The sequence below is a fragment of the Martes martes genome, assembly GCF_963455335.1.
Source record: "Martes martes genome assembly, chromosome: 4".
NCBI classification, from domain to species: domain Eukaryota; kingdom Metazoa; phylum Chordata; class Mammalia; order Carnivora; family Mustelidae; genus Martes; species Martes martes.
In genome coordinates, this window is record NC_137891.1 from 65,024,164 (window position 1) to 65,507,614 (window position 483,451).

The 483,451-nt window shown below is 38.4% G+C and overlaps 1 protein-coding gene across 1 annotated transcript; it reads left to right on the plus strand.

Moving 5' to 3' along the window:
* Nucleotides 1-73,468: 73,468 nt before the first annotated feature.
* On the plus strand, nucleotides 73,469-421,161 carry CPA6 (carboxypeptidase A6; the record flags this gene model as incomplete). The annotated part of the gene is made up of 11 exons (XM_080801136.1): nucleotides 73,469-73,587; nucleotides 246,997-247,072; nucleotides 340,214-340,338; nucleotides 346,626-346,740; nucleotides 348,720-348,821; nucleotides 351,403-351,507; nucleotides 369,300-369,410; nucleotides 369,898-369,988; nucleotides 410,261-410,463; nucleotides 414,640-414,724; nucleotides 420,974-421,161. The coding sequence occupies exons 1-11, from the start codon at nucleotides 73,472-73,474 to the stop codon at nucleotides 421,159-421,161; spliced, it is 1,317 nt and encodes a 438-aa protein (XP_080657262.1). The 5' UTR covers nucleotides 73,469-73,471.
* Nucleotides 421,162-483,451: the final 62,290 nt, after the last annotated feature.

A 483,451-nucleotide genomic window follows, 5' to 3' on the forward strand; every position in this document is an offset into this window, starting at 1 on the left:
TCAAAAAAGCTATTCATGAGGTGCAATCAAAAATGGAAGCTCTCACTGCCAGGATAAATGAGGCAGAAGAAAGAATTAGTGACATAGAAGACCAAATGACAGAGAATAAAGAAGCTGAGCAAAAGAGAGACAAACAACTACTGGAACACGAGGAGAGGATTCGAGAGATAAGTGACACCATAAGACGACACAACATTAGAATAATTGGGATTCCAGAAGAAGAAGAAAGAGAGAGGGGAGCAGAAGGTATATTGGAGACAATTATTGGAGAGAATTTCCCTAATATGGCAAAGGGAACAAACATCAAAATCCAGGAGATGCTAAGAACGCCCCTCAAAATCAATAAAAATAGGTCCACACCTCGTCACCTGATAGTAAAATTTACAAGTCTTAGCGACAAAGAGAAAATCCTGAAAGCAGCCCGGGAAAAGAAGTCTGTAACATACAAGGGTAAAAACATTAGATTGGCAGCGGACCTATCCACAGAGACCTGGCAGGCCAGAAAGAACTGGCATGACATATTCAGAGCACTAAACGAGAAAAACATGCAGCCAAGAATACTATATCCGGCTAGGCTATCATTGAAAATAGAAGGAGAGATAAAGAGCTTCCAGGACAAACAAAAGCTGAAAGAATTTGCAAACACCAAACCAGCTCTACAGGAAATATTGAAAGGGGTCCTCTAAGCAAAGAGAGACCCTAAAAGTAGTAGATCAGAAAGAAGCAGAAACAATATACAGTAACAATCACCTTACAGGCAATACAATGGCACTAAATTCATATCTCTCAATAGTTACCCTGAATGTTAATGGGCTAAATGCCCCAATCAAAAGACACAGGGTATCAGAATGGATAAAAAAACAAAACCCATCAATATGCTGCCTACAAGAAACTCATTTTAGATCCGAAGACACCTCCAGATTTAAAGTGAGGGGGTGGAAAACAATCTACCATGCTAATGGACATCAGAAGAAAGCTGGGGTGGCAATCCTTATATCAGATCAATTAGATTTTAAGCCAAAGACTATAATAAGAGATGAGGAAGGACACTATATCATACTCAAAGGGTCTGTCCAACAAGAAGATCTAACAATCTTAAATATCTATGCCCCTAACATGGGAGCAGCCAACTATATAAACCAATTAATAACAAAATCAAAGAAATACATCGACAGTAATACAATAATAGCATGGGACTTTAACACTCCCCTCACTGAAATGGACAGATCATCTAAGCAAAAGATCAACAAGGAAATAAAGGCCTTAAATGACACACTGGACCAGATGGACATCACAGATATATTCAGAACATTCCATCCCAAAGCAACAGAATATACATTCTTCTCTAGTGCACATGGAACATTCTCCAGAATAGACCACATCCTGGGTCATACATCAGGTCTCAATCGGTACCAAAAGATCGAGATCATTCCCTGCATATTTTCAGACCACAATGCTCTGAAGCTCGAACTCAATCACAAGAGGAAATTTGGAAAGAACGCAAATACATGGAGACTAAACAGCATCCTTCTAAAAAATGAATGGGTCAACCAGGAAATTAAAGAAGAATTGAAAAAATTCATGGAAACAAATGATAATGAAAACACAACAGTTCAAAATCTGTGGGATACAACAAAGGCAGTCCTGAGAGGAAAATATATAGCAGTGCAAGCCTTTCTCAAGAAACAAGAAAGGTCTCAAATACACAACCTAACCCTACACCTAAAGGAGCTGGAGAGAGAACAACAAAGAAAGCCTAAACCCAGCAGGAGAAGAGAAATCATAAAGATCAGAGCAGAAATCAATGAAATAGAAACTAAAAAAACAATAGAACAAATCAACAAAACTAGGAGCTGGTTCTTTGAAAGAATTAATAAGATTGATAAGCCCCTGGCCAGACTTATCAAAAAGAAAAGAGAAAGGACGCAAATAAATAAAATCATGAATGAAAGAGGAGAGATCACAACCAACTCCAAAGAAATACAAACAATTATAAGAACATACTACGAGCAACTCTATGGCAACAAATTTGACAACCTGGAAGAAATGGATACATTTCTAGAGATGTATAAACTACCACAACTGAACCAGGAAGAAATAGATAACCTGAACAGACCCATAACCAGTAAGGAGATTGAAACAGTCATCAAAAATCTCCAAACAAACAAAGTCCAGGACCAGACGGCTTCCCAGGGGAATTCTACCAAACATTTAAAGAAGAATTAATTCCTATTCTCCTGAAACTGTTCCAAAAAATAGAAATGGAAGGAAAACTTCCAAACTCATTCTATGAGGCCAGCATCACCTTGATCCCAAAACCAGACAAGGATCCCACCAAAAAAGAGAATTACAGACCAATATCCTTGATGAACACAGATGCGAAAATTCTCACCAAAATACTGGCCAATAGGATCCAACAGTACATTAAAAGGATTATTCACCACGACCAAGTGGGATTTATTCCAGGGCTGCAAGGTTGGTTCAACATCCGCAAATCCATCAATGTGATACAATACATTAATAAAAGAAAGAGTAAGAACCATATGATACTCTCAATAGATGCTGAAAAAGCGTTTGACAAAGTGCAGCATCCCTTCCTGATTAAAACTCTTCAAAGTGTAGGGATAGAAGGCACATACCTCAATATTATCAAAGCCATCTATGAAAAACCCACCGCAAATATCATTCTCAATGGAGAAAAACTGAAAGCTTTTCTGCTAAGGTCAGGAACACGGCAGGGATGTCCGTTATCACCACTGCTGTTCAATATAGTACTAGAAGTCCTAGCCTCAGCAATCAGACAACAAAAAGAAATTAAAGGCATCCAAATCGGCAAAGAAGAAGTCAAACTATCACTCTTTGCAGATGATATGATACTATATGTGGAAAACCCAAAAGGTTCCACTCCAAAACTGCTAGAACTTATACAGGAATTCAGTAAAGTGTCAGGATATAAAGTCAATGCACAGAAATCAGTCGCATTTCTTTACACTAACAACAAGACAGAAGAAAGAGAAATTGAGGAGTCAGTCCCATTTACAATCGTACCCAAAACCATAAGATACCTAGGAATAAATCTAACCAAAGAGGCAAAGAATCTATACTCAGAAAACTATAAAGTACTCATAAAAGAAATTGAGGAAGACACAAAGAAATGGAAAAATATTCCATGCTCATGGATTGGAAGAACAAATATTGTGAAAATGTCTATTCTACCTAAAGCAATCTACACATTTAATGCAATCCCTATCAAAATCCCATCCATTTTTTTGAAAGAAATAGAACAAATAATCCTAAAATTTATATGGAACCAGAAAAGACCTCGAATAGCCAAAGGAATATTGAAAAAGAAAGCCAAAGTCGGTGGCATCACAATTCCAGACTTCAAGCTCTATTACAAAGCTGTCATCATCAAGACAGTATGGTACTGGCACAAAAACAGACATATAGATCAATGGAACAGAATAGAGAGCCCAGAAATAGACCCTCAACTCTATGGTCAACTAATCTTCGACAAAGTAGGAAAGAATATCCAATGGAAAAAAGACAGCCTCTTCAACAAATGGTGCTGGGAAAATTGGACAGCCACATGCAGAAAAATGAAATTGGACTATTTCCTTACACCACACACGAAAATAGACTCAAAGTGGATGAAGGACCTCAATGTGCGAAAGGAATCTATCAAAATCCTTGAGGACAATGCAGGCAGCAACCTCTTTGACCTCAACCGCAGCAACTTCTTCCTAGGAACATCGCCAAAGGCAACAGAAGCAAGGGCAAAAATGAACTATTGGGATTTCATCAAGATTAAAAGCTTTTGCACAGCAAAGGAAACAGTAAACAAAACCAAAAGACAACTGACAGAATGGGAGAAGATATTTGCAAACGACATATCAGATAAAGGGCTCGTATCCAAAATCTATAAAGAGCTTATCAAACTCAATACCCAAAGAACAAATAATCCAGTCAAGAAATGGGCAGAGGACATGAACAGACATTTCTGCAAGGAAGACATCCAGATGGCCAACAGACACATGAAAAAATGCTCCACATCACTCGGCATCAGGGAAATACAAATCAAAACCACAATGAGATACCACCTCACACCAGTCAGAATGGCTAAAATTAACAAGTTAAGAAATGACAGATGCTGGCGAGGATGCGGAGAGAGGGGAACCCTCCTACACTGTTGGTGGGAATGCAAGCTGGTGCAACCACTCTGGAAAACAGTGTGGAGGTTCCTCAAAAAACTGAAAATAGAGCTACCCTACGACCCAGCAATTGCACTCCTGGGTATATATCCTAAAGATACAAACGTGGTGCTCCGAAGGGGCACGTGCACCCGAATGTTTATAGCAGCAATGTCCACAATAGCCAAACTGTGGAAAGAGCCTAGATGTCCATCAACAGATGAATGGATAAAGAAGATGTGGTATATATACACAATGGAATACTATGCAGCCATCAAAAGACATGAAATCTTGCCATTTGCGACGACGTGGATGGAACTAGAGGGTATCATGCTTAGCGAAATAAGTCAATCGGAGAAATATAACTATCATATGATCTCTTTGATATGAGGAAGGGGAGATGCAAGGTGGGGGGGTTTGGGGGGAGGTAGGAAAAGAAAAAATGAAAAGATGGGATTGGGAGGGAGACAAACCATAAAAGACTCAATCTCAAGAAACAGACTGAGGGTTGCGGGGGGGAAGGGGGACGGGAGAGGGTGGTGGGGAAATGGACATTGGGGAGGGTATGGGCTATGATGAGTGCTGTGAAATGTGTAAACCAGATGATTCACAGACCTGTACCCCTGGGGATAAAAATACATTATATGTTTATTAAAATAAAAAATTAAAAAAAAATATTAAAAAAAAAAAATGAAACCTCACTTTACCGTTAAACAGAAGGCTCTACCTACCCCTTCCTCTTCCCCTTTTTTCTGTTTATGGTATGCTTCTTCCCACTAAAACCACCTTACAAAAGTCGACTGTTAAACATAAACATTCAAGATTCTAGCAAGCCAGTTATTAAACTGTTGGTAATTTAATATCAGCCATGAGAGAAGTGTTTACGACATGGAAATCCATAAATCCAATCAGAGCCAATGTCCCCCAGCTGGGGACCTTTTTTTTTTTTTTTTTTTATACAGAATAAGTTTACCAGTACCGTTTTCCTTGCTCTCTTAGAATCAGGATACTTGAGTAAGATCTGTGGGCCTGTATGATGAGGGTAGGTCCCAGAGATGACAAAACAAGGAGAAGTCTGAGGTCCTAATGCGGAACAAAGCCATTGTGCCAGCTTAGGCTCTCTGGGTGAGTCACACATTTATGTCTAGCTCAGTGATCCTCAGTAGGGGACAATTTGGCCCCCCTGGCCCCCAGAGGACGTTTAGGAGACATTTTTGGTTGTCATTAACTGGGACAGTGTGGGTATTTCTGGCATCTGTGGGTAGAACCTAGTGATGTGTCTAAACATCCTACAATACACAAGAAAGCTCCCATTTCCAAGAATTATATAGTCTAAAATGTCAACAGTGCCAAAGTTGAGAAATCCTGACCTAGTGTAAGCCACTATTTTGTTGGATTTCTATTATAGCCAGAAAACCTGTAGCCTAGCTAATAATACAAATATACAACTAAAAGCCCCAATATCCTTTTGTATAAATACAAATGCATATATACACTCATATATAAATATATATGTACATGCCCTTATGTAAGAAACACTTTTTAAAATAAAATTTGAAGGAAACCACTTATATAAATGGGTTTCTTAGCATTTTTCTACTTTTGAAGCATTCAGTCCTTGAAATCTCTGAGCACTGTTCTGGACAGCAGAAGAGGTAATTTTCAAAGTGACTGGAGAGGTCTAAAAGAGTTAATCCTTCTTCAGAAAATGAGTAACTCACTCCTACTCAGAATCTTATATGGGGAGCAAGAGGTGAGGGTGTTAATATTTCCCTTCCAAGAAAGTGGTAAACCTGAGGTGCTCTCTGGAATTTCCTCCTGAAATTACACCAAGGATGTTATTGAATTTGACCAATAGAGTTCCTGGGATCCCATAGAAGTAAAAATGGATTCTGCAGAAATGTCCACTGGGGAAATAAAAATGTTGACAAAGATAAAGAAATAGAAATTTAAGCTATCCATAGATGTTCTGTTGAAATGAAACTGAAAATGTATATTCCATAAGACCAGAATGAACCTGAGGAAGAAAAAGCAGTAAGTACTTTTCAGTCTTTATGTAAGGGGAAAGGGGACAGAGTTCTGATTTCTCCAAAGCAAATAGATTCTTTTGGGGATTAAGTATTAACAAAAGTTATATCATTTATATCATGTGAATTGTATATCTATAATGTAAATTATATAGGTGTGTATGTATGTGTATATGTGCATGTAAACTAAACTGATGAGTTCTAAAATTTCAAACATAATTATAATAAAAATCAGTTTAACCTGATTTTATCACTCATATTTTACCTAATCAAGGAATCATACTTCTTCAAATAACAGTAACCTTTTTTCCTGTCATTCCAGACCCACCCTCTGATTTCTACTCCTTAACCCCAGCTGACTTTTTTTCTTTCTGACTTTCTTTGTCTAAAATTCATCCCAGTCTGTCATTTCATCTATCCCTCACCTTCTTGAGTAAAATTAACTGGTGCTCAAAGTTGTCATGTATACTGTCTCCCAACAATGTCTAATATTCACCATCATTATCATTTATAATCAAGGCACTTCCTTCCCAGCCCCTCAATTCAAATCTTTTACTGATTTATCAAGTTTTAAGGTTTTTATTAATCTCATCACCACCAGAAATATGCTTATTGAATAGCTTCTATGTGTTAATGTTCTGGAGGAAACAAAAATGAATCAGACAGGCCCTTCTCTACAGAAACTTACAGTCTATTATGGGAGTTCAGACATTTTAAAGAAATTATACTTCATTACATTGTGTTTGAAGAGGACGTTGTTATGGCTTAATGAATCAGCATTATATTAAAGTGACCCATAGTGCTTTATGTTCATATATTCTTGAGTTTTTATGCTAAATACTTAACTCTCTTTAGGATGCTTGCTTCTTCAAAGAAAGGTAAATATTTAATTTTAAAGAATCTCTAATTCCTCTTCATAATGTTCTATACAGTAATTATGACTATTGGTTTCCCCCATGTGTGTACAAATTCAGCCTTATAAATGTTAACATATATGTGTAAAGAGCAAACAAAACTGCAGCCTGCATTCCACTTCTGACTCAGAGATTGCAAACTGGCACCCGAGTCACTTCTAAGCCCATATATGGTTGAGCACACATTATCGTGTTTTTAAAAAAGTATTATTTTCCATGCTATAGGCAATTTATCATTCACATTATTAGTTCTGTACCTTTTCTTCTGTTGTTCCTCTGATCTTCAGGTTTGGGCCATTATCTCTGCTTGGCCCTTTCAGATATGCGGATTCTTCCCATTCTTCAAAACCTGGAGACCCAAGAGCTGCTATAAAGCTTTTCTCAGTTGTACCAGTTCTCCATGATCTGACTCTACTCCCTTTCTGTTATTATATAATTTATTTATACATCCTCTTTTTATATGTGAGGTCATTTGTTGAAAGATTCATTCATTCTTCATCTCTAGAAGTTGCTTCTCCTGCAGAGACAAACTGACCAAACTCATAAAACCATATACACACATATGGTACCTGAAATAGCAACAGGTACGATATCTGGGTGACACGCCCGTCACGTATTAGTATAGGAAATTTACAAGACAAATGGAGCACTAAGACATTTTTTCTGTCATGCATAATTTTAACTATTAACATTATTTATGGTGCAGTTTGTTGATTCTTTATACACAATGTATCACTATTATTCCTAAATAATTCTAGAGGTCTTGCTCCATTTGTATTCTTAATTTTCTGAACTAATATGTGATTTGGATATCACCCAGATATCATATCTGTTGTTAATTCAGGTACTATATATGTGTATATGGTTTTGTGAATAAAAAAAGATCATGATCAGAGACAAGATGGCGGGGAAGTAGGAGGAGGCGGCTTTTCAACCTGTACCCTAAAGTGAGCTGATTACCTACCAAAGAACTCCGATCACCCATGAAATCAGCCTGAGATCAGAATTATACACATCTGGATCTCTACGGGGGCAGAAGACGCCAGTGGGCAGGTAAAGTGGAGTGGGAATGTCGGACTGATATCCGAAGATAAACAAAAGGGGGAGGGAGCCACCAGAGGCGACCGATTGGAAAATAATACCCCAATACGAGAGTGCCCTGCATCTGGGGACCAGCATTAACTTGGAGTCTGGTTGAAAGCACTCAAAAGAGCAAAGGATCACGGGGAGAAATTGTGGGAATCGGGGGCGGCTAGGGACAGGGGCTTAAGGCCCCGGACCCAGGACAGCCTCCCCTGGCGCTGAGCCAGAGAGAGTGCGGCAGAGAAACCTGGTCTTTGTCCCTGAGCCGCCAGTGCGCCCAAGAACGGGTGGAGTCCGGCTCTCGTGAGGGGCTGGGAGCCACACCAGACGGCAGAACGCGCACCTTGCTGGAGATGCCCGTGTGCCTCACCCTCCCCTGAGAGAGGTGCACGAACGCCCAGCCTGGTGTTCTCGGACCCACGCCGCGATAGAGCCGATAGAGCCCATAGAGCCGGAGACGCCACGCCCCAAACCCTCCCCTGGGAGAGGTGCACGCAAGCCCGGCGCTCTTAGCCCCGGCCAGTGGGAAAATCTCAGTGTGCGATCATTGCTTGGAACCTCTCTGGCGGTCTGGAGCTGCCCAGACAGTCACCGCTGCCTTGGTTTTGTGTACAAGCACGAGATCCTGCGTCCCCAGGGACCGCGATTCAGAACCTGCTCTGCCAGTGGCCCAGCGGCTGCAGCACCTGCAGGGGAGAGAAAAGAAGTGAACAAACATAAAAACCTCCAGAGAACTAAAGCCTGAAAAAACTATTTTTCTCAGAACCCACCCCCTTGAGGGGGGCAGAAGGACTTAACTCAGGGAACATCACTGACTGAAAACCCACGTGGCAGCCCCCTCCCCCAGAAAACAGATCAGGAAAGAAAAAAAAAAAAAAGACTACAAGAGAACAACCACCACTACTTCATAGATACAACTTTTATTTTTAAATCATTCCCACTATTCTGGCTCATTTTTTTTCTTTTTTTATATAGATAATTTTTTAACCTATTTAACATCACAGTGAGATGTCCAGTACATCAAATTCCATAATAAACTTCTAACCTGAATTTTTTGATACATACATTTGTGTTTTTCTTTTGCTTTTCTATTTTTTTTAATTTTTTAAAAAATTTTAGTTTAGTTTAGTCCAGTTTATTCCTTTTTTATTTTATTTTCTAATATTCATATAGAGTTAAACTTCAAGGTAACCCCCTTTCTCCAATCAATGCTACCCCTATAGGTGAACCAATTTTTAATCCCCCTTTTTCTTAGGAAAGTTGAGTCCTTTAACCAAGATATCAAGATACATCCAGGAAGAATCAAAATAACCTTCCTCGCCCACACTGAGAATCTATAACCATGCTCCCATCTTTTTCTTCTGCCAGTGTCTCTGTGTATTTATGTTTGTCCTGATAGTATATAAATCTTATACTTGGGGTTCTTCTTGATGAGGCTCCTCCTTTTTTTGCTTTTATATATATATATATATATATATATATATATATATATATATATATTCTCTCGTCATATACTTTTATCAGTCTTTTTGTTTGTCTGTTTTTGTTTGTATACGTCATAAATCTTACCCTGGGGTCCATTTGGGCTGAACCTTCTCTTTTATCTTCCCTTTTTTTCCTGTCTCTCTCTCTCTCTCTCTCTTTTTTCTTTTTCTTTTCTTTTTTCTCTCGTTTGGGTGGGGAATCCTGAGTGCTCAGAAGCATTCCAGGGTGCACCTTGACGGCACCACAGTCGATACATCCAGCTACACCTGTCCAGTCATCTCTCACCAAAATGACTAGGAGGAGGAATCCCCAACAGAAGAAAAATACAGAGGATGGGCCTTCTGCAACAGAGCTAACGGCTATCAACATAGACAATATGTCAGAAAGAGAATTCAGGCTAACAATTATCCAGGCAATAGCTAGGTTGGAGAAAGTCATGGATGACCAAACGGAATTGATTAGGGCAGAATTGAAAGTGACCAGGGATGATGTTCATAATGTTAGGGCAGAGCTGAAGGTCACCAGGGGTAAGGTTCACAATGCTCTCAATGAGTTCCAATCTAATCTAAATTCTCTAAAAGCTAGGGTAACTGAGACAGAAGATAGAATTAGTGATCTGGAGGACAAACAGATAGAGAGAAAGGATCAGGAGGAAGCCTGGAACAAACAGCTTAGAAGCCATGAAAACAGAATCAGGGAAATAAATGATGCCATGAAACGTTCCAACATCAGAATTATTGGAATCCCTGAAGGGGAGGAGAAAGAAAGAAGTCTAGAAGATATAGTGGAACAAGTTCTTCATGAAAATTTTCCCAATCTTGCGAATGGAACAAGTGTTCATGTACTAGAGGCAGAACGGTCTCCCCCCAAGATTATAAATTCCAAAAAAACATCCAGGCACCTCATAGTAAAATTGAGGAATCATAATTGTAGATACAATCTCTTGAAAGCCGCTAGGACAAAGAAGCTCCTTATGTACAGAGGAAAGCCCATCAGAATAACGTCAGACCTGTCCACAGAGACCTGGCAAGCCAGAAAGGGCTGGCAAGATATATTCAGGGCACTAAATGAGAAGAACATGCAGCCAAGAATACTTTATCCAGCAAGACTGACATTCAAAATGGATGGAGAGATAAAGAGTTTCCAAGACCGGCACGGCTTAAAAGACTATGCAACCACCAAGCCGACACTGCAGGAAATATTAAGGGGGGTTCTATAAAAGAGGAAAAATCCTAAGAATAGCATTGAACAGAACTATAGAGACAATTGACAGAAAGAAAGACTTCAAAGATAACACAATGTCAATAAAAATGTATCTCTCAATAATCACTCTCAATGTGAATGGCCTAAATGCGCCCATAAAATGACACAGGGTTGCAGATTGGATAAAACGACAGGACCCATCCATATGTTGTCTACAAGAGACCCATTTTGAACCTAAAGATACACCCAGACTGAAAGTGAAGGGATGGAGAAGCATCTTTCATGCCAATGGGCCTCAAAAGAAGGCCGGGGTAGCGATTCTCATATCAGATAAATTAGATTTTAAACTAAAGACGGTAGTCAGAGATACAGAAGGACACTACATAATTCTTAAAGGGACTATCCACCAAGATGATCTAACAATTGTAAATATCTATGCCCCCAATATGGGAGCAGCCAATTACATAAGAAAACTATTAATCAAGATAAAGAGTCATATTGATATGAATACATTAATAGTAGGAGATCTTAAATGCCTCTCTCAGAAATAGACAGATCACCGAAGCAGAAAATCAATAAAGAAATAAGAGCATTGAATGACACATTGGACCTGATGGACCTCATAGATATATAGAGAACATTCCACCCTAAAACAACAGAATACTCATTCTTCTCAAGTGCACATGGAACCTTCTCCAGAATAGACCACATACTGGGTCACAAATCAGGGCTCAACCGATACCAAAAGACTGGGATTAGTCCCTGCATATTCTCAGATCACAGTGCTTTGAAACTGGAGCTCAATCACAAGGAAAAGTTCAAAAGGAACTCAAACACCTGGAAGCAAAAGACCACCTTGCTTAAGAATGCTTGGATCAACCAGGAGATCAAAGAAGAACTTAAACAATTTATGGAAACCAATGAGAATGAAGACACTTCACTCCAAAACCTATGGGATACAGCAAAGGCAGTCCTAAGGGGGAAATTCATAGCCATCCAAGCCTCCCTCAAAAAAATTGAAAAATCCAGAATACACCAGCTGTCTCTACACCTTAAAGAACTAGAGAATCAACAACAAATCAAGCCAACTCCACACGTAAGAAGGGAAATAATCAAGATTAGAGCAGAGATCAATGAGGTAGAAACCAGAGATAGAGTAGAACGTATCAATGAAACTAGAAGCTGGTTTTTTGAAAGAATCAATAAGATCGATAAACCATTGGCCACACTAATCCAAAAGAAAAGAGAGAAAGCCCAAATTAATAAAATTATGAATGAAAAGGGAGAGATCACAACTAACACCAAGGAAGTAGAAACAATCATCAGAAGTTATTATCAACAGTTATATACCAATAAGCTAAGCAACCTAGATGAAATGGATGAATTCCTGGAAAACTATAAACTCCCAAAATTGAACCAGGAAGAAATTGACAACCTGAATAGACCAATATCTAGTAACGACATTGAAGCAGTGATCAAAAACCTCCCAAAAAACAAGAGCCCAGGACCTGACGGATTCCCTGGGGAATTCTATCAAACTTTCAAAGAAGAAATAATACCTATTCTCCTGAAGCTGTTTCAAAAAATTGAAACAGAAGGAAAACTTCCAGACTCTTTTTATGAAGCCAGCATTACCCTGATCCCCAAACCAGGCAAAGGCCCTACCAATAAGGAGAATTTCAGACCAATATCACTGATGAATATGGAAGCTAAGATTCTCAACAAGATCCTAGCAAACAGGATCCAACAGCACATTAAAAAGATTATCCATCATGACCAGGTGGGATTCATCCCTGGGTTACAAGGATGGTTCAACATTCGCAAATCAATGTGATAGAACAAATCAATAAGAGAAGAGAGAAAAACCACATGATCCTCTCAATTGATGCAGAAAAAGCATTTGACAAAATCCAGCATCCGATCCTGATTAAAACGCTTCAAAGTATAGGGATAGAGGGAACATTCCTGAACTTCATCAAATCTATCTATGAAAGACCCACAGCAAATATCATCCTCAATGGGAAAAAGCTTGCAGCCTTCCCGTTGAGATCAGGAAAACGACAAGGATGCCCACTCTCACCACTCTTGTTCAACATTGTATTAGAAGTCCTAGCAACAGCAATCAGACAACAAAGAGAAATAAAAGGTATCCAAATTGGCGAGGAAGAAGTCAAGCTCTCTCTCTTTGCAGATGACATGATTCTTTATATGGAAAACCCGAAAGACTCCACCCCCAAACTTCTAGAACTCATACAGCAACTCAGTAACGTGGCAGGATACAAAGTCAATGTCCAGAAATCAGTGGCTTTCTTATACACTAACAATGAAAATACAGAAAGGCAAATTAGAGAATCAATTCCATTTACTATAGCACCAAGAACCATAAGATACCTCGGAATAAACCTAACCAGAGAGGTTAAGGATCTGTACTCGAGGAACTACAGAACACTCCTAAAAGAAATTGAAGAAGACACAAAAAGATGGAAGAAAATTCCATGCTCTTGGATCAGAAGAATAAACATTGTTAAAATGTCTATACTGCCTAGAGCAATCTATACTTTTAATGCCATTCTGATCAATATTCCACCGGTATTTTTCAAAGAGCTGGAGCAAATAATCCTAAAATTTTTACGGAATCAGAAGAGACCCCGAATTGCTAAGGAAATGTTGAAAAACAAAAATAAAACTGGTGGCATCACGTTACCTGATTTCAAGCTTTACTACAAAGCTGTGATCACCAAGACAGCATGGTACTGGCATAAAAACAGACACATGGACCAGTGGAACAGAGCAGAGAGCCCAGATATGGACCCTCAACTCTATGGTCAAATAATCTTCGACAAAACAGGAAAAAATATCCAGTGGAAAAAAGACAGTCTCTTCAATAAATGGTGCTGGGAAAACTGGACAGCTATATGTAGAAGAATGAAACTTGACCATTCTCTTACACCGTACACAAAGATAAACTAGAAATGGATAAAAGACCTCAACGTGAGACAGGAATCCATCAGAATCCTCGAGGAGAACATAGGCAGTAAACTCTTTGATATCAGCCACAGCAACTTCTTTCAAGATATGTCTCCAAAGGTGAAGGAAACAAAGGCAAAGATGAACTTTTGGGACGTCATCAAGATCAAAAGCTTCTGCACAGCAAAAGAAACAGTCAACAAAACAAAGCGGCAACCCATGGAATGGGAGAAGATATTTGCAAATGACAGTACAGACAAAAGGTTGATATCCAGGATCTATAAAGAACTCCTCAAACTCAACACACACAAAACAGACAATCATATTAAAAAATGGGCAGAAGATATGAACAGACACTTCTCCAATGAAGACATACAAATGGCTACCAGACACATGAAAAAATGTTCATCATCACTAGCCATCAGGGAGATTCAAATCAAAACCACATTGAGATACCACCTTACACCAGTTAGAATGGTCAAAATTAGCAAGACAGGAAACAACGTGTGTTGGAGAGGATGTGGAGAAAGGGGAACCCTCTTACACTGTTGGTGGGAATGCAAACTAGTGCAGCCACTTTGGAGAACAATGTGGAGATTCCTCAAGAAATTAAAAATAGAGCTTCCCTATGACCCTGCAATTGCACTACTGGGTATTTACCCCAAAGATACAGATGTAGTGAAAAGAAGGGCCATCTGTACCCCAATGTTTATAGCAGCAATGGCCACAGTCGCCAAACTGTGGAAAGAACCAAGATGCCCTTCAACGGATGAATGGATAAGGAAGATGTGGTCCATATACACTATGGAGTATTATGCCTCCATCAGAAAGGACGAATACCCAACTTTTGTAGCAACATGGACAGGACTGGAAGAGATTATGCTGAGTGAAATAAGTCAAACAGAGAGAGTCAAGTATCATATGATTTCACTTATTTGTGGAGCATAGCAAATAATATAGAGGACAAGGGTAGATGGAGAGGAGAAGGGAGTTGAGGGAAATTGGAAGGGGAGGTGAACCATGAGAGACTATGGACTCTGAAAAACAACCTGAGGGTTTTGAAGGGGTGGGGGGTGGGAGGGTGGGGGAACCAGGTGGTGGGTATTGGGGAGGGCACAGATTGCATGGAGCACTGGGTGTGGCGAAAAAACAATGAATACTGTTACACTGAAAATAAATAAAAAATTTACTTTAAAAAAAAAGATCATGATCAGAATAATTTTTCTTGACATAAAAAATGATAATATTTGTTTCATTTAAGCTTTCCTATAAGAAATTAAACTAAATGATCCCCAGTTGATGACATTACCAAAAATATTCTTTCTTAAAAAGATTTATTTCTTTATTTAAGAAAGAGGGGGAGAGAGAGATTGCCCTCAAGTGGGGTAGGAGCAGAGGGAAAGAAAGAGGGAAGCCTGACATAGGGTTCCACCTCCAGACCCTGAGATCATGACCTGAGCCAAAATCAGGAGTCTGACGTTTAACCAACTGAGCCACTCAGGCACCTAACAAAAATATTCTTAACATTCTTTCACATATCCCTTCAGTGCTCAGATAAAGGAAAAACTTACCTGAATGAAAGAATAAGAATGACCATCCTTATGCTGTGTTTACTTAGGTATGTGGAGAAAAAACAAATCCATTTAGGTTAGACAAAATAGCAAATGAACTTTCCTGTTCCATACAAGTGATGGAATTCCCACTGATGTATTTAAAATTTCTAACAGCTCTCAAGACCTAGGGATCACTTTGCTACAATTATAGAACAACCATAGGTATTCCCATAGTTCATTGCCTTTTCCCTCAACTATTTTGCAACTAAAAGAGGAAAATGGAAGCAAAATACAATTTCCCTACTTTCATGTCAATCTCTTGGCATTCTTATTGTGGGAGCTGATTTCAAAAGAGGGTTACCTAACCCATGGCATGCAGGAGCCCATTACCAAACTTCTTGTGAATGTAAATATCACATTGCCAGAAGAAGTTGAAATTTACTGTTTTGAAAAATACATGCTAGACTATTACTAATATGCCTATAAATGGCTATGAAACAACATAAATCATTTTTTCAGTCATATGCCCAACACACAGGAAAACTGTAATAAACTAATTACACATGCACAATTTTAATTATTAGCATTATTTATGGTGAAATTTGCTAATTCTTTACATAAAATACATCATTATTATTCCTAAATAATTCCTTAATATAAATGCAATATTTATGATGGATATATATAATAATATATATTATTATATATAATATATAGGATATATAATGGATCGATATATATAATATTATATATATACATATACATATATATATAATATTAACATTCGGTGTAGAACCAAGAAAAAAAGAATGAAACAAAACAACCTCACCTCCTCAAAAGTAAAATGAAACCTAATCCCTAGTCACATTTTAGATTGGAATTTTTATTGAAGGATTTTCATTTTGTTTTTATTGTTTTTAATTAAGCTTATTTCTTCCTAAGCAATATATTTGTAATATATGTTTGTAAATCTTTCTTAGGAAGACAATCACTCATATTGACAAAGTGCATTATGCTAACTACAGCATGAAAGGTATGCTCTATAACAAATGCTCCGATTTAACATTGATAAACCAGCTAGGTCAAGCAGCAACAGAGAGACCAGATTCCATAGGCATTTAGGCTCTCTTTTTTAAAGTAAAGAGTTGAGGTGGAGAGGCAGGTGTGCAGAAGACTCTGTAGATATACACAGAGTAGGTGTGACTTTGTGGTAAGATCTTATCCATGAATGCACACCAGTACCAACCAGGGGTGGTTCTATACTGCCTGTTCCTTCTCCAGCAGCCAGAGGAAGACTGAAGACCATGTGGGATGTTGGGACCTCAAAATTGGAAGAGCTTCAGTGTCTGAATCATCACCTGGAAAAAGCTGCTTCCTGACTATGAACACAAACCCTCACTTTTACAGGAGCAAAAACATTCATTTTGCTCAGCCACTAGATTTTGGTTTTGTTGTTGTTGTTTCGATATAGAAAATATAGTTAACTAAACTGTAGAACCCCCCCCTTTTAGACAGCAACTGGTCAACTATAATAATAATAATGTTCATACTATTGGATTATGTTATAAAGTCATGACTTTCAGTGAGCCTGGGTGGCTCAGTTGGTTGAACATCTGACTCTTGGTTTCAGCTCAGGTCATGATCTCATGGGTGTGAGATCAAGTTCTGTCTCAGGCTTCCTGGTGAATGGGGAGTCTGCTTAAAGTTTCTCTCCCTCTGTACCTCCCCACAACTTGCTCTCTCTCAAACAAATAACTAAATCTTTAGAAATAAATAAACTCATGACTTCCAATGAACATTACTATTATTCATGATATTGGTCAGTTACAACAGAAGTTTTTATTAAAATGGAAGTGATTTACCCTTGTAAAAACTCACCATTCTCTAGTTATTTAGTATATAATTTAGATATGCACAAATGAATGTTTTAGTATCTCTGATGTGAAGGGTTCTGTTTTCTTCCTATGTCTTCTCATTTGAAATATATTGAGCATATAATTCAAAGAATCAATTTTTTTAAGATTTTATATCTTAGATTATATATTTTTATATATATGTAATCTTACATACAAGATTATATATAAATAAAATAAAGATTTTATTTATTTATTTGAGAGAGAGAGAGTGAGAGAGAGCATGAGAGGGGAGAAGGTCAGAGGGAGAAGCAGACTCCTCATGGAGCTGGGAGCCCAATGCGGGACTCGATTCTGGGACTCTGGGATCGTGACCTGACCTGAAGGCAGTGGCTTAACCAACTGAGCCACCCAGGTGCCCAAAGAATAAAATGTTTTAAAGAGGTTCTTCACAAGTATGGCTGTGATGGTTAATTTTATATGTCAACCTGACTGACCATGGGGTATCCAGATTAAACATTTCTGGGTCTATCTGTGAGGATGTTTCCAGACAAGATTAGCACAATCTCAGGAAAGCAGATTGCCCTTCCCAATGTAGGTGTGCATCACCCAACCTATTGGCAACTGAGATAGAACAACAGTCAGAGAAAGGAACAATTCACCCCTTTTTCCTGCCTCACAGCTTGAGCCAAGGCATCTCATCTTGTCCTCTCCCGCCCTTGGACTGGGAGTTACATCACTGCCTCCCCAGTTCCTCAGGCCTTTGGGCTTAGGACTTTGGCTGAATTATACCACAAGCTTTCCTGGTTCTCCAGCCTGCAGATAGCCACCTTGTGGGACTCCTCAGCTTGCGTAGCTGTGTAAACCAGTACGTCATAATCAATAAACAAACAAACAAATAAATGCACACTTCTGATCTGCTTCTCCAAAGAACCCTAACAGAATGATTTTTCTTTCTTACATTTGTTCAAATGAATTGAAAACATAATATCATCAGATGTTTTAGAAATACATTTCACTAAATAATATATTTTTAAAACTGAATGTAATGCTTAACTAGTTTTTTATATCACGGGGGAAAAATAATGTCAATAATCATATCAAAGATACCCTTAAAACAGTCATTTTTTAAAGTTTTAAGTTACCAAATTATAGGGAATATATTTTTCCTTAAGTACTATATAATTCTTATTTTTTATTCCAACATAATATTCATTTTTGGTAAAAGACTCATAGTTTTACTCAATAGTTCAATTTTTAAGTTTCCAAACACAAATGAATTAGGAACAAATTTTAACAGATTAAATAAATTACAGAATAAGATAACATTTAAATTAAGGTTGTCTGAATATTCCTATGTTTTAACAAGTGATACTAGTGATCAATGACTTACTAAAAGTTTATCTTCCTCAGTCACTTCTCTAATCCTTGCTATGGATTTAATCAGTCTCCTTGAGTGTCCTGAAAACATTTCTTTGACATTGCTTCCAGAAGTCTCTGAAATGGTTCAAGATATTATTTGAGTGATATTTACTCCAAGGCCACACCAAGCAAAAGCTCATGTTTCCTAAACCTGGATGTGCATCGGAATCATCTAAAGTATTTATAAATGGTTTTATCCTCATATGTTCTGGCTTAGTAGATTCAGGAAAGTATCCACTATTTTGTCAACCTCAAACAAGTAATGCTGAGACACAAAGAATAGGGTCTAGAATCACAGTTCCCAATATATACTCAGATGGTACAATGAGGAGAATATCAGTGTGGGGTTCATTATGCCAGTAGGTGGTTCAAACCACTCACATGCAAATAGTGCACAATGAAGGACTGCCTACCAGTGGGATGAGTCATCTAAATGGTGTATCACTGTACTTGCTGAAGAGGCTACCTTCTTTACTTCTAGAATCACTCCCATTCTATTTCCCAATTTAAATGAGGAATCATGTCTTCATCCCAAATTAGGCATACCCCCTTACAATGGGCTAAACCTTTGTGTCTCCCCAAAATGCCATGTTGAAACCTTAACTCCCAATGTGATGGCATTTGGAGGTCAGCTTTTGGGGAGTAGTTAGGTTTGGGTGAAGTCATGAGCGTGGAGATCTGGCTTACAAGAAGGGATATGGCTAATTTACTCTTCTCTGCCATGTGAGGATATACAAAGGCAAAGCTGTTTGTAAGTCAGGAAGAGGATTCTCACCAGAACCCAACAACCCTCTCACCCTGATCTGCTCCTGCTAACATTCCAAACTCCATTGTTTTGCTCTATTTTTTTCTGTAACATTCATTGCCCTCTACCATATTTCAGAATTCACTTACTTTTACATGTATTAGTCTCACAAATTTAACTTCATAAAAGCAGAAATATTTGTCTCTTTTTAATTTAAATCCAATTTAATTAACATACACTGTATTATTAGTTTCAGAGGTTGAATTCAGTGATTCATCAGTTGTATATAACAGCCAGTGCTCATTACTTCAAGTGCCCTTCTTAATGCCCATCACCCAGTTACTGCATCTTCACACCTATCTCCCCTCCAGCAGCTCCCAGTTTGTTTCCTACAGTTAAAAGGCTCTTATGGTTTACTTCCTTCTTTGTTTTCTTCTTATTTTATTTTTCCTTCCCTTCCCCTAAGTTCATCTGTTTTGTTTCTTAAATTCCACATATGTGTGAGAGCATATGGTATTTGTCTTTCTCTGACTGACTTATTTCACTTAGCATACTCTCTAGTTCTATCCACATAATTGTAAGTGGCAAGATTCCATTCTTTGGGATGGCTGAGTAATATTCCAATGTGTGTGTGCATGTGTGTGTGTGTACCACAACCTCCTTATCCATTCATCTGTTGATAGACATCTGGTCTCTTTTTCGTATTTTAGCAATTGTGGACATTGCTATCCCCTATAAGCACTGGGGGGCATGTGCCCCTTCAAATCACTATGTTTGTATCCTTTGACTAAATACCTAGTAGTGCAACTACTGTTGTAGTGTGGATCTATTTTCAACTTTTGAGGAGTCTCCATCCTGTTTTCTGGAGTGCCTGCACTGGCTTGCATTCCCACCAACAGTGTAAGGAGGGTTCCCCTTTCTCCACATCCTCACCAACATCTGTTGTTTAGTGAGTTGTTAATTTTAGCCATTCTGACAATCCGAGCCCATTATGACCTCCTCCTCAAAGCCAGAAGACTTTTTGGACTAGAATCTCTATCATTAATTTAACTGTTTGATACCTGTTTAAAAAGTTATCTCCCTGCCTTACCATATATAACTATCACCAAAATAAAATACTATAATTTTCTCATCGACTAAAGTAAGGTCTCTGAATTGCCTTATAAGCTCAGCTTTTCATGTTTTGAAAATCGGTGGCATCAAAATATTCTGGGCCATAGGCACAACTGTTATGGGGTCTTGGATGCCCACCCCACGCCATTCTCAGATGTTTCCCAGCCTTGACTCTCTGTAAAGATAACAACGCATTGCAAGACTCCTTGGAAATGTCCCAACCTATAATTAGGACATCACCTTGTACTTGGGAAGCTTTCATATGACCCTTCCTATCTAAGAGTGACATGTGGGGAATAGGTAGCGTAGGAAAGTGACATCATTCGTACCACTAGGACCTGCCTCATCTGAGCAAATCTGTCATGACATTCCAGGTGCCAAATTCACCTAAAGACTACAATGGCTTTAAGGTCCAAAGCCTCAAAGAAAAATAAAATGTTTCCCTACGCATATCCTCTGTCCAAGGACGTTCTCCTGGTCCTGACCATTAATGTATGGGTGTCCTCTCTCCCTTTTGAATCTACTAGCACACTGAGTAGCCAGGGGAAATGCAGGGTGTTCAGCATATTGGCTATTTCACTCTTCCTGCACACCTATCTTTACCTTGGAGTTGTGACTAACACTTATTACTGCACAGCTTACAAGAGTTGAATTAAATGAAGGTGAGAATAGGAAATATTAGCTAAAGTGGAATGTGAGATTATCTTTAAATTCCAGTGATATGTGCTTTTCCTCTCCTGTTTGCTTTGGTTTGGTTTTTACTCTGTTTGATTACTACTGGTGCAAAATTGTATACAACTGGTAAGAAGAAAAAAAAACTTAACCACTAAGATACTCATAATATTGCTGCCAAGACAACACCAAAACCTTATTTCAGTTTTGAAATAACAAACAGATCTCTTGTCTTCCCTGGTCACGATCTCTCTGCTGTGAATGTCAGTTAGCACACCATCTTGTTCTGGGGTAAAGCTTCAGTGACGCTTGTGCTCATCCCCAATGCCCTTTCACCTCTTGCCCTTATCATGCTCTTCACCAGCCCCCAGAAATATGTAACCTAGAGGCCACTGAATTTCTATTTTCTAATTTCCCTGCAGTCAAAAATAAGCCAAAGCCATTGCCCAAAGATAATGATCTGAAACTGAGTCCTATGCCCTCTGCTAGGGATAGATCCAGGGCATTCTAAACAATCCAAATGGTTTCATGCAATATCAGTGCATAAAAATTGCATAACCAAAGCTTAAAGAAATATGAGGGGCCTCCTGGCATTTAAAAAAACAAAAAAAAAAAAACAAAAAAACAAAAACCTGTTCCCTGGTATTAAAAACACCAAAGAACTCCCAAACCACTTTTCAACGTATGTTTCATAAGAGACATTTCCAGTGTGTGTCTCACGCTATAATGCTCAACAGCTGTGACTGTAGCCCTCAATGTGTTCCATATGAGGCTGTGGTTATAATCGGCTCTTTCTGTGAAAGGCTCTCTTGGACTTCTCCTGTAATTAGGATTAAAATGTGCTGAGGGCACACAGGAGATGCGAAAGAGGCCTTTTATTTCAGTCATTATCATTTCTCTCAGGCAAGACCACCTTTCAGAAAAAAGCTGTGTAGAATCTGCCTCTAACCTTCACCAAAAGAGGTCCAGCCTGTTAAACTAAATTCCTTCCTCTTCTTCTTCTTCTGTTCTTTGTTTTGTTTTGATCTGAAAAGGACTTTGAGGCAGCAAGCTTTAGCAGAGTAACAATTGTTCATTGCTCCTCAAAATGATGCTGCTAGGACAATAGGGAGTTGAGGAATTTTAAGAAAATTAATCAATGTGAGCCTCATTGAGAAGAACAGACAGAGGAACCTTAGAAAGAAAACTGACAGGACATGAGGCTGGATCCCAGGATCCAGGGATCATGACCTGAGCTGAAGACAAACGCTTAACTGACCAAGCCACCCAGGCAGCCCAAAACATTTTTTTTTTTTAAAGAAGCACTTCTGAGGAATTTTCTTCAAAAGACGTGCTTTGAGGAACTAAAAAAAAAAGAAGTACTTCCAATGCAATAAGAATGTCAGGAAGAAAGATTAGAAGGAAAGCAAATTGTTAAGAAATTTTTGAAGGAAAATTTGACAATATTTTAAAAAGTTAAAATTTTACCTACCTCCTTATTGAAGGAACATGACTGCTGACTGAACTATGAGCTGGACCCAAGCAACTGGAGGCCCCTCACCATCTCCTATGTCCTTGCAGTGTACATCTGCCCACCGTTTCCATTGTACAAGCCAGTTTCAAGGATGCAAACTCAAGAGAGCAATGTGGTGTTGAGACCATCTGGACTAAAATAAATGACTGAACCTAGGTAAGGTCTTTATATAAAGTTTTAAGATCTGGCAGGTGGGTGTGGAGATCTACTTATCTTATGGCACCCAAGATGAGCCCCAGATGTAAGTTCCCTTGCTTATCGAAACTGCCAGCTACCAATCTGGTTTCTTCAGTCTCTCTTTGCGCTCCATGTGCTGGGTCAGTTTCAGATTTCATTCGGGAAATTCACACATTCACAAACCAACATTCTTTGACCCAGCAATTCCACAGCTAGGAATCATTTGCCTTTTAATTTGAAGTTTAATACTGAAATTTACATAGCTGATATTTAAATCTTTTTATGTTTATAACTCAATGCATTATTTGCATTTTAACAAATAACATTCATGTTCATTTAAATGGATTCAAAACACCTAGACTGTCAATTTCTTAATACAGTGTCCATATTTTCTTGAAAATAATATGAAAAAGGAAAAAAAAAAACCTCATAATCTTTCTCCACCTGATCCTGTTCTCATTGTCAGATACTTTCCATTTCTTCCCTGCTAAGGACTCTGCTTTGTTATCATCAAGGCAAGGAAAGACAGCATGATAGTGGCCCAAATATTAGGTGATTTGAGTTAGCACCTGACACTGCCTCTTACTACCTGTGCATCTGGGGCAGTTGTGCTACCCAAAGTTGACCAACTTTGGTTTCCTTATCTGGCCACTTGGGAATAATTATCAAATCTATGTGCTAGGACAGGTACAAGGATTACATGAGATACCATCCTGATCACTTAGCACAGAACCTGCCTTAGACTGGACACCTAATGAAGGGTAGTTCCTATATGAAATATGTATAAGTAAATATTATGCATTTTATATGTTGCTGACATTGATGCCTTAAATGTGGCATACTAAAATACCATTGCTAATATAATATTGACATTCCGGTCCATCACAAATAAAAATTGCACTGTCTCATTTCTCTAATGAATAGTAATATGCAAAATTGCCCATAACAGTGAAATTTTGAAGAAAAAAAAAGTTCCTACAAGATAGAATTCATTAAATAAACTATTATATCTATATATGTGATCAACACTATGCACCTATTAAAATTATGCTACAGACAAGTCTTAAATGTATTTAATGGATGTTTCTAGGCACTTGTTTTCTCATCTGTGAAACCAGACAAGTGAGAGATGATTCTTCATCACTTTGAACTATTTTCTTCCATTTTTCCTATAAATTTTGTCATTTAATTTTTAGTGTGCTACCAGAGTGGATTTGAAGATCTTTTACTCACACTGAAAGACAAGAGGTGAGAGTGAATAGGCGAGGTCATAACAATAACTAGATTTTCAGGAAATAGTGAAGAACGTTCCACGTGGAGTACAGAAGCAATGTGGATGACGCCTCGGAGTTGTGCAGTATGGCAGCCCTATGGTGACTCCCCTTGCTTTAGGTAGGAGAGGCTCTTCCACAGTACGTGCAGCTAATGCTGGGACAGATGGGTCCAGTCAAAACGGCATCAACAATCTGAAGCCTGTTCCAGCAACCAGCAGCAGAAACTCTATAGCATTTCCCTATCTAGCAGAAGAGAAAATAATTGTTTTAGAAATATGTATTGAATCTTGCCAGTGTCTGGAAAATCATGTAGAAAAAACAATACAGAAAAAAAACCCCACATGCTCTTGTAACAACCACCTCAAAATTCAGAAAATGAAGCCAAACAAATCAAATAAATACTATATAGTTAACATTGGTTTTGTCTTCAACTGTAGAAAGTGCATCCCGAGTAGGTATCCAGTCCCTTCTCCCTGGATCTCTCTCCCTCTTTTAGCTCTCTTCTTTTATCTGGTCCCTAGGCCCCAGACTCATCCTCCCACAGCCCCCTGTGGTGAAGGCAGAGGAAAGTCCTAGCTCTGGGGAGAGAAAGCAACATCTGCAAAGCCAGGCAGTTCAGAGCAGTCAAACCTTTCTAGAGAAAAGTCTGAATTAAAAATTTAAGATCATAAATTCTGGGATGGGTCCTGGAATATGTGTTTCCACAGGCCCTCCGTGTGATTTTTTGCCCTTAAAATTTGAGAACTACCGATCTATTCCATTCTGTTTCTTTGCTACATCTTTGGCGCAGTCAAAACAGGTACCTTCACAAGGATGTCATCTCAAGAGCATCCTTTGAGAGTCTCCCTACTCAAAAGGAAAAAAAAAAGAAAGAAAAGAAAAGAAAAAAGAAAGTCTCCCTACTCGTTTTTCTCTCTTATCTCTGCTTATGAGAGGCTATCCTCACCTGAATAATTTAAGATATTAAATTAGACAGTGACATTTATTCTCCCATTGTTGTGTGTGTGTATGTGTGTTTCTGTTTTACTCAGACAGAGGGAGTGAACTAAAAACCTGAAGATTGACACTTTAAATATGCCTTCTTTTTGAGTGTGTTGAGTGTCTGATTAAGAGATAGAGTACTTACTTGGCATTAACATGTTCTGTTTCCTTCCTAAAGCTCATTCCGGCAGTTCACCCCTCATTCCCGTGTTGGAGTTCCTACAATAATTAATTCAGCATCTATTTCATTATACCTCATTCCAAGAGTACATTAAATGCATTCTCATAATTCGGTGTTGATCTCTCCCTTCTTTACCTGGTTAGTGCCAGTGAAACTCAGGTGTGATCTCCTAACAATGAAGGACCCCAAGGTGTGCTTTATTTTTAAGAACCTAGTAACTAAAAGTCAGAGAGGGAAATAATCCTTGGGTTTTTGACCCACTGTTGTGGCATTTGCTAACAGGTCCCATTATCACATTTGTGTATGCCATCATCTTAGATGTCCTGGTCACACTTTAAGGTACTTTGTTTGCTCAGGGATAGGAAGAGCAACATTTAATACTTTAGTGATAGCCTTAGTGAGAGTTGACACATTTACCACAGGAGCTAACATCAGACTGATACAATGGAGTACTGAAGCCTGCTTTTATTAAGTGAATGCCATACAGTGTTTGCAATTAGGTTCACAGAAAGAATTTATCCATAAGGGATTTGCTTCACTTCTGATGACATTCTGTCTAGAAAGCAATCTCCAGTTAAGTCCCATGGCAGGTTGCAAGGAATGACATAATACACACTCTGCCCTCAATGAAGTACACACTGCTTCTTCACCCTGGGAATCATTTTCCATTTCAATCTAGGAGCAAAACATATGGCTCTGCGTGCTTTTCTTTCTGGATCACTAAAACCTAGAAGCACAGGGCCGCTTTCTGGCTTTTGCATCAAGAACTAATATATTGGGCTTAAACAACTCTCCACGGAAATATATGCTTTATAGGTTGCTCATAATTATGATTAGGAGGCTGAATAGCCTGACTCAATTTCACAAATGTCTAAGGCGAGGGAGCAGCTTCCAGGCCCGCCAACAGGACGGTGGTTCAGCGAATTTCACTGCTACCTGGCATCACTTATCGGTTAAACTAATATGCCCCGTGGATTAGAATTTAGGGCTTTTGCTCTCTATCTCCAGAGTCAACTACTTCCCCTCACCCCAGTTTTCTGCTACCATCTCCCTAAGCCTCATGGTAGAATTTCACAGATCAGAAGATCAATGGAGAGGGAGCATAGACATCAGAAGCTTGTTCTCTGCCCCGTTTAAGGACAGCTGGCAATTTTCAATGTGCTCTATCATGCAGCCTTTCCACCCTACCTTTGCCAACCACATAGTCACATAGCAAACACATGGATTTGACCCCAGGACTTCAAATTCACAAAAAAAAAGATGGTAAGAATATCCATGCTGGTGTATGACCCAAGTTTAGCATTTTCTTATACTTGAAGTAAGTGGACTTCAGAGGTGACAGTTTTATGTAGTATCATTTTATCTCTGCTTTCAATGTATATTAAAGTACCCTCCATGACTTTCTTCATACCTTTTTCACCCCAGGAGAAATAGGAGGTGGAGGAGAGCAGCCCAGCCCACCTCCTCAAAGCCATCCAAGGGCCGGCCATCTGTCCTACCATCTTGCCTGCCACCTTAGTCACTTTATTTGAATACATACAAGCACAGACACCAGTTGTCATCATCTTCTATGCCTTTCTGACCAACTATACCCTAAAACAAAACTTGGCAAAAACAAAACCAAGAGAAGATAAAACTGTGAAGCTGATAAAGTCTTCCTTGGTTGCCTTTTCCCACTTTGCATTTCAGTGGGAAATTCTGCATTTCCTGCATTTCCTCCTTCCATCCAGGTCACACACACCCTGCCAACCCACTCTGCCCTCACGTTATTTCCAATAGCTGAAGGTGGCCACTGGGGGATCCCATCTGGACTGTCCTTCCTGAAGGACAGGTAATATGAATAACCTTCCGAGTTATATGAATAATAAAGGTTATCTCTTCTCACATGTGCAATCAAATAGTATATATTATATTTCATTTGTATCTCTTAGAACCCTGATATCTTCTTGTTTCTCTGACAAAAACAGTAATCCAATTAATTGGACAAATGCATTAATATTACCTTTCTCGGAAAATAGCATCTTTTATTTTTCTTACTTAACTTACACATTAAGTAGTTACTGTGATACAGTTCCATGCTACAAAAAGGAATAAAATGTGTTTTTTGCATTTAAGAAGCTTGCATTCTAGCTAAGAGGAAGAGTACATACCTAAACACTATTTACACAAAAAAACACAAAACACAGTGTCATTAAGTACAATGATAGAAATGTGCAAAAACTCTTATGGAGACATTGGACAGAAAAAGGAATTGAGCACAAGAATGGACAAGAACATCTGGAAGTGAAGCTAAAAATAATGGCTGAAGGCCAGTGATGAAAAACTCTGTGTTGTCCTAACAAGTTAGGGCCTTCTTTCTGACTGTAAGGGAAAATCTGAAAATTACTTTCTGAATATAACCTGACCCAGTGAAGCAACTGTAAATGGAAGGCTTCAGGTACACCCCCATGGATGATATGCTTTAGGTCCTGTAAGTCTTTCAGAGTTACCACTGCCTAGCATAGCCTTGACCCTCCACTGTCCTGACACTGTATTTGGGAAGTAGTTTTTAAGGTATCATTTTAAAACATCTTCCTCTCTATATAACCCTGTCTTCTCGGAAGATTTTGGGAAAAAAAAAGACATTTATACTTCCGATAGAATGAAGTACAATGTTATCTAAATGAAAAGGTTTAGGAGAACAATATTCTTACTTGTTTGGAAACAGCAAAATCCATCAAAGATAGCACTAAAAGAAAGAATATGATTTAAATTTAATTGACAACAGATTATCAACAGAAGTCAGATGAAATAGAGTAAAAGTGCATGGAATAAAAGGTATATGATAGGGGTGCCTGGGTGGCTCAGTGGGTTAAAGCCTCTGCCTTCAGCTCCGGTCAGGATCCCAGGGTCCTGGGATTGAGCCCCACATCAGACTCTCTGCTCAGCAGGGACCCTGCTTCCTCCTCTCTCTTTGCCTACTTGTGATCTTTGTCTGTCAAATAAATAAATAAAATCTTAAAATATATATATATATATATATATATATATGATAAAAACTATGGTTTAGAAATCAGCAACGAGTCTTTTGTTTCTTTAATATAATGCTTGGAAAACTAGCATGTAAATGTGACAAAACATAGCATTTAACATTATCCATCTCCTTGTGAATTTTTAAAACCACAACACATGATTTTGACAACCACAGCTATGTACTATGGGAAAGTTGAAGCCAAAAAACACAGGAATTGGAGCCAGTGAGTGAAAGGAGGAAGCATGAGATTGATGTATGGTAAGCTTACAAAGAAAAAAATTCAGGACTTTCCAAAAGCACAGAACTAAAGTCAGTCCCATAGCTACATAAAGAAACTCTTAACTAAAATAGATATGCTATTCAGTGTTCTGAAATTATAATTGGCCTTCTAGCATTATTTTGCATGGAATTAGTCTCCTCTATTAATCCAGAAATACCAGCCCCAACCAGTGCATCTCCCCGTACCCCTAAAATTTGAGAAAGATCATTACTTTCTTTAGTATACATGAATTTCTCATTTCTGCTGAAAGATTTCTTAAACTACATCCTAAACAGGATTACAGGCATTGACACAGAGGAATGCTAATGAGGAGCTACAGGCATTTCCCAATTTAAAACTTGATTGCATTCCAAAAATGTATCAGAAAGTTTGACTAATTGGAACTCAGAATGTATCTTCTTGTGGAAATAAATGGTGGATAAATTCCTGAACTGACCCAAGCCAGGCCATGAGATACCTAAGCCATCATTTCCAACAGCACAACCTAAATTCTGGGTCCAGACAACAGGATCTTTTGGGGAGAGTAGGAGGAAAGGCAATACAGTGAGGTTTGCCCCTCTTTTACTTAGCATTACTATTATTATACCCTAAATAGGTTAAAAGTTTCTTGGCTATTCTCTCTCCTCCCCCTTTAATACCACTTCAGCCCTCCTATCCCTGCTAGTGAAATGCTCCAAGCTCCAAAGGTAACTTCCCTACCTCTGCCCCAACCCTACCCCACAGTCTTCATGTCACGAGTTCAACAGAATGGGAGGCAGTGATAGAAAAACACATTTGTCACTCTTGAGATCTGCCACTTACAAGCTTCCTCACTGGCCAGAATTACATTGGTAGCAGCAGTTCCTCTAATTGCTTGTTCTGGCTTTTGGGAGCTCAAATTGTCATTAAGAAAAAAAAATCAATAACTTTTCAGATGTTCTATTCTTGGCAGGAAAAGAGCCTTGGGAAATGTCCATATAGCAGAAGTCCCTGCTGCCGTCAGTTCCTGCTCCTGTGCCACTTTTGAATCGATTTAAGAAAAGCTGTCTATGGCTTATGTCTCTCCTTTTCTCTTTCCTTGAATCTTCTTCAGCACAGTTTCTCTAAACATTCAGTGCTCCCTTCAAGGGAGATCTTTGTCTTTTGGAGCAGGTACATTTTCCACTGCCCTATTCTGGTCACGAATATCCTTACTCAAGACCACGTGTCTTTGCATCCTGTGTGAACTTGGATCATGAGGCAGCAGGTGAGGAAAGGCATGGCAGGGAAGGCTTGGTTCAATGCAAATTCTAATGATCAATGAGGGCTGCCTGGAAAGTGGTGAATGGGGGATGGCAGAAAGAGAAGGATTCCAGGGAGATCCCAGCTCCAGAGCAAGAGGGTTATAGTTGATTGTTGACTCTGGCAAGAGTACTGGCCAGAGGACAGTGAGGGAACCCACATACTTACACTCTCAATCCTTGGCAGTATGGAGTCAGGATGATTTGGATTCATATCTGGTTTTTCCATTTGGTAGCTATGTGGCACTGGGCAATTTACTTTTAGTTTCTTCTTTTGAAAACTTGACATAAAAATCTACATCAAAGAATCCTTGTGATAAAGTTAACATTTGTAAAGATACAAAAAATTCAAAATATTAATTCTTATCCCCTTCACTAACACTGTCTGCCATTCTTTTAATCGGCTGAATTAATAGATATTGGTCTTGGCCCTCTTTAGACATTTTCTCTTAAATTATTGAGGATTTTTGTTATTGAAAAATCTTTTTTAAAGATTTATTTATTTATTTATTTATTTGACAGAGAGAGAGAGAGAGAGAGAGAGAGATCACTAGTAGACAGAGAGGCAGGCAGAGAGAGAGGGGGAAGCAGGATCCTTGCTGAGCAGAGAGCCCGATGCGGGGCCCGATCCCAGGACTCTGAGATCATGACCTGAGCTGAAGACAGAAGCTTAACCCACTGAACCAGGCACCCCTTGTTATTGAAAAAAAATTTTTTTACCACAATGATTACTTGGACCAGGTCATATGTCTTTCTTCCACATAATCCCTCACTTCTAACATGGCATTAATTGTACAATGTCTTGCATCAGGTTTATAAAATAGCTTTTTGATGGGGATGGGGTGTTACACATTCAGATTAAATGCACATTTAATCTGTTAAGTCAAAAATTCCTAATTTTTCAAAGGTCAAAAGTAAGATTTCTAAACATTGAGTAAATAAGGTAGATTCCTCTCTATTTTGTTATCTATCAAAAAACGAGTCATTTAAAGTAGTGCAATGTTGGCTAAGGTCTATTTTCTTCAAGGTGGTTAGGTATAGCTGGCACAAATTCCCTTGAATTTATGCAAATACCCAAGTGGTCACTTTCTCGTAGTGCTGTCTACAGCCCGGGCACCAACATGCTTGAGCTGTGTCTGCTCTATACCTCTTTGACTCCAATGTGAACATAACGGGGCAGGTAGACCCAAAGGGCTCCATACCCTAAAGCATGCAGAAGCACCCTGGACACACCACAGCTTTCCTAGGGGAGTCATAAATGGAGTCAATAGGCACCCCAGATCTCACTGCTCTTCAAACATTGGTTGGTCATCCACTACGGTGGAGTTTCATCATCCCTTCCGTCCATCCTAGACTTTGTCTTAACAGCTCCACACCCTTACTCTTATTCTTTCTGTCTCTTTATCCTTTCCAAGAGCAACACAGAAGAATTCCTGCCCAGTCTCAGAAAAGCTACATCCACTCTTCTGTGAACTATTGTTCCTGCCATTACTGGGAAATCCTCTGTCCCCTGCATTTACCAAGACCTCCAACAAAAACAATTGTTTCTTATGAAGAATCCTCCTCTTCCCATCACCTTCTAAAAAGAGGGAGTGGCTAACAAGGACTACATTTTAGAGGAAGCCCCAAATAACTGGAGAGGTGAACAGAACAACTACTTCTACAAGTCTTTCAACCAGAAGGCATGTCCTACTAAGATATTTCCCCATCTTTGAAATACAGTTATGGAAATTGTTCAGAGAGAGAGGAAAATCAGGTCAAAAATTTCTAAAACAAAACAAAACAAAAAACAAACTTACAATTTTTAGTTTTTTAAAAATTGTACTAAAAATTATTTCATTTCTTCATATATCCTAGAAATTAGGAAGCTATGCCTACATTGCTATTTAAGATAAAATACATGTGGTGTAGTAGAAATGATGTAGATACAGCCAAACCTATGTTGGGCCCTCGTTTTGCCATTTAACAAGTGATTCTGAGCCCATACTTTTTACTATCTCCCTTTCAAAAATTATTCTGAGCCTCGGTTTCTTTATCTCTTAAATGGATATAATAAATCTTGCTTCAAATGGGTTTTTTTCCTAGTTTTTTTTAAATACTTTTTTCTAGTATTTTTTTAGTTGGAGAATGTTAATTCTCTTCTTTGTCTTTCTTCTTAAGTTGTGCATTGTGTTTTCCTCTATGCACTGCATATAATACCATTGGCAATTTCTGTCTCTAAGGCCTAAAATGAAGCAATTACTATTTTCTGTTTTTAAAAAAGTAACAAAATCAGTATTAAGTGAAAGTTGACAGGTTTAGAAGCTCAATAGACATGAGATCCAAAAGTAACCTCCAAAAGTTCATCTTTCCATCAGTTAGCTCCTCTGCACATGGGGGGATAACACCCATCTGACAAGGCTGTTGTAAGGAAGAGAGAGGCTGATGCAGAGTCAGTCATATAGGTAATGTACAGTGAGTGAGAGCTCGGCATGGGGTGTACTGGTCCCAAACTCATATCCTAACGCCTCACATAGGATGCCATCCCACTCAACCCTGTTCTCCACACAGGGACAGTCACATGGAAGTTGGTGGACAGCTCATACCCTTTCGAGGGACATTCTGGCTTTGCCTGGTAAAGCACCACTGTAATGGCCTCAGGGGGTGGCCTCAGAAATAGCTGGCCCTGCGGTACCCACTTCCACCTAAGACCTCCATCCCCGCGAAAACGAGTTCCTGTCTGCAGCCCTAAACATATGTCCTATGAAGTAGGGTAATGGGTTTTAAAGAACCTCTACAGATGCAAAGCATTGAACCAGTTTGTATGACATCAGAACATAGTGTCACCCTTTCTGGATGCAAGAACCCAGAGCTCCAACAAGACCTCAGAGTATGGTGTGATGACCAAGCTCTTTCACTTTGAATTTAGTCACCAGACACCAAAGATGGAGTTAACACAGACACTCAGTAAATTTGTTGGTGATAAATTCATGGCACAAATGCCACATACATTCCTGGGCCCAGGAATGCCAAAATGTTCAGGCAGTGAAGCAACGGTGCAGTCAGTAATTAGAATACCAAAAAATGTTAACATCATACTTAATCAAATCCACAAGTTCTACTTTATTTAGTCCTATTATAGCAATCAACTATTTGATTATTTTTATCTCCGGCTTAAACTCCCAGACAAGTTATCCAGCTTACTACTGCCTAGACTTAAGATTCAAATGAATATAGTATTGGCAGTCACTTTTAGGGTTAGTAAATTTTTTTCACTTCTGATACTTAAGATTAAAGTTATTAAATTACTGATTTCCTGGTTGTTACCAGGTCCTATAGTACATACCCTGTAATTATAGATACAGGTCAAAGATAGCCAAGTGAGAGCTAGCAGCAGCATGTCGACTTTTACTTAATAATTTTAATGTCATGCACCAAACTAATAAAATCAAATACCAAACTGGCATTTGCTACACTAAAGTTTAACACATTAATGACAGTCAGAATTTCTCATATTGCCTGTCCCCAAATTCTCTAATATAATTTTATTTCCTGATACTAAAGCATGCACTTTGTTCAGTGTAAAGGCATGAGTGTGTTATTTTTGTCACTAGAGGGCAGGAAATTAAAGTACATTATTTCCAAAACCCTGTAAAGATACATGTCATATTTAAGGAATCTTAATGATTTTCTGAAAAGAGAAAATAATCTGCTAAATACATATTTTCCTAGCAAATAATTCATAAACACTAATAAATATAACAAATAATAAGCTCGATTATTTTTGTTTTAATCACTTTTTTTAAAGATTTTATTTATTTATTTGGCAGACAGAGATCAGAAGTAGGCAGAGAGGCAGGCAGAGAGAGAGGAGGAAGCAGGCTCCCTGCAGAGCAGAGAGCCCGATGTGGGGCTCGATCCCAGGACCCTGGGATCATGACCTGAGCTGAAGGCAGAGGCTTTAACCCACTGAGCCACCCTGGCATCCCATGTTTTAATCATTTTTATAGGAAAGAAATAAGTATTTCTATTGGATAATAATCTTAAGAATGAACATTTCCCCTAACATAATATGTCTTCTGTTTAATAGTTTTCATTTGATGTAAAAAAAAAAAAAAAAAAAAAAAAAAAAAACCTTCCTTTCTGCTGTGACTATTCATATATTCAATGTGTTTCTTTTCTCGGAAGTTTATTTAATCTTGTTAAATGCTCATGATTTGTCTCCCCCTCCGATTTCCTCCAACTCACTTCTGAAAGACTGTAGACTCTGAGAAACAAACTGAGGGTTTTGGAGGGGAGCGGAGTAGGGGGTTGGGTGAGCCTGGTGGTGGGTATTATGGAGGGCATGTATTGCACTGAGCACTGGGTGTGGTGCATAAACAATGAATTTTGGAACACACACACACGCACACACACTCACAAAATTTAATTTAATTTAATTTTAAAAAAGAATATATACACATAGATGTAGCATCAGCTAATTCAAATTCTTTTGAAAATTTGGCCTGAAGCCAATAAGAGTTTAATTCATATGAAAGAACAGGCCCATTAAGAATATTTATGTTAGAGGGAGGAGTCAAGATGGCGGAGAAGTAGCAGGCTGAGACGACATCGGGTAGCAGGAGATCAGCTAGACAGCTTATCTAACCATTGTGAACACCTACAAATCCAACGGGAAATCGAAGAGAAGAAGAGCAACAATTCCAGAAACAAAATCGATCACTTTCTGAAAGGTAGGACCTGCGGAGAAGTGAATCCAAAGCGACGGGAAGATAGAACCCGGGGGTAGGGGCCGGCACCTGGCAAGCGGCGGAGCGACGGAGCACAAAACCGGGACTTTTAAAAGTCGGCTCCACTGGGAGACATCGCTCCAGAGGCTAAACTGGGGGGAAACCCAGGCGGGGTCAGCATAACCCCAGGTCCCGCGGGGTCACAGAAGGACTGGGGGTGTCTGAGTGCCACAGAGCTCGCAGGTATTAGAGCGGGGAAGCCGGCTACAGCGACAAAGCCAAGGAGTGAGCTCTAAGCCCGGGGTTGCCTTGTGCCGGTCGCAGGCTGGGTGGGCTCAGAACGCGGCCAGAGGCCACAGAGACGAAAGTGACCCGGCGCTTTTCTCCAGCTCCAGCAATTGACTGCTTTCCTCCAGGCGTGACCGCAAGCCAGGGAGGCAGGGCAGTTGGGCGCTTTGATCTGAGAGCGCACTGAGGAGCGGAGCCCCAAGCTCTCAGCTCCTCCGGGCCGAGACATTGGGAGGCCGCCATCTTCATCCCCATCCTCCGGAACTCTACGGAAAGCGCTCAGGGAACAAAAGCTCCCGAAAGCAAACCCGAGCGGATTCCTTAGCCCGGCCCCTGGCAAGGGTGGTGCAATTCCGCCTGCGGCAAAGACACTTGAGAATCACTACAACGGGCCCCTCCCCCAGAAGATCAACAAGAAAGCCATCCAAAACCAACGTCAGTCACCAAGAACAGCAGAATTCCACAGCAGAAGAAAGCAAATCTTATCTGGACAAAATGACAAGGTGGAAAAACTCACCTCAAAAAAAAGAACAAGAGGCCGTACCGAAGGCTGGAGACCTAATCAATACGGACATAGGTAACATGACAGATCTAGAGTTCAGAATGACAATTCTCAAGGTTCTAGCCAGGCTCGAAAAAGGCATAGAAGATATTAGAGAAACCCTCTCCGGAGAGATAAAAGCCCTTTCTGGAGAAATAAAAGAACTAAAATCTAACCAAGTTGAAATAAAAAAAGCTATTAATGAGGTGCAATCAAAAATGGAAGCTCTCACTGCTAGGATAAATGAGGCAGAAGAAAGAATTAGTGACATAGAAGACCAAATGACAGAGAATAAAGAATCTGAGCAAAAGAGAGACAAACAAATACTGGACCACGAGGAGAGAATTCGAGAGATAAGTGACACCATAAGACGACACAACATTAGAATAATTGGGATTCCAGAAGAAGAAGAAAGAGAGAGGGGAGCAGAAGGTATATTGGAGACAATTATTGGAGAGAATTTCCCTAATATGGCAAAGGGAACAAACATCAAAATCCAGGAAATGCTAAGAACGCCCCTCAAAATCAATAAAAATAGGTCCACACCTCGTCACCTGATAGTAAAATTTACAAGTCTTAGCAACAAAGAGAAAATCCTGAAAGCAGCCCGGGAAAAGAAGTCTGTAACATACAAGGGTAAAAACATTAGATTGGCAGCAGACCTATCCACAGAGACCTGGCAGGCCAGAAAGAACTGGCATGATATATTCAGAGCACTAAACTAGAAAAACATGCAGCCAAGAATACTATATCCGGCTAGGCTATCATTAAAAATAGAAGGAGAGATAAAGAGCTTCCAGGACAAACAAAAGCTGAAAGAATTTGCAAACACCAAACCAGCTCTACAGGAAATATTGAAAGGGGTCCTCTAAGCAAAGAGAGACCCTAAAAGTAGTAGATCAGAAAGAAACAGAGACAATATACAGTAACAGTCACCTTACAGGCAATACAATGGCACTAAATTCATATCTCTCAATAGTTACCCTGAATGTTAATGGGCTAAATGCCCCAATCAAAAGACACAGGGTATCAGAATGGATAAAAAAAACAAAACCCATCAATATGCTGCTTACAAGAAACTCATTTTAGACCCGAAAACACCTCCAGATTTAAAGTGAGGGGGTGGAAAACAATGTACCATGCTAATGGACATCAGAAGAAAGCTGGGGTGGCAATCCTTATATCAGATCAATTAGATTTTAAACCAAAGACTATAATAAGAGATGAGGAAGGACACTATATCATACTCAAAGGGTCTGTCCAACAAGAAGATCTAACAATCTTAAATATCTATGCCCCTACCATGGGAGCAGCCAACTATATAAACCAATTAATTAAATCAAAGAAATACATCGACACTAATACAATAATAGCAGGGGACTTTAACACTCCCCTCACTGAAATGGACAGATCATCTAAGCAAAAGATCAACAAGGAAATAAAGGCCTTCAGTGACACACTGGACCAGATGGACATCACAGATATATTCAGAACATTCCATCCCAAAGCAACAGAATATACATTCTTCTCCAGTGCACATGGAACATTCTCCAGAATAGACCACATCCTGGGTCATACATCAGGTCTCAATCGGTACCAAAAGATTGAGATCATTCCCTGCATATTTTCAGACCACAATGCTCTGAAGCCAGAACTCAATCACAAGAGGAAATTTGGAAAGAACGCAAATACATGGAGACTAAACAGCATCCTTCTAAAAAATGAATGGGTCAACCAGGAAATTAAAGAAGAATTGAAAAAATTCATGGAAACAAATGATAATGAAAACACAACAGTTCAAAATCTGTGGGACACAACAAAGGCAGTCCTGAGAGGAAAATATATAGCAGTGCAAGCCTTTCTCAAGAAACAAGAAAGGTCTCAAATACACAACCTAACCCTACACCTAAAGGAGCTGGAGAGGGAACAACAAAGAAAGCCTAAACCCAGCAGGAGAAGAGAAATCATAAATATCAGAGCAGAAATCAATGAAATAGAAACTAAAAAAACAATAGAACAAATCAATGAAACTAGGAGCTGGTTCTTTGAAAGAATTAATAAGATTGATAAGCCCCTGGCCAGACTTATCAAAAAGAAAAGAGAAAGGATGCAAATAAATAAAATCATGAATGAAAGAGGAGAGATCACAACCAACTCCAAAGAAATACAAACAATTATAAGAACATACTATGAGCAACTCTACGCCAACAAATTTGACAATCTGGAAGAAATGGATACATTTCTAGAGACGTATAAACTACCACAATTGAACCAGGAAGAAATAGATAACCTGAACAGACCCATAACCAGTAAGGAGATTGAAACAGTCATCAAAAATCTCCAAACAAACAAAAGTCCAGGACCAGATGCCCAGGGGAAATTCTACCAAACATTTAAAGAAGAATTAATTCCTATTCTCCTGAAACTGTTCCAAAAAATAGAAATGGAAGGAAAACTTCCAAACTCATTCTATGAGGCCAGCATCACCTTGATCCCAAAACCAGACAAGGATCCCACCAAAAAAGAGAATTACAGACCCATATCTTTGATGAACACAGATGCGAAAATTCTCACCAAAATACTGGCCAATAGGATCCAACAGTACATTAAAAGGATTATTCACCACAACCAAGTGGGATTTATTCCAGGGCTGCAAGGTTGGTTCAACATCCGCAAATCCATCAATGTGATACAATACATTAATAAAAGAAAGAATAAGAACCATATGATACTCTCAATAGATGCTGAAAAAGCATTTGACAAAGTGCAGCATCCCTTCCTGATTAAAACTCTTCAAAGTGTAGGGATAGAAGGCACATACCTCAATATTATCAAAGCCATCTATGAAAAACCCACCGCAAATATCATTCTCAATGGAGAAAAACTGAAAGCTTTTCCATTAAGGTCAGGAACACGGCAGGGATGTCCGTTATCACCGCTGCTGTTCAACATAGTACTAGAAGTCCTAGCCTCAGCAATCAGACAACAAAAAGAAATTAAAGGCATCCAAATCGGCGAAGAAGAAGTCAAACTATCACTCTTTGCAGATGATATGATACTATATGTGGAAAACCCAAAAGACTCCACTCCAAAACTGCTAGAACTTATACAGGAATTCAGTAAAGTGTCAGGATATAAAGTCAATGCACAGAAATCAGTTGCATTTCTTTACACTAACAACAAGACAGAAGAAAGAGAAATTGAGGAGTCAGTCCCATTTACAATCGCACCCAAAACCATAAGATACCTAGGAATAAATCTAACCAAAGAGGCAAAGAATCTATACTCAGAAAACTATAAAGTACTCATGAAAGAAATTGAGGAAGACACAGAGAAATGGAAAAATATTCCATGCTCATGGATTGGAAGAACAAATATTGTGAAAATGTCTATTCTACCTAAAGCAATCTACACATTTAATGCAATCCCTATCAAAATCCCACCCATTTTTTTAAAGAAATAGAACAAATAATCCTAAAATTTATATGGAACCAGAAAAGACCTCGAATAGCCAAAGGAATATTGAAAAAGAAAGCCAAAGTCGGTGGCATCACAATTCCAGACTTCAAGCTCTATTACAAAGCTGTCATCATCAAGACAGTATGGTACTGGCACAAAAACAGACATATAGACCAATGGAACAGAATAGAGAGCCCAGAAATAGACCCTCAACTCTATGGTCAACTAATCTTCGACAAAGCAGGAAAGAATATCCAATGGAAAAAAGACAGCCTCTTCAACAAATGGTGCTGGGAAAATTGGACAGCCACATGCAGAAAAATGAAATCGGATCATTTCCTTACACCGCACACGAAAATAGACTCAAAATGGATAAAGGACCTCAATGTGCGAAAGGAATCCATCAAAATCCTTGAGGAGAACGTAGGCAGCAACCTCTTTGACCTCAACCGCAGCAACTTCTTCCTAGGAACATCGCCAAAGGCAACAGAAGCAAGGGCAAAAATGAACTATTGGGATTTCATCAAGATCAAAAGCTTTTGCACAGCAAAGGAAACAGTTAACAAAACCAAAAGACAACTGACAGAATGGGAGAAGATATTTGCAAATGACATATCAGATAAAGGGCTCGTATCCAAAATCTATAAAGAGCTTATCAAACTCAATACCCAAAGAACAAATAATCCAGTCAAGAAATGGGCAGAGGACATGAACAGACATTTCTGCAAGGAAGACATCCAGATGGCCAACAGACACATGAAAAAATGCTCCATATCACTCGGCATCAGGGAAATACAAATCAAAACCACAATGAGATACCACCTCACACCAGTCAGAATGGCTAAAATTAACAAGTCAAGAAATGACAGATGCTGGCGAGGATGCGGAGAGAGGGGAACCCTCCTACACTGTTGGTGGGAATGCAAGCTGGTGCAACCGCTCTGGAAAACAGTGTGGAGGTTCCTCAAAAAACTGAAAATAGAGCTACCCTACGACCCAGCAATTGCACTCCTGGGTATATATCCTAAAGATACAAACGTGGTGCTCCGAAGGGGCACGTGCACCCGAATGTTTATAGCAGCAATGTCCACAATAGCCAAACTGTGGAAAGCGCCTAGATGTCCATCAACAGATGAATGGATAAAGAAGATGTGGTATATATACACAATGGAATACTATGCAGCCATCAAAAGACATGAAATCTTGCCATTTGCGACGACGTGGATGGAACTAGAGGGTATCATGCTTAGCGAAATAAGTCAATCGAAGAAATATAACTATCATATGATCTCTTTGATATGAGGAAGTGGAGATGCAAGGTGGGGGGGTTTGGGGGGAGGTAGGAAAAGAAAAAATGAAAAGATGGGATTGGGAGGGAGACAAACCATAAAAGACTCAATCTCAAGAAACAGACTGAGGGTTGCGGGGGGGAAGGGGGATGGGAGAGGGTGGTGGGGAAATGGACATTGGGGAGGGTATGTGCTATGATGAGTGCTGTGAAATGTGTAAACCAGACGATTCACAGACCTGTACCCCTGGGGATAAAAATACATTATATGTTTATTAAAATAAAAAAAAAAAAAAAAAAAAAAGCTTTTGCACAGCAAAGGAAACAGTGAACAAAACCAAAAGACAACTGACAGAATGGGAGAAGATATTTGCAAATGACATATCAGATAAAGGGCTAGTATCCAAAATCTATAAAGAGCTTATCAAACTCAATACCCAAAGAACAAATAATCCAGTCAAGAAATGGGCAGAGGACATGAACAGACATTTCTGCAAAGAAGACATCCAGATGGCCAACAGACACATGAAAAAATGCTCCACATCACTCGGCATCAGGGAAATACAGATCAAAACCACAATGAGATGCCACCTCACACCAGTCAGAATGGCTAAAATTAACAAGTCAAGAAATGACAGATGCTGGCGAGGATGCGGAGAGAGGGGAACCCTCCTACACTGCTGGTGGGAATGCAAGCTGGTGCAACCGCTCTGGAAAACAGTGTGGAGGTTCCTCAAAAAACTGAAAATAGAGCTACCCTACGACCCAGCAATTGCACTCCTGGGTATATATCCTAAAGATACAAACGTGGTGCTCCGAAGGGGCACGTGCACCCGAATGTTTATAGCAGCAATGTCCACAATAGCCAAACTGTGGAAAGAACCTAGATGTCCATCAACAGATGAATGGATAAAGAAGATGTAGTATATATACACAATGGAATACTATGCAGCCATCAAAAGACATGAAATCTTGCCATTTGCGACGACGTGGATGGAACTAGAGGGTATCATGCTTAGCGAAATAAGTCAATCGGAGAAAGACAACTATCATATGATCTCTTTGATATGAGGAAGTGGAGATGCAAGGCGGGGGGGGTTGGGGGGAGGTAGGAAAAGAAAAAATGAAAAGATGGGATTGGGAGGGAGACAAACCATAAAAGACTCAATCTCAAGAAACAGACTGAAGGTTGCGGGGGAGAGGGGGGACGGGAGAGGGTGGTGGGGAAATGGACATTGGGGAGGGTATGGGCTATGATGAGTGCTGTGGAATGTGTAAACCTGACGATTCACAGACCTGTACCCCTGGGGATAAAAATACATTATATGTTTATTAAAATAAAAAATTGAAAAAAAGAATATTTATGTTATAATCAAACATAATTGTAAACAAATATTTAACCTAATTAAAATAAAACTCAATTGTTTTAGCTTAATAATTTTATTTGCAACTAGAATGTTAATAATGAAAAAAAATATTTTTCATAATGGCCCTTTCCATGAAATTACTTGATTGTTTATTACTTTAAATGACTGGGGCGGGCTCCTGGGTGGCTCAGTGGGTTAAGCCGCTGCCTTCGGCTCAGGTCATGATCTCAGGGTCCTGGGATCGAGTCCCGCATCGGGCTCTCTGCTCAGCAGGGAGCCTGCTTGCCTCTCACTCTCTCTGCCTGCCTCTGTCTACTGTGATCTCTCTCTCTCTCTCTCTGTGTCAAATAAATAAATAAATAAATCTTTAAAAAAAAAAACATTAAATGACTGGGGGTTTTTTTGTAATGGATAATCCTAGGTTTATTTTATAATAATTTAAAATTTTAATTTCCAGCTAGTTCAATTTAATAAAATAGAGAAAATTTGGGAAAAAAATCTTGTTAAATGTTCAGTTTATGACTTAAATTTCAAATGATGGAACTCTGTTCATTGATTTCCAGTCATCTTCTGAACAGCCTTCTGGGTGCTGTACCATTACTAGCACACCTGTCAATGCCTTTTTGCACGAGACCTCTACCTAAGTACCCAGAGAGATGTTTGTACACCTAACATTTCTGGAAGTACCCACAAAATGAGCCAGACAGAGCTCAGTCCTTTCCTATATCCCTTGGATTCAAAACACAAAGCTAAAGTTAGAAATTCAAATAGCAAAACAAAACAAAGGAAAATGATCAAATCATGAGTCCTGTGGACAGAGAACTCAAATCAGGTGATCTAAGGCTTTTACTGATCATTTGTCTCAAACCTAGTGTGGTAGGCCGAAAAATTGTCTCTCAGAACCTATGAGTATATTACTTCCATTGTAAAGAGACTAGCAGAGATTATTAAGATTAAAAATCTTAAAATGGAGAACTGTTTTGGATTATCCAGGTGGACCAGTCTAGTCCCAAGAACTCAAATTCAGAAGAGGGAGGCAGAGGGAGGGGGCCCCAAAACATGAGATGGAAGGCAGAGGGGAGATAAGAAGTGTGAGAGGGGACTGACCATTGCTGGCTTTGTAGAAGAGACAGGGCCACAGGCCAGCAGAACCTCAGTGCTCCTCAGTTGAGAGCTATAAGAAAATAAAGACCATGGAACAGACCAACCACCTGAAATGAACAGGGAAATAGATTCTTCCTTAGAGCCTCCAGAAAGGAACACAGCCTTAAGAAACCTTTTGTTTAGCTCTGTGAAAGCTGTTTTGGGCTTCTGATCTACAGAACTGTAAGGTGATTTCTTTGTGTCATTTAGCTGCTACATTTGTGGGAATTTGTTAGGACAGCCCTAGGATGCATCAGGCCACTGCTGATGGGTTGGGAGAGTTGTCTCTTCCAGGTCCCATTCAATGCCTTCCTTAGTTTTGCATGGTGCTCTCAGATTCTAGAACATACTCCAAGTTTTTCAGCTCACCCACAACTCGGCTAAGTCTTTCTGCAGGAGACGGTGCCTGAGTCTTGCAGGAAAAGTTAGCCAAAAGAAAAGGGAGTTGATCCAGGTGGGAGCCATTCATAAACTGTTAGGTAGAGTTTTAGACAAAGTTTAAGTTTATGCTTCATTGGGGACTATTCTTACAGCTACTGGGAAAAAAGATGCATGGGAAATGAAATATTAGAATATTCATACAGAAGCCCAGGTAAGAAACGGTCATGACATAAGACATTGGTAGGAAGGATGGCTGTTTGAAAATGACTCCAACAGGTACTTAGCTCATGAAATCAGCAAAACTTAGTAACTGATTAGATATGGGCTTTGAATGAGAGGTAGGGCCATGCCTAACTCCCAGAGTCTGAGTAAATGGTAGTGTCTCCAACAGAGATGAAAATATACAAAAGGAGGGGGTGTTTAGTGGAAAAGAAGTAATGTACTATTTTTGGCAAATGTTATGGAATTGGAGATGTCTTTGGTATATCAAGGATAAGCTATCTAGCACTCAGCTGGACTTTTGAGTCTGAAATTCAAGGGAGATGTCTATTTTAAAAGTATGAATATGGAAGTTATCAATATATGGCAGCTAGGGAGTTGTAAAAATCATGAGTGGCAATGATTCCCAGAAAGATTATGTAGAATAAAAAGAAATAAGAATCTCAGGTTAAACTTTGAGCACACAGTATTAGAGCCATGGAGAGAAAAAAGAACCCGCAAAGAGACCAGAAAAGGAAAAGTCAGGGGTAGAGTGTGGAGTAACCAAAGCAAAGAGAGAAGAGAGATTCCAGAAAAAGGAAATGGCTAGCAGTAAGGTGAGACCTACAACATGTCCTCGAATCCAGCATTTAGGAAGCCATTGGTGATGGCACTCGCCGTAGCACAGGCAAAGTTGAAGCAAGTTACAGAGAAATGAGGAATATAGCACATGATGAAATAAAGAGAGTGATATTTCTTCCTTCAGAGGAAGATAACATTTTCATGTCTTACCAGGAAATGGTGTCTTGCCTGTTTCATTAAAACTAAAGTTTACTGAGCACCTGCTTAATGCAATACTGTGGTAAAGGGAACAATGGAGAAGACAAAGATACATGAAGATGTAGGGTTTCTCTTAAAGAACTTATAATTAAAATACAAAATAATGCATAATAAAAACAATAATTGGTCTTTATTGAACATTTTCAATGTGCTAGGCATTAATTTCATAAACTTTTTTAATCTTTATAACCATTAATGGGTCATGATTATGACCCTTGGTTTTTGTTTTGTTTTGTTTTGTTTTTCAGGTGAAGAAACTGAAGCACAGAAAAATTTTGTAACTTGCCCAAGGTCACTCACTTAGTGAATATTCACATAAGAATTCAATTCTGGGAGATAGGGCTTCAGAATGTGTGTACTTAACTATTATGGATCGCAACTATGAGGAAATGTTGAACAAAATAAGTCAGGAAGAGAGGAAGCAGGAAGCACGTCAGGGGTTCAGAAGAGAGTAATTTCTGCTTGGAACCAGGAAGAAGTCCATGAGGATGTGGGCATTTGGGTAAGCCTTAATGGACACGTGAGGCATGGTGTGATGACAAGGACAACTAAGCTAAAGAAGCTAGATGATCAATGGTCCGGAGGTGGAGATGGGTTGCATGTGGGATGCACAGTACAGAGGTGTGCCTGGTTTGGTGTAAAAAGACAAAAAGGAGCAGTACGGCTAAAAAGGAAGTGTGGCCAGAATGTAGAGGAAGCTCATTAGGTTTTTTAAAAATCATCCCTCCACCAAAAATCATCATCATCATCATCATCATCATCATCTACAGATGATTTTGAAAAAGGTTAGGAATATGATTGGTATTATATTTTTAGAGGGATTAATTCAGTAGCAGTGCTTAGGGAAAGCTAAAATATCTCTTTTTAACCCCATGAACCTCCCTGAATTATCTTAGAAGCTATTCAAGAATTTGTATTATTCTTCCATGGCTGTGATAACAAAGTATGAAACTTGGTTTAAACAACATACATCTATTCTTTTATAGTTCTGGAGGCCATAAATCCAAAATGGGTTCCACTGGCCTGAAAGTGTTAACAAGGCCATGCTCCCTCTAGAAACCCTAGGGGAGAATCTGTTTCCTTGCTTTTTCCAGTTTCTAGTGCTGTATTTCTCACATCCTTTGGCTTGTGGCCACTGCCATCTTCAAAGCCAATAGTGTAGCATCTTGCTTCAGTGGTCACATTGCCCTCCTTCTGGGTGTTATATCTCCCTAAGATGTTATGCCTCCTTCTTGTAAGAATACTTTCGATTGGCCCCATTTAGGGCCCACCTGGATAATCCAGGATCATCTTCTCCTAGAACACTTTGTTTAATCACATCTGTGATATCCTTTTTTGCCTTAAGAAGTAACACTCACAGGTTCTAGAGATTAAGACTTGGATATCTTTGGAGGCCATTATCCAGCCTAGAACAACATCGTTTAGAAAAACAATTCCAAATCCTTTGGCCTCTTTTTCATTCTTGTCCTCGAGTGACTGAATGGTGACAAAAACATAATCATTCAATTGGAAGATTGGTCTGGAATTGGCAGTGGGATATGGAGAATATGCCAATTCCTCTATCCACCCCTGTGGTGTTGAAGGAAAGAAGGAAGGATGGAAGGAAGGAAGGAGAGAGATACTAAAACACCATTTGACCAAGAGATTAGTGAGATGCCCACTACAGTTCATGTGGGCAAAGTGTGTGATTTATTTACAAAAGATGTATTCTTTTCATGGAATGGTGGATGAGACCAGCATACAGGTATACTGGAGTAGACACTGCCATCACTTAGGATCAACCTGGCTGAAGACACGGAGTATGAGAGGAAAAATCAGTGAGGAAGAGCTAATACTAGGGCATGAGTCAGTTATAAGGACCAAGTGTCGAGCCCCTAGTTGCAGCTGAGGTACATGGAAAGGAGAGGAGCCCTAAACTGAAGGAAGTCCTGAAAACTTGGATGCAATGAAGAATGGATTTACAAAGGAGAGGTTGGTTCAGCCTCTGTCATAATGATCAGAAATTCTGATTGTAAAATAACTAGTTCCTGAAATTTTACAACATCATTGGCTCATCTTTTGCTCTATTATAGTTTTCTGCAAAATTTGGATTTTTATCTTTTTATATTGTTCTATGCAACATAAGTACACAATGTGTAATAATCAAATAGGCAATTAATTTGTATTAAGGAATGTTTATTAGTGAAAAAGTATTGCTAAAGGAGATCAAACCTTTGGGGATTGAATTACAATGATCTTCCATAAGGCATTCATTTCATCTGGGCCAGAATAAAAACTGGAAATAAAATAGTGGCTTTTTATAAATACACGATTAAAAATCTAAAGAAATTATTTTAAGCTGATAAGCATAAGATGTTACCATATTGATAAATCTCCAGAATGGAAATGGGAGTTATCTACTTTGGAAACCTGTGGTAAGATATTACTATGAAGATGTTTGCATACTACATATTTCCATCAAGGTCCTGGAATTGGACAGACCACACCATCAGTTGGTATGTTTGTGGAAGCCTTTTTGGTGAGGAATTGTTTGCAGTGGTGTAGACAGGGTTAAGGAAACCAACAGGAGGTGTTGAAGCATGCTTGAGGACTAGCAGCAGCTAAAAACCATTACCACCCACGAGCGTGAAGGGGAAGAAGAGGAAGGCTTTCCTAGAACCAGACCTGGCCAAGGCCTTGGGAGACAAAGAATAATCATCATACCAGACAATAGCATATACTTTGGTAAGACTGGGAAACTTCAAGAACTAAAGTGTAAGCAACTCTACCCCTTCTCCCGCCAGTCACAGCATGTAAGATTTTTTTTTTTTTAAGATTTTTATTTATTCATTTGACAGATAGAGATCACTAGTAGGCAAAGAGGCAGGCAGAGAGAGGGGGAAGCAGGCTCCCTGCCGAGCAGAGAGCCCGATGTGGGGCTCGATCCCAGGACCCTGGGATCATGACCTGAGCTGAAGGCAGAGGCTTTAACCCACTGAGCCACCCAGGTGCCCCAGCATGTAAGATCTTGCCCTGAGGTGTAAGAGTTGGCCACAATCCAGAATAAAGATAACTTTTTTTGGAGATCGCTTTTGAAAGATTGAGTGTATCCTCAATTTCAGGCAAGCACAGGAACTAAGGTGCCTCTTAGCAGTCTTCCATTTCTCAGAGCTCTGATTGGTTTGACACAGACTGGAGAAGATTAGAATAGCCTGAAGCATGGACTGTTCCATCTTGCCATCAACACTGTACGAAATACAGAGCCTTACTCAGGCCCTAAGCCACAGTTTTAACTTCACCTAAGAGAGGAAGAGAATGGACCTTATTTCTCATTTGCATAGCCCCGTGTAGGGGAAACTCAATACTGAGTGTGGCTTAAAATGAGCCTTGAATACAGAAGCTGGGAGGAGCATGCTCTTCCTCAGGGCAGGAAATGATTCCTGTAGGACTTGACCCCCAAAGAGATACCCCTAGAAGGTGATATAAAAGCTTTGAACAGGAAACACTCTTGCTAAAGGATTCCATACTTTCTAAATGAGAAATGTCAAGACTGGAATATTATTTCGAGTGTCATTATTATCATTTTTGCTGGAACAAACAAATCATCGCATATGGACTTTACAGCTGAACAGTATTTTCCAGCTTTTTAGTTCCTCTGTCAGTCCCGAAATAGGTAATTACAGAAGCAAATGAAACCCTTCATACAATCCAAAGGTTTGGAGGGAGCCATCACCACCTACGCACTGGGCAGCAGGTCCTATGGGAAACATTCATCGTGAGCCACATGTGAATCAAAGTGGAAACCAACAGCTTTAGTTCTGGCTTTGGAACATATGGTGCGGTAAATTATCAGCAGGCAGTCTATAATTAAGGACACAGTTTCTCAATAATAACGCCTAAATGTGCGTGTACTCAGCTGCACATTACCTTCTGGAATGGAGTCAGATATAGTCAAGCTTTGGTCTGAGGAAACACTGATGCTTTGGGGAGAGCAATGATCAGTCCCTGAATTATAAATGCCTTCCTCACCAACCCTCCCCCATCCCAGCCTCCAAGCAGCCAGCAGAACTTTCTCACCCACATGTTTCATATCTTGTATTGTGTGGCCCATCATCTTGGCCACAAGCAAATGGGATCAGGGCCTGGGGTCTGAGCCAACACCCGTGATCAGCAGCCAATGGTCCAGTTTAGCCTGAGAACCCCACAGAGGCATGCTGCACTCAAGAGTGTCAACGCAGTCCAATAACATATTCTCTCTAGAAGTCTCAATGGAAGCAGAAGCCAGGCAGCAGAAGCATCCAGGAGCAGACACAAACTGTGCTATAGAATGCAAGAGAACAGTGAAGAAGGCAGTAGGAGGTGACAGAGAAGCTGTAGTTTGGCATAAAGCAGAGCAATAGAAACTGAGGGTCCAGAATAGCGGTGTAATTAAGAGAGCGGGGAGGGGTGGGGATGGAGGCCTGGTGCTGGTACAGCTGCTGCAGTGGCCCGAACAGCCAGGAGTGACACTTCACTTCCTTAGGTGTCTGGCTGTGAAATTGCAGGTGTCATTTCCCTATGTATCCTTACAAAAATTCCTATCCCTGATGATGTTTTTGTGAGATCACTGAGCAGGTGCTGTCTCTGAGTGTGTCTCTGTGCCTTGCAACTTGAAAACAAGACAAAACAAAACACAGGTTCTGTGTTGAAACCGCATTGGTACAACGGGAGGTCATCCCCATCAGGGACATTCTTTTTGCACATATAGGATAATGACAGGGATATAGTGCCTGGAGAAAATTCAAACACCAAAGCAGCATTCCATTTCAGCTCTGCCAAACCAACTGAATATGGACCATGTGTCAGAATTGTGCTAAGACAAAGTTGGTCAAAATTTGGGAAAATCATTGCAAGTAACTTTTAAGAAACAGGAATGCTTATAGATTTTAATTCCTGCTGAGCATAGCACTACAATATTTGCATCAACACAACCTTGAGCACCAGAAAGGCATTAGTGATCTTTGTACTTATATAGGGCCTTACAGGCTTATTGGACTCTGTGACACTGATCACCACTTCTTAAGTCTAGGTTGTCAAGGTGCCTGGTCTGACCTGTATGTAGATGCACACTTGGAACTGCATTGTCTTAGATTTATGGTTTTGTGTGATTTCCCCACCTGTAAATCAGTGAACTAAACAAAAGTAATCTCTTTTGACTATAATTGTTAACAAATACCTCATTATGGAGAACCAGCAAAAGATAACCCTACCAATTCCTAGGTAGAAACACCCTGTAGTTTGCAATGGAAGCAATTCTCACTTCCTAGGAGAAGGCCAGCTAGTCGAGCAGTCACTCACAAAATGGCAGCGAGTGGTGAATTCCCCAACAGGGCAAGGTTGGGCCTCAGATTTGCAGACTCACATAGATGAACGTCTGGAATAGAATGCTGGCTTCTAATAATTTACATTAACAATGTCACCACCAGGTGGCAGGCCATTCACATCTGTTTGAGTGAGGTCTCCCAAAAGGCAGGGTGCATGAAAGGCCATATTCCAAGGGGTTCTTCATTTGAACAGATCAAAGGAAAAGGGGTAAAGTGTCCATTTTTAAATTCGTGGCATAAGGCTGTGTTACCTCACGACATCCATCTCTAGCATGGGCAGGTTTCTGCCTGGATATGGTCCCTTTCACTGGCCTGACAGGACACACTCTCTTCTAAACAGGGTTAGGATGAGCACCGTCACCTAGTTCTGGCCTTCCGCGTCCCTTTTTTATGTTACTGGTCTGAAATTATTAACTTTGTTGGCCACCAACTCCTTTGGCCATCTGACAAAGCCCATGAATCCCTTCTTAGAATAGTAATTTTAAATGCCTATAACAACACATAGGATTATTATAAATGAAACCATTGTAATGAAACATAGTTCAGTCCACTCGGGTTAAGATCCCCTGCAACCTGACCAATTCATAGTCTGTCTCCAAATTTGGTATAATAAATTTGACTAGATTTCCCCTTGCTAAAGTAAATTCCTATTTCTGCCTGGCTTCTTAATTATTGCTTCGATTGCCTTAGTTAGAGTTTGGTAAATTTCCAACTCTTTTGTTCTCTTGCTGCACAATCACACACCATTTCCAGGTCGTGTCAGCACATGGCTCAACACATGGCTGACAAAATCCACTGTTTCTTCCATCTCCAAGTCCTTGAGATTTAGAGTGATAATGAGGAAGCCTCAGTATCCTCCTGAGTAATAATACAAAGGTGAGAACTAGTAAGAAGCAATGCAGTATAGTGACAGCATAGAGATGGAATCCCCCAATTGTAGCTTGCTTTATATATACCAAGCACTTACTATGTTTCAAATTCTACACAAAGACCCACTCCCTGCTCTACTATAAGTCTGGAGTCAGAAAACTTGTTTTGCAATTCAGTTTCATCTCCCAAGCAACTCTGGGCAAATCACCTAACCTTCTGGGGTTCAATTTCCTCATATGTAAAATATGTAAATAACAGCGATAGATTTTTTTTTTCTAACAGGTTTCTGGGTGTTTTGTTTTGTTTCGTTTTTTACAGATTTCTGTTTTGGTTTTACAGATTTCCTTATCAGAACTTCTGGAACAATCTATCTGCACTTGCTCTATAGGGCTGGTGTTAGGGTTTTCCTTCCTAGTCATCCTTTCAAATTGCCTCCCTACTTCATCTCCAGGTCATGGATAGGTTATAAGCTACACTCACATGTAAAAGGAAAGACACAATGACCCAGGACTTCTTCTTCCTCTAAACCTGCCAAACACATACCAACTAGGTAGAACTTTGTCACTGAAGTCTAAACCCTGCTAATATTAGAAAGGACCTCCAGCTCTTTTTCCTGTGCTCACCATATCAAAATTCTTTTGAGGAGTGAAGAGGGAGCACAAGGAAAAAAAAATGTTTTTCTTTTTCTTTCTCTCTCTGAAATACAAGAGAAGCCCTGTTATTAGCCCTCATAGACATATGACAACCTTTCTACAGTCATCACCACTGTCTTATTCAGAGTGAGGAAAATTCTTTCCTATTTGACATCAGTTCACAGGAAATAAATTCTGCTAGCTACATCCGACTCCCAGAAACTACACATTTCCTAGAAATGTCGTTTAAAGTCAGAAAATGTTCTTGTCTCAAAACTTGGAATACACCAGAGCAACTTTTATGTCATGGAGCAGAAACACCTGTTCCCACATCAGCATTTCCACCATAGTTTATCATTGGACTCCTATCCCCCAGTGTCACAGTGTTTACCTCTGCAGCAGGTGTGTTTGAAGTTAAAGCAGGCCATATGAGGTTGAGTGAGACAACGTCCTTGCCCTCTAAGAATTTACTATCTTGGTACGGGTTTTAATACTGGCATCATCACACATCAGTTATAAAGTAATTTCTTACCATCAATGGTACCATTACTGCATACTAAAGAGAGTGGATAATTTCCTTTCTTCTTTATAAATTAGATCACATTTAAAGTCATCCCTATAGTTGTATGTGGATTATTCCGATTTGCTTTCTTGAGTGAAATAGAAATGGGTAGAATTACAGTGACACTCAGATTTTACACAAGGGATATGCAAACATCCCATTTCACAGAGAGAAAGAGGGCACTGAGAACATCTGCCCTGGTGATAATTACAAGAAAGTTAAGACATGGCTCCTGGCCTTAAGGAGCTTATAATTAGCAGTATCTATCAAATAACCATATGGATAAGATATAATTAAGAGCTAAATTATGGACTTTAGACAATGGACCTGGGGGAGAGCAGGACCCAGGGAGGAATGACTTCATATCAGTCTTGGAACATTTTGTAGAAGTGGGGCAGTTCAGTGTTCAGGAGGTTTTGACAGGTGAAAGTCATCGAGACAAGCATATCAGAGAGAGGAGGCTTCTCCAAAGTGAGACTGACTGATTGCTGCTCCTGGTGTCTTCAAGAGTCTTCCTACATCCCTGCGAATGTACTCAGAGCTATAGCTCTCATCAGAAGGAACTTCAAATCCACCCACTTCTCTGCATCCCTACCCACCTCCACCTTAACTCAGAACCTCATCAGGGCTCACCCCTATTTCTGCTACAGCCAGCAAATCACTCTTCCAGCCTCCACTATTGCCTTTCTTGAATCCATCCTCCACAGAATGACCCTCTCCATATTAAATTGACCAGATACTAACTCTTCTGCTTAAAATCATTCAGTGACTCACCTGCTACCTCCAGGAAGAAGCCCAACCATGGGATACAAGACCTTTTATAGTATAGTTGTCACTTAGTCTTCAGCCTTATCTCTTGCCTTTTCCCCACTTCCATCCTTCTCCCCAGCTATTAAATTACTTGTATCAGTTGAGTCAGGTTGCCACAACAAAATACCATAGGCTGGGTGGCTGGAACAACAGAAATACACTCCTAGGGACTGGAAATCCGAGATCAAGGTGCTAACAGGACCAGTGTCTGGTGAGAGCTCTCCTTGGGTTGTAGGTGGTGGACTTCTTACTATGACTTCACATGGCCTTTCCTTGGCACACATGCATAGAGAGTGAGAAAGAGATGAGTAAGCTTTCTTATGTCTCTTCTTGTAAGGACAGTAATCCTATTGCATCTGGGCTCTACCCTTATGACTTAATCTATCCTTAATTACCTCCCAAAGGCCCTATCTCCAGGTACTACAATCTTGTATCTGGAGATAGATACTACAACATTGTAGTATCTGGAGATAGGGCCTTATTCAATATGTGAATAAGGGAAGGAACACTACTTTGAATCCATATGGTTGCTATTCCCTGAGCACGCCATATTTTCCCACATAACCCAATGCCTTTGGACCCAAAGCTGTTCCCTCTACCTGGTTTGCCCTTCTCTGAGCCACTCCCTAATACCCTCATCTTCCACCCCCCCACCTCTTATCTTTGTTTTGATAATTCCTTTTTCCTCTTGAGGCTCAGTTCAGGCTGGGCCATGTTTTCTAGGATAGGCTCCAATGGGGGTCTCTGTGCCTCCACTGGAAATGAAATATAGTTAACTAATGCAGGACTGTGAATTCCTTCAGGGAGAAACTATGTCTTATCCTTATCCATCATCGTATCCCTAATGCTTAGGATAGTGGCTGGCACATGCTTGTTGCACGCAGGCATGTGTGAATAAATGAATTAATGAATGAATGATGAATGCTAAGTAAGGCAAGGCTATGTTATGTGAAAAAATGAGGCAAAAAATTTAGGCTAGATTAAATAAGTAGTGTGAAGGCCTTATATGTCTTTCATCATAAAAATATGATTCAAGTGGTTTTGGAAGGATAATTGGGAAGGTTTATTCAAGAAGCCTAGAGGATGGGTAAGGAAACCACCTAGGAGAGTATCATAATAATCCTATAGTAATGTAATGATACTAGACATAGTAATGGTAACAATTATATCTAACATTTATTCAATCCTATATGCCAGGCCATGGTTTTTTTGTTTTGTTTTGTTTTCAGTTTTTTTGGTTTTTTTAATTGAAGGATAGTTGACACACAATGTTACCTTAAGCTTAAAGTGTACAACATAGTGATTCCACAAGTTTATACATTATGCTATGCTCACCACAAGTACAGCTACCATCTGTCACCATACACCACTTTGACTATATTCCCTATGCTATATCTTTTATCTCCATGACTTTTTCATTCCATAACCAAAAGTGCCAGGCACTGTTTTAAGTGTTTCAAATATATTAACTTATGCTCACAAGAACCCCAGACTAAGGGATTAAAAAGGATATATGTAAAACACACATTATTTTTATCCCATTTCACACATAAGGAAGCTGAAATAGAGAGAGATTGGGTAACTTATCCAAGGTCATAAAGCTAGGAAGTGACAGAGATTAAAGGAAAACTATGAGATATTTCAAAGGGAAAAAGAAACACAGCTTGATAAAAGTCAAGATATAATGGGATGGGAGAGGCAAAGGCCTTTAGGTTTCTCACCCAGGAAAAGAGAAAACTGAAGAAGTCAGGGTAAGAAGTTAGTTTGTTAAGAGATGTTATGGTTGTTGGGGACAAATAAGCCTTGATGTCGTGACTGGACATCTCCATAAATATTCATAGCAATCCTGCATAGACCTACTGAAAGTCTACTATAACCGACTTGTCTAGGTCTAAGGAGTTGCAAACATGGATTTTATAGGACATTTTTAAAGGTATTGACTTTATATTCTGTTGGCAAAGGGGAGTCAGTGAAGCATCGTAAACAGCAGGTAAATGTGGTTTTAGTTCATTTGAGCAACCAAGTGAAAGCTGGAATTGAGAAGAACTTAGTGAAGTCAGGGACACGGGTTAAGAGTTAAAGGGTTTCTACACTTAAAAATGATTGAAGTGGTAAATTTAATATTACATATATATTTCCACAATAAAAAAGTTAAGAAGCTGTTTTAGGACTCCAGGTAAGAGATGATAAAGGCATGATCTGGGGAAGGGTCAGGGGAAATGTAATAAGGAAGATTTACTGAGTCATCCATCCCCCCAGTTATTCTATCTAGACTCATAGGAGTTATTTATTATTTAACATTTATTGACCTGGTACTAAATGCCAGGCACTGTGCTGGGGCACAAAGATGAATAACAATCGCTATCTTCAACTGCATAACGCACTCAGTTGTCTAGTGAGATAAATAGGTACATATGCAATATTCATAATACAACATATCATGGCAGCATTGGAGACAAGTCAAAGGCATTATGGAAGCACAGAGCAGGGCAACCTATTGGTTGTGGCAAACAGGGAGGAGTTCTGAGACATGGTGGCTCCTGAGTTGGGTCTTAAGACAATAAAGAAGATTTTGTCAGGTGAAGGAAAATTGGAGGGAGGAAGGGCATTCTGAGTAGAAAAGAACACATGAGGTGTTGTTGAAATATTTGCTGGGATGCATAGAGGCACAAAGGAAGGGACTGAGAGGCCCTGGCACTCAAGGGACCCATGTTACTCCAGCACACCCACTCCTACCTTGACAGGACCCATTCCCTTTGCCCATAAATGGTGGTGGAGCCCAGAATCCCAACCACCCCAGGTGGGAAGAGCAGCCCTATCAGGCAAGGCAGACAGCCTAATGCCTTTGGAGGCAGTGAGAGACAGACCCTATGAAGTTCCTGGGTCCCACTCCAGAAGGCAAAGCAGTGGAGAGGGTCTTTCAGAAGATTTGGAGGACAGCGTAAACCTCAGGAATGGTGTAGTTATCACCAAGAGAAGTTTATGAGTGGGGAAATGGAAGATTCCTCGGGTTAACTTTAGAATTTTTAATTATTTTTAATTATTATTAATTTTTAATTATTAATGAGTGCTCATGGGACACAGCTTAGAGATTCCCAGAATAACTAACTATAGTAGTCACCTGAGGGGAAACGAACTTCCAGGGGTATCTCTAACAGTGGCTAAAGGCAGAAAAATGCATTGTGTACTGGATAAAAGCAGCCCTCTAAGTCAAGCATACTTGCTTTAAAATTTGCTCTACCAGCTAATAACTATCTGAACTTTTGTTAGGCTTTCTGAGCCTCTACTACTTTTTCTATAAAATGAAGATTATAATAATATCTGCTACATGATGCTTCCATGACAACTAATAATAAGAACACCCCTGTTCTTTGCATAGTCCCTAATACACGGTAAGTAAGGTTAGTCACTACAACCATTAATACAGTCAGAAGAACGAGACATACAGAAATGGGGAGATCAGTGGTAACATTTTTATATTTATAAGATAAATCAGTTATCTTTTTAAAAGAGTTAGTTTTCTAGATGTTTCCCTCCCATGGAGTGAAGGATACCTATATAATTAGTCTTTTTAATGACTAAATATCTATTTATGAAGCAAAAAATGGGGGAAGTTATATTGAGAAATTGCTTTCAATTTACTGGAAATACAAAATAAAATATGCCAACTATGTCTCAACATTAACTTTGGAGTGAATTAATTGACAATAATTTTCTATTTCTGTTCTTATTTTCATAGTTTCCTTGTTTAGTAAAAACCAAGTGGCCCAGTTAATGAAGTTAGTTCCATAAATGAAGCTGATGTCCTCAGAGATTCTTGCAGGGGAAGGGCTGATGTTTCACAAACAGGGTAAAGGAGCACACAGCAGCTATTTCTGGAGCTGAAAAAGGGAACATCAACACATTTCAGTTTTTCCCCTTGGGAAATTGTGCCAGGTACACATTTTACATTTTCACATATTAGGAAGCTAAATATCTTAAAATATAGGAACTAATTCAGTTCCAGTGCTATATATTAACAATCCTAAATCACTCATACTGTAAACCCAAAAGTTAAGTGAAATGAAGCTTTCTATTTTTTTTTTATAAAAAGAAAAATAAAGCCAAGGAGGGAAATGATGCCTACCTTCTTCAGAAGTAGAATTCTAAAGAATAAAAATATAATTTATAGGGAAAAACATAAAATTCATCTATGTGAAACTTAATCTTGTATTCATTTTGGAAAACAATACTCCCAGTACTGTAATGAAACTGACACCTTAAAAAAAATTGAGAGTACATGGGGTGGCTCAGTTGGTTGATCGTCCAACTCTTAATCTCAGCTCAGGTCTTGATCTCAGGGTTGTGACTTCAAGCTCTGCATTGGGCTCCATTCCCAGCCTGGAAGCTACTTGAAAATTAAATACATACATACATACATACATACATACATACTGGGGATACAAAATTATCTGACAATGTTAACAATTTCTGCCTTGTCCATTGAGACAAAAGATCTCCAAAGCATGCAAACAAGTCAAATATAGTTAAGAGGGAACTGAATTCCAAGATATGGAGAAGAGTGAAAGACCACTGTTTATCAGTCACAATAAATATTACCATACTTTCAGACCAATATATATCAAAGGATACAAAAGGAATGTGCAGGTGCAGTCAAGGACCCAAACAGATTATTAGTGAGAAATCATAGAGAAATAAAGAATCTTAAGACTTGAGAAAAAAGACACCTCTTTCTTCCAAAAAGGTTAGCCCAAGAAACTACGAACAAATGAACTTTGTATCGATACCTAACAAAATCCTATGATTATCTATGACTTGCCAATACTTTGGACAAAAAAGTGGTCACAATGACTGACAGAGACCAGATGGGTTCACTAAAGGAAAGAATTGCTCAACTAAGCAGCAGTTAAGGAATTTCACAGATACCAAATACCAGGATTTTAGCAATGCAGTTTAAAAGCTTCTCAAAACCCTTCATGAACCAAGGACATATTCACATGCTTAATGTAGGTGAATTCATAGGTGGTTGAATAATGTTAAAGATGAATGGGAATCTACTTAGAGGCTTAAGGAGTTTTGATCTGGTCTAGTTCTTTTCTGTAATGATGGTGAAAGGACACCAAGAAGGCACATAAATCTCAATTGCATGATTATTTCATCGAATTAGAGAATAAAAAGACTTTTTAAAATTATAGAATAAATACTTCTATGGAGGCAAATATCTTTGCCTTTTTTCCAAGACTGGTGAAAAATTGGGTCCAAAATAAGTAAGGTGAAATTTATGAAATATAAATAAAGAATTTTACCTACCAATTCAGAAGACAAATATGTAAAGCGTTTCTAACTTTATATTTAGAATGACCCTGTGAGGTAGGTATTATATTTGTCATGTTGTAGATGATAAAACCAAGGTTTGCTGAATTAGTAATTTTCCCAAGGCATATTACAATTTCTTCCATTGTCACATCTCCATTTATTCAGTCTGACTTCCTCTTACCAGGAATCTTGTGATTACATTGGGCCTACCCAGGTAATCCAGGATGATCTCCTCATCTCAAAATCTCTAATTGAATCCTATCTGCAGAGTCTCTTTACATATGTATAAAGGAACATTTCCAGAGATCCAGACATGGACACATTTGAGGACTATCATTCAGCCTAACCAAACTGTGCATAGTGAGCAAGGTGAGGAGAGGTTGGAAGTGACTCAGAACTAAATTACATGGGCCTTGAAAGCCATCATAAGAATCTTGGGTTTTACCATATATTAAATGGAGAGCTATGCAGAGCAGTGACACAGCTGAACTTGTGTCTTTAGAGGATCACTGCAGTGGCTGTATTGAGAAGAGATACAGGGACACATGATGCAAGAACAGTGAGAAGGTGCTTGCGGTGGTCTAGGAGACAGAGGTGGCAGCTCATACCAGGCTGGTAACACTGAAAGTGGTCAAAAGTGGTTGGATTCTGGAGATAACTTTGAAGAATAGATCCAACATGACAGATTCAATGTGCTCAGAGAAAGAGTCGTCCAAGGATTATTTCATTTCAGTCTGAGCAACTTGAATTGCCATCAACTCAAATGGAAACTTCTGTAAACGGACTAGTTTTGGAGGGGTGGTTAGAATAGAACCACACATTCTGCTTTTTAGTCAGTATTATTATGACTATTAGACGTCTAAGTCGAGATATTGAACGGAGAATTATGTTTAGGAATCTGGAAGTTAGAAGAAAATTCAGAGTTACAAATATCAATATGGGCATATAGGAATTGTCAGCTCATAGATAATGTTTTCAGCCATAAGACTAGATGAGATCATCAAGGGGGTAAGTGTAAGATAAATAAGAAATGATCAAGGATAAATTCTGGAGCACATCCTCATAAGGAGGATGAGAAGAAGGGAAGCCATAAACAGGAGCTAAGAGAAAATGACAGTGCAAATGCAGTTTCCTGGAAGACAAGTAAAAGAATATGTATTTTAAGGATATTGAATTATTAAATGTGACCTGTGAGATGACCAGTGAGTACTGGATTGACCAACCCACATGATCTGGGATAATCTGATAACTCAGAGAGGTAATGGCCAAGACTCTGAACAGATATAGATAAATCACTTAGAACAATCGCTTCCAAACTTTGCTGCATTTTTGGAATCAGTCACCTGAGAATCTATTTAAAATAGTGATACCTAGGCACCCTCCCAAAAAAAAAAACCCACACCACTCTGATTAGCATTTTGTAAGCTCTCCAGCTGAATCTAATGGACAGCAAAGTTGGATACACACTAGTTTAGAACAATGCCAGCATCTAGAAAACTTTTTTGGTATGATTAAGTTGAGGACGCTTGGTGGGAAGGGACAGGGTTTGTGGGGGAAAGAGAGTGGAAATTATTGTGCAATTGACAAATTGTAAATTTATTGCTCATTATCCAAGGGTTACCTTGGCAAGTATAATTACATCATATTTTCCTCATTCGGCGCACCAAAACTTTTGGTTCTTATACCAAAATTAAGTAGATACTTAGCTCTGCTCAGCAAATGTTGGACAAAGGCAAAGAAAATGTGTCTAAGAGTGAGACTATACCTTCAAATAGTGGGCAAAGCCAGAATGCAAAGACTAAATAAGAGCCAATGAAGAGTCACCTTCAGCCCCAGTGACAATTTGTAGTGACACTTTCTAAGCAGCTCTGAGAACAGTTTATACCACCACTTCAGACTGCCTGAAGAATTAAGATCACAGGTTTTATTTCTTCTGTAGCTGATGTAACCCTATCCAAACTATTTTTTCTCCCTCCTAGAAATCTTGCAGCTGTGAGTTTTATGCCAAGTCGCATGTATCAAATAAAGTTCAATAAAGAAGGCCTAATTCAGATAACAAGAGACTCTCTGAGATTCTTTATATACCAGCTGTTAACTTTTGTGTTGAAATGCTGGTTGGATATTTGATGCTTTCCTTTAATTCAGAAAAGCACTTAAAGCACTTAGGGAAGCGCTGGATTGATTTTCAATTTGGGAATCCCATGTCTGCAGAGCAACTCAGAAATAGTTCAATAAAATTTTCTAAGTAAGTTCTCTGCTCTAGCAAGCAGGTAAAATGCATTCTGGAAAGACAAAAGTTTGCTTATGATGCAGTAAGAAGTTCACACAGAAAGAAACGTGCATGCAATCAGGAGGGAAATCGGATGCAAGCCCCCTGGAAGGAGGATTCCAAGGTTACTCAAGGAAGTCAAAGATTAAAAGTTGGGGTGGCAATTTAAAAGAAAAAGGAAAAAGGAATGAGAGAGATCCCTGATCAGACAGAACGGGTAGATAAAAGAATAAAGAACTAAGGATTAGGAATAGGAGAGATAAGAAATGAAAGAAACAGGCAAAAAGGAGAGTCCCCAAACAAGAGAGAAGAGGCATAAGAAGGTCAATTAATATGGCAAACTTCGGGGCAGGGAAAGGAAAAGGGAGAGTGCCTGGAACTAAAAGGGACAGTGGTTATGCCAGCAGCTGGGAGAAAGCTGCTCATATCCTGTTTTGAAGGAGGAAAGAAGGTCAAACTCCCTATTTTCTGTCATTGCTGATGACTTCAAACATCCCTACAGTAAAAAAGCATCAGAGTAAAACAAAACTATCTGCAGATGACAGAAATTAAAACAGTTGTGGCTGACTTATTGCTGATCATTTTCAAATGTGAAAGGTCTGGTGAAAGTTCATAACAAGAGTGGTGTAACTGACAAGCAAATTTGACTTATATGTGGCATGAAAAACAAGATAATAACGTCCTTTCAAGACGCTTCAGTAAATGTCTATAAGGACCACGTGTAAGCCTATTTGCAAAGAAGTCGGTGGATGTTGTATCTGATTTGTAAAATTAAATGACGATATGGAAGAAATACTTTTGAGATAGAATAATCCTGAGACATAACACACATACCAACAGTATGCAAATAGTATGTTAAGAATATCCTAAGACTATTGAGTAAAGAGATCTAGTAAGTCTGGGGTACATCATAAAACTTAAAGCATGAATCTGATGCACATCCTCAACTGAGAGTCACTGGCCTAGAAGATATTAGATCCAAATGAAGCGTGCTTATAGCCAATAAGAATTTTAAATGATAACTGAAATCTATGAGTAATAACACTTTAGCATTTAGTTTCATGTCTAATATCATCAGACAAAATAACACCAAGCAGAAACATGTCATGGATAGCAAGAGCATTGACAAATCCCTAGGAACTTCATATACAGGATGCAGTTTCTGAATTATTTATATTAACAATATTTTGTTCATAAAAAATTTTACCTTGGGGAGAATAAACATATCTTTTGATTTAACAACTCTTCTCATGTAACACATTGATAGGAATACAGATTTCTTTTTAAACTTAATTATTTCTAGTATTTTTTACAAGGTGAATGAACAAGTCTTTGTGATTTTGCAGGGACCCCCCTGGGAAATCACAAATAAAGTTTTAGGTGCAAAAGATATCCTGTAAGTTTTACTCTTTTTTTTTTTTCTGATACTGAGAGCTTGGTTTGGGGAAGACAAAAATAAATATTATTGGAGGAGATTCGGACTTGATTAAGATAAGATCACAGGTGCCTGTGAATAATACTAGCTACCTATTTAACTGAAGTGACAAAAGAATTTTGAAATACACATAGAATGTAACATAATTGTAAAAATATTAACTTTCAAAAGTGAAGCTTCTTTGTTCTTCTCTTTTTTTTCATTGTTTTTAAAAATAATACCGGATGTAATAAAGTCAACATAAAGCACAGAAAGTTACTCTGATAAGACAATCTTTGTTATGTAAGCAAATAACACAGAAAGATTAACCCTTCATATCATAAGGAAAGCAATAAACAGTAAACCAAGGAATCAATCCCACCAACACTGAGCAAACTTTGCCAAGCTATTAAGGCATTCCATAGCTTTTCAGACTCAGTTACTTTGCCTTTCATTGTGTGTTTTAGTATTCTACAACACACTGGGACTTTAGGACAAATCTTGCAAGACTATGAGAACTAATTTTATAAGAAACAGAATATAAGGCTTTCACCATTACTACCTTCAAATGAACCAATAAATAAGCATTTTTTAAAGTTCTCCATTTTAATTGCCAATACAGTTAAAAATCAGTAGACATAACCCACATGAAAAAACTCTTTGGTGTCCTTGATAAATCTTCAGGGTGTAAATGGGTCTGAAGAACCAAAAAAAAAAAAAAAAAAAAAAAAAAGAGGAAAAGGAACAAAGAAGTACTGTGTTAGGGAAAAAATTATTATTTCCCTTGAAAATAGAAGTACTTATATTTTTATATTTTCTCTGTTACTATTGCTCCTAGTAGTCTCAATCAACAATACTAATGATAATTTTTTTCAGTGTCCCAAGATTCATTGTTTATGCACCACACCCAGTCTTCCATGCAATATGTGCCCTCCTTAATACCCACCACCAGGCTCACCCATCCCCCATCCCTCTCTCCTCCAAAACCCTCAGTTTGTTTCTCAGAGTCCACAGTCTCTCATGGTTTGTCTCCCCCTCTGATTTCCCCCAACTCACTTCTTCTCTCCATCTCCCAGTGTCCTCCGTGTTATTCCTTATGCTCCACAAGTAAGTGAAACCATATGACAATTGACTCTCTCTCTCTGCTTGACTTATTTCACTCAGCATAATATCTTCCAGTCCCGTCCATGTTGATACAAAACTTGGGTATTCAACCTTTCTGATGGCTGCATAATATTCCATTGTATATATGCACCATATCTTCTTTATCATTTGTCTGTTGAAGGGCATCTTTGGAGAAAGGGAAACCATCTTACACTGTTGGTGGGAATGCAAGTGGGTGCAGCCATTTTGGAAAACAGTGTGGAGAGTCCTCAAAAAATTAAAAATAGAGCTATCCTATGACCCTGCAATTACACTACTGGGTATTTACCCCAAAGATACAGATGTAGTGAGAAGAAGGACCATCTGTACCCCAATATTCATAGCAGCAATGACCACAATTGCCAAACTGTGGAAAGAACTAATGATATTTTTTTTAAATGAAGCCTTTAATTTAATTTTTTTTCAGTGTTTGAAAATTCATTGTTTATGCCCCACACCCAGTGCTCTGTGCAATACATGCCCTCCATAATACCCACCACCAGGCTCACCCAACCTCCCACACCCTCCCTTCCAAAACCCTCAGTTTTTTTTTTTTTTCTCAGAGTCCACAGTCTCTCATGGTTTGTCTCCCCCTCCAATTTCCTCCAGCTCACCTCTCCTCTCCATGTCCCAATGCCCTCCGTGTTATTCCTTATGCTCCACAAGTAAGTGAAACCATATGGTACTTGACTCTCTGCTTGACTTATTTCACTCAGCATAATCTCTTCTAGTCCTGTCCATGTTGATACAAAAGTTGGGTATTCATCCTTTCTGATGGAGGCATAATATCCCGTGGTATATATGGACCATAACTTCTTTATCCATTCTTCTGTTGAAGGGCATCTTGGTTCTTTCCAGTTTGGCAACTGTGGCCATTGCTGCTATGAACATTGAGGTACGGATGGCCCTTCCTTTCACCACATCAGTATCTTTGGGATAAATACCCAGTAGTGCAATTGCAGGGTCATAGGGAAGCTCTATGTTTAATTTCTTAAGGAATCTCCACACTGTTTTTCAAAGGGGCTGCACCCACTTGCATTCCCACCAACAGTGTAAGTGAGTTCCCCTTTCTCCACATCCTCTCCAACACTTGTTGTTTACTGTCTTGTTGATTTTGGCCATTCTAACTGGTGTAAGGTGGTGTATCTCAATGTGGTTTTGATTTGAATCTCCCTGATAGCCAATGATGATGAACATTTTTTCATGTGTCTGTTAGCCATTTGTATGTCTTCTTTGGAGAATTGTCTGTTCATGTCTTCTGCCCATTTTTTGACGTGATTATCTGTTTTGTGTGTGTTGAGTTTGAGGAGTTCTTTACAGATCTTGGATATCAGCCCTTTGTCTGTAGTGTCATTTGTGGTTCTCTTCTCCAATTCCGTGGGTTGCCTCTTTGTTTTGTTGACTGTTTCCTTTGCTGCGCAGAAGCTTTTGATTTTGATGAAGTCCCAAAGTTCACTTTCGCTTCTGTTTCCTTTGCCTTTGGGGACATGTCTTGAAAGAAGTTGCTGTGGCCGATAATGATAACTTTTAATCTAAGTAACTGACTTCTATTTCACAGAGAAAACTTGGTCGTGGATAATGGAGAACAGTCTGCCACAAATCAGCATTTTAGCCACAAGCAGAACTCATAAGTATACATAACACAACTTTCTATAGACACATACTTGCTACAGCCTAATACACATTCTAAAAGTGGCAGAACTTAACCAAAGATAAAGCCTATCTGTAGCATATTAAAAGCAAAAGCATATAAACATAAAAGTGTGCTCAGTCATCAGTGTTTCTGTGTTCTTACTTAGAAATGATTTAGGTATCCAGGATTATTCACTGATTAGCTCATTTTAATTAATCTAAGGTTTCAAGTTCCCAAGATCTTTTTTTTTAAATAATTGAGATGTAATTTATATACCATAGAATTCCCCATTTAACATGTACAATTCAGTCGGTTTTGGTATATTTGCAAGATTGTACAACCATCACCATTAACCAATTCCAGAATATTTTCATCACTCCTAAAGAAAACCCCATCCCCTTTCCCCCACTCTCAGCAATTGCTAATATACTTATTGTATGCCTATATGTTTTACCTATCCTGTACATTTCATATAAATGGAATCCTACAACATATGACCTTTTGTTTCTGGCTCCTTTCAGTCAGCATGATATTTTCAAGGTTCATCCATGGTGCCATATATATCAGTATCTCCTTCCTTTATATGGCCAAATAATATTCCATTGTATGAATATGCCACATTATGTATACCTCCATCAGTTGATGGATATATGGGTTTTTTTCTACTTTGGGCTACTAATAACACTACTATGAATATATGTGTACAAGTCTTGATATGAACATATGATTGGATTTTCTGGAATGGAACATAGGAGTTGGAGTTTCTAGATCATATGATAACTCTACATTTAATTGTTGAAGAAAAACAAAACTATTTTCCACAGCAGCTGCATTATTTTGCATTCGTATTAGCAATGTCTGAGAGTTCCTATTTTTCTACATTCTCACAAATGGTCATTATTATCTGCCTTTGATTATAGCCACCTCAATGTTTGTGCAGTGGTATTTCATTGTGGTTTTTAATTGCAATCCCCTAGTGACTAATGATGTTAAGCATCTTTTTCATGTACTTACTGGTCATTTGTATATATTTATTAAATGTCTATTCACATCCATTGCCCATTTTTCAATTCATTATTTGTCTTTTTATTGTTAAGTTCCCTAAAGATCTTAGAAATTCAAGCTGGCATACTAGAAAACACAATTCCTATGGAAATAAGGTGTTTTCTAGTATGCCAGGTGTTTCAAGATAGTGTGTTGAATGTTAATGAATTTTAAATACACAAAATCACATTTTTATAACCAATCTGTGTAAGTTTACAGAAAGCATACCCAAATAGAATTTAAAAAGCACTTTTATATTATATTTAACATTGGTAAATTAAATATCGCTGTTGTTTATCATACCAAAATTACTCAGTCATATTTGCCAAAATTTTACCTTAATTATATGAACTTGGATTCTTAAAATGTTTCTTAGTTTCTGTGTGAGCATCTTAAAAAATCATAGCACACTGGAAGTATTATTCAAATTCTGTATATTCTTGGAATTTGGGGGATATCCAAAGTACACATTTCTCTCTATAAGTTCATTGGAATAGAGCTCCTTTATTTTTCTATTTACTCTTTCTCTCTGTCTTTTAGCATCAGGAGCACATTCTCCTCCTTCTGCCTTTATGAGTAGTCTGACCATGAAACATTGCTGCCTGCCTGACTTCCCTCATTCCTCACAGCTTTTCTTTCTTAGGACAGGTTCCATCCCCTATTTTCCTGATCTTTGTTGTATCAGAAACTCCCCCTCTACCTAGTCTTTTTTTTTTTTTTTAAGTGTTGTTTATATCTGAGCCTTTTCTGTCATTACTTTGTTTCCATGCTTACTTGTTTTTGTCTTTTTTCACCTCCCACTGCCATAGGTAAATGGATGGAATGGTAGTTCTTCAGTCATTTGCTTAAATATTGCTTTAGACTTTATTCTACTTTTTTTTTTTAAGATTTTATTTGTTTATTTGACAGGCAGAGATCACAAGTAGGCAGAGAGGCAGGCAGAGAGAAAGGAAGGGAAGCAGGCTCCCCGCTGAGCAGAGAACCCGATGCGGGGCTCGATCCCAGGACCCCAGGATCATGAACTGAGCCGAAAGCAGAGGCTTTAACCCACTGAGCCACCCAGGCACCCCTAGACTTTATTCTAATCAAACTTTCTTAATCTCACTTTCATGCTCCATCTGTCTCAAATTTCTCTTAATTTTCATTAAAACACTTAATGTTACAAATGGTATAACACAAACATCCATTCTCTGTCATTTGAAATAATGTTAAAAGTATTTTTTACTTACTATTTTTCCCTACCTTCTTTCTTCATGAGAGCCTTGGAGACCGGTATCAAGAAGGAAGGGGAGCCAGGAGGGAGAAGAGAAGGGAAGGAGGGAGAGAAAAGAACAAAAAGACAAAGAGAAGGAAAAAGAAGGGAAGTCTCTTCTGCTGTTTGGAATCAGCAGACCAAACTCCTTGTTCCCACCTTCCTGCATTAGAATATTTTGACTTTGCTCCATAAATTTTGTAAAATATCTTTGTGACATAATTACAAGAGTTTAAAAATGTAATAATAGGTTTGTCCATCAATAAAGCTTGGTCCTCAAATTGTTCTTTCATCTGAGTGAGCAAGATTCTCTTTGTGAGAGACCTAGCCAAGGACAAGGGTGAAGTCTGGAGTTCTAGAAAAGGGCTCCCCTGACAGCTGAAAGGTCCCATGAGTACTGGGCTGAAAGGCAAGCCAACAGCTTTGTTGTTAATGGATGTTAATTGTGGACCCAACAGAACTCTAGGCACTATGGACCATGAAGATGTACACAATAGAGTGCCTGCCCTTGAGCAGTTTATAGTAAATGGTGTTACTGAATTAAGTGTCAATACACACTAGAACATAAGGGTATACAAGAATGAATGTATCAGTGCCGGGAAGGTGAGGACTGTGGACAGAAGTGGGATTGGAACAGTTTCATAAATGAGACTGACTTGAACTGTGTCTGGAAGGGATGGAAGGATTGGCTGGATTGAGGACATGAAGGCTGGAGAGAGGTGGTCATTATTACCAAAGAAATATAAACCAACCCAGAGGAAGGAAAAGATAATACAGAGTATTAAGGAAATATTGAAGAAGATAAAAGTAGAAACGTTCTCAAGGGCCTTGAATGCCAAACTGAGGATGCTGAATGTCCCTCTCTTTATCCTGTCTCGACATAAAGAAGGACAGTAATTTCTGAACAGGACTTCTTTGTCTAAGCTACAGCCTGAGCTACAATGGTCTTGTTCCTACCCATACTCCCACCACCACCCTTTTCTTGCTACAGCTGTTTCCTTCTCATATTTGCTTTAAATGTCCACTTCCTCATAACACCCTGTACATGTAATCTACTCCTCTTTAATGTTCTATCATAGCATCTCTGACTTGTTTGCATATAATTAATTCAACCACCAAGTGCAACTCTATGTTTATTTATCTGCCCAGCCCCTCTGGCAGTAGTACCAAGTGTCACAAACTGAAGGTCCACATCCTCTATTTGCTTACAATGTTTTCTTGATAATAATGTCCACCTTTCTCCAACCCTTCTTATCTCAGTCCAGCCAAATCTTTCCTTCCCTTCCAGACCCAGCTCAAGCCAGTTCATCCACAAAATTGTTCCAGCCCATTTCTGTCCACAGTACATCAAGAAGAGGAGAAGGCCAACACTGCCATGAAACATCAACTTTGTAAGCAGTCAAAAAATAGGAAGTAACCCTAGGAAAGAAAGGAATAGGAGAAACAATGTCCCCAGTCACAGAAAGAAGAGTTTCAAACAGGGGGTGATAAATAGCCTTAGAAAACATACAAATACAGAGTGACAACAAAGGGCTTCTCACTTGGAAATAACCATGGATCTTTAAGAGACAGTTTCATTGGGGTGGTAGGGATGGAAAACATATTGTCAGGGTTAAGAGTGTGCTTTTGAGAAGCCTGGAAAAAGAAAGGTGTCAGCTTGCATTTAAGGAAGGGAGAAATATGGAGAGTTAACAAGAGAAAGATTAAAAATATAGGGTCAAGTAGAGATGGCTGATGGTGCTGAAAAAGACTGTTGCAAGGGAATCATTAGCAATGCATTGTTAAAGGAAGCTTCAGAACATTCCTCACAGAATTGCCAAGACTGCATACGGCAGCAACCTAACATCACATTTGCTAATTCCTCACATGTTGGAACAATAGCAAAAGGCCATAAAAGAGACCTGACAAGCAATAGGTCTATGTTAATAAGACACTGAAGAATGAGCATGAAACTGCAATGGGAGGGTTTTCTGTATTACAAAGCCCAGCCATATCCATTTATCTTCTCTTACAGATATCTTTACAGAAATAAATCTACATGGCTCTCATTCACATACATAAGAAAAGGTTTTGCACAATCTTTCCCTACAACATCATATAATTTCAGATATGGAAGGTACATTAAAAATATCTAATCTACAATTCAATAACAAAAACCCCAAAGAATCCAATTTAAAAATGGGCAGAACATCTGAATAGACATTTCTTCAAAGAAGACATAAAGATGACCAACAGACACATGAAAAGATGCTCACCATCATTAACCACGAGGAAAATGCACATCCAAACCACAATGAGATGTCACCTTACACCAGTCAGAATGGCTATTATCAAAAACACAAGAAATAACAAGTGTTGGCAAGCATGTGGCAAAAAGGGAATGCTCATAGTGTTGGTCGGAATGTAAATTGATACAGCCACTATGGAAAAGAGTATGGAGGTTCTTCAAAAAGTTAAAAATAGAACTACTCTATGACCCAGTAATTGCACTGCTAGGTATATACCCCCCAAATACAAAAACACAAATTCAGAAGGATAGATGCACCACTATGTTTATTGCAGCATTATTTACAACAGCCAAACCAAGGAAGCTCTCCAAGGGCCCATCAATAGATGAATGGATAAAGAATATGTAAGCCATAAAAGAAATGAAATCTTGCCATTTGCAACAACATGGATGGAGCTAGAGAGCATTATGCTAAGTGAAATAAGTCAGTCAGAGAAAGACATATACCGTATGATCTCATTCATATGTGGAATCTAAGAAACAAAACAAACAAGCAAAGGAAAAAGAGAGACAGACCAAGAAACAGAGGGGAGGTGGACTGGGGGACAAGGGAAGTAGGGGACGGGGATTAAAGCGTGTACTTTGATGAGCACTGAATAATTTGTGTAGAATTATTGAATCACTATTTGTAGATCTGAAACTAACATAACACTGTATGTTAGCTATACTGGAATTAAAATAAAAAACATAATATAAGAAAAGAAAATGAAAACACTAAGTCGAAAAGGTATGTATACCCCTATGTTCATTGTAGCATTATTTACAATAGCCGTGATATGGAAGCAACCAAGGTGTCCATTGATAGATGAATGAAGAAAGAATATGTGTATATATATCCAACAGTAATAACTTGAGCATAAAAAATAATAAAATCTGGGCACCTGGGTGGCTCAGTTGGTTAAACAACTGCCTTCCGCTCAGGTCATGATCCCGGAATCCCAGGATCCAGTTCCACATCTGGCTCCCAGCTCCCTGGGGAGTCTGCTTCTCCCTCTGACCTTCTCCCCTCTCATGCTCTCTCTCAAATGGATAAATACAATCTTTTTAAAAGATGAAATCTTGCCATTTGTGACATTAATGAACCTAGAGGGTATTATGCTCAGTGAAATAAGTCAGACAGAGAAAGATAAATGCTGTATGACTTCACTTATATGTCGATTCTAAAAAACAAAACAAAACAAACAAACAAAACCAGACTCAGATAAACAGAACAGACTGATGGTTTCCAGAGGAGAGGAGGATTTGGTGGTAGAGGGAGGGGGAGTGAAATAGGTGAAGGAGATCAAGAGGTACAATCTTGTAGTTATAAAATAAATAAGCCATGGGGATATAAGGTACAACAGAAGGAATATAGTCAATAATATCATATTAGCTTTGTATGGTGACAGATGGTAACTAGACTAACTAGACTAATTGTGGTGATCATTTCATAACATATATGAATGTTGAATCACTATATTATACATAGGAAACTAATACAATATTGTATGTCAACTATACTTTAATAAAAATTTATCTATTCATGGACAACAATGGACCCAAATCAAGATGACATTTTCCTTTCCCAATTGTAGTTTCCTTTTGTTTCTCTGCAGGGTAATAATAATTTCTTTTTAAAAAGTTCACTCTTCAACTAAAATATGACAAAGGCATAGTTGATAAGTAGAAATTCTCATCTTTCCATCTCTAGATCTTCCACTGGTTTAATAATTCACTCCTTCTCAGTGCCTCAAAAATGGGACTTTTATCTTCGAATCCATCTGTAAAGCCATTCTCTTCTCCTCCCACTTACTAAATGGACTCCATTTATCACTCATTTTATGGGAACTTATCTACTCCAGGAGAAGTTTGATCAGATAACCTGGTCCTTAGAAAACCAGAGGAAGATTGTTAGGAATGACTTCTATTGCTGAGAACTTCTCTTTGATCTGAAATATTGAGGGAAGCTATAGGATGTCCCCTGGGTCTCTCGTGGTTTTGATAGTCCAGGAAATGATTACCCTGGTCTCAGAGTCTGGAGAGCCTTTGCTGAACATGCTCACTGGGTCCCATTCTTCAGAATGATTTGAGGATGAGCTTAATCCCCAGCCAGAGACTGAACATTCCTAGTTTAACGTTGTGATAGAATATGACAGATTTATACATTATTCTGACATAATAAAATGCAAAGAGATGAAGTGTTTTATTTACACAGTAACCTCTTATTTCAGCAATTCAGTCATGGTTACATAGGCTTTCTTGGCCTTGTCAGAAATGGCCTCAGGATGCATGGCCATGCCTCGCAGAGCAGCCTCACCCCTTCAAAGACAGGAGATCCAGGCCATAAAGTCATGAAGGAAAAAAATGACAACACAAACAAACAAGAAACAAAACCAGGAGACCTGGGACCGTCCACTGCTCTAGGGCCTCCATCTTCCTCTGTTTGGATACAGAAGTCACAGAATAAATGTTGAATGAACCCCTTTTCAGGTTCGTCATTCACTCAACAGACGTGGCTGATCATTGCTTCAGCAAACATTGTGTTCCCTCTAGGAGATATAAGGAAGTGACATAAAGGTGAAAGGGGGTGCTGTTCTGCACTCAAGGAGAAGGCAGCCTTGGGAGGGAACCACACAAATACTTAAATTCAATGTGCTATGCCCTTCAATAGACAACACACTGGTTATTAGAGAGGGGGACACAGAGAAGAGATTAAACTAATCCTGGGGTAGTCAAGAAAGCTTTAGAGAATCATTCTAACTGAAAATCATTACGGCTCTCTTACACCAAACTTAGGACTTCAGTAGAGAAGATAAGGAAAGATATGGTACTTTCTTTTCTAACCAGTGTTCTGGACATAATATTGGAGGGCACAGAAACCTTGGCTATGAATCTTTGGGAAATTTGAAAAGTGTGCGAGCATATAGAGAGATGCTGGCTCCCACCCTCTTCCAGAATAGGACCAGGCCTTGGCATGGGGCGAAAAGGGAGTCAACCTAATTAACGCTATTCTTATTTATTAGAGCAAAGTATATCCTTCCAGATGGGTTTTCTGGTATAACCGGATAGGAGCACAAAGATGAAAAAAACACCTTCTTCATCACCAACATGGAGAAAATGAGGAGATGGTTTGCTTCAAGGTTTTTTACCCCCCCCCCTCCAGTTTTGAGAGAAAGGAGAAAAAGCAGACCTCATTCTAAAGTAAAACCTCGCTACTCAAACTGTGATTGATGCATGAGCATCACCTGGAAGCTCGTTAGAAATGCAGAATCTTGGGGCGCCCCGGTGGCTCAGTGGGTTAAAGCCTCTGCCTTCGGCTCCGGTCGTGATCCCGGGGTCCTGGGATCGAGCCCTGCATCGGGCTCTCTGCTCCGTGGAGAGCCTGCTTTCTCCTCTCTGCCTACTTTTGATCTCTGTCAAATAAATAAATTAAAAAATCTTTAAAAAAAAAAGAAATACAGAATCTTGGGACATTTGGGTGGCTCAGTTGTTAAACGTCTGCCTTCATCTCAGGTCATGATCCCAGGGTCCTGGGATCCAGCACCACATCAGGCTCCCTGCTAGGCAGGAAGCCTGCTTCTACCCTCTGCCCCTGCTTGTGTTCCCTCTCTCGCTGTGTCTCTCTCTGTCAAATAAATAAAATCTTTAAAAAAGAAAGGAAGAAAGGAAGGAAGGAGGGAGGGAGGGAGGGAAGGAAGGAAGGAAGGAAGGAAGGAAGGAAGGAAGGAAGGAAGGAAGGAAGGAAGGAAGGAAAAGAAAAGAAGAAAAAAATTGCAGAATCTTGGGCCCCAGCCCCAAATGACTTCATCAGAAGGGGCAGCTTAACAGGATGCACAGGTGATTAGATTTGTACGCATGTTAAAGTTTGAGAAGCCCCACTCTAGACCAGCATGGTGGCTGAACATTGGAATCACCTGAATATCCTTTTAAAGCACCGATCCCACCCCCAGGAATTCTGATTTAAGTGGTCTGGCTTCCTAAATGATTCCAAATGTGAGTGAAGGTAGTAAATCACACGGGAGCCTCTTGTTCCCTATAAGAACCTCTGAAATCGCAGCGGGTCTGGGTGTTGCTGACATGGAATGGATACGGAGAGCTCCCAGAAATCCGGCGAACCCACTGCCCCTTCTCCATACAGGTAGGAGCTGGGACTAAGCCTGGCTCTTCAGATTCAGGGGCCTGACCTTATTCTTGCGCCTATACTCATGAAGGCTACTCACCATGCATCTCAGTGTGTGGAATCCATGTAGAAATTCGTTATGGTAGCTCAGAACCTTAAGCCCAGAATATTCTATGTATGCCTAAGTGTTTTGCTCATCCTCAAGCAAATCATTTGTGTTCAGGATAGGGTCCTGTGCTGTAGAACGTAATAAAAGGAGAAAGGTTGTCCAAGAAAGTTAGGGGCCTAAAGTCGTAAAGCAAGAAACAAACAAAAAAACTCAAAAGAAGTTATCCAAAGGAAGCAGCACCCAGTGAACCCCAGCCATGAGTCAGCACAGGGGAGGCCCAGCCCCTTCTAGGGGAGCCTGATTAAGGATCAGGCTCAGCTGCTGGGCTGGGCTGTGTGTGCTGCTGCTTCTCGTCCCAAGACCAAGTTTTAATAGCAACTTCCCTTCTTGGGCTGCTTAAACTTTTTTTCCCCCTGTGGCTGGAAAGAAGTGTCACATTTTACTCGCTCCCCAGCCTTTGTCCCCACCCCCTGCCAGAGAAGGTTTGCGCATGTGGAGGGGGCCCTGTGAGCCACCTCCAGCCTCGGGTGACTGCTGAAGGGAACTTTCAGCTCCTCTCCTTGCAACACTATGAAGTGCCTCGGGAAGCCCAGGACTCAAACAGCTGCTTTTCTGCCTCTTTGCCTGCTTTTTTTGAAGATTCTGCAAGCAGGGCATGGCCACCTTTATAACAACAGCTATGCTGGGTGAGTAGAGCGACTTTCGTTTCCTGTGTGACTTTTAGTTGGATAAGGAGGTTGGTTTGCTCCTGAGTCTGCCTCGGATTTTTTTTTTTCCTCATCTGTGATTTTTGTGTGAATCTGTACACTTCGCCCTCACCTAAAGTAAAGCGTGTGTGCGGTTCCCAGCTCTTGGGTCGAGCTCACTGAGAGAACGCGGTGGTCGCAAGTCTAGCTTTTCACACTTTTTATAGTGTGCCATCCTCCACTGCAGACCAGTGTTGAATGAGATTCTGTCCTTGGTTTGGCCAGTATTTATAGTATCTGCGTAAGAAGGATGCTGTTGTACCATGTGAATTATGACCTGAAAACTAGAGCTTCTCCTTCAGGATTGTAGGCAGAAAGGGATGAAATTCACCAGTGATTAAGATCAGAGTGTGGGGTGTGTGTGTGTGTGTGTGTGTGTGTGCTTGTGCTTGTTAGCCTGCATAGTGGTTATTAGAAAGATTTTTAAATCTGAGCCATGCAAATGAGCCAGCTCAAAATAAGCCGAATAAAAGTAGCCAAAAGTAAAACTGGGTGTTTTTTTCGGAAGGGAAGAATGTAGAAGGGGAAAAAACAATTAGTTCCCCCTCGCCCCGTGTCTGTAGCTTAGGGTACCTTGTGTTTGCCTTTCTTAAGGAAGCACAGGACTGCGTACGAAGCAGTGTGCAACTCTGCACCTCTTCTCCCAAAGGCTTGCTGTGGACTCTACAGCATTTGTTTTACTCAGATTTGCAGGGGGTTGTTCTTTGAATCTGGAAGTTATGGCATTATTGCATTTTAAATCGGGAAGAACCTTAAATAGCTCCTCTAATTCAATTGCTTTTTATAGAGGAGGAAAACCAGGGTCTTAAATCTTTATCTTTCTGTAATTATCAATTGAGGAAAAAACTTTCCCCTAGGTGTGTCCAGTGTGTTAAGGCACAGTTGTTCCTACTAGGAATAATGTAAAGAAGAACTTATAAGTATGACCCTGGAAAGAGAAATACTTCCCTTTTGTCTCCTAAAGAATCTAGTGCTGGATCGCCTGGGTGGCTCAGTGGGTTGGGCCTCTGCCTTCGGCTCAGGTCATGATCTCAGGGTCATGCTTCCCCCACCCCCTTTGCCTGCCTCTCTGCCTACTTGTGATCTCTCTCTGTCAAATAAAATTTTAAAAAATAATAAAGAATCTAGGCCCTGCCTTTACTGTTTCTCCTGAATATGGTGCTTACAGAGAAAACTTAAAACAATACAAAAAACCTGTCCTCAGTTTTGGGGACAATGAGATGGGGGAGGAAGCATTGGTGGAGATAAGGGCTATAGATGGTAATACAATCCTGATTTTTCCACCCCTGTGTTCAAAGGAGAAAGAGAAAAGGGCGGACATCAGAAGGGTTGCTTTTCAGTCCCCTAAACACACAGGGTTCAGGCTTCACATCCTGTCGTTTGTCATGCCTTTGGAGATCTGGACAAGGGAACCATGTTTCATGACTGGTATTGGCCCCACTGTGGACTTTACGGACTCTCCTGTCTGGTGTCAGGCCATGTGATAATCATAGATCACAGGTTTAGACACACCCGCATGACCTAGGACCACACTGCTCCACTCAGCTGGGGCCCTGTTCTTAATTATTTCAGTGTGTGGTGCTTGATGATGACCAATTTAGCAGATCTGCTTCAGCAGAGCAGGTGCAGGCACTGAGCTAAGCACCACGTAGAGGAAACGCAGCCAACGGCAGTAAACTTCTCCTTCTAGAATTTGCTGCAACTGGAACTTTTCTGGAGGAAGCTGCACTATTTTTCTGTTTTGCAATGAAAGCATTAATTGTTGTTTTCCCTTTGGCTGTGACATAATAAGTAAGTCCCAAATGTATAAATTACCGGATGTCTGAAAGTTGGAGAAAAAAGCTGAAACATTTGAGAAACTGAAGATCACCTTACCTGTCCATCACTGTAGAAGCCTAGAGCTTCTTTAAAACCGGAAGTGTCTGAGCACATTCCCACCAGAAATGGGGGATTTTAACTTCATCTTACTGAATAGGCCATTCTCTCATCACGAAAGACAGAAATGCTGCTTATGTTTGGGATTCCTTTGCTTCCCTCAGGAATTACTTTCTGCATGTCTCATTCTTGAGTGAATAAGAACCTGATGGCATGACATGGTGGTATAGTTATTTCGTGTGATCTTTGTTGCCAATTCAAGGTTAAAATTCTAAACCACCTCACTTTTTCTCCTTTAATAGGTTAAGGCTTTGTTAATTATGGAGCAGCCCCATTTCTTGCATTTTGGTAAAAACAAATTTGTAGGTCTTTATCAACAATATAATGCAGTTTTGGGTATCCCCATTTTACAGTTAAGCTAAATGAGGTACAACTGGGTAATCCAACTTCAGAGCTAACTAACCCAAGGTCATTGTAAGGGCACAGTTGGGATTCTAACCTGGCTCTGCTTGACTGGACAAACTACTTCCTATTCTGTCACTCGTTTAAGATACAGAAGATAATTGGTCTTAAGGAAAACTGAAGGTTTAATCTTGTTTGGGGAACTGATAGTTTCAGGGTAATAAAGTGGATTATGTAGCTAAAACTGGAAGTCTAATTGTGGTTCCCTTCTAGGTGATGAGTCACTGATGGTGAATCCTCATGAGAAAAGCAGGCAGACAACACAAGGGATGGAAAGTGGAAGATGAGTAAAAACAAAGTAGCACAGAAACTGGCCATGGGTGTGTGCCTTCATTCATTCAACAAGTAATATTACTCTGTGCCAGGAACATTAACCAACAGAGTCCATGCCCTCTGATAGCTTGGTTTAGTATATAACCCCACACATAACATTAGTAGACAATGTATAAATGTTGGGTGGAATGAAGAGAGCATGAGGATTGATTAGTGAGCTCTGAACCAAGAAGGGAGGAGTGGAAATCTATTGCAGGCCTCGCCTGTTCTGATCACTCAGCCCTGCTATAGCTCAGTTGGGGAGGAGCGTGAACATGCTTCCTGACACTAGGGTTCCTTGTTGGACTTGAGCCCAGTGCTATTGGATGTGCCCGCTGAGGACTGGAACACTCCTTCCTCACTCAGCCCTGCACATGCTGAAGACTCCTTTTCTGTCACGGTGGGGTCATTTCTCCTTTCAGGGGAGCAACTCTAAGGACTGTCTTTGTCCCATGATCATAGGTATGTATGTGCAAGGCTGGTTATGGCCCACTAGACAGCTGGTGCATGCTGAATAGCCAGTGTCCATGCAGTATCCACACCCCCATCTTTAACCCTGTTGCCCTCAACACCCCATACCCCACCTTGGTTTACTAGTCCTTCTTGGAAAAGGGATATGGAGAATTAGGAATGGAAGGAAACAGGGTTTGTTTTTTAAGAAGGCAGTTTGGTCCTTGAAACCTTTAAGCAAAGAGACCTCAAATCAGGATGTGACCTATTGAAAAGCAGACAACTATGAGAAATACAGTGACTCAGAACAGCTTGAACTTCAGGGATATCATATTTGTTTTCCAACTTACCACTCTGGCTCTTCCTCTGTCTCTCAACAGCAGCTTTTGTATTTTCATCCTCCAATGGTGGCTTCCTTTTAATGTCTAACTTTTAGAAACCCAGAGCTAGAGTTCAAGAGCACAGGGTGGTCATTGGAATCTGAGTGGTCTTCTATGGTGGTAGTTAAAACTCCTTTCAGGTAAGATGGCTCGAAATCCCTGTTTGCCTGAGACTGGTGCTATTCTCACCTGCTCTTCTGCCTAGTAATTGGCAATACCCCATTTCAGTCTGAGCAGAGTCCTGATTTAGAGGGTAAATCATGGATTCAGACTTATTCACTGTGTTTCCTTCTTTAATAAGCATTGTTTCAAGTTTTCAGCTACCTTCTTATTTCAAGACTGCAAATTTAGTTCCTTACTATCTTCCTATAGAAAGTCTCCTCCTTGTCCTCTCTCTCTTCTCCCTTGCCATAGCCACCAGTCATATTCAGTATTTCCTTATCATAGCCCAAATTTAGGTGGCCTTCTCCTAACTGCTCTACCTCTCTACTCCATTCTCATTCTAATGATCTTACTAAAATAAGCCTTTGCATGTGTTACTCCCTTGCTCAAAAATCTACTTTGGCTTCCTATTGCTAACCACATCAAATCCAGAATCCTTTGCCTGGGTTTCAAGGCCTCTATAATCAGACTCTCTGGTTCTCCTTTCTCTATTTTACTCTTCAGCCTTGAGACTCCTCTGTAGTCCAGAGAAAGGGAGCGCTTCAGCCTTGATCCATCTTTAACAAAAGAAGGCAGGCCCCATTCATCATAAGGGCCTAAAGCGAGAATGAGCCATCTCAGATCATGAATGATAGATTGGAATGTGTGAGCTATAGGGGCATTAGGGAATTATGAAAGATGTACAGTAGGTTTGAAGTTTGGTTTTTGAACCTATTCTTCACAAGTCAGTGTGGTTTATAGAATAGTTCTTCAGTGTTCTCTGGAAAGTTCCTTTGAGCTCTTGGCCCTTATTAATGGGAGAATAACTTAAGTTTTCCTTATGCCCTAGCTCAAAGGGCAACTCCTAAGTGCTGATTATCAGGTGTTTATTCCAAAAGCTTAATTCCCCACAGTCTGTTCTGTGTGTTGAGGCCTTCTGCTTTGCTTGGTAAAAGCATAAAATGCTGTAGGTCTCTATTTCCTCTGACCTGATCTCCCAGGCAGGCATAGGGATCAGCATTCCCTCTGCCACTGAGCTAGTAGAAAGAGGAGTGTTTTATGTGCTTCTGGGCCACTTCTTGGAACCCAATCTGATAATGAAGACTTTATTTTATGGCACCAGGATACATTCTGGGTAATACTGTTAAGCATGATCACTTCCACTTCCTGAAAGGTAGTGAAGGATGTTACTATTCTATAATTTTATATTGTGAAAGCTACAAAAGCATAAGTCTTTTAGTCTGTGTAAATGGAACTGCTGATAAGAAAATGAAGTTGTCTTGTGAACTGTTCTAGTCTTCACTACGATCCCTCAGTAGATAACTGGTTTGTAGGATTAGAATTTGCTTTGCCAAACAAATACCTTTTCCAGTCTGCCTCTGGGCATTAGTTTCTTCATAATAAAGTGGAATGTAGAATATGAAGTTTTCAAGTAGCTTCTTCTGGGTAGTATAATGAATTTCATAAATTATTTTATTAAAGGTTCAAGCAAACTTTAAAATGGCTTCAGCAAAATTACCATCTTCCCAGTGTACTTTGAAAATAATAAAATATTAGTATTTTTTACTAAGACTACTGTTGGGTTGTGGGTTTGTTGGTTTGTTTTTCTTTGTTCTAACAACCCCAAATCTCAATGGTTTGAACAAGAAATTTCTTTCTCATGTAGAAATACAAGCAGGTATAGTTGGTAGTGCCAGAGAAATGGACTCTGTCCTGTGTCTCTGCCATGCTCAACACTCAACTCCCAAATGTGGTTCAGTGAGTCTAGCTCTTGAGGTCCAGCCAGCAGGACCATGGAAAGTGTTGGTCACTCTCCTTTAAGAGAACAATCCTTCACCATCACTCCCTACTGGCCAGAGTTAGATAGATTTAGCTGCATGGGATGCTATGAAATAATGGCTGGGAATGGTGAGTATGGCTTGGGGGAAACATACTAGGAAATAACTAGCAGCTTCTCTCAGTGGTCACTCTGATATTTAATGATTACCAATCCACTTTCCCTTCTATTTCATTCTCCTATAGAGGCAATCCATCCAAATGGGCTTTTAGAATTGTGTACTTCACACAGATTCAAAATGTGCATTTTTATTCTGTAAATGGTATTTAAGTCATAGAATCAGAAAAGAAAGACCACAAAATTAGAGCTCAGTCCCTTTAATACACGAGGAAGCAGAACTCAAAAAAAAAAAAAAAAGATTTGCAGAGCTGGTAGAGTGGGACTAAAACCCAGGTCAGCTGAGTTTGAAGTAGTCCTTATAGTTAACAACACTGCTTGGTGAATCCAGAAATCTTATTCTTTCTTATTCCTTAGGGTTATTGGGGATGAAGTAAAATGACTTCTCAGCCATGGCAAGGCTGAGAAGTGTTTAATGAGGGAGGATTTAATTTCATTTCTATAAATATTTGTAGCATATCTGGCCCTCTGCTAGTCTGGGACTACAGATAAAAGAGCAGTCCATGTGCATAGTGTAATGAGTAACTTGGGTAAGTAAACAATTTCAACTCTGGATCACTGTGCCCACAGAGAAAACTCTTGGTGCCGAGTGAGTGCAAGAGAATGGATCACTTAATCTAGACCTCTGAAAGGTCAAAAAAGGCTTTTTCATTGTGAGAAGAAGCTTTAAAAGACAGAAATCTGAGTGAATTATTAAATATGCAAAGTATTTTACATTTTTCTTCTGAATGTTTGGGGCTCCAAGAACATGGTCTTCATCTCAGGCATAAAGAACAAATAGAAATTAAGTGAAGGCTTTCCAGACACAGGGAATATATTGCCTGTGCAAAGAACTACAGGTGACAACTTGGTCAAATCTAGAAAATGAGAGCAATCAAGTATGAACAAAATAAAGGGTGTTTCTCTTGGTAGGAGAGGTGAAGTAAGCCTTCAAGGTCATGAACTACTTTATGTCCCATAATATGAAGTTCTGGTTTCTCCCAAGGGTGATTAGATGCTAGTCAAGAATTTTACAAAAAAAAAAAAAATCTAGGTTACTTTCTTTCCCTGCCCCCCCAAGGAAAATTCCCTTTCCCATTATTAAGAAGGGAAGACTTGAATGCTAATAATTGGGACAAAAGACTGGGATATTATAGTGCTCATGGTAATAACATGGTAGAGCCTGGTTTCTGGCAGTAACAATCAAAGGGAAAGGACGGAACCAATTAAAGAAATACTTAACAGGTAGAATTTTCACAATTGGGTAACTGAAGAGGAGACTAAGGAGGAAATAGTGTAAAATGATTCTTAGGATTAATAGAACTGAGCTCTTTGCAGAGAGGGTAAGTACTATTTCAGCTCTGTGTAGTTTGAGGGATTTATAAAGTACCCAACTGGATAGATGGCTCTGAAGCTCAAGATATCTAGACTGTGGAATAGATTCCAGGAACTGATGTATGCCTTCTTAAAACCATCGAGTGTAGGATGGGGCATCTAGGAAGCACTCATTACATTAAAAATAAAGAACTCAAATGGTGCTGGGAAAACCGGACAGCCATATGTAGAAGAATGAAACTCGACTATTCTCTTACACCATACACAAAGATAAACTCGAAATGGATAAAAGACCTCAACGTGAGACAGGAATCCATCAGAATCCTCGAGGAGAACATAGGCAGTAGCCTCTTTGATATCAGCCACAGCAACTTCTTTCAAGATATGTCTCCAAAGACGAAGGAAACAAAAGCGAAAATGAACTTTTGGGACTTCATCAAGATCAAAAGCTTCTGCACAGCAAAAGAAACAGTCAACAAAACAAAGAGGCAACCCACGGAATGGGAGAAGATATTTGCAAATGACAGTACAGACAAAAGGTTGATATCCAGGATCTATAAAGAACTCCTCAAACTCAACACACACAAAACAGACAATCATATTAAAAAATGGGCAGAAGATATGAACAGACACTTCTCCAATGAAGACATACAAATGGCAAACCAAGATAGAACAATGGGGGGAAGGGAGAGCCAGAGAAACTAGTAGAAAGTACTAGAGAAAAACCCAGGAGAGTAAGATCCAAGAAAGGTGAGGCCAGTCACATTAAATATGACAAAGTGATATCCATTGGCTTGGCCATTCAAGATCTCAGTTGTATTATCATCAGAGGTACTTTTAGTGAAATGGTGAGGGAAATCCAGAGCACAGTCAGTTGAAGAACAAATGGGATGTGAGGACATTAGCAGTGAGTGTAGACCATAATTTAAAGAAGCTTATCCATGAAGTCGGAGTGGAGAGTTGATAAATAGGTGAAAGGGTTTTGTTCTTGTTTTTACTACTTAAGATAGGGGAGTATGACCATGTTTTATGCCAGGTGGTAGGAATAAGAGTAAGACTATAGGTAAGAAATGGAGTTAGGTGTCCGAAGAGATAGGAAGCTAGCTGGCCTCTTTCCTAAAAAACAAACAAACAAAAAACAAACAAAAAAAAACTAGCCCTATGAAGACATAGTAGCTAGAGGACCTGATAAAAGATGATTTTTCAGGGTTTTTTTAAAGATTTTATTTATTTATTTGGCAGACAGAGATCACAAGTAGGCAGAGAGGCAGGCAGAGAGAAAGGAAGGGAAGCAGGCTCCCTGCTGAGCAGAGAGCCCGATGCGGGGTTCAATCCCAGGACTCTGGGATCATGACCTGAGCAGAAGGCAGAAGCTTTAACCCACTGAGCCATCCAGACATTCCTCAGTTTTGTTTTCTTAAACTTAAATTTTAGATTTACTGTACAGAGGATTCCTACACCTTGCTTCCTCTAATGTTAACAAATTTCTTACAAAATTTATAAATTGGAATATAATATAGGTGTTAAGTATATTATTATGTCTAATATTAGTTGGAAAGTCTCTCATGTAGATAACCTATTACCTTTCATCTTCCTGGAAATTAAAAGTTCTGTTAAAATGTCTTCGTGTTGTCTCAGCCAAATGAATGGGCTTCCCTTTTCCCTCCTCCTGTCAGTTCCCTCAGGACTGGAGGTACACCATCCTCTCCATCTTTCCAGTCCCGTCTTCCCTCATCGTACCACACTTACCAAGTACCAGCAGTACTAACGTATGCCTTACCACCAATCCTATGTTCCAGGCAGGGTTAGGAATCTCCAAAGCAGAGAGCAGAAGAGTCTCTGCCTCTTGAGGGGTTAATTTTTTTTTAATCTTTAAAATTCAATTTAATTAACATACTATATTAGTTTCAGGGATAGAATCTTATGATTCATCAATTGCATTTAACACCCAGTGCTCTTTACATCAAGGGCTCTGTTTAATACCCATCATCCAATTATCCTTTCCCTCCAGCAACCTTGAGGGCTTTGATCTTAATCCAGTGATCTAAAACTGGGGCAGGGGAAAAGGGGGGAGAATGAAAATGCAACTACATTAGATCAACAACCCTCTTCTACTCTTGACTTTAAACACACACTGTGTATTTGCATAGCATTTCAGTTTTAGATTGAGCGTTGCTAAATGTTACAACTAGGGTATCACATTTTATCACCAGATGAGCTTATTTTTGCACTTAAAGAATCTGTGACCACCTATACAGGTGACCTCATTTGCCGTATTTTCACGTCCCTCCTCTATCTTTTAGATTTCCCTCTTAATGGGACTAATTTATGAATCCTCTAAATGTCTAAGTTCCTATTGTGTGATTTTGTGAATATAATGAAGACACAAGGCTTATACTAAGAGACTCTAATAGGACTGACCATATCAATCATGTTTCCATGGCAGGTATATCATGTGTGTATGATGTAGTAGCAATACATTTGGCATCAAAATTGCTAAACATATGGAAGGTTAGAGGGATTTGGGAGAACCCTGTATAGCAGGCTGTTTGGAGTAAAAATTTGCTGCTGGAAACTGTTTCTATGCCCTTGACTTACAGGGCAGAAAAGGAGGACACAGGAAGAACTGGGCTCCCCCATAGGCGTTTTCAGGCCTCTGTGTGTCAGGAAAAGGGAATGACTGCAAGTGACAAGTAGGAAATCCTCTTAATATAATACCAGATAGAAAGACTACTTCAGCATTTCAGAGAGAATTATAGTCTGACTGGTTTTTCCTCTGCCCTAAATGAGGGTGTTTATTCCCTTAGAATATAGTTGGCCTTCACAGCAGCTGTTCTGAAACTCTACAGTTACTTAAAGCTCTTACTCTACCTCACTTTTCCTCCCTACTACCCCTGACCCCAAACTTTTTACTAATAAAACCAAAGATGTGTGTCTTTAAGATGGAGCCAATGTGGTGTATGGCCTGAGTTATCTTGTCTTCCATCCTCTCTGACTCAATCTATACGAGTCCCAAGCTCACCTCTCTTTCCAAGACAACATTTCCTTTATCAAGCCAACACTAATTTTTTCCCCAAAGTATAGTTGATGGTTACATTAGTTTCAGGTGCACAACATAGAGATTTGACAAGTTTATACCTTATGCTAAGTTCACCACAAGTGTAGCTGCCATCCATCATCATAGAATCTATTACAATATCATTGACTATTACCCTATGCTGTTCCTGTCATCCCCGTGACTTACTCATTCCATAACCAGAAGTCCATATCTCCCACTCCCTTTCACTCCTTACACCCCTCTCCCTACCTGTCTCTGCTCTGGCCACCATCTGTGTGTTGTCTGTATTTGAGTCTGTTTCTGTTGGTTTTATTTTTTAGATTCCATATATAAATGAAATCATATGGTCTTTCTCTAACTTAATTCACTTAGCATAATAACCTTTAGGTCTATCCAAGTTATTGTAAATGGCAGGATCTCCTCCCTTTTTTTTACAATTGAATAATATCCGTGTGTGTGTGTGTGTACAACATCTTTATTCATCTATTGGTAGACACTTGGGTTGTTTCGATATTTTGCCTATTGTAAATAATGCTGTAATAACATAGGGATGCCTATATATTTTCAAATTAGTGTGTTTGTTTTCTTTGAGTAGGTCTCTAGCAGAATTAATGGATCTTATGGTTAATTAAGTTAATTAAGTTAATTTTTATTAACTTTTTGAGAAACCTCGATTGTGGCTGCACCAGTCTACATTCCCACCAACAGTGCAAGAGGGTTCCCTTTTCTCCACATTCTCACCAACACTTGTTTTACCTTTTTGATTTTAGACAATGTGACACATGTTAGGGGGTATCTCATTGTGCTTTTGATTTGCATTTCCCTAATTAGTGATGTTGAACATCTTTTCATGTGTCTATTGGCCACCTGCTGTCATCTTTGGAAAATGTATATTCGGGTTCTCTGCCTATTTCTAATCAGATTATTGGATTGGGGGGTGTTGTTTGTTTTGATAAGTTGTATTCTTAGTGGGTTACTATTTAAACTATGTAATCGGAGTTATCCTGTACAAGTTTCTCCTCCCATTCAGTAGGTTGCCTTCTCATTTTGTGTTTCCTTTGCTGTTCTAAGCGCTTTATTTTGGTGTAGTCCTGATAGCTTATTTTGCTTTTGTTTCCCTTGCCTTAGGAGACCTATCTAGAAAAATATTGCTAAGGCTGATATCAAAGAAATTACTGCCTATATTTTCTCCTAGGATTATTATGGCTGCAGGTTTCACATTTAGGTCTTCAATCCATTTAAGTTTATTTCTGTGTATAAGAAGGTGGCCCATTTCATTCTTTCACACGTAGAGGACCAGTTTTTCCAGTACTTCTTGAAGACATTGTCTGTTTCCCATTGCATATGCTTTTCTCCTTTGTCCTAGACTAATTGACCACATAAGTGTGGGTTTATTTCTGTGTTCTGTTTTGTTCCATTGATCTTGTGTCTGTTTTTATGCCACTGCCATACTGTTTTGATCACTATAGTTCTGTATCATATCTTGAAAACTGAGGTTGTAGTATCTCTAGTTTTGTTCAAGATTGCATTGGCTTTTGGGGGTCTTCGTGGTTCTACAAACTTGAGTATGCAAGTTCTGTGAAAAATGCTGTTGGCATGTTGACAGGGATTGCACTGAATCTGTAGATTGCTTTGGGTAATATAGACACTTTAACATTATTTTTCCAATTCATGAGCGTGGAGTATCTTTCCATTTATTCATGTTGTCTTTGGTTTCTTCAGTGTCTTACAGTTTTCAGAGTATAGGTCTTTCACGTCAATTAAACTTATTCCTAGGCATTTTATTCTTTGGTGCAAGTCAACACTATTTGAGTGCCTACCATGTGCCCAATGGTATTTTAAAGTCTAGAAACACAGAAATTTAGGTGCTAGGAATTACAGCACTGCTTTAGGCAACAAAACTGTCCCTAATGGGATTTATATCTTAATGGGTGATTTAAAAAAAATCACCATAGTGTTACGATATGATAGAGGTTATACCATTCCAATCAAAATTCCACTGGTATTTTTCAAAGAGCTGGAGCAAATAATCCTAAAATTTGTATGGAATCAGAAGAGACCCCGAATTGCTAAGGAAATGTTGAAAAACAAAAATAAAACTGGCGGCATCACGTTACCTGATTTCAAGCTTTACTACAAAGCTGTAATCACCAAGACAGCGTGGTACTGGCATAAAAACAGACACATAGACCAGTGGAACAGAGTAGAGAGCCCAGATATGGACCCTCAACTCTATGGTCAAATAATCTTCGACAAAACAGGAAAAAATATCCAGTGGAAAAAAGACAGTCTCTTCAATAAATGGTGTTGGGAAAACTGGACAGCTATATGTAGAAGAATGAAACTCGACCATTCTCTTACATCATACACCAAGATAAACTCGAAATGGAGAAAAGACCTCAACATGAGACAGGAATCCATCAGAATCCTCGAGGAGAACATAGGCAGTAACCTCTTTGATATCAGCCACAGCAACTTCTTGCAAGATAAGTCTCGAAAGGCGATGGAAACAAAAGCGAAATGAACTTTTGGGACTTCATCAAGATCAAAAGCTTCTGCACAGCAAAAGAAACAGTCAACAAAACAAAGAGGCAACCCACGGAATGGGAGAAGATATTTGCAAATGACAGTACAGACAAAAGGTTGATATCCAGGATCTATAAAGAATTCCTCAAACTCAACACACACAAAACAGAAAATCGTATTAAAAAATAGGCAGAAGATATGAACAGACATTTCTCCAATGAAGACATACAAATGGCTATCAGACACATGAAAAAATGTTCATCATCACTAGCCATCAGGGAGATTCAAATTAAAACCACATTGAAATACCACTTTACGCCAGTTAGAATGGCCAAAATTAGCAAGACAGGAAACAACGTGTGTTGGAGAGGATGTGGAGAAAGGGGAACCCTCTTACACTGTTGGTGGGAATGCAAGGTGATGCAGCCACTTTGGAGAACAGTATGGAGATTCCTCAAGAAATTAAAAATAGAGCTTCCCTATGACCCTGCAATTGCACTACTGGGTATTTACCCGAAAGATACAGATGTAGTGAAAAGAAGGGCCATCTGTACCCCAATGTTTATAGCAGCAATGGCCACGGTCGCCAAACTGTGGAAAGAACCAAGATGCCCTTCAATGGATGAATGGATAAGGAAGATGTGGTCCATATACACTATGGAGCATTATGCCTCCATCAGAAAGGATGAATACCCAACTTTTGTAGCAACATGGATGGGACTGGAAGAAAATATGCTGAGTGAAAAAAGTCAAGCAGAGAGAGTCAAGTATCATATAGTTTCACTTATTTGTGGAGCATAACAAATAATATGGAGGACAAGGGGAGATGGAGAGGAGAAGGGAGTTGAGGGAAATTGGAAGGGGAGGTGAACCATGAGAGACTATGGACTCTGAAAAACAACCTGAGGGTTTTGAAGGGGTGGGGGGTGAGAGGTTGTGGGAGCCAGGTGGTGGGTATGAAGGAGGGCACGGATTGCATGGAGCACTGGGTGTGGTGAAAAAACAATGAATACTGTTATGCTGAAAAGAAATAAAAAATTTTAAAATAAAAAAAAAAGATATGATAGGGGTTATGAAGGTACAGCATAGACCAGGAATAAAGAGTGTCAGGAGAAAAAATGAGAAGAATAAATGAGGCCAGGAGCCATGTTACTATCTGGGGGTAGAAATTTCCAGGCAGAAGAAATAGCAAGTGGGATGGGAGCTTGTTGGCCATATCTCTGGACAGGGGTTCTCAGACCAGAAGCACCAGCATCACCTGGGAACGTCACAGAAATGCAGACTCTCAGGCTACACATGTTCCTCCCCATAACCCCCTCTGCATAGGAACTCCAGGGGTGGACCTAGCAATATAGGCTTTAACAAGCCTTTCAGGTAATGTGAGCTTAAAGTTTGAGAACCCTGTGGTTCTCATGACATGGCTGGAGCTGAGCCATTGAAGGGAATACTCTTTTTCTGCTCCTCCCCTGCAAAAAAAAAAAAGAAAGAAAGAAAAAAAATCCTTTATTTCCTTTTTCTTTACAGTGCAAAACATCCCCCAAATCCCCTCCACCTCCTCCTCCAGGCCTTTGTCTCTGTGGCGTGCATTTCTGGGGAATCCCTCCTTCTCCCTCTCTGGAGCCTGCCTGCCTTTCATGAGCTAGTTCAAACATTACTCCTCAGGCGGGAGTTCCCTGATCCCACCAACAGCTGTGATTGCTCCCCACTCTGTGATCCCATAGTACTCTATCCTTTTTTACAATCACCACCGACTGCTGGGTATTAATAGCTTTTTGTGGCTGTCCTATCTTTGCTTTTCCAGGAAGAAAGTTGTTTTACAAGCAAGTTGAGAGTAAGGTGCTAGATCTTACTCTTCTTTTATATCCTCCCAGTGCCCAGAGAGTATTTGGGAAATTTGGTAAAAGTTTAGAAGGATGTGAGGGAAGGGCGGGGGAAGGCAGGCAAGGGTGGAAACTAATACATTAGGAATCAAACTTCTGACATTTGCAGGCAGTTTTGCCAGACTAGATTTCATAAAAATAAAGATGGTAGTGAGAACTAGAAGCCATTTGCCCCTCAGGCCTGCAGGGAGGATGTGGGGAATATTGAAAGCTACCACCTGCATGTACCTATGTGCGATCTGTCCCACCCTCGTGTCACTTTCTCCCTGCTCAATGCATTTCATGTATCACTCCAATGATTACCCAATTTTGGTCTCAAATACTTTCCTTCTCAGGCTCTTAGGACTGCTTTGAACATTATGGGCCCAACAACTGGTAGGTCAGTTCTTTCTAAAAAAAGGAACCTTGTAAGAAAAAGATGGATGGTAAAGTGGAATTATTACCAATCCAACCATCTCCCCCCCAAATTAAGTATTTCTAAACCAACTACTGTAAAGATGCAAAATCTGCATAGCAATCTCATTTCTAGAACAGCAAGATACCTAAAAGGACTTGAGAATGGAAAATATTTAACCAAGGTTTTTATATTTACACATACTGCTTGCTTATAGGTTACTCACAGCTTCTGTTTAAAAAAAAAAAGTGCATCTTTAAATATTACTCCTTAGATTGTTCTCTTCGTTCATACTGTAATGGAAGCCAGTTCTTCACTTCACCCAACCTGAAACTGTTAACGTCAAAAAAAGAGAAATGGCCAAAGTGGAGCCCATGAAAATAGTACACCCTAAATGGTGAGACCTGTAAACTCTCATTATCTAGTATGACCATTAAAGGACAACATCGTCCTTAGTTTTCTTAGTTCAAGTGGCAAGTCGTAGCTCCCAAACTTTGTGGAGCACCTTATATGCTTAACCAATTGGTTTAAATCCGATTCTGCGAAGCTTCTGAGGAGCCCATATAATACCTTGACTAAGGCTTGTATGCCTGCCTTTTTTGCCACTAACAGTAGCAAATGATTTTCCATGTTTATTTTCCAGAACATCACTTACCTTTTTCCAAAGCTCTCAGAATGCTGTCCGGTAGCACTTACCACTTTGCAATGTAGTTGTTTAATTGCGTTTTCTTCCTGACTAACATGTATATTCACTGGGGTTAAAGAACCTCTTCCACTTCAAGTCCAATCTCTACTCAAACTAATACCTGTTTTATTATTGTTATCCTCCCACCCACAGAAGTTGAGCCACACTAAGTTGCCAATATTGAACATTTTCTCTAAAATAACAGCAGTTTCATATGCTTCAACCTCATAAAAGCTTTAACTAACTGAAAAATGACTTTTTTTTTTCATGCTGTGGAAATACTAGCTGTTTACATGCAGATTTTCCATTGAAGTACCAAGATCTATCAAGTTTACAGTGTATTGCCAGAGCTTCTGGAGCCTTAATGTACAAAGGAATCACCAGGGGATCTTGTTAACATGCAGATTCTGCTTCAGGAGGGTTGGGGTAGGACCTGACATTCTGCATTTCTAACAAGCTCCCAGGTGGGGCTGATGCTGTGGTTCATGGGTCACCCTTGGAATAACAAGTGTTTGGACTGCAGGATGAGGAGTCAAGATGCAAAACCTAGATCTGCTACCAGCAATTTGACTTTGTCGCTTACTCTTTCTAGGCCTTACTTTCTGTAACATCCAGGGGTTCAAGTAGGTGGTCTATTACTTCCAAGTCTAATGTGGATGACCTGCCAAGGTCATGTTTACCTGAGTGATTAAAGAGTCCATACAGCACAAGGGTCAGGAGCACCAGCTCCAGCCTCAAATCGCCTGGGGTAGCATCCCAGCTTTTCCACTTACCCTATGACCTTAGAGAGTTAATCTCTCTGTGCTTCAGTTTCCCCCCTCTGTAAAATTGAACTAATACTAAATGCATATACATAAAGTGCTGAGGATAGACCCGACCACACATAAACTCCAACATGAGCTATTTTCAACACTAATATTCTCGGCAGCTTAATTTCTAAGAAGCGTTCCTAAGGGAATTATCTGAAGTGTGGGCGAAGACTTAAAGTAGATGGAAAGATGTTTATCACCAATTTTATAAAAATGTGGAACACTGCATCTATGTTCAACAAGAAGGGTTACTTATATATTATGAAATCTGTGCCCATTATAAATGCCTAATATATTAGTGCTCAAGATACAATATGAAATGTTAAGAAAACCAGACACAAAACTGTATTAACAGCTTATGTTCATGATTCCTTACAAATGATATGGTTAGCTATCTGGTGGGGGGAAATGTTCTAAAATATTAAGTGATTATTATGACCAAGAGATAGCATTAGGGGGTCCTGTTTTCTTCCTACATTATTTACTAATTCTACATGAGGGATGAACAACTTTCGTATTCAGAGAAATTTTTAACCTGAAAACTCCATGGTATCCACCCCCCTCCAAAAGTCAACACTATCGCAAGGATTTCAGCTTCTGTTATGCCAAAAGTGTTCCAGAAGCATTGAAAATACGAATCAGAAGCCGGTAAATTTAATAATACAGCACTCAATACCAAACTAATGACTGAAAAGAAAAACAAACGTGCTCATTTTTTTAGTTCTGAGCAAAATTTGAGATTGAGTATTCTAACGAAGCATTAAATGGCCAAAACGGCTGCCTTGCTGTGTGTTCCATAGATACCAAGGAAACTAGAAAACACAGGAGCAGGGTTTATGACTTTGCAGGTTGGAAAAATACCAGGCACAACCAGCATCATGCTGTTGTGTTGTTTAAGTAGATTTTCAAATAGAAATTCTGTGGTTGCCATACCACACTACAAATAAATTTGTTTTTCAATCTTTTTTCATTCGAAAGTTAATACAATGAGTCAGGACATGCATTTGAAATGACTAGAGGGAGATTCCATTATGCTTTTAGTCTGTTCCTCTATCACATATATTTTTCCGAGACTGAGCTAACCCATTATACCTTGAAGAAATTCCAGAAAAATATTTGCTAGCAGTTTCCTACACCATCAATTTCCTTTTAAAGCTGCCATAATAGTGATAATCAGAACCTAGTCCAGGTTGAACATTAAGGGTTATTTCATCTTGTCTCTGTGGGGCATGGGTTGAAAGGAAAGTTTGTCTGCATAAATCTGCTGCTGCTACTCCACTGTCTGATAAAATTCCACATCCCTAATTTTTATTTGACTTCTCAGTACTTTGAACTTCTCACTGATCTATGAATGCTTGATTATCTCCCTCACCAGTAACTTCAACCTGGAAACTAGAAAAAAGAATGTCTGAATAAAACCACTTTTCAATCACCTGCAAATCATTTTTCTTTGCCCCTCTCTCATACATTCTGGAACCTTGACTAAAAAGACCTCTGCCTTTAAACACAAGCTTTTGCTTAAAGAATATTGGGAAAGATTAGCTTTGCAGCTAACTTTGTGGCTGATTGTCCTGTAACTCTGCATAACTCTGTCACCCAGAAAAAAAAATGGTATAACAGATCTCAAACATTTTCTCATCCTTTAATTTTTGTGTATGTTTTGTAATATAATATAGTGATATTAAATAGAACTGTAGATAACTCAAATGCTGGAGTCCACCTTACCTTTTGGGGTATGTTCCAAGGCCCCTAGTAGAGGCCTGAAACTACAGATAGCACTGAATCCATTATATATATGCATACTGTGATAAATTTGGATATATGTTAGGCACAATAAGAGGTGAACAATAACAAAGAACAATTATATATAGTATATTATGACAAGTTAGGTGAGTGTGGTTTCTCAAAATGTTGTGTACTGTACTCCCTCTTCTTGTGATGTGAGATAACATCCCTACATGATACCTTGAAGTGAGGTCAATGACCTAGGCATTGTGAAGGCAGCATTAGAATATTACTGACTTACCTGATGATTTGGTGGGAGGATTATCTGCTTCAAGACCAGTTGACTGCAGGTAACTGGAATCATGGAGAAGGGTCGGGGCAGGGCGGAGGGGTTGGGGGAGCGCTACTGCATGTAGAAACCAGGAGTGCTCACAGCAGTCAGTCATGGAGCCTTGAAAATGGAAGGTGGCAATCTCAAAGTTCCATTAAGTCAGCCAACAACAGTCTATACAGAGACAAATATTCATTTATCAAATTCTCATTGAGCACCGATATGTCCCAAGTTCCAGATGTTAAGAATATAAAGGACTAGAAATAAGGCAAAGCACCTATTCTTATGAAGCCCATATTTTCATAAGGGAGATAAATAATATATAAGTGAACAAACAGTAACAATTAGATTCTTACAGTGGGTATGATGTAAAATGCTGTGACTTTCATTTCAAATGTTTGTCTATGTACCTAGCATAGTGCTAAGTATCCCACAAGAAATGTGGTTCGTGCTTTCGGTGAGTTTGTGCTGAAGTCCAGCACAAACTGGACTTAATTAGAACTGTAATTGTTATAAAGGAGAAGTAGCACAGAGTGCTACCTACTCAGGAAAAACTATTAAGGCAGAGAGGTCTTTCTGAGGATGTTGTTCAAGGCAGGGCTTTGAATGATGCTGATTTCCTAGAAGCAGCTATTCTAGCAAATAGCAGCTGGTGAGAAACGTGCTGTCTCCAAGTAGGGGGTAAGAAGCAAGAGGTATGTGATGCTCCCGATGATCACAGATTATTTTTAACCACAGTTTTAAAGGAAAATCTAGCCTGATAGGTTACTATCGAGTACCTGAGACTCTACAAAGTACTTTCTCATGAACTCTCTCGGGTGTTCCTCACCTACAGTAACTTACAAGGAAGTGCTTTAAATTCTGCTGTAAATAAAGCAAGACATGTGCCTTTCCTAAACTTGGTTTCTAAACTATAGAACTGGATGTGATTCTCCCATTACAGGGTACACCTGAGATTGTGAATGGTACTCAGTAGAGCTCTTTGCCTGGTACACAGAATTTTCTGAATATTAGCTATTGACTTTAAAAGGCAGTTGAGGGCGCCTGGGTGGCTCAGTGGGTTAAAGCCTCTGCCTTCGGCTCAGGTCATGATCCCGGGGTCCTGGGATCGAGTCCCGCATCGGGCTCTCTGTTTGGCGGGGAGCCTGCTTCCTCCTCTCTCTCTGCCTGCCTCTCTGCCTACTTGTGATCTCTGTCTGTCAAATAAATAGATAAAATCTTTAAAAAAAAAAAAAAGAAAAAAAAAGGCAGTTGAACTGCTGTGAGTTTGCTACAGCGCTGCAGAGGGAAGGCTGGAAGGAAGACAAAAGGAAACAAGGTGTGATCAGCATGTGAGGCTTATCAAAGGCAACACTCCCACCTGAGGAAATCAGACCCAAATGCCAAGAGATTCTATAGGCAAAGAACAGATGGCTATGGGAGAACCTTGTATAGGAGGAAATACACCTCCTATTCAATAATCTGATGTAAACATGTATTTTGTCTATGCTTCAAACACAAGAATCTTCAAAACGGGGTGGAAAAAATATCACTGCTTTTTTTTCCCCCTTTTTGTCTATTTTGTATCCATTTTTTGAGAGAGCCATATTCAGGGATATTAATCCTTTGCTAAAGTCTGTCATGTATATGATATAATTTGTCTTTTGACTTTTTCTTTCAGGCAAAAGACAATGTAAACAATTTTTAATGGTTATAAATTCAACTTTACCTTAATTCTTCTTTGTTGCAGTTTTAGATTTATCTTGTTTAAAATGTCAAGTAGCTCTTCCACTCAGTGAGACAATGTTCTTTTTTCTTTTTTTTTTCCCCCTTCTGGCTTTGCTCTCTTTGGACCTTACATGGAATTTTCTTTGTACATGGTGTGAGGAAGAACATTATTTTATCCTAGAGGGCCATTTACAGAAAAGGGCATACAAAGAGCCAACATACACAAAAAGGTATAGTTCACTCCCAGAGAAATGCAAATTAAAGCAACAAAAAGCCATTTTTCAAACAGAAGATTGAACATTTTCAATTTTTTGGAGTTTCACTAATGTTGATGAGGCTGTGGAAAAAACCAACTCACAGTGCTGATGGAAATGTGAAATTGCTACTAACTCCTCAGAAAATAATCCAGCAGAATCTAGTAAGAGTTCTGATTCTTGCACCTTTGCACAAATCAATCTTATTCATAGAAATCATCTGTCCAAAAAGTTAGCATGTGTAAAGGCCTGGTTAGCCAGAGGGAGCCATTTCATTGTAAGCTTGGATTGACCCTGCCCCTCCCGGAGGAACTTACTTGCAAACCCCAGATATAGGTGTGGGCCAGGCCGGATGGAGACATCCAATCAGCAGGACACGCATATATTTGTTATGGTGAATTGGAATTCAATTGGCCACCCCTAGTGCTAACCGAGCTTGACTGTGCAGTTTTCCCTGTGTGTTGCAATCTCATTGGCCACCTGTGTGTGGGCCGGGCTCAACCACTTCTATAAAGGTTAGTCTGTGAGGCGGCTGGGGTGTTAGTAGTCATTGGAGTAGTCGTCGGGAGTGGACTCGTGGTCGTCGGGGTCGGGGTCCTGATATTCGTCGCCTCTTTGTAAGAGACAGCCCCGACTGGTCAGTTTGATTTTTGATGCTTGGTGCGAAATAAAGCTTTGCTCAATTTTCGCTTTGCATCAGTCTCGTTCCTTTGATCATAGACCCTAACAGCGTGCATTAGAATATTTATTGCAGCATTGACGTAGGGATTTAAAAAAACTGAGAACTGGAAGTCCATCAGTAAATCCATTGGAAAAATCAAGATCTAAATCAAGAGAAGTCTCTAGTATGGAATATTATGAAGCTATTACAAAGAATGAGTTATGGACACATACTGACCTAGAGGAATGTGTATGATAGGTTAAATGAAAATAGAAAGCTTTAGAGTCATATGCATGATTTTTTTAAGTTAACTATTGCACTGTAGGGCTGTTTCTCTGAGATGTTAATTCTTAGGAGGTAGGGAGGAGATGATGGCATTTTGAGAGAGTAGATTATCTTCTTCCTATCCCACTAAAATGATACCAACATGGGAGATTTAATTTGACCACCTAATTATGTATTTCATAGTAACTGGACTAGGAAAGAAGAAATCCAGGTTCTGTTTTGACTTACATGCCACGGATATATTATTGGATTCCTAATCTCTTCTAACACCTGTTGAGGAAATTGGGAACTATCAAATGCTCTAAGGTCCTCCTAGGACAAGATAATGTTTCCTCTGAACTTCTTACATTTTGCTGTAGTTATATACCAAGATTTAGAAGATCATACATTAGTATGTCAGCTATGGCCCCCTAAAAAAGGGCCATCAATCTTCACTTGAGAAGGTTCAGTGCATTTATGCCCATACTTAGCATATGGAAAATGTACACTCAGTCTGGAACACAGCCTACTTTTCATGGAATCTCCCAGTCATAGAACAATACATCTAGGAAGAAATGAGAAGACTTTAAACATGATTGCTCATCAGAATTACCTGCAAATCGAATAAATGCAGATATACCCTATGCATACCCTCGAATGTACAGAATCAGAATATCCAGAAACTAAGCCCAGGAATCTTTTAAAAAATGACAACCAAGGGATTCTGAGCCATCTCCTCTGTACACTAGTGTTTGTGGACTACAGATGAAGTTCATCATATAAGGTCGAGCTGCCTGTCAACAGGCAGGGAAGACAACAAACATTTGTAACGTCCCTACGTAGGAAATACTTCTTAGTGCTAAGCCCTCCTGCACAGCTAGCAAGATGTATGAAATTCAAACATGTTTGTAGAGTTTCAGTTTTCACAGACTAGGATCCTTGATAAGGAATTTTTGCTAAAGTAACATACAAGCCTTGCCATAAAGGGTTACCCTGAGCCACTTTAATTTGCAACTGATTCTCTGTGTCCTGATAGGCTGTGTCTTAATCTTTAGTCAAAGGGCATATACTTTGTGCAAAAACTCCATCATCGGGTGGATCCCTCTCTTTAAAACTTTGTTAAAGCTAATGGTCAAATTGTAGTTGTATAGTCCCTCTTAAAATAAAAAAAAAAAAAGTCTATTAACACCAGACCTTCAATGTCTGAAATCCTTGAAGAATATTACCACTAACAGAAAGACCAAGTGGAAAGGGAACCATTTAGAAACACTGAAACAAAGCAAATGGCACGCATGGTATTTCTTTTTAGCTCTAAGGCAGTAAAGTACCAGATGTCATGCAACAAAGTCTGAGGGGACGGTGGAACCTAATGGGCATAGCCAGAGTGCTAGCTTTAAAAAGCTCTTGTGCTTATAAAAACAAGCAACTTGGCACCATTAACTCCATATGTTAGATTTAAGAGTTTTTCCAGCCTGCATTTGATTTACTTAAACACTTGTAATGCTTACCTTTTGCATTAAAAGGGAGAATCTCAGTGAATAAGGAGTTTGTCCAGCCCCTATTATGGGTCTTTCACATAGTAGGTTGCTTAGTAAATATCTGGTGGCTCTATTAGCTACTACCTTCTAATTGTGCTGATGGAAAAGGAAAGGTCAACTGAAGTTCTCTCTCAAATTGAAATAAGCTACACAACATAAACACTGACTTCATTATCTAATGGGGATGGCAGGAAATGGTGAGTTTGAAAATCCACAGCAGAACCGTTGAGTACAAAGTCTCTAATTCCACAATCTTAAAATGAGCCTTGGTTAAATTCAGGGTACACAATGCATAGATCTAGTTACAAAATTACCAATGACCAGTCCTTCAAATTCTATTTCCTAGAAGTCTATGGAATTATCCAAATACGATGTTGCTCACACCTGTCTGACCACTGCTCCTTTGTCTCCATTGACGGACCCTTTCCTACACCGACCCCATTTGCTGCTCACATTATTGCTCAGAACGGTCTCTGCAAGCTCTGTATTCTCTGCACCAAACATGCTGGTTGTTTTTCAGGGCACTAGTTTTATTATCTGTGTTCTGATGAGTTTCAGGCCTTTATTTCCTGCCCTAGCTTCATGTTTCCAGTCCCATATGTTCATGATGGCTGGGGGACATTTCTATGTAGATGTCAACTTCTTTGAAACTGTTTATCCTTTAACACTCGTCCTCTTCCTATCCTCATTCAGGTTGGAGAAATCTGACCACCCAAGGTCAAAACTGCTCATTTTTTTCTTCCCCACTATCATTACTCACTGAATCTTAGCACTCCTTTTTCCCAGCAGCAATGTCTTCCCTCCATTTCATTTCTCTCAATCTGCTTTCATTATATCATTCTCATGTAGCCATAATAACCTCCTAACTTCCAGTTCACTGCCTCCGTCAGTTCTATGCCTTAGTACCAAATTAATCCTCCTCAAGTACATTTATGTCACGTAGCTCTGCTGATCCAGAACACTTCGGTAGGCCATGACTTCTCAAGAATGCTGTCCAAACTCATTTGTCTCACATCCAAAACCCTCTGCAACTCTTTCCCTTTCCCCTCTGTTCTGGTCCGAGGAGTCTGCCATTTCACCAGACATGACCACAGCTCGCTCCTACTCCATCCACTCCATTCTTAGCACCTAGGATGCTGTCCTATGCTCTGTCCCCCCATGTGAGAGGTCCCTTCCCTTCCACCTCTAGATTTATGTTTCATCTCTAGCGGGACCAAACAAACCCACAGAGACTACCTCTAACAGGTTTTTTGTTAGCCCTAGGCACCTTTAGTACAGAGCCTGTATCTTCAACTACTTCATATGCTTCCCCTAGTATTTCATAAATAATAAATGCTCAAAAGATTTATTTTGATTAGATTTAGAAACTGGCCTATTGCCTTGTTTATGATTCTCCATCCAACTTGCCCAAAACAATGAAAGAAAAAAGAACCCAAAGAAAATACTGGCAGCTTGGCTAAGTACCCCTTCTCCAAGGTTCAAACAAAGTTCTGTGAATAGAATTCAGGCTCTTCTGTCTCTGTTCAAATAATGCATGTCTCCTAAGACTGGGAAATCTGTACTTGGGGAAAGGTACCAGCTCAGATGGAGATGTGGAGGAATGATTCTTGCCATAGGAAATTTTCTAACTTCCAGTTTGAAAAAATTCCTTTAGGGGGTTTTATGAATTACATGTATGTCCCTCACCATAACCAGCAACTGGTCCTTGTTTATGTGGGAGAGGCAATTAGCATAGACCTGGATGGTTTCCCTAAGATTTTACAAATTCTGTGTTTCTGACCCTTAGAAGAATAAGTCATGATTTTACCTAGCTGAATTTTCTTTAGCCAAACTACCTTTTAAAAAATACTAAAAACACAATTCTTCTTTCCAGCCACAAATTTTTATTTTTTCAAATATTCATAGTACAAAAACATAATTCTTAAAACCCTGGTATGAGTTTCCAGATAGATTTATTTTTCTAAGATCTTACTCATTTTAGAGCAAGCGAGCACACAAGTGGGGAGGGGTGAAGAGAGAGGGAAACAGAATCTGAAGCAGATTCTGCTGAGTGGGGGCTTGATCCCACAACTGTGAGATCATGACTTGAGCTGAAACCAAGAGATGCTCAACTGACTGAGCCACCCAGGCACCCCAGATACATTACTTTCTTAATTATGCTAACTGGGATTGATTAAGTCTTAATATATTTTGCTGTGAAGAATTGGCTAATCCTAAGAATAGATTAAATATTCTAGAAAATGATGGACCCAGGGACTGAACCAAAGTATGCTAGCTTGGAGGGTATAAATGTAAGTCTTCAGGAAAGGAAAAAAAAAAAAGTTAGACGCACACCCATCTCTTTGTCTTCTAGTGTGAGAGATTCGATCCCAAAGCCTGCTTCTAATAGTATGCCAATGAGGCTGAAACCAAAATGTCAACAGGGCAACATTTCCTCTGACAGCTAGAGGGGAGAATCTGTCCATTCCTTCTAGCTTCTGGTGACTGTGGCTACCTCATTCCAAACTTTCTCCGTGGTCACACTGCCTTGTCAAATGTCTTGCTTCTCTAAGGACATGTGTGATTGCATTTTTAGGCTCTTCCAGATAACCCAATGCAATCTCTTGTCTTGATATTCTTAATAAATTTGCAGTGCTCTCTTTTCTTTTTTGTCATACAAGGGAATACACATTCTAGGGATTAGGACAGTGATGTATTTTGCGAGCCATTATTCAGCCTATCAGAATGATGACGATTATTCTGCATATACAAAAAACTTAAAGTTTTAAACTATAAAACAGCAAAAATATTAGTGTCTATACCATATGGTCAACAATGATTATCCTTGGGAGAGGGTCAACCAAGAATTTTCACTTTCACTACCACACATGCTTCTTTTTTCCCCCCTAATATTACCTTGCTTTTGAGACCATTCACTCTTCTATAAAGAACATGTAACTGATATGTTTGTATTGAGGGATAAAATGATAAGGATTAAAATGCAAAATTCCAGCCATATTAAAGCAAAATGATGCCCTAATTGGGTATCTTTCTCCTTCATTTCATGGCACTTCTTTCCAGCACGCCCCTCCCTCGTCCTTGTGCAGCTGCTCTTTCACTCATCTGTGCAACTTGGATTGAAAACACACTTGAGGCAATTAAATCCAAACTCGGATTTGCTTGGCTTCAAAGTCCCTGCTGTTCCCTCTGTTGCAGGCTGTTTCTCTAAATTTTTCCCTTCAAAGACCAAAGAAAGAACTTTCCAGAAGAAAGGGGACAAGGAGAAGAATTGGAAGGAATAGGGAATATATATATATATATATATATATATATATATATATATATATTTTTTTTTTTTTTTTTTGTCCTGTGCTCTGAGATGTCTTTGGTTTTGTGTGTGTTTGTTTTCCTCTCCTCAACGAAGGCTGCAGTGTCCTGTGTGGGGATAAATCAAGCCTTACCCTTCACGTCCCAAACTCTACCATTTGTGGAAGGTTTCTTTGCTATGCTGCTGACTTAGTATCATTTGTCCACTTTCTCAATTTGGATTCTTGGAGCAGTTGCTATCTTTTGGGCAAGGATAGTAGGAGAATGCCCTAAGAAGTCCAATTTCCCTTCAATCTGCTGCCAGAGCCCAGTGCCACAGATTTAAGATACATAGATCTCATTGGTGACTAATAACTTCCCCCATCGCTCTCCTCTAACACCCAGTTTCTTTACAAATCCCTCAGAAAGATCAGAGTGTCCACTGGTCTGAGCAAACTAAGCATTTGGAATTACACAGCAATGTCCTTTCCCTAGAAATGAGACTTCATCATGTTAAAGGACAAATCTGGAAACCCATCTTTTCTATAGATATCTTAAAGAATTAGTCACTGTTGCATTGTATCTACTTGGCCCTACTTTGCATTTTTTACATGACAGAAGACATTTTCCATTGTTTTGGTGAAATAACCAACTGTTTTAACATGTATATGCAATCAGGCATTTAATTAAATCAACTTAGTTTATCACTAGGTGCATTTATTGTACTGTCTAATCACGGAGGTAAACACAGCTGCTATGGGCATGTGGTGAGAATACTCTGGAAAAAGGGGGCGTGGTGGGAAATCTGTTTAAAAGCTGCCAATTTATCTTTCCTTTACTTGCTTGAAATTTTACAGAGAGGGGCTAGTTTTCACTGACAACAAAGGCAGCAGTCAAGTATATACTTTTTAAAGAGATGAAGAAATCTAGATTTCATAGAAATGAATCATGGGAAATGTGTATAACCAAGCTTCTCAAAACTGATGTGCATAGAAATCACCTGGAATCTTGTGAAAATGCAGATTCCAATTTAGTGGGGCTGGGCTGGGGCCCGAGATTTTTGAACAGGCATTTCTGGTATGTCCCCCACCCCCACCCCCACCCCCATGGTGCTGATGCTGCTGGGGTTGGTCCAAGAGACGAGCAAGATTGAGAGGAGTGCGTCAAATGATTCAAGGTCACCATCTTCTTGAAATCAAGAAAACATCCACATCTTTTGTTTTTAGGGACCAAAATGTAGTGTCCTTTTTTGATGAATTAAAGAAGCTCTAATCCAGAGGAGTGACTTTCTGATATTTCGAGCCTGCAATAATAGCTCCTTGGTTCTTTCAGTGGCTTGGTTTACTCTGGGCTTTAAAAATGTATGTATTTTTAAATTTCCAAATGCTACCATACTCATTGAGAGTAGAAACAGGATCCTGATAATGCTGGATGCATATTAAATATTTAACATATGTGTCACTAATTGAGTAAGACTCTTCTGTTTCTATAAGGTATTTCCAGTAACCCTTGTCAGTGAATTGCCCCTTTTGCCAATTAAACAATTGAGAGAGCTTAGGAAGACACTGGGTCTAAGCTTTCAATGTGAACGGGGATTAAAGGTAGGTTTTAGGTTAAGGCTTACTATTAGATTTCAAAGAAATACTCTGAGATCTCTGGGAAGCTGTCACCACCTGTCTGCACTGTCCTTCCCATCAGGATTGCTATGCCAACGCCCTTGACATTGCACCTCATTCAAAGTGAGCCTTCTTTTTCAATCATTTTCCCTTCTGTTTTTGTATGAACATAACACTTTGTCAGTGGGATAATCCTGTGTATCTTCGAGAGGTTGGAGGTGGTTAAAGAGATCATGGACAATATGTATGTCCCAGCACCTATCATGACACATCTCATTTATGTATAATTAGGTGTACTTATGATCAGAATTCAAACTTAGGGATATTGCAAATATGACCATTTCCTAAACCATTTCTAGACAAAAACTTTAGCTATAAAATTTTGAAAATACTTTTGAAATGTGTTACTTTAATTTAGGGTTTGTATAAAATCAGGAATAAAAGTCATTTGTGGGTCACATCTAACAATTATTAGAGCATTTGAACTTCAGCCTTGTTTTGTGCTAGGAGAGAGAAGCGGGCAGTAAATAGCAACCGAACGCAGCTATAGATTGGAAATGCATACAGAAGTTAATTTAATATAGAAGACTAAAGTAGCCTTCCACTAGCTGGAATACTGTAAAATCAGTCTTCTCTCAGAAATAAAGAAAAACTGAATGAAGCCAATAGGAGAGTAGGAAGCACTTTCAAAATGCTCATTGTGTCAAATGCTTATGATGGAAACTGCAATTATAAATCTGGGTGACTTAGAAATAGTAGATAAAATACTCTCAAGCTGCCTATAAACTTCCCAGAGCCCTTACTGTCTATATATTGTTACACACAATATATTATTTGCCAAGTTCCACAAACCTAGTTGCTAGAGCAGAGGCTCCCGGCCACCCCCTCCCCCCTTTTTTTTGAATTGCTAGAGCAGAGGCTCCCGGCCACCCCCTCCCCCCTTTTTTTTGAAGCAGAGTCATGAACTGATTACATGGAGAAAATGACTCATTAGGGTCACCCATACATACTTGAAATAAGAAAATATGGCTAAGTGTCCTCTGCAGGCAGGCTACTTAACCAGTTTTCTCTATTCAGACTTTATTCACTTACTAAACCAAATTTCTATTTGTTTGTCTATTAAAATCCTCAACATCCTACTGGAAAGTGAATTGTGCCTAGTGAAGGAACTAATCTTTAAAACGAGCTTACTTTTTTGGGAGAAGGCTTTGAACATCCTAACTTTTCCTTTCAGTGCCCACAAGGGCTGAAACCTCTCTCTGGCCTTCTAGAAGAAATTTTCATAGCCTTGTGAGGGTTTGTACTCCCCAGTTTGTTTCCCAAAACAGATCTTAACGGACGGATCTTTATCTTGCTTCTTGTAGTTAAGATACTGTCCTACACTGGCACATCAGATGATCTGTTCTGTGTGTTTCTTTGTGCTTTGCGACGTGGAAAGCTGTGTTGATTTACATGCTGATTTTAGTCTCTGACAAAATTCTCCCTGCTACCGCGGCGTCAGGGCTGGCAGTCAGCTGTGGGTAGAAATGTATGTCTCCTAAATCAAACTGATCACTCTTCCAAGGCTGCCAGACCCTGTAGGACATGAAACTGCAGCCCAGTTGTTAAACCGTGCTATTTGTCTCTACAAGCTGCTCCAAAGCCTGGGTGGGGGAGCTTGGTTCCTACTGCATCCTTGTTTCTGCCCTGGAATGATGCAGTTTTTTGTGGCTGAGCCATCTTCAGAAGGGCGGAGCTAGGATTATCACCCACTTACACCGCCTCCAGGTGCTAGCCCAAGCCTGGGTATCAGAGTGGGATGCTGTAGACTCATCAGGCCTAAGGGACTCAGATGAGATTGAGATTTGGAATCCCTCCCAGTACAAGTCAGCTTAGAGTGCAAGTACTGCACAGCTCTGTGACTCTGTCCACTGTTGCCTCTCCATGGGATAACCATGCCACAGGGCTGTTGAGTGGGGTGTCACCAGATGGTCTTATTCCTCAACCACCCCTTCCCATCTGATATTCAGGACTTGGCACTGCGTGACTCCGATGTCCTCTCCCCTTCTCTTGAGTTCTCTCCAGAGTCTCTGACATCCTTCGCTGAGAAATGGCTTATGTAAGATATGCCATACCCCCATCTTTCAGACAAGTATGGTGTGTGTGCGTGTGTGTGTGTGTGTACATACTCCTACTGGGGACGGGGTTCAGATACCACTCCACCCCAAACTGGAAGCCTTCTCCGGCTTGTGTGAAAGAGTTGATAGATACTTAAGAGAAGTGGTACCCAGTTCCACCCACTGGATTTATCAGAGTCTGATCACCAGCCCAAAGAGAGCCCCTGCTCCTACAACCTGGAGCCCTGGAAATGAGAGCTGTCACAAGTTTCTTTCAAATTCTCCATAGAAACCCTGATCAATCTGATATTTTTCAAACTATCATAATCTGGATTTTCTAACCAATTAGCATTTCAGCTGTTGTGTATTTAAGTGTCTATTGTTTGTAAGTAATAGAAACCAATTTGAGATACTTTAGACTAAAAAGGGGAATTTATTGCGAGGACTCAGACTGGGCTCTGGGGACTTGAAGGTGAAATTATGGACCTTTCTCAAAAGCCCTGGTCTTACCAGACCTCCTACAGTCTCTCAGTATCACAGTACCCAAATTCTGAAGAGAAAGAAGTGGTTATCCATGTTTCAATTAATAAAGGCCAGGGACAAAATTTTAGGTAACTCAAACCAAAAACCTGGTGCCAAGCCCTATAGACAAGGTACAGAGCTGGGGATCTCTGTGGCCCAGGCTCCAAAAAGTACCCACTAGAGGAAGTATTCATTTTTTAAAAAATATTAAATAATAGTAGTGATCAAATTTTTACATCTCCTTAATCTGTACTTCTTACAAGCCTACTTAAAATGTTCTCAGAAGGGTTGAAGATAAACCCAGTAGTTCTGAGCTTGGGTTTCCTGGACCTATAAAGAGCCACGCTAGAATTCTGAGCGTTCTTCAGCCACTCCAGTGTTCTGAGAAGCCTTCACTTACTTACCAGGATAAAGCTGCACAGGATCACTAGCCCCTTGAGTTTCTTGGATTTTTAGCTAAAATGTTATTAAGTTGATGTGGTAATGTTCTGTGTCCTCATGGTAGAGGTTCATTATATATATCTTTATTTAATCATGGAGAAATTAAACTCAGAAGCAGACACAGTACTAATAGCAAATACTCACGCAGTGTCTTCCGTGTGTCTGCGCTCTTCCGATACTGCAGACGTGATCTTTCCAAAGGTGCAGTTCATTGACAAGGAGGGTAGAAAGAGATATTTAAGTGCCAAAGAAGACTGGGAGCCACCCAACCAAGACTTCAGTTAGAGTTCAGCGTCAGCAGTGATCCTCATGCAGAGGTACAAACATCTCGCTCTTAACAGGGAGTTAGTTATTCCCAGAACAAACTTCATAACTCAGTCTTCTTTTGCTTGTCACCCCTGAGTTTGATTCTAGCCACAGTTTCACACATTCCTAAGTTGTAGTTTTGGTCTGTGTTCAAAGTAACCCTTCAGCGCTCTTGCATTTGTTACTGTGCTGGACATCTGGGGTTAGACTGTTTAGCAAGATAAAATATCCTCATTAGACTATAGAACACTTTGAAACCACATAGGGCTGTTGTACTCTTTCAAGAATTTGAAATGTGTTCTCTAATCTGCCACATGGCTTGTCTATCACTTCAAAACCACAAAGTAGCTATTTAATAACAATCCAGATCTAAGTGCTACTTTGTTAGATAATGAACCAGATACCTTTTCATAAGTATTCATGACAACACTCAGAGATGAATGATATCCCCTCCTTTACAGATAAGGCAACTGAGGCTTGGCAAATAGTTTGATAAAAAGTACTCCAAAGCACCCCAGGAGTGGAAGCTATAACGTTCTAGGCAGCAGAGACTGTACCTATTTCCTGTTGTGTCAGTCCCCAGCACAAAATGGGTCCATAATAAATACACAAGTAAGAAATGAACGACTCTCACTTCGAAGTCCATGCTCCTTTCTGCTATATTGTTTCCTTTAAGATTACCCTGGCATACATTTTGTGCCTAAGTGAAGAAACAATTTATCAGCACTAATAGGAGTAAAATATTCTATTGTCATAGAATAAATGTATACTTCCACCCATCGGCTTGTCTTTTTGTGTTGTTGGCATGAAGGTCAGTTGCAGTATACAGAAATAAATCACCATAAGAAAACCAATCACCATAAATCCATGCTTGAGGAAAGGGGCAGTCATAATTTTGTTTGAATGCCGGTACAAAATGAGAGCTACCAAAATTCACCTAATTCTGGGATTTTTTTCCCCCAGATAACAATATATAAAAGGTAATTCCATTGAAATAATCTTGTCAGTATGTTTAGTTGATGTTTTATAAGCAGTAAAAATGTATTTAACTGCAAACCTCAAACAAAGTTACTGGAAGGAAAGAAATACACAGGTGATCTGTGTTATGAAAATCATAAGGCAAAATTGCTCTAACTTTACTCTTACATCTGTTGATCATACCACATTGCTTTAAACATTCGAATTCCAGCTCTAAGTATTCATTGGTCTGAAAGAAATACTGTATGAATTATAACATTTACTTGTAGTCCTTAAAAAAATAAGGAGGGGGTATGCAGAAGACTTTCTTTGTCTAGGGAAATGCTGCCCAATGTTTGCTGGAGAAAATGGCTATATTGATTCAGGACAATGGTTTATATTATCTTAGCAAATATAGTTTAAGGTCAATTACCAGAAATGCTAGTTTTTCACTGAGTTTATAAACTTCCTGGTATTTATAAAACTGAAAGAATGTGTGCTGTTCAACTTGTAACCATGATTATTCAGTGGGCCACTTTAAGTAAATATATAAACATCTGGTTCCAAGGGACCAGCAAAGACCTCACAGCTTCAGATCTGTAAATAGTGCCTCTCTATTAAAGCTCCTATATTAGTACTTAGAAAAAACTAAATGTTGTTCAGGGGAATATATAAGGCCAGTCTTAGTTTTGTAAGCTTCATGATTATATGACCCAAAATAGATTATTTAGACCAGAGAGGGATAAATTCCTTTTTGGTTGTGGATCCTTTTGTGAAGCTGATGAATATTGGATACCTAGCCTCACCCCACCCCCAAATGGACAGAATATTACATACAGCTTTAGAAGATTCTCTGATCTGAAGTTCATCAATCTACATTAAGAATATAAATATCACTTCAATTTTTAGGCACAGGTGTACATGAATTTAAAACTACATATTAGCCTATTTTTCTCTTTAAACTCTTCATTATATTCATGTGGCTCTAAGTGCCCAAAATCATAATGATACAAATGTGAGAAAAGTTATTCTAGCAAAGTAGTATTTGATACTGTGCTGTTTATCCAGGCCTTCCCCTTTCTCTTGTCCACGATGCAGTAGCTTATATTCCTTAACCTTATGTGGAGTGGCCTGCTCTGAGTTTCTGGTTGTTCAAGTGTAGGATTTTCTCTGGAAACTTTTTAGAAGTCATATTCAGGAAATGGGAGAAAACTGAACCTGGAACATAATGAAACTTCTGAGCATCATGCTTCCCTTTTCCAGCTAATTCCATGGTGGTGTTACTCAGCTAAAATCTGTTATATCAATATCTTTGCCTTTCTTAAGTATCAGTTATGAAGTTTCTGTCTGAAACAGACATCTGTCTCTAGGATCTTACAAATCCAATTGGAGAGAAGAGGCTATACATGGAACAAGAAAATAGTGAATTATTCAGTATTGATACAGAATTGTAAATATTGATAGGGGATAATGGATGCTAAGAGCAAGTCTAAAATTAGATCATTATAAACATAATGAGTATTAGTGTGTTCCCAAGCTTATTCGAGCCTAAATCCTATTTTATAACACTGATTAGCATCCAAAACAAACTAAGGAACTATTATCTAGAATTATCATAAAAAATTTTCCTGAGGCTGGGGGAAGCCCTTGAGAAATAGACAGGATGTGAGTTTGGTTTGGTCCAGAATCAACAGGGATTATTTGTTTAAAAGAAAAAATTCATTACTGGGCACTACTTCTGTCCTATGAAATCATAATTTTTGATGTGGTGGCCTTGGATCTCCACATTTTAATACCATCTCCGCTTGCCTTTATGAACAGTCAGGCATGAGAACCCCCTTATGGACATGTGTGATGAAGAGGAAAGGTGTCCATATCATGTAGACAAATAATGTTCAACAGTAAAATGCTTTGAGCTTTTTGAGTCTAACCTCAAAACTTGAGAACTTAAAAGATTTTATAAATAGTGACCTCTTGCAGGCTATCATTTGCTGGACCTAATAAAACGAACATCTCCTACTGCTAAAACAGTCTTTTCGGATTTCCATTTCAGCACATAGTTTCAAACATTTACTTCCTGCCAAAAAATTCAAATAATGCAAGTTTGTGTACCTATAAGTCACAAACACATCTACATAATTTCTCTTGATTTTTTTTATGGGAGCATGTGGAGACACTGATAGCCTTATATGTCAAACTTCATAGAAGTGAAGCAAAGGAAGAAAATAATTACAGAGTAAAAGGAGTTTCATGCACTTTTTTTCTTCATGACTGTGAGATCCTGGGTAAAATTTGAGTGTCCGCTAAGTCTGATGCCCAGAAGGGCTTCTGATGAAAAATTCCTATTTTTCCTCAGTGAGAAACACTTCAAAAAAAAAAAAAAAAGTCTGAATCCTTATGAAATGGTGGGACTGGATGTTTTTCTCTTAGGAACTAAAAAGGAAGGGAATTTAAAAGTATTTTACTTTTTAAAAAAGAATTTACTTTTACTGAGGCTCTACTAAGGATCAGGTCCTTTATTTCACTTACTGCCCCTTCAACATCCAACGCAACTCCGTAAAGGAGGTGGTATGTCTTTAAGTCCTTTTCATGGATTAAGAAACTGAAGCTGTAAGAAGTTGCATGGCCTGCTTAAGGTCTTAAGGACTGTTGAGTGCCAAAACCAGAGTTTTAATTCTCTTCTATGTGCTGTCCTTGTTTTCCTGTAGCACATTTCCTGAGAGCAGCAGGATCTCTAAACATTGTGCCTCTAGCCCGGGACACCCCTTACTTCCTGGTGGCAGACCATTTCTGTAGAGGGGAGCAGCCCACACCGGTTTCAGCTTGGGTGGGATCTGCTGATTCTGGAAACTTCCACCAGCATCACAAGCTCCCCAGTGTCTCCTCCGCTCCAACAAGCAGAGTAGAGCAGTAATTACCAATGTGGACTTGGGTTTGATAATGACTAGCTGTTTAGTGTTAAGTGAGTTACCCAGCCTCTGAGACTCTTCCCTCAGTTGCACAATGGGAGTGATGTCTACCTCACAGAGCTGTATGAGTTTAACAGCTTTAGTGAGGTGTCATTTACATGCTATAAAATCAATTTAAGTATAAATTTCATTGAATTTGGTAAGCATCTTTAGTGGGGAACTGCCACCACAACCTAGTTTTAGGACTTTTGCATCATCCCATAAAGTAAAGGGCCTTTTTCAATCCCTAATACCTACTCTTCCTTGGTCTCAGAAACCATTTGACTGCTTTCCATTCCAACAGTTTTGCTTTTTCCAGAATATCACGTGGATGGAAACACTATGTAGTCTTCTGTCTTAGTGTTTTTCACTTAGCATGTTGTTTTGTGGTGCATGCATTTTGTTTGTACCTTGTATCACTAGTTCATCCCTTTTATTGCTGAAAAGTATTCCATTGTATAACCTACCACATCTTATTTATGTTTGGGTGGTATCTATTTGGGGTTACTATGGACAATGCTGCTACAAATAATCATATAAATATTTCTGTGGCCATAGGTGTTTTCTTGGGTAGATACCTAGAAATAGAATTGCTGTGCCAAGTAAGTGTATATTTAATATTATAAGATGCTGTCAAACTTTTCAAAGTGACTCTACCATTTTGCATTCCCACCTACCGTACATAGTGTTTCGGTTCCTCCACAACCTTGACAACACTTGGTATTGTCCACCTTTCTAACATGAATTATTCCAGTGGGCATGGAATGGTGTCTCAATGTGGGCTTAATTTAATTTCCTTAATCAATGATTTTGAGCTTCTTTGTGTCTTGTGGACCATTTGTATATCTTCTGTGGAGTATCTGTTCAACTTATATACCTTCTTTTGTGTAGTGTTTATTCGTAAAGAAAACTATGTATCTTTTGTGTAAGGTGTGTTCAAATATTTTGCCCAATTTAAAATTAAGTTGTGTGGTTACTAACATTACATAAAAAATTTTTCTTACTATGTATTTTAAGCGCTTTCTATATTTTTTGGAAACAAATTTTTCATTAGATATTTCTGCAAATATTTTCTCAGTCTTTAACTTTTCATTTCCTTGCTGGTATACCTCAAAGACCAAAGTACTTCTAATAAAAGCTGACTTACTAATTTTTTTCTTCCATGACACAATAAACATAAGCCAGAAAAGAAGATACTTTGGATATCACATCTCAGAAATCTTGCTTAGCCCAAAGTCATGGATTTTTTTCCTAGGTTTTCTTCTAGAATTTTTAGTTTTAAAGTAAGTTCTCATTTAGATTTATGATCTGTTTTGAGTTACCTTTTGAGCATGGTATAAGAATCAAGGTTCATTTTTTGCATGTGGATGGCCAAGTATCCTAGCACTGTTTATTGAAAGGATTTTCTTTTCACTATTGGTTTACTTCACCCCTTTGTTTAAAAAAATCAATTAACCATTTAAATATCTTTCCAAATTCTCTGTTCTCTTTCATTGATCTGTATTTCTATTCTTATGCCAATACTATACTATTTGATTATTTTTATATTGTTTTGAAATCAGGTAGTATATAAGTCCTCTAACTTTGCTGTTCTTCTTTAAAAAAATGTTTGGTATTGAGGAGAGCACAGGCAGCAACCTCTTTGACCTCAGCCACAGCAACTTCTTCCTAGAAACATTGCCAAAGGCAAGGGAAGCAAGAACAAAAATGAACTATTGGGACTTCATCAAGATCAAAAGCTTTCGCACAACAAAGGAAACAGTCAACAAAACCAAAGACAACTGACAGAATGGGAGAAGATATTTGCAAACATGTCAGATAAAGGGCTAGTATCCCAAATCTATAAAGAACTTACCAAACTCAATGCCCAAAGAACAAATAATCCAATCAAGAAATAGGTAGAGGAAATGAACAGACATTTCTGCAAAGAAGACATTCAAATGGCCGAGAGACACATGAAAAAGTGCTCCACATCACTTGGTATCAGGGAAATACAAATCAAAACCGCAATGAGATACCACCTCACACCAGTCAGAATGGCTAAAATTAACAAGTCAGGAAATGACAGATGCTGGCCAGGATGCAGAGAAAGGGGAACCCTCTTACACCTTTGGTGGGAATGCAAGCTGGTGTAGCCACTCTGGAAAACAACATAGAGGTTCTTCAAAAAGTTGACCAAGCAATCGTACTACTGGGTATTTACCCTAAAGATACAAATGTAGTGATCCAAGGAGCATGTGCACCTGAATGTTTATAACAGCATTGTCCACAATAGCCAAACTATAGAAAGAACCTAGATGTCCATCAACTGTTGATAAATGGATAAAGAAGAGGTGGTATATATATACACAATGGAATATTATGCAGCCATCAAAAGAAATGAAATCTTGCCATTTGCAACATGGATGGAACTAGAGGGTATTATGCTGAGTGAAATAAGTCAATCAGAGAAAGATAATTATATGATCTCCTTAATATGAGGAATTTGAGAGGCAAAGTGGGGGACTTGAGGGTGAGGAAGGAAAAAATGAAACAAGATGGGATCAGGAGGGAGACCATAAGAGACTCTTAATGTCACAAAACAAACTGAGGGTTGCTGGGGGAAGGGGATATGGAGAGCGTGGTTGGGTTATGGACTTTGGGGAGGGTATGTGCTATGGTGAGTGCTGTGAAGTTCGTAAGCCTGATGATTCACAGACCTGTACCCCTGGGGCAAAAATACATTATATGTTAATAAAAAAGTGTTTTAAAAATGTTTGGTATTCTAGACATTCTTACCAATTTCTCATAAAAACACACTAGGATTTTGTTTGAAATTGCATTGATTGAAACCTACATTTCAATTTGGGGAGAGTTAATAAGTTTCTATGAACCCAGTATAGATTTCCTTTTTTTTTTTTTTTTTAGGTCCTGTTTAATTTCTCTCTGTGATATTCTAGTCTTGTAAATTTTGCCTATGCATATTTTGTTACATTTATTCCTGAAACCATTTTTGATGTTGTTATGAATGGAATTGTTTCACGTTTGGAATTTTCACTGTCGGTGTATAGAAATAAAACTTTCGTATTGATCTTTGTATCACTTTCCTATTCCATTGTAACAAATCGCCATAAGCTTAGTGGTTTAACACAACACAAATCTATTCTTTTACAGTCCTGGAGATCAGAAACCAGTTTCACTGGGATAAGTTCAAGATGTTGGCAAGGTTGGCTTCTTTTGGAGGCTCTGAAGAAGAGAAGCCCATTCTTTGCCTTTTTCACCTTTGGTAACCACTTGTCTTCCTTGACTTATGGCCCTTTCCTTCATCTTCAAAACCGGTATTTATCATATCACCTTCTCTCCTATCGTCAAATATCTCTAAGCTTTCCTCTTATTAAGAACATTTGTGACTTAAGACCTACCAGATATCCCAAGATAATCTTGCTATTTCAAGATCCTTAATTTAATCACACTTGCAAAGTCTCTTCTTCCTTACCAGTAAAATTCACAGGTTCCAGATTCTACAACCTGGATACCCTTGGTAGTCATTACTTAGCCAACCCTTATAACCTTATGAAATTCACTTATTCTAGTCAGTTTTATGTATAGTCTTTAGGATTTTAATTCGAACAATTGTAGGTCAGGAAAGAAGGTTTACTTCCTTTCCAATTTTTATGCTTCTTATATATATTTTGAATATACCATTCTAATATCTGTGGTCTTCATTGTTTCTAATGAGAAGCTAGCCATTACTCCTGTCCTTATTCCCCTGAATGTGATGAGTCATTTTTCTCTTGTTGGTGTCAAGATTTTATCATTGCTTTTTAAAAATTTCACTTCCATATGTTCAGGTTGTTTCCTTTGTTTTATCCTACTTTGGAATTGAGTTTCTTGGTTTGTAAGTTTATGTTTTTCATTACGTTTGGGTAGATTTGAGCCATTTTTCCTCCATTTTTTTCCTGATCTTTTCCTTTCCTGGTATTTTATTACTTAACATTTTGCAATAGTTTTTAAGTTTTTATTTTAATCCCAGTTAACTTAGTGTCATTTTAGTTTCAGGTGTACAATATAGTAATTCAACAATTCCATAGATCATGAAGTGCTCATATGACAAGTTCACTCCTTAATCCTCATCACCTGTTTGACCCATTCCTCCATCACCTCCGTGCAGGTAACCATCAGTTCTTTAAAATTTGTTTCTTAATTTCTTTTTCTTCCCTTTGCTGATCCTTCTTAAATTCCACATGAGTGAAATCATATGGTATTTGTCTTTGTCTTATTTCACTTACATTATACTCCCTAGCTCTGTCCATGTCATTACAAATGGCAAGATTTCATTCTTATTGCTGAGAAATATTCCATTGTGTGTATGTATATATTATATATATATATTTATATATATTTATATATATTTATATATATTTATATATATTATATTTTATCTATTCATCAATCAGTGGACACTTGGGCTGCTTCCATATCTGGGCTATTGTAAATAATGCTGTTAAACCATACAGGTACATGTGTCACTTTGAATTGCATTTTTGTATTTTTTGTTTAAATGCCCAATAATGTGATTGCTGGATCATAGAATAGTTCTATTAACTTTTTGAGGCACCTCCTTACTGTTTTCTAGAGCGACAGTACCAGTTTGCATTCCCACTGACAGTGCAAGAAGGTTCCTTTTTCTCCACATCCTTGCCAACACCTGTTTCTTGTATTGTTGATTTTAGGCATTCTGACAGGTGTGAGATGATGTTTTCTTGTAGCTTTGACCTGGATTTCCTTGATGGTGATGATGGGTACTTTTCATGTTTGTTGGATATGTAGAGGCTTTCTTTGGGGAAACATCTGTTCATGGCTTCTGCTCATTTTTTAATGGGATTATTTGTTTTTGGGGGGATGCTGAGTTTTAGAAGTTCTTCATAGGTTTTGAATACTAACCCTTTATCAGATATGTCATCTGCCAATATCTTCTCCCATCCCATAGGTTGCCTTTTAGCTTTGTTGATTGTTTCCTTTGCTGGGCAGAAGCTTTTCATTTTGATGCAGTCCCAACTCTGCCGATGTCAGGGAAATTACTGCCTGTGCTCTCTTCTAGGATTGTATGGTATCAGGTGTCACATTTAGGTATTCAATTTTTTGAGGTTTTGGTGTATAGTATAAGAAAGTGGTCCACTTTCATTCTCTTATATGTGGCTGTCCAGTTTTCTCAACACCATTTATTGAAGAGACTGTTCTTTCCCATTAGATATTCTTTACTTCTGTGTAGAAGATTGACCATATAATTGTGTGTTTATTTCTGGGTTTTCTATTCAGTTCTGTTGATTTATGTGTCTATTTTTGTGCCAGTACCATAGTTGTTTGATTACTACAGCTAATATAACTTAAAGCCTAGAACTGTGATGTCTCCAGATATGCTTCCCCCCCCCCCCCACAAGATTGCTTTGGCTATTTGAGGTCTTCTGTGGTTCCATACAAATTTTAGGGTCATTTGTTCTAGTTCTGTGAAAAATGCTATTAATATTTTGATAGGGATTTCATTAAATGCGTAGATGTCTTTGGGTAGTATAGATGTTTTGACAATAATCTTGATCATGTAATGTCTTTCCATTTCTTTGTGTCATCTTCAGTTTCTTTCATCAGTGTTTTATGGTTTTCAGAGTACAGGTCCTTCCCCTCTTTGATTAGGTTTATTCCTAGGTATCTTACTGTTTTGGTGCAGTTGTAAATGAGATTGATAATTTCTCTTTCTACTACTTCATTATTGGTATATAGAAATGTAACAGATTTCTATACATTGGTTTTTGTATCTTATGATTTACTGAATTTGAGAATCAGTTCTAGCACTCTCTTGGAGTCTTTTAGGTTTTCTATATATACTATCATGTCATTAGCAAATAGTGAAAGTTTTTCCTTCTCCCTTACTGAATTTGGATGCCTTTTATTTTTTGTTGTCTGATTGCCATGGCTAAGACTTTTACTACTATGGTGAGTAAAAGTGGTGACAGTGGACATCCTTGTTTTGTTCCTGACCTTAGGGGAAAAGATCTGTTTTTCCTCACTAAGGATGATGCTTGCTGTGGATTTTTCACATATGGACTTTATTATGTTGAGGTATGTTCCTTATAAACCTATTTTGTTGATGGCTTTTTTTGTTGTTGTTTAAAGATTTTATTTATTTATTTATTTGACAGAGAGATCACAAGTAGGTAGAGAGGCAAGCAGAGAAAGAGAGAGAGAGAAGCAGGCTCCTCGCTGAGCAGAGAGCCTGATGCGGAGTTTGATCCCCAGACCTTGGGATCATGACCTGAGCAGAAGACAGAGGCTTTAACACTCTGAGCCACCCAGGCGTCCCTTGTGGATGGCTTTTATCATAAATGATTGTTGTACTTTGTCAGATGCTTTTTTGCATCTATTGAAATGATCATATGATTCATATCCCTTCTCTTATTGATGTGCTGTATCTTGTTTGTGAATAGTGAACCATCCTTGTAACCCAGGAATAAATCCCACTTGATCATGGTGAATGATTTTTTTAAAATATATTGTTGAATTTGGTTTGCTAGTATTGAGGATTTTTTTACCTAGGCTCATCAGGCATATTGGCCTGTAGTGGCCTGAAGTTGTTTTTTGTTTTTTTGGTTTTTTGGGGGGTTTTTTGTGGTATCTTTATCTGGTCTTGGTATCAAGTAATGGTGGCCTCATAGAATTTGGAAGCTTTCCTTCCTTTTCTATTTTGTGGAATGGTTTGAGAAGAAGAGGTATTAGCTCTTCTTTAAATGTTTGGTAGAATTCATCTGTGAAGCCATTTTGTCCTGGATTTTTGTTTGTTGGAAGATTTTTGATTACTGATTCAATTTCTTTGCTGGTTATCAGTCCATTCTAATTTTCTATTTCTGCCTATATCCGTTTTGGTAGTTGATATGTTTCTAGGAATTTACCCATTTAAGGTTGCCCAATTTGTTGGCATATGGGTTTTAATAATTTTCTCTTAGAATTGCTTATATTTCTGTGGCGTTGGTTGTTGTTTCTCCTCACTTGTGATTTTGAGCTCCTTCTCTTTTTTCTTAATAAGTCTATCTAGAGGTTTATCAATTTTATTAATTTTTTTCAAAGAACCATTTCTTGGTTTCATTGATATATTTAATTTTTAAAATTTCTATTTTATTTCTGCTCTACTCCTTATTTCTTTCCTTCTGCTGCCTTTAGGCTTTGTTTGTTGTCCCTTTTCTATACATGTAAGGTGAGGTTGTTTGAGATTTTTCTTGCTTCTTGAAATAGGCCTGTATTGCTATATAGTTGCCTCTTAGAATTGTTTTTACTGCATCCAAAGATTTTTGACCATTGTGTTTTCATTTTCGTTTGTTTCCATGTACTTTATTTCTGTTTTTATTTCCCGGTTGACCTAATCATTGTTCAGTAAAGCATGTTAAACTCCATGTATTTGTGTTCTTTGCAGATTTTTTTCTTGTGGTTAACTTCTAGCTTCATAGCATTGTGGTCAGTAAAAGATGCATGGTAGGACATTGATCTTCCTGAATTTGTTGAAGCTTGTTTTGTGAACCAGCATGTAATCTGTTCTGGAGAATGTTCTGTGTGGTACACTTGAAAAGAATGTGTTTTCTTTTAAGATAGATCTATTTAACAGATATATTCAAAATATCCTATTCCAGTGTGTCATTCAAAGCCATTGTTTCCTTGATTTTCCATTTATATGATCTGACCATTGCTGTAAATGGTGTGTTTAAAGCCCCCTATTATTATTAGCTCCTTTGTTACTGTTTTATATATTTGAGTGTTCCCACGTTTGGTGCATAAATATTTATAACTTATATCTTCTTGTTGGAATGTCCCTTTTATGATTATATAGTGTTCTTCTTTATCTCCTTCTTAGAGAGAGAGCAAGCACATGCAGAGGCAGAGGGAGCAGCAGGCTCCCTGCCGAGCAAGGAGCCTGATATGGGACTCGATCCCGGGACACTAGAATCATGACCCAGGCCGAAGGCAGCGGCTTAACCAACTGAGCCACCCAGGCATCCTGTTCTTCTTTATCTCTTACTATAGTCATTGATTTAAGGTTTTTTTATCTGGTGGCATCTGGGTGGCTTAGTTGGTGGAGCATCTGAATCTTGATTTCAATTCAGGTCATGATCTTGCAGTGGTGGGATTGAGCCCCACATCAGGCTCTGCACTCAGTGGGGAGACCACTTGAGATCCTCTCCCTCTACCCTTTCCCCTGCTCACACATGCTCTCTCTCTAAAATAAAACTTTAAGGTCTATTTGATCTGAAATAAGTATTGCTACTCCAACTTCCTTTGACATCCATTTGCATGATAAATGTTTCTCCATACCCTTTCAATCTGCAGGTGTCTAGGCCTAAAACAAGTCTCCTATTAGGCAGTATATAGATGGGTCTTTTTTTCTTTTTTCCCCAGCCCATCCTTTTTTTTTTTTTTTTTCAATCCTCTATGTCTTTTGATTGGAGCATTCAGTCCACTTACATTCAAGATAATTATTGATATGTATTTATTGCCATCTTATTACTTGTTATATTTTTTGAAGTTTTTCTCTAACCCTTCTCTTTTTCATGATTTTTGGCTTTTTTTCAGTGATATTATATCCTCTTCTACATATAGCTTTCTATATTAAGTTGGTTGTCATTTAACTTTGCGACCATTCTTTGCTCCTTACCTCCCCACATTTTAGGTGTATGTTTATATTTTATAGCCTTTTATTCTGTGAGTTCTTTGACTCTGTGGTTTTTTGTTTTGTTTTTGTTTTTTTAAGAGGAAAGAATCATTTTTACTACTTTTGTGTTTCCTACCTCTGTATTGTCACTTTTGGGGTCTCCTTTCCACTCAACGAATCCCCTTTAATATTTCTTGCAGGACTGGTTTAGTGGTCAGGAACTCCTAGTTTTTGTTGGGGAAATTCCTTATCCCTCCTTCTATTCCGAATGGTAGTCCTGCTGGATAGAGTGTTCTTGGCTGCAGATTTTCCCCATTCAGCATTTTGGATATATCATGCCACTCTACTCTGGCTTGCAAAATTTGTTGAAAAATCTCCTGCTAGCTTTATGAGTTTTTGTTTGTAAGTGACTGACTTCTTTTGTCTTATTGCTTTTAAAATATTGTCTTTATCATTATATTTTGCCAGTTTAATATATGTTCTGGTGTAGGTCTGCTTTTGTTGATTTGATGGGAGTTTTTTGTGCCCCCTGGATCTAGATACATTTCCCTCCCCAGATTAGGGAAATTTTCAGCTATTATTTCTTCAAATAAATTCTTCTGCTCCCTACTCTCTTTTTTCTGGAACTCTTATAATACAAATGTCATGTTTGAAGTCACTGAGTTCCTTAAATGTATTGTTTTGTGTAATTCCTATTTCTTTTCTTCAGTTTACTTCCCATTCTGTCTTCTAGGTCACTAAATTTTTCTGCTGCTTTTATCCTGGTGTTCATTCCATCAAGCACATTTCTCATTTTGTTTATTGAGCCCTTTATCTCTTCTATGTCATGCCTTATCTCTGTGCTAAGGGTTTCATTCATGTCCTCCAGTCTTGTCTCAAGTCCAGTGAGTACCTTCCTGATCATTGCCTTAAATTCTCTATCAGGTATATTACTTATATCTGTTTCACTTAGATCTCTAGCCATGGCCTTGTCCTGTTCTTTCTTACATTTGGGATAAATTTCTCTGTCTCCTCATTTTGTCTGCATTTCTGTGTCTATTTCTGTGTGTTGAGAAAATCAGCTATGTCTTCTGCTCTTGACAAGAGTTACTTTATAAAAAAGAGGTCTTGGAGTGCCCTGCAATATAGTGTCCCCTGTTCACAGAATCTGGCATTTCAAAAGAGTATCCTGTGTGTGATGCCTATACTCTGCTGTTGTGTCTGAGTCACTTTTCCTTTCAGTGCACTTGTCTGCACTGACATTCTGCCTATTGTGGGCTGTGCTTATTCTCTGTAGTGTTAGTGGGACCCAGGCACACCAGCTCTGAGGGAGCATGCCCACCAGGGAACTTGGGAGTGGGGAGCAGTATTAGCAAAATTTCCACTGGGCCGCAAATCCTATGCCAGATCTCTTGAAATGCTATAGTGGCTGGGGGCTATGCATCAGCAGTTGGAGGCACAAGGTGTGGGGCACAGTATGCAGCAATGGCTGGGCAGGGTACATGTGCAGCTTTAACAAAATTTACCTTCAGGTCATGGCTGAGCTATATTTTGCAATGCTTGATATTGACCCACAGATCTTCAAGTTTGTTTATTTTTAATTTTTTTGTTCTGTTTTTAGATTGTGATCTACTGATTTTTCATTCATTGTTTTTTTCTTCACCATTTCAAATCTGTTTGAGTATATACAATATATTTTTCATTTCCATTAATATGCTTTTCTTCTCTATAATAGCCATTGGATTCTTTTAGTTTCCTTCTCTTAGTATTTACTATTTGTTCATTATTTGAATATTCCTTGAACAGGATTTCCTTTAATTTTTTAATGTACTTATAATAGCTATTTGAAGTCTTTGTCTTAAATCCAACCTCTTAGCCCACTCAACGTCAAATTCTAATGGCTGCCTTTTTCCTTAGATATGGGTCATTCCTGTTCCTTTTCACATTTCATATTTTTTGGTCAAAAATTAGGAAAAAGTATTTGTAGTTGTACTCACAGTGAATTTGAAATCGGTTTTGTTCTTTGGAGGGATTTAGACTTTAACATGCCTGGAGTTAAACTGAAATCTCCAACTACAGATTTTTTTTCTTTTGCCCAGTTCTCTAAGGAGTCCCTCTGCACCTGCATAGTCCAGAGGCCAAATTGTAATGGGCAGAGATTGTATTCAGAGACCTTGAGTTAGTAAGGCTTTCATCCTCTTGTGTTATGTATAGATTTCGCTGTGCATTCAGATGTGTGGCAAATTCACATGCTTGCTTTTAATTTTTGTTAGGTTCCCTGGCGTATCCAATAAGCATGCATGGTTTAGCAGTTAGCCAGATATATATGGAAAGCTTATTGTATCAGCTGCTCTATAGTTTTCTCACATCCAAAATCTCCCTCTGAAATTTCTAACTGCTTTGCTGCCTGCTCCTGAGTCTGTCACCTCCAGCTGATAAAGCTGGATTTTCACTGCCCATGTTAGGTAGTTGGTGGAGCTTGGGAATGCTCCCAGACAGACCCCCACCTCCCCTCCAAAAGTTAATTCTTAGTTATTACTCAATGCAGTAGCAGTTTCACATGAGTTAGTATATCCCAAGTTGTTGCCTACCTTTGGTTATTTTCCAGTGTCCTGAAATGATTGTCATAAATGGTTTTGTCCAGTGTATAGTCATTTTCTATGGAGCAGTCATCTGACATTCTCATGCTATCATTACCAAAAGTAGAGTCCCTAGATTACTTTAAGGATAAAAAGCAATAGGGTGCATTAAGTGTTGGGTATAGTTGCTGGCATATGGTAAGTACTCAGTGGGTGATAGAATCTGTTAAATAATATCAGCAATAGCTAGATCCCTCAATGGACTCTCAGTATTATTCATCTTTTCTGGAACATATCTTCCAAACTATATGCTGGAGGATCCATCTCATCAGCCCTCAGGTTTCCTGTCACCTCCGCCTTAAGCAGGATTCCAAAATCCTCCATTTAACCATTGTTTCATACAAATACTATCATTTTCTGTGTGTGTCATGATGTAGAAAGGCTTAGGAAGCATTACTCTTAGAGGACAGCCCAAGCAGGATCCCTATTGGGTCTTCTAGATCGGCTTTCAAACAAGTTCATGGGAATAAGTCTTTTAAGGTACTTTTCAAACTTCTCTGAAATAGGAACTCCCTTACATATAAGACTATCCATTCAACAAGTAATTTTGATGACTTGCAATGTGCCAGGCCCCTTTTCCCACCTTCTCTTAATTCCAGGAGTAAACCAGAGGTCCTGACTCCAGTGTGGCCCATGGTATTCTCTACACTACCCTAAGGGATTGAAAGGCCCTAATTAGATGTGTTGGCTTGGCAAAGACATCTGGGTATGTGCATGCATGCATACATGACAGGAGATAGCTCTAGTAATAGCTCTGAGTATCCTGTCATTTGTCTTCTAAGATAGTGCTGCAGAATAAGGTAATGGTGATCTTGGGTCACGCAGTTTACAGTGCTGCATGGGAAATAGGCAGAACTTCATTTCAGTTATTTTCTTGTTTGGGGCCAGTCTTTCCAGTCACCAACACACTGTTACTGTTGCAGCCATCAACCTTACTAGCTAGAGATGGACAATAATGTTGGTGCTCTAAGTCATTGTTGGAATTTTCAAGTTTCTATTCCTGTTTGTGTGAACTAACCCTCACTAGAGTTCTTTGTGCCCTAGGCTTATGGGTTAGTGCTAATTGGTATAACTTAGTGAATATATATCTACTTTCACAACTCTAGCATATTAACTAATAAAGATTACATTTGAACTACCTTGGGTATTACTTTGTACTGATTATCTGTGCCCCAGTTTGATTCAAAGAGGTTTACACTTTTATAGAGACCTATGATTTAATGGCAAAGTACACCAACTTCCCACTAATAGATCATGTTTTGCTGTTGCCACTTAATAAACCTATTATGTAACTGTCAGCATTTCTGTGTGATACTAGCTTCAGTAAAAATAGCCTATGATGTGCACTTTTGAAGTAATATAGATAAGGAAGACATGATTTACACATAATAAATTATGGCAAGAAAAATAAGCTTCACTGTTAAAAACAAACAAAAAACAAAAAACACCTTCCCAGGGAAAGGTTTACTGTTGGTCATGCTTTGCAGAAATGTTTCACTAAAAATAGTACAATGGTGAAATATATTATTAGACTTACAAATCAAAACCCCAATGAGATACCACCTCACACCAGTCAGAATGGCTAAAATTAACAACAAATGTTGGCAAGGATGTGGAGGCAGTGGAACCCACTTACACTCTGGGTGGGAATGCAAGCTGGTACAGCCACTCTGGAGAGTGGTATGGAGAGTATGGAGGCGCCTCAAGATGTTAAAAATAGAGCTACCCTATGACCTAGCAATTGCACTACTAGGTATTTACCCCAGAGGTATGAATGTAGTGATCCAAAGGGGCACCTGTGCCCCAATACTCATAGCAGCAATGTCCACAATAGCCAAACTGTGGTAAGAGTCTAGATGTCCATTGACAGATGAATGGATAAAGATGTAGTACATATATACAATGTAATATATACAATATTATTTAGCCATTAGAAAGGATAAATACCATTTACACTGATGTGGATAGAATTGGAGGGTATTATGCTGATGGAAATAAGTCAATCAGAAGGACAATTATATGGTTTCACTTTTATGTGGAATAAAACAGCATAGAAGGATCATAAGGGAAGGGAGGGAAAACAGAATGGGAAGTCATCAGAGAGGGAGAAAAAACTAAGAGATTCTTAGCTATGGGAAACAGGGTTGCTGGAGGGGAGGTGGGCAGGGGGGTGGGGTAATTGGGTGATGGGCATTAAGAAAGACTCATGATGTGATGAGCAATGGGTGTTATATGCAACTGAGAAGTTATTGAACACTACATCTAAAACTAATGATGTACTGTAAGTTGGCTAATTGAATTTAAATAAAGAATAAAATAAATATTTTTCAAGCATCTGCCAGCGCACATTTCACACTGTAACAAGGGAAACATGCCTTCATCACATTCAAGTTGCAACAACCTCTTGTCCTTTAAATCTGTTTTTCATCCCTGCACAAGCAACTGCTAGTACAGAAAGATGTGTTAATTAACTCCAGCATAGTTCATAAGGGAATTATTCACTATCAACAAGAGAAGTTTTGAAGTTGGTGCCAAAGGTTTATCTGAGGTTTGTTTTAATTTAATCAGTTCATGTTTGGGCCCCTGCAATTAATATTCTTCTTCTAAAATGATCTTGTATTTTATAATACTTGGTTATTTTCACTAGAAGCCAGTATCCTGAAATCTATTTACCATTTCAAAGTTCTGTAGGTAAAATATTAGATAAACTTAAAAATAATAAGTCTGTGAGGTAACTTGGTAAAATATTGAACCAAGATATTTAAATCTTGAAATTAAATATCACAGCTGTAGTTGCAGAAGTATATAGGAAACATAAAAGATTGGTTGCTCATGACGCAACTGGTAGGCTAACGATGCTGTATTCCACAGTCATTGAGGGATCCAAGCTCTTTTAATCTCTTCTCAGTCTTGCAGTGGGTTCTCTGCACCCCTCATCACATGAGGAAAGTGAAGGCGAAGATGATTTCAAGTGGAGTTTCAGGGGCCAGGTTTGAAAGAGGTACATATTACTTCTTCCCCCATGCCTTTGACCAGACTAGTCTCTCAGGGCCACCTAGATGTAAATGAGCTGAAAAAAATAGACTGTGATATGCTAAATAAAAAGGTAAAAATAAAGATATTGATGAGCACCACTAATCTTGATCACAAGCATAGAGCTATACACTTACATAAATACATAACATGAACTCTGAATAGATGTATGAGGCCAATAAGCCTTACTTCTAAAAACTTAAATATTTGGTTATTATGTGAACTTCCCCTCATTTCGTTTTTATAAGATTCCCTTTTATATTGAGAGAAAAGTGAACAAATATAGTTCTCAGAATTTTCAAGTTCATGTACAAAGTTTCATTCAGGGAATACCATGTGCTTAGACATTAGTCACTCGCTGTTAAATGTTTTATTAATTTGTACAGTAAGCCTATTGTAGATAAACTTGTACTATACCAACTATGTAATACAATTATATTTTCCATCTCATTTGTATTCATAAGCATTTTATTTTCTCTTGAAATATCTTTTGTAGATAAAACATTCAAAATATAATATGTAACTGACATATTCCCTGCAACATATCCAAAAGTTAAATATATACTGAAGAAAATTTTTTTAAAAATCTGTTGCTTTGCTATGGTATTTTCTGACTTATATTTTTAACTCCTAAGTACAGAAGGCAATTTTTAACCTCTTCTAAAGTACTTCTTCAATACTAATATTGTTTCACATGCACTTTTAGTTTAAAATAACATAACTTTGAATAAACACTGATGTGCTTCTTTGGATGTATGACTATAAGGATCAATGCCTCCAGAAGATTATTAGAACCAAATTTCTTGGCTTAAGCTTATCTGACATAATTACAAGTATTTTAAACTTCTAATTTTTGGTAGTAGTTAATAATTATGTTACTCTAAATCTGTCACCATTGAAAACTTCAAATATATTAACCTCTAATATATTAACAATTAATAACATGAGACTGTTCTACCAAGATCAGTCCCGTCTTTCCCAAATGAAATGTTAGGAAATGTAATCAGCATTGAGTATCAATAAGCTATGAAGATGAGTAAAAATAATTCCTATACTTAAGCTTGCATTCAAGTTCTGAGTGGGCATGAGAGCTATTATGTGAATATGTGCGTGTCTATAACTAGAGACCCAGACATGAGAGTACCTTCCCAAAATTGACAAATGGAAAAGTGTCACTGAGTCTTTGGTGATTTTTAGTGGATGACATTTTAGTGGATTTTTAGTGGATGACATTTTTGGAACATTTCAGAAGATATTAAGTACAAGATCTTTTTAAAAAAATGAGTTGGATTACAACAAATGATGGGATGTTATATTTAAATCTGAGGAATCTGTAGTAGCATGTAGGGGCTTACTTAATCACTATATTTTATATATCTATAATGTTCAGCACAATGCAAGGATCATAAGAGTTCAAAATGGATTAGTGGATGTGTAGATAGATCAATGGATGGTCAAACAAATGAATGTTAGAATCATTTATTTTTATTCATCCAAACAAAAACCAAAAGTAGTCCAAAACTATATAATATCATAGAAGAAAAGATAGGCAAGAATTTCAAGAATGGGTCATACTCCAAAGATCATATCACAAATGTTTTCTTCCACACAGACCTCAGAGTTAGGGATATAGCCTGTAATTAACACATGCATAACAAGTTCATAGTAAGGTAGCTAGAACTTTATGAGGTAGTTCATTTCTAGGCTTTAAATCTTGGGTTAATGAGCCTGTGAGTTGATGGCTCTTAAGGAATAAAGAGTACCAATGTGTATTGGCCCTAAAATCTTTCTTTCAAGAAGCATGGCGTATTCTCTTTGTGGGGACCTGGCAAAAAAAAATCTAGAGTTAACTTTCTCAAGTCATTATTTCTTAGAATTGAGTCATTGTCTGGTTATCCTACATCTTTTCTGTCCCCTTGGCTGTTAGATTGCCCTTCTCTAGATCCTCTTCAAATTTGTTTTGTCTTTCTTTTTCTTTTTTTTTTTTTTTGTATTTTTGGGATACTTTAAGGCTCATTTTTTTGTTTTATTTATTGAAGTATAGCTGGTCACATAAAGTTACGCTAGTTTCATTTGTACAACATAGTGATTCAAATCTATACCTTATGTTATTCTCACAAGTGTAATCACCATGTGTCACCAACCAATGCTATTACAGTATCATTGACTATATTCTCTATATCCTACCTTTTATCCCTATCACTCTTTCCATAACACCTGCACCTCCCTTCCCCCTTCACTAATTTTACCCATTCCACAGCCTCCTGTCCTCTAGCAACCACAAGTTTGTTCTCTGTATTTATGGGGAATTTATTTATTCATTTGAGACAGAGAGCATGAGGAGAGGGAGAGGGAGAAGCAGCCTCCTACTGATCCAGGAGACCAACATGGGGCTTGGTCTCAGGACCCCGAGATCATGACCTGAGAAGAAGGCAGATGCTTACCTGACTGAGCCACCCAAGCGCCCCTGCATCTGCTTCTGATTTGTTTTTTAGATTTCATGCACAAGTGAAATCCTACAACATTTGTCCTTCATTGTCTTATTCCACTGAGCATAATACTCCTTAGGTCCATCCATGTTGTTGTAAATGGCAAGAGCTCATTATTTATGGATGAGTATTATTTTATTTTGTGTGTGTGTATACACACACACCTAAACATATTTTCATCTATTCATAGATCAGTGAATTCTTGAGTTGTTCCATGTCTTGGCTATTATAAATGATAATGCAATGAACATTGGGATGCAAATATCTTTTCAAACTAGTGTTCTCAATTTTGAGGGTGAATACTCAACAATAGGATTACTAAATCAATGGTATTTCTATTTTTAATTTTTTGAGGAAACTCCATACTGTTTACCATAGTGGTTGCACCAATTTATATTCCCACCACCTATGCATGAGGGTTCTTTTTTTCTCCATAGCCTTACCAACACTTGTTATTTTTTGTTGATAGTAGCCATTCTGACAGTTAAAAGGAGATCTCATTGTGGTTTTGATGTGTATTTCCCTGGTTAGTGATAAAGAGCACTTTTTCATGTGTCTGTTGGTCACCTGTAGGTCATTTTTGGAAAAATGTATATTCGGTTCCCTGCCCATTTAGTCAGATTTTTTTGTGTGTTTGTTGAGTAGTTTAAGTTCTTTATGTATTACTTATCCAAATTAATATTTTGGATATTAACCCCTTATCAAATACATCATTTGCAAATATCTTCTCCCATTCAATAGATTGCCTTTTCATTTTGTTTATCATTTCCTTTGCTGTGCTAAATATTTTTATTTTGGTGTAGCCCAGATAGTTTATTTTTGCTTTTGTGTCCCTTGCCTCAGGAGACCTCTCTAGAAAAAATGTTGCTATGGCCACCCTCAAACAGATTAGTGCTTATGTTTTCCTCTAGGAGTTTTATGGTTTCAAGTCTGACATTTAGGTTCACTAATCCATTTCGAGTTTATTTTATGTGTGGTGTAAGAAAGTGGTCCAGTTTCATTCTTTTGCATGTAGCTGTCTAGTTTTCCCAGCACCATTTATTGAAGAGACTGTCTTTTCCTATTGTATATTCTTGCCTCCCTGTAATAGATTGATTGACCATACAAGCATGAATTTATTTTTGGGCTCTCCTATTGTGTGCCATTGATCTGTGTGTTGATTTATGTGCTGTTACCATAATTTTTTGATTACTGCAGCTTTGCAATATAATCTTGAAATATCTGATATTTTGATAGCTCAGTCTTTGCTCTTTCTCAAGATTGTGTTAGCTATTCAGGATTTTTGTAGTTCCATACAAATTTTAGGACTATTCCAGTTTTGTGAAAAATGCTGTTGGTATTTTCACAGGAATTGGTTTGAATCTGTAGATTGCTCTGGGTGGAGTGAACATTTTGCCAATAGTATTCTAATCCATGGACATAGTATCTTCCATTTGTTCATGTACTTTTCCATTTCATCAATGTTTTACAGTTTTCAGGTACATCTTTTTCTTAAGTTTATTCCCAAGTATTTTATTCTTTTTTGTGTAACTTTAAATGGAGTCTTTTAAAATTCTGTTTTCTGCTACTTTTTTTGGTGGAGTCTTCAGGGCTTTTTTTTTTTTTTTAATTTATTTATTTGTTAGACAGACATTACAAGTAGGCAAAGAGGCAGGCAGAGAGAGAGAGGAGGAGGAGGCAGGCTCCCCACTGAGCAGTGAGCCCAATGCGGGGCTCGATCCCAGGACCCTGGGACCATAACCTCAGCTGAAGGCAGAGGCTTTAATCCACTGAGCCACCCAGGTGCCCCTTCAGGGCTTTTTATGTATGGTATCATGTCATCTGTAAATAGTGATAGTTTTACTTCTTCTTTACCAATTTGGATGGCTTTTATTTCTTGTTTGATTGCTGTAGTTAGGACTTCACGTTATGCTGAATAAAAGTGGTGAGAGTGGAATCCTTGTCTTGCTCTTGCTCTTAGAGGAAAAGCTGTTTTTAACCCTTAAGTGTTCTATTACCTGTGGGTTTTTCCATAAGTGGCCTTTATTATGTTTGAGGTGTGTGTTCCATGTAATCCCACTTTTTTTTTCTTTTTAATTTTTAAATTTTTTTATAAACGTATAATGTATTTTTATCCCCAGGGGTACAGGTCTGTGAATCTCCAGGTTTATACACTTCACAGCACTCACCATAGCACATACCCTCCCCAATGTCCATAAACCCATCCCCCTTTCCCGACCCCCCTACCCCCAGCAACCCTCAATTTGTTTTGTGAGATTAAGAATCACTTATGGTTTGTCTCCCTCCAGATCCCATCTTGTTTCATTTACTCTACTCCTACCCCCCTAACCCCCCATGTTGCATCTCCACTTCCTCATATTAAAGAGATCATATGATAATTGTCTTTCTCTGACTGACTTATTTCACTAAGCATCATACCCTCTAGTTTCATCCACGTTGTCACAAATGGCAAGATTTCATTTCTTTTGATGGCTGCATAGTATTCCATTGTGTATATATACCACTTCTTCTTTATCCATTCATCTGTTTATGGACATCTAGGTTCTTTCCATAGTTTGGCTATTGTAGACATTGCTGCTATAAACATTCGGGTGCACGTGCCCCTTCAGATCACTACCTTTGTATCTTTAGGGTAAATACCCAGTAGTGCAATTGCTGGGTCATAGGGTAGCTCTATTTTCAACTTTTTGAGGAAACTCCACGCTGTTTTCCAGAGTGGTTGCACCAGCTTGCATTCCCACCAACAGTGTAGGAGGGTTCCCCTCTCTCCGCATCCTCGCCAGCATCTGTCCTTTCCTGACTTGTTAATTTTAGCCATTCTGACTGGTGTGAGGTGGTATCTCACTGTGGTTTTGATTTGTATTTCCCTGATGCTGAGTGATGTGGAGCACTTTTTCATGTGTCTGTTGGCCATCTGGATGTCTTCTTTGCAGAAATGTCTGTTCATGTCTTCTGCCCATTTCTTGATTGGATTCTTTGCTCTTTGGGTGTTGAGTTTGATAAGTTCGTTATAGATTTTGGACACTAGCCCTTTATCTGATATGTCGTTTGCAAATATTTCTCCCATTCTGTCAGTTGTCTTTTGGTTTTGTTAACTGTTTCCTTTGCTGTGCAAAAGCTTTTGATCTTGATGAAATCCCAGTAGTTCATTTTTGCCCTTGCTTCCCTTGCCTTTGGCAATGTTCCCCGGAAGAAGTTGCTGCAGCTGAGGTTGAAGAGGTTGCTGCCTGTGTTCTCCTCAAGGATTTTGATGGATTCTTTTCTCACGTTGAGGTCCTTCATCCATTTCGAGTCTATTTTCGTTGTGGTGTAAGGAAATGGTCCAATTTCATTTTTCTGCATGTGGCTGTCCAATTTTCCCAGCACCATTTATTGAAGAGGCTGTCTTTTTTCCATTGGACATTCCTTCCTGCTTTGTCAAAGATTACTTGACCATAGAGTTGAGGGTCTATTTCTGGGCTCTCTATTCTGTTCCATTGATCTGTATGTCTGTTTTTGTGCCAGGACAATGCTGTCTTGATGATGACAGCTTTGTAATAGAGCTTGAAGTCTGGAATTGTGATGCCACCAACTTTGGCTTTCTTTTTCAGTGTTCCTTTGGCTATTCGAGGTCTTTTCTGGTTCCATATAAATTTTAGGATTATTTGTTCCATTCCTTTGAAAAAAATGGATGGGATTTTGGTAGGGATTGCATTAAATGTGTAGATTGCTTTAGGTAACATAGACATTTTCACAATATTTGTTCTTCCAATCCAGGATCATGGAACATTTTTCCATTTCTTTGTGTCTTCCTCAATTTCTTTCATGAGGACTTTATAGTTTTCTGAGTACAGATTCTTTGCCTCTTTGGTTAGGTTTATTCCTAGGTGTCTTATAGTTTTGGGTGCAATTGTAAATGGGATTGACTCCTTAATTTCTCTTTCTTCTGTCTTGTTGTTGGTGTAGAGAAATGCAACTGGTTTCTGTGCGTTGATTTTATATCCTGATACTTTACTAAATTCCTGTACAAGTTCTAGCAGTTTTGGAGTGGAGTCTTTTGGGTTTTCCACATATAGTATCATATCATCTGCAAAGAGTGGTAGTTTGATTTCTTCTTTGCCAATTTGGATGCCTTTAATTTCTTTTTGTTGTCTGATTGCTGAGGCTAGGACTTCAAGTACTATGTTGAACAGCAGTGGTGATAACGGATATCCCTGCCGTGTTCCTAACCTTAGTGGAAAAGCTTTCAGTTTTTCTCCATTGAGAATGATATTTGCGGTGGGTTTTTCATAGATGGCTTTGATAATATTGAGGTATGTGCCTTCTATCCCTACACTTTGAAGAGTTTTGATCAGGAAGGGATGCTGTACTTTGTCAACTGCTTATTCAGCATCTATTGAGAGTATCATATGGTTCTTGTTCTTTCTTTTATTAATGTGTTGTAACACATTGATTGATTTGTGGATGTTGAACCAACCTTGCAGCCCTGGAATAAATCCCACTTGGTCGTGGTGAATAATCCTTTCAGTGTACTGTTAGATACTATTGGCCAGGATTTTGGTGAGAATTTTCACATCTGTGTTCATCAAGGATATTGGTCTGTAATTCTCTTTTTTGGTGGGATCCTTGTCTGGTTTTGGGATCAAGGTGATGCTGGCCTCATAGAATGAGTTTGGAAGTTTTCCTTCCATTTCTATTTTTTGGAACAGTTTCAGGAGAATAGGAATTAATTCTTCTTTAAATGTTTGGTAGAATTCCCCTGGAAAGCCGTCTGGCCCTGGGCTTTTGTTTGGAGATTTTTGATGCCTGTTTCAATCTCCTTACTGGTTATGGGTCTGTTCAGGCTTTCTATTTCTTCCTGGTTCAGTTGTGGTAGTTTATATGTCTCTAGGAATGCATTCATTTCTTCCAGATTGTCAAATTTGTTGGCATAGAGTTGCTCATAGTATGTTCTTATTATTTGTATTTCTTTGGTGTTGGTTGTGATCTCTCCTCTTTCATTCATAATTTTATTTATTTGGGTCCTTTCTCTTTTCTTTTTGATAAGTCTGGCCAGGGGTTTATCAATCTTATTCTTTCAAAGAACCAGCTCCTAGTTTCGTTGATTTGTTCTATTGTGGTTTTTTTTTTGGTTTCTATTTCATTGATTTCTGCTCTGATCTTTATGATTTCTCTTCTCCTGCTGGGTTTAGGTTTTTTTTCTTTGTTGTTCTTTCTCGAGCTCCTTTAGGTGTAGGGTTAGGTTGTGTATTTGAGACCTTTCTTGTTTCTTGAGAAAGGCCTGTACTGCTATATATTTTCCTCTCAGGACTGCCTTTTCTGTGCCCCACAGATTTTTTTTTTAAGATTTTATTTATTTGTTTGACAGATCACAAGTAGTCAGAGAGGCAGGCAGAGAGAGAGAGAGGAGGATGCAGGCTGTCGCCAAGCAGAGAGCCTGATGTGTGTCCCACAGATTTTGAACCGTTGTGTTTTCATTATCATTTGTTTCCATGAATTTTTCCAATTCTTCTTTAATTTCCTGGTTGACCCATTCATTCTTTAAAAGGATGCTGTTTAGTCTCCATGTATTTGTGTTCTTTCCAAATTTCCTCTTGTGATTGAGTTCTCGCTTCAGAGCATTGTGGTCTGAAAATATGCAGGGAATGATCTCAATCTTTTGATACCAGTTGAGACCTGATTTATGACCCAGGATGTGATCTATTCTGGAGAATGTTCCATGTGCACTAGAGAAGAATGTGTATTCTGTTGCTTTGGGATGAAATGTTCTGAATGTATCTGTGATGTCCATCTGGTCCAGTGTGTCATTGAAGGCCTTTATTTCCTTGTTGATCTTTTGCTTGGATGATCTGTCCATTTCAGTGAGGGGAGTGTTAAAGTCCCCTACTATTATTGTATTATCGTTGATGTGTTTCTTTGATTTTGTTATTAATTGGTTTATATAGTTGGCTGCTCCCACGTTAGGGGCATAGATATTTAAGATTGTTAGATCTTCTTGTTGGACCGACCCTTTGAGTATGATATAGTGTCCTTCCTCATCTCTTATTATAGTCTTTGGCTTAAAATCTAATTGATCTGATACAAGGATTGCCACCCCAGCTTTCTTCTGATGTCCATTAGCATGGTACATTGTTTTCCACCCCCTCACTTTAAATCTGGAGGTGTCTTCGGGTCTAAAATGAGTTTCTTGTAGGCAGCATATTGAGGGGTTTTGTTTTTTTATCCATTCTGATACCCTGTGTCTTTTGATTGGGGCATTTAGCCCATTAACATTCAGGGTAACTATTGAGAGATATGAATTTAGTGCCATTGCATTGCCTGTAAGGTGACTGTTACTGTATATTGTCTCTGTTCCTTTCTGATCTATTACTTTTTGGGTCTCTCTTTGCTTGGAGGACCCCTTTCAATATTTCCTGTAGAGTTGGTTTGGTATTTGCAAATTCTTTCAGTTTTTGTTTGTCCTGGAAGCTTTTTATCTCTACTATTTTCAATGATAGCCTAGCTGGATATAGTATTCTTGGCTGCATGTTTTTCTCATGCTCTGAATATATCATGCCAGTTCTTTCTGGCCTGCCAGGTCTCTGTGGATAAGTCTGCTGCCAATCTAATATTTTTACCATTGTGTGTTACAGACTCCTTTTCCTGGGCTGCTTTCAGGATTTTCTCTTTGTCACTAAGACTTGTAAATTTTACTATTAGGTGACGGGGTGTGGACCTATTCTTGTTGATTTTGAGGGAGGTTCTCTGCACCTCCTGGATTTTGATGCTTGTTCCCTTTGCCATATTAGGGAAATTCTCTCCAATAATTGTCTCCAATATACCTTCTGCTCCCCTCTCTCTTTCTTCTTCTGGAATCCCAATTATTCTAATGTTGTGTCATCTTATGGTGTCACTTATCTCTCGAATTCTTGCCTCGTGGTCCAGTATTTGTTTGTCCCTCTTTTGCTCAGCTTCTTTATTCTCTGTCATTTGGTCTTCTATATCACTGATTCTTTCTTCTGCCTCATTTATCGTAGCAGTAAGAGCCTCCATTTTTTATTGCACCTCATTAATAGCTTTTTGATTGCAACTTGGTTAGATTTTAGTTCTTTTATTTCTTCAGAAAGGGCTTTTATCTCTCCAGAGAGGGTTTCTCTAATATCTTCTATGCCTTTTTCGAGCCTGGCTAGAACCTTGAGAATTGTCATTCTGAACTCTAGACCTGACATATTACCAATGTCTGTATTGATTAGATCCCTAGCCTTCAGTACTGCCTCTTGTTCTTTTTTTTTGTGGTGAGTTTTTCTGCCTTGTCATTTTGTCCAGATAAGAGTATATGAAGGAGCGAATAAAATACTGAAAGGGTGGCAAAGACCCCAGGGAAGTGCACTTTAACCAAATCAGAAGAGACCCCAAATTGTGTGGGGGTGGGGGGAGAAAGGGGATAAAAAGAAGTTCAGAAAAAAAAAGAAAACAAATAAAGAAAATATATAAAGGGGAGAGACAAGATGGCGGGGAAGTAGGAGGAGGCGCCTTTTCAACCTGCACCCTAAAGTGAGCTGATTACCTACCAAAGAACTCCGATCACCCATGAAATCAGCCTGAGATCAGAATTATACACGTCTGGATCTCTACGGGGGCCAGAAGACGCCAGTGGGCAGGTAAAGTGGAGTGGGAACGTCGGACTGATATCGGAAGATAAACAAAAGGGGGAGGGAACCACCAGAGGCGACCGACTGGAAAATAATACCCCAATACGAGAGTGCCCGGCATCTGGGGACCAGCATTAACTTGGAGTCTTGTTGAAAGCACTCAAAAGAGCAAAGACTCGAGCGGGGAAATTGTGGGAATCGGGGCGGATAGGGATAGGGGCTTAAGTCCCCAGACCCAGGGCAGCATCTCCTGGCGCTGAGCCGGAGAGTGCGGCGGAGAAACCTGGTCTTTGTCCTGGAGCCGCCAGTGCGCCCGAGAATGGGTGGAGTCCGGCTCCCGTGAGGGGCTGGGAGCCACACCAGACGGCAGAACGCGCACCTTACTGGAGATGCGCGCGTGCCTCAACCTCCCCTGAGAGAGGTGCACGCCCAGCCTGGTGTTCTGGGACCCACGCGGCAATAGACCCACGCGGCGATAGAGCCGATAGAGCTGGAGGCGCCGCGCCCCAAATCATCCCCTGGGAGAGGTGCGCGCAAGACCTGAGCTCTTAGCCCCAGCCAGCGGGAAAATCTCAGTGTGCGATTGCTGCTTGGAACCTCTCTGGCGGTCTGGAGCTGCCCAGACAGCCACAGCTGCCTTGGTTTTGCGTACAAGCAGGAGATCCTGCGTCCCCAGGGACCGTGACTCAGAACCTGCTCTGCCAGCGGCCCAGTGGCTGCAGCACCTGCAGGGGAGCAGACTGAGGCTTCTCTCTGAGAGGGAGGTTGGGGTGCAGTTTTCTTTCCTCTAAACCTCCAAAAACCATCAAAAGCTGTCAAGGCGAGAGAAAAGAAGTGAACAAACATAAAAACCTCCAGAGAACAAAAACCTGAAAAAAAACGTTTTTCTCAGAGCCCACCCCCTTAAGGGGGTCGGGAGGACTTAACTCAGGGAACATCATTGACTGAAAACCCACGTGGCAGCCCCCTCCCCCAGAAAACAAATCAGGAAAAAAAAAAAAACTACAAGAGAACAACCACCACTACTTCATAGATACAACTTTTATTTTTAATTCTTTCCCACTATTCTGGTTCATTTTTTTTCTTTTTTTATATAGATAATTTTTTAACCTATTTACCATCACAGTGAGATGTCCAGTACATCAAATTCCATGATAAACTTCTAACCTGAATTTTTTGATACATACATTTGTGTTTTTCTTTTGCTTTTCTATTTTCTTAATTTTTAAAAAAATTTTTAATTTAGTTTAGTCCAGTTTATTCCTTTTTTATTTTTATTTTCTAATATTCATATAGAGTTAAACTTCAAGGTAATCCCCTTTCTCCAAGCAATGCTACCCCTATAGGTGAACCAATTTTTAATCCCCCTTTTTCTTAGGAAAGTTGAGTCCTTTAACAAAGATATCAAGATACATCCAGGAAGAATCAAAATAACCTTCCTCGCCCACACCGAGAATCTATAACCATGCTCCCATCTTTTTCTTCTGCCAGTGTCTGTGTATTTATGTTTCTCCGGATAGTATATAAATCTTATACTTGGGGTTCTTCTTGACGAGGCTCCTCCTTTTTTTTGCTTATATATATATATATTTTCTCTCGTCATATACTTTTATCAGTCTTTTTGTTTGTCTGTTTTTGTTTGTATACGTCATAAACCTTACCCTGGGGCCCATTTGGGCTGAACCTTCACTTTTATCTTCCCTTTTTTTTCCTGTCTCTCTCTCTCCCTCTTTTTTCTTTTTCTTTTCTTTTTTCTCTCATTTGGGTGGGGAATCCTGAGTGCTCAGAAGCGTTCCAGGGTGCACCTTGACTGCACCACGGTCAATACATCCAGCTACATCTGTCCAGTCATCTCTCACCAAAATGACTAGGAGGAGGAATCCCCAACAGAAAAAAATACAGAGGATGGGCCTTCTGCAACAGAGCTAACGGCTATCAACATAGACAATATGTCAGAAAGAGAATTCAGGCTAACAATTATCCAGGCAATAGCTAGGTTGGAGAAAGCCATGGATGACCAAACAGAATTGATTAGGGCAGAATTGAAAGCGACCAGAGAGGAGGTTCATAATGTTAGGGCAGAGCTGAAGGCCACCAGGGATGAGGTTCACAACGCTCTCAATGAGTTCCAATCTAATCTAAATTCTCTAAAAGCTAGGGTAACTGAGACAGAAGATAGAATTAGTGATCTGGAGGACAAACAAATAGAAAGGATCAGGAGGAAGCCTGGAACAAACAGCTTAGAAGCCACGAAAACAGAATCAGGGAAATAAATGATGCCATGAAACGTTCCAACGTCAGAATTATTGGAATCCCTGAAGGGGAGGAGAAAGAAAGAAATCTAGAAGATATAGTGGAACAAGTTTTTCATGAAAATTTTCCCAATCTTGCGAATGGAACAAGTGTTCATGTACTAGAAGTAGAAAGGTCCCCCCCCAAGATTATAAATTCAAAAAAAACATCCAGGCACCTCATAGTAAAATTGAGGAATCATAATTGTAGATACAATCTCTTGAAAGCCGCTAGGACAAAGAAGCTCCTTACATACAGAGGAAAGCCCATCAGAATAACGTCAGACCTGTCCACAGAGACCTGGCAAGCCAGAAAGGGCTGGCAAGATATATTCAGGGCACTAAATGAGAAGAACATGCAGCCAAGAATACTTTATCCAGCAAGACTGACATTCAAAATGGATGGAGAGATAAAGAGTTTCCAAGACCAGCAAGGCTTGAAAGACTGTGCAACCACCAAGCCGACACTGCAGGAAATATTAAGGGGGGTTCTATAAAAGAGGAAAAATCCTAAGAATAGCATTGAACAGAAATATAGAGACAATTGACAGAAAGAAAGACTTCAAAGATAACACAATGTCAATAAAAACGTATCTCTCAATAATCACTCTCAATGTGAATGGCCTAAATGCACCCATAAAATGACACAGGGTTGCAGATTGGATAAAACGACAGGACCCATCCATATGTTGTCTACAAGAGACCCATTTTGAACCTAAAGATACACCCAGACTGAAAGTGAAGGGATGGAGAAGCATCTTTCACGCCAATGGGCCTCAAAAGAAGGCCGGGGTAGCGATTCTCATATCAGATAAATTAGATTTTAAACTAAAGATGGTAGTCAGGGATACAGAAGGACACTACATCATTCTTAAAGGGACTATCCACCAAGATGATCTAACAATTGTAAATATCTATGCCCCCAATATGGGAGCAGCCAATTACATAAGAAAACTATTAATCAAGATAAAGAGTCATATTGATATGAATACATTAATAGTAGGAGATCTTAACACGCCTCTCTCAGAAATAGACAGATCATCGAAGCAGAAAATCAATAAAGAAATAAGAGCATTGAATGATACATTGGACCAGATGGACCTCATAGATATATACAGAACATTCCACCCTAAAACAACAGAATACTCATTCTTCTCAAGTGCACATGGAACCTTCTCCAGAATAGACCACATACTGGGTCACAAATCAGGGCTCAACCGATACCAAAAGACTGAGATTATTCCCTGCATATTCTCAGATCACAATGCTTTGAAACTGGAGCTCAATCACAAGGAAAAGTTCAGAAGGAACTCAAATACCTGGAAGCTAAAGACCACCTTGCTTAAGAATGCTTGGATCAACCAGGAGATCAATGAAGAACTTAAACAATTTATGGAATCCAATGAGAACGAAGACACTTCACTCCAAAACCTATGGGATACAGCAAAGGCGGTCCTAAGGGGGAAATTCATAGCCATCCAAGCCTCCCTCAAAAAAATTGAAAAATCCAGAATACACCAGCTGTCTCTACACCTTAAAGAACTGGAGAATCAACAACAAATCAAACCAACTCCACACGTAAGAAGGGAAATAATCAAGATTAGAGCAGAGATCAACGAGGTAGAAACCAGAGATACAGTAGAACGTATCAACGAAACTAGAAGCTGGTTTTTTGAAAGAATCAATAAGATCGATAAACCATTGGCCACACTAATCCAAAAGAAAAGAGAGAAAGCCCAAATTAATAAAATTATGAATGAAAAGGGAGAGATCACAACTAACACCAAGGAAGTAGAAACAACCATCAGAAGCTATTATCAACAGTTATATGCCAATAAGCTAAGCAACCTAGATGAAATGGATGCATTCCTGGAAAACTATAAACTCCCAAAATTGAACCAGGAAGAAATTGACAACCTGAATAGACCGATATCTAGTAACGAGATTGAAGCAGTGATCAAAAACCTCCCAAAAAACAAGAGCCCAGGACCTGACGGATTCCCTGGGGAATTCTATCAAACTTTCAAAGAAGAAATAATACCTATTCTCCTGAAGCTGTTTCAAAAAATTGAAACAGAAGGAAAACTTCCAGACTCTTTTTATGAAGCCAGCATTACCCTGATCCCCAAACCAGGCAAAGACCCTACCAAAAAGGAGAATTTCAGACCGATATCACTGATGAATATGGAAGCTAAGATTCTCAACAAGATCCTAGCAAACAGGATCCAACAGCACATTAAAAAGATTATCCACCATGACCAGGTAGGATTCATCCCTGGGTTACAAGGATGGTTCAACATTCGCAAATCAATCAATGTGATAGAACAAATCAATAAGAGAAGAGAGAAGAACCACATGATCCTCTCCATTGATGCAGAAAAAGCTTTTGACAAAATCCAGCATCCGTTCCTGATTAAAACGCTTCAAAGTATAGGGATAGAGGGAACATTCCTGAACTTCATCAAATCTATCTATGAAAAACCCACAGCAAATATCATCCTCAATGGGAAAAAGCTTGCAGCCTTCCCATTGAGATCAGGAACACGACAAGGATGCCCACTCTCACCACTCTTGTTCAACATAGTATTAGAAGTCCTAGCAACAGCAATCAGACAACAAAGAGAAATAAAAGGTATCCAGATTGGCAAGGAAGAAGTCAAACTCTCTCTCTTCGCAGATGACATGATTCTTTATATGGAAAACCCGAAAGACTCCACCTCCAAACTACTAGAACTCATACAGCAATTCAGTAATGTAGCAGGATACAAAGTCAATGTCCAGAAATCAGTGGCTTTCTTATACACTAACAATGAAAATACAGAAAGGCAAATTAGAGAATCGATTCCATTTACTATAGCACCAAAAACCATAAGATACCTCGGAATAAACCTAACCAAAGAGGTTAAAGATCTGTACTCGAGGAACTACAGAACACTCCTAAAAGAAATTGAAGAAGACACAAAAAGATGGAAGACCATTCCATGCTCTTGGATGGGAAGAATAAACATCGTTAAAATGTCTATACTGCCCAGAGCAATCTATACTTTTAATGCCATTCCAATCAAAATTCCACCAGTATTTTTCAAAGAGCTGGAGCAAATAATACTAAAATTTGTATGGAATCAGAAGAGACCCCGAATTGCTAAGGAAATGTTGAAAAACAAAAATAAAACTGGTGGCATCACGTTACCTGATTTCAAGCTTTACTACAAAGCTGTGATCACCAAGACAGCATGGTACTGGCATAAAAACAGACACATGGACCAGTGGAACAGAGTAGAGAGCCCAGATATGGACCCTCAACTCTATGGTCAAATAATCTTTGACAAAACAGGAAAAAATATCCAGTGGAAAAAAGACAGTCTCTTCAATAAATGGTGCTGGGAAAACTGGACAGCTATATGTAGAAGAATGAAACTTGACCATTCTCTTACACCGTACACAAAGATAAACTCGAAATGGATAAAAGACCTCAACGTGAGACAGGAATCCATCAGAATCCTCGAGGAGAACATAGGGAGTAACCTCTTTGATATCAGCCACAGCAACTTCTTTCAAGATATGTCTCCAAAGGCGAAGGAAACAAAGGCAAAGATGAACTTCTGGGACTTCATCAAGATAAAAAGCTTCTGCACAGCAAAAGAAACAGTCATCAAAACAAAGAGGCAACCCACGGAATGGGAGAAGATATTTGCAAATGACAGTACAGATAAAAGGTTGATATCCAGGATCTATAAAGAACTCCTCAAACTCAACACACACAAAACAGATAATCATATTAAAAAATGGGCAGAAGATATGAACAGACACTTCTCCAAGGAAGACATACAAATGGCTACCAGACACATGAAAAAATGTTCATCATCACTAGCCATCAGGGAGATTCAAATCAAAACCACATTGAGATACCACCTTACACCAGTTAGAATGGCCAAAATTAGCAAGACAGGAAACAACGTGTGTTGGAGAGGATGTGGAGAAAGGGGAACCCTCTTACACTGTTGGTGGGAATGCAAACTGGTGCAGCCACTTTGGAGAACAGTGTGGAGATTCCTCAGGAAATTAAAAATAGATCTTCCCTATGACCCTGCAATTGCACTGCTGGGTATTTACCCCAAAGATACAGATGTAGTGAAAAGAAGGGCCATCTGTACCCCAATGTTTATAGCAGCAATGGCCACGGTCGCCAAACTGTGGAAAGAACCAAGATGCCCTTCAACGGATGAATGGATAAGGAAGATGTGGTCCATATACACTATGGAGTATTATGCCTCCATCAGAAAGGATGAATACCCAACTTTTGTAGCAACATGGACAGGACTGGAAGAGATTATGCTGAGTGAAATAAGTCAAACAGAGAAAGTCAAGTATCATATGGTTTCACTTATTGGTGGAGCATAACAAATAATATAGAGGACAAGGGTAGATGGAGAGGAGAAGGGAGTTGAGGGAAATTGGAAGGGGAGGTGAACCATGAGAGACTATGGACTCTGAAAAACAACCTGAGGGTTTTGAAGGGGCGGGGTGGGAGGGTGGGGGAACCAGGTGGTGGGTATTAGGGAGGGCACAGATTGCATGGAGCACTGGGTGTGGTGAAAAAACAATGAATACTGTTACGCTGAAAATAAATAAAAAATTAAAAAAAAAAAAGAAAGAAAATATATAAAAAAGAAAATATATACATATATATATTAGATAAACTAATTAAAAAACGTTAAAAAAGAAAAGGGTAAAAGTTAAAATAAATTTAACAGAAGAAAAAAAATTTAAAAAAATTAAGTTAACCGCAAAACTAAGGCATCATGGGGAGAAAGCCATGAGTTCCGTGCTTTGCTTTCTCCTCCTCTGGAATTCTGCTGCTGTCCTTGGTAGGTGAACTTGGTCTTGACTGGATTTCTTGTTGATCTTCTGTGGGAGGGGCCTGTTGTAGTGATTCTCAAGTGTCTTTGCCCGAGGCGGAATTGCACCGCCATTACCAGGGGCCGGACTAAATAATCTGTTTGGATTCGCTTTTGGGAGCTTTTGTCCCCTGAGCGCTTTGAGTAAAGTTCCGGAGGACGGGAATGAAAATGGCGGCCTCCCAGTCTCTAGCCCAGAGGAGCTGAGAGCTCAGGGTCCCACTCCTCAGTGCACCCTCAGAGAAAGGAGCCCAATCACTCCCATCTCCCTGGCCTCTGGCCGCGCTCTGAGCTCACCCAGCCTGCGACCGGTTCAAGGTAACCCCGAGCTGAGAGCTCACTCCTCAGCTCTGTCTCTGTAGCTGGCTTCCCCTGTCTAATACCTGTGAGCTCTGTGACACTCAGACACCCTCAATCCTTCTGTGACCCTGCGTGACCTAGGGCCATGCTGGACCCACGTGGGCTTCCCCCCGCTTTAGCCTCTGGAGCGATGTCCCTCAGTGGAGCAGACTTTTAAAAGTCCTGATTTAGAGCTCCATTGCTCCGCCACTTGCCGGGAGCCGGCCCCTCCCCCCGCGGTCTATCTTCCTGTTGCTTTGGATTCACTTCTCCGCAGGTCCTACCTTTCAGAAAGTGGTCGATTTCCTGTGTCTAGAATTGCTGTTCTTCTTCTCTTCGATCTCCTGTTGGATTTGTAGGTGTTCGCAATGGATTGGTAAGCTATCTAGCTGATCTCCTGCTACCTGATGTAGTCTCAGCCTGCTACTTCTCCGCCATCTTGACTCCTCCCCTGTAATCCCACTTTTAAGTTTGTATCATGAACAGATGTTGAGTTTTGTTATGACGTTTCCACATCAATTAAGATACCATTTTTATCCTTCATTTGTTGATGTAGTATCAATTGATTTTGTAAATATTGAACCATTCTTATACTTCCAGATTAAGTCTCGCTTGATTGTGGTGAATGATTGTTTTACCGTATTGTTAAATGTGGTTTGCTAACTTTTTTCAAGAATTCTGGCATCTGTATTCTTTACTGATATTGTCCTGTAATCTCTTCTTCCTCCCGCTCCTCTTTGTAGTGTTTCAGTCTCATTTTGGTATCAGGGTAATGCTAGCCTCATAGAATGAATTTAGAAGCTTTCCTTCCTCTTCTATTTTTTGAAATAGTTTGAGAATAGATATTATCTCTTCTTTTAAATATTCTAGAATTTGTGAATATGTCTAGTCTTGGACTTTTGTTTCTTGAGTTTCTTGATGACCAATTCTATTTTATTACCAATCATCTGTTTATTATTTTCTATTTCTATTTACTTTTGGAAGATTGTATGCCTCTAGAAATTTATCCATTTCTTCTAAATTGTCTAGTTAGTTAGCATATAATTTTTGATAATTCTAATCTGTATTTCTGTGGTGTTGACTGTTATTTCTCCTCTTCCTGATTTCAGTTGGGTACTCTTTATTTTTCTTCATGAGTCTTGATACATGTTTATCATTTTGTTTATATTTTCAAAGCTCTTGATTTTACTGATATTTTCTATTTTGGTAATTTTTTAGTGCCTGTTTCATCTGTTTTTGCTCTGATCTTTATTTCCTTTCTTGTACTAACTTTTGGCTTTGGGTTTTGTTTGTTCTTCTTTATCTAGTTCCTTTAGATGTAAGGATAAATTGTTTACTTTAGATTTCTATTGTTTCTTGAGGTAGATTTTTCTCATTATAAATTTCTCTTAGGATGGTATTTGTGTGTCAAAGGTTTTGGGCCACTATGTCTTCATATTTGTCTCCATGTATTTTATTTTTCTTTAATTTTTTTCACTGACTCATTGGTAGTTTAGTAGCATGTTGTTTAGCCTACATGTCTTCTTTTTCCAGTTTTTTTTCTTTTGTAATTGATTTCTAGTTTCATACCATTGTGGCCAGAAAAAAAAAATGCTTGATATGATCTGCATTTCAAATTTATTGAAAGTTGTTTTGCGGTCTACCATATGATCTATGCTGGGGAATGTTCCATGTGCACTTGAAAAAAAATGTATATTCTATTTTGGGTGTTCTGTTTATATAAGTGATTCTGATTTAATGTGTTATTCAAAAACATTGTTTTCTTACTGCTTTTTCCCCCCGCCTGGATGACCTATCCACTGATGTAAATGGGGTGTCAAAGTCCCCTACTATTACTGTATTACTGTCACTTTCCTCCTTTATGTCAGTATTTGCTTTGTGTTTAGGTACTCCAATGTTGGGTGCATAGATATTTACAAGTGTTATATCTTTTTGTTGGATTAATCCCTTTATCATTATGCAGTGCCCTTTGTCTCTTATTATAATCCTTGTTTAAAGTTTATTGTGACTAAGTATTGCTACTCAGTTTTTTTCTTTTTCATTTCAATTTGCATGGATTAACTTATTTTATCCTTCACTGTTAGTCTGTATGTGTCTTTAAGTCTGTAGTGTCTTGTATGCAGCATATAGATGGGTATTAGGTGTTTTGTTTACCATTCAGTCACCCTATGTTTTTTAGAGTATTTAGGCCATTTGCACTTAAAATAATTGATTTGTATTTGCCATTTTGTTAATTGCTTTCTGATTATTTTTGTAATTCTCTTGCTCTTATCGATGAGTTTTAGTACTATGCTTGATTTCATTTCTCTTCACTTTTTGTGCATCTGTTGTAAGTTTTTGGTTTGTGATTACCATAAGATTCATATATAACATCCTAAGTCAATCTATATTAAGTTATCTTCATGTAAGTTTGAATACATGCTAAGGAAGTTTCATTCTTCCCACTTCCATGTTTTTTATGTATACTGTCCTATTTTATATCTTTATTTTGCCAGTCCCTGCAACTAGTAATATCTTATTACTTTTGTCTCTTAATCTTTATACTAGCTTTATAAGTGGTTGTTCTACTACCTTTAGTGTATGGTTGCATTACTGGTGAAATTTTTTCTTTCATAATTTTCTTATAATTGTGGTCTTTCTTCTTAAAGTATGTTTAACATTTTTTATAAGGCCAGGTTAGTAGGGATAAACTCTTAACTTTTGTCCATCTATGAAACTTTCTCCTTCAATTCTGAATGATAATCCTGCCAGGTAGAGTATTCTCAGTTGTAGGTTTTTGTTTTGTTTTGTTTTGTTTTACCTTCCAGCACTTTGTAGGCCAGAAGGGAGTGGCATGATATAGTCAGTTTCTGACAAAAGTCATCTGATGTTGTTATTAGGAGGTTTCCCTTGTATGTAACTAGTTGTTTCTTGTTACTATTAAAATTCTCTTGATGTTTAATATTTGCCATCTTATTTTTTTAAAGATTTATTTTAGAGAGTGAGCATGCAGTTGGGGAGGGCCTGAGGGAGAGGTAGAGAGAAACTGTAAGCAGACCTGTGTTTAGTGTGGGTCCCCATGTGGGGCTAGATCTGACTCTGAGATCATGACCTGAGCCTAAACCAAGAAGTGGACACTCAACTGACTGTACCACCCAGGTGCCCCTAATCTTTACCATTTTAATTATCATGTGTCTTGATGTGGACCTCAGTGGCTTTTTCTTGTTTGGTACTTTCTGTCCTTCCTGAACTCAATGTCTATTTCTATCCCCAGTTTAGGTAAGTTTTCTGCTATCATTTCTTCAAGTAAGTTTGCTGCCCCACCTCTCTTCTCCTCCTGGGACTACTATAATACAAATGTTTGTTTGATATTATCAAAATACCACTTACCTTAACCTCATTTAATATTTTTTTCTTTTTGCTGTTGAGCTTAGGTACTTTCCATTATCCAGTATTCCAGATCACCTATCCATTCTTCTGTATCCTCTGATTTCCCAAAGCTTAACTTTCATTTCAGTTATTTTCAATTCTGGTAATTTATATTTATTTTCTAGATCTTTGTTGAAGCACTCATTAAGTTCATCCACTCTTCTCTCCAGTCCAGTGAGCACTTTTATGATCAGTACTTTGAACTCTTTATCAGATATATTACTTATCTGTTTTGTTTTTTTTCTGAGGTTTTGTTTCTTTTAGAGCATAGTCCTCTTAATTTTCTGGGCATATTTTTATGAATTAGGTGTAAAAGCTACTTCTCCTAAACTTAGAGTAATAGTCTTGTGTGTGGTCATCACCAGTGTACACTTGTGTGCCTGGTGACTTTGGGTGGCTGACTAGAGCTGTGGCTTGTGGGGGTATCCTGTGTCATTCTTCACTGGGGCCACCCTGGTGGGATTGTTGGAGCTAAAGTGTGCACAGACTGGTATGGTCCTGGGGATTTCTTTATAGACAGTACCTTGGCAGGGTTGCTGAAACTGAAGTGGGTACAAGCTGGAAGGTCCCAGGGCTTTCTATGTAGAGGACATGCTTTTTCAGGACAACTGAAGCTGAGGTAGATGACAGCTGTGGTGTCATGGGGCACTCTGTATAGAGGGTACACTGCCAGGGTGGCTGGAGCTGAGGCAATGTGGGCTGCAGGATCCCAGAACACTCCACATTAGGGGGTGTCCTGGTTGGGCAGCTGGGGCTGAGCTGGCACCAAACTGGGGGGGGGTGGGTGGAGGTCCCTATGTGTTTTGCTTAGGGGTGTTCTGTGAGTTGTCTGAATCTAAAGCAGTTATAGGCTGAGAGGTCCTGAGGTGCTCTGCACTGGGGGTGTTCCTAAAATTCTGGTGCTGGAGTGGTGTAGTGATTTCTGCCTGTGCCATTTTAGCAAAATGGCTGGAGCTAAGAGAGCACTGCCAAGGGGTATCCCAGTATGCACTGTAAAGGCTACCTTGGTGGGACAGCTAGAGATGGTGTGCAGTAGAACCCCAGTTCTCCCTGAAGCAGCAGGCCAACTATGGTGCCCAGATCCTCCCCCATCTGTACTCTCAAAGTGGAGGGGTAGCATAAAGTATTGTGCTTACCAGCTCCTTAGATCCAGGGAGCATTCTAGCAGCTCTCCTGACATTTGGCAGGGCTTCAGGGCTAGTTCCTTTGAAAGGGCAACTAGAATTTAAAATGGTAGCTTCTCCCTCCCCACCACCATGTTTCCCAGGGCAGAAAAATCTGTTCCTGGTCCTTCAGTACTGTCCTTTCCTATAGCAGTGTGCAACATCAGGGTTGGGGTCTCCTTAATTACTGTATCTCCATCTCTCTTGCCATTCTTCATTGTGCAGAAGCTGTTCAATCAGACCTCAGTTCTTCAGAAGGAATTGCTCTATAAGAAGGTATAGATTTGGTTTGTTTGTGGAGGAGTCAAGTTCACGATTTTCCTACATTGCCATCTTGGACTCTCCCTGCTTGTTTTGTCTTTCTTGAGGTTTAATAACTAGCACCACATGCAATATGCCAACTGACTTTTTAAATAAGTGTAACTACTGTTATCCATTTCATTTCAGGAAGTCCAGTCCTTCATTCAGCACTGACACAGTAGCAGATCTTGAATCTTTGCATTTGAATCCAGCTTTACAATATACATTTCTTTTAACCTACATTTTCTCATTTGATTTTATAATAATCTTCCAGTACAAGGATGGGTTCTATAGTTATCTTCACTTTACAGGTAAGAAAACTGAGGTCTAGGGCAGTGAAAAGTCTTGACCAATGTCACAATAATAGATAATGAAAGAGCCTGAACCTTTGATTCTAAGGGCCATGATAATGATGAGGATGAAGAGAAGGGGATCCCATCTACTTCAGCTTATTAAAAATATACACAACTAATGAATCATTGAGCACCACAGCAAAAACTAATGATGAACTAATAATAAATACATAGAGATACTTAACACTAGGCACCACACTAAGTAACTTCCTATTTCCATGTTATAAGCAGTCCTACTAGCAGAAGGTCTAAATTGTTAAGGGATTTGCAAAAGCTCACAGGGCTAGTAAACAGCAAAACATAGTATCTAGGCAAGAAGATGACTGCCAGATGCAAAAGCTCATTATCTGGTATAGACCCTAAGACTCAGTCCATTGTTTTGTTCTTGGTACACCAGGCAATGACTTCACAAAACCAAATAAGTAGTTATGGGTCTGATCTGATAACTTGGGGCTTGTTATCCTATAGACACATATCTGTAAGGGTGACAGCCATCCCAGTTTGCCCAGAACTCCATGGTTTCCCTGATTGTTGAATTTTAGTCCTAAAACTGAAAAGTCTTGGACAAACCAGGATGACTTGCTCACTGTAATTATCTGGCACTCCTGTATCCTTTAATGCATCTTGTTGGAAATTCCTGTTTTTTTATCCTAGTTTGCTATCTTGTTTCCTAGAAGAGCTAATTTATTACTGGAGTTAAGATATCAACTTTAACGAAGCAGAAAAGGAGGAATTTTTGAGCCCTGACAGGTAGAGGTAACTTTGAGTAATCCATGAGATTCTTTGGCCTCTGAAGGCCTAAAGTAAAGTAAGACTATATGTAGGTATTTATTATATACCAAAATGTAGTTTAATTGAATTGTTTTTCAAAATTATTTTTCTGAACTCTCCCACACTTAAGTAAAAGTCAATTGTATCTATTTTTCCATTCCCTAAACGCTTAAATTTTATGATTTCTTAGAAACCACTCCCAACCTCTCCCCTTGTATATTTAACTTATGTCTATAAATTTATTCTTTAGCTGACATGTTCCCAAAGAACAACATCAGCATATAAACTGTTCCTTCATATGGTTTGAGATTGTGAAATCCTTGCTTGGAATATAACCATTAAACATGAATAAAGTTCTGTTTTGTTTTATTAGAGTTTTGAGAGTTTATATCTTAAAGCAAAGGCTCTGACAGCTTTCTTTTGCAATATAAAGTGGGTTTGTGGTCAGCCAGGGCAGAGTGGTTAGGCCCAAAAACTCATAATTCCTGTTATCACCACTTTCTTTTTGGCTACACACACACACACACACATATATATATATATACACACACACATTAAAAGATTTTTTTTTAAACACAAGTGTGTGTTGGACCAGGTTTTTTATGAGAGTTGAGGAATTAAATGACAAATGGTTGGGTAGTAGTAGCCTAGGCTAAGGGGGAAATGTGATCCAAAAAAAGATCCTAATGACTTGATTTTCTGTCATGGTGATATATCACAGATAGTTGAGCTGAGCCATTCATGTTGGCTACTCATGTGGGTACTGCTTGATGAGAGAAGTCAGAGACAAAAGGAAGGGGGAGGTCATGTAATGCTCTGCCAGCACCAAAATGATTAGGTGTTGACCAGAACATGAATTTTGCCTTAGAGTCTAAATGAGAGCATGACCAAAGCAAAATGGGTTCTACCCATTCATTCAAATGCTTTGTTGAGCATTTACTACATGCTAGATATTATTCTAAGCATATAGACTCCACCTATATTATGATGGAGAAGAGAATAACAAATGAATAAATGTATCAAATGATTGTAAGCATTATAATGAAACGCAACAAGCAAGATAAGAAGATAGAAAGTGAGGTTGGGGAAGTGGCCTCCAATAAAATGGTGACTGATTAGAGCTATGACTGAAGTGAAAGTGACCCATGCCTATGTCTGGTGGAAGAAAATTCCAGGCTGAAAAAATGTTAAAGAGAGATCAATCAGTACCCTTGGATCACTTCCTATGTCAAGGAAATGGTGGCATATACCACAAATTAGGAAAAGGCTAGTTAGTAGCAATGAGAATGACCTTTTACGGGCACCATGGTCTTTATATCCTGGTAGTTAGCAACTCTGTTCTTTAAATGTGTGCCAGAGTACAAAAAAAGGAAAATCCACTGGGCTATCTACACTATGAGGGTGGCTGGGAATCTCAAAATAGAGGGAGAAGATTCTTTTTAGGGTACTAGGAATTGTTTGACATATTTGGATACCCAATGAAAAGGACCGTGCTTTTTGAATGCACATAGCTCCTGAGAGAGTGGAAAAAACCTCTACTTCTCTAGGATGAAAGATGACCGAGACCTTTACTAGAACACAGATTTACCAAGCATCAGGAGAGCCTTGTGCTGTGGAGAGACTGAGATGTCTCGTTGTTTCATTGGCATTAAGGTGTTCTTTTGGCATTCCTCACCCTGTTGCAGAATCACTCCACATATGAAGCTAATAATTTTTTCCTGAAGGGAAAATAGTAAAGGAGGTAAAAACTTAAAGGAAGAGTTCCTTCAGCCTATCACCTTGAAGCTTTGCAGAGCTGACAGGTTATCAGGGATAAGAAACTTATATTGACATTTTTAGCAAAAGAATGTGAACAGCACAGAGATTGACCATGAAATATTACATTCCCAGAGGACACAGTGATGAGCTTAAGCATGAAGGTAATGGTGTATAAGACAAGCTTCTGATGTCAAGAGATATATCATCTAGTGAGGGAAAAATCAGACTTGCCTATCAAAAATTAATTTTTAAGAATGAAAAGAACCTGAACTTCTAAGCTTTGTTCTGAAAAGTTACTAGGAAAGTTGTCAAAAAAAAAACTATTAAATTACCATCTTGGTAGGCAAGGCAATAATTTTAGGCAGTAAGAACAAAAAAAAAAATACACATAGAAGCTTCATGGAGTAGGGTCTTAAAGTATCTAAAAAGAAAGTGAAACTTAAACACTTTCTTGAAAAATGGGTAGAACTTGAATAGGCATAAAGAAGAGTGCTCTTCATGGGGAGAATATCCTAACAAGACAGAGAGTGATGTGCACAAACAATGTTGGGAAGCCCTATTTAGTTCAGCCTGGTTGGAATAATGAAAAGTAAGTTTTGAAAGTTAAATGGAGGTCAGATATGGAGGATCTTTCATGCTAGACTAGAAATTGGGATTGCATCCTGAAGCCAAAGGGAAACTTCACTGGTTTTAAAGAAAGTCATGGTACATTAAAATTATTGTGACTGAGTTAAAGTGAATGAATTGCAAGTAGTAGAGACTGAGAATAGGGAACATTGTTAGAAAAATTACAGTAGTCAAACAGTTCACGTATCAGATGATATGCTGTGACCTATTAGGTGAGTTGTACAAAGATTGGCACAAGAAGTTTAAAAAGCCATAACAACGTCTACACTTGACCAAGATGGAGTAGCAAGGATTGGGTATAACCTCCTTCCTGAAACAACTAAGTAAAACAAAATATATGAAACAAGGTTTTTATATCTTCAACATTAAAGATGACAGGATAGTGATCAGAGGTTGGAAACAAAGTCAGCACAAGATCAGAGGTTGTGAAACTCCAGTTTACTGAGTAGAGAGAGGAAGGAAGCAGGATATAGAGGGAGAATCCTGATGGAGTCTAGCAGTCTCTCCCATGAGTTGAGATGATCTTTTGGGAGTTCAAGACAGCAAAAGCTTATAGGGAGGAGTATGAAAAGGAGTGGACCACCAAAGCCTGAGAGAATCACCAACAAGATATTAGAGAACAATTCCTATATCTCAGAGCAAAATAGTTTCTCTTCTTGAAGACTAGAGTAGACAACCCCAGTAATTCATAGGATATCAGAAGACTACTCAGAAAGATCTACCTTCAGTAGTGAAACAAAACTGTCTATGGAATGAAGCCTGCTCTAATCCTGACCTTTTAAAGGAAGTTATAGAAGAATCCAATTGTTTCCAAGTAATTTAACAGTGTCAAAGAATAAACTTCAAAAATATTTATAAGAACAAAAAAAAAGATAGTCAAGATGGGAACAACCTTAAGTGTCAATTGATGGATGAATGGATAAAGATATGAGACACACATACATGCTATATATACTATACACACACATGCACAAATACTACTCAGCCATAAAAGGAATAAAATCTTGCCATTTGTAACAACATGGAGGACCTCAAGGGTATCATTCTAAATAAAATAAGTCAGTGAAGGACAGATACCGTATGATATAATTGGGATATAAAATCTAAAAAACAAAGATGAACAAACAAAACTCGTGAATACAAACAACAGAGGGATGGTTACCAGTGGAGAAAGGGCCTGGTGGGCAGGCAAAATGGATGAAAGAGAAGGTACAGATTTCCAGTTGTGAAATGAATAGGAATGTGGTGTGAGCCTGGTAATTATGGTCAATGGTATTGTGCATATTAGAAGGTTCCCAGGAGAGTGGATCTTAAAGATTTGCATTACGAGAACAGTTTGTAATCTTTTATGGTGACTAGACTTACTGTGGTAATCATTTCACAGTATAAGCATTGAATCATATTGTATGCCTGAAACTAATGTTTCATGTCAACTGTAACTCAAAAACAATTATGTCCAGAACCCAACAAGGTAAAATTCCCAATGTCATCCAATCAAATATACCAGCCATGCAAAAGAGTAGGAAAGTAAGTCATGATGAGGAGAAAAATTAATCAATAGAAACAGACCCACAAATGCTGCCAGTGATAGAATATGCAGGCAAGAACTTTTTTTTTTCATTTTATTTTTATTTTTTATTTTTTTTTAATTTTTGATAAACATATAATGTATCATTAGCCCCAGGAGTACAGGTTTGTGAATCGCCAGGTTTACACACTTCACAGAACTCACCCATGCATACCCTCCCCAGTGTCCATAACCCCACCACCCTCTCCCTACCCCCCTCCCCCCAGCCACCTTCAGTTTGTTTTGTGAGATTCAGAGTCTCTTATGGTTTATCTCCCTCCCGAGCCCATCTTGTTTTATTTATTCTTTTCCTATCCCCCAAACCACCCACATTCCATCTCCGTTTCCTCATATCAGGGAGATCATAAGAAAGTTATCTTTCTCTGACTGGCTTATTTCGCTAAGCATAATACCCTCTCGTTCCATCCATGTCATCACAAATGGCAAGATTTCATTTCTTTTGATGGCTGCATAGTATTCCATTGTATATATATACACCACCTCTTCTTTATCCATTCATCTGTTGATGGACATCTAGGTTCTTTTCATAGTTTGGCTATTGTGAACATTGCTGCTATAAACATTCGGGTGCATGTGCCCCTTCGGATCACTACCTTTGTATCTTTAGGGTAAATACCCAGTAGTGCAATTGCTGGGTCATAAGGTAGCTCTATTTTCAACTTTTTGAGGAACCTCCATGCTGTTTTCCAGAGCGGTTGCACCAGCTTGCATTCCCACCAACAGTGTAGGAGGGTTCCCCTTTCTCCACATCCTTGCCAGCATCTGTCATTTCCTGACTTGTTAATTTTAGCCATTCTGACTGGTATGAGGTGGCATCTCATTGTGGTTTTGATCTGTATTTCCCTGATGCCGAGTGATGTGGAGCACTTTTTCATGTGTCTGTTGGCCATCTGGATGTCTTCTCTAGAGAAATGTCTGTTCATGGCCTCCGCCCATTTCTTGATTGGATTATTTTTTCTTTGGGTGTTGAGTTTGTTAAGCTCTTTATAGATTTTGGATACTAGCCCTTTATCTGATATGTCGTTTGCAAATATCTTCTCCCATTCTGTCAGTTGTCTTTTGGTTTTGTTAACTGTTTCCTTTGCTGTGCAAAAGCTTTTGATCTTGATGAAATCCCAGTAGTTCATTTTTGCCCTTGCTTCCCTTGCCTTTGGCAATGTTCCCTGGAAGAAGTTGCTGCAGCTGAGGTTGAAGAGGTTGCTGCCTGTGTTCTCCTCAAGGATTTTGATGGATTCCTTTCTCACATTGAGGTCCTTCATCTATTTTGAGTCTATTTTCATGTGTGGTATAAGGAAATGGTCCAATTTCATTTTTTTACATGTGGCTGTCCAATTTTCCCAACACCATTTGTTGGAGAGGCTGTCTTTTTTCCATTGGACATTCTTTCCTGCTTTGTTGAACATTAGTTGACCATAGAGTTGAGGGCCTATTTCTGGGCTCTCTATTCTGTTCCATTGATCTATGTGTCTGTTTTTGTGCCAGTACCATACTGGGCAAGAACGTTTTTTAACAGTCATTTTATAATATTCCATATGTACAAGAGGGTAGATAAGATAGAACATGTAAGTGGAGATAGAAAACATGAAAGACACAAATTAAAATTCTAGAGATAAAACTGTCTAAATATACACTGGATGAGTGAATAATAAATTGGACAAGGAAGAAGAATTTAAAGAAGACATTGAAATACAAACTAAATGAAGCACAGAAACAACTTTTTAAAATCTGGACTAAATGACAAAATATCAAGCAGCCAAATAAAATATTTTTAAAATAATGGCCAAAAACTTAGAAATTGGATCAAAACTTACAGATCCAAGAAGATCAATGAACCTGGAGCACAAAAAAAAAAAACAAAAAAAAAATATATTAAACTCCAAAATAATCAAGTTGCTTAAAACAAATTTCTTTTAGTACAAGGAACAAAATAAGTCCTTTTTTTTACCCCAAATTGATCTAAAGATTCAATGCAATCCTAATCAAAATACCAGCAAATATTTTTTTAGAAATTCATCTGTTTCTAAATTCAATGGAAATGACCTAAAACATATTTTTAAAGCACAAAGTTGAATGACTTAATGATACATGGTTTCAGGACTTTTAAAAAAAAAAAAACCACTGTAGTAATCAAGACAGTATGATTATTGGCAAGATTACTAGAACAATGGCACATTATAAATAATTCAGTTAGAACCACCTGTATACAGTCCACTGATTTTTCACAAAGGTGCAAAGAAAATGAAGGAGGTCTGTACAACAAATGGCGCTGGATAGCCCTATATGAAAAAATTTAAAAATCCATGCATTACACGACTTAAAGTCAAAATGGATTATAAGCCTAAATGTAAAACTTGGAACTATAGAACTTCTAAAAGAAAATGTAGGAGAAAATATTTATGATCCTTAGGTTATGCAAAAATTTCTTAGATCCAATACCGAGAAACACAATCTATTAGAAAAGCTTCCAAGAGCAGAAGTTTTTAATTTTAATGAAAAAAAAATACTGTTAAAGGAATAAAAAGACAAGCCACAGACTGAGAGAAGATATTTACAAAGCATATATTTGATAAAGGACTTGTATCTAGAATATATAAAGGATGCTTGAAACTCAAGAAAACAACCCAGCAAAAGACAAAATATTTGAACACATCACCAAAAAAGATGTACAAATGGCCAAATTCACATATGAAAAATAGTTCGTAATTAGCCATTAGGCAAATGTGAATTAAGACTACAATGAGGGTAAAAGGTGACTTCAAACTTTGGACCTTGAGAACTGGAATATTTATGGTATGCATGATTGTTAATATAGGAAAGCTAGTTAGAACTGGAAGTAAGGGATTGAATTTTAGGCATGATCCTTTTGAGGTAATAGAGGGACATCCTGAGTGGAAGTATTTATCAGACAGATGAAGATATAGAACTAGAACCTGGGGGGCACCTGGGTGGCTCAGTGGGTTAAACCCCCTGTCTTTGGCTCAGGTCATGATCCCAGGGTCCTGGGATCGAGCCCCACATCAGGTTCTCTGCTCAGCATGGAGCCTGCTTCCTCCTCTCTCTTCCTGCCTCTCTGCCTACTTGTGATCTCTGTCTGTCAAATAAATAAATAAAATCTTTAAATAAAAAAAAAAACTAGAACTTGGAAGACATGTGATATCCAGATATATAATTTAAAAAAATAGAACCATGTAATCTATACCTAAGTGATTTTTTCTTGATGGTAGAGTATTCTGTGTATGTTTTGTGTATGCTCATGTATGTAGTCATGTGAAAAGCTTATGTTTCATTGCTTGGAAGTAGCAAGCACTCAAATGTCTAAATTAAATTACATTTGGTTAAATGGGAAACTCAACTCTTACATATTCCTCTGTTCAGAGTGACATGAAGTTAGGAATCCTGGGGAAAATGCATTTCAATACTAATCTTTAGAAAAGATCAGTGAATACCTTTAAGTCTAATCCTGCATGCAAGTCATTTTTTATATGTGTGCCTCATCATCCATGGCTACCGTCAAAAACAATACATAGTCCCTAGCACACCTCACCTCCAAGTCTGCGTTAGGAACACCGTTAACAATTATAGCCAAGTAGTAACATGCTGTATCATTTATAGAGGAAATGAGATAATTAAGTCTTAACATCCTCATATTTAAGCCTAATATTAGATTGAACTATGTAAGGAAATGTTCTCTTAGAGCCATTTACACAAGAACAAATAAAACTCGGTGGCATGTTGCTGAATTTGGTGAGAGTGTTGACTAAGAAGTTCTTGCTTGCTTGTAGCTTCCTATCCATTGAAAGCATGACCATTATGGACATCCCTGGATATTTTTCAGCTCGACTACTTTATGTAGACAAAGAAATTTCCATTCTGGCATCCCAAATATCAAGCTGATTAGCATAAGCATTTGTTGATCTTTTAGTAGTAAAAACATAGTAGGATTAAAGTCAATGATATGAAATTGAAAATGTTTAGCTTAGCACATTATCAATAAAACGACTTTTAGAGGCATTGAAATCCATTCAAAACAGATGCCTAGAAGCATTTTGTCTCAAGAGTGTTTTCTCTTCCAAATATCAAGTAAAGTTTTTAACACAGAGACATATGTTTGAGCAAAAATGTCCTTTCTGTAAAAAGCAGGATAGCACCAAGCAGTGTTTTAATCAATAAGCTTTCATGAATAGAATACCTATAAAATTCTTTTGTTTTGGTGGGTGTTTAGGGTGTTTTTTTTAATGTGAACTTTTATTGGCCTCATATACAAGAATAACACACAAAACAATATGCACAAATGATACATGTTAAGTTGAATGACTTTCCAGAAAGTGAACACACCTATGTATTTGATAACCAAAGACTGAAAATTACCAGCACTTAGAATCTCTCTTGAGTTCCTTGCAGTCCTTGCTTCTCTCCCCAGGGATAACCACCATTGTAAATTTTAACACTGTTGCTTAGTTTTACATGTGTCTGAATTTTATGTAAATGGAATCATACTCTTTAGTTCTGGGTTTCTTTCACTCAACATTGTGTTCAGGAGAGGTGTCAATGTTTGTGCATGTAATTTTAAGTTAATCCATTCTCTTATCTCAATGTATCCATTCTGTTGATAGACATTGAGTTTTCAGTTTGGGGCTATGACAAGTATTAATACTATAAATATTCCTTTATGTCTTCTGGTAAACATAGAGATATAGTCCTGTTGGGTATATGGTAGAACTTACTGAGACATTGGGTAGCTTTAGTGGGTAGATACTATTAATTTCTCCCAAGAAGTTGCAGTGTACATTTTCATCACCAAGCATTGTAGTTGTTGCATAACAGCCAATACAGTTGATCCTTAAAAACTTGGGTTTGAACTGCTCAAGTCCACTTCTATACTGGATTTTTTTTTTTTACAGTACTGTAAATGTATTTTCTCTAAGGATTTCTTAACATTTTCTTCAGCATGCTTTGTTGGAAGAATACAATATATAATACATGTAACATACAAAATGTGTTGACTTTGTGTTATCAATAGGGCTTCCAGTCAACAATAGTTAGGTTTTGGGGGAGTCAAAAGTTACACATGGATTTTCAAATATGCAGGTGTCAGTGCCCCTAACCTCTGTGCTATTCAAGAGTCAAGTGTATGTGGTATTATTTGTCTTTCATTTGAGCCATCCCAGTGATGGTATTGCACTGAGTTTTAATTTGCATTACTCTGATGATTACTGATGAGCCATTGGTGTGTTTGGCCATTTTCAACGTCTTTTTTCATAAAGTGCCTATTCAAGTCCTTTGCTCATATTTCTACTGGATTATCCTTGAGTTGCAGGAGTCCTTTATGTATTTTGGATATGACATCTTATTGGAAATATATGGTAGTCATAATTACAATTTGCAAAAAAAAAAAATTGTAAATATCCTCTCCCATTCTGTGGTACCTTTTGATAAATAGAATTTCTTCATTTTAAAGTAGTCTAATTCATCAGATTTTTTTGTCTAGCACTTTTCTGTGTTTTTTGTTTGTTTTGTTTTAGAAATCTTTGCCTATACCGAGGATTTGGAGACATTCTATTTTTTTTTCCAAAAAATCTTGTCTTCTCATTTAGAACTACAATCCTCATGGAATTTTTGTATATTGTGTGAAATAGTCAAGATTTATTTTTTTCTATGTGGTTATCCACTTTTGCCTAGATATGCATCACTTTGGGCATTTGATTATTTCTCCCTAGTGGAACAAGGACAATAACTCCCAAAGAATAACATATATACATATATATGCACATGATACATAGACATACATATATTGAAGTACAGACTGTGCTCCAAACATTCACTTATGAGTTGGCTTTTTTTTTAATGTTTCTACATACATTCAGTGTATTGATAGATTTCCAAGACAGCTTATAAAATGTTCCTTGGTACCTACTGTACCAGTATAGTGGAAAATGTATTCATATTCCATTTCTGGACCCTAGGACATCTTCCCTTTCACTCACAGCAAGATAAAATGGTGCTTTGAGAGTGAATAAAGAGGTGGACTTCAATAGGAGTGACATGAAGGAGTCAGTAAAATAGCTGCCATTGAACAATAATAATTCTCATAACTCATGGATAACAAAGTCTTAATCTCTTCCCAGATATTCTGAATTGAGAAACAGTAAGTACTTCCCATGCTAAGGCAAGAATTGTATTGGCAGATTCCAGGCTGTCAGTGTAAAAACGGAAGACTGTATCCTATAGATCTCCTGGGAATGGGTCAACATTAATACACCTCAAAGTGAATGGTACCCCTAGAGTTATACAGTTCAGTACTGTGGCCCTGTTGAGATGGAGATATATATGAATAATAGATATGTCATATACATTTCCCAGGTATCAAGCAGGAATTGTTGCTAGAATTGGAATGTTGCTGATATATTATCCTTATTAACAGTTATGAGTAAGGACTTATGCATTCTAAGGCTTATGTACTAGGTACATTTTAAGCAGCAGTATGCTATAACAAAATAGTTTACACTGTACTGGAATTTTCAAGCAACACAAACTTCTTCCTTTTACTATTTCTAGTGCTAAAGTTTAGTGTTGTAAAGGAGTGTCCACTAAGCATGTAGAAGCCTGTCCAGGGAAAGGAATTCAAGTTAACTTATTATAACCAGTGCTGGTTATTTCTGTGCAATTAATCTATAAAAGTTTTATAACATAGCTAAGTGTCCAAGTTGAAAGGTGAAGGGCAATGCAGTAACACTTTGCCCAAAGTTGTCTGACACAAGCCAAACCTTTTGAAGTTACTGTCATCAGCTTAAAAAATAAAATACCTGACATGTCCAAACGGCCACAGGGAATAACTAAGACTAAGGTTTAAAAAAAGATGTAGACTTGCCTGAGCTTGGTATTTTAGTAGATGAGATCTGATTTCTTTTAAACATTTGAGGAAGAGTTAAACTAGATAAAGGTAGACTCTGGATGTCAATTAATGGGAAGTGAAAACACAGCTGCCCCTCTATATTTATGAACTGTCCAAAAGAACCATATTCATGCAGACTAAATAATAATGTTATCCCATCCCCTCTACTAACACTCTTACAGCCCTATTAAGAGACAAAAGTCCAAGAAAATACTCATGTAGTGATAGAATTGACAGAGTGTGTGTCTCACCCATTTCTAAAAGCCCTCTAACTTAGGAATGTGGCTCTTAGCAGAAAAATAAGATTTTGCTGATCTTAAAATGAACAAGACCTTGATCTCCGCCAAAGAACAAATGTGTTTCAGAGCAAAGCTGCCCTGTAGCATCAAGGTTATACATAGGCAATGGATTAGTGGTGTGATTTGAGAGCTTGCACAAATCCCCCCCAACCCCAGTCCTACAAAGGGCTCTTACATCAAATTAGACTGTCGCTGAAAAAATAAATAAAATTTAAAATCTCAGTGGTTTGAAGGATTATCTTCTTCTAAGACAAATGCCCAAGAGAAGGGTCCCATGGAAACAGAGTTAATTAGGCAATCAGATCTCAGAGAATTATGAGCCAATTAGTCAGTTTTGATGGAATAGGGAGGAGGTGAAAGGACAAGGGATCATGGTGGTAAGACTGAATTAGAAGAACTTCACTAACATATAAACTGTGAGGTAGTAGAATGAGTAGAAAGAGGGGCAACGAGCAGCATAGGTTTCCAGAATTGCAAGCAGGCATCTCCTCGGTTGTGGGGTGAGGGGAAGTCCCATTAGGAGTGAGGAAAGCAACCCATCAGTGATGGGCAGACTATGTTTGGTAGGAAAACTCTACCCAAAGCCAGGAGCACCTTGGGTGTATCTTGGTCTGGAAGCTTTTAAACTTCCAGTAAACCTTCAAAGAGTATCAGCTGTATTGTCTCTATCTGTATTCAGAGGACTTTAACTAGAGTCAGATTCCTGCTATGGATATGATGGTGGGCAAGAATAGTTTTTTAATTGAAATCCTAGAGCAAATAACTGATTTCCCTTAATTCCACCTGTGGGACTTTAACATTAAAGCATAATCTTGGATATTTAGCATAATCTTGCATCCAAAGGAGGCATCTTCTCCACACTGTGGAAATGCTCAATTAGCCTCTGTAGGCTAGTACACTTGCAGTGTACTGCAAGTACACTGGACTTGCTGATTAGCTGCCCAGTGTACTTATGCCCTCAAATCACATCTGGTTGCATTGATCCTTACGGCAGAATTTGCTATAGCTTCCAAGTTGCTATCATCTACAACTTTTGAAACACACTTTGTTACGTTAAAAAATTGATGTTTTGAAGCTAAGTGAAACACCTTCCTCGGTAGTACCTATGGCATCCTATAAACTTAAAGCAAATGAGGCAATTAGGACTTACTTGTTTAAAGAAGACTCTGATTTGGCATTTCATCAGTTTTAAAAGCAAAACCTCATTTCATGGAACTTCAAATAAAGCATCTTGGTTGTGTGCTGAGCAGGGCTTTAGTTGGGTTTGGTGTCTGTGTGAGGGGCACTTTAACTATGACATTTTCTAAATAAAATGGAAGTTGCTTCAGATTTTTCCTCTATATGCTTTTGTTGGACCACAGCTCCCTGACAAATTTCCTCTTAAGAATTCTGGTTAGACCTCCTCCGGGTGCTGGAGAGACTTGGAGGGATTTGGTTTGATATTGGAGGTAGAGTAAAAAAAGGACTTGATGACTGGGGTAAGTGACTAAGATAAAAGAATGATTTCTACATTACTCACTTGAGATTCTGGGTAGAAGTGATACCATTTAGTGAGATTGGGTCAAAATGCAAAATTAACTGCCTTGGGTTGCACAGAACTGTAAAAGGATGAATCAGAAGATTTGCAGGTTGGAGAAAATTTGGCACAAGAAATGGGATGAAAATAGTTCATAGAGGGAGGAGTCAAGATGGCGGAGAAGTAGCAGGCTGAGACGACATCAGGTAACAGGAGATCAGCTAGATAGCTTATCTAACCATTGTGAACACCTACAAATCCAACGGGAAATCGAAGAGAAGAAGAGCAACAATTCTAGAAACAGAAAATTGATCACTTTCAGAAAGGTAGGACCTGCGGAGAAGTGAATCCAAAGTGACAGGAAGATAGACCCCGGGGGAGGAGCCGGCTCCCGGCAAGCGGCAGAGCAATGGAGCACAAAATCAGGACTTTTAAAAGTCTGCTCCACTGGGAGACATCGCTCCAGAGGCTAAATCTGGGGGAAACCCAGGCGGGGTCAGCATAACCCCAGGTCCCACGGGGTCACAGAAGGAACGGGGGTGTCTGAGTGTTGCAGATCTCACAGGTATTAGAGCGGGGAAGCCGGCTACAGTGACAAAGCCGAGGAGTGAGCTCTCAGCCCGGGGTTACCTTGTGTGGGTCGCAGGCTGGGTGGGCTCGGAGCGCGGCCGGAGGCCACGGAGACGGAAGCGACCGGGCGCTTTTCTCCAGGTTCCAGCAATTGACTGCTTTCCTCAGGACGTGACCACAGGCCAGGGAGGTGGGGCAGTTGGGTGCTTTTCTCTGAGGGTGCACTGAGGAGCGGAACCCCAAGCTCTCGGCTCCTCCAGGCCAAGAGATTGGGAGGCCGCCATCTTCATTCCCGTCCTCCGGAACTCTATGGAAAGCACTCAGGGAACAAAAGCTCCCGAAAGCAAACCCGAGCGGATTACTTAGCCTGGCCCCTGGCAAGGGTGGTGCAATTCCACCTGCAGCAAAGACACTTGAGAATCACTACAACAGGCCCCTCCCCCAGAGGATCAACAAGAAACCCATCCCAAACCAACTTCACTCACCAAGAACATCAGAATAACACAGCAGGAGAAAGCAAACCTTATCTGGACAAAATGACAAGGCGGAAAAACTCACCTCAAAAAAAAGAACAAGAGGCCATACCGAAGGCTGGAGACCTAATCAATAAGGACATTGGTAACATGACAGATCTAGAGTTCAGAATGACAATTCTCAAGGTTCTAGCCAGGCTCGAAAAAGGCATAGAAGATTTTAGAGAAACCCTCTCCGGAGAGATAAAAGCCCTTTCTGGAGAAATAAAAGAACTAAAATCTAACCAAGTTGAAATCAAAAAAGCTATTAATGAGGTGCAATCAAAAATGGAAGCTCTCACTGCTAGCATAAATGAGGCAGAAGAAAGAATTAGTGACATAGAAGACCAAATGAAAGAGAATAAAGAGGCTGAGCAAAAGAGAGACAAACAAATACTGGAACATGAGGAGAGAATTCGAGAGATAAGTGACACCGTAAGATGACACAACATTAGAATAATTGGGATTCCAGAAGAAGAAGAAAGAGAGAGGGGAGCAGAAGGTATATTGGAGACAATTATTGGAGAGAATTTCCCTAATATGGCAAAGGGAACAAACATCAAAATCCAGGAAATGCTAAGAACGCCCCTCAAAATCAATAAAAATAGGTCCACACCTCGTCACCTGATAGTAAAATTTACAAGTCTTAGCAACAAAGAGAAAATCCTGAAAGCAGCCCGGGAAAAGAAGTCTGTAACATACAAGGGTAAAAACATTAGATTGGCAGCGGACCTATCCACAGAGACCTGGCAGGCCAGAAAGAACTGGCATGATATATTCAGAGCACTAAATGAGAAAAACATGCAGCCAAGAATACTATATCCGGCTAGACTATCATTGAAAATAGAAGGAGAGATAAAAAGCTTCCAGGACAAACAAAAGCTGAAAGAATTTGCAAACACCAAACCAGCTCTACAGGAAATATTGAAAGGGGTCCTCTAAGCAAAGAGAGACCCTAAAAGTAGTAGATCAGAAAATATCAGAAACAATATACAGTAACAGTCAGAGGCAATGCAATGGCACTAAATTCATATCTCTCAATAGTTACCCTGAATGTTAATGGACTAAATGCCCCAATCAAAAGACACAGGGTATCAGAATGGATAAAAAAATAAAACCCATCAATATGCTACCTACAAGAAACTCATTTTAGACCCGAAGACACCTCCAGATTTAAAGTGAGGGGGTGGAAAACAATGTACCATGCTAATGGACATCAGAAGAAAGCTGGGGTGGCAATCCTTGTATCAGATCAATTAGATTTTAAGCCAAAGACTATAATAAGAGATGAGGAAGGACACTATATCATACTCAAAGGGTCTGTCCAACAAGAAGATCTAACAATCTTAAATATCTATGCCCCTAACATGGGAGCAGCCAACTATATAAACCAATTAATAACAAAATCAAAGAAATACATCGACAGTAATACAATAATAGCAGGGGACTTTAACACTCCCCTCATTGAAATGGACAGATCATCTAAGCAAAAGATCAACAAGGAAATAAAGGCCTTCAGTGACACACTGGACCAGATGGACATCACAGATATATCCAGAACATTCCATCCCAAAGCAACAGAATATACATTCTTCTCTAGTGCACATGGAACATTCTCCAGAATAGACCACATCCTGGGTCATACATCAGGTCTCAATCGGTACCAAAAGATTGAGATCATTCCCTGCATATTTTCAGACTACAATGCTCTGAAGCTCGAACTCAATCACAAGAGGAAATTTGGAAAGAACGCAAATACATGGAGACTAAACAGCATCCTTCTAAAAAATGAATGGGCCAACCAGGAAATTAAAGAAGAATTGAAAAAATTCATGGAAACAAATGATAATGAAAACACAACAGTTCAAAATCTGTGGGACACAACAAAGGCAGTCCTGAGAGGAAAATATATAGCGGTACAAGCCTTTCTCAAGAAACAAGAAAGGTCTCAAATACACACCCTAACCCTACACCTAAAGGAGCTGGAGAGAGAACAACAAAGAAAGCCTAAACCCAGCAGGAGAAGAGAAATCATAAAGATCAGAGCGGAAATCAATGAAATAGAAACTAAAAAAACAATAGAACAAATCAACGAAACTAGGAGCTGGTTCTTTGAAAGAATTAATAAGATTGACAAACCCCTGGCCAGACTTATCAAAAAGAAAAGAGAAAGGACGCAAATAAATAAAATCATGAATGAAAGAGGAGAGATCACAACCAACACCAAAGAAATACGTACATACATACATACATACATACATACATACGAACATACTATGAGCAACTCTATGCCAACAAATTTGACAACCTGGAAGAAATGGATACATTTCTAGAGACATATAAACTACCACAACTGAACCAGGAAGAAATAGAAAACCTGAACAGACCCATAACCAGTAAGGAGATTGAAACAGGCATCAAAAATCTCCAAACAAACAAAAGTCCAGGACCAGACGGCTTCCCAGGGGAATTCTACCAAACATTTAAAGAAGAATTAATTCCTATCCTCCTGAAACTGTTCCAAAAAATAGAAATGGAAGGAAAACTTCCAAACTCATTCTATGAGGCCAGCATCACCTCGATCCCAAAACCAGACAAGGATCCCACCAAAAAAGAGAATTACAGACCAATATCCTTGATGAACACAGATGCGAAAATTCTCACCAAAATCCTGGCCAATAGGATCCAACAGTACATTAAAAGGATTATTCACCACGACCAAGTGGGATTTATTCCAGGGCTGCAAGGTTGGTTCAACATCCACAAATCCATCAATGTGATACAATACATTAATAAAAGAAAGAATAAGAACCATATGATACTCTCAATAGATGCTGAAAAAGCATTTGACAAAGTGCAGCATCCCTTCCTGATTAAAACTCTTCAAAGCGTAGGGATAGAAGGCACATACCTCAATATTATCAAAGCCATCTATGAAAAACCCACCACAAATATCATTCTCAATGGAGAAAAACTGAAAGCGTTTCCACTAAGGTCAGGAACACGGCAGGGATATCCGTTATCACCACTGCTGTTCAACATAGTACTAGAAGTCCTAGCCTCAGCAATCAGACAACAAAAAGAAATTAAAGGCATCCAAATCGGCAAAGAAGAAGTCAAACTATCACTCTTTGCAGATGATATGATACTATATGTGGAAAACCCAAAAGGCTCCACTCCAAAACTGCTAGAACTTATACAGGAATTCAGTAAAGTGTCAGGATATAAAGTCAATGCACAGAAATCAGTCGCATTTCTTTACACTAAGAACAAGACAGAAGAAAGAGAAATTGAGGAGTCAGTCCCATTTACAATCACACCCAAAACCATAAGATACCTAGGAATAAATCTAACCAAAGAGGCAAAGAATCTGTACTCAGAAAACTATAAAGTCCTCATGAAAGAAATTGAGGAAAACACAAAGAAATGGAAAAATATTCCATGCTCATGGATTGGAAGAACAAATATTGTGAAAATGTCTATTCTACCTAAAACAATCTACACATTTAATGCAATCCCTATCAAAATCCCATCCATTTTTTAAAGAAATAGAACAAATAATCCTAAAATTTATATGGAACCAGAAAAGACCTTGAACAGCGAAAGGAATATTGAAAAAGAAAGCCAAAGTCGGTGGCATCACAATTCCAGACTTCAAGCTCTATTACAAAGCTGTCATCATCAAGACAGTATGGTACTGGCATAAAAACAGACATATAGATCAATGGAACAGAATAGAGAGCCCAGAAATAGACCCTCAACTCTATGGTCAATGGATCCTCGAAGAAGCAGGGAGGAATGTCCAATGGAAAAAGACAGCCTCTTCAACAAATGGTGCTGGGAAAATTGGACAGCCACATGCAGAAAAATGAAATTGGACAATTTCCTTACACCACACACGAAAATAGACTCAAAATGGATGAAGGACCTCAATGTGAGAAAGGAATGTATCAAAATCCTTGAGGTGAATGCAGGCAGCAACCTCTTCAACCTCAGCCGCAGCAATGTCTTCCTAGGAACATCGCCAAAGGCAATGGAAGCAAGGGCAAAAATGATCTATTGGGATTTCATTAAGATTAAAAGCTTTTGCACAGCAAAGGAAACAGTTAACAAAACCAAAAGACAACTGACAGAATGGGAGAAGATATTTGCAAATGACATAGCAGATAAAGGGCTCGTATCCAAAATCTATAAAGAGCTTATCAAACTCAATACCCAAAGAACAAATAATCCAGTCAAGAAATGGGCAGAGGACATGAACAGACATTTCTGCAAAGAAGACATCCAGATGGCCAACAGACACATGAAAAAATGCTCCACATCACTCGGCATCAGGGAAATACAGATCAAAACCACAATGAGATACCACCTCATACCAGTCAGAATGGCTAAAATTAACAAGTCAAGAAATGACAGATGCTGGCGAGGATGCGGAGAAAGGGAAACCCTCCTACACTGTTGGTGGGAATGCAAGCTGGTGCAACCGCTCTGGAAAACAGTGTGGAGGTTCCTCAAAAAACTGAAAATAGAGCTACCCTATGACCCAGCAATTGCACTACTGGGTATATATCCTAAAGATACAAACGTGGTGCTCCGAAGGGGCACGTGCACCCGAATGTTTGTAGCAGCAATGTCCACAATAGCCAAACTGTGGAAAGAGCCTAGATGTCCATCAACAGATGAATGGATAAAGAAGAAGTGGTATATATACACAATGGAATACTACGCAGCCATCAAAAGACGTGAAATCTTGCCATTTGCGACGACGTGGATGGAACTAGAGGGTATCATGCTTAGCGTAATAAGTCAATCGGAGAAAGACAACTATCATATGATCTCTTTGATATGAGGAAGTGGAGATGCAATGTGGGGGGGTTGGGGAGAGGTAGGAAAAGAAAAAATGAAAAGATGGGATTGGGAGGGAGACAATCCATAAAAGACTCAATCTCAAAAAACAGACTGAGGGTTGCTGGGGGGATGGGGGACGGGAGAGGGTGGTGGGGAAATGATCATTGGGGAGGGTATGTGCTATGATGAGTGCTGTGAAATGTGTAAACCTGGCGATTCACAGACCTGTACCCCTGGGGATAAAAATACATTATATGTTTATTAAAATAAAATTTTTTTAAAAAAGAAAGTAGTTCATAGAGAAAAAAGTGATATAAAATTTCCCACTACTAAAAGGTGTTTAGGTTCCTCTTGGTACATTTAAAAGTATGATGTATTTTTTTAATACCAATATTTACAGTACGCTGAAAATCTGTATCCACTGTAGCTAACTAACCATGTGAAATATATTAGATGCCAACTTTAAAATGTGTAAGGATATAATGCTTCATAATTCTTTTAGGGTGTAGGTAAGAAAGAGTCATTGAAGACTACTACAGAAGTGAATCTAGGTAATACTCTAGCCTACACAAAGAAAGCTCTAATGTCAAGTGGTTTTCTTAGCAATGGAAAAGTAAAAGCTCTTTCGAAAGTTTCCTGCTCCTGCAGCAAACTACACACTGGTGGGTTTTAGATTCAACGACGTCATGTCCTTTAGTCAATTGGCATATAAACACAAATATGTAAATATAAGATATTTATAAAATACATATATTTGTATAAAATATGAGGCCAGAATGAAGACCTGTAAGGAGGTGGCAGCAGTTTATTTTGTTTCATATATATTTATACTTCAGATATCACAACCTGATTCTTTTTCTTTTTTAAAGATTTTATTTATTTATTTATTTGACAGAGATCACAAGTAGACAGAAAGGCAGTTAGAGAGAGAGAGAGGAGGATGCAGGCTCCCTGCCAAGCAGAGATCCCAATGCGGGGCTCAATCCCAGGACTCTGGGATCATGACCCGAGCCAAAGGCAGAGGCTTTAACCCACTGAGCCACCCAGGCACCCCATCACAACCTGATTCTTAATCATTTCCATTAGCCTCACCAATGAAACCTACAGACCACCTGCTGACATTAAGGAACCAAAATGTCATCCCTGCTAGTTTTAGAGAGAGGTGTACTGCAATGTGATACCACTAAGAAGAACCTTCATGAAAAGCCAGTCCTGCTAAGAGAGCTGCAGTGGGGAGAGATAGGGAGCATGATGAAGGAAGATTAAGGATGTTGGGGAACCCAAGGCCTAGGATAGGGGAAGAGGTATAAAGTTAGACAACTGAAAGACAAAAGGGCAGGCAAATTTTGATTCCCCAAAAATGCTTAATGAACACCTGCCACGAACTAGACACCACTGTGAGCTTGTAAGCAAGATGGAGATAATTGCTTTCAAAGCTGACAACACAATAATTACTTAAAACAACTCTGGGCTCACAGTAACTGCAATCCCCACTCAGAATAAGAACTCATGTCAACAAATAAGAAAAATACTAATTTCTTACCAAATAAAACTGGAGATACCTTCAGAGCCATCATCTTGCCTTACAAAAGGGACAAAGGTGGTAAAACGTGCTAGTTTGTGTGTATATAGGTGAATGAACATACAAGTGTTTCCTTTCTCAGAACACTCATTCATGATAGTAATGTAGATAACATGTATATATTAAGATTGGTATAATGTTTCATTTCCAGTATTCCTTACTGGACTCTACTGGATTACTTTCAACCCACAAAGCAGTTCAGGTATAATCTGAAGAAAACAGTGGGTAGTAAAGACATACTTAATTTGCTTCCCTATAAACACACTTTGTGTGTGTGTGTGTTGTGTGTGTGTGTGTGTTCACATACTATTCCTAGTAGGCAAAGTAATACCATGGGCTAACTATTAGGAGATAATGTAATTTTCATTGGTTTTTCAGTAGTTTTTATAAACTTGCATTTTCTTTTACTGTCTTGGGCTGTTCCTTTTGGGCTCCCTGATCTCAGGAAATGCTGTTATGAGGAGGGTAAGGTTTGCCTACACCAGCAATAAATGGCTTATCTAATCTGTAGACAGTCTTCATTTTACTTTGCTAATAAGCATGTATTTTGTGACTTAGGTGGGTAACTGAAGAGACTTCTTAGACCCTTCAAAGAAATAGACTAGTTTTCCAGGAGCTGAGAACAATATAAACATCAACATTTTTATTTTAATGATTTTAGTAGGCAATCATTCTAAAATGTAACATGTCCTAATTGAACACAAGGCTAAAATTTAATCTTTTATGACCAAGCATGATTATAATCACTAGTTACTAGAGACACTTAAATGCTGAGGTTTCATGTTTTCCATGTTATATGGGTCCCACATACTGTTTTCTTTTCCTTAGAGCTGTGTTTGTATTTCCTTTCTGCTCTTCCTTACACTAATACAAGCAAGAAGCACCAAATATCTGTGGCCAACTCGTCAATCCCTTTTGAATGCCTGTCCTCTTGTTATTCTAGCACAGTGATAGGAAATGATAACTGTTCAACAGGGAAAGAAGGAAGGGGTAGAAGGAAGTTATTTGTGGAGAAACTAGACTACTAAACTATTAGAATTACTTCTAAGTTAAATGCAAGTAAATTCCTGAAGAATTCTATTACCTCAATATAGATTCTGTGATCTTGCCCTTGACAGCTTGGAAATGATTTTTGTATCTTATTCCTGGAATGGGTTGTAGAAAGATTCTATATGTCTATATATAACATGTAGATATATAACATGAAATGAAACTTTTTTTTAATTCACTCGGCTCTTATTCTCCTTACTTCATATATAAAGAATCTCTGAACAATCAGTTGTCTATATAGTGTTAAATAATATTGTCCACACTTAAGAACAGTCATATTGGTAAGGAACTACTCTCAGCTTCTAGAAATAAGTGTACTTAGTTAGTAATCTGAAAATGTGAATAGCTGATTTGCAATTAGCACTGGAATAAATCAGATACCCAAGGTATCTTTTCAGGTGATTTGTTAGATGACTTTGGCAGTAGATCTTTGGCTAATGGGAAGAAAGCTGATGGATAACTGTACTGATTCTTGAGGACCTGCCACCAATGCATCCTTTCACTGATGCTGGAGTAATCTTTCATGACCACCCTGACCTACAGCTGTCGCCTTCCTTTAGCTATCTACAGGCAACCAGCCCCCATCATTCTAGCTCAAACACTCTCTTTTAACACATGTTCCTCCCAGAAAGAATTGGGTGCTATTTTCTCCTTTGTTCCCATGGTATTCCAAACACCTCCATTTTAGCAAATGTAGTTGTAAATTTGCATGTCAGTTTCCTCTTAATTATGTGCTTCATTGTTACATATTTAATACATGTTTTTTTTATTAACATATAATGTATTATTTGTTCCCTGGGTACATGTCTGTGAATCATCAGTCTTACACAATTCACAGCACTTGCCATTGCACATAACCTCCCCAATGTCCATAACGCAGCCCCCTATCACTTCCCTCCCACCACCCCCCGCCCCCAGCAATTCTCAGTTTGTTTCCTGGGTTTAAGAGTCTCTTAGGATTTTTCTCCCTCCCAACTCCATTTATTTCATTTTTTCCCTCCCAACCCCTGATGACTCCCGGCCCTGCCTCTCAAATTCGTCATATCAGAGATATCATATGATAATTGTCTTTCTCTGACTGACTTGTTTTCCTTAGCATAATACCCTCTAGTTCCATCCACATCATTACAACTGGCAAGATTTCAGGATTTTTGAGGGCTGCACAGTATTCCATAGTATGTATGTATGTATGTATGTATGTACATATGTATGTATGTGTATGTGTGTGTATATATATATATATCTCACATCTTCTTTATCCATTCATCTGTTGATGGGCATTTAGGATCTTTCTATAGTTATTGTGGAATTCCTGCTATAAACATTGGGGTGCGTGTGTCCCTTCGTATCACTACATTTGTATCTTTAGGGCAAATACCCAGTAGTGCGATTGCTGGGTCATAGGGTAGCTCTATTTTCAACTTTTTGAGGAACCTCCATGCTGTTTTCCAGAGTGGATACACCAGCTTGCATTCCCACCAGAGGTGTAGGAGTGTTCCCCTTTCTCTGCATCCTCACCAACATCTGTCGTTTCCTGACATGTTAACTGTAGCCATTCTGACTGGTGTGAGGTGCTATCTCGCTGCAGTTTTGATTTGTATTTCCTGATGGTGAGTGATGTGGAGCCCTTTTTTGTGTGTCTATTCGCCATTTGGATGTCTTCTTTGGAGAAATGTCTGTTCATGTTTTCTGCCCATTTCTTGATTGGATTACTTTGTTCTTTGAGTGTTGAGTTTGATAAGTTCTTTATGGATTTTGGATACTAGCCCTTTATCCGATATGTCATTTGCGAATATCTTCTCTCATTCTGTCAGTTGTCTTTTGGTTTTGTTGACTGTTTCCTTTGCTGTGCAAAGGCTTTTGATCTTGATGAAGTCCCAATAGTTCAGTTTTGCCCTTGCTTCCCTTGTCTTTGATGATGTTTCTAGGAAGAAGTTGCTACAGCTGAGGTTGAAGAGATTCCTGCCTGTGTTCTCAAGGATTTTGATGGATTCCTGTCTCACATTGAGGTCTTTCATCCATTTGGAGTCTATTTTTCTGTGTGTTATAAGGAAATGGTCCAGTTTCATTCTTCTGCATGTGGCTATCCCAATTTTCCTAACATCATTTGTTGAAAGAGACTGTCTTTTTTCCACAGGACATTTTTCCTGCCTTGTCAAAGATTAGTTGACCATTGAGTTGAGGATCCATTTCTGCATTCTCTGTTCTGTTTCATTGATCTATGTGTCTGTTTTCTTGCCAGTATCATACTGTCATGATGACGACAATTTGTAATAGAGCTTAAAGTCTGGAATTGTGATGCCACCAAATTTGGTTTTCTTTTTCAACATTCCTATGGTTATTCAGGATCTTTTCTGGTTCCATATAAATTTTAGGATTATTGGGGCACCTGGGTGGCTCAGTGGGTTAAGCCTCTGTCTTCAGCTCAGGTCATGATTCCAGGGTCCTGGGATCGAGCCCCACATTGGGCTCTCTGCTCAGCAGGGAGCCTGTTTCCTCCTATCTCTCTGCCTGCCTCTCTACCTACTTGTGATCTCTCTGTGTCAAATAAATAAAGTCTTTAAAAAAATTTTAGGATTATTTACTCCATTTCCTTGAAAAAATTGGTGATATTTTGATAAGGATTGCATTAAATGTGTAGGTTGCTTTAGGTATCATCGACATTTTCACAATATTTGTTCTTCCAATCCATGACCATGGAACATTTTTCCATTTCTTTGTGTCTTCCTCAGTTTCTTTCATGAGTACTTTATAGTTTTCTGAGTATAGATTCTTTGTCTCTTTGGTTAGGTTTATTCCTAGGTATTTTATGGTTTTAGGTGCAATTGTAAATGGGATCAACTCCTTAATTTCTCTTTCTTCTGTCTTGCTGTTGGTGTTAAGAAATGCGATGGATTTCTGTGCATTGATTTTATATCCTGACACCTTACTGAATTCCTGTATAAGTTCTAGCAGTTTTGGAGTGGAGTCTTTTGGGATTTCCACATAAAGTATCATACCACCTGCAAAGAGTGATGGTTTGACTTCTATGCCAATTCAGATGTCTTTAATTTCTTTTTGTTGTCTGATTGCTGAGGCTAGGACTTCCAGTACGATGTCGAATAGCAGTGGTGATAATGGATATCCCTGCTGTGTTCCTGACCTTAGCGGAAAAGATTTCAGTTTTTTCCCATTGAGGATGATATTTGTTGTGCGTTTTTCATAGATGGCTTTGATGATATTGAGGTATGTACCCTCTATCCCTGCACCTTGAAGAGTTTTGATCAGGAAAGGATTCTGTACTTTGTCAAATATTTTTCAGCATCTATTGAGAGTATCATGATTCTTGTTCTTCCTTTGATTAATGTATTGTATCACATTAACTGATTTGTGGATGTTGAAACAAACTTGCAGCTGTAGAATAAATCCCACTTGGTCGTGGTGAGTAATCCTTTCAATGTACTGTTGGATCTCATTGGCTAGTATTTTGGTGAGAATTTTCGCATCTGTGTTTATCAAAGATATTGGTCTGTAATTCTCTTTTTTGATGGGGTCTTTGTCTGGTTTTGGGATCAAGGTAATGCTGGCCTCATAGAATGAGTTTGGAAGTTTTCCTTCCATTTCTACTTTTTGGAACAGTTTCAGGAGAATAGGAATTAATTCTTCTTTAAATGTTTGGTAGAATTCCCCTGAGAAGCCATCTGGCCCTGGCTCTTGTTTGTTTGGAGATTTTTGATGACTGCTTCAATCTCCTTACTGGTTATGGGTCTGTTCAGGTTTTCTATTTCTTCCTGGTTCAGTTTTGGTAGTTTTTATGTCTCTAGAAATGCATTAATTTCTTCCAGATTGTCAAATTTGCTGGTGTGTAGTTGCTCCTAGTATGTTCTTATAATTGTTTATATTTCTTTGGTGTTGGTTATGATCTCTCCTCTTTCATTTATGACTTTAATAATTGGGGTCCTTTCTCTTCTCTTTTTGATAAGTCTGGCCAGAGGGTTATCAATCTTATTAATTCTTTCAAAGAACCAGCTCCTAGTTTCATTGATTTGTTCTACTGGTTTTTGTTTTTGGTTGTTTTTTTGTTTTGTTTTTGTTTTTTGTTTTTTGTTTTTTTTTTTTTTTTGGTCTCTATTTCATTGATTTCTGCTCTGATGTTTATTATTTCTCTTCTCCTGCTGGGTTTGGCTTTCTTGTTCTTTCTACAGTTCCTTTAGGTGTAGGGTGTAGGGTTAGGTTGTGTATTTGAGACCTTTCTTGTTTCTTGAGAAAGGCTTGTACTGCTATATATTTTCCTCTCAGGACTGCCTTTGCTTTGTCCCACAGATTTTCAACAGTTGTGTTTTCATTATCATTTGTTTCCATGAGTTTTTTCAATTCTTCTTTAATTTCCTGGATCATCCATTCATTCTTTAGTAGGATGCTCTTTAGCCTGCATGTATGTGAGTTCTTTCCAACTTCCCTCTTGTGGTTGAGTTCTAGTTTCAAAGCACTGTGGTCTGAAAATATGCAGGGAATGATCTCAATCTTTTGGTACTGGTTGAGACCTGATTTGTGACCCAGGATGTGATCTATCTGGAGAATGTTCCATGTACACTAGAGAAGAATGTATATTTTGTTGTTTTGGGATGGAATGTATATCTGTGATGTCCATCTGGTCCAGTGTGTCATTTCAAGCCTTTATTTCCTTGTTGATCTTTTGCTTAGAAGATCTGTCAATTTCAATGAGGAGGGTGTTAAAGTCCCCTAATATTATTGTATTATTGTTGATGTGTTTCTTTGATTTTGTTATTAAATGGTTTATATAATTGGCTGCACCCATGTTAGGCATAGATATTTAAATTGTTTTATCTTCTTGTGGGACAGACCCTTTATGATATAGTGTCCTTATCATCTCTTATTGTAGTCTTTATGTTAAAAATCTAATTTATCTGATATAAGGATTACCACCGCAGCTTTCTTTTGATGTCCATTAGCATGGTAACTTGTTTTCCACCCCCTCACTTTAAATCTGGAGGTGTCTTTGGGTCTAAAGTGAGTTTCTTGAAAACAACATATCAATGGTCTTGTTTTTTTATCCATTCTGATACCCTGTTTCTTTTGATTAGGGCATTTATCCTATTTACATTCAGGGTAACTGAATGTAAGATTGAAAGATATGAGTTTAGTGCTGTTAATGTATATTGTCTCTGTTCCTTTCTGGTCTGTTACTTTTAGGCCCTCTCTTTGCTTAAAGGACCCCTTTTGGTATTTCCTGTAGGGCTGATTTTGTGTTTGCAAATTCTTTTAATTTTAGTTTGTCCTGGAAGCTTTTTATCTCTCTTATAGTCAATGACAGCCTAGCTGGATATAGTATTCTTCGCTATGTATTTTTCTTGTTATTGCTCTGAATATATCATGCCAGTTCTTTCTAGCCTTCCAGGTCTCTGTGGATAGGTCTGCTGCCAATCTAATATTTCTATCATTGTATGTTACAGACCTCTTGTCCCAAGCTGCTTTCAGGATTTTCTGTTTGTCACTGAGACTTGTAAGCTTTACTATTAGATGATGGAGTGTGGACCTATTTTATTGATTTTGGGGGGGGGGTATCTGTGCCTCTTGGATTTTGATGCTTGTTGCCTTCCCCAAATAGGGAAATTCTCTGCTATAATTTGCTCCAATATACCTCTGCCCCTCTCTTTCTTCTTCTTCTGGGATTCCAGTTATTCTAATATTGTTTTGTCTTGTGGTATCACTTACCTCTCAAATTCTCCTTTTGTGGTCTGGTAGTTGTTTTCTTTTTCTCAACTTCTTCATTCTCCATCATTTGGTCTTCTTTATCACTAATTCTCTCTTCTGTCTCATTTATCCTAGCAATAAGAGCCTACATTTTTTTATTGCACCTCATTAATAGCCTTTTTAATTCTAACTTGGTTAGATTTTAGTTCTTTTATTTCTCCAGGAAGAGATTCGTTTCTCCATAAAGGGATTCTCTAATGCCTTCCATACTTTTTTTTGAGCCCAGCTAGGACCTTGATAATCATCATTCTGAACTCTAGATTTGGCGTCTTACTAATGTCTGTATTGATTAGGTCCCTAGCCAGGGTACTGTCTCTCTTTTTTTCTTGAGGTGAGTTTTTCCACCTTGTTATTTTATCCAGATAAGAATACTTGAATTAGAGAACAAAATGCTAAAAGGGTAGCAACAACCCCAGAAAAATATACACTAATCAAATTGGAGGAGATCCAAAACAGGGATAAGAAAAGAGAAATAAAAAAATACATACATAGATATATCTATGTATGTATATATATTAGATTGGTGAATAGAACAGAGCCACACACTTGATTTTGAGGGTATTTTGGTCTGTTAGAAGAAGCTGCCTCCCAAAATTTTAAAGAAAAAAAAAATACACACACACACAAATATATACATACACACACACACACACACACACACACACATATATATGATGGAATATGACTATAAAGATGAAAATCAAAGATTCTAAAAAATGAATTGATAAGAAGTTGGTGGAGAAAACAAAAAAGAGAAACAAAAAAAAAAAGGAAAGTATCTGATCAGGCTGGACACTGGAATGAAGCCATGCAATAGATTTAGGGTATATTTTGATCCATTAGAAGAAACTGTATCCCAAAATTTTAAACTAAGTAGAATCTATATGTATAGAAAAAATAAGGCTAAATACGATGAAGGGGTAGAATATTACTATAACAATGAAAATTTAAAGAGTTTTTTAAATTTTTTATTTATTTTCAGCATAACAGTATTCATTGTTTTTTCACCACACCCAGTGCTCCATGTAATCTGCGCCCTCCCTAATACCCACCACCTGGTTCCCCCAACCTCCCACCCCCCACCCCTTCAAAACCCTCAGGTTGTTTTTCAGAGTCCATAGTCTCTCATAGTTCACCTCCCCTTCCAATTTCCCTCAACTCCCTTCTCCTCTCAACCTACCCTTGTCCTCTATATTATTTGTTATGCTCCAAAAAAAAGTGAAACCATATGACACTTGACTCTCTCTGCTTGACTTATTTCACTCAGCATAATCTCTTCCAGTCCCATCCATGTTGCTACAAAAGTTGGGTATTCGTCCTTTCTGATGGAGGCATAATACTCCATAGTGTATATGGACCACATCTTCCTTATCCATTCATCCGTTGAAGGGCATCTTGGTTCGTTCCACAGTTTGGCGACCGTGGCCATTGCTGCTATAAACATTGGGGTACAGATGGCCCTTCTTTTCACTACATCTGTATCTTTCAGGTAAATACCCAGTAGTGCAATTGCAGGGTCATAGGGAAGCTCTATTTTTAATTTCTTGAGGAATCTCCATACTGTTCTCCAAAGTGGCTGCACTAGTTTGCATTCCCACCAACAGTGTAAGAGGGTTCCCCTTTCTCCACATCCTCTCCAACACACGTTGTTTCCTGTCTTGCTAATTTTGGCCATTCTAACTGGTGTAAGGTGGTATCTCAATGTGGTTTTGATTTGAATCTCCCTGATGGCTAGTGATGATGAACATTTTTTCATGTGTCTGATAGAAATTGAAGAAGACACAAAAAGATGGAAGACCATTCCATGCTCTTGGATCGGAAGAATAAACATTGTCAAAATGTCTATACTGCCCAGAACAATCTATACTTTTAATGCCATTCCGATCAAAATTCCACCAGTATTTTTCAAAGAGCTGGAGCAAATAATCCTAAAATTTTTATGGAATCAGAAGAGACCCCAAATTGCTAAGGAAATGTTGAAAAACAAAAACAAAACTGGCGGCATCACGTTACCTGATTTCAAGCTTTACTACAAAGCTGTGGTTACCAAGACAGCATGGTACTGGCATAAAAACAGATACATAGACCAGTGGAACAGAGTAGAGAGCCCAGATATGGACCCTCAACTCTATGGACAAATAATCTTCGACAAAACAGGAAAAAAAAATCCAGTGGAAAAAAGACAGTCTCTTCAATAAATGGTGCTGGGAAAACTGGACAGCTATATGTAGAAGAATGAAACTCGACCATTCTCTTACACCATACACCAAGATAAACTCGAAATGGATAAAAGACCTCAACGTGAGACAGGAATCCATCAGAATCCTCGAGGAGAACATAGGCAGTAACCTCTTTGATATCAGCCACAGCAACTTCTTTCAAGATATGTCTCCAAAGGCGAAGGAAACAAAAGCGAAAATGAACTTTTGGGACTTCATCAAGATCAAAAGCTTCTGCACAGCAAAAGAAACAGTCAACAAAACAAAGAGGCAACCCACGGAATGGGAGAAGATATTTGCAAATGACAGTACAGACAAAAGGTTGATATCCAGAATCTATAAAGAACTCCTCAAACTCAACACACACAAAACAGACAATCATATTAAAAGAGATTTTTTAAAAGGTATTAATAAGATAAAATAGTTTAAAATGCTAAAATTTAAAAGTGGAAAAGTTAAAAAAGTAGAATAAGAAAAAATAAAATTTATAAAGTTAACTTCGAAAGACTAAAGGATCATGGGGGGAAAAGCTATGAATTCTGTGTTGCTTTCCCCTGGCTCTGGAGTTCCGCAGTTCTCATTGATCAATGAACTTGACCTTGGCTGGATGTTCTTGTTGATATTCTGGGGGAGGGGCTTGTTGTCATGATTCTCAAATGTCTTTGTCTGAGGTGGAATTGCACTGCCCTTGCCAGGGGCCAGGCCATTAATGTGCTTGGGTTTGGTCTTGGGAACTTTTGTTCCCTGAACACTTTCTGTATAGCCTAGGAGGACAGGAATGAAAATGGTGGCCTCCCAGTTTCCAGCCCCAGAGGACCTGAGAGCTGGGGGCTCCACTCCTCATTGCAGCCTCAGAGAAAAGCAGTCAGTCCCTCTTGTCTCCCTGGTCTCCAGCCAGACTCCATGCTCACACAGCCTGTGACCAAGCATTTCTGTTTCTGGCGCACGGCCACGTTTGGAGTCTCCAAACCCAGCAGACTCCTATAGCATGCTCCCATGCCACTCCTTCTGGAGGAGGAGGAAGGGGTGTCCCCTGATATGCCATTTGTAGTGTCCCTGCTCAAAAAGCAGTGGCCTCACAGTGCCTTGGATCCTGGTTTAAGGTAACCCCGAAGTTAGAGTCCACTCCTCAGCTCCATTTCTTCAGCCGGCTTCCCTGTTGTGGTACTGGGGAGCTCTGCCACACCCCAGGACCCCTGGTCTTTTTGTGACCCCATGGGTCCCGAGACCACACTGTCCCTGCAAGGGCTCCATGCCACTTTGCTTCTGGAGTGACATCCCTCAGTGGAGCAGACTTCTAAAAGTCTGATTTTGTGCTCCACTGCTCTACTGCTTTCTGGGAGCTGACCCCTCCACTCATGGTCTATCTTCCTGTATATTGCCTTGGAGTCACTTCTCTGCATGTCCTACCTTCCAGAAAATGGTCACTTCTCTGTTCCGAGAATTGCTGCTCTTTTTCTCTTTGCTCTCCTGTTGAGTATGTAGGTGTTCAGAATGGTTGGATAACTATCTAGAACTCCTGGGACCTGATTATATTAGTTCTCCTACTCCTATGCCATATTGTTCCTCCTCCCTCCCTTCATACATGGTTTAATGCTGGGTGCCCAGTAGACATTTAGAAATATTTTTTGAGTATCAGGGGATTTTGTTATCATAAACCTCCAGATGAATGAATGAAAAAAATTGATATCACACCTTCAAACAGGTATCCATTTTTCCTAGTAGAGCATATTTTCTGTGGGATATGCTATATATCACTGAGCTATATTAATTTTGAGATAAGTAACTGGAGAGCAGCTACTATAATAAGAATAAAAGAGCTAGCTCTGCATTTATAAAATCCTATCATAACTTAGAGAAGTTAACTCATTTCAATTAGAGCAGTTCTTTGATTTGTGGTCACAACAATGGCTGCTGGCTGGACATGTTCTTACTTGAGAAGCTAATGTCCTCCCAGCAGCCTGAAAGTCTGGACCATCCATGTCCATCTTCTTTTTTTTTCTTTTTCTTTTTCTTTTTCTTTCTTTTTTTTTTTTAAGGGAGAACACAAATGGGATGGGGGAAAGGAAGTGGGAGAAGGAGACAGAGAATCTCAAGCAGGCTCCATGCCCAGCACAGGAGCCCAAGGCAGGGCTCAATCTCTCAGTGGAGATCACAACCTGAGCTGAAATCAAGAGTGAGATACTTTACCAACTGAGCCACCCAGGAGCCCTCTTGTCCATCTTTCTATTGCTAGTGCCAATACCTACAGAGTTCTCCTAAGAGTGAGCAGTCCCTTTAGCTATGGGGGTTCTGGGTATACAGCAATGAACTTCATTCCAAGCTGTGTCACATCACTTGAAGCTGAAGTATATCTTGTCTTCCTATGAGTTTTAACAGATTTCAGATTCTCATAGCAAAAGAAATTGGATGGGGAGTCAGGGTACCAGAAATAAAATCCCAACTTCACTTCTAACTCTGAGATTCACCTTCAAATGAGTCACCTAACCTTGCTGAGCTTCCCTTTTTAAGCCTGTAAAATGAGAGGAAATGTAAAAGTTCACCCAATGTCTGCTAAGGCCTTATACAGTTTAAAATTCCTTTATAAGTTTTTGTGGGGAAATTTAAACAAGATTTGAACCCAGGTATCCTAACTCCACAGGTTGGGAGTTAGGACCCCTGGGTCCTGGTTCTATCCCTAATAATAGTTTTGTGACACTGGCCTATATGGCCTGTTTTGAGAGGACTTAGGGGCTGCAGGGTGGGTTCTGAAGTCCTTTCCAGATCTAAGAATCAAAACTTAGTCACCAAGCCACCTGTGACATTGAACACAAAGACTTCACTCTTGATCTGAAATACTAGGCACCATCCTTTGCACACTGAACTAATGGTTTCTTTTGCAGAGGTCATCAGAGTGGAAATGGAAACCCACCATTAAGTTTCAATGTTTAAAATCTCTCACCAGTTGGATGCCTGAGTGGTTCAGTCAGTGAAGCATCTGCCTTCAATTCAGGTCATGATCCTAGGGCCCTGGAATCGAGTCCCACATTGGGCTCCCTGCTCAGTGAGGAGCCTGCCTCTCCCTCTGCCTACTGCTCTCCTTGCTTATGCTCTCTCAGTCTTTCTTGCTCTCTCTCTATCTCTGGCAAGTAAATAAATAAAATCTTTTTAAGAAATAAAAAATGAAATGCCTCATCAGAAACCATATAAACTAAAGTTACAAATTCTTTTCTTGGCAATGAAGTGAGATCACTGATTAGCTCATATATCATGATTATCTCATGGTAAATGGCTACCTCAGGCTTTTAAGAAAATTTGTTTGGCAGTAAGATATGCCTAAAAAAAACAGGAAACAGATTGCTAATAATTATAGTCTAGGAGACCACGATTTCCAAAATATGATTTTCTTGAAAGGAAAGCATATATAGGGTCTTTAGTAGTGAAAATGTGATTACAAGGCAAGGTCATTACAGAATAGCTCTTGTATAGGAAAGTTACATGAATCAAGAACCTGTTAGGGTGCCAGATAGGTTTTTTGATTCCAGATAACTACACATTTATTGAACATCTTCTGTAAGCCATACTCATGTTGGCACTAGTGACAGTAATAACCACGTACCTGTGTTCAAAGGACCTACAGTCTAAAAGGAATGGAAATATAGACTTGTAAACTGTGTAACTTACAATACTGTGTATAGCAGGTGTTCACTTGGGCTCCGCTATTCTGAAAAGACCAAAAACTAACATTTTCTAAGGCCTAAGGCCCGAAACAAATGTTTGGAGGACTCAAGAATAATCAGGTGTTTCAACTACTCTGAGAAACCCATGGTTCCCAGACAAGGCTGCAGTGTTTACTCAGGGCCACTATGTCACAAGCTTGGGTCATAGTCATAGCCTCATGTAGTGCCTGTCCCCAGCCAGGGCTGCACAGAGCCTTCAACACCAGGTGCCTCACCATGCTGTTGGTCTGGGTTCTGGAATTAGAAAAAAAGAAAGAAAAAGAAAAAACCTTTCCCTAAGAAGCCCTCTAAGATCTACCTTTCATTGGACCCCTAACCCTACATGCTTGCTGCTTCCCATCCTCGATAACAAGGAGGAAGCAAGGAAGACTTTCTGTCCAGAGGGTAGGGCTGTGAGTTCACAGACCTGGTCTCCCTTCTGTCCAGCTTCACTGACTGCCACCAGGGCCCTCCACTGGAAAGAGTGATTCTCTTTAGCCTTCTCTCACAAATATCTGAGGTCTCCTTGGTTTTCCTGAGGAAATGGATAACACTCGACTTTGGAGAACTTGCTGAAAATCTTCTTGCCCATTTCTGTGACTCTCCTTACCAACCAAAGTCTTAGATTCTCTACTGGGGAAGTGTGGCAGAGAAGAATGGATAGAAGTACCAGTGCTTTGTGTCTGGGAAAGGGGGAGAACTCTTGAAGTGGTCATATCTCATTTTGGTTCTTTAAAGGAAAGTACAAGTCAACCATCCTACACAGAGAATAGTACAACATGTTTACAAAACTCTAAGCAGTTCAGTAGCTCTGAAGTAAAAACTATAAGACTGAGAACAGCAAGAGATGAACCTATGGGGGTGAGCACAAACCCTAAGAGAATAAGTTGAGTTTTAACTACCCATGGAAGGGATATATATAAACTTCTTGTGTAAAGTTGATGCACAATGTTATATTAGTTTCAGGTACATAACATAGTGATTCAACAATTTTATCCCTTATGCTATGTTCCCCGTAAATGAAGCTACCATCTGTTACTATACAAAAGGTCATCAAAGTATTATTAGTATATTCCTCCTGCTGTGTCAGGAAGCCTGTCTCTCCCACTCCCCTTCATCCATTTTCCCATCCCCTACTGCTCTCCCCTCCAGCAACCAATAGTTTCCTATTTAGAGGTCTGATTCTACCTTTGGTTGTTGATTCACCTCACAAGATTCATACCACCTCTTCCTTATCCATTTGTCTATCAGTGGACACTTGGGTTGCTTCCATACCTTGGCTTTTGTAAATAATATTGCAATAAACTTGGGGTTACATATCTTTTCAAATTAATGTTTGTGCTTTCTTTGGGTAAATAGCCAATGGTGGAATTATTGGATCATACAGTGCTTTATTTAATTTTTTGAGGAAACTCCATACTCTTTTCCACAGTGGCCATAGCAGTTTAAATTCTCACCAACAACTTATAAACCTTCCTTTTTATTCTATGTCCTAATACTTGTTATTTCTTGTCTTTTTAAATTTTAGCCATTCTAACAGATGTAAGGTGATATCTTACTGATTTTGATTTGCATTTCCCTGACAAGTGATGTTAAACATCACCTGTGGAAGGTTTAACTCTTGCCAAGCACTGTCCTAAGAGTTTATCTGTATTCAACTATCTATATCACAATCCAATGAAATAAGCACAATTTTTATCCCCATTTTACAGATGAGGAAACTGGAGATTAGCAGAGATAACTTGTCTAGAATCACACAATTTGTCAGTGGCAGAACTGGAACTCAGACTAGAGTTTTTTTATTCTGAAACTTATACTCAAACTAAATTTTTTGCACCCTTGAGAATCCTTGGTGTCACACATGGGGCCCACTGGAAGCCCTAGGATAAGAGGAATGGTGGGGCAGGGAGGGGAACAGAACCATAGAAAGAATAATGTTGTGTATACAGGAGGATAGAAAAAAGCAAGACCAGACGGAGGAAAATTTCAGTGAATTTGGACTTGATGGTTTAGGCAATGAAAAATCCCAGGTATATGTGATTAATCTAAATAGATCATCTATATTTTTTAAATGACTTTCAAAATAGTTGTGTACAAACAGCTTTCCATCTGCTGTTTTCAGTCTTTATTGTTGGAGATATTCACTGTTTCTTGAGAGATATGTTCCTATGTCCTTTATTCTTTTGGTGTCACACTATTCAATTTCATCAGTGGAAATTGAGGTCAGAAAATAGGAAATTACAACTTCATGTAGAGAATCACTCATGCAAGGTTCTGACGATCTTGGTTGCACACAGATATGCTTATTAAGGAACCCAAGAGAGGAAAGTAATGGAATAAAACCTTAGCACAGTTTTAATCTGAACTATTTTCAGGTGTTGTAGTATTTTATTTCTTTTTCTGTCATAAGAGAAGAAATAGAAATTTTGTATAACAAAGCCACAAGATTGTCCTCAGTAGTTTATTTGATGTAGAAGTGAAACCTTTGCTGATCTTCTTTGGGGGCAGAATAAGCAGTTTTAACTTCAGAAGTAAGAAGATAAATTGCTTATATCGTTTGTGTTATTGCGACCATTTTCTGTTTTCCCCATTCCTAGGTAGTACCTAGGAAATTTTTATCTCTTTTGATTTAGTGTGTAGTAAACTAAGTGTTTGAGTAGGAAGTTCCTTTTCTATTCTTTAAGGCACTTAACTAGACTTCTAATAGGATGAACCATAAATACACTAACAGAACCAGAATGATCATTTTCCCTAGTATTACAGCTAGTATTACAATCAACTACGTGAGTGACAGGGATCAATGTCCTGGGCATCATACTCTGTTCCTCCACCTCCTGCAGCCCCATTCTACTGAAAGTGTGCCATCCTTTGACTGTGTGGGAATGCCCTGGAATCCACCCCTGAAAGCCTCAAGCCCACATCTAGGACCCACATGAGCCTTGCAGCCACAGGCCCAATTGGTATGATGGGGCAGCTGTATGTTTGGGTTATATTTGAAGTTTGGAGATACAGACTAGAGTATCCAAAGCCAGGAGTAGAATGTAGCAAATGGGTAGCAGGCTAGGGGCCAACTGTCTCTGCTGCTATGCTACACTTGGGTGCAGTACTGCCATTAGATCCAAGAATTCTAAGTTTGAACCTGGACTTCCAGGCTGTTAGGAAGGTATGCTTGTCAAGGTAAAAGGAAAGAACATTTTATCTTTATTACCTTGATTTGTAACTTCTAACTAACATTTACACATTTAGGGTTTTTTTTTAAGTTTTTGCTTAAATTCCATTTAGTTAACATATGGAGCAATATCTGTATTAGGTATACAATAGGGTGGTTCCACATTTCCATACAATGCCCAGCGCTCATCACAGCAAGCACACTCCTTAATCCCTATACACACTCCTTAATTACCTATACCTGTATTACCCATATTACCACCCCCCACTGCCTCCCCTCTGGTAACCATCAGTTTGTTTGTTATAATTAAGAATCTCTTTCCTGGAATGTTTCCATTTACACTTTAACTCAGGTCCCACAAATGTTAGGGATAGGTCTGGAATGACATCTCACCCAAAACCATTGAATCAGATTTTCTCACCTTGGAATGTGGAATTGGTGTTGGTTTCTGCTGGTCACTTGAACTGGGAACATCCAAACTTCTAAGCTGAGTCCTGAGAGGTGTAGGACAATCCATTACAGTCTATTAGCTTTTGGAATAAGAACTTTAGAGGTGACCTGATTCCTGTTCTATCCAAGACTTGGTTGCTGACATTTTTCTTATCTTTGATAGCATACCACAGTATCCTTCCCATAATGTCCCTGTCCTGCTACCTTATTTTCAAATGGGTGTTCATTACCTTTCTATAATCTGTGTTTCCACCTAGACCATGAGGATTAACAAATGCATTGTTTAATAACCTAAGACATTATGTTGGAGGCTTTTAAAATCTTTCATAAAAGTTGTATCTGCTGTATCAGTCACTTCAAAGAGTCTTGTTGGAAGACTCTTCTAACTGGCTAATAACAGGCTAAAAGTGTTAATACGGGCTTAACCAAATCTACTACACCTATATGTTGTAACTGAAAAATGATCTTTGCTGGTTTTCAATTATCCCTTCATCTCTGTTTTATATTTGCCTTGAGATCCAGAGGTTTTTTTGTTTTCGTTTTTGTTTTTGTTTTGTTTTTTTTCCTAAGGCAGTGCAGTATATACATTTGGTTTTTATTGTTCAGGTCTGAATAGAGAATTCTTCACAGAAAGGACCAGCTATAGGAAGATGCAACCTCTTCTGAAGAGGTGTTAAGGGATAGGTTCTGTCACCAACAGCGGCCATCAGCCTCACAAGCCCATTTCTCAGAGGAAAGTCTTCCAAACATATTATATTTTTTGTTTTCTCGCCCATATTTTTCGGTTTCTTCTCACCTCAGTGTGACTCCACTCTAGTTGAGATTGTCAAGAAAACTTTTTCCTGAGGATGAGAGATGAACCTCTATATTACAGACACCAAATAACTTTCCAAGGTGCTTACTGTAAAGCATTTTGTGCCCTTAACACGTACATTAAAATAATAGTTTTATCATAAAAACAAATAAGCAATGAATTATGAGGGGCAGGAGTCATGTTTCCTCCCTTAGAAATGGTATGTAATCTGGGACCTCTCTCTCTCTCTCTCTCAGAGCTATATCACAAGTTATTGTTCCACAAAACTCAAAGATTAATGCTGGTACCTAAAATGGAGACAGAATTGGAATGGACTGCCCCAGAAGGCTGTGGGTTTCTGGTTACTCCATGAATTCTTTCTAGATTACCCACATGTACTACAAGAAGAAATTGAAGCCAAGAGGAGCTAATAATCTCACATGTCACTCTAACTCTAAACTTACATACAGTGCCAGTCATCCTGGACTCCTTCTTTCTCAGTGTAACTTTTCTTTTCTCCACTTTTAGCTCCCTGCCTCTTCCAGGACCCTCCCCAAAATCATTGTCTGAGGAGGTTGTGGTAACCTGAATGGATGAAGGAATGTTCAAGGTGGTGATGTTGGGCTGAAGCAGTAGACTTTAAAAGAGCTTAAGTATATCCCTACTATAGATGATTATTCGGCCTTTAAAAAATGAATTTCTGACACATGCTACAAACTAGGTAAAATTTGAAGACCTTTTACTAAGTGAAATAAACAGAAAAAGAAAAATGATTCTCTTTAAATGAAATTCCTAAAGTAGAGTCATAGAAAGTAAAATGGTAGTTTTTAGGGGCTGTAGGGAGAGGTATATGGTTAGTTGATGTTTATTCTCTCCACCCCTTCTTGCTTTTTCTGATTTTCCATTTCTCAGACACTGCTAGAGCGTATTCCACATCCTACATAACTGACTCTTACCCCAGAATCTCTTAGACTGTGATAGAACAGTTTCTACATTGGGATGGACTGTAGTGACTCAAATTTTGCAGGGGACACAAAGAGCCCCCTGGAGCTTGAGTTTTGAAGGGACCAGCGGTGGGACCAGACCTCTAGGTGGGCTGCAGAAACTATAGGAGCAAGAGGTTATCTGCTGCATGAAAAGGATAAAAAAATTCCTTTATTCTGCTCAGATCACACATATCTACTTAAAAACCTCTGGTGGGGCGCCTGGGTGGCTCAGTGGGTTAGGCCTCTGCCTTCGGCTTGGGTCATGGTCTCGGGGTCCTGGGATCGAGCCCCGCATCGGGCTCTCTCCTCAGCAGGGAGCCTGCTTCCCCCTCTCTCTCTGCGTGCCTCTCTGCCTACTTGCGATCTCTCTCTCTGTCAAATAAATAAATAAAATCTTTAAAAAAAAAAAACAATCTCTGGTGACTTTCCTTCTCCCTTGCATTAAAAACAAGAGTCCTGGCTCCAGAGCTCAGGGGTTAGAGCACTGGTTTTGTAAAAACCAGAGTCCTAATGCCTTCAAGGCCCTGCTTCTGATGCCTCCCCCTGTTCTTTCCCTGGCTCACTCATTGCCTCTTCATTATTCCTCAGGCATCAACACACTCCTGCATCTCGGCCCTTGCTCTTGTTCTTCCCTCTGCCTAAAACGTTTCTCTCCCAAAGGCCCTTGTGGCTTTCTCATTCATCTCCCTCATGTCTTTATGCAAGTGTCACCTCAATTATACCCCCTTAGGCCACCATATTTAAAATTAGAAGAATTAAAATTAAGAATTAGAATTCCCTGCCTTCTAGTCTCCATGGTGCTCCTCACCATCTTGCAGAATATATGATTTACTTACATGTTATGTGTGTGTGTATTGTCTCCCTGACAGAAGTCAGGGATTTTATATTTTTGATCATTTGTTTCCTCTTCATATTCAACAAATTGTTCATATTCAACAAATACTTAAGTTACTAAATACAAAAATGAACTAGTGTTTGCTTCCTAGAACAGTTAAAAATTCTAGAGCTAAACAGAAAGGTCTTTCCCTTTAGAATGGAACTACAAATGGAAACTGTATAGGTCCACAATAATCCCAGAACTCTAGGATAACTGTAAAGGATGTTAATCTATATATTGTTGGCAATAGTAGTAATGCCAATGTCACTAAACTCTGAAGTGAACCATGATAAAATAAACCTATCTTTCCCAGAAAACCCACATCCTTTAGGAAATCAGTGGAATTAATTACTGTATTAACTGCAACAACTCAGCGATATGAATACTAAAGGCATCTTGTAGCATTCTCCCTTGTAAATAAGTTCAAGGGAAGACAGAGAACTTTACATCATTACAATTCATGAAAGCTACAGTTTTTAACCCCTGCCACATGGTAGTTAAGTTCACTTCAACTCACCAACCTTCTAGTAGATGTAATATTATCCGGAGAAAACTGAGGGTCAGAAAAGTTATTTTTCCAAATTTATGCTCCCAGGTGATTCAAACCTAGGTTTTCTGAACCCCAAATCCAAAGCTATTATATTATGCCATGCTGCGTCCGTAAATAATAAAAATCGGACCAGTTAGGGTTTGTTTTTGCTGACACTGAACTAGATTTGAAATTACCAACCTTCTATAACTACTTTTTATCTGGATTATTAAAAACACTGACTACAGTGATGAAAATTTTCCACAGTAAAGAGAAATAATAATTTAAAGGTTGCTATCTTTTCCATTCATTTTTTTGAAAATCATCTTGGCTTATCCCTGGGAAGATCTCTAAGCAATAAAAGAAATGCAATGAAAAGAAAAGGCAATGTATCATAAAACGTGTTTTGCATGTTGATAACCTGGGATTCATTCATTACTTATGATAAGTGTGAAAACTGTTTTGATGAAATTCATGAATAGGACAGTTTTAGTCAGGTGAAGTCCTTAACCGTTAAGCTGGTTGAGTATATTGTAGAAATGTACAACAGGGCCTTGGGGCAGTTTTCCAAATACAATTAGGTTTGTAGTTTATTAAAGTATGGATTTGACATTCTCTCGTATTTATAATATATTTTCAATGATCAAGAGCTGGGAAAGCGTTTGGAAAGAGACTTGGAAGACTTGGAAGAAAGTGACAATATGTTAGCGAGCATCAGAGGAAAAGACTTATCTTAGAACAGCCATTATCACTTAATCTATTCTATTTTTTCTCCCAAGATAAACTATACCTTAAATGATTCCAGCTACTTTTAACTGAAATAAATAAGTTAGTATATTTCTTTCCCACCTTATGTGCAGGAAATTCCTTTCCCACCATATATGTGTAACTGCTCAGTTACACATATATTCTATTGCTTTGTCTCTTAATTAGCAATTTTGGCAGTTTGAATGATGACTGGCAGCCATAATTTAATCAGGGAATATCTGCATTCCCTGGTAACTGGTATAATCTGAATTTGAATTCTGTTATGTGTCTGTTTCCATTTGGTAGGAAGAATTCTGGGCTGTATGTCTACAGCATAAAAAGTGAGGAGTGCAAGAAAAGCCTGGAGAGGAAAGCAGGGGCCCACTGGCATAGAGTTTTGCAGGTTATGCTAAGAACTTGAAGAATTTTATCTTTTCGTAAATGGAAAGATACTGAATAGTTTTAAGGAGGAGGGACAGGATGCTATTTGCATTATTTTTTCCCCAAAGATAGCTTGCCTGCATTGTGCAGTACAGATTGAAGGGGGCAGGATGGTAGCAGAGAGAACAGTTAGGAGGCTCAGTAGTAGACCAGAAAAGAGAGCAGAGGAAAAGCACTGATGATGAAGAAAGATTCAAGGTCAGAACTAGAGGTCAAATGAACTAGATTTGGCAATGAACTGGATGTTTGAATGAGAAAGAAAGAACTTTCAAAGACACAACCCTGATTTCTGGCTTGAGGGTGTCTGGATTTGGGGTAGCACTTAAAACCGAGAAGTGGTGGATTTGAGGAAAAGATAATTTTATTGTTGGATACTATGCTTGATGTGTCTGGGATACATTCAGGAAGACATAACTAGTTATATAGTCAGGTATCTGAGCAGGAACTTGGAAGAGAGGTTTTAGAGATAAATTTTGGGGAGTTAGCAACGTATAGATGCGTCAGGTAAGAGGATGATATTGGGAAATGTAGAGAAGTGAGTTGGGGGAAATTGGAGGGGGAGAGAAACCATGGGAGACTGTGGACTCTGAGAAGCAAACTGAGGGTTTTGGAGGGGGGCCGTGAGGGGTTGGGTGAGCATGGTGGTAGATATTATGGAGGGCATGTATTGCATGGAGCACTGGGTGTGGTGCATAAACAATTAATTCTGGAACACTGAAAAGAAAAAAAAAAGTAAGAGTTGAGATTGCCTAGGAAAGATCTATGGAATGAGAAGAAAAGGCCCTAAAAAATAACATTTAGAGGTATAGGAGACAGACACACAGTTACACCTGTGTTGCCCTACAAACGTGCGTTACATACCTTATATGGAGCTGGGCATGCCAAGATGCTCAGGGAGCTTGCACTGCAGGGAGGAAGATAGCAGTGGGAAGAAAGCATTACCATCCAGTGCTGTATTTATGACCTATGTATTACACTTGTGTAATATGCAAGCAAGGGCTAGAAGTGTTGTTGTGGCCCTATGACATACAATGTACAATGCTGCCCTCCATCTGGATTAGAAAGAGATCAGAGGAGCCTCTACAGAAAAGCCACCTAGCTCCATGTTAGAGGATAAAGGGAACACTTCATATGAACAAGATGGGGAAAAGGGTTTTCATTGCAGAAGGAACAAAGGCAAGAAGGGATGAGTCAGCACACCACTCTCGGGAAATAAAAGGGACTCTGGTATGGCTGAAAAGCCAGCATGTGGGTTGGGTAAGGGAGGCAGGAGAGGAGGCTGACTAGCGCCTAATTCCATACGTGACAGAAAGTTGCTGAGGGAGAAACTTCAGAACCTACAGTAGTGGCTGGCAGGAGCAGGAGTTCAGTAAATATTGACTGAATGCATAATCAGATTTATATTTCACAGAGACCCTACTAGGAGCAACAGAGAATATATTGGCTTGAGGAGAGGGGCAAGTCAGAAGTCCACTTGGAGGCTCCAACAGAACCAGCTGAGTCATTAGACCTGGAGGGAGACCAAGCCGGTGTATGGAAAAGCTGCTGAGCTATTACCATTATTCTGCCAGACACAGAGAGACATGGGCCAGGGTGACACACAGAGCCAGAGCCAGAGAGACACACACAGCCACACACAGAGAGACAGAAAAAGAGACCTACACGCAGAGCCAAAGCAGCACACACATGGAACCAGAGCCAGAGAGAGACAGATAGGCAGAGGGAGGCACAGATGCGGGGAGACAAACACATACACACACATACACAAATACCCACACTTAAGACCCTCCAAGGTTTAAGGAAACCGATTCAACGAATATTTGTTAAATGCCTACCAGAGGCAGAGCTGGTTGTTGAAGATTCCAGGGAATGCAAAACCTCACATATGGAACAGGCCTACCCTTCTCAAGGAAGAACAGTGGAAGAGTTATCTTTGCTGTTGACTTAGAAAACCAGCTTTTCTGAAATTTCTCACCTTTTAGAGAAAGGAACGGATATTTTTTAAATTTCTAGGTATATTATGTAGATGTTTTGTTTGATTGGCTTTTTGTTCTTTGTACTATTTAAGAATTATCTGGTTATATTTATTCTCCAGTAACATGGAATTGTTTTCCAGGGGTACACAATGGTTGATTTCAACACAATCACAAGGCTGTTAGCACAAAGAACTTAATTTTTTTTTTTTTTAACCACTGTGACTTCCTATCATTAAGTATCTTTAAAATTTGCCTTTTCAATTTATTTTAGTATTCTTTCTGGAGGGAAATAGATGAAGAGACCTGTATTTTGGGGCTCTCTCTATCCCCAAATCCTTCCCCTCTCTGTATCCTCCTCACCCCAGTCCAGATTTGCAATTGTGATCTTGTTAGCCAGCATTTCAGCTCCTCCTATTCTGAATCTGAAGACACCATGTATTTAAGCAAAAGAAATCCAATGATAAGAGGTGGGAGTTAGGAGGTAGGTATAGATGATGGGGTAGTATTTTTCAATTTTTGGCTTTATATTTGAGAGGAAGAGGAGATAGCATCATATTAGCTCCATTTCCCCAGCTCCATCAGTCTTTGATGTCAAACTACTTAGAAATATTTTGGATAGACCCAGAGGTTTAGACATAGGGGCATATCCATTAGTCTCTGGCTCTCTATTCTGGACCAATAAGGGAACTCCACCAAACTTGTGAAGACCATCTTTAAAATCCCAATGGCTGTAGGCCCAGACAGAATCTCACTTGTATATGGTATTTGACTGTGTTATGAAGAACCTTCATTCCCATTCTCATTCCACCCTTCTAAGGCTCTGTTACACAAGTGAGGTTTCACCATTCTGTAAGGACCAGGCATAAGGGAAATTAAACCATTGAGCCAAGCTTTGAAACCCATTTTGATAACCTGAACTCTAGTGCTCCACTCAACATGGGTGGCATAAAGTCAGGTTTACAACTGGACTTCATACTGTGATAGCACATCACCAGGAGTCCTCTGAATTCCTTGTCATATGTGCTACATAACTGATAAGTCATAAATGACCTGTGTTTGGGGCTAACCAGTAATTGCTATACCAATCCATGTTTCCTGTTATGTGGCCCTTGTGGGGCTATTTGGAGGGAAATGAATGGGGTCCTGGGAGTAGAAATGTCTCAAACAGAAACTACTTCAAACAAGCAGGGTCTAGGGTTATGGGTTTTATGCCTCTGATCAGCTTGGGCCAGGAAAGGGCATCCCTGCAGCACTCTCCTCCAGACTCCTTTACTCACCCAACTCCATTTATAGCCTGACCAATGCAGGCAAAACTGAAGAAATAGTAGTAATAAGAACTCCTCCAGTTGCCTGCCCAGTTTGCTCCTCTGCTTCCACCGAGACTAGGAAGAATCCAGCACACAATGAAACTTATATAAGCCTGGTGAGAAAATGAGTGGCAAGTATTTTATATCCAAGAAAGGGATGGATAAGAAATAACCTCAGGGAAAACGGAGCCAAGGATAAACTAAAGGAAAGATTCTTTGTAATGAGTTGGGTTTTTTTTTTTTAAATCCTTTACAGATACTTCATCTTTACTACCATGAGCTCCTCAGTGCTGAGTCTTTTCACCTTCTGATTCACACAATAGTGGCTGCTTGAAAGTCAGGGATTGCAGAGATTAAACACTCCTTTTTAATGATGTCATTACAGAGTCACATGGGGGATCTCCCTGTCATTTTCAGCTGAGTGCATCCTCTTCTCTTTCAGGAACCTCTGAACAGGCATCAAAGCCAGTCTGTGTGATCTCCTGCAAGATCAGGTTGAGAGGAGGTTCACTTTCTTTTCTTCATAGATCTTGATTAATGCAGAACAGAAGAATTCTAACAGAATAGAATGTTATTTTAAAGCAATTTAGAGTAAAGACTTTGAATGTTTTTCATGGCCAACTGCAAACGGGTTTTAGAGTCAAGCTCAAGAGGGACATATATCCTTCCATCTTTCCATCAAAATCCATTTCTCCTGCCACTTAATAGTTATGTATCTCACAGTGGGCATTCTCTTTCTTCAGCTCATTAGAGCAGGTAAAATCACAGAAACCACACTAATGGTAAAGTAGAATCCCTGTTATCAGAGATTGAATTGTAGTTCTACCTGGATGGCAACAGCCAAAACACTTGCATATATTAGTTTCCAGTATCTAATTTTATAGAGTAGAAGCATCTTTGTGCTCTGTTTTTCTAGAATGGCCAAATTGTATCGTTCTGCAATTAGAATTACTATTAAAAAGAAGTTTCAGGCATATTGAAAGAACGTACTGCTGCAACACTCCAGACCACTTTTGGTGTTTGAAAGATTAATAATTCTCTACCATTGTGTCATGTTATAATGCCCATGTGTTCCCTAATTTGATCCTATTGATGGTGTTGTAATGAATGAGCTTCGTTATTCATCACTTACAGAGATCACAAAGGTGGAATCTTTGGCCTTAAGTCTCACAGCTAGTAAGAGAAAGCCAGGACTAGAATCCAAAGTGCAAAACCAGAAAATTTAGATGGATCTGGCCACCTATCGTTCTTATCCTTTGAGGCCTGGGGTCATGTAGAAAAAGTAGAGACCTGTTTAGATGGGTCAGAATAATTTCATGATACACACAGAACTATTTCCAGCCTCACGGGACCTTGCCACAGAGATTGTATAGACAGGCACTCTATACACTCTATCTACTCTATACTCTACAAAATGCTCTTCATCAGTTGCCCTCAATTCTGATCCAGCTCTTACAACAAAAGGAAGAAATGTATGGAGTGGAGCAGGAGGGGACTCAGTACGAGGACTGAGGTTTCTGCTCTTTGCCCTCAGGAGCCCTAGCTTCTTTTCACATCCCATGTTGCACACTACACATAAAGCCATTCATATTCTGGAAATCTCCCAGTATTCCAGACTTCTAAAATCTTGTAACATTCTAAATCTGTTTTTCTTCCCAGCATCTGGCACCCATACATCAAAAAGTCTACATTCACTTAGATTTTATTCACCAAATGGGGAAAATTAAGTACTTAGTAAGAAGACACTAAAAAATGCAGCCTGAAGAAGGTCTTGAAGAGTAAAAGTCCTTATATAATTACAAAGCCATTAAGCTTCATGTAAATTCATTTGGGGATAGGAAGAAAAGAAATAGATTTTAGTTTCTGCCTTTGAACATAGCTGACAATTCTTTGACTCTTCCACTTCTGCATAGTTAATTTTAGACTGCTAATAATAACCTCCCCTTCCTGATTATTCTTAATTAAACTCAATCCTGGGCTATTATTAAATGCCAAAACTCTGCATCCTCAGAATATTCTTCCAGAAGGCTTTGACTTATAGGAACCCAACAAGATTCTTCTCCACTCCCATCCCTGCAGGTTGCCTTGTACATTAAATGCCCTGTACATTAAAACCTTCCAAATTACCCCCGGCAGACATTCCAGCAAACCTCTGTGCAATTTGGAAAAGAAAACTGGACAAGAGCATTGAGAGCAAGTGCACATGGGTTCATGTCGTGGTTTCTGTGTGTGAACATTGAGATTGTCCTCATCGTGCAGCAGCCACGGATTGTTGAGAGAGCCTCTGTTAGCAACACCACCTCCCCTGCTGCAGGAATTAGCAAGACAGGAAACAACATGTGTTGGAGAGGTTGTGGAGAAAGGGGAACCCTCTTACACTGTTGGTGGGAATGCAAGCTGGTGCAGCCACTTTGGAGAACAGTGTGGATATTCCTCAAGAAATTAAAAATAGAGCTTCCCTATGACCTTGCAATTGCACTGCTGGGTATTTACCCCAAAGATACAGATGTAGTGAAAAGAAGGGCCATCTGTACCCCAATGTTTATAGCAGCAATGGCCACGGTCGCCAAACTGTGGAAAGAACCAAGATGCCCTTCGACGGATGAATGGATAATGAAGATGTGGTCCATATACACTATGGAGTATTATGCCTCCATCAGAAAGGACGAATACCCAACTTTTGTAGCAACATGGACGGGACTGGAAGAGATTATGCTGAGTGAAATAAGTCAAGCAGAGAGAGTCAAGTATCATATGGTTTCGCTTATTTGTGGAGCATAACAAATAACATGGAGGACAAGGGGAGATGGAGAGGAGAAGGGAGTTGAGGGAAATTGGAAGGGGAGGTGAACCATGAGAGACTATGAACTCTGAAAAACAACCTGAGGGTTTTGAAGGGGCGGGGGGTGGGAGGTTGGGGGAGCCAAGTGGTGGGTATTAAGGAGGGCATGTATTGCATGGAGCACTGGGTGTGGTGCAAAAACAATGAATACTGTTACACTGAAAAGAAATTTTTAAAAAATAAGATTTAAAATAGAATTATATCCTTGGAATGATTAAAAGAGAATAAATAATCTGTAAATAATTATAACCTAATAAAATATTTAAAATATTAAAATAAAATTTTAAAAATTTTAAAAAAAGTACTGAGGCTGAATAGCAGGAACCAATCAGCACACAGCATTCTTCCAGCACTGTCATTGGTTCAAGGGTAGACTTTGCATCTTGCTTGATCCAGCATTAGTGAAGTTAAGGACTTTGTTTTCGATAGCTGGAAAAGAAAACTACTCCCCAATCCCAACTTTTTTTTTTTTTTTTGTACAATGTGGTACATGAATGTAAGACCCAGCATTGCTGCAGCCATTCTGTAACCCTAATGGAAGTTGGGTAGGGTGAACAGATGAATGTTGAGTGGTGAAAATTGCAGAGAATCAAGTGGTGCCCTGACCAAATTTTGCTGACCTATTGCTAGACTTTTCATTTACAAGCAAATAATTTCCCATGATGCCTCAGTGCAATCTGAAGTGGGTTTTCTGTTCATTTGGAACCCAAAACCTCCTAACCAATGTAGTAATTACAGAATAATATATCTTAACCCCTGACAGAAGTGTTCCAGAATTAGTTAAACTTATGGATACAGACAGTCCTACCACTAAAAAAGAAACCTCTCAGGGCGCCTGGGTGGCTCAGTGGGTTAAAGCCTCTGCCTTCAGCTCAGGTCATGATCCCAGGGTCCTGGAATCGAGCCCCGCATCGGGCTCTCTGCTTGCTAGGGAGTCTGCTTCCTCCTCTCTCTCTCCCTGCCTCTCTGCCTACTTGTGATCTCTGCCTGTCAAATAAATAAATAAAATCTTTTAAAAAAAGAAAAGAAAGAAAAGAAAACTCTCATTCCTCCAGGAAAGCAATTCACAGGCTTAAACTGACCAGACTCATACAGGGAGTTGCCATATACATTTAGTAGAGGAAATTTTAAAAGGCAGATCCAGGGCTTCTGGACTGTGTTGGTTCTTCAGTCACGTGGGAAATGACAAAACCTGGCTGCCTCACTCTCTAGTTAGTGTCCTTATTTCACTTCAGCTGGTGCTCTTCTTTCTCAATGGGTGGTTTGCAGTTTTGCCACTTTGCTTCGCCATTCCCTTGAGTTTTTACAGTGTTCACTACCATTGTCATTCAAGATTTTTGTCAGATTGAGTGAGCTTAAGCTTCAATGTGGTTCCTGTTTTCTAGAAATTTTCAGATTCAAGGAACAAGTTGTAGGTGATTATATCTATTCAATTCTCATGCCAACCATTACTTATAGACCTAATAAACAATTTTGGACAAACTACTGACAAAGTACTCTTCCTAACATACCAAATAATGATTGATAAGATTTAACTCTAATTCTCAATGCTCTGTGAATATACCAATAATCATTGCCTTGGTCTACCATTTCTTCAATCCTTAAAAGATAGAAATAATCAAATATTCTACCTTAAATTTAGCCAGTTACTAAAAACTCAAGACGATCAAGTAAGAATATATGTAAAGCACTTTTAAAAAGCTTGGTAATAGGGTGCCTGGGTGGTTAAGCATCTGCCTTTGGCTCAAGTCATGATCCCAGAGTCCTGGGATGGAGCGCCATGGCATCTCCCTGCTCAGTGGGGAATCGGCTTGTCCACTCCCCCACTCTTTGCTTGTGTTCTCTTTCTCTCTCAAATAAATAAATAAAATATTTTTTTAAAAAAAGGTTGGTAATAATAAACTCAGATCTAATCTATTGGGTAAGGTTTAAATTTATTGTTAGGATTTAAGTAAATAAATCAAACTTTACAGTCACAGATTAATCAATTTAGGCAATTACTATATACTAATTATTCTTCACAATACCAGATATTCAAATGGCATTCAGAGGTCTTCAATACTATTTTTAATAAGGTCTAGATATCCTTGTTGACATCCCAAAAAATTTTCAGGGAGAGGAAATACAGGAATTTATAGCTATTAGTTTTATACACCTATCTTACTCTGCCTGAAAAAAATTTTCAGCCTTTTTTTGTTGAAGTAAAACTGACATAAAATAGTTTCAGGTATATAACATAGTGATTTGCCAGTTATATACGTCACAAAATACTCCTCTCAGTAAGTATAGTTACCATTTGTCACCATACAAAATTAATGTTATAACTGACTGTATTCTCTACACTGTATTTTCACTTTCGTGATTTATGTATTTTATAACAGAAAGTTTGTACTTCTTAATCTCCTTCACCTATTTTACCCATCCCACTACCCACTGACCTCTGGCAACCATGACTTTCTTATCTGTATTTGAGTATATTTCATTTTTGTTCATCTGTTTTGTCATTTAGATTCCACATAAAAGTGAAATCACATGGTGTGCCTCCTTCCGACTAATTTAATTTAGCATAATATACCCTCCAGATCCATCCATATTGTCACTAATGGCAAGATTTTATTCTTACAGATAATCCATTGTTTGTGTACCACATCTTCTTTATCTATCAGTAAATACTTAGGTTGTTTCTGTATCTTGGCTATTGTTAATAATGCTGCAATACACATAGAGGGGCAATAATCTTTTCAAATTAGTGTTTTCATTTTCTTCATGGTTTTGCACAGTGGCTGCACCAATTTACATTCCCACCAATAATACATGAGGGTCTCCTTTTCTTCACATCCTTGCTAATACTTGTTATTTCTTATCTTTTTGATACTACCATTCTGATAGATATGAGCTGATATCTCATTATGGTTTTGTTTTGCATTTCCCTGATGATTAGTGATGTTGAGCATCTTTTTATGTATCTCTTGGCCAATTTATTCCTTCTTTGGAAAAAGGCCTATTCAGGTCCTCTGTGCGCTTTCTAATTAGATCATTTTTTATTGCTGAATTATAGAAGAATACACACACACACACACACACACACATATATATATGTTGGATATTAATTCCTAATTAGGTACATGATTTGCAAATATCTTCTCCCCTTCAGTAGGGTACCTTTTTGTTTCCTTCACTGTACAAAGGCTTTTTATTTTGCTGTAGTCCTAATAATTTATTTTTTCTTTTGTTTCCTTTGAAGAGACCAAGAAAAATATTCCTAAAGCAAATGTCCAAGAGATTACTGCCTACATTTACTATTGGTAGTTTTAAGGTTCCAGGTCTTACCTTTAGGTCTTTGACTGATTTTGAGTTTATTTTTGTGTTGGGTAAAAGAAAGTCGTCCAGTTTCATTCTTTTAGATGTAGCTGTCCAGTTTTCACAACAGAATTTCTTGAAGAAAATGTCTTTCCCCTATTGTATATTCTTGTCTTCCTTGTTGTAGATTAATGACCATGTGAGCAAGGGTTTATTTCTGAGCTCTCTATTCTGGTCCATTGATCTATGTGTCTATCTTTGTGCCCATGTCATGCAGTTTCAATACCATAGCTTTATAGTATAGTTTGAAAGCTGAGAGGGAGAAATCAGAGAGGGAGATGAACCATGAGAGACCATGCATCCCAGGAAACACACTGAAAGTTTCAGAGGAGAGGGGGAAGCAGTGGGGGAAGGGGTAACAGAGTGATGGGTATTAAGGTGGGCATGTGTAGTGATGAGCACTGGGTGTTATACCTAACTGAAGAATCATGGAACACTACATCAAAAACTAATGATGTACTATATGGTTGCTTACTGAACATAATAAAAAAAAGCTGAGATTATGATACCTTCAACTTTGTTCCTAGGATCATTTTGGCAATTTGTGATTGTTTCTGGTTGCATAAAAATTCTGAGATTCTGTTCTAGTTCTGTGAAAAATGCTGTTGGTATTTTCATAGGGACTGCATTGAATCTGTACATTGCTTTAGGTAGTATAAGCATTTGAACCTTCTAATCTATGAGCACAGTATATCTTTCCATTTATTGATGTTGTCTTCACTTCTTTCATCAATATCTTATTTTTAGAGTATAAGTCTTTCACCTCTTGGTTAAATTTATTCCTAGTTACTCTGTTCTTTTCGATGCAATTGCAAATAGTATTATTCTCTTGATTTCATTTTCTGCTACTTTGTTTATACAAACACACACATTTCTGTATATTAATTTTTTATTCTGAAATGATGCTAAATTTATTCTAATGTTTTGATGGACTTTTTTTTAGGGTTTTCTATATAATTATCTGTGAATAGTGACAGTTTTACCTCTTCCTTACCTTCGGATGCCTTTAACTTCTTGGGGTTTTCTTGTTTGTTTGTTTTTTTGGTCTGATTGCTACATCTAGGACATTCAGTCCTATGTTGGCTAAAAATGGTGAAAGTGGACATCCTTGTCTTACTCCTGGTATTAGAGGAAAAGATTTCAGCTTTCACCAATGAGTATGATGTTAAATGTTGGTTTGTTATATATGGACCTTATTATATTGAGGTATATTCTCTCTAAACCCACTTCATTGACAGGTCTTATCATACATGATTTTTTCATGAATGGTTGTACTTTGTCAAATACTTTTTCTATTGGAAAAGAAAACAAACACTACCCTGGGCACCTGCTTGCCAGCATCCATCTCACTGGTGGTGGTGTTGAAGGAATCCTCTCCTCCCCCACTGGTCTTGTCACTTAGCATCTGACCATTGAGCTGGATGCCATGTTCCAGGCAATCGAGCTCCCAACAAGCATTTCCATTCTGGACACCAGCCTGGCCACAATGGATGGAGATGCTTTCATGCATAGTTGCTGTTTTGCAGCTGCTGAGCAGATGGTGGAAAGGAGGTGGAGAGGTTTTTGATTCTAACAGCATAACTCTTAGGCCATTGCTGTAAGAGAACTTTTTTTTAATCTTTAATTTTTGACATTTTAATTATTATGTATCTGGTCTGGGCCTGTTTGGGTTCAACTTGTTCCTGACTCTCTGTTTCCTCCATCTGGATTTCTGTTTCCTTTTACAAGTTAGGGAAGTTTTCAGCTATTATTTCTTCCAATAAGTTTTCTGCCATTTTGTGTCTCTCTTCTTTTTCTGGATCCCTATAATGCGAATGTTAGTATGCTTGTGTTCTAGAGGTCCCTTAACAAATATTTTAAGGTTTTTTGTTTTTACTGTTCAGGTTTATTACTTTCCATTACCCTGTCTTCCAGATCACTGATCCATTTGTCAACATCCTCTAGTCTGCTATTGACTCTCTAGAGTACTTCATTTCGGTTATAGCATTCTTCAACTTTAATTGGTTCTTTTTTAATATTTTCTTTCTTGAAGTTCTGAGTTCATCTACTCTTTCCAGTCTATGAGCATCTTTGTGACCATGACTTTGTACTCTTTATCAAATAGATTGCTTATCTGTTTCATTTAGGGTTTTTTGTGAAGGTTTCTCTTATTTCATGTGGAACATATTCCTCTGCCTCCTCATTTTGTTTGATTTTTTGTGTTTGCCTAAGAGTTAGGCAAAATACCTACCTCTCCCAGTCTTGAAGGAGTGATCTTTTATAGGAAAATCCTTGTGTAGACTGTGTGCCCAGGGCTTTTGCTGGCTACCTAAAACAGACATAGGCTGGGGTACTAGGGCATTCTGCATTGGGGGCTACCCTGGCAAGGTGGATGAAGCTGGAGTGGGTGCAGGAGATGGGGGTCCCAAGTACACTGTTCTGGGACTGCCCTAACAACATGAGTAGAGATATAGCAGGTGCAAGCTGGGAGAGTCCTGTGTACACCACACCATGTCAGCCTTGGTAGAATGCCAGGAGCTGTGGTGTACAGAGTTGGGAGGGGCCGCTCTGGGGAACTGGGGCCCAGGGCTTTCTTAGGCAACAGGCTGGCTAGAACATTCAAGCTTTGTTCCCTTCTATGCTATCAGGATGGAAGTGGGACAAAAACACTGGCACTCTGTAGCACCTCCAGCCTGAAAAAGAGTTTCATTAGTTTTCCCACCATTTGGCAGATGTGCTCGGGCTAGGAAATGGGTTTCTTTCAAGTATTGTCATGTTGCCCTTTAAACTTCTGGGGTTTTCTGGTGTACCCCAGGGTAAGTATATCTGTACATAGGTACTTCAGTGGTATCGCTCCGCACTATAGTTCATAGGTTGTTTGTGGGGTTCCGATTGACTGTGTCTCTGTCTCTCTCAATATTTTGAATGTAATCCCTCTATCTTTTGTCATGTAGAAGCTGTTTAACCAGCCCTCCATTGTTCTTCAGGAGGAATTGCTCTATATGCGGGTGTAGATTTGGTGTCCATGGGAGGAGATGAGTTCAGTCTTTCTACATTACCATCTTGAACCCTTCTTCTAGCTTTATTGAAATAAAATTGACATATAACATTGTCTAAGTTTAAGGTGTACAATTTGATGATTTGCTACCCTTACATAATGTGAAATATTTACCACAATAAGGTTAGGTAACACCTTCACATCAATAATTACTATCTTGTTGTGGTGAGAACATTAAAACTCTACCTTCATAGAAATTTTCAAATATAAAAGAGTATTGTTAACCATAGTTATCATGCTGCACATTAGATCATCAGAATTTATTCATCTTACAATTAGAAGTTTATATCCCTTGACCAACATTTCCCCATTGTTCCCACCACTGAACGTCTGGCAACCATCATTCTACTGTTTCTTGAGCTTGGCTTTTTTAGATTCCAGTGACAAGTAATATCACACCATATTTGTCTTTTTCTGACATATTTCACTTACAATGCTGTGCTCAAGTTCCATTCATATTGTCAAATGTGGCAGGATTTCCCTTTTTTGGCTGAATAATATTACTGTGTGTGTGTGTATCACTTTTTTTAATTCATCTGTTGATGGACAATGAAATTGTTTCCATGTCTTGGCTATTGTGACTAATACTGCAATGAACATGGGAGCTTGCACTTGCAATTTTGCATTCTGTTAATTGTATATCCCTTATATGGTGTAAAACACAGTAATGTGTGAAGGTGTAAAGACCATTCACATACCACTGTAAGTATGCTTACCAATTAAAAAATTTTTCTCCCCAAGTAAATTAAAATCAAAAAAGAAAACCTCTAAACTGAGCAACACATTTGGCAAGAATGTTTGTTTGTCAGATTCATTGATTATATCCCCCAGTTCTGTTTTGTTTTGTTTTGTTTTTTTAAGTTTTTATTTATTTATTTGACAGAGAGATCACAAGTAGGCAGAGAGGCAGGCAGAGAGAGAGGGGGAAGCAGGCTCCCTGCTGAGCAGAGAGCCGGATGCAGGGCTTGATCCCAGGACGGTGAGACCATGACCTGAGCAAAGGTAGAGGCTTAACCCACTGAGTCACCCAGGTGTCCCTCCCAGTTCTGTTTTTACTGTCAATGCACCAACTCTTATTTTTGGTTAACAATTAAGAGACTGATTTAGAAAACTGGATCGCAGCTTCCAAGGAGTTTTCCATAGGGTTCTATAGCTGTTTCTTCCCTTTAACATACCAGAAGAAAAAAATTCTGCACAGAAAAATTCTAATAAATATTCTTCAAATGTTTTACAGAATTAAAGTCTCGTTAAAATCCAGTACCCACATTTTTCTTACCAGTGGGGCATCTACTGGATTGGCTCATTAACCATCCATTCCAAACTCCTTCTAAGGTAACTTTCTGGCCAGCAAATGCTACAAAATCCCTAGATTCTTTACAGTGAGTGTTCCAGATGTGACTTAGGTTCCACTTGATCAAGACTCAAATTTGGAACTAAATGGAGAGAGACACTGTAAAGCCAAAACATTCTATGTATGAGGTGTTTCTAATGACGTGGCATCAATCCCATTCTCTAACTCTCCAATGCCTCATATGATTTATATTGAAAACTGCAATCCTAATTTTACAAACAGAATGAAGGAATAACTAAGAAAAGGGAAACTCTGGCAAGCAACTTCTTGAAGATCCGAATTCCATTTATTTTCATCTGTTCTCTACAGTTTATGCAGTACATAGGATATACAAGTCAAATGAATATCATGGTGTTAAGTACTAACCATATGTTGATGACCCCTCGGTTTATATCTTTGGTCCTAACTTTTCTGATAAGCCCCAAGTTTGTGTGTTGAGCTGTCTGCTTAACATTATCATACTGATGTCCACTAGCGTTTCAAACATAACATGTCCAGAAAGAAAGAGGAGCTTGAAATCTCCTGTGAAATCTGCATCTAGTCTTCTCAATCTCAGTTAACAGTTAAAATGCAGCAGTCATCTGTCCTCCTAATTCTCTATCAATTGTGTAAATTCAGGAATGGATCTTATGGGCTCTACTTGAAATATATCCTCATTCTAGCCTCTCTCCCACTTCTTTAGCCACTTCTGTCCTATACCATGGCAATCAACCTACTGGTTACTTTTCTCTTCTTTCTCCCATGGTCCATTCTCTACAAAGCAGCCAGAGTGAGCATTTAAAAATAATTATCAGATCTCATTCTCTCGATTAAAATGCTTTAAGATCTTTCATTGTACTGAGTATAAAAGCCACACTCCCTAGGGTGCCTAAAAGGCTTCACCTCACCATCTGTCTTTGCCTCCCTCCCCAACTTGGCCCCCTTCCACTTGCCCCTTTGTTCTTTCAGCTGCTGCAGAAGCACTGACTGTCTTCCTGTCCTCAAACAGACCAAGCATGTTCCAACTCCAGGCCTTTGCACTTGTGATTTCTGTGTGTAGAGCATTCTTCCACTGAATTATCCCCTGCTGGCTCATTATGCACACTTTAATCCAAAAGTTGAATCAGAGGCCCTTCTTTGACCACACAATCTGGAATAGCACTCTCCCTCTAGTTACTCGCAAATTATCTCTTATTTATAGTTTTCTTCACTATCTGAAATGGTATTAATTTATTCACTTTTTTAGTCCCCTTCCCCACTATAATGTAAACTAGATGATAACAGAAAAATTCTCACCATATTCACTACTGTCTCTCTAGCACCTAGAAAAATGGAAGTTGAATGAGCAAATATTTTGCTTCACCCAATAGATCAAATACTAATAGTTTTAAATAGAAGCTCTGAGTTCCTCTCTCACCTTCAGCAAGAACATGTTTTTGCCCTCTCCTGGTTTTCTCCTGATAACTACACGACACCTCCACACAGTCTTGCTCTGTCAGGCATTACCATCTTCTCAGTGAATGGAAAACCAGCCCAGACACCTAAGAAAGCCCTCCCCCAAATTCTTGACTCATGCCCCCCCAAAATAATCCTGGACAATAGTACCCTGACCCATTTTTATTTAACCTGATATCCTCAAAAACTTGGAAAAATTGAAACGTTAACTTCATTACATCTATGTCAATACAACACAACAGTATTTGGCAAAAAGGTGTTATGTATTTCAATAATTTTCTCTACACCTTGAAGCTGCAGATAGAACTCATTTACAAAACAATGTGCTATATCACCTAATTGATAAAGGCAAACTTCATTGTCAAACCACTCAGCTAAATCAGATTTAGTTTTTTTTTTATTTATTTATTTTTTTTCCAATTTTTTATTTATTTTCAGCGTAACAGTATTCATTGTTTTTTCACCACACCCAGTGCTCCATGCAATCTGTGCCCTCCCCAATACCCACCACCTGGTTCCCCCACCCTCCCACCCCCCGCCCCTTCAAAACCCTCAGGTTGTTTTTCAGAGTCCATAGTCTCTCATGGTTCACCTCCCCTTCCAATTTCCCTCAACTCTCTTCTCCTCTCCATCTGCCCTTGTCCTCTATATTATTTGTTATGCTCCACCAATAAGTGAAACCATATGATACTTGATTTTCTCTGTTTGACTTATTTCACTCAGCATAATCTCTTCCAGTCCTGTCCATGTTGCTACAAAAGTTGGGTATTCGTCCTTTCTGATGGAGGCATAATACTCCGTAGTGTATATGGACCACATCTTCCTTATCCATTCATCCGTTGAAGGGCATCTTGGTTCTTTCCACAGTTTGGCGACCGTGGCCATTGCTGCTATAAACATTGGGGTACAGATGGCCCTTCTTTTCACTACATCTGTATCTTTGGGGTAAATACCCAGCAGTGCAATTGCAGGGTCATAGGGAAGATCTATTTTTAATTTCCTGAGGAATCTCCACACTGTTCTCCAAAGTGGCTGCACCAGTTTGCATTCCCACCAACAGTGTAAGAGGGTTCCCCTTTCTCCACATCCTCTCCAACACACGTTGTTTCCTGTCTTGCTAATTTTGGCCATTCTAACTGGTGGAAGGTGGTATCTCAATGTGGTTTTGATTTGAATCTCCCTGATGGCTAGTGATGATGAACATTTTTTCATGTGTCTGGTAGCCATTTGTATGTCTTCATTGGAGAAGTGTCTGTTCATATCTTCTGCCCATTTTTTAATATGATTATCTGTTTTGTGTGTGTTGAGTTTGAGGAGTTCTTTATAGATCCTGGATATCAACCTTTTATCTGTACTGTCATTTGCAAATATCTTCTCCCATTCCGTGGGTTGCCTCTTTGTTTTGATGACTGTTTCTTTTGCTGTGCAGAAGCTTTTTATCTTGATGAAGTCCCAGAAGTTCATCTTTGCCTTTGTTTCCTTCGCCTTTGGAGACATATCTTGAAAGAAGTTGCTGTGGCTGATATCAAAGAGGTTACTCCCTATGTTCTCCTCGAGGATTCTGATGGATTCCTGTCTCACGTTGAGGTCTTTTATCCATTTCGAGTTTATCTTTGTGTACGGTGTAAGAGAATGGTCAAGTTTCATTCTTCTACATATAGCTGTCCAGTTTTCCCAGCACCATTTATTGAAGAGACTGTCTTTTTTCCACTGGATATTTTTTCCTGTTTTGTCAAAGATTATTTGACCATAGAGTTGAGGGTCCATATCTGGGCTCTCTACTCTGTTCCACTGGTCCATGTGTCTGTTTTTATGCCAGTACCATGCTGTCTTGGTGATCACAGCTTTGTAGTAAAGCTTGAAATCAGGTAACGTGATGCCACCAGTTTTATTTTTGTTTTTCAACATTTCCTTAGCAATTCGGGGTCTCTTCTGATTCCATACGAATTTTAGTATTATTTGCTCCAGCTCTTTGAAAAATACTGGTGGAATTTTGATTGGAATGGCATTAAAAGTATAGATTGCTCTGGGCAGTATAGACATTTTAACGATGTTTATTCTTCCCATCCAAGAGCATGGAATGGTCTTCCATCTTTTTGTGTCTTCTTCAATTTCTTTTAGGAGTGTTCTGTAGTTCCTCGAATACAGATCTTTAACCTCTTTAGTTAGGTTTATTCCGAGGTATCTTATGGTTTTTGGTGCTATAGTAAATGGAATCGATTCTCTAATTTGTCTTTCTGTATTTTCATTGTTAGTGTATAAGAAAGCCACTGATTTCTGGACATTGACTTTGTATCCTGCTACATTACTGAATTGCTGTATGAGTTCTAGTAGTTTGGAGGTGGAGTCTTTCGGGTTTTCCATATAAAGAATCATGTCATCTGCGAAGAGAGAGAGTTTGACTTCTTCCTTGCCAATCTGGATACCTTTTATTTCTCTTTGTTGTCTGATTGCTGTTGCTAGGACTTCTAATACTATGTTGAACAAGAGTGGTGAGAGTGGGCATCCTTGTCGTGTTCCTGATCTCAATGGGAAGGCTGTAAGCTTTTTCCCATTGAGGATGATATTTGCTGTGGGTTTTTCATAGATAGATTTGATGAAGTTCAGGAATGTTCCCTCTATCCCTATACTTTGCAGATTTAGTTTCTATCAGAAAAGTTGGCCTTTATCTTTGGTTCATACTTCTGTGTGTATACACTGCCCCTTCACAACCCATTTCCTTGTTAAAGTGAATTCTAGGATATATGAGTAGGTAAGACAAAAGCTCAACCAAAAGTATGTTGCCTGGATGAAGTATGTGCCTTCATTTTCCTTCACTTGCCTTTGTGTGTTTTACCAGAGCTCTCTTTGTTTACTGCTTGGGCATTCATCTTTAGGAGCAATGCATTTGGTTGTTAACAGTTGATAGAGGAAGTGAGGTTGCTAGATGTAAATTGTCATTACCCCTTCTCCTCCCTCTATGATGTATCTGAATATAGACTTTGCCATCTATTTTTAATGTTCTACTTACCGTAATGATGTAATAGATAATAGGACATGACAAGGGAAGGCATGGCATCTTACCATGGGCTTGTGGTGTCTTGTTTAATTGTTTTATCTGATAGCCTTAGAATTTCTCAACCTTAACAGCAATGTACTATAGTAACATATAGAATGAACTAAAGTTTAGTGTTTATTCTGAAAAGCAGAGAAGTGTGACTGTGAAAGATGGTAGGGTATGAAGGGAGAAATAGAATGGCAACACAGTAGGTGCATTCTCAAGCAGATCTGTTTTAGGAAAGCATACATATGAATACTAAAGAGTTAGAAGTTCATTCTCTTTAAAATACCAACTGATTTATTCCCCTTGGAAAGTCTTTGTATACCCCTAAGAGTTGAGTGCTCCAAATTGAACGTAGATGTATAAGAAGCCCCGTTCTTTTGAGCTATTGTTGCCATCACTACCACACAGTATTACCCCTGACATGTGTGATATGACAAGATTCTGTCCCCTTGTTCACTATTAGTTGATTTGGGCCAAGAACACCCCTGAAACCTAGATGTCCTCACAGTCTATAATCTCTCTTCAAGTTCTGGCACAGACACCTGAATTTGAGCATATCTAGCAACAAAAACAAGATTATAAGAACTCTGCCTGTGCAAACTCAGGTGTTGTGCAAGCTCACGCACATTACCTGCCATTTATTTCTCCACAAATTTGCTTGCAACACCAAGGTGGCTGTTTTGGAATGGATTTACAATAGCAGCCATGCTGTTCTCAAAATACCACCCCTTCTCTCAATCTGCATCTTGATAAGAAGAGTGAATTATGTCACTTTCACTCAGAATATTAAACCAACTCATTGCTCTTTCTGGATAGGTATTAGTTCCCTCACTTTAGAAAGTCCTCCTTATTCTAAACCAGTGTAAGTGTGGTATATAGATTTGTCTGCTTTAGAATCACCTGGGATGCTCGTCAGACCTGCTGAGCCAAAATTTATGGTGACAGGGCCCAAAAATCTACATTTCATAACAGTACCCCAGGTTAATCTCTCTTTGATGAAATATCATATGTAAAAGAGAATAAGATTGATAGAGAAACAGAGAAAGATGGCTTAACAAATAATTATATTTGTTATAATAAAGACTCAATTATCATACGGTTTCACTTACTTGTGGAGCATAAGGAATAAATGGGGGACATTGGGAGATGGAGAGGAGAAGTGAGTTGCAGGAAATCAGAGCGGGAGACAAACCATGAGAGACTGTGGACTCTGAGAAACAAACTGAAGGTTTGGGAGGGGAAGGGGGTAGGAGGTTGGGTGAGCCCAGTGGTGGGTATTATGGAGGGCACGTAGTGCATGGAACATTGGGTGTGGTGCAAAAACAATGAATTTTGAAACACTGAAAAAAAATAATAAAATAATTATAAAACCTTTGTCTACCACCTGGTATAAAATATAAAGCATTGGCAATGCATTTGAATCCTCCCATGCATATACCTCTCCCTGATAACACCCTTTTCCATCTCCCCTTCCTTCTGAGGTTACAGAAGGAACCTTAGTTTTTAGTCCCTTGCTTTACACATGTACATGTACTGTTAAAATCTAACTTTACAGTCACATTTCTAAAATATATTAAAAATTCTACATTAAGTATTTCTCTGTGGATTGCATTTCTCACTCAATATTTTATTTGTAAGATCCATCCATATTGATATATGCAGTTGTATTTCATCTATTTTTTTTTACTGAAGCATACCTGACAATGTTACATTAATTTCATGTGTACAATAGCAATTCAACATCTCTATACCTTGTTCTGTATTTAGTACAAGTGTAGCCCTTGTGCTGTATTTAGTACAAGTGTAGCTGTAATCCTATTACAATATCATTGACCATTCCCTATGCTTTACCTTCTGTCACCCAGACTTATTCATTCCATTACTGGAAGCATGTACTTTTCACTCCTCTTCATCTATTTTGCCTATTCCTCCCATGACCATCAACTGTGGCAAGCACCAGGTCTCTGTATTTAAGGGTTTATTTCTGTTTTTCTGTTTTTTTCTTTCATATTCCATGTATCTGTTAAATCATATGTATTTGTCTGACTAACTTCACTTACTATAATACCTTTAGGTCAATCCATGTTGTCAAAAATGGCAAGATCTCATTTCTTTTTCATGGCTGAGTAATATTCCATTGACTATATGCCATATCTTCTATATCCATAATCTCTCTATGGACACTTAAGTTGTTTCCATACCTTGGCTATTGAAAAACAGAGGTTCATATATCTTTTCAAATCAGTGTCTTCATTTTCCTCAGGTAAACACCTGTGGTGGAATTACTGGCTCATTTGGTATTTCTGTTTTTAATTTTTGAGGAACCTCCACTCTGCTTCCACAGTGGTTGCCTCAGTTTACATTTCCACCAACAGTACATGAGGGTTCCTTTTTCTCCACAACCTCACCAACACTTATTATTTATTGTCTTTTAATACTAGCCAACCAACTGATGTGAGGTAATATCTCATTGTGGTTCTGATTTGCACTTCTCAAATGTTTAGTGATGTTGAGCATCTTATCGTGTATCTGTTGACCATCTGTTTGTCTTCTTTGGAAAAATGTCTATTCAGGTCCTCCATCCACTTTTAATTGGATGATTTGTTATCTTGGTGGTGGTATATAAGTTCTTTATATACTTTGGATATTAACCCCTTATCAGATACATCATTTGCAAATATCTTTGCCAATTCAGGAAGTTGTCTTTTCATTTTGTCGATAGTTTCCTTCACTATACAAAAGCGTTTTATTGTTGTGTAGTCCCAGTAGTTCTGATTATGTTTACCTTGCTTAGGAGACATATCTAAAAAAAGTTGCTGAGCTCAACATCCAAGATTACTGCCCTTGTTTTCTTTTAGGAGTTTTATGGTTTCAGGTCTCACATGTACATCTTTAATCCATTTTGAGTTTATTTTTATGTATGGTGTAAGAAAGTGGTCCCGTTTTCCCAACACCATTTATTGAAGAGACCCTTTTGCCCATTGTATATTGTTGCTTTCTTTGTCGTAGATTAATTGACCATGTAAGCATGGGTTTATTTCTGGGCTCTCTTCTTCCACTGATCTTGTGCCTATTTTTGTGCCAGTACCATATTGTTTTGATTACTGTAGATTTGTTGCATAGTTTGAAATCTGGGATTATGATTCCTTCAGTTTTGTTCTTTTTTCACAACATTGCTTTGGCTATTCAAGGACTTAGGCAGTTCCATCCATACATTAGGATTTTTTGTTCTACTTCTGTGAAAAATGCCATGGGAATTTTGATAGGTAATACATTGAATCTACAGGTGGCTTTGGGCGGTATGGACATTTTAACAGTACTCTTCCAATCCATAAGCATGATGTATCTTTCCATTTATTTGTCATGTTCAATTATTTTTTAAATCAGTGTCCTATAGTTTTCAGAGTACAGGTCTTTCACTTACTTGAGTAAGTTTATTCTTAGATATATTTTTTAAATTTTATTTTTAACTCCACTGTAAGTAGCATGTAGTGTTATATTAGTTTCACATGTACAATATAGTGATTCAGCAATTCTATACATTACTCAGTGCTCATCATGACAACTGTACTGGTAATCCTCTTCACCTATTTCACCCATCTCCCCACTTACCACCTCTCTGGTAATCACCAGTTCTCTATATTTAAGAGTCTGGGGTTTTGGGGGGTGGGGTTTTTTGTTGTTTGTTTGTTTTTGTCTTTTTTCTTTTTTGCTCATTTGTTTTATTTCTTAAATTCCACATATGAGTGAAATCATGGGTATTTGTCTTTCTCTGACTTATTTCACTTAGCATTATACCCTCTAGATCCATCCATATTGCTGCAAATGGCAAGACTTCATTCTTTTTATGGCCAAGTAATATTCCATTGTGTGTGTTTGCATACACACACACACACACACACACACACACACATACACCATGTATTCTTTATCCATTCATCTTTCAATGGATGTTTGGGTTTCTTCCATATTTTAGCTAATGTAAATAAGGTACAATGAACAAAGAGATGCATATATCTTTTCGAATTAGTGTTTTCATAATCTTCGGGTGAATATCCAGTAATTGAATTACTGAATCATATGGTAATTCTATTTTTAATTTTTTGAGGAACCTCCATACTGTTTTCCACAGTGGCTCCACCAGTTTGCATTCCCACCAATAGTGCTCAGGGGTTTCTTTTTCTCCACATCCTTGCTAACACTTATTGTTTCTTGTGTTTTTCAATTAGCCATTCTGACAGGTGTGAGGTGATACTTCATTGTGGTTTTGATTTGCATTTCTCTGCTGATGAGTGATGTTTAACATCTTTTCATGTGTCTGTTGGCCATCTGTAGTTCTTCTTTTTTTTTTAATTTTTTTAAAAGATTTTATTTATTTATTTGACAGAGATCACAAGTGGGCAGAGAGGCAGGCAGAGAGAGAGAAGGAAGCAGGCTCCCCACAAGCAGAGAGCCCGATGTGGGGCTCGATCCGAGGACCCTGGGATCATGACCCGAACCGAAGGCAGAGGCTTTAACCCACTGAGCCACCCAGGCACCCCTGTAGTTCTTCTTTGGAGAAAAATCTGTTCCTGCCTTCTGCCCATTTTATTTTATTTTTTTAATTTAAATTCAATAAGCCAACTTAGAGTACCTCATTAGTTTCAGATGTGGTGTTCAACAGTTTATTAGTTTTGTTTTTGTTTAACACCCAGTGTTTGTCGCATCATGTGTCCTCCTCAATGCCCATTACCCAATTACCCCCTCCTCCTACCCATCTCCCCTCTAGCAACCCTCAGTTTGTTTTCTGTAGTTAAGAGCCTCTCATAGTTTTTCTCCCTCTCTAATGACTTCCCCTTCTGTTTTCACTCCCTTCCCCTAAAGTCCTCTGCCCTGTTTCTTATGTTCAGCTCTCTCTTCACAGATGACATGATACTTTATGTGGAAAACCCAAAAGACTCCACCCCAAAATTGCTAGAACTCATACATCAATTCAGCAACATAGCAGGATATATCAATGCAGGAAAATCCGTTGCATTTCTATACACTAACAATGAGGCAGAAGAGAAATTAAGGAATCGATCTCATTTATAATTGCACCAAAACCATAAGATACCTAGAAATAAACCTAATCAAAGAGGTAAAGGATCTGTACTCCAAAAACTACCGAATGCTTATGAAAGAAATTGAGGAAAACTCAAAGAAATGGAAAAATGGTCCATGCTCATGTATCGGAAGAATAAATATTGTTAAAATGTCCATGCTACCCAGAGCAATCTACACATTCAATGCAATCCCTTTCCAAATACCTTCAAAATTTTTCACAGAGCTGGAACAAATAATCCTAAAATTTGTATGGAGCCAGGAAAGACCTTGAATAGCCAGAGGAATTTTGAAAAAGAAAATCTTCTATTTTAGTTGAATTATTTCTTTTTTGTGTGTTAAGCTTTATAAGTTCTTTATATATTTTGGATACTAGCCTCTTACCAGATATGTCATTTGCAAATACCTTCTCCCATTCAGGAATTTGTCTTTTTGTTTTGTTGATTGTTTCCTTTGCTTTGCAGAAGCTTTTTATTTTGATGTAGTCCCAATACCTTATTTTTGCTTTTGTGTTCTTTGGTGCAGGAGACATATCCAGAGAAACATTGCTATAGCCAGTGTCCATGATATTATTGCTTCTGATCTCTTTTAGGATTTTTATGGTTTCAAGTCTCATATTTATGTCTCTAATCCATTTTGAGTTTATTTTTTGGGTATGGTATAAGTAAGTGGTCCAGTTTTATTCTTTGCATGTAGTTGTCCAGTTTTCCTAACGCCATTTGAAGAGACTGTCTTTTTACCCATTGCATATTCTTCCATCCTTTGTCATAGAGTAATTGACCATATAATTGTAGGTTTATTCCTGGACTCTTTATTCTGTTTCATTGATCAATCTGTCTGTTTTTATGCCAGTACCATTGTGGTTTGATTACTATAGCTTGTAGAATATCTTGAAATCTCAGATTGTGATACTTTTAGTTTTCTTCTTTTTCAAGATTTCTTGGGCTATTCAGGTTCTTTTATGATTCCATACAAATTTTAGGATTGTTCCTGTTAAAAATGCTGTTGGTGTTTTGGTAGGGATTGCATTAAATCTGTAGATTGCTTTGGATAGTATGGACATTTTAACAATATCTGTTCTCCCAATTCATGAGCATGGGATATCTTTCTATTTGTTTGTTTTGTCTTCAGTTTCTTTCACCATTGTTTTATAGTTTTTGCAATACAGGTATTTCACCTCTATGGTTAAGTTTATTCCTAGACATTTCATTATATTTGGCACAATTATAAATGAGATTGTTAATTTTGCTTTCCACTACTTTGTTATTTGTGTGTAGCAATGCAATGGATTTCTGTATATTGGTTTTTGAATCCTGTCATCTTACTGAATTTATATATCTGTTCTAGTCATTTTCTGGTAGTCTTTAGGGTTTTCTACATATAGTATAATGTCATCTGCAAAGGGAGAAAATTTTACTTTTCCTTACTAATTTGGATGCCTTTTTATTTCCTGTCTATTTGCTGTAGCTAGGGCGCCCAGTACTATGTTCAATAAAAGTGGTGAGAGTCCATATTCTTGTCATCTTCCAGATCTTAGAGGAAAAGCTTTCAGTTTTCACCATTGAGTATGATATTAGTTGTGTGTTTTTCATAATAGCCTTTATTATGTTGAGATATGTTCTCTCTAAAGCCATTTCATTGACAGCCTTTATCATGAATGATTTTTATCATGAGAGCTTGTACTTTGTCAAATACTTTTTCTATTGACATGTTATATGGTTTTTGTCCTTTTTCTTGTTAATATGATGATTAATCTCTGCACTCTTTGTTTTTTTTCTGAGGCTTCGTCCTATTCTTTCCTTTGGATCATATTCCTCTGCCTCACATTTTGTTTGACTTTCTCTGTTTCTGTGAATTAGACAGAACAGCTATATCTCCTAAACTTGAAGGAAGGGCCTTGTTTTTAGATGCCCCCAGTGTCAACTGTGTGTGCCTCATGTCACTGGGTGGCTGGTGGCTAGAACTGTAGCTGGCATGGGATAAGGGTCTGGGCCACTTTGTGCTAGGCCACTTTGATGGGAAAGCCAGAACTGAAGTATGTACAGGCTGGGCGGGGGCGGTGTCCCAGTGTTCTTCACCCAGGGTGTGTCCTTAGAGGACAGCTGAAGCTGAAGTGGGTTCAAGTCAGGGAATCCTGGGTAAGTCTGTGAAAGGGCACTCTCACAGTCTGGCTGGAGCCAAAGCAGGTGGAAGCTAGGGATGGATAGTGGTGTATTTTTCTGGGGTATAGAGATCTGAGGTGGGTGTTGAGGGTCCTGTAGTGCTCTACTCAGGAGACACACTGCTGGGATGACTGGGACCATGGCAGGCATAGGCCAGGCAATCCTGGGTGCTCTGCACAGGGAGGGCCTGATGGGACAACTGGAGCTAAAGTGGGAGTAGACTGGGAGGTTCTGGGGTGCTCTATGCCATTGGTATCCTGGAGAGTCATTTGAAGCTGAAGTGATAAAGACCTAGAGTGTTCTATGGTGCTTTGTGCCTTTGTTGTTTTTGTGAGATGACTGGAGCTACAGCAAGTGGTTTCTAGGTGTGTCTTGGTGTGTACCATGCTGGGGCTATCTTAGGATCTGGAACTGGTGTCTGGAACTTGGTGAGGGACAAATCAGCTGTGGCATCTAGACCCTGCTCATTATGAAGCTGAAAAGGGGATCCAATCCATGGCATGGCCACCCTTTGACCCAGAAAGTTCCAGAGTTTGGTGAAGGGCTAGTTCCTTTATGTAGTACTTGCACTTTTAAATGGTAGCTTTTTTTTTTTTTTTTTTTTTGCCCCAGGGGAGACAAATCTCAGTTCCTCAGTTCTGTCCCCTCTTTCCCCACTGCAGTTCTCAACATCAAGGGTAGGTATTCCTGTATTACAGTGTCTCCATCTTTCTGCTCCTCTCTATGTAGTCCCTCTGTCCTCTGTTGTGCAGAAGCTGTTCAGACAGTCCTCAGGTCTTCTTCAGAAGGAATTCTTAATATATAGGTATAGATTTGGTGTGTCCATGGAGGAGGTGAGTTTAGGGTCTTCCTATGTCACCATAATGAATTCTCCTTGTAATTCATCTATTTTAACTGATGTTTAAAGCTCCATTTTTGTGGAGACCTACAACTTACCATTTCTACTATTGGTTGAAATTCGCATTTTTCCTAGTTCTGTGATTATGGAATAAATCTGTGTTGAACACTCCTGTATGATTCTCCTGATGCACATGTGCATGAGTGTTTTCAGTTTACTAGTTACCACCAAACTGTTTTCTTTCAAGGTACTACACCAATTTATATTCAACTGAGCAAAGAGGCAAGTTTCAATAGCAATTTTCCTGATACTGTCAAAATTGAAGAACTAGTAGTTGTGAAATGGTGTCTTAGTTTGGTTTTAATTTCCACTTCCCTGTTTACAAATGATTCTGAGCATCTATTCATATTTTTATCATTTATTTCTTTTGAAATACATGTTCATATCTTTTGCCCATTTTCATAAATATGCACTCAGTTTTCATGTTGATACTAATCTTCTGATTGATGCTTACATATCTTCTTTCCATGTGTGACTTGACTTTTGACTTTTTCTACAGTATATTTTGATGAACAATTCCTAAATTTAATAGAACTGAATTAATCAAATTTATTATTTCTGCATCTTGTTTGACAAATCCCTTCCTACCCTGCGGCCATGAAGTTATTTTGTCTACAAAGTCTTCTAAGGTTTCACCTTTCAGTTCTTAATCCAACTTAAATTGTGTAAAGGCCCGAGTTAATTTTCTTCCCATGTAAATAACCAGTTGTCCCAGTTATATTTATTAAACAGTCCATCCTTTCCCTACTTACCTGCAACACTACATCTGTCAATAATCAAATTTCTCTTTAAGAATCTTCTGCTGACCTAATTGTCTGTCCTCATGCCAATTCCACAGTCTTAATTACTATAGCTTTATAATAAATCTTGATATTTGTTATGACAAGTCACTCTACTTCTTCTTCAGGAGTACTTTCCTCTTCCTCACCATTTGCTGTTTCAGTATTGTTCAGATACGAATTATCCAATTTTAACAAAAAAGTCAAAATTTTGATTGAAATTAAATATGTTGTGTTTCTGTTTGTCACCTTTAATTTTTTTCATAACATTTTATCATTTCTTGTTTAAATAATTTGTGTATCTTTTGTTATATATGTGTTGCTAAGTACCTTATATTTTTGTGGATGATATATTTTACATAATATTTTATGTTGATAATTTATAGAAATTCATATGACTTTTTGAATTTTAATTACATAGCAGTTGACCATGCTAAATTCTCTCACTGGTTGTATAACTATAGATTTTCCAAAGTTTTCTATGTGGTTAATCATATCATCTATGAAAACTGGCATTTTTCTTTTTAATTCCCCTACCCTTTGTGTCTTGTTCATATTGCACTAATTCTGTTGAATAAAGATGATGACCATAACCATCCTCATTCTTGATTTCAAAGAAAATAGTTTTGAGTACTTTATTGCTGAGTGATGTGTGTAGATCAGAAACAGAATAGGTTGTCTCACACTATGTTACATGACTCTTAACTTCTTTATATTTTATAACTGTTTCTTTATGGGTTTTAATAATTTCTTGGATGTACTTTCTGTATTCCCTCCTTTCATCACCTTATATCATATTCTTTATCTCAGAGGTTATACTATATCCAGCTCTCCACCTGTTTTAGTCAATAGTATTATACTAAAACACAGTCATATCTACTTGTTTCATATCATCTAGGTTGCTTGAGCCACACAATGTCAGAATTGAATAATTGCAACAGAGACTGTATGGTCTACAAGCCTAAAATATTTACCATCGGGCCCTTGGCAGGAAAACTTTTCCAAACTTTACCCTCCTTGATCATTTCAACATCAGCAAGCTGTACAGGTCTAATTCTGCTCTTAGTTGTTTCTTCTGACTTTTGCTCATGGTGGCTTATTTCCTAGTATGCTTAATAAGTATTGATAGTGAGTTCATATTTTGGAATTTCATCTGTGGGAATTCTTTGAAAGATTTGCATTTTTCTGCTAGGAACCTAGAGGCAGGTCATGTCACAGATCAAGGTCCCCCAGGGAATGAACTCTGCATGGAAAATCTTCATGGAAGCACTTCACTGAGGAGTACTCTCACAAATGAACACCTATAAGGGAATGAAGGAAGCAAGAATTAGAAGGAAACTTGAACTGCTATGCAGTTAAAACAGATTTCACAGAGAACAGTAAAGCAGGGCTGGCCCTTCAACAACATTTCAAATTAAAGCAAGGGGCACAAGACTTTATGCCTCAGCATAATTTAGTGCATACATTTGGGCTGCCCCTGGGAAGGAATCTTAATCTTAGGTGGAGCTCCCTTTAGCTGTGCCAGTTCCTTAAGTTGGACTCAGCTGCAAGCCAAGTAGACAATGCTTTACAGGTAGGAGAATTAAATGTATAGATTTTTGGATCACATAGGTTGTTTGAATTTCATTGCTAATGCTATTCCAGTAGCTAGCTTTCAGTTTTATTTTTTATCATTGAAGTATAGTTGACACACAATGTTATATTTGCTTTATGTGTACAACAGTGATTTAATAATTCATTATTCAGTTCCCACCATGATAACTGTATTCAACATCTATTACCATATATTCTTACAGTACTATTGTAATACTACATCCTCTGTGCTGCATTTTTCATCTCTGTGACTTATTTTATAATGAAGTTTATACCTCTTAATCCTCTTCACCTATTTTATCCATCTCCCACCCTCTCCCCTCTGGTAATCACCATTATGTTCTCTGTATTTATGAGTCTGTTTCTGTTTTTTATTTTCCACATATAAGTGAAATCGTATGTTATTTGTCTTTCTCTGGCTTATTTCACTCAACACAATATTTTCTAGGTCTATCCATGTTGTTGCATATGGCAAGATATGGTTCTTTTTATGGTTGACTAATATTCTGTGTGTGTGTCTGTGTGTGTGCGTGCGCGCCTGTAAAATACATCCTTTTTGTCCATTATCTATCCATGGACTTAGGTTGTTTCCATGTCGTGGTTATTTTATATAATGCTACAGCAAACATAGGGGTGCATGTATCTTCTAAAATTAGTGTTTTCATTTTGGGGGATATTATATAGTAGTGGAATTACTGGATCATACAGTATTTCTATTTTTAATTTTTTTAGTAACTTCCATACTGTTTTCCATAGTGGTTGCTCCAATTTACCTTCCTACCAACAGTACACATAGGTTCCCTTTTCTCCATATCGTTGCCAACACTTGTTATTTCTTGTCTTGTTGATACTAGTCATTTTGACTAGGCTCAAGGTGATATCTCATTGTGGTTTTGGTATACCACATTTGACCATTTTTTCTTGTGTCTATTGGCTGTCATATCTTCTTTGGAAAAATGTCTGTTCAGATTGCCTGCCCATTTTTAATCAGATTATTTTATTTGGGGGTTTTTTGGAGGGGTGTACAGTTCTTCATACAGCTGGTAAGGAGTTAATATCCAAAATATATCATTTACAAATATCTTTTCCTATTCAGTAGCTTGCCTTTTCATTTTATTGATGCTTTCCATCACTGTGAAAAGCTTTTTATTTTTGTGTAGTCCCAGTAGTTCATTGTGGCTTTTGTTTTCCTTATCAGAGGAGAAATATCCATCAATATTTTGGAAAGGCCAAAGCCCAAAGATTACTGCTTTTGTTTTCTTCTAGAAGTTTTATTGTTTCAGGTCTCATATTTAGGTTGAATCCATTCTGAGTTTATAGAAGTAGTTCAGTTGCATTAATTGCCTGCAACTGTCCAGTTTATCCAGCACTATTCATTAAAGATTGTTTTTCCCCCCAGAATTAAATGTATAGATTTTTGCCTCCTTTGTCACAGATTAATTGATCATATAAATATGGGTCTATTTCTGGACACTCTATCCTGTTCCATTGCTCTGTGTGTAACTTTGTGCCAGTATCTTACTCTTTTGATTTCTATAGCTTTACAGTGTATCTTAACCAATCTGATACCCTATGTCTTTTTATTGGAGTATTTAGTCCATTTACATTCAGAGTAATTAATGAAAGATATGAATTTAGTGCCATTGTGTTAAGCTGTAAAGTCACAGTGTCTGTATATTATCTGTTCCTTTCTGTTATTTGTTACTTTTGGGTTTTATCTTTACTTAAAGGATCCCCTTTAATAGTTCTTGCAGAGCTGGTTTAATGTTTGTGAATTCCTTTGTCTGGGAAACTCTTTGTCTCTCCTATTCTGAATGACAGCCTTGCTGAATAAAGTATTCTTGGCTGCATATTTTTCCCCATTTAGCACCTTGAATATATCATGCCAGTCCTTTCTGGTTGGCCAGGTCTCTGTGGGCCTGTCTGCTGCCAGACTTATGTTTCTGCCATTATAGGTTAAGGACCTTCTGTCCCAAGCTGCTTTCAGGATTTTCTCTTTATCTCTGAAATTTTCAAGCTTCACTATTATATGTCAAGGTGTTGACCTATTTTTATTAATTTTGAGGGGAATTCTCTGTGACTCCTGGACTTGAATGTCTGTTTCTTTCCAGAGATTAGGGAATTTCTCAGGTATAATTTGTTCAAATAAACCTTCTGCCCCCATCTCTCTCTCTTTATCTTCTGGAACTCCTATTATCCAGATATTATTTTGCTTAATGGAATTCCTGAGTTCTCAAAGTTTCCCTTCATGATCCAATAGCTGTCTTTCTCTATTCTTTTCCTTATTTTCTATTATTTTAATATATATATATGAATTGAAAAAAATAAGAAAAATAAGAAAATAGCTGAAAATAATAAAACTGAAATATAAAGAATTTTTTTAAAAAGTACTATATACTGTTTTCCCAAAGAGCTGAGAATTTTATAGTTTTTAATAATTGGTAAACTTGGCAGTAGCCAGTTGTTCCTGTCAGTCTTCTGGGACAGAGGCCTGTTGAACTGATTTTCAGGTGCCCTTGCACATGTGGAAATATGCCTCTCTTGCCAGGGCCGAGTTCAGTGTAAGTGGCTCTGGACTCCGCTATGTGGTGCTTTTTGCTCCCTGAAGGCTTTCTGCAGTGATGAGGGGGATGAAAATGGTGGTGCCACTCTCTAGCCCCAGAGCTGAAAGTTTCCACCACCACCCCCAACTCTTCAGTGAGCCCTCACTGGAAAGTAGTCAATTACTTTTGTCCCCTGGTTTCTGTCCCAACTCTGTGTTCACCCAGTCTGTGACTGAGCATTTATCTCAGGCATGTGACTGATTTTCAAGTCTCCAAATTTTAGAGAATTTTACAGAACGGACCCATGCTGTTCCTTCTGAGGAAGGGAGGGGAATATCTTCATGCTTCTGCCTGCCTGGACACCTTCTAGGAGAATGGTCCTGTGACCGTGCAGTGATTCACAGTTTATGGCAATCCCCATCTGATACCTGGGAACTCTACAGCATCAGGCACCTCCCCCCATCTTTCTTATGACCCTGGGGATCCTGAGACCATGCTGTCCTACCTGGGATTCTACCCTGCTTCACCACCAAGTGCCTTTAAGCCAGAGATATCCCCCACTGTAGCAAATTTCTAAAAGTTCAGATTTTGTGTTTTGCTACTTATAGTAATTTGCCATAGTCTCCTTAAGCCAGCTCCCTCCCCACTCCCATATCCTCTGATATATCACAGTATCTACCTTCCAAAAACTAGTCACTTTTCTGTTTGTAGAATTTCAGCATTTCTTTTCTTAGATCTCCACTTGATTTCACAGGTGTTCATAATGGTTTGATAACTAGCTGGATTCCAGGGACCAGACAAACTTAGGTCTCCTACTCCCCTGCCATCTTAATCCTTCCTCCTGGTAGTACATCTTAAAATGTAGGATTGTGATACCTCCAGCTTCATTCTTTCTCAAGATTGCTTTGGTTATTCAGGATCTTTTGTGGTTCCACATAAATTTTAGGATTATTGGTTCTATGAAAAGTACTGTTGGTATTTTGATTGAATCTGTAGATTGGATTTGGTGATGGACATTTTAATAAAATCAATTCTTCCAATCCATGAGCATGGAATATCTTTACATTTGTATCATCTTCAGTTTCTTTCATCAGTGTTTTGTAGTTTTCAGAGAATAGGTCTTTCACCTCCATGGTTAAGTTTATTCCTAAGTCTTTTATTATCTTTGGTGCAACTGTAATGAAATTGTTTTCCTTTTTCTTTTCTTTTTAAATTAGGCTCCATGCCCAGTGTGGAGCCCAAGGCAGGACTTGAACTCATAACCCTGAGATCAAGACTTGAACTGAGATCAACAGCTAGACCCTCAAACAACTAAGCCACTCAGGCATCCCTGGAATTATTTTCTTAATTTATCCTTCTGTTACTTCATTATCAGTGTATAAAAACACTGCCAATCTCTGGGTATTAATTCTGTATCCTGCAACTTTACTGAATTTACTTATCAGTTCTTACAATTTTTTAAATAGATTCTTTGGTTTTCTATGTATAATATCATGTCATCTGTAAATAGTGATGGTTTAACTTCTTTACCAATATAAATGTTTATCTTGTCTGATTTCTGCAGCTAAAACTTCTAGTACTATAGTGAATAAAAATGGTGAAACACATCCTTGTCTTCTTCCTGATCTTAGGGGAAAACTGTTTTTCACCATTTAGTATAATGTTAGCTGTGGGTTTTTCATGTATGGTCTTTACAATGTTGAAGTATGTGGCCCTGTGCACATTTTTTTTTATCATTTAAAGATGGTGTATTTAGTCAGATCTTTTTTTCTGAATCTATTGAGATAATTATATGGTTTTTATATTTCCTCTTCTTAATGACATATCACATTTTTTTAAGATTTTATTTATTTATTTGACCGACAGAGATCACAAGTAGGCAGAGAGGCAGGCAGAGAGAGAGGGGGAAGCAGGCTCCCTGCTGAGCAGAGAGCCCGATGTGGGGCTCGATCCCAGGACCCTGAGATCATGACCTGAGCCGAAGGCAGAGGCTTTAACCCACTGAGCCACCCAGGCGCCCCGACATATCACATTTTTATATCAAATATTAATTTATCTCTGGAATAAATCTCACTGATCCTTTTCTATTGTGAATTCAGTTTTCTAATATCTTCTTGCATGTTTTTGCATCTATATTCATCAGAGATATTGGCCTGTAGTTTTTTTTTTCTTTTTTTTTTTTTAATGTGTTTGCCTAGTTTGGGGTGCAGGGTAATTCTGGCCTCATAGAATGAATTTGGAAGTTTTCCTTCCTCTTCCAATTTTTGGAACAGTTTGAGAAGAATAGGTATTAGCTTTTCTTTAAATGTTTGATAGAATTAATTTGTGAAGCTATCTGGTCCTGGACATTTGTTCGAGTTTTTTGATTACTGATTGATTCCCTTTTTTTCTCCCCCTAGTATTCAGTCTGTTCAGATTTTCTCTTTCTTCCCAGTTCAGTTCTGGAAGATTGTATGTTTCAAGGAATGTATCCATTTCTTCTAGTTTTCCACTTTGTTGGCATATTATTTTTCATAGTATTTTATAATCCTTTGTATTTCTGTGGTGTTGGTGCTTATTCCTCTTACATTTCTGTTTGTTTGGTTTTTTTTAGGATGCATCTTTCAATAAACATCTCTTAAATTTTTATTTAAATTCAATTTAGTTAACATTTACTGCATTATTAGTTTCAGGAGTAGAATTTAATGATTCGTCAGTTATCATTCCTGATTTTGAGTTGTCTCTCTTTTTTTCTTCATGAGTCTGGCTATAGGTTAACTAATTTCTTTATTTATTTTTAATCTTTCCAAGGAACCACATCTTAGTTTCAGTGATCTTTTCTCTTGTCTTTTTTTTTTTTTAACTTTTTGTTTGTTTGCTTATTTAAGGTCTGTCTCATTCATTTCTACTCTAATATGTATTATTTCTTTCCTTCTAGTTCCTTTAGTTATAAGACTAAATTGTTCATTTCAAATTGTCTTGTTCCTTAATGTAGGTCTAGATTGCTATAAACTTCACTGTTAGAACTGCTTTTTCTGTGTCCCAGAGTTTGGATAATTGTGTTTCTGTTTTTATTTGCCTCCATATATTTTTTAAATTTTTTGCTTGGATTTCATTCACTCATTTATTGTTTAATAATATGTTTAGTCTTCATATGTTTGTGTTTCTTCCAATTTTCTTCTTGTAATTAATTTTTAGTTTTATATCATTGAGGTTGAAAAAGGTGCTTGATATAATTTCAATATTCATCAATTGTTTTGTGGCCTAATACATAATCTATCTTGGAGAATGGTCATATGCACTTGAAAAGAATGCATAGTCTGTTCTTGGATAGAATGTTTTGTATATATCTGTTAAGTCCATCTGGTCTAATGTGTCATTCAAAGCTACTATTTTCTTATCGACTCCTGCCTGGCTGATCTATCCATTGTTGTAAATGGGGTGTTCAATCCCCTGCTATTATTGTATCTGTCAACATTTCCCTTTATTCTATTAATATTTGCTTTATATATTTTGGTACTCCTATTTTGGATGCATAGATATTTACAAATGTTATATCATCTTGTTGAATTGATTCCCTTATCATATAATGCCTTCTTTCTTTCTTTTTTTTTTAAAGATTTTATTTATTTATTTGACAGATAGAGATCGCAAGTAGGCAGAGAGGCAGGCAGAGAGAGAGGAGGAAGCAGGCTCCCCGTGAGCAGAGAGCCCGATGTGGGGCTCGATCCCAGGACCTTGGGATCATGACCTGAGCTGAAGGCAGAGGCTTTAACCCACTGAGCCACCCAGGTGCCCCACCTTCTTTCTTTCTTGTTAGAGATTTTAAGTTCTATTTCTGCTGTTCTAATTATTGCTACTTCAATTTTTTGTGTTTTTTTGTTTGTTTCCATTTGCATGAAATGTCCGTATTCATTCCTTCACTTTCAGTCTGTATATGTCTACATTTAAAGTAATTTTTGATAGGTCTATATGTCTTGTTATTTTGTTTATTGTTTTCGGGGTGTTCTGTAGTTCTCTATTCCTTCTTTTCCTGCTTTCTTCCCCTGAATTTTGATGACTTTCTTTAGTGTTAAATTGGCTTCTTTCATCTTTATAAAATGTATCTATTATAGGTATTTGATTCACGGTTACCATGGGATTCACGTATAACACCATATGTTATAGTGTACAGCAGTCCATATTAAGTTGGTTTACTTAAGTTTGAATCCATTCTAAAAGCACTACATTTTTACTACCCCTATCATATTTTATGTTTGTAATGTCATAATTTACATCTTATTATGTATCTTTTGTAGATTTATTTGGTTTCCTACTTTTGTGTTTTAACCTTCATACTGGCTTTATAAGTAAGTGATCTATGTTTACTATACGCTTGCTTTTCTTTGTGTTACTTTTATTATTATTATTATTATTTACTTCTCGTTATCTTTTCTCCTCACTTAGTAAATTCCTTTCAACATTTCTTGTAAGGCTGGTTTAGTGGGGATGAACTTCGTAAACCTTTTGGGGGGAAACTCTATATCTCCTTTTATGCTGAATGATAACCTTTCTGGGTAGAATATTCTTGGTTCTATTTTTTCCTTCTTAGTACTTTGAATATATCATTTCACTTTCTTCTGGCCCACAAGATTTCTGCTAAAAAAACAACTGATAGCCTTATGGGGTTTCTTGGTGCATAACTTTGCTTTTCTCTTGTTCTTTTTAAAATTCTCTCTTTGTCTTTAATTTTTGAGGTTTTAATTATTATGTGTGTTGGTGTGAATGTTTTTTGGTTTATCTTGTTAGGGGCTCCCTATGCTTCCTGGACCTAGATATTTGTTTCCCTCTCCAGACAAGTGAATTTTTTAGCAATTATTTCTTCAGATAAATTTCTGCCCCCTTCTATCTTCTTCCGAGACCACTGTAAGGCAAACTTAGTGGTCCCTTAACCTATTATAATTTTTTATTACTTTTTTCTTTTTGCTACCCCGGTTGACAGGTTGAGAGCTCTCCATTACCTTATCTTTCCCGATCACTGATCCATTCTTCTTCATCCTCTAATCTGCTACTGAGTCCCTGTAGTATATTTTTATTTCAGCTTTTATATTTTTCAACTCTGACTCATTCTTTTTACATCTTCTAGCTCTTTGTTGAAGTTTTTAGTACATTAATCCACTCTTCAAGTCTGGTGAGTATCATTATGACCATTACTTTGAACTATTTATCAGACATGTTTCTTTTTTTTTTTAAGATTTTATTTATTCATTTGACAGAGAGATCACAGGTAGACAGAGAGGCAGGCAGAGAGAGGGGGTGAAGAAGGCTACCTGCTGAGCAGAGCCTGATGTGAGGCTCAATCCCAGGACCCTGAGATCATGACCTGAGCCAAAGGCAGAGGTTAATCCACTAAGCCACCCAGGCGCCCGTATCAGACATATTTCTTAACTCCATTTCATTTAGTTTTTTTTCCTGTAATATAGGCCTGTTTTTCTGATTCCTTTGTCTCTTTGTTTTGTCTAACTCTGTTTCTATGTTTTAGGTCAGCTATGTGTCCTGGTTTTGAAATTAGTTGCCTTGTGCAAATGTCCTGTGGTGCCCTATAGTACAATACCCCCTCATCATCAGAACTGGACACTCCTGGGTTGTCTCGTGTGTGGACTGCATGTTACTTCCTATTGTGGCTCAGCTATGGATGCTGTGGGTGTACTGGTGGGTGGGACTGGACCTCAGCCCAGCTGGCTGCAATGACTCACTTTCCCTGTGAAAAGTGTACCCAGTGCTGGTATACTGGGTAAGGTTGTTACCTGAGCTTTGAAGCTTATGGGCTCTTTGATGGGTAGAGCCTCGCTGCTATTAGCCACTGATGACAGCTGTGGGCACACTAGAGCAGAGAGCTTGTTCACTGTGTAGCCAGCTAAAAGATCCAACTGCAGGAAATGTGAGGGCTCTGGTGTCTGGGGCTAGCCTCCCTGCACCATCCCCAGAGTAGGAATCACTTTTTTTTTTTTTAAAGATTTTATTTATTTATTTGACACCGAGAGAGAGATCACAAGTAGGCAGAGAGGCAGGCAGAGAGAGGTGGGGGAAGCAGGCTCCCTGCTGAGCAGAGAGCCCGATGTGGGGCTCGATCCCAGGACCCTGAGATCATGACCTGAGCCGAAGGCAGAGGCTTAACCCTCTGAGCCACCCAGGCACCCCGAGTAGGAATCACTTTGAAGGATTGCCAGTCCTAGCTGGGGTTCCCTGCCAGTTGTGATTGGGCAGGAAGGAGTACCTGGTGGGTTGGGTAGAGTAGGTCCAGAGGGAATGTGGGGGAGCAGGGGGTATTAGCAATGTAGAAGGAAAGTGTTAAAACAGGCTCCTATAAGTATCCAATTATCTAGGCTAGGGTAGAGCAAGAAAAAAAGGCCCATCCACCCCTGCACCTTTGTTCTAGAGCCAGTCTATAGATCCCTACTTCTCTGGCACATAACCTAAAATTAGTAAAGAAAAAATTTCCTTCACTTATATCCCAGGGGTTTTCAAACTGCTCCTCCTGTGCTGTGTCTTGGACTGTTTTTTTTAAGGGTGGGGACATGATCTTCTATCACCCCCAATTCTCTCAGATTTAAGGACTGCTGATTTTCAAAGTCAGACATTATGGGGGCTTGTCTTCCAAGTATGGGTCCCCAAGGCTATGGGTGCCCAGTGTGATGGATGGGGGTTTGGGTGGGGTCTGATTCCCTTTTCTGTGCTTGTGATATCCCTCCTGTTTGTGGTTGGTTGCACTGGGGGTTTGGCCCCTGTGTCTCATCCTTTTTTGAGGTGGTCTTCTCTATGACTAGCTATAGAAGTTCTGTTCCACCAGTCTCACAACATTTCAACAGTTAGTTACAATATATATAATTGTTGCCTTGGTGTGTATTGGGGACAAGGTGAGCTTAGGATCCTCCTGTTCTGCCATCTTTCCTGTACTCCGCTAGCTTGTGGTTTCAAATTCCCAGTAATGACATTTTTTCCTCTATCCACAACCAAGTCTGTGACTGAGAAGTTTCCCTACTCTCCTTTCACAGGCATTTTTCTAGGCCTCGTTTCTTTGAGCAATTCTTTAAGACATTCTGTAACAATCTCTGATCTGAATTCCCACCTTGCTCAGACTCTGGGCCATCTGAGACTATTAAGATGCCCATCAGTCAGGGTAGCCACTGGTCCCAATATTAGCTTATGCAAGCATTTTTGCCCTCTCAGACCTTCCTTTACTCTATTGCCACCCTGCGCATGCATGTTAAAAGATATAGCACAGGGGGGAGGAGTCAAGATGGTGGAGAAGTAGCAGACTGAGATGACATCGGGTAGCAAGAGATCAGCTAGATAGCTTATCTAATCATTGTGAACACCTACAAATGCAACAGGAAATCAAAGAGAAGAGCAACAATTCTAGAAACAGAAAATCTATCACGTTCTGAAAGGTAGGACCTGTGGAGAAGTGAATCCAAAGCGAGGGGAAGACAGACCACAGGGGGAGGGGCCGGCTCCCGGCAAGCGGCAGAGCAACGGAGCACAAAATCGGGACTTTTAAAAGTCTGCTCCACGGAGGGACATCACTCCAGATGCGAAACAGGGGGGAAGCCCACATGGGGTCAGCATAACCCCAGGTCCCACGGGGTCACAGAAGGACTGGGGGTGTCTGAGTGCCGCAGAGGTCGCAGGTATTAGAGCGGGGAAGCCAGCTACAGCGACAAAGCCAAGGAGTGAGCTCTCAGCCTGGGGTTACCTTGTGCCAGTCGCAGGCTGGGTGGGCTTGGAGCATGGCTGGAGGCCACAGAGATGGAAGAGAATGGGCTCTTTTCTCCAAGTGCCAGCAATTGACTGCTTTCCTCTAGGTGCGACCGGAGGTCAGGGAGGCAGAGGCGGTTGGGCACTTTTCTCTGAGGGCGCACTGAGGAGCGGGACCCCAAGCTCTCTGCTCCTCCCGGCCGGAGAATGGGAGGCCGCTCATCTTCATTCCTGTCCTCCAGAACTATACGGAAAGCACTCAGGGAACAAAAGCTCCCGAAAGCAAACCCGAGCAGATTACTTAGCCCGGCCCTTGGCAAGGGCGGTGCAATTCCACCTGCAGCAAAGAAACTTGAGAATCACTACAACAGGCCCCTCCCCCAGAAGATCAACAAGAAACCCAGCCAAGACCAACTTCACTCACCATGGAACTGCAGAATTCTAGAGGAGGAGAAATCAAATCTTATCTGGACAAAATGACAAGGTGGAAAAACTCACCACAAAACAAAGAACAAGAGGCCGTACCGAAGGCTGGGGACCTAATCAATAAGGACATTAGTAATATGACAGATCTAGAATTCAGAATGATGATTCAAAGGTTCTAGCCGGGCTCCAAATAGGCATAGAAGATATTAGAGAAACCCTCTCCGGAGAGATAAAAGCCCTTTCTAGAGAAATAAAAGAACTAAAATCTAACCAAGTTGAAATCAAGAAAGCTATTAATGAGGTGCAATCAAAAATGGAAGCTCTCACTGCTAGGATAAATGAGGCAGAAGAAAGAATTAGTGACATAGAAGACCAAATGACAGAGAATAAAGAGGCTGAGCAAAAGAGAGACAAACAAATACTGGACCAGGAGGAGAGAATTCGAGAGATAAGTGACACCATAAGACGACACAACATTAGAATAATTGGGATTCCAGAAGAAGAAGAAAGAGAGAGGGGAGCAGAAGGTATATTGGAGACAATTATTGGAGAGTTCCCTAATATGGCAAAGGGAACAAACATCAAAATCCAGGAGATGCTAAGAATGCCCCTCAAATTCAACAAAAATAGGTCCACACCTCGTCACCTGGTAGTAAAATTTACAAGCTTAGTGACAAAGAGAAAATCCTGAAAGCAGCCTGGGAAAAGGAGTCTGTAACATAAAAGGGTAAAAACATTAGATTGGCAGTGGACCTATCCACAGAGACCTGGCAGGCCAGAAAGAACTGGCATGATATATTCAGAGCACTAAACGAGAAAAACATGCAGCCAAGAATACTATATCTGGCTAGGTTATCATTGAAAATAGAAGGAGAGATAAAGAGCTTCCAGGACAAACAAAAGCTGAAAGAATTTGCAAACACCAAACCAGCTCTACAGGAAATATTGAAAGGGATCCTCTAAGTAAAGAGAGACCCTAAAAGTAGTAGATCAGAAAGAAACAGAGACAATATACAGTAACAGTCACCTTACAGGCAATACAATGGCAATAAATTCATATCTTTCAATAGTTACCTTGAATGTTAATGGGCTAAATGCCCCAATCAAAAGACACAGGGTATCAGAATGGATAAAAAAACAAAACCCATCAATATGCTGCCTACAAGAAACTCATTGTAGACCCAAAGACACCTCCAGATTTAAAGTGAGGGGGTGGAAAACAATGTACCATGCTAATGGACATCAGAAGAAAGCTGGGGTGGCAATCCTTATATCAGATCAATTAGATTTTAAACCAAAGACTATAATAAGAGATGAGGAAGGACACTATATCATACTCAAAGGGTTTGTCCAACAAGAAGATCTAACAATCTTAAATATCTATGCCCCTACCATGGGAGCAGCCAACTATATAAACCAATTAATAAAATCAAAGAAATACATTGACAGTAATACAATAATAGCAGGGGACTTTCACACTCCCCTCACTGAAATGGACAGATTATCTAAGCAAAAGATCAACAAGGAAATAAAGGCCTTCAATGACACACTGGACCAGATGGACATCACAGATATATTCAGAACATTCCATCCCAAAGCAACAGAATATACATTCTTCTCTAGTGCACATGGAACATTCTCCAGAATAGACCACGTCCTAGGTCATACATCAGGTCTCAACCGGTATCAAAAGATTGAGATCATTCCCTGCATATTTGCAGACCACAATGCTCTGAAGCTCGAACTCAATCACAAGAGGAAATTTGGAAAGAACGCAAATACATGGAGACTAAACAGCATCCTTCTAAAAAATGAATGGGTCAACCAGGAAATTAAAGAAAAATTGAAAAAATTCATGGAAACAAATGATAATGAAAACACAACGGTTCAAAATCTGTGGGACACAACAAAGGCAGTCCTGAGAGGAAAATATATAGCGGTACAGGCCTTTCTCAAGAAACAAGAAAGGTCTCAAATACATAACCTAACCCTACACCTAAAGGAGCTGGAGAGAGAACAACAAAGAAAGCCTAAACCCAGCAGGAGAAGAGAAATCATAAAGATCAGAGCAGAAATCAATGAAATAGAATCTAAAAAAAAAAAAATAGAACAAATCAACAAAACTAGGAGCTGGTTCTTTGAAAGAATTAATAAGATTGACAAACCCCCGGCCAGACTTATCAAAAAGAAAAGAGAAAGGACGCAAATAAATAAAATCATGAATGAAAGAGGAGAGATCACAACCAACACCAAAGAAATACAATTATAAGAACATACTATGAGCAACTCTACACCAACAAATTTGACAAACTGGAACAAATGGATACATTTCTAGAGACATATAAACTACCACAACTGAACCAGGAAGAAATAGATAACCTGAACAGACCCATAACCAGTAAGGAGATTGAAACAGGCATCAAAAATCTCCAAACAAACAAAAGTCCAGGGCCAGACGGCTTCCCAGTGGAATTCTACCAAACATTTAAAGAAGATTTAATTCCTATTCTCCTGAAACTGTTCCAAAAAATAGAAATGGAAGGAAAACTTCCAAACTCATTTTATGAGGCCAACATCACCTTGATCCCAAAACCAAACAAGGATCCCATCAAAAAAGAGAATAACAGACCAATATCCTTGATGAACACAGATGCGAAAATTCTCACCAAAATCCTGGCCAATAGGATCCAACACTACATTAAAAGGATTATTCACCACGACCAAGTGGGATTTATTCCAGGGCTTCAAGGTTGGTTCAACACCCACAAATCCATCAATGTGATACAATACATTAATAAAAGAAAGAATAAGAACCATATGATACTCTCAATAGATGCTGAAAAAGCATTTGACAAAGTGCAGCATCCCTTCCTGATTAAAACTCTTCAAAGTGTAGGGATAGAGGGCACATACCTCAATATTATCAAAGCCATCTATGAAAACCCACCGCAAATATCATTCTCAATGGAGAAAAACTGAAAGCTTTTCCACTAAAGTCAGGAACACGGCAAGGATGTCTGTTATCACCACTGCTGTTCAACATAGTAGTAGAAGTCCTAGCCTCAGCAATCAGACAACAAAAAGAAATTAAAGGCATCCAAATTGGCAGTGAAGAAGTCAAACTATCACTCTTGCTATGATACTCTATGTGGAAAACCCAAAAGGCTCCACTCCAAAACTGCTAGAACTTGTACAGGAATTCAGTAAAGTGTCAGGATATAAAGTCAATGCACAGAAATCAGTTGCATTCTTTACACTAACAACAAGACAGAAGAAAGGGAAGTTGAGGAGTCAGTCCCATTTACAACTGCACCCAACACCATAAGATACCTAGGAATAAATCTAACCAAAGAGGCAAAGAATCTATACTCAGAAAACTGTAAAGTACTCATGAAAGAAATTGTGGAAGACACAAAGAAATGGAAAAATATTCCATGCTCATGGATTGGAAGAACAAATATTGTGAAAATGTCTATTCTACCTAAAGCAATCTACACATTTAATGCAATCCCTATCAAAATCCCATCCATTTTTTTCAAAGAAATAGGACAAATAATCCTAAAATTTATATGGAACCAGAAAAGACCTCGAACAGTGAAAGGAATATTGAAAAAGAAAGCGAAAGTCGGTGGCATCACAATTCCAGACTTCCAGCTCTATTACAAAGCTGTCGTCATCCAGACAGTATGGTACTGGCACAAAAACAGACATATAGATCAATGGAACAGAATAGAGAGCCCAGAAATAGGCCCTCAACTCTATGGTCAACTAATCTTCGACAAAGCAGGAAGGAATGTCCAATGGAAAAAAGACAGCCTCTTCAACAAATGGTGCTGGGAAAATTGGACAGCCACATGCAGAAAAATGGAATTGGACTATTTCCTTACACCACACACGAAAATAGACTCAAAATGGATAAAGGACCTCAATGTGGGAAAGGAATCCATCAAAATCCTTGAGGAGAACGCAGGCAGCAACCTCTTTGACCTCAACCGCAGCAACTTCTTCCTAGGAACATCGCCAAAGGCAACAGAAGCAAGGGCAAAAATGAACTATCGGGATTTCATCAAGATCAAAAGCTTTTGCACAGCAAAAGAAACAGTTAACAAAACCAAAAGACAACTGACAGAATGGGAGAAGATATTTGCAAATGACATATCAGATAAAGGGCTAGTATCCAAAATCTATTAAGAGCTTATCAAACTCAACACCCAAAGAACAAATAATCCAATCAAGAAATGGGCAGAGGACATGAACAGACATTTCTGCAAAGAAGACATCCAGATGGCCAACAGACACATGAAAAAATGTTCCACATCACTCGGCATCAGGGAAATACAAATCAAAACCACAATGAGATACCACCTCACACCAGTCAGAATGGCTAAAATTAACAAGTCAAGAAATGACAGATGCTGGCGAGGATGCGGAGAGAGGGGAACCCTCCTACACTGCTGGTGGGAATGCAAGCTGGTGCAACCGCTCTGGAAAACAGTGTGGAGGTTCCTCAAAAAACTGAAAATAGAGCTACCCTATGACCCAGCAATTGCACTCCTGGGTATATATCCTAAAGATACAAACGTGGTGCTCCGAAGGGGCACGTGCACCCGAATGTTTATAGCAGCAATGTCCACAATAGCCAAACTATGGAAAGAACCTAGATGTCCATCAACAGATGAATGGATAAAGAAGATGTGGTATATATACACAATGGAATACTATGCAGCCATCAAAATAAATGAAATCTTGCCATTTGCGACAACGTGGATGGAACTAGAGGGTATTATGCTTAGCAAAATAAGTCAATCGGAGAAAGACAACTATCATATGATCTCTTTGATATGAGGAAGTGGAGATGCAATGTGGGGGGCTTGGGAGGAGGTAGGAAAAGAAAAAATGAAAAGATGGGATTGGGAGGGAGACAAACCATAAAAGACTCAATCTCAAAAAACAGACTGAGGGATGCTGGGGGGAGGGGGGACGGGAGAGGGTGGTGGGGATATGGACATTGGGGAGGGTATGGGCTATGATGAGTGTTGTGAAATGTGTAAAGCTGGTGTTTCACAGACCTGTACCTCTGGGGATAAAAATACATTATATGATTATTAAAATAAATTAAAAATATATATATAGCACACACAAACATACATATTCCAGTATTGCTAAGTGTTTTATCCTCAAAGGTGATTTCAGGATTTTTTGGCCCAAAGAATTATGCCGACAGATTCCCAGGTGAATATTATACCCAAATTTCAAAATCACTGAACCATGTATGTCAATGGCTTTCAGTCCACTAGGGCCCAAATTTAGTTTCAAGGATCAGAGTTTTTCCATCAGGTTTTCTCTAATCCTTCTCTGATCCTTTTTTATATACATTTCCTATGTAATGTATAAAATAGTCATAATATGCTATCTTATATTACAATAATAATATGAGGTATTGTTTGTGCCTTATGAACCCATCTTTGAAAGTGCTTTCCTTATGCTTTGTAGCTCCTTTTCTCTTTCCTCTCTACCAGAGACTTTCATGGAATAATTGCTACAAAACTATCTGTTGGATGAATGCTTTGTTCTCCATTGTGGTAACAGTTTTCTCAGATTGAGTCCTATCTTAAATACTACAAGAAGACTAGATTGAAGTATCATGTAATGATTTGACACAACACATAGAAAATTCTTGAGACACAGTAAATGTAGTATCTTACTGTAAATAATTAATGGTAGGGTTAAATTTCATTGCTTTCTTCCTCTCTGACTTGTAATAATGGGAGAAGAGGAAATTCTCAAGCCTTGCCATAAAAGCCAATTTTAGAAATTTAAAAGATGATGCAGTTTACAGAAAGTCAATTTTAATTCAATTTAACAAATATTTATTGACCCTCCTTTATATGTGAGATATCATGGTAGGTGTTCCCTCTTGAAAAAAAAATGTCTGTTATAAAGTAAATACATCAGTAAGGCTTTATGAAGGTGGTATGTTTCTTTTCTCTGCTGTTAAAATACTGCAGCAACCAAAAAAGAAGAAGAAAGTTATCACTTCCATTTAATCCAAAAGTGAAGTCTAAATCTTTATGTCCTAAGCAAACTGCCACAGGGAGCTTCTTGATGTTCTGAGTACTTTATATTGCAACTATAAACCATGACCAAAGAAAGGAAGAATCCATTTAGCTCTCTAAAGTATTCTCTGCCAAGTTGTCTCTTATTTATTGCTTTTTAATGAAATTTTTCATGTACATCAAAACATAATCTTTCAACAAAGAAAATGCAGCCCTGAGACCCAAGCACTTTATAATATAGAATCTACATGTGAACATTAATTTCTCTAGGTGGGATTATCTAATGGATTTCTTTGTGTTCAGGCATGAGATTTATTTTTTTAAGTGAACATCCTGTTATTAACTCTACCATGGGATACAGACTTTCAGAAAATTCAGCAAATATTTTAAACTGTCCTATTTTTCTTGTGAACAGGGATGAGTTTTAGCTACTGATTATTATCCTAGTTTTCCCTTCTGAAAGCACACACGGAGTGGCCATCAAAATCAAAGGGATATTTTAGAGAAAGGTGTTCAGGGAGGAAAGAAAGAACATGGATGTGTTTTTCCACCTGTGAAGACTGATTTAACAGTGAATTTAGTTATTCCATAGTTTCCTTATCTCATTCCTTAAAAATAACTAAGTAAAATCACCCTTATTGTGCAGGGTCCTTTTGGATACAAGTAGGACAGCTGACTCAAACTGACTCAAACTTGTCTATGCAGTAAAATTTTTATATTACATAACAGGAGGTCCAGAGGTAGGACTAGCTTAATTGCTTGGTTCAACAAGACTACTGAAGACCCAGGTTCTTTCTTTCCCCCCACTCAACAGTCCACAAAATCTGCTTCACTCTACAGCTCATTCCCTTCCTAATTACAGGCTTCCAGTGGCAAACACAGTTATTCATTTCCTTGTTTACATTTGACAGGAAAATGACTGCCCCCCCACTATGAAATAATAATCCTTCCCTTAAATTTGATTTGGCCAATTCATAACGCATGTTAATCTCCACACTAACAAAGTTTTCTGGGCACTGATTGCTCTGATTGGCTGATCAAGACCCATTCCTAATGAAGGTATGGAGTGAATATCAGAGCAAACCCCTTTTGCTAGGGCTTAAGAAGGGGAAAATAGATTTGGAGGAGCAGCCAACAGCATCCACAACAGTCATCTAGTCTTATACCTCTGAAGAAGAGCATTAGATATCCTTTTCTACATTTGGGGAAACTGTGCCTTTAAAAGTATCAAAACTGTGTCACTTGTACCAATAGAGAGAATGTCTATACAGAACTTATTCTGAAATTTTCCATTTTTATTTTATATAAAGTGTCCTATTTGTCAGTAGCTGTTGTAGAAAATACCATCTAATGTGTGTGATAAACAGATGCCAGCCTGAGAAGAGAGGAAATAGTTCCAAATTAAGAAACTGATCAATGGGGGTGCCCGGGTGGTTCAGTGGTTTAAAGCCTCTGCCTTGGGCTCAGGTCATGATCTCAGGATCCTAGGATCGAACCCCACATCGGGCTCTCTGCTCAGTGGGTTGCCTGCTTCCCCTCTCTCTCTCTGCCTAGCTCTCTGCCTACTTGTGATCTCTCTCTCTCTCTGTCAAATAAATAATAAAAATCTTTAAAAAAAAAAAACATTAAAAAAAACCTGATCAATGATTAAATTCAAATACCCATGGAAAGGTCAAGAAACAAAAACACCAGGAACAACAACAAAAAAGGGTTAAATAGATCCATAATAAAATAGTGTTTTATTGTTTCTAATGTTCACAGTGGAACATACTTGGAGAAGCATCTGCTCGCAGCTCTTGAAGTTCTACAGGAGGAGAATATACTTTTCCTGTAGACATAATAACAGAAGTTACTATGCATTGAGACTCTCTAACAAGTTAAGCATTTCCCAGACAATATCTCATTGGTACCGTGAGTGTAAGCCCATTACTGGCAGAAACTGCTATATCCCTAGCACCTACTGCCATACCAGGCATAAATGTAATTTTAACAAATGTGTCCGAATGAAATAAATCTCACAAAAGTCTTACGAAACAATATATTGCTGTTTCCTCAATTTAAGGATTTGGAATCATTGGCTCTAAATGTTTAAGCAATTTGGTCAAGTGATAGAGCATGGATTAAAATCCAGCCTTACTCTTTTTTCCCCTACCCGAAGAGGAAATAGATGGGAGAAGCTAAATCCAGTGACTTGGAGATCAGATATTTTTTTTATTGTTTAAATATTCTTAGTTCTAGTACATTTGTTAGGTTTTAAAAAAGACATGCTCCAGATACATCAGATGATAGCAGTTTATTATAGGAAACACAGGAAGAATGGAGACTATTTCCAAACCTGCCTCTGGAGCCTAAAAGATCATTTGCAAAGGACAGTGTGCCCAGTGCCTATGATCCATACTTGAGAACCTTGCCATGGTGGTTATTGAGCTATTACCTGTGTCTACTGCCTTTGCTCCTGATACTGAAAAAATGATTTGTTGTTATTGTTCTTTCGAGTGTAAACTCCCCAAGATCTGACTAGATCAGCAGTTAGTCACCGTCAAGTGGAGTGAGCCCAACTGGGTAGGACTCGTCATTCCACCTGATCATCCACTGACTGCCTTTAAGTTCTATGTCAAATTAAGTGTGGTTACAGGGGAAGGAGTTACAAGATACCAGGCAAATGATACCTCAAAGGAAGACTGTGGACAAGTCAGACATTCTTAAGATATCCAGGATCTCTTTTATAAGTAGTTTCCTCTTAAAAGAAACTTACGCATTTTATTCAATGTATTAGAGTCTAATAGAACATAGAAAACAGAGTTGTTATAGTCAGGAACCCTAGGGTATAAATATTGGATAAAGTGAAAATACACAAAAAATTCAAAAACCTCATAGGATCAAACATCTATATAGCCTTTAGTCTGTATTTGGTGTTATTCTAAGCACTGAACATGTGTCCTCCTTTAATCCTCACAATAACCCATGAACTAAGTACCAGGAACCCCAGTCTATAGATAGAGGGGCTGAGGCACAGAGAGGTGAAAGGCATTGCCTGAAGTCCCCCCAGCTAGTGCTGGCAACTTGTCTCCAGAGTACGGGCTTTCACTACCCTCTCATTTGTTTTATTAGGTAATTGAACTTTGTAGGAAAACGGAAATTTCCAGATGCCAAACATTTGGAGACAAAAAGCATCAGCTAACATGCAAAGAAAAAGCTGATACTCTGTAGTCCTGGGGTCAGGACTATGAAAAGGGACTACCAAGTCTGAGGCTTGGATTCCAATGCCTATAACAGGAAGGTATGGAGAGCTTACAAGCAAGTTTATAAAAAGAAAGGGAATCCAGAGTGTGGTGAAAAACTCCTTATAGCTGGGGAAATGGAGGGAGGTTTTAGTCCACTTGAGATCTGGGTGATGGGAGATCACTGAAAAGTAGACACCCCAGGTCTCTACCATGTATGAGTGTGGTCTCCTAATTTGCACTCTGCATGATAGAGAAATTGCAATTAAGAGCTACCCTACAACCCAGCAGTCTCACTACTGGGTATTTACCTTAAAGATGCAAATGTAGTTATCTGAAGGGGCACGTGCACCCAAATGTTTATAGCAGCAATGTCCACTATAGCCATACTATGGAAAGAACCTAGATACGTCCATCAACAGATGAATTGATAAAGAAGATGTGAGATATATATATAATGGAATACTATGCAGCCATCAAAAGAAATGAAATCTTGCCATTTGTAATGACGTGGATCAACTAGAGGGTATTATGCTGAGTGAAATAAGTCAATCAGAGAAAGTCAATTATCATATGATCTCCCTGAGGAATTTGAGATGAGGAATTTGAGAGGCAGAGTGGGGGGTTTGGGGGATAGGGAGGGAAAAAAATGAAACAAGATGAGATCGGGAGGGAGACAAACCATAAGAGACTCTTAATCTCACAAAACAAACTGAGGGTTGCTGGGGGGGAGGGGGTATGTGGAGAGGGTGGTTGGGTTATGGACATTGGGGAGGGTATGTGCTATGGTGAGTGCTGTGAAATGTGTAAAAGCCTGACAATTCACAAACCTGTACCCCTGGGGCAAATAATACATTATATGTTAATAAAAATAATCAATAAAAAAGAAGAAAAAACATAAACCTATCTGTAGACTCCTCAAGACAAGCTAAGCTTCAGACCACTCTATAGAGACACTTTCACATGACTCCCACAGAATAAACAAAAATGTATTGAGTTCTTGTTCATACAGAGTTTAGAGCTTACTAAGAAATAAGTCACTAAACAAATTACAGTGAGTGCAATGAGTGTTGTGATAGTTAATATATGCAGTGATGGGAGAATTTAGAAACAAAGTGACTAAAGTCATTCAAATATCAAGGAATGACTGAGGACATAGCCATTAAGTTATCATCTTCAGTGTATATAATAGTTTTCTAGGGCTATGGTAATAAAGTATTGCAGACTGGGTGATTTAAGCCATAGGAACTTATTTTCTCATAGTTCTGGCACTGGAAGTCTGAGAGCATGGTGTCAGCACAGTTGATTTCTTCTGAGTCCCTTCTTCTTAGTTTGCATATGGCCATCTTCTCCTTGTATCTTCATGGTGTTTTCCCTTTGTGCAGTTTTGTGTCCCAACTCCCTCCTTTTGTAAGGATACAAGTCCAGCAGGATTAGGGGTCAACCCAATGACCCCATTTTAACTTAATTACTTCTTTAAAGACCTTATCTCCAAATATATTCACATTCAGAGTTACTGAAGTTTAGGACTTCAACATATGATTTTTTTATTAACATATAATGTATTATTTATTTTGGGGGTACAGGTCTGTGATTCTTCAGTCTCACACAATTCACAACACTCACCATAGCACCTACAACATACGAATTTTGAAGGAACCCAATTCAGATAACCACTTAGATATAATATACAACAAAAAATCTAGGTGATTTTAAGAAAACATGGAGCATGGGGCACCTGGGTGACTCAGTGGGTTAAAGCCTCTGCCTTCAGCTCAGGTCATGATCCCAAGGTCCTGGGATCGAGCCCCACATCGGGCTCTCTGCTCACGGGGAGCCTGCTTCCTCCTCTCTCTCTGCCTGCCTCTCTGCCTACTTGTGATCTCTGTCTGTCAAATAAATAAATAAAATCTTTAAAAAAAAAAACATGGAGCAAAAAAGAAAAACGTGGGAGGAGGGCTGAAAAAAAAATATCTTGTTCAAGGGGGGGAAATACAAAGACTTAATTCTAGACATGAAGTACATTAAAATAAGTTTGCAAAACTTGTAAGAATTCACTAAAAAAATAGACATAAGATGCATAGCTTGCACACTACTAGGTAAAAATTGGCAGAGAATTGACTCCAAGAAAGAAGGAAAGGAAAAAAGGCAAGAACCCATAACAAATAAAAAATAAAAACCACACATGTATACATGTTCTAATACTAGATAATGTATGTGCCTTACATTTTTATGCATATTAAGTTTACATTATAAAAAAGAGGGACACCTGGGTGACTCATTTGGTTGAGCATCCAACTCTTGATTTTGGCCTGGGTCATGATCTCAGGGTCATGCAACTGAACCCCGAGTGGGGCTCTATGATGACAGTGGAGCCTGCTTGAGATTCTCTGTCTGCCACCCTCTGGGTTCCCTACTCCACCCTGCTTGTGCTAGCTCAAAAAAAACACCAAATACAAAAACCACACATATTAGGTAATATAACTAATGTGAATAAGTAAAATTCTCTAGTTAAAAGTGAGAAAAATCTTATTAAATTTTAAAAAATTTAATCTAGCCTTATGATGTTTCCAAGAAACTCATCTGTTTAAAAAAAAAAAGAAAAAAAAACATAACAAAGACCTAGGCAAAACTGTCCCAGTCAATCATTTTGCAAAAAAGGAATTTAAACAGCATTAAATGAGCTATAGAAGTATTTTTCTAGAGACATTTTAAGATAAAAGCTTTAGTTCATCCAGAAGATACACTAGTCATGAACATATATATATCTACAAATCATCAAAATATGTGAATTAAGAGTTTTAAAATTAAACTGACAAATCCCAAATCAAAAAAGGTATATTAAAACTCTATAAAAAATTGTCAAATTTGGGTGCCTGGGTGGCTCAGTGGGCCTCTGACTTCGGCTCAGGTCATGATCTCAGTCCTGGGATCAAGGCCCGCATCGAGTTCTCTGCTCAGCAGGGAGCCTTCTTCCCCTCTCTGTCTCTGCCTGCCTCTCTGCCTACTTGTGACTTCTCTCTCTGTCAAATAAATAAATAAAATCTTTAAAAAATAAAAAATTGTCAAATTTGACAATAAGGATAGAAGATCTAAATAGCATAATTAAACATACTAAAAGGAATATGAAGAATTTGACATTCCTCAAAATAACTCTTCACTACGGAGAAACTAAAAATGACAATTATCCCATTTGCAATTGTATCAAAAATAATAAAATGTCTACAAATCAAGTTAACAAAGGAGGCAAAAGGTATTTATAGAAAACTATAAGACATTAATGAAAAAATTTGAATAAGACACAAATAAGTGGAAAGACATTCCATGTTGATGGATTGGAAGGTTTAATATTGTCAAAACGTCCATACTTCCCAAAGCCAACTACAGATTCAGTGCAATCCCTATCAAAATACCAATGGCATTTTTCATAGAAATAGAAAAAAAAATCTAAACATTATATGAACTGAGACCTCAAAGAGCTAAAGTAATTTCAAGAAATAAGAACAAAGCTGGAGGCATCAGACTCCCTGATTTCAAAGTGTACCACAATGCTGTAGTAATCAAAACAGCATGGTATTCGCATAAAAATAGACACCTACATCAAAGGGACAAAATAGAGCACCCAGAAATAACCTACACATATATGTCAATCAATAATGAGAAAATAACCAAGAACATACAATGAGGAAAGGGCCATCTCTTCCATAAATAGTGTAGGGAAAATTGTACAGCCATATGCAAAAGAATAAAACTGGACCATTACCTTACACTATACATGAAAATTAACTCAAATGAATTAAAGATGTAAATGTAGGTCCTGAAATCATAAGGCTCCTGAAAGGAAACATAGACATTAAGACTTTTGACACAGGTCTTGCTGATGATTTTTTAAATCTGATCCCAAAAGCAAAAACAAAGGGGGGTTACATCAAATGGAGCTTCTGCACAGTAAATAAAATCATCAACAAAATGAAAAGTCAACCTACCAAGTGGGAGAAATATATTTGCAAACCACCTGTCCCATGAGTAGCTAGTATGCAAACCATAAAAAATTCATACATTTCTTTGGCCAAACACTAAAAATGGGCAGAAAATCTAGATACATTTTCCAAAGAAGATATACAGATAGCCAACAAGCACATGAAAAGTGCTTAACATCATTAATCATCAGGGTAATGCAATCAAAACCAAAATGATATTTCACCCCCTTTCTGTTAGAATGAGTTTTTATCAAAAAGTGTTGGAAGGATGTGGAAAAAAGGAAGCCCTTGTGTGCTGTTTGGGGAGTATAAATTGATACAAGTGCTATGGGAAATAGTATGGAGGTCCTTCTAAAAAGTATAGCTACCATATGATCCAGCAATTCCACTTCTGAGTGTTTATTGAGAGAAAAAACACTAACTCAAAAAGATATCTGCATGCCATGTTTACTGCAGCATTATTTATATGCAATAACCAAGATATTGAAACAACCCAGGGACCATCAATGAATGAATGGATGATCTTGCTGTTTGTGATGAGAATGAAGCCTGAGGGCTTTGTATTAAGTGAAATAAGTCATAGAAAGACAAACACTTTAATCTTACTCATATATAAAGCCTAAAAAAAAAAAAAACAGAGAACAGATTGGTGGCTATCAGAGACAAGGGATGGGGTGTGGGAGGAATGGGTGACCTTTTTTTTAATTTAAGTAAGTTGAATTACAAAACCCTGAAATCACCTATTTCAAATCACTAGATCTGAATATCAATAAAAATATTCCCTATTAAAACATGAGTAACAAAGTAGATCTAAAGAAAGAAGTACATAATAAGATAGAATTAGTACATAATAAGATAGAATTAGAAATTATGATATATATATACACATATATATACACACACAAATATAACATCAATAAAAGCAATGAGGTTTTTTAAAATTTTTTATTTTTTTAATTTCTTTTCAGTGTACCAGAATTCATTGTTTATGCACCACACCCAGTGCTCCATGCAATACGTGCCCTCCATAATACCCACCACCAGGCTCACCCAACTTCCCCCCCACTTCAAAACCCTCAGATCGTTTTTCAGAGTTCATAGTCTCTCATGGTTCATCTCCCCCTCCCAATTTCCCCCAACTCCCTTCTCTCCATCTCCCCATGTCCTCTGTGTTATTTCTTATGCTCCGCAAATAAATGAAACCATATGATAATTGACTCTCTCTGCTTGACTTATTTCACTCAGCATAATCTCTTCCAGTCCCGTCCATGTTGCTACAAAAGTTGGGTATTCATCCTTTCTGATGGAGGCATAATACTCCATAGTGTATATGGACCACATCTTCCTTATCCATTCATCCGTTGAAGGGCATCTTGGTTCTTTCCACAGTTTGGTGACCATGGCCATTACTAAAAGCAATGAGTTTTAAAAATCAATAAAGTCATTTATTATAAATAAATAAATATAAATATAAATAAAGAATTTATATTTAAAATCACAAATAACATTAGTGCATAAAAGGGGGGCAAAGATACAGATAAAGGTAAGATGTTTTAAATTATAAGACATTTCAGTTGTTATAATTTATATTAAAAAATGGATGGTTTTCCAGGAAGTGTAAATTACCAAAATTAACTCCAAAAGCCTGGAAGAAAACTGAATAAACCACAAAGTAATTTAGAAGGTAGATATCTAACCCCCAACTGCAAAAAAAAAAAAAAAAAAAAAAGTGAAGAGTTCATCGCACCTTGAATAATTTTATGGATGTAGTCTACAAAACAATCAGGGGCATAGTTTCTCTGTCATTCAATTTGTTGAGGCATATTACAAAGGTGGGAAATTTCAAATTCCACGAAAATAGCTTAATGCAGATATTAAAATCAAACAAGGGTGATTCAAAAAACCTTTTTTGGTTTATAAAAAGTTTATTTTTAAAAATGTCTCTCTTAGGAATATAGGCATAAACTCCAAAATAAGACATTGGCAAATGGAAATGCAGACATTTATCTTTAAAAGTGTTTTAGAAGTTAACATGTTAAGTAAAAAACAAAAGCAAATTAGTATTACAAAATGTTGTGAAACCATCGTGTGAGTGTGCACATGTGTAAATGCAAAAGAGTCAGGAATTGGTCACAAAAAATAAACAATGGCCACTAGAGGACAACGGGAGGTTTGGTGTGAAAGAGAACTGGGAGGGGAACTTTATTTTGTATCTGCAGTAATATTTTCATTTTTACAAGCATAGATTTATAAACTGGTTGTGTAATTTACAAAGAAATTTAGAGTTTAATAATGGAATCAAATAGTGAAAGTTCGTGCCAGGACCCAGAAGGCAAAATCTGGAGGTTCAGATCTTTGTCTTTCCAAAGAAGTCTGAGGACTCTCCAGTTGCCGATAAAATATATTCTTCCATAGGTGCTGCAGTCAGACATAGCAATAAATATGGCAGGCATCAGCTTTGAGCAGCATAGTCTTAGAACTTTAAAATGCAAAGGCAACAGAGTAAGTTTATTGCCCACTCCTTTGATGAGGAAACTGAAGCCCAGACAGATTGTAAAAGGTTAGAGAAGGCGCTCTCTTGCCAAATATTCTTCTCTGGGTGCATATGTTCTCCTTATGCATTTAACAATACTCTTTAAATTGATTAAACATGTTTAATAGGGCATTCATGTGGTTGCTACTATGCATTGGGATCAGTAATCAACTTGCAACCTGGTGCTAGCATTATAGCAACATAACCTTATTTGTCCTGTAAGGCAAGAGGATAAAATTTAAGTATATCATGAGTGAATACAGAATTACTGGGTGATTAGTTATCTGGAATATTCTTCATTTATATAACATCCTTAAATGGTGATTTAAAATATCTATGCTCCGGGGCGTCTGGGTGGCTCAGTGGGTTAAAGCATCTGCCTTCAGCTCAGGTCATGATCCCAGGGTCCTGGGATCAAGCCCCACATCAGGCTCTTTGCTCAGCAGGGAGCCTGCTTCCCTCTCTCTGCCTGCTTCTCTGCCTACTTGTGATCTCTCTCTGTCAAATAAATAAATAAAATCTTTAAAAATAAAATAAAATACCTATGCTCCCCATGAAAATGTTACAGAGGTTCCCACAGAAATATCTGATTTACAAAAACATACACATATGAGCAGCTGCTTGCCGTTAGCTCCCTAAACTTTTTTTTTTTAATTTCTTTTCAGCATAACAGAATTCATCGTTTTTGCACCACACCCAGTGCTCCATGCAATACATGCCCTCCTTAATACCCACCACCTGGCTCCCCCAACCTCCCACCCCCCGCCCCTTCAAAACCCTCAGGTTGTTTTTCAGAGTCCATAGTCTCTCATGGTTCACCTCCCCTTCCAATTTCCCTCAACTCCCTTCTCTCCATCTCCCTATGTCTTCCATGTTATTTGTTATGCTCCACAAATAAGTGAAACCATATGATACTTGACTCTCTCTGCTTGACTTATTTCACTCAGCATAATCTCTTCCAGTCCCGTCCATGTTGCTACAAAAGTTGGGTATTCATCCTTTCTGATGGAGGCATAATACTCCATAGTGTATATGGACCACATCTTCCTTATCCATTCATCTGTTGAAGGGCATCTTGATTCTTTCCACAGTTTGGCGACCATGGCCATTGCTGCTATAAACATTGTGGTAGAGATGGCCCTTCTTTTCACTACATCTGTATCTTTGGGGTAAATACCCAGTAGTGCAATTGCAGGGTCATAGGGAAGCTTTATTTTTAATTTCTTGAGGAATCTCCATACTGTTCTCCAAAGTGGCTGCACCAACTTGCATTCCCACCAACAGTGTAAGAGGGTTCCCCTTTCTCCACATCCTTTCCAACACACTAGCTCCCTAAACTTAACCCCTATGCAGATCTTTGATTCTCTCATCTTAATCCCAAAGGGTAGCCAAAGGGCCTTAAATTGATGTTGCCGCCTAGTGGTTGAAAAAAATGCATCATTTATTAGGAACGCCTCTCCATTCACCTTTGATGTGCATAGCTAGTTTATCTCCGAGTTCCAGGAGCTGCTGTACTTGCTGAAACCTTCCTGTTCATAGTACTGAATTACTGTTCGCCACTTCAACCAAAAAAAAAAAAAAAAAAAAAAAGACTAGCCATCAGGTCTAGGGAGAGCAGGCTTTCTGTTTGATAGAACAAATGGGGCATTTGGAGGGTATTTGGTTTTGCATGCTGAATAGGGTACTCTTGTTGGTTTTGGTTACTGGTTAGTCTAATAAAATTTATGGATTTACAAAATACATTACATGGGTTTTCCTAAATAACTTTCCTTATTCTCTGCTCTCTGATAAGGAATCAAACATTAATAAACACATTTCTCAAGTCACACCTGAGAATTTCTACAAGTTGTGATGACGTGAACTTTTTCTTATAAAAGTGACAAACATGGGCTTGAGTAATCACTTTCAGAGGTAAATTATCCTAGGCATGGTCACCTTTTATCGTATACTCACAGAAGAGGAACTATTTGCCAGGTTGAACTATTTGCCATTAAAAAAAAAAAAAATCTTCCTATGACTGAAACAGCTACAGATTGCATTCTTTGCACTCTTGAGGAGCTGATAGGGTCCCAGATGGAGGTTTTTTCAGCGAACTGTCAAGTGATCCATCCCTCAGAAACAACCGTATCACCCAGCAGAGCTGCCTTTCTCTGCCAAGAATTATATTGGGTCAGGTGGGAGAGGCCAGGATATGATGAATCCAGGAAAAATAGAGGACAGAGAACTGTGTACCAGAAATGAAAAAGAAAAAAGGTGTAAATTACATTTAGATTCTAAAGGTCATATTTGGAGTTCTTTCACAGTGACTTGATGATTTTGTTCCTTGCCACTACTTTCTTTTATTCTTTCTGGAAAAATAGACTTCATGGCATTGATGCTGAGGGGTGCTTTTTTTGTGATTTTGAGGAAACTAAAATGACCTAATAGGATAGTAGTGCCTGAAGCATACTAAATTATCAACAAGCCAAGGGCCTTTAAATGCATAGGTAAAGAAGATAAAACAGGATCATTTGAAAGAACAAAGCTAAAGTGATTGGAAATGAACGCACAGCCTTGACCAATAATTTACAACGAATCTGGAAGTGTCCCTTGGGATTCAATGACTTTCATGTTAATCTTACCTAGCCTTGGACACAGCTATTCATCTAAGTAGTAAAACCATGGAAAAGTATGCATATTCCATTCTTACTCCAGTATACCTTTGAGGTTGAAGAGATAAGTTGTGGGGGAACTGCTAGAGTTTTTGTGGGTGCTCTGTGTGTGTTTCTGTGTGTAGTATTAATAATCTATTTTATCTTCAGTCATTGTAAAATGCTGTAGAGGGTTGTGAAAAATATTCCTGTTCCACTCTATTTAGTACAGGGAACTCTTACATTTCCTTTAGAAACCAATTATCCTCAATGATCTCCTTTATACCAATCTATTAATAAATAATAACTACATTCTATGCAAAACATATTAGGATATTAATCCTACACTCTCTGCAAAACACATTGAACCAGTTTTGCTTATTATGTACTGGAGCTTGCTTTCCAACCTGTCCTTATCATGACATAACTACAAATAATAACTGCTCTCTAACACACCTTTGGGGGAAGTCACCACTATAGAGAACTCTCTGGCAGATAGCACGACTCATCCAGTCTTCTTAAACAATCCAAGATCTTTACTGAAATAAATTTTAGAGTGTTCAGATATAATTTCAGCTGTGGTACAATTTTAAGCGGTAAAAAAATTTAAATTTTTATCACTTAAAAATGTTTATAGCCATTGATATCTTGAGGGACACATGAAACTGTTGGTGGCCCTCCAGGTTGGCCCCATATGCACTTGGGAAGCTCTGTACTACAGAAATAAGACGGCCAATAGAGACAAGTTTATCTTTACTGTTCTCAGTGTAGGAAGAATCTGAACCAGCACTATTCCATAGTATATAGATTTCATATGGTCTCTTACTGAAAGTCACATTCCTTTTCAGCACTATTTTTTTTATTTTTTTAAGATGTTATTCATTTATTTGAGAGAGAGAGAGAGAGAACATGAGAGGGGAGATGATCAGGGGGAGAAGCAGACTCCCCATGGACCTGGGAGCCCAATGTGGGACTCGATCCCAGGACTCTGGGATCATGACCTGAGCTGAAGGCAGTTGCCCAACCAAATGAGCCACCCAGGCGCCTCTTCATCATTAAGTTTTTAAAAAGAGTGTGTTAACTCCTATCATCAGAAATTTCTTATTTGGTATCTGCTCTGAGCTATTCATAAAAGTCCTTGTCCCTGTTACCATTGTTCCTGTGTTTTTGGCCTTTCTCTGCTTAAGTTTGAATATTTAATCTTTAAAAACTGATGGAAAAAACAATAATCTTAAGGCAGGGGGAAAAAGACCAATGTGGGGCTCCTGGGTGGCTCAGTCAGTTAAGCCTCCAACTCTTGATTTCAGCTGAGGTCATGATCTTGGGATCATGAGATCAGGCTCCATGATCAAAAGGAAGTCTGCTTGAGATATTCTCCCTCTCCCTACTCCCTTCCCCCTTTCTCTCTCTCTCTCAAATAAATAAATGAATCTTATAAAACAACAAAAATGTGAGCTGAGAATAAAAATAACTGGTTAAAATACTTAGTGGTCCAAGTATTGCTGGTATTGGTTCAGTCCATTGTTATGCTATTACTCTTCCTAACTGCAAAGTTAGTTTTTTAAAAGGTAAGCATATAAAGCTGACTAAATCCTTCCTTTTGAAAGGTAAATAACACCATTTTCCCCCCTATCTTACAGTGATAAGGTGATTAGACTTACTCCCAATACAGAAGAACAAGCAAATGCACTGAAGAAAATATACCACCAACTTAAGGTAAGGAAGCCTCCACTCACTTATCCCTTATGCGTATAGTGTGTTTACAGGGCTTTGCTGATGGGAGTTGAATAAGTGGAATTAATTAGCCAAGGGGGAAAAATGCTAAGCAATAACTTGAAAGAGCTTTTAAAAGATAAGTTAAAGTTACTCAAAAGATGATGTATCTTACCCATTATCTATTTATGACTTCATTTATTTTTCCATCTCCCTTAGTAGCATGTAAGCTTCAAGAGAGAGCTTTTCATATACTTCTCTCATTGCTGTGATGGCAGTGTCAGGAATATCCTACAAGTTCAGTAAATGTTTTTTGCTGTTGTTAATGAATGAGTGAATTTCATTTACAATTTTCCAGAGTTCACTCTTCCTTCTTAAAATTTTCCTGATACACATTTAATGCAATCCCTATCAAAATTCCATCCATTTTTTTCAAAGAAATAGAACAAATAATCCTAAAATTTATATGGAACCAGAAAAAACCTGGAACAGCGAAAGGAATATTGAAAAAGAAAGCGAAAGTCAGTGGCATCACAATTCCAGACTTCCAGCTCTATTACAAAGCTGTCGTCATCCAGACAGTATGGTACTGGCACAAAAACAGACATATAGATCAATGGAACAGAATAGAGAGCCCAGAAATAGACCCTCAACTCTATGGTCAACTAATCTTCGACAAAGCAGGAAGGAATGTCCAATGGAAAAAAAGACAGCCTCTTCAACAAATGGTGCTGGGAAAATTGGACAGCCACATGCAGAAAAATGGAATTGGACTATTTCCTTACACCACACACGAAAATAGACTCAAAATGGATAAAGGACCTCAATGTGGGAAAGGAATCCATCAAAATCCTTGAGGAGAACGCAGGCAGCAACCTCTTTGACCTCAACCGCAGCAACTTCTTCCTAGGAACATCGCCAAAGGCAACAGAAGCAAGGGCAAAAATGAACTATCGGGATTTCATCAAGATCAAAAGCTTTTGCACAGCAAAGGAAACAGTTAACAAAACCAAAAGACAACTGACAGAATGGGAGAAGATATTTGCAAATGACATATCAGATAAAGGGCTAGTATCCAAAATCTATTAAGAGCTTATCAAACTCAACACCCAAAGAACAAATAATCCAATCAAGAAATGGGCAGAGGACATGAACAGACATTTCTGCAAAGAAGACATCCAGATGGCCAACAGACACATGAAAAAATGTTCCACATCACTCGGCATCAGGGAAATACAAATCAAAACCACAATGAGATACCACCTCACACCAGTCAGAATGGCTAAAATTAACAAGTCAAGAAATGACAGATGCTGGCGAGGATGCGGAGAGAGGGGAACCCTCCTACACTGCTGGTGGGAATGCAAGCTGGTGCAACCGCTCTGGAAAACAGTGTGGAGGTTCCTCAAAAAACTGAAAATAGAGCTACCCTATGACCCAGCAATTGCACTACTGGGTATTTACCCTAAAGATACAAACGTGGTGCTCCGAAGGGGCACGTGCACCCGAATGTTTATAGCAGCAATGTCCACAATAGCCAAACTATGGAAAGAACCTAGATGTCCATCAACAGATGAATGGATAAAGAAGATGTGGTATATATACACAATGGAATACTATGCAGCCATCAAAATAAATGAAATCTTGCCATTTGCGACAACGTGGATGGAACTAGAGGGTATTATGCTTAGCAAAATAAGTCAATCGGAGAAAGACAACTATCATATGATCTCTTTGATATGAGGAAGTGGAGATGCAATGTGGGGGGCTGGGGGGGTAGGAAAAGAAAAAATGAAAAGATGGGATTGGGAGGGAGACAAACCATAAAAGACTCAATCTCAAAAAACAGACTGAGGGATGCTGGGGGGAGGGGGGACGGGAGAGGGTGGTGGGGATATGGACATTGGGGAGGGTATCTGCTATGATGAGTGTTGTGAAATGTGTAAACCTGGTGATTCACAGACCTGTACCCCTGGGGATAAAAATACATTTTATGTTTATTAAAATAAATTAATTTAAAAAAAATTTTCCTGATGATCATCTATACTTCCATTCTAATTAAATTCAAGCAGAAGTGAATTGAGGAAAAGAAATTCAAGTCAATTAATTTTCATATGTTTCAGTGGGTCTGATAAGAAAATTCTGTTGGCAGAGATTGAAGGGCTGTGATTATTCAATCTTGGGTGAATTTTGTGGATTTTAGAGATAGAGAATTTCTTATCTCCCTAATACTGCATATACTTGAGTGTTAGCTTTAGCTAGAAACTTATGATGAAAGGTGTAGTGATGGGCTCTTTTCTAGGCCTACAAAGAACAGAGGCAGAGCCATAAAATATGGGGTGGTTCAGCTTCTTTTTAATGGTTAGCAAAACAGATTACCAAGAAAAACATGTGTCCTAAATGTCTGTAGGACAATCCTACCTAGAGAAAGTGTTAGGAGGAAAAGAGAGGAGGGATAGTCTCAGTGGCTTCTGGAGATATTTGTAATTATCAGATTTTTGGTCTTTTATTGTTGGCTTGATTTTTCTCTTTGACATCTTTCCTTCAAATATTGAATGTACTTATAAATGAAGTATGGAGCTTGGAATTTATTCATTTCCTTTCTTTCTCCTCATTCCTAGCTTTTACACATGCCATACACATTGTCCAATTTAAGCTTGGGTCTCTATACAAGGGCCCAAAGTGAAAATGCAGGAGGACCTCACCCCAAATTGTGATTGTATCTGGTACCAGAGATGCTGCTCACCAGACATTTCCTAAACCTCTTCTTCTCAAAGGAATATCTGCTTCAGGATACTGACATGAACTTTCCTATGATCGTTAACCCCAGCATAGTCTTTTCAGCAGCAATATCTGAAACTATCTATACAGCCCATCAGGGACTCAACATTTGCAAAGAAACAAAGCAGTTTTCAGGTAGAAGCTCCCATCTCCATTAAAATTGTTTTTTAGATACAGCATTGGAAAAAATAAAATAACTACTTTATACCATGAAGTCCAGTATCTCAGGAAACAAATATGCTTAACCAAGTATTGGGGAAAAAGTATTTGTGAAAGAATGCCCCCCTAAAACACACACACTATTTGTAAACATATTTACATGGTAGGTCTTACAAAGTCATAAAAATAAAATAGCATAGTTCTATATGTGATAAGTACTCATCATTAGCAAAAGTAATAAAATTTCATCAGTGAAGACTGGGAGGGTTACTTAAAAACTCTTCTAAATCATAGTAGATGGAACAAAAATGACATTGAGCATAGAAAGGACTGTGGACACTGAGGAGAACACATTATATTGTGCCCTTTTCTGTACACATTTCTGTATACACTTAAAAATCCTGCATATTTTCATTTACTTCTTGAGGAAGGTTAGTAATCTGAGGGGAGGAAATGGTTTGGATGTGAAGGAGTTTAGAGGACAACTACGAGAAGGCAAGGAAAGGGGACTGATGAGAAAGAGGGGAGAAGAGTGAAGGGAAGCAAGGGGGTTGGTATCAGAATGTTGACAATGTTCTAGTGGTTTCACACCACTCTGAGTCACTCTGAGTGCTTCCTATAAATTGTTTCCTTTTAACAGCTCTATGAGGTGGGTACAGTTATTGCTATTTTACAGCTGAAGAAATTAGGAGAGACAGAATTTAAGTAACTTGCCCTGGGTCACAGTGTGGCATTGGAGCACACATTGGAGACAGCTCCAAACCCTCTAGAAGCCACGTGAAGTCTGCCTTCTGCCTCCAGTCTGTTTACTCTGATCATTCTCCCAATGGGGAGGAATAAGGCCAAGTTTGCTGGGCAGTGGAGCCTAGACTCCATGTGTACATTGTCATGTTCTCATTTACTTTATTCCTTGAGTCACCAATACCACCTCCAGGTTCCAAGATTTGCGAGACTCACAGTTCAGCTGAAAATCCTACTCACAGTTTTGATTTATAATAGCAAGCAGATACAAAGAAAAACCAGCAATGAGAAAAACTAATGGCATGAAGTCCAGGAGAAACCAGGCACAGGCTTCCAAGAACTGTTTTCCTGTGGAATTACCACAGGATGGTCCCAACAAGGAGTCATGATAACGTCAGGGAAGCTCATTATAGACTTAGTGCCCAGGGTTTTTATTGGGGCCTAGTCATGTAGGCCCCCTCTGCCAAGCACATACCAAAATTCCAGATTCTCCAAGGAAAGCAGGTGTTCAGCATGAGCTATCTTGTTTGCACAGTTTAGGTGTGCAGTGGAACCACCCTTCTCAGATTTCAGGAAGGATCCTCTCACGCTAAGTTTCCAGATGCCAGCTAATGGCCACACTTGCAAGTAGGGCTTTCTAAGAACAGGAGTTTCAGGCCTGCTGTGTTAATTTTTCTGCACGTTTCTTCATTTCTTTTTACCAAAGAAATAGTGTTATTGGGTTGAAATTTAAAGCACTGAGCTTAAATACATTTCTGTCTAAAAGCATCATGTTAACTGGATGTCATTTTAAATTCAAATGATTTCATTGAGGGATCCACATGTACCACTGAAAGCAGTGATTCTGGCCAGGCAGAGAAAGCAGCCTGCAGAGAAGAAAGGAGATGACTGTCTATCATCTTAAGCCCTGTGGAGCTGATGAGATAGAATTGGCACTGTTGTTAACAGCTCCTTTGCACACCACATGCACTGCCTGCAAGGGAAAGGGAGCTTTTAGTTGCCCCCTTTCCCTAAAGCACAGTGTGGTAGACAGAATTCTAAGATGGCGCCAAAATTTCTGCCCCCTGATGTATACACCCTGCATAATCTGTCTTCTGAGTCTGGCCAGGGCCTATGAATACGATAGAATAGTCATTTCCTTGATAGATTACATTATGTGACAGAAGGGAGATAACCAGGGGTGGGCCTCACCTGATCAGATGAACCATTTAAAAGCAGAGCATTGGGTTGCCTCGGTAGGTCTGTGGGTTAAGCCTCTGCCTTCGGCTCAGGTCATGATCTCAGGGTCCTGGAATTGAGCCCCATATCAGGCTCTCTGCTCAGCAGGGAGCCTGCTTCCCCTTCTTCTTGCTGCCTGCCTCTCTGCCTACTTGTGATCTCTGTCAAATAAATAAATAAAATCCTAAAAAAAAAAAAAAAAAAAAAAAAGCAGAACATTTCCAGGTTGCCTGAGTGGCCTAGTCAGTCAAGCGTCTGACTCTTGATTTTGGCTCAGGTCATGATCTCCAGGGTCATGAGATCTAACCCTGCACTGGGATCCACACTCAGCAGGGAGTCTTCTTGGGATTCTCACTCCCTTCGTTCCTTCTCTCTTTCTCTGAAATAAATCTTAAAGAAAAAAAGTATTTCCTCCAGCTGTTGGCAGAGAAAGGAGTCAAAGAAGTGCTCCTCCTGGCAGTCAAAGAAGAATCAAACTGCCACACTGTGAGCTGTCCATAGGAGCCATGTGATAAGAAATGCTGTCGGGCTTGAGGAGGTGAGAGCCACCCTCAGCTGATAAGCAGCAAGGATATGGGGATGTCAGCTCTACAACTATAAGGAATTGAATTCTGCCACAAACGTCTGAGCTTGAAAAATGACCCTGAGGTCCAAATGAAATCATAGCCCAGCTGGTGTCTTGCTTTTAGCTCAGTGAGACCCTGAAGAGAAAATCGAGGCAACTGTGCCTGGACTTGTGCCCATCAGAACTATGAGATGGTAAACGTCTGCTCAGTTTGTGGTAATTTTCTCTGTAGCAAGAGAAAAGCAACAGAAATATGACAGAAATAGAAAAGCAATAGGAAAATCATACACATGGTAACAACCCTTCATCCTGGTCTTTTAATGGCTCCTAGTTTAATAGTATATACGGATACTTTAAGTTAATTTTTCTCACTTGTTTGGCTCTAACTAAGCATCTTTGGAAAAGCGAAAAGTGAGTGGGATACATGCTTTGGCTCTAAATTCACAATGTCTTCTCTGAAACAGACACAAATGCAAAATGTCTATGCATTGCTGAGTGAAATCTGAGAAGGTACGGTCACAGCATAGCTAATTAGACCTAGAATCACTGTTACAAAGCTGGTTACTTTCCTAATTAAATTTTATGGTTTTGCTGAAGAATTAAAACAAGAAAGTTAAACAGAAAACCATGCCTCCAGAGAAATGGGTTGAGAAAGCACCAACCAATTAAATTGTTAATTAAAAGCATAGCCATGATTTAAATAAAGTTATGATGGAAGGGAGACAGTTTGCAGGTGAGTAAAATTAGGGTCTGAACACCGCGCTCTGCCTACATTTCTTCATAAATTTTTTGTGCTCTGAAGTAATACAGATGCTTTATGTAAGATCACAAAATTCTATGTAGAATTTACAGATTCTGTTAAAAGAAAAATTAATGAGTTTCTGTTTCTAGTTTTCTCATTCAGAGAGCTATCAGATTAAAAACTGTCCTGTATCCAAAAGTCTGACATTTTTCAAACTAAAACACATTCTCAAAAATAAGTTGGGTTTGTCAAGTACCACTGAGTGGGATGTCAAGAATTATGAAATTCCATGGGGAACAACTGCACCATCCCTTCTCTTTCTCTTGTATGTGATATTCACAGCTGCCTTTCCCATGTGTGACCCTCCCTCCTCAGTACTGTGGCGGAAGTTGGCAGTTCTCTAATCCTTGGTACTCACACAGATCATACACTTGAATCTACAGGAGCTTTGGAATACTTGGGGTCCTTGCACCTTTAAAAGGTCTAACATCCAACTGGACAGTTTATTGATTGGGAAACTTGTGAGAAAGAAGATGGGTGATAGAATTCATGCTATTAGAGTAATTTGTCCCCATCTTCATTAGGAACTGATGGTGCCATTATATCTCTTAATCATGATTATGGTAGGCAGAATTCTGAGATGGCCCTCAGGATTCTTGACCCTGGTATATACACACCTTCTCCCAGGGATCCTATCAAACACTAATCTAGGTACTGTTGTAAAAGCATTTTGTGGATGTAAGGAGGTAAGGAAGGTCCCAAATCATTTGACATTTTAACAGGGAGATTGTCCGGGTGGGCCGGACCTAATCGTGGAGAAATAATGTTTTCTCTAGCTGGTTGCAAAAGAGGAAATCAGAGAAATGCACTCCTGCTGCCCTGGGAGGAAATGAAACATCCCTGCTGAGAACTGCCATGTAGCAAGAAATTGCAGGGGGTTCTAGTTGCTGAGAGCTGTTCCTGGTTGACTAGAGGGAAAGCAGGGACAGACCTCAGTCTATAGCCTCAAAGAAACAAATTTCACCAACACTGGGGAGAATGTAAAAAGATCCTGAGTCCCAAATGAGACCACAGTCTGAGCTGACACCTTGATTTCTGCCCTTTGGCACACTGAACAACAACAACAAAAAAAAAACACTCCCAGGGAAATGGTGAAATAATAAAACAGAGAGGCTAAATCTGTGGCAATTAAGCAATAAAATCTAATGAGATGGGCTTCAATAGCCAGTGAGTTGGTGAGCTACCTGTACACAGAGGAGCCTTATAAATGATATTGAAAGATAAAAGTGAAGAAACCAAAATTTAAATCTGTCAGTATGTTTGGGATAGGAAATAGCATTTCCATCTTTTTTGTTGAAGTCTTTGTAAAATAATAAAGCAACAGTACTTTTGCTTTCTCTAGCATGATTTTTGAAGGAGAGAAAATGTTTCTCATAATCCAGGCAGATGTCCAACTGCAGTTCTGGATTAAATTTCAGGAACATAAATTTCAGATGTGGCATATAGTTTTCTCTGTGTGACTATTGGTAATTAGTAAACTCAATAACAAAACATTAAGAGAAACAATGCAATATGTGGTAAAAACAGGAATACGTTAAAAACATTCCTTCAAAAGTAAAAAACAAACAAACAAAAACCTATGGCATTATCATGATGATTACCTTAATGATTATTTACTTACTCAACTAGGTAAACAACATGACCATGGGCCAATGCCATAGTATTTTGGGGTTGACTATGTTTCTTTTGTTTGTATGACTTTCCAGTTTTAGGGTTTAAACAACCTAGCTTGAGATTAGCCTTTATTTTTTTTAATTAACTTAATTTTATTTTTTTGTGTGTGTGTCCCAAAATTCATTGTTTATACATCTCACCCAGTGCTCCATACAATACATCCCCTCCTTAATACCCACCACCAGGCTCATCCAATCTCCCATCCCCCCTCCCCTCCAAAATCCTCAGTTTGTTTCTCAGAGTCCATAGTCTCTCATGGTTCACCTCCCCCTCAGGTTTCCCCCAACTCACTTCTCCTCTCCATCTCCCAATGTCTTCTGTGTTATTCCTTATGCTCCACAAGTAATTGAAACCATATGATAATTGACTCTCTCTGCTTGACTTATTTCACTCAGCATAATCTCTTCCAGTCCCGTCCATGTTGCTACAAAAGTTGGGTATTCATCCTTTCTGATGGAGGCATAATACTCCATTGTATATATGGACCATATCTTCTTTATCCATTCATCTGTTGAAGGGCATCTTGGTTCTTTCCACAGTTTGGTGACTGTGGCCATTGCTGCTATGAACATTGGGGTACAGATGGCCCTTCTTTTCACTACATCAGTATCTTTGGGGTAAATACCCAGTAGAGCAATTGCAGGGTCATAAGGTAGCTCTATGTTTAATTTCTTAAGGAATCTCCACACTGTTTTCCGAAGTAGCTGTACCAACTTGCATTCCCACCAACAGTGTAAGAGGGTTCCCCTTTCTCCACATCCTCTCCAACACTTGTGGTTTACTGAGACTAGCTTTTAAACTTTAAAGTAGTCACTCTTAATGGATGATACTAACTGCTGTAATTAAAGTTCTTATGACTGGATAATTTAAGAAGTCAAATCCAGCATAGTCTCCCATAGAAGAGGATCTTAGTCAGCATTGTTCATGCATCTGCCATCACCTGTCATTGCCTCACTCATTTCTAAGGGCTTGCAGGCAGTGAGCTGGGATGACAGGACAATTAGACTGTGTGTCTCTCATCATCTAGCTGGCTGCCTGGGTTTATTGACTCAGGGATCACAGGGATCCAAGACTAAGAGAAAACTGACAAAGTTCCTAGAATCAAAGTTTGGAACTCCAATTACAACACTTCTGCCACTTTTTACCAGCCAAAGGAAGTCACAGGACTAGCCCAGATTCAAGGGATGGATGCGATGATTGCAAGTTGTGAAAACATGGGAAGAACCTGTGGTCATTTTTGTAATCCACCCCATCCTTCTTCACCCACATATCCACTCTAGTCTGTTGTCAGCTCCAAGGTAGAAGATGGCAACAACTCACTTCTCTGCTTTCTCACTGCCACGGTTCTGGCCCTGATCATCTTCCATTTGAATCACACCAGTTTCCCAAATTGCTTTTATGTCACCTCTCATATGACTCCTATTTATTCTCCATACTGTAGCCACGGTGATCTTTCTGAAATAAAAAAAAATTGATCATGTTACTTCTTTACTTAAAATCTTTTAAGTGTCTCCATTGTCAACAGCAGTAATTCCCATCCCAGATTGCTCATCAAGTCACCTAGGAAGATTATACTTGGCCACACTACCAGAGATTGACTGGATCCCTCAGGTGAAGTTGGTTATTAGTATATTTTTAAAACCTCTCTAGGTGAAATTCCATATGTAGCCAGGGAAATAAATCACTGGCCTGGGGTATAGACTTCAAACTCTTTGCCATGACCCATAGGGCCCTTCAAAACCATACCCAACCTGCCTCTCAAACATTTCTCAGCTCCATCACTATTCTTGGCTCAGTGTTTATTACCCTAACCACACTAAACTGATTGTGGTCTCTCTCCTAAGTGCCTTTTCTCAAGCCATTCCTCTTCTCTGGAATGTTCTTCTTTTCTTAGTCTACTTGGCAACTACCTTTAAAGATTAGGTTAAAGCATCCACTTCTCCCTGAATTCTTTGACCCTCAGCAAATTCTACAGAATGTTATATCTTAGCATTTATGTCACTTTACACTTACAGTACTTTTCTCCTCCATTTCATCCCCCACTAAAATGAGTTTCTTGCAGATCTGAGACTTAATGGATCTCTGAATTGTGTATGGTGAATACAAAGGCATTGATGGAAGAGAAGAGTGACTCAAGCTAGTGCTAAAATGATTATGTGCACAGTCAGGTCCCCAGGAACATAGCCCAGCTGAGACTTAGACCATTACTCCTTGACCCACCCTTGGGTTTCCCTTTTTGTTCCTGTCCTTTACAGATCACTCTTTGCATTTGTTCTCATAATTTCACATGGAAAAAATAACAAGCTTTGAGTGTATGCTTTGTGCTTTGTCAAATGTGAATTTCTCACCATTTCCGCTTTAAAGGGCTTTACCACATGATCAAAGATACAGGAATAGAGGAAGTTCTTTTTTCAGGGGCAAGGAGGGGGCTTCATGGTGATACACAGGTTTTCTATCAAGTGTATAGACTTTACTTTGGTGCCGTTTCTTGGACCCATGAACTTTCATCAGTCAACAAGGCTGCACTTGATTAAAGGAGTTTCCTATTTTCTATCATACTTTCTTCTAGCTGCATAAATGTGGAATGATTGCTGCTGCCTTACTGGGTTTTAGAGGTCATTGTTGGTGCGAATGAAACTTGGACCACACCATTTTTAGGGAATTGAGTTCTCCCCTGATGACTGATGGAAGGGCACCAGCATGTAAATGAGTATCAATGACCTATGGGAATTGACTATCACAATCCGAATGCATTTATTAAATATTTATGTGAGGTCTTGTACAGGTCAAATGTGGAAAACAGCTAACATGGTGATTAATAGGAGTATGACCTCTGGAGATGTACTTTCTGGGTTCATATTCAGACTTTTCCATGTACTAGTTGTAGGAGTGTCAGCAAATTACCTAGTTTAATTTTTCTGTGCCTCCAGTCTCTAATCTGTAAAGTGGGGAAATCCAGAAAGAGTTGATCATCCAGTGAGTTCTTAATCCAGTAAGGGATACACAATATGTAAACAAATAACTGCAGAATAGAGTACCCCCCTAAAACATACTACTTATCATTCTTCTTTGGATAGGATCTGTTTCTGACTTTTCTTTGTTTCCCTGGCGCCTGGCAGTAGTAGGCACTCAACAAATCTTAAATGAATGAACAAATGAAATTAATTCATCCAGCTACTTGCCTAAGAGTAGAAAAACAACCCTAACTTGGATTCTAATCAAGAGCATAAATAGGGCTGAATAAATATTCAGAAGATCAAAAGAATGAAAATATAAGTAGAAAGAATTACTGTAGGACAATGGGTTTAAGGGTTTGAGGAATAGCAGGGGTGTGAGTTGGGGGAAATTATCCATCTCTTCAATTACTAAAGTTTTATGGAGGAAGTAGGATTTCTGTAAGAGCCCGATAAGTTTCTTGAGAGAACCATCTCTGAGATACACCATCTTGTGTTAGAGCTTCACGTAACTTTCAGATTTTGCCTTGGGATGTTGACTAATTCAATGAATACAATAATGTTAATTATCAGAAATATTTTAACTTGAAAATCAGAGCTCAGGTATTCTGCTTAGGAGTCATTTTGGTTTTTTATATAATCAGAAATATCTGTATCTCTTTAAGCCTCTGATACACTTGATTAACAAATCAATTCCTTTCTTTTAACCTAAAAACAGCTATTAGAGATGACTATATGGCAGTTTTCTTTGCCCTAAAAAAATTCAGAGCAGCTTTTGCATATTCATTAGCCACAGCCACAAAGACTTTGCTTGATTAAAGAAGTTTCCTGTTTTCTAACATTTTATTTTTCTAGCTGTATAAATGTAAAATGATTAAAATTCCCATGGTGCCACAAATATATTTCTTAGATCTTTTCCTGATAATTGCATTTGCTTTGTGGCTATCTGATCATGAGTATTCTATTCTTTCACATTTCAGTCACATTTTGAAAATGGACTATGATCTAAGAATCAGTATCCGGGTTTTGGGAAAAGAGAAGGTACAGAGCATGGAACATAATCTAGCAGGGGAAAAACATGGCCCCAATATAGGGACTGGCAATCTTTGATAGGTGGACAAATTTGCTGGATGCCAGCAGGCTAGAGTTGGTCTAGAAGAAACTGCTCATTATTCTTGATTAATAATATGTTTTAACTAACCAAGCATGTTTTATCTTCATATTTAAATAATTGAGAATAAACCTTAAAAAAGATTTTCTAATATGAAAATTTGAATAATGGATATGATGCTAAGAGATTGGAGAACAATTGGCAATGACTACAAAATTTCTATTTTAACAAATCTAAGGTTGGTCTACAAATCACAGATCCTATCTATCATATTTTTTTTAAATACTAGGGAAAACACTTTACCGATTATAAAGAAAACACAGCAGTGATTTTAGAATAACTAAATCTTAGGGTTGCCTAATTATTTCCGGAGTCTCAGAGCTCTAACTGGTCAAGAGATCAATTGATCAAGGTTGGTCAAGATAAATGATACATACTGAATGTTGAGCTTCACAAGACTCAGAATATTGCCTAGAATAATTTATTCCTTAATAAATTTTACAAATAAGTTATGAATCATACAATCACTAGTGGATTTAATCTCAGGTGAGGAATATTAGAGACATGAGCAATAAAAGTTAATTCTCTCACCAGTAATATTTAGCATCTTTTTCTTCATCAAACCTATGAATAAGGGTCCCTAGAGAATGTCCATTAAGCCAAAAAATGGCATCAGTGGATGAGAAGGGAGCATTGATTTGAGAGGGTTATAATCAGAGTTCTAGGTAATTTCAATAAAACAGAAGGTTCAGACTACTCCTGAGTGACCTTGTGCCAGCCTCACTGGACTTGTTCTTTGTGCCTCTGTGCCTTCTCAATCTCTCCCTCCCCTCTCCCCTGTCAAGCCCTGATCATGATGCTCTAGAGATGTCATCTTTATGGACTTTTCTTCTGTTTGTTTCAGCCCGCTAGAGTGCTGTGTGGACATACTTACTTTCCTCTTGCTTGAGCTCTGGTTGGTGTGAATTAACTCCTTAAAAGCAAGGAGAGTCATTCTCATCTCTATTCCCTGGGGTGTCCACAGGAATACACATTCAGATGTTTATAGCCTGGTGGAGTGGAAGCAGAGAAAACCAACCAGTGGAGTACAGAGGCTAAGATATGGAGAAAATATTCCAAGCATTTGGAGACAGCTGAAAATGATCCATGCTGATTTTCATGGTTTTGAGTCTCTAACTGAATTGTTAAAATTGCCTTTTCTTTGTCCTGTACAATGTCTACCATACCACGGGTCATTAAGCAAGGTATAAATACGTAAATCTGAGGTACCCAAGGAGCCATGGCAAGCCACACTAAAGATGTGATTTGGAGAAACTAAATATAAACTAGAGATTTGTGATGATGCCAACTATTAACTACTTTATTTCTAGTGCTCGCTTCGGCAGCTCATATACTAAAATTGGAACGATACAGAGGACATTAACTACTTTATTTCTATAGCAGAATCTTTTTTTCTGTGTGTAGTATTAATATGTGTGTGCTTTAGTGGTGGGAAAACTTGAAAATTCCAAATTACTTGCTATCTTTACGAGAGGCTGGTTGAGTAGGGTGTGTGTATGGCAGCATGTGTATGTGTGTGTGAGAGAGATGTGTTTATTACATTATTTTGAAAGATAATAGTCTGTTATGTGGATGTATATTAGTTACAGCCAAATTGGATGTTTCCATTTGGCAAGGAAGGTGGGATTTCTGAAACTCAGGCCTTAACCAGTAGGTTGGAAGACAAGACCAATTAAAGCATTATGAAATGTGTTTTTGTTGCTTCTGTCCTATCTGCCTTGGGTTCATTGTCTTATTCTTCAATGATTTTTTAAAATCTTGTGCCTAAAATTTTATTTTGCATAATTATGAAGTAGAGGTACATGTTTACATTTATGTAAAATATTTGCTATGTTAAGTTTTTTGTTGTTGTTTATTCTCTTAAAGATCACTATTTTTTTAAAAAGTCAGCAATACAAAAGAAAAAAAAAGGTTCAGAAACACAAATTAATAATTTATTAATAATAATTTAATAAATTAATTAATAATCAATAAACACAAATTAATAATTTATTAATAATAAATTAAAGTTATCTTAAGGAAAAATGCAGAATAATGCTTGCCAATTTTTAGACTGTTAGTCACACAGAAAGGAAACATCAGAGATTATAGGGAAATGTGACCTTACCATGAATAAAGAGTTCAAAATGCACATCTATAACTTGGTGTACCTATTAGGATGTAAGTACTCTGGACTTTCAGAGATTCCTGCAGTGACCTTTCTATGGTAGACTGTTATACAACAAAATTGCATTTTATCTCCCAGGGCACTATATGCCCAACCTCCCCTTCAGTTAAGTATGTCCATACAACTGGGCATATCCATTGGAATATACACAAAAGTGACATGGGCTTTCTTGGGCCAAGACTCTGTAGAAGGAAGTTTTCCCTCCAAACATTTTCTCTTCTACCTGAATGGCATTAATAATAGGGCCCAAGAGGATGAATCCAAGACATGGAAAATTTCTGGATTCCTGAGACAGAGAAAAAGCTGTCTACCCTCAAATATCCACATTTGTTATATGACCAAGGAACAAAGTTCTTTTGCATTGGAGTCATGATATTATATTTGAGCATCGTAAGGGAGAAAAAATAATTTTCTCTCTACCCTTCTGAGTTCTTAGCTGAGACCCTTTGTAATTAAAAAAAAATTAACAAGAAAACTCCAGAAGTTTATTAACATGTATACTGGATTTACTCTCCTGTAAGAGGCCTATATTCACTCTTCCCTTTCTCTATTAAAATGTCATTCAAGTCTAAATTGTAAGCTATCCTGAGGTTACTTTTTCCTGGGTATCTCCAAAGAATGGGCCTTTCAAAGATAGGTGGGAGGTATGATAGTTTGTGACAAGGTTTATCTGTGTGTGGTACCACCTTCTAGTATCTCCTGTGATAAATCCCTTGTTGATGAAATTCCTGGCGAGGGGATTTATGACACATTCTTTTAGAGGATGGTTTTTAGGCTGATAAGGGAAGCAAAGAAAAGTCACTCTCTTTATTTGCTATTTTAAAGTGCCTACAACTCAAAAAAATCACTATACCAAAGCAGTGTACTTTGAGGTGGCATGTTCTAAATTCTTACAATCATATTTTGGGTGGCGTATTCTGCTACCTTTTAGCATTATCACAATTAATACTGAAGATGGTGTATCAGAGTGCTACCTTAACAAAAACAAAAATATATGGCATTAGCTTAGCATTTGGGAAGTAGGTGGAAGGAACATAGATATCACAATCTGGAAAGAAAAGGCCAATATTATGCAATAACAAAACATTTGGTAATACTTGGTAAAACTATCAACTATACTTGGAAGACAAAGAAAATACCTATTTCTTCTATAGCTCTGAGGAGAGTCATTGCAAATACCCAGAATATTAGCATGTGTTGGTTCTTCTCTTGTTTATAGAAAGATATTACAAGAAAGACCTATGTTCAGGCAAGAAGTGACCAGTTTACAAGCAGAAGTAAAAAGAAATTGGGAGTACAAAAGGGTAAGGAAAAAAAAAACAAACCACTTCTAGATCCGGAAAAAAAAATAAGACCAAAAAGCGTTGTGAACAAAAAAGGTCCGTTAAGATTCTCTCAGGTTTAGGGGCGCCTGGGTGGCTCAGTGGGTTAAAGCCTCAGCTCAGCTCAGGGTGCTGGGATCAAGCCCCACATTTGCTCTCTGCTCAGCAGGGAGCCTCCTTCCTCCTCTCTCTCTCTCTGCCTGCCTCTCTGCCTACTTGTGATCTCTGTCAAACAAATAAATAAAATCTTAAAAAAAAAAAAAGATTCTCTCAGGTTTGCAAAGTGACTTAGATTTAGGGAGTTACTTCTCTACCTTTCCATTGCAGCTTCATCCCTAAATCCCCACATGTCAGAAAGCCACCCACCAGCAAGGAACAGCTGTCTCTGAAATAAGAAAAAAACTATTGAATTTGAGCCAGGCCACACCCTGGGTCTATTTGTTGCCAAAGCTGGTGTTACTTTAACAGAGCTAATACTTCTAAGATTGACCAATCTCTGGAACTCCTAACCATAAACTCTATGGACTCACTGAATATCACAGTCTAAAAAAGCTAGCATACTTTGATATGTGTGAATGACACTATGTGTGAATCACACTCTGGGCTATGGGGATACATCAGTGAATAGAAACTGAAACTTCAGACCAAGCTGCTCAGAGGTATTCATTAGGTCATTCAGAGTGGGGAGAAAACTCTACAAATTTATTCCAAATTTATCACTTACACATCACTTACACAAATTTATCACTTATACAAATTTATTCCAAATTTGTCACCTATACAGCCAAACTTCCTTATCCACTATTCCCCAAATATGTCCCATATGTCTCAGTCTCTAAGCCTTGTTTATACAGTTGTATAAATGTATTCCAAAATGTATATAAATGACTACCATGTGGTAGGCATTTTTCTGGATGCTGAGGGCTACAGCAATAAACAAAAATCAATAATCCCTGTCCTCATGAAACTTGTATTCTAATGAAGGGAGATAGACTAAAAAAAAAAAAAAAAAAGTAAAAAATACAGCCCATCAAATGGTCAAAGTTGCAGAGGAAAAAGTAGGGAAGAAGGTTGAGGGACATGAAATGTAGTTTTAAATAAAATGATCAGGGAAGACATCATTGAAAAGATGGTATTTGAGCAAAGGTTTAAAGGAGGTGAGAGTAAGCTATTAATTCTCTACTTTTGAGAATGTTTGCTGTCAAAAGGGCCAGTCTGTTATCTTGTCAGAAGTTTTTACCAAGTGCTATAACTTGATGTGTTTATTGAGCACTGAAGGAACTTTGTTATTCTCTTGTACAGTCTGTTCTCAGATTCTGGTTTTCTTACTCAAGCACATGTCCTCATTCACTTGTGAGTTTTAGGGAACCACAAACCAATTTGATAAGGATAACCCATGTTTAATAAATTGCAGCATGCTCTCAACTCCACACAACCTTCATTACTGCCCAACATTCTGATATCAAAAATTGACGTTTTCTCAACATCTTTTTACTCTCTTCAGCCAAAATGCCACTTATACACCCTTCCACATAGAAATTCTACTTTTCATGCTTCACACATAAAGGATACATTTTCTTTGAAGATGTATAGCACATCCTTAATCCAAAAGATGAAAAGTGTTAATGACACCCATAGACTTAACTGAGTCAAGGGGGCAGGGCGGTATAGAAAAAAAAAAGAGAGACCGGTGAGATAGTTCGGAGGAAAAGGAAAAGCAAAGCCAAACAATTACAGGATTTAGATTCAGTTTGATCTGGGGTTAGAAGAGCAGCTTTAGCGATAACTTAACACAGTGATTCAAGTTATGTACCTTGGTTATTCTCAAAACGAGGGTGGAAAGAAAAACATGATTTGCCTAGGAATCTTTTTCAGGCTGCATCACTGAAAATATACCACAACCCCAGGTTATCTTACAGAGGAACTTAGCAAACACTGGCTAAAGATCTGAATGTTCCCATTACTCTTCAAAGAACCTACAATTAAGATTTTTTTTTTAACAAAAATGCATGGACATGCTTTAGTGACTCACTTTCATTTGCTATCCATTTAAAATTTATGGATCCTTTCTTCCTTTTAGTAACATCCTTCATTCCTCTTGGAAAACCATAATCCTAAAAGAAGTATAATAAAACACACAACTCTTTCACGAGTAAATGTGCTCATAATTTAATAAATTAAATGAATTTCTGAATTTTTCTCCTCAAAGAATTTAAGAAGAATTGCTTAAATTAAAACAGTTTGGAACAAATTCTGCACCCATCTCAACTTGGGAGGTAAAGAGTACATGTGTGTAATTGCAAGCTCAAAATGACCCTCTATACTTGATTTGTAAACACTTCAAATGCCACCTTCTTAGCCCAGTGGGCAGCATGTCAGTCTCATAATCGTAAACACTTCAACAATGCAAGTCCTTAAAAGTTTAGAAGGGTAATCCATAAAAACAAAATGATCCTTGGATCTAAAAGCATTTTGTTTGAGGATATAATGCACAGAACCCAGATTAAACATCAAAAATAGGAACTTACCTCGTTCCAGTATGGTCACCCAAAGATCAGTTTTGTATCAACTTACTTTCTCATTTGTAATGAAACTATTGGCTTTTCTTTTTTTTTAAGGAAGATAAAGAAAGCCTAGAATTATAAAATTCTTATGTAACACTTTCCTATCAAGGGATTCTAAACTTTTTATAAAATGTTAGTTTATGTAATTCTCACGGCTCCCAAGCAGGTAAAGAAATGACAAGTGGTATTTGCAATGGGCTTTATCTCATTTTCTGCTAAGGAATGAGTCACAGTTACTCTTGAAGCTGAAACAAAGCTATAATTTAACACCTGACTGAGGTGCTGCTGGCCTGACCTCATTCCACTTCTCTCTGAGTTAAGCTGTTATGTTCCAATTTTTATCTTCTAAGGTTTGGCAGTAAACTAACATCATCCATACCTTCACGTAGAACTCCATGAGATGAGGAAAATGAGAGAATCCTTTGACTTGATAGCAACTTTTGTTTCCATTTTAAAGGAAATAAATATTTAGGGTGTTGGATCTCAGTACATCAGGGTTATTCTGCTAATGAGTAATTCCTTTTTGTCTTGAAATCTGTAGGGCTCAGATGGACTTTAAAAAGTGGGATGTGTTTATTTTTTAATACCTAATACAGTACATTGATAATGTTCAAAATTCAAAATGTTTAGAGGATATATAGTAAAAAAAAAAAAAATCTCCATCCCATTTCTGTCCTGTAGTCACCATTCCCCCACAGGGGATGCCATTCCCCCACCATTCCCCCACGGAGGATGTTACCAGATTCTTAGAGAAATATTAGCTACAAATCCAAGGAGGGAGGAAGGAAGGAAAGAAACTCATAACATATAGATATATATAGATAAATCTCTGTGTTCTTTTTTCATTAATTATAACATCTGTCCACGCTGTTCAGCTACTTGCTTTCTTCATTTAAAATATCTTGGGATGGAGAGGAGAAAGGAGTTGAGGGAAATTGGAAGGGGAGGTGAACCATGAGAGACTATGGACTCTGAAAAACAACCTGAGGGTTTTGAAGGGGCGGGGGGTGGGAGGGTGGGGGAACCAGGTGGTGGGTATTAGGGAGGGCACAGATTGCATGGAGCACTGGGTGTGGTGAAAAAACAATGAATACTGTTACGCTGAAAATAAATAAAAAATTTAATTTTAAAAAACAATAAAATAAAATAAAATATCTTGGCAATTATTCCATAACAAAACACAAAAATTTTGTCATTCCTTTATATAGCTGCATAGTCTTCCATTGCATTCCTTTCCATAGACTTCCATTTAGTAAGTCTCCTGATTATTAAAATTCCTTCCAATCTCACACTATTACTGTTGAAATGAAGAACTTGATTGAAAAGTCATTTTATATATGCACAAGTAGGATAAGTTCTCAGAATGGAATTCCTGGGTCAAAGAAGATATGTACTTTGATTCACAGATATTTTCCAAATTGCCCTCCAGAGAGTCTACCAATTCTACCAGAAATGTACGAGAATTGCTATTTCTCTACATCCTTGCCAACATAGTATACAATCAAACTATTTAACTCATTGAGACTTAATGAACTTTTAAATTTTTATGATGTAATCTTACTGTTTTTTTAAAATACATAACTGACCTATAACATTACCTTCCAGATGTGTATGATTCAGTATTGGTATACACTGCAAAATGAACACAATAAGTATAGTTAACATCCATCACTACACAGTTTCTTTCATGTAATGAGAACTTTTAAGATCTACTATCATAATTTTCAAAAATACAGTACAGAATCTGAAGAACATATTGGAGCTACTTGTACTGTGATTTAGTCACTTTCAAGAAAATGTGGAAATATAAAGTAAAAAGTAGAAAATAGTATTTTAAATGTGGTATTTAAAGTATATATCCATAAAGCATTTGACAGGTTACAACATTTGTTCATAATAAAAGCCCTCAACAAAGTAGATGTAGAGGGAACATACCTCAACATAATAAAGGCCTTATATGAAAAACCCATATCCTACTCAATGGGGGAAAACCCCTAAGGTCAGGAACAAGACAAAGATGTCCACTCTCACCACTGTTATTCACAGTACTGGAATTCCTAGCCACAGCAATCAGACAAGAAAAGGAAAAGGCATCTAAATTGGTAAAGAAGAAAAACTTTCACTATTTGCAGCTGACATACTATATATAGAAAAACCCAAAAGACTCTGCCAAAAAACTACTAGAACTGATCAATGAATTCAATAAAATCACAGGTTACAAAATCAATGTGCAGAAATGTTTCATTTCTGTACACTAACAACGAAGTAGTAGAAAAAGATATTAAGAAAATAATTCTATTTACAACTGAACCAAAAATAACATGATACCTAGGAATAAACCTAACCGAAGACTTGACCTGTACTCTGAAAACTATAAAATGCTGATGAAAGAAATTGAAGAAAACACAAAGGAATGAAAAGACATTCTACCCTCATGGATTGGAAGAACCAATATCATTAAAATGTCTATACTAGGGCGCCTGGGTGGCTCAGTGGGTAAAGCCTCTGCCTTTGGCTCGGGTCATGGTCTCAGGGTCCTGGGATCGAGCCCCATGTCGGGCTCCCTGCTCAACAGGGAGCCTGCTTTCCCCTCTCTCTCTGCCCGCTGCTCTGCCTACTTGTGATCTCTCTCTCTGTCAAATAAATAAATAAAATCTTTTTTAAAAATGTCTATACTATCCAATGCAATCTACACATTTAAGGCAATCCCTATCACAATACCAATAGCATTTTTCTCAGAACTAGAAAAAGCCTAAAATTTACATGGAACCACAAAAGACCCCAATAGCCAAAGCAATCTTGAAAAACAAAGCTAAGGGTATCACAATTCAGAATTCAAGTTATATTACAAGGCTGTAGTCATCAAAGCAGTATGGTTCTGGCATAAAAATAGACACATACATCAATGGAACAGAACAGAAAACCCAGAAGTAAAACCACAGTTATGCAGTCAGTTAATGTTTGACAAAACAGGAAAGAATGTCCCATGGGGAAAAGTCTCTTCAACAAATGGTGTTGGGAAAATTAGATAGCTACATTTGAAAGAATGAAACTGCATGATTTTCTCACACTGTACACAAAAATAAACTCAATATAGATTAGAGACCTCTATGTAAGACCTGAAACCATAATAATCCTAGAAGAGAACATAGGCAGTAATGTCTCCAACATCAGCTGTAGCAACATTTTTCTAAGTATCTCTCCTGAGACCAGACAAATAAAAGCAAAAATAAGCTGTTGGGACTATATCAAAATAACTTCTGCACAGCAAAGGAAACAAGCTAAAAGGCAAACTATAGAATAAGAGAAGATATCTAAAAGTGACATAGCAAATAAAGGGTTAATGTACAAAATTTATAAATAACTGATACAACTCAAACCACACACACACACACACACACACATATCATCCAATTAAAAAATGGGCAAATAATATGAACAGACATTTCTCCAAAGAAGGCATCCAGATGGCCAAGAGACACATGAAAAGATGCTGAACATCACTCATTATCAGGGAAATCATTATCATATCAGGGAAATGCAAATCAAAACTACAATGAGATATCATCTCATACTTGTCAGAATGGCTAACATTAAAAAAAAAAAAACACAAGAAATAAAAAATGTTGGCAAGGATGTGGAGAAAAAAAAAAAACCTATTTTATTGCTGGTGAGAATGCCAACTTGTGCGGCCAGTGCAGAAAACAGTATTAAGAGTCTTCAAAAGTTAAAAATAGAACTACCTTACAGTTTTATAATCACACTCCTAGGTATTTATCAAAAAAATAAAAATACTAAAAGAGAAACATGCACCCATTATGGTTACTGGAGCGTTATTTACAATAACCAAATTATTGAAGCAGCCAACTGTGCATTGATAGATGAATGGGTAAAGAAGATGCGGAATAGATATACAAAGGAATATTATTTGGCCATAAAAAAGAATGAGATCTTGCCATGTGCAATGACATAGAGTTAGAGACTGTAATGCTAGCAAAATAAGTTAGAGAAAGACAAATACCATATGATTTCACTCCTATGTGGAATTTAAGAAGCAAATTAGCAAAGGAAAAAAATAGAGACAAGTGAAGAAATAGACTCTTAACATAGAGAAGAAACTGTTGGTTACCAGGGAGGAGGTGGTTGTGGGGGGGAATGAGTGAAATATGTGATGGGAATTAAGGAGTGTATTTGTTGTGATGAGCACCAGGTGGTGTATGGAAGTGTTAAATCCCCATATTATACACCTGAAATGAATATAATACTGTATATTAAGTAACTATACTAGAATTAAAATTTTAAAAATAAAAAAGTAAATATATTTCCATAGCAGGGGTAGGCATTTCAAAAATACGTGTGGGTTGATGTTTGTAATATTACCAGTTGAACTACAGAGAAGTTCTGCTAAGTGAGAAATTCATTTTTATGAGATGTTTAAATGTATGTTACATATGCCAGCAAAGCCAGTCTACTACACAATATTTATATAGCATTTGCAAAAGTGTGATTGGGACATCTGATATTCCAAATGAGAACTTGTACTTAACTATAAATTATGACACAGATGTCTTGTCCTAGTTCTTTCCATTTACAAAAATTCAGGAAATTCTCAAGATTTTATTGCAAACATGTGTATACATATGCCCAAGACTCACTGTTATCCTTAAAGAGTGGTGTTCTGATAGAATTCTAAAGTATTAGACCTTGTTCTGCTATATAAAAAATAATACCATAATATCAGCAAGAGTTTAATATTTCTTGTATTTTCTCTTGAAATTCTTTGTTATAAAATGTGGCTCCCTGAGGAAACATTCTTTTTGGTTATGTTAAACTGGAAAGATTAAACATATCTGAATTAGTATTAGTAGATGTCCATATGGCATAAACATTCCCTCTCCCTCATACTCTTATAACACCAAACACTTTGGACACCAGTTGAACTGGCAACTAAGAGAAAATGGTTCTTTGATGCTCATAAGAAAGTGTCCTTAAAAATATTGCTTTGTATCATTACTAATTCATTTCAGTTAGCCAGGGTTTGATAACTATTGTGATCAAAGTGTGATTAAAAAGAGATACATGGTTTCTACTACTTCTTTGAAATCAATCTTTTAAAACTATAATTAATACTTGTTCTTGACATAATATTTTATATAACAACGTGACTACAAATTATAATTTTCCAGCAGAATTTTGCAAAGGCACTTCCCTCTAGCCTAACATTTCTCAACTATGAGAACCTCCCAAATGCCATCATGGTGCTTTCAAGATTGCAAGTCATCCAACATGGTAATGGTATCTATTACTGGTTCTACTACTAAAATAAAATAAACATTAAAACATTTTTCACTTCGGTTGGAATGTTTGACTTTTTCAGAACAATTTTATTTAGGGACAAATCAGTATTGGCTCACAATTATTTAAATAGGTTTTATTATTAAAACCAATAGATCAGCAGACAAATATGATTGAAAAGATGAGTTTATTATACTCATAGGTCCTGAGACTGTACATGTTATGCTACGGAGTGGTGGGGATATGTAGAGAATCCCCCGGGTCAGCATGGCTGAGAGCGGGGAGGTAAACTGGCAACTGCCTTTGTTGCACTTCTGCAGTAGGGTAAGAGAGGTAAACCAATTTAGGGTTGGCTTGTTTGGATAATTTCAGCATACTCTGGGCATAAAGGCTGTTCCTGGTTATCCAGTACCTGAGTCTGGGGTAATCAAGACAAGTGTAAAGTGGTCTAGAATTTGAGAGCCCAGGAAGGGACATGAGTAGGGGGTGTAAACTCCAGGTTGGTTGGTTCGTATTAGGGTAGGACTTCTCCAGAAGAGGTGGGGGTGTTGGGTACAACAACAAAGGAGACAGAAGGTCAAGGCATGGTGATTCAAACATATTAACACATGTCCAGAACCAGGTGTATCCAGCATATGCATGCAGAGCAGATGTTAAAGCCATCAGGTTTACAGAAACTTGGTAAAAGCACCAAGTTTATAGAACATTGTTAATGCGCCTGATGTAGTCACTTTTAGCTGCATGCCACCAGCTCTTTGCTATGGTGGTTTGACCATCATGGCAATTACCAATTACTCTTGGTATTTTTTACATATAATTATATATGTATATGTAGTTATATATGCATATGTAATACAAAAAATTATATTTTAAAATAAATTCTTAGTCAACATGATTAGCATAAAATACACTGATGTTAAAACACAATATAATATGGACAATTATGATGATAATTCAGATAAATCAGATAAATATTTTCAAGATTTTCACCAAATTCATAAATTGCAAACATTTGAATTTTTAAAAATGGTATGTAATACTTTATAATGGTTCTGGTACTCAAAGAGATTTTTCTTTTTCTTTTTTGGCAATTTAAGTTTTCCATACATATAGTGTGTTAAACATAGTAAAGAGCTTAGAGAGTAGCAATCACTGAAAGAAAAATATATAGATTTAGAAAAATAAGGTGAAAACAAAGAGAGAGATAAACTGTAAGAGTCTATAGGAAACAAACTAGGGATTGCTGGAGGGGAGTGTTGGGGGAGAACAGGTAACTGAATGATTACTTAATGGGCAGGATGAGCTCTACAAGTTAAATGTAACTAATAAACCACGAAATTCTACCTCTGAAACAAATAATATACTATATGTTAATTAAATTGAATTTAAATAAAAATGTTTTAAAATATTTATTTAGAAACAAATTATTTTTTAAAAAGTAAATCATGCATATGAGCCTCTTAATATATTATTAAATTCAGTTGCTAATATTCTCTTTGTGTGGTGTCTTTGGTTTTGGTATCAAGGTAATGCTGGCCTCAGAATGAATTTTGAAGTGTTCCCTCCTCATCTATTCTTTGGGAGAGTTTGAGAAGAACAGGCATTAATGGTTCTTTAAATACTTGGTAGAAGTTAATAGTGAAGCCATCTGGTTGTGAACTTTTTTCCTTGGGCAGCTTTTGATTACTGGTTCTACATCCTTTGCCAGTAATTATTCTGTTCAGGTTTTCTATTTATTCATGATTCATTTTTGGTGGGTTGTATGTTTCTAGGAATTTATCAGTTTCTTCTAGGTTGTCCAATTTTTTTGGACAGTTGTTCATAGCAGTGTTCTATGATCCTTTGTAGTTCTGTGATATCAGCTGTAACATTTCCTCTTTCATTTCTGCTAACATCCATCTTCTCATATAAATAAAAGAAAAAAGGAGAAATTATTTTCCTTTTGATGAGCACTCATAAGGTGTAGTCTCAACAACTTTATGTATCATACAGCAGTGTTAGTTGTAGCTGATATGTTGTACATATAACATGTACTTATAACTGGTACATATAACCTGAAGTTTGTCTTTTCATTGCGTTCCTCCAATTTCCTTTCCATGCCCCACACCTCTGGTAGCTACTAGTCTGATCTCTTTTTCTATGAGTTTGGTTTTGTTTTAGATTCCACACAGAAGTGACTTGATACAGTATTTGTCTTACTCTGTCTGATTTATTTTACTTAGCATTGTCTTTAAGATCCGTCCATGTTGTTACAAATGGTAGAATTTCCTAGCTTTTTATGGCTGAATAATATTCCATTGTATAAATATATCACAATTTCTTTATCCATTCATACACTGATGAACACTTAAGTTGTTTCCATGTCTTGGCTATTGTAAATAATGCTGCTGTGAATATGTGGTTGCAGATATCTTTTGGGGTTAGTGTTTTTGTTTCCTTTGGATGTATTCCTAGTGCAGAATTGCTGCATCATATGATAGTTCTATTTTTAATGTTTTTAAGAACACTCCATACTGTTTGCCATAGTGGCTGCACCAATTTACAATCCCCCCAACAGTGCACAAGTGTTGTCTTTACTCCACATCCATTGCAGCATTTGTTATCCCTTGTCTTTTAGGTGGTAGTCATTCTACTAGGTGTGAAATGATATCTCAGTTTTAATTTGCTTTCCCGTAATGCCTAGTGATGTTGAGCATCTTTTCATGTACCTGTTGGTCTTTCATATATGTTCTTTGGAGAAATGGCTATTCAGGTCTTTTGTCCATTTTTTGATTGGGTTATTTTTATGTTACAAATTGTAAAGGTTCTTTATATATTTTGGATACTAGCCCCTTATCAGATATATGGTTGGCAAATATTTTTCCCATTTCATAGACTTTCTTTTCACTTTGTTGATAGGTTTTTATTTGTTTTTGTTGTGCAGAAACTTTTTAGTTTGATGTAGTCTTACTTATTTTTTAAATTTTGTTGGTATGCTTGATGTGTCATATCCAAAAAATGTTTACCAATGTCATGTTAAGAAAGTTTGTTTCAGTGTTTTCTTCTAGGAGTTTCATGATTTCAGATCTCACATTTAAATCCTTAATCTGTTTTGTATTAATTTTCATGAGTGGTATAAGATACAGCTCCAGTTGCATTGTTTTATGTACGAATACCCAGTTATCCTAGCATCATTTATTGAAAAGACTGTCTTTTCTCCATTGAATATTCTTAGCTACCTTTTAAATATTGGTTGATTATATACGATTGGCTTTATTTCTGGGCCCTCAATTCTGTTTAATTCATCTATTTGTCTATTTTTATGCTGGCACTGTACTGTTTTGATGACTACAGCTTTACTCTATAGCTTGAAATAAGGAAGTGTGATGCCTCCTTCTTTGTTTTTTCTTAAGATTTCTTTGGCTAATCAGACTCTTCTCCCGTATAAATTTTAGAAGTGTTTTCTCTACTTCTGTAAAAATGCAATTGGAATCTTGATAGAGATTGCATTGAATATAGAGATAGCTTTTGGTAGTATTGATATTTTAACATTATTCTAATCCATTAACACATGAAACTTTGTTTGTGTCTTCTTTGATTTCTTTCATCATCAATGCCTTGTAGTTTACAAAGTAGAGACCTCTCACCTCCTGAAATGTATTCCTAAGTATTTGGGGTTTTGATGCTTTTGTAAATGAGATTGATTTCATTTCATTTTCAGAAAAAAAATAAATTCATATACAGGATTTGGAATATTCTGTTGAATAAGAGCGGTAAGAGAGGGTAACCAGTGTTGTTCCTGATCTTAGAAGAAAAGTTTTCAACCTTTCACCATTGACTGTGATGTTGTGGTCTTATCATATATAGTCTTTATTATTCTGAGATGTGTTCCTTCTATATCTAAATAAAGATTTTTGATCATGGATAAGTGTTGAAATTTGTCAAATGCTTTTTCTGCATCTATTGAAATGATCATGTGATTCTTTTTTCTCATTCTATTAATGTGATGTATCACACTGATTTATTTGCATATATTGAAACATTCTTATGTCCTGGGGATAAATGCCTCTTGACTGTGGTGTATATTTTTAATGGGCTGCTGATTTCAGTGCGCTTGTGTTTTATTGAGAATCTTTCATATCTTTCATCTACATTCTCAGGGATACTGGCCCATAGCTTTCTTTCTTTTTTTCTTTTTTTTTTTTTTTTTTTTTTTTTTTTTTTTGTGGGGCTACCCTGTGCCACCATGTGACACTATTCCCATACCATTGACTATATTCCCTATGCTGTACATAGCCTTCTTTTCTAATAGTATCCTTTTTTGGTTTTGGTATCAGGACAATGCTGGCCCTGTAAAATGAGTTTGGGAATGTTACTTCTTAGATTTTTTTTTTTAAGATTTTATTTATTTATTTGACAGACAGATCACAAGTAGGCAGAGAGGCAGGCAGAGAGAAGGGAGGAAGCAGGCTCCCCGCTGAGCAGAGAGCCGGATGCGGGGTTCGATCCCAGGACGCTGGGATCATGACCTGAGCCGAAGGCAGCGGCTTTAACCCACTGAGCCACCCAGGCGCCCCACTTCTTAGATTTTTTAAAAAGAGTTTCAGAAGGATTGGTGTTAATTCTTAAATTCTTAGTAAATTCACCAGTGAAGCCATCAGCCCTAGGCTTTTATTTGTTGTGAGATTTTTTATTAATAATTCGATCTTCTTATTAGTAATGGTGTTTTCCAGATATTCTATTTCATTTGATTCAATTTTGGTAAGTTACATGTTTCTAGGATTTTTTCCATTTCTTATCCAGTTGGTACATAGTTGGTATATAGTTATTCATAGTAGCCTCTGATAATCCTTTGAATTTCTGTGGTATGAGTTGCAATGTCTCCTTTTTCATTAATTTGTTGATTTGGATTTTTCCCATGGTTACTTTTGCTAAGGGTTTTTCCATCTTTTTTTTCCTTCGAATTTTTGTTTAAATTCTAGTTAGTCAAGACGCAGTGCAGTATTGGTTTCAGGAGTGGAATTCTGTGATTCATCACTTACAGCATTCAATGCTCATCACAGCAGGTGCCTTCCTTAATACCCATCACCCCTTTAGCCCATCCCCTGCCCACCTCCATCAGCCCCTGGTATGTTTTATATCTTTAAGAGTCTCTTATGGTTTGTTTCCCTCTCTCTTTTTCCCCCTCCCATATGTTCATCTGCTTTGTTTCTTAAATATCACATTTAAGTGAAATCATATAGTATTTACCTTTCTCTGACTGGTTTAGCTTAGCATAATACACTCACTCCATGTCATTGCAAATGGCAAGATTTCATTCTTTTTGATGGCTGAGTAATATTCTTTTTTGGCTAAATAATATTCTATCATGTATTTATACCACGACTTCTTTATCCATTCATCAGCTGATGGACATTTGGGCTCTCTCCATAGTTTGGCTATTGTTGATAATGCTGCTATAAACATTGGGGTTCATATACCCCCTTTGAATCTGTATTTTTGTATCTTTCCTGTAAATACCTAGTTGTATAATTGCTGAGTCATAGGGTAGTTCTATTTTTTAACTTTTTGAGGAACCTCCATACTGTTTTCCAGAATGGCTGTACCAGTTTGCATTCCCACCAACAGCGCAAGAGCCCCCCCCTTCTCTGCATCCTTGCCAACAGTTGTTCCTGTATATGTCTACAGATTCATTTGGTATATAGTTATTCAAATCTGCTCTTTCTATATTGAATTTATGTCTGGATGATCTATCCATTGTTGACAATGAGATATTAAATTTCCCAATTATTATTTCATTGTATTTATTTATCCTTTTAGATCTGTTAATGTTTGCTTTATTTATCTAGGTGCTCTAATACTGGGCACATAAATATTTATAATTGTTATATTTTCTTGATATATTGACTCTTTATATAATGACTTTCTCTGTCTCTTTTAAACATTTTTAGTTTAAAGTCTTTTGTGAGTATAGGTACTCCTGCCTTTTTTTGGTTACCAATTGCTTGAAATGTCTTTTTCCATCCCTTCAGTTTCAGGTTATGTTTGTCTTTAAGGTTAAAGTGAGATGGTTAGATTTTTTTTATTCATTCAGGAATTATGTCTTTTAGTTGAAAATTTTGATCAGCTTACATTTAAAGTAATAATTGATAGGTAAGGACTTACTGTTGCCATTTTGTTAATTGTTCTCTTGTTATTTATAGAGTTGCTGTTTCTTATCCTATATTTTTTGTTTTGATCTCTTCTCATATCAGAATGCTTTGACTTCTTTCTCATGTTCATGTATTACTACAGGATTTTCCATTACAGATACCATGAGGCTTACATAAAGTATCTTACACTTACATACCCATTTTAAATTGATAAAAACTTAACTTTGATAGAATTTGTAAACTATACCCTTGTAATCCACCTCTACCTAACATTTGAGGTTACTGTTCTTAAACTTTGCATGTTATTTTTATTTATTTGTTTATTTACAATTCCAGTATGATTAAAATGCAATATTAGTTTCAGGTATATAATATAGTGACTCAGCAATTTTGTATATTCTTCAATGTTCATCATAATCAGTACACTCTTAATGCCCTTTACCTATTTTAGCCATCCCCCCACCGACCACTCCTCTGATAATCATTGCTTTGTTGTCTATAGTTGAGAGTCTGGTTTTTGGTCTATTTTTTTCCTTTGTTCATTTGTTTTGTTTCCACATATGAGTTAAATCATATGGTATTTGTCTTTCTCTGATTGATTTCACTTAACATTATATATTCTCTAGCCCCACCCATGTTGTCACAAATGGCAAGATATCATTCTTTTTATGGCTCAGTAATATTCCATTGTATATATACCATTTCTTTTTTATACATTTATCCATCAGTAGACATTTGGGTTGCTTCTATAATTTGGCTATTGTAAGTAATGCCACCATAAACATAGGGGTGCATATATCTTTCTGAATTACTGTTTTCATATTCTTTGTGAAAATGCCCAGTAAATACCCAGAATTATCAGACCATATTATAGTTCTATTTTTAATTTTTTAGAAAACTTCCATACTGTTTTTCACAGTGATTGCATCAGTTTGCATTCCCACCAAAAGTGCAGGAGGTTCCTTTTTCTCCACATACTTGCCAACACTTATTGTTTTTTGTGTTTTTTAATTAGCCATTCTGACAGGTGTGAGGTGATGTCTCATTCTGCTTTTGATTTGCATTTCCCTACTGATGAGTAATGTTGAGCATCTTTTCATGTGTCTGTTTGCCATCTGAAAGTTTTCTTTAAAGAAACGTCTGTTCATGACTTCTGCCCATTTTTTAATTGTATGATTTAGGTTTGGGGTATTGAGATGTACAATTACTTTATACCATTTTGGCTACTGATGCCTTACCAGATAATCCATTTGCAAATATTGTCTCCCATTCTATATGTTTCCTTTAGTTTTGTTGTTTGTTTCCTTTGCTGTGCAGAAGTTTTTATTTGGATGTAGTCCCAATAGTTTATTTTTGTTTCTGTTTCCCTTGCCTCGAAAGGGAAACAAAAAGGGAACATATCTAGAGAAATGTTTCTATGACCAGTGTCAAAGACATTACTACCTGTGCTCTCTTCTAGGATTTTTATGGTTTCAGGTCTCATATTTAAATCTCTAATCCATTTTGAGTTTATTTTTGTGGGTTATTTGAGAAAGTGGTCCAGTTTCATTCTTTTGCAAGTAACTGTCCAGTTTTCCCAATACCACTTATTAAAGAGACTATCTTTTCCCATTGCACATTCTTTCCTACTTTCTCAATGATTAATTAGTCAAATAATTGTGGGTTTATTTCTAGGCTCTCTGTTCTGTTCCATTGATCTGTTTGTCTATTTTTGTGCCAGTACCATACTGTCTTGATTATTACAGCTTTGTAGGATATCTTGAATTCTGAAATTGTGATACCTCCAATTTTACAAGCTCACTGGATATAAAGTCAATATACAGAAAGTGTTGCATTTCTATTCATTAATAATAAAGGGGCAGACAGAGAAATTAAAACAATCTCATTTACAACTGCACCAAAAATAATAAAATACCTAAGAATAAACCCCCATGGAGGTAAAAGACCTGTCCTCTGAAAACTATAAAGCACTGATGAAAGAAACTGAAGAGAACACAAAGAAATGGAAAGACATTGGGTAGTCCTGGATTGTGAGAACAAATATTGTTAAAAACATCCACACTACCCAAAGCACTCTACACATTTAATGGAATCACTATCAAAATACCAACAGCATTTTTCACAGAACTAGAACAAATCATCCTAAAATTTGTATGGAACCACAAAAGACCCTGAATAGCCAAAGCAATCTTGAAAAAGAATAACAAAACTGGAGGTATCACAATCTCAGACTTCAAAGATAACTTACAAAGCTTTAATCATCAAAACAGTATGGTACTGGCACAAAAACAGACACACAGACCAACAGAACAGAATAGAAAACCTAGAAATAAACTCATGATTATATGGTCAATTAATCTATAACTGTCACGGCCGGCGCGACAACACGACCAGGGTCGAGAGGATAAGAGGATGGTGAAGAACGAAGTCGCAAAGTGATGAGGACAGGAGGGGCAAGGTGGATGATGTCCTAGCAATGCCAGTTTATTCAGAAGAGTGCTCTGATATAAATATCGTACAGAGACAATCACAAGGAAGCAGTGATCCATTGCATTCTTAGAATAGTTTCCACAGGTTCCCCTTAGAAAGTTTCTTAAGGCACCTGTGCAAACATCTTGACGCCAAGAGGGCTGCTTAAAGATGAGTTCCCTATAGATAAGTAGACAGAGAAGGGCCAAAAGTGCATCAGGTGTGGTTTATGGCCCCTGCAGGAACAGCAAGTCAAGTTACTGATTCACGGCTTTAGGCCTGCATGTCCTGTTCCAGATAAGCCCCAGAGGGTGGTCGCGTAGGAGAGCGTGAGACCCACAGCACAGGCCCATTCTCAAGCACCTCAACTTATTAACCACAGGATTGCTTTGGCCCTTAGGTTTCAAGGAGGCGCAAGTCAGGGCCTGGTTTGGTTCTCTCTCAAGCTACTGCGCGGCCTCCCACATATAACAAAGGAGTCAACCATATGCAATGAGAAAAAAAATAGTCTTTTCCACAAATGGTTTTGGGGCAACTGGACAGCTATATGCAAAAGAAAGAAATGGACCACTTTTTCACACCATACACAAAAATAAACTCAAAATGGATTAAAGACGTCAATGTGAAATTTGAAACCTTAAAAGTCCTAGAAGAGAACACAGGCAGTAATTTCTCTGACATCAGCCATAGCAACATTTTTCTAGGTTTGCCTCCTAAGTTGCAAAGGAAATGAAGTAAATTAGGACTACATCAAAATAAAAAGCTTCTGCAAGGCAAAGCATAAATCAGCAAAACAAAAGACACCATACTGAATGGGAGAAGACATTTTTCTTTTTTTTTTTATTTATTTATTTTTAATTTCTTTTCAATGGTCCAGAATTCATTGTTTATGCACCACACCCAGTACTCTATGCCATACGTGCCCTCCATAATACCCACCACCAGGCTCAACCAACCTCCCAGCCCCCTCCCCTCCAAAACTGTGTTTGTTTCTCAGAGTCCGCAGTCTCTCATGGTTTGTCTCCCCCTCCAGTTTCCCCCAACTCACTTCTCCTCTCCATCTCCCCATGTCCTCTGTGTTATTCCTTATGGAAAAGACATTTTCAAATGAGGTATACACTAAGTGATTAGTATCTAAAATGTACAAAGAACATAGACCATGAGAGACTATGGACTCTGAAAAACAATCTGAAGTTTAACACTGTACATTAAGTATACTGGAATTAAAAATATTTTAGTAAAAAAAAAAATGAAGCATTATGAGGTAATTGGGTGTCATGTCTTGCAACTTAAGATTCCAAAGCAGAGTTTTAAAAAGTAAGGAATGATATTCACCTTGAAATATAGTGAAACCAGAAAAAACAACAAAATACTTCAAAAGGAGGAAGGCAGCAGCATAAATAGAATGGGAAACGTAATCTAGTTCCATTTAGTGGAGCAATAAGATTAATAGATTATTTCTCAGTAGAAGCAATGTAAGCAAGAAGTCAGTGGGATTGTAGATTTCAATTGTCAAATAATCAGAACAACCAACACACGCTGTCAAATGTGAAAACTAAAACTGTTTAGTAACAAGTTTGATGTCTTTTTTTCTAAGGGAAGATGAGTGGATTAAAGGAGTGTGATGTTTCACACACAATGGGGTGCTTTTCCTTGGGCATTTTGGGCAAGAGCAAGTTTTATAGAGTATTAGAAGAGGCTATGTGGAAATAGTATGCTTGGCTTGGAGGTCGGAGATTTTCTTATTAGGCTAGCAGGACCTCTTTTCTTGGGTAAGGTGAGCTAGCTAAGGCTAAATTGGAGGAGTATGATTGGTGTGTGTTAGTTTTCCTTTAAGGTATTTCAAGTAATCCCAGACTGAGGTTTAGATTTTTGATAAGGGCTGGACCACTGGAGCACATTCCATTTTGTGGGTCCCAACACAAAAATTAATTTTTTGAAGCCAACCTCCAAATATTTACCCAGCAAAAACACCAAGAAAAAGGATATAATGTGTCAAAACTGGAAGAATTCATAAGCAACACTCACTAAAGGAAATGTTAAAGGGTCTTCCTCAGAAGAAGGTATAATTTTCTAATGGAGGGGGAAAAAATAGAACCTAAAAGGTCAATCCCCAGAGTCACAAGAAGATCAAGAAAAAGCATCAAAGAATAGGTGAGATAATTAAAAAGCACTCGGTAGGTGATTAAAAAAAAAACTCTGAAGTAAAAAACAACAGAAAAGACTGTTCTAAAAATCAGAAATTGTTTTTAAGAGTGCTAGCAGCTTTTGTTTCTTAATGTAAGTGTGGCTACATGGATTTTCACTTTGTCATAATTCTTAAACTGTATGCTTCTTTGGGCATTATATGTTATAGCAAATGGTTTTTAATTGACTTTCTCTGCTTGACTTATTTCACTCAGCATAATCTCCAGCCCCATCCATGTTGATGCAAAAGTTGGGTGTTCATCCTTTCTGATGGCTGAATAATATTCCATTGTGTATATGAACCACATCTTCTTTATCCATTTGTCTGTTGAAGGGCATATCGGCTCTTTCCACAGTTTGGCTATTGTGGACATTGCTACTATAAACATTGGGGTGTATATGGCCCTTCTTTTCACTACATCGGTGTCTTTGGGGGTATTAAGGAGGGCATGTATTGCCTGGAGCACTGGGTGCTCTACATAAACAATGAATCTTGGAACACTGCATCAAAAACTGTTGATGCATTTTATGGTGACTAACATAACACAATTAAATGTTTTTAAAACTTAACAACATTATGTAAGCCTCTTCTTATTGTATACCACATATAGATGATGAAATGGCCCCTCAGACTCCTGAAGAATCTCAGGAGATTAGGGAGGTTTAAGTGCCAGAAAAAGTTTAGAAAAGCTCCTACCCAGCCCTCATTAAAGATCTTACTGTGCCCCTCCAGGCAGCTGCTTTCAGGGATTCATAAGATCTGATTTTCTGTAAACTATAGCCCCCGCAGGCCTGCCTTTGATACTAAATTACTCTCTGTTTCCCCTTCTCCACCATGCTCTATACAGCCCACAAGCCTTTGCCCACTTTCACAAAGGTATATTGTTCATTAGCAAGGATATAATTTCATCCACAAGGATATAATTTCATTCATCCAATTTCTGGAGTGAGGGTGCTGTGCTGCTTAGAACTGGTTTTGATCAAATCCTTTTTCAAAAAGAGACTTTTTTTTTTTTAAGATTTTATTTATTTATTTGTCAGAGAGAGAAAGAGAGCCCAAGCAGGGGGAGTGGCAGGCAGAAGGAGAAGCAGGCTCCCTGCTGAGCAAGGAGCCCAATGCAGGGCTCAATCCCAGGATCCTGGGATCATGACCTGAGTGGAAGGCAGATGCTTAATTGACTGAGCCACCCAGGCATCCCCCAAAATAGACTTTTTCATTTTATTTTTTTAAAAGGATTCAATCAAAACTGTCTCAATAATTTAAGAGTAGATCTTAAATGTTCTCACCATATGCACGCACATGCATACACACACACGTTACGAAAAACAAAATAAGTAAAATTGGCTTACAGAAATTTTGAAATAGGCTGAAAAATGTTTGAAACATTATAAAACCACATTTTTAGCTACCATACATGAAGATTCTCTGGACATTTACAGTAATCATGACACCCTAACACCGATCTCTAAGGTAACTCTGGCTTCTACTCTGTCACTCTGTCTTAAAAAACAAATCACACTTTGGAGCTGAGCCAAAGTGAAAACTCAAAAAGTAAAAAGCATTTGACATTCAGAATCCACAGACTGCTCTGATTTTTGTTTGGAAATAATATTCTACTTAAAGGAGCATTTTGAGTTTCCCACTCATTGATCATTTCTCTTTTTTAAATACAGCTATTTTAAAAATATTATTAAACAATAGAGAGGCTTTAGGATTCCTGCCTTGATTTCAGTTTGATAATGACAAATTACATTTATTATAATCCTCAGGCTTACTTTTCCTTTCCACACAAATTTCCCTCTCCTATGCTTTGCTGCTTCTCTATTTCAAGTACATTTCTTTAGTTTTAAGAGATTAGATTTTCTGGAATATGATAAATGGACCCCAAATAATTGTGTAGAGGCAGTTTATCAATTCTTTTCAGGAGGTTCCTGAAAGGCAAGGGCAACCAAAAGGTCAGAACTTTCTTTGTCCTCACCTAGATGACAATAGGGCTTTGTTATGACTTGACTTCTGGTCCAGAATGCTGCAGCAATATTGTGTGTGAGGAAAGCTTATATGTCTAAATTGCAAACTATGAATCAAATACATATGTATGATGCATATTAAGACACATATCCAAATATTATGTGTTTGTAATGATATGACAAGAAAGGTATGTTACAACTTCAAGCTTAAACTGGGGGGTTGAGATGCTGCCCAGAGACAGACTTAGCTGAAATACTTGGAACCATCTGTCAAGGCGAGAAGAGGCAAAATACACAGAAGATGGGTGAGCAAGATTACAGGAAGCAGCTCCCGAGCACTTCCTTCTGAAAACTATGAGAACCTCCCCCACACCTCTGTGGCTGCCAAGGAAGTCTGCTGTGGGTAGTTATGGGGATGTATGGGACAGGGGGCACATTTCTGTTCTTACACCCAAAAAATATGTTCTGCTCTTTCTCTTCCCTTCTTTCCTATCTTCAGTTTTTACTGTTTGCTGTTCTCTGGGTAAATAGAGGAGGGAGGATGATAAACAACCTTTTTGAAAAAAAAAAAACTCTTATAAGAGTTGTTTTTTTTTTTTAAGATTTTATTTATTTATTTGACAGAGAGAGACCACAAATAGAGAGTCAGGCAGAGATAGAGGGGGAAGCAGGTTCCCCGCTGAGCAGAGAGCCCGATGCGGGGCTCGATCCCAGGACCCTGAGATAATGACCCGAGCCGAAGGCAGTGGCCCAATCCACTGAGCCACCCAGGCGCCCCCACTTATAAGAGCTTTTAAAAGAAGTTTTTGGCCTTAATCCTCAAATAACCATTAGGCAAAATTTCTGCTACGGTGATCCTTTATTTGGGTATTTTATTTTGGAGCCTTTATTCAAGCACAGCTTGACTTGTATTTTCTTAAAAAAAAACAAAAAACAAAAAACTGGAGGGGTGGTCAGGGATAGGGGTGCGAGCAAATTTTTTTGCAAAGGACCAGAGAGGAAATATTTTAGGTTTGAGGGCCATATGGTCTCTGTCTTAAGCATTCAACCTGACATATAACCTGGAAGCAGCCGTAGACGATAAATGAATGAAGGTAGCAAACAGTGTTCCTATAAAATTTTATTTATGGATGCTGAAGTATTCTATTTGTCTGTTTTCTTCTTCCAACCATTTAAACATGTAAAAAACATTATTAGCTTGAGGCCATATCAAAGCAAACCAGATTTGGCACTAGGCTATATGGAGTTTGCTGACCCTTGACTTAAAAGGTAAGTTCTCTTACCCAAGGATGTTTTAAAGTTAAGGATTAATGAGGATAATGAGATCCATATTACCTGTACTTGGAGAATTAAGCTTAGGTATAGGTTTTATAGTCATTGAGACAATCCGTATGTATTTGATATTTTTTTAATTAATTTATTTATTTTAATAAACATATAATGTATTTTTATCCCCAGGGGTACAGGTCTGTGAATCACCAGGTTTACACATTTCACAGCACTCATCATAGCACATACCCTCCCCAATGTCCATATCACCACCACACTCTCCTGTCCCCACTCCTCCCAGCAACCCTCAGTCTGTTTTTTGAGATTGAGTCTTTTATGGTTTGTCTCCCTCCTGATCCCATCTTATTTCATTTTTTCTTTTCCTACATCCCCCCAACCCCCCCACATTGCATCTCCACTTCCTCATATCAAAGAGATCATATGATAGTTGTCTTTCTCCGATTGACTTATTTCGCTAAGCATAATACCCTCTAGTTCAATCCATGTCATCACAAATGGCAAGATTTCATTTATTTTGATGGCTGAATAGTATTCCATTGTGTATATATACCACCTCTTCTTTATCCATTCATCTGCTGATGGACATCTAGGCTCTTTCCACAGTTTGGCTATTGTGGACATTGCTGCTATAAACATTCGGGTGCACGTGCCCCTTCGGAGCACCACGTTTGTATCTTTAAGATATATACCCAGTAGTGTAATCACTGGGTCATAGAGTAGCTCTATTTTCAGATTTTTGAGGAACCTCCACACTGTTTTCCAGAGCGGTTGCACCAGCTTGCATTCCCACCAGCAGTGTAGGAGAGTTCCCCTCTCTCCACATCCTCGCCAGCATCTGTCATTTCTTGACTTGTTAATTTTAGCCATTCTGACTGGTGTGAGGTGGTATCTCATTGTGGTTTTGATTTGTATTTCCCTGATGCCGAGTGATGTGGAGCATTTTTTCATGTGTCTGTTGGCCATCTGGATGTCTTCTTTGCAGAAATGTCTGTTCATGTCCTCTGCCCATTTCTTGACTGGATTACTTGTTCTTTGGGTGTTGAGTTTGATAAGTTCTTTATAGATTTTGGATACTAGCCCTTTATCTGATATGTCGTTTGCAAATATCTTCTCCCATTCTGTCAGTTGTCTTTTGGTTTTGTTAACTGTTTCCTTTGCTGTGCAAAAGCTTTTGATCTTGATGAAATCCCAATAGTTCATTTTTGCCCTTGCTTCTGTTGCCTTTGGCGATGTTCCTAGGAAGAAGTTGCTGAGGTTGAGGTCAAAGAGGTTGCTGCCTACGTTCTCCTCAAGGATTTTCATGGATTCCTTTCTCACATTGAGGTCCTTCATCTAGTCTATTTTCGTGTAAGAAAATAGTCCAATTTCATTTTTCTGTTTGTGGCTGTCCAATTTTCCCAGCACCATTTGTTGAAGAGGCTGTCTTTTTTCCATTGGACATTCCTTCCTGCTTTGTTGAAGATTAGTTGGCCATAGAGTTGAGGGCCTATTTCTGGGCTCTGTATTCTGTTCCATTGATCTATATGTCTGTTTTTGTGCCAGTACCATACTGCCTTGATGATGACAGCTTTGTAATAGAGCTTGAAGTCTGGAATTGTAATGCCACCGACTTTGGCTCTCTTTTTCAGTATTCCTTTGGCTATTCGAGGTCTTTTCTGGTTCCATATAAATTTTAGGATTATTTGTTCTATTTCTTTAAAAAAACTGGATGGGATTTTGATAGGGATTGCATTAAATGTGTAGATTGCTTTAGGTAGAATAGACATTTTCACAATATTTGTTCTTCCAATCCATAAGTATGGAATATTTTTCCATTTCTTTGTGTCTTCCTCAATTTCTTTCATGAGTACTTTATAGTTTTCTGAGTATAGATTCTTTGCCTCTTTGGTTAGATTTATTCCTAGGTATCTTATGGTTTTGGGTGCAATTATAAATGGGACTGACTCCTCAATTTCTCTTTCTTCTGTCTTGTTGTTAGTGTAAAGAAATGCGACTTCTTCTTCTTCTGATTTCTGTGCATTGACTTTATATCCTGACACTTTACTGAAGTTCTGTATAAGTTCTAGCAGTTTTGGAGTGGAGCCTTTTGGGTTTTCCACATATAGTATCATATCATCTACAAAGAGTGATAATTTGACTTCTTTGTTGCCAATTTGGATGCCTTTAATTTCTTTTTGTTGTCTGATTGCTGAGGCTAGGACTTCTAGTACTATTTTGAACAGCAGTGGTGATAAGGGACATCCTTGCCGTGTTCCTGACCTTAGCGGAAAAGCTTTCAGTTTTTCTCCATTGAGAATGATATTTGTGGTGGGTTTTTCATAGATGGCTTTGATAATATTGAGGTATGTGCCTTCTATCCCTACGCGTTGAAGAGTTTTAATCAGGAAGAGATGCTGCACTTTGTCAAATGCTTTTTCAGCATCTATTGAGAGTATCATATGGTTCTTACTCTTTCTTTTATTAATGTATTGTATCACATTGATGGATTTGCGGATGTTGAACCAACCTTGCAGCCCTGGAATAAATCCCACTTGGTCGTGGTGAATAATCCTTTTAATGTACTGTTGGATCCTATTGGCCAGGATTTTGGTGAGAATTTTCGCATCTGTGTTCATCAAGGATATTGGTCTGTAATTCTCTTTTTTGGTGGGATCCTTGTCTGGTTTTGGGATCGAGGTGATGCTGGCCTCATAGAATGAGTTTGGAAGTTTTCCTTCCATTTCTATTTTTTGGAACAGTTTCAGGAGAATAGGAATTAATTCTTCTTTAAATGTTTGGTAGAATTCCCCTGGGAAGCCGTCTGGTCCTGGACTTTTGTTTGTTTGGAGATTTTTGATGCCTGTTTCAATCTCCTTACTGGTTATGGGTCTCTTCAGGTTTTCTATTTCTTCCTTGTTCAGTTGTGGTAGTTTATATGTCTCTAGAAATGTATCCATTTCTTCCAGGTTGTCAAATTTGTTGGTGTAGACTTGCTCATAGTATGTTCTTATAATTGTTTGTATTTCTTTGGTGTTGGTTGTGATCTCTCCTCTTTCATTCATGATTTTATTTATTTGCGTCCTTTCTCTTTTCTTTTTGATAAGTCTGGCCAGGGGTTTGTCAATCTTATTAATTCTTTCAAAGAACCAGCTCCTAGTTTCGTTGATTTGTTCTATTGTCCTTTTAGTTTCTATTTCATTGATTTCTGCTCTGATCTTTATGATTTCTCTTCTCCTGCTGGGTTTAGGCTTTCTTTGTTGTTCTCTCTCCAGCTCCTTTAGGTGTGGGGTTAGGTTGTGTATTTGAGACCTTTCTTGTTTCTTGAGAAAGGCTTGTACTGCTATATATTTTCCTCTCAGGACTGCCTTTGTTGTGTCCCACAGATTTTGAACTGTTGTGTTTTCATTATCATTTGTTTCCATGAATTTTTTCAATTCTTCTTTAATTTCCTGGTTGACCCATTCATTTTTTAGAAGGATGCTGTTTAGTCTCCATGTATTTGCGTTCTTTCCAAATTTCCTCTTGTGATTGAGTTCTAGCTTCAGAGCATTATGGTCTGCAAATATGCAGGGAATGATCTCAGTCTTTTGATACCAGTTGAGACCTGATGTATGACCTAGGATGTGGTCTATTCTGGAGAATGTTCCATGTGCACTAGAGAAGAATGTATATTCTGTTGCTTTGGGATGGAATGTTCTGAAGATATCTGTGATGTCCATCTGGTCCAGTGTGTCATTGAAGGCCTTTATTTCCTTGTTGAACTTTTGCTTAGATGATCTGTCCATTTCAGTGAGGGGAGTGTTAAAGTCCCCTGCTATTATCGTATTACTGTCGATGTATTTCTTTGATTTTGTTATTAATTGGTTTATATAGTTGGCTGCTCCCATGTTAGGGGCGTAGATGTTTAAGATTGTTAGGTCTTCTTGTTGGACAGACCCTTTGAGTATGATATAGTGTCCTTCCTCATCTCTTATTATAGTCTTTGGCTTAAAATCTAATTGATCTGATATAAGGATTGCCACCCCAGCTTTCTTCTGATGTCCATTAGCATGGTACATTGTTTTCCACCCCCTCACTTTAAATCTGGAGGTGTCTTTGGGTATAAAATGAGTTTCTTGGGGCACCTGGGTGGCTCAGTGGGTTAAAGCTGCTGACTTCAGCTCGGGTCATGGTCCCGGCGTCCTGGGATCGAGCCCCACATCGGGCTCTCTGCTCAGCGGAGAGCCTGCTTCCTCCCTCTCTCTCTCTGCCTGCCTCTCTACCTACTTGTGATCTGTCAAATAAATAAATAAAATCTTACCAAAAAAAATGAGTTTCTTGTAGGCAGCATATTGATGGGTTTTGTTTTTTTATCCATTCTGATACCCTGTGTCTTTTGATTGGGGCATTTAGCCCATTAACATTCAGGGTAACTATTGAGAGATATGAATTTATTGCCATTGTATTGCCTCTATGGTGACTGTCACCGTATATTGTCTCTGTTTCTTTCTGATCTACTACTTTTAGGGTCTCTCTTTGCTTAGAGGACCCCTTTCAATATTTCCTGTAGAGCTGGTTTGGTGTTTGCAAATTCTTTCAGCTTTTGTTTGTCCTGGAAGAAGCTCTTTATCTCTCCTTCTATTTTCAATGATAGCCTAGCCAGATATAGTATTCTTGGCTGCATGTTTTTCTCGTTTAGTGCTCTGAATATATCATGCCCGTTCTTTCTGGCCTGCCAGGTCTCTGTGGATAGGTCTGCTGCCAGTCTAGTGTTTTTACCCTTGTATGTTACAGACTTCTTTTCCCGGGCTGCTTTCAGGATTTTCTCTTTGTCACTAAGACTTGTAAATTTTACTATCAGGTGACGAGGTGTGGACCTATTTTTGTTGATTTTGAGGGGCGATCTTAGCATCTCCTGGATTTTGATGTTTGTTCCCTTTGCCATATTAGGGAAATTCTCTCCAATAATTGTCTCCAATATACCTTCTGCTCCCATCTCTCTTTCTTCTTCTTCTGGAACCCCAATTATTCTAATGTTGTGCGTCTTATGGTGTCGCTTATCTCTCGAATTCTCTCCTCGTGGTCCAGTATTTGTTTGTCTCTCTTTTGCTCGGCTTCTTTATTCTCTGTCGTTTGGTCTTCTATGTCACTAATTTTTTCTTCTGCCTCATTTATCCTAGCAGTGAGAGCTTCCATTTTGGATTGCACCTCATTAATAGCTTTCTTGATTTCAACTTGGTTAGATTTTAGTTCTTTTATTTCTCCAGAAAGGGCCTTTATCTCTCCGGAGAGTGTTTCTCTAATATCTTCTATGCCTTTTTCGAGCCTGGCTAGAACCTTGAGAATTGTCATTCTGAACTCTAGATCTGTCATGTTACCAATGTCCATATTGATTAGGTCCCCAGCCTTCGGTACTGCTTCTTGTTCTTTTTTTTGAGGTGAGTTTTTCTGCCTTGTCATTTTGTCCAGATAAGATTTGCTTTCTCCTCCTGTGGAATTCTGCTGTTCTTGGTGAGCGAAGTTGGTCTTGGCTGGGTTTCTTATTGATCTTCTGGGGGAGGGGCCTGTTGTTGTGATTCTCAAGTGTCTTTGCCGCAGGCGGAATTGCACCGCCCTTGCCAGGGGCCGTGCTAAGTAATCCGCTCGGGTTTGCTTTCGGGAGCTTTTGTTCCCTGAGCACTTTCCGTAGAGTTCTGGAGGACGGGAATGAAGATGGCGGCCTCCCAATCTCTCAGCCCGGAGGAGCCGAGACCTTGGGGTTCCGCTCCTCAGTGCACCCTCAGAGCAAAGGACCCAACCACCCCGCCTCCCTGGCCTGCGGTCACACCTGGAGGAAAGCGCCCAGTCGCTTCCATCTCCGTGGCCTACGGCCGCGCTCTGAGCCCACCCAGCCTGTAACCGGCTCAAGGTAACCCTGGGCTGAGAGCTCACTCTTCAGCTTTGTCGCTGTAGCCGGCTTCCCCGCTCTAACACCTGCAAGCTCTGCGGCACTCAGACACCCCCGGTCCTTCTGTGACCCCGCGGGACCTGGGGTTACAATGACCCCGCCTGGGCTTCCCCCTGGTTTAACCTCTGGAGTGATGTCCCTCCATGGAGCAGACTTTTAGAAGTCCGAATTTTGTGCTCCGTTGCTCCGCTGCTTGCCGGGAGCTGGCCCCTCCCCCCGTGGTCTGTCTTCCGGTCACTTTGGATTCACTTCTCCGCAGGTCCTACCTTTCAGAAAGTGATCGATTTTCTGTTTCTAGAATTGTTGCTCTTCTTCTCTTCGATTTCCCATTGGATTTGTTGGTGTTTGCAATGGTTAGATAAACTATCTAGCTGATCTCCTGCTACCCGATGTCGTCTCAGCCTGCTACTTCTCCACTTGACTCCTCTCCTCTGTATGTATTTGATATTTATCACGCTTGTAATGCTGAAGAGAATCTGACATGATAGAGATAATCTGATGGATCAGGGGTTTCCAATTACAATGTAAAATTGATTATAGATGTGATTTTTAAGTTGGAAGTAAATTTGCCTACCCTTATAAACAATAATGGAATTTTAGAGGAGCTTGAGAGTCTTTATAATAAGTTTAATAAATTATAAGTTTATGTTGTTCAGGTGTGTAGAAAGGATTTACTTGTCTATATAGTAAATTTGCCTGGTCATGCATTAGAAGTAAATTCACTGAATAAATTTATAAATGGAATGTAAAATGCTTAAATGAATTTGATAAACTGATTATTTGAGGATATTTACCCTATTCAATTTAAATTAATCAAGCATTAATCAAAGAAGGGAAGGTAAAATTTTTATTTTAAATACAGGTTTATAAATGGAATAAGATTTGTATGTTATACTTTTAAAAAGTTCATGAAAAGGATGTTTTAAATTATGTACCATTGCCAAATTGGTGTTTCTTTAAAATACAAGTAACTGGGACAAACCTTTCTGTGCAAAAGCCTTTTTTGGACTTCAACATTCATAATAATATGAGGAATCCATATGTAGCACAATGACAAGGGGGCAGTAGGTACAGAAGCCAGAGTGGCCAGTCCTTCTGGTGCTTCAGAGCCAGTCAAGGTGCTGCCTCTTTGGCTGCCAGTGATGTTGTACCACATTCTGTGTAGCCATGATGCTGCATTGGTACTATGTCTTTATGATATACAGTCTTGATCAAAATTGTGTGTGTGTGTGTGTGTGTGTGTGTGTGTGTGTATAAACACACATACCCTTGATCCAAAGCAATAGCCAAGTCAATCCAAACCACTAATAGCCAATCAAATTCATGGGTAGATAGGGTCACAATATTGCTTTGAGTACTTTGAGGAAGGAAATTTACAATTTAGATCTGTGTTTTAGATCTGCAGCATGATGCCTACCAAATGGCTGATACACAGCATTACCTAGAATCTGAGAAACACCCTCTGCACAGAAATGTAGAACAGAAAAGTAGTGTCCATCAAAACCTTTCATCCGCTAAATCCTAAATCTTTTCTGAATGTATTCGGAACCAAGACCAGCAAACTACAGTCTGCAGCAAAACCTGGCCTGCCACCTGTTTTTGTATAGCCTTCAAACTGAAAATGGTTTTCACATTTTTAAGAGTTAAATTCAAAACAAGAATAATATTTTGTGATATACGAAATTACATACAAATCAAATCTCAGCATCCATAATAAAGTTGTATGGGATGTAGCCATCCCCACTCACTGGCATGTTGTCTACTTCTGCCCTAAGGAGGGCAGAGTTGTGTAGTTGCAACAGACACCATATAGCCCGCAAAACCTCAACGATTTACTCTTTGGTCCTTTACACAGACGGTTCACCACCCATGTTCTTGACAGAACACCATCATCTCCAGTGATTTAATATACTGGGTGGACAATTCATGGCTGCAACACATTTTTTTTAATCCCAGGAGGCCTGAGTTGACTTAGTGGCCAGAGTTCGAAGATGAGGATGCAGCCCCTTGGGCTGCAAACACGCAGAGTCATGCTGGTACCCAGGTACTCCTCATCCATATTATCTGAGTGGGATTGGTTTCACATAAGGTTGTTACTATCTTGAGAGAGTTAGCAACAGGTTACAACTAATTTCTTGCTTACCCTTTGCCCTTCAAAAAATTTTAATATTTCATCTGACTCAAAAGACAATTTAATCCTAACTCTTCAGATTTCAAATACCTCATACATCCTGTCGTCTTCAAAGAGGATAAGGAAGATGGCTGTTCTTCATTTAGTATATGGGAGTAGCCTATCCTCCCTACTAGGAACCTCCAGATTATATGCTAGTCAAGCCTTGACCTTTAGGGCCTCTCACCCAGACAGGACCCTTCATATATTCACATACTTATTGTATTAGAAAAGTAAGATGTTTAACTCTAGTCTTTTGAGATTGTGCCTCATTCCACTTAGACTTTCTCTGTACCACTCATTTTCTCTCATCTTTGAAGAGGCCATAGATATTTGAGGAATCTAATACTGTAAGGAAGTGAAATTTTGAATATATTTAGTTTGAGTTACATGGGATTGCATTCATGTGACTACTAGCTGCTTCTACCCACTCTGCCAACACAATGACTTTGCAGAAAGGGCAATGTAAAATGATACAAACTCCCCCTATGGAATGCAAGACCAGAAGTTGTGTTAAAGGAATAAGATTTGAAGTGTATAAAACCAGAAGCCACGCTATAGAATATTCTTCATATCATCAAATATGTATAATTATAAGCAAACAGTTTGTTTCTCATCACCATATAGTCGAAACAGACATTTGCTGCTGTCAGGAATATGCTTCATTGTGAAGCATATACAAGTAGATATTATATACATAATTAATGGAAATTATGTGAAGTAAAACATCTATGTTTTTAGAGTTTGTTTTTCAAAACATAAACCGGTAGCACTTCTACAAGCATATATGGGTGAGAGGCCATGTGTTTTGTTCATCCCAATGTATTCTATCAAATATTAGTGTGTACCTAGTACATTTTGGCCTGATCAGTCTGGTGGTCCCAGACAAGATGGTTTGCAAAACTGCCACAGACTCAGTTAAGTGACATGAAGAAACCAATGTTTCAGTGACAAAACTCTATGTATTCACCAATAAGTCAATGTCTGCTGTAGAACAGTAACCTGATTACACACTTATGTAGCTCGGGACAAAGCACCAGCAATTTTTAAGTATATTTGAATTGCTTTTGTGACTGTGTTAATTTTGTATTTTTTTTTAAAGGACACCTCGAAATCATATGAGTTTCAGGTCCCATAGGACCTGGATCTGCCCTGGACAGGCCCACCCACCTGATCCCCAGTATGAAAGAGGAGTTGCTCTTGTTCATCCACTCTCTCTACCCTATTGTCCAAATAATAAATAATAGCACATATTTATGAAGAAAGAGGTGGAGAGGAGAGAAACTCTACTGTTTCTATGATTCTTACTCTCTACATGTCTGCTCCTCTTTCAGTCTCTTTCAGATGCCAACTAATAAATTATTGCCACCCATGTATCAGATTACCAGTGCAGGAGGTCTTACCTTTTCACGCCAGGCCACCGTATAGGTTATTGAGTAGTCTATGCAATGGCCACCCTTCTATTCCAAACAATAGCCATTCTTATGTATAGAATGACCTTATGCCTCCCCAGCATTTTTTGATATCTTAATATCTCTAGTACATGAGTAGGAAAGATGCTTGATAAACAGCAGTTAAGTGTCCTGCTGAGATTAGAGATCATGCAGTGGGACCCATCTACCCATTCCCTGCATTTCTCCAGCAGCTCTGGCTCTCTAGGTGTAAGGATGAAGAAGATAAATTGAAGCATTGGTTTAGGGCTAGGGTTTGGTGGTGAGGGTGCAAGAGCATGCAGTTATATGGTGAGATGATTGTAAATGCTAACAACCACACTGTCCAGTTTGGGTAAAGGAAGAACAAGCGCTGAAAGAGAGCTGGAAGTCTGGAGAAAGCAGAGGGATCTAGGGACTAGATATCTAAATTAAATTAAAACTCAGACTGGTGAGAGTATGGCTAAGAATCTGTGGTGCAAGAGTGAGATATTGAAATTTAAGATTTTGGAGATGTTAGGGGCGCCAGGGTGGATCAGTGGGTTAAAGCCTCTGCCTTCAGCTCAGGTCATGATCCCAGGGTTCTGGGATCGAGCCCCACATCGGGCTCTCTGCTCTGCGGGGAGCCTGCTTCCTCCTCTCTCTCTCTCTCTCTCTCTCTCTTTCTGCCTCCCTCTCTGCCTACTTGTGATCTCTGTGAAATAAAATCTTTTAAAAAGAATTAAAAAATAAAAAAATAAATTAAAAAAAATATATTTTGGAGATGTTAGAAGGTGTAATCCTTAAAGTGGATGTCTGCTATGAGTGGAGACTTGGATCATGAGATTTGAGAAGGTAGAGGCTTTGTGGTCAGATATGGACATTGACAGGGTGTTGCCTGCAGGTGAGGTGTTGACTGCAGACTAGAAGTGTCCCATCTTAGCGCATGAGGGAAAGTGACTGCAAGTGCAGTACAGGGCACAGTAAATCAGGGCAAATAGTGATATACCCAAATAGCATTACCTTTGGAGGAAGATGCTCTCCTTCCACAGGAAAACTAAAAAGGAGTAGTATTGAAGCAACAGTGAGGAGTTGGGAGAATGCCAAGCAGAATGCAAGATTGGTTCTTCTCTCCCTTGAGATGTGAGCTATTAATCCAGAGGTGAGGATTTGCTTTTGCCCTGGAAGGCTGTCCAAAATCCATTTGGATGTCTGGCAAAGAAATGAAAATCATGAAGCAATTTTAACCATACATGAGTGAAAGTCTATCTGAAAATTTAATTTTGTCTTGGCAACAACAAAGGAAAGGTTCACTTGTCATGGTGACCCTTGTTATCCAAGTATTTGCAGAAGGCATTCTCCAAAGTGGCAGAGGAGGAGGCTGATTTTCTCTGAAAATTCTGCAAAAATGAAGATGATATTTCAGAGACATATCTCCCTGAGAGTCCAGTTGCCTGAGACAAGCCTGCATTAGAAATCAAACCACATTTGTAGAGTAGACTCCCAGGTAGTTTGGTCAATACCCACAAATGATGTGGTCCTCCTGTTTTCCCTTGGAAAACACTGATATCAGTTTGGCAAGTAACCACCATTGAATGTGCAGCTCTAAACGTCTTTTTCAAAGCAGTTCCTCCTTGAAAACAAAAAAGAGTCATATTTTTGTATAGGACTGTGGTTTCTTACCCATTAGTTGCTCTGTTGCTCTGTTTCTAGTGTGTTACCCTAGCCGTGTCCCTCATATGCAGTGCAAGGTGCTTCCTTTGATTTATCAGGTCAGCAGTAAGGGAGGCCCTTAGCCTAATAGAGGTCTGACTAAAAAGACAGACTTCAAAGTGAGTGTTGTTTTCAGAAATAAGCACACTCCACCAGATCTGTATGGGGTTTTTTAAATCACATGCTGACAGAACATTCCTCATCATTTTTGTTTTTCTGTGTCCCATTATTCTTCCACTCTTTCCCCTTTTGAAGTGTTTACACATGATCACTACATCTGGGTTTAGAGGTGGGATTTTGCAGTAGTTTACAGCATACCTAAGAGAGCATGATCCTTAAAAAAAAAAAAAAGGCATTGTCCCAGATCTTCTAATTGTCTTTCACCTGCTCTCCATTATCCAATATATTTAATATATATTAGGGTCATGCTGATTTAGATATCCATCTCTAGCTTCAATTCATATAGTGTGGCTGATCTGATCAAATGTTATATACTAGATGGTTTAGAAGACCACAGTGTGATTCTCAATTCATTTCTCAGTAAATGTTTTTTGACATTGAGTCAAATAATCCTTATGAAATTCTATTAAAGGACAGCATTACCTTGTTTGCGGTGATTGTTTTGATCATTGTTTAATTAGGATGGGCATATTGACACATTATGGATCTTTTTACATTAAATAACATAATTGGCCATTTTAATTGCCAATTAAAATACATTGGCATCATACCTAATGCGTAAAATGAGCTGAATTAAGCCTTAAATTTGAAAATTCATTTACTGGAAGACTAGTGGTTGGAAACAGACATATCTCTTCTAACGGATAATGGGTATAATTGTTTTACTGGTATGATGACTACAAGAACTTTCTATGCATTTGATCCAGCTCTATGAGCTCTTCTTCTGACCTTGAGAACTCATTCATATAAGAAAAGAATTCAGTTTTGTAAAAAGATATATTCTTGAGGCACAAGTGGGAAGCCTCAATAAATAAACTAATACCTCAAATGCAGTCCTTTATCGCTAAAGCATCAAAAAAATAGCTTTAATAGCCACTATTCATCTTGCATCCCAACAAAATCTTTGGGAGAGTAATGGGAGACTAATAGGCTAAAAATAGAGAAATCTGGTTTTAACCACTATAGGTTTCAACAAGCTTTACTCCTGAGTCAGAGACCAATTGCATGGTTCTTTCTGTTTTCTACATGAACATTTTGTCTTGTCAACCAGATAAACTCTTCTGGGGCAGTCATGTTATTTTTTCAACATTAAGCACCTAAAAGGTGTAGCAGGTGCTCTTCTGAGTATTGGAGTTGCAGCTGTGAACAATTTATGCAATGCGCCTTCCCTGGGACCTCCTAACTTACATTCGACATAAGTAATCTGAGCCTGTAAAACACTATAAAATGTGGGGCGCCTGGGTGGCTCAGTGGGTTAAAGCCTCTGCCTTCGGCTCAGGTCATGATCCCAGGGTCCTGGGATCGAGCCCCGCATCGGGCTCTCTGCTCAGCAGGGAGCCTGCTTCCTCCCCTCTCTCTCTCTGCCTGCCTCTCTGCCTACTTGTGATCTATGTCTGTCAAATAAAGAAATAAAATCTTTAAAAAAAAAGAAAAAAAAACACTATAAAATGTACTTCCATACTGAGAGTTTTGGAGTGGCTCACCATTGAGGTCCCCAACCCCCAAAATAGAATAGCTTTTCACCCCAAGATGGCTGCTTCGTTCATGGAAGGGGAAGTAGATAAATCATTCTAATTGTGCTTCAGAGAATGTGGTGGAAATCAGTTAAAATTAGCACCAAAGATAGTCCTGAAAGACATGGGTTAAACATGCAGAATTGCAGCTTTAGAGAGAAGGTATGGAAACAGAAGATGGAAAAAAGCGGCTTTACACCTATCGGACAGAAGTGAAATTTTAAGGCTGAGTCTCAGATCTTTTTGCACCCACTCACTCACTCTGAGTTCCACAGCCTAACCTTGTATAATGGTAATCAGGAAAAGGAATTGATACAAAATGGTTTCTTCTCCTTATCTGAAGCCTGAATAGGCTGGTCCATTAGGTTCCCCAGCTGAAGCATCTTAAAAACTAAGAATGACCTCCCTGAAAGAATTTTAGAGCTATGCATTCCCATTTTCTATCCAAAATTTTTAGGAAAAATCAATCATAATAGTAACCTCTCTTGAGTTGCTCTTATTTGCCTGGCACTCTGTTTTTTGTGGGTTTGGGGTTTTTTTTACATATATGATCTCAATAATGCAAAAATGTTTGATGTCAAATGCGACTAATAATTCCAGGATTACAAAGCTAGGAACCAGCAGAACAATGATCCAAATGCAACCCAGGCAGCTGGGCCCAGGCCCACCTGTTTTCAGACACCAGGGTTAATTTCCACGGGGACAGTTGCTTAGTGCTTTAGCTAACACCAAAGCATCTATTTCTATAGCTCCTGTTTTAAACTAAGGAAAGCATTATTTCACACCCTGTTCAGCACTGGGTTTTTAGTTTGTTGTCATTTAATTTTTGATTCAGTTCAGTTCTATAAACATTCATTGAGCAACTACTCTGTGTTCCTCACAGTGATCATTGCTCTGAGAACACAGCATCTGCCCCAGATGAGCAAAAACATTGTGGGTAAAACACAATGTATAGAGAGGAAACAGACAGTTAAACACTTGCAGTATATTACATCAGCAAATACTAGAAGACATAATACCAGCTGCATGTAGAACTCAAGAACACACAGAGTAAGGAGCTGCATTGAAAAGTAGTGTTGACCTCAGGACAACTTATTGAGAAGTCTTTTTACTCTCAGCCATCGGCACTTGGAATGGTGCTTGGATGAGACATGCACAAATCTTGGAAAAGGCACAAATCTTGAACAAGACCTGAACAAAGTAAAGAGCTTTGAGTGCTTGAGCAGAATGTGCAAAGAGGAAGGGACAGAGACCCGGAGAAGAAAGAATAGAGGGGCAGAGGAGAAAAGAAGCCGTAAGAAGCAAAAAAAGCCAGAGTCTACTTGTTTCTACTGATAAGGTTAGAAAGGCCAAGGTGGAGAGAACTGGAACTTATGACTCTCCTTCATGGAACCATAGCGGACTTTCAGTTTTCCTAATCTACTGACACTGTTCCCATCTCTCTGTCAGATAAGGCATCTCAGAGCAGTCTTTAACCTTCTAGGGATCACTCTGGCATCTAATTTATTGTTTTAAACCTGTAGAATTTACCCTAACAAACTCTCATTTGCCCACATCCTTCTCTTCCAACAGCCATCCCTTTACTTTCATCTGGACTATTGTTAATAGCTTTCTAACTGATCCACCTCTTTTCAGGGTCACTCCAAACCAATCCCAATCCCTTCTACACAACACAAACAGACCACCTTCTCTAACGCATAGATGCCATCATCACTGTTAGGACACCTCCAACATCATCCTTGCAAGCACTACTGTGTGTTCGCACTATGCCGAGTCCTTTACATGCATCATTTCATTAATTTTCAAACACATACACATCAGCTTTATTCGTATTTTATAGATGAAACTGAGACTCACATAGTCAAAAGTCACATAGCTTGGAGTGCCTGGGTGGCTCAGTGGGTTAAAGCCTCTGCCTTCGGCTCGGGTCATGATCCCAGGGTCCTGGGATAGAGCCCTGCAACAGGCTCTCTGCTGGGTGGGGAGCCTGCTTCCCTTCCTCTCTCTCTGCCTTCCTCTCTTGCCTACTTGTGATCTCTGTCTTCAAATAAAATAAAATCTTTAAAAAAAAAAACAAAAAAAGTCACATAGCTTGTTAAAGACAAAACCAGCATTTGAATCCTGGTTTAACTCCAGTGCCCACCTAAGCCACTTTTCTACTTCCTACTTCCCTTTTCAAAAACTTAGTTTGTAAGACAATAGGGAAACACTCACTGCTCCTTTTTACATGAAAAGCTTTCCTTTTAGACCTCTCTACCTATCTAAATTCTCCCCAAATTCCATCTCTTCCATGAAGACTTTTCTAAGCATGAAATATGCTTAATACCTCTGTGCCCAACCAGATGGTGGTAACATCTGCTCCAAGAAGAGAAACAGAATAGTACAAGGGAGAGTATGTTTTTCTAATTGCTTTTTTTATTTTGAAACAATCTTAAATTTGCAGAAAACTTGGAAGTATAGCACAAAGGGTTTTTTCCCTGAACCATTTGAAAGTAAGTCCATTATGCTGAGCTTTACAGTATATTTCCTCTAAACAGGGGCATTGCCCTAAAAACCACAGTAGGACCCTCCTGGTCAGAAATTAATGTTGATACCACCATTGAATCTTCAGACCCCATTCAACTTGTTTCCCCCCAATAACACTGGGCATAGTAAAAGCATCTGGGACAGAACCACACAACTGGATTAAGTTGTCATTTCTCTTTAGTTTCCTCAGTTTGCAATAAGCCTTTCCTTGACTTCCATGATCTGATACTTTTGAAGATTTTATGCCCATTATTATGTAGAAATGTTCTCAGTTTGGGTTTGTCTTATATTTCCTCATGACTAGAATCTGGGTGTGCTGCTTGGGCAAGGAGCATCAGAGAAGGCTACTGCGTTCTCAATGTTTCCTCTCACAAGGGGCACAATTTTCAATGTGTCCTGTGGCTGATGATGTTCACTATGATTACCTGATTGAGAAGGTGTCTGCCAGGCATCTTCACTGTTTTCTCTTCAAGTGCTTTGTAGGGAGGCACTTTAAAACTTGATTATATCCCATTCCTCAAAAAACTTATTTGTATAGCTACTTATTAATATTAATATAGATTCATGGTTTCCCATTTTTATTCAATAGATTGACTATTATTACATGTTTCTGTCAATGCTAACTTTGTCCTATATTCGGCCAATGGAGGCCCCTTTAAGTTGACTTCTGTGCTTTTTGACATGTTCCATTCATTAAAAAAATATATATTTATTTATTCATGAGAGACAGAGAGACAGAGAGAGAAGCAGAGGGAGAAGCAGGAGCCCCCAGGAGCAGGGAGCCTGATGCGAGACATGATCCCAGGACCCTGGGATCATGAACTGAGCTGAAAACAGACGCTTAACCGACTGAGCCACCCAGGCACCCTCCATTCATTTTTTTTTAACTACTTTCTGTCACAAGAGGAGTTTACCAACTCATCTTGTATTTCCCTTTTCCCAGCCCTGGAATTAGCTATTTTTCCAAAAAGTCCTGGTTCCTCTTAGTGGAAAATGGCATTTAGAAGCCAAGGTATAGGTACTAGGTGAGCCCACTAGTACCAGAGCTAGGAAATATATGCATGCATATACATATATGTATACATTCTGATATTTAGATGAATATTTTTGTATCTACTTTTACATTGAAAACCACAGTTTTATATTAGTGACTATTTTATTTTCGTCCTTTTCCTTGTTTATAAGTCCCTTCTTTGGCACTGAGAAACCAGCTTCCCATTATTCAAAATACATTTTCTTACTTGACTAATCTCTAGTATGGAACTCATTCCCATAAAACCCTGCTTTTACACACACACACACACACACACACACACACACACACATCAAAGGACCTCCTCGCCCTATGTAGGCTCTAAAACCCAGTGCCAAGCCACTATGACCCCATGTTGAAACACTTCTTAATATGCTCAAGCTCTAACACCTAAGACAAGCTCTGAGTACCACATGGTACTCTTCTCACTGCACATGGGTTCTAATACCAATCACCTGGCCAAGCCTTCCTTGTGGACACCCTCAATGGCCCTGTCCTTGTTCTGGATTTCCACACCCCATACCCAAATAACGACTCCTACCTCACGCTACCCAGCTTCTTTACTTTAGGGCTGAACAGTTCAGGAAGGGAAAGGAGGAAGAAAAAGAGGAAAAGGAAGCAGGTATATACTTTGAAGCAAAATAAATCTGTCAGTCCTTAATGCTGCTTAAGAGCTTCATGAACTCTGACAAGATACTGACTTTCTCTAAGAAGGCACATGGCATAATAAAAAAAAAAAAAAAAAGGGGACTTTGGGGTTAGTTAGACCTGCGTTTGAAACTTGGTTCTGCCACTCTCTCAGGCTATTTAGGCTGCTTTCCCAAAATACCACAGACTGGGTAACTTGTAAATAGAAGAAATTTGTTATCTCACCGTTCTGGAGACTTAGAGTCCAGGATCGTGGTCACATTCTCATTAAGGGCCTCTTCCGAGTTGCAGATGGCCCACCCCTTACTTATCCTCACATGGTGGAAAGGATCTAAAGAGCTTTCTCAGCCCTCTTTTATAAAGGTACTAATCCCATTACTGAGAGCTACTCTCCCTTGGTCTTACCATTTCCCACAGGCCAAAAACCATCACATGGGTGTTGGGATTCCAACCTGTATATTTGGGACAGAGATGCAAACATTCAGACAATAGCTGTTGCTAACTAATTCTGTGACTTCTGGCAAATCACTGACACTCATTTATAAGATAAAAGTTGTTGTGGGGATGAAGTGTGATCATGTACACAAAGCACCTGTCACTGGTAGGAATTTGGCTCTTACTATTGTTATCTGTAATGGACATACCAAGGTATCTGTTACAGGGTTGTTGTGAGGATTCATGATAAGAGAGGTAAACTACCTGGCATGCAATAAATGCTTAGTATAATCGCTGTTATGTGCCACAAAGGAGATATGCATAATACTTCTGCCTTGTAGTTATTTTTGTACATATATTTTCTCAATTAGGTTGTATTTTTTGAAAGCAGGAATCTTATTCTCATTTTGTATCTTCAGCAATGCCTGGTGGATTTCTTGGCATGTATTTTTTCACTAAATTAACAGAGAGCTTTAAATCACCAAGATTAAAATTTGGGAGTCTTGTTCTGTAGGCAATTTGTGGTAATTATACATTTGAGGGTATGGTAGAGACATCAAAAGTGTTGTTTAAAAAAATAATAAAAAAAAATTAATTGGATAGTTCCATATAAGATGAATTAGAATAGGAATTGAAAGTGGAGATTTAGAAATTGTTTATTTGATCAACTATATAGAATCTTCCACTTTTGCATGTTTGTTATATATGCTGCCAAAGTGATCACAGAATTTCTTTTTTTCACATTTGCATGTTTATAATGTGGTTTCAAAGAATCAGGGTTTGGTGCAGAAAGTACTATTTGTTTTAAACATGGGTGGAGAAATGTTTTTGTTTGTAATGTCTGGGTGAACAGGGGCATGGGGACTGGTACTGAGCAGAGAGCAGCATAAAATCACTGTGTCACAAAACAGGTGGACAAGGGGATCTAGCAGGAAAATAAGAGGTGTCCTAGCAATCCATTTCCATTTGGTCTAAGGACCTGGTGTGAGATGGTCACTTAGGATGTCAACACCCAAGTGAAAAATGCAAACAGCTGAAAAGCTAGCAAAACTCTCCTTCCTCCAGTTCAACCCTTTTTCCCCTGTATGAGCCTCTATTTGTAGGAGAAAGGAAAGAGAATGAGAATGAATGAGCAGTGACTCTAAGGCCCCTGGCCCTTGAGCCTCTTCTCTCCACCAATTACTAAAGTAGTTTATTGCATTATACAAAGACTGTCCCAGGGGCCGTTCCTCTGTACCCCTTGAGAGATCAAAGGCCTTGCAGAGTACTGTTAATTCATCTCCAGCTTGTGAAAGCTTTGTATTGCTTCCTAGCACATACTGCACTAGAGGTTAGGAAGTCTGAGAAATTCAAGTTTGAGAACATGTAGCTTCGTCCCTCTGAGGGACACTATAAATCAGGTTAATGATACCAAACATCATAAATGATGGAGTCTAGCAAGCACTGTCAAACAAGCATCATTTCTTTTATAATTATAGTGTTCTCTCCATTTCACTGTGCAATGGTTTAGAACCAGAGCCTTGCCAAAAGTACATCTGGGAACCAGGATATTTTTTTGGATCCAAATCATCAGCAATAGAAAGCCCTAGTGTAGAAACCTGTGTTTATGAGACTACAAATATCCCATTTTGTCACTTCCTCTAAATGACTCAGAGCATGATGTCTGTGGTTGTGAAAGATTTATACTAAGATTTGTCTAGGCCTGAGAAATATAAACAGAGCAGAATACATAAGCTTGATTGTATCTCCACACTTGGAAAATTTGAATGACTTGGGATACTGACAGTGGAGAAAGTCCATTCTACTGATCCTATAAAATGATAATGACGAAACGTGACCAGAAATCTGAAGACTGCATATTTATAAATCTAAATCCTCTACCTTAGAAGGGCATGATTGTAGGATATTATGGTCATGAAGCAGTGGGGGTTTGTGGGTAGGCTGGTATCATCATCCTGAGACTGAATTTACAGATGAGACTTGTCTAGTTCATTTCTTCTACCCAGTTACCTATATGTGCTTGAGGGGAGAGGAAATAAATGCTTTCAGCAGGAGAAGTATAAAACTTGGATAATCTATCAGTTGGGAAATCACTGCCCAGATAATTAGATAAAATGTCTTATTGATCTTAGGTCACGTGTATGTAAACATTAAATGGTTTAGAAACAGGTATCATTGATAGTAGAGCTATGGTGCAAGAAGACCATACCAACATGGGGACAAAAAGAAATTTCAGCTGACCTTTAATGGGATACAATTCTCCAAAAGCATAACGTGTTAAATCAGGCCCGAATATTGATTTTATGACGCTATAGTAGTCAAGCCTCTGAGACAAGGGGACCTCACATACATTTAGAAAAGGTGTGTCAATGTTAGGCAATATGGTAAAACTTCTTAGGCCACTATAATTTGAAAGAAATTTTCATCAATTTCACTGACTTACACTCTGCCTTAAAGTTTTGCTTGCTTGACAATATCGTACCTTTTTCCTTTTGAGCCAGTGTGCAGGGCATGTTTACCGACACCTTTAGGCTCATGATGAAGTGTGACCTTCGGGATGAACAGCCATAAGTGTTCAAGACTTGTGATATGTATTGCTAGGATCAAACACACTGCTAGAACAATTTGCAATAGCTCCTCTTCAGTCCGACAGAGTCTTGCTTCAAAACTATGCTTAACCTCCTTGCTGCCGATCTTTTTCCAAGATGACTTACTGTCATGACTTAGCACATGAATGTCATGACATAGCACATCCTATGAAGATAGTTGACCATTTACTGAGTCGGCATAGAACAATAAACATTTTGTATTTAGGTATTTTGAATTTCTGGGTTCCTCTGAAGGATAAAAGTAATCAATTTGCATCGATTTACATATTTTAGTACCAAAGCTTAATTTATTTTTTATTTAGTAGATAGTTAAAGAGGTAGGGTATTCAACATTCCAGTTGTGGAGAAGAAAATAGGCAAATGAAGAAATAAACAAGCTATAGATTGTAGTAAATGCTGTGAAAGAAATAAATATGATTAAATAGAATGGGATTCTTTGAAAGTTCAGGAAAGTTCACCTCAAAAAGATAATAAGACTATACCCTGTCATGCAAAGGTCTCAAGAAAATGTTAAAGGCAATGATCATTGTAAGGACAAAGACAGATTTACCTAGCTGTGCTTAGTTGTTCGGACAGGAATAAAGCTAGTATGGCTAGATTATAGAGTAAATAGAAGGGAGAGAAGTAAGATATGAGGTCTGAGAGATGCTAACCCTGGGCAAGTTCATACAAGGCCCTGAGGAAAAGATGAAAGTTTGGAGTTTTGTGCTGAGGACAGTAGGAAGCCACTAAATGTCTGTAAGAGATATGTGATCTAAAGAAAAGCTGATCAGCACTTATTTTGTATGTTATATGTATTAGATACTGTATTCTTACAATAAAGTACACTACAAAAAAGAATGTTAAGAAAGTCATAAGAGAAAATGCATTCAGAGTACTGTAGAGTCCTTATGAAAAAAGAAAAAACTTCATATGAGTAAAGCCACACAGTTCAGACCTGTGTTGTTCAAGGGTCGACTGTACCAGACTTTAGAAGCTTGCAGGAAGGCTCTCCCAGAGCCAGAATTCAGACCTCCGAGAAAGGGCTCTCCTTGGTTGATCCTGGTATCCCAGGAACTTTGAGCAGACACCCTACAGAGCTGAGATCAAACCTATGAGGAGGAAGGGATTTGCTACCGGATGGTGCTGGGCACTCTGAAGTTGCACAATGGTACTGACAGGGTAGGAAAACCTGCAGATTGAACCCAACTGCTGCTACTAGAAACTACTGATGCGGTCACAGACCTAAGGAGCAGCAGCTCCATTTAGTAGGGAGTAAAATGAAAGCTGCACCTATCTCTTCCACTCATATCCTATTGGTCTAACAGGTATAAACAGATTTAAGAATAAATATGACTGGGGTACCTGGGTGGCTCAGTGGGTTAAGCCTCTGTCTTCAGCTCAGGTCATAATCTCAGGGTCCTGGGATCAAGCCCCGCATCGGGCACCCTGCTCAGCAGGGAGCCTGCTTCCCCCTCTCTCTCTGCCTGTCTTCTGCCTACTTGTGATCTCTCTGTCAAATAAATAAATAAAATCTTTTTTTAAAAAAGGAATAAATATGACTAATTCTTGGTTAGCCACAACTCAGCTGGTGGGAATAGAGAAGCACCAATACTATTTAAGGATTACCTATAGACTTCTACCACTCAACACGTCTTAGGCACTACCTTCCTTTCCAGAGAACAGGGAGACTGGCCATTAATCTGGCAGCTGATTAACTGCAGTACAGTTAAGTTCTTTTAGGACACTCTGCTGGCTGCACCCAAGTTTCACCACTTATCCCTACCTCCAAAAGCAAAGAATACTGTTATGGGTCAAATGTAGCCCTCAAAGAGTTACAAATGTAAAGGGGCAGATAAGGAACCATAAGTGGGACTTCACAGGAGCAAAAGTTCTTTAAATTATCCTGTCTTTCCCCACAATTGCAGGATCTGGCAGGACATATGGAGAAAGGTGGCTTAGTAAAGTTCAGCTTCAGGCCTTAGCAGGAAAGGGTCTTATTCTCCTTCCATGGTCCAAGTGCTAATCTCAAGGGCCAGGATCAGATATGGTCCTACAACAGAGAACCTAAGCAACATACCATTGACCTTGTATTCATCTGGGTCTTGTGCTAAAGAAATCAAAAGGAGTTTGACTTTCAAAAATTGTCCCTCTCAGTTTGCCAAAGTCTGAGTCCAGGTAAGAATCTGAGAAGAGACCTCTAGCTTATAGTAGAGCATGATTTTTTTTTTCCTAGAGTGTATTCATAGCAGTGGCACTTTTGTATGTGTCAGTGTCGCTAAGCTGGGACTATACTTCCCAGAATTCCATCTAGTTCTGAATTTGGATTGGCCAAAGAAATTGTTGAAGATAAGACAGAGGTAGAGCAGGAGCCAGCCTGCTCTGAGGTCCATGTTGGGGGCCAGCACCTGCAGCAGTTCACCCTCACTAGGTCCATGGGGGCACCAGTCTGCCTGAAGCTTCTCTAGTCCCTTGAATCTCCTCCCTCACCTTCAAGTTCCATGTAGGTGCACCTGCAATTCTGTAGCCCAGGATGTTGGCTCCTTCTGCAGATTCCCACATAGTGGGGGTCAGAGACAGCAGCTGACACGCAGATTCCATTTTACCTCTCCCTTTCACCCTGCTGACCTGTAGTGGCTCCAGGCTCACCAGGCAGTCAGAGGCAACACCCTGTGATAGACTTATCCTCCAGTTCCCACAACTGCATAAGGTCTAGCTGCCATAATAAATCCCTTTTTCCGTAGCACTTGAACTTGAATGCAATAAATTAGGTTGTGCTGTGGAGACAAGTTTTACCTAAACCTTAACAACCAGGTTTATTTCTTGCTCGTGGCTCATCCATAGCTCTGTCCTGCATTGCCTTCATAATGGGACCCAGGCTGAAGGAGACAGCCTTTGTTTAGAACATTGCTGGTCATCTTGACAGGTGGAAGAGAGGGAGCCAAACACTGCTCTTAAGGATCCACCTAGCAGGGACTCATACCACTTCCGCTCGTACTTCCTTAGCCAAAGCAATTCCAACAGAAATGTCTGAATTGAACAGGAAAATGGGCGAACATAATGTAATATGTCTGTGGGTTTTATCCCTGGCACCAAACACATGTCATGCTCCCACATCAGTTCACCAATTCTCCAACATCAACTGGGTGTCCAAGAGTACAATTCTGACACTTCCAAAGTTACTACAGATTTTAAGGTTAAGGACTCAGTGCCACAAGATTGGCCCAACTTCAGCTACCAGTGGAGTTCCCAGGCTGCCCACACTTCTGCCCAGTCAACTACAAATTCAAGTGTTCTGTGACCCCTTCCTTAGTTTGACAATTTGCTAGAACGACCCACAGAACTCAGGGAAGTTCTTGACTTAAATCACCAGGTTATTATAAAGGATGCAACTGGGAACAGCCAAACGTATTAGGGTATGAGGAATGTAGCCCTTCCATGCCGTCTCAGAGCACACCACCCTCCCAGCACCTCAGTATGTTTACCAGCTTGGAAACTCTCTAAATCCCATCATCTGGGGGTTTCTATGGAGATGTCTTTACATAGGTATAATTGATTAAATCATTGGCCCTTAGGGATTGAATTCAATCTCCAAGCTCCTCTCTGTTCCTTAAAGGTCAGGGAGTGAGGCTGAAACCTCCAATCATGTGGTTGGTTTTTCTGGCAACCAGTCCCTATCCTAAAGCTATTTACATCTCCACCCCAGCTCCAGCCAGGAGCCCTCATCAGTACACAAAAGGTGGTATACTCCAGGGGTTTTAGGAACTCTGTGGCAGGAGCCAGAGACAAAGGCCACATACCTCTGCCACAATATGTCACATTATGTCATAATAAGTATACGTGCATGCGCGCACACACACACACACACACACCCTTCGGGAACCTAGCATAGTCTGCAGAACATCAAGGATTCAGGTTTGCAGATCACCATGGCCTCTCTCTCTCTCTCTCTCTCTCAGATGATTGTATTGTTCACTCAGCAACATTTTAGGGACCTGAACTGAGCACAAGCCCTGTATTTGGAGTTATTTTAAGACCAAGTCATTATTTTTATTTTTAGTAGTTCTCCTGAGGGACTAAAACGCTACATTTTACTTCAACAGCAAGATGATAAAATATTTGAGAAATGAATGTGTTGAATATTGGGTCACTTCTGAATCTTGATACTCAAGAGGAAAATGATTTTTTCCCCACTCTAATATCTCAAAAAATAGGTAAACTTTAAAGTGGCTGTGAGGGATTGATGTTGCAAGTGCTTGAGAAATAAATTAAAGGACTTTTACAGGTTAGTCCCCATATGCTCATAAAACAAGTTGTAGTTTTTAGCTATGGTATAATCAATATCCCTTATAAAATGATGCTATCAGAAGGTTTCTCCTTGTGTTTCAAACAAAATTAACTAGAGAACTTATAAGATCATTACTCTTTACCTGTGAAATTGTTTACTTTTCTCCTACTTGGCTTTAAACTTATTGGGTGTATGAACTGTATCTTGTTCATTTCTGTATGCCCAGTATTTCATAGTGCCTACATAGAGTAGATGATCAATAAATGCTTATTTTATTACCATATTTTACCAATTTTAAGATGCACATATTTCCACATTTTATCATCTCTGAAATTGGGGTGCATCTTACAATTGATAATGGTGTAAGTTATGGTCAGCCAGGTTTGAAAATCTTCAACTGATACCTTCTCGTACAATCAAGAAAGCACCAAACTCACATTAGATTTAACAAAGTATGGGCAACTAATAAATTATTAAAAGATTACCTTCCTCAAGTTGTTTATTATACTATTGATTCAAACATATTTTATAAAGGAGCATCATGAGTATAACCTTAAATATCCTTTTACAATTTTACAGCCTCATAAATTATATAGTTTAATTCAATTTATTATCAGCTTTTATTACTTGTAAGTTCAAATAAAAATGGAATTTATCATTTTAGCCACATTAATTACCATTATTCTGCCATGTAATTGAGAAACAAGTCCTTCAGATTTTGTTGTCCTTCCAATTCATTCTTTTGTAATTGACTCAGAAGTGTTAAGACATGTTTCACATTAATCATTGTTTTTATATTGACCTAATTATATACTGAGTATACATAGTAACATATTCTGCTAAAAGCCATGGAGATAGAGTGATATTTCTATCCCTGTGCCATGTGAGACCCCGAAGCCATAGGCAAAACCTCTACTAAGCAATTAACATTTGTTTACCTTGTAACCAATCCCAGTCTTCCAAGCCTTAGTAAATAATCTGCTTCTATTCTGTTTATGAATTTCAATTTACTTACATATATGTGCTGCCTTGTTTGGTCCAATTTGCCACTTGAAAACGTGGTTGTTTTAATAGCTGGGGGGGGGGGGGGGGAGATTTCTTTATAAACCGCAAGACCATATTTGTTTAATTTGAAAGGATTTGGAAAAAGGAAAGAGGCATTTTGTTTAAAAAACTGTTTTCGTATTTTGTGATTGAGGTATGCAGATGAAAGGAATAAAGTCTGATTTTTAAAGCAACAGTCTGCTTCTTACAGCAGATGATCAGAAATGCCGACTGAAATTCTTCACTGGACCATTTTGTCATCTGCAGCATGACAGACTTTCACATAATCCCAGTGGTCTGCAGATGTGCATAAAGGCAACTCCTTATACATAAAAAGAATATTTCAATGCACCTACTCTTTCCCAATTTTTTAAAAAAGATTTTATTTATTTGTTTATTTGACAGACAGAGATTACAGGTGGGCAGAGAGGCAGGCAGAGAGAGAGGAAGGGAAGCAGGCTCCCTGCTGAGCAGAGAGCCCGATTTGGGGTTCCATCCCAGGACCCTGGGATCACGACCTGAGCCAAAGGCAGAGGCTTTAACCCACTGAGCCACCCAGGCACCCTTTCTCAATTTTTTTAATGAAAGTTTATTGTAGGGACACCTGGGTGGCTCTCTCGGTTAAGCATCAGAATCTTGATTTCTGCTCAGGTCATGATCTCAGAGTCGTGAGATCGCACCCTGCATCGGGCTCCATGCTCAGCAGGGACACTATTTGAGATTCTCTCTTTCCCTCTCCCTCTGTCTCTCTTTCTCTCACACACTCTCTCTTTCTCCCTCAAATAAATAAATAAATCTTTAAAAAAAAAAAAAAAGATTACATGTTGTATGCCAAATATGGGAATAGAAGTTATTTTTAGATAAGGGTCAAGTGGTCTTTTATGAGTATTTGATATTGCACTCTTAGACACTTATTCTAGGGAAATGAAAATTTATGTCTACACAAAAGGCTGTACAGGGGTGTCTGGGTGGCTCAGTAGGTTGAGCTCCTGACTCTTGTTTTCGGCTCAGGTCATGATCTCAGGGTCATGAGATCAAGCCCCTTGTGTGACTCCATGCTGGGTATGGCCCCTGCTTTAGATTCTCTCTCTCCCTCTCCTCCTCAACCTTCTTCACCCTCTCTCTCTCTCTCTCTTTCTCAAAAAAAGGGGGGACACACCTGAGTGGCTCTGTTGGTTGAGCATCTAGCTCTTGGTTTTGGCTCGGTTCATGATCTCAGGATCCTGGAATCAGGCCAGTATCACGCTCTACAGGGAATCTGCTTGAGGATTCCCTCCCTCTACTTCTCCCCCAACACATACACACACACACACATGCACGCACTCTCTCTCTCTCTCTATCTCTCAAATCTATTTTTTAAAAAAGACTGCACATAAATGTTAATAGAAGCTTTATTTATAATAGCCCCAAACTGGAAAAAGCTCAGTGTCTTCAGTAGGTGAATACTTAAACAAATTGTAATACATCCATGCCATGGGGAGCTACACAGCAATAAAAAAGAACTAACTACTGATACATATAATTACTTGGTTATATCTCAAGGGAATTGTGCTGAGTGAAAGAAGCCAATCCCAGAAGGTTACATACTATATTATCCCATTTATGTAGTATTCTTTAAATAACAGAATTATAGAGACAGAGAACAGATTTGTGATTTCCAAGGGTTAGGGATGATGGAGGTAAGGTGGTGGGTGTGGCTATAAAGGGTTAGCAAGACAAAGCCCTGTGGTGAAAGAAGAGTTCTATATCCTAATTGTGATAGGAGTTACACAGATCTGCATCTGTGATAAAGTTGCATAGAACTACACATACACACACACACACACACACACACACACACACACACACTCACCACCTAAAAACTGGTGAAATATCCTGATTATAATATCGTACTAAGTAAAGGATACATAGGACCTCCCTGTCCATTTTGTTTCCAAATTCTTGTGAATCTATAATTATTTCAAAATTAAAAGCTTCAAAAAGTTAATCTGCATAGACAGGTAGAGCCATATCAAACCAAAAATCTGCAAAGCAAAAGAATCAACAAAGTGAAAAGGCAACCTACACAATGGGATAAGATGTCTGCAAACTGTATGTCTGATAAGGGATTAATATCTAAAGTATAAGGAACTCCTATAACTCAATAGCAAAAAAAAAAATTAGAAAATGAGTAAGAAACTAGACATTTCTCCAAAGATGACGCTAATCATCAGGTAAATACAAATCAAAACCACAATGAGACATCACTTCACACCTGTTAGGATGACCATTATCAAAATAACAATATAGCAAGTGTTTGGTGAGAATGCAGAGAAATTGGAATTCTTGTACACTATTGGTGAGAATGTAAATTGGTGCAAGCACCATGGAAAACAGTATGAAGTTTCCTCAAAAAACTAACATTAGAACTAATATCATCCAGCTTCCCACTTCTGGGTATATATCCAAAGGAATTGAAATCAAGATCTTGAAGAGATATTTGTACTTCCATGCTCATTACAGCATTATTCACAACAGCCAAGAAGTGGAGACCACCTAAATGTCCAATGATGGATGAATGGATTTTAAAAATGTGGTTAGTGCATACAATGGAATGTCATTCAGCCATAAAAAGAAAATCGTGCCATTTACAACAACATAGATGATTCTGGAAGACATTATGCTAAGTAAAATAGGCTAGTCACAGAAGGATAATACTGCATGATTCCACTTACATAGGAGACTTTTAAAATGGTCAGCTTCATGGGAACAGAGTAGAATGGTGGTTGCCAGAGGCTGGGAGGAGAAATAAGGGAATTGCTGTTTAATCGATATAGAATTTCAGTCATACAAGATGGAAATGTATAATATTGCTTTTTTACTTAAAAGTAAATTGCCCAGGGATGCCTGGGTGTCTCAGTTTGTTAAGCATCTGCCTTCAGCTCAGGTCACCATCCCAGGGTCCTGGGATTGAGTTCCACATCAGGCTCCTTGTTTAGTGGGGAGCCTGCTTCTCCCTCTGCGACTTATGTTCTCTCTCTTGCTCACTCTCTCTCTCTCTCTCTCTCTGACAAATAAATAAATAAAATCTTTTTCAAAAGATAAAAAAGAAATTTCCCAGTTGTAGTCCTCTGCAGATATTTCTGAGAATTCCCAAGGAAGTTTGCCTGCCTCATGCCCCCTCTCCAACTAAACGGACTTATCCATAAATATTTTTGGTCATTGTCACCACCTTTCCATGATGAAAAATTGTATAAGTCACTTTTCTGGTTCTATTTTAAGATTGCCATAAGGGAATTATAATTCAGAAAAGGAAATTTTAATTTGATCAAATTTGTGGAGCTTATCCCAAGTCCTTTGGATTCACTTTGCCACAGGACTACTTTACCATTTACTACTATCAGTCTCTCCCAGTAATAATGTCATTAAACCCCAGTCTACAACTGGTCTGTTCCAGAGCCTGCTCCAGAACAGAGAAGGGAAGGGAAGCTTTGATTCTTTTCACTGACTTCTATACTCTCCTAAGACTTTGCCCAAACCAACATAAATAATAAATATCTTACCCATAGGGTATTCTGTTTTACAAATGAGATGTGACCAACCTCTCTATTATTATGAAAGTTGAAATTAAATTTTTAGAATAATTTTCTTAAAACTTCTGTTCCAGATCATGGGCCCCAACAGTAAATTAGGGTCTATGGTCTTTCTAAATCTTACCTGTAAATTTCCAATTCTAATACCAATGCCAAGTCCCATCCCAAGGAGGCACCCAGAGCACTGGGCAATGGTGCCCCATTTCCCATCCTCCAGGACCTACTGCAGCTCCACACATAGACACACAACATATTGTCCCGGTCATTAATCCCTAGTAATCTCAGGTCTTCAGGCAAGTAGAAAGCATTTACTCCTGGTGTAGTAAGTGGTAATTCTTTCTTTCTTTCTTTCTTTCTTTTTTTTTTTTTTTTTTTGGTGGTAATTCTTTCTTGAAATGTTACTATAAAATTGCCTGGGCTTCTTCAAAGTCTTTTTTTTACTTCTCCCTCCTTCCCTCTTCTTTCCTGTTTTCTCCCTTTTACTCAGGAAACATCTAAACCCGTAGATAAATAAAAGCAGTGTACTCCTGATTATTTTCTGTAGGTAAAAGTACTGCTCTAAATGGTTTTTTTTTTTTTTAAGATTTTATTTATTTATTTGACACAGAAAGAGAAAGATCACAAGTAGGCAGAGAGGCAGGCAGGGAGAGAGGGGGAGAGAAGCAGGCTCCCTGCTGAGCAGAGAGCCTGATGCGGGGCTTGATCCCAGGACCCTGAGATCATGACTTGAGCCAAAGGCCGAGGCTTAACCCACTGAGCCACCCAGGTGCCCCAAGTACTGCTCTAAATTTTTTAAAGCTTTTTCTTGTTGAGTAAATTTCTTGTTGAAAAATTCTTTTGTTATTTATAAAATTTTCTTAATGTTGTGCTCTGTTCTGCCTCCCCTCTGTCATTTTTCTTCGCTCTTCCAAATTTAATCTCAGTATCACTGTATACATCTTAAACACCATGGAATTTAATATTAAATATTTTTATGGATATATAGAACATGTTTTAATATTAAAATCTCATGGCTATAATTTTAATCATGTACCATCTTATAGTCTCTTTTTTTATTCTTTTGTTATCTTGGCAATAAGAAAAATAATATGCCCTGATCTAGGTTAAGAATCTAGTAAATTTGGTGTTAAACATTTCTCTGAGTACTGTATAAAATATGTAATTTAAGAAACAGTCTGAATCTTCAAAATTCTGTTTATTTTTTTCTTTCTTTTTAAAATGCAATTGAAGAATACAAAGACCACATATTACTCAATATTGTTAATTACCTTAATTATTAATGGAGAAGTCAATTTTTAAAGATATGTATATAAGACTATAATTTGTTACTTGCAAAAAGTATAGAAAGTTAAAATTTTATAATATGCTTAACTATTTTTCTATTTAATATACATATTTAGGCACCTACCATGAACCAGGAATGTGCTTAGAATGAATGGGGTGTAGCTGCTGTAGAATTTGGCCATGGGAATCACCAGGGAACTCATTAAAAATGTAAATCCTTAGACCCCACCCCCAGGCTACTGAGTCAGGAACTCTGGGAGTGAGGTTATTAACTCTTCAAGCTGATTCTGACCTATGCTAAAATTGAGGACAGTGATTCAAATGAAACAATCAACTACTATGTAGTGTAGAAAGTATCACATTAAATCTGTCTACAAAATACTCTAGAAAAAAGAAGAAACGTCAAATAACTGGGGAAATTCAGGAAAACTGTAGAAAAGTAACATCTGAGCCAACTTTGGAGCTGAGTCGGATTTTACTCTGTAATTAAACAAATTTTTGTACAGTACATACTATCCTAGTCACTCTGCCAGACTGAGAAAGTTTAATAAGCAATAGTTCAATAAGTCATTGAGCAATAACTCAGAGGCAGATTTACCAGGAAGCTAACCAAGCTGAAGCTTCAGGCTTCTTCACTTGTCTAGGACTCTTTCAGTGCCCCATCTCTACTTTGTAATTATACAAAATTAGGAGAATGCATAATTTTGACTCTTTTTCTTACACTGGGCCCCCCAAATCGTGTAAGTCTCACAGCACCTGCCCCCCACACACAAAAAAACTACCTTCAAAATCACATTTGCTATGTTTGGAAGAACAAAGGAGATAGTAAGGAAGCAAGCCAGGACCTTCCAACAAAGGAAACCACGTATGTCAGGGGTTGGAGGCAGAGAGTGTTAAGTCTGTCAGTATGCCTGGAGCAGGGGTAAATGAGGGGGAAGTGATGCTGACAAGATGCACTACCACAGGCCTTGGATGTACTGCCAAGGGGTTTGGACTTTATCCCCTACACAATAAATTATGTTAGCGATTTCTCAGTAGGTACTTGCATTTAACAAAAGTAACCGTAGGAACTAAGGAAGCAAACAGATTGAAGAAGGGAGAGACTAGAGCCAGGGATATCAGTCAGGAACGTAATGACATAGTCCAAGAGGGAAATGCTGAAGGTGTAGGTGCAGGTAATGGGAGTGAATTTGAGGGAGATACTTGAGAGAGAATCTACTTAGGGACCATTTGAAAGATAGACCAGGAAGAGATTTTAAAGGTGACTTAGATTTATACTTTGGGTGATTTTGGATGCATTATAATGTGAATAATAAACCTCTCAGCTCAAAAAATATATGGAGGAGCAGTGGGTTTTATGGAGAAAATAATGTGCTCCATTTCAGTAAGTTGTTTTTCTACAGTTATTTGTCTATCATTCTGAAATACATATATATCATTCTAAATAACTGCTTTTTGAAAAAAGCTACACAGTGAAAGAAAAATTACTTATACACAGCCTAGTGCTTTCTAAATATACAATATCATTATTCTAAAAATTATTATATTCTATAGTCAATTAAATCACTATTTCTTTCTAAAAAAAAAAAAAAAACATGAAACGGGATTTAAGTATACAGGCAGAAGCCTGTCTTGCTGATAAAATATGGAACCAAACAGACTAAAATAACACCATCTTCGGCTAGAAAAATGGTCCTCAAACATCCACAAATAGCTTCTAGGATGAAAAGGTCAGAAGACTCCCCAGCTATATCATTAAATAGAAGGTAGCAGAATAGGTAAGGAGGAGAAGGAACAGTACACTCTTGCTTGGGTCCAGGTGGAGGATGGGGATTCATGGAAGAAAGTCTGAAGTTCCATATCAGAGATAAACATGACAGGAGCAGTGAGTTATATCTGCAATCCACATCAAAGAACACTAACCAGATTTGATGCCTTGATATAATTATACAGATTAGACATTTAGCAAAGCATAAAGCAGCATAATGTCTCAAGGAAAGGTCATCTAAATATCCCTAAAGGATTGTTCACCGAGATTGTTCAGAAAGAGAAAACTCTCCAAGGACGAGGGACATCTGTTTTAGTTGCATGAGCTTTGCAGTGCTGTTAGACTTCATGACTTGCTCATTGCCATTTAATAGGAAAGCCGTTGCCAAGACACCCCACCCATCGTTGAGAACTCTACTTGCTGGGCCATGGCACTGCTAACCATAACAGAAAGAAGGAGTGGGTGCCCCAGAGTTGCCAGTTCTCAGGCCAACTCAATATCCACCAGAGTTCCTTGCTGGGACTTACGAGCTGATACACCTGGGACTCTGACAGTACATCCTGACAACATTTCTACACTTAGGACTGAGAATATTTCTCTCTTTGCCTGAATTTATCTCATGCCTGGTGGAAGTTAATTCCCCTGGTCTCCTTATTTTTTATGACTCTGCAAACTAAAGTTGATTTTAGATATTAACACAGTTCACCCAATGTTTAATTGGCAAATGGTCAGGAATTTTACACAGTGATAGTAGAGGCAGGGGAGGAAAATTGTTTAATGAGTATAGACGAGTGTTGAAGATCTGTTTCACAATAATGTGAATATATTTAACACTACTGAACTATACACTCAAAAATGGTTAAGATCGTTTAAAAATTCTCATTATATATTATGCCACAAGAAACTCCAGGTCCCTAATGGGTACCTTAGGTCTTCAAGATCCCTCTAACTTGTTTTTGTATTATTTCTGGGCTTGATTCTTGGTCTTTAACTGTATATTTGTCAAACAGAAATTGAGCAGCATATTCAACTGACAGGCATACTGTTTGAAGCTGAGTTAAAAGAACTGTGTATCTGTCACTGTACCAAGTTGGGTAATTCATAAACCAAACCCCTTGATATGGTGCAGGAAAGCAATACTTAATGATTTCGAACCCAAAGCCAGTACCTGTCCATTCTTCAGTATTCCTCATCATGGAGAAAAACAAAAACATAAATGACTTCAAAGAGCAGGTAGATGAGGATTTCTGTTTTGCTTCAGAACATAGGTGTTTTTTCTCTAATGCAATACATGTATTCCAGAACATTTTGCATTCTACAAAATTATGCTACACGTGACAGGGCTTGTGAGAAACTTTGGATTTACCATATACCACGAAAACCTATGAACTTTATATACAGAATGCTAACAACAAAAACTAATACATAGTTTAAAAGGTATGTTAAATCCCTAATGAATAACCACTGTCATTGATATAAGCATTTGTTGCAGGAAATAACAGTAGCTTGATGGAAAGGGGTGACAGGAGGGTTGAGACCACTGAGCTTTGTAGCAAAAGGGCAACATTTTAAAGGATCAGCAAAAACTGAAGGGTATTTCCAACAAAGGCCGGTGACCAAACAGAGCCAAGAGTGAAAACATGGGATGAGTGGGATTTTGAATTTTCCTGAGTTCCCTTGTGCCTTGCTGTGCTCCTCTGCAGTATTACACTTTATGTTCAGCTCCTGATGCTTGGCAGCGTAAAAGATTAATGCACTGGGGAAAGCTTGGATAAACCTAGGCAAATTCGGTATTATTTTGACAGTACCCTGCATGACCACTATAGACTGAATGTTTGTATCCCTCCAAAATTTGTATGTTAAAACTTAATCTCCAAGATAATAGTATTAAGAGGTAGGGCTGTGGGAATGTTGGTTAGGTGATGAGGGTAGAGGTCTCATAAATGGGACTTAGTGACCTTATCAAAGAAACCTTAGAGAGCTCTTCTGCATCTTCTACCATGTGAGGACACAACAAAAAGATGGCATTATAAAGCAGGAAGCAGGGCTCTCACCAGACATCTAATCTACTGGCACTTTGATCTTGGACTTCCTAGCTTCCAGAATTGTGACAAATTTCTCTTGTTTACAAGCCACCTAGTCTATGGTATTCTGTTATAACAGCCTTAACAGATTAAGACAATTACCAATCATGCTGAAGCAATGTTGAATTATAGAAATGCACATTATCCCAGAACAGAGTTGTCTGCATTTGAATATTTTCTAAAAGTTCATATAATGTGTATGTTTGATTCAGATTTGACAAATTGGGAATGAACTTGGTTCCTATCCCTGCATCAACACCTGTATACACTTTTTTGCAGCCAGATGAGTTTTCCTCTAAAACTTTCTCCAAGAGTCACTGAAAATGAGTATTTGATTAAATACTGCTAAGGGTTTCTTGATGTGCAAAGTAAGAGAAAATTTCATTATCTTCAAAACTATCATTACATTTGTTATTATCATTAATGACTATTTGAAAGAGCAGTCCCTAAATGCAGAGGACTTTCATAAAGCATAGTCATCAGACCAACTTTTCAGAAGTACCCAGTGAACTTCTTAAAAAGATAAATTCCCCTGTGCCAACCAAAGACTCCTGAAATCAGCATTTCTGCCAATAGACCCCAAGAACCTTTATTTCATCAAAACATTCAGTTAAGTCTGATGCTCTTTAAAGTTTGGAAAAGAGTAATATCATGGTTTCCTGCTACATAATACAAGTGGACATAGTGCGGATAGTTGTCTAAGAATGTATCTTTCAAAGCCTGTGCTACTAAGAATCTGACACAACCTCATGAGAGGCACTGAGGCAGGAAAAGCATTGGAAGAAGAGACAGGCAGATGCTACCTGATACTGTTAGGGTATACTACGCCTGAGACATTGATTTTCAGTGTGCATCTATTCCCTGACAGGGCACTGAGGTCTTCTGTTTAAGTCTTTAATCCATTTTGAGTTGATATTTTACATATGGTGTAAGATAGAAGTCCAGTTTCATTCTTTTGTATGTAGCTGTCTAGTTTTCCAGCACCATTTCCTGAAGACACTGTCTTTTCTGCATTGTATATTCTTGGGCCCTTTGATGTTAATTAATTGGCCATATATGCATGGGTTCATTTCTGAGCTCTCTGTCGTGTTACATTGATCTATCGGTCTATTTTTATGCCCGTACCATACTGTTAGAGCTCTGTGATATAGTTTGAAATCAGGGAGTGTGATACCTTCAGTTTTGTTTTTCTTTCTCAAGATTGCCTTAACTTGGAAATGTTTTGTGGTGCCAGACAAATTTTAAGATTATTTGTTCTTTTTCTGTGAAAAATGTCATTGAAATGTTAAAGATTACGCTGTATCTGTAGATGGCTTTGTGTAGTATGGACCTTTTAACAATACCTTAATCCATGAACACAGAATGTGTTTCCATTTATTTGTGCCATCTTCAGTTTCTTTCATCATTGTCATAGTTTTCACTGTGCAAGGCTTTTACCTCTTTGCTTAAATTTAACTCTAAGTATTTTCTTCTTTTTGATACAAGTGTAAATAAGATTTTCTTAATTTCTCTTTCTGATAGTTACTAGTATATAGAAATACAACTTTTTTGCATATTAATTTTATATCCTGAAATTTTACTGTATTTATTTAACAGTTTTTTGGTGAAGTCTTCAGGGATTTCCATGCATAATAGCATGTCATATGCAAATGGAGAGTTATGCTGCTGCTTTTCTGATTTGGATGACTTTTATTTCCTTTTCTTACCTAAATATAACTTTTTAATAGTGCTCAGGGAAGTCATACAAATGAAACTAGCACTTCAGGAATGAATATTCTTGTTGGTTTAAAAATCTTAATCAGCTGAACATTTCAAAATTTTTAATTCTTCAATTAATAGTTCCTTAAGTCTGAAATAACCACAGTTGGCCATCAGTATGACTAATCTTTCTAGTTCTTTGCCTTCTCACTGCTACAGCCATTTTCTTGTCCCAGGTAGATGATTTACTCTAAGAGGGGTGGAAGTGAGGTTGTAAGGGCAAGCAGTCATTCATACCTCCAGTCCCATGAAGAATGCATGAAATTACATGACTAGATGTTTTTTGTTCCAGTTGAACTAGAAATAAGAGTAAGAAAGATACCATTTCTATTATTATCTAAAGAAAATCTTACCCGAATGAAGCCCAGTTCCTATTAAACCTAGAATAAGTCATTGTTTAGCTAGAAAGAGCACCCAGGAAGGCAAGCCCTTTGATTTACCAATACACATCTAAAACATCTATTAACTCCAGTTTGTTCAGTCTCAAAAACTTCCAAATGTCCCTGTGCCTTGTTCCTATAAGCATCCATCTCTCCTCAGTCATGACACTTACAAAAAGATCCATAAAAGAAGAATTTCATGATACCTATCTGACCACCAGAAATAGAAAGGCAGACAATAAATAATGAATGTAATGACAATCCCCTGGAGCCCAGGCCAGCTGATAGGAGCATACATTTATTTAAAGGGATGAAAAGGAGACACAATCACAATCCCAAAGCCAGTGAGATCAAGGAGTATTTAACACAAGATTCTTTGACTTGTCAGTTGATACCAACAAAGCCCAGTATCCCTCTGTTGATTACGGACTAGGCCACCAGAACATGGAATTCATTTCAGCTTTAGAAGGCTGGTAGGCTATATTGATGTGTGTTTATCACTGTTGGTTTTTCCTGGACTTTAGAGATTATCCAGAGTGTGGGAAAGATGGAGTAGGATGTCAACAACAATAAAGTAAAAAACAGAACCAGGGCCATACCACTTTGGAAAGCCTCCCATTATACACTGGGAATATATATGGTTTATTCAAATGCAGAGTACCTTGGATGCAAAACAGAATAGAAGCAACAGCTTGGTCATTTAACAAGAAAGGCAGCATAGAAGAGACATCTAATTTGGTACCCAACTACCTACTGTGGAAAAACCAGAATACCAGAAATACACCATCTCTTCAAGCCTGTGTCCTTCAAATTCAGAAGAGTTTCAGGGATATGAGAAAAACATACTGCAAATAAATCTGTCTTCAGATATTACCGAGAGTACATGAACTGTGTTTTTGAAAAATTTTTCTAAGGATCCAAATTCATCAATAAATGATCAGTGTCCACACACAGTGGAATATTCAGATCTATGTGTATTTGCTTGAAAAATGTCCTTGATACATTATCTAGTGAAAAAAAATCAAATACCTAACAGTTCTACTTATTAAGTAGTTAAGTCTGAAAAACTCAATAGTGGTATTCTCAAGGCATTTCTCCCATGGTGCCCCATGGCACCAGCTGTTTAGGAAATACATCATGGGATATATACCTGGGAGTAAAATTGACGTATTGAAAAATACATGTTTATTTTTTATGAGAAATTGTCAGGTGCTCTCCAAAACATTTCTATCAATGTGCTCCAGGAGCAGTGTAAGAAATTTCACATCACTTCACCCCCCAGACTCCATTTGGTGTTGTCAAACTCTTTAATGTTTGTAACTCTCAGGTCTATGTGCTACTATTTTATTTTGACTTAATATATATTTCACTGATTACAAAGCAGATTAAGTCCATCTTCTCATGATGTTACCAGTTGCCTGTCCCTGGAGGGCAAAAATATTAATAATATTATTAATAGAATATTAATAATAATAGAATAATATAATAAAAATCATTATATAATATAAATAATATAAATGAAATATTAGTTATAAATACAAATAAATAATATAAATATATAGTAAAATATACAAGAGTTGAGAGGAATAAGGAAGTGGCAAAAACTTTGTTAATGAAAAAGGTAGTATTCTCTGCCTGTAATCAACATTCTCTTATAGAATTCAAATGGTCTTTCTTAAATTATTGCTCTTTTTCCTCCCACTTAGTTTTGTGTTCTCCCAATTTGTTTATGTACATAAGGATACACATATTTTTGCAAAAATGACATCATACTATACCCACCATTCTTTTTATTTTCAGCTTTATTGAGATATTATTGGTATACAGGCATGTACAAGTTTAAGGTATACAACATGTTGATATGATACACTTACATACTTCAAAATGATCACCACTATAGCATTAGCTAACACCTGCATCACATCACATAATTACCATTTCATTCTGGAGATGAAAACATTTAAGATCTTGTGTCTTAGCAACTTTGACGTATAGGATATAGTATCATTAAGTGTAATAAAAATGCTGTACATTAGATCCCCAGAACTTATTCATATTATAACTGGAAATTTGTACTCTTTGACCACATCTCTAAATTTCTCCCACCCCAAATCCCTGATAACCACCACTCTACTCACTGTTTCTATAAAATCAGCTGTTTTAGGTTCCACGTGTAAGTGATATCATACAACATTTTTCTTCTTCTGTCTTAGTTTGCCTAGCATAATATCTTCCACACTCATCCATTGTCCCAAATGACAGGATTTCCTTCTTTCTCATGGCTGAATAATATCTGCTATATATATTCAGTCACTTAAGTGACTTACCATATTATATCAATTTCAGGTATAAAATCCAATGATTCAGCACTTCAGAGTGTTGTAAAATGATTGCCATAATAAAACTACTCACCATCCATCACCATGAAAAGTTACAAAAAAAATTTTTCTTTCTTATGATGAGAACTTTCAAGATCTGCTCTCTTAGCAACCTTCAAATACACGCTACAATACCATTCACTACAGACACCATGCTACACACCACAGTCCCCATGAGCTATTCACTTCCCAGCTGGAAGTCTCTACTTTCCATTCCCCCATCCTCTCTTTTGCCCAGCCCCAACACCTCTTCCTCCTGGCAACCACCACTCTGTTCTCTATATCCATGCATTTTGTTATCTTGTTTGTTAGTTTTTAAGATTCCACATATAATTGAGATCATATGGTTTTTGTCTTTGTCTATCTGACTTACTTTACTTAGATCAAGGTGCATCCACGTTGTCACAAATGGCAAGATTTCATTCTTTTTTTCATGGTAAAGTAGTATTCCATTGTGTATATATGCCAAATCTTTATCCATTCGCACATCAATGCATGCTAAGGTTGTTTCCATATCTTGGCTGTTGTAAATAACGCTGCAGTAAACATAGAGGTGTGTATATCCCTTTAAGTTAGTGTTTTTGTTTTATTTAGTTAAATACCCAGAAGTAGAAATACTGGATCGTACTGCAGTTCTATTTTTAATGTTTTGGGAAACCTCCATACTGTTTTCCACAGTGACGCCACCAATTTACATTCCCACCAACAGCGTGCAAGCGCTCCCTTTTCTCCACACCCTTACCCAAACTTGTTATTTCTTGTCTTTTTGATAATAGCCATTCTAACTGGTAGGAGGTGATATCTCATTGTGGTTTTGAGTTGCATTTCCTTGATGATTAGTGGGGTTTAGCATCTTTTCATCTGCCTGTTGGCCATCTGTATTCTTTGGAAAAATGTCAACTTAGGTCCTCTTCCCATTTTTAAAGTGGATTGTTTGATTTGTTCTTGTTCAGCTGAGTATGTATGAGTCCTCAGTATATTTTGTATCTTAACCCCTTATTGGATATATTATTTGTAAATAGTTTCTTCCACCTAGTAGATTGCCTCTTTGTTTTGTTGATGGTTTCCTTTGCTATGCAGAGGCTTTTTAGTTTTATGTATTTCATTTGTTTATTTTTGTTTTTGTTGCTTTTGGAATATCTTGGAATCAGAGCCAAAATAACATTATCAAGACCAATGTCAGTGTTTACCACCTATATTTTGTCCTAGAATTTAATCCATTTTATACACCATAAGACAATAATCCAGTTTTTTTTCTTGCCTCTGGCTCTCCGGCTTTCCCAAAACCATTTATTAAAAAGACTGTCCTTTCCCTATTGTCTACTCTTGCCTCCTTCATCATAAATTAATTGACCATATACACAGAGTTTATTTCTGGACTTTCTATTCTATTCCATTTGATCTATGTGTCTGCTTTTATGCCAATACCATACTACTTCGATTACCATAACTTTGTAATATAGATTGAATTCAGGGAGTATGATACTTCCAGCTTTGTTCTTCTTTTTCAAGACTGCTTTGGCTATTCAGGGTTCAGGGTTCAGCGTTCAGGTTTGTTGTTCCATACAAATTTTAGGATTTTTTTTTCTATTTCTGTGGAAAATACCATTGGGATTTGATTGGAAGTACATTGGATCTATAGATCTTCGGGTAGTATGGACATTTTAAAATATCAGTAACTGGCACGCCTGGGTGGCTCAGCTGGTTGAGCAGCTGCCTTCGGCTCAGGTCATGATCCCAGCGTCCTGGGATCGAGTCCTGCATCAGGCTCCTTGCTCGGCGGGGAGCCTGCTTCTCACTCTGTCTGCCTGTGCTCACTCTTGCTCTCTCTCTCTCTGACAAATAAATAAATAAATAAATCTTTAAAAAAAAATAAAATAAAATATCAGTAACCCCAATCCATGAGCATGGGTTGTCTTTCCATTTATTTGTGTCTTCTTCAATTTCTTTTATCACTGTATTATGGTTTTCAGTGTAGAAGTATTTCACTTCCTTGGTTAAATTTATTCTAGGTATTTCTTTCTTTTATCTTCTTACTTAATCCCCATCCCCTATCTCCCCCAAACTCTCACCTCACCCTCACCTAGTAACCATCAGTTTGTTCTCTACAGTTAAAAGTCTGTTTCTTAGTCTCTCTTCTTTATCCTTTGCTCATTTATTTTGTTTCTTAAATCCCACATATGAGTGAATCATATTTATCTTTCTCTGAATGACTGATTTGCTGAGGTTTTTACTCTCTAACTCTGTCCTTAGTGTTGCAAATGGCAAGATTTTATTCTTTTGGGGGGCTCTGTAATATTCCATTGTATTGATATATCACATCTTCTTTACCCATTCATCTATCAATGGACACTTGGGTTGCTTCCATAGTTTGGCTATTGTAAATAATCCTGAAATAAACATAGGAGTGCATGTATCCCTTTGAATTAGTGTTTTTGTATTTTGGGTGGAGGAGGGGATGTTCAATACCTGGTAGTGTGATTACTGGATCATAGGGTAGATCCATTTTTAACTTTTTGAAGAAGTTCCATACTGTTTTCCTCAGTGGCTGCCCAAGTTTGCATTCCTAGCAACATTGCACAAATGTTCCTTTTTCTCCACGTCCTCATCAAATGTTGGTGAAACATTTGTTTCTTGTATTTGTGATTTTAGCCATTATGACAGGTATGGGGATGATGTCTCACTGTAGTTTTGATTTGCATCTCCATGACGACAAGTGATGTTCATCTTTTCCTGTGTCTGTTGGCTATCTGGGTGTTTCCTTTGGAGAAATGTCTATTCATGTCATCTGCCCATATTTTAATTGAATTATTTTTCTTTTGGGTATTGAGTTGTATCAGTTCTTTATAGATTTTGGATACTAACCTTTTATCAGATATGTCATTTGCCTATATCTTCTCCTGTTTAGCAGATTGTTTTTGTTTTGTTGATTGTTTTCCTTGCTGTGTACTTTTTATTTCAATGTAGTCCCAATAATTTATTTTCACTTTTGTTTCCCTTGCCTCAAGAGACGTATCTAGAAAATGTTGCTATAGCCAATGTCAGAGAGATTACTGCCTGTGTTCTCTTTGAGGATTTTTATGATTTCAGGTCTCACATTTAGGTTTTCAATCCATTTTGAGTTTATTTTTGTGTATGGTGAAAGAAAGTGGTCCAGTTTCATTTGCATGTGGTTGTCTAGTTTTCTCAGCACTGTTTGTTGAAAAGACAGTCTTTTTCCCATTGTGTATTCATTCCTCCTTTGTCAAAGATTAATTGACCATCTAATTGTGTGTTTATTTCTGGGTTTTCTGTTCTATTCCATTGATCCATGTGTCTATTTTTATGCCAGTGCCATACTATTTTAATTATTACTTCTTTGTAATATAACCTTAAGTCTGGAATTGTATTACTTCCAGTTTTGTTTTGTTTTTTTTTCAAGAGTGTTTTGGTTTTTCAAGGTCCTTGTGGTTCCATACAAATTTTAGGATCATTTGTTCTAGTTCTGTGAAAAATTCTGTTTGTATTTTGATAGCAATTGCGTTAAATTCTAGATTGCTTTGGGTAGTATAGACAATATTTGTTCTTCTAACCTATAAGCATGAAATGTCTTTCCATTTCTTTGCATCATCTTGAATTTATTTCATCAGTGTTTTATAGTTTTTGGAGTACAGGTCTTCCACCTTCTTGGTTAAGTTTATTCCTAGATATTTTATTGTTTTTGGTGTAATATAAATGGGGTTGTTTTCTTAATTTCATTTTCTGCTTCATTATTAGTGTATAGGAATGCAACCGATTACTGTATGTTGATTTTGTATCCTACAACTTTACCGCATTCATTTATCAGTTCTAGTAGTTTTTTTTGGTGGAATCTTTAAGGTTTTCTATATATAATATCATGTCATCTGCAAACAGTGAGAGTTTTACTTCTTCCTTACCAATCTGGATGCCTTTTGTTTCTTTATGTTGTCCCTAGGACTTCCAGTATTGTGTTGAATAAAGTGGCCAGAATGGACATCCTTGTCTTATTCCTAACCTAAGGGAAAAGCTCTGCTTTTCACCATTGAGTATGATGTTGGCTGTGAGTTTTTCATATAAGGTCGTTATAGACATACTTTGCAAAGGGTTTTTTTATCTTGAGTGGATGTCATACTTTGTCAAATACTTGTCTGCATCTACTGAGATGATCATATAATTTTATGATGTGATGCATATTGTCGATTGTTTTGTGAATATTGAACCACACTTGCATGCCAGGAATAAATCCCACCTTATTGTAATGAATGATTTTTTTTAATGTATTGTTGGACTTGGTTTGCTAATATTTTGTTGAAAGTTTTTGCATCTGTATTCATGAGAGATAGTGGCCTGTAGTTTCCTTTTTTTCATGTCTTTATCCCAGTTTTGGTATCGGGGTGATACCACCCTCACAGAATGAATTTGAAGTTTTCCTTCCTCTTGTATTTTTTGGAATAGTTTGAGAAGATAGGTATTGACTTTTCTTTAAATTTTTGATAGAATTCACCCGTGAAGCTATCTAGTCCTGGGCTTTGGTTTGGGTAGTTTTATTATTATTATTATTATTATTATTATTACTGATTTAATTGCATTGTTGGTAATTGGTCTGTTCAAATTTTCTCTTTCTTCCTGCTTTAGTTTTGGTGAGTTACATGTTTCCAAGAATTTCTCCATTTCTTCTAAGCTGTCCAATTTGTTGGCATCTAGGTTTTCATAATATTGTTTCAATTGTTTACAATTGGCAAGAAAATTGTTCTCTTAAATTCTCTTTCTGATAGTTTGATGTTATTGTATAGAAACACAAGAGTTTTTTGTGTGTTTATTTTGTTATTTTATGTATCTTTCCTGAGTTTATTAGTTTTGTTTTTTTTTTTTTAAAAAGGTTTTTTTTTTTAAGTCTTTAGGGGTTTTTTTTAGTTTTTTTTTTTTTTTAGTTTAGTTTTTTTTTTTTTTAAAAAAAAAAAGGTTTTTTTTTTTAAGTCTTTAGGGTTTTCCATATATAAAATCATGTCTTCTGCAAATAATGGTAGTTTTGCTTCTTCCTTTGCAATGTGGATGCCTTTTATTTCTCTTTCTCGTCTAATTGTTTAGAACTTTCAATATTGTGTTAAATAAAAGTGGTGAAAGTGGGCATCCTTATTTAATTCCTGATCTTACAGGAAAACCTTTCAGCCTTTTTCATTGACTATCATGTTAGCTGTGGGTTTGTCATTTATGGCCTTTATTATATTGAGGTACATTCCCTCTATACCTATGTTCTTGAGAGTTATCAAATGTTTCCCTGCATCTATTGATGTGATCATATTATTTTTATTCTTTATTAATGTAATTGATTACATTGGTTGATTTGGGGATGTTGAACCATCTTTGCATCCCTGAAATAAATACCACTTGATTGTGACGTGTCATTTTTTAAATGTATTGTTGAATTCAGTTTGCTAATATTTTGTTGAGAAATTTGGCATTTATATATATTAGAAATATTGAATGGTAATTTTTTTAACAATGTCTTTATCTCATTTTTCTATCTTGGTAATTAATTAAAGTGAGTTATGAAGTGCTTCCTACTCTTCAGATTTTTGGAATTTCTGGAGAAGGATATGCAGTAAATCTTCTTTAAATGTTTGATAGAATTCATCAGTAAAGCTGCCTGGTCCTGGACTTTAGTTTGTTGGAAGGTTTTTGATAAACAATTCAATCTCACTACTAGTAATAAGTCAATTTGTATTTTATTTTTCTTCATGATTCAATAACATAGACTGTTTCTAGAATTTTATATATTTCTTCTAGGTTTTTGGTGTGTAATTATTTGTAGTAGTCTCATGGTCTTTTGTATTTCTATGGTATGTGTTATAATCTCTCCTTCCTCATTTCTAACTTTGAGCCTTCATTTTTTTATTCCTGGTGAGTCTAACTAAAGTTTTGTCAGTTTTATCTTTTCAAGGACCAGCTCTTAGCTTCATTGATTTTTTTTCTATTTTCCTTTTATTCTTTATTTCCACTCTAATCTTTGTTATTTCCTTCCCTTCTAACTTTGGGCTTTGTTTGTTCTTTTTTCTAGTGCCTCTAGGTATAAAGTTAGATTGAGATGTTTCTTGGTTCTTAAAGAGGTTCTTAAAGTATTGCTATGAACTTCTTTCTTAGAACTGCTTCTGCAACATTCCATCAATTTTGGTAAATTGTGATATCTCAAGATAGATTTTTATTTCTCCTTTGATTTCTTTATTGACCCATTGGTTGTTTGCTACCATGTTTGTAATATTTGTACATATTTGTAATCTTTCCAGTTCTCTTTTTTCAGTTGCTTTCTAGGTTCATACTATGTGATCAGGAAAAAATGCTTGGTATAATTGCAGTCTTCTTAAATTTACAATTTTTTAGTGACCTAACATATCTCCTGGAGAATGTTATAAATAAACATATAAAAATGACATAACATATGTTGTATATATGATATATTTATTCTGGCCTAATGTGTCATTTATAGCCAATGTTTCCTTATTGGTTTTCTGTCTCGGTGATCTATCCATTGATGTAAATGTGGTATTTAAGTCCCCCATTATTATTGTATTGCTGTCAATTTCTCCCTTTAGGTCTGTTAATATTTGATTTATATATTCAGATGTTTTAAATTTGGGTGCAAAAATATTTACAAATGTTACATCCTTTGTTAAACTGACCTCTTTATCATTATGCAATGTCTTTTATTTGTCTTTTATTACAGTCTTTGTTTTAAATTTTATTTTGTCTGGTATGTTTATCAGCTCTCCTTTGGTTTCCATTTGTGTGGAACATCTTATTCCATTCTTTCACTTTCAGGCTTTGTGTTTCATTACATTTAAAGTGGGTTTCTTTTATGCAGTATATAGATGGGTCTCCTTGTTTTATCCTTTTAGCCGCTCTAGGTTTTTTGATTATAGAAGTTAGTCCATTTACATTTAAAGTAATTTTACTAATAGGTGTGTACTTATTGCCTTTTTTGTTAACTGTCTTTTGGGATGTCTGGTTCCTCTTTGTTTCTTCTTCTCTTGCTCTCTTCCTTTGTGGTTTAATGACTTTCTTAAATGTTATGCTTAAATCCTTTCTTATCTTTTGTGTTTCTACTATAGGTTTTTGTTTTGTGGTTGCAATGAGGCTCACACATAACAGCCTAATATGTAACATTCTGTTTTAAGTTGATAGCAAGTTCATTTGAAAGCATTCAAAAACTAAATTTTCTCCCCTCAACATAGTACGTTTTAATGTCACACTTTCTTTTCTTTTTTTTTTTCTTTTTCAAGTTTTTATTTAAATTCTAGGTAACATACAGTGTAATATTAGTTTCAGGTATAGAATATAGTGATTCATCACTCACATACAACACCCACTGCTCATGACAACAAATGTTCTTAATACCTGTCCCCTATTTAACCTATCCCCCTACCCACCTCCCCTCCAGTAACCATCAGTTTTTTCTCTATACTTAAGTCTTTCCTGATTTGTCAAAGATAAGTTGACCACATAGTTTAGGGTCCATTTCTGGGTTTGCTGTTCTGTTCCATTGATCTATGTGTCTGTTTTTGTGCCAATACCATGCTGTCTTGGTGATCACAGCTTTGTAACATAGCATGAAGTCAGGCAGCATGATGCCCCTAGCTTTGTTTTTCTTTTTCAACATTCCCTTGGCAATTCAGAGTCTTTTCTGGTTCCATACAAAATTTAGGATTGTTTGTTCCAGATCTTTGAAAAATGCCAATGGTATTTTAATATGGATGACAATGAAAGTGTAGATTGCTCTAGGCAGTGTAGACATTTTAACAATGTTTATTCTTCCAATCCATGGAGCATTTTTCCATCTTTTTGTCTCTTCCTCAATTTCTTTCATAAGTATTCTGTAGTTTCTAGAATATAGAACTTTTACCTCTTTGGTAGTTTTATTCTTGGGTATCTTATGGTTTTTGGTGCTATTGTAAATGGAATCGATTCTCTAATTTCTCTTTCTACGTCTACATTGTTAGTATATAGAAAAGCAACTGATTTCTGTGCATTGATTATAGCTCTATTTTTAATTTTTTGATGAACCTTCACTCTGTTTTCCAAATTGGCTGTACCAATTTGCATTCCCACCAGCAGTGTAAGAGGGTTCCCATTTCTCCACAACCTCTCCAACACTTTTTGTTTCTTGCCTTGTCAATTTTTGCCATTCTAACTGGTGTAAGGTGGTATCTCAATGTGGTTTTTGTTTGTTTATTTGTTTGTTTTGTTTTGTTCCATTTTATTTTATTTTATTTCTTTTCAGTGTTCCAGCATTCATTGTTTATGCACCACATGCAGAGCTCCATGCAATACATGCCCTCCATAATACCCACCACCAGGCTCACCCAACCCCCCACTCCCCTTCCCTCTAAAACCCTCAGTTTGTTTCTCAGAGTCCATAGTCTCTTATGGTTTGTCTCCCCCTCCAATTTCCCCCGACTCACTTCTCTGCTCCATCTCCCAATGTCCTCTGTGTTATTCCTTATGCTCCACAAGTAAGTGAAACCATATGATAATTGGCTCTCTCTGCTTGACTTATTTCACTCAGCATAATCTCCTCCAGTCCCATCCATGTTGATACAAAAGTTGGGTATTCATCTTTTTCTATGGAGGCATAATACTCCATTGTATATATGGACGATATCTTCTTTTTCCATTCATCCGTTGAAGGGCATCTTGGTTCTTTCCACAGTTTGGTGACTGTGGCCATTCCTGCTATAAACACTGGGGTAGAGATGGCCCTTCTTTTCACTACATGAGTGTCTTTGGGGTAAATACCCAGTAGTGCAATTGCAGGGTCATAGGGAAGCTCTATTTTTAATTTCTTAAGGAATCTCCATATTGTTTTCCAAAGTGGCTGTACCAACTTGCATTCCCACCAACAGCGTAAGAGGGTTCCCCTTTCTCCACATCCTCTCTAATACATTTTGTTTACTTTCTTGTTGATTTTGGCCATTCTAACTGGTATAAGATGGTGTATCTCAGTGTGGTTTTGATTTGAATCTCCTTGATGCCTAATGATGATGAATGTTTTTTCATGTCTCTGTTAGCCATTTGTATGCCTTTGGAGAAGTGTCTGTTCATGTCTTCTGCCCATTTTTTGACTTGCTTATCTGTCTTTTGGGTGTTGAGTTGGGAAGTTCTTTATAGATCTTGGATGTTAGCCCTTTGTCTGTAGTGTCACTTGCAAACTTCTTCCATTCCGTGGGTTGCCTGTTTGTTTTGTTGACTGTTTCCTTTGCTATGTAGATCTTTTTATCTTGATGGAGTCCCAAAAGTTCATTTTTGCTTTTGTTTCCCTTGCCTCTGGATATGTGTCTTAAAAGAAATTGCTGTGGCCGATTTTGAAGAGGTTGCTGCTCATGTTCTCCTCTAGGATCTTAATGGATTCCTGTCTCACATTGAGGTCTTTCATCCATTTAGAGTGTATCTTCGTGTATGGTATAAGAGAATGGTCCAGTTTCATTCTTCTAAGGAACCTTTCTTTAGCACTTATAAGTTTTCAAGTGTTCACTTAGAGGGCACAAATTAAGTAGTATCAATTCTTTTACATGAGAAAGGTGGTACTATGCGGTACTACAAAGATGCAGGGTACCAGGATCAGTGTCGTTGAGTTCCTAATTTCTCCTGGATAGACCATCACAAGGCTACTTCCTTCATTCCATAACCCCTATCACTCAGATTACCTTCAAGCCATTCTGGCTAGATATTGCAGGGAGCGCCCACCCCTCATTTGTCATTCCATTAGTTATCACATGACCTCAGTAAAATAGTGGTCATCCTGAGATGAGGAAAAGCAGCTCTGGCAGCCAGGGCCAGCCTGGCAGTAACAGCAAAAGCTTGATGTTCTCCTGTTAGACCACTTTACAGAGTACCAACACCACTCAAGACCATTCTGTGTTCTTCATGAAATAAGATAAAAACAAGACCACTCTGATCACGTCTAAACAAAGACCCAAAAAAAAAAAAAAAGTCCAAACCAGAAACATGACAAAACCTCCCTCCCCCACCTTTTTTTTTCCTGATATGACTATTGCTTCTTTATCACTTATAGCCCCAATTGTTCCTTTCACCTTCTAGATAAAATTAGCAGGATATCCAATGATGGATTTCCCCTCATTCTGATAATATTCAACCAAAGAAAAATCTCAGTTCCTTAACCCTATCCAAAATCACCTAACACAAGCCCAAATCCCATTAGTTCTTTCTAATACCATCTTTCTGAGATTAACCCTTCTTGAAACAAGCAAATAAATTAAATCTTTTTTCAGCATGCTTATTTTGTATTTTATTGGACTGATGTACATTTCATCATTTCTGAGAAATAAAGCTAACATAGGACTAATGTAGAATAGGGAAAGGGGAGAAGCCATCCACAAATTTGAGTAAACTAGAAAAGTACATAAATCATTGGGTTGGAATGGAAGGAAAACAGAGCTGAAGGAAGGTTTCTAAAAAAAATAGACTTTGTTCTACTTATTGAGTCTGTGCTTTAGGGAAGTAATAACTTAGCATTTTGTAAGAGAGAGAGAATGAAGCTAGGTAAAATGAGTCCCAGAATTTTAACAACCTACCAAGTGCCTTTGGTTTGTAAGGGACCATATTCTCTGGTTAAGTTCCTTTCCAGCATTCCCCTGGTATCTGAAATGTTAATAAGTCATAAGAAGTAGAACAAAGACAGTAATAACCATAAAATATAAGCATTTCTTTAACTGTGTTGCTAAAATGGCCACTCCAGTCATCAGAAAAGTATGTAGTACTATGACCTAAGAAGCAGCATATTCTAAGATTAAACTTAATGAAAATATAAAATTTAAAGACCTGTGAGTTGGGAGTACCTAGGTTGCTCAGTCGGTTAAGTCTGCCTTCAGGTTGCTGGGGGGAGGGGGGACAGGAGAGAGTGGTGGGGATATGGACATTGGGGAGGGTATGTGCTATGATGAGTGCTGTGAAATGTGTAAACCTGGCAATTCACAGACCTGTACCCCTGAGGATAAAAATACATTATATGTTTATTTAAAAAAAATAACAACAACAACAACAACAACAAAAAAGTCTGCCTTCACCTCAGGTCATAATCTCAGAGTCCTAGGATTGAGTCCTGCATTGGGCTCCCTGCTTAGCAGGGAATCTGCTTCTCCCTCTGCTCCTCATGATCTCTCTCTCTCTCTCTCAAATAAGTAAATAAAATCTTTTAAAAAAACTAAACACTTGTGAGTCAAGAAGTGGGATGTGTGGACAAAATTGAAGTGGACTACCTTATCAATTTCTTGGTAAGAGGAACTAGAATTAGAATCCAGAAATACTATGGAGCAGTTTTAGAAGAGCACATATCTGAAAAAAATGAAAGATAAAAACGGGTTATTTCGTTTATTCCATCTACAGAATATTTAGTGCCTTCTGTGGCATGCATGGTTTTAAGCACTAGAGGTATGGGCAGAAGGGGAGAATTTTACAGTTTCTGTTCTCATGAAGATAATAGGAAATGGATATTGATATGACAATTGCAATAGGGTGAATCGTAGACCCCCAAAATGTATGCCTATTTCCTAACCCCTAGAAATTGTGAATATGGCCTAATTTGAAAAAGGAATTTTTAAATGCACTTAAGGATCTCAGATAAGAACATCCAGAATTACCCAGATATCTCCTAAATCCAAAGACAAGTATCCTTAGAAGTTATGGAAGAGAAGATACAGACACAGATGAGAAGACCATGTAAAGATGGAAATGGATATTGGGGAGATGTGGCCACAAGCCAAGGAATGCCTGGAACCACCAGAAGCTGGAAGATGCAAAGAAGGACCTCCCCTGGATGCTTCAGAGAGAGTATTGCCTGTCAATACCTAGATCTTGGACTTCTGGCCTCCAGAACTGTGTGAGACAATATCTCTGCTGTTTTAACCCATCTGAGATGTTGAAATTCATTATAGCAGCCCTAGAAAACTAATATAATATCTATAAGAATAAGATGTAATTAAAAGTTCCATGAAAGCAGATAACAACAGCACTTGACCTTGGGTGTCAGAAAATCTTCTCAAGAGGTCAGAGACAAAAATCCTAAAAGAAGACACAAGGTTAAATGGATTCAGACCAAAAACACAATCTCAAGGGTAAATAAGAGAGGATACCTTTCTGTGCATTAAGATTTTATGGGTATTAATATGTAATTAATATGATTATGTAAATTAAACCCTAGTTGACTACAAACTTGATATGGAGGTTTTGAACTTACAAACCTATTATGTGACACATAAGTGCTCAATACTTTTCCAAACCAACAAAAAGTAGAGTAAATATAGAGTAGGACTCTCCTCTCTTGTGCTTCTGCGTTACTTTAAGTGGCTGGGAGGCAGACCATCTGTTTCCAAGCTGAAGAAACACCAGATGTCTTCCCATATCCACATGAAAGACTCACTCTGAAACTGCTGGGGGACACTGACTGCACCTCCACAAATACCTGCACCAGGTATGTAATCAGCCATGGGCCTAAAAGATAGATGGACCATGAAGTCTGGACCAAGCCAATAAGTAAATAGAGCACAAGGACCAGAAGAGCCATGACATTAGTGCCAGACTAAAATATGACAGTTTTTCATTGCAAATAAATTATTTTTGAATTTTGAATCATTTACCATTTAACAAATGACCCCTGTTCACCAGGTGTTGTTTTATAGGGGTGCCTGGGTGGTTCAGTCAGTTTGGCTCAGATCATGACCCCACAGTCCTGGGAGTCCTGCATCGCACCCCCTGATGAGAGGGAGCCTGCTTCTGCCTCTACCCACCCCACCCCCCACCACTGCTTGTGAACTCTCCCTCCCTTTCAAATAAATACATAAAATCTTTAAAAATAATAAAATAAAGCATTGTGTAAGTATTGATTAGTTTAAGCCTAACAAATCCATAAAATATATGGTATTTATAGCTCCATTTTATAAGTGAGGAGACAACCACAGAGAGCTGAAGTAAGTTGCCCAGAGTCACACAGCTAATAAGCAGCAGAACTGGGATCCAGACTCATCCTGTCTTGAGGTTCAAAATTTATGCTCTTAATGATTATATTTACTGTAGTCTCTATTATCCCATAACAGTAACAACCAAGAAGTGCAGTTATCATCTTCATTTTACAGATGAAGAAAGTGAGGCCCAAAGAGATGAAGGAACTCATCCTACATTACACAGATGCTGATTGTAGAGAGCTTGAATATAATTGTAGGAAGTCAGACTCTAGAGTACAGGGAATTAACCAGCAGGTTATCATGTCTTCAAATCCAGCTGTTTGCCCTTGTGTTAGGAAACATTCCAGCCTTGCTCATATTCTTGGTTTATTTATTGCTTCCTCTCCTCCTTAAAGTTGTCTAGAGGTTTTAATGTTTGAATAAGGGAATCATCTCCTCATAGTCTTCATTTTACTCAGAAACACTCTAAGTAAAACTTTATCTTTACTACTTCTAGCTTTTTTTAGATATACTTTTCAAAAAGAAAAAAATAGCTAATATTTTTTAAGATTTCACTGTATGCCAGACTCTCTGCTGTCTGTTTTACTTCTATTTTTTCCAACTCATCCTACAGAAAGGACTGTAGGTAGGTTTTTTTATTATCTTCATAGTACAGATAAGGAATTTGAGGCTCAGAAATGTTAAAAGCTCCCCTGAAGCCACATAGCCAATACTACCAAAGCTCGCATTCCATTTCAGGACCTTCAGATTCCAAAGTCCATACTCATACTCTTGATCACACACTAAATTGCCTCCACCTCTCTCTTTCTCTCTCCCCACCCTCCACTTTTTTTTTAAGTGAGCTCCACGGCTAATGTGGAGCCCAACATGGGCTTGAACTCACAACCCTGAGATCAAGACCTGAGCTGAAATCAAGATTCAAGATGGTTAACTGATTGAGCCACCCTGGTGCCCCTAAATTGCTTTCACCTCTTAAACAGATCTGACCATATGTGACTAGTAATCCTTTGAGGAAAGGAAAACATGGGAACAACCATCAGGTTTCAGGGCAAGAAGTTTCTGGAAAGGAGCCTCCTTTCCTTGGACTATCAGATGTTTCTTTACAGCCAAGACCGGCAGTAGTTAGCACACAACCTGAGGCCATCCTGACAAGACTACTAATCCTTCGTTGTCATCATCATAAACCCTCACTGAGCTTTGCCATTCAAAGCTAGTTTATCACTTCATCTGGATGTGATCAGGCCCTAAGGAAATGATGGTAACCTGCCCAGAGTAAACTGATCTCAACTTTGAAATACCTGCGTATTAATTTATAGGGTCAATAACCCCTGACAGGAAAGATTAGAGTAGGAGACCTGCAAACCAAACCTCCTCAAACACTAAGTCAAGAACTTGGAAGTTGCTTATTTCCTCAGAAGACCCATACAGGCACTGGAGCTAAGCATTTCCCGTGTCACCATTTTGGAGCTCTGCATCCTTATCTGCATCCTTGGAAAATTGACTTTGCTTCTATGAATCTGAGTCTTCTCATTCTTTTTTTTTTTTAATTTTATTTATTTGTTTAATAAAATATTTATTTAAAATAATGTAAAATAATGTAAAAAATCATTTAAAATAATTTGTTTAATAACAAGCTCTCAAAGAGAGAGCTTGAGAGGGAGAGAGAGAGAGATCACAAGAAGGGGGAGTGGGAGAGGGAGAAGCAAGCTCCCTGCCCATCAGGAAGCCCAACGCGGGACTCGATCCTAGGACTCTGGGACCATGACCTGAGCTGAAGGCAGCTGCTTAAGCCACTGAACCACCCAGGCACCATCGTTCTTTAAATGTCTCTACCATTAACTCCTACCTGAAGGCATTATTGAAAGGATCAGAAATACCTATAAAGTTGGGGTACTTTACAAATGTCACATGAGTATTACTGTCCCCTGTATCTCGATATGGGCATGTGCCTGCCACCCAGATTGAAATACCCATGTTATGTATCCAAGTATCCTTTCCCCAAAATTTTACTAGAGAAAAGCTGATAATTCATTTTAACTTCCTTTCCTAATATCACAACAGAACACAATTCCCGATTTTGCAAATTGCTTTTGTTAGTTTCCTATAGACCAACTGCTTAGTGTGATGGCCTGTTTCCTAGGAAGCCCTCTCCTGGTCAGGCTGTGGTGCATGTCTCTTCCACGGAACTCCCTACAGGGAAGCTACTTTCTTCTGCAGGATAAGGATTCTTATTTTAGCATGCACTCTAGAAAATGACACATAAAGGAATTTGCCAGAGTGGCTATTCATATTATTTTAGGTTCTTATGGCTCTCTACCCTCAAATACAGCACTATTTCCTCATCTTCACTGGCATTAAGGGATGGCAGCAAAACTTAATATCAAAAAACTGTCTCTGTAATGGGTTTAGAGGCAGGTCTCAAAGATGATTAAAGGATCAGAAAACCTAACGTGTAGAGAAAAGTGAAAGACACCAATATACTTTATCTAACAGAGGCAAGAAACCAGACATCCCCTACTGAAAAATGGAACAAGAGAAAATGAAGCTGTGCTGCAGTGTGAGGGATGGGGAGAAAGATCTGCGGTCTTCTTAAATGTGGCTATGAGTTATGTTAGGATGTTGTCAACCCTCCTCTTTTGGAGACTTAAAAGATGTGGTCTGGGTACATCTACTGGGGACAGGTTTGTTCAGTCCTACATGTATCCTTGTCCAAGCGCTGACAGATGGATCAAATGACCTCTCAGCATACCTTCCAGCCCACACTTCTGTTTTTCTATGATTGTTGGACTGGTATGAGAGCTGAGTCAGATTTGCCCTTGCAATTTTGAGGAGGAGTCAGCTGCTTAAAAAAAAAAAAAAAAGGTAGACTCTTTGTCCCCAAAACAAATGCCTCTCTACCCTGTTCAAGATTAAATTATACCACCAGAGGTGTTATTCCTTGAGCCACAAAGCATATTTGGTCTTCTAGAGTTCCCTACCAGAATGCAGACATTGACACCTAAGTGAGGATCCAGTGACTAAATCTTATCAGATCAGAGATCAAGGCCCTGTGACAGATGAAGCCTGGAAATACAGGAAGAGGAGAGTCCCAAACACAGAGAAGACAGAGACAGGACTGTAAAGGCAAATTGGGTCTAATCGAAAATTGTAGCCTGAGGCTACTCCAGAAGGGAGGATAGGGCCCTCTTCCCTCCCAGCTGAGTTCAGTAATTCCTTCAAAGAATGCAGAGCACTAGCTACCGGATGTGAAGCAGCAGACAAGGCACTGGGAACACTGCAGTAAGACAAACACACTGCTGGCTCTTGCTTTCCTGCAAAACACTGAACATGGTGTGAACATAGAGTAAATATTACATGGGGTCTCCACATACGCAACGGTGAGTTGCTCATGTACACAAGGCACTCTTCTGGGCATTTGGAATGGGGTGGTGACCAAATGGAGCTTACATTCTGATAAGATGAAACTAAGAATGAAAGAAGCATGAGTTGCTCTAAGAACTCTGACAGAGAGACGAGCCTCGCTAAAAAGTCCAACCTGAGGAAGGGATGCTTCTATCACCATGTGAAGCTTGAGTAGGGACTGGTAAAAGGTATGCGTTGGGGAAGGAGGAAATACCTGGAGAGTGTTCCATTTCAAGGTCCAAATGTTGCCAAGCTACCACAGTTTGTTGTATAGTAAAATAAAAGGTAATTTATATCTTTCTCTCTCTTATTCAAGTATTTGTGTAATAATTTTTAAGCATATCAAAGTCATACTTAAAACTGCTTTATCTAATTTTTACCTTGTAGCTTTAATGTATATTGGTCTTTAAACCGTTACTTGTCAATTATGATCAAATTCTATTATGGATATGATATAATTTGGAGACCTAAATCAAAATCAAGTAAGAGTTTTACCGTGTTGATAAAAGCATTGAGTTTAAATCCAAAATGGGTTTGTATTTCTGAATGTAAACAAGATGACATGTTTCACCTTGTGACATAGATCTTTCCCCACCTGCACGGAATATGAATTATAGGTTGGTTCCTGCACTACAGGTGGACCTATGGCAGCCCAGCAGTATCTCCTATGTATCAAAAGGAGCAGTTACTGATGTCCATATTCCCCAAAATGGTTCCCAAGCCCTGTTAGCATTCTTACAGGAAGCCAACATCCAGTACAAGTAAGCATTCTTTTTTACTTGCTTAATTCATGAGTACTAAATTGAACTGAATGAGAGGTATATTCAGGTTATTTGCTGAGTGCCTACAACAGCGTTTCAGGCACTGTTTTTCACACTGCAAAAACAGACACAAATGTAATACAGTTATCGTCACCTTTGATGGGCTTACTAGTGTAATGAAGGAGGGGAGAAGAAACACACTGGCCTATCATTTCACTCTTAACACTAGGTGGCCAGTGTAAACAGAGATCTTCTCTGTGTGACGAAAGGAGAGCAGCCTAACAATGCCCAGAAACTGGGTAGGAATGCAGGGGGAGATAAAGCTTTCTGCAGGAGCAATGACACCTAAGCACAGGATGAGCCTCTGGACTTGCAGGCAGAGGGGACAGTGCAAGCAAAGGGAAGAAACAGTATGCTACCTGTTTAGGGAACTGAAGTGTTTGAGTGTTATCAGTGTACAAACCAGGAATAGAAACAAAAGATGCTGGAGACATTGAGGGAAGACAAGGTTGTGGGAAGTCTGATGTGTACAGGGCTAGGATGTATGTGTGTGATGCTGCACACTAGGATGATGGAAGTAAGGGAGCCAGATATAAGTGGGGTGGAAGGGCAACAGGGGACTACAATAATAGTCCAAGTAAGAGGTTGTGAGGCATTGAGTCAGGACCAGAGTAGTGTGATCAGCAGAGTATTTAAAAAAAAAAAAATAGTTAATAGGCAAAACCCCCTGGACTCTGCACTTGGCTGGATGTGGGAAGGAAGAAATCAAGAACAGCCCAAATCTTCTAGCCTTGGGCAATGGAGTAGATAGATTAAAATAGATCAGGTTATCTTGAGGTATTTGGTTTGGGTTGTTTGCATTTTTTTTTAAAGGAATAGTTGCATAATAAGAATGAAGCAAACAGAAGATAGGCACAGGAGTCAAAGAAGAAACGAGAGACTTTCCAGAGGGAGAAACATTAGTGGTGCCAAGTGTGCCGTAATATCCAGCAAGAAAAGGACTGACCAGTTTCCTCTGGATTTGGCCATGTAAATTGTGTTGGTAACTCTCGTGGTGGAATGTGGGATTAAATTGTCAGGAGCAGAAGACAGAGAAAGACAGAAGTGAATAGGAGGTGGGAACATGGAGAAGCAGAGCAGATTACTGCTTTTAGAAAATAAGGAGAGAGGTAGAGAATAAGGAATGACTATAAGGAGATGCAGCATCAATGACCGCTTGAAATTTGGAATTTTAGGGGGTAGGGAGCAATTTTGGTATGTCTGCAGGCTGAACGGAGGAACGAGTTAGGGAAGGAGATGTTGATGGTACAAGACAGAATGCACCAATGGAAGAATGGGTTTGAGCACTAGGAAGGATACCTTATCCAGTAAGATTGAAGAGGTAAATGTAAGTCTAGTTAGGATTATAAAGAGGAAAGTCAACAACTTGAAAGAAATAATAACTAATGGGTAAATTTTCTGTATGGAAGAGGAAGCAAAATTATCTACCAAAAGGGAAGAAACGGGGGCTGAAGAAATTTACCAAGAGAAAAACTGGGGTAAGAACTAATAACTGGTTGTTGACAAGAAGGGAGATGGTAGTGCTCATACAGAGTTGAGGTTTTGTTAGGTTAGGACCATGGAAAGATCAGGATGGCAAGGAAGTTGAGTTCCTAGTGAGAAACTAGCTCAAGTATTCATCCATGGTGTCAAATCTGGAAAGGAAAGGAGAAGAGTGTAGGAGGAATGATGGAGTCAAATGGAAGAATCAAGAAGGGTATAAGGATCATTATATGGAACGCAGATATAGCATAACTGAGGGCAACAAGGAAATGGAAGGAAGAAAATTTTGACAAAATGTAGGCTTAGATTAAGAGTCCTGGTATAGAACATTTATGGCTGGTGACAAAAGTCAGGGCATAGTCATGGAAGATTTGGCTAAAGTGGAGTGTAAATCACCAAGACTGATGTGGCTGAGAATGAATGGACTAAATCACCAGAGAATCAATACAGCAGTTTTGAATTTCCTTGGGTGTTGGCAAGATTAGAGATAAAGAGACAGAATGTGCCCCTGGGACAGTAATTTCAGAGATTACAAAGGAGTTAGAGGAAAGAAACAAGGAATGGCACAATGCCAAAGGCCAAAAGAGCTTTTTCGAGAAGTATGATTGATAGGGAAGGAGAAATGCTGGTTTGGGAGGATGCTGACCTCCTTCCCTTCTGGTCCCATGATAGGTGGATTGGCAGAAGAGAAAGCCACAAAAGAATCTATCCTTGAGAGAGTCCAGTTTCTGTCAGGGCAAGAATACGAGAGGAGAGAGTTCTCTGAAGAGGTAAGAATGTAGGAAGTCTATTTACAGTGAAAGCAGGCTTCCAGCAGGCACAACATAAAACGAAGTGGTGGAGTGATGAAGAGTCAATGCAGGATGTGGGGGAGAAGGGCAGTAGAGTGAATTAATGACATGGGAAGGAGTGACATACCATTCATTTGGGAACCTAGGATTTCAGGGCTGAGAGGCATGATCTTAAGTGACTAACCTGAATTGCTCCAACTTTTCAGCAAATTGTTGTACTGTTAAAACTGGCAGGAAGATCACTGATGATGTCTGGTAAGGCCTGGGATGGGCTCATGGCTCTGTGAGTCAATAGGAAAAGCCTTAGTCTCTGGAAGGCTGAGCCACAGGTGCAAAGTAGCAGTGACATTCCTACCTCGTCCACACAAATACTTCCCTGCCAGAAAGATAATTACACCCTTATTAAAGTACTGATATGCTTTTTACAGAAAGGTATTTTACCGTGCTTCAAGAACAGGGTAGAGTCACAGCTGTGCATAAAACTGTTGTTCATATTGAACACATTTTAGTCATCACTCTAACTTCGAAGGCATGCTTTGATTCTCTGAATGCCTGGAAGGAAGGAGCTTGGTAATTATATCTATAGGTGCTCAGCAACAACTCACATGCTTCATTAATTATAATTCAGTAGAAGGGAATATACCAGTTATTTTAACAAGTCTCTATTTCTTGCCATTAAATATAGGTCATGTGGAACTTATATAGAATAAAATATCACACTTTTTGTCACAGAGAATGGAATCTAAAAAAATGAATGTTTTAAATCAGTTGTCTTCTCATGGAGGACAATCATTTAGAATTATTCATTTTGTTGGTCTCAAGATAATAACACATAAGTGTTGATTAAATTCCACAGGACAGTAGGTAGAGATCATTTTTAATTGACTTTTATCATTGTAGCCTAGGGTATTTCCAAAAGATTATCATTAACTCTGCACAACTACACATATAGCTGTAGTCATCTTCAAGGCAGAGATAACATGACCCCATGAATCTGACCCCTGGGTAATCAGTCCCTTTCAATGACATGACACATGAGATGACTCATTCTGTTGTAAAAAATTCAACCATTTTATAAATTAAATACCTGTAAAAATTGACAGTGGAATTTCAAGTTTTGAGCCCCCCTGGCCCACCCTAGAAGCTTTGGGGCAGGGGTTTTATACTGAGTGTTGACATCATTTGAAAATTTCTCAATAGCTCTGGTCACTATCCTAGGAGTATATGCAACTAGGGTAGGAATAATAGCCATAAAGGACCTAGAAAATACAACATTTATAAATGCTATTTTGGGCTCCTTCTCATCAATCTGTGGTGTTGACTACTTAACAAGAAAAATGGGGCTAGAACTGTCATACAACAATTATTTTAATTTTCAGATTGGTCTTTTAGGGCCTGTATTAAGATACTGTCCAGTTATTGAACAGAGAACTGTATTAGTTTTCTAGGACTGTCATAACAAATATCACAGACTGGCTGGTTTAAAAGGCAAAAATTTATTGTCTCGTGATTCTCGAGGCTAGAAGACTGAGATCAAGGTGTGGGCAGAGTTGGTTCCTTCTGAGGGCCTTGAGGGAAGGATCTGTCCCAGGCTTCTTTCCATGGTTTGTAGACAGCCATCTTTGCCTCTTCATATCTTCCCTCTATGTGTGTCTTTGTGTCCTGATTTCCCCAGTATATGCAACATAAAATGTACCATTTTAACCATTTTAAATATACAATTCAGTGACATTAAGTACATTCACATTACACAACCATCAGCACATGCATCTCTAGAACTCTCTCATCTTCCCACACTGAATTTCCTCTTTCTATAAAAACATCAGTCATATTGGATGAGAGTGCATCCTGGTGACCAAAGTTTAATTACATCTGCAATAATCCTAGTCCCAAATAAGGTCACATTCTGAGGTGCTGGGGGTTAGGACTTCAACGTATGAACTGGGGGAGATGGAGACACAATTCAACCCATAACAGATCCCCAAACACAGTAGCTTCAATCAAATAGAATTTACTTCTCCCTCATGGGATGGTCCAAAGGTCCAGAAGCTGTGACTACACTACTCCAACCACCACTGTTGTTACCGTAACTGCCTCTCACGCTATAAACCTGGTGACTAGACACCGGAGTGCTGAATCCAGCAATGCCGACTGCCTCTCAACAGTCACATCTCTGTGGCCTTGACATGGCCACAGCAATAGCAGGAGATGGCCTCTGCCTCATTCTTAACTTCCTATCTTACCAGCGTTTACAAATCTGTACCCAGAATCAAGGCTGCAAGAGAGTCAGGAAAAAGTAGGTTTCGGCTTCCCAGCCCCTGCAGTACAGGAAGTCCATAAGGAGAGTAGGCAGTTGACCATGTCCAGTACAGACACTCAGGAGAGGAAAAAGGAAACAAGGGTCAGCCATATTCTACTATTCTCTTCGTTTGCATTTAATATGGAACTTGAGAGGACCGATACCAGTGATTTTCTAGATTTAATGAACCTGAATTAGTGGTTTCCAGATTGTTAGCCTAAATCCCCATGGTATATTAAAATCACTTTAGTGAGCTTTCAAAAAGGACTGATACTTATTCATAAATATTCTTATCTATGTAGGGCCCAGTGTGGTATATTTTTTAAGTTTTTTTTATTTTTAAGTAATCTCCACACCCAACGTGGTACCCCAGGTCACAACTCCGAGATCCAGAGTCACACACTCTTCCAACTGAGCCAGTCAGGTGCCCAGTGTGGCATATTTTTTTAAAGCTCACAGGTAACTTTAAAACAATGCAGCTTAAGAATCACTAGCCTAAATGGATAGGCAAATACTAAGGAATCCAAAAACTAGTTCTATTTAGGGCACTTGGAGATTTTAAAAGAAAACTGAAACGCTTAAGAGTTTATTCATCAAAGAAGTTAATATCCATCTAGAATGATCCCATACAACTTGAAACTGAAAAACTTAATAATTTTCCTACTTTGGTAAAAACACTAGTAAACTTGACTAGAAAATATTAAGATAAATCCGTTGTAGGAGCAATTCTCCATTAGAATTATTTCAACAATTCTCTGAATGGACATTTCATGATGTGACTGGTAATATGTCATGTCATTTATCCATTGATAATGATAAATGATAAAGAATCTAATCAATTAAGAGGCATAACTTTTTGTACTGAAACTCCTGGGAAAATATTGCCTTTCTAACAGGAACAATGGTAGTTCTATCAGGAGCTGCCAAACAAACAGATATATCAGCATCAGAGCTTCGTAACTTTCTGGTAATAAATGTGGGGAATTGCTCTTACCTTGAGTGGGAACAATTTGCACTTGTTTGTATTCAGAAGGTCTGTCCACTTTGGAAATAATGCAATGACAATATACCATGGCTCAATTTTGTAAACATTCAAACATTTTTTGAACTTCTGAAAACTTTTTGTGGGTGTGTTGTCTTGTTTTGGGGTTTATAATGTCACACTGGACTCAGAGTCTAAAGACTCTGAGTTCACATTCCGAGTTCAAATTCTGGCTCTGTACTGCCTAGCAGAGTGATGTTGGCAAGTTCTTAACCTTTTGGGGGCTCATTTTTCCCTGTCTGTAAAATGGAAGTAACAAAAAAAATCTACATTATAGGGTGTTTAAATCAGCTCGTGTACGTGAAGTACGTAGTGTGGTATCTAAATAGGTACTCAATAAATATAAATGCTCATACCCATCATTCAGTTCTTGTAGCTGTCCAATCAGTGGTAGTGATTATTATCATTTGAGAACATCTACCTATAATTTTACCTTTTATGTTCTTTACCCAATTTAATAGTTTCTATTTCCCAAAAGAGAACATTTTCCCAACATTTGATATTTTTGAGATGTCAATATTTGCTATCCTCTTTTTCATAGATGCATAATTTTCTTTTCAAATTTTATGTGATCTCCATTCAGTTTGCATCATGTCTATCATTTCAAATCCAGGGTCCTCATAGAAGATCTTCAGAACACACTGGAAAAGGCAAGCCGTTTGCGAACCCAGAGAAATCGAAGATATCTGTCTGGATATAATTATGAAGTTTATCACTCCTTAGAAGAAGTATGTAATCAGAGGAGTTGTTTTTTTTTTTTTAATAAATACATCTTTATCATTTAGGTCTGATGGCTGGGAGAAAAGCATAAAGATAGAGGCAGGGGCCATATGAAGAATATATAAAGTTCTTATATGGCCCAGCCAGCTCAGTTCATCATCTCTTCCATTATTAAGCCTTTATAAGAAATAGTGATAGTTGGATTTCATATGTTTTACCCAAACCACCCCTCCAAAATACACGGGAAGGGCAGTGGAAAAGTGAGGTAATGCTACTATAATTGCAGTCGTGAAAACCTTAACTAAAAAGCCATGGAAGGTAGATCTAGTCAGAGTTTGAGGGCAGTGATTTGGATGGGGGAGGAGTGAACATTGATGCTTGCCACATAGCTTCTGCACAAGTTGAGACCTCCCAAAGGCCAAGCCTTATTTGCAGAATCTCAGGGTCTTTAAACATGTTGTTATTTATTCTTCCTATTATTTATTCTTTAACAACCTCATTCCTACCACTATATCCTTTACTGGTCACCTAGACAATACCTAGTTACTCTTTGAATCTCAGCCCAAGCAAAAAGATGGCTGTTTCTACTCTCGAAGATGGAATTAGAACTCCTCACCTCCAACCCCAGCATATTACATGCACCCACGGCACATGGATATGGTATCTGTCATAGTTTTTATGTATGTAATTGTAGGACCACTTGATTAATGCTTTTCTCTCCTCATAAGCTTCAAGTTCAATGAGGGCAGGCCATTTCTTTCTTGTTCACCACTATATGCCCACTGGCAAGCAAATAGGAACCTCCAAGTAGGTAGTAGATGACAGAATAAATAAATGAAGAAGTACATATATTTTCCAGCTTCCCCTGAATTGAACAAAGGAATGTCAGGCATAAAATTAATGTGATCCAAAAAAATAATAATAATGTGATCCTGATATATTCTAAGGAGAATATTTGGTTATCTTGATAATGACTTTTTTTTCAAAATTATTTTCATATATTTCATGTTCCAACATATGTTTTAGAAGCTTGAAATTAGAAGCAATGGGAAGGTTTTAGCTAGCATGGCACATGGAAGTGTTATAAAATGCACTAGAAAAATATTTTAAATATATCTATAGATATGTACATACAGATACATACATATATACACAGATATATATATATATATATAAAATATATGCATATATGTGTGTGTATGCTCATTAGACTAAATAAGAATAGAAAGAAAAGAAAGCTTGGGTATTTCTCAAAATCTAAATTTTTCAGCACAGACTGTCTTGCACACCATGGATTAAAGGGACACTTTTGTGTGACTTCCTTACTTCTTGTAAAGCTTTTAAGTCAGAAATGTCATTCATATTTCTAAGTGCCATATTCATCCATCTCAAATATACCTTCTTCTGATGACAGATAAGTATGTGTGACTGGATCAACGCAAATGTATCACCGTTACTGGGGAAATTATTCAGAGTATGCCCTCTGATGTGTGACTTAAATAACCTTTAAATGCAGAAGACAATGCCTTTTTCTTAGCATCTTCTTTTCAGTGGCAAATTACAATATATGGGACTTTAATAGACCCTTTCAAGTAGTTTGCATAGTTTCATGAACCTGATTTCTTTTCCTCTTAAGTACTTGGGAGGGAAATGGAAATAATTTTTGTTTTCAAAAAGAACCCAGAACACATGGATTGATTCTCTACAAAGCTCTGCCATCAAGATACTAATGATAAATGGTAGTAGAAGGTATGCATTAAAAAGGGAACAATATAAGGACATGAAGCTACTATTTGTAAAGAAAGAAAATAAAATATAATTTTAAGTATCTTAAGGAAAATTAAACACACAAAACTGATTTTTGTTCAGTTTTATACTCATGTATGCTCTTTGAGCCTGAGACTTATTGCTGCCTTTTGTTACCTTTTGTTCTCTGAAAGCTCCATAACTGGGAGAGTCTGACATGGTTTTCATTTATTTGTTTTAGATTCAAAATTGGATGCATCATCTAAATAAAACTCATTCAGGTCTCATTCACATGTTCTCTATTGGAAAATCATATGAAGGAAGGTCTCTATATGTTTTAAAGGTAAAAATAATTTTTTTATTTAGTAAGCATAAAAACATTTATTTATTTAGTGAACATTCATCTTTTTCAAGCTTGACTTATGGGAAAAAATGAAACAGTCTTTCGCAGCATCTCATATTTAATATCATCTGATAATTTCCCTTAGATTTTTGGGCCATATTAATTTTTGCCCTTGAGTATTCCAGGGAATGCTATTTCTAACATAGAGTTGTTGATGCACTTAAAAATAATGGCATTCAAAATTATTGTGAGCTGGTGCTACTTAAGGTGAACCAGTGCAAAACTACATAAATGTATATGTATGAGAAAGTATATGCCCTTCCCAGTCTTTGACCCTACATTCTCTCCTAGCTACTTACCCAGAGCTCTCTATCTCTTCTCAGCCAAATGTCTGAAAAGATTTCCTTATATCACTGTTTCTATTTCCTTACCTCCCAATCAGACCTTGACTCATTGGCCTTCATCCCCATGGCTCTTCTAAAATTTCTCTTGCTGAGACCAACAATGACTCCCAGTTGGTTCTCCTTCTTTGTCTCTGACCATACCCTCCTGTCTCACTCACTGGCACCTCTCCCTATGCCCTTCCCATGGGTTCTGATCACCCCAGAACTCTCTGCTCAGACTCTATACTCTCCCTCTATCAACCTCTCTAGATGGACACATCCACCCCCATGGTTTCAACAATCATTCCGGAAATTTCTATTTAGTTGGGGTCCACTCTCTGGAGCTTTACATTCGTATGTCATTACCTACTTGACCTTCTCATCTCAATTTTCATGAAAGCACCTCAGACTCAGAATGGCACCATTCTGTGACTGCAGTCAAGAAGCATGAACATCATCCTAAATTCTTCTTCTTTATTTTTACCACTTCCTTTAAATCTACCACTGAGAACTGACAACTCTCTCTTCTAAATATCTTTTGGATCTGCTCCAGTTCCTTCTCTTGTCTTCCCTTCTCTTGCCCTAACTTATCTCTGGATCTCTTCTACATGGACTATTGCAATAAAGCATTCAGTACGGAGTTCCTTTCAAGTTCCTGTCCTCACCCCTCTCATACTCTAATCCGTCACTACTGTCAGCATGACCTTGTGTCCACCCGTGCCTTTGTCTCTCTATCTCACAGACATACCCCTCTCCCATGAAATACACGATGAAGCCTTATCTCTTTTACATAAGATCCAGGGATTTCATGTGTTCTCTGCCTCTGTGTCCCGTTTCATCTGTCGTTTCTTCTTCATACCCCAAAAACAGTTCTTCAAAGAGGATGTGCCCAGATTCTCTTCCAAGCTTGAGATCCCCCCTTCCAACTTGTCTGCTGGGCAAGCTTCAAGTCTTACTCAACTACTCAAGTGTTCCTCCCCTGAAAAGCCTTATTTTATTCTCTGGGAAAATTAGACATTACACCCCATGCTCCCTAAGCAACTTATGCATGTCCATATCACAATGATTGATTGTTCCCATGTCTGCCCTCCCTATTAGCATATAAACTCTTTGTCTTTTCATCTTTGAATCTCCAGTGTCAAGCACAGTATCAAAAAAGGATTTCCTGAAGTATTACTTGAGTGAAGTAATGAATGAAAACTAGGTCCCCTATGAATATAATGTTAATAGCTACCTATTTGTTATTGAGTTAAAAACCACATTTAAGTAATACCGATATAATGAGATTATAAAGAAAACTCTGTCGCTTGATTTTACAAATCAATTTGCTTTGCTTTCCCATTTTGTGTTGTAATAAAATTTGACTTTGTATAGCAATAAAACTTAATTATTGCTGGGGTGCCTGGTGGTTCAGTCAGTTAAGTGTCTGCCTTCAGCTCCGGTCATGATTCCGGGGTCCTGGGATCAAGCCCTGTGTTGTGCTCATTGGGGAGTCTGCTTCTCTCTCTACCCCTCCCCCTGCTCCTGCTCTCTCTCTCTCTCTCTTTCTCAAATAAATAAAATCCTTTAAAAATTTTTTAAAAACATAATTATTGCTTTAAGAAATACTCTTTGTGATTCTGATTCTCTTGGAGGAGGGGGTTAGGAGGAAGAGGAATTTAGCTTTTTACTTAACAATCACATATGATATTGAAGGAGAAGCAAACTTGGGGCACCTGGGTGGCTCAACCAGTTAAGCATCCAGCTCTTGATTTCAGCTTAGGTCATGGTCTTGGGGTCATGAGATCAAGCCCTAAATCGGGCTCTGCACTCAGTGTGGAATCTGCCTGGGAGTCTCTCTCTCTCCCTCTCCCTCTCCTTCAGCCCCTCTTCCTGCTCACACATGTGCTCTTGCTATAAATAAATAAATAAATAAATAAATAAATAAATAACATCTTTTAGAAAGAGAAGCAAACTTATTTAAGGGATTGCCCTTTTTTGTCTATTTTCCTGTTAGATTTGTAATTAAGGCAATAAATGTATTATTTCTGCATAAACAGGCCTGGACTTCAGAAATAGATAGGAAATTTCTGTATCTTTTTTGTGGGCTATCTAATGACTCAAACTATAGTGAAGAACTGCACTGAAATCTTATTAAATTATGCTGATCAATGACTTTAAAAGCCTAAGTTGGTTACTATGAATGCTCTTGTTTTCAGCTGGGCAGAAGGTCACGAACTTACAAAAGAGCTGTCTGGATAGACTGTGGTATTCATGCAAGAGAATGGATTGGTCCTGCTTTTTGCCAGTGGTTTGTAAAAGAAGTAAGTTTAACCCCTTATACAATGTCCATTTCAACTAACTGTTGCTTCCCATGTGTTTTTATTCTGCTCAAGAAGCAAAACTAGGAACTTAAAGCCAGCAATACCTGATTGAATGATAACACCTTGATTTTGGTGGGTTGCTTTCATGGTTCTGAAGATCCCTCATTACTCTGGCTCAGTTTATCCTCACCTCTGTCCTCAGAGGTTGGAGTTACCAGCCCTCATTAAAAGAAAGGATCAGAGTTTCAGAGCATTTATTAGTTTGTGGACAAATTAGGAACTAACCAGGCAGCTGATTTATGGTAAAAGGCTAAACATCTAATTTATGGTGCTCCAGAGCAGTTTCTCATACAATATCCAACTTGGAAAATTCTGTACCACTTATCACAATGATCTCATATATGCTATAACAATAAAGGGATGAGCAAACAATTGCATTTTGTTTTCCTGCTATAGATCTGTAATATAATACCAAAGCCCCTTTGCGTCTATGGATTTTACGTTCTCAGTTTTACTGTTTTTCTGTAATTCTAATGGTTGAAGATTCATTGTGATTTCTTATCAGAGGTTTCATTTAAATTATAAGTCTTCTGAGGCTAGTGTATCAAGTGGGTCCCTATTCCAAGCATGGGTCAATGGAGCCAAGCTCATGGACCAACATCTTAATATGTTTTGACATTTTCTATTCATCATCCAGAATGCAATGATTTCAATGGTTATTTTTAAACTTATTTGTATTTTTTTTGAAGATTCTTAAAATCAACCACTAGTACTGGTAATGGAAGTGAAGAAGTCTAAGGATATGAAGTTTCAAAGCCAGAAAATAACCCAACAAATTTCTTTAGTCCTATATTTATAGGGAACCATTAAGAACAAAAGATCTTTAAATATTTTAGTTCTATTTCACTGTGTTTTGTGGGAAAATTAGGTGCCCTGCTGAGGTTTGTGATTTTGAGAGCACTCTTACTCTTGGGAAAATATACCTCATAAGTGTCAAAAATGTACTAAATTTGCAAAATCTGCCTCCTGCCACTACCATACCCACATACATATCTTCAATTTTATAAATATGATGTAATAATAAAAATTTTTAAATCATTCCCACTCAGTGCATTAAGGAATTCATATTCTCTTAAAATAAAATTTCATCCTGGGAAGACAAATGCAAAATCTAATAAGAAATCAATTCTAGGAGCATCTGGGTGATGCTCAGTTGAGCATGAAACTCTTGATTTCACCTCAGGTTTGATCTCAGGGTCATGAAATCAAGCACTGTGTCAGACTCTGCGCTCTGTATAGAGTCTGCTTGTCCCTCTCCCTCTGTCCTTCCCCTCTGCCCCTCTTCCTGCTCATGCAAGCACTCTTTCTCTAAAATAAATAAAATCTTTAAGAAAAAGAAATTAACTCTACTACCTTGTGTTAAATATCTATTGTTATACATACAACATATTGTCTGCTTTCTTAAGTTTCAAAAAGAAAAGGAAGAAAAATGGATAAGTATAGAACATCTATCATTAATAAACTGCGGTCTTATGTTAAAGGATGTAGGAATGTATGTCCCAAATATTTTACCTCACCCTCACATGTGCAACTTCTTTACAACAGCTAAACTTACTTTACTGGTTCATGTGGTTTTCTGTCCCTTCCTGTACCAATGCCAAGGGCAGAGACTATCCTGTTCATTGTTAAATCCTCAGAACCTACAACAATACCAGGTATTTAACCAATCTTCAAATATTAGTTAATGAACGGGAATAATGAGAATCCACTGATAATGATGTGGAAAGATTTCTGGGAGATGACTTGTCCAATCATCTCATAGGAAATAAATGGTACCACCTGGACTTTTACAATGCACAATATGTACAGTCATATATGGCAACCCTATACCCAAGCTAAGTTTCCAAGAAAGAGGATAACACAGCATAAACATGCAAAAAGGAAGAGGCGTATATAATGACTGTCAATCAAGGGTTGTTGCCTTTAGAGCAAGAAAAAGAAGCATCGATTAAGATTAGGCTCCGTTTCACCCAAGATGAGAAAGGCCTCATTCCTCTTTCACCAGGCCATCTTCAAGCACACACATGACTCTGGCCATTTCCATGTCTCTGCTACTCTTTCCACACCCCTTTCACTCTCACTGTTTCAGGCTGTCCACGAGATTCTCCACTTAACCACTTAAATTTCACCTCTGAGTCAGGGCAGCAACCAGCAATTGGGAAAAGAAACCTTAGAGGTCACTTGTATCTGTGCACTTGTGGAAGCAGTGGGGCTGCCAAGGGGGTAGAAGTGACTGGAGTGGTTGGATATTGACACTTTCCAGGCTTGTAAGAGATGTTCTTATCTTGCTTCTTTGAAGGCCCCATCCTATTAATGGTGGTACTGTGAACAAGGACAAAAGGAATGTCAACGATTTCAATAACTTTAAACCTGCCAAGCATTAGAACACCATCTCTTCTACACTAATTCATTCTCTTATTAATCCTCAGTCTCCCAAAGCAGACAGGAGGCATCTGGTCCAAGAGGGGTTCCAGGCAGTGTCTCTTCCACAGGCCATCTCCCCTCTAACCCAGAAGTCCAATGACCACATCCCAGGCTTTCAACTCATCTAATTGCTGTGCCTTCTCTAGGGGCCCCAGGGAACAGATTCTGGGCTCTTGCTCTGCCTTCTAGGAGACTCCACGGGGCTGGGTCGAGTGCTCTCAGCCGACATGGACCACACTGCCAGTTGTCTCCTCCTGCATTGGCCACATATTGGCATGGGAGGATCAAGCGAGGTGATGTCCTCTCAGAGAGATACATGGCGAACAGAATAGAGGTCCTCTTTCTGACATTGTTTACCCTAAGCTCTCAGTAGTTTCTACCATCTCTTGATTTCCCTGGAATTTCAACCTCAGGAGAGGGGGGTGGGTCAGAAGCCAAACATTTGGATTCACACTTCTGTTCTTCTTGAATGTTTTTCCCAAACCAAAGGGCCTAAAACAGCATTTATAACCTGATATGGTTTCTGTGGGCCAGCCATCCAGGTGCAACTAGCCAGGTACCTGTGGCTCAGGATCTCTCCCAAGGCTGCCGTCAAGATGTCATCTGGATCTTCAGTCATCTCCCAGGCTTGTTGGGGGAAACTCTGCTTTTGAGCTCACTCACGTGGCTGTTAGCAGCCAGAGGTCCTCCATTGCTGTAAGCAGGAAATATTCATTCCTTGCCACATGGGCCTCTCCATAATACAGCCCACAACAAGCAGCCAGCTTCCCTCAGAACAGAGGAGGGAGGGAGGGAGGGAGAGCAAGCCCAAGAGGAGACCAGTTTCTTTGTAAACTAACCTCAGAAGTGACATCCTCTCACTTTTGCTGTATTCTGTCCTTTAGAAGTGAGTCAGGAGTTCCTGACTATATTCAAGAGGTAGAGTATGTAACACAAAACTATGTGTACCAAAGATGGGAATCCTTGGAGACCCTTAAAGGCTTCCCTCCATACTCTGATGGGACTTTACCTCAGCTAGCCATCACTATAATCTTTGCATCCTTACTAGATCGTGAACTAGGAGAAAATTTTATCAAGCCCTGCTGGGATCCTTACAGCAGCTTGCTCAGAAGCTCCTTGCACAAGGGTGCCTGTGTGGCTCGGTCAGTTCAGCGTCTGACTCTTGATTTTGGTTCAGGTTGTGATCACATGATCTGTGAAATCCAACCCAATGTCCGGTTCTGCACTTGAGTGGGAAGCCTGTCTAGGAATCTCCCTCTTTCTGCCCTTCCCCTGCTTGCATGTGTGTGTGCCTTCTCCCTTTCTCTCTCTCAAAAAAAGAACAAGAAGAAGAAGAAGAAGTAGTAGTAGTATTAGTAGTAGTAGTAGTAGTATCTACTTGTACAGCAGTTAATAATTAGACAACCCTGGTTTGGAATGGGAGCTCTGAAATTCACTAGCTGTGTGATCTTGGGGCAAGTCGTTTACCCTCTCTGAACCTCAGTAATAAATGACACACTGGGTTACTGGGACAATTAAGTGATAAATAAAATACACTTAAAACCCTTAATTGCTTTGCTTATAATCCCTTAATAAAATCAATTCTCAGTAGCAGTAGTATTAGCAATTTGATTTTTTTTTTTTATGGTTAACATTGAAAAATACTCTGTCACACTCCTACTGCTATAGGGAACTTCAATAAGAACTATGTAGCATCAGTTAACTAATGGGGTGGATCTCAAGGCAAAGGAGCAATGGGTATGGCTTAAAGGGGAAGCACAGGAGCTTTTGTGCTCTGGTTGTGAGTGTTGGTGGCTGCTGGGAAAGGGAATCAGACCTGCAGGGGACCCAAGAACTTGGGAGTCTGGCCAGTGCACCCTTGCTCCCTTCTTGGGCTTCGGGGGTTTCAGGGGAGCCTTTGGCCCTTGAGGGTATTTGTAGGCTGTGCCCAGAACAGCAGGAGCAGGAGCAGGAGGCCCCCCGGAGACAGGCTGGACCTTGGGCCCAGAGTTGGCCAGCTTCTGCCTGAGACAATGGTTTTCTTCCTTGAGCCTTTGGAACTAGCTCTCTGCCCACAGAACAGCCTTCTGGCTCTCTTCACTTCTGTTCTCCACCAGGAGGCGCTCCCGGTCTTGCAAGGAGGAGATTTTCTGCCCTTCTAGGTGCAGGTCTTGGGCCATCTTCTTGTAGAGGCCTAAGCTCCAGTGGGCAGCAAACACCTTCCTGCGCACCTTGGCAAGTTCATTCTTCACTTGCAGGCAGCGTGCCTTCTCCTCCGTCATCTTCCTCTCCAGCTGGTGGATGTGCTCTTCGCACAGCTTTGGCTCTGCCTCGAGCTTCAGGCGCAACTTCTGAATCTCACTTTCCAGGAGGGTGTTTTGAAGGTGACAAGATACTAGCTCAGCTTGGTGGATTGTTTTGTTTCTTGTGAGCTCTTAATTCCTCTGATGTGCTTCTTCAGTGCCCTGGACAGCTTTCCTTTTTTCACGGGGCTCCCGCCTGAGGGCACAGGGTCCGTGGAGGAGGAGCCAGTCTCCACCTGCCTCCTCGAGCCCCCACCTTCCAGATGATCTCTAAGCAGCTCTAGCAGATGCATCGCCTTCAGTATGATCTGGCTTAGGGTGTGGTGTTGGCTCTGGCCCTCACCGGTGGCCTGCCGCTGCACTCCTCCATCAGGAAGCTCTGGCCTGCCTGCCTCCCCTGCCTCTTCCTGCACGCTCTGTCCACAGCTGCCAATGTCCTGAACCAGCGGGTCTGCACTTCCCTGCAGATCTGGGCTGTCCTTTAAGCTTTCTGATATTTTCCTCGCAGGGGGCTCTCCATCTTCCTGGGATGCTCCAGAGATGGGATTTTCATCAGTCAGCTGGTGAGGGCTCTTCAACAGCCTTTCCTGAACTCCCTTCAGCAGTTGCATAGTGTTTCCCACTGAAAAATACCCGGCATCTTGATTCAGGGCAGCCAGAGCAAGAATCTGTAATGGGAGAGGACTGGCCTTCAGCTCAGATGATGCGATGGCTCCACAGGCTTGTGCCTCTGGTTCGGTCTTCTCCATGCCTTTTCCAGATACTTCATTCTGGGCATAATGCCCCTTTCTTCTTCTTAAGCAGAGTCCACTCTTTACTATGAACAACACCACTGCAGTGCACACCAGGATCTCCCAGCGAACCCAGAGAGACTCGTGGCACATGGGGCAAACATTCATATATCACCAAGCCAGGAGCCCACAGCTGCTCCAGGACAGCCCACAGCGGCTCCAGAACTGTGTGGGGAGACATTTGGATGGCCACCAGCTGGCTCCAAAGAGCCTTGTGGCTTTGTCTCCGATCACCAGTGTCTTCTGGGCCACTAGGAACTGCTTGGAACCCCTACGAGGGTTCCGTCTCCAACGCAAACCAGTGCCTGGCAACAGGAGCTCAAGGTCCTAGGGGTGGGGGAGGTGCACCTGAGTCTCCAACGCAAATCAGTGCCTGGCAACAGGAGCTGACAGTAGTTGGGGTAGGGGAGGTGAATCACTCTATTGTAGACCTGAAACCAATACAACACTATATATCAATTTATTGGAGTTAAAATTTTAAAAATTAAGAAAAAAATTAAAAATCAAACTAGATATCAAAAGGAGAAAGATAACAAATATCCAAACACTTAGAAAGTAACATTCTACATTATCAAATGTTGATGACTCCCCTACCCGACAGCGGCCGCTCCCCCACAACACTGCCCACTACACTCCCGACTACCACTGCTTCCCAACCTCACAGACTAACTTTTATAGAGGTGGGGTTGAGCCCGGCCCACACGCAGGTGGCCAATGAGATTGCAATACACAGGGAAAACTGCACAGTCATGCTAGGTTGGCAATAAGGTTGTTCAATTGAATTTCAATTTACCATAGTAAATATATGTGCGCCCCACTGATAGGATGTCTCCATCTGGCCTGGCCCACCCCTATATCCAAGGTTTGCAAGTAAGTTCCTCTGGGAGGGGTGGGGTCAATCTAAGTTTACAACCAAATGGCTCCCTCTGGCTAACCAAACCCCTACATTCCCCTCTTTTCTTTGGAAATTAGTCAAATCCTTGACTTTTCAGCCAGTTCTATGTTCTCCTGTTGTAAGGGGTTATATTGAGCATGTAAGACAAACATTTTTATCGCTCTAATTTTCTTTTGTACAAATGACATTAGGGCGTTTATAATGCAGGGGCCAAAAAGTAAAAGTAGTACACGGTCAGCTGATGAGTTAGCCATTCACTGCTTTGTATAACCTTTTCTATTTTTTCTAATTCCATTTGTCTAATTTCCCACCTATACTTTACATAAACAGATAACAATAGGAGCAACAATAAACTCATGGTCTTTTGAGTATTAGCTTTAGACCACGGTCAGCGGGGTCCATCGACTGTGGCTTCCATATCTGGGGGGGCGTCCTCATCCTCACCTCATTTGATGTGACCTGTGTGATCCAGGCCCTGATGCCTTCTACTTTTATTGCCGTGGGGGTGGTCAGGATGACAGTAAAAGGTCCCTTCCAGCGAGGCTCCAAATTGCCCCCTGGATAGTGATGTATCCAAACCAAGTCCCCGGGTTGGTAAGGATGTGGTTCCATCTTTGTCTCCATCTTATGTTTGGCAGAAAAAGCCTCTACCCAGCCTGAAAAGGTATCTACAAAACTAACATATACTTGTGCCCATATTTTCTGGGTTTCATCTCTGTAAAATCTATTTCCCAATAAATTCCTGGTTTCTTACCTCTTTCTCCTTTCCCTCTTCCCATTCTAGTTCCTCCCACATTAACTGCCTGGCATTGAGCACATCTGTCAACTACATCCTGAACCATACGCCCTAATTTAGAAACCTGGAACTGCTTGCTTATAAGTTCCTTGATTTTGCGTGTCCCCAAATGAGTACCTTGATGTATCTGGTCTACTAACTTCTTACCTAGTCTTCGAAGAAGAATTATTTTTTCTGCTTTAGTCTTAGCCCAGTCCCCTTCATAGTCCAATTTAGCCCACTTTTGTAAATACTTTAAATCTTCCTCTGAATAGTTTGATTCTTCTGGTAGAGCTGGAGCCGGGAGTGTAACCAGTTCTTGCACTGTTTCTCGGGCTGCTTACTTTGCAGCTTGATCTGCTAATTGGTTTCCTTTTGAAATCAGATCAGTCCCCTTTTTGTGTCCCAGGCAATGCATAACAGCCACCTCTTTTGGGTCCCAAATAGCCTGGAGGAGAGCCAATATTTTTCCTCTGTTTTTAATTCCTTTTCCTTCTGCAGTTAATAAGTCCCTTTCTTTATAAATAGCTCCATGTATATGGAGAGTAGCAAAGGTGTACCTCCTGTCCATATAGATGTTGGCGGTTTTACCTTTGGCCATCTGCAGTGCCTTGGTGAGTGCAATCAGCTCTGCTTTTGGCACCGAGGTTCCGTGTGGCAGGGCTGCCATCCAGAGTTCCTGCTCAGGGAAAACCACCGCAACCTCCACATACCTCTTTCCATCGACCATGTAGCTACTCCCATCTGTGAACAGAGTCATCTCCACACCCAGGAGGAGAATGTCTCTGAGGTCCAGCCTTACTCTTGTGATTTGGGTCAGGACCTCCCTGAGGTCGTGTGGATGGTCAGCCAGCTCCTCTGGCAGCAGCGTGGCTGGATTTAGCACCACCAGGTGCTGGAAGGTCACTCTTGGTTCGTTGAAGAGGAGGGCCTGATACCCCGTCACTTGGGCGTTCGTCAACCATCGGTCTGGTGGAGTCCGGAGAAGGCCCTCAATAGCATGGGTGGTGGTCAAGATGATATTTTGACCCAAAGTCAATTTACTTGTATCTTTGACCAGGAGGTCCATGGCAGCAATTATGCAGAGGCAAGAGGGGAACCCAGCCACTACTGGATCTAGTTTCTTGCTAAGATAGGCTACTGGCCTTTGCCAAGGCCCCAGACTCTGAGTCAAAAATTCTTTGGCCACCCCTGCTTTTTCATTCACATACAAGTGAAAGGGCTTGGTAACATCTGGGATGGCCAATGCTGGGGCACTCAGTAAGGCTCTTTGTAATTCCCAAAATTATCCTTCTGCCTCAGCTGTCGACTCTACCATAGTGAGCCCCACCTTTTGCCAGTTCGTAGAGAAGTCAGGCAATCTCTGCGAACTGCGGTATCCATAGCCTACAGTAGCCCACCATCCCAAGAAACTCCCTCACTTGTTGGGACGTGGTGGGGTGGGGTTATCGGGTGATCACCTGTTTCCTGGACTCAGACAGTAAACGCACTCCCTCGTGGAGATCAAAGCCTAGATAAGTGGCATGGCTCTGACAGAGCTATGCTTTCTTTGCTGACACCTGACACCCTTTTCCTGCAGAGTCTGTAAGAGAGCTCTCATCCCTCTCAAATATGACTCATAGTCCTCAGCGGCTATTAGCAAGTAATCAACATACTGTAACAGAGTGACTCCCGGGTTGGAGGTTCTGTACTCATGCAAATCCTCATGTAGAGCCGCTTCAAAGATAGTGCGTGAACCCTTGGGGAAGTCTTGTCCAGGTGAGCTGGCCTTGGAATCCTTCCTGTGGGTTGGACCACTCAAAAGCGAAGAGGGGCTGAGACTCCCTTACTAAAGATATGCAGAAAAATGCATCTTTGAGATAAGTAATGAAGAAAATTGGGCTCCCATGTCCACCAAAAAATCAATTGATATCCCCCCCACTTTAATTTTTACTCTGGTGGCCAGCATTGCTTTCTTCCTTTTGGGGCACTCCCTGGCCCAATGTCCTTTTCTCTCAGTAAGCGCACTGATCCGAATCTAAGTCTTCCCGCCTGCCTTCTCTGTGCTTAGGCTTTTCCTTCCATTTATTATCCCCTACTTGCCTCATATAATGCCAAAACGTTAACCAGTTTTTTTGTCTGTTTTTCATTCTCCTGTGCATCCCTGTTGTTAAACACCCTTTCTGCTATTCCCACTAACTCACATTCTTCACTTCAAATCCTTCAATTTTCTGAAGTTTCCTCCTTATATCTGGGACTGTATCAAGTGATGACCCTTATCAAAACATTGAAACTTTAGGAAATGCATAGAACCTCTGGAGTAGTTATAGCATTTACCCAAATGTAACCCAAGGTCCATCATTGATTTAGCAGTACTTCCTGAGTAATTCAGCACATCAAGGAAAAGCCCTGTGAGTCAAAGAGATCTCATTTACAATTCTGGGCGGGCAAAGAGAAAACCGTTTACATTTTCTTAGAAACATTAACTAATTGTGAACTGTTGCAACAGCAGTTAAGCACAAAACATGTTTACCAACAGATTTCAAAAGCACAAACCTAGTTCCAGCAACCAGCGCTCTAGCATTTTATCCCATTTGTCATCCAAGCAAAACTTCAAAGCTTCAGGTTACCAAAGACTCCAAAAGCCACTTTAACAATTACCCATTAAAACCCTGAGACAGACAATCAACTATCAGTTCAGCCATCCCTCCACCAACAGACCTCACATTCCACCTGAGCCCATTCCACTTCAGATGCCATGCTTTCCCGCCAGCAAGGGGGAGGGGCTAGGCAGTCCACATTGGGCCAGAGAAGGCAAGGAACTCCCCAAAACGAAGGGAGTTTTGGCAGCTGCTTGGGAATATTCCCTAAAGTCACTCTCTCAAGTCAGACCAACCCCAGTTGACTCCAGTTATAGCCCTTAACACACAAAATGAGTGAGGAAGAAGCCCCACATCTATTATGAGGAACGGAGAGACGAAAGTCAGAGTCCCCCCTTACTCTCTGCTTGCCCCATTTCTTCAAACACAACAAACAGCAAAACATACAACAAAAAGACAACACAAAGACAACCGCAGACCCAGCAGTCCTTACCCAGAACCTGCCACTGGTGGGGGCTTTTCTTTATCTCCTGACTGCCCAGGGGGACTTGAACCCCCTGACCATCTAGGGGGACTCTAACCCCCCATCGATCTACCAGCAGGGGGTTGGGGCATCCCTGCATCCACTCCAGCCCTGGGGAGCATGGCCGCGTCCAGCTTCTCCCTGGTGGGCTATACCCTGGAGCTCCACAACCAGACAGACAGACAAGATCCCAATATCTTACCTCCAAAGGCTTTTCCCAGAAATTCCGATGCTGGCTCAGTTCTCGTGGTTTGATCCCAGACGAACCCCCAATATTAGGGTCCATGATCAAAGGAATGAGACTGATGCAAGGCAAAGGTCAAGCAAAGCTTTATTTCATGCCAAGCATTGAAAATCAAACCGACCAGTTGGGGCCATCTCTTACAAAGAGGCGACGACGACCAGGACACCGACCCTGATGACGCTGCTATGCAGCGAAGGCCACTCCCCAGCAATGCGGCTCACGACGCTCCCAAAGACCACAACGCTCCTGATGACTACCGCTTCCCAACCTCACAGACTAACTTTTATAGAAGTGGGGTTGAGCCCGGCCCACACACAGGTGGCCAATGAGATTGCAAAACACAGGGAAAACTGCACAGTCATGCTAGGTCGGCAGTACGGTTGACCAATTGAATTTCAATTTACCATAGTAAATATATGCACACCCCACTGTTTGGATGTCTCCATCCGGCCTGGCCCACCCCTATATCCAAGGTTTGCAAGTAAGTTCCTCTGGGAGGGGCGGGGTCAATCTAAGTTTACAACCAAATGGCTCCCTCTGGATAACCAGGCCCCTACAGTTGGCCCATCCCCTCCTACCATTTTCCATTTTTGTAAAATGCCACATATGGGGAAACAAGAGGGCAACATAGCTACACTCCTTGCTGTCTGTGAGTTGAAAACCAGATGCACAGTGACCAGTCACCCACTGACAGACTTTAAAAGTCAGTCACAATTGTTGATGCCCATCTGTTATTTACATAATGATTTGGAAATGAAAGATCTAACACTGGAAACTAAAATTTGAACTGCACATGTTGGAGGACTAACATTATTTAACTAAACTGTGATAACTGAAATTTGTGTATACTGGAACTTCACAAAGGACACCTGTACTTTCTTTTACTAGGTATAAGAGTATTATATAGAAGATTTTACTAATGCCACAAAGTTGATCCTGGTCTCTACTCTGTTGTTCCTGAGTAAATACCACCAACCATTGTTATTAGATAATCTCAGTATAAAAGTTCTACAAATGAGATGTGGTATTATGAAAGAGTAAAATGGACATGCACCAGATATTGTAATCCTGCCGGTGACACAAAACATTTCAGATATTTATATTTTATTAGAAAATGTAGATTTTTCAATCATCACCTTTCCTGTTAGGTCAATCCCTGGGCAGTTCTAAGTATATGTTCATATGAAAGTAACTAGAATTTGAAGGATTACCATATGATTTTCCAGTTCTCCATCCTTCATTCAGAGAACATTTCTGCTTGTGTTGCTTTCAAACTATTATTTAGTTGCCATTTTGTATTTAATGAGCTTCTCACACTGAGACATCAAATATCTTTATAGATCAACCTCCCTCTTGAAATTTTCTCTAGAAATTATCTTGCTCTAATTAATTTTCCTAGTATTAAATTTTAGGTACTTCCTTTGTGTTGAGATGTACCTCCTTTGGTACTACAACTCTTTTCCAACCTAAACAGTTTTACTTCAGTCCAAGTAAGGATATTCTTCAGCTTGACTGATGACTGTGCTCTTCCTTTGGCCTCAGTTGTAACATGCCTTCTTCTCCCAGTGTGCCCTTTGTTGAAGATGGTTATTATTCTTACATCCTCTATAGTGAGTCTAGAACAAAAACAAAAATTTAAATGCTATCTCTTTTAAACCCAGTAACACCAATTCTTAAAAAAAAACAAACAAACAAACAAAAAACCTCTAACATTTCAGGTTGTAGTAGGGGTCTAAGAAACAATTTTCGATCAAATCCAAAAACTGTGAAAAGGAGGGAAACTCTTTAGCATAACTTTGTCACATTACACAAAGACTTTAGTGATTATAAAATTTGCCTTCAAATTTAACAAACATATATTTGGTGAATTTGGGTATATGACAAATATTTAAGGAGAAATCAAAATAGTCTTAGCAGTTGATGAATATCAAATAGATTCATTCTTTGTCTCTCTTCAGAAATTCCCTAACCTAATACCAAACATATTTTCCTAACAAGATAATTTTTAGAACTTCTTTGATTTTTTTTTTTTTTTTTTTGGCAAAGTATTTTTAAATAGATGAGGTAAGTGTAGTACCTAAAGGCTGCCACACTGAGGCATGGGATGCACTGTTTTGTGACTGGTTTTCAAATCACAATTACTAGTCTTCCTCTTAAGGAAAGATAGTAGTCTAGAAATTAAACTCATAAAGCCCTGATGGAACTTGATAAGTGGGCATCTCCTTTCCTGTGTGTTTGGGTGGTATAAATAGATTGCTAAAAAGAGTCCCACACATTAGAAGGAAAGCACACCCGCTACTTTATGGTTATCATATGTTAGAATAATAGGAAATAGTCCCATGTCATCTTTTTTCTAGAAACGTTTCCTAAACTACAAAAGAGAAATGATCTGTCCTATTACTTAAAGCATTCAAGCAACGAGATCTCTCAATTGTCCTATTCAGGATTGAACAGTCATTACATTGTGATCATTCTCCCTTTGTCTGACCAGATGGAGAATGGCTACAATTCTTAGAGAGTTATAAAAATCACAAATAAAGCATATGCAATACAATGACACCCTGTTTGTCAGAGAAAGAACATGTTCTGGCAAGTCCTGGAAATTAAATCCACTCCAGAATAGTATACTAGAAAACAACTTTCTAATTTAATACGTAATTTGGCTATAAAGAGCTTTAAAATGAGTCTATGTTAATGACCACAAAATAAATAAAACAAAATTTGACAAAATTATAAGAAAAAAATAAATCTAAAATGATGTTTTTTAACACAACTCTCAGTGATTAAGAAAACAGGCAAATATTTAGCAAGAATATGGTTGATATAAGCAATAGACAAACTTGATCTAGTAAACACATTTAGAATCCATACCCAATAGTTAGAGAATGCATATTCTTTTCAAGTCCAATTGAAACATTTACAAAAATTGACTATATACTAGACCACAAAGCAAGTTTAATACTAAAGAGCCTATATCATATAGACCAAATTTTCTGACTGTAATACAGTTGTTAGAAAGTATTTATGAACACATGACTTAAAGAAAATTCACATTTTAAAATTAAAAATATAACGTTTAAAGAAATGAAGGAAAATGTTCAATATTTACAATGAAGTGGAAATAAAACTATAGTATATCAAAACATATGGAATGTAGCTAAGGTAGTACTGAAGAAGAATTTGTAGTTTCAAATAAATATATTGCAAAAGAATAAGACCTCCAAATTAATGAGCTAAGCTTTCAACTCAAATTAGAACAGGAAAAAGAGAATTAGCAAAAACAACACAGGGCAGAAACCAACAAAATAGAAAAGTAAAGATATAATCTTTCCTATTGTATCTTCATTTTATATTTAATTTCTGCTCTAGACCTAGACGGTTTGCTCCCCAAATAATGAGTAATATAACCTTGATACCAAAACCAGACAAAGACAAAATAAGAAAGGAAATTACAGGTCTATCTCAGGAAGATAGATGTAAATATTAGTGACCTGAATCCAGCTAATATAACAAGAATACATATCATAACCAAAGGAGCTTATCCAAGGAATACAAGGATGATTTAACAATAGAAAATTACAAATTAAAATTGATTATAACAACTATATGATTGTGTTAATGTATGAAGAAAGATTACATGCTAAAATTCAACATCCATTAATGACAAGAATAACCTAGCATAATAAAAGACATCTTGAGTGTGTTCAACCTTAATTTTTTACAAAGTGTGAAAGGAGACTGATCAGAAATAGCCAAGGCAATTTTGAAGTAGAACAACATGAAGAGGCGCATCCTACCAAACTGAGCAGATGCTATATAAACCATAGGGTGGTTTTAGTAAATGGACATAAACCAGGGTGCATTAAACCAATTCCATACACACAAGAAAACTTGACATTGGACAGAGGTGGCATGTGAACTCACTGAAGAGATGAACCATCCAAATGAGTACAGTGACATAGTTAGTTTTCCAGAGCAAAAAAAATAAATAAATCCCAACCTCACATAACATAAAAAAAAATCATTTCCAGAGGTTTTAAGACTTATATTTGAAAACAAATTTTAAAACAACTATTTGGAGAAAATACAGGATAACGTCTTTATGATATTAAGGCAGAGGTGAATTCTTAAATAAAACTTTATATGTACAATTGTGATCAAAGTTTATGTATAACAAGGATATGATGAAAATAGGAATCAATAAGCTAAAAAAAGGAGGGTGTTCATGATGCATATAAACAAACAAAGGATTACTACCCAGAAGGTAAAAAGAATAAATAGAGTTTAATTTTTTTAAATGGGCAAAAATGAGTGAGCAATTTATGGAATCACCTATTATATAAAAGATGTTCAATATAATTTGTAATGAGGGAAATGCAAAGTAAAACAACAAAAGAATCCCTTAGATTTTTTTTTTTTTAACTAAAAGCTCAATGATATCAAAGATTGGGAAAGTTGTAGAGCAATGGGAATTCACATTCACTGCAGATGAAAGTATTTACTGATTTAGAGAGAAATAGCATTTATTAAAGTGGAGGTCATATAAATCCATGGCCCACCAAATCCCTTCCTAGATGTGTAGCAAAGAAACTCTCACACATGTCTAGGAGAAATGTGCAAGAATGTTCACTGCAATATTGTAACAATGAAAGCAACCTAACTCTCCACCAACAAAATAAGGAATCAATGTATTGTGGATTTAATTATAATGGAATACCATTTAATTGTGTTATTAAAATTAATAAATCAACTTAAGTGCCAAAAATTTGGGGAGAAGAACAGACTTGATTGATATATCAGGATCTCATTTGCATGAAATTTCAAAGCATACACAATATTATATATTGTTCCTGAGTCCATGTACATATAAGAAAACATAAAATCATGCATGGGAATGAATGATGATGCAAAAGTTAGGGTAGTGATTACCTTGGTAGAGAAGAGGAAAACAGATTAGGGTATACTAAAAAAGGGAGCTTTGTTTTATCTGTAATGTCTCAATTTCTCTGTAAAAGATTTAATAAATATGGCAAGAGGTAGTTGGTGGGCACATAGATGTAATATTGTCTGCTCTTCTATTTGCTTCAAATAGATTGTAATTTTTTTTTAAGATTTTATTTATTTATTTGACAGACAGAGATCACAAGTAGGCAGAGAGGCAGGTGGAAAAAGAAAGGAGGAAACAGGCTTCCTGCTGAGCAGAGAGCCCAATGCGGGACTCGATCCCAGGATGCCGGGATCATGACCTGAGCCGAAGACAGAAGCTTCAACCCACTGAGCCACCCAGGCACCCATATTGTGATTTTTTAAGAGGAAATATTCTTTTAAATACAAAAGCATGGTGGTCACTTGCATTGGAGGAGGAAAAGGCAGGATAAGATGAGAAAGTTTCCCAGCAGATCTCTAGCATAGTCTGGTGCTTAAGTGCTAACATGATCCATGCTTGGAAAAGGTGAGACTTCCCAAGTTTGGACTGAAATAAATGAGCTGTAGTCATGTAAGAGGGAGGAAGAGAAATTACCATGACTTTTCCCTGCCCTTTCTTGCCCTGTTGCCTCAGCTCTGTTTCCTTCCATCTCCTCTCTTGCCCTCACTAGCATGGCACAGAAAGCCACATCTGCCTAACTTTATGGAAGAAATGTACCTAACCATATAACTCTGTCTTTGCCATCCCCAGCAGACTTCCTCCAGACATTGGGAAACCTCCACTAATTAGAGGAAATCAAAACTCTACAATATGTACACTCACATACCAGGAATTTTCCTCTCATTTGGGGCATTAGAAATCCAAGCAGTATGAAAATTTTATAGAAACTATGTGGCCAAAAAATTATTATTGAGCCTTGAAGTAAGAGAGAATTGTATTAACATTTATTAACTTGTGCTAATCTCCTAGATATTTAAATTAGATTCAGTAAAGTTGTATTTAACTCTTATGTTCTTGAGCATTTCCCTATATTTTCATTATTTCTAATATAATTATAGTTTCTAACATATTATTGGATTGCTCTCTGTGAACAGCATTCTCATCATGTAAATGCCAATGCTGTTTATGATGGGTTCAGAGATCCTACTTAACTATATGTAAAAGAAGATTGAAGTTTTAAGTATTAAATTTTTCAAAGCAATATATATGTGATTTAAGAATTTTCTTTATTTTGAATTTTTTTTAATATAGTAAAAATTCAGACAATCCAAAAGGTTGTAAAGGTATTATACTAAAGGTAACTCTCTTTCCTGTACATTGTCCCATGAGTTCCTTCCCCAGAGGCAGCCATTTTCAATTTCCTGTTTCTCTAAGATACCTTATATATGGACAAATAGACATCAAAAAGAATTGTTTTAATAGTCCATTCCATAGGAATCGTATTTCAAAATGTCTGTATTCTTAACACATTCAGTGCTTCTCTGTTTGAGGCCAAATGTGTAGTGCAGAAATCTTCAGGCTTGGGGTCAGACACAATATAAGTAAAACCCAATCACTAGAGCAAGATTTTGAAGCCAGCCACGATAAAAGTGACAGAGATGTTATAATGTTTATTAAGCTCTTTATAGAAAAATCAGGAGAGAACAGTGTCAATGCAGTAAGTTCCAAGATTTGAGTCTGGTACCATTTAGACATAAACAATTAAGTGACATGTATGACTAGCTTGTGTTATCCTGGAAGGATACCAAACTATATGGGTAATTATTTTGTCTAAAATTGAATGTAATCTTTAAAAAAAACTGATTATACTGAAGTGTATATAAGTAATTTCTTTCTTAAGCAGTCTAATATTTAGCCAGTTCTGAAATATTGTCAGAGGCTACCCAATTAGTCTGTTTTTCTACCTCTGCTAAAATGTATACCTAACAAAAAGTTTGCGATAAAAATCCCAAGAACGAATGTATGATGTGGGTGGAGGATGGGTTAAATAGGTGATGGGGATTAAGGAATACACTTGCTATGATGAGCACCAGGTATTGTATGGAAGTGTTGAATCACTAATATTACACTGTATGTTAATTAACTGGAATTTAAATAAAAACTTAAAAATAATTTCAAAATTTTTTATTTTAAGAAAAGTGTGTGATGTCAAAGAGTATTATTCATATTAGGTTGTTACTCTTCAACACAATATATTTGGTATTTCCCATGGATGGAAATGGTTTTCGTGTATTTTTTCTAAACCTATGTTTGGGATCCATTTGTAAGAAAAATGTCACCTTTGTCTTTTAGGCTCTTCTAACATATAGGAGTGACCCAACCATGAGAAAAATGTTGAGTCATCTGTATTTCTATATCATGCCTGTGTTTAACGTTGATGGATACCATTTTAGCTGGACCAGTGTAAGTCACTTTGCCTATCAAATTGAAAAGAGAGACTAAATAAATAGAAAACAGCCATAGAACAGGAAGGAAACCTGGTGGGCAGACAGCCTAGTGATTCCAGAACTGCAAAAGAGACCTCCACTCCCTGTCCCATCAGAGCAGCAAACTTTTGTTTATATGTTTGGCTTTGCATGAGATTCCGTATAAGTCAAGATTTCTCCTTGCAAAGAAATTGTGAAAAGTCACTAGTCTAGCCCAACTTACTCAATTTTGCCCAAGAAGAAATAAGGCCAAGAGAAGCTAAGAGAGTAAGTGTGTGGCAGAAATTAGAGCATGACCCTGGGTCTCTGCTCCTTATCCATTCCTCTTTCTACTCCTTAGATTTGTCTGTTCGTGGAGGAACTCTCTTTGCAGTGCTGTGATTCATTCACCAGTTGTGCTATTAAAATGCATGTGAATAACTTTTGAATATTTTTTCTACACCTATTTTCTTAATTACACTTAGGATCGATTTTGGAGAAAAACAAGGTCAAGGAACTCAAGGTTTCGCTGCCGTGGAGTTGATGCCAATCGTAACTGGAAAGTGAAATGGTGTGGTAAGTTGGAAACTAACTGGAATTTGGATCCAGAGGTTTCCACAGCTTTCACTCTCAAAAATAAGCCCATTAGGACTCCAATATAAGACTGATGTTTTCCTGTGTGTGAAAACTTACAGAGAAAAACACAGATATAGCTACACATTGTAGCTATAATTTGTAAAAGAAAATGAAAGGAATTTTTAATATGGAAATATCAAAGATTTACGTCTGTCAACCCAATCTTGAAAATTGAAAATTTAAACACAGATGTAAAAGCAGAAAACTGAGGAATATTCGACATTCAGAAACTAAAACAGAACTGTGGTTTGAGGTATAAATCTGGTTAAATGTTTTCATCCTTTCATTGAGAAAGTGAGAGTAATTCTGATCCTGCTTTCATCTGTCTATGACAATCAAAAGTACTAAATCCTTGTCTAGAATCTACCTATCTAAGGTCTCATGCATTGACCACTTACATGGCAAGTATATTTCTCCTACATTGCATCCATTATTAATACCTTTCAAGTGAAGAGAGGATGTCTTTTTTTTTTTTTTTTTTTGAGAGGATGTCATTTTAAGAAACTCTTTTCAAAATAAAGAAGCAGCTAGGTACTAGAGAGGGGAAGGTGGAGAGAAGGGAGAAAATTAGCCATAGCTAGTATACAGGGGGCAAAACTTGATCTCTACCCACCTTGGTTTCTCAGCTGAAGCTCTTAAAAAGGCAGATTGGCAAGAGAAAAAGAGTTTATTAATATGTGTGGCACATGTCACATGGGAGAAACCTCGTGAAAAGTAACTCAGAGTGGTAACTTAGAACTCTGGTTTATATAGCATCTTCAAGGAAATTGTAGAGAAATGACAGGACAAAGGAAAGTAGTTTTGGGATAAAATAACTAAAATAAATATATGGGAGGCAACTAATGGAGGCAGGTTTTTTTGCAGATTCCTGGGGTGCTGTCTCTAGGATAATAAAGTCTGTCTCCAGTAAAAGAATTTATATCCTCTCTTTAGGTAGAAAAGGGGAAGGTAGAGAGAGGTTTTCCTGCATTTGCTGCTGCTTAATTGCCTTCAGCTCAAAATAATTTTCACATCAAAAGAGGCATATTTGGGGGTGACATATTCTGGCTTCCTTCACTAGTATCATACTTGGCAATAGAAAGGAGGGTACAAAAGGCAGTTGTAAGGAGCTCCCCTTTCAGAGTCCTTCCTTAACTCTCTCCAAATATAAACCATTGTGTAATAGAAGGTCTTCTGTTAGTCCCTTAGAAATGAGGCCTATTCCCAAATCACTCATCCTATGACGCATTAGACACCACTCCTCCCATCCTACCCACATCAGACAGAGCAGCTGGGCATGGGTTTAGACTCCCTCCACACATCCTCTCCAGGCAACCTCCCTTAATCAGTTAGAATTCACAAATAAGAATATGTCTCTAGAATATAACAGATATGGTTTGATTCTACCATTATTAGCTCAGTAATTTGGGTGATTTTTTTTCTACCCATCAATTTATAACAATAACACCTATCTCATAGCATTCTTATGGGAATTAAAGGAATTTACATATGTTTAAAGCCTAATTCAGTCCTAGTTCCAAACAGAGATCTAAATGTCAGTGATCTATCCCTTCTTCCCCAAGCTGCAGAACAGTTAATTGATCTCTGAGCCTCAGGTCCAATGTTAAAGTACTTCTTTCCTTCAGGAGAGTGTTGTGATGATAAGCCTTAAGGTAAACTTAAAAGGGTTCACATTTGTGAGAGAAGAAAAGCATCACATAGATACTATAAAGTGCTGTTAATGATGGCTGTTTATATTTTAAAATTTTTTCTTCAGGGCACCTGGGTGGCTCAGTTGGTTAAGCATCTGACTTGATTTCACTTCAGGTCATGATTTGAGGGTCATGAGATCAAGCCCTGCATCAGGCTCCACATTCAGCAGGAAGTCTGCCTAAGATTGCCTCTCTCTCTCCCTCTGTGCCTCCTACCCTCTCTCTCTAAAATAAAGAAATAAATCTAAAAAAATTTTTTTTTCTTCAGCCTGGACTGAGACAAAAAGCTAGTTCACATTAACTCCCTAAGACTACTAATTTTTTAAAATTTCTCCCCCCCCTTTCTGATGCAACCATTTTGCATGCTCATAACTGTGTGTCCTATTTCATTAGTTGGTAGATATCTGTATCCATGTGTATGTCACACAAATGATGCCCACAGTCATCTAAGTGAGTGCACTGAATGAGTAGCTAAGCTTAGTAACACTAGCAGGCCAGCCAGCTCTGCCTGTAGAAAGTTAGACTCTTGTCTATATCCAGTTACAAATAAATGTCTTGCTTTCCATCGTTCTTTTCCTTTACCTGGCTTGTTTCCTTCATACATAGACCTTCATTGTTTTCTTAGTTTCATCTGCAGTCCTCACTAGAATTCCTTTGATCCTTCAGATTTCTGAAGCATTCAGATTCTTCCTGTGAGTCTGTACTCAAGATGTACAAGGGGATTATGTCAAATGTCAGTTGCAAAATGACCTTGGTAAACTATTGTAAGTGATGTGGAAATGCAGCCAGCCTGGCTGGGATCATCTCTCCCCACAAGGTGTCCCGAGGGGATGCAGATGATCTGACAGGTAGGCAGATGTGGACTTCCTCCCCCACAACATCATCTCCCCACAGCTATTGGCTTGGTCCAGGGGACAGTGAACCTCACTGAGGGAACCACTCTGAGGTCAAGGGCCCAGAAATAATTATAGTCTCTAAGTGAGGCTCCAAATAAACAACCATAGTATAAATGACATAGAAATGCCTAGAAATGCCCAGGACCATTGAAAACACTATAGAGTCAACATTGAACTGACAAAAACAGCTATTTCTTTCTCTTAAATGAGTCTCAAGCTCAAAGAGTAGAACATGAAACTCTTTTTTATCATGAAAAATCCGTGGATTCCCACATAACAGTGTTACACTTCAGTGCATTTAATGTGGAGTAGACAGACAGCCTAGAACATACTTCCTAGCTCCCCCTAGGGGTCTTCAGGCCATGAAATGAATATCATCACTCAAAAGTGGATCCAACAGGGAGTCAACAAGTCAAAGTAGTAGTGGGAACCAAGAATAAATATACTAATTATATTCATTAATTTGCCATAGTTAATTAAATACATACTCTCTGCTAGGCAGTGTGGGTTGTTGTTATGTTTTTTGTTTGTTTGTTTCCTTCTTCTATGTACTCTTTTTGGAGAACGTCATGAGCACTGCTTCTTCCAAACTGGAACAAATCCAGGAGAGAGGCAAAGTGTTTGGATGATATCCATGTTTAAATTTTAATCCTTAAATAACTCAAGTGTTGCCTAAAAATAAGTTATTATTAGGACAACCTACAGAATGGAAGAATTTGCAAATGACATGTCTAATAAGAGACTTTTATTTAGAATATTAAAATAACTCTTACAACTCAACAATAAAAAACAACTCAATTTAAAATGGGCAAATGATTCAGACACTTCTTTAAAGATTTACAAATGGGAATAAGCACATTGAAAAAAAATGCTCAACATCATTAGCCATCAGGGAAATGCACTTCAAGATACCACATCAAACCGACTAAGACGGCTATAATAAAAAAGACAGAAAATAACAAGTGTTGGTAAAGGTGTGGAGAAGCTGGAACTTTCATACTTGCTGATGGGCATGTAAAATTATGTGGTCATTTTGGAAAACTGTTTAATGATCACTCAAAAAGTTAAACATAGAGTTACCATATGACCTAGCAATTCTACTCCTACATATATATCTAAAAGAAATGAAAACATTTGTCCATACAATGCATGTACACAAATGTTCATAGCAGCGTTATTTATAATAACCAAAAACTGGAAATTGTTCAAATGTCTGTCAACCAAGGAATAGATAAGCATGGTATATCCAAATAATGGAATAGTATTTAGCCATAAAAAGAATACATACTGATACAACATAGGTGCAACATAGATGAAACATTATCCTAAGTGAAATAAGTCAGCCATAAAATAATATTGTAGGTTCCATTTATATGAAATGTCCAGAATAGGCAAATCCATAGGGACAGATAGTAGATCAGTGGTTGCTCAGGGCTAGGGAGGGGTGGGGGGGAATGCTACAGAGGAAGCAGTTTCTTTTTGGGATGATAATGTTGTTGGAATTAGATTGTAGTGATGATTGTGAATATACTAAAATTCATCCAATTGTACACTTCAAAAAAGCAAATTTTATTACCATTTAAGAGCATCTTGGGCATTTAATGAAATATAACTCTTCTTTTTTAGAACACTCCATTATCTAATATTATAAATTAGGTATAGTGTGGAGAAAACCATTTTTTAGCAGTGTAATCACAAATGCCTCTCTCTACAGATGCCCTTCTCCTACCAACACCCCCTCACCCTATCAAAAAAAAAGGGGGGGACCTGTTTTGATTTGGCAAATGTTTCAATAAGTCACCTGAAATGAAAGGGGAGCTACTATGTACTGTTTGTTTGCAGCCAATACTTGTGAAAGAGCAATGGATGGTCACTGGCCTGCTTGTTTTTGTTTTTGTTTTGTTTTAAGATTTTATTTAATTATTTGACAGAGAGAGATCACAAGTAGCTAGAGAGGCAGGCAGAGAGAGAGGAGGAAGCAGGCTCCCTGTCAAGCAGAGAGCCCGATGCGGGGCTCGATCCCAGGACCCTGAGATCATGACCTGAGCCAAAGGCAGAGGCTTTAACCCACTGAGCCACCCAGGCACCCCCACTGGCCTGCTTGTTAAGAGGATGAGTTCTTCTAGCTGAAAGGCTTTTGCTTTAAACCTGAACTGAATTGCTATAAAAACATATAGAGAATTTCAGAGACAAAATTTGGGACACGGAGAGGAAGAACAGGGAGAAGTGACACTGCTGGAATATCTAGAAAGGGAATTCTTGGAAGTCAAAGATGTTTAATGAGAATTTTAATTAAATTTTCCTGTGAAGTATGCAAATTCTCTTCAGTATTCCATACCCAGCACTGGTAATATTCAGTACACTCTCTTTCACTTATTAAGGATTTGTGGAATGGGATATGCTATTTGGGAATGTGAGGAAGTGCTGAGTCTATCCTCCAAGTAAGCTCAGGGGGAGAACTAATTCACATCAAATTTTCAGAGGTATGGAAACTGTAACAAGAAAACACTAATTTATAAGACAAGAATTGGCTAACATCTGCTAAGAATGATGCATAGATGGGATTAAACATCAACCGGGTAGTCAAACTGGACTCTTAAGATGCCCAACATATATTGATTCCAACATATATTAATCCAGTTTTAAATCAAAACAAATATATTGAACACCTGATAAAATGCGAGGTGTTGTAAATTGTCTCAGAAAGTCCTGAATGATTTAATGAGTCCTTATCTAACTCCCAAGGAATTATTTGGGATTCTGAAGAAATATAAAAGGAAAATCTGTTGACTTATCCTATTATCTTTAAAACCAAGTTAGTGTAAAAAGATGTATTAGTCACCTGAAATCTTCCATGGAAGTTAGTAGAGAAATTAAAAAATTAGGTAATTCAGTGAGTTAATTATTATGCTTAGTTGTGCTTTTTATAAAGAAAATAAAGGGTAAGGAATCCTGGAGTTTTAGAAATTTAGATCAAATGGAGTTTTCTCACTGATGTTGTTTATGTATTTATTATATAATTGTTATAATTTATATTTATTATGCCTAATATTTACTAAGGATTCACTAGGTGTCAAGCATGAGCTAAGTATGCAAGATTATTCTTTCATTGGTAGATGCTATTATTATAAAGAAACTAAAATTCCAAGAAATTAGGAAACTTGCTTCAGATTACACACAAACTGAGCCACAGTGAGAAGCCAAGTCTGCCTGACTCCAACAACCCTTTTTCAAGCCATTATATCTGACATTTTAGGGATCAGCTTGCAACGAATGGTCACTCCACTTTGTTAAAAAGTTAATGTATGCTTGCAAAGGAGTAGTTTAGGTATCAAAATAATAATAAGATGGGCAGTGTTTTATTCAAAATTATTAAACATAGACAACAGGGATGTTGGGAATGTATGATAAGAAAGGAGAGGAAGGTTTCCAGGTGCTATTTTTGGGGGGAGGTGGTTTGGAGTTTTATTTTTGTTTGTTTTTAGAAAGAGAGAGTGTGTGAGCCAGGAGGGACAGAGGGAGAGAGAAAGAATCTTAAGCAGGCTCCACACACTGTGCAGAGCCCAACGCAGGGCTCGATCTCACAACCCTGAGATCATGACCTGAGCCAAAATCAAGAGTTGGTTGCTTAACTGACTGAGTCACTCAGCCACCCCTCCAGGTACTATTTTTGAAATTGGGCCACTTCATACCATGCAGGTAGTTTGAATTTACATGTGATATCAGGGGTATGACTATGAATTCTCCATGGAGACATTTTCCTCCCAGCAAGACTTCATATCTTCTCATAGAGGCAGATTTTTTTTTTTTTTGCAGCTTTCATTTAAAGTAGCACTCTTTGAGGGTCTCATGTATATGCCTGGGTCTTATTCCCCCTTCCTATATATTGAAGACCCAAATCTTGATGCCCTGCCTCCACCACATGCAGCCACTGAAACAAGACTGAGCCAACAAACACCCCAAGAATGGCTACAACTTTTGCTTCAGCTATTCTCGTTCCAACTCCCTCTTTATGTTTGTTCCCTTGGGAACATTTTTGAGAATTCTTATGTGTATTTAAATCACTTTATTGAGCATTCAGAGAGGTTTATAGCAAGAGATTTTATCACCGAGAGATGGTACAATTCCATCATATTGCCAGAAAACCTGAACTATCATTTTAGACATTAACACAATTGGAATTAGTTTAGGCCTCAATTCTTGATGATGATATTTTTTTATTTTTAAATATTTTATTTATTTATAAATAAATAAATGAGATGGATTTATTTTATTTATTTATTTTATTTATTTTATTTATTTATTTATAAATAAATAAATGAGAGATGGACGGACCCCAAACAATGGGAGGAAGAGAGGAAGGGGCAGAAGGAGAGAGAGAAGCAGACTTCCCACTAAGCACCAAGCCTGATGTGGGGCTCAATCCCAGGACCCTGAGATATGACCTGAGCCAAAGTCAGATGTTTAACCAACTGAGCCACCCAGGTTCCCAAAAGATCATTTTACACTAATATGAACTCTTTTAGAACTCAGGAAAAGAGTGAATATTTCCCAAAACATTTTATGGAGCTAAATAGAACCTTGATTGAAAAACCAAGTGAGAACAGCATGAGCAAGAAAATTATCTGAAAATCTCCTTTGTGAATATAAATGTATAAATTATTTTTAAAATTATTAATAAACCAAATAAAATGATAATATATAATAAACAATTTTGGTCTAACAGAAATCTGAGAGTGGTTTAATACTTGATGATGGTTTTTAAGACCTTCTATCATTACTCTGTCTACAGTAATCCTACCAGTACCTGCTCATAAAAACTGACCACTTCCAGGCAAATTTCCTTCTTATTTGCTGACTCCTACAAGTAATACCACAAGAGCATTCCTATCACAGTTTCAAAATGGAAGTTTCAAAATAAAGTGTGTAGCTTTAAGATATTGGTACTTCTTTTCCCAACTGCTGTCTTTTAAATCTTTCTGTAGTAGTTCCTTTGGTATCTGGGGAGAGCTGACAATGAATGCTGAAACTTGGGAAGAACTGAATTACTGAAATATCTCATTTTGTTGGATTTTTGTTTTGTTTTTATGTTTCCTTTCAAATGCCACCACGTTAGTAAACTCTTTTGGGCAGGGGAGAGTGTAGTGGATGTATAACGTTATGTTAGTTTCATGTGTAAAACATAGTGATTCAACATTTATATACATTACAAAGTGATCACCATAAGTCTAGCCACTATCTTGTCACCATACAAGATTGTTACAGCACTTTGACTATATTCCCTACGCTGTACATGACAGCCCTGTGACTTATTTGTTTTATAACTGGAAGTTGGTACCTTTTAAACCTCTTCACCTATTTCACCCGGTTCCCTCCCAACCCCAACTCCCCACTCCTTTGTCAACCACCAGATTGCAATTACAAGTCTATTGCGGCTTTGTTTGTTTGTTCATGTGTTTTGTTTTCCAGATTCCAAATGGAAGTGAAATCCCACAGTATTTGTTTTTCTCTAACTTATTTCGTTTAGCATAATACTCTCCAGCTCCATCCATGTTCTCACAAAGGACAAGATTTCATTCTTGTTTTTGGTTGAATATAATTATATACCACATCTTTATCCATTCATCTATCAATGGACACTTAGATTACTTCTGCATCTTACATATTGTAAATAATGCTGCAGGGAAAATAAGGGCATATACATCTTTTCAAATTACTGTTTTCATTTTCTTCACATAAATTCCCAGAATCAGAATTGCTGCATAATATGGTTATTATTTGGTTATTCAAATCCTTAAATTTTTTTTGAGAACTCCTATACCGTTTTCCACATTGGCTATACTGATTTGCATTCCCACCAGCAGGGCACAAGGTTTCTATTTTTTTCTATACATTCTGGCCAACACTTGTTATTTCATATCTTTTTGACAATAGCCATTCTGACTGGTATGAAGTCATATCTCATTGTGGTTTTGATTTCCATTTCCCTGATGATGAGTGATGTTGAGTATGTTGAGATGTTTTCCATCTGTATTTCTTCTTCAAAAAAATGTCTATTCAGGTTCTCTGCCCATTTCTCAATCAGATTTTTTTTGTATTGAGTTGTATGAGTTCTTTGTAGATATTTGGATATTAACCTCTTACCAGATATATCTACAAGTATTTTCTCTCATTCAGTAGGTTGCCTTTTCATTTTGTTTATGGCTTCCTTCACTGTGCAAAAGAATTTTAGCTTGCTATAGTCCCATTTGCTAACATTTGCTTTTTTTACCCTTGCCTACAGAGACAAATCCAAAAAATATTTCTGAGACTAATGTCAAAGACCGTACTGCCTATGTTTTCTTTTTAGGAGTCTTGTGGTTACCAGTCTTACATTTAAGTTTTTAATCTCTTTTGGAAGACAGCTATTCTCACCACTATCCCACCAATGCTGCATTCCTTAATCCGTTCTGAGTTTATATTTATATATGGTGTAAAACAGTGGTCCAATTTCATTCTTTTGCATGTTATTGGCCAGTTTTCCCAACAGGATTTATTGGGGAAACTATCTTCCCTCCATTGTACATTTTGGCCTCCTCTGTCAAAGATGAATTGATCATATAAGCATGGTTTTTTCTTGAACTCTCCATTCAGTTCATTTAATCTATATAACTATTTTTGTGCCAGGACCATACTGTTTTGATTACCATAGCTTTGTGGTATAGCTTGAAATCAGGGAGCATAATACTTCCAGCTTTGTTCTTCATTCTCAAGATTCTTTTAGCTCTGCAGGGTCTTTTATGGTTCTATACAATTTTTTAAATTAACATATAATGTATTATTTGCCCCTAGGGTATAGTTCTGTGAATCATAACACTTACACATTTCATAGCACTCACCATAGTGCATATGCTCCCAATGTCCATAACCCAGCCACACCATCCCTACCTTCCCCCAAGCAACTCTCAATTTGTTTCATGAGATTGAGAGTCTCATGGTTTGTCTCCCTTCAAACTGCATCTTGTTTCATTTTTCCTTCCCTACCCCCTACAATCCCCTGCCCTGCCTCTCAAATTCCTCATATCAGAGAGATCATATGATAATTGCCTTTCTCTGATTGACTTATTTCACTCAGCATAATACCTTCTAGTTCCATCCATGTCATTGCCAATGGCAAGATTTGGGGGGTTTTTTGATGGCTGCATAGTATTCATATATATATATGAATGATTATATATGTATAATCAATCACATCACCTCTTCTTTATCCATTCATCTGTTGAGGGACATCTAGATTCTTTCCATAGGTTGGCTATTGTGGACATTGCTGCTAAAACATTTGGGTGCACCTGACCCTTCAGATCACTACATCTGTATCTTTAGGGTAAATACCCAGTAGTGCAATTGCTGGGTCATAGCATAGCTCTCTTTTCAACTTTTTGAGGAACCTCCATGCTGTTTTCCAGAGTGGCTACACCAGCTTGCATTCCCACCAACAGTGTAGGAGGGTTCCCCTTTCTCCACATCCTTGCCAACATCCGCCATTTCCTGACTTATCAATTGTAGCCATTCTGACTGGTGTGAGGTGGTATCTTGCTGTGGTTTTGATTTGTATTTCCCTGAAGTCAAGTGATGTTAAGCACTTATTCATGTGTCTGTTGGCCATCTGGATATCTTCTTTGCAGAAATGTCTGTTCATGTCTTCTGCCCATTTCTTGATTAGATTCTTTGTTCTTTGGGTGTTGAGTTTGATAAGTTCTTTAGAGATTTGGGATACTAGCCCTTTTTCTGGTATGTCATTTGCAAATATCTTCTCCCAGTCTGTCAGTTGTCTGTTGGTTTTGTTGACTGCTGTGCAAAAGCTTTTGATCTTGATGAAGTCCCTATAGTTCATTTTTGCCCTTGCTTCCCTTACCTTTGCCAATGTTCCTAGGAAGAATTTGCTGTGGCTGAGGTCGAAGAGGTTGCTGCCTGTGTTTTTCTCAAGGATTTTGATGGATTCCTGTCTCACATTGAGGTCTTTCATCCATTTTGAGTCTATTTTTGTGTGTAGTGTAAGGAAATGATCTGGTTTCATTCTTCTGCATGTGGCTGTCCAATTTTCCCAACCCATTTGTTGAAGAGACTGTCGGTTTTCCATTGGACATTCTTTTCTACTTTGTTGAAGATCCATTGACCATAGAGTTGAGGGTCTATTTCTGAGCTCTCTATTCTGTTCCATTGATTTATGTGTCTGTTTTTGTGCCAGTACCACACTGTCTTGATGATGACAGCTTTGTAATAGAACTTCAAGTCTGGAATTGTGATGTCACCAACTTTGGCTTTCTTTTCAACATTCCTCTGGCTATTAAGGTTCTTTTCTGGTTCTATATAAATTTTAGGATTATTTGTTCCATTTATGTGAAAAAAATTAATAGTTTTTTTTTAAGATTTTATTTATTTACTTGACAGAGAGAGACACAGTGAAAGAGGGAACACAAGCAGGGGGAGTGAGAGAGGGAGAAACAGGCTAGCTAGGGAGCCCAGTGTGGGGCTCAAACCCAAGACACAGGGATCATGCCCTGAGCTAAAGGCAGACGTTTAATGAACAACCCACCTTGGCACCCCAACTGATAGTATTTTGATAGGGATTATGTTAAATGTGGAGATTGCTTTGGGTAGAATAGACATTTTCACAATATTTGTTCTTCCAGTCCATGACCATAGAATGTTTTTCCATTTCTTTGTATCTTCCTCAATTTCTTCCATGATTATTTTATAGTTTTCTGAGTACAGATTCTTTGCTTCTTTGGTTATCTAGGTATCTTATGGTTAAGATACCTCTAGGTATCTTATGGTTTGGGGTGCAACTGTAAGTGGGATCAACTCCTTAATTTCTCTTTCTTCTGTCTTATTGTTGGTGTATAGAAATGCAACGGATTTCTGTGCATTGATTTTATATCCTGACACTTTACCGAATTCCTGTATGAATTCTAGCAGTTTTGGAGTGGAGTCTTTGGGTCTTCCACATAAAGTATCATATCATTTGCAAAGAGTGAGAGTTTGACTTCTTCTTTGCCAATTTGGATGCCTTTAATTTCTTTTTCTTGTCTGATTGCTGAGGCTAGGACTATGTTGAATAGCAGTGGTGATCGTGAACAGCCCTACCATGTTCCTGACCTCAGGAGAAAAGCTTTCAGGTTTTACCCATTGAGAATGATATTCACTGTGGGTTTTTCATAGATGGCTTTGATGATATTGAGGTACATACCCTCTATCCCTACACTGTGAAGAGTTTTGATCAAGAAAGAATTCTGTACTTGTCAAATGCTTTTTCAGCATCTATTGAGAGTATTATATGGTTCTTGTTCTTTCTTTTGTTAATGCATTGTATCACATTAATTGATCTGCGGATGCTGAACCAACCTTGCAGCCCAGGAATAAATCCCACTTGGTCCTGGTGAGTAATCCTTTTAATGTACTGTTGGATCATATTGGCTAGTATTATGGTGAGAATTTTTGCATCTGTGTTCATCAAGGATATTGATCTGTAATTCTTTTTGATGGGGTCTTTGTCTGACTTTGGGATCAAGGTAATGCTAACCTCATAAAATGAGTTTGGGGGGCACCTGGATGGCACAGTGGGTTAAAGCCTCTGCCTTTCTGCTCAGGTCGTGATCTCAGGGTCCTGGGATCAAGCCCCGCATCGGGCTCTCTGCTCAGCAGGGAGTCTGCTTCCCCCTCTCTCTCTGCCTGCCCCTCTGCCTACTTGTGATTTCTGTCAAACAAATAAAATATTTTTTAAAAAATGAGTTTGGAAGTTTTCCTCCCATTTCTATTTTTCGGAATAGTTTCAGGGGAATAGGTATTAATTTTTCTTTAAATGTTTGGTAGAATTCCCCTGGGAAGCCATCTGGCCCTGGACTCTTGTTTGTTTGGAGATTTTTTTTTTTAAGATTTTATTTATTTATTTGACAGACAGAGACCACAAGTAGGCAGAGGCAGGCAGAGAGAGAGGAGGAAGCAGGCTCCCTGCTGAGCAGAGAGCCCGATGTGGGGCTCAATCCCAGGACCCTGAGATCATGACCTGAGCCAAAGGCAGAGGCTTTAATCCACTGAGCCACCCAGGTGCCCCTGTTTGGAGATTTTTGATGACCGCTTCAATCTCCTTACTGGTTATGGGTCTTTTCAGGTTTTCTATTTCTTCCTGGTTCAGTTTTGGTAGTTTATATGTCTCTAGGAATGCATCCATTTCTTCCAGATTGTCAAATTTGCTCGTGTATAGTTGTTCCCAATATGTTCTTATAATTGTTTGTATTTCTTTGGTGTTGGTTGTGATCTCTCCTCTTTCATTCATGACTTTATTAATTGGGGTCCTTTCTCTTTTTGGTAAGTCTGGCCAGGGGTTTATCAATCTTATTAATTCTTCCAAAGAACCAACTCCAAGTTTCATTTATTTGTTCTATTTTTTGTTTGTTTGTTTGTTTCTATTTCATTGATTTCTGCTCTGATCTTTATTATTTCTCTTCTCCTACTGGGTTTAGGCTTTCTTTGTTGTTCTTTCTTTGAGTTCTTTCTTTAGGTATAGGGTTAGGTTGTGTACTTGAGACCTTTCTTGTTTCTTGAGGAAGGCTTGTATTGCTATCTATATACTTTCCTCTCAAGACCGCCTTTGCTGCATCCCAAAGATTTTGAACAGTTGTGTTTTCATTTTCATTTGTTTCCATGAGTTTTTTCAATTCTTCTTTAATTTTCTGGTTGACCCATTCATTCTTTAGTAGGATGCTCTTTAGCCTCCATGTGTTTGAGTTCTTTCCAACTCTCCTTTTGTGATTGAGTTCTAGTTTCAGAGCATTGTGGTCTGAAAATATGCAGGGAATGATCTCAATCTTTTGGTACTGGTTTTGACCTGATTTGTGACCCAGGATGTGATCTGTTCTGGAGAATGTTCTATGTGCCCTAGAGAAGAATATGTATTCAGTTGCTTTGGGATGGAGTGTTCTGAATACATCTGATGAACACATTCTGAATATATCAGTGTGTCATTTAAAGCCTTTATTTCCTTGTTACTCTTTTGCTTAGATGATCTGTCCATTTCAGTGAGGGGGTGTTAAAGTCCCCTTCTATTATTGTATTATTGTTGATGTGTTTCTTTTTGTTATTAACTGGCTTATATAGTTGGCTGTTCCCGTGTTAGGGGCATAGATATTTAAAACTGTTAGATCTTCTTGTTGGAGAGACCCTTTAAGTATGATATAGGTTTCTTCCTCATCTCTTATTGTAGTCTTTGGCTTAAAATCTACTTGATCTGATATAAGCATTGCTACCCAGCTTCCTTTTGAGGTCCATTAGCATGGTAAATTGTTTCCCACCTCCTTACTTTAAATCTGGAGATGTCTTTGGATCTAAAATGAGTTTCTTGTAGACGGCATATCAATGGGTCTTGTTTTTTTATCCATTCTGATACCCTATTTCTTTTGATTGGGGCATTTTGCCCATTTACATTCAGGGTAACTATTGAAAGATATGAATTTAGTTCCATTGTATGGTCTGTAAGGTGACTGTTAGTGTATATTGTTTCTGTTCCTTTCTGGTCTGTTACTTTTAGGATCTCTCTTTCCTTAGAGGACTCTTTCAATATTTCCTGTAGACTGGTTTGGTCTTTACAAATTCTTTCAGTTTTTGTTTGTCCTGGAAGCTTTTTATCTCTCCTTCTATTTTCAATGACAGCCTAGCTGGATATAGTATTCTTGGCTGCTCTGACTTTATCATGCCAGTCCTTTCTGGCCTGCCAGGTCTCTGTGGATAGATCTGCTGCCAAACTAATATTTCTACCATTGTATGTTACAGACCTCTTGCCACAAGATGCTTTCAGAATTTTCTCTTTGTCACTAAGACATGTAAGCTTTACTATTAGACAATGGGTGTGGACCTATTTTTATTGATTTTGAGGGGAGTTCTCTGTGCCTCCTGGATTTTGATGCTTGTTCCCATTGCCATATTAGGGAAATTCTCCACTATAATTTGCTCTAATATACCTTCTGCCCCCCTCTCTCTTTCTTCTTCTTCTGGGATCCCAATTATTCTAACATTGTTTCATCTTATGGTATCACTTATCTCTTGAATTCTCCCCTCATGGTCCAGTCATTGTCTCCCTTTTGCTCAGCTTCTTTATTCTCTGTCATTTGGTCTTCTATATCACTAATTCTCTATTCTGCCTCATATATCTTAGCAGTAAGAGCCTCCATTTTTTATTGCACCTCATTAATAGCTTTTTAATTTCAACTTGGTTAGATTTTAGTTCTTTTATTTCTTCAGAAAGGGATTCTCTAGAATCTGCCATGCTTTTTTTCGAGCCCAGCTAGCACCTTGATAATCATCATTCTGTACTCTAGTTCTGACATATTACTAATGTTGATATTGATTAGGTCCCTAGGCCGTTGGTACTGCCTCTTATTCTTTTTTTTTTTTTTTTTGTGGTGAGTTTTTCCACCTTGTCATTTTATCCAGGTAAGAAAAGATGAATGAGAGAATAAAATACTAAAAAGGTAGCAAAGATCCCAGAAAAATATATACTAACCAAATCAGAAGAGACCCAAAACCAGGGGGAGAAGAAGGGGGGGTAGAAAAATATGAGTGTGTGTGTGTGTGTGTGTGTGTGTGTATTAGACTCATGAATAGAGCAGAGCCACCCACTTGATTTTGGGTGTACTCTGGTCTCTTAGAAGAAGCTCCCTCCCAAAATTTTAAAGAAAGAAAAACTTATATGTATACAAAAATAAGGGTAAATATGATGAAGGGATGGAATATGACTGTAAAGATGAAAATTAAGAAAGATCCTAAAAAGGGAATTGATAAGATAAGAAGTTGGTTGGGGGAAAAAAAGAGGAAAGAATGTGATCAGGCTGGAGACTAGAACAAAGCCATACACTAGATTTAGGGTATAGTTTGATCTTTTAGAAGAAATTGTATCCTAAAATTTTAAAGAAAAAAAACCTATATGTATACAAGAAACAAGGTTAAATACAGTGAAGGGATTGAATAGGACTATAAGAATGGAAATTTTAAAATATTTTAACAAGATACTCATAAGATAAATAGGAAAGAGGAAAAGTCAAAAAATAGAATAAGAAAAGAATAAAGTTTTTAAAAGTTAACTTTGAAAGACTAAAGGATCATGGGAAAAAGCCATGAATTCTATGTGTTGTTTTCCCCTAGCTCTGGAGTTCTACAGTTCTCATTGATCAATGAACTTTTTCTTGGCTGGATGTTCTTGCTGATCTTCTGGGGGAGGGGCCTCTTGCGGTGATTCTCAAATGTCTTTGTCCAAGGTGGAATTGCACTGCCCTTGCCAGGGGCCAGGCTAAGTTATCTGCTCAGGTTCTCTGTAGCTTTGTTCCATGAATGCTTTCTGTACAGCTTTGGAGGACAAGAATGAGGATGGTGGCCTCCAAATCTCCAGTCCTGGAGGAGTCAAGAGCTCAGGGCCCCACTCCTCAGTGCGCCCTCAGAGAAAAGCAGTCAATACCTCCCATCTCCCTGGTCTCTGGCTGGGGTCTGTGCTCACCTGGCCTGTGACCAAGTGTTTCTATCTCTGGCTCATGGCCCCATTTGGAGTCTCCAAACCCGCAGATCCCTGCAGCATGCTCCCACACCACTCCTCCCAAGGAGGAAGGAGGGGGTCTCTCCGGATCTGCCACTTGTGGGGTCCCTGCTCCAAGAGCAGTCGCTTGTGACTTGGATCACGGTTTAAGGTAACCCTGAGCTGAGAGTGCACCCCTCAGCTCCTGTCTCTGTAGTCGCCTTCCCTGCTCAGATATCTGAGAGCTCTGCCACACTCAGGCTCCCCTCACCACCACCACCACCACCACCCTGGTCTTTCTGTGACTCCACTGGTCGTGAAACTGCACTGTCCCCATGAGGGCACCATCCCCTGCTTAGCTTCTGGAGCGATGTCCCTCAGTGGAGCAGACTTCTAAAAGTTCCAGTTTTGTGCTACACTGCTCTCACTTGCCATTAGCCAGCCCCTCCCCCCCACAGTCTATCTTCCCATCTCTTTGGATTCACTTCTCTGCACATCCTACCTTCTGGAAAGTGGTCAATTTTCTGTTCCTAGAATTGCTGCTTTTGTTCTTTTCTATCTCCTGTTGAGTTTGTAGGTGTTCAGAATAGCTTGATAACTATCTAGCTGAACTCCTGGGACCTGATGATATTTCAGTCTTTTACTCCTCCACCATCTTGCTTCCTCCTGGTTCCTTACAAATTTTTAAATTATTTGTTCTAGGTCTACAAAAAAAAAGTCCTTTGAATTTTGTTAGGGATTCCATTGAATGTGTACATTGCCTTGAAAGGAATAGACATTTTACCTGAGTTAATTCTTCCAATCCATGAGCATGGATTATCTTTCCACTTATTTGTGTTGTTTTCAATGTCTTTCATTAGTGTCTTTATTGTTTTCAGTATGCAGGTCTTTTACTTCCTTGATTAAATTTATTCCTAGATATTTTACTCTTTTTGATACAGTTGTAAATGGGATCATTTCTTAATTTATCTTACTAATTGTTCATTATTAATGTATAGAAAAGCCATATTTATGTAGATTTTTTATACTACAACTTGACTGAATTCATTTTTTCTAATCATTTCTTGAAGATTTTAGGGTTTTCTAAACATAGTATTATGGAATCTACAAATATACTGACTGTTTTTCTTCTTCTTTTCCAATTTGAATGAGTTTTCTTCCTTTTATTTGTTAGATTGTTGTAGCTAGAATTTCCACTCTTATATTAAGTAAAAGTGGTGAGAGTGGGCACCCTTATCTTGTTCCTGACCTTAGATGTAAAGCTTTTAGTTTTTAACCATTAAATATGATGTTAGCTCTGGGTTTGTCATGTATGAATTTTATTGTGTTAAGGTATGTTGCCCCTGTACCCACTTTGCTGACGGTTTTTTTTTTTTTAATCATCACTGTTTAATTTTATCAAATGGGTTTTCTGCATCTATTGAGAGAACCATGATTTTTATTCATTTTGTTAATGTGGTGTATCATGTTAATTGATTTTTGGATATTGAAGCATCCTTTCATCCTTGAAATAAATCTCACCTGAACATGGTGTATGATCCTCTTAATGAATTGTTGAATCTGGCTTGCTAATATTTTGTTGAGAATTTTTTCATCTGTGCTCATCAGGGTTATTGGCCTATAATTTCCTTTTTTGTCCTGTATTTGTCTGATTTTGGTATCAGGGTAAAGCCAGCCTCATAGAATGAGTTTGGAAGCATCCCTTCCTCTTCAATTTTGTGGAATAGTTTGAGACTAGGTTTTAACTTTTCTTTAAAATTTGGTAGAATTCATGTGGTAGATGCTGTCTGGTCTTAGACTTTTGTTTGTTGGAAGGGTTTTTAATTAGTGATTCAATTTCATTACGAGTAATCCATTTGTTAACATTTCCTTTTTCTTCCTGCTCCAGTCTTGGAACATTGTATATTTTTAGGAATTGTATGTTTTTATATATTAATTCTAGATTGTCCCATTTGTTGGTGTATAATTATTCTAGTAACCTCTTATGATCCTTTTTGATTCCTCTTTCATTTTCAATTTTATTTATTTGGTCCCTCTTTCCTTTTTTTATATGTCAGGGTAAAGATTTATCCATGTTGTTTATCTTTTCAAAAAACTAGCTCTTAGTTTCATTGATTTTTTTTCTATTTTTTCCGTCTTTGTTTCATTTATTTCTACTCTACTAACTTTGAGCTTTGTTTCTTTTTTTTAGTTCTTTTAGGTGTAAATTTGGATTATTTATTTGAGATTGTTCTTATGTCTTGGAGTAAACCTGTATCACTATAAATTTCTGTCATAGATTTGCTTTTGTTGTATCCCATAGATTTTGGAACACTGTGTTTCTATTTTCATTTGTCTGTATTTTCTATTTTCTCTGTGATTCCTTTACTGAACCATTAGTTGTTTAGTAGCATGTTGGTTAGCCTCCACATTTTTGTGGGTTTTTTCCAGTATTCCTCTTGTAAATGATTTCTGTTTTCACACTGTTGTGATCAGAAAAGATTTTGATATGACTTTAATCTTCTTAAATTCATTGAGACCTGTTTTCTGGCCTAATGTGAACTATCCTGGAGAGTGTTCTATGTGCACTTGAGAATAATGTGTATTTCACTGTTTTTGGATAGGATGTTCTCCGTGTGTGTATGTATGTGTGTGTGTGTGTGTGTGTGTGTGTGTATTCATATACCCATCTGGCCTAATGTGTCATGTAAAACCAATTTTGCTTATTGATTTCCTGTCTGGACGATCTATCCACTGATGTACATAGAGCATTAAAGTTCACTGCTCTTACGTATTACTGTCATTTTCTCCTTCTATTTCTGTTACTGCTTGTTTTATGTATCTTGGTGCCCCGATGTTGGGTATATAGATATTTGGAAGTATTATCTCCTCTTGTTGAATTAATCCTTTTATCATTATGTAATGCCCTTGTTTGGCACTTGTTTTTAAGTTTATTTTGTCTGATTTTATTTTATGTCTGATTTTATTTTGTCTGATTTTTGTCTGAAAGTATTGCTTTCCCACCCTTTCACTTTCATTCTCTATGTTTCTATAGGTCTAATGTGAGTCTCTTGTAGAAAGACCAGAAATGAGTCTTGTTTATCCATTCAGTTACTATACGTCTTTGATTGGACTATTTAGTACATTTAAATGTAAATTATTGATAGATGTGTACTTACTGCCATTTTGTTGCTTTCTTTCTAGTTGTTTCTGTAGTTCTTCTCTGTTTCTCTCTTTTTTTCTTCTTCTCTTTCCTCGTAATTTGATGACTCTCTTTAATGCTATGCTTGGATTCTTTTCTGTTTACTTTTTGTGTACCTGTTACAGTTTTTGGCCTGTGGTTACCATGAGATTCTTATATAACATCCTCAGTCTCTAGTAGTCTATTTGAAGCTGATGGTCACTTAAATTCAAACACATTCTAAAAGCACAAAATTTTTATTCCCCTTCTACATTTCATGTATATAACATCACATTTTATACCTTTTGGGGTATATCTTAACTGATTATTTTAGATATAACTGATTTTACTAATTTTGTCTTTTAACCTTCATACTGGCTTTTTTTTTTTTTTCTTTTTGAGAAAGAAAGTAAGAGCAGGGGCGGTCAGAGGAAGAAGAAGAGAGAGAATCTTAAGCAGGTTCTGTGTCCAGCACAGAGCCCAGTGTAGGACTTGATCTCATGATCCTGAGAACATGACCTAAGCTGTACTCAAGAGTCAGATGCTTAACTGACGGAGCCACCCAAGCACTCCCATTAGTTTTGTAAGTGATCTACTACCTTTACTATTTGCTTTTTCTAGGGAAAATTTTCCTTTCATAATTTTCTTATTTCTAGTTATGGGTTGTTTTTTGTTTGTTTGTTTGTTTGTTTCCATTTAGAGAAGTTCCTGTAACATTGCTTATAAGGCTGGCTTTAATGGTGATCAACTCCTTCAATTTTTGCTTGTCTGGGAAACTATCTCTCGTTCAATTCTGAGTGATCATCTTTTTGGGCATAGCAGTCTCAGTTTTAAGTTTTTTCCTTTCAGCACTTTGAACATATTGTGTCACTCCCTACTGGTCTCCAAGTTTCTGCTGAAAATCAGCTTATAATCTTGTGGGGTTTTCCTTCTATATAACTAGTTGTTTTCTTTTGCTGCTTTTATAATTCTTTAATATTAGACATTTTGATGATATGTCTTGGTGTGGGTCTCTGAGCTCATTTCATGTGGGACTGCCTGTACTTCCTAGATTTGTGTGTCTACTTTCTTCGCCATAGTAGTGAAGTTTTCAGCTATTGTCTCTTCAACTAGTTTTTTCTATCCCTCTTTCTCTCTCTTCTTTGGGATCCTTATAATACAAACGTTATTATACTTGCTGTTGTCACATAGGTCCTTTAAATTATCATTTTTAATTATTTTTTCTTTTTGCTGTGCCAGTTGGATGACTTCCCCTACTCTGTCTTTCAAATAGCTGATCCATTCTACATTATCTAATCTGCTGTTAATTCCCTTTCATTTCATATTTTTCATATTTTTTGTTTCAGTTACTGTTTTAATATTTCATATTTTTCATTTCAATTACTGTTTTCTTCAGTTCTGATTTGTTGTTTTTTTGGTTTTTTTGTCTTCTATCTCTTTGTTGAAATCTTCATTGTATTCATCGATTCTTCTCCTGAGTTTGGTAGACATCTTTATAACAGTTACTTTGAACTCTTTATCTGGTAGATTGTTTTACTCCATTTTGGTCTTGTTCTTTTGTATGAAACACATTCCTCTATCTCCCCATTCTGCCAAACTCTATTTTTTGTTGTTTTAGGTATGTCCAATTATAGCTCCCAGTCATGAAGGAGTGGCTATAGGTAGAAGATGTCCTATAAGACCCAGTTGTGCAAATCCCCCAAGTCACTTAAGCCAAGTACTTCAAAGGTGTCCCCTGTCTAGGCTGCATGTACCCTCCTGTTGTTGCTGGGCTGTAGTTGCTACAAATTTGCTGGTGTGTAGAGCTGTTCTCCAGCATGGCTGTCTGTGACGCCTGGTTATAATGGTTGCAGGTGCACTGGCATGTATGGTTGGCCCTCAGTGCAGCTGACTGTGAGGCTAGGCTGCCACAGCTACAGGTGCATTGGTGGGTGGGACAAGCCTCTTGGCTATGAGGCTGCAAGATATTATCAGAATTGTTGCAGGTGCTCTAGTGTATGGGGACTGGTCCCCATGATGAGGGCTATGTAGGAGGGGTGCCAGTACTGACAAAGGCTGCCTGCTGGGTGTGGCACAGCAGAGAGCCTCTTAGGAGATCACTGACCAGGCAGGTTGGGCAGGGTGAGTCCCACTGAAAACGGGTGGGGTGGGTAGTGACACTATGGTAGATGGAGAGTGTTAGTACCTACCAGCACCAGGACAGCTAGATAGAGGGGAGTGGGGAAAAAATGGCATCCACCAGCACATTCATCCCTGAAGAAGGTCCCAACAGATCTCTGCCACTCCAGGACACAGAAAATGAATCCCCTTTACATGTAAAGCATGAGATTTTCAAACTGCCACCCCTGTGCTTGGCCCTGGAGTGAGATTTTGCATATGACCTTTTAGAGGAAAAATCCCAATTTCCTACTGTCCTTTGCCTCTCCTGGAAAGAAAGCTCCCTGGTTTCCAAAGCTAGACATTATGGGGTCTCATCTTCCTAATGCTGTTCCTCCAGGCTAGGAAGCCTAATGTGAGGCTCAGACCCACCCATCCTCTCCTCCCATTCCTTAGTGAGGGCCTCTACAGTTGTGATATCCCTCCCATTTACAAACTGCTAAGTCAGGAGTATGGGTTCCAACTTTTCTGCATCTCTACCCCTCCTACCCATCTCAATGTTGATTTTCCTTTATACCCTTAGTTGTGTAAAATATGTTCTTCCAGGCCTCAGGTCATTCTCAGAGAGGGATTGTTTTATATGTAGCTATAGTTTTTATGTTTCCATGGGAGAAGATTAGCTTTTCCTACTCCACCATCTTGATCCAGCTCTCTGGTGTAACTGTAGATATTTCCTAAGTTTCTCTTATAATGATTTCTTTAGTGCATGGATAGGCACTCTCCATCCATTCCAACCTCCTTCTAGAGCCTTCCTGCACTGGTGAGACCAAAAAGATAACATCTGCATTTCCTAGACTCACTTATAGCTAGGGATCAGAGTATTTTAGGTTCTACCCTTTTGGTGACTTGGTGTGAGACTTAGAATATAAAAAATAAGATAGAGGTCATTTTTCTGTGGTTTCTATTGTCCCTGCTGTCTTGCACCATTGTGGAGGTATGTGGTTTATCTGAGGCAGCCTCCCCATCTTGACTCTTTCCTGAATGTACTGCTTCCTCATCTTAGAAAAGGGAGGAGCCCTCCTTGTAACCTGCATCATGACTCTTGAAGTCATCCAGGTTATCTCAAGCTAGAGTTTCTTTCCTGATGATTCTAAAAATCATTTAACAACTTATTTTTTTTAAATCCCTGTTGCTTGAACTAACCACAGTGGATTCTGTGCCCTTTCATGAAACCCTGGCCAGCACAGTCTCTCATAAAAGTTTCATTTTCCAGTCCACGTCTATTACTTTGACCAAGAAGTCTATTATTTCATAAGCTTTTTCTGACATTCAGTTCAATTTCCTTGTCCTTTGTTTTCATAATTAATTGGTACTATCCCACCTTGTCATAATCATTTACCATTCATACTATTTTGGTCTCTTAAAATAATGTACCTAATAAATGTATTAGTAGGCTCTTATTTCGATTTCCTTAGTATTAGTTAGCTCAAGAATATACTGTCAATTCCTTTCAGCACTTTTTTAACTCATCAACCTTAAATATGTTTTTGTAAACTTCCTCCTTTCTAAGATAGAGGACCACAACACTAACCTGAACATCCTTCTAAGATTTAAAGAAAATACAAAAAATACAAATAAATACAAAATACAAAAAATACAAAAATACAAAAAATATTTAAAGAAAATACAAAAAGCCATTATTTTCCTCTCTTGTTATTTAACATATATTTTCCAGTTAACTCACCACTAAAAAGATTTTATCATTTGTTACTTACACTTAAATTCTCTTTTTTTTCTTAAATTTTAAATCCAGATACTGTTTATATGCAAAACTGCACCTCCCCATTTTACCCTTCTCTCTCCTTATACAAAATATACCAAATGCTTTTTAAAATGAGCTTCTTGTAACTACAGATTAAATAATGTTTAGTACTGATAGCGTGTATACACAAAATGATATATTTTTGTTTCATTTCTGATCATTCTTGTGGATAAGTATATAAGAATTATCATGTAAGAGAAAATATCTCAGTTTATTTATAACATATATTCCAACATAATGAATAAGTATCTTTATTGAAGTCTTTAAAATGATGTTACAATCAACATTCAAAAACATTTTACAAATAACTTATTTTCTTGAAAGTCACTGAAGTAAGTAGCATATAAAACTGACATTTTTAAAGTGAGGCATAATGGAGGTGGCAGAATCACTTCCTCAGCTCCTGGGACACTGAGCTACTGATTTTTCTCTTGTACTGATTTTAAGTCCAGTAATTTTATTGCATCTGTTTCAGCAGGTAACCCTCCCGTGCTGCTCAATCTTTAGGAGGCCTCTAGTCTTGCCTTGGGCATATGAGAAATATTTATAAAGTTTTTATCTACTAATTATTTTTCTACTATGCTGGTTGCTTTTCAGCATTATTTAATTCCTGAGTTCACCAAAAACAAACTACATCTCTCTGATAATTTTCCTCCAGCTGTATCATTTGCATTTGGCAAGTCATGTTATTTTTTTTTCTATAAATTTCATTTATATCTAACTGCTTTGAATTTTTGAGAACTTGCTACTGTTTTTAACATCTTAGAAGCATTATAGCATTGTGCTCCTTACGGGTCACTAACGTTGTTAAGTATCTTCCTTATTATCGGATTCCCAATTCCCTTTTAATCCATATGCTTATTTTTAATCCAAACTCCTTTTCAAGTAACTTTTGTTATTAAAACAATCTATTTTTATATACTTTTTTATTAGTGACATATAATGTATTATTTGTTTTGGGGTACAGGTCTGTGATTCATCAGTCTTACACAACACACAGTACTCACCATAGCCCATACCCTCCCCAATGTCCATCACCCAGCCATCCCACCCCTCCCACACTCCTTCACTCCAGCAACCCTCAGTTTGTTTCCTGAGATTAAGAGTTTCTCACAGTTTGTCCCCCTGTCTGGTTTATTCTTGTTTCATCTTTTCCTCTCTTCCCCTATGATCCTCTGCCTTATTTCTCAAATTCCATATATCAGTGAGAGCATATGATAATTGTCTTTCTCTGATTGATTTATTTTGCTTAGCATAATACCATCTAGTTCCATCCACGTCATTGCAAATGGCAAGATTTTCATTTTTGATGGCTGCATAATATTCCATTGTACAAATATACCACATCTTCTTTATCCATTTATCTGTTGATTGACATCTGGGCTCTTTCCATAGTTTGGCTATTGTGGGCATTGCTGCTGTAAACATTGGGGTGCAGGTGCCCCTTCAGATCACTGCATTTGTATCTTTGGGTAAATACCCCAGTAGTGCAATTGCTAGGTCATAGGATAGCTCTATTTTCAACTTTTTGAGGAGCCTCCATACTGTTTTCCAGAGTGGCTGCACCAGCTTGCATTCCCACCAACAGCATAGGAGGGTTTCCCTTTCTCCACATCCTCACCAAGATCTGTCGTTTCCTGACTAAAACAATCTCTTTTAAGAAAAAAAAAATTTTTTTAGGGGACCTGGGTGGCTCAGTTGGTTAAGTACCTGACTCTTGGTTTTGGCTCCAGTCATGATCTCAGGGTGGTGAGATGGAGACTGGCGATAGGCTCTAGGCTCTACACTGAGCATGGAGCCTGTTTAAGATTATCTCTCCCTCTCCCTTTGCCCTTCCCCCACTCACACACATGCACTCTCTGTCTCTTTAAAAAAAAAAAAAAATTAAACAATCTCTTTTAAATGTTATTTTACAAGCAGAAATAGAGAAACAATGATATTCTTTTTATCTACCATGTTTTGTAATTGTTTTAAAAGCCATGATATGCCAAATGGTGATGGGGGATGCATGGGTAATCACCTTGCCTTTATACTATCTTCCAAAACAGAATTTCCCAAACCATACACAATCCTAGTGAACTGCAGAACCCTAACAGTCCAGGAGAAGTTGTTAGGTGCCTGGAAAATAACCATCTTAGTCTCTTTGAGCTGCTATAACAAAACACCAAAGATGATGTGTCTTATAAAATATAAACATTCATTTCTCACAGTTTCAAAGACTGGGAAGTCTAGGATCATGGTGCTATATTTGGTGTTTAGTGAGGTTTCCTAGTTCATAGATAACACTTTCTCACCATGTTCTCATATAGTGGAAGGTGTTAGCGAGCTCTCTGGGATCTCTTTATTAAATTCACCAATCCCATCCATGAGGGCTCCACCCTTGTGACTTAATTACCTCCAAAAGACCCCACTCTCTAATATCATTACATTGGGCATTAGGATTTCAATGTATGAATTTGAGGAAGAAACAAAAATTCAAAGTGTAGCAATAACTGATACTAATCATGGTATTATTTTTAAGTTGAAAGAAAAAAGGACTTTTATAATGTCAGAAAAAAGTACCAAATACATCTTACATAGTTATCTCAAAAGTTATCAGATGCATGACTAGATTCTTTCACTCATGTATCCAATTACTATTTACTAAGCTGGTTATTGGGAAAACAGCAATAAAGAAAACAAACTCAGGTTGTTATACATGCTTTGAAAAAATAGATAGTACCACAAAAGTAATAGAGAGTGGCTGGGGTGAGGATGGGTTAGGTGTTTTTAGGAGGCATAGGGAAGACCATTCTGATAATATGAAACTTAAGGAGTGCTGGATGGCTGGAGCTGAGTGAGGTAGGAAAGAGGTGTAGAAGATGAAATCAGAAAAGTTGTCAAAGGCAAAGTGTTACAGGTCCAGTATTAGGAAGAAATTTGGATTTTGCTTGAAATGGATGAGAAACCACTGGAGAATTTTGAGTTGAGAGGAGACATGATCTAACTTTTTAAGATAATTATTCTGGCTACTTTTTATCAAATGGATTGTTGAGGACAAATACTGCTATTCAAATTACACCTTCCCATTTGAAAGGACTGCTTTCAAAATATAAAAAGTCTAACCTTAGAATATTATTATCCACATCTTTAGACAATCATTGTATAAACCACAATAAATTCTAAATGTAAATATATCTTTATTGCATAAGGAATTAAGTGTTGTTTTTTTTTTTTACTTAATTCATCTTTTATTCTTCTTTTGGCAAACATCAGATAATATGAGCAAAACTATATTGCTTACTACAGTTACATACATTCTTTCTTGCTTTTCTTGCTTTATATAAGCCATTAAACATATGTAAGTTGATAAAATTCTTGGCTAAAGACGTATTCCAAAACTCTGACATATACTTTTCTAAGTTAGGAGAAAAGAAAGCTTAAAAGAAAGCTTATGAAACTTCCATTAGACCATAATCATACAGCAAACTAAATTAGTATATGCTGTTTTTAAATTAACATCTGCCATTTTTTAAAGACTTCAATTTTTGGTTACAGCTAAAATGATTTTTAGCTGAAGGTTTATGAAAGAACAGAAGCTGACCACACAAATCCTACTCATAACCATATTGGCCATTTAAAAATAAATAATAAAAATAAACCTGTAATCAGAAAATTCCACTTATTAGAAAAAAAGTAACTACCAAGTTATTTTAAATATAGATGGCACTTATAACAACTAGACTTCATGATATCTGTTTTATTACTTCTGTTTTTTTATTTCTTTATTTTAGACCCTGTGCAAGCAGGGGGAGGGGCAGAGGAAGAGAATCTCAAGCAGACTCACTGCTGAGCATGATGCCCCACATGGGGCTCCATCTCACAACCCTCAGATCAAGACCTGAGCCAAAATCAAGAGTCAGAACCTTAGCCTCCCAGGTGCCCCTAATTTTATTACTTTGTAATGCTTATCTTTTAATTCTAAAGGTTACTAAAGATTACTTACTAAAGATTACTTCATAATAAAACCAAGCCATTTAGCTTTTTATAATTTACTTTTTTAGTAAATTTCAGGCCCAAAAGTATCTGATCAAGGATTGCAGAACAGTCAGCCTTCAGAATATATTTTGTCTGGCAGACAGAATGGTTTTCATCTTCTGAGTTGGAGTGCCTTCACGCAATACCTACTTGCCCTAGCTGACCACAGTCCCTACCAGCTTCCTACATCATTACCAGCTGGACATGAGAAACTGACAGCCATTTTTAATTGTAAAACCCAACATTTACTTACAAATGTTAGTTGCATTCATGACGCAAAATTTCAAATATTATAAACTTGATGCTAAATCTTAATACATACTCCTAATTTGGGAAAAATAGATCAAACCAAAAGGTCTAATTTTCATTTTCATAATACGTGGAGCTAAGTGTTTTTTAAAAGGAACCAAAATAATGATAAGCAGCCACACAAGAAAAAAGTTTTCAGTAAATATAGCAGAAAAGTTTTGCTATTGTTTTTATATAAACACTTCAGAATCAAACATTATAGAAGAAAAATAAGTTTTTTTAATTTGAAGATTAGTTGGCTTTATTAAACAATTCGTGAATCAGGCAGCATCCAAATCATAATAGGGAAGAGCTCTCAATAAAAATAATTCTTTTTTTTTAAAGGTTTTATTTATTCATTTGACAGGCAGAGATCACAAGTAGGCAGAGAGGCAGACAGAGAGGGAGAGGAGGAAGCAGGCTCCCTGCTGAGCAGAGAGCCCCATATGGGGCTCGATCCCAGGACCCTGGGATCATGACCTGAGCTGAAGGCAGAGGCTCTAACCCACTGAGCCACCCAGGCACCCCAATAAAAATAATCCTTAAGAGTATATATAAAATGTCAAGAAAATTTCCAAGACTCCAGGAGTTAACATTTTTAGAAAAGTCATAATTCATGAAAATAAACCAACATGATAAAATGGGGAAACTCCTAGTAATCAAAAACAATATTAAAATAAAACAAGATAACAATTCATCTGTTAAATTATTCCCACAAATGCTTAATGTGATATCCTAAACTGGAAGAAATGGTAAAATTGGGATGGCATGTGTCTCTGGGGGCATTAAAAAGCAACTTGACCAGACACTTCAACATCACCATTCCTTCCAGCATTCATTTAAAAAAAAAAAAAAAGGAATGTATGACATGGATTCTATTTCCCACTCTGTGATAGGCACTTGGGAAGCAGAGACAGATCCAACAGATTCTGTCCTCATCAGGTTTAAAATCACTGAGGTTAGAGAAGGGAGAAAGGAAAAAAGAGTGGAGGAGGAAGGAAGGGAAAGAAAAAAATGAAAAAAATTTAAAAATACTATTTAGAAATACATATGGTACAGATAGACATAAATAGTACAGTGGAGATACAAAGGGAGAAGGAACCAGTTCTACTTGATAAAGTCAGAAAAGTCTTCACAGAAGAAATAACAGAAGATTGGAATATTAAAAACATATTGGTCGTCAAATAGACCAAACTGTAGTAAGTAAGTAAATAAGTAGAGCAAAGGATTCAGAGTCAAGACAGCATTCCAGGTAGGGGAAACAGGTATGTCCCTGGGCCAAACATGCAGCATGAAACAGAACAGGGTGCCATGAGGATGGCAGGTAGCCCTGTGTGGCTGGAACGAAGGATGACTGGAAGGACTGGAGAGAGAAGAGGCTGAGTATTTCTCCTTTTAGGAATTTATCCTATTGTTATACTCACATGTGTGGAATAAAACATATGTACAAGGATATTCATTGCAACACTCTTTATAATAATGAGAGATTAGGAGCATCCCAAATGTCCATCAACAAACAGCTAGTAAATTAGGTTACAATTATACAGTGAAATAGACAGAAATAGCCAAAATCAGAAGGCTATTTTATGTACAAGATTACACACACACACACACACACACATAGTTAAACAAAACAAGGTTTTAGATTATTATATATGAGGATCCTATTTGTGTAAAAAAATATTAAAACTTTTTTTGCTTATAAATGCATAGACCAACCCTGGAATAATACAAGGAGGTAGTAAAAGTTAGTACTTCTGGAGAAAAGAAATAGATGGCTAGACAGATGGAGGGAGCAATTTACATGGCATTATCGTGTACATCCATTGGCCATTCTAAAAAATTAAAAGCAGTAAAAATAAGTTAACATTCTTTTCTTAAAAAACTAAAAATTGTATCTAAAATCAAGCTGCAGAATGCACTACCACCATTCAGAGCACTTCGCCTCCTTTCCTATTATTTAGCTTTTTTATTTAGCTTAGGTATAATTTAGTAAAACGTGAGGGAGTGGTACCAAAGAGACAGCTTATAAGCTTATAAGGAAGTTGTACTTCTCTACCACCATTCCTCACTGGCTTCAGTCACTACTCCCACCAAATGGTGTAGGGTGGAAAATGTCAAGAGTTCCCACTTAATCACACATTGCCAGATCTAATAGACACCAAATGCACTGCCCCCTATCCCTCTGGTCTCCTCATCCCCTCTCTTGATACTCTCTTAGAGGAGTTGATTGTGAAATTGAGAGAAAACCTCAAGTCTTACAGTGGTGCAAGCATTTTACGGTAATTGTTTTGTTATGTAGAGAGATAAAAAGTGTAGGGGCACCTGGGTGGCTCAGTGGGTTAAAACCTCTGCCTTCAGCTCAGGTCATGATCCCAGGGTACTGGGATCGAGCCCCACATCTGGCTCTCTGCTCAGCAGGGGGCCTGCTTCCTCCTCTCTCTCTCTCTCTCTCTCTCTGCCTACTTGTGATCTCTGTCTGTCAAATAAATAAATAAAATCTTTTAAAAAAAAGTGTACATCAACAAAATTATTTTAGTATGACATTTCTTTAGAACCCAGTATCTGTTTCCTTATACTGGCACCTATGTGGAAGGAGGTCGTGGCATGCCTCTCTAGCCTGTGTAATTCTGAAAGAGAGATTCTAGAGTAGCCTTCTAGCAAGTCCCACAATAAGAAAATGGCACTCATTCATCTCACTCGCCTCCCCAGATTGGGAAGTTACCTTGGCAACAATCAAAGACAAAGCAGTAATATGATACAAACCTATGGATTCCCTTTGCATTTGTTTGCATTCTCAGGTGTAATTCTTATGCTCAGGTGCATATTTGCACGTATTTTAAGAAAATCAGAGAACGACATTGTTGGTCAGGCTCTTGTGCAATCTCTTAGCTTTTATTATAACCTTAAATTACAATAAAACTGACCTTAAAATGTAAAGCACGAATGGAATTTTGATGTGCTAGACTGAGAAGGACCTTGCTATAGGGCAGGTTGATTCACTCAATGAACATTTATTGAACCCCTGCTATGAGCAAAGCACAATGCCAGGCAAATATTCGGTTCTTATTTCGTGGGAGCTAGCATCCAGTGAGGGAGACGGCATGTCAACAACAGGCTGTGATTTGAGGCCTAAGTGTCACATTAACAGAGGAGAGAGGAAAGAGAAATTCTGGCTGAGGTCAGAGTGGCAATGTTGCAGAGAAGTGCCTGGTTCCCCACATATCTCATTGCCACTTTACCAGTTACCAAAACTTGGTGGCTTAAAACAACACAAATTTATTTTCTTACAGTTCTGGAGGCCAGTCATCCAAAATGAACTTCACCAGGCTAAAGATGTGACAAGACCACATTCCATCCGCAGTCCTGAGGGGAGAATCCATTTCCTTGCCTTGTAGCTTCTAGAAGCCACCTGTTTTCCTAATCTTGTGACCTCTTCCTCCACCTTCAAAGCCAGTGGCTCAGAGGATTCCCTCTCTGACTCAGCTTCTCTTTGTTTCCCTCACATAGCCTTCTCTTCTGTCTGTAACCAGATTTCCTTCTCATATAATGTTTGTTTGGTTTTTTTTTTAAGATTTTATTTATTTGGGGACGCCTGGGTGGCTCAGTAGGTTGGGGCCTCTGCCTTCGGCTCGGGTCGTGGTCCTGGGGTCCTGGGATCGAGCCCTGCGTCGGGCTTTCTGCTCGGCAGGGAGCCTGCTTCCCTTCCTCTCTCCCTGCCTGCCTCTCTGTCTACTTGTGATCTCTGTCGAATAAATGAATAAAATCTTTAAAAAGAAAAAAAAAGAAAAGATTTTATTTATTTGACAGAGACAGAGATCACAAGTAGGCAGAGAGGCAGACAGAGAGAAAGGAGGGGAAGCAGGCTCCCTGCTGAGCAGAGAGCCCCATGCAGGGCTCGATCCTAGGACCCTGAGATCATGACCTGAGCTGAAGGCAGAGGCTTAACCCACTGAGCCACTCAGGCACCCCTCATATAATGTTTATGATTGCATTTAAGGTCTACCTGGATAATTCAGGATAATCTCCCCATTTCAGGATCTTGATCACATCCACAGAGGCCCTTTTCCATATAAGGTAACATTCACAGATTCCATGGACTAGGACCTGGCAATCTTTGGGGGCCATTATGCAGCCTACCACTAGGTGTTTAGAGGGAAGGCCCCTAATCCAGCCCCTTTATCCTGAAGGCTGTGGTGAGCCACTGGAAAGTTTCAAGCATAGGAATTACACGGTAAGATGTGTATTTCAGTAAAATTAACTCAGGACTTCTGAGGATGTCGATGAAAGAAGAGCCTGAAGTCAGCAAACCCCTCCAATAATCCAGGACAGTTTTGACAAGACAATGGTAATTGGGTTGAATGCACTGGTGAGAAATTAACACAGTGAGATCAACAGCTGTTTGCAGACTGTTGGACACAGTAAATGATTTCTGAATTGGGCATTCACATACCATACACCGTGACTTGTAATATAAGAGGGGAAGCAGATTTGGAAGGGGGTTGGAGGACCTTTAGACAGGGAGGGACATTTTTATCAAAGAAAAAAATTGTTCTGAGAGTGAAACAATTTCCTTGCAAACTAAAGTTTTAAATTGCAATCCACTCTTGGAGACTGCCTCTAAGAAGAAAGAAACTGAGTAACACAACTTTTAGTACTAAATTTTATTCTCACATCCTTAGAACAGAATCTAATGACATTCAGGAAAAGTAATTATGTAATTACATTAGGATCTGTTTTCATCTGGGCTAGAACCATAAACTAGTACTGCTGTGAAGAGTCTTAGTAAGCTTCCTAATCCAACAGTTCTCAGCCTCTTTTTCCCCAGTACCACACACCCAGCTGGTGGTGACAGCACACTCCAGTGGTTGATTCCAAACACACTTACCCACTCTAATTTACTACTCTCTCCCCCATTACAAGAGTATTTTTAGTTCATTAATTTTGTAGCTTGTAACTAGCCACTGTGAGACAACCACCAAAACTGAGAGCAACATATTGTCACACATCCCATGAGAACCATGGAGTAAGGTCCTTAATAACCACCCAGGACAAATGCTGCCAGAGCAGTGACATGCCTGCCCCTGAGCTCATTGGTAGTATAGCTTTAACTGGAGCCCTGTCTTGTGATTTTCCCCTCCTTCTCCATTCCCTCTCTAAAGACTATCTTCTTCTCCATTCCCTCTCTAAAGACTATCTTCCACCTCATTTTACCATCCAGAAGGACTAAGGCTCATGGAAGCAACAAAGCCTTTTTTTTTTTTTTTGTCCTTTGTTTTTTTAAGTAAAATTGTATTTTTTTGAGTTCCATCCATCTCAAGTCCCACTGAGTCTCTGCCATTAGAGTCTCCCCAGGGCTTCTAGCACTGCTCTCCCTCCCTCCTCTGTGTTCCTGTGCACAGTCTGCACTGCACACTTTATGATGGTATTATATCCTACATTGTCTTGTCCTCTAATTTCTTTATATGTGCACATCTTGTCTCCTCTCAAGATTTATGAGGTTCTTGTAGAGTTTTGCATCTTAATACTCAACAACTAATGAGGTGATGTATGGTATGGAAGTTAAATTGCTGAAGTGTTCAGAACAGAGCTGTGTGTTGTTTTACTGGACAAGACTAGAATCTCTTCATTCTGCACTGCAGAAATCTGTTATATATATTCTGCAGTTGTTCTGCATGTGAAGATGGGGAAAGAGAACTTTGTCTCAGCTTCAGAAAAAATATATTGGCTCCTGTAAACTAAGGAAAAACTAATTACCTTTGGATTCTCATGCTTCTAAAACCTAAAGAGTGATAGGTTTGATGCTTCTTGTTCCTTCCCCCTAGAAATGTTTTCCATGGTTTCCTGACTATTAAATCATTTTTTGGTGTTTTTTACTTGTTTCTTTGAAATGCTGTGTCCTGGTACTTTAGCTTTCTGCTCTCTTGATCTTTTTTGTACATCAGATACTTCTGATCAGAATCTGTGTAGTTGAAGCTAGATCTGGATAGCACTTTTCAAATTGTGTATCCAGCACAGCTACTTAAAATCCCAAAGAGACTTATGGTTCAATAATATTTGTGAGCTGTTTCTTTGCATTTTAGTAAAGCCTGGATAGTGCCCCCCAAAGTCTGTAAATAAAATTAGATTGTTTTAGTGGTTTTCTTTCTACCTGACTTAATTTATTTCTATCTTAAAGGCCTCGCTATTCAGGATTCTGCTTTTATTTTTTAAAGATAGTGTCGGTATAAGAGATGAGCAAGGCAAAAATTCACACAGAAACACTGGCATAAAGAATTTTGAATGTGATATTCCATTGTGCTGCTGAATCAATACTTAGTCTGTTGTAAATAACATTGGCAGAATGCCAATCCATAAAATAAACCATAAAGTGCTATAGAATATTTCAGTGTCTAATGTGCTTCTCAGGCAAACAGCATTAAATCGAGGTATAGCCCTTCTTACTATTACACAGTTTAGCTCCAGTATGATAATTATTAAATAAAATAGCTTATTTTTTCCGTACCCATTATTGGCCAAACATTGTGCAGGGCCAGTTCAGTAAGGAAATGGGTAAGCATAAATTTTTTTTTTAAGATTTTATTTATTTATTTGACAGAGAGAGAGATTGCAAGTAGGCAGAGAGGCAGGCAGAGAGAGGGGGACGGAAGCAGGCTCCCTGCTGAGCAGAGAGCCCAATGCGGGGCTCGATCCCAGGACCCTGAGATCATGACCTGAACCGAAGGCAGAGGCTTTAACCCACTGAGCCATCCAGGTGCCCCGGGTAAGCATAAATTTTAACACACAATATTAAGTTTGATGACAAATGCAGATAAAGAAGGGTGTTATGGGCACCTAACCCAGTTCAGGGACATTGGAGAAGATGCCAAGAGGAGGTGGTAACTGTGTTAAGCTCTGAAGGACAAATAAAATCAGACTGTGAAGAAAAGAGAAGCTTCAAAAGAAGAGAACAACATGTACAGTCATAAAGGCAAGGGAGTATAAAACCTTGAGAAAACGACCAATATTTTAGTAGGAATAAAGCTAGAAGGTTTAAGGCAGACTGATAGAAGGTAAAAATTTTAAGTCCGTCAACCAGAAACAAATCAGGAAGGAACTTAGTCCAGAAGCATTTGGTAGAGGAAGGGAGCATGACTCTCTGAATTCCAAGGAAGGAGAGAACTGTGTAACTTTCAAACCAATACAAAGCCATGAAAAGTACATGAAATTATCTAGTCAGTGACAAAATACCAACCACAGGCCTATCTGTACAGCAATAGGGCAAAAATCACCAACTTTTTAAGACAGGAAGAACACACAAGATAAACTATAGTATCTACCTCTACCAAACTCAAACCTTTTGATCACACTACCTCTTTGCCTTTAAGTAAGATTTTGGAAGTTTATCTGGAAGGTACCTCTGAAGGATTTTAAGCAGCAAATCAGATTTCTGTTTTTAGAATAAATAAGATCAGTCTTATTTATGTTATAAGGACATTGAGAAGGCTGAATCCAAGGTAGGCCAGACTGAAGGCAAGGAACTGTTCTCATAATTTAGGGGAATAATTACAAGAGCCTAAACTTTGTCAGTGGAAGTGGTCAGAGAGAGACTTAGCAGATACAATCAACAGAATTTTTGCCTGCATAAGGAATAATTTACCTGAAGAAAAACTGAGGGCTGACTAAAGAGTATCTGCCCCACAATGGAGAGACAGAGACATGGTAATGGCAAGAACCCTAGCCCCAATGGTGTGGACAGCAGAGAGGGATATCACTGACAGGCCCCACCTGTGGATTCACCCAACTGGAACAGCAAAAAAACGGTTTAAAGGGCAACAAGACATAAGTGAAGGAAACCCATTTTCTAACCCCAGGACATCAGCCAAACCATAAGGGAACTGCTTAAATCCTTTCTGACGTCAGAGGCACTGGCTAATGCCACTGCTTACATTTCCTCTCCACCTAGATGGTACAAATGGGTGCAAGATCTTGGTGCCCTAGCTAGCCTGCCACTCTATCAAGCCCTAGTCCACACCACCTCCAGCCATCCCCCCCAAGGTTGCTCCCATAGTCACACCCATCCCAGTTCCAATCATTCCACCAAAGCTACTCTGGCCTGTGCCCACGCCAGCTATAGCCATCCCCCTGGGGCAGCCGTGGTCCAGAGCACTCTGGGCCCCACCAGCCCCACCAGCCCCACATGGCAACCAATACGGAAACCCACATATGGGGAGCACCCAGGACACCCCAAAACAAGCCTGCTCTGGCTGTCCTGCCTACAACACCAGGCACACACAGGTGACACAGGGGATGTTCCCACACAAGACTACACCTTCAAGGCTGGGAGAGGTGCCTGTTTGGCCTAATTCATACAAACAACCACAGAATGTCAAATAAAGTGAAACAGTGGAACATGCTCCAGATGAAAGAAAAAGACAAAACTTTAGAGAATGAACCAAATGAAATGGAGATAAATAATTTACCTGATTAGGAGATCAAAATAATGATCATAAACATGTTCCCCAAGCTTAAGAGTGGATGAACTCAGTGAGAACTTCAATAAAAAGATAGAAAATATAAAAACTAGAGTTGAGGAATATAATAACTGAACTGAAAAATATGCTAGAGGGAGTCAACAGCAGATACGAGGAAGCAAAAGAATGTATCAGCGATCTGGAAGATGGGGTAATGGAAAGCACTCAAGCTGAACAGCATAAAGTAAGAATTTTTAAAAATGAGGATAGGTTGAAGGACCTCTAGGACAACATCCAGCATTGCTACATTTACATTTAGGAATCCCAGAAGGATAAGAGAGAGAAAGGGGGGCCGAAAACTCATTTAAAGAAACAGTATCTGAAAAATTCCCTAACCTGGGGAAGGAAAGAGACACCCAGGTCCAGGAAACACAGAGAACCCTAAACAAGACCCAAACAGGTTAACCCCAAGACACATAACTAAAATGTCAAAAATTAAAATTAGAATCTTAAGACCAAAATAGAAAACCTACTACTTACATACAAGGAAAACCCTATAAGACTATCAGCTGATTTTTCAGCAGAAACTTTGCAGGCCAGAAGAGAGTAGCAGGATATATTCAGAGAGCTCAAAAGAAAGAAACCTACAACCAGGAATACTCTACCTAACAAGGTTATCATTCAGAACTAAAGAAGCAATAGTTTCCCAGATGAAAGTTAAAGGAGTTCATCAACATTAAGCTGGCCTTATAAGAAATGTGAAAGGACTTATAGCAGAAAAGACTATGACTAGATGTAGGAAAACTATTAGAAGATAAAATTTACTAGTAAAAACAATATATGGTAAAGGTAGAAAATCAATCACTTATAAAGCCATATGCAGGTTAAAAGACAAAAGTAGTAAAGTCAATTATATCTAAGAAATTAGTTAAGGGATTCAAGAAATAGAAGATATAAAATATGATGTCATATACATAAAACATAGAGAGGAAGGAGTAAAAATGTAGTGCTTTTAGAATGTGTTCGAACTCAAAACCACCAACTTAATATAGACTGTTATATACTTGGGATGTTATATATGATCCTCATGGTGACCATAAAACCAAAAACCTGTAATGGATACACAAAAAGGAGAAAAAAAATCCAAGCATAAGACTAAGGAAGTGACTAATCACAAGGGAAGAGTAGAAGAGAAGAAGAAAGAAACAGGGAAGAACTACAAAAACAAGAAAATAATTAACAAAATGCTAATAAATATATGTCTATCAATAATTACTTTAAGTGTAATGGTCTAAATACTCTAATCAAAGAACATAAGGTAACTGAATAGATTAAAAATTAAAAAAACAAGACCCATCTATATGCTGTCTACAAGAGACTCACTTCAAACCTCAAGATACATGCAGACTTAAAGTTAGAAGGTGGAAAAAGATACCATGCAAAAGAAAGCCAGAAAAAAAATCTGGGGTAGCAGTACTTACATCAGACAAAATAGACAAAATAACACAAAGGCTGTAACAAAAAACAAAGAAGGACGTTACATAACGATCAAGGGATCGCTCCAACAAGATGATATAACACTTATAAATATCTATACACCCAACATACAAGCAACCTGATTATATACAAAGCAAATGTTAAGAAAGGTAAAGGGAGAAATTGACAAAATAGCATAAGAGTAGGGGAGTTTAACATCCCACTTATATCAATCAGTAGATCATCCTGAAAGAAAATAAATAAGAAACACTCACTTTGAGTTACACATTCATCCATGTGGATTAACAAATACATACAGAACATTCCAACCAAAAACAACAGAATATGCATTCTTTTCAAATGCACCTGGAACAATTAAGGTAATAGACACTATGGAAGAAGAGTATGGAGGTTCCCCCCAAAACTAAAAGTAGAAATACCGTATGACCCAGCATTTCCACTTCCAGATATTTACCCAAAGAAAATAGAAATGCTAATTCAAAAAGATATATGCATCCCTACGTTTACTGTAGATAGAAAGTGTGGGTGGAGGATGGGCAAAATAGGTTAAGGAAATTAAAAGATACAAACTTCCAGTTATGAAATAAATAAGTCACCAAGGTGTAATTTACAGCATAGCAAGTACAGTAGGTAATATTGTAATAATTTTGTATGGTGATCAATGGTAACTATACTTATCATGGTGAGCATTTCATAATGTATATAATTGTCAATTCACTATGCTGTACACTAACATAATTTATATTATATTTACAATATAATTTAAATAATTAATTTTTAAACCTATAAATAAAATGTAAGAATAGTAAATAAGTACACATATATGTATATAAATGTACTTTGGAAATACTACTCTAGTGTTGTTAATAAAAAGGTGTGAATCTAATCCTATTCCTTATAGATGACCTGCTGCTTTCTCTCTGGAATTGTTTCCTTTTCTTAAATTTCACCCTACAGTATCAAAGCATTGACAGATTTCGTCTTTATCTATCTTGTTTTATACAGAATAAGTCCATTCAATCTTTCCTTAATTGTGGAAAATTTTCAATTAGAAGTTCTTCAAATATTTAACTTTTATTTCTTTATGTTAATCAGATGTTGACACTCTATTTGTCACACCGCTTTTTTTTTTTTTTTTCATTTTTCAAGTTCTTTGTCTCTTGATGCCTTCTGGGAATGTTTCAAAACATATTCTATCTCATTAATTCACTCATCAACTGTATTCTTTCTACCCATGAATTAAGTTTTTTATTTTTATTATATCTGACTGGTACTTTTTTTTATAACTTCTTGTCCCTGTTTAATGTTTTCAATGCCCTTCTGTATGCCCTTGAGAATGTTTATCAGGATTATTGTAAATCCTTTTTTCTTTGGCTCATTAGTTCTGCTCCCCCTGGAATTAGTTTTTCAGTCTGTGATCTCTCCTTTCTGGTGCTTTACATCTGTGATCTTCAAATGTCTCTTTATTTGTCCTATTCCTTTCAGAGTATCAGCTATCTGAGTTCCATCCATATCCCACTTACTTCTAAGTCATGCCCAGAATTAGACTCAAAGGAGGAAAACCACAATTGCTGTAAATTCCACATTTTAACTCACCTATAACACAAACTAGATTTAATGTCCTCAAGCTTTAGCCTGATTTGACTTGGTTATCTTTTCATATTAGTGGAATTGGACTATGTCACAGAATCACCAAACATTTTCCATTTGCTTATGGAAAGAGACAGTTTTCTAGGGCTGTTGGGAGGGCTAATAATGGCCAGTGGCAAATAACTGTAGAAAATGTAATTATTTATTGATGGAAAAATGTCTTGGAACCTTAATACTTCATGATTGCTATGGTGAATGTTATTTTCCTTCCTCCCCTTCATAGACCTATAGGTTATAAAGTTTTTAATTCAAAAATTATTAAAATTTAGTTTTGAGGATTTCTTAACTGAATTCTTACAGACCCCCAAGATAACTAGAGAAGCCTCTTGGGTTTTTACAAAACCAGTTTGGATATTGCTTATCTAAAAATGGAAATTACTGTGGCATCTTTTGTGGAATTGTTTCTGCCTTGCCTTCATGGTCTTGATGTATCAGTATTTTTATCTTACCAGACACCTGTGCAGATGTCTAGCCTTTTCTTTTGAGCTGACATTCGCTTTTTAACAGATATTTGTTGAACACTTGGCATACTATTGTTCTAGTTGCCAGGTGCCCAGCAAGAAAGGCACAGTCCCTGCTTTCACAGAACATTAGAGTTTAACAAAGAATCCAAACTGAATATTTATACTAGAGCAGGGAGTTTTTTCTGTGTTGTCTTTCTTTGTATACCAGGTGCCTAGAACAGTGTAAATATTGGTTGAATGTTAAGCAGGTAAATACTGGGCACTAATTACAGGTGTGTTAAATGTTATGGAGGAAAAATGGAGGCATCATGGAGTATAGGAGCCTTACCTGATCTGGGGGATTATATAGAATTAGGTCACCCACTGATAAAGCCATCCTTTTCCAAGTGGTTTATGCAGGCTCATTTAAACAATCAGTGCCTAGCTCCTATTCAGGGTACCCTCCTATTGTGCGTGGTGGTTTGAACCACCTTGGATTTTTCAGTATTGGTTTCTGTAAATGAGAAGTGAGATGAATTGCTTAATAATACTGTATGCTTATAGAAACTAAAGAAAAAATCAGTTTAAGAAAGCTGATTCGTGTGTCTTGCTTCTTGCCTATCCATTCCATCACCCCATTTTCTCTTCTATCTTGCAGATGAAGGAGCTTCTATGCACCCTTGTGATGATACATACTGTGGACCTTTCCCAGAATCTGAGCCAGAAGTGAAAGCTGTAGCCACTTTCCTCCGAAAACACAGGAAGCACATTAGAGCTTACCTCTCCTTTCACGCATATGCTCAGATGTTGCTGTATCCCTATTCTTACAAATACGCAACAATCCCCAACTTCAACTGTGTGGTAAGTATTTGCACTTGTACATGCATGTCAGGCTTTACGCTTCTTTTCTAAAGCTAAAAGGGGTCTGAGAAGTAATGGTAATAGCAAACACATATTGTGTTTATTCTAATAAGCTCTTTTCATATCAACTTATTTATTTTCCATAAGCATATGAGATAGGTAACTATTATTGTCCCCATTTTACAGATGAGGAAACTGAAACCTAGGGAAATAAAGTAATTAGACACAGAATGCACAGCTATTAAGTGCCCTGGCCAGGTTTCAGCCTCCAGTCTAGCTCTGGCCTTGTCACTTTGAACCGCTGCGCTACACTGCTTCTCAAATGCAGTCATTTCAAACCAATTTACATTCTTAGCACGGGTTACACAGAAAGTTGTCAGGATGGTTGTGATTAGTATTACAGCTTCGGTCACATGTGCAGGACTATAATTAATTTTATTGAGTAAATAATTGTTCATAAATTATGGTCTGACTCTCATTAATTAAAAGCAAGATTTAATTTATGAGCATTATTTGCTTAATGGTACTAAGTCTCTGGGCATGTATCTGACAAGTTGGTGCTGAGAATGAACCCTTCAGGCATAAGATTACTTGGCAGTGAAAAAGCAGTTTCTTTCTTCCTCATCTCAGAAACCCAACAAGCTATCCACTGTAGGGCAAAATGCCTTGTAAAGTGAATCTGACTCAGAGCCTCTAGCATCTGAAGGACTGTAAAATTCAAAACCAGGTCAAACTAATATACAGTGTTAGAAATGAGGGAGAGGAAGGGAACAATGACTGGGAGGACGTATAGGAAGGAAAGCTTTTGGGTTTTGCTGTTGATGTTCTATCCTTTGGCCTGGACGATGGTTACATGAGTGTGTGTAATTTGTGATCATTCATTGAGTTATGAACTGAAAATGTGTATATTCTTCTGTATGTATAATTCTTCTTGAATTAAAAGCTTTGATAAAAGAGAAGCATCCTCTTTCTTCCTACACCTTGAACTCTAAATCCTTCACCAGTTGGTTGGAGTGGCAGGAATTCCTGACCCAGATGTCTAGGACCTGGAAGGAATGGAGAACATGAGGAGATCTGAAGAAGATCTGAGGGAAGGCTTCTATTCTCTCCAAAGAGGAACTTTGTTCTTGGCATAACCAAGCAAAAACTCTGAGCAAATTCTCTTGAGAAATTTTGTAAAGGTGGTAGTTCTATTTAAGAGTGCAATTCGTTGGGTGTCTGGGTGGCTCAGTGGGTTAAAACCTCTGCCTTCGGCTCAGGTCATGATCTCAGGATCATGATCCCAGGGTCACGATCCCAGGGATCGAGCCCCAGATTGGGCTCTCTGCTCAGCAGGGAGCCTGCTTCCTCCTCTCTCTCTGCCTGCTTCTCTGCCTGCTTCTCTGCCTACTTGTGATCTCCAGAAGAAACAAGATGGTGGGGAAGTAGGAGGAGGCGCCGTTTCAACCTATACCCTAAAGTGAGCTGATTACCTACCAAAGAACTCTGATCACCCATACTTGTGATCTCCATCTGTCAAATAAATAAATAAAATCTTTTTTTAAAAAGTGCAATTCGTCAACTACTGTGTGAGTCAAATAGGCTTCTTGTTGTTGTTGTTGTTGTTGTTGTTGTTGTTTTTAACCTGACCGTTAACCTATTTTTAACCACCCTGTATTACACAATGCTTCTCTAGGTTTATATTCAGCCATTTCTAAGTTGGGCACAGTGTCTATTTATATTCTCACAACAGACTAAATGGAGTATGCAATATATTAAAACTATTACATGAGTTAAGCTTATTTTCATTTTGTCTTGGATCGGATTTTGTCTTTGTCTTGGATGTGGCATAAAGAGTAGACCAGTGATTCACAATCAAGGATGACTTTGCCTCCCAGAGACACTGAACGATGTTGAAGACATTTTGATTATCACAAGGCTGGAGGATGTTATCGGCAGCTAGTGGATAGAGGCCAAGGATGCTGCAAAACATCCTACAATGTACAGGACAGCCCCCTGCAGCAAAGAATTATTCAGTCCAGACTGTCAATAATACCACTGTTGACAAATCCTGTTACCAGGTTACATATAATCTAAGTCACTAATGCCACAATTAAAATTCTCAGAAACTAGGTAGTCTCTGAATGTTAACAGAAACCCTTCAATTCTAATAAATTGTTCAAAAACATCCCATCAGGGATGTCTGGGTGACTCGTTATTAAGTGTCTGCCTTCGGCTCAGGTCCTGGGATAGAGCCCCGCATGGGGCTCCCTGCTCAGCAAGAAGCCTGCTTCTCCCTCTCCCACTGCCCCTGCTTATGTTTCCTCTCTTGCTGTCTCTCCCTCTGTGAAATACATAAATAAAAAATCTTTAAAAAAAAAAGTTTAAAAAAATTCCATCAATGTAGGAGTCTGTGTTTCACTAACATTTTTAGGTCATTCATTAACTTGCTTTAAATATGGAACTATTTGAATAAAAAATATATTCCTGACTTAGTTGAGGTTCAATAAATGAGGCCTGGGTCCTTTTGAACAATTGAAAAGAGGAAGCGATAAAGAAAGGAGGAATTGCATAAACTCTTTCAAATAGGTGTCCGACTACACCACTCTGGAAAATAATTCCTAGAGAATTTTATGAAGTTTTTACTTTTTGTGGACGGATCATATCCAACCATCTTATCAGCCTCCACCTGCACTTGAGTGACAGAAGTGCCATGAGCTCAAAACGCTAAAACCGTGCATATATTTTGTGTAAATAAGCCAAGTGGTTGTATTTTTTTTTCTTAAGAGATTTTTGGGGGTAATTCAGTCATCTGAAATAATGAGGAACAAAATTCTCCTCACCAGCAGAACACAGTAATCTTCTAAATGTAGAAATATCTGCCCTTGCCATGGAATATTGCTGAAACCATTGGAGAAGATGTTAAAATCTCAGAACATTCTCCGTAAAAGTATCTTATTATGGTGTTTACATTCCTTTTCTGTTGGCTCCTGAGAGGAGAATATCATCCTCAGTGAGATGAATAATAAATTGTCTGCCAGGTTCTGGAGGCTGGTCCCTTAATATCCACCAAGAGTGGCATTTGCTGCAAATGCTGCCTTGAGGTGAATGAGGACAGCAAGCTGAAGCTGGGTCCAACACACAGCGCCATGTTGCCCAGAGAACTCCAACCGGTATAATAAATTATTTATAGGCAAATTGAAACAGGAGAGCTGTATACCGGTTTCACCATACTTCTTTTCCTCTCACTGGTCATACAATACTTCTCTAACTCCTTATCGAAACTAATGCTGTTATACCATTTGAAAATGTTTTGAAGTGTAGTCAGTATCAATTTAGTTCTTGTTAGAACATTCGCCTTCTAGTATTTTTACTGTGTTGTTCATTTTTCCTGATTTGGGGCATTGATAGGTAGCGTTCCGCCTCAGAATTTCTCTATCTTAGCAGTACCTGAGCTCTGTCAGAGGCGCATGTAACTCTAGAAGTCATGGAGCATTCCACAGTTGTTCTTCCCATTCCCACAGGGATAAATGAATAGCATAAGAGAAGACACTTTTCCTGAACTAAAGGGTTTCTTAATTGATCCAAGTGTGTTTGAAATACCTTGTACATAGCCACTGAAGTATGTACTTAAGCATCAATAAGATTATCTTGATACCCTTGCAGAGCTATGCTTATTCAACATTCATGCAAGAAATATTGACTAAGCTCCTGTTATACACAGGTACATTGCTAAATAATGCATATGTAGCTATGAAGAAGACTGGCATGGGCTCTGCCCTGTCAAGCATTTTGTAATTCATAGAAACAAGTGTCTCTGAATGAAAGTGAAGAGGACAGAACACTAAATCAGCATCAGAAGATATGGGCACTTACCTCGACCACTCCTTGTTATGCAACCCCAGCCTGCCCATTGAATCTTGCTGAGCCTTTCCTTTCTTGTCTGTAAAATGGAAATATTACTGATCACTGGCTTGATGTAAGGATCAATCAAAGGACATAATGTGTTCTAAAATATAAACTGCAGCATGTGACAAGGAATATTATTACCATTATTATTAAATATACCTATTACCTAATGTGCCCAATCTTGCTCTCCAATTGAAGACTGATAAAGCTTAAACAACATGCCAGTGTTTCTAAGGGTTTCGATTCAGTGATGTAAAGATGTAAAGTGATATCCCTTTTCCCTCACAGGAATCTGCAGCTTATAAAGCTGTGAATGTACTTCGGTCAGTATATGGAGTACAGTATAGATACGGACCTGCCTCCAGCACGTTGTGTAAGTTTCCTGTGTATTTTGTGTTAGAATCATCTCTTGAACCAAGATCCTGTAAAATGACTTCCTTTAAAAAAAAAAACAAAAACAGAAGTGTGTTCCCCCTTAATGAGAAATTTTTGACAACCAAATTAGCCAAGGAAGATGGAGGAAGTTTATATTTGATTAGTTTTACACTGCTTGACATAAATCACTGTACCAATTGAAATAAATTCTAAGCAGAGACTATTCTAAGCATGTAGTAATGACTACAAAGTTGAAATGAGATCTTATGACAGTAGAAAGTACCCAAATTGGCTCCTTAAACAATTGTAACTACTGTAAGGGTGGAAATGGGCCCTGAGAATATAATGAAGTAATGTCTCAGCCCTAAAAGAGCTTTCCTTTTATTCCTTTCCTCCACCATTCTTGTTATGAAATTGTATTTCTTATGTAACAGCTTCAGCTGAATTTCCCCTTAAAAACTGATTTAAAAAAAATTTTTTTTTGCTTTTTCAAATAAATTTATTATTTGAATTTTAGGTAGTTAACATACAGTGCAATATTGGTTTCTGGAGTAGAATTTAATGATGCATCACTTATATACAGCACCCAGTGCTCATCACAACAAGGGCCCTCCTTAATAATATCCATCACCCATCTAGCCCATCTGCCACCCACCTCCCTCCCATCAATTCCTTTTGTTCTCTACTGTTAAAAGCCTCTTATGGCTTCTTTCCCTCTCACCTTTTTTTCTTTTTCCCCTGTCCCATATGTTCATCTGTTTTCTTTCTTAAATTCCACATATGAGTGAGATCATGTGGTATTGCTCTTTTACTGACTGACTTATTTCACTTAGCATAATATACTCTAGCTCCATCTACAGCATTGCAAATGTCAAGATTTCATTCCTTTTGATGGCTAATATTCCATTTGCGTGTGTGTACCACTTCTTTATCCATTCACCAGTTGATGGTGAGTAGTTTGGCTATTGTTGATAATGCTGCTATAAACATCGGGGTGCATGTATTCCTTCAAGTCTGTATTTTTGTATCTTTTTGGTAAATACTTGGTTGTATAACTGCTGGCTCATGGGACACTTCTATTTTTAACTTTTTGAGGAACCTCCATACTGTTCTCCAGAGTGGCTGCACCAGTGTGCATTCCCACCAACAGTGCAAGAGGGCTCCCCTTTCTCTGCATCCTCACCAACACGTATTGTTTCCTGTGTTGTTAATTTTAGCCATTCTAACAGGTGTGAAGTGGTATCTTATCATGGCTCTGATTTGTATTTCTCTGACAATGAGTGATGTTGAGCATCTTTTCATGTGTCTGTAACCCATCTGGATGTCTTCTATGGAAAAATGTCTATTCATATCTTCTGCACGTTTCTTAACTGGGTTATTTGTTTTTTGGGTGTTAAGTTGGTAAGTTCTTTGTAGGTTTTGGATACTAACCCTTCATCAGATAGGTAATTTGCAAATATATTCTCCCATTCTGTAAGCTGACTTTTAGTTTTGTTGACTGTGTCCTTCACTGCAGAAACTTTTATCTTGATGAAGTCCCAATAGTTCATTTTTAATTTTGTTTTCCTTGCCTGTGGTGACATGTCTAGTAAGAAAATTGTTAAAGCTGAGGTCAAAGAAGTTTCTATGTTCTCCTCTAGGATGTTGTTGGTTTCTGGTCTCACATTTAGGTCTTTCATCCATTTTTAATTTGTTTTTGTGTGTGGTGTAAGAAAGTGATCCAGTTTCATTGTTCTGAGTGCTGCTGTGTGGTTTTCCCAACACCATTTGTGAAGAGACTATTTTTTTCCATTGGACATTCTTTCCTGCAAACAAATCCAAAGATTAGTTGACCATATAGTTGTGGGTCCCTTTCTGGGTTCTCTATTCTATTCCATTGACCTATGTGTCTGCATTTTTTATAGTACCATGCTGTCTTGATGACTACAGCTTTGTTATATAGCTCAAAATCTGGAATTGTAATGCCTCCAGTTTTGTTTTTCTTTTTCAGAATTACTTTGGCTATTTGGGGTCTTCTGTGGTTCCATATAAATTTGAGGATGGTTCATTCTAGCTCTGTGAAAAGTGCTGGTGATATGTTGATAGGGATTGCATTAAATGTGTAGATTGCTTTGAATAGTATAGATATTTTGACAATGTTTGTTCTTCCAGTCCAAGAACATGGAAAATGTTTTTCCTTTTTTGTGCCCTCTTTAATTGCTTTCATAACAGTTCTATAGTTTTCAGAGTACACACCTTTTACTTCTTTACTTATTCTTAGGTATCTTACTGGTTTTAATGCAGTTGCAAATGAGATCAATTTCTTGATTTCTTTTTCTGCTGCTTTGTGATTGGTATATAGAAATGCAACAGATTTCTGCACATTGATTTTACATCCTGCGACTTTGCTGAATTCATGTATGAATTCTAGCAATTTTTGGTGGAGTCTTTAGGGTTTTCTACATAGAGTATCATGTTGTCTGCATAGAGTAAATTTTCACTTCTTCCTTGTCAATTTGGATGTCTTTTATTTCTTTTTGTTGTCTCATTGCTGAAGCTAAGACTTCCAATAAGGATCCAGGAAAGGATGCTGTATTTTGTCAAATGTTTTTCCTGCATCTATTGACAGGATCATACGGTTCTTATTCTTTTTTTTATTAATACGGTTTATCATGTTGATTGACTGGCAAGTATTGAACCACCCCTGCAGCCCAGGAATAAATCCCACTGGATCATGGTGAATAATTCCCTTCATGTACTGCTGAATGCGATTTGCTAATATTTTATTGAAATAAAGAGCAACTGGGTATATGGAAAGAACTTGAACAAAAGACCAGAAGATGGGGATTCTAGCCCTGATTTTGGCACTAATCAGGGTGTAATCCTGGCCAGGTTATTAATCCTGGGCTTCAGTTTCCACAACTGTTAAGTGAGGAATTGGACTACGTCATCTCTCATGGCCTCTCAAACTCTAAAATTTTTCAACTATATGAGTTGGAAAATCTAGCAAGAAATCATATATATCTGAATGTCTATGTATGCATACACATAGGTTGTATGTATATGTATAGTTACTGACATCTAATTTTGCTTCAGTGAAGTACCAAATTTCTCCTTGATTTCTTTAACCTACCAACTATTATATTCTTAACCACTCGCTTTCTTCAGCCTTCACAGAAAAGTTTGGTTTGCCAATTAACATGCTTATCAAGTAAGTTTATCCTAATAATGAACGTCTTAAGTATCAGAATTGTTTTCAAAGTCTATGATCATTGGTCTCATGCTGATCTTTTTAGAACTGTTTTTTGGGGGCACCTGGGTGCCTCAGTCAGTTAAGTGTCTGACTTCAGCTCAGGTCACAACCCCAGAGTCCTGGGATTGAGCCCCACATCAGGCTCCCTGTTCAGCGGGAAGACTCCTTCTCCCTCTCCTTCTCCCTCTGCCCCTACCCCATTAGTGCTCCCTCTCTCTCTCTGTCAAATAAATAAATAAAATCTTAAAAAAAACAAAACCATACTTTAAAAAAAAAAGTTTTTCAGTAGTGTCATCCTGAAAAAAGAAATACAGTATTTCTTAAAATCATATTCTTAATGATTACCAGTATAATATATATTATATTATATATTTATATATATTATATAATATTATATATATTAATATTATATTAAATGTTATATAATATGACCAGTATTATATATTATATATTTTATATATTATAAAATAGTATAAGTAGTATATATTATATATATTATAATATTATATAATATATATAATATATAATATAATATATATTATACTGGTAATATATTATTATATAATTATATTATATATATTATATATAATTATATTATAAATATATATTATTTATAAATTAATAAATATATATTATTTATAAATTTATAATTTATTATTTATAAATTATAAATTTATAATTATAAGTATAGTATATTATATTATCTATATATACAATATATTATATATTATATTATAATATATAATATATATTATATTGTATTGATAAACTATAAATAAACTATATTATATATAATTATATATATATAGTTTTAAACATTAATTTTTAAACAATCTTACAGTTTACCTTTTCAGCTTCATATCAAGCCACAGTCATAGTATTGTATTTACCAAGAACAACCTGTTACCATAGAAATGAGGCTGTCACATCACGATGATGTAACTGTTGGCACACGCTGACTCTGACTTTGACTTCTATGACTACTATTTGCAATTCCAGTGTACTCTAACCCAGAGGGACAATGAAGCCACAGCCTAGCTTCTGTCCTTAACCTAACCAAAGGGAGACTGAGAAACAGCAGAGTGGTTTTTTTTTTTTAAGATTTTATTTATTTATTTGACAGACAGAGATCACAAGTAGGCAGAGAGAGGCAGAGAGAGAGGGGGGAAGCAGGCTCCCCACTGAGCAGAGAACCCGGTGCGGGGCTCGATCCCAGGACCCCGAGACCATGACCTGAGCCGAAAGCAGAGGCTTTAACCCACTGAGCCACCCAGGCGCCCCAGCAGAGTGTTTTAATTGTCATCTTAACATAATTTATCTCTAACTTGTCCCGGCAAAAATAGGATAAAAAGGATATTATTCGAGCAGATGAACATGCTCTGAACATGCTCTGAAAATTTTTTAATAATAACAGAGTTAGGTCAGTTAGGTCAGTCTGGATCATATTAATTTCAAGAAAAAAGTTTGTAAAGATTCTTCTTTTTTAATTTTTTTAAAGATTCTCTTTATTTACTTGAGCAAGAGTAAGAGAGAGAGAGAGAGAGCACAGAGGGAGAGGGACAAGCAGACTCCCTGCTTAGCAGGGAGCTGACATGGGACTCGATCCCAGGACCCTGAGCCAAAGGCAGATGCTTAACCAACTGAGTCCCCAGTTGTCCCTATAAAGATTCTTCCATAAAAGTTTTATTTATAATTATTAAGAGCCTGTTACGCTAAAAACTACATACAAGGCACTTCGGGGCATAAAGATGCAAAATAATAAGGGCTTATGTATTCTAGCACATTATTTTGTTTAATTTCCACAACGACACTCTGCAGTAGGTATTACCATCCCTTTTTCTAAAGGGAAGATTGAGGCTCAGACAAGTCACAATAGGTGGTGGGTTCTGATACAGCCCAAATCCTTCGTCTGCCTCTAGTGCCTGTACTTTCAACCTGTGCTGAAAAGCTGGAGCATGTGAGGTCACAGGAGCCAGAAAGAGAGAACTGCCAATGAATTACCAGCTACACTAAAGGCTGTTGAGAGGTTGAAAGTGAGGTCTGCGGGGGGGAAAGCAAAGCAAGAAAGGAGATTAGGCCTACTGTCACTGGTGACCTTCAAGAACAAAGTTTTCGTAAACAGGCAGAGGCAAGAACCAGACTGAAAGTGGTTGAGGATATAGAGGCAACATGGATGGATTCTCTTTATGTTCTAAAGCAAAGGACAAAGAAAAAAAAGGATGGCATATAGCATGAGAAGGAAGTGCCATATGAAATTGGTGCTTGAATATTTTGGTCAATGCAGATATAAGAGAAGGTGGTTTAATTAATGAAACTAGGTCCCAGAGAAGGGACCCTCTGACTACCAAGGAAGACAATGATGAATAGAATCAAAAGATGACCCTTATAGAAAAAACAAACAAACAAAAAACCATGTAAGGGCTCTGCCTCTGAGCTACAAGGAGGACAGCTGGAGGGCTGTGATGTCAGTAGAGGAGGCCGTGGGGTGATTACCTTTTATGGGCATGGGGAATACGGTTAAGTGAGGAACAGGCCTACAAGAGCCTGAGAAGTGTTTGGTAAGTGAAGTTCTAGAAAAAGGAGACTGGAGCAGCATTGAGAACAGAGGACATCAGTGACCAGTGTGATTTTACAGCAAAGACTTTCTCCAGCTCCCTCTCAAAGAGTGAAAACAGAGAAACTGGGCCAGGGATTAGGTTGTTTATGGGTGACTGAAGTGATGGTGGAAATAAATGTTACTGGAATTGAGGCTGAGAAATTTTGAGGTCATCACACTGGAAAAGCATTACTACCTAGTCTAGATCTTCCAAAATGATGGCAGGTTGGATTCTTAAGTTCCATGAGCCTAACACCAAGGAACTACTGTTAAATCATTCTTGCTGAAACAGTGTTTAATTAGAAGGATTTTGGATAGCCTAGTATGCAAGTACTATAGATGAACTTTGAAAATTATGCAGACTCTTCAGCGAGGTTCTTTTTTTTCTTTTTCTTTTTCTTTTTTTTTTTAACTTTTAGATGTGAGCTCTGGTAGCTCAATGGATTGGGCCTACAAAAACGGAATACCCTACACATTTGCTTTTGAACTTCGTGACACTGGACATTTTGGATTTTTACTTCCAGAGGTGCTCATCGAACCAACCTGTACAGAGACCATGCTGGCTGTGAAGAATATCACAATGCACCTCCTAAAGAAATGTCCCTGAGACGCAAGGGTCGGGTCAACCACCAGACGGCTGGTTCTCTGCAAGAGCTACTTGTCAGTGGGGGAAATTGTTTTTAAAAAGAAGGGCAACTTCTTAGAAAGAACATATCTGTGGACTTTAAAAGGACCTACTTTATGCAATTCAAGTTTCTGTGGCAATACAAAATTGGTTAAAAGAATCTGAGCATAGCCTAGTTTGCTGTAAGAGAAATCCTCCATTTTATATCATTTTGAGTCATATTTGATGAAGGTGAAGTGGGGATATTTTCAAGCTCTATTGTCTCAAGAAATGTACAAATTAATGATTTCACTGCAATAAATCTCCTTTTCTCAATTAAGATTTAGGCTACTAATGTTGTTCAATCACTTTGTTTTCATTTGTGGTAGAAACTTTTGAAACAGAGACAACTATATTTCCTAATAAATACACAACTTATCAAGACCTTAGATTCTCACATCTTCATAACCTGGCATTAGTGTATCATATACCTATAAAAATATACCAAGATAGAGCATTCATGTTTAGACTCTGAGAGTACCAGTTACAAAAACAGAAGTAAACATTAATTGAGGTCCCAGACACAGCGTTAAGAGCTTTACACTAATAATCTCATGTATTGCTCAAATACTATGAGGTAGATACTCCCATTAATCTCATTTTTCAGATGAGGAAATTGAGACTTAGAAAAGTGATACAGGTTTCCATTTCCAGAAATATGACAAGATAGGTATCTGTACTGTTGGAAATAACTACAACTTCTGGACAAAATGTAATTTTTTGAATCATCTTTAAAACATCAAACAAAAAAAGTGGGAAAATCTCAAGCAAGGCAGGAACCTGGACAGCTAAGTCGTGCACTGTTATCCTGAGAGCATTGTTAAGCCAAGTGAATGCAGACTTTTATTTTCACAGCATATTGGAGAATGGGAGCAGAGAACAGAACCCAAGGCTCTTCCAGGGTGGGAAGTCTATTAGCAGATTCTTCTCCCACCAGAATTCTAAGATTCCCAAGGCCTGTACCCTCAGAGCAAGGGTAAATTACAAATAAACCTCCAAACTGTCTTCAATGGAAAATTGACTATTTCAATTTTGGCAAGAGTAGAGAGGGGAGACACTGAAGCTGAATCACAGGTCATCTTTCTCTGGTTTGTGGCCCAAATTCAGACAGTATAAATGGTATGATAAACATCTAGCCAAGAATTTAATCCAGACTAATCCCAGACTGATTATACCCCTCAAGTATTTGGTAGAAGGAAATGCAAATCCCCTTGGAGGATTTATCTGACCGAGACACATCATGAACACCAGGATGAAAAGATGAGCCTAAAAACTTCCAGAAGGGGGAAGAAAAAACAATCACAAAGGAATGAGGACTAGAGTAACATGAAACTTCTCAACAGCAGTAGTGAAGCTTGAAGACAATGGAGAAATGCCTTCAGAATTTTTAGGGGAAATTCTATCCTAAAAATCTTCACCCAGGAAAATGATCAATGAAATGTGAGGGTAGAATACAAACATTTTCATAAAATTGAGCTCCTAAATTATTAACCTTTCTCAGGAACTTCCTGAAGGATATGCTGTACCAAATTGAGGGAGTAAGTTAAGAAAAAGATGTAGGATCTCAGAAAATAGGAATTCCCACATAGGAAATAGGAATGGAAAAAAAAAAAATCTCAGGATAATGGTGAAGGGGAAAGTCCCAGTAACAGCTATCTACCAGGCTTAGAGAACCACCAACTTGGAATAGAAAAAAGGAGAGCTGAAGACTCAGATGAAATTCTCCAAGATAAACACAAAACAGAACATATGTTCAGAGGCAATTTTTACTTATATCAGAAAATCTGGTATATATAATATATAATAAAAGCACAGAAACCAAGCAAGCAACAACAAAATGCAGTTGTTAACTTTGGTGAAAACAATGAGCTATAGAAGAGAAGAAATATAATCATGGCATACTCTATGACTTAGCTATAAACAATATTTATATAGTTAAAATAATATTAGCCCCAAATATTTATTTAACCAAAAACCATGATAAGAAAGTATTTGAAGGGGATGAAGAAGTAATGTATGTGAGAGGAGAGGTATAGAAGAGCTAAATCTTCATCTGCCATAGCAGGAAGTCAATAAACATCTAAACCTGAAAGAAAAAGAAATCAAGTAATATCAGGATATGCATGTTATTTAGACATAAGAAAGTAAATTCAAGAAGAAATAATTTAGAAGATTAAGAATTATTGGACTAAGGAAAAGGAATTGGGAGTAAGGAGGGGTGGGGCTGAGGACTGCTGTTTTTAATATAAGCCTTGTCATATTATTTGACTGGTTTTGCTTTTTTTAATTATGAAAACATCACACAAAGTGTATTCCTTTTAAAGAAAGTGTTTTTTAAAGTGCACTCCCAACTATTTACCACCCAGTCTTTTTGATGTTTATAAAATGTACCTTTCAGTTAAAAAATTAAATTTAAATTTAAAAGAAATATTAAATGAGATTATATGTAGAATGCTTAGCAGAAAGCCTCGAGTGTAGTAGATAATCAGGAAATACTAATTTTTTTCTATGCTTTACAAATCTAATATATCTTTTTATCTTGTAGTTTCAGTTACATATTTGTAGGAAGGGATCTCAGGCAGATTTGAGGCTCTTAAGCCTGCTAAGAAATAGTACATCTGGGAATTTAAACTTCAATTCATCCCATCTGCCAGTAAATGCTCAGAAATTACCTGAATTTGGGGATTATCTTAAACTAGTTATTTCTGCTATAGAACAGGCGAAAACCCAAGTGTTCAGAATAACCGGAAGGGCCAAAAGCTTATGACGACGCTCAAGGATGGAAAGGTGCTGCTTCTCAAGGACCTGACAAAGATGCACACAGTCACCTGTGTGGACCCCTGACTCCAGGAAACTCTTCCCTTTGACTGAGAGTATACTATGTAACTCTTGCTCTCTTAGCTGTCTCTGTGCACAACATTTGCTGATGTCGGTTGATGCCTTTCTGTCAAGCATTATCATCCCTGCAACAACGAAACAATAAACAACTCTTGCCTATTCAGGGAGGGGAAAGAATTTACAGATAACCCCCCAAATTCATCTTTTATTATATTTTTAATTTCCATGTATTCCATACCCTATATAATGAGATCAACTAGCGAATTAATACCAATAACTTACATTTATATTATTTTATTTTATTATTTTATTTTCCCCTGCCCTTCACATAGTATAGTACAGAGTATTTTTTCAAAGTCAAAATGAGGGCAACAGAAAATATCCACAAACTAAATGGGTATATAGTTTCTTTATTATCCACTTATTAATTCAGAATGAAATTTTGCCTTCATGTACCTCATGTAAATTCTTTTCAGTGATTGCTCTCACATTTCTGTAGCACTATATATATTTTACAGCTCAAATTCTGTAAGGGGTATTTTAGTGTTTATAGGCTACTTTCATTTTTAATCTTTTAAAACTAAGTCACAAAATGTACTGCTAGAGGTATGTTCGAGGCACTCTGCTAGGTGCTATGTGTGAGGAGGGGTGCTGAGAACAAAGTGTTTTATTTAAAAATATAAATACTTGCTTAACTTCAAACTAAAAACAGCACCTGCATTTTTTTAAATAGTTTAGCAAGACAATCACCCTCCCCCACTACTATTAAAAGCAATTTTATAGGTTCTGGTTATGTTGAGTTATAGCTCTCAGATAGTTTTAGTGACTATATTAGTTTCATAGGACTGCCATAACAAATTTCCACAGATTGGGTGGCTTAAAACATCAGAAATTTATTGTCTCAGTTCTAGAGATGGGAAGTCCAAAATCAAGGTCATGGCCATGCCCCCCCTGAAACCTGTAGGAAATCACTCCTTGCCTCTTCCTAGTTTCTGATTGATTGCCCACAATCTTTAATGTTCTTTGGGTTGCAGCTACATAATTTTGAACTCAGCCTTCCTCTCACATGGCCTTCTCCGTGTGTGTCTTCTGTCCTCACATGGCCATGTTTTCGGAGGGACAGCAGCCATATTGGATTAGGGGCCCATCCTACCTCAGTATGACCTCATCTTAACGAATTACATCTTAAATGACCCTGTTTCCAATAAGGTCACATTCTGAGGTACAGGCAATTAGAACTTCAACATATATTTTTGGGAGGAAACAAAACTCAACCCATAACCATAGACAAATATCATGAGATACTTTTGTCAATGAGCCTATTTACAAAGCTAAAAAGTGGTGACTCTTGCTTGAGATTAATCTTTTGTTCTCAAGCCTAATTGTTAGGGAATACATACAACAATAAAGCATATTTTTTAAAGTTCTAACACTCCCTCATGAGATTATTTTAATAGGCTATTAATGGAAACATAATAATCTATTCTTTATATTAATTTTTCAAATAATAAAATTATAGTTCAAATTATGATTTACTTTTCTTAACACAGGAAATGTGTCAGTTTTAGGTAGTGTCATATATTACCTTTGCTCTCAATAACTATTTTGAGCTGCTGCATCACAAAAAGTATTTACAACTAAGTTATACTAGATCAAATCTAATTGATTAAATCAGAATTCTGTGCAATGTTAATTAAAGTATGCTTTAGATTAAGCAAAGTAATTACATGAGCGATTGCATTTAATGGAATATTTTCATGAATCAGAATATTGCATAATAAACCTGAAAACAGCCACACTGAATGCCTAATATATTTCACAAAACAAATTGCACTGAGAACTGCTAAGACATCTGAATAATTCACATGAAAATAAAGGCAACTTGGAGCTCTTCTAAAGCAGACTCTAACTCCTCATTTCCAATGTGCTGCCAATTCTCCCAATGTGTTTCTGTAGTTATGCCTTCTAGGACTGCTTCCTCTATCCCCAGGGGATGCCCTAAAGAAGTGCCTGCCTAGGGTATCCATCCTTGTTCCACCAGCCCGGGCTCAGGGAGGGAAGCATATCAAATGATAACTCAAGACATAATAGTGTCTAGACTCAGGAGTACTATTCGCCTTATAATTTAGTTATGAATTAAACTAAGAGAATAGCTCCCCACATAAAACTGAAGCAGTGTGTTCCAAGTTTCAAACAGACTCAAAAGTAAATGCTTCCCCAGTGGGGAACACCCAGCCCTTCCATGGAAGTGAGCCAAAAGTCCAGCATACATGCTCTGAAAGAAATAATTTGCAGCAACCAATGACTGGTATTAGGTTCAGATATTGAATTTCTATTACAGCTATACTGTTGGAAGAAGCACAGATCCCTGCTACCCTAGCTAGAATTCTTCAGTAATTTAAAGCTATATTCAGTATTCTAAAGGAGACTGATAGCTGCTAAGCAGAAATTGTATTGCTGGATGTGTTTAGATCCAGCTGTTTATCTCAAACAATATTGGTCTGAAATATTGAATGTTTTCATTTGGTAGAGCAGCAAACATGAATAGACAATTTAATGGCTTTGTGCCAGGGTCAACAGAATTTCATTAAAGAATGAACATTTGAAACAAGTGTCACTGCACCTGTCACAAACTATCATGGGAGATGCATAAGGATGTCCTAAAGAGGTAGCACTGAGATAACCAGGAATGGTCAATAATTGACTAATTATTTGTGACAATAATAATAACTCAGTAGAATTTACCACACACTCCCCAAATTAATTTTGTACTGGGAACTTGAAATCAAGATAATATTCTTTTTAGACTCATAAATATGAACGCTAGCTTTTATCTTCCCTTTAAAATGCTTGAGAGTCTATTCCCTATTATTTTTTATCTTTAGCTAAACGGACTTCATTTAGAAGACACCTTCTAGGATGCCTGGGTGGCTCTGTCACTTAAGCATCTGACTCTTGGTTTTGGCTCAGGTCGTGATCTCAGAGTTGCAGGATTAAGCCCCATAACAGGCTCTACACTCAACTCAGTCTGCTGGAGATTCTCTCTCTCCCTCCCCCTCTGCTTCTCTCCCTGCTTATGATCTCTCTCTAATTTATTTATTTATTTATTTTTAAAAACCTTTAAAAAAGAACAAAAGACACTTTGAATCACAATCAACATTTCAACCACAAATCTTATAGCAATCTACCTATTTTGTTAAAACCAGTTACTTATTTCAAGGAGTTCCTAAATAATAGTAGTAAAAGTGTCCTCCTATGACTGGATACAAATTTTTGGTACAAAACTGTCTTCTCCCCTTTCCCTTCCCTGAAGGCCTAAAGATAATTCTGATTTTGTCTCTTAACTCCCTCAGGAAATCCCCCTACTACCATCACTCTCCCCAGCTGAAGCACCCTTCTCTGGCCTGCCTTTCCAAATACAGTTGATTGTTGAACAACTTAGGTTTAAACTGTGTGGGTCCCCTTATATTTTTTACTGTATAGTGCTGTAAATATTTTCTCTTACGATTTTCCCAACATTTTTTCCTCTAGCTTACTTTATTGTAAGAATACAATATATAATACATATAACATACAAAATGTGTTAATGGACTATGTTATTGGCAAGGCTTCCAGTCAACAGTAGGTTATTAGTAGTTAAGTTTTAGGGGAGCTAAAAGTTATTTGAGGATTTTTTACTTTGAGAGGGGCCAGTGCCCCCCAATCACACCATGTTGTTGTTCAAGGGTCAACTATAGGTCTCAGACTCCAGATTCCTCTCCACAGGAAGTACTTTCATCTGGCCATCGGAGGGTGTGTTAGTCTGCTCAAGCACCATAACAAAGTACCACAGACTGGGTGGCTCAAACAACAGACATTTATGTTCTCACCGTTCTGGAGGCTGTAAGTCCAAGATCAGGCTGCTAGACAATTCAGTTCTTAATTAAGTCTTCACCTCCTGGTTTGCCTTTCATTGACCACATGGGGGAGGTAGAAGGTGAGGAGGGAGAATACAGTGAGGGGGAGGAAAGATAGAGAGAGAGGGAAAGAGAGAACACAAGTGCCCTAGTGTCTCTTCTCATAGGGCACTAATCCTATTGTATGGAGCCCCACAATTACGGTCTCATGTAACCGTAATGGCTTCCACAGAGGCCCCATCTCCAAATCCATCTGTACAGAGGGTTAGGGCTTCAACATATAAATGAGGAGAGGATGCAAACATTCAGTCCATAACAGAGAAAATACTGTTAAACACACACTATGAAAGAATTTTGACCCTCTTTGCACAGAATGCAGAGAGTAATTGCTTGTGGCAAGGACTAACTGTTTAATAACTACAGGAAAAAATTTCCAATAATTCAGGAGACCAAGTGCACCCTGCACTGTTCATATAGCACCCATGTCCACACTACACCACTGAGTGCAGGCACATTCTCATCATAGCTTGCACCTGTTCCTGCATCTTCAGTGCCAGTCAGCGGCGCTCAGTTTACCCTCCCATTGATGGCTGGATGTGCAGTCACACACTGCTGTCTCCAGACTTTCAGGCCATGGCCCATTTCTGGACCTGAACCATACCCATGGCTTTAAGTTCACAAATACAGGGGACATCATCTACCCTGTTCTATATGGGGAACAAAGCCATGCCTGGATTGCATACCAAAGTTTCTCAACTGCTCATGCTCGTGCACACAGGGCAACAGACACAAAAGCTTGCATATTCCTGACCTTTAAGTTTTCCTCCTGTATTTACCTGCCTTTTAGGGAATCAACAACAAAAGTGTCCAAATTAAATTATTTTATCTTGTTAGTAGATACAGATGGCATTTAGAAATCTTAAAGATTGCTTTGCTTTTTCTTTGGAAACACAAAAGAGTCAAGATGTGCATCTTTTTTTTTTTTTTTTTTTTTTTGCCTGTCCTATTCCAGTGTAGGAGTCTGAGCCTCTCTGCTCTCAGCAGATACCTAACCTAAATAACTCTTCTTAAACACACACGAAAAAGAAAAGTCTTTGGGAACCTTCATTTATCACGGACCTGTGCTCCAAGCATTTGTACTCAAAGAATTTCCAAAATAGACTTTGTGACAATAATACCTGAAAACTGATTTTAGTTTTTTTAAGTGCATTATACTTTCCAGTAATCTGAAAACATCCCTGGGAATTTAGATAGTAACATCTGAGTGCTACCTATACAGTAAGCCTAGCCCAATTATTTCTTGCTAATTGCTATCCAATCATTTGTAAAAAAATTAAGGCACAGAATATTTAAGTGATCTGAATATTATTTCTTATCTAATTAGTGGCAAAACTGAGAATATAAGCCAAGTCCTGAGATTTTTTTTTAACTTATTTCAGAAATTTTTTAACCATACTGCAAAGGAAAGTAGGGTAGTAGCATAAGCCCCATGCTCCTAACAGCCAATTTCAACAAATTATCAACATCTTATTTTGCCAAACTTATTTCATCTTTCCTCTAACTTTTTTCCAACACAGGACTCTATCCCACAACCCTGAGATCATGACCTGAGCCAAAACCAATAATCAGATGCTTAACTGACAGAACCACCCAGGCGCCCCTCTTGATGCAGTATTTTAAAGAAAATTCTAGATATCCTATCATTTCACCTATATATACTACAGTATATATCTCTGTTAAGGTATTTCTTACATTTTACATCTACTTATGGTAGACCAATATTTCCTAACACTGGCCAAAGGATTCAGACAAATCTTCTGGTTTTTTTCCAGATAAATCTTCTTTCATTTTTTCCCTATGTATTTCTCTCTCTCAAAAAAGGAAAAAATAAAAATGGAAATTGGAAATTCCATTTGGAATTTCACATTTGGAAATTGTGGTGGTGTTTAATAAAATATAAATAAATTCATGAAGGTCTCACCTTGTTGAATATTTATTTAGCATCTAATTTAGCAAAGGTTCTCTGATGTTCCTATTTAATGACCTTATCAAAATTTTCATTCTATTCTAATTTTAATATGAAATTTTAATGTCACACACATTAAAAGGCAATCTGTTCACAACAGAGGCACTTAACCTATAGAGTGGCTATCAAGTCTGGCAACATAGGCAACTATATATAATCAATGGTTTATTGGTATTACATGACAATACATGATATGTTTGATGTGTTGTCCCTTGTTAGTGAAGCATAGCTTAGTGTGCTGGACAGAAAGGCAATGAATAGCATACCTTCACATAGTATTTTTAGCAATCTTTATGCATACATCTGTAATGTATTGCCTCCAGTCAGTTCTCAGATGCGATCCCTGGAATCAGCAATGCCTGGGAGGTTAAAAATGTCCAGTTTCACACCCTCACCCCAGACCTAGTCAATCAGAAAGTTGGGCTCAGTAGTCTGTTTCATCAGGCTCTGCAGATGATTCAAATGTAAGCTGAAGTTTGAGAAAAACATGCGCAGATTTTGTGTGTCTCAGATTTTCACTGAAAACAAAGTGACAAACAAAAAAACCTTGCCCTTTCAGCATACCCCAAGCATAGAGTTGCCAGATTTAACAAATAAAAATATAGGATGCCAGTTAAATTTGAATTTCAGATTTAAATAAGTTTTAAGTCTAATTATGTCCTTTGCAGTTATGTCTTGTGTGTGTGTGAGTGTGTGTCTATACACCCCATTTATAAAGGGATATATATAAGTACCCCATGCATAATTATACTAAAAGATTATTTGTTGCTTGTCTGATATCCAAACTGAATTTTTCATCCTGTGCCCTGGGTTTTTCTGGCATCCATACTCAAGAGTGTTTTGATCTGGCCAGCATTTGGCATACTCCACAGGATTATGTCACCTCACCCAGTTTTAGAAATTATCACCCTACCTGTCTCTCACCACTCTGGGGTCATGTGGTGTTTGGTCTCTGAGTGAGCTGCCCTTGTCTGTCAAAAGCATACACTAACTGGCATTCACTTGACGTGAACAAGCAGGGCAAAGAGTCACCTATACTTGTGGCTACCTGTAGGTAGAAATATTGGGTGTTGGCTAAAGACAAAAGCTAAAGAAAAGTGTACCAAATCTCATCTAACTAACATGAATTCATGAAATGTAAAAACAATTTTCCTCTCTGTTCAAAGAACTTTGTTTCATGCCAGATTCTGAATTGCTAATAAGAAATAATGATGGATAAAAATGGTGGTTTATGCCTTCATAGACCTGTATGTTACTGATGAGTCCTTTCCTTTAACTGCCCCTTCCTAGGTCAGAAAATTTGCCAAAAAAGTTTGAAATGTAAATCTTACCTGAATTAGTTTTAAAGATTTTTTTTTAATTTATTTATTTGACAGAGAGAGAGATCACAAGTAGGCACAGAGGCAGGCAGAGAGAGAGGGAGAAGCAAGCTCCCCACTGAACAGAGAGTCCAGTGTCCTGGCTCGATCCCAGGACGCTGAGATCATGACCTGAGCTGAAGGCAGAGGCCTAACCCACTGAGCTACCCAGGCACCCCCTGAATTAGTTTTATACAGTCATTTCTTTTCCATTTTGAGCTGCTATCCTATATTTTTTTAATTTACATAAAATAACGTGCACAGATTTTAAATAAGTAGTTCAATGAGTTTTGACAAATAACCTCACCCCAGCAAGATTTAGAACATTTCCTTCACTCTAGTAAACATCCTCTATCCCCTATCCAATTTCCCCTTCAGAGGCAACTACTGTTCTGACTTTTGTCACTGTAGTTTTGATCGTTCTAGAACTTCATGTACATGAAGTTGTTTTCATTTTCACATATTCAAAATGCATCTTGCTATAGTATCACATACTTTTATTTACTTCCTCTGAAATCACTGTAAAGCCCTAAAGATAGTACCCCATCTCCCACCATCAAAGAGGGGACAAGGATACTGGATGTGGATCTGGTCTACAGGGAGGCGTTGTCAGAACCTGAGGAAGTAACTAAAAGAAGGGACATGAAACGAAGCTTTAGGTCATGGACCCTGGGTCTTCAGGTCAAGAAGATTTGGGCCAGGGGGCTTAGGAAGGAATGGTTGGGGAGAGACACCTCAAGAGCATCTGGGTAGAGTGCCAGATAAAAAACCACTCTAGCAACTCAGCAGGCCACATAAGGCAGCCCACCCTTTCCTTCATGGCAAAGCCCACCACCAGGCCTCTAGTCATTTAGGGACCCAGGTCATGCCACTGTCCATATGTTCCAATATATCTACAGAGAAGCATCCTAGGACCCTCCCTTAGGGTGGGAAGGAGCTCCTGTTTCTGTACTTTGGAGACAGACTAGACTCTACTGGTACACCCTGAAGTAAGGGCTGAGGAGTGTAGATACCCCTGTTCCAGTAATGTAAGTTAAATATTCAAGTTATTTAATATTTTAGTGCTTTTCAAAGTACCCACTGGAGTAGCATCTAATTATCATTTTAAAAGTCTACTACCAGACAGGACATAAAATTTTAAATGCCAGCTGTAGGTAATCTAATATTATCCTTTATGGGAAAAAAATATCTCTATGATGTTCTCTTTTGCTCACATTCCTGGGGGATCCAGGTATGAAGCCTGTGTAAATCCAAATAGACATATTACGAGTATGGTTCATGTACATAGGTATATACAAACGTTATCATTTGAGATGAATTTAGAAAAACACATACAAAGAATAAAATGTATTTTATTTTATTTTATTTTATTTTTAAAGATTATTTATTTATTTATTTGACAGAGAGAGATCACAAGTAGACAGACAGGCAGGCACAGAGAGAGGGGGAAGCAGGCTCCCCACTGAGCAGAGAGCCCGATGTGGGGCTCGATCCCAGGACCCTGAGATCATGACCCGAGCTGAAAGCAGAGGCTTAATCCACTGAGCCACCCAGGCGCCCCAAGAATAAAATGTATTTTAAATGTGCCCCCAAATGTTGATGCTCATCACAAATCTTCACTTCCCCTGAGCTGTTCTCAGACTTCCAGAATTTTTCAAAGGCAAACTTCCTGCCAGATCCTTCTGTGAAGATTCCAAAGTCATTCTTGATCAGTATATGTAAAATTGGGGCAAATCAGGTCTCAAAGACCCTCACCCCTTTGGTGTCTGAGAAAAAGCCTTGCAATACTACTTGGAACCCAATGCCTTCCTTTTTGTCTGCCTGGAGGTTGGGTCCTCCAGGAGCCAATTCTATTTCAGTGTTTGAGGAGCAAGATATTTATTAAGGATCAACACCCATGAAATGAAGGAGACAGAAGCAGGGCTGGATTGAGGAAGCAACTAAACCACAACGCAGACACAGCGCACGTAGCCGGGAGCTCTGGGGCCAGTACTGTCCAGGAGAATGTCCCCAGCCAGGCCAGATGGCTGTGCCTCTAAATCCTGGTCTCACCCAGCCACCAGAGGCAGGCAGCTCCAGGAAGGGCACAACCTGGGCCAAGGCGGATTTCAGGAGCTGGGGCACACTGGTAGGAGCTCACCATTGCAGACCGTCTTCTGACCACGCATTCCACGGCTGGACACCAAGTTCTTCCTTGAAGGGACATGTAAGTACCTAGCACAACTATTCTCCAAGTATGTCTGCAAGTGCCACATGGATTTCTCTCAGTTCCCCCAAAGCACCGTGCTCACCCCTTACAGTGGATCCCTGTGCCTGAATATTTTCCCCACCCTCTGCACTTGGCAAACTCCTTTCCCTTCCTCAGATCTCATCCTTAGTGAGGCCTTCTCTCACCCACCCCTTCATAATACTCACTGGACTCGTAATTTGCTTAATGCCTTTATTCCCAGCTTGTACACCCTCTGTGAGAGCAGGGACCATGTCAGACTTGTTTGTGCTGTATTTTCAGTGTTAAGCAGTGTTCTATGCGCAGAGTAAATCTTCAGTGTATATTTTATGAGTGGATTAATTTGATATACCTGGTATTTCAGTTTGGGTTCCCCCAGAAGGAGACCCTAAGGCAAGGATTCAAGCGCAAGCACATTATTTGGGAAGTGATTCTAGGAAACACTGCTGGGAATGTAAGAAAGTGACACAGGAAAGGAAAGGCAGCCAGTTAATTACTCATTACCACTGTGGGGCAAGAGTTTAATCCTGCTGGGGAAATCTGAGAACCAGCATTGAACATGTGCCTTGAAGTTATCCATCCAAAAGTGAGTGACCACATATTGTGTGATTCCATTTATAGGAAATGTCTACAATAAGCCAATTCACAGAGACAGCAAGTAGATTGGTGGGTTCCAGAGGGTCGGTGGCGGGGGAGGGGGGGGAATCAGGAGAAACTATCAACAGATATGGGTTTCTCTGCGTAAGGGTAGAAATGTTCAGAATTGGTAGTGATGGTTATACAATATTGTGAATATGTAAAAAAAAAGAATTTTATAGTAAGTTTTATGTTACGTGAATTATATTTCAACATAACAAATTACAATAAACAACTGAGAGAACCGGGATATTTATACACAAGCTCCATTCATGAGTCAGGGCTGATGGGGGTGGTGGGAGGGTGGGTGGCCGGGGAGGTAGTTAATTTCCAGCCTGTCCTGAGCAGATGAAACAGGCTCCGAGACTAGGGTGATTTTTAGGCAAAGAGATGCAGATACCGGCACTTTGCAGTTTGGAGTCACAATGCACTGAAATGGGAAGGTTAAGGAGGTGTGGGTAGGGCCCAGAAAAGGTCTGCTGTACTTCAAGAGAAATAAACCTAACAAACCCACCTAATGTATTCAGAGATGAACTATTCTGTGAAGGAGAAGGATTCACTCAGAAGCCTCTGAGACCAAGAACTTATTTTTCTAAACTTATTCTATAACATATTGATATATATGACATGGATGACATGTTTAGGGAGCCCAATTATCTCAGTTGTGATCCCTAATCAATTAAACCTGTGGAAGGAGACAAGAACGGTGCCTTCAGTGGAAAGTGGGATTGAGTAGGTTGAATAATGACCTCCCCAAATATGTCTACATTCTAATCCCGAGACACTGTGAATGTTCCCTTTTAAGGCAAAAGGGACTCTGCAGGTGTAATTAGGTTCAAGATTTGGAAATGGGGAAATTATGGTAAATTACCCAGCTGCGCCTAATGTAATCACATAGTCCTCATGAGAGGGAAGAAGGTGGCTCAGAATCCGAGGCGGAGGTGTATGTAACAAGAAGAGCAGATATAAAGGTGACACACTTTGAAGATGAAGAGGGGAACCACAAGCCAAGGAGTACAGGCACCACTTGAAAATTTAAAAAAAGGTAACAACAGCGGTCCTCTCCCTAAGAGTTTCCAGAAGGAACCAACATGCCAGTAATGCTGCCATCTTGACTTTTTACCCCAGTAAAAATTATTGCAGATTTCAGGTCTCTACAACTATAGTAGAAGAAATCTGTGTTGTATTAAACCACTAAATTTGTAGTAATTTGTTAGTGCTGACAGGAAGCTAATACACTTTCCCAGATGGGGTGAAAAAAATAATCACCATTTCTTCTTCTCCAGAATACGTTATAACATTGGAAGGGTCTTAAAAATCACAACGAAAATACTTTATATCTTCATTTTATGTTCAGTGTGGTTGCATATTTTTAATATATTAAAATAGCATACTTATACTTAAGACTTTTTTTAGGATAAACAAATACTATTTCAAATAGAGTACTTGGTGGGGATTTTTTTTCATTTTAACAAATTGAATGTTTTAATTTACCTTTTACACTTTGGATTTATAAATTACATTCTGCCAAGTAAAAATTCTTACTAGAATATTGACATAAAAAAAAGAAAAACAGTGAATGAACTCCCAGGAAATAACATGTTTACAACTCTGAAAGTATTATAAAATTCAGTGAATTAAATAGAAATATTCCAACAGCAAATTTCTGAACATATTCAATGTGAGTTGAAGGGAGCTAACTGCCAGGTATGACAGTGAGTAGGTGAGCCTAAAGGTGAGAATGGTACTGATGAAGTTCTAGAACCTAGGTGAGGTTCGGTGGGGTGAGGTCTGGAGCCGATGACCAAGAAAGAATTCTTGAGACATCTTTGGTGCAAAATGGTGGTTTATTAAAGCACGGGAACAGGACCCGTGGGCAGGAAGAGTTGCTGCCCCGTTATCCTGAGGAGTGGCTGATTATATACACAGGAGTTGGGTAGGTAAGAACAAAGGGGGTGATGTTAGTCTCTAAGGAATTTTGGAAGCAAGGTCTTCAGGACCTTGAGGGGCTAGCTATTGTTGGGAGAAAGGTTATTTATTACTAGTAGTAAAAAATCTTCTTGTGAGACCCTTTAGATGTATATCAGTGGGCCATATGCTTGGGAATGATTCTCAACACTATCTTGGAGATCTAGAGATGAAGTTTCACATTTCTCCTATCAAGTGTCCTTGTTAGTGAGATTTGGGTTTAGAAGAAATTTAACTTTATTTAGGGCTTGAGGAACTGAGTTATTTGCCTCTGGAAATTGTGCTATTGTTAAGATGCTTCTTTGTTTGTAGATCTCTAGGACATTTGTAAACCAAGGGAGACTCCTGTCCTGCAGGATTGTGATCTCTGTAAGTTAACTATTTGCTTTTCCTTTAGGGCAGCCAGGGGTGCCTGAGGAATGTCACACATATTACTGAGGGGAGTGGGTGGAGAGGGGGTGCAAGGTGCCAGCTTTTGCTTTGTCCTCAGCCAGCCTCCTGCTCCCTCATCAGTACATGGGGTAGAATAAAGTAGCAAAGCTGTAGGAAAAGAGGGGGAAGCTGAAGGTGGGATAAAGGACCTAAAAGACATGAGCTGTTCCAGAGCTTTTTGATAAAAGGTACATGTAACTTCTCTCTGATTTCAGTCCATGCTCCTCCACATTATCACTAGGTAATAGAAAATAAAATTCAATCATGTCATACCTCGTCTTAAAATGCTCTGAAATTTGTTAGGTTAAAATAAAATGAAAACCCATGCTCCATAATCTTAATGGCAAAGCCCTCAATGTCTGAATGCCAGCCTACTTATATAGCCTTATCACCACCATCACAATCATGCCAGACTCTCCATTGTTCTTGAAACATCTCTGCATCTCTCATGTCTCACGGCCTTGGCAAATAATGTTCTCACTAACTAGAATGAGTCCTTCTTGTCCTCACCAAATATCTATTCATCCCTGCCTACACATCCTCTTCTCAGTGAAGTTTCTACTGGAATAAATAATCCACCTTGGGCCTTGAGCTACATCCCTCCACCTTCTTGCCAAGGATGCTAGAAACGCAAAGCCCTGATTACTCTTTATCCTGGCCATTTCTCAGTGTATTTGCAGAAAGCAGTCTTGAGGGCTAGAGTAGCATCTTGTTTGCCTTCACTGTAAAAATGGTAAATTTCTTAAACTCTGGATTCCTCTCTTGCATCACAACTGGTAGTGATGAGGGAGCAGGAGGCTGGCTGAGGACAAAGCAAAAGCTGGCATCTTGCACCCCCTCTCCATCCGCTCCCCTCGGTGATGTGTGTGGCATTCCTCAGGTACCCCTGACTGCCAAAACAAATAGTTAACTCACAATCCTGCAAGACAGGAGTCTCCCTTGGTTTACAAATGTCCTAGAGATCTATGAACAAAGAAGTTACATTATCAATAGCACAAATTCCAGAGGCAAATGACTCAGTTCCTCAAGCCTTAATGTCACCCTCCCCTCCATAAACAAAACTGAAGGAGGCTGGGGTAGAAGGAAATGTAAGTGAAGATAAGTTTCTCACTAACAGAGACAGCTTGATAGCAGGATTGTGACATTTCACCAGGAATCTCCCAACCCTCTTGATGTTAATGGCTCGCCAAAAGACAACATTGATCAAGCCTCTGGTATCCCTGCGCCTTGGAGGCTCCTTTAGCATATGAAAGCTCCGCTCAATTAGCATATGAAAGCTCCGTTGAAACCTCCCTTTCTCTCACCTTCCCCCAACCGCAGGGTACATAACCTGCCATCCCTCACAACCCGGGGCAGCAGCTCTTCCTGCCCACGGGTCCTGTCCCCGTGCTTTAATAAACCACCATTTTGCACCAAAGATGTCTCAAGAATTCTTTCTTGGTCATCGGCTCCGGACCTCAGCCCACCGAACCTCACCCAGGTTCTAGAACTTCATCAGTAGGATATGCAGACATTCATTTAGGCGCACCTGAATGTCCAACGTGGATTGGGGTGTCGGGGGGAGCATGGGGACTGAGGCTGATATCACACTAGTGCTGCTCACTGTGCCATGTTGTTACATCATTAGTCTCTGACCCAGGAGTCCCCTGTCTTCCATCAGAATCCACGCAACAGTACCAGACTCGCTTGTGAGCTTGCAAATAGGGTAAAATCTGAGATTTGCACAGTCCTTGATAGTTCCCCATCTCTCCAGACAGGGTTTGTGCCCTCTTATATCTGTGATCCTGCAATATTTCCTCAAATAGAGTGTGTTATTACATGAGGCCATGGGTTATGGCATGTAACTGTTCAGAAAAATGTTTGTCAAAAAACGAAATATTTCCAGTTCAGCAAAGGTGTCTGCTCTGATAACTCTTTCATTTTCTCCTAACCAAAGCTGGACCCATTTAAATAGAACAGACAAAATGAGACTGTTTTTTCGTTGTCAGAGGAAAGTGTTCTTGAAATAATGCTCTAATGACCTGTGAGAATCTGAGTGACAATATTAGTCTGTTCCAGCCTTTCTTCATGTCACTTTATTTGGCCACATGATCCTGATAACAATTCCTAAACTTAAAAAAAATCCATTTTTAAAGCATTTTTTTGCCTAGATAATTCATTTTCTGTTCATAAGGATTAAAGGTTAAGTCCACATTTCAAGATTTTTGAATATGATTTTTATCTGAATTTTGTATGCTGGAGGGAATAAGCCTTCATTAATTATCAAATGTTTTTCTCAGTGATTTTATCATTTTTTGCATCCAGGAGGCATAGCAGTACATTAATAAGCTGAAAACAAATGAATAAATAGAATCTTACTTGGTTATGAGATCTCCAAGAGAAACTGAGAAAATGCTAAGTAGCAAATAGAAGTAACTGTTAGCCCTAGAAGCATTATAAAACAATAGGCAACTCTTTAGCCAAAGGCAACAGGTTGGCTTTAACAAGATGAAAACCAGAACTACCCCACTAATAAGCTACACAATAAACAGCCACTTCACTCAATTCAAAACAAGTCAAATGTTTGTATTTAAATTGAGAACTGAAAACTCAAAGCCTTGAATCTTTGAGGTCAGATTTCGACTGATGAAACTTGCATCCTATATTTCAGATACGCTGTGGGCAGGGCTGAGTTCCTGCTGGACAAGGACCCTTGTTAAAGGGAGGAGACAGATCCAGTCCCTTGGTCCCTGTGAGGTCACACCGAGGTCACAGCAATACAGGTTTGTGCCCCCAAGCAATACCATTCACCATACACTCTGGCACCTGGGCTCTGTCTGTGTGGAAAGTCAAAAAAAAAAAAAAAAAAAAAAAACCAAAAGCCAGATGTTTTGCTAAAACATTCCTAAATTTGCAATGGCTTGAGAGAACATTGCACATTTTATCCAATCTTAATCTACTTTCCTTAATTTTATTCTGCATTTGAAAGTGGGAAATTAGCCCCATAGAAACAGCATTAAAGAAACATGAGTAGAGAGGGAAGCTGAGTCTCCTAACATGTGAAGAAAGGGATAATATATATATCCTCCTCATTTTGTCAGCCAAATGGTACTTTATTGTGCCTCAAACCAGAATGCTTGATCTGGACCATGGGGCTCTGGGCAGGGTCACTAATCCCCAGGAGCTTTACCACAGGTTCCGTGCTGCTTCTGCTACTGCGGGCTATGTGGAAATAACCAATGGCACCCACCTGCCCTTTTTACTACAAAGCTAGAATAGCATGGTGCCTTCTACTTTAAAGTTTCTTGTACCAATTATAACTCACTTCACCAACACCTTTCATGATAGCTCAGGGACCAGGAGAAATGAAACTGTGTTGAACCATTAACCTTTAATAATTAGAGAACTCTGGATTCAGCTGTGGCTGAAAGGGAGGAAATGCTGTTACTGAAAAACAAAAACAACTCTGGGAGAAAACCACCTATCTCATCACTCCCCTTCCCCCTCCACCTTCCCCGTTCTGCAGGGCAGAGTCCTTTGCCCAAAGCTCCAAACTGCTCACCCTGGAAGGCTCCTACTGACAGCTCCAGCAGGGAATATGGGTAGGACTCCAGACTGTCAAGGGTGTGTTTTGATATGTTCTGTGCTGCAAACTGGTCTAGTGGTATGAATGCCAATGAAATCCTCCCCTGTGCCCTCTTGTGTACCTGGGTAATAAGATGAGGACCACTAACAAAGCCATCATCACAGGGACCCCAAGAAAATCTGGGGCTCCTGACTCTGGTTTATGCATCATAAGAAAAGCCTTTTTTTTAAATGGAGTCACTCAGGTTTGTGCTTGGGTCCACTAAATTGTGGGTTTGGGTTTTTCTGGGAATATGCCTTTTTGCCTCTTCAAATTGGGGAAATAACTAAAGAAAAGGTTTTTGCTTTTTGTTGTTTTTTTTTTTTAAACTTCCTTATCTGCAGTAAAAGAAATAATAGGGCTCTGGGGCGCCTGGGTGGCTCAGTGGGTTAAAGCCTCTGCCTTCGGCTCAGGTCATGATCCCAGAGTCCTGGGATGGAGCCCCGCCTTGGCTCTCTGCTCGGCGGGAAGCCTGCTCCTCCCTCCCCACATCCCGCTTGCCTCTCTGCCAACTTGTGATCTCTGTCTAATAAATAAAATCTTAAAAAAAAAAAGAAAGAAATAATAGGGCTCAAAAATGAGTCACCGAGTTACCATTCTGCTTAAAGGTTACCTACTAGAGTCAGCTACTGCTATGGTCCGTATGGTATTTGCATAATCCCCACCCAAGGGTAGAAAGGCAAGGGCCCCAGAAACAACCTAATAGGCCTGTGTGTCAGGAGAATGAGACTTATTAGAATCCCTAGACTGGCAAGTAGTTGAGAACCATCTCCACTTTCCAGAATACTTCTTAAGGTCTATCTATAATGGTTGGGAATATTTTTACATTAATGGGTTCTACAGGAAATTGCAGGTAAATTCACTGTTACAAACAAAACTGCATGGCAAGGGAGTTATGGGGCACCCAGATGGCTCAGTTGATAGAACATGCAACTCTGATCTTAGGGTGGTAAATTAGAGCCCCACACTGGATGTAGAGATTATTTCATAATAAAATCTTAAATTAAAAAAATAACAAAACCTCGGAGTTACATATGAAATGCTAAAAGGCCAAAAAAGACTGAATTGCTATATTGGGCAATATTTACTTTCCCTAGGTATTTAGTAGAATGATAAGAATATTCTGAAAAACATCACTAATCTTGGCTAATTTGTAACTACCATTTAAAACTCAATTACCCTGATCATGAGATCAAATCCCATGATGAGCCCTACATTGTGCATGGAGCCTGCTCTGCCCCTCCCCCACTTGCGTGGGCACAGGCTTACCCAGAGCCCACTCTCTCTCACTCTAAAAAACTTATTAATTTAAAAACCCTCAATTACCCAGAGCCACATTTCTCATGTAATCCCACACAGCTGTCATTCCTGCTCTCCTGGTTCTGTTAATGGCACCAATATTCTTCTGTTCACCAAGCGTAAAACATCAGGCCTATCTTTAGTTCCTTTTCAGGACATTCCTTCTCCATCCATTCAAGTGCCAAATCCTGTATTTTCTTAATAAAATGGCCCCTAATCTCCCTTTCTACTGACACCCTATTTCTGATTCTAGTTCTGGCCTGAAATGTTCTCCCAGTTCCTAGCCTCTCCTCCCTCCGACCAATTTTACAAATGGCAATTTGATTAACCTGCCCATATCATCACTTTGGTTAGAGGATCCACCTCTTCAAAGGTTTTTCAGGACTTCCAACTGCCTGCACCAATGGCTTGCATCTGGTAAAACACAACACTCTGTCCCTCTGCCTTGCATGCTTTTGCAAACATACAACCACCTTCTGATCAATAGGTAAAATTCCATTTTGCCGAGATTAAAACTTTTAACAGTAATTTCTGTCAGAATGCTGATCTGAGCAACTTATGGCTGTTAAGTAGAATGCAACTTGCTGCAAATAAGAGGAAAGAGACTTAGAGTCCCATCAAGCGTATGCCAAGGGAACTACCTTGTGCTTATTGGAACTTGTTGAGCACATTGCCTCCCAAGATTCACGGCTGTTATGTCTGGGAGTAAAGAGCTCTATTCAAAAAAAAAAAAAAGGTGAAGGTGCTGAGGGTCAACCTAGCAAATAGTGAGGTAATAACTATGGCTGCTTTCATAGACACCGTGAGACTCACTATACTGTTGTTTGTACTATAATTGCTGCTGGCAACTGGTGCAGCCACTTTGGAGAACAGTGTGGAGATTCCTCAGGAAATTAAAAATAGAGCTTCCCTATGACCCTGCAATTGCACTGCTGGGTATTTACCCCAAAGATACAGATGTAGTGAAAAGAAGGGCCATCTGTACCCCAATGTTTATAGCAGCAATGGCCACGGTCGCCAAACTGTGGAAAGAACCAAGATGCCCTTCGACGGATGAATGGATAACGAAGATGTGGTCCATATACACTATGGAGTATTATGCCTCCATCAGAAAGGATGAATACCCAACTTTTGTAGCAACATGGACAGGACTGGAAGAGATTATGCTGAGTGAAATAAGTCAAACAGAGAGAGTCAAGTATCATATGGTTTCATTTATTTGTGGAGCATAACAAATAATATAGAGGACAAGGGTAGATGGAGAGGAGAAGGGAGTTGAGGGAAATTGGAAGGGGAGGTGAACCATGAGAGACTATGGACTCTGAAAAACAACCTGAGGGTTTTGAAGGGGCGGGGGGTGGGAGGTTGAGGGAACCAGGTGGTGGGTATTAGGGAGGGCACAGATTGCATGGAGCACTGGGTGTGGTGAAAAAACAATGAATACTGTTACGCTGAAAATAAATAAAAAATTTAATTAAAAAAATAATAATAATTGCTGCTGGCTTGTTTGGTGTTTCCAGATGCTTGATCCTTTCTGTGTCCTGTTAAAAATCCTGGTATTTGAAGGTATGTCACAATACCAAATGTTTGAAAAATCACTGAAGACTTAAGTTCAGATTTCTTACCACAACCTACCAGGTCCTTTTCATTTTGACCCCAACCTTCCTCTCTAGCCTTAACTTCTAGTTCTGGCCCCTTGAGTCACATGGGACCACATATTGCTCTTTGACTAAATCAGCTTTTTCACGTCTGTGGGGTTTCATATGCAGAAGAAACATCATGTTCTTGTTTTTTCTGCACTCGGTTATCAAGACCTAATTACAATACTATCTCTTCACTAGTGTTTTCCCTGACTCACCCAGTGAGAGGTCATTGTTCCCATAGTCCTTTGCACATGTCTTCTTCATTGCTTGTACCCTCATGTTTTCTAATCCCCGCCCTCTCCAAGTCATCAGGGATGGTGTATCTGAGCTCCTGAAGGCAAGGACTTCATTCATCTTTGAATTCCAATGCTTGAGATGTTACAAGCCCTCAGTAAATGTTTGTGGAATTGCCTGTTTGGGCCAAGATTAGGCCCCTATGACTTATTGCTAATTAATCTTTCAGAAACTATCTCCCACAACTCTGCTATATGTACTTGATACTCAAACCAAGCTAGACTACTTTCTGTTCCTGAAATAGGACTGACACTTTCCCACCTCTACAAACATGCTCGTGTGGTTCAAAGTATTCTTTTGTTTGGGACACTCACCCTCTCTCTATGATAGCCGCCCACCAAACTTCTACCTTTCCCTATAACCAAGCTCACAGCCATGTTCTCCCAATAAGTCCTCTCTCTTCCCCAAATTAAGCATTTTCTCTGAACTTTTTAATACTTGGTTATACAGTTCTCCAGCCCCTTAGCACAAAGTAGTGTGGACTGTAGTCACTTGTGTCTATTTTACCTCCCTCACTACATTCTAAAAATCTCCCTGAAGCAAAGATACCTTATTAGTTTTTGTTTTCTCATTAGTACCTGTGCAATATCTTGCACATAAAAGGTAGTTTTTCAAATGAATGAATGAAATAAGTGATGCATATGTCTACTGCATCATATTATTCACTATATTCTATTTACATAGGCTATCATACAATTACAGTTTATTAAAGGAGCCATTTCAACATTTCCTTGGTACATTAGGCAATTGTTATCACATGTAGCAAATTCTTGTATCACACTCTCCACACTATTGCAGGTCAGTTTCCTTACTGACATAAATTTTTAAAACTCTACCCAGGATGGATGTGTTAACTAACCCTGCTGTGGTAATCATTTTGCAATATACAATATACAATATACATGTGTATGAAATCATCACATTTTACATCCTACATATGTTAGATAATATCTCAAACCGTGGGGTAAGGGAGACCCTACATAGATGTTCTCCTCTTACTCTGGAATCTGAAAATTCTAGTTTATAACACAGAGAATATTAAGTCCTAATAAAAATGAATTCCAATTCTCCTTTAAGCATAATTAGTTTCGATCTACTCTTTGTTTCAATTCACACATATGTAATAGCAATTATTTCTACTGCTTTGTATTTTATGTTTTCATCCTTATCTCCCCCACTAGATTTTGAGCTTCTCAAGGCTAATAACCTTGTCTTATCTCTCTACTGATCAACCTATAATAATTAGTTTACCTATATAAATATGTTTTATTTACTTTATATAGTTGATCCTTAAACAACATGGGGATTAGGGGCATCAACACCCACATAGTTGAAAATCTGCATGAGCTTTTGATTCCCCAAAAAATTAACTACTAATATCCTACAATTGACCAAAAACCTTACCAATAACTTAGTTGATTAACACATACTTTATGTGTTACAGGTATTATATACTGTATTCTTATATTCAAGTAGAGAAAAGAAGATATTAAGAAATCATAAGAGAAAGTATGTTATGTACTACACAAATGTTTGTTGAAAAAAATCCACATATAAGTGGACCCCCACAGTTCAAACCCATGTTGTTCAAGAGTCAACTGTATATAAACATTATGTAAATATTTTAAATATTTATGTATAAATATAAAAAGTACATATAAATTATATAATTATTATGACTAGCAATATGTTCTGTTTAATAAGTATTTTTGAAATTATGGACAATTTTTTTTACTAAAGTTTAGTTGACACACATGTCATATTAGTTTTGGGTATATGAAATAGTGATTTAATAATTTTATACATTATACAGTGCTTATCATGATAAGTATAGTTACCATCTATTACCATACCAGGTTATTACAATATTATTGACTATATTCCCTATGCTGTACTTTTTATACCTGCAACTTCTTTGTTTTATAACTAGAAGTTTGTGCTTCTTAATCACCTTCACCTATTTTGCCCATTACCCCACCACCCCCATCTGGCAACCACGACTCTGTTCTCTGTAAATGAATATGAATCTTTCCGGATTTGTTTATTCATTTTTTTTAATATTCTGTATGTAAGAGAAATCACACAGTATTCTTCTTTCTCTGTCTGACTGTTTTCACTAGCATAATACCCTCTAAGTCCTTTGGGTTGTCACAAATGGCAAAATTTCATTCCTTTTTATGGCTGAGTAATATTCCATTGTGTATATAGACCACGTCTTTATCAATTCAAGCTCTAAGTTACTTTCATGCCTTGGCTACTGTAAATAATGCTTCAATGAACAAAGGGACACATACAGCCTTTCAAGTTAGTGTTTTTCTTTACTTTCGGTGAATACCCAGGAATGAAATTGCTGGATTATATCCAGTAGTTCTATTTTTAATTTTTTGAGAAACCTCCATACTGTTTTCCATAGCTGCTGCACCAATCTACATTCCAACTAGCAATGTATGAGAGAGTTTCCTTCTCTCTGCATCCTCACCAACACTTGTTATTTATAGTCTTTTTGATACTAGCAATTCTGACAGGTGTAGGGTGATCTCTCATTGCGGTCTTAATTTGCATTTCACTAATGATTAGTGATGTTGAGCATTCATTCACGAGTCTGTTGGCCACCTGGATGTCTTTTTTAGGAAAGTGTTTATTCGGGTCTTCTACCCATTTTCAATCAGATTGGGTTTTTTGGTGTTGGCTTGTATGAGTTCTTTAAATATTCTGGAATTTAACCCCTAATCAAATATATCACTTGAAAATATTTTCTCCCATTCAGTAGGTTGTCTTTTTGTTTTGTTAATGGTTTCTTTCACTGTGCAAAAGAATTTTAGTTTGATGGAATCAATAGTTTATTTTTGCTTTTGTCTCCCTTGCCTCAGGAAACATTCAGAAAAATGTTGCTAAGGTCAGTGTACAAGAGAGTACTACCTGTGTTTGTTTTTGTTTTGTTTTTTAGGAGTTTCATCATTTTAGGTCACACATTTAGTTCTTTAATCCATTTTGAGTTTTTTTCTGTATAGGGCAAGTGGTTTCAGTTTCATTCTTTTGCATGTAGCTATTCAGTTCTCTGAACATCATTTATGGAAGAAACTGTATTTTCTCCATTGTGTATTTTTGTCTTTTTTGTCTTAGATTACTTGACCATGTAAGTGTGGGTTTATTTCCAGGCTCTCTATTCTGCTCTATTGATCTATGTGTCTATTTTTGTGCCAGTACCATACTGTTTTGATTACTATAACTTTCTGGTATAGTTTGAAACCCAGGATTATAATACCTCCAGCTTTGTTTTTTTTCCTCAAGATTGCTTTGACTATTAGAGATCTTTTTGGTTGTCATCAAATTTTAGAGTTATTTGTTCTATTCTGTGAAAGGTACTACTGGTATTTTGGTAGGGATTGCATTGAATCTATAAATTTGGGGAGGCAATATGGACATTTAGCAATATTCTTCCATTCATGAGCATGGTATGTATTTAATGATGCCATCTTCAATTTCTTTTACCAATGTCTTATAATTTTCAGAGTATAGCTCTTTTACCTCCTTAGTTTAATTTATTCCTAGGTATTTTTATCTTTTTGATGCAATTGTAAATGGGATTATTTTCCTAATTTCCCTGCTTCTATTATTAGTATATAGAAACGTAACAGACTTCTGTATATTAATTTTACATTCTATGACTTTACTGAATTCATTTATTCTATTAGTGTTCTGGTGGAATTTTTAATGTTTTCTTTATATTGTATCATGTCATCTGCAGATACTGACAGTTTTATTTTTTCCTTACCAATTTGGACTCCTTTTATTTCTTCTCTGATTGCTGTAGCTAGGACTTCTAGTTCTGTACTGAATAAAAGTGGCAAGGGTGGATACCTTTGTCTTGTTCTTGATCTTAAAGGAAAAGCTCCCCATTTTTTATGACTCTTATCTTTATCATTTCCTTCTTTCTTACTTTGGGATTTAGTTTTTTTCAGTTCCTTTAAGTGTAGGTTTGAACTGTTTATTTGACTTTTTGTTTTTGTTTCTTGACTTTGGCCTGTATCACTATTAATTTCCCTCCTATGAATGCTTTCGTTCCAAAAATTTTAGACTACTGTGTCTTCATTTCTATTAATCTCCATGTATTTTTTTTAATTTCCTCTGACTTCTTCATTAATGCATTAGTTTTTTAGTAGCATGTTGTTTAGTCTCCAAATATTTGTGTGTTGTGGGTATCACCCAAGACTCCCTGAGACAGCAGGCTGGCTAGAGCACCCAGATCTTACTCCTGTATGAGCATACACAATGTCACTTGTGAGCACCTCCAACCATTTGGTAGATGCTGTAGAGTGAGTTCACTTATAGTTGAGCTGCCCTTTAAACTGTATTTAAATGTTAAAAATAGACATTTTAAATGGTTGATGCTTTTCTTATTTTAATTCCACTGTAGTTAACATATAGTGTTATATTAGTTTCAGGTGTACAATATAGTGATTCAACAATTCACCACAATCAAGTGGGATTTACTCCAAGGATACAAGGATGGTACAATATATGCAAAATCAACATCCTATACCAAATAACCCTAAAATTTATATGGAACCAGAAAAGACCTCAAATAGCCAAAGGAATATTAAAAAAGAAAGCCAGGAACCTGGGTGGCTCAGTGGGTTAAAGCCTCTGCTTTCGGCTTAGGTCATGGTCCCAGGGTCCTGGGATCGAGCCCCACATCAGGTTCTTTGCAGAAAGCCTGCTTCCTCCTCTCTCTCTCTGCCTGCCTCTCTGCCTACTTGTGATCTCTGTCTGTCAAATAAATAAATAAAATCTAAAAAAAAAAAGAAAGCCAAAGTTGGTGGCATCACAATTCCAGACTTCAAGCTCTATTACAAAGCTGTCATCATCAAGACAGTATGGTACTGGCACAAAAACAGGCACATAGATCAATGGAACAGAATAGAGAGCCCAGAAATAAACCCTCAACTCTATGGTCAACTAATCTTCGACAAAGCAGGAAAGAACGTTCAATGGAAAAAAGACAGCCTCTTCAACAAATGGTGGTGGGAAAATTGGATGGCCACATGCAGAAAAATGAAATTGGACCATTTCCTTACACCACGCATGAAAATAGACTCAAATGGATGAAGGACCTCAATGTGAGACAGGAATCCATCAAAATCCTTGAGGAGAACACAGGCAGCAACCTCTTCCTAGGAACATCGCCAAAGGCAAGGGAAGCAAGGGCAAAAATGAACTATTGGGATTTCATCAAGATCAAAAGCTTTTGCACAGCAAAGGAAACAGTGAACAAAACCAAAAGACAACTGCCAGAATGGGAGAAGATATTTGCAAACGACATATCAGATAAAGGGCTAGTATCCAAAATCTATAAAGAGCTTATCAAACTGAACACTCAAAGAACAAATAATCCAGTCAAGAAATGGGCAGAGGCCATGAACAGACATTTCTCTAGAGAAGACATCTAGATGGCCAACAGACACATCAAAAAGTGCTCCACATCACTCGGCATCAGGGAAATACAAATCAAAACCACAATGAGATACCACCTCACACCAGTCAGAATGGCTAAAATTAACAAGTCAGGAAATGACAGATGCTGGCGAGGATGCGGAGAAAGGGGAACCCTCCTACACTGTTGGTGGGAATGCAAGCTGGTGCAACCACTCTGGAAAACAGCATGGAGGTTCCTCAAAAAGTTGAAAATAGGGCTATCTTACGACACAGCAATTGCACTCCTGGGTATTTACCCTAAAGATACAAATGTAGTGATCCGAAGGGGCATATGCACCCAAATGTTTATAGCAGCAATGTCCACAATAGCCAAACTATGGAAAGAACCTAGATGTCCATCAACAGATGAATGGATAAAGAAGAGGTGGTATATATATACAATGGAATACTATGCGGCCATCAAAAGAAATGAAATCTTGCCATTTGCGATGACGTGGATGGAATGAGAGGGTATTATGCTTAGCGAAATAAGTCAATTGGAGAAAGACAACTATCATATGATCTCCCTGACATGAGGAAGTGGAGATGCAACATGGGGGGTTTGGAGGGTAGGAAAAGAATAAATGAAACAAGATGGGATCGGGAGGGAGACAAACCATAAGAGACTCTTAATGTCACAAAACAAACTGAGGGTGGTGGGGAGGAGGAGGGGAGGGAGAGAGTGGTGGGGTTATGGACATTGGGGAAGGTATATGATATGGTGAGTGCTGGAAAGTGTGTAAACCTGGCGATTCACAGACCTGTACCCCTGGGGCTAATAATACATTATATGTTTATAAAAAAATTTTTAATTTTTTTTAAAAAGACCCTTTACATGTATAGAATTTTTAAATCGCTATATTGTACACCCAAAACTAACATAACACTGCATGTTAACTAATTGGAATTACAATTAAAACTTTAAAAAATAAATATAATGAGTTTTAAAATTAAAATAAGACTCCTTCAGATTCAGACTTGCCCTAATTTTTGTTTTTACTATGCTATTATTTAAATATATATAAACTTAAATTACAAATACCTTATATTTTGGGCTTCATATAATTTTAAATCCAAAATAAACTGACAAATTCAAATAAAACCAAGAAAATGAATAAAACTCAAATTAACAATGTAATCAATTATCCCTTTTGTTGAAACCAAATTACCATTTGCAATGAGATGGCCATACTCACATCTAAGATTGGCTCTCTTGGGTTCTTGTTCCCCTACTTATCTAAATGTATCTTCCCTCAGATATGTTCTCTAACTACATTTCTCTGGCCAGACATTATTCTTACAAGCACAGAATAATTCATTTGGCCTTTACTTGGCATAAATATGTTATTTATTACTTTAACCACTACTCTTATCATTAATTAGCCCATGAGAATTAGAGTAACTCAGTGCTATTTACACCTACCCAATAGTAAATATAAAAGTAAAAATTGCCATGAAATTATTAGATAATATTCTGTTATAGTCATCCAGTGAGTCATAATATGCATATGTAAAAAATTTTAAAAGGTTATCATCAAATAGAAACCATCAAATTTGATCCAAGTACTCACCTTCCTCAAGAATATAGGGTTCAAAACCCAGTTTAACAAATGCTATCCCAAGAAATTTCCCTTGTCGTGAGTTTCTGTTCAGTCCCATTCACAACAATACAAGGGACCTCAAAGGTGCTGTGTAAGTTAGCATGTTTAAAAGCCATGATATATGTTAGCACCCTCAATATGAGCCTATTTCTTCCACTTACTGTAGTTTTTCCTCTCTCCCCTCTCTTCCTCCACTGCCACATTCATCCTTCCTTCTTTATTTACTCACTTGTTAATCTACTCTCTTCTACCTTTATTATTCCATCTTTCGACATTATACAAAATTGCAGTGTACTTCCAAATTACTTCCGATGTTCCCTTTACCTTTGGTTTTATAAGGATTGGTAGCCACAAACTGGAAAAAAAAAAAAAGTTTTTCCATGCTTGGTGGCATAGTGAGATGCACAGCATCTGACGTGAAGATTATGTGATTTGTGCTCTGTCCTCAGATTCCCAATTTCAACAAATATTTATCAGAGAAGAGTAGCTTGTTTTAATTACACACAAAATAAGAACAGATACTCTTTCTTCTTTTACATGCAGCAAAGTTTAGATGAAATGACTGAAATCTCCATTTACATGTTACTGAACATCCTTATCTTGTTGAAGACTAAATATTTCCACTTAAGATAAGCTTGCCTCTTTTGTGCCAGCAACTCTTTCTGAACTTCCACATGTCATCTAGGCTCAATGGCCGACAAAACAAAGCTCTGTCAGAGAAAGGTCTGTAAATTCCCAGATATATCCTTCCTTTCTCTACAAACCACAATGAAATGGGAGAAGCCAACGTATTCTGGGCTCCAGACAACATTTCTCCCTTGGAAGAATAAATGTTTATCTGCTTGAGCTGACCAGGGGGCAGTATACTAAAACTAAGTGTGACTATAATGAAAACTATAATCCTGTGACTCAGACGGGGTATCTAGAGGCGATTCCTAAAATATTTTGATTACCAACCATTTCATCAGAAATGAAAAGCCTCCTAAGCAGCAGATTTCTTTGAATGATGATTCTGGTAGGGGTGTCGCTTGTGCGTGTGTGTGTGTGTGTGTGTGTGTGTGTGTTGATAAGACTTGGATTAAATACCACCACTTTGAAAAGGTTTATTTGATCTTTCTTGTCAAATTTCATTTTGTAATTTCCATAAATGTACCTCTTGAATATGTCATTCTAATTCATATTGTAATTAGTTGATTAAAAATTATTTTATTGGAAGCTTCTTGAAAACAACAGCTAACTTTAATCATATTTCTCAAGTTCTGTGCTGGTGCCTACAAACAGAAGGTATTTGGTGCTGACTGGACTAAAATAAGGTTTTGCTCTGATCATAAACAATTACAAGGTTAGCAAGTCTGTCACCTGGTCTTTAAAACTAGCTCTGGCTGCTGAGAATTTAGGCTTCATGAGATAATAAATGCTGTGTATTATTATTATTATTATTTTACATACCTACCATCTAAAGTTTAAGGACATCTTTGGTAATACTGTATCTATGATATATGTGAAATGGCTTTGGCAACCATAAAACTTTATAAAAATGCTAGTGGTGATGGTTGGATTCTGAGATAAAACAAGGATATTGCATTTCTGTAGCTAGGTAGCTTAGTAATGTAGTTTTTGTTAAAAAGAGTTTTTTTAAGGAGCACCTGAGTGGCTCAGTCAGTTAAGTACCTGCCTTCAGCTCAGGTCGTGATCCCAAAGTCCTAAAATGGAGCCCTGCATCGAATAGGGCTCCCTGCTCAGCAGGAAGCCTGCATTTCCCCTCTCCTTCTGCCTGGTTCTTCCTCTCCCTCTTCTTGCCACTCCCCCTGCTTTTGCTCTCTCTCTCTGTCAAATAAGTAAATTAAATATTTTAAAAAAAGAAAAAAGAAAAAAGAAATGAACAGGAAAAATAACCTTCAGTTTTTACAAGCATTTAAGTCAAAAACCTGATTACATTCACAACAATCTATTGTAAAACATGATTTGAAATGTAAAATTCAGAAGATTCCTTTGAAATTAACAAAGGGAGTTCAGAAAGACCAAGATTGCTGAAAACTTAACCCCACGCTGCTACAGTCAGAAAATCAAATACTGGCCTGTGGACCTTTGGGTGTGCTCCTATTATTGAATAGCTAATATTTGAGGGATTTCAAACATCACCCAACTGTGTAAACATTGGACAAAAGAAGCCTAGAATTATGCAATACTTGCAGAGGGAAAATGGAGGGAAAACTCATTAACGGCAACAGGCGCTCAGATATATTCCAGTGAGTTATAGTCACCCCCTTTTCATATAGCTTTTATTGAAAATTTTAAGTGGGACAATGATAGAAATATTTCCTAACCCCAATTTAAAAAATAAAGCAAGGCAACAGTCAGAAGCACTCTAAAATTGGCACTTGAGTGGGGAAAAAACTTCACATTGGGCCTGAGAAAATGTATGATCAAAGATAATGACACATACAGGAAAAAGAGAAATACTATGAACTTTAATTTTAAGAAATAATATCTGTGATCACACTTTTAGTCTTTCCTTATAAATTTTATGGAATAACATTTGAAATGTGCTACACACTCTTCATGTTTTGAAGTCAGCTATAAATATAATTCTTGGTAAATGAAAAAGCCACATTACTATATTTAAATGTTTTCTCTGTCAGGCCATATTCTAATCTTCTGTTTCATGAACTGATTTTTATCTGCCTTTTTTTTTTTTATTACTCCAGTAGAAAAACTAGAAGATATAGGTAAGCAAAAAGGAAAAGAAAACATTTTACATTGTCACCACCCAGGGATAAGTAATATAAACATCTTTGGTTTTCAGACTTATTAAAGCTCTATGTATTCACTGTACTGTAACCTAATTGTTTTCCCCAGTTACTATAACGTGGACATCTTTCTGTGTCAACAATAGACATGTCACCCTTTTTAGGGCTTCATAATATTCCATTGTAAGTATACATCATAATTGATGCAGGTTGGCTGGGTCCGAGGACCCAGAGGGAATTCCTGCAGGACCAACCAAGAGGGTCCTTGGCTTTACACAGGGCAGAAATCAAATGCGAGCCAAGAGGAAGTGAGAGCAGAGTTTATTGAAGACCTAGAAAGAGTGCAAATACATAGTGTCTGGGAGACTTGAAAAGGAATGGAGAGTGAGTCTCATCTTCGCTTGGGGTCTGGGATTTTTACTGAGGGTTGTGGTCCAGTGCTCATGTCTTCTCAGGCATCCAGGAACAAAGACAAGTGTTTAGGCGTCCCCTGAAAGTCACATATGCCCGGGAGCCAGGGCTCTTGGCGAGTCAGTGGTCTTGGAAAATGTTCAGTTCATGAGGACCCTGTCTGGTCACTTCTTAGATGTTATCTTTAAAAAAAAAAAATTGTTTATTTATTTGACAGAGAGAGAAACACAGTGAGACAGGGAACACATGCAGTGACAGTGGGAGAGGGAGAAGCAGGCTTCCCACTGAGCAGGGAGCCCGATTCGGGGCTCGATCCCAGGACCCTGGGATTATGACCCGAGCTAAAGGCAGACGATTAACGACTGAGCCACCTAGGGGCCCCTAGATGTAATCTATTGTGCTGAAAGACTCCAAAGAAATCATGAAATCCTTGACCTTTACAAGGACGATATACACTACCTCTTCTGTAAGGCACATGTAAGGTGGAGATGGAGGTCCCGGCAAGGATAGAGGCAGCAAAAAAGCAGTCTTTCATGGGGTCCTTCCAGCTTCCCTGTCTCAAATAAAAGTTTGGGTTTTTGGTTGTTTTCTTTTTTAAAGATTTTATTTATTTGACAGACAGAGATCACAAGTAGGCAGAAAGGCAGGCAGAGAGAGAGAGAGGAGGAAGCAGGCTCCCCACTGAGCAGACAACCCGATGCAGGGCTCCATCCCAGGACCCTGAGATTGTGACCTGAGCTGAAGGCAGAGGCTTTAATCCACTAAGCCATCCAAGTGCCCCTGGGGTGTTTTACTATAAAAAGATGATAAACAACCTATTCTCTATCATGTACCTGGAATGACTTCTTACAATACAAATCAGACGAGTCACTCCCCTACTGATTACTACATTTTACTCTTGTTGAGGGAAAGACAAACTCTTCCCATGGTCTGTCAAACCCTCCCTAACTAAGCAGGGTCCTGGCTCCACTCAAGGCCCTCCCACCCTTCTTCTCATTTGTTCTGGCCTCACATAATTTTCTCTCCAGTCAGACTGGCCAACAGTGTGTTTCTTTCTGCCTCAGGAACTTTGAACAGAGCTCACCTGTAGCTAGACACGCTCTTGAGCAAGCTTCTCACCGTTTGGGCTTCTGCACCTGGTAAGGCTTTTTGTTACCACCTGCCCACACTGCCACTGTTTACCTGCCACTGTTACCACCTGCCCACACTGCCACTGTTTTTCAGTTACTGCACTTCCTACTTTCTGAACACATATTTCATTCTTTGTGTTTTTTGTTTTGTTTTGGTTTGGTTTTGTATATTTCTGTCACCCCATCTAGGTTGTAGTTCCTTATACTGTTAACACAAGTACCAGATACAGCCAGTCCCTCAGGAAGTGTTTGCTGAATTGATCGGTTAATTCAGGACAGAAATGTAGCAAATACTGTTCTTCCTATCTCAGTGGTGTCTTCAGAGGCAGCATCGGCCGAGAAGAGAACATTGGCCTAGGAGTAAAGCAGTCTTTTCTAATCCTGGGCAAATTAAAAGTCATGAGAGGAAAACTTCCCTCAACTCTCACCCCTTTCTGCCACAGCCACGCCCTTCCAGATAATACTCAGCAATTTTCCTTTGTGGTATTTACCACAGTTGTTAATTATTCACATCACTGCTTGTCCTATGGAGGAGAAAGGTTTTGAACAAACTGTGCGAGGGCCAGGACTTTTCAATTCCCAGCTGGGTTCCCAGCTCTGGTAATAAGTCCTGGCATAAAATAAGCGCACAAAAAATTATTTTTTGAATAAAAGAAACATTAGTCTTCTCTGGGATGAAAACACTGGAGTTTTAAAATGATACAAATTTCAGCCCTCTATATTTTATCCTAAGAGCTGGTGATAGATTTCTAGGGAAATACCTGAGAGCCCATTTGGAGGAGGTGAGCACTCAGGGTCTGGAAGGTGCTAAAGGAAGAGAAGAAATGACTGACCGGTTCTGCGTGATAGAATGAGAGGAATTTGTTTTGCTTCTAAGAGGGAGGAGGAGCCCAGTCGATGTTGACAGAAAACTGGGGCACCAGGTGAAGGAGGAGGGTGGTGCAGTGGAAATTCCCTTGGCAAGGTCTCCACTTCCATCTTTCCCTTGGTCTCAGTAAAGCCACCGGTTGTGCAGACCACCTTGTGAGATTGCAGTGGGAGATGGGTAGGGCAGGGGGAGGCGGGGGGACCGGGGTAGGGGTGAAAACTGGGAAAGAACCTGAATGTGACATCTGAGTCAATGTGCTATTGAGCAGAAGCAAAATGTGTGACCCTGAAATAATCCATAAACTAAGAAAAAAGTGTGGAGCCAGCGGTGACTTTGAGACTATAAACTGCCCAGGAATTTAGAGAAATCAGTCACAAGCCTTGGAACTGGGGGACTGATTCATTTTATCTAGACATCAGGGGACAGGGAGACCCCAGGCCACACCCAGATTAAAACAGCAAGGGACTCCTAGGAGTGCCTGGGTGGCTCAGTTGGTTAAGCATCTGTCTCCTGATTTGGTTCAGGTCATGATCTCAGAGTCCTGAGATACAGCCTTGCCGCTGGTGCTGGCTCCCTGCTCACAGTCTGCTGGAGATTTCTTCTCTCCCTCCGCCCCTCCCTCTCCCTCTGCCCTGCTTGTGCTTCTGCACAAGCTCGCTCCCATGCTCGCATGCTCTCTCTCTCTCTCTCTCCCCCACCCCCCACCTCTCAAATAAATAAATCTTAAGAAAAAAAAAAAAAACCAGCAAGGGACTCCTATTATTTGTCCCCCATATCTGGCCTTAGTTGCCTCTCATCCTTACACCAGTTTGGAATTTGGGGGATGAGAAGAGGGGGGAAAGTTGGAATGAGAGACCCTCTCTCTTATCACCAGATAAGATGAACTTTACCAGAATGTCTCTTCTTGGGACGCCTGGGTGGCTCAGTCGGTTAACCCACTGCCTTCAGCTCAGGTCATGATCCTAGGGTCCTGGGATCGAGTCCTGCATTGGGCTCCTTGTCCAGCAGAGAGCCTGCTTCTCTCTCTGCCTCTGCCTGCCACTCTGCCTGCTTGTGCTCTCTCTCTCTGACAAATAAATAAATAAAATCTTTTTTAAAAAAATGTCTCTTCTTATCTGTCTTTCAAGCAATAACATAGTACTTTAGTGATTTATAATCTTTGGGCAAAAGGTGGCCTATATATAAATAACATATCCTTTGCAGTTATAATTAAGTTACTCAAAGTAAACTCCAAGTGGTTTTCTTGGTTTTACTGATGACTCAAACAGATATTGCCATTTTGAAATTTTTCAAGAATGAATTACTATACTGCTTTCAGCTCCCTACCTAGAGAACAGTGTGTGAGGACAATCCTATAAAAATCTTTGGTGATGACTCATGAGTAACCTGCCGGCAGAAAAATATCTGATGTCAAGAGTACTATTCTTTACATTCATGTAATCTTAGAACACTGCAGGAGAAAGGAAATAGTTGCCATTTAGACACAAATTATTAGAATATATAAATAATTTCTTTTTCTCAGAACTCAGTAGGCTGAGTATGAGTATTACAAGGTTGTGTTACAAGTGTGAACACATCTAGGTTTCACTACTGCCAATTGATCCTGTTTTCATTGGGACAACTCTGGTTCCTCCCAGGAAGAAAGTTTTAAAACTTCTGAGGCAAATTTGACCAACTCCTAAGTCAGCATACACTAATGCATTCAATGCATTCACTCCACTTCTGCTGCTTCTGAATGAAGAAAAGGAAATTAGGGGGTAGGGTGGGGGGCATCTTTATTGAATCTTTGGTAACCACTTATTATATTCAAAGTAGCTTTATTGATTATAAACCAGTAGAGAATGACTTACAAGTTATTCAGAAAACTGAAACCATGGTCTACAGTTATTCTGAAAACTCCATTCCCAGAAGAGACATTACTCCACTTTAAATGGGGGAACAGTCTATTACATGTAGTACATATTTGCATATATGTGAACTTGACAAAGATTAGGAAATTATAATGTTTATGATTACTGGGGCACCTCAGTGGCTCAGTCAGTTAGGCAGCCAACTCTTGGTTTTGACTCAGGTCATGATCTCATGGATTGTGAGATCGAGCCCCACATTGGGCTCCACGCTCAGCTGGGGAGTCTGCTTGAAAATTCTGTCCTTCTGCCCCTCCCCCCACTCCGGCTCTCTCACTCTCTCTCAAATAAACCTTTTTAAAATTGTTTATGATTACTGATTCTGAATAGAGATTACGAGTATGATAGAATAACGACACTCCGGGTGCCTGGGTGGCTCAGTTGGTTAAACAACTGCCTTTGGCTCAGGTTATGATCCTGGAGTACCAGAATCAAGTCCTGCATCGGGCTCCCAGCTCCACGGGGAGTATGCTTCTCCCTGTGGCCTTCTGCTCTCTCATGCTCTCTCTCAGCATCTCTCTCTCTCAAATAAGTAAATAAAATCTTACAAAAAAAAAAAAAAGAGGAAGAATAACCATCCCTCACCTCCAAAAATATCCATGTCCTAATCCTTGGAATTGTGAATGTTGCTTGACATGGTAAGAGGAATTAAGTTTGCAGATGCTAATCAGTAAACAGATGATCCTTGATTATCCCGGGTTATTCAGGTAGGCCCAGTATAATCACCAGGGTCCTTAAAACTGGAAGAGAGAGGCAGAAGAGAGTCAGAGGGAGCTGTGAGTGTGGATGCATGATCAGAGAGATGCTAAGTTGCTGGCTTTGAAGATAGAGGAAGAGGACCACAAGTCAGAGAATGGGACTACCTTAGTAAGGTGGACAAGGCACGGCAATAGATTCTCCCCTAAAACCTCCAGAATGAACAGCTGACAGCTTAATTTTAGCCCTTTGAGACTTGGGTCAGATTTCTGACGTCCAAAACTATGCAATAACAAATTCAGTTGTTTTAAGGCACTAAATCTGTAGAAATTAGTTACAGCAGCAATTGGAGATGAATACAGTGAGTCTCATTATTATTTATTAGGAGATTTTAAAAGAGCCGTATCTATGTAGTATATACATACTACCTTTATAATTAGGAAAACCTCATGTTTATTATTTTTCAAATCATACTGAAACAGTAATGAAGGCAGTGGTAAAATTGAGCATTTAGACTCCAAACTGACCACACCCTCACTATTCTTTAAAATTGTTATCACTTCATGAGAAAATTGACTTATGAAGACTCACACAATAAAAAATGACAATTTTAATGGCTTATGAACAATTAAACCTCAATTTAATATTTATTGAGGACCTACAGAAGAGCAGGCAGCATCTAAATAAATCCATCAGCTGACTTGTATCTTTTCCACAAAATTCCTTAATGGGCAGAGCATGGCTTTCTCCGCAGGACAGTGTGCAGCCGCTTTCCGGCATTGTTCCTTGCTTGCATTTCCCCTAAGATGCTCGGAGGCTGTGGTGGTGACTGTGGCAGTCTGAGCTGGTTGGGAGGGAGGTTGTCAGACAAGCTGAGGTGGAATTATCGGTGTCACCACCCACTGAAGAGGTAGTGGCACTGGTAAGAGAGGGGTCTGGGTGGGTAGGAGCGATGGACTCTTTCGCAATCAGTTACAACACTAGGGAGCCACAAAGTGTCCTTGTTGTTACAACATGCTGGTTTTCTTATTCTCCTTTGGTAATTTTTGACCAGGTCAGGCGGACCAGAGAAAAAGGCAATCTATTTGAAGGGGTGGTGAACTAGCCACCTTTTTCTTCTTTTGCTCCAAATTCCATGGCATGTTACATAAAACTGCCAGTGCTTTGTCTAACCTAAATTCCCACTCCGGTTTTCTCTCTCCAGGCAGTTTGCTGGAAGCACACCATCAACCCTGCATTCCCCATCTCACTCTTGAACCTCCAACTGTCAATTAACTATCTCCAGGCTATTCCCTCAGCTGGAATAACACCCTTCTCTTCATTTTAAAGTGGTTTTCTCCTTCAGAGCTAAACTCAAATGCCAAGTACTTCTTGCAACAATAGGTGAAAACATGTGCTGAGGATTTTCAGATCTACTACTGAATCGATCCCATTTGAGTCTTGCTTTCTCATCTTATGTTGTGTTTCTTTGAACAGTACCACTAGTGCTACTGCCTAAGACCTCCCTTCAGTCAGGACCCTTGTTTGGTGACCCCTGGCTCTTCGCTCCCTTAGCTCTCTGCCTAAGTCTCTATATTATCACTTATTTCACCCTGCTTCACAGTTAATTAGTTACTGTTGTACATCCTCCCTTCTGACCCCTCTGTCAGTTTTTTGAAGACTGGGACGTTGTCTTATCCTCCTATGAGATGTAAATCCACAACCTGCAGCATGGAGAGCTTTATAAAATAAAACATATACTAAGTTATGGAACAGGCATTTCTTCAGCTTCTCCTACCCATGAATATTGACAGTCTAAAGGTTTCAAAAAGTTGAGAAGTTCTTTCCCCCATACCAGCAGTCTTAATGTCTAAAGTTCACACAGGTGTGTCACAGCCTGGAATTAGGAAATGCTACTAAAACTGCTGCTTGCTGCTATTTTTTTTTTTTTTTAAGGTTTAACAAGCAGGACCTGTTGCTTAATGAAGTGGAGTAATGAAACTTGTAGAAATGTCTCTAAGATTTCAAGGTGGATTGGTGGATAATATCATTGGAGAGGCAGTGCAGGGAAATAATCATCTCTTCAGCTGAGCAGAGACCACCCCTGCTGCTCCCTACTGAGCAGGCTTTTGTCTGCTAAAACATGGGGGGGGGGGTGTGCAGGGAATGGACAGATTCTGGGAGACTGGTTTAACCTGTTGGCAGGAATGCTCTGCTGAATGAGGCAATGGTAGTTGAAGCTGGATTTGAGACTCTTTGCAGGCAGTTATTGAAGAGTTTCAAAGCCAGTTAAAAGAAGCATGGATGTAAGTGAAAACTCAGTAAATTTCCCACAAACACTTTGGTTGTTTGAAGAATAAGCACATCTGATAATTCTCAGAGGACATAAACTGTTGATGCCTTCCAGGAATGGCATCTCCCCAAATTATATTGCTAATTTGCCCTGGGTGAGATAAAACTCTAGAAACTAGTACATGTTTACAAAATAAAGACCCTAATGTAAAAAAATACAAAGAGATATCTCTTTTGTCAAAATCTGTTTGTTTCCATCACTAAGGATTATGTTCTATTCTTTGAAAGAATTCTGTGTGTATGTAAAAGTAAATACTTTTTCATTTATTTTACAAAACTACATACATATTTAACTTGGAAAAACAAGAGAATATATTTGTCCAAAATAAAGCTTAGTCATACCTTTTTTTTTCCTTTATTTTTTTCTTTTTTTCTGAAACAAATATTTCCAGGAGCAGAGACTTCTTTTTGTGGAATATATTTTTCCATTTGCAAATGAGATGAAGGGATGAATTAAAAGAGTCATGACTGTCACTGGCGAGAGCAGAAAGTAGAAAAATATAATCATTTTTCCTGTACTCCCTCTCAGTGACCTTCTCTGTCAGGAAAGAATGGTTGCCAGCATCCCTCCCGCTCTCTGGTGGTAAGAAGAAAGAAACTCACAAAGGCCTCATGCTGCATATTCTGGAACCAAACATACTTAATCTTCATCTAACAAAGTAGAAAGGAAAGGCAGTCACATACAAATACAATCATTTTTCTTTCCAAGTATTTCTCTGAAAGAAACACCCAGTTATAAAAATGTTAGCCAAAGAACACGTTTTAGGATACCTGGGAATTTTTAAGGGGAGAGGGATGAGAGTCCAACTCATAAGCTCTAGATTCTACTCACCGTTTCCAAAGGCCCATTTTGTCGTGGCCATTTAGTGATTTTATTATAATTTAAAAGATCAGGGGTGTCTGGGTGGCTCAGTTGGTTAAGCATCTGACTTTGGCTTAGGTCCGGATCCCAGGGTCCTGGAATCGAGTCCCACATCAGGCTCCTTGCTTAGTAGGGAGTCTGTGTTCTCCCCTCTCTCTCTGTCAAATAAATAAATAAAATCTTAAAAAAAAAAATAGTGAAGTTTTCTAAGAGCATTTGTGGACCAGGATCCTCCTAGCTCTCATTTTAGAGAAAACTGGGGGGCAGCAGGGGGATGGAGGGGGAGGGAGGAGAGCAAAAATAGGAAATTTTCCAGACACATTCTTCAGGTTAATGTTTACTGACAGAACTGGGCTCCAAGTCACAGTTAACTAACCAAATCCTAATTCTATTTCATGGAGCAAATTTAACCCTCTGCGCCAGTAGTGCTCAAAATTTAGTCCATCTGAATCACCACGAGGTCTTGTTAAAACACAGATTGCTGGGCCCTACGCTCAGGGTCCCAGATTCAGGAGGTTTGGAGTGAGATGTAAGCATTTTTGCCTTTCTGACTAGTTCCTAGGAGATGAAGATAGTATCATTGGTCCAGAGACCCCACTTTGAGAACCTTGGTTCTATAGCAGCTATCCACAACCCTGACTGTGCATCCAAAGACACTTCTTTGGAGGTTTTATAAAATCCTGACACCTAGGCCCCACCCTAGATCCCCTGAGACAAAATCTCTGGGGCTGGTCTTTTACAAGATAAATAAATCTGGACACTAGTTAAAGCAGGAAGGGCAGATTTTATTCAGTATAACCATTGAGATATGGAAGAAGGTCCAGCATAAACTGAAATCAACTCTGTCAAAGCAAAAGTTAAGAAAGAGACTTTTTAAAGTTGAAGTATGTTAAGGGAAAGGCATTGAGAAGTGGTAAGCTTCCATGGGACAGGCCATCTGGGTTTGTAACTGGCACTTATCCCAAGGAAAAACAAATTTCTCTCTTCTTTAAAGAAGATTTTTACTTTTAAGTAATCTCTACAGCTAACATGGGGTTCGAACTCACAGCCCTGAGATGAAGAGTCACATGTTCCACCAACGGAGACGACTAGGTGCCCAGCTTTTCTTTTCTTTTCTTTTTTTAAAATTTTATTTATTTGACAGAGACACAGCGAGAGAGGGAACACAAGCAGGGGGAGCAGAAGAAGGAGAAGCAGGCTTCCTGCTGAGTGGGGCTCCATCCCAGGCCCTGGCACTTAAGGACTGAATCTCCCCTTATCCTATCTTTAAAGCTGAGGCAGTAGAGCAAATTAGAGCTTGCTGTGGCCCCTACGCCCCTATTGAGACTGGGAGATAGGGTAAGAGTTAGCTTTTTGAATATTTGCGTTTCAAAGCAAGACTCTTGAGAGGACTACTCAGGGTGGTAGAGATTTACATCTCAAACGGACAGAGGAAAGATTTATAGTTGCAAGCTTTCTAAAGCATCCGCTCTAAAAGAGGGTTTTGAGGCCCTATCTGCCTAACACCAGGTTTTGGCTAGAATAAACAGTAAACTCTCCTCGGCAGCACTGAGCTTTCTCCAGCAGGAATCTAAGGGGGCTGCTGTTACCATTCCAGGGAAGCAAATTTGAGCTGTTAAAAACAATGCTAGTGTTTCTTGAAGACTCTTTGTGTGGAGGGTGGGGTGAAGAGGCAGGGGAGTGGATGAAATAATTTACACAGAGGGTCTGTGGGTTTTACAGGCCAAGGTTGAGGCCTAATTGCGAAGACTCAGAGGAGCCTGAGTACAATGTGGTCTAGAATTTGGTCAAGAAACAGTCTGGCATCTGTACGCCAAAGCTTGTCCATAGATGATTCTAGTGACAAGGACTTAAAAAAATAAATAAATAAAATAAAATCCTACAGTTAAGGAGATTTAAAATACTTGCAAAAAGGCAGTTTGCTTAAATGTATTTCTAAGTTGTTCCTAATACACAACTGCAGAAGCAATTGGCAAACAGGAAAGATTTCTGCACTGCTCTGTGGTATGGACACATAGCAATTCAGAGCAGCTGCAATTACCTTGTATTTCATAAAGAAGCATTTCATTCAAGTTCCAAGTCAAGGAAGATAAGGGACTGAGAAGTAACTGCAACGAACACTTAGAATGCTTTTTTTTTTTCTTCTTCAATATTTAAAAATACACTTTCAGGGACATCTGACTATTGGCTATAAGAGACCTAGTGTAAGTCCTAACATCTCCATGTCCAGAGTTACCCCTGCACCCAGGGAAGATCATATCAAATGGTGTTCCCTGTCTGCAGCATTCCTGTTCAAGGGAATTCATGTTAAAATACATACCAGGTGCAGCATTGAATGGGGTAAGAATTAAAAAGAAAATGCAGCCTAACAAGGCAATTTCTCTGGTGGAACTAAACGGATTGTGAAATCTGCTATGGACTAAATGATGTCCCCCCAAAATTCATACGTTGAAAGCCTAACCTTCAACATGACTATTTGCAGATATAACTTTTTTTTTTTAAGATTTTATTTATTTATTTGACAGAGATCACAAGTAGGCAGAGAGAGAGAGAGAGAGAGGAGGGAGCAGGCTCCCCGCCGAGCAGAGAGCCCGATGCGGGGCTTGATCCCAGGACCCTGGGATCATGACCTGAGCCGAAGGCAGAGGCTTTAACCCACTGAGCCACCCAGGTGCCCCTGCAGATATAACTTTTAAGGTTAAATGAGGTCATAAGGGTGTGATCCTAATCTGATAGGACTGGTGGCCTTATGAGAAGTGGGGAGTGGAGATCTCACATGCCTGCACTGAGGAAAAGTCATGCAAAGACACAGGGAGAAGGCAGCCATCTGCAAGGAAGAGGGTCCTCACCAGAAACCAAATTGGCCAGCACCTTGATCTTGGATTTCCAGCTTCTGGAACTGAGAAATAGATTTCTGTTGTTTAAGCCACCCAGTCTATAGTATTTTTTTATGGCAACCCATGTAGATGTAAGAATGAATGAATTGTGGGTTATTTTATTCATTCACTCACTCATTCATTCATTCTTTCAATCAACAACTATCCCTCTTTTAGGCACTGGAGATTTAGCAATAGTTAAAGTTCTAGCCTTTGAGGAGCTTCTATTCTAGAGAGGAAAAAACCAAGACAACAAATAAGTGTATGAGAAATGGCAGTCAGTGCTATGGGAAAAAATAAAACAGAGTGAGGAAAATAGAGGAGTGGGGAGTGGCTATTTTATGTAACGTGTCAGGGAAGGCCTCACTTACCAGATGACTCTTGAGCAGAGACCTGAGGGAAGTGAGCCATAGATTATCTGAAAGAAGAGGATCCTAGGAAGAGGGAACAAAAGTAAAGATCTAGAAGCAGAAAACACTTGACAAGTTCAGGAAATAACAAGGAGGTCAGTGTGGCTGGGCTGAGCAAGCCTAGGAGAGCTTAGTTGAGTGACTGGGGGTAGGTGCATTCCATAGATCCTTGTAGTTTTGTGTACGGACTCTGACTCCTGCTCTGAGTAAAAAGGAGAGCCACTGGAAAGTGTTTGAATGTAGGAGTGATATGAATTGACTTCTATTTCTGAAGAAAATCCCTGTTGCTATTGGCTAAATGGTGGTGAGAATGGGAAAGGCCAGAAGTGGGAAGACTTGATGAATCTTACCAAGAGTTTTAGTTTATTTTGGTTTGGCTTTTAAAACAACTAATGGATATATCTTGGGGATGGGGAGGGCTTCCACTGATGATTTTATTCGCATTGTTGGGCTGTTAACAGATGAAATCGAAAATAAATTGCATTTTTATTTACACCCAGGAGCTAGGATTTCCCTTTTGACCTTAGGTTCTGGGATCTTTCTTCCTTTCTTTTTTCCTCCTTCCTTTCTTTTTCTTTCTTTCCGTCTTCCTCCCTCCCTCCCTCCCTCCCTCTTCCTTCCTCTCTTTCTTTCTTTCTTTCTTTCAACTTTTATTAAATTCTAGTTAATACGGGTTATGGGAGTAGAATTTAGTGATTTGTCACAGTTCTAGGATCTTTCTAAGTTTCTCTTTGGTTCATCAACAAACTTCACCAGAGCCTGTTCAGTGACCTTTCTCTCATAACCCCGATAGACCACTGATTTACCTATCCTAGGGCTGTTGACACTGTCTCCATGCAACTCCACCCTGCCTTCTGGAGCAGTACTTCTTACATCTGAAGGTACACATAAGTTCCCTTGGGGGGATTTTTGTTAAAGCCCTGATTCTGATTCGGTAGGTCGGCAATAGCGCACAAGGATTTTGCTTTTCTAGCCAGTTCCCAGTGCTCCTGGTCCTTGGACAATACTTTGAATAGCAAGATATTAGGGTATTTAAAGGATCCTACATACTTCAGAGTTTCTGTGTGAGGAAAACAAAAATTGCATCAAACATGTACAATGAGAAATTTAGTCTTCAATGCATTTCTACTGAGTGAGACTATGGGGGACCAAAAAGGAACCTGAATTATCGTTTCTTCTTTTTTCCGGGAAAATTACTTTTTTTTTCTTTTAAACACATAGATACTTTGTTTTGAAGGCAAGGGGAATGATTTTTATTTTAATTGATTTTTATAATAGGTAATGCATTCACAGGATTCAAGATATAAGATGGTCACCAATAATGTCCCCTCTTCTCACCCTGAACACCCTGAACTCCCCACTTCTGTATTCTTCTAAAAATATACTTACTTAGACTAAGTAACTACATGTCTATGTTTGTGTATAAACTTTGCTGCATTTTTTTCACAAATAAACTGCCTACTGTTCTAAAGTTCACTATTTTTATACTTAATAGAGATTTTATACCTAGTAGATCATTTCATATCAGTACATTATTTTTTACTATGACTATAACATGCCATTAAGTGGCTGTACCTTAGTTTATTTAACTATTCTCAAAAAATAATTTTAAATTAATATAATTGGAACTGACAACTCTAAAAACTGCAAATGAAAACAAATTATAATCCAGTTTTCCAGCCATGGAGGAAACATATTTATACACAAGATTAAGACTAAATTGTTATCATTCCTATAATAAATTCATATTTTTCTTAAATATTTCAAAAATTAAAAGACTTAGCTACATTTCAGTGGTGATATTTAAAAAAGAAAACAATGTTGATGTCTTCAGGTATATAAGGGATTCCCTTGGAAATATGAGTGGAGTGTTAGGAAATTGCAGTAACTCATGTTAAAACAGTGGTGAATCACTAAAAAGCTTTGAAAGTATGTAAGTGTTCATGAGAATTCCAAAAAAAGTAACTTATTGCAGTGGAATTATTTATGCACTTAAGAGTCTTGCTTGCTTATATGTGAGCGGAGTCATGTGTAATGATTCAGAAAATTCCATTCATGGCATATCTATATGATACAGCCTCTTTACTAGCCAGACCTTCCCGAATACCACTTACATTTTTCTACTGCTTGATATAGCAAAACTATGCTTCTTTCCATTACCTAAATTCTACTTACCTAATTCTCCAGAATTAGTCATCTCTATCTTATATCCAGTGGGATCTTAATTCAGCCTCATAGAAGTAAAGCTGATATTTGGTGGTGTTAGAAGTAGAGGGTTTTATAAATTATAGAAAAGAAAAATTGACTTCTTCTTAACAATTATATGAATTTAAACACATGTATGTATAGACTCATGTAACCACAACCATAATTAGGATACAAAACGTTTCTCCCACTTCCCGGAAACATTCTCCCTCTCCCTATCCTTTTATAGACATCTCCTACCTCCCCATGAAATAGCTGATAACCACTGCTTTTTTTTTTTTTTTTGTCCCTATAATGTTGCCTTTTTGAGAATGTCACAGAAATGTGTAATACAGTATAAAACTTTCTGAAACTGCCTTCTTTCACTTAGCATAATGTTTTTGAGATCCATCGAAGTTCTTGCACGTATTAATAATTTGTTCTTTTGTATTGCAGAGGTCTTTTCCATTGTATAGATGTATCATTGTTTATCCATTAATTCAATGAAATCCCAGGAGTTGTTTTCAATTTTCAGTGAATATGAATAGAATTTCCATAAACATGTGTACAGGTTTTTGTGTGAACATAGCTTTTAATTTCCCTAGTGTAAAATATCTGGGGGTAGGACTGCTGAGCCACATGCTAAGTGTTTAACTTTGTAAGAAACTACCAAACTGTTTCCTAGGAATTTCTGTACCATTTTCATTTCTGCCAGCAATGTGGTTTAGATTATTCTGTATCCTCTCTGGCACTTGATATTATCAGCTTTTTAAATTTTGGTCACTCTAATATACGTATAATAATATCTCATTCTAGTTTTAATTCACATTTCCTTAATGGTTAATGAGATAAACATCTTTTCCCATGCTTATTTGCCACTGTATATCTTTAGTGAAATGTCCAAGTTTTTAACCATTTTTAAAATTAGATGGTTTTTTTAAATGAGTTTAAAAATTTTTTTAAATTTGTATTCTGAATGTAAATTATCAGGTATGTGATTTCAAATATTTTCTTATTTCTTAGCTTACCTTTTTATTCTCTTAAGTGTCTTTCACAGAGCCAAATTTTAAATTCTGTGCAATCTAATTTATCAAATTTTTTCTCTTATGAATCATGGTTTTGAAGGTTTTATTTATTTGTTTGACAGAGAGAGAGAGAAAGAATACACACAAGTAGGCAAGGCAGGTAGAGGGGGAGAGGGAAGCAGGCTCCCCGCCGAGCAGAGAGGCTGATGTGGGGCTCGATTCCAGGACCCTGAGATCATGACCTGAGCCGAAGACAGAGGCTTAACCCACTGAGCCACCCAGGGGCTCCTAAATTATGGGTTTGATGTCATGTCTAAGAACTTTGGCCTATCCCCAACTCATAAAGATTTATCCTAAAATTCTATAGGATTTTATCCTATTCTATGAAAGTTTTATAGTTTACACTTTATATTTAGACCCATACTATATTATGAGTTCATTTTTGCATAAAGTATGACTTTTAGGCTAAGGCTTTCTCTCCACATATGAGTGTTTAATTGTTTCAACATCACTTCTTAAAATGACTATCCTTTTACACTGAATTGCCTTTGCACGTTTGTCAAAAATCTATTTTTATGAGTCGACATCTGGACTTCCATTTTCTTCTGTTATCTATATGTCTATCCCTTTGTTAATACAAGTGTCTCAATTTTCACAACTTTATATTAAGACTGGTGGGTATTATGATTCGTCCAATTTTTTTCTTCTTTTAAAAAATTGTTGGGGGAGGGGAGCAGTCCAATATGACAGTATAGGAAGATCCTGAACTCCCCACCTCCCACAGACGCCCTAAATCTACACGCACAGATGAAATAACTCCCTCATAAAAAGATCTGAAAACTAGCTGTTGTGAAGGAGCAACATCTGGGTGTAAAAGAGCAACATCTGGGTGGGTACAAGAAGCGGAGATGCCTTCTCAACAAAAACCCAGCACCAGCACAGTGACCCGCAACTGGAAGGGATTGCACAGATCCAGGGCTTTTCCATAAGAATGGGGGGTTTGTGCCTCATATCAGACACTCTAACCCTTGTGACCTGCAATGGAATGGCCAGTCCCCATAATGTCTAGCTTTGAAAGCAACAAGGCTCATATCCGAAGACCCAAGGGACTAGGAAACTGAGATAGGACTCACTTGCCCCAGGACCAGCACAAAGGCAGAAGTTTGAAAAGTGCCTACACAGTACATGAAGGATACTATTTGCTTATCTTAAAACATCAGGAGCCTGTTCAGACTCTCTGGAGATGGAGGCTACATACTATTTTCATGCTCTCTCTCTACCTGAATAACGCAGGCAGACATACTTCTGCTTTGTGCTCTCCTGCCGTATTGCTAAAGCCAGCAGACATTCCTTTGCCTTATGCTCTCCTATGGCCCTGTGAAAGCCAGTGGGTGCAACATAGACACACCACAGCCCTGTGCTCTCCCATAGCTATGCAAAAGCCAGCATGCGCACACAGTACACACAGAGGATGCTCCTAGATTGCCTTGCACTGGTGGCCAAAGGGGCTTGCGTTACTGAGTATCACATGACTGTTACAATCAGACAAATTTCTTAGAAGGCCACCAAACCCAAAGCACTATATAGATAGCAGACCAAAACACCCAGTCTTCCTGTGAAAGAGCTCCTCTTAAAGAATGTAGGCTATCTTTGCATTCTCCCTTGGCCTCAATTCAGCTTGCTTGTCTCTCCCAGAAAGGATCTTATACACTCATTTGAAGCCCTAATTTTTCCAACTATCACCCAGGAGATACCAACAGATTGTCTGGTCTGGAGACCAGCAGGTTTTCTGATTGCAGTGCCATAGGATTATATATATTTGCATAGTTTAAAAGCTACTGGATGCTTCAAATCAGCCTAAAACTAGCTGCTGACTGAAATCTTTCCCTTTGGAACACTGACAAATCTTGGCACACCCTCAACAACTGGGAACAATCAAGAATAAGTCAGACCTTAGAAAATTACAAAGATTTGCAAGAAAACCAAGGTTAGGGCAAAGTTGAAAGATAAGGTCCATCTCCTATACAAGACCCCTCCTTTATGACTGGGAGACATAGCTGTTTCACTTCATACAGAGAAACAGAGGCAAGCAGAAGGAGGAAAGAGAGGAATATGCTCCAAATATAGAACAAGATAAAACTTAGGGAGAAAACCTGGTCAAAAACATGCTCACCAAATTCATGAGAAGAATAGATAAGAACTTCAAAGAGACAGAAAATGTAAGAAAGTATCACACAGAAGTCACAGCGCTTGATGAAGACAATAATTGAACACCAAAATACACTAGAGAATTTCAACAGAAGACTAGATGAAGCAGAGGAAAGAATCAGCGATCTAGAAGAGAGGGCAGTGGAACTCACCCAAAGAGAACAGCAAAAAGAAAAAAGAATTTGAAAAGTAAAGGCAGCTTAAGGGACCTAGAGCAGAATAACATTCACATTATAGAGGTCCCAGAAGGAGAAGACAGAAGAGGCCAGAGAACTTACTTAAAAAAATAATGCCTGAAAACTTGCCTGATTTGGGGAAGGAAAAAGACATCCAGATCCAGGAATCCTTGAAAGTTCCAAATGAGATGAATCCAAAGAGATCTACAGCGAAACACACTGTACTGAAAGAGTTGAAAGTTAAAGAGAATCTTAAAAACAGCAAGAGAAAAACAACTTTTTACATACAAGAGAACCCTGATAAGATTTCCAGTGGATTCTTCAATAGAAACTTTGCCTACCAGAAGAGAGTGGCGCAATTCATTCAAAGTGCTAGAATGAAGACCCTTCTGCCCAGAAAGATTATCTTTCAGATTAGAAGAAGAAATTAAGTTTTCCACACATGCAAAAGCCAAGGGAGTTTATCACCACTAAACTAGACTTACCAGAAATGTCAAAGGGACTTGTGTAAGCTGAAAAGAAATGGCATTAATTAGTAACAAGAAAAGATATGAAAGTATAAATGTCAGGGATAAAGGTAAATATATAGTAAAGTTATGGGTTAATCACTTATAAAACTAGTGTGAAGATTAAAAGACAAAGGCAGGGGCGCCTGGGTGGCTCAGTGGGTTAAAGCCTCTGCCTTCCGCTCAGGTCATGATCCCAGGGCCTGGGATGGAGCTCTGCATCCGGCTCTCTGCTCAGCAGGGAGCCTAATTCTCCCTCTCTCTCTGCCTGCCTCTCTGCCTACTTGTGATCTCTGTCTGTCAAATAAATAAATAAAATCTTTTAAATAAATAAATAAATAAAAGACAAAGACGGTAAAAATAATTAATACAATCAGTTAAAGTAGACATAAAATAAAAAGATGTCATATGTGACATCAAACATAAAACATGGGAGGGAGAGAGTAAAAATGTAGAATCTTAGAATGTGTTCAAATTTAAGTTGCTATCAACTTAAAATAGACTTACACATTAAAGGCTGTTATATGTGAGCCTTATGGTAGCCACAAAGCAAAAACCTATAATAGATACACAAAAGATAATAAGAAAAGAATTTAAGGGGCACCTGGGCGGCACAGTGGGTTAAGCCTCTGCCTTCAACCCAGCTCATGATCTCAGGGTCCTAGAATCGAGACCCACATCGGGGTCTCTGCTCAGTGGGGAGCCTGCTTCGCCCTCTCTCTCTGCCTGCTGCTCTGCCTACTGGTGATCTCTCTCCCTCTGTCAAATAAATAAATAAACTCTTTAGAAAAAAATAAGAATTTCAGCTTATCACTAAAGAAAGTCATCCAACCACAAGGGAAGAAAGCAAGATAAGTAAAATGGAAATAAGAGGAATTGCAAAACAGTCAGAAAACAATGAACAAAAAGGAAATAAGTACATACCTATCAATAATTATTTTAAATGCAAATGGACTATTTTCTAATCAAAAGACATAGAGTGGCTGAATGGATTAAAAAAAAAAAACTAAAATGACCACCTAAATGCTTCCTATAAACAACACACTTCAGATGTAAGGATATACAAGATTGAAAGTGAAGGTATGGGGCACCCAGATGGCTCAGTCATTAAGCGTTTGCCTTTGGCTTAGGTCATGGTCCCAAGGTCCTGGGATTCAGCCCTGCATCGGGCTCTCTGCTCAGCCGGAAGCCTGCTTCTCCCTCTCCCACTCCCCCTGCTGTGTTCCCTCTCTAGCTGTCTCTTTCTCTGTCAAATAAATAAAATGTTAAAAAGAAAAGAAAAGAAAGTGAAGGTACGGGGAAAAAATGTTCCACACAAATGGCAAAGATGAAAAAAAAACCACAACAACAAACAAAAAGAAAACTGGGGTAGCTATACTTAGACAAAATAGGCTTTAAAACAAAGACTGTTATAAAATACAAAAAAGAAAGATTATTACACAACATAAAGGGGCCAATCCAGTAAGAGGACATAACATTTGTAAATATCTATGCACCCAACATAAAAGCACCTAAATATAAAAAGCAAATATTAGCAGACATAAAGGGAAAAATTGACAGTGCACAATAATAGGGGACATTAATATCCCACTTACCTCAATGGATGGGTCATCCAGAAAGAAAACCAATAAGAAAAATCTGGCCTTAAATGATAATTAGACATACATCTGGTCTAACAGATATGGAACATTCTATCAAAAAGCAGCAGAATAAACATTTTTCTCAAGTGCACATGGAAGATTCTCCAGATGGATCATCTGTTAAGCTATAAAACAAGTTTCAATAAATTTCGGAAGATTGAAATCATATAAGCATTTTTTCCGACAACAATGGTGTCAAATTAGAAGTCAATTATGAGACAAAAACTGTAAGAATCCTTAGTATGGGGAGATTCAACCACATGTTACTGAACAGCCAATGAGTCAATGAAGAAGTCAAAGGAGAAATTTAAAAATACATTAAGTAAATGAAAATGGAAGTATCACTTACCAAAATCTATGAGATGCAGCAAAAGCTAAGAGGAAAGTTCAGAGTGATACAGGCCTACCTCAAGAAACAAGAAAAACTGGGGCACCTGGGTGGCTGTCTGTTTAGCATCTGCCTTAGGCTCAAGTCATAATCCCCTGAGACTGAGGCTTGCATGGGGGCTCAGCAGGGAGTCTGCTTCTCCCTGGCACTCCCCCTGCCTGTTCTTTCTCTCTCTCTGTCAAAAAAATAAATAAATAAAATCTTAAAAAGAAACAAGAGGGCGCCTGGGTGGCTCAGTGAGTTAAGCCTCTGCCTTCAGCTCAGGTCATGATCCTAGGGTTCTGGGATCAAGCCCTGCATCGGGCTCTCTGCTCAGCAGGGAGCCTGCTTCCTCCTCTCTCTCTGTCTGCCTCTCTACTTATTTGTGATCTCTGTCTGTCAAATAAATAAATAAAATCTTAAAAAAAAAAAGAAACAAGAAAAATCTCATGCATTCTAACTTTATACATAAAATAAGTAGAAAAAGAATAAGAAATAAAGGCCAAAGTTAGAAGAAGTTAGAACAGAAGTAAATGAAATAGAGTTCAAAAAGACCAATGGATCTAAGAGTTGGTTCTTTGGATTTTATCAACAAACTTTTACCTATACTCACCAAGAAAGAAAAGAGGGGGTTCAAATCGACAAAATCAGAAATGAAAGAGAATTTGCAACTCATACGACAGAAATATACAGGATCATAAGAGACTATTATGAACAACTACATGCCAACAAATTGGAGAAGAAATGGATAAATACTTAGAAACCTAAAATCTTACAAGATGAATCAGGAAAAAATAGAAAATTTAAACGACTGGTTACTAGTAATGAAATTGAATCAGTAACCAAAACCCTCCTAACAAACAAAATTCCAGAACCAGATGGTTTCACAGGTTAATTCTACCAAACATTTAAAGAATATTTAATACTCCTTCTCAAACTATTCCAAAAGATTATAAAGGAGGGAATGCTTCTGAATTCATTTTACAAGGCCAGCATCACTTTGATGCCAAAACTAGAACACTACAAAAAAAAAAAAAAAAAAAAAAAAAAGTAGGTACAGGTCGATATCCCTGGTGAATATAGATGATAGGTGCAAAAAATTTTTAATAAAATATTATCGAACTGAATTTGACAATAATGTTTAAGAATCACACATCATGACAAATGGGATTTATTCCTGGGATTCAAGAATAGTTCAACATCCACCAATCAATCAATATTATAGATCACATTAACAAAATGAAGGCTAAAAATCATTATCTCAATAGATGCAGAAAAAATATTTGACAAAATTCAATATTCATTTGTGATAAAAACTCTCAACAAGGTACATAGGGAGAAAACATACCTCAACATAATAAAGGCCATATATGTTAAGCACACAGCTAATATCCTACTATGGAAAGCTGAAAACCTTTCCTGCAATATTAGGAACAAGACAAGGATGCTTACTCTCACCACCTTTATTCAACATAGTATTGGAAATTCTAGCCAGAGCAATTAGGCAAGAAAAAGAAATGAAAGACATCCAAATTGGTAAGGAAGAAGTAAAACTGCCACTATTTGTAGACAGTATCTTTTTCATATAGAAAATCTAAAAATTCCACCAAAATACTGTAACAACTAACAAATGAATTCAGTTAAGTTATATGGTACAAAATCAACATGCAAAAATCTATTGTGTTTCTATACACCAAAAATGGAGTATCAGAAAGAGAGATTAAGAATACAATTCCATTTATAACTGCATTTAAAAATACCTAGGGGGGTGCCTGGATGGCACAGTGGGTTGAGGCCTCTGCCTTCGGCTCGGGTCGTGCGTGGTCCCGGGGTCCTGGGATTGAGCCCCACATCGGGCTTTCTGCTCAGCGGGGAGCCTGCTTCCCTTCCTCTCTCTCTGCCTGCCTCTCTGCCTGCTTGTGATTTCTGTCTGTCAAATAAATAAATAAAATCTTTTTAAAAAAGGTAAAAAAAAAAAAAAAAAAAAAAAAACCTAGGGAGACAACCATGAGAGACTACGGACTCTGAGAAACAAATGGAGAGTTTTAGAAGGTAGGGGGTTGGGGGGATGGGTGAGCATGGTGATGGGTATTAAGGAGGGCATGGATTGCATGGAGCACTGGGTGTTATACGCAAACAATGAATCATGGAACACTACATCAAAAACTAATGATGTACTGTATGGTACTAACATAACACAATGAAACGAAAACAAAAACCAAAACCAAAACCAAAAAAATACCTAGGAATCAATTCTACCAAAGAGGCAAAAGACCTGCACACCAGAGAATATAAGATATTGATTAAAGAAATTGAAGAGGACACAAGCATAAGGATATTACCTGCTCATGATTTGAAGAATTCATTTTGTGAAAATGTCCATATCACCCAATCTACAGTGCAATCCCCATGAAAATCTCAATGACATCTTTCACGTAAATGGAACAAATAATCCTAAAATTTGCACAGAATCACAAAAGACTTCAAATAGCCAAAGTCATCTTGAGAAAGAAGAACACAACTGGAAGCATTGTGCTCCCTGATTTCAAACTATATTACAAAGCTAAAGTGATCAAAACAGTATGGTATTGCCAACAGTATTAACACAAAAACAGACACCCAGATCAACGGAAAAGAGTGGAGAGCCCAGAAATAAAAATATGTATATTTGGCCAATTAATTTACAACAAAGGAACAAGAATAAGCAGTAGGGAATGGACCTTCTCTTCAATATTTGAATTTGGGAAAACTGGACACCCACATGCAAAGGAATATAACTAGACTACAATTTTAGACTATACACAAAAATTAACTCAAAGACACCAATGTATCACCTGAAAACCTATAAAGCTCACAGAAGAAAGCATAGGCAGTAAGCTCCTTGACCTTTGTCTTGGTGATGACTTTATAGAACTGACTCTAAAAGCAAAGGCAATCAAAGCAAAAAATAAACAAGTGGGACTACATAAAAAGCATCTGCACAGCAAACAAAACCATCAACAAAATGAAAAGACGAACTACTTAATGGGAGGGAGTATTTACAAATCATATATCCAGTAAGACATTATTATCTAAAATATATTAAAAAACTATATAACTCAATAGCAAAAAAAAAAATTTTTTGGTTAAAAAAATGGGCAGAGGATCTGAATAGATATTTTTTCAGAGAAGACCTACAGATGGCTAATAGGCACATAGATGTTTGACATCACTAAAAATCAGGGAAATGCCAATCAAAACCACAAAGAGACACTACTTCTCACCTGCTAGAATGGCTATTATTAAAAAGAAAAGAGAGAGAGAAAAAAAATAACAAGTGTTCGCAAGGATGTGAAAAAGGGAGCCCTTGTATACTGTTGGTGGGAATGAAAATTGGTGAAGCACTATGGAAAAACAGTATGGAGCCTGGTGGCTCCTCAAAAATTGAGGCTTCTCAAAAAATTAAAGGTAGAAAAGGATAGAATTACCATACAATCCATAAATTCACTTCTCAATACTTATCCAAAGAAAATAAAAATACTAATTTGAAAAGATAAATGCTATATTATGTTCATTGCACATTATTTATCTGATGGATGAATGGATAAAGAAGATGTGTACACACACACACACACACACACACACACAGTAGCAAACTAATCAGACATATAAAAGAATGAAATCTTGCAATGTTTGAAAACAGGGATGATCCTTGAGGGTATTATGCTAAGTGAAATAAGAGAAACCAAAACATTATTTGATCTCACTTATATGTGTAATCTAGAAAACAAAACAAACAACAACAGCAACAATAAAACCCTCATAGATACAGAGAATAGAATGGAAGTTCCTAGGGTAGAGGGGGTTAGGGTATGGGCGAAACAGGTAAAGGGAGTCAAGAGGTACAAAGTTCCAGCATAAATAGGTCATGGAGATGTAATATACAGCATGGTGACTATAACCAATAATATTATAGTGTACATTTGAAAATTGCCAACAGAGTAAATCTTAAAAGTTTTCATTATAGGAAAAAAAATTCTCTTGAGACAAAGCAAGAAACTTAATTATAGAGAACAATCTGATGGTTACCAGAGTGGGGGGTGGGGAGATGAGTTAAATAGGTGATGAGGATTAAGGAGCGCACTTGTTGTGATGAGCACTGAGTGATGCATGGAACAGTCAAATTACTATATTCTACACCTGAAACTAATATAACACTGTATGTTAACTGGAATTAAAATAAAAAGTTAAAAAAAAAACAAAAATTTTTGTAACTTTGTATGTTTCACCTTTTATCTTTTCATTTATTTAGGTCTTCTTTGAGTTCCTTCATCATCATCTTGTTTTCAGCATAGGATCCTGTATATATTTTGTTAGAATTATAGTCGAACATTTCGTTTTTTGACTCTGTTATAAATGGCATTTTTAAAATTTTGGTTTCCAATTGTATATTGATAATATATAAAAATACAATAGATTTTTATGCATTGACTTTATATCCTGACCTTGTTTAACTTAGTTATCATAAGTTCTAGGAGTTTGGGTAGATTCCTTTGGATTTTCTACATAGAAAATGATGTTGACTGTTATTGAGAACAGTTTGTTTCCCACATTTCAATCTGCATGCCTTTTCTTTCCATTGCTTTATTGTATTGGTCAGAACTTCCAGTATGATATTGAATAGGAGTAGTGAGCATGGACATCCTTGCCTTGTTTCTGATCTTACCATTCAATGTTTCACATTGAATTTTGTCACGACTGAGTATGATGTTGCCTATATTTGTTTTTTCTTTTTAAATGGCCTTAATCAGGGTGAGAATGTTTGCTGAGAGCTTTTACCGTGAATAAACGTTGAATGTTGTCAAATGTTTTTTCCTATCAATTCATATGATCATATAGTTACTTTTAGTTTCCCAGTGTGGTCAATTACATCGCTTGATCCTAATACTGAACAGGTCTGCATTCCCAAGATGAGCCCCCACCTTCCCTCCTTTGGTTATGGCATATTAATTTTTTATATATTGCTGAATTTGATTTGCCAATATTTTATATTTTTACATTTATATTCTTAGGGGATATTGGTCTGTAGTTCTTTTTTTGTACTGCTTATGGAGTTTGGATTTCAGGGTTATGCTAGTCTCATAAAATAAGTTGAGAATTGTTCCATCTTCTATTTTCTGAAAGAGATGGGGTTGGTGTTTTTTCTTCTTTAAATGTCTATAGAATTCATGAGTAAAAGTAACTGGGCTTAGTGATTTTTTTTTCTAGAAAGTTTCAAACTACATTTCAATTTCTTTAAAAGGCAGGCTTTTTATAAAAATTCCCATTTTTTTTTAAGATTTTTAAATTTTTATTTATTTGACAAACAGAGATCACAAGTAGGCAGAGAGGCAGGTGGAAGCAGACTTCCTGTGGAGCAGAGAGCCCGATGTGAGGCTTGATCTCAGGACCCTGAGATCATGACCTGAGCTGAAGGCAGAGGCTTAACCCGCTGAGCCACCCAGGTGCCCTAAAAATTCCCATTTCTAATTAAAAAAAAAAAAAAAAAGGACCTCCAGAAAATTAATGCCCATTTATTTCAGTGTACTAATTGGTGAAAATAGTTTCAAAGGAAAGAAAAGATACGGTCCTACTTTAAAATAATTTTGGCACAGTATTAGTGAAAAAGCATTTTCAGATGGATATGTACAAATATGTGACTAAACACAGGATAGCTCAGGGTTTAAGAGCATGCATGAACTTTGACAAGTGACAGATATATTTGGTTCTGTAACCCTGGGCAATTAACTTCTGTAATATTATTCCCCCTCATTTGTAAAAGAGGAATAATACTATACACATGGCTGAGTTAAGGATTAAATGAGTTAAGGCAAGGGATTCATATAAAGTAAACACCTACTTTGTAGTAGCTATCATCTGCTATCATCCAGATTTTACTGGAAAATTTGTAACTATGTATACAGGAAAGAGAGAATAGTATCATGGATTATTAGTAAGTACTTTCCACTCCTCTACAGAATTATATAACTTAGAGATTTTTAAAGAAATTTAAGTGCTAATCCTTTCAGTTTTATTACTCTGTAAAACATTATAATTGATTATTTAAAATTCATGAAAAATTCTATTACTTCCAACTTCCTGCTCTAGATTTGTAACTTTTCTCCACAGCATTCTATTTTTTTTAACTTCACTGTGTTTATCAAATACCATGATGTAGTCTCTTATTTAATAAAAATGTGCTTGCTTCTGTTTTCTTTCTAAATCAAATTCTTCAATATACCATGCTCTCCCTTTGTCTGCCCTGTCCAGTGTATTGATAATTTTTCTGCAGAACAATGAGCAGGACCTCTGAGTGTGAAGACACTATTCACTTATTTCCCTAATAAACAAGATTAAAAGAAGCTGACTGATAAAGGAGGAATATATCACATTAACTTATAAGCCTGTTCACATGAAAAGCAAGAAAGCAGACTGGACTTACTTTGGATATGGTCTTGTAGTCATGTCATTGTTATGGTCTCAGCAAAACTGATATGGTTCTATTTAATCAGTGTTCCTCGACTCTTATTAAGTTGCTTGCTTTAATCTTTCCTTATATCCCTGGTCTTTAAAAATGTGGTCTCATTAAACACTACTATGGATATAGAATTAGGTATAAAGTGTGAGGTAGATGATGCTTTATAAGGAGAGGAGGGAGGGATTGGTGCTGTTGGAGATAGAAAACTTAGAAGGTGATGGATTTTAATGAAGTTTTTAAAGTTGGGAAGCTGGTGAGGAGAGAGAACAAAAGAAAGTGGTAGTGGGTGCTCTGGTGGGTGCTGAAGAATGAACAAAGGCATGCAGGTACAGAAGAGCTTGGTGTTTGTGTGGGTACGTGGTGTGGGGATGGAAGGAAGATTTGCAGGAAGAAAGGGTGGAACTTCTGTGCCTACATGTGTATTTCAGGAGAGGAGAGAGTAGGCAGGGAAGGTTACAAGAACAGACTGTTCAGAGAAGGAATAGAGCTTATGGGCTCTGGAGCCAAACTTTCCAAACTGTAATCCTGGAGACACCACTTATAAATTGTATGCCTGCACAAGTTGTCTAAATTCTGTTTCTTCATCTACAAATCAGGGATAATAATGGAAACTTCTTCATTTGGGTTACTATGCCTGGCTCATAATAAGCTCTATATAAATATTTATTACTATAGAGAAATTAGTTGGCAGAGTCAGAAGGGTCAGATGATGGGATGTTTTGAAAGCTAATAGAATTTAGGGATCACGTGAAAGACTACTTTTTTTAGTCAATTGAACATGATATTATTTTTGGTGTTAACGAATATTGCCTTTTAACCGCAATCAGATGTGCTCAAGCCTTAATTAAAATTATATTCAAATTTTAATTTTCATGCTACACCAAACTTCTATCTATATTTAAAAGGATGATGGGGTGCCTGGGTGGCTCAGCTGGTTAAGAGTTGGACTCTTGATTTCGGCTCAGGTCATGATCTTGGATTATGAGATCAAGACCCACATCAGGCTCAGTGGGGAGTCTGCTTGAGATTCTCACTCTCATTCTCCTTTTGCCCCTCCCCCACTCCTGTCCCCCTCAATAAATAAATAAATCTTTTTTAAAAAAATTAGAGATAAATAAAAGGATGATGATAAAGCACACCAACCAAGTTGCTAAAACCCAGGTCAAAGTCTTTTATTGTTTGATATTATTTGACTCTTTGGAATCAAAGGGGGAATATTATCTAAAGAGAAAAGGCAGCCACCACAGCAAAGTTATAGATGAAAGAGAAAATGATGAGGGGCAATTAAGTGATAGAAGGTGAGACTGTAGACTGAGGGGTAAAAATGGACTCAGGAGAAACAATCGTATAAGAAAACCATATTTTAAAATTTAGAGAATCATAGGCATCTCAGAAGAATTTGAATGTTTTAAAAATAGCAATGGTCAAATGCAAGTTAATACTGAGATTGAATTTATTTAAATAGGCTAGATAAACATCAAGCAGCAATAAAGGAAACATGTACATGGAAATACACTTAACATTTTGTGTAAAAATTGCCTGAGCGTGGTATATCCCAACCCCTTCCCCTTCCCCATCTCCCCCATCCTTGTGAATAACAGACTAAAAATATTACCTGCTCCCCTTTTCTTCCAAGGACATCTTTCTTTTAGAGTCTTATCTTTTGTTATTGTTGTTGTTCCAGGCAGGTCAGAGTTATTGTATTGAATTTCAAGTTAAGTGAGAATGCCTACCTCCCAAGGCTGCATACCGCCTGCCCCCATCACTACCCACTTTGGGTGGAAGTCCTAAATTCAGCAAAGGAGGAAGATGAATTGTCCTCTGGGAGAAAGGATGCAGGCCATTCTTTTCGAGAGGGTTAGGTCGTATCTCAGAGCAGTCAATTGTTCTAAAACTAAAAATTGTGTCCTTGCCCTCAAATTTGTTCCTATCCCAGTCTAGGTCATCTCCACAAACAGCATTTCTACTCATTCTCTGGCTCTGGTCAGAAACATGACATTCATTTGTGACTTCTTTCTTCCACTTATTTTCACTTCAGTTCATTACGAAGTCCTGTCCATTCTGCTACCAAAATGTATCTCAAATCTGTCCACTTTGCTCCATCTCCATGGCCATCACTCAGACACCACTGGTCTAATGTTTATACAAGTTAGAAAAAGGATTCCCTTCCCCTGGGCAGATGTTGGCCCTGGACTTCAGGCCCATTTGCCATCTTTGTGCAGGACATGAGCTCTAAAATCCTACATGTTGGTTCTGGACCCCAGCCCACTCCATGATGCTCTATTGTAATCACATTCTCACTTTCTGCCTACATCCACTCTTGTCCCTTTCCAATCCATTCTCCACACAACAGAGGGACTACTTCTAAATTCCCACTTTTACTTCACTCCCTACTTAAGCCTTCAATAGGTTTCTACTGCTATTGGAATGAAATAATCCTGAACCCTTACCATGGCCTATAAGGTTCTGTATGGTTTGGCGCCTAGTTCCCTCTTTTATCTTTACTGGCACAGTTTTGCCTTGATAACTTTCAGCCACACTGCCTTGTTTTGGTTCCTGAAACTTGCCAAACTTCCCCCTTACCCCAAAAGACTGCCTGTCTTCGCTTGGCTAATTTTTACTCTTCCTTCAGGTTTCAGTTTAAATGTTACTTCTTTACGATAGCCAACCCTGAATCCAAAATCTAAAGATCTCGTAGCACTCTATTTTGTAATCATACTTAACACATTTGTAATTATACATTCACTAGTGATTTACTTGTTTAATATTCTTTTTCTTTATCATATATGCTAAGCTCCACAGGATCATTCCACAAGGATCATTCCTGACTTAGGTCTAGTATCTTTCATTCATCCAAGTTTCTATTCAAGTTCATTCTAAAGATCTTCTCTATGCTAGTGACTATACTAGATGCTAGGCATAGAGAAGTGAATAGACAGATGAGGTCCTTGCTCTTATGAGGGAAATATAATCAATCAACAAACAAATAAGCAGACAAGATGATTACAGATTTTGATATGTATTATGCAGGAGACTCTGGGCTCTTTAAGCTCTGAGATCTGTTGTACCAATGCCAAATGTTTTGTTTAGGACAAAGCTAGCTGCTAAACATAACTGAAGAATTTACTTTGCTCACGCAAAGTCCGAAACAAATATTCATGATGGGTGGATGGCTCTCTTCCAAGTGGTAATTCTGGGACTCAGGCTCCTTCTAATTTGTGCTCTGCCATCTTTAGCATGTGGCCACAGAAGGGAAACAGCATGGAAGATTGATTGTGGAATTATTATTATTATTTTAATGAGCTAAATCTAGATGGTTACACCTAATTGCAAGGGAGGCTGGGGAATATATCTCTGTACTGAGGAAGAAGAGTAAATAGATTTGGTGATCAGCACTTTCAACATTACCTGGCACCCTGGCATAATGAAGAAACAAATATAAATTAGAAATACAGCTTGTTCTAAAAAATTTTAAAATCTTTGAGTGTACATGGAAATCAGAATTATGTCTGATCTACCATATTGAATCTCCAATCCCCAGGAATCTAGAAATCGTCTTTAAAATGAAATTAGTGAATTTATTTGTTTCTCAGAATTAAACACCACAGTTTAAAAAATTAATCTATGTTTTTACTTTAATTCAGGGTCACCTTCAAGGTTTCCATTTTTATTTCTCATGGCTTTTAGCCTGTCCCAAATCTTGGCACTTCACAGCCCCTCCATTCGTGGGTTTGGATGATTGTAATAGGACAAGTCCCTACTCAAGGCAATAGAACGGACCAGAAGTGAGAGACACTTAACAATTTGGCAATCAGTAGCTTTGAACTTGTAGGCACGCACCTAAATCACTGTATCAATTCTTCACATATATTTTACGGCATTCTTCATGATTGTATGCTCTGAACTAAACACGGTAAAAGTCTTAATTTTTCTTTGGTATCAAAGCAGACACATGGTCACATGTTTCTGGTAATCTGTATTTAAAGCTTTTCTATTCTTAAACTGGTTTTTATGTCCTCACTGCATCTTAGTATTAAAAGCACAGAAACACAAAGCTCTAATGGACCTCATCAACTCGAAATATTTACCTGTT